Source organism: Sus scrofa, chromosome 7 (assembly GCF_000003025.6).
Source record: "Sus scrofa isolate TJ Tabasco breed Duroc chromosome 7, Sscrofa11.1, whole genome shotgun sequence".
NCBI lineage: Eukaryota > Metazoa > Chordata > Mammalia > Artiodactyla > Suidae > Sus > Sus scrofa.
In genome coordinates, this window is record NC_010449.5 from 68,287,458 (window position 1) to 68,854,068 (window position 566,611).

At 37.6% G+C, this 566,611-nt stretch overlaps 6 protein-coding genes, 1 long non-coding RNA gene and 2 pseudogenes across 34 annotated transcripts; 5 read left to right on the forward strand and 4 right to left on the reverse strand.

Moving 5' to 3' along the window:
• Nucleotides 28,107-31,688, reverse strand: LOC110261745 (translation initiation factor IF-2-like). Its single transcript, XM_021100055.1, has 3 exons — nt 31,635-31,688; nt 30,246-31,577; nt 28,107-28,299 (listed from the first exon to the last, which is right to left on the reverse strand). Exons 1-2 carry the CDS (start codon nt 31,686-31,688, stop codon nt 30,456-30,458), a joined length of 1,176 nt encoding a protein of 391 aa, XP_020955714.1. The 3' UTR covers nt 28,107-28,299; nt 30,246-30,455.
• HECTD1 (HECT domain E3 ubiquitin protein ligase 1) lies at nt 30,710-134,946 on the forward strand. 9 transcript variants are annotated; one of them, XM_013978136.2, is made up of 43 exons: nt 30,710-31,368; nt 32,677-32,958; nt 58,172-58,406; nt 63,139-63,366; nt 64,707-64,988; nt 65,088-65,358; nt 66,113-66,189; nt 66,275-66,373; nt 68,104-68,218; nt 69,011-69,185; nt 74,750-74,888; nt 75,079-75,249; nt 85,370-85,592; nt 86,099-86,362; nt 86,468-86,544; nt 89,510-89,644; nt 91,051-91,197; nt 92,223-92,317; nt 93,855-93,960; nt 98,464-98,598; nt 99,146-99,285; nt 100,146-100,469; nt 102,063-102,229; nt 102,321-102,497; nt 105,443-106,279; nt 106,957-107,178; nt 112,493-112,626; nt 113,921-114,043; nt 115,183-115,339; nt 119,100-119,322; nt 121,057-121,111; nt 121,335-121,517; nt 121,915-122,122; nt 122,207-122,292; nt 122,744-122,871; nt 125,133-125,334; nt 126,806-126,943; nt 127,904-128,511; nt 129,591-129,669; nt 129,794-129,887; nt 130,676-130,826; nt 133,729-133,873; nt 133,985-134,946. In XM_013978136.2, the coding sequence occupies exons 2-36, from the start codon at nt 32,819-32,821 to the stop codon at nt 125,272-125,274; spliced, it is 6,420 nt and encodes a 2,139-aa protein (XP_013833590.2). In that variant the 5' UTR covers nt 30,710-31,368; nt 32,677-32,818; the 3' UTR covers nt 125,275-125,334; nt 126,806-126,943; nt 127,904-128,511; nt 129,591-129,669; nt 129,794-129,887; nt 130,676-130,826; nt 133,729-133,873; nt 133,985-134,946. The 9 variants fall into 9 exon arrangements, with proteins under 9 accessions (XP_013833590.2, XP_020955536.1, XP_020955537.1 ...); XM_021099877.1 differs by having other exon boundaries at nt 112,493-112,620; XM_021099878.1 differs by having other exon boundaries at nt 105,584-106,279.
• Nucleotides 132,829-188,186, reverse strand: AP4S1 (adaptor related protein complex 4 sigma 1 subunit). 5 transcript variants are annotated; one of them, XM_021098033.1, is made up of 6 exons: nt 184,052-188,186; nt 159,897-160,103; nt 156,102-156,188; nt 154,696-154,764; nt 148,784-148,795; nt 132,829-138,930 (listed from the first exon to the last, which is right to left on the reverse strand). In XM_021098033.1, exons 2-6 carry the CDS (start codon nt 160,032-160,034, stop codon nt 138,802-138,804), a joined length of 435 nt encoding a protein of 144 aa, XP_020953692.1. In that variant the 5' UTR covers nt 160,035-160,103; nt 184,052-188,186; the 3' UTR covers nt 132,829-138,801. The 5 variants fall into 5 exon arrangements, with proteins under 5 accessions (XP_020953692.1, XP_020953696.1, NP_001230426.1 ...); XM_021098037.1 differs by having other exon boundaries at nt 135,813-137,664; nt 148,714-148,795; XM_021098036.1 differs by lacking the exon at nt 132,829-138,930 and adding an exon at nt 144,072-146,001.
• On the forward strand, nt 175,967-176,577 carry LOC110261746 (annotated as a pseudogene).
• STRN3 (striatin 3) lies at nt 183,304-289,815 on the forward strand. 8 transcript variants are annotated; one of them, XM_021099885.1, is made up of 18 exons: nt 183,440-183,933; nt 227,168-227,271; nt 227,735-227,808; nt 233,697-233,778; nt 239,030-239,203; nt 244,924-245,053; nt 246,387-246,528; nt 251,846-251,956; nt 264,590-264,730; nt 268,959-269,092; nt 270,423-270,598; nt 270,775-270,822; nt 271,372-271,493; nt 275,743-275,910; nt 277,759-277,899; nt 282,029-282,136; nt 287,914-288,000; nt 288,081-289,736. In XM_021099885.1, exons 1-18 carry the CDS (start codon nt 183,652-183,654, stop codon nt 288,248-288,250), a joined length of 2,394 nt encoding a protein of 797 aa, XP_020955544.1. In that variant the 5' UTR covers nt 183,440-183,651; the 3' UTR covers nt 288,251-289,736. The 8 variants fall into 8 exon arrangements, with proteins under 8 accessions (XP_020955547.1, XP_020955548.1, XP_020955549.1 ...); XM_021099886.1 differs by having other exon boundaries at nt 275,842-275,910; XM_021099892.1 differs by lacking the exon at nt 183,440-183,933 and adding an exon at nt 209,524-210,320 and having other exon boundaries at nt 288,081-289,815.
• On the reverse strand, nt 292,667-307,685 carry COCH (cochlin). Of its 3 annotated transcripts, none has more exons than XM_021099898.1 (13): nt 305,835-307,685; nt 305,621-305,754; nt 305,462-305,518; nt 305,323-305,373; nt 303,083-303,239; nt 301,838-301,971; nt 301,263-301,325; nt 299,627-299,671; nt 299,385-299,532; nt 298,153-298,256; nt 297,226-297,452; nt 296,539-297,055; nt 292,667-293,654 (listed from the first exon to the last, which is right to left on the reverse strand). In XM_021099898.1, the coding sequence occupies exons 3-13, from the start codon at nt 305,493-305,495 to the stop codon at nt 293,479-293,481; spliced, it is 1,656 nt and encodes a 551-aa protein (XP_020955557.1). In that variant the 5' UTR covers nt 305,496-305,518; nt 305,621-305,754; nt 305,835-307,685; the 3' UTR covers nt 292,667-293,478. The 3 variants fall into 3 exon arrangements, with proteins under 3 accessions (XP_020955557.1, XP_020955556.1, XP_020955555.1); XM_021099897.1 differs by having other exon boundaries at nt 305,610-305,754; XM_021099896.1 differs by lacking the exon at nt 305,621-305,754 and having other exon boundaries at nt 305,835-307,682.
• On the forward strand, nt 330,628-340,514 carry LOC106508272. Its single transcript, XR_002346140.1, has 4 exons — nt 330,628-331,042; nt 331,146-331,340; nt 337,687-338,292; nt 339,729-340,514. It is a non-coding gene; the product is annotated as an uncharacterized LOC106508272 (long non-coding RNA).
• LOC110261684 lies at nt 369,678-370,645 on the forward strand (annotated as a pseudogene).
• SCFD1 (sec1 family domain containing 1) lies at nt 407,122-563,598 on the reverse strand. Of its 7 annotated transcripts, none has more exons than XM_021099902.1 (26): nt 563,461-563,598; nt 558,032-558,102; nt 553,662-553,750; nt 549,984-550,074; nt 545,865-545,987; nt 544,571-544,658; nt 541,408-541,497; nt 538,362-538,417; nt 536,996-537,081; nt 534,162-534,261; nt 528,696-528,835; nt 525,573-525,663; nt 524,913-524,986; nt 524,066-524,147; nt 509,218-509,314; nt 503,911-503,981; nt 501,239-501,318; nt 496,987-497,049; nt 494,236-494,311; nt 485,277-485,330; nt 475,275-475,327; nt 472,566-472,599; nt 471,975-472,040; nt 464,086-464,154; nt 429,423-429,479; nt 407,122-407,145 (listed from the first exon to the last, which is right to left on the reverse strand). In XM_021099902.1, exons 1-26 carry the CDS (start codon nt 563,516-563,518, stop codon nt 407,137-407,139), a joined length of 1,968 nt encoding a protein of 655 aa, XP_020955561.1. In that variant the 5' UTR covers nt 563,519-563,598; the 3' UTR covers nt 407,122-407,136. The 7 variants fall into 7 exon arrangements, with proteins under 7 accessions (XP_020955561.1, XP_020955559.1, XP_020955558.1 ...); XM_021099900.1 differs by lacking the exon at nt 407,122-407,145 and adding an exon at nt 427,444-427,482; XM_021099899.1 differs by lacking the exon at nt 407,122-407,145 and having other exon boundaries at nt 429,357-429,479.

Below are 566,611 nucleotides of genomic sequence, written 5' to 3' on the forward strand. Positions count from 1 at the left end.
GCCTGGACTGATGCAGACTCTCCCTCTCCATTCTCTTAGGCCTGAATCACAAAAACCTTAGAACCGTACTATTATCTGAAATTTAGTAGAGCCTTTGTAAAGTTAATGTTTCTCCAAAGATGGATCTTAAAATGTCTCAACCCCATCGATTTGGAGCCAAAATCACGTAATTTAACTTGAATGCTCAGTGACCCAAGAAGAAGATTATTAGCAGCTGGACATTTTTCCCCTTCAGATTTTTTTTCCAGGATAGAATTCCCATCAGTCTTCACTCTTCTAAGTAATACATACTTTTAAATGGTTAGGCTGTCAAAAAACAAAAACGAAAAAACCTTAGAACCAGAGTAGAAAGGGAGAAAATTCTTCCAAGACATAGAGGAGAGGTAAGGACACACAGCACATACACAAGATTAGTAAATTTTGTTATTATAAACCAACATCATCACAGTAAAAAAAATTAACAAAAATAAATGTCTTGTGTCTGCATCAACCCCAAGAGTTGTTGTAAAGATTAAATGAGCTGATGTATAGAACCAGACATATAAAAGAACTTCCACACATATATGACTTTTTCTGCACTTCCTAATTCTTAATCCCAGCTATTCATTCAATGAACATTTTCTGAAAGCCTATTTTGGATGCTATAGGAGATCTAAAGTATATAAAGCATGATCCTTTAAGCAGAAAGTCAGAAATCAATCCTGGAGATAGCAATAGCAGCTTGAAGCCTGCATGCTCAAGCGAACCTGCAAAGGCCTTGGACTAGTCAATAAGAAACCCAACAAATGGGAAAAACATTGAGTTGGTAGAATGATTTGAACTTGACTGGTGATTTGAGGTAGCGAGTGGAGTAGAAAAGAAGAGAGAACTGAATTTCAGGTTTATAGCCTGGAGTTTGAGAAAAGACTGAAGGAACCGTTTGGACATATGATAACGAGTTTGAAGAAACAGTAGAACCTTCATAGAAGCCTATGACGGGAACTCCCAAATCAGGGGATATTCTTAAGCAGAAAGACTGAACTAGAAATCATAAAGGAAACTATGAAGTAGCAGGGCAAGGAAGGGAAGAGGTGGTTCCTACCTGTGAGTCCAAGGCCTCGCTGTTTTAGACGGAGCAGCCCCCGCCCCCAGTGTGGTGGTCAGGGCAATGATTGACATCCCTGGGAAGTTAAATTTTCATACTTTCCAGAGAACGTGTTGCCAAGACCAGCCCCATTGGGGTGGGCTGGGAAGACTGGAGGAGAGAGCTGCGTCTGCGACCTATACCACAGCTCACGGCAACACCGGATCCTTAACCCACTGAGCAAGGGCAGGCAGGGACCAAACCCGAAACCTCATGGTTCCTAGTCGGATTCGTTAACCACTGTGCCATGACAGGAACTCCTCCATGTCTTGACTATAGTGAATAGTGCTGCAATGAACATAGGGGTGCATGTGTCTTTTTCAATGAAAGTTTTGTCCGGATATATGCCCAAGAATGGGAATGCTGGATGATACGGTACTTCTATTTTTAATTTTCTGAGGTACCTCCATGCTTATTTCCACAGAGACTGTACCAATTTATATTCCCACCAACAGTGTAGCAGGGTTCCCTTTTCTCCACATCCTCTCTAGCATTTGTTATTTGTAGACTTATTAATGATGGTCATTCTGACTGGTGTGAGGTGGTACCTCATTGTAGTTTTGACTTGCATTTCTCTGATAATTTGTGATGTCGAGCATTTTTTAAAGTGTCTGTTGGCCCTCTGTATGTCTTTGAAAAAATGTCTAGTCAGGTCTTCCGCCCATTTTTCAATTGGGTAATTGGGGGTTTTTTTGCGGTTGAGCTGTACAAGTTGTTTATATATTTTGGAGATTAAGCCCTTGTTGGTTGCATTGCTAGCAACTATTTTCTCCCATTCCATAGGTTGTCTTTTTGGTTTTTCTTATGGTTTCCTTTGCTGTGCAAAAGCTTACAAGTTTGATTAGGTTCCATTGATTTATTTTTGTTTTCATTTGTATTGCCTTGGGAGACTGACCTAAAAAATATTTGTAAGGTTGATATCAGAGAATGTTTTGCCCATGTTCTCTCATAGGAGTTTTTGGTGTCTTGTCTTACATTTAAATCTTTAAGCCATTTTTAGTTTATTTTTGTGCATGGTGTAAGGGTGTGTTCTAGTTTCATTGATTTATATGCAGCTGTCCAGTTTTCCCAGCACCACGTGCTGAAGAGACTTTTTCCCATTCTTTATTCTTGCCTCCTTTGTTGAAGATTAATTGACCATAGGTCTCTGGGCTAATTTCTGGGTTCTCTATTCTGTTCCATTGCTCTGTATGTCTGTTTTTTACCAGTACCACACTGTCTTGACTACTATAGGTTTGTAATACTGTCTGAAGTCTGGGAGTTATGCCTCCTGCTTGGTTTTTCTTCCTTAGGATTGCTTTGTCAATTCTGGATCTTTTACAGTTTCAAATAATTTTTTGGGTTGTCTATTCTAGTTCTGTGAAAAATCTCATGGGTATTTTGATAAAGATTGCATTAAATCTGTAGATTGCTTTGGATAGCATGGCTATTTTAAGAATATTAATTCTTCCAATCCAGGAGCATAGGATATCTTTCCATTTCTTTGAATCCTCTTTAATTTCCTTGATTAATGTTTTAAAGTTCTCAGTATATAAGTCTTTTATCTCCTTGGTCAGGTTTATTCCTAGGTATTTAATTTTTGGGGGTGTGATTTTTAAAAGGTATTGTATTTTTATATTCTTTTTCTAATATTTCATTGTTAGTATACAGAAATGCAATTTATTTCTGAATGTGAATCTTGTGTCCTGCTACTTTGCTGAATTCATAGCAGTTTGAGTAGTTTTTATGTGGGCCCTTAGGGTTTTCTATATAGAGCATCATGCCATGTGCATATGGTGACAGTTTTACCTCTTCTTTTCTTTTGTTTGTCTGATTGCTGTGGCTAGGGCTTGGATCTTTCTGAGTTTTGCCTATATAAATTGCCTATATACTCATAATTTAGTATATATGAATTTGCCTATATACAAATGAATTTAGTACACAGGCAATTGCCGATATTAATTGCTTATATACTAATAATTTAGTATATAGAATTTGCCTACATACTAATGAAATTCATACAGTACATGAATTTGCCTATACTCTAATAACCTGTATATGAATACAGGTTGATTCATATGGAATTGATGATTTTTTTATGATTTTTAACTACTAAAAAGGGCAATTTTCCATGGGTGGTTTGAACAATGCTGTACAATGCAGAACAAGTATTTTTTTGGCCATGGCTGTGCACATGGAAGTTCCCAGGCCAGGAACCCTCCCCTCCCCAACAGCCACAGCAGTGACCAGAGCCACTGTAATGACACCACTGGATCCTTAATGCACTATGCCATAAGAGAATTCCCCAAACACTTTTAAAAGGAGGATTTTTCTGGAATTCTCTTGTGGCATAGTGGGTTAAGGATCTGACATTGTTATTGCAGTGGCCTGGGTTCATCTCTGGCATGGGAACTTCTACATGCCATGGGTGGAGCTTGAAGAAAAAAAAGGAGGATTTTTCTTAAGATGATCACACTATTTTCCAACTCTTTTAGAGTGGCCATTGGTCCCAGAAGGCTATTTACCACTGAGCTCAAAGATGGTTTAAGACTTCTTTGCATTTTAATAAGTATTCTGATTATAAAAATGGGTTTGCCGTGAGGAAAAATGCATTTAAAATTTTTTTTTTCTTTTTTTCTTTTCTGGCTACACTTGCAGCATGTGGAAGTTCCAGGCCAGGAATCAAATCCACATCATAGCAATGACCCAAACCACTGCAGTGACAACAGCTGGATCTTTAACCTGCTGCAGCACCAAGGGAACTCCACATTTTTAAATTATAATACATTCACTCTGCAGTCTACAATTTACAGAGAGTTTCTGTTCTTTCTTATCTTACATTCACAAGTATGGTGTGAGTTAAACAATGCCAATCTAATTATTCCTATTTTATATATGAGGAAACAGGCTCAGAGAGACTAACTGACTGTACCGGTTTTTCGTATTTTTTGGGTTTTTTTTGTTTTTTTTTGCCAACACATGCCATATGGCGTTCCCAGGCCTGGGATAAGATCTGAGCCACAGCTGCACCTACATCGCAGCTGTGGCAACTCCAGATACTTTAACCCACTGTGCCAGGTGGGGATCGAACCTGTGTCCTGGCACTGCAAAGATGCTGCTGATCCCCTTGTGCCACATTGGGAACTCTGACCTTGCAGGTTTTAAGTAGTAGAATGAGGACTTAAATCCAAGGCTTGATATCCACATAGACAAATTCGAAATAATGATAAACATATACATAAGAATTTTTTGTAAAAGGTTAGCTATTTTATGCTAATCTGGAAGCATTTCTACCTTTGTGTTGAGAGTGTATATATATATACATATATATGTATATATATAGATGTACAGTTGATTATGTTGAGTACATTTTGAAATTAATTTACTTTCATATGGGGGTGGTGTCTCTGAAAAGGTAGAAAGATATTACTCTGAAGTAACTGCTTACTACCAGGCCTTCATTCCCCTGTAGCATCTTTGTTCTTAGTAAGAGACTTATAAAGACACTCTCCTTGTCCAAACTTTAGTCAGGCTCCTCTGAATCCCATCTCACCTAGGCCTTGCCTTTTAGACTTCCAAATCTTTTTTTTTTTTTTTTTTTTTTTTTTTTTTGCATCATCCAGTTTTAGCAAGAATCCTGTGAAGTCAGTTTAGAGAGAATCCCACATCCTTGATATCTGATTTTCTTGGCCTACCTTCAACAAGAATCCTATTAAGTTGGTCTAGCTAGAATCCTTCCTTACCCCTAATGTTTCCTGTTAGTAATTTGCCATCTACTGGTTATCACCCTCTTCCTTGGCTATAAATCCTCACTTGATCATACTGTATTTGGAACTGAACCCAATTCTATACTAAAGACTCATTTCCTCTATTGCAATTGTTGTTGAAAAAAAATCTGTTTATGACTGAACCAATATCTGGCTCTGGTTTCTCTTAATAAGATATCCAGAAGTGAGAGTGATTTCTGGTTTTCTCTTTTACTATAATGGTAAACTTGAAGACCAATTAAGGCAGAAAAGACTGGCTGTTATTTTCCTATGATAAGTTGAAAAGTAGAAGTCAACCCAAAGAGGCTTACAAGGAATTTACTGAATTTGGTTTCAGATTCCAAAGAAAAATTGGAAGTGGTAGGAGAAAATACAGAGAGGGTTGCCACTTTTTTATTCTGACAAATGAGACCTTTTAAAAAAACCCTAACAGGGAGACGGGATTAAGATAGCAGAGTAGAAGGACTGGAGTTCACCTTCTCTCATGAAAACAATAAAATTACAACCAACTGCTGAACAACCATCAACAAAATAGACTGGAGACTACCAAAAAAGATATCCTACAGCAAAATACAAAGAGGATACCACATCAAGACAGTAAGAGGGGAGACTATGCAATATAAGCTACCCCATACATGCCAGGTGGATGGCCTGTGGACTGGAAAGTGAATATATATATCACAGAGGCTCACCCATGGGAGTGAGAGTTCTAAGCCCCATGTCAGGTTCCCATGCCTGGGGGTCTGGCATTGGGAGGAGGAGCTCCCCAGAGCATTTGTTGTTGAGGGCCAGTGAAGCCTGTGTGCAGGAGGTCCACAGGACTGGGGGAATCACAGACTCCACTGTTGAAAGGTGCACATAGCCTTTTTTGTGTGCACTGGGTCTCAGGGCAAAGCAGAGATGCCATAGGATTCTGGGTCACACCTGCCTATGGTTCTTTCTCCTGGGAAAACAGGGGGTGACCGTAGTTCATTGCAGAGGAAGGACATTGGAGGCAAAGGTCTTGGGAATAATCATCAGCATGAACTCCCCTTGAGGTGGCCATTTTGGAAAAACCTGGTCCCACCTACCAGGGCTGAGAAGCCCCAGACCCCTAGCTTGGGAATTTCCAACTTCCATACGCCACAGGTCAGCCCTAAAAAGACCAAAAAAAAAAAAAAAAAGAAAGAAAAAAGAAACAGAAAATTCAAAGATTAACCAATAACTGAAATAAAAAATTCCCTAGAAGGAACCAATAGTAGAATACAGGAGGCAGAAAAACAAATAAGTGAAAATGGACTGATGGAAATCACTGACACAGCACAGAAAAGAGAAAAAAGATTGAAAAGAAATGAAGACAGTCTAAGAAAACTCTGGGACAACTTTAAATGGATCAACATCTGTATTACTGGTGTGCCAGAAGGAGATGAGAGAGAAAGGGCCAGAGTAAATATTTGAAGAGATAATGGCTGAAAACTTTCCTATCTTGGGGAAGGAATCACTCACTCAAATCCAGGAAGCACAACGAATACCATATAAAATCAACCCAAGGAAGAATACCCTGAGGCACATATTAATCACACTGACCAAAATTAAAGACAAAGAGAAAATATTGAAAGCACCTAGGGAAAAGAAACAGATAACATACAAGGGAACCCCTATAATATTATCAGCTGATTTTTCAGCCGAAACTCTGCAGCCAGAAGGGAGAGGCACAATACACTTAAAGTGATGAAAGGGGAAAAAACCTCCAACCAAGATTACTCTACCCAGCAAGGCTTTCAATCAGATTTGAAGGAGTAGCAAAAGCTAAGAGAATTCAGCACCAGTAAACCACCTTAAAACAAATAATGAGGGAACTTCTCTAGACGGAAAAGAGAAGGCCACAACTAGAAACAAAAATGTTATAAATGACAGAGCTCACCAGTAAAGGCATACATATAGTAAAGGTAGGAAATCATCCACACACAAGTATGTTACCAAACCCAGAAATCATGAGGGGAGTACAAATGCAAGATACTGGAGATGGATTTGCAATTACGAGGCCAGCAACTTAAAACAATTTTGTATATATAGATTCTTAGATCAAAACTTCATGGTTACTGTAAACCAAAAATCTATAATAGATACACACACAAATAAGAAAAAGAAATCCAAACACAACACTAAAGATAGTCATCAAACCACAAGAGAAGAGAACAAGGCAAGAAGGGAAGAAAAAAGATCAACAAAAACAAATCCAAAACAATTAACAAAATGGCATACATATACATATACAAAATATACATATCAATAATTACCTTAAAGATAAATGGACTAAATTCTCCAACCAAAAGACACAGACTTCCTGAATGGATACAAACAAACAAACAAACAAACAAACAAACAAACCCAAAAAACAAGACCCATATATTTGCTATCTTCAAGAGATCCACTTCAGTTCCAGAAGCACATACAAACTGAAAGTGAGAGGATGGAAAAAACATTCCATGCAAATGGAAATCAAAAGAAAGGTGGAGTAGCAATACTCATATCAGACAAAATAGACTTTAAAAGAAAGAATATTATAAGAAACAAGGAAGAACATTACATAATGATCAAAAGATAAATCCAAGAAGAAGATATAACAATTGCAAATATATATGCACCCAACATAGCTCAATGTATAAGGCAACTATTAACAGGCTTAAAAGAAGAAATGGACAGTAACACAATAACAGTGGGGGACTTTTAACACCCCACAGGAACAAGACAAGGATGTCTGCTCTCACCACTACTACTCAACATAGTTTTGGAAGTCCTAGCCATGGCAATCAGTGAAAGAAAAAGAAATGAAAGAAATCCAAATTGAAAAGGAAGAAGTAAAACTATCACTGATCACAGATGACATGACACTATACCTAGAAAATCCTAAAGACCCTACCAGAAAACTGTTATATCTCATCAATGAATTTGGTAAAATTGCAGGAGACAAAATTAATACACAGAAATCAACTGTATTTCTATATACTATCAATGAAAGATCAGAAAGGGAAATTAGGGAAACAATCCCATTTTACCATTGCATCAATAAAATAAAATAAAATAAAACACCTAGGAATAAATCTACCTAAAAAGATAAAAGATCTGTACTCTGAAAACTGTACGATGCTGACAAAAGAAATCAAAGATGACATAAATGGATGGAAAGATATATCATGTTCTTGGACTGGAAGACTCAATATTGTCAAAATGACTACACTACCCAAGGCAATCTACAGATTAAATTCAATCCCTATCAAATTACCAATGGTATTTTTCACAGAACTAGAACAAAATATTTTACTTTGTTTGGAAGTGCAAAAGAAGCAGAACAGCTCAAGCAATCCTGAAAAAGAAAAATGGAGCTGGAGGAATCAGGTTCCTTGACTTCAGACTATACTACAAAGCTACAATCATGAAAAACAGTATGGTACCAGCACAAAAACAGAAATATAGATCAGTGGAACAAAACAGAAAGCCCAGAATTAAACTCATGCACCTATGGTCAACTAGTCTATGAAAAAGGAGGTAAGGATTTCACATTATGGCTCAGCAGAAATATATCTGACTAGTATTCATGAGGCTGCAGATTCAATCCCTGGCCTTGTTCAGTGGGTTAAGGATTCGGCATTGCTCTGAGCTGTGGTATAGGTCACAGACATGGCTCAGATCTGGCATTGTTGCGGCTGTGGTGTAGGCCATTGGCTATAGCTCCAATTCAACCCTAGCCTGGGAACCTCCATATGCCATGGGTGTGGCCCTAAAAAGACAAAAGAAAGATAGAAAGAAAGAGAGAGAGAGAGAGAGAGAGAGAGAGAGAGAGAGAGAGAGAGAAAGAAAGAAAGAAAGAAAGAAAGAAAGAAAGAAAGAAAGAAAGAAAGAAAGAAAGAAAGAAAGAAAGAGAAAGAGGAAACGAGAATATACAATGGAGAAAAGACAGTCCCTTCAATAATTGATTCTGGGAAAACTGAGCAGCCACACGTAAAAGAGTGAAATTAGAACATTTCCTAATACCATACACAAAAATAAACTCAAGGTGGATTAAAGACCTAAATACAAGATACCGTAAAACTATTAGAGGAAAACACAGGCTGAACACTCTCCGACATAAACCACAGCAATACCTTCTGAAATCCACCTATTAGAGTAATGACAATAAAAACAAAAATAAATAAATGGGACCTAATTAAACTTCAAAGTTTTTGCATAGCAAAGGAAACCCTTATCAAAACAAAAGACAACACAGAGAATGGGAGAAAATATTTGCAGATGAAGTGACTGACAAGGGATTAATCTCCAAAATATATAAACACCTCCAAAAAAAAAAAAAAACCTAAACAACTCCATCAAAAAATGGGCACAAGATCTAAATAGACAGTTCTCCAAAGAAGACATACAGATGGCCAAAAAACACATGAAAAGATGTTCAACATCACTAATTATTAGAGAAATGCAAATCAAAATTACTATGAGGTACCACCTTACACCAGCCAGAATGGCCATCATCAAAAAGTCTACAAACGATAAATGCTGGAGATGGTTTGGAGAAAAGGGAGCCCTCTTATACTGTTGGTGGGGATGTACACTGGTGCACCACTATGGAAAACAGTACGGAGATTCCTCAAAAACCCAAGTTGCTGTGGCTGTGGTGTAGGCCTGTGGCTGTAGCTCCAATTAGACCTCTAGCCCGGCAATTTCCATATGCTGTGGGAGAGGGCAAAAAAAAAAAAAAAAAAGCTGTCCTGAACATTCCTGTTCAGATAGATAATAAATAAATATACCCCCCATAAAAAAGGAGCTCCTCCAGTGGCACAGTGGCTTAAGGATCTGGCGTTGTCTCTGTGGCAGCACAGGTTCAATCCCAGGCCCAGCACAGTGGGTAAGGATCCAGTGTTGCTGCAACCACAATGTAGGAGTAAGCTATAGTTTGGATTCAGTCCCTGGCCCAGGAACTAGCATATGCTGCAGGTGTAGCCATTAAAAAAAAATGGTGCCCCTATTTTTATCCATGCCCCTATTTTTTTCCTTGGAATAAGTCTCATTACTACAACTGAACATTCTTAGTATATTTGCAGCATATCTGACACTTCATTAGTTCATCTCTGTTTCATTTTCTCCAGTTTAAATATTATGTTCAAATTTTAAGAGAGTCTAAACATATTAATTATTAAAATGTGTAATATTCCTAATTATCATTGCTGGCTTCTTAAATATGGAAAATTTCTGACAATAGGTAGAACAATGAGATGAAAAAAGCCAGAGAAACACTGTCAAATATCATGCAGTTGCACCAGTAACTATTTCAGTAATGATCATTTTCACAATTCAATTGATTTTTAGCTAAAGGGAATTACTTCACTGTTCCTGACAGCAAATACTTATTAACTAGAATCTCAAGTTCAATTCTTAGAAGGGCTTTGTTTAGCAATCTCCCAAGCTACATTACTAGAGGGTGAATTTGAAGAACAGCAGTGTCTCTCACAGATTCCTTCTGATATTTCTTTCCTGACTCCACTGGGCTTTCTATTTCTACTTTTATATAATTTCTTCAGCTCTTGTCTTTTAGTTTTTCTTTTCAACAACTAATTTTTCTTCTATATAAGTGCCTCCAGACTTGGTGAAATAATAAAGATTTCTGCTTCAAAGATGATTATAGAACCAGTGCTCAGCAGGCCAACAGTTGCACACAGAACTATTTTGAGTACTAAAATTACAGACGACAGCACTACTCAAAACTGAGAAGAAAACAGAGTATGCTTTTCACAAACTGTTACTGAACCCTGGTCTATGTTTCAAGCAAAATGCTTTCACTTGCTTCTAGCCTGTATCTCATTCTTGCTGTTGACCATGGTCAATGAAAATCTACTGCTAATTTGATAAAAATAATTAAGGTGATTCTCAGACCTCTTCCTCTTATATTAACATTTCAAAATAGTAGCAGAGTAAAGAACTGGGTTTTTCATCACATCCAATAGGCTCCCATAGAAAGGACTGCTATGTGGCCATTCAACCCCACATCTCAATGCTAAACAAATACAAACACACTAAAGAAAATGAGAATATTTACTATATTGCTTTTCTTAGGCTGCTGTCCCTGATCTAGGGTAGTATTTCTCAAGTTTGCTGAAAGTCATCTGGGGTGCTTATTAAATGACAGATTCCTGGACCCCGAATTTAGAGATTATGATTTGGTAGATCTCAAGTGGGATCAAGGAGTCTCTGAATTTACTAAATATCTTAACTGATTCTGAGGGAGGTGATCAGAAACACTTATCTGGGATTTTTACTATTCATCTGAAAGCTAACCATCCTTATTGGTTCTATTATTGGTCAATTATTTTCAAATTGTTTTAGTTTTTCCATTTTCAAAACTAAGCAGATAAATCTGACTACTGAGTACGTGGGATTAGGTAAAGTTGAACATGATTGTGTTGGCATTTATTCTAGAAGACAGACACCAATATGCTGAACAAAAAGAACTGCTTGCTTTAAATGAGTGATTAAATACAACATACAAACACACAGATATACAAATAATAAGCTAAACATACAAAAAATAAATTTAAAATAATTGGGAATGGAGAAAGGAATGGGAGGAGAAAGGAAAACCATTATAGAGGTAAGCCAGGATCATCTGTTTCTAGGATAAAGGTTTTCAGTCCTAACCTGTAATACTCTCATACTGAAAAGAGCTGTCACCAAGTACATCTCTTTAAGAGGCAATTTTTTCTTTGATTTGTGGTCTGCCTACTGGGGTGTGCAGTAGGTGTGCATTTTTCTGAAGGAAAAATGTAAGCAAATGCTTTCCACTAACATCAGAAACTAGCCCTGGTAAAAGTATAACCTAATTTACATTAATTATTAAATTCTCCTAGAAAGAATCTATCCCAAGAGAAACTCTAAAATATAAAAAAAAAAATTATATTATAAACAAAACAGTTGGGCTAGTGGCTACTTCTGTAGGGAGAAAGAGAAAAGGATGCTACCAGAGAGAGCATAGAGGTGGGCTTCTAAGTTACAGGCAGTATTTTATTTCTTAAATTTTAAGTGGATACTCAGGTGTTCATTTTATTTTTTAAAAATTTTATTGGAATATAGTTGACTTATAAAGTTGTTAATTTCAGGTGTAAAGCAAAGTAAATCAGTCAGCTGTTCATTTTATTATTAACCTTTAAGCTGTTCATATATGCATTATATAAATTTTCATATATGCATTATATAAATTTTCATATTTGCTATGAATCACCTGAAATTTAAAAAGTATACTAAAAAAGTTGTATTTTAAATGACAGTAATTTGGAGTTCCCATCATGGCGCAGCAGAAACGAATCCAACTAGGAACCATGAGATTGTGGGTTCGATCCCTGGCCTCGATGAGTGGGTCAGGGATCCAGCGTTGCCGTGAGCTGTGGTGTAGGTTGCAGACGCGGCTTGGATCTGGAGTTGGTGTGGCTGTGGTGTAGGCTGGCAGCTAGAGCTCTGATTAGAGCCCTAGCTCTGGGAACCTTCAAATGCCATGGGTGTGGCCCTAAAAAGACAAAAAAATAATAATAATAAATAAGTAAATTATAGTAATTTCAGTGTTATTTATAACAACAATAGCATAAAATGGAAGCAGCCTATTTGTTGGGATGGTTAAAGTAAACATTGGTTCAGCCACATGCTGGATGGAATATTTTTCAGTTATTTTAAATATGGTTATGTAGCACTATGTGAAAAAAAAGTTTATGGTAAGTTACCAAAAATTAGTGACAAAATCTTTTAGCTGGATGATTACAACCATATAAAATAGTTTAAAGAAGAAGAATGTATGTTACTATGATATCGTGATTACTTTTAGCAAAAAGGATGTGTTTTTCCCTTGCTTTTTCTAATTTAGTGTGGTTATGCTATTTGTAATAATTGAACTTTCTATTAAAAAAAGAAAAAAAGCCTTCCCCAGAAAGCATTTTTTGGTTCCACTATAAATTAACATGACCAGAAATTACACAGGCTTCTAAGATTTCATACAGGGGAAAGTTTCATGAAAAGTAAAAAGTCAAAAAACAACATCTTTCCTTCAGATGTTTCTCAGTAGCCTCTCAGCCTCCGCACCTCAGAAAACAAATGCCTTGTGTTTTGTTTGTTTTCTTTTTGTCTTTTGAGGGCTGCACCCACGGCATATGGAGGTTCCCAGGCTAGGAGTTGAATCGGAGCTACAGCTGCTGGCCTACACCACAGCCACAGGAACGTGAGATATGAGCCGTGTCTGCGACCTACATCATGGCTCAGGGCAACACTGGATCCTTAATAACCCACTGAATGAGGTCAGGGATTGAACCTACGTCCTCATGGATGCTAGTCAGATTCGTTTCCACTGAGCCACAATGGGAACTCCACAAATGCCTTGTTAAAAAAAAAAAGAAAACAAATGCTTTGTGCTAAGATTCATTTGCTTGCTAAAAGTTGAGTTTCCCTTCCTTTTAGTTCCTATCATTGGCCAGCCTGCCTTTCCATCACCAAAATCCTCCAGTATCTTGGTCACACACACCTCGCAGCAAGGAGCTGACTAATCCTAAGGCTGGGGCAGCTTATTAGACAACTTTTCACACAGTGCCCATTGCACAATATATTTGACTGGGAAGGATAAATGCCATGGTTTACATTTGACTCCAGTCACCTTGTCAGTGCCAGCAGCTTGAGTGTGTAAATATCATTTACTGCCTTTAGAAAGACGCTGACATTATGTTCCAGGCTCCCTAGGCCGAGTAACATGAGAGAGGGGAGCAGCGGAGAATCTACCAGGAAGAATCAGAAGCGAATGAGGACATTAATCATTTTCTGCTTTATTTTTGAAAGAAATGAAAAGCTGGACATTTATGAGTTTTATCTACATAACAAACTTATTTTATTTATTTATTTATTTTATTATTTATTATTATTATTATTTTTGCCTTTGCTAGAGCCGCTCCCGCAGCACATGGAGGTTCCCAGGCTAGGGGTCTAATCGGAGCTGTAGCCGCCAGCCTTCATCAGAGCCACAGCAACTCCAGATCTGAGCCCTGTCTGCAACCTACACCACAGCTCATGGCAGCGCTGGATCCTTAACCCACTGAGCAAGGCCAGGGATCGAACCTGCAACCTCATGGTTCCTAGTCGGATTCGTTAACCACTGAGCCACAACGGAACTCCATAACAAACTTATTTTTAATTAGAATTTAAAAACAAGAACAAATAAATCAACACCCCTAATACATTTCTATTAATCCATCAAAATTAGTAAGTCTCTGAGGCAGGAACATGTTTTTCAGTCACTAAAATAGATTCAATGGAAAAAGCAAGTGTCCTATCATTAAAAATTCTGTCATAATTTTATCAATGTTACAATACAGAATGTGTTTGACTGGAGAAACCACTATGAAAAGAAGGTTCTGTGCTTTGTTTCTTGAGACTATAAGCAGCCTCTTTAAAAAACCCTGCGGCCACTCTTAGGTTAAGGGGAAAGAGGGAAAAAATTCTAAATGAGAGAGGAATAAGGGTTTTACTTGTGATTTGTTCTGGAATAAATATTATCTAACCCAGATCATTAAGTCTGTGGGAATATGCAGTACATACAGTTTGGTCCATTTAGGAAGCTAGATTAGTTATTTTTAGAGTCTTCTATCTCCCCTACGTACACAGTGTGACACTTACACTAATACAAAAGCCAAGTGCAAATTTTGTTTGCTAACGAGATTCCAGACCACTAATGAAAGGACATGGAGTTCTTTAGCGAAAAAGAGAAAAATACATTTCTTTTTTATTGGTTACAAAGAGCTGTGCTTTTAAATGTCTTAGGAGAGTAAGGCAAGGCTAGTTTTCCTTTGATAAGGTAGGATCATATGGAAAGTTATGCAACAGTTAGCAAGATTACACTCCAGTCAACTGAGCCACATTTCTTCAAGACTAAGAAGGACAAAGGAAGTTCCCAAGGATAAGTATCTTTGTATTTTAGGTCTGAATCATACCAGGACACACTAACCAAGTCTAAGCACCCTAAACAAGTCTACTTTGACTTGCTCTTTCATTAATATTCAGAAATTACCAAGGTCAGAAACTCATCAATCAACCAAATCTGAGCGTGGTGGTGTTTCCAATTTGGACTTGCTTCCGACAGAAGCAAAAGGCAAAAACTCACTTTATGTTTGATGAATCATCAATGACTGCCTTATTGTTCCCTGCTAAAATTCAATCTTTAAATGTCTATGATAAAGAATTTCACTTTTGAATCCTAGATACACAGGAATTATTTTCAACCTCATCTTATCACAGTTGTTACTATTTTTTAGGGCTGCACCTCTGGCATATAGAGGTTCCCAGGCGAGGGGTCTAATTGGAGCTATAGCCACTGGCCTATACCATAAGCCACAGGAACACGGGATCCAAGCCGTGTGCGACCTACACCATGGCTCATGGCAACACTGGACCCTTAACCCACTGAGCGAGGCCAGGGATCGAACCTGTGTCCTCATGGATGCTAGTCAGATTCATTTCCACTGAGCCATGACGGGAACTCCGTTATTATTATTACTTTAGTGGAACCAAAGAAAATGGCAGAAATAGATTTTATGAGTTATACTGTAAATGATGATGATTCTGGTCCTGGCTTGTTACTTCCAAAGTGAATGTGAATACTTCCCTAAAGACAAAACAAAAATTGATAGGAAGAATAGGCTTTAGGAAACAGAAGATTAAGAGAATATATTAAATCTACTCTAAAGTCTCAGATATTCCTTTTTCTTTCCCCCTAACCTCACTTCAAATAGCTGGCTGACTCAGGTATTCCTGAGCCTTATGCTGAACTACGATTAGATTTTTAAAATGAATTTAGCTGAGCAGTAGGTATTTATGGTATTGTTGGGAGTATTCATAAAGTCATTATTTTATTTATATTTTTTCATATGCCTAGGAAGCAATTTGTAAGTTGAACGGTTTTTTTCCGCAAAGCATATTACAAACAGCAATACTTTGTAGGATGGTTTTAAGTATTTTCGTAATTTTTTAATTTATCTCAGTTATGTTCTCTCTCTTGTTGGAATAATAGCTTATAATGTTATGAAAGTTTTAATCTTCTTTCCGTACATTAGCTGCTACAATAGAATTACAAGAGACCTTCTTTCATCTGTGGTAGGACATCTACTTGGGAGAGTGGTACATTTAAAATCAGTTGTCTGGAGTTCCTGTCGTGGCTCAGTGGTTAACGAATCCGACGAGGGACCATGAGGTTGCAGGTTTGATCCCTGGCCTTGCTCAGTGGGTTAAAGATCCGGCGTTGCTGTGAGCTATGGTATAGGTCGCAGACAAGGCTTGGATCTGGCGTTGCTGTAGCGGTGGCATAGGCTGGCGGCTACAGCTCCAATTAGACCCCTAGCCTGGGAACCTCCATATGCCGTGGGTACGGACCTAGAAAAGACAACAATAACAAAAAGTCAGTGGTCAAATACTGCCAAAAGATATTCTCTCTACTTCTGAGTTAAGGAAATAGAAGCCCAAATAGTGACTAAACGGCATAATCCAGGGATTACAGAATCAATCAATTGACTGAAAGCCATTAGTAAATACTAAGACTTTTGAGTCAAAACTCAGTTTTCCACTAAACAATATTACTTTAGATAATCACTATGCGAAAAATTATTTTAAGGGACATATCTGAGGAAAATATCAGATATAAACTGAATAGTTTGAAACATTTTATCTTATTTTATTTTATTTTAAGGGCCACACCCAAAGCATAGGGAAGTTCTCAGACTAGGGGTTGAATCAGAGCTACAACTGCCAGCCTCCACACAGCCACAACAATGTGGGATCTGAGCCATATCTGTGACCTACACCACAGGTCACAGCAATGCCAGATTCTTAACGCACTGAACAAGGCTAGGGATTGAACCTGCATCCTCATAGATCCTAGTCAAGTTCATTTCCTCTGAGCCACAATGGGAACTCCTATTTTGAAACATTTTAATAACAGCATAAAATAAGCCAATATACAATGTACTGAGCACTAGTAAAGGTAAATGCACAGGTAAAGATAAAAGATAGTATAAATGGAAGTTCCTTTGTCGTGCAGCAGGTTAAGGATCCAGCCTTGTTACTTCTGTGATGTGGGTCTCATCCCTGGTTCAGGAACTTCCACATGCCATGGAATGACCAAAATAATAATAAAATAAAATAAAAGATCATTTACTTAAAAAAAAGAGATAATATAAATGAATGTATTTTTTTGGCCACACTAGCAGCATGTGGAAGTTCCCGGTCCAGGGAATGAACCCAAACCACAGCAGCAATCCAAGCTGTTGCAGTGACAACACCAGATCCATAATCCACTGTGCGACAAGTGAACTCCAGTATAAATACATTTTTTAGATCCAATATACGGAGATTGGCTTTAGTTTTGAACCTCTGCTTATCATGTAAACCCAGAGACATAACTTGTATGATCTGTTGGCATTTTATTTTATTTTTATTATTATTATTTTGCTTTTCAGGACTGCACCCGCTGCATATGGAGCTTCCCAGGCTAGGGATTGAATGGGAGCTACAGCTGCCGGCCTACACCACAGCCATAGCAACGCCAGATCCTAGCCACATCTGCGACCTACACCACAGCTCATGGCAATGCTGGATCCTTAACCCACTGAGTGAGGCCAGGGATTGAACCCGCAATCTCATGGTTCCTAGTTGGATTCGTTTCCACTGCACCATGACAGGAACTCCTATCGGCATTTTAAAGTTGAGATTTATTAAAGGAAAAAACCTCATGGTCAGAAAAAATAAATAAATAAATGCATTTTTTTGTCTGTAACTCTTATTCTCACATCCGATTTAAGAGACAACTACATAGCAATATGGATGGACCTAGAGATTATCATATTAAGTAAAGTAAACCACACAGAGAAAGATAAATATCAGATAATACTGCTTACATGTGGAATCTAAAAAAAAAGACAGAAATGAACTTATTTACAAAACAGAAACATTGACAGAACATTTTAAATCAACTATAGAAGAAAGAATAAAAATCTTAAAAAAAATTAAAATTAAAAAAACCCCAGAAACATATTCACAGACATAGAAAACAGACTTATGGTTACCAAAGAGGAAAGAGGGTAGAAGGGTAAATTAGGAGGGTGGAATTAACATATACTATATAAAACAGATAACCAATAAGAACATACCATATAGCACAGGGAACTATACTCAATATTTTGTAATAATCTCAATATTTATAGGTAATAACCTATTAAGGGAAAATAATCTGAAAAATACATATATATATAATAAATAACTGAATCACTGTGTTGTACACTTGAAACTAACAAAACACTGCACATCAACTATACTTCAGTAAAAAAATTTAGTAAGAGAACTGCATAAAGTAATGATTATAAAGCTGAATAGAGGGCATACAATATATAAAGATATAATTTGTATGTCAATAATAGCACAATTGAGAAAGGAGGAAATAGAGCTATATGGAATAAAAATTTTGTTTACTATTGAAATTCAGCTGTATTAATCCAAACTTGATTATTTTAAAACTAAAATGTTAACTCTAACCCCTACAACAACCATTAAGAAAATAATTCAAAAACATATAGTAAAACAATTGAAATGATATACCAGAAAATAACTATTTAACACAAAGGAAAGCAATAATGGAGAAATGGAGGAACAAAATAGACACAAAACACATAGAAAAGAAATAACAAAATGGCAGATGTAAAAACTATGTAATCAATAATTACATTAATTATAGATAGACTAAATACTCCAATCAAAAGGCATAAATTTGCAATATGGATTTAAAAAATGATCCAACTATATGCTGTCTGTAAAAGACAAGCTGAATGGAAAAGAATGGAAAAATACACACCATGCAAACAGTACCCAAAAGAGAGACCTGGAGTAGGTAAACTAATATCAGACAAAATATATTTTAGGACAAAAGTTGTTACTAGAGGCAAAGAAGGATATATTATAATAATAAAAATATCAGTATGTCAGGAAGACATAACAACTATAAATATATAGGCACCTAACAACAGAGTCCCAAAATACATGAAGTAAAACTAATACAATTGAAGGGAGACATAGACAATTCAATAATAATAGTGGAGACTTCACGATTCCACTTTCAATGATGACTAGAACAATCAAGCAGATGATCAGTAAGGAAATACAAGACTTGAATAATACTATAAACCAACTAGATCTAAGAGATCTTCATCCAACAAAAACAAAGGCTCATTCTTTTCAAACATACGTGGAAACAACTCCATGAGTTAAAAAAAATAAGCACAAAACTTGTATACTGAAAACTGTAAAATATCATTGAAAGATTAAAGATTAAATAAATGGAAAGCTATCTCATGTTTATAAATTGGGAAACATTATTAAAATGGTAATACTTCCCAAACTGATGTACATAATGCAACCTCTATCAAAATCAGAGCTTTTTTTTTTTTTTGCATTTGACTAACATCTTAAAATTCATATGGAAATGCAAACAATCCAAAAGAGTCAAAATGATCCTGAAAAAGAAAAGCAAAGTTAGAGGGTTCACACTTCATGATTTCAAAACAAACTACAAAGTCAGGGTGGTGCTGGAATTAGGATAGAAATTCAGATCAATGACACATATTGAGAATTCAGATACATCTTTACATCTATGGTCAGCTGCTTTTCAACAAAGGTGCCAAAGCAAGTCATGGGGAAAGAGTATTCCTTTCAACAAATGGTACTGAGACAACTGAATATTCATGTACAAAGAAGAAGGAAGTTGGACTTCTACCTCACAACATATACAAAAATTAATTCAAAATGAATTACAAACTAAGATCCATTAAGATCTTACACTATAAAACTCTTACAAGAAAACATAAATGTAAATCTCCAAAATCTTAGATGGTTTCTTAGATTCTGAAAGCACATGTGACAAAATTAAAAATAGAGAAAATGGAGTTCCCGTCGTGGTGCAGTGGTTAACGAATCCGACTCGGAACCATGAGGTTGTGGGCTCAGTCCCTGCCCTTGCTCAGTGGGTTAACGATCTGGTGTTGCCGTGAGCTGTGGTGTAGGTTGCAGACGCGGCTCGGATACCGCATTGCTGTGGCTCTGGTGTAGGCCAGTGGCTACAGCTCCGATTCAACCCCTAGCCTGGGAACCTCCATATGCCGCAGGAGCGGCCCAAAGAAATAGCAAAAAGACAAAAAAAAAAAAAAAAAAAAAAAAAGAGAAATTGAATATCATAAAAATTTTAAACTTTTGTGCTGCACAAAACATCAGCAAGAAATTGAAAAGACAACACAGAGGATGGAAGGAAATATTTGCAAATTATATCTCTGAATAGGGACATATCCAGAATATATAAAGAACCCTTACAACTCAACAATGAAAAGATAAATAACCCAATCTTTTCTTTTACTTTTTAGGGCTATACCTGCAGCATATGGAAGTTCCCAAGCTAGTGGTTGAATGACAGCTGCAGCTGCCTGCCTACGTCACAGGCAAAGCAACGCAGGATCTGAGCCATGTCTGTGACCTATACCACTGCTCATGGCAACACCAGATCCTTAATCCACTGAGTGAGGCCAGGGATCAAACATGCATCCTCACGGATACTAGTTGGATTTGTTATCTCTGAGCCACAACGGGAACTCCATAAATAACCCAGTATTAAAATGCACGAGTGATTTGGAGTTCCCACTGTGGAATGAGATTAAGAATCTAACTGTGGCTGCTCAGGTCACTGCAGAAGATCTGGTGTTGCCACAGCTGTGGTGTAGGCCATAGCTGTGGGGTAGGTCACATCTGTGGCTCGGATTCAATCCCTGGCCCAGGAACTTCCATATGCCTCAGGTGAGGCCATAAAATTAAAAAAAAAAATCCATGAAGGATTTGAATATGCTGTTTTCCAAAGAAGGTATATGAATAGCCCATAAACACACATAAAAGATGCTCAACATCATTAGCGTATCAAAATCACAATGACATACTACTTCATGTCCACTTGGATGGCTATATTTATAATTTTTATTAAAAAAAGACACTTTGGAAATTCCCTTGAGGCACAGCAGGTTAAGGATCTGGCATTGTCACTGGCTTGGGTCGCTGCTGTGGCTTAGCTTGATCCCTAGCCCAGAAATTTCCACGTGCCACAGGTGTGGCTAAAAAATAAAAATAAAAAACCCACTTTTGGCTGGAGTGCCATCTTCCAGTAATTCAGCAAAATGACTAACATAAAGGGAAAGAGGAGGAGTTCCTGTCGTGGCACAGCGGAAAAGAACCTGCCTGGGAACCATGAGGTTGCAGGTTGGATCCCTGGCCTCACTCAGTGGGTTAAGGATCCAGTGTTGCCATGAGCTGTGGTATAAGTTGCAGATGTGGCTCAGATCCTGCGTTGCTGTGACTGTGGCGCAGGCTGGCAGCAACAGCTCTGATTAGACCCCTAGCCTGGGAACCTCCATATGCTGCTGGTGTGGCCCTAAAAGGACAAAAGCCAAAAGTAAAAAAATAATAAAAATAAATAAAAATAAGGGGAAAGAGGAGAAGCACCTGCTACATGTCCTCTAGGCCTTTTAGAAAACTTTGTTGTTCCTTTGGCCATATACATGCAAATCTACAGGTAGATGATATTGTAAACCTCAAGGGAATGGGCATTGTTCAAAAGGAATGCCCCATATTACTCAACATGGTGTTGACATTGTTGTAAACAAATGAGTTACCAGCAAGATTCTTGCCAAGAGAGCTAATGTAAATAATGAGTGTATTAAACACTCAAAGGGCTGAGATAGCTTCCTGAAACATGTAAAGGAAAATGATTAGAAAAAGAAGGAAGCCAAGAGTTCCTGTTATGACTCAGGGGTTAACAAACCCGACTAGCATCCGTGAGGATGCGGGTTCAATCCCTGGCCTTGCTCAGTGGGTTAAGGATCTGGTATTGCCATGAGCTGTGGTGTAGGTCACAGACACAGCTCAGATCTGGTGTTGCTACGGCTGTGATGTAGGCGAGCAGCTACAGCTCTGACTCAACCCCTAGCCTGGGAACCACCATTACACCACGGGTGTGGCCTAAAAAGACAAAAAGAAAAAGAAAAAAAAAAATGAAAAAGCCTCTGGACTGTTTTAAAAAAAGGTAACAATTGTAGAATCCTTATACGCTGTTGGTGGGGATGTAAAAATGATACTGCTGCTTTGGAAAACATTTGGCAGGTCCTCCAAAAGCTAAGCTCAACAGTTCCATTTGTAGGTATATATCCAAGAAAATTGAAAATATACATGTTTAACAAAAATTTTGTACATGAATGCTCATAGCAATCTTATTCATAACAGCTGAAAACTAGAAATCCAACTTCCATGAGCTGAATAAATAATGAAAATGTATATCCACACAATGAAATATTATTCAGCCATAAAAAGGAATGAAGGAGTTCCCTGGTGGCTCAACAGGTTAAGGATTCAGGGTTGTCACTACCAGGGCATGAGTTCGATCCCAGGCCACAGATGTGGCTAACAAAAAATGAAGTTCTGATACATACTATAATATGGAGGGGTCCTGAACACATAATGCTGAATGAAAGAAGCCAGACATAAAAGGCCACATACCACATAATACATTTATACAAAATAGCCAGAGTAGAAAAATTCATAGAGATAGAAAGTAAATGAGTAGTTTCTAGGGACTAATGGTTGGAGAGACTGTGAAGCGACTGCTCATGGGTATGGAGCTTCTTTACTAGGGTGATAAAAATGTTCTGGAATTAAAATCATTTTTGACCACACCCATGGGATGTGGAACTTTCTAGGCCAGGGATCAAACCTGCACCACAGCAGCGATCAGAGCCACTTCAATGACAGCACTGGATCCTTAACCCGCTGTGCCACAAAGGAACTTCAAAAATGTTCTGGAATTTGGAGTTCCTGTTGTGGCTCAGTGGAAATGAATCTGACTAGCAACCATGAGGACACAGGTTCAATCCATGACCTCACTCAGTGGGTTAAGGATCCAGCGTTGCTGTGAGCTGTGGTGTAGATCACAGACTCAGCTTGGATCTGGCGTTGCTGGGGCTGCGGTGTAGACCAACGGCTATAGCTCCCATTCAGCCCCTAGCCTGGGAACCTCCACATGCCATGGGTGCAGCCCTAAAAGGACACACACAAAAAAATATTCTGGAATTAGATAGTGATCATCTAATCTATAATTAGATAGTGCTGCACAACTTCGTGAATATACTAAGAACCACCAAACTGAACACTTTAAAAGGATGAATTGGGAGTTCCCGTCGTGGCACAGTGGTTAACGAATCCAACTAGGAACTATGAGGTTGCGGGTTCGATCCCTGCCCTTGCTCAGTGGGTCAAGGTTCCGGTGTTGCCCTGAGCTGTGGTGTAGGTCGCAGATGCGGCTCGGATCCTGCGTTGCTATGGCTCTGGCGTAGGTCAGCGGCTACAGCTCTGATCGACCCCTAGCCCGGGAACCTCCATATGCCATGGGAGCGGCCCAAGAAATGCCAAAAAGACAAAAAAAAAAAAAAAAAAAAGGATGAATTGTGTATGACTTATATTTCAATAAAGCTATTATTAAAAGTATATATATACATATATATAACACATATATAAATACAAATTTTATGTATTTAAACATATATTCATATATATGATATACACATCAGAAAATTGAATATAAGCCTAAAGAAACTGAATAAAAAACTTGAAATCATATAATCATGATGATTAGCAAAGAAAAACTTGTACAGATAACATTTCCTTGAAACTTGGGGTTAATTTCCTCGGTTAGGAAGCTCCTTGCCTTAATCTCTAGATACCTAAGCATATCCACATTCTCACATTAATAATACATATATACAGTCTGTACATATTATCAAGCTATTGGCATTTACCTAGTAAATCAAACATTATTTCCTGGGCTCCAAATTTATACTAAATTCTGATTTACCTTTCTGGGTGTTATAGAGAAGGATTCAGATAATCTATGGCAAATAGACCTTAATGGAAGTAAAAGATAATTTTGGTTTTGAATGACCCGGATGGATTTTTCTGCTAAGCAGCTTTACCTGCATAACTGCTCACAGCTTTAACTCAGCTATGACAGACACACTGATCTTTGAAAGTATAAGTTTAATCTTCTGAATTAAAGGAAGAAGGCTGAGGGAAAGCAGCTAGTTTTCCTGGCTCAGATAATCAAAGCCTGGCCTTCAGGCCTCTTTGGTTGGCTGATTAAAAAGGACTCCTTAGCATTCTCGTCGTGGTGCAGTGGTTAATGAATCCGACTAGGAACCATGAGTTTGCAGGCTTGATCTCTGGCCTTGCCCAGTGGGATGGGGATCCGGCGTTGCCGTGAGCTGTGGTGTAGGTCACAGACGAGGCTCAAATCTGGCGTTGCTGTGGCCCTGGCGTAGACTGGTGGCTATAGCTCTGATTAGACCCCTAGCTTGGGAACCTCCATGTGCCGTGGGAGCGGCCCTAGAAAAGGCAAAAAGACAAAAAAAAAAAAAAAAAAAAAAAAAAAAGGACTCCTTGAATAACACATGAGTTGGAATGGTGTTGGGTAAATGAATTTTTGACTTTGGTAATGTAAGTCCAATAAAAGTTGTTAAATGCCAGATCTGAGCCACGGCTGCAACCTATAACACAGCTCATGGCAATACCAGATCCTTAACCCACTGAGCCAGGCCAGGGATCAAACGTGCATCCTCATGGATACTAGCCAGATTCATTTCCGATAAGCTATGACAGGAACTCCATATGCTGTAATTTAAAACTATGAGGAGTTCCCATTGTGGCTCAGTGGGTTAAGGATTCAGTGTTGCTGCAGCTGTGGCACAGGTTGCGACTGTGGCTCGGATTTGATCCCTGGCCTGGGATCTTCCATATGACTTGGGTGCAGCCAAAAAAAGAAAAAAATAAATAAAATTATGAAATATTTCTAAAAAATTGTCTCAAAATGTCAGTAGTGCCTCCTTTATCCTTCTAGAACTCAAAAATATATTTTAGGGCAGCATCTACCGCATATGGAAGTTCCCAGGCTATGGGTCAAATCGGAACTACAGCTGCCACCTACACCACAGCCATAGCAATTCGAGATCTAAATTGCATCTGTGACCTTTGTTGTAGCTCATGACAAAGCCAGGTCATTAACCCACTTATCGAGGCCAGGGATCAAACCCTCATCCTCATGGACACTAGTCAGGTTTGTTTCACTGAGCCAGCCACAATGCGAATTTCCAAACTCCCATGTAGTTTTAAAAATTCATTTTTATTATGGGATTTTCAAATATACACAAAAGTACAGACACTAGTATAATGAACCTCCATACACTTATTACCCAGATTCAACAGTTATCCTCAATCCATGGCCAATTGTGTTTCATTTGTACTACGCTTATCCCCTCACATTTTTTTGCAGGAAATCTCAGTTATCATACCATTTCATCTGTAAATATTTAATATGCTTCTCTAAGCAATAAGAACTTTTTTTAAGGAAATATAACCATTATACAATTATCATAGATTAAAAACAATGAATGATAACCAATATTAACATAACAATATTAATAGCAAATACCCAGGAGAAATTTCAAATTTATTTTAAATTATTAAATGTTTTTCCCTAATATACATTTTAAAATATGTAATAAGAAGATAAAATTATTTACAGAACTAAGGTTCTTGAAAGTTTTCTATTGATTATATTTCTACAAATCAGATCCGATTTTTCCTTTAACTAAGTTATAAAGTACTTAACACACACCCTAAAAAAAAGCAAAAAAAAGTGAAACTGTGAAAATTCTAGAATTTATTTTTATTTTAAGATATATTGTTTTTGAATTTTAGAAAAGAATGATTCTGAGAAGACAGCATTACTAAGACTTAGTCATCTCAAGCTAAACATAGTATCTCATTTTTTAACTTTCAATTCTGAAATAAGTTTAGACCCCCCAAAATTGCAAAAAAATAAAGAATCCTTTATCCAACTTACCCAAATGTTGTTACGGTAATGCCACAGTTAAAGTATATGAATTTCAAGGCATTTACAGTATTTCCTTTAAAATCTTAGATACAAATGTGTTCATTCTGTACTATGAGACACAATTTTGGTTTTTATTTTCTTAGTATTGTTGCTTTTTAAATAAAAGTATGTTAAAATGCTTATTGCCAAGAAGCAGATAAGTGGGTGAGGTGCTAAAAATACTGTTAGATAAAGTCATAGTTACCTGAACAATTACATCAAGAGAATGTTGCTTAATGGATAAATAACTGCTTGGTGAAAAGTTTGTGATGTGCCGGAGCCTTCATTTTGGCCATGTCTGTCCAACACCTTTATCTAATTGGTGACTATCAAAGAATTTGGATGGATGGCAGATACATTTCACTACACAATCAGGATTCAAAGAGATATGCCACGGGATGAAGCACTGATTCCAAACAAACAAGATGAAACTGATTAGTCTAAACATTAGGGACAAAAATATCAACTGCTAAATGAAAAGGCTGAAGAAATGGCTTGGCACCTCAGGCAGCAGAGGTGAGGGCTTTAGTTCATTGCAAACTGTGTAAGCCAAAGGAGTGATGCAACTACCACCCTCCCAACTCAATGCAACAGAAGAGTGGACTCTCTGCCCTGGTCTGAAGCACAGTTTGTTTTTTTGTTTTTTCTTTTTGTCTTTTTGCCATTTCTTGGGCCACTCCCATGGCATATGGAGGTTCCCAGGCTAGGGGTTGAGTCGGAGCTATAGCCACTGGCCTACACCAGAGCCACAGCAACGCAGGATCCAAGCTGTGTCTTCGACCTACACCACAGCTCACAGCAACGCCAGATCCTTAACCCGCTGAGCAAGGCTAGGGATCGAACCAGCAACCTGATGGTTCCTAGTCGGTTTCGTTAACCACTGCGCCACAGCAGGAACTCCCTGAAGCACAGTTTTAGGTTTAGGAATCAGTTAACAAATGTTAGGAGAAAGTGAAACATGCCCAACGAGGGTAAAGCCATGGATGGAAACAGATTTATTTTGCCTGGAGAAGAGAGTACATGGGAACATGACTGCTGTCTTCAACTATTTGGTGATCTGACACATGGAAGAGGAAGCAGACCTAGCATGTCAAACCAGAGAGCAGAACCAATAATGCAATAATATTAATAGCTGGCAATTTTGAGTATTTAATATGCGGCAAGCATTTACACACATTATCTGGTTTAATGTAATTATCCTATGAGGGGTTAGTTTCTGCTATTATCTCAGTCTTATAGATTAGGAAAACAAAACTCAGAGAGGCTAAGGCCACAAAGCTAGTAAGTCAAAGTCGATAATATCCACAATGAATTAATACTTGTAATACATTTAGAAGAGTGTTAGGACATGATAAGCACCTAATAAAATTTACTGCAGTAATAATAAGTATTATTATGATTTTATTCAAATATTATTATTATTGCATTGACATAGGCCAGTGATTCTCAGCCTTGGCTACATGTTAGAGTCACTTTAAAAAACACTGATGTGTGAGAATTCACTTGTAGTGTAGCAGGTTAAGGATCAGGCATTTCACTGCTGTGGCGTGGGTTTGATCCCTGGTCTGGGAACTTCCACATGTCATGGGTGAGGTAAAAAAAAAGAAGCTCCACATCACATGCCTTTAGGGAACTAAAATTTAAAACAATAATATGATAACATTATGCACCTATTAGAATATTAGAATGGGTAAAACCCAAAACACTGACAACACCAAATGCTGATGAGAATGTGAAACAATGTGAAGCCTCATTCACTGCTTATGGAAAATACGGTACAGCTACTTTGAAAAACAGTTTGGCAGTTTCTTACAAAAGTAAACATATTCTTGCAGGGAGGGAGAATTAGATGAAGGTAGTCAAAAGTTAGTCAAAACTTCCAATTATAAGAAAAATATGTACTAGGGATGTACATGATAACATCATAAAGCTAACACTACTGAACATTATAAATGAAAATTAACAAAGTCCTAAGAGTTCTCACCACAAGGGAAAAATAACTTGTTAATTTTTTTCTTTAATGTGGTATCTACATGAAATGTTGGATGTTCACTAAACCTACTGTGGAAATCATTTCATGACATATGTAAGTCAAATAATTACGTCGTACACCTTAACCTTACACAGTGCTGTATATTAATTACATCTCAATAAAACTGAAAGAAGAAAAAAAAACCCAAACATATTCTTACCATGAAATCCAGAAATTTTGCTCCTTGGTATTTACCCAAATGAGTTGAAAACTTAGGTCCATGTAAAACCTTGCACGTGGATGTTTATAGTAGCTTTATTTTCATTGCGAAAACTTGGCAACATTCAAGAAGTCCTTCAGTAGGTGGATGGATAAACTGGGGTACATCTAGATGATAGACTATTATTTAGCCCTAAAAAGAAATGAGCTATTAAGTCATGAAAAGACACAAAAGAAACTTAAATGCATATTACTAAGTGAAAGAAACATGAAAAGACTACATACTGTATGGTTTCATCTATAACATTCTGAATAATGTTAAGACAATAGACACAATATAAAGATCAGTGGTTGTCAAGGGTTAAGGGAGAGGAAAGGATAAATAGGTAGAGCACAAGTGATTTTTAGAGCAGTGAAACTATTCTGTATGGTACTATGATAGTAGGTATGTCTCATGATACATTTGCCAAAATCCATAGAATGTATATTTCTAAGAGTGAACTCTAAGGTCAACTATGACTTTGAATGACAATAATGTGTCAACAAAGGCTCATTAATTGTAACAGATGTACTACTCAGGTAGGGGATTTTAACAGTTGTGCTTGTACATGCACAGGAGATATATGGGTATTCTCTGTACTTTCGCCTTAACTTTGCTGTGAGCCTAAACTACTCTTAAAAAAAAAGTCTATTAAAAAAAAAAAAAAAAAGGTTCTCCAAGTGACTCTAATGTGCAGCTAAGGTTGAAAACTACTGGCCTAGGTTCTTTGCATACATAATCTCCTTCCACTCTTCTAACACTTCAATATTCTGTAATAACCTATAAGGAAAAAGAATCTGAAAAAAAATACATATATATAAAACCAAATCATTATGTTGTACACCTGAAACTAACATACTATAAATCAGCTATATTTCAATAAAAATAATTGAGGTTATTCATTTACATTCTGATATATCTTTAAAAAATATTTTAAAGATATATTTCTTCTTCATTCTTCTTTTTTTTTTTTTTTTTTTTTTTTTTTTTTTTTTTTTTGTCTTTTTTTTTGTTGTTGTTGTTGTTGCTATTTCTTGGGCCGCTCCCGCGGCATATGGAGGTTCCCAGGCTAGGGGTCCAATCGGAGCTGTAGTCTCCGGCCTACGCCAGAGCCACAGCAACGCGGGATCCGAGCCGCGTCTGCGACCTACACCACAGCTCACGGCAACGCCGGATCCTTAACCCACTGAGCAAGGGCAGGGACCGAACCCGCAACCTCATGGTTCCTAGTCGGATTCGTTAACCAATGCGCCACGACGGGAACTCCTCTTCTTCATTCTTAACGCCAAAAACTAGGCCCTTTGGGCTCTTCCTCCCTCCCTCCACTACTGGGGGACTTTAGCAATCTCCCAGTTAGTCTCCTTGTCTAGGTTTTTAGCCATTCTGGACACTCTGGCCCTATACATCTAAGGCCCAGAACTTTTTCAGTCAATGTTCTAGTCCAGAACATGTTACCTCACCCTAAATTCTGGATCCCACATAAGACCCTTCTCACTTTAGCTCTTATCTTCTCTATCATTGCTTAATGCTGGTTTTTTGCTTGAGGTGCTGGTCCTCCTTCCTGTGTCTCAGAACATAGGGTTTGCTTGTATTCTTTCTCCTCCCTTGTGGTGTTCACATTCTACCCACTCTTCAAGGTCCAAGAGGAACCCACCTCCTCCTTAAAGATTTTCCTGCAGCTCTTAAGTCACATTCATAGCTCACAAATAATTATTCTCATGTGTTGTAGTTCTGACAAGATAGTTGGAATGTTCTACTCTTTTCTCTGAGTTTCATCTGTTAACAGGAGACCTAGGGACACTTACCTGCCACAGTCGGACAAGTACTTATAGATATCTTCAGTGCAAATCTGTAATTTCCAAAATACTAGTTCTTCAAGCATATGGTGAACCCAATCTAACTGCTTAAAAGAACGCTTCTCAAATACTATCATATAATATTCATGTTTGTTTAAAAGATGAAAAAGTGAGAGTACAGTGGGTGTCTGGGCATGGGTTTACCTATCTCACAAACCAAGGCATTAATTTCTTGATTTTAAAAAAAGGAAGCTATAGTCACATTTCCAATTAATTATATCCTAAATATCTCCATGTACGTACCATAAGCAAATATATTTTGTTTTCAACGCCTGTGAAACAGAACGTCCGAAGGGAATAATTACAGACATTCTTGCGACCAAAACCCACAGGAAAAAATCAAAAGCACACTCGCAGTGCTGCTGCTTACTGGGGACGCCATTGGGCCTGAATTCACGCTTTTGGGAGCCTCAGTTCTCTCATCCGTACAATGGAGAGAACACTCGACAATATTTACTTCCCCGGAGTTGTGAAAGATTTTCTTTCCAACGAACTGCGGGCGGTTTGCCTCCTAGGACCGAAGGGAGGCGCTTCTCCTCCCGCGACACTTTTCGGTGCTCGAGGAGGGGTGACCAGTTCTTGGCCGGGTACGGTCGCCCTGGTAGGACGCCAGGCAAAGACAGCCTGGGCCGCAGGTTTGACGTGCAGCCTGAGTGCCGTCAGCAGGAGCGCGCCAAGTGTGTACACACCGTGCAAAACACGCTGAGCGTACGTGCAGCCGCGCGTGCGGGGTGGTGGGAGCGCGCTCCGATTGATAGCATAGTGAAGGTGCAGGGCGTACGATAGTAAAGCGACAGCTGACAAGGCCGAGGGAGACCGAGGCCCGGAGTGCGAGAGAGACCAGAGAGAGGCGGCGACGCGTCCCGCCGCCTGGCACCCAGGGCTGGCGCCCCTTGCGCCACTGGCCGACCGGCACCTGCAGCGCCCCACGTGGCGGCCGGCGAGGTCGCAGTCAGTAGAGCCCATTTGCTCCGCCTCCGCGCCGCACGGCTGCCCTCCGCAGCTTCCCCGCCCGGCTCTCCCCCGACCCTCCTCCCTTCCCCCTCCCGGATCGCGATGGACGCGGCCTCCCCCGCCGCCGCCGCCGGCAGCACCGCGCGGGCCTCTGAGCTGTAAGGCCGGAGGAGCCGCGTGCCGGGGACGGGACGTGCGCTGGCTGCCGCTGGTCTGGGGAACCTCTCGCTTCCCCGTCACCAGGTCCCCGCGGAGGAAGGGGAGGGACGAGGAGCGGCTTTTCCTGTGCCGCTTGCCCGGCTCGACCTGCGCGGCCTGCGGCTTCCTGGGAACTCTAGGGCCGCGGCCGGGCCTGGCTCTGCCCGCGGCCTGCTTGGAGCTGGACCGGAGTGGTTTGGGAGGACAGGCCCGGGTAAGAGCTTGAGGGAAGGGGAGGCGGGGACTCCCTGGGCGGTCGGAACGGCCCTGGTGCCGGGATGAGGGATGCCCGGCGGCGGGCTGGGAGCGAGACCCCGGCCCCTGGTAAGGTCGGCGGCACTGCTGTTGACTTACCCTCTTAGCCCCTTTGTTTCCCAGCCTTGGCTCTGCCCGGGGCGGGACCCGGCTTGTCCAAGCCGGAACCTACGGCAGCCCCCCCCCTCCCCTTGTCCTTGAGAAGGTTTCGCCGCCCGGCGGGGCCAGGGACATCTCCCCGGGCCTCGGAGTTCCGGGCGCCGCTCCCGGGAGACCCATCTCCGAGCCCGCCTCGGTGGCCTCCTCTAGGGTAGAGAGGCTTGCTGCTCCTCCTCCAAAACTTCCCCCTCCTTTTCGACACAGGTAGCTAACTTAGCCGGGTTTGGTGCCAGGAAACCGGAGCGCGGTGCCTGCGCCTCTCGGCGCGGGGTCGAGTGGGCCTAGGGTGTTGGGTCACCCCTGCTGACGGCCGCCGTTGGGTGCCCACTGGAACCTGCCGCTGGGTTTATACACCTGCACCTGGGTTGCAGGGGACCCAAAGCCGTCTCTCCTTCACGGCACTTACGAGCTTTTGTAATGACTTGCCTGTTGTGGTTGCTTTTCCTTCGCTGTTGTTGTTTTTAACCAACTGCCCACTCTATGGGGACAGGGAAAGAGGACCATAGATTAGCCTATATTCTGATCCGTAATGTGTTAGTCCATTGTACTTACTTTTAGCATTTCTTTTAAAACTTTTAAAAACAGTTGCCAAAACAGCCAAAATTCCTAATCAAGTTTTTATTCCTAGATAGATCTTGTGTCTATCATTTGTATTTAGATATGGTAAGAATAGCAGTAAGTAAATCGAGAAGTCGGCAGAATTTATGAAATTGGAGGTAATTTTAAAATAGAAACTTAATTTGGAGAGGGATTAGATCAAAATTCTTAGTCTCCTTAAAATACTGATTCTCATCCTTATCCGAAGATCAGTTTTGGGTCGAGGAGGGGAAAGACGTTTGCTGAAAAAAAAGAACTCATAGTAAGGTGTTGTTTGCCTTTTGGCACAGACATTAGTGATAGCAGTACTGGGATAGGAAGCTTGTTTAACTGTCTTTGACAAAGACGGCTCAGGTTTCCAGTTAAGCAGCAACCTAATCAGCTTATATTCTTGTTCAAAACTGGTTTTTATTTAGTGTGATATATGAAGTTAAACCGAGGAATAAGGAAAGTTGAAAAACTGCATTAAGCTCTCTATCCACACACACTTATGAGTCTTTTCTAATTCCAGGAGGACACCACGAAAATTTGGCTCTGGCCCGTGTAAAAGAAAAAAAAAATTTAAACCCACCCTGATCATTTCTGGACATTTAGAGGAATTTTTGCTTTTACTTTTTTAATTTAAGCAAAGAGCCTTTAAAAAAAAAAAAACCATGGCAGATGTGGATCCAGATACATTGCTGGAATGGCTGCAGATGGGACAGGGAGATGAAAGGGACATGCAACTAATAGCCCTTGAACAGCTATGCATGCTGCTTTTGATGTCTGACAACGTGGATCGTTGTTTTGAAACGTAAGTACATCCCTTCATCATCTTCCTTTGGAGTTGCTGTAGTGACATCTACATGACATGTTTTCAGCCATTTCCTGATTTTAGCTTCTGTAGAATTTTCTTCAGTGAGTTTTAAAACTTTTAAAAAGTTTCTGCAGTTTTGCATTTGTATTTTTCTGAGAAATAAAAATTGGTAGGTGAACTAACTCCAGTAATGATAGTTACGACACAAATACATGTTTGTTGAATGAATAGGAATTAGTAGGGAATACTAATTTTAACCTTGTGTGTGATTGATCCATTTTCAGAATATTTTATGAACTGGGAAATACAAATACTTCTTTAAGGTTGGTTATTTCTGTATGAAAAAAATTGGCCTGAAATTAACAAAAGAATACAAACTATAATGAATATATGTTTCCAGTTGCCCTTGGTATTAATTCATGACACTGCCTTTGTTAAAGCAAATGATTGGTTTGTAAATTTCAGTTTGGAGCAGGTATAAATTAGACCTTACCCATATAACATACTTTTTGGAATAGTAGAAGCAAACTTTGAGGTTTGTAGAGTTTAAACAGTTTCATTCAGAGGTTATGTAGAATTTGCAAAAATGTAAAGGAACTAGATTGGTCATTAATGCCATATGTTTCCACTTATATGCTTGCCTAATTAGATTAACTGTTTTGAATGCCAAACACACTGGTTTTTGCTGTTTATTTTATATTTATATTTACAATTTTGAATTCCAGTGATAAGTGAAAACTCAGATGCCTCTGTATTTGTTTTGATGCCATTTTGAAGTAATTGTTAGGAAATATTCCAGATGTTGACATAAAATTTGGTATAATCTTAATTTCTTTGAGTTGGGAATAAAGACTATAACTAAATTGACAAAAGTATTTTTAACCATCTTCATTTTTGATTGAGTAATTAAGGTGAAGTAATAAATGAATTATTAGGAGTTCCGTCGTGGCGCAGTGGTTAACGAATCCGACTAGGAACCATGAGGTTGCGGGTTCGGTCCCTGCACTTGCTCAGTGGGTTAACGATCCGGCGTTGCCGTGAGCTGTGGTGTAGGTTGCAGACGCAACTCGGATCCCGCGTTGCTGTGGCTCTGGCGTAGGCCGGAGACTACAGCTCCGATTGGACCCCTAGCCTGGGAACCTCCATATGCCGCGGGAGCGGCCCAAGAAATAGCAAAAAGACAAAAAAAAAAAAAAAAAGAATTATTAATAATTCTTAGTTGTAAATCCCATTGAAATGGTATTATTACAGTAAAAATCCTTATGAACAAAGTTTCCAAATTACAGTTTGTTAGTGATCCATTTATTTCAGCTAGTTATTGTTATTGAAAGACTTTCAGAACCTAATTTAGCTTGTCTGTTAATACTTATTTTGGCAGTGTTCGTAGAAAAGTGAAATAGATTTTTGGGTATTCATAGATTTCATTAGAAGGTTTTCATTAACCTGAGAATTGCTTTTGGTATTTTAAAAATTAAGTCATGCATACCAGTCAAATCAACTATGATATCTTTTATTAAATACTAGCATTTGGTAGAGGTATTTGTAATGACATTTTTACAAAGTCTTATTAAAACAATTTTATAGGAGGAGTTCCCACTGTGGCTCAGTGGGTTAATGACCTGATGTTGTCTCTGTGAGGATGTGGGTTCAGTCCCTGGTCTTGAACAGTGGGCTAAAGATCCAGCATTGCTGCAGGCTGCAGTGTAGATCACAAATGCTGCTTGTATTTGGTGTTGCAGTGGCTCTGGTGTAGGCTGCAGCTATAGCTCCCTTTGGACCTCTAGCCTCAGAACTTCCATATGCTGCAGGTGGGACTGTAAAAAAAAAAAATTTTCTTAAGGAAAATTTTGAAATGGAGTTCCCATTGTGGCTCAGCAATAATGAACCCAACTAATATCCATTAGGACATTGTTCGATCCCTGGCCTCACTCGGTGGGTTAAGAATCCAGCATTGCCATGAGCTGTGGTGCAGGTCCTAGACATGGCTTGGATCCTGAGCTATGGCTGTGGTCTAGGCCAGCATTTGCAGCTCTGATTCGACTTCTAGCCTGGGAACTTCCATGTGCCGCAGGCACGGCCCTAAAAAGACAAAATAATAATAATAATAAAAATAAAATGTAAAACTCAATTATGTAAAATCCTACCATCCTCACATAATTGTTACTCTTTTCATTTTCCCTTCTAGGCTTTATTAATATTTGGTATAATGTAGCTGAAATTAAAGTCAAGATGCAATTTATATTTTTTATTTACTAAGTATAGATACAAGAGATTTTCAAGTTGGACTGGTTAGCCCTATTTCATTTAACATACCATTAAGTTGTCTATCAAAAATAGACATTTGTGGAGTTCCTGTTGTGGCTCAGCAGGTTGCAAATCCAACTAGTATCCATGAGGACATAGGTTTGATCCCTGGCCCTGGTCCATGGCTTAAGGATCTGGCATGTCCACAAGCTGTGGCATAGGCGGGCAGCTACAACTCTGAAGTGACCCCTAGCCTGGGAACTTCCATATGCTGTGGATGCGGCCCTGAAAAGCAAAAAAAAAAAAAAAAGACATTTGAGAGTTCCCTGGTGGTCTAGTGGATTAAGGATCAACTGTTGTCACTGCTGTAGCTTGGGTGACTGATGTGGCTTGGGTTTGATCCCTGGCCTGGGAACTTCTACATGCTGCAGGTATAGCCAAAAACAAACAAACAAACAAAAACAAAACGGCATTTGGTTAAATTTGTGACAGTCTTTTTAAACTTTAGTTTGCTTTCTTCATTCTATAGCCAGATTTTTATTGTCACAAGGAAAACTGTCTTTGGTTCCTTTAAACAGGAGATGCGGTGTGGTGAGATGTAAAGAATAGGCTGTGTGTCGTCAGAGACCTGGGTTCAGATTCTTGGTTTGGTACATGAAGTTTAGCCTTTGAGAGCTTTACTTTCTTCCTTTGTAAAATGACAGTAGTGTCATTTCTCGCGGGCTCCTTGTGAGGATTAAAGGGAAGAAAGTATGTGAAAAGTGTGTTGAGTCAAGTGGGCTACCCACCAATGGAATTATTAAATGTCTAATTTTGAATTTTATTTTGGGACTTCATTTCATTAAACTGATGGATTGGGAGAGCTTTTAAAAATTCTTTGAAAAGGTGAACAAGTAAGATGGACATGTGCATATTTTAAATATTAGTGAAAATCTCTTATTTAATTCAATTTCATAAGATACTAGCAAATAGTCCTTGTTTATGTCAGATAATGCAAAGTCTGCCTATGTGTTCAGATAGGTTTTTGCCTGATTAGCTTGAATTAGTAGTTATATGTGTGTTTATTTAGGAAAAGCAGATGGTGTGGTACAAAAAATGGCCTTTGGAATGGGATAGACTTGAGTTTAGGTTTTTGTTAAGATTAAATGTGATGATAATACATGTGAGATGCCTTTTCATTTAACTTAATACTTCACATAGCTCTTTATTTTTTGTGCCAGTTCTGACAGGCTTTTCGAGGTGAAGAAATACACACTTTCTGTGAAGTTCTGATACTTCTTATTAATGCCTGAACTTAAAGTAATGCTCTAGAAAGTAAAATTTAAGTTGAAGGTTAGTTTTGCTTTCATCTGTGATATGTTGTTGAGTTGAACTTTTAATATGAGTTATACATTTAATATGAGTTAAATTTAATAAATTATAAATGAGTATTTTTACATTCACATCAAAATAGATGATCGTTGTACGTATTTTTTTTTTTTTTTTTTCTTTTTTATGGCTACACCCACAGCATATGGAAGTTCCCAGGCCAGGGAGTGAATCTGAGCAGTAGCTGCGGCAACGCAGGATCCTTTAATCCACTGCACCAGGCCAGAGATCAAACCACACTTCCAACCCAAGCTTCTGCAGTTGGATTCTTGACCCACTGTGCCACGGTGGAAACGCCTGTATTCTTTTTTGTTTTTCTTAACTTTTTTTTCATTTTTTAAAGCTTAATCGATGTATAGTTGATTTACAGTGTTGCGATAATTTCTGCTATACAACAAAGTGATTCAATTATACATGAACACATATCCATTCATTTTCAGATTCTTTCCTTATGTAGATAATCACAGAATTCCTGTACATATTATTATTATTTTTTTTTTTTTTGCCTTTTCTAGGGCCGCTCCCGGGGCATATGGAGGTTCCCAGGCTAGGGGTCTAATCGGAGATGTAGCCACCAGCCTACACCAGAGCCACAGCAACGCAGTATCTGAGCCGCATCTGTGACCTACACCACAGCTCATGGCAATGCCAGATCCTTAATCCACTGAGCAAGGCCAGGATTGAACCCACAACCTCATGGTTCCTAGTCGGATTCGTTAACCACTGCACCAAGACAGAAACGCCTCTGTACATATTCTTATAAGTAGATAAATCCTGGGGAGTTGTAGATCCTGCTACTAAGTCTTCGAGTAATACAATTTGAAAGTTAGATTAGGAAGAATCCAAGATCTTTCCAGAAGATTAGAAAATGGAATCTTAGAGGTAGTACTTTTAGGTACCAGAAGGCTCTTATTTAAAAAATAATCATTTTACTTAATTCTGAGGACACAAAAGGATATACAGCAAAATGTAAGTCTCTCCCCTCCTACCTCCTGGCTAACCAGTTCTCCTCTCTAGAGGCAGGCACCATTAATAATTTTCTTAGAGAGCTATTGCAAGTGAGAATGCCTTCATCAAGTCTGGATTCCAGTATTGTTGAACACAGTAGTAAAAACCTCTTATTGTATATTTACAGAAAAAGATAAATTTGTACAACAGTGATAAGGCTTTTAACCTTTTAAATTGTCTTCCTCCTTTTTATTGTTAGTTGTTAAGATAGGATGATGACCAAAAACAGATACAGTCTCTGCTTTTGTGGTGCTTAGTAGTATAATAGAGAAGACAGATATTAAATGATTATAGAAATAGGAATTCCCGTCGTGGTGCAGCAGAACCATATCCAACTAGGAACCATGAGGTTGCAGGTTCGATCCCTGGCCTTGCTAAGTGGGTTAAGGATCCGGCGTTGCCGTGAGCTGTGGTATAGGTCGGCAGCTGTAGCTCCGATTTGACCCCTAGCCTGGGAACCGCCATATGCCGTGGAACAGCCCTAAAAAGCAAAAAAAAAAAAAAAAAAAAAGATTATAGGAATAAAATTGTGGTTACAAACTATGGTAAGTGCCATGAAGGAAAAGTTTAAAGTGTTGTGACAGCATGTAGCAGGGACATGACCTGGGGGTAGGGGTGGCTTCCTTTGAGGAAGTGGTTTTTTCCTACAGATATGAAGGATAAGTAAGAGTTCATGGGATGAAGTATGAGGAGTTGGGATAGAAGGTTGTTCAAAGGGAATGCAGCCTGTGAGGAGTTGTGAAGAATTGTGAAGAAGTGGGGTGAGCATGACATGACTGAGGAACTTGGAGAAAGGTAGCATGCTTAGGGCAAGGAAGGTTGCTGGAGAGCTATGTTAAGGTAGTGGTAAGATTAGAGAGTCTTGTGTATGCTTTTGGTTTTATCTTCAAAGCAATGGGAAGGCCTTGAAATGCTGTAAAAGAGTGAGTGATGTGATTAAACTTGTCTTAAAGATTAGAGAGTCTTGTGTATGCTTTAAAAATATTACTTTACCTGCTCTATGGAGAATAGATGGGTGGTGAGGACAGAAAGATTGAATGCTTGTAGACTTAAATTTAGGAGGTAAAATAAAACGTGAGTGGTTGGATATGAGAGTGAGAAAGGAGATACCATGGATGACTCGGGTTACAGTGTTACAGTGGATGATGATGCCATTCAGTAAGAGAGAATATTGGGAGGATCGTGTTTTGCAAGGCTGAGTTCATGAGTTTGGATTTGCTTGGATTCTCTTTTCTGCTTTGCATTTACTGTGTTATGTTGTTTTGATTGAAATGTGTGGAAAAAAATTATCCTCTATAGATGCAGTTCAACCGGGGAGGGAAAGGGATGTTGTAATGATTTTTTTTTATGTAATTATGGGTATACTTTTATATCAAATCCAAACTGGGCAAGGAGTAGTTATAATGTGAATTCTGAAATCATATTGGTGAACTTGTATTCTTACTACACTAAAATTTATTGGTCTCTCTGGTACTTTGAGAGACTTTGGGTTTTTTTTTTTTTTTAAACTCACATTTAACTTTGAAAAATCATACACTGGTCATGTGAAATATAGTGTTCTACTGAGTTTTACTGATATTCCTACTCTTAACATATGTCATTCTACAATATCACAAACTCACATTTGTTAATATGACTACTGATCACATCAGAAAAGTCTTTAAATATTGGGATGTTGTCAAGCTCATGGTGGCAGAAACAAGTTTTCTTAAGTTGAAATTTTTCCTTAAGGGAGTTCCCATCGTGACTCAGCGGAAACTAATCCGACTAGTATCCATGAGGACACAGGTTCACTCCGTGGCCTTGCTCAGTGGGTTAAGGATCTGGTGTTGCTGTGAACTGTGGTGTAGGTTGAAGATGCGTCTTGAATCTGGTGTTGCTGTTGCTGTGGCCAGTGGCTTCAGCTCAGATGACCCCTAGCCTGGGAACCTCCATATGCTGCAGGTGTGGTCCTAAAAAGAATGAGAAGAAAAAAAAAGAAATTTTTGCTTAAAAGCTTGAATGTTATCATTGGCAACAAATACTGCAAGTTGTTTTCCTTGAAGTAGAAGGCTTAACTTGGTTAATTTTTGAGAAAATGTTTGCTAGATATCCAAGTGTGAGTAGCCACAATTTGTCTGAAGTTCTTTCAAGTAAAAATGATGTTGCATGAAAAAAGTAGCTAGTTCAGCTCTTCAGCAGTTATACAAGTACTTTTCCTTGATACAACTATCATTCTTAAGTATGCAGAAGTGCTTTACGCTTACTTCCCATTTCCTTAAGTAGAGCATTAGAAAGATATGTATTCAAAAGTTGAGATTTTGTAAAATAAATTTTTTTTTTGCCTCATCAAGGTTATTTTGTAGTGAAACTGGTTCCCCCCACCCCCATGCTAGAGCTTGGCAGGGAAGAATATGATTACTGGTGATTCCTTGATTCATGCTAAAGCACCAGCAGTTTTATCCATCAATGCTTTTGCATCACAGTGCACATGTCAATACAGGGAAGAAAGATTCAAGAAGAGAAAGGACATTTGTGTTGAATACTGGTGAGAGGTCAAGAAGGGTGAAGACTAAAATGTGTCCTTCAGATTTAGCAGTGTTCTCAAGGACATTGATCATAGTGAGAGCTGGGTAGAGTTGTTTGATGGGCAGATTTGAATGGGTTGAAGAGTAACATGAAGAATTGGAGATGGAGTGTGGAAAGCTTTTTTGAGAAGTTAGATTGGAATGAGAGTGTGGGGCTTTTTATTTTAAAGGTCAAAGATTTAGGAGAGATAATGGATAATCCTTAGTGTAAGGATTCTGAGAAATTGAAAGAGAATTGGCTATTGTCAAGAGCAGTGCTTTTTATTTTTTATTTTGGCTGTGCCTGTGGCATGTTGAAGTTCCTGGGCCAGGGATCAAACCCATGCGAGCTGCTGCAGTGACAATGCTATATCCTTAACCAGCTGTGCCCCAAGGGAACTCCAAGAGAGCAGTGCTTTTTAGACTTTAATGTGCTTGATGTGAATCATCTTTTAGTTTATGCTTTGTGTGCTTGCTGACCATGTCATTAAATCTTTGAATTCCTCAGAGCCTAGTACTGTTTTGCTCATCTTTCTCTCCTGCCTTCAACACCTAGCATGAAGGTATTCAGTAGCTATTTGTTGAATGAATTACAGTCAAGTTTGTGTGTGTATTTTATTTATTTATTTATTTATTTAAGCCAAGCCCCTAGCATGTGAAAGTTCCTGGCCAGGGATCAAACCTGTACCACAGCAGCAACTCCACCTGCTGCAGTGACAATACCAGATCCTTAACCCTCTGAGCCACAAGAGAACTCCCAAGTTTGTGTATTTCAAATGGGAGGAAAGCAAGTCTACATATTAGAATTTGACTTACTCCTTTTTTTTTGAGGATGAAGACTGTAGTTTTTTAAAAAGCTGTTATGCCAGGAGTTATTTTTATTTTTCTAGAAGTTATTTTTAGTTAAGCAATATAAACTGCTAAGTCTGGAAGCAGGCACAAATGGAATAAAAGATAAAATGGATCAAAGAATTTTATTTATCTTCAGAATTTCAAATTAATCTTTTACATTTAAATTTTTTAGTTTTTTTTAATAAAATGTGCTCAATTTAGATCTATACTCAGTAATACCACCACTACTGATAACTTGCTTTAGTTAAAAAATTAAACTTCTTTATATTGTAAACCCTCTGAAATCTTGGACCAAGTCCAAATGATATAATCTGAAAAAAGCATATGGTAGTAATAGTATAGAGACTATTCCAGTTCCCAAGGGAAATTCTTGTAAACTTATGAAACTTGTTCTTGTTTTAAGTTACTTAATCTCTACTTCCATTAGGGAAGGATTCTTTTGTCATTGCAGGTAGCGTTTTGGAAACTGTTGCTTAAATTGGATTCATCCGAAGATCCTTTTTTTTTTTGACTGGGGCATGTGGAAGTTCCTGGGCCAGCTGTCTGACCCAAGCCATCACAGTAACCTGAGTCATAGCAGTGACCATGCCTAGTTCCTAACCCCTAGGCCATCAGGGAACTCTTGAAGATTCTTCTTAATATCATTTGTGTGGTTGACTGGTCTCACAGTAGTTCTGTATAGACTGACTCTGTAAATTGGTATTATAGTAGAGTACTGGGTTTAATATATAAAAATAATTTCTAACTGTAAAGTAAGAGGTAAATATTTTGCAAGTTTAAAATTTTTAATAGCTCTTTAATTGCAATGCATCTAAACTTTTGTAGATGTATTCTTTTAGCACTATTCAGGGACGACTGTGTTTGTTAAATGTATGCTATTTATTTTCTCTTAAATTTATTTAAATTACATATGGATTTTGGTAAATGCATGGAGTTGTGTAACCACCACCATACTTGAAATTCAGAATAGTTCCCTCATCCCCCAAAATTACTTATAAGTTTTTTCTTTGAAGTTAAACCCTCTCCCAACCCCAGTGCCTGGCAGCCAGTGGTCTTTTATCTGTTGCTATAGTCTTGCCTTTTCTAGAATGTTATGTAAATAGAATCATTATACTTTATTTTTTCCCCCATTTTTTTAAAGTTTTATTGACGTATGGTTGATTTCAAATAATGGGTAAGCTTTTGAGTCTAGCTTCTTGGAGCATATTACCTTTGAGAGTCATCTAGGTTAATATGTGTATAATGGTATTGTCCTTTTAATTGCTAAGTAGTATTTCATTTTATGGATATACTATAGATGATTTATTGATTCACCTCTTGAAAGACATTTGGGTTTTTCTAATTTTGATAATTATGACCAAAATTGCTATAATCATTAGCATGCAGATTTCTGTGTAAGTTTGAGTTTTTATTTCTTCAGAAATTCTTTAAATCTGACAAGATAGAGAAATTGACAAACTGATTTTAAAATTTATATGGAAGTGTAAAGTATCTAGGTTAGCCAAAACATAAAGTATAAGGTTGGAGGACTAATAATAATGTATTTCAGTTCTTATACAGCTATGGTAGTCAAACAGTATAGTATTAGTATAAAGGTAAATGAGTCAATGAAATGGAACAGAGACTGATTCACACATACCTGGACAATTTATTTCAGCAAAGATTCAACGACAGTCAGTGGGAAAAGGATTTTTTTTCATGCTCCTGGAACAATTGGCTGTCCATATGCAAAAAATAAAAATACCTTTATCCATTCCCCACACCATATACAAAAACATATTCAAAAGGAGTCATAGACCTAAACATAAAACCAAAAGCTATTAAACCTATAGAAGAAAACATAGGAGAAATTCTTTGTGACTCTAGGTTAAGCATATATTTGTAAATAAACATCGAAAGCACAATCTGTGAAATGATAAATCGATATATTTGACAATTTTTACTACTAATTCAGTTTCTGCAATAGAGAACTGCTCAGGTTACTCTTAAGTGAATTGTAGTAGTATATCTTTCAAGGAGTTGGTCTATTTAATATATATTAAAATTCATGGACATTGTGTTGTTTTAGTATTTCTTTCTTTTTTTTTTTTTTTTTTTTTGGGCCACACTTGCGGCCTGCAGAAGTCCTGGGCCAGGGATTGAACCTGTGCCATAGCAGTGACCCAAAGCCACAACAGTGACAGCATCAGATCCTTAACCATTAGGCCACCAGGGAACTCCAAGATTAAGTTTTCTTGATGAATCGACCCTTCAGTCATTATGTAATGTTCCTCTTTATCTCTGGTAGTTTTTCCTGTTAAAATATACTTACTTTGTCATAAATGTAGCCAACCAAGCTTTTCTTTTGATAGTGTTTGTTTGGTGTATCTGTTTAACATTGTTTTATTTTAACAAGTATATATCATTATATATAGTGTGGGTTTCTTGTAGACAGTGTATAGTGTATGGTTGGCCTGTGCTTTTTAATTCAACCTGACAATCTGTTTTTACTTGATGAGTTTAGACCATTTATATTTAATGTAATTTTTGGTGTATTTACATTATGTGTGTAACATTTTTATTATTTGTGGGGTTTTTTGCTCCATTTCTTTGTTTTCTCTTTCTTAACTTTTGAATTACTTGAATATTTTTGTAGCATTTCATTTTAATTTACCTATTCTTTTTTGGGGCTCTGTCTCTTTTATTTCAGTGGTTGCTCTAGGGATTAATTTAGAGATAAGAAGCCTTACAACCATGTAGATCTCTTTAACCTCTTTTCCCTTTATGTTATAGTTGTCATATGTAGTTAGTCTGCATATGTTGAAAATCTCAAGATAGTATTTTAATTTTTGTTTTCAACAGTTTAATAGGAGAAAAATAATCTATTTGTCCAGATTTTTTTTTTTTTTTTTTTTTTTTGTCTTTGGTCTTTTTAGGACCTCACCCGTGGCATATGGAGGCTCCCAGGCTAGGGGTCAAATCAGAGCTACAGCTGCCAGCCTGCACCACAGCCACAGCAATGCCAGACCTGAGCCGTGTCTGTGACCTACACCACAGCTCACAGCAACACCAGGTCCTTAACCCACTGAGCGAGGTCAGGGATCAAACCTGCATCCTCATGGATCCCAGTTGGGTTTGTTAACCACTGAGCCACAACAGGAAGTCCTATTTACCAGATATTTATCATTTCTGTTGTTCTTCTTTCATTCCTGAAGTTCCATTTTTTTCTCTGGTATCATTTTCTTTCATCTTTAAGAATTTCCTTTAGCATTTCTTGTAGTAGAAGTCTGTTGGTAATGAATTTAGTTTTTCTTCATCTGAGAATGTCTGCCTTCATGCCGTGAAGAGATTTTTGCTGGATATAGAATTCTGGAGTACCAGTTCTTTTCAGTATTTTAAAGACGTTGTTCCACAGTCTTCTGGCCTTTATGGTTTCTGATAAGAAATCTGTATTCATTCTAACCTTTGTTTCTTTGTGTTGTTTTTTCTTCTTGCTGCTTTCAGGATTTTTTTTTTCTTTAAACTTTGATTTTTTGCAGTTTGTCTATGATTTGTCTGCATGACTGGCTTTGAATTTGTCTTATTTGAAGTTTGCTTCGCTTATTGAATCTGTATATCTTTCACTAAATGTGGGAAATTTCTTCTTCAGATCTATTTTTTGTACCATTTTTCTTTATCCTTATGGAATTCCAGTAACATGGATGTTACTTTTTGATATGTTTCCTCAGATCCCTAAAATTTTGTTCCTTTTTCCCCCAATTTTTTTTTTTTCTGTGTTTTTCGGATTGGATAATTTTCATGATCTGTCTTCAGGTTTAGTGACTCTTTATCTGTCATCGTCATTCTTTTTTTATTTTTTGGGTCTTTGTCTTTTTAGGACCACACCCATGGCATATGGAGGTTCCCAGGCTAGGGGTCTTATTGGAGCTACAGCTGCCAGCCTACGCCACAGCCACAACAACGCCGTGTCTGAGCCGAGTCTGTGACGTACACCACAGCTCACGGCAATGCTGGATCCTTAACCCATGGAGCAAGGCCAGGGATAGAACCTGCAACCTCATGCTTCCTAGTGGGATTTGTTTCTGCTGCATGACGATGGGAACTCCTGTCATCTTCATTCTTTTGATTCCATTCAGTGAAATGTTCTTTTCTCCGAAAATTATATTTTTCATTTCTAAAATTTTCATTTGGTTCCTTTTCATACTTTCTATCTTTCTGTTGAAGACTTCTTTCTTTTTGTTTGTTGATTTTCCCATGGTGTTGGAAGTGCCCATGTTAGGGGTCGAATCAGAGCTTCAGCTGTGCCACAACCACATCAACACCAGCTCACAGCAATGCCTGATCCTTAACCCACTGAGCAGGGCCAGGAATCGATTCCACATCTTCATGGATAGTGGTCAGGTTTGTTACCGCTAAGCTGCAATGGAAATTCCCAAAGACTTCTGTTTCTAGTCATTTCAAGATTGTTTACATTCAAGAATGTTCATGGAGTATAGTTATAATAGCTGATTTAGATAATTTTAACATCCAGGTTGTCTCAGGCTTCTATCTTTTGACTCTTTTTTTTCTTGAATTGGATAGATCAGATTGTATTGATTTTTTTGTTTGTTTCAGGTTGTTTTGGATTTTATTCTAGGCATTTGGAATATTATATTGTGACACTTTGGGTTTTATAAACATCCCCTGAAGAATGCTAATTTTGTTTTCTTTTGCATGCAGTCAACCTGGCTAAATTTAGACTACCAGTTCAGTCTTGCTGTCTGTGGGTGGTGATTCCAATGTCAGATTTCAAAGCCTTTGCTATGGTGTTAGGTCTATTCTGTGCATGTGTCATTCAGAATTTAGTCTGGGACTTGGGTGGTGGATTATTTCATAGTGTGCTTGTCAAAGCCTTTGCTGCTCTTCTTTATCTTTGTCCTCCATACATGCAGTTTGGAGGTGAGTTCAGGAATTGTGTCAGGGGATATTATTTTCTAGCTTTCTTCTCTCCGAGATTTCCCTCACATCATTCAGCTACCAGATGCCCTTTTTATTAGTGTCCTAGCTGGAAAGCTGGGGATCTCTTGAAGTTTTAACCATACCTCTTAACCTTTCCCCACCACCCACCCATCATTCAACCCCATTGTGCTGTCATGTACTTTCTGAAACTGGGGCTGCCTTCAGTGTGAAAGTGGGAAGAGAGAAAAGAGAAAAAAATGACATGATTCCTTTCATGCTGTTTTGATTAGAGGGGCTTCTTTTATAAGTTCCAGTTCTCCCAGGTTCTTAGCTGCTCCTGCCACCTCCACTGCATAGTGCTTGTGTCTCTGAGAGTTTAGTCTGGGATTTTAACCTGGGGCTGGCCTTGGGGCAAGACCAGGAGGGGGAAAAAACCCATGAATTTCTCCCTACACCTTCTGGCTCACAGAAGCCCATTTTCTCAGTCCTCTCAGTGTATCTCCCTGCTACATGGTTTTTGGACTTGGCATATCCAGGCTTTAAAGCTGGAAAAGAAAGGAGGAAAGGAAAAAAGCCCTTGAAACCCACTTTCATTACAGGTCATTAAGTTTTGACATCCTTCCCCGATCCACTGTTGTTGTCTAGCTTATTCCAGTTGACAAATTTTAAATTTATTTTGGGGAATTAAAAAATATGCTTGTTTCAAAAATTTGGAAAAGGCAGAAAAGTCTAGCAAATGGAAATTATCTATAATTGTATCACCTAGAAATAAGCCATTTTAACTTTTTGCTCTTGTTTCTTCTCTGCATATTTTTACACAATAAACAACATAATGGATATAATTTTTTCCTTTTCTTTATGTGTTTGTATCTAAGTTATTAGTAAATAAACAACCTGCACAGTCTATCATATGCATTTGTCATATACTTAAACCCTTATTATTAGATACATAGATTATATAACAGCATTTTTGTACATACATTTTTGCCTAATGACATTTTTTTGAACTGCTGACTTCAAAATTACATTTAAGAGGAAATCAAAGTTTCCTTATCTGTTTGAATTAATAATATTTAATTATTTTTAGGAGTTCCCATCGTAGTGCAGCAGAGACAAATCCGACTAGGAATTGTGAGGTTGCGGGTTCGATCCCTGGCCTCGCTCAGTGGGTTAAGGATCCAGCGTTGCCGTGAGCTGTGGTGTATGTCGAAGATGCGGCCTGGATTTGGCATTGCTGTGGCTCTGGCATAGGCTGGCAGCTGTAGCTTCTATTAGACCCCTAACCTAGAAACCTCTATATGCTGTGGGTGCAGCCGTAAAAAGCAAAGTAAATAAATAAATAAATTATTTTTAGAAGTCTAGCAAAATATGCCCATATATAATTACCTTCTCACAACTGATCTCAAAATAGAACTCCTGTGGGTTGGGGACCTTTTGGTTTTTGACTGTTTTGAACTTTAGAGTTGATTGCAGGAGAATCTGAAGATAACGTTGTAAGTTTTTTTTTCTTTGAAGGAATGAATGAGTAGGTTAGTGAATTTTTATTTTCAACTTTTAAGAAAAATTGGAAGTTTTGAGTTTATTTGTTTTGTTTTTTAGGGGTTTTTTGGCTGTGCTGTGGCATGTGGAAGTTCCTAAGTCAGGGATCAGACCTGTGCCGTAGCAGCGACCATGCTGGATCCTTAACCCATTGTGTCACACGAGAACTCCCCAGAATTGAAGTTTTAAAATGATGTTAATATATACCCAAGTTGATTTTTTTTTTTTGTATTTACCTTAAGTACATGTTCACAGAGAAATAAAATAAAGTCTGTATTAGAAATGCAGAAGTAAAATATGAATGTTGAATTTACTTTGGGACTTACGACTTTTGCTATTCTAGTGAGAGACTATATATCCTGTAGTATTTGTGTGTATATGTGTACATATACAACTTTAGATTATTTTTTGTTTTTTTTGGTGGAGGTTTGAATATTCTCTTTAATTTTTAAAGCTTATAAAATTCTTTCATAGCCAGCCAAATTTTATGGAGTAAAGTTTAAAAATATTTGTAAATTTAACAAAAATTTAAAGGTAGTACCATTTTTTTGTGGCCTAGGATAGGAGAGGTAGGTACTCTTAAATGTTCCCGATATGATTATACGTTGGTATAGCCTCTTTAGAAGTCAGTTTGAATCTGTCATACTAGAAATGTACACACAGAAATACTTCTGAGACTCTTTCCTTCATAAATACTGGTACACATGTACAAAGATATACTTCTAATATTGTTCATTGCAGAACTAATTCAAACGGTAAAAACCTGGAAATCATCTAAATGGTTAACAATCTTTGACTCTTCATTATATTGGATATTATGTAGACTTTAGGAAGATTGAACTAGACCTGTTTCTGTTAATGTGGAAAGGCTGTCACAACATATTAAGGAAATAAGCAAATTATAGGATAGTATTTATAGTGTAAGCCTACTTGTAAATAACAAAAGCTGCACTGGAATCATCTGATGACTTGTTCTCTCACATGCCCTTGAATACTAACTTTTAGTTGGATTTGTTAGTTGGAACCCCTACTGGCCTTGCAGTGTGGCTACTTTGGCTTCCTCACAGCCTGGTGGTTGTGTTCTAAGAGCAAGAATCCAGTAGAATTGGCTTAGCACAAGAAGTCACAAAGCAGTCACTTTCACTGTAGTCATAAACCTCCTGGGGAACATAGACCTCCTCAGTGGATAGAGTATCAAGGTCACATTATGAAAAAGAATATATGAATACGTGGGTTGGGAGATAATATGGATATATCATTGGAAAGTGAAATCTGCCGTGGCATACAATTCTTCAAGCCTCCATCCTTTGCATATACTGTTGTTCTTACTTAGAAGATGCGTTTCCTTGGCAAACTTACATGGTTTTTTGAGCATCTTTTATATGCTAAGCACTGTATTTTATATACTTTATTCCAAATCCTTGCAGTAACTCTTGATGGCAGAGAATACCTTGATTTAACTCAAACTTCCTTTTTTTGTGAGGTCTTCCTTTCCCCAAATCCCCTGAGTTGACCTTTGCCTCTCAGAATTTTTTTAAAAATGAAATATTGTTGATGTACAACAGGTGTACAACATAGTGATTCACAATTTTTATTTTTATTTTGCTTTTTAGGGCCATGCCTGTGGCATGTGGAAGTTCCCAGGCTAGGGCTCGAATTGGAGCTATAGCTGCCACCCTACACCACAGCCACAGCAACACTGGATCTGAGCCATGTCTGCGACCTACATCACAGCTCTTGGCAATGCCAGATCACTGACTCACTCATCGAGGCTAGGGATCGAACCCACATCCTCATGGATACTAGTTGGATTCATTTCTGCTGCGCCACATGGGAACTCCTGATTCACAATTTTTAAAGGTTATGCTCAGTTTATAGTTATTATAAGATACTGGCTATGTTCCCTGTGTTGTACAATATATCCTTGTAGCTTATTTATATTATACATTGTAGTTTGTACCTCTAATCCCCTATCCCTATCTTGCTCCTTCCCCTTCCTTCTCCCCACTGGTAACTGCTAGTTTGTTCTCTGTATCAGTGAGTCTATTTCTTTTTTGTTATATTCACTAGTTTATTTTATTTTTTAGATTCTGCATATACATGATATCATACAGTATTTGCCTTTGTCTGACAAAGCACTTAGCACAATACTCTCCAAGTCCATTCTGTTATTGTAGATGGCAAAATTTCATTCTTTTTTAAAATTAAAAAATTTTTTTTATTACTCAAATGAATTTATCACATCTATAGTTGTATAATGATCATCACAGTCCATTTTCACAGGATTTCCATCCCACAACCCAAGCACATCCCCCACCCCCCAAAATGTCTCCTCTGGAGACCGTAAGTTTTTCAATGTCTGTGAGTCAGCATCTGTTCTGCAAAGTTCAGTCTGTCCTTTTTTCAGATTCCACATGTCAGTGAAAGCATTTGATGTTGGTGTCTCATTGTATGGCTGACTTCACTTAGTGTGATAATTTCTAGGTCCATCCATGTTGCTAAAAATGCTGGTATTTTGTTCCTTTTAATGGCTGAGTAATATTCCATTGTGTATATGTACCATATCTTCTTGATCCACTCCTCTGTCGATGGACATTTAGATTGTTTCCATGTCTTGGCTATTGCAAATAGTGCTGCAATGAACATCGGAGTACATGTGTCTTTGCGAGTCATGGTTTTCTCTGGATAGATGCCCAGGATTCAAATGGTAGTTCTATTTTGAGTTTTCTGAGGAATCTCCATACTGTTTTCCACAGTGGTTGCACCAATTTACAATCCCATCAACAGGGTACTAGGGTTCCTTTTTCTCCACACCCTCTCTAGCACTTATTGTTTGTAGACTTTTGGATGATGGCCATTCTGGCTGGTGTAAGATGGTACCTCATAGTGGTTTTGATTTGCATTTCTCTAATGATGAGTGATGTTGAACATCTTTTCATGTGTTTTTTGGCCATCTGTATGTCTTCTTTGGAGAAGTGTCTGTTTAGATCTTCTGCCCTTTTTTTTTTTTTTTTTTTTTTTTTTTTTTTTGTCTTTTGTTGTTGTTGTTGCTATTTCTTGGGCCGCACCTGCGGCATATGGAGGTTCCCAGGCTAGGGGTCCAATCGGAGCTGTAGCCACCGGCCTACGCCAGAGGCACAGCAACGCAGGATCCGAGCCGCGTCTGCAACCTACACCACAGCTCACGGCAACGCCGGATCGTTAACCCACTGAGCAAGGGCAGGGATCGAACCCGCAACCTCATGGTTCCTAGTCGGATTCGTTAACCACTGCGCCACGACGGGAACTCCTGCCCATTTTTTGATGGGGTTGTTTGTTTTTTTGGTATGGAGCTATAGAAAGTGTTTATAAATTATGGAGAGTAATCCCTTGTCAGTTGATTCAAAATTTCATTCTTTTTAATGGCTGAGTAGTATTCGTGTGTGTACCCGTGTACACACACACATCATGTGTTCTTTATCTACTTTTCTGTTGATAGATATTTAGCAGTTGTAAGTAGCTGCTGTGAACATTGGGGCATGAGCATGTATCTTTTCAAATTAGTGTTTTTGTTTTATTTGCATATATACTTAAGAGTGAAAATTGCTGGGTTACATGGTAGTGCTGTTCTTAGTTTTTTGAGAAACCTCTGCCGTTTTCCAGAGTGGCTGCACCAATTTACAGTCCCACCAACAGTGCACAAGGGTTCCCTTTTCTCCACACCCTGTCAGCATTTGTTATTTGCATTCTTTTTGATGAGAGCCATTCTGACAGCGATATCTCATTGTGGTTTTGATTTGTGTTTCTCTGATGATTAATGATTTCAAGCATCCTGTCATGTGCCTGTTGGCCATATAATGTTCTCTTTGGAAAAATATCTGTTTAGGTCCTCTGCCCATTTTTCAATCAGGTTGTTTGGTTTTTCTTATGTTGTATGAGCTGTTTAGGTATTTTGCATATTAATCCCCCCCCCAATTTTTAAAGAACATACTTCTTTCTTTCAAGTTTTTATTATAACACTTATATTTATTTTTACCTAATTGCATTATATTCATCTCTATTAAACTGAATTCTTTGAGACCAGGATTATTTTCTTAGTTCATCTATTAAATATTAATATTTTTTAGTTCATCTATAGGTAACAAGTACTGAAATTGGTACTTGTAGGAAACAGAGATAGATAAGGTATAGACCCTGCTATCAAGTACTCATGTTTTCATGGATGAGATAGGTAAATGGGAAAATATAATACAGTTTGACAGATGCTTTTCACTGAGTGCTCTGAAACCATCCAAGAGGACATAATTGAGAATGGGTGGTGATGGAGGTCTAAGGCAGGCTTCCTAGAGGAAGTGCTTTCTAACATGAGTTGTCTTAACATTTTTTAAATTTAATTTTTAAAGTTGCCTTAAAAAAGGAATACAAGTGAAAAGGAGGAGAAGGGGTAAAAGTAGTCTTGCAGAGGGGACGTGTGCAAGGACATGAAAGTCTAGTAAGAAAGTCTAGTTAGGAAGCTGTTGTAGTAATCCAGGTAAGAAATGATGAGGGTTGAACTTCAAGGGAAGGGACAGATAGTAAGCAGATATAGGACGTAGACCCATCAAGATCATGTATTGAATTTTGTATATATGATCAAGAGTTTGGAAGAATTTTATTATTTTTCTAGAGGACTGGCTCGACGTAAGTTAGAAAATAAATAGTACGGTTTTTGGTAGGGAAACTTTGTTTAGTTTTGGGCAGGTTTTATTTGATGATTCCTGAAACATCTCTAGGTATGACAGATGAATGGAGGAGGCAGTTAGGTCTAATTCTGAGATTTAGGAGGGTATTTTAGGCTAGATTCTAGACTTGGCATTTTGCTTTCTCTGGGAAATGAGAGATAAAAGTGAATTCACTTTGTTGTCTTGTGGACGGTGTGAGTCAGGGGAAGGAGGTGGGTGACCTTATGGAGTCTGGCCTAGGGTGAAGGCATGTGTGTAGAGGGGTTGAGGCATGTTAGTGAGGGATTGGGCACAGGGTAGTGGAGAAGCAGATCAGTAAGGCACCTGATGAAGTTCTTTTTGTTTGGTTTCACTTTATATGAGCAAAATGTTCTTAATTTTTTGTTATCATTCTTTCAATAAATACAATTTGGAATGCCTTCCTATATGCAGAGAACCCTGCTGGGTGCTGAATGAAATACATCTCTACTCCTGAGGATCTTACAAACCTTTGGGAGAGAGTTACAAAGGACAACAAAAAAATTTAAGATAAATATACGTTGTCGAAGTAAATTAAGACAAAAAACAGGAGTCCTGTTTTGGGTACTTAGGAAAGGTAAGCCTGAAGCTGACAAGAAGGATGACAAAGAACCAACCATGAAAAAAGTTGGGGGAAAAGTTATTTTAGTACTTTAAACAAGAGTTTGAAATTAGCTTAGATTAAATGCGTAAAAGATGTGGAGAAAAGTGGACAGATTTAGGGTATATTTTAGATTGGGAAATTGGTGGAATTTAACAAATGAATTAGATGTGTGATATGAGGAAAATAAAGGGGAAAACTCAGGTTGATTCTCAGGTTTTTGCCTTTCTGGATGACTGTGACATATAAAAAAGGCAGTGGGAGTTCCCCCCCGTCTTGGCAAAGTGGAAATGAATGCAACTAGGAACCATGAGGTTGCAGGTTCGATCCCTGGCCCCGCTCAGTGGGTTAAGGATCCGGCATTGCTGTGAGCTGTGGCATAGGCTGACAGCAACAGCTCGATTCAGCCCCTAGCCTGGGAACCTCCATATGCTGTGGGTGTGGCCCTAAGAAGACAAAAGACAAAAAAAATAAAAAAGGCAGTGATTTGAGCATGGAGGCATATATCAGGTGTTTTGTTTTGAACATACTAATTTTAATATGCTGTGATAATTCTAAATGAAGATAGTGATAGTGAGTTAGTAGGTCTAGGGTAGAGATAACATTCTGCGTTTTCATGGTGTAGATAAGATTGATAGCTATGGTGTATGAGCAAAGGAAATTTATAACTGAGGCTAGAGTGGAAAACCAAGAGAGTCACTAAGCCAAGAGAAAGTTGGAGAAAAGGTGTGAAATAGTCATTTCTTACTATGGAAGAAATGTCGAAGAATTATTGGACATTGTGCTTATTTAATGTTAATCACAGATTTATAATGAATTTTCTTTATTATGTAAATTTCTTAGTTAATTTTTGTTGACATGGATTTAGATCTAGAGAAAGTTCTGATTGTGATTGTAGCCCAGGAAAAAGGCGAGGAACTTGATAGTCTTACTCACAGAAGATGGTTGTGTACTTGCTGAATAACCATGAAGCTCAAGTTGAATTTAAACACTGAATTGGGGAGTTCTCATTGTGGCACAGTGGAAATGAATCCGACAAGTGTTTGTGAGGTTGCAGTTTCAATCCCTGGTCTCGCTTAGTGGTTGGGGATCTGTTGTTGCTGTGAGCTATGGTGTAGGTCGTAGATACAGCTTGGGTCTTACGTTGCTGTGGCCATGGCATTGGCCAGCGGCTGTAGCTCCGTTTTGGCCCCTAGCCTGGGAACTTGCATGTGTCTTGGGTGTGGCCCTTAAAAAAAAGCAAATACATTTTAAAAAATTAAACACTTAATTGAAGTATCTGTCAAAAGAGTTTATTTGGAAATCGTGCTAAGAAATTCCCTAACCAGGTGAAATGTTAGTTTCTTTCTTTTTTTTCTTTTTTTTTTTGCTTTGTAGGGCTGCACCTGCGGCATATGGAGGTTCCCAGGCTAGGGGTCGAATGGGAGCTGCAGCTGCTGGCCTACACCACAGCCATAGCAATGCAGGATCTGAGCTGCGTCTGCAGCCTACACCACAGCTTACAGCCATGCCAGATCCTTAACCCACTGAGCGAGGCCAGGGATCAAACCTGCAACCTTGTGGTTCCTAGTTGGACTTGTTTCTGCTGTGCCACGGCGGGAACTCCTTGAAACGTTGGTTTCTTAAATGTTTATATCATGGTGACTATATTAAAGCAGAATATCCAGGAGAGTATGTTAAGAAACAACACTTGTTAGTGATTTGTTTTAGTTACCATATGAACTTTCAGGTATATAACTATTGTTCTTTCAACTCTTCTGTACTTTTCAGGATTCATTGGTTCATATTAACATTTTTCCTTACCTTTTTGCTCAGTTTATTATTGAGATTTTTGTAAATTGCTTTGGTTCTAAACTGAAAAATTAGTGAATATTCCTAGAATACCTTCTAATGGTTGAAAAAGCAACTCAAGAGCTAGAAAAACAAAAATTTTTTCTGTCCAATAGCCAAAAGTTACAATAAAAGTTTTGTCTCCTACCCTTAAAAGGTTTACAAACCAGGTTTTCGTTATACTTGACATAAAATAAGCTCTTAAGTATGTAAAATGTTTTTATTTTTCTCTTAGAAATGAAATTGATCATAGTTAAAAGCTGAGGAGAACCTGTGTTTAGAACTTTCTGTGTTTTATTTAAACTGGCCCTTTAGGCATACTTTCAGGAGACATGTCACATTTTAGGGAACATAGTTATTCCCCAAATAAGCAAGTATCACATTTCCCCATGAAATAAAGTTATACTAAATATTTATTTTATTTTATTTATTTATTTATTTTTGTCTTTTTGCCATTTCTTGGGCTGCTCCCGTGGCATATGGAGGTTCCCAGGCTAGGGGTCGAATCGGAGCTGTAGCCGCCGACCTACACCAGAGCCACAGCAACGAGGGATCCGAGCCGCTTCTGCAACTTACACCACAGCTCACGGCAACGCCGGATCCTTAACCCACTGAGCAAGGGCAAGGACCGAACCCGTAACCTCATGGTTCCTAGTCGGATTCGTTAACCACTGCGCTACGACGGGAACTCTCTTTTAATTTTGTTTGTTTGTTTGTTTGACCATGCCCACGGCATAAAGAAGTTCCTGGGCTAGGGATTGAACCCATGCCACAGCTGTAACCAAAGCTACAGCGGTGACAACAGTGGATCCTTAACCCACTGAACCACAAGGGAACTCTGGTAGATCCATTCTTGTCATTTGGTCTGAAGACCGTGAACTTCAACATTTTATTCTTTTTTCAAAAGCTACTGTTTTCTAAGGAAAAAACATTACTTTTTAAAACTATGCCTAAGTTCCTGTCGTGGCTTAGCGGTTAAAGAATCTGACTGGCATCCATGAGGACGCAGTTTCGATCCCTGGCCCCCCTCAGTGGGTTAAGGATCCGGCATTGCTGTGAGCTGTGGTTTAGGTCGCAGACATGGCTCAGATCTTGTTTGGCTGTGGCTGTGGCGTAGGCCAGCAGTCATGAGTCCATTTTGACCCCTAGCCTGGGAACCTCCATATGCCTTGGTGTCGCCCTAAAGAGCTAAAAAAAAAAAAAAAAAAAAAAGACTATGTTGTTTCTCCCCAGTACTAACACTTTTATAGTCGCATCTCTTCATTTATTATCTCTGTCAATGTAGAGAGCAGCAAAAATGCTTTAAGATTCTAATATGGTAGTAAGTCTGATCTTACCCGAGAACTCTCAGACTATCTCCCAAACCTAGTCTTTTTTTTTTTTTTTTTGCTTTTTAGGGCCACACCCACGGCATATGGAGGTTCTCAGGCAAGGGGTCGAATTGGAGCTACAGCTGCCGGCCTACGCCACAGCAATGCAGGGTCCGAGTGGCCTCTGTAAACTACGCAACAGCTCATGGCAACGCCAGATCCTTAACCCATTGAGTGAGGCCAGGGATCAAACCCACAACCTCATGGTTCCTAGTCGGAATTGTTTCCTCTGCACCACGATGGGAACTCCTCCCATAACCTAGTCTTAAAGCATTTCCTCCTCAGAAAAATTACAAGTGACTATGTGACCTAGGTTGCCAGTGATGCTGATTAATAAAAACCACTTTTTTTTTTTCTTTTTACAGCTATACCTGCAGCATATGGAAGTTCCCAGGCTAGGAGGTTGAATTGGAGCTGTAGCTGCAGGCTATGCCACAGCCACAGCCACGCCAGATCTGAGCCACATCTGCAGCCTATGCAGATCCTTAACCCTTTGAGTGAGGCCAGGGATCAAACCCACATCCTCACAGACACTGTCTGTTTCCTAACCCACTCAGCCACAAAGGGAATTCCAAAAAAACCACCTGTGTTTAATCAGTGACTGGTCAGTCATTGAATGCAAGAGGTGTTCTAAAAAAATTTTTTTTTTTTTAATCTTTTTAGTGCCACACATGTGGCATTTGTAAGTTCCCAGGCTAGGAGTCGAATCTGAGCTATAGCTGCCGGCCTAAGCCACAGCCACAAAAATGCCAGATCCAAGCTGCGTCTGCGACCTACACCATAGCTCCTGATGTTGCTGGATAATTAACCCACTGAGCAAGGCCAGGGATCAAACCTGCATCCTCATGGAAACTAGTCGGATTCCTTTCCACTGTGCCACAACGGGACCCCTAAAATCTTTAATAGTATTTATGCTGCTAGACCCCTTAAATGACCATCATCCAACCCACTAAAGGACAGAGTTACTTTGATGTTTTTACAGGTATTTTTAAAAAGCTACTAAATATATGGCACATTTAAAATTGGAGGAAAAATAGTTCCACTTAAACATTGAGAGTACAGTCAGCCCTGTGTATACGTGTATCCTCCATATCCACATAATTTAATATAAGGGACATAAGTAACTGCAAGTTTTGGTATCCCTGAAACCTTTCTTCCTTGGATAGTAAAGGATGACTCTAATGCCTTTTGTGTTACATGTAGCCAATTTAAAGTTTAGTCCATGCTGAGAAAATAAAATACTTGATGTCATAAAACTGAGATTTCTACTAAATGTGATTTATGGTCTTTTATAATTTAAGTGTTGAGAAAATATTGATTAAAAAGGCAAACTGTGCTTTGAATAAAACTCTTGTGTAGGTTTCTATAGAAGGCATTAGCTATTCATAGGAAAACGGGGGTACTAAGGTTAATTAGTTTATTAATATGGTGCCAAGATACTGAGCTAAATGTTTAATGTATATAATTTCATTTAATCTTCATAGCATCCATATAAAGTAGGTATTGATTAGATAGATCTTTGCTTTACAAATGAGGAAACAGGATCATAAAGATTATATAGCTCTGTTCTGCGTTTTGCCTCGGTCTGTTAAACCCCAGATCATCTCTTGTTCGCATAATACATGAATTGAACCATGTCCCTGCATTCAAGAACTCAGTGTAAAAAAGGAAATAAAGTGAAACATTGAACTCTGTGTATACTGTTTTTATGAGGCTTTAGGAACACAAAAGTACCTCTTAACCATTTGGGGAGGTTAGGAAAGGTTTTACAGAGTTGATGTATGAGCTGAGTATTGAATAGGGATTTTTTTTTTGAACGTGGTTTCAAGTTAATGCTGCTACTTTAGATTGTTTACAACTTGCTATTTTCAGCAACGATGAAATTAGCGTATGAGTATTAATGGAAGCAAAAGCAGTGTGAAAAATATTACCTAATGCACATGTAGAGATGGTGTTGAGCATGATATGTTACAGTTGTTTGTTTGTTTGTTTTTCTTTTTTGGCTGCATCTGCAATATGTGGAAGTTCCTGGGCCAGGGATTGAATCCGAGCCGGAACTGTGACCTATGCCACAGCTGCATCAATGCTGAATCCTTAATGCACTGGGCCAGCAGCAGGAATTCCTGTGTTATAGCTTTTATTATCTGTTTTTTTGGTTATTTTTTTTATCTTAAGAATTGAGTAATCCTAGCTGTAATATGGTTTCTTTTACTACAGATGTCCTCCTCGCACTTTCTTACCAGCCCTCTGCAAGATTTTTCTTGATGAAAGTGCTCCAGACAACGTGTTAGAGGTGACCGCCCGTGCCATAACATACTACCTGGACGTATCTGCAGAATGCACCCGAAGGATTGTTGGGGTGGATGGAGCTATAAAAGCACTTTGCAATCGTTTGGTTGTGGTTGAACTTAACAACAGAACAAGCAGAGACTTAGCTGAACAATGTGTGAAGGTAAGTCTTGATTATTTATTGGTCCATTTGAAGATCACTTAGAGAATGAAAAATGTATTTTGCAAAAATAATAATAATAATAATGTTCTTTCTATCATCAATCTTACTTAATTGAGAGTGACTGAGAACAGTGAAAGTCACAATCCTTGTGGTACCAAGGGGATCCTATGTTGCTTGGGAAAAGAAATCTTATCTTTGAAGGAAAATTGATAATGCTCTTCTGTGTTGCCTCAGTGCTCTTTGGTTCTTGGGTAGCCATTAACACTATGAGATAGGTTATTTCTGTTCTTTTTAAAAAAAGAATTATTTTTTTATTTTACAATTTTTATTTGGTTATTTCTGTTCTTATCCAGAATGATTTTGTATGTATATTATAACAACAGCAACCATGACAACTAACTGACCACTAGCGCCAGGCATTATTCTAAACACTTTACATACATTAATTCAGTTAGTCTTCATGACAACTCTGTATGAGGTAGGTGCTGCTGATATCATCACTTCTGCTTTATAGGTGAAAAAAATTCAAGTACACCAAGATTAAGTAACTTGCTCTGGGTGTATAAGTAATTAGTGGCAGAGAGCCAAGATTCAAAGATTAGGAATTTGAAGATTGGGAAATCTGGTTCTAGGACCTATGAATTTAAATATTTTGCTATGCTCTTTAGAGTTAGCTATTTTGTTTTATTCCTGATGGGACTAATTATAAACTGTACGTAATTGTAAAAGCATCAGAACTGGTCAATAGTTTATTGGAACTATTTGGTGAAAACATTTGGATTTTATATGATTCTCTTATGATTTCTATTTTATTCTTTTTATGATTCTTGCTGCTCTAGAGCAGCAATTTCAAACTTTTTGTTCCAGGATCCCTTTACAAGTCTTTTTTTTTTTTTTTTTTGTCTTTTTGCCTTTCCTAGGGTTGCTCCCGCGGCATATGGAGGTTCCCAGGCTAGGGGTCTAATCGGAGCTGTAGCCACCAGTCTACACCAGAGCCACAGCAACTCGGGATCCGAGCCGCATCTGCAACCTACATCACAGCTCATGGCAACACCGGATCTTTAACCCACTGAGCAAGACCAGGGACCAAACCCGCAACCTCATGGTTCCTAGTCGGATTCGTTAACCGCTGCGCCACAAAGGGAACTCCACAAGTCTTATATTATTGAGGATCCCCCCAAAAGCCTTTGTTTATGTTGGCTATAACTATTTATATTTACCATATTAGATATTAAAACAGAATTTAAAAATATTTATTCATTTTTAACTGACTGTGTGTTAACATACATTTTTAAGGATAGTAACTATTTCTTGAACAAAGAGAAAATTAGGGAGAAGAGTAACGTTCTTTAGCATTTTTGCAAGTCTACTTTGAAATGTCTGGCTTAATAGAAGCTGGATCCTCATATCTGCTGCTGCTGCTATATCACACTTAATATAACTTTTGGAAAACTTTACCTTACACTCCTGAGAGAACAAGAGAGAAAAAAATAATTACTATTTTAGTATTATTTTGAAAAAAGTTTTAACTTTAGGGATCCCTGAAAATGTCTTCTGCATGCTTTGAGAGTTGTTTTTGTAGGTATTAACGTCCTGACTTTCTGCCTCTGTGTTATAGATTTATTTCTGTCTGTGCCTGGCCTCAGAGGAAGAGAGATTCGTTTTTCTGTTTAGAGCTTTTCCGCCTCTTAATCTCTTGATCACATCACTTCATTTTTCTTCCTGGACTGGGATTTTACTGTATTGCTTTTATTCACTGACCTGTATTTTCAGACTCCTTCTTGCCTCTGAACACTTTGCTCTCCCTTTCTGTTTCCTTTTCCTTTGCAGATTATTCTTACTTTAATTCATTCCTCAATGGTAGTGTTTCCTAAGGATCTGTTTTTACCTTCCTTTTTTTTTTTTTTTTTTTTTTTTTTTGTCTTTTTGATGTTTCTTGGACCGTTCCCGTAGCTAGGGGTCCAATCAGAGCTGTAGCCATCAGCCTACGCCAGAGCCACAGCAACGCAGGATCCGAGCTGCGTCTGCAACCTACACCACAGCTCACGGCAACGCCGGACCCTTAACCCACTGAGCAAGGTCCGGGCTTGAACCCACAACCTCATGGTTCCTAGGCGGATTCGTTAACCACTGTGCCACGACGGGAACTCCTGTTTTTACCTTCTTAAATCTTTATAAACTTGGCCTTAGACAGTCTCAACTATAAGCATTAGTACAGACATATGTGCACATGCACACGCACACCCTTTCGCTCTTTATCTCTGGAGTTGACCTTTCTCTTGAGTTCTGGAACTCCACATTCCAAGGCCTATTGGAATATTTAACTGGATTCTGAATTCATTATCTTTCATTACAAGTAATTGCCTATCTTGATAAATGGAATCAATTTGTACAGTTTACAACAGAAAGCTCTGCTTTATCCTTTAGTTCCTTCTTTCCACTCCATGTGTATAATTAATGATCAAGTCCTTTTCTAGTTTATTTCATTGTTTGTCCTTGCTGTTAGTGCCTTAGTTAAGCCCTCATTGTTTCATGAATATTAATGCTTGATTTTTGCATTTGCTTCTACACTCTTCTTATACTTTGTTTCCTGCAGTTATTAACTAGAAATTTAATTATATTATTTCCTTGCTTGCTTAAAACATATTTCTTGCTTACAGAATAAAGTCTAAATTTCTGGTATGCCTGTAAGACTTAGGGACCCTGTTAACTCTTTAGTTCTACCTGAAAACATCAATATAATTTAGAAAATAAAAGTTGACTTTTAATGTCTTATTAGTCGTAGAGTATGAGGATGATGAATAAATGTAATAGCTGGCATTTATTGATTTTTTTTAATTTAAATTTTATTTTGTCTTTTCTAGGGCTGCACACGTGGCATATGGGGGTTCCCAGGCTAGGGGTCTAATCGGAGCTGGAGCCACCAGCCTACGCCAGAAACACAGCAATGCAGGATCCGAGCCGCATCTGCAACCTATACCACAGCTCACGGCACCAATGGATCCTTAGCCCACTGAGCAAAGCCAGGGATCAAACCCAAAACCTGATGGCTCCTAGTCGGATTCGTTAACCACTGAGCTACAATGGGAACTCCTATTGATTTTTTTTTTTAATTTTATTTTTATTTATTTATTTTATTTTATTTTGCCTTTTGTCTTTTTAGGGCCGCACCTGTGGCATATGGAGGTTCCCAGGCTAGGGGTCTAATCGGAGCTGTAGCTGCTGGCCTATGCCAGAGCTGGCCTATACCACAGCTCACGGCAACGCCGGATCCTTATCCCAAGGTGAGGGATTGAACCTGCAACTTCGTGGTTCCTAGTTGGATTCGTTTCTGCTGTGCCATGATGGGAATTCCTGATTTTTTTTTAAATGTCTAGGACCTTTACAAACTTTCGCTAAATTACTTGTAGTTCTTAGATTGCCATGTAGTTCTTACTTTACCACCTATTCCTATACTGTCCAATATGGTAGCTATATGACTATTAAACACTTCAAATTAAGATGTGTTGTAAGTATAAAATATATTTTGGGAGTTCCCGTCGTGGTGCAGTGGTTAACGAATCCGACTAGGAACCATGAGGTTGCGGGTTCGGTCCCTGCCCTTGCTCAGTGGGTTAACGATCCGGCGTTGCCGTGAGCTGTGGTGTAGGTTGCAGATGCGGCTCGGATCCCGCGTTGCTGTGGCTCTGGCGTAGGCCGGTGGCTGCAGCTCCAATTCGACCCCTGGCCTGGGAACCTCCATATGCCGCAGGAGCGGCCCAAGAAATAGCAACAACAACAACAAAAAAGACAAAAAGACAAAAAAAAAAAAAATAAAATAAAATATATTTTGAAGACTTAATTTTATTCACTTTGAAGACAATACATAAAAGAATGTAAAATATATCAATTTTTATATTGATCACATGTTGAAATAATGACACCAAGGATATATTGGGCTAAATAAAATATATTAATGTTAGTTTCTAATATTTCATTTCACTTTTTAATTTTTTTTAGTGGAAGTTTATTCTTTTTTTTTTTTTTTTGCTCTTTTTTTTAGGGCCACACTTTCGACATGTGAAAGTTCCCAGGCTTGTGGTCGAATTGGAACTACAGCTGCTGGCCTACACCACAGCCATAGCAATGCTGGATCCAAGCTGCATCTTCAGTCTACACCACAGCTCACAGCACCACCGGATCCTTAACCCACTGAGCCAGACTAGGGATCGAACCCACGTCCTTATGGAGTTCGTTAACTGCTGACCCACTAAGGGAACTCCTGTGAAAGTTTATTCTTAAATGTACAACAGGCTCCACATCAACACTTCATTCTAGCTGTCAGTGGCACCATAATATGACAGGGAATCCCCATGTTTAAACAAGTGTGGAATTAAGGATCACCATTGCCTCAGGTACCAGGAACAGCTTTTTGACAGATTTCTTAATTCCACCTGTAACCTTACCCACAGCCTTTCACCTCCCTGAGTTTGTTCTGATTCTCTTTCTATTTCTACTTGAATGTCTTATTTTCCTTGTCTCTCTCCTTGGCTGTCTTCTTGGGCTGATTCAGGGACTTCTTGCTACCTTCATAGCCAGACATGGCACCTGCCACCCCTTTCTCAGACCCTGCCCTTTCTTTTTAAAATATGGCTGCTAGTAAATTTGATGGGTACATTATGTTTTCCACCATTCTAGAAAATTAAAATTGGACTTACTATATTCTTTTGTTAAATTTGTTTTACTCTTGTAGGTGTTAGAACTGATATGCACTCGTGAGTCAGGAGCGGTCTTTGAGGCTGGTGGTTTGAATTGTGTGCTTACCTTCATTCGTGACAGTGGACACCTGGTTCATAAAGATACATTGCACTCTGCCATGGCTGTGGTATCAAGACTCTGTGGCAAAATGGAACCTCAAGATTCTTCTTTAGAAATTTGTGTAGAATCTCTGTCTAGTTTATTAAAACATGAAGATCATCAGGTAAAATAAATCACCGTTGTATACTTTGTTTTCAGAACGTGATTTTATAGTGTCTGTGAGTTATAACTCTGATATACAGTTGACCCTTGAGACAACGTGGGGGTTAGAGATACTGACTTTCTACGCAGTTGAAAATCACCCCTATCTGGGGTTCTTCATCTGTGCATCAACTCACTTTAGATCATATTCTGTAGTGCCAATTTAGTGGTGGGTAGGGGGGAATCCACATATAAATAAGCTGACACAGGGCAAACTCATGTTGGTTGTTCAAGGGTTAACCTTAGTGTAGTTTGAACTTTTTGCTTGATGAGACAGTGATAATTCAGTCTTCTCTTTCTCTCATTTTATATCTCTATATAGTAGTCTTTTTTCTTTTGACAATGAAACATTTTAAATTTATAAAAGTGATATATGGTTATTCTTAAAATTCAGATACTTTAGAAATACATCATTTTTAAAACTGCACTTAAACCCACTGTAATTTGTTGGGTCAGCACAGTTTTGTTGACTTAAAAAGGTAGTTCTCATTGAAGTAAAATAACAATATTTAAAATTTTATATGTGTAAACGTTTGTTGAATTAACATACTTTAGAAAATAAAACTTGAGTTCCCTTGTGGTGCTGCATTGTTAATACAGCAGTTCAGGTTGCTGCTATGGCGAGAATTCTTTCTCTGGCCTGGGAACTTATGCATGCCACAGGCACAGCCAAAAAACAAATTAAAAAACAACAACAACTTGACTTTTAATGCCTTTTTACCATTTTTTAAAAATTATTTTTATTTTTCCTTTTTTGACCACTCTGATCATTCCTGGGCCAGGCATCGTGTCTGAGCTGTAGTTGCGACCTAAACTGCAGCTGCAGCAATGCCAGATCCTTAACCCGCTGTGCTGGGCTGGCGATCAAATCTGCATCCCAGTGCTCCTAGGACACCGCCAATCCTGTTGTGCTTCAGTGGGAACTCCCCCTTTTACCACTTAGATTTTAATTATTTTTCAGTTGATATTCATAGATTATCTTGGCAAAGTTGTACATAATAATAGTTAATGTTTACTGAGCTCTTAATATTCATCTTAGTTCTTTACATATCTTTTCTGAGCTCAGATAATGAATTAGGTACTTTTACTGTTCCCATTTTGCAGGTAAGGAAACTGACACCTTGAACAGTTAAGTGACATTATCAGGTTATATAGTTAGCAGAATGTGGAAGCCAGGATTCAAATCTGGAGAGATTGTGCACTTCGTTACAACTGCCTTTTTAAAAGTCTCAGTATTGAAATAAACAGTTCTGGTCCCTTTTAGGTGAATTTTATCCATATGTATGTTCTTTACATAATTAGGTTTCAGATGGAGCTCTGCGATGTTTTGCATCACTAGCTGACCGATTTACCCGTCGTGGTGTTGACCCAGCTCCGTTAGCCAAGCATGGATTAACTGAGGAATTGTTATCTCGAATGGCTGCTGCTGGTGGTACTGTATCAGGGCCATCATCTGCTTGCAAACCAGGTCGCAGCACCACGGGAGCGCCTTCCACGGCTGCAGACTCCAAATTGAGTAACCAGGTGTCAACAATTGTGAGCCTGCTCTCAACACTTTGTAGAGGCTCTCCGGTAGTAACACATGTAAGGGTGTTTTTGAATCTTAGATATTTAATCTTTCAGAAGAAGTGCTTTTGTATAATGCTTATATATTAAAATTTTTTTCTCCTGTTCTTTTTTTAGGATCTCCTGAGGTCGGAGCTTCCAGATTCAATTGAAAGTGCATTGCAGGGTGACGAAAGATGTGTGCTTGATACCATGCGTTTGGTTGACCTTCTCTTGGTGCTATTATTTGAAGGACGAAAGGCTTTGCCAAAGTCTAGTGCTGGATCCACAGGCAGAATCCCAGGACTCCGGAGATTGGATAGTTCTGGGGAGCGCTCACATCGGCAGCTTATAGACTGTATTCGAAGTAAAGATACTGATGCACTTATAGATGCAATTGACACAGGAGGTTGGAAAATATTTTTTAAAATATAAAAACTGTGAGATAAGCAATTTCTAAGTTTCTAGGTTTTGGACAGTTTTTTTACGCAGTTGTGCCAGATGACATAATGGCCAACCTCTTCCATATCTCCTCTCCCCATATATATAAATTATAAGCCTGGTGCATAAGCCTCCTAAGTAAATGCTTAGTGAATGAGTAAATAAAATTTACCTGTTTTATTGCCAGAAGTTCATGCCAATTCTTAGGTTAATAAGTGCAGATTGAATTCAGGGCTTTATTTATTAATTTTTTATTTTCTCAAGATTAATGGAAAGTGATACAAGTGAATTACTGTAATATATAGTAAATTTTTTTAGACTGCTTCAGGAAGTGATTAGCAAATATAAGGATGCTTCTGGGTCATCAGACTTTTCTTTTGATTTCATGTGTGGTTTGGTTTCTTTTCCACAGTTATGCCTTGAAGCAAATAGTACTCTTGAGTTTTATTATATCTTTAGTTTTTTTCTTTCTTATTTTATGTTTATTTTTAAGGCTTATAGCTTGTGAAGCCTCAGTGGTTTAAAATTTTAAAATACTTTTTCTTAGTAGAATTTATATTTGCTGATTATTTGCTGCTTTATGGTTTATTAAATGTTTAAAATTGGCTCTATATTTATTGATTACTGATAACATTATTGAAATGGTTCCCACTTTAGAAAAGTTCTTTATTATTTTATTGGCTTTTAAAATTTTTATTAATTTTTTTCGTTCAAACTTCCAGCCTTTGAAGTAAATTTTATGGATGATGTGGGTCAGACTCTATTAAACTGGGCCTCTGCTTTTGGAACTCAGGAAATGGTAAGCTAGTAATTAAAAACTAATGTTTTAAATCAAAGATGGAAATATTAATAAGGCAGCTTTATGATTCTTCATCATTTTACAGGTAGAATTTCTTTGTGAAAGAGGTGCTGATGTTAATAGGGGTCAGAGGTCATCTTCTTTACATTATGCTGCATGTTTTGGAAGACCTCAAGTAGCAAAGGTAAAATCTAGATTTTTAAATTATTAATATTTAACATTTACATGTCTCCAAATTAAAATAATGTAAAGTTTATTCTGATAAGCCATGCTTCCACGCTATCTCCATTGGCTTCATTTTCACTTGTCTACTTTAGGTAAGAGGTTTTTGTTTATCTTTTGTTTCTTAATGCAAGTACAAGCAAAAATAAATATGTGTTTATTTTCTCCTTATACAAAATGTGACATATACACTGAGCTATAGCTTGCTTTTTTCATTTAATAATACACATTGAAGGAGTTCCTTGTTGATGCAGTGGGTTAAGTATCCAGCATGGCCACTGCTGTGGCATGGATTTAGTTCCTGTCCTGGGAAATAAGTCAGACAGAGAAAGACAAATACTGTATGATTTCACTTAGGTGAAGAAGTAAAAAACAAAACAAAGGAACAAACATAAAACAGAAACAGGGAAAAAAACTTTCCAAAGTTCCTTGCTAATCTGAGTCAAAGCTATTATGATTCTCCTACAAACGGAGTATTTGCTATTTTGATAAACAGAAATAATAGTAACATGTATAAAGTTATTCATTACCAAGAGTAAAAAATTGGGAAAAAACAAGTTTTCAGCAACAGGTGAGTGGCTGAATAAACTTGCAATATATTCGCATAGCTGGTGTAGGCCGGTGACTATAGCTCTGATTGGACCCCTAGCCTGGGAACTTGCATATGCCATGGTTCTGGCCCTAAAATACAATAAATGAAAAAAAAAAATTGGTGAACAGTGTGAATTAATACTTAAGACCTAAATGTGGTATTTCATTCGAGAAGAATTGATTTAACTTGGTACTTGGCAATGTGTAGGAAATGATGATGATTATCACACCACAAACTGAATACCAGTACCTCTGTTAAAGTAAAGAAATTGAGAGTTCCCATTGTGGCTCAGCAGTAACAATCCTGACTAGTATCCATGAGGATGCAGATTTGATCCCTGTTCTCACTCAGTGGGTTAAGGATCTGGTGGTGTTGCTGTGAGCTGTGGTGTAGGTTGCAGATGCAGCTCTGATCCCGCCTAGCTGTGGCTGTGGCTGTGGCAGGCAGCTGCAGCTCTGATTTGACTCCAGCCTGGGATTTCCATATGCTGCACGTTCAGACCTGAAAAGCAAAACATTAATAAATAAATAAAGAAATTGGGAAGAGGAGTTTGATGAAGGAGATGACAGGTTCAGATGTGAAAACATTTAATTGGGAGTTTTTTTTTTTTTTTTTTTTAACCATAACAGACTATTTTATTTTATTTTTTAATTTATTTTATTTTATTTTATTTTTGTCTTTTCCAGGGCCGCACCAGTGGCATATGGAGGTTCCCAGGCTAGGGGTCCAATCGGAGCTGTAGCCACCGGCCTATTCCAGAGCCACAGCAACGCCAGATCCAAGCCATGTCTGCAACCTACACCACAGCTCACGGCAATGCCAGATCCTTAACACACTGAGCGAGGCCAGGGATTGAACCCTAAACCTCATGGTTCCTAGTCGGACTCCTTTCCACTATGCCACGATGGGAACTCCAGTAAATCACTTTTAAGGTGGTATGTGCAGAGGCAGAGATTTCAGTTGATACCTCTTTGATTTAAATAATTCTGTTAAGTCTGCAATCTAAAGTACATGGGTACGATCTAAAGGTTGCCGAATTGGATGTTTAAGAAGTAAGGTGAGTTAATTATTCTATCTAAATTAATGCCTTTCTTTTCTAGACTCTCTTAAGGCATGGTGCAAACCCAGATCTGAGAGATGAAGATGGGAAAACTCCATTAGATAAAGCTCGGGAAAGGGGCCATAGTGAAGTAGTAGCTATTCTTCAGTCTCCAGGTGAGTGGTAATATCTTTCCTTTTAAGCCATCTGACATTACTTTTCAGCTTCTGTTCCATAGAAGTAGCTTTCTGTAGACATGCTAACATTATATAAACAAACAGATGTATATATATACTTTTACCTTTGATAAACCTTTAATAGTGTACTGTTTTGTTCTTTGAGACTGTGGCTGCATAATTCCAGAATGACCAAATTAAAAGTTTAAAGGGTGTAGGAATGTCATAAAGAGTAGTTGGTTATTGTGTAGATTAAGTACATTGACCCAGTTTTTAAGTTTTCAGAGTAGATGAATGCTGAGCCTATGTGAAATATATTTTGGAACCAGAGTTCCTGTCGTGGCTCAGCAGTTAATGAACCCAACTAGTATCCATGAGGATGCGGGTTCAGTGGGTTGGGGTCTGGTGTTGCTGTGAGCTATGGTATAGATCGCAGACGCAGCTTGGATCCCGTGTTGCTGTGGCTGTGGTATAGGGAGGCAGCTACAGCTCTGATTCTGCCCCTAGCCTGGGAACCGACTGTAGCCCTAAAAAGATAAACGTGTGTGTGTGTGTGTGTGTGTGTGTGTGTTTGGAACCAAGTGAGGTATCCAAAATTATCTCAAGTTGTGATTCAGCTCATTGGAGGTACTAATAATCTTTATATTTTTCCACCACCTTCGGTAGATACAATGTCCTAATTTGTTTGATTATTCTTAATTAGGATAATTATAGTTGGGCACATTTTAATATTTTTTCATTGAAAGAAAAATTTTTCAAGAAAATGTTTTATTAAGCAATATCTGTCCCTAGGTGATTGGATGTGTCCAGTTAATAAAGGAGATGATAAGAAAAAGAAAGACACAAACAAAGATGAAGAAGAATGTAATGAGCCAAAAGGAGATCCAGAAATGGCACCCATATACTTGAAAAGGTTACTGCCAGTATTTGCACAAACATTTCAGCAGACGATGCTGCCTTCAATAAGGTAGTTATTCATACTACTTGTATTTACTAGTTAAATTATGTCAATTATATAGTTTTATTTATCTCCCTTTTCCAGAAGGATGTGAGGTTATTTTAATATCAAAAAGGTATGGTAAGAATAAGAATTAGATTGGAAATCAGATTGGAGAGCTAAATCTTTCCATCTGAAGATCTGACCAAAGAGAAGGAGTTTTGAAAGTCAAGAAAACTAGCCTAACACCATTTTAGTAGCTCTCTGAATACTCTAGGGAAATTTTTATAAGTACAACAAATATTTATTGAGCTTTATGGAGACCTTTTTGATAGAGTTAGTGTAAGATGGCCACTGGAGGATTTACCCAAAGAATTAAGACTTGGCCCTTGATTATTGTACCCTTGTAAGCTAATGAGGAAGACATAATAATACAGAGTGGAAGTGATATATTAGACATATATTCTCTGGATATATAGATGATTTAACAACTAATTGGTTGGGTAAATTGGAGATTTTATGCAGAAATGAGATTTAAAGTGGTGTTTCTAGGCAGACAGGTCAGTGATCCACAGAGTATGCAAAGGTATGGAGGTCAGTTCATCCTGGTGCAGGTCCTGGTGGCGCTCCCTCTACAGTGTCCAAAGTCTGCCATTTCTGTCCATCTGTTGCTAATAGTCTGGTCCAAGGTCTGTAATTTGACTATGACTGAAGTTGTCTCTAAACTAGTCTTTCTCTTCTTTTTCTCTCCTGTCCCTCTATAGTCTGTGCCTATGTATTAGGCTGCATTAATTTTGTTTTGTTTTTTTAATAAGACACAGTCCATTTATTTAGGTTACCATTTGAGTTGTGAAGTGTAAGTACATTTTTAAAATTTGTTTATTTATTTATTTTTGTCTTTTTAGGGCCACACCTATGGCATATGGAGGTTCCCAGGCTAGGGGTCTTAATTGGAGCTGTAGCCCCAGCTTACGCCAGAGCCACAGCAACTCGGGATCCAAGCCACGTGTGCGACCTCTACCACAGTTCACGGCAATGCCGGATCCTTAACCCACTGAACAACGCCAGGGATTGACCCCGCAACCTCATGATTCCTAGTCAGATTTGTTAACCACTGAACCACGACGGGTACTCCTTTTTTTTTTTTTTTTTTTATTGAGGATAAAAGTTGGTTTGGCTACAGCTGGGAAGTGTATTTCTTTCTTTCTTATTTTTTTATTTATTAAAATAGAGTTAATTTACAGTGTTGTACCAGTTTCTGCTGTATAACCAAGTCACCCAATCATACATATGTATACATTCTTTCTCTCATTATCTTCCATCATGGTCTATCCCGAGAGACTGGATATAGTTCCCTGTGCTATACAGTAGGACCTCATTGCTTATCCATTCTAAATGTAATAGTTTATATATCTACAAACCCCAAACTCCCAGTCCATTCCACTCCCTTCCCCCTCCCCTTGCCAACCTCCAGTCTTTTCTCTGACCTCATTTAATGCTAATGTCTAACCCCTTGCCCATTAAAATTACACTATGCTAGCCTTCTTTCTACTTTTGGAGCATTCCATGTACATTCTTAGCTTGGGACTTTTGCACTTCACTTTGTTGGAAACTTTCTGTCCCAGGTCTTGTTGTTTGTTTGTTTTTAGGGCTGCACCCACGGCATGTGGAGGTTCCCAGGCTGGCGGTTGAGTCGGAGCTGCAGTGCCAGCCTATACCACAGCCGCAGCAGTGCCAGATTCAAGCAGCCTTTGTGATCTACACAGCTTATGGCAACACTGGAAATCTGACCCACTGATCGAGGCCAGGGATAGAACCTGCATCCTAATGAATACTAGTCAGATTCGTTTCTGCTGTGCCACAGCAGGAACTCCTGTTCCCAGATCTTTTGAGTGGTTGGTTGCTTCATATCATTCAAGTTTCAGTTCAAATGCTACATCCATTGACATTTATATGCCTAATTTAAATTTATCCCAGAGCACTTTTCATATCAATCTGATGTTTTATTGTATTCATAGCATTTACACTATCTGAAATCTTGCTCTTTGAATTTTTTGTTTGTTTTATTGTCTGTCTTGGCTCTAAAGCCTCATGAGAGCTGGCCTTTTGTGCTGCTGTATTCCTCCAAAGACAAGGAGGTATAGAATAGGGCTTGATGTTTAGTAGATCCTCGTAGATACTTACTGAGTGATTTAATGAGTGTATTTTGTTTGCTGTTGCAGGTATTTTGGTATCCGTGGAATATAGAATATGTTTGTATAGCTCAATGAGTAAGGTTAAAAGCTGTAGACAAGAGCTTTTATGACCTTTCCAGCCCTTTCTGGTCTAGATAATAAGTGTGGACTCTACCTCACAGTTAAAGAAGGATTTTTAAAGACTTGTGAGGAAATTTGTCACAGTCATATTTGTAATTTGTAGAGATCACTTTGGCAGCCTGGTGGAGAAACGGACTGGAGGAGGGCAAGAATAAAAACAAACTACTTAAAGGTTAATTGCCAGTGTGAAATTCAGACAGATGCTGTGAGACAGGATTGGTGGGAACAAATTCAGGAGGTTCAGAGCTGGGTGTATAGGGACTGAGGATCACGAGTTAGATGTGAGGAATGAAGGAAAGGAAGGGGTGAAGAATGACTGCCAAAATTTTGGCTGAGTGATTAAACATTTGATTTTGGTTATTTTAAGTTAAGGAGATCTTTAGAACATGGAGTTTTTGTAGGATTCAAGTGCCTTAAATACAAATATTATTAGTAGATATTAAAGTGAAAGCAGTCTCCTTTAAATAGGAGAGAAGTGTCCGTCAAATAATTCACTGTGAACATTGTTTTTCATCTTTCCCAAACTGCTCTAGAGGAGTACATGTTAGTGGGACCACTTTTTTTTGTTCAATTTTTTTTTTTAAGCAAAAGATTGGAATCATATTTAGAAATGAATGAGTTCAATTTTGAACAAGATAATTTTGTCTGAAAATTCTAGATGACTGGGTGTCATGCCAATTAAAGAGTCTTGAGATATTATATTTGGAGTTAAAATTGCTTCATGATAAGGCCATCAGTATGCTGTCATATAACAGTTCCATCAATGGATAGTTATTTTCTATAATTCTTTTAAATATTCAAAGATTGTCAAAACACAATTTTAGTTATATCATATTTGGTGCTACATTTTTCCAGGTTATAGTTAGCTGACACCATTAATTGTGGTGAGTAAGATAGCATGTCTTGGTTGAGACCTTGGCCTCTGGTGTTAGCTCAGAGTGAGTCCAGATGCAAGTGTTGTCATTTGTAGACAGGTAGCCATGGACAGGGTACCAGGTTATCTTAATTCATTTCTGAGATGGAGATAATTATACTTAATTCTCTTTAGGAATGAGAATAAAAATTACATATGTTGTCTTCAGTATAGGGTCTGATATTTCAGAGGTATTTGAAAAGGATAGTTTATTAAAAATATTTTATTATGCATAAGTTAAAACATATTCTGGTGTTGAGTAATAGTATAATGAACCCTATCACATAGCCTCAGTAAGTTTTAACACATATCCCTATCTTAATTCATTTATACTTCCCCAACTGTAATATTTTGAGGTAAATCCAAGACTCACCTAATTTTATCCATGGTTTTTTTTTTTTTTTTTTTAACTATGTATCCATAAAAAATAGGGGTTCTGTGGCATGGGGCATATAGCCAATGTTTTATAATAACTTTAAATGGGGTATAATCTATAAAATTTTTTTTTTTTTTTTTGTCTTTGTCTTTTTAGGGCTGCACCTGCGGCATATGGAGGTTCCCAGGCTAGGGGTTGAATTGGAGATACAGCTGGCAGCCTACGCCACAGCCACAGCAACATGGGATCCAAGCTATGCCTTACTGCACAGCTCACGGCAGTGCTGGACCCACTGAGTAAGGCCAGGTATCGAACCCACATCCTCATGGATACTAGTCAGATTTGTTACTGGTGTGTGTGTATGTATGTGTATTCACATAAGTGTTCCTAGTTCATAATGGCTCAGCATGATGGGGTGACGGCCAGATCGGTGGACAACACACAAACATCCTTTTGCTGTTTTAGTTGAAATAAATCACAATATAAAACTATTATTACACATAAATACTGATTTTTCAACCAATTGTAAAGAGCCGTTAACAAAAACTAGAAGGAATTAATCCTTTTAGGGCAGCTTGCACTCCATCTGCTCACTATTTTCTGTAATGTACTTGAATTTGTAATAAAATACAGTTTAAAATGAAAGAATACAGGAGTTCCCATTGTGGCTCAGTGAGTTAAAAGCCTGACATAGTGTCCATGAGGGTGTGGGTTTGATCTCTGCCCTCACTCAGTGGATTGAGGATCCAGTGTTGTCACAGTCTGGGCATAGGTTACAGATGCGGCTCTCATCCCTCATTTCTGCGGTTGTGGTGTAGGCTGGCAGCTACATCTCTTATTAGACCCCTAGCCCTGTGGCTATAAAAAAAGAAAGAAAGAATTCATAGTGTTAGGAAATTCACCTAGAGAGAGTTAAGAAATACGTAAAGACTACATACTATAGAAATACAGCTGTGTCAGATGCCTGTCTTGGATTTCATTAGCGATTTTTGCTTCTCCATCCTTCCTGAGAAGTCACCTCAAGGGCAGTGATATCTATAGCTTGGTGCCTAGACTAGTGTTAGATGCTCAGAAAGCATGTATTAAATGAATTATTGATTTCTGTGTAATAGACCAGTCTATTGTAATTTGAATTTGTTGACATATGTGTATTTTATTTTAAAAGGAAAAGTTGCTTATTATAAAATTAAGGTTAGTTCATGTGACTTTATTGAGTATCTCCTATGTTCTAAGCAAAGTAGTGTATAATAGAAGGGAAAAGAGTCTTGTTAAAATGAGAATAATTAGGCTCATGGGATTACTAGGTTCTCTTGGCTCAGAAAATGAACATAAACTTAGCTGTAATTGTCTTAATTTTTTTTTTTTTTGATCTTTTTAGGGCTGCACCTGTGGCATATGGATGTTCCCAGGCTAGGGGTCGAATTGCAGCTGTCTGTGCCAGATCTGAGCCACGTTTGCAACCATGGCAATGCCAGATCCTTAACCCACCGAGTGAAGCCAGGGATCAAACCTGTGTCCTCATGGATACTAGTCAGGGTTGTTTCTGCTGAGCCACAACGGAAACTCTAAGTCTTTTGTATTTTTTATTAAGTGCATTTTTAACAATTTTTAAATTGGATATTTTCATTTTCATTAAAGTTGTATTTTGTTTTACTTTAGCTTCTTTTTTTTTGGTCTTTTGTCTTTCTAGGGCCACACCCGCATGCAGCATATGGAAGTTCCCAGCCTTAGGGGTCCAATCAGAGCTGTAGCTGCCGTCCTACACTACAGCACTACAGCAACGTGGGATCTGAAGCACACCTGCCACCTACACCACAGTTCACGGCAACGCCGGATCCTTAACCCACTGAGTGAGACCAGGGATCTAACCTTCCTCCTTGTTGATACTAGTCGACTTTGTTAACCACTTAGCCATGACGGGAACTCCTACTTTAGCTTCTTATCGTAGCTTCCTAAAATTGTTTTTTGTTTTTTTGTTTTACTTTTCAAGGAAAGCAAGTCTTGCTCTTATTCGAAAAATGATTCATTTTTGTTCTGAAGCACTCTTAAAAGAAGTTTGTGATTCTGATGTTGGTCACAATTTGCCGACAGTACTAGTGGAGATCACTGCAACTGTTCTTGATCAAGAGGTCAGTTTTTTATCTTTCTTGAAACTCCTATAGCTTTATTCCCTTTAGATTGTAGTGAGTCAAGTAAAATCACTTCTGTCCTGATTTTATCAAATCAGTTTGTCTGTGCAAATGATTGCATTTGTCTACTCCACAGAGCTAAACTTATTTTTTATCATTTTCCCTTCATTTCCTTTTTTTCCTTCTCCAGGATGATGATGATGGCCACTTGTTGGCTCTGCAGATCATAAGAGATTTAGTAGATAAAGGTGGTGATATATTTTTGGATCAGCTAGCCAGACTTGGTGTAATTAGCAAAGTGTCAACATTGGCAGGTCCTTCCTCTGATGATGAGAATGAAGAAGAATCAAAACCAGAAAAAGTAAGTGGTCTTAATTGCAGTGCTATTAGGAATACACTTTCTTTTGAGGAAGTCTAGTTCCAATTATAATAGGTTTTGAGAAAATAATGACAGTTTGGAGTATTACTGTAATTTTTAAAAATTCGATCACTTTTATTTTATAAAATATTATTGTTGTCCCAGAAGTCTCACTGTCCTCATTTCTTTTCATTCTTTTTCTTTTATTGTTCTGTATCAGTGATTTCCACCAGTCTGTCTTCCAGCTCACTTATTCATTCTTTTGCCTCATGTATTCTGCTCTTGATTCCTTCTAGTGTATTTTTCATTTCGGTTATTGTATTCTTCATCTCTATTCTTTAAATCTTCTCACTCTTTGTTAAACATTTCTTGTATCTTTTGATCTGTGCCTCCATTCTTTTTCCAAGACCTTAATCATCTTTACTATCATTATGCTGAATTCTTTTTCAGGAAGATCGCCTATCTCCACTTCACTTAGTTACAGCTTGTTCCTTCTTCTGGTACATATTTCTCTTCCATCTCCTTTTGTCTAACTTTATGTTTGTGGTGTCTGTACCTCAGGTTGCAGGAGTGTAGTTCCTCTTGATTTTAGTGTCTGCCCCTTGGTGGATGGGGTTGGCCCAGGCCCTGTGCAGGCTTCCTGGTGGGAGGGACTTGTTCCTGCTTACTGCTAGGTGGAGCTGGGTCTTGTCCCTCTGGTGGGAAGAGCCATGTCAAAGGGTATGTTTAGAGGCAGCTGTGGACTCAGGACAACTTTAGGCAGCCTGTCTGCTGATGGGTAGAGCTGTATTCCCACCTTGGTGGTTGCTTGACCTTAGGCATCCCAGCACTAGAGCCTGCAGGCTCTTGGGTGGGGATAGGTCTTAGTGCCAAAATGGTGACCTGTAGAACTCACGCTGATGAATATTCCCTGGGGCCTCTGCCACCAGTGTCCTTGCCATCACAGTGAGCCACAGCTGACCCCCACCTCCTCAGGACACTCTACAAGATCCACAGGTAGGTCTAACTCAGGCTCTTATAAGTCACTGCTTTTCCGTGGGTCCCAGAGAACATGGAATCTTGTGTTTGCCCTCAAGACTGCAGCTTTTTTCCCCCAGTCCTATGGAGATCTTTCACTCAAGTCCTGCTGGCCTTCAAAGCCAAGTACTCTAGAAGTTCCTCCTCCTGATAACAGACCCCCAGGCTGGGGAGCCTGACCTAGGGCTCAGAACTCTCACTTTTGTGGGAGGACCTTTGAGATACAATTATTTTCTAGTTTGTGAGTTGCTCACCTGGCAGCTATAGGATTTGATTATATCAGAAAGTGCCTTTCCTACTGTCTTGTTGTAGCTGCTTTTTTCTCTTTGGATGTAGAATATCTTTCTTGTTGGGCTCCAGTCTTTTTTGTTGATGGAAACGAAAAATTTTCCAGCAGTTAGTTGTGATTTTGGTGTTGCTGTGCAAGGAGGTGAGCTAGATCCTTCCACTCACCCATCTTGTCTCCTACCCCCCTTTTCCTGCCACAGTGCTATGAGATTAGAAACCACTGAAAAAACTAAAAAACACAAACATGTGGAGGGTAAACAGTGTCTTAATAAACAACCAGTGCATCACTGAAGGAATCACAGAAGAAATAAAAAATATCTAGAGATGAATGAAAATAAAAACATGATAATCTAAAAGCTATGGGACAGCAAAAGCAGTTCTTAGAGGGAAGTTCATAGCAATACAGTCTTAATTCAGGAAACAAGAAAAATGTCAAGTAGGCAATCTAACCTTACATCTGAAGAAACTAGAGAAAGAAGAACAAACAAAACCCAGTTAGTAGAATGAAAGAAATCATAAAGATCAGAGCAGAAATAGATGATATAGATACAAAGAAAACAATAGAAAAGATCAGTGGAACTAAAAGCTGGTTTTTTGAAAAGAGCAACAAAACTGATAAACCTTTAGCCAGACTCATCAAGAGAAAAAGGGAGAGGGCTCATATCAATAAAATTAGAAATGAAAAAGGAGAAGATACAGCAGACATCACAAAAATATAAAGGATCAAAAAATACTACTATAAGCAACTGTATGCCAATATAATGGGCAACCCAGAAGAAATGGGCAAATTTTTAGAAAGATATAAACATCCAAGACTGAAGAAAATGTGAACAGACCAATTACAAGAGCTGAAATTGAAACTGTGACTAAAAACCAAACAAACAAAAGTACAGGACCAGATGGCTTCACAGTTGAATTCTACCAAACATTTAGCGAAGAGTTTTAACACCTATTCTTCTGAAACTCTTCCAAAAAGTTGCAAGAGACAGGAACACTCCCAAACTCATTCCATTAAGCTACCATCACACTGATACCAAAATCAGACAAAGATACCACACACAAAAAAATTACAGGCCAATATGCTGATGAACATAGGGGCAAATATCCACAACAAAATACTAGCAAACCAAATCCAAAATACATTAAAAGAATCAGGATGAAATGGGCTTTATCCCAGGAATGCAAGGATTTTTCAGTATTGGCAAATATGAGTGCCATACACCACATTAACAAACCAAAGAATGAAAATGATATGATCATCTCAACAGAAGCAGAAAAAGCTTTGGACAAAATTCAACATCCATTTATGATAAAAACTCTAGAAAAGTGGGCATAGAGCAAACCTACCTCAACATAATAAAGGACATACATGACAAACACACAGCTAACATCACACAGAAATGAGAAGGATTTCTCCAAGATCAGGAGCAAGACAAGGATGCCCACTCTTACCACTTTTATTCTACATGGTTTTGGAAGTCCTAGCCATAGTAATTAGAAAAAAAAAAAAAATCCAAAGAACCCAAATTGGAAAAGAAGTAAAACTGTCACTATTTGCATAGAACATGATACTGTATGTAGAAAATCCTAAAGATACTACAGAAAACTACTAGAACTTATCAATGAATTTGATAAAGTTGCAGGATACAAAATTAATTCACAAATCATTTGCATTTCTATACACTATCAGTAAAAGATCAGAAAGAGAAATTAAGGAAACAATTCCATTTACCATTGCACCAAAAAGAATAAATTACTTAGGGATGAACTTACCCAAGGAGACAAAAGACCCATACTCTAAAAACTGTAAGATGCTGAAAAGGAAATTGAACATGACACAGATAGAAATATATACAATGTTCTTGGATTGGAAGATTCAGTATTGTCAAAATGACTGTCCTTTCTAAGGAATTTGATAGCATTCAGTGCAATCCCTATCAAACTACCAATGGCATTTTTCACAGAAATAGAACAAAAAAATTTTCAATTTATATGGAAACAGAAGCAACTCCAAATAGCCAAAGCAATCCTGAGAAAGAAAAATGGACCTTTGGGGAGTTCCCTTCATGGCGCAGCAGAAATGAATCTGACTAGAAACCATGAGGTTGCAGGTTCGATCCCTGGCCTTGCTCAGTGGGTTAAGGATCTGGTGTTGCCATGAGCTGTGGTGTAGGTTGCAGACATGGCTTGGATCTGGAGTTGCTGTGGCTCTGGAGAGGTGGCAGCTGTAGCTCTGATTAGACCCCTAGCCTGGGAAACTCCATATGTGGTGGGTGCAGCCCTAAAATGACAAAAGACAAAAAAATTAAAAAAAATAAAGAAAAAAAAATAAAGGAAAACAGAGCTGTAGGAATTGGGGTCCCTAACTATACTATAAAGCTACAGTCATCAAAACTGTATAGCACTGGCACGAAAACAGAAATGTAGATCAGTGGAACAGGTTAGAAAGCCCAGAGATAAACCCATGTATCATCTATAGTCAACTAATTTGTAACAAAGGAGACAAGAATATATACAATAAATGGTGCTGAGAAAACTGGACAGCTACATGTAAAAGAATGAAATTAGAACATTCTTTAACACCATGCACAAAAATAAATTCAAAATGGATTAAAGACCTAAATGTATGACCAGATACAACAAAACTAGTAGAAGAAGACATAGGCAGAACACTCTTTGACATAAAAACAGTAGTTATCTTTTTGGATCCACCTCCTAGAGTAGTGAAAATAAAAACAAAATAAACCAGTGGAACCTAATTCCATCCAAAAGCTAATTAAACGCTTTTACACAGCAAAGGAAACCAGAAACAAAACAAAAAGCTCACAGAACGGGAGAAAATATTCATTGCAGCACTGTTAATAATGGCCAAGACATGGAAGCAACCTAAAATAAATATCCATTGACAGATGAATGGATAAAGAAGATGTGGCACATATATACAATGGAATACTACTCAGCCATAAAAGGAATGGAATAATTCCATTTGCAGTAACATGAATGCAAGTAGAGATTCTCATTCTAAATGAAGTGAGAGAAAGACAAAAATCATATGGTATCTCTTACATGTGGAATCTAAAAAAATTGATACAAATGAACTTATTTACAAAACAGAACCAGACTCCAAGATTTTGAAACCAAATTTATGATTACCAAAGGGAAAATGTGGGGGGAGGAATAAGTTTGGGGTTAACATATACACACTACAATATATAAAGTAGATAACCAGTAAGGACCTACTGTATAGCACAAGGAACTCTATTCAATATTCTCCCAACAACCTAGATCAGAAAATAGTTTGAAAAAGAATGAATATGTTGGTATAATTGAATCACTTTACCGTATGCCTGAAACTAGCACAACATTGTAAACAACTATGCTGTAATATAAAATTATAAAGAACAAAAAACTATTGACAAAATTTAAAACTTGCAAAAAAGTTGTAAATAAAGAATATCAGAATATTCTCTATCCAAAATTGCTAATTATTGCAGGCTTGCCCCATTTACTTTTACTTACAAAGACGACGTGTATGTGGACAAATCTGAAATATACTACCTGTGGAATTCCTGTTGTGGTTCAGCAGTAAGGAACCCAACTAGTATCCATAAGGACATGGGTTCAATCCCTGGCCCTGATCAGTGGGTTAAAGATCCGGCATTGCTGGGAACTATGGTGTGGGTCACAGATGAGGCTTGAATCTAGTGTTGCTGTAGCTATGGTGTAGGCCACAGATGAGGCTTGAATCTAGTGTTGCTGTAGCTATGGTGTAGGCCAGTAGCTGCAGTTCCCATTTGACCCCTACCCTGGGAACATCGATATGCCACACCTGTGGCCCTAAAAAAAAAAAAAAAAAAAAAATAAAAAAATAAAATATATTATTTAAGAGAAAGTGCATACACAGAGCCCCTTTTTATACCTAAAATAACTCCAAAACCAGGATATTCTTTTATATAATCCTAGAGTAGTTATCTAAATGAGGAAATTCAGTATTTATAGAAAATTTGATTTTATCCAGAGACTGTATTCAAATTTGTCATTGTCCCTAGGAGCCGTCCAGGGAGACAAAAGACCTGTACCCCATCCCTCCTTCCTAGTGCAGGATCTAGTCCAGGAACACATTACTTTTGGTGTCATGTTTGTTCCATTTCTCAGTTTTTATTTTTCTCTGATAGCATTGGCATTTTTTGAAGACTATAGACCATTTAGTTTGGACAGTTACCCTCAGATTGTGTTTGTGTCATGTTTCTTCATGATTAGATCAGGGTTGTGTTTTTAGCAGGATGACAGTGAGGTGATGTTATTGGCTTACTCTGAAAAATGTGCCTTCCTGGAGGCACGTGATCTCTGTTCACCTGCTGATGATTTTATCTTGAATCGGTTTGTTGAGTTTGCCTTGTTACTTTTTTGTAAAGTTACTCTTTTTCCTTTTGTTAATAAGTAATTTGTGGGGAGATATTTTGAGACTATGCAAATATGCTCCTCGTTAAATTTTTATGTACTAGTTTCAGTATCTATTGATAATTCTTACCTTAGATTGCATATTAAAAGTATACTCTGGAGTTTCTTTATGGCTCAGCAGTTAGAGAACCCGACTAGCATCCAAGAGGATGTAGGTTCAATCCCTGGCTGCCTCACTCAGTGGGTTAAGGATCCGATTGCCATGAGCTGTTGTGTAGGTCACAGATGTGGCTACAATCCTGCGTTGCTGTGGCTCTGGGGTAAGCCATTAGCTACAGTTCCGAATGGACCCCTAGCCTGGGAACCTCCAGATGTCATGAATGCAGCCCTAAAAAGACAAAAAAAAAAAAAAAAAAAAAAAAAGACCAAAAAAGAAAATGTATTCATACTCTATCTGGGGCGTTCACTGACCTGGGAATTTGTGTGTGCTGTGGGTGTGGCCAGAAAATAAAATAAATAAATAAAATATACCCCTTTTCTGTCTCTACCAATTGTCAGCAGTAATTTAGTCGTAACATTTAGTCAGTACTTCCTACATATTAGTAGTAATATTTTTGTAGGAATACCAGAGTATGGATTTTAATTGTAGAATCCTTTTTGTGTGTGTTTGTGTGTTTCTCAAGTTATTGGGGATTTAACAGAAAACAAAACAAGAGGTGATACCTGGGTTCATCGCTCTAGAATTCTTGCATATGAGAAGTAGGTTACAGATCTCAGTAGTTTTTTTGTAGAAATTAACAAGCAAATTCTAAAAATTATATGAAAATAATAGGAACATAGATAGCCAAAAGGAACCTTGAAAAGGAGCAAAATTGAAGGACATAAATCAGCACATTTCTGGTCTTATAAAACTATAGTAATCAGAAAATGTGGTAGTGGTGTAAAATTAGACTAGTCGCACTAGTCACCCATTCATATATGGTCAGTTGATTTTCAAACAAAATGCTAAGATAATTCAGTCAGGAAAGGGATGCTCTCTTTTAAAAAATGATACTTGAACAAGTGAAAAATATGAAATCTTACCATTTACATTTATAAAATTTAATCAGAAATGAATCATGGACTGAAATGTATGGGCTAAAATTGTATGGTAAGGGTTCTAGAGGAAAAAGAATAAAATCTCAGTGACCTTGAGCATTTTAAAGGTTTCTTAAATAAGATATTAAAATATGTATTATAGGATAACAAAAAAATCATTAAGTTGTCTTTGTTAAATGTTTGGGAGTTCCCTCTATGGTGCAGTGGGTTAAGAATCTGACTGCAGTGGCTTAGGTTGCTGTGGAGGTTCGAGTTTGATCCCCAGCTTCACATAGTAGGTTAAGGGATCCATTTTGTCACTATGGCTCAGATTCAGTCCCTGGAACTTCCATGTGCCACATGTGCAGCCATAAAATAAAATAGAATTTTTGCTATTCAAAATGTATTATTTAGAAAATGAAAAGATAAGCCAGAAAAATTTTTGAAGTTAAAATTTTATATTTTTATTTGACCTTTTTATTGTTATTATTTTTTGGCTGCACCCAGGGCATGTGGAAATTCCTGAGCCAAGGATCAAACCCATGCCACAACGGCAACCTGAGCTGCTTCAGTGACAAGGCCAGATCCTTAACCCACTACACCACAAGGGAACCCCTGGCTTTCATGTTTAATAGACATTTTTCGGTGCCCTCAAAGGACCCTTGGGAGATAATGTCATGGCTCAACAGAAACGAATCCAATTAGTATCCATGAGAATGCAGGTTTGATCCCTGGCCTTGCTCAGTGGGTCAGGGATTGGTGTTGCCATGAGTTGTAGTGAAGGTTGCAGATGCAGCTCAGATCTGGCATGGCTTTGGTTGTGGCCAGCATCTCTAGCTCCAGTTCGACCCCTATCCTGGGAACTGGAAACTTCCATATGTCAGAGGTGCGGCCCTAAAAAGTTTAAAAAAAAAAGGACTCGGAGTTCCTGTCATGGCTCAGTGGTTAACGAATCTGACTAGGAACCATGAGGTTGCGGGTTCGATCCCTGGCCTCACTCAGTGGGTTAGGGATCCGGCATTGCCGTGAGCTGTGGTGTAGGTTGCAGACACTGTTCGGATCCCACATTGCTGTGGCTCTGGCATAGGCCTGTGGCTACAGCTCCAATTAGACCCTTAGCCTGGGAACCTCCATATGCCGCAGGAGCAGCCCTAGAAAAGGCAAAAAGACCAAAAAAAAAAAAGGGGGGGGGGGCTCTTGGCTGATCATTTTCCAGCTGAAGAGATATTCCGTTATCATGTAAGGGGGGATGTCTCTACTGAGAGGTTTGCTTTTTTTTTTTTTTTCTTTTTTTTTTTTTCTTTTTGTCTTTTGAGGGCTGCATCCACAGCATATGGAGGTTCCCAGGCTAGGGGTCTAATCGGAGCTGTAGCCTCCAGCCTTCACCAGAGCCACAGCAACTCCAGATCTGAGCCCTGTCTGCAACCTACCCCACAGTCCACGGCAACGCCAGATCCTTAACCCACTGAGCAAGGCCAGGGATCGAACCACAACCTCATGGTTCCCAGTTGGATTAGTTAACCACTGAGCCATGATGGGAACTCCAGTTTGGCTTATTCTTAATTCCTTTGTATATAATGACTCTTTCTTCCTCTGTCTTTAAGACTTTGTAACTGATTTTTAGCAAGTTGTCTTTTATGTACTTAACTGTGTTTGATGTGTGGGTGAAGGGGTCTACATTTGGGTTTCCGCTCATGCTCAGGATTATGGAGCAAGCCTTGTGAGCTTACAGATCAAATATGGAACATTTTTGAACTACTGATATCAGGATTTTCCACTCTGGCTATTTGGAATGCAAATGTCTGACCACCTTGTGTGACCTCTGGGAATTGTTCAGCTTACAATTTTCAAATCATTCTTTACCCAGCCTTATGGAATGTCACCTGTACATGAGTGGTCTAGCTCAGTAGAGACGTTCTGGTGATGACTTTGGAGATTTCTGGGGATCTTTTTTGTTGACTCCCTGATCCTGAACTCATCTACCTCATATTCCATTTTCCTTAATCTCTTCAAACACAGATCTCCATTTCCTTAACTCATACTGCTCCTCTGTGTTCCTCTTCTTAACACCTTAGCCACAAAACTCTCTCTGGGCCTAAGGGGCTTATTTGTTTCTTTTTTCTGGGGGATCATTCAGTCCTATGTTGCTAGTTGTCTAATATTTGAAAATATTTTGTCATATATTTTTTGTCTTTGTTTTAGTTTACAACGGATAGGCAAGTCTTGGTTCTTATTAATCTCTTGTGGTCTGGAAGACAGTACTTATGTTTAGAGAAATTTGCAACCCATATTTTATAGTCTTATTTTAGTGTTGCAAGCTAACTACTACTTCAGAGAGAAAAAACATGTAAATGATATATATATATATTTTAATTTTTATTTATAAGCCTTTGTAAAGTTTAAAAATACTTTACCCACATGTGCGTGCATGCACATACATGCCAAGATCATATGCTAATGATGAATATTGTTAATATTTTTTATTTTTATTTATTTATTTTGTCTTTTTAGGGCCACATCAACAGCATATGGCGGTTTCCCAGCTAGGGGTCCATTTGGAGCTGTAGCCACCAGCCTACGCCACAGCCACTGCAACGCAGGATCCAAGGTAGGTCTGCAACTTACACCACAGCTCACAGCAATGCCAGACACTTAACCCACTGAGTGAGGCCAGCCAGGGATTGAACCTGTGTCCTCTTGGATGCTAGTCGGGTTTGTTAACTGCTGAGCCATGGCGGGAACTCCAAATATTAATATTTAAGTGTTATCAATAGAATAAAAAGTTTTAGGATGCCAGGCCAGGCAGATAGTGTTTTACAGTGTTAAACATACAATCACTAATGTTTTTATGATTATAGGAATAATCCAGTATATTTGATTCACTTGTCTAAGGGTGAGGCATTACAGTTTATTCTTAAAAAGCAGCTCTGGTGATTCTTTTGCACTGCTAGGTTTGGATACCTTTGATCTAGTGTAAACATGCATTTTTTACAAATAATCTATTTATGAATAATCTGTTAGGTCCAGAGATGTGGTGAGCTTATCAAGTGCTAGATAATTAGCTAATTGTGTTTCGACCTAATCCATTTGTCTTCTTTACCCTTAAATCTGAAAATGTTGTAACTTAGGTATTATGCAGATTTCTTAACATTTTTAGGACTGTGTAAGATTTCATTATAGATAATTTGTTGAATCAGAATATGTATTAACCTATAGGAAGCTAAATATTCAGGGTATTTTAATTATAAATTTGATTCATGGTCATGTTTTCTGTAAGTACGTATGAATATTTGGAATAGAAATAATTTTCCATGTTTCATTGAATAATTTTATACAATAGGAAGATGAACCACAGGAAGATGCTAAAGAATTGCAGCAGGGTAAACCATATCATTGGAGAGACTGGTCAATCATTAGGGGAAGGGACTGCTTATATATATGGAGTGATGCGGCAGCCTTGGAATTATCCAATGGAAGTAATGGATGGTTTAGATTTATCTTGGATGGAAAACTTGCCACCATGTATTCAAGTGGTAGTCCTGAAGGTGGATCGGATAGTTCAGGTAATACTTTGTTTTTATTAGAATATTTTACTAGTTTCTATAATTTTGATAATGTTTTTCTGATCATACTTCTGCTACTGTTGTCATAGAAATAGCACATCCTTCATAATCATATGGCCTTTTCTTTAATATCGACAGAAAAATGATTGTACCATGAAAACATTTCATGTCTTTTTTTGTGTTACATAAGAAACGGCATTGTATCTTCTTTTACTCTTTCTATCCTTTTAGGTAAAGATGCCTCTTTTCATATAATGATGAATTACACATGTGTGATGCTGTCCCAAATTACATCTTTTCCCCAAAGCCTTCTACTTCAAAAATTTATGGCTGGAGAATTGCTTTTATGCCTGAACCTAAATGTATCAGACTTATGAGAATATACTATGAAACGAAATTGTAAATCATTTTTTTTTAGTAAAATTGATATTCCAGGAGGTAGTTTCATTTTAAAAACGTAATATTTGAAAGGATGAGGTTTTAAAGCAATCGTTTTGTTTTTATAGAAAGCAGAAGTGAATTCTTAGAGAAGCTACAAAGAGCTCGAGGCCAAGTAAAGCCTTCTACTTCAAGTCAGCCTATACTCTCAGCACCAGGACCTACTAAACTCACTGTAGGGAATTGGTCACTAACATGTTTGAAAGAAGGAGAAATTGCTATTCATAACTCAGATGGTCAGCAAGCAACAATATTGAAAGAAGATTTACCTGGTTTTGTGTTTGAGTCTAATAGAGGAACCAAACATTCATTTACTGCAGAAACTTCTCTGGGTAAGTATGTAGGCATGTAAGTTTAGCAGGTGAGAATAAATGAATATGCTGAATTGCAATAAAATATATTCTGTGAAATAACTTTTTTTTTCTTTTTTTTTTAAGGTTCAGAATTTGTGACTGGCTGGACTGGCAAGAGAGGCAGAAAACTAAAATCTAAGTTAGAAAAAACAAAGCAAAAGGTATATTTGTGGAATTTGCTGGGGTTTTTTGTCTTTTATACTAACAAGGTTTCAGTGGTAGATTGTAGACATTTCAAAAATTGAGCCATGGAATTCCTGCTGTGGTGCAGCAGATTAATGATCCAGCTTGTCTTTGTGGAGGTGCTGGTTCACTCCCTCGTGCCTGGCACTGTGGATTAAGGATCCAGCATTGCCACAGCTGTGGTGTGGGTCGCAGCTGTGGCTCGGACTCAGTCCCTGGCCTGGGAACTTCCATATGCTGTGGGTGCACAGCCCCCCCCAAGAAAAGAAAAGAAAAAGCCAGTGTATTTCCATCTTTATTATATTGATTGATCTTGAATTTTTAAAATTTTTAATGGAAAACGAAATAATTTCATGGTTAGATTCTGTATTTTCTGGTGACATTTTAATTTTATCTGTAATACGAATGATATAAAATAGTTTTGTATTTTCATGAGTTTGGCCATGGAAATGGTAGTAATGGTTTTTATTTGGAGCAGTTTAGATTTGTATAAAATGTTGATGTGATCATTTCCAGCTGTTGATGTCCTAGGCCATCCCAAAGATATTTCTACATTTCCACAAGCTAGAACTTGGAACAAAATTGCTTCCTTGATGTCTCTGTTTCTCTTTTTCTTTAATTTTTAAATATATATTATCTCTAGAATTAGATATATTATTTCATGATTGATTCTGTGTTTAAAAAAAAAAAAATGTGAATCCCGATATTCTTTCCAGTTCAGTATATCTTAAGGGCATTTGAGAAAGAAATATCTCAATTGAATATAGCCATAGATGGTAAAAGGAATTCGAACTAAATACAGTTTTCATTTTTCTTGATAGTTGTGTTCTATAAAGTAGCCATGAATACTGAAGCATTGCTTCAAGCAGAAATACAGACTTAGGTTCCTGTGAGGCTCTGTTCATGTTTTAAAAGTTTTTGATGCACTGCACTTAATGACAAATGACTGCGAAAAGCACAAGTGTTTTTTTTTTGGAGAATACTTTTTTTAATTACTCAATGAATTTTATTACTTTATAGTTGTACCGTGATCATCACAACTGAATTTTATAGCATTTCCATCCCAAACCCTCAGTGCATCCCCCCACCCCCTAGCCTGTCTCATTTGGAAACCATAAGTTTTAGCACCACAAGTATTGATTTGTGGATTATAAATACATTTTACTGACTAGTTGATTTCACAGATGTGAAATTCTCAAACACTGAGGCTCAACTATAATTATTTATAAATCTACCATTCAGCTATCTCAGGAGTTTTTTGAAATAACTATTATGTTGTATTATGCAACCAAATCTAATATGTTGTATTACCCAACTAAATAACTAATATGTTGTATTACCCAAACAAAAGTTCACAGGGAACTGAACTTATACAGTATAAAAGATTGGAAAACAAGGAGGACATAGTCTTTGTCTTATAATTTCATATGCTTAAAAAAAATGATTATTGATTCAAATCTTTGGAATCAGTAGTAACTCAGTGAATCATGTGGCTATTCTTTTGCATATGGTAGCAGAACGTAACAAAATTTACTAATCTTAGGTAAAAATAATTTTAACTGTTTTTGTTTTTTGTGTTTTTTTTAGTGCTGCATCCTCGGCATATGGAGGTTCCCAGGCTAGGGGTCTAATCAGAGCTACAGCTATTGGCCTATGCCACAGCCACAGCAATGCCAGATCCAAGCCACGTCTGTGACCTACATCACAGCTCACAGCAATGCTGGATCCTTAACCCACTGGATCAAACCAGGCTAGGGATCAAACCCGCTTCATGGTTTCTAGTTGGATTCGTTTCCGCTGTGCCATGATGGGAACTCCTAACGATTAGTTTTAACCTCAGTTTTTCTTTCTTTCTTTTTTTTTTTTTTTTGTCTTTTTGTCTTTTTGCTATTTCTTGAGCCGCTCCCGTGGCGTATGGAGGTTCCCAGGCTAGGGGTCGAATCAGAGCTGTAGCCACCTGCCTATACCAGAGCCACAGCAACGCGGGATCCGAGCCATGTCTGCAACCTACACCACAGCTCACGGCAACGCCGAATCCGAGCAACGCCGGATCCTTAACCCACCGAGCAAGGGCAGGGACCGAACCCGCAACCTCATGGTTCCTAGTCAGATTCGTTAACCACTGCGCCATGATGGGAACTCCTCAGTTTTTATTTCTTACCAGTGTTTATAAGAGAATAGTTTCTTCACTGTTGTCTAGTAGCCAGAACTTATTTTTTTAATTCTGAAAGCCATAGTAAAATAGGATGGGGAGTTCCCTTCTTGGTGCAGTGGTTAACGAATCCGACTAGGAACTGTGAGGTTGTGGGTTCGGTCCCTGCCCTTGCTCGGTGGGTTGAGGATCCGGCGTTGCCGTGAACTGTGGTGTAGGTTGCAGACGTGGCTCGGATCCCGCGTTGCTGTGGCTCTGGCATAGGCTGGCGGCTACAGCTCCAATTAGACTCTTAGCCTGGGAACCTCCGTATGCCACAGGAGCGGCCCAAGAAATTACAAAAAGACAAAAAAAAAAAAAAAAAAAAAAAAAAAAATTAAAAAAATAAAATAGGAAAGGTAATATTAATTCATTTAGGGAGTGAAATGTTTTATATCACATTAGAGCTATGCTAGGTTAGTTTGTGTTTTATTTATTTATTTATTTTTGGCTTTTCTAGGGCCACGTCCTCGGCACATGGAGGTTCCCAAGCTAGGTGTCTAATCAGATCCCTAGCCACTGGCCTTCACCAGAGCCACAGCAACGCGGGATCCAAGCCGCGTCTGCGACCTACACCACAGCTCACGGCAACACCGGATCATTAACCCACTGAGCACAGCCAGGGATCGAACCTGCAACCTCATGGTTTCTAGTCCTTAATTCTAAAGATTGCATATATATGTAAAAGGAAGATTTGGTAAAATTATTAATAGTTGAAAAAACATTCACGTTTGCTCTTTTTCTTTTGGTAGGTACGAACCATGGCTCGAGATTTATATGATGACCACTTTAAAGCTGTTGAAAGCATGCCTCGTGGAGTAGTGGTAACACTCAGAAACATAGCAACTCAGTTAGAGTCATCTTGGGAACTTCATACAAATAGACAAGTATGTTTAGCCTCTAGATTTTATACAGTGATCTTGGTTTTGTTTTTCCCCTTTATCCTTTATATTCTGCGTATTGATTAGGGGGTCAGAAAATTTTTACCCAGAAGCTAAATTTTGTATGTTTTTGTGAAGAAAGAGGCTTTTACTTTGTTTTTTGTTTTTTAGCTCTCCCGCAGCATATGGAACTCCTAGGCCAAGAATCAGATCTGTGCCACAGTTGTGATCTGTGCTGCATCTGTGGCAATGTCAGATTCTTTAATCCACTTTACCAGGCCAGGGGTCAAATCTGTGTCTTGGTACTGCTGAGATGTTTCTAATCCATTGTACCACGGTGGGAACTCCAGTTTTTACATTTTTAAATGGTTGAAGACAAATTGAAAATAAGAATAATATTTCATGATCCCTGAAAATTATATGAATATATAATAAAAATTATATGAATGTATAATGTCAGTGTCTATAAGTAGTTTTATTGCTCAGAGCCACACTCTTTTATTTACATATTGTTAGGAGTTCCCATCATGGCTCGGTGGAAACGAATCTGACTAGCATCCATGAAGACATGGGTTTGATCCCTGGCCTTGCTCAGTGGGTTAAGGATCCGGTGTTGCCGTGACCTGTGGTGTAGGTTGCAGATGTGGCTCAGATCCCGAATTGCTGTGTCTGTGGTATAGGCTGGCAGCCGTAGCTCTGATTTGACCCTTTGATCCCTAGCCTGGGAAATCTCCATATGCTGCGGGTGTGACCCTAAAAAAAAAAAAAAGAAGAAGAAGAAGAAAGGTACAAAATTAGGAGTTTAGTACCTTCTGGCTCAGTGGATTAAGGATCCAATATGTCACTGCTATGGCTCTGGTTACAGCTTTGGTGGGGGTTTGGTCCTTGGCCCGGGAACTAAAAAAAAAAAAAAATTTTAGTTAAACAGGTGCATGGCTTATAAAGTAAAAAAAAAAAATTACTGTTATCCCTTTACAAAAGTTTGTCAACCCTGATATAGATAATTTGCATTAATAATTTGAATTTCTTAATCTTTTTTTTTTTTCTTTTTTCTTTTGCCTTTTCTAGGGCCACTTCCCATGGCATATGGGGTTCCCAGGCTAGGGGTCTAATCGGAGCTGTAGCCACCAGCCTATGCCAGAGCCACAGCAACGTGAGATCAGAGCCGCGTCTGCAACCTATACCACAGCTCACGGCAATGCTGGATCCTTAATCCGCTGAGCAGGGCCGGGGATCGAACCCGCAACCTCATGGTTCCTAACTGGATTCGTTAACCTCTGAACCATGACGGGAACTCCGGAATTTCTTAATCTTCTTTAATATCTATTAATGTATTTTCATAGTAATAGATGTTCTGATAAGTATATTAAGGTCTGTTTATTTTTTAATTGTCTTTAATTTTTTTCTTTTAGTGTATTGAGAGTGAGAACACTTGGAGAGATTTGATGAAGACAGCTTTAGAAAATCTAATTGTACTTTTGAAGGATGAAAACACAATTTCACCATACGAAATGTGCAGTAGTGGCTTGGTGCAAGCACTTCTTACTGTTTTAAACAATGTAAGTTTATGAAGTAGTACAGAACAAAGTGTATAATTAAAAAGGTGATGTGTGGTATACTTTTACCATAGTGATATTTACTTTTTTTTGTCCAGAAATATTAAAAACTGATTAGTGTTAACATTTATAATTTCTCCAGCCTTTCCTCTAAGTTGTATTATTAGTTTTGAACCACTTTAAATAACTGAGATTGTTTAGAATTTTTAGTTACTCAATTATAATTCCAAGATTTGTTTGAACAAAAACATTTATTTGTGGAGTTCTCTGGTGGGTTAACAGGTTAAGAATTTGGCATTGTCTCTGCTGTGGTATGGGTTCGATCCCTGGTGCAGGAACTTCCACACTCTATGGGTGCAGTCAAAAAAATAAAACTAAACAAAACAAAAACACTTACTTGTAATAGCCTAATATTTAATATTATTCACTGTTCTGATTTCCTCATAACTTAACATAAAGTGGAGTTAGTTTATAGACCTTTTGAATACGTAAAATACATAGAATTAATTTATGAGCATTGACAATTTAGGGAGTTTATGTGAATATTTGATGATTTGCTACTAAGCGTATATTTCTATTCAATTTAGTGTTAATATCTATATTTTAATATAAAATATTAAATTATTTTAATATTTCAAAATTATATTGATATAGCATCACTTTATATCACTTAGTGTTATCTATGAAATCATTATTTTGATATACCAGTCCAATTTTTTTGATACTAATTAATGTAAATAATACTTTTAAAATGCAGAATGTTCACAAATAATTTGGAATTTCCTTGCATACCACTACACTTTGTGAAAGCAATGTAATTAAATTCTCCATTTTAACATTGTAGATGATAGCCATGGTCTACTAGTCATATGATAAAAAGAATTTTAATTGAAAGAAAATAATGATTTCACTTAGATTGTATTGATAATTTGTAATATAGTAATATTTATCTTTGCCACATGTAGTTTTGGACAAATTTCAATAACAGCCCTAAAATATTTTTTTTTGGTGCTTTTTGGTTTTTTTAGAGCATGGATTTAGATATGAAACAAGATTGTAGTCAACTAGTAGAAAGAATAAATGTTTTTAAAACAGCCTTCAGTGAAAATGAAGATGATGAAAGGTAAATCTCCAAATTTCTTTTAATTTGATTTTTGCAGTACTTGCAAATTAATATACTTCCTTTAAAATAGAGTCTAGGAGTCGCGTGGCTCAGTGGGTTAAGGATCTGGCATTGTCACTGCTGTGGCTCTGGTTACAGCTCTGGCCCAGGTTCGATCCTTGGCCTAGGAACTTCCACATGCTGTGGGCACAGACAAAAAATAAAAAAAGTGTTTTAATAGGGTCTAATATACTGTTAATACACAAAACAGGAAATTTTTTCTTCAATACAAAAGTAGCTTATATTATAAATATATGGAAAAGGAAAGATTTTTTTAAAGCATTTTCAATCTAATGGAATAAAACTAGGATTCCTTCTCTGCTATGAATGCAGCTGACCTTATTTTAAATTAGATAATCTGTGATAAAATTGGAAATTTTAATTCTGATTAAATATTTGTTGGTATTCATACCTTTTTAGATGTAATGATATGATTTTTTTAAGAATTTTTTTGTAGCAATACATACTCAAAGTATTTCTGGATAAGATATGATATTTGGTATTTTTTAAGACTATATGGAAAGGAGAGAAATGGGTGAGGATGTAGAGAGAAGTCATTTGGCCATTAGTAGGTAATTGTTGAAGCTGGGTTATGAGTTGCTAAAAGTGCATTCTACTGTTTTATTTATTTTGGAATGTGATTGAAATTTTAAAATAAAGAAGATTCAGTTAATTCCATTAATTTTAAATGAGTGCATATTACATTTGTGGTGTATGATAATTTATTTAAATATTGAAAAATTAGCTATTTGCAAGTTATTACTAAAATAGCCTTGTCTCAGTGGCAACATCTTTTTACATAATTCTTTTAGTTCTTTTAAATTGTATTACTTGGGAGTTCCTGTCATGGCGCAGCCGAAACAATCCGATTAGGAACCATGAGGTTATGGGTTCGATCCCTGGCCTCGCTCAGTGGGTTAAGGATCCCGTGTTGCTGTGGCTGTGGTGTAGGCCGGCGGCCGGCAACTATAGCTCTGATTAGACCCCTACCTAGCCTGGGAACCTCCATGTGCCACAGGTGTGGCTCTAAAAGGATAAAAAACCAAAAAAAAAAAAAAAAAAAATTGTGTTACTGAGTTATTGATGACTTTTTTAAAGGTTCTTGATACAAATTATCACGCTGTTTTCCACAAATATTGTACAGTGTTGCCTTGCCGATAAATACTATCATTTTCTAAACTTGGCTGCTTTGTGTATTCTATATCAAATATTATGTAATAAAATTGTTTAAACTTTAAAAAGTAAGTTACACATTAAAATATACATAGCTTTGAAGGCAACTGATGAAAGTTTCATAAGAAAAATGAAATATTTTATTCTTAAGTAAAAATTCAGTTATGATATTACCTTTGCTTACTTAGATGTAGTCTAGTACAAAATTAAACTTCTCTTTGCATTAATAAAGAAAGTAAGGACCTGTATGAGGTTGGTTATTGTAGTTTCTATATGACCTTTAGCATTAACTTATATAAAAGTTCTTAATTATTTTTATTCTTAGTCGACCAGCTGTTGCATTAATCCGAAAGTTAATAGCTGTGCTGGAATCTATTGAACGTCTACCTCTCCATTTGTATGATACACCAGGATCCACTTATAACCTGCAGGTAACCATGGAAAATGCAGTTGCTATTATTACTAAATGCATTTAGGAGTAGTGTTATATATGTTCCTTAAAAAAAAAACAAAAACAAAAAAAATATTTTGTATTTTATTAAAATGATTGTGCTTAGTAAAGATTTTACCACTTATGCTATTTGATTGTTTTTTTTTTTAATTATACAGATTCTTTATATATATATTATTTTCCATCATGTTCTATTGGATATAATTCCCTATTCTTATAGTAGTACTGTATTGCTTATCCATTCTATTTTTTATTATTATTTTTTATTATTTTTTAATTTTTTTGTCTTTTTCTAGGGCTACACCTGTGGCAAATGGAGGTTCCTAGGCTAGGGGTCTAATTGGAGCTGTAGCCACCGGCCTTTGCCAGAGACACAGCAACGCCAGATCCTTAACCCACTGAGCGAGGCCAGGGATTGAACCCGCAACCTCATGGTTCCTAGTTGGATTCATTAACCACTGAGCCGCGACGAGAACTCCTTGCTTATCCATTCTAAATGCAATAGTTTCTGTCTACTAACCCCAAACTCCCAGTCCATCCCACTTTTTTCCCTGCCCCCTTGGAAAGCACAACTCTATTCTCTGTCTGTGAGTCTGTTTCTGTTTTATAGATAGTTTCATTTGGACCATATTTTAGATTCCACATTTGAGTGATATCATATGGTATTTTGTCTTTATCTTTCTGACTTACTTCACTTAGAATGAGAATCTCTGGTTGTATCCATGTCGCTGTAAATGGCATTATTTCATTCCTTTTTATGGCTGAGTGGTGTATTCCACTGTATATATGTACCACATCTTCTTAATCCATTCATCTGTCGATAGACATTTTGTTGTTTCCATGTCTTGACAATTGTGAATAGTGCTGCAATTAACATATGGGTGCAAGCACCTTTTTGAATTATAGTTTTGTCCAGATATATACCCAGGAATGGGATTGCTGGGTCATATGGTAGTTCCATTTTTAATTTTCTGAGGAATTTCCATACTGTTTTGCATAGTGGTTGTATCAATTTACATTTTCACCAGTAGTGTAGGAGGTTCCTTTTCTCCACACCCTCTCCAACATATGTTATTTGTAGACTTTTTGATGATGGCCATGCTGACTGGTATAAGTGGTAGGTACCTCATTGTAGCTCTGATATGCATTTCTCTAAGTAGTGATGTTGAGCATCTTTTTATGTGCATACTGGCCATATGTATATCTTCTTTAGAGAAATGTCTGTTTAGGTCTTCTGCCCATTTTTTGATTGGGTTGTTTGCTTTTTTTTGTTGTTGAGTTTTATGAGTTATTTGTATATCTTGGAGATTTAGCCTTTATCAATTGCATGGTTTACAAGTATTTTCTCGATTCTGTGATTTGTCTTTTCTCTTTTTTTTAATGGCTTCTTTTGCTGTGCAAAGCCTTGCAAGTTTGGTTAGGTACCATTTGTTTATTTTTGTTTTTATTTCTATTGCTTTGGGAGACTGACCTAATAAAACATTTGTACAGTTTATGTCAGAGAATGTTTTGCATGTGTTCTCTTCTGTGAGTTTTATGATGTCATGTTTTGTGTTTAACTCTTGAAGCCATTTCGAGTTTATTTTTGTGCATGATGTGAGGGTATGTTCTAGTTTCATTGATTTACATGCAGCTGTTAGGTTCTCACAGCCCCTCTTGCTGAGGAGGCTGTCTTTTTCCCATTGATTGTTCTTTTTAATGACTCTTGAATGTATTGGTATTTCAATATTTATTGTAAGTAGTACATCATATTTGGTAGATCATAAATGGATAAAGAATTTTCTCAGTTTAATAGCAGAAATGAGTCTTTTTGTTCTAGAATTATGAGTTGTCCCTTTGTCTCAGAGTGTAATCTCAGCATATGCAAAAATATGAAAATATATTAAGCACAATATTTTTCTGTATGTCATTGGTTAGAGCCAGGAGGCCTTTCTTAGCCTATTTCTATTGATGATGCTTTTGGGAATCTGTGATTATCATATGTTTTATAAAAAGCCTGTTTTCTTGCTAAATGTTTTTTGGTTGATATTCATTTGTTAAACTATTTTTTTATTAGCAGCTAGGAACCAGATATGAACAGATAAAACAAATATTCTTACTGCTAATATCCCCACTCAGATCTTTATCACATCCTCTATGGGTTACTTTAGTATTTTCTTTTCTTCTTTTTTCTTTTTTAGGGCTGCACTGGCAGTGTAGCACATGGAAGTTCCCAGGGTAGAGGTCAAATGGGAGCTGCAGCTGCCAGCCTACGCCGTAGCCACAGCAACGCCAGATCCAAGCCACATCTGTGACCTACACCGCAGCTCATGGCAACGCTGGATCCTTAACCCACAGAGCAGATCCAGGGATCAAACCTACATACGTCCTCATGGGTATTAGTCGGGTTCGTAACCCACTGAACCACAACGGTAACTCCTACTTTAGTATTTTCTAGCAGATTCTTTGGCCTTGAATCTTTACTTTACCCAGCCCATCCTGCATTCCACTACATCAGATAGTTTCTTTTAAATGTACCCTTTAAGGAGTTCCCATTGTGGCCCAGCCTGTAAAGAACCTGACAATATCCATGAGAATGCAGGTTTGATTCCTGGCCTTGCTCTGTAGGTTAAGGATCTGGCATTGCCACAAACTATAGTGTAGGTTGCAGATGCGCCTCAGATCCCGTGTTGCTGCGGCTGTGGTATAGGCCTTCACTTGCAGCTGTAATTCAACCCCTAGCCTGGGAACTTCTCTATGCCACAAGTACAGCCCTAAAAAAGTTAAATAATAAATATAGCCTTTAATAAGTGACTAAGAAACTATATTTGCAAAAACAATGCCTACTCAAGGTAAAAAACTTGCCATATCCTCAAGAATTTAGTGGTATTACCAAAGCCACTAGACTCCCAGAGTAGAAGCTGGTTCAAGGAGTTACGGTATACTTAGTTCACCTGACATGGTATATATATTAAACATGATGCAGAGGCACACTTTGTCCTTTACTTCAGACAGAATAAAATAGAAGAATAAGGGGATTTTTTTGGTGTATCTTTTTTTTTCTTTTTTTCCTTTTTGGCTGCCCTGCGGCATATGGAGCTCCTAGGACAGGAATCAGATCTGAGCCACAATTGCAGCTGTGCCACAGCTGTGGCAGTGCCAGATCCTTAACCCAGAAGTGCTGGGTCAGGTTTTGAACCCTTTGGCACTGCAGAGACACCACCAACCCCATTGTGCCACAGTGGTAATTCTGGTATATCCTTTTAAAGGTTTTATCCTTGGTAAGTGAATGGGGTAAAAAATAAATCTCGGCGTTCCCGTCGTGGCACAGCGGTTAACAAATCTGATTAGGAACCATGAGGTTGTGGGTTTGTTCCCTGGCCTTGCTCAGTTGGTTAAGGATCCGGCATTGCTGTGAGCTGTGGTGTAGGTTGAACATGCGGCTCGGATCCTGTGCTGCTGTGGCTCTGGCATAGGCTGGCGTCTACAGCTCCGATTCGACCCCTAGCCTGGGAACCTCCATATGCTGCCGGAGTGGCCCTAGGAAAAAAAAAATAATAAAAATAAATAAATCTCAAAGACTAGAAATTCCCCTACTTATACAGTCCTAGGAAGACCAACATCTTTTCATATCTCATTTCAGGAGACTGTGCAAGGTACACAAAGACAGGAAGGCTAGAAATGTGCCATCAGGGTTATAGTCTAAAATGCATTAGTTTGTACTCTAAAATGCAACCCCAAAGTACATACAAACATTTAATTATGTGTCTGTAGGAATTAGTTATGATTCATTCAGAAATGAGTCTACCTAAAATTGTTCATTGCATACTTGTTCTGCTTACTAAAACATATTGAATTGAAAGCTATCTTTTTTCCTTTTTCTTTCCCTTTTTAAATTTATTTTTATTATAGTTGATTTAAAATGTTATAGTTTCAAGGGTATAGTAAAGTGATTCAACTATACAAATATGTATTTTTAAAGATTCTTTTCTCTTATAGATTATTATAATATAGCGTATAGTTCTCTGTGCTCTACAGTGGTTCTTATTATCTGTTTTATATATAGTAGTATGTTTATGTTGATCCTTAAACATATAGTAATATGTTTAAGTTAACGCTTTCTCTTATTTTTTAAAACTTATTAGCCATAGATTATTTAATATATTCTAGCTTTGAAAGCCTAAGTTAATTAGCTGCTTTTCATAACTTAAAAATTTGCAGGTTATCAGAGATGTAATATTTACATTAAGTGCTTTATAATAATTTTATTTAAACCATGTATATATATGAAGCGGTTAGAAAGTTTAAGTAGTTAACTTTTTCATGAAAATATCACTCATTCAGTAAACCTCTTTAAAAAAACATTTAATACAAAACATTGATCCTTTCTTTATTATTATACTTTTAAAATCTCAATTGTTGTGTTCATGTAATATTTCTTGCTTTTAAAATTCTAAGAAAGAAGCAAAGTGTTTTCTGAAGCATTTTGATTATCTCTTTGTAGATACTTACAAGAAGATTAAGATTTCGGTTAGAACGTGCACCTGGTGAAACTGCACTAATAGACAGAACTGGCAGGATGTTGAAGATGGAACCCTTAGCTACAGTTGAATCTCTAGAACAGTATCTCTTAAAAATGGTGAGCTTGTGGCAAGGTCGTGGTGAAATAAGTATTCTTTGCTGTGGTTTTAGCCCTTTAGGAAAGTGATTTGGGAAGTATAGATCCAGTGTTAACAGTAATATAGTTTGACTTAGGAATTCTGTATCAGAAAATAATCTTTATCCACGAGAGACGGTTTCTTCATAAAAATGTGTATTATAGCTATTTATAATACTAAAATAGTGGAAAAAACCCTTAAGGCCAACCAATAAAGGAATATTGAGTTGGTATTTATTTCCCTAACTTGAATGTTATATAGCTATTATAATGTATAAGACTAATAAGAGAAAAATGTTTTTGTATAGTATGATCAAGGCTTTGTTTTATTCTAGCTATTGAAAGAATAAAGAAATACTCCATTAAAATAGTGGGGTGCTGTGTTTGTGGAATTTCTAGAGTTTTTTCTTTTTCAAGTGCTCTTAAATGAGTACTGATTCTAAAATAATACGCATTAAAAGGACAGCAACAAAGTGGGCAGTGCATTTCAAAATATTTTTAAGGTGTCCTCCATGTTTTCTTTGGTTAGGTAGCAAAGCAGTGGTATGATTTCGACCGATCTTCATTTGTTTTTGTTCGAAAATTAAGAGAAGGCCAAAATTTTATATTTCGGCACCAGCATGATTTTGATGAAAATGGAATCGTTTACTGGATTGGGACAAATGCCAAGTAAGTCATTCTGTTTAATGCTGAGTGAAAACATTCATCTGGAAAAAGAATTCTAGGTAGTAGATTAAAATTATTAATCACTCCAAGTATCCTGCAGTCTTAGAAATTTTGGCTGTTAGGTTAAATTTAAGACCATCTAGGGAGTTCCCATCGTGGCGCAGTGGTTAACGAATCCGACTAGGAACCATGAGGTTGCGGGTTCGGTCCCTGCCCTTGCTCAGTGGGTTAACGGTCCAGCATTGCCGTGAGCTGTGGTGTAGGTTGCAGACGCGGCTCGGATCCCGCATTGCTGTGGCTCTAGCCGGTGGCTACAGCTCCAGTTCGACCCCTAGCCTGGGAACCTCCATATGCTGCGGGAGCGGCCCAAGAAATAGCTAAAAAGACAAAAAAAAAAAAAAAGAGAGACCATCTAAATTATTTTTTATGAAGAAAAAAATTGTTAAATGTAGAATTTAAAAAAATTAATATAATTTGATTTGGAAAAAAGCTAATATGAATGGATGCAGGTTTTTAAAAATAATGTAGGAGTTCCCATCATGGCTCAGTGGTTAATGAATCCGACTAGGAACCATGAGGTTGTGGGTTCGATCCCTAGCCTCACTCAGTGGGTTAAGGATCTGACATTGCTGTGAACTGTGGTGTAGGTCACAAATGTGGCTCGGATCCCTGTGTTGCTGTGGCTGTGGCATAGGTGATGGCTACAGCTCCAATTCAACCCCTAGCCTGGGAACCTCCACATGCCGTGGGTGCAGCCCTAGAAAAGACAAAAAGACAAAAAAATAAAAATAAATAAAATAAATAAAAATGAAGTAGTGTAGACTGTTAACACTGCTTAACAGTATTTTCTTTGTTTTGTGTAGAACTGCATATGAATGGGTAAATCCAGCTGCATATGGACTTGTAGTAGTAACATCATCAGAAGGAAGAAATCTACCTTATGGCCGCTTAGAAGACATATTAAGTCGTGATAATTCAGCTTTAAATTGTCATAGCAATGATGATAAGAATGCTTGGTTTGCCATAGATCTGGGTCTCTGGGTGATACCATCAGCATATACACTTCGTCATGCTCGTGGTTATGGAAGGTCTGCACTGAGAAATTGGGTTTTCCAGGTATCCAAAGATGGACAGAACTGGACTTCTTTATATACCCATGTTGATGACTGCAGTCTCAATGAACCAGGGTTAGTTGAGGAGTCTTTGTAAATTGGAAAACTCAGTAAAGAGTTTTATTTTTATCACTATATCCTCTTAAGAGTTCTGTTTTTTGTGAGATAGTGAACAGAATTTTCTTTCTAAAAATACCACTTGAGGAGTTCCCGTCATGGCTCAGCAGAAATGAATCTGACTAGCATCCATGAGGCCCCTCTCTGTGGGTTAAGGATCTGGCATTCAGACGTGGCTTGTATGTGGCTTTGCTGTGGTTGTGGGCTTGGCCAACAGCTATAGTTCCAATTCATCCCCTTCCCTAGAAACCTCTATATGCCGTGGTGTGGCTCTAAAAAGACCGAAAAAAAAAAAAAAAGGAAAGAAAAATATCACTTGATACTCTAATTTAAAAAATTTGAAATACTTTATCAAAATTTAGATTAAACACTAATAGAAACTGAGTCCATTTATTTAAAAGAGGTTGATACATAGTTATATCTGTGTATATATAGCACATTGATGAAAAAAAACTTGAATTAGAGCCATTTCCCCTGTGGCGCAGCAGGTTGAGGATCTGACATTGTCACTGCAGCAGCTTGGGTTGCTGCTGTGGTGTGGGTTTGATACCTGACCTGGGAACTTCCACATCCTGTGGGTGTGGCCAAAAAAAAAAAATGGAATTAGCTTTTTACTAAATTATATATATTCATAATATATGTGAATGTTTGGCAAGTTAGCAGCGGCTATTACTGGTTATAGAATTAAGACTTTTTGTTTTTTTATTAATCTCTTTTCCTAAATTTTATGCATTGATCATATATGTTTTTTAAAGAAAGAATTTCAATGTAAAATTTCTAAAAGGTTTAGTTCTAATAAAGTTTAGTTGTGCATTGTGGCACATATTGAGGAGCATGTAGAATGTGGAGTTAAATTATTTTCTGTATTTGATGTAGAATGGTAGGAGCTTCTTAACATTAGGATTAATAGGTAATATTTTCGGAGTTCCCGTCGTGGCGCAGTGGTTAACGAATCCGACTAGGAACCATGAGGTTGCGGGTTCGATCCCTGGCCTCGCTCAGTGGGTTGACGATCTGGCGTTGCCGTGAGCTGTGGTGTAGGTTGCAGACGCGGCTCGGATCCCGCGTTGCTGTGGCTCTGGTGTAGGCCGGTGGCTATGGCTCCGATTAAACCCCTAGCCTGGGAATCTCCATATGCCGTGGAAGCGGCCCTAGAAAAGGCAAAAAGCCAAAAAAAAAAAAAAAGAAGTAATATTTTCAAGCTAAAAGTTAATATTTTAATCATTTAAAACTTTGCAAAAGGTTTTCAAAATCTTTTTCATCATAGATTTATACATAAAATTTCTTGTCTTATTTCTTTAGATTTTATTTGTCAGATTGTTTAATGTTATGGGTTTAAATAGTATCCATTTAAACATTTCATTTTTAATTGATTTTCTCAACTACTGTTTTTCTCCTTTGGTTTCTTGATTTTTGTGTAACAAACTGTTGACTAAATATGAAGGTTTATTTTTCACACAGTTTTCTTATGTATAAAAAATATTTGCCACTTTAAATATCTTTTTCATGTGTTTTGGAACATTGCATAATATTTCCTTAATACATTCACAGGTCAACAGCCACCTGGCCTCTTGATCCACCAAAAGATGAGAAACAAGGGTGGCGACATGTGAGAATTAAACAGATGGGGAAGAATGCTAGTGGACAAACCCACTATCTCTCACTATCTGGATTTGAACTTTATGGCACTGTCAACGGAGTATGTGAAGATCAGCTAGGTGGGTAAAGAGAGGACAGTAGTTTTTTCTGATTTACTAAAACAATTTATAAAAGGTGATTTTGTTATATTTCTCTAATTTCTACGTACAGGAAAAGCAGCTAAGGAAGCAGAGGCTAATCTTAGAAGACAGAGACGTCTGGTACGCTCCCAGGTATTGAAGTACATGGTTCCAGGGGCTCGTGTTATCAGAGGCCTTGATTGGAAATGGCGTGATCAGGATGGCAGCCCACAGGGAGAAGGCACCGTCACAGGAGAGCTGCACAATGGTGAGTAGGTGCTTAGCATTTGTACCTAGAGATCAAATATTGAAGTAAAATATTTTTCTTTTGTTATTTTGCAGTCATTTATAAATTGAATCATTGTCCCAGGACTATGTAGAAGAACTGATCTATTGATTTTATATTAAAAATGGGAAATCATTTACATAGAGATAAGGAAAAATTTTAAATTCTTAGGTTTTGACACAAAACTTATTGCTAATATTTTGAAGTATTTAATAAGCTGGTTTAATATGAATACCCTAAAGACACATTTTCTTATTTTGTGTTCTTTATTATTGTTTATTATTATTGTTTTTGTCATTTATGTTTCCATTTATTATCTTAATTTCCTATGCTTTTCTTTATCTTGTTAGCTTGATAGGAATCAGGTAAAAAATTTTTTTGTTCAATCATATGTAACATAGAGGAAAAAGCATTAATTCAATGTTTCTCAGTAAAGTATAGAACAAAAATTGTAGCCTTTTTATTTATTCATAGATTATAAGATATTTCACAGTATTTCTCAGCCTACTAGCTTTTCTTTGGGATATTAAATTTTTGTGTTTTGCAAGGATTATTGTTTAAAATCAAATTCATTTTTGATTGTTGATTGTATAGATTTTAAGGAAGTCTATATCTACTTAAATTGCTGTTACCTCCCAAAAGCACCTATAATGGCTAGTTTTTTCTTATAACTTAAATGGCTGTTATTAGTGGATTATTTGCCTAATCAGTAGTGGATTCTTACAAATTTTGTCTAGCATTAAAAAAAGAAGAATAAAATGTTCATATTCTCAATTTACACCAAATAGTGAAAGAGACATAATAAAAGTGACAGTGCTTAGGAGACTGACTAATATTTGATATCTTATATGTGTGATAAAGGCATTTATTTACTTAAACTCTTTGGTTTTACTACAGTCAAGATTCTGTTCCCTAAATTACCTTACTATTAAATACATTTCTGTATAGTTGTACCCTAATTGTAGGTCATTGTCTTCATAGCAAGTTTATTTACAGTGAGTGAACATGTATGTAGCTGCCAAAATTCATAAAAACCAACAGTATTTGAATAACAATAGTTCCATTCAACTCAAAAATTTCCCCTAAATTGTTTTGACTTTTAAGTGTATGAGCTAGTTACATATATGTGAGCACTGTCTGTTTTTCTTGGGCTGGAGTCAGGTAAAGCAACTGCATAGAAAAATTGGCATCGTAATTTTAGAATTTAGCATATAAGAAAGGCTTTTTGCTGTTCTGACAAATATAGAGAAGTCGCACCTTAAAAACCTTTATGTCATAGAGGGTTCTTAGCTTTCAAATACTTCAGCCAACCATTTCTAAAAATGGTAGTTATGCTGATTACATCTTTTTATACTGAAGTTCAGAGTTTTGTATCTATACACTTATAGATGCACACTTTCTAGTTCCCCTTAGTGATCACTTTAAACACATTCTCAAGCATGATGTGAATGGACCACATTTTAAATTATTTTTCACATTATGTCAATTAAGTCTCTTTCTAAAGAATCTTTATGTTGGTGGGAATATTAATTTTTTAATTTATTCCACAAATATGAGTGCCTCCTATGTATAGGTACTTTGTTAAGTTTCAGATATACAGTGGTCAACAAAAATGTATGAGCCCACACTTCTGGATAAAACAGATAAACATACAGTTACAGATTTTGATAAGTGCAATGAAATAAGTTATCACTATATTTTGTGACCAATTAATACTATGAAATGTAATTTTTATTTGAGATTGGAATGTTTTGAACTTTTCCTTTTCTCATACTTTTCCATGTTGCAGAAGAGATAGTTAAATGTTGGTTCTTCAGAGCTTATTTCAGCATACAGAATAAATTGAGGCATTTGAAATCTCATCTAAACTAGATTATGTAGATTTGGGGCAGTCAGTTTCCTCTCAGACAACTTGTATGCAGATATTCCTTACAGGTAATTCAATATTATTTATACTGCTCTGAGCCTCATCATAAACATATATGAACTTGGCATATGTTTGTGCACACATGTGTGCGCATGGGAGTATGTGTGGGTATGGGTAAAGTACTTTTAAACTTTATAAAGACTTATACTTTTAAAAAATATATTTTTTATGTGTTCTTTTTTCACTGAAGTAGTTAGCTTATAATACTAAAATAAGATTCTAAAATTTAAATTGATTTTCTAATTAGCAATTTATTTTTGGAAGTTAATTTCCATTTTAAAAAAATAAGTATTATTTTCCAAGTAGAAGTAAACATAGACTGAATATCAATCATTATGCTTATTAGTTCTTTACGCATTCCTATCTTCATTGTATAGGTTCTATGTAATAAAAGAGCTTAGCATACTCGAAATTTTTTGGTATTATAATTTTCTTGCTTATTCATACTTATTAAACTTAATCATAAGAGAACCAAGTAACCACTTAACTTTGAGAACACAACCGAAATGCTAACTTAGTGTTATTTGAGCTGGTGACCTAGAATTTCTACGTGGTATTATGAATATTTTGTCTATTATAGGATTTAGCCCAAACTTAGAAATTAATGGTTAAGCCAGCACTTTTTTCTGTAAAGAACATTTGAGCATGTAATCACATTTAGCAACTAAAAAACCTTTTGCTTAGATTTCATCTCTACTTGCTGAAGTTGCAATATTTTACCATTATCAGTGTTTTTACGGTTTTTATCAGTTCTTCCCCGTAAAAGCTATGCCAGTAGATGTAAACATGATCCTTACATTGTTTTTAAATATCACCAGAACACAGTTCAGAAATAAGAGAAATAAAAGGAAGGATTTAATTTTAGTTGGCAATCCTTAGATGATGAAAAATTCAGAGAAGTACAGCACTGATGAAAAGCTGATCCCATGTTGTGGAGCTACTGTCTGACACGCTCCTATCTGCTTTCTGCTGGGTCTCACAAACTCCTGTCCCTTTCCAGGCTGGATTGATGTCACCTGGGATGCTGGTGGCTCAAACTCTTACCGTATGGGCGCAGAAGGAAAATTTGACCTCAAGCTTGCACCAGGGTACGACCCTGATACAGTGGCATCACCCAAACCTGTTTCATCCACTGTTTCAGGCACAACGCAATCATGGAGCAGCTTGGTGAAAAACAACTGTCCAGACAAGACATCTGCTGCTGCAGGCTCCTCAAGTAGAAAAGGAAGCAGCAGTTCTGTGTGTAGCGTGGCCAGTAGCAGCGACATCAGCTTGGGTTCGACCAAAACGGAACGGAGATCAGAAATTGTAATGGAACACAGTATAGTTTCAGGAGCTGATGTCCATGAACCAATTGTTGTTCTTTCATCTGCTGAAAACGTCCCTCAAACAGAAGTAGGGTCATCTTCCAGTGCAAGTACCAGCACCTTAACAGCGGAAACGGGAAGTGAAAATGCTGAAAGAAAGTTAGGCACTGATAGTTCTGTTCGTACTCCTGGGGAGTCTAGTGCAATATCCATGGGGATTGTTAGTGTTAGTTCTCCTGATGTTAGTTCAGTATCTGAGTTGACTAATAAAGAAGCAACTTCACAACGGCCCCTTAGCTCTTCAGCGAGTAACAGACTCTCAGTGAGTTCTTTGTTGGCTGCTGGGGCCCCTATGAGCTCTAGTGCAAGTGTACCTAACCTGTCCTCAAGAGAAACATCTAGCTTGGAGAGTTTTGTAAGGAGAGTGGCAAACATAGCACGGACTAATGCCACGAACAACATGAATCTAAGCCGAAGCAGCAGTGATAACAACACTAATACTTTGGGGAGGAATGTGATGAGCACAGCAAGTAAGTGAGCTTTTCCTTATGGAACCCAATGCTTTTTCCACTCTGAGGGATGCAGAGTAGGATTTCGTATTCAGTGGGTTTTGGGTGCAGTCTTTAACTAGATGATTAACCATTTTATATACAACTATGTCAAATTTAACACTTCGAGAATATGACATTAAGTTCTGTAGAATTGTGATATTCTGATCAGGTGTGATAAAGAACTTCTTATCCTAAATACTAAAATAGTAACACGTTTCTGTTTTTCACTCCTCTATGATAAATCGTTAAGTACTTGCAAGAGGAAATAGATGACTCTTAAACATCATAGTCAGTTGAAATCAGAGCATAATACTGGTATAACTTAGGTTCTGAATTGATTTTCGCTTTTGAAAGTTTTTTATTCTACTTTTAGCTCCCAGTGGGTCAAAGTGATTCCCTTGGAAAATATTATTGGGAATCATTTCATTGCCTGTTTTACATATATAAAAAGCTAGGCTTAACATTTTGAAAAATACTGCTATAAAAACAAGAATTTTTAGTTGGATTTCAGTTGGGTTCCCAAAGTTGTTGCTTTTCAGCCTTTTGATAATTGGTGTTTCATGACCTCATTCTTTTTTCTAAATATGCAGCGTAGTCCTTCTAAGGTTTATACGGTCTTACCCATTTGTACTGATTTGCTTCATTTTTATTTTTAGCTTCTCCTCTTATGGGCGCTCAGAGTTTCCCTAATTTGACCACACCTGGTACTACATCAACAGTGACTATGTCAACGTCCAGTGTTACCAGTAGTAGCAATGTAGCTACAGCAACAACAGTTTTATCAGTTGGTCAGTCATTAAGTAATACTTTAACCACCAGCCTCACATCAACCTCCAGTGAGAGTGACACAGGTCAGGAAGCAGAATATTCCTTATATGGTAAGTTACACTTTAAAATATTGAGATATTTGTACAGTGATGCTTTTATTACATTTTTCTGCTGGGTTTTTCATGTTTGATTAGAAAAGGATTACTTTACTGTCTTCTTTCAAATATGGCATATTCATGTATGTTGAAAAAACTCGCAAGGATATAAAGGACTATTAAGAAATTATCTTTTAGTAAATAGACATCTATGGACTTTTGTGTGGCATCCTTTTTTTGCCTTTTGTCACTAATGATATTTTATTAGAACTATACCAACACATATTTAACACCTTTATAAGAGAAGAATAGAAGTGTGATAGATTAATAAACTTTTTAATGTGGTTATTCTTATACATTGTAATGTAGGAGGAAAAGCACTCCTCCTTTGTGTCTCCTATACTTTCAATACCCTCCTTGTAGAGTGCTTCATTTCTCACACTTCTGACCACTCAATGTATGTGAAGTTTTCCCACATCAACTGGGTATCTTAAAATTTAACTCAATTTGACCCTAACCTACCTACCTGCAGATAGTATCAGATCCTACAAGTTAAAGTGTCAGTTCCACAATACTGCCCACCCCTCACCTTCTTCCCTTTAGAAACTAATCACAAGTCCAGATTGTCATCTCTGCTTCTGACTGAGTGGCTATAAATTGAAAGTTCCCACGAGCCCCTCCTTGGGTTGGATTAATTTGCTAAAGTGGCAAAACTCAGGAAAGCATTTTATTTACTAGGTTACCAGTTTATTGCAAAAAGGATGTAACCCAGGAGTTCCCTTGTGGCTCAGCAGGTTAAGGATCCAGCATTGTCACGGTTGCGGCTTGGGTTGCTGCTGGCTCCAGTTCGATCTCTGGTCTGGGAACTTCCATATGCCATGGTACAGCCAAAAAAAAGATATAACTCAGGAACAGCCAGATGGAAGAGATGCATAGGGTGGAGTCTGGAAGGGTCCCAAGCACAGAACTCCTATTCCTCTGGAGTTCAGTGCCCCTCCTGGCCTGTCGGTATGTTTGTGTTCACCAAGAAGCTTTCTGAACCCCATCCTTTCAGTTTTTTGGAGGCTTTATGATTTAGACACCATTGATTAAATCATTAGCCATTGGTGACTCAATTTCCAGCTTTTCATCTCCCCAGAGGTCTGAGGGATGGGATGAAAGTTTCAACCCTCTTAATTGTGGTCGATTCCACTAACAACAACTAGCTGCATCTTTAGGGCTTTCTAAAAGTCTCCCTATTAAAATAAGTCTAGTTATGAATAACAAAAAGCACCTCTATTGCTCCTATCACTTAGGGAATTCCAAGAATTTTAGGAATTTAATGCCTAGAACAGAGATGAAGACCAAAATTTATTTTCCTTATTATAAATTACAATATTACTATTATTATCAAAGTCATTTGGAAATTATTCTTTATTTGGATAAAATTTGAATTTTTAAAATTAATTTTTGTTTAGAAGGTTTTATATTTATATTACTATGGCTTCCATGGTATGTAGTCAGAGATAAAACTGTTTGATTCAGTTAAAATATATGTTTCTAATCACTTTATTTTATTAGAAAGTAAAACTTTTTATGAAAGAAAATATAGAAGCAAATAAAAATCATCTAGTCCCTACCTCCCAGTGATAATCATTGTTGTCATTTGGTACATACCATTTGATGTGTATGTTCTCTCTTTTTTTTAAAAAAAAAAATAAAGGATTTTTTCTTTTCCAGACAGCTCTTTTTTACTCAGTATATTTTGAAAATATTTTCACATTGTTCGATCAATTTCTGCAAAATGTGAAGTGACTGCCAGATATTCCTCTGTTTGACTGTATGATCATTATTTAATAAATTCTCCATTTTGAGTATTTAAGTTATAGATTTTCATTACCATCGACATTGCTATAAATGAGCATCCTTGAATTGTATCTTTGTGTATTTCCTTAGGGTAAACACCTAAAAGAGTAATTGTTGAATTTCCTACAAAAAAGGTTGTACTCTCATCATTTTTGTTTTGGGACACCTTTTATCACACATCCTTGATCACATTGCCTGCTCTTTTTTCAAAATTACTTTCGTTAATTTAAAATTTAAGAAAATGTATATGGGAGTTACCGTCATAACGCAGCAGAAACGAATCTGATTAGGAACCATGAGATTGCAGGTTCGATCCCTGGCCTTGCTCAGTGGGTTAAGGATCTAGGGTTGCCGTGAGCTGTGGTATTGTAGGTCGCAGATGCAGCTTGGATCTGGCATTGCTGTGGCTCTGGCGTTGGCTGGCAGCTGTAGCTCCAATTAGACCCCTAGCCTGTAACCTCCATATGCCACAGGTGTGGCCCTCAAAAGACAAAAAAAAAAGGAAAATGTATATGAAGATGTATTTTTAGATACTGTTTTATGTATACATTGTTTTAGTGTGTTTTCTTTTTTCTGAAAATGTGCCTTCAGCCACATTCCAAGCCAGAATTGGATCTGATGTCCTATGGTTTTAGGAGAATCATTACATTTCTATTTCTGCTTTATCTATTAAATATGTATATAGCAAAATGATGATGATTGTTAAACCAAAGTATTGTAAATTCACTGAATAAGGTTTTCTGCTTTATTTTTTTCTCATGGAGGCCCTCTGTTTCTCCCTGTTAATTTGTTAACTTTCAGCTTTAGTTCTAAATCATGTGAGTAATGTTGTGGGTATGCTAGTGGGAAAGACTATTGGAGAATTAGGTTTCCTAGTTGCCTTTTTAAAATTATTCTTGGGTGATTAAAATTTCCCTTTCAACATTTCTGAAACTAGAAGACTCTTTGAGGGAGTTGCTATTTGGAGGATCAGAGTAGCATCTGCTTTATAAAATAATTTTCATATGTGCAGACTTTTGCTGTGTTAAGTTTTAAGGGACATGATTTGATTCTATAATGTCAAATCTTTGAAATAAAGAGCTTTTTAAAATATTCTTACTCTCTAATAAAAAAGGGAAGAAGAAGTTATCAAACCTGACTTCAGTGAATTATAACATAAAGGAAATGGAATTTATAGATGTATCTTCTTTCTTTTAAAAATAAACCAAAAGTGGAATTGATTTATTTTGTGTACTACCACATCAGGTTCATGAGAACCACTACCTAAATTGCCAGATAGCATTTTATGTTAGGAGTAATATATTTCATCAGTTTTTTTTTTCTTTTTAAGGCCGCAGCTGTGACATATGGAAGTTTCCAGGCTAATGGTCAAATCAGAGCTGTAGCTGCTGGCCTATGCCACAGCCACAGCAAAGTAGAATCTGAGCCACATCTGGAACCTATACCACACCTCACAGCAATACCGGATACTTAACCCACTGGGTGAGGCCAGGCATTGAACCTGCATCTTCATGGATACTAGTCGAGTTACCACCGAGCCACAATGGGAACTGTATTTCATCAAATTTAAGATGCCATTAATTGGAGTTCCCTTCGTGGCTCAATGTTGGCGAATCCGACTAGGAACCATGAGGTTGCGGGTTCGATCCCTGGCCTTGCTCAGTGGGTTAAGGATCCAGCGTTGCTGTGAGCTGTGGTGTAGTCGCAGGCGCAGCTGGGATCCTGCGTTGCTGTGGCTGTGGTGTAGCCTGCAGTGACAGCTCCGATTAGACCCCTAGCCTGGGAACCTCCATATGCCATGGGAGCAGCCCTAGAAAAGGCAAAAAGACCAAAAAAAAGCCATTAATTTTAAGATTATTTTATGTCTCTAATGAAAAAATCTTGCCAATTTAGTTATGACTTGCCATTGCTTTTGACACATTCTGATTTCAGAATATTATTAAAGTGTTAAAAAATGTGTACCTTAGCAACTAATTGAATATAGTGTCAGGCCTCTTCCTTCTACCAGCTTTTCTGTAAAAGGTATTGAATTTTTAGCCCTATTTACATATTAAGAAATTCTATTTGGTTCAGCAATCTGCAACTGCAAGTTACTACCAAAGAGTTATAGATTGTTTTTTGGATGTTCTTTTGGAATGCAGAGTATATACTACTGTCTTTTTATCCATAGAAGTTTTTTTTTCCTTCTAGACCCAGTAAAAGCTTCTGCTGTTATAGTCCCATTATTCCTCTTTTTGTTTTCAGTTTATGTGGGGAACAGTTTCTTGGCATCTTTATTATGTACGTCAATGTAAATTTGACCTAATCTTCACAGAAGGGTGAAGGGAAGAGATCTAAGAAGGAGGGAAACAAAAAGGATTCAAGTTTATGGAGTTCCCGTCGTGGCTCAGTGGTTAACGAATCCAACGAGGAACCAGGAGGTTGTGGGTTCGATCCCTGGCCTTACTCAGTGGGTTAAGGATCTGGCGTTGCCGTGAGCTGTGGTGTAGGTTGCAGATGCGGCTCGGATCCTGCATTGCTGTGGCTCTGGTGTAGGCTGGTGGCTACAGCTCCAATTAGACCCCTAGTCTGGGAACCTCCATATGCCGCAGGAGCTGCCCAAGAAATGGCAAAAAGACCAAAAAAAAAAAAAAAAAAAGGATTCAAATTTATTGAACTTTTTTATGAGCTAGATAATTTGGAAAATTCGAAAGATGGTATAACTAATGTTATTTCATAGGAAATAGGCATTGTTTTTAAATAGTCATTATCATTAAGTAATTTACCCGGTCACATAGCTAAATTCAGTTTCTCTGATCAACTTAATTCTGTTCTTTTTCCCTCATGAGATCTTTCTTAGTTTATATTTATGTATTTATTTGTTTACTTTTTAAATGTCCCTCTCCCCTATTAGCTCCAGGAGGGCTTAGACCATGTCTGCTTTGTTTACAACTATTTATAACTGATGCCTAACACAGTTCTTGGCGCATAGAAGGTACTCGGCAGATACTTGTTGACAGAGCAAATGATTCCAAAGTGTTCTCTTTCCACCATGTTATGTTTCCTGTGACTTATACAGAGAATAATGATAGAATTGTTATTTTTTAACATACCCCTTATTGTCGGCCTTTTATATTGTGATTTTGAATATACAGATTTAGTTTATGACCATCCTTTATCCTACATTGTTTTTTGTCATGCTTGTGACTATTTACCGTTTTTTTAACATACCCCTTATTGTCGGCCTTTTATATTGTGATTTTGAATATACAGATTTAGTTTATGACCATCCTTTATCCTACATTGTTTTTTGTCATGCTTGTGACTATTTACCGTTGTTACTCATCCCATACATGTGGTAGTAATAGAAGAATGGGGTCACTAAATGTGGCCTTTATACTGTCCTTTTTGAATTTTACCCTTGTATTATAAAAACAGTACACAAAGTTACTCTGTTATGCTTTGTTAATTGTGTTAAGAGGAAGATGTTGGTTTTGTTTTCTAGATTTCCTTGATAGCTGCCGTGCCAGTACTCTGTTAGCTGAGCTAGATGACGATGAGGACTTGCCAGAACCAGATGAGGAAGATGATGAAAATGAAGATGACAATCAGGAGGACCAAGAATACGAGGAGGTTATGGTAGAGAGAGTCTCCCATTCTCTTAACTAAGACAGGATGATAGGATAATAATTGAAACAAAGAGAGGAAAAGCAAAGTCTAGATTAAATTTTGAAGCAGGGAAATATAAGTATGAAAAATTTGGTTAATTAAAAACACTTTTGAGAGTTCCCTGGTAGCATAGCAGGTTAAAGATCCAGCATTGTCACTACTGTGGCTCAGGTTGCTGCAGTGGAGTGAGTCTGATCCCTGGCCCCAGGTACTTTCATATGCTGTGGGTGCAACCCCCCACCCAAAGAAAAAGAAAGAAAAGCACTTTTAATCTGAGCATTTATGATATTTTTTGAAAGAAAATAATACATTGGTTATAGTTGAAAAACACTACAACGTCACATGCTAATGTTTTAACAGGTTTACAAATGTGAAAAACTGCACTAATCCTAAAGAATATGATTTTCATGGTTCTTAACACAATAGCTATACTTAGAATTTTTTGGTACCTATTATATTTTGCAAGCAGTGTCTGTGTGTTATCTCATCAGTCTTTCCTCAGACCTATGAGATGGAGGCATAAAAAACATAATTTGTCCTAACTAATCAGAGTTAAGTAGAAAAGTAGGACCCAAGCTTAGGCAGTATGATCTGGAACTCCCAGTGTTTAACCACTGTGATTATCTTCAAATTGAACTTTTACCTGAAAATGACTTTTATTTTCACTTCTTATATAATTTTTGTTTCCCTTCTTAAAAAATAACTAGATTAAGACTTTTTATAAGTTGAGTTTTAATGGGGTGGAGAACTCTAAATACTTTTAGTATATCAGAAAAAATGCAGAGTATTAGCATATTTCCTGTGAAGGTTAGTATATGATACCTGATGAATTTAAAATGTTCCATTTGGAGTTCCATCATGGTGCATCAGAAACAAATCTGACTAGAAACCATGAGGTTGCGGTTCGATCCCTGGCCTTGCTCAGCGGGTTAAGGATCTGGCATTGCCGTGAGCTGTGGTGTAGTTCACAAATGCAGCTCAGATTCAGTGTTGCTGTGGCTGTGGTGTAGGCTGGCAGCTGTAGCTCCGATTAGACCCCTAGCCTGGGAACCTCCATATGCCGCAGGTGCGGCCCTAAAAAGCAATGAAATGAAATGAAATGAAATATAAAATAAAATAGTTCAATTTGTAGCTTTCTGGAAATGGCTAATCAATATGAAGTTTACTAATGACAATTTTGGTAGTATGGGTTTATAGTTCAGGTCAAGGCTGAATATGGATATATGTGGGTCAAATAATTAGATATGTCTCTTTCTTATTTCAGATTCTGAGACGTCCATCTCTGCAGCGTCGAGCTGGCTCCCGCTCTGATGTGACACACCATGCTGTCACCTCACAGCTACCACAGGTCCCTGCTGGAGCAGGGAGCCGACCTATTGGGGAGCAGGTAGTATCTTCTCTACACTATTTTTTCTCTTTTCACAGCAAAGCACCAAGTAAAATACCTAGAAAAATTTATAGCAGGGGCAGAAGGGGGTCAGGAAGCTACCAAATAAATAGAGTTAACAAAAAGAAATTTGCCTAACTGCTTGGGTATTCCAGATAGAGTTCATGATTGTTCTACTATAATGCCTTTAAGGGTTTCTTACTTGAAACTCCTTCATCTTGGCCGTTGGGTAGCAGTAAACATCTACTAAAATGGTTAATAGCCATTATCTAAGACTGGGTTTTCATAATAGTAGTAGAAGTAATAGAGGTATTATATTAGTCTGTTAGCTGACATTTATTTATCATTAATTACATGTTAGGCACTGTTTACATGTATTGACCAATTCAATCCTTTCAATAACCTTTGAAGTTATTATCAGTCCCTATTTTCAGATGAAGCAGTTACTAAGACCACACATAGAAGCTTTGGATCCCAGATAAAAACCCAGACATTCTAGTTCCAGAGCTGTCAGATGTCAGTTTGATTAGTTATAAAAGTTAATTTCAATTAAGTGTTCAAAATATGAGGGCGCTATGTGTGTGCATGTAAGTACATATATAATTATTGTTTAGGAATTATGACAGCACATTTACAATATTTACAATTCATTGATCTCTTTTTGTTTACACTAAAAGCAAAGGAGAGGAAAAAATGTTCCTTAAAAAAATTTTTATTACGGAAATTTTCCCACATGCTAGAGGTAGAGAGAATAGTTCTCTTTCTTAGTGAAACCCTAAGAACCCACCATTTGGCTGAACAGATCAGCACTTTGTCAAATTTGTTTGAACTACTTGCTTCATAGTAATTTAAAGCAACTCCCAAGCAGTATATCTGTTTTGTATGTAATTCAGTATATAATGCAATTTATACTTTTTTTAGAAAGTTCACAGGAATTTGCAAAGATTGAAAGGTCCTATGTGCCCTTTGTCCAGTTTCTTTCATTGATTACATCTTACATACTTAGAATACAATAGCAAAACCAGGAAACTGACATTGGTACTGTTATGTGTGTGATTCTTTTCATTTTTATCACATGTGTAAATGTGTATAAGCACCACTAAAGCTACTTACTTTTGATACACTTAAATCATTAATAGGAAGAAGAAGAGTATGAAACTAAAGGGGGACGCCGGAGAACATGGGATGATGATTATGTGCTAAAGCGGCAGTTTTCAGCTTTGGTTCCTGCTTTTGATCCTAGACCTGGTCGTACTAATGTACAGCAGACAACTGATTTAGAAATTCCGCCCCCAGGTATAATATTTTGGTGTTTGTGATTTAATTTTAATAGATATCAAGTCAAGTAGTAGTGTATGGTTTTAAAAGTAATGTACTACTTGTATATGCAGGTTATAAATAAAAGGTTTCAGGAAAAACTATAATCAGCCACAAATCCTTAAAAAAAAAATGCAGATTTTTTTTTTTTTTTGGGGGGGGGGTCTTTTTAGGGCCATACCCGCAGCCTATGAATGTTCCTAGCCTAGGGGTCAAATCAGAGCTTCAGCTGCCGGCCTACACCACAGCTACAGCAATGCCAGATCCAAGCCTTGCCTACAACCTGCACCACAGCTCATGGCAAAACCGGATCCTTAACCCACTGAACGAGGCCAGGGATCAAACCTGCTTGCACATGGATCCTAGTCAGATTCATTTCTGCTGAGCCACTATGGGAACTCCTGCAGATTTTTTTAAAGGAACAAATAAAAGTATTTTAGTTTTTATTGAAGTATAGTTGATTGACAGTGTTTATTAGTTTCTGGTATACAGCAAAATGCTTCAATTATAATACATATATTTATATTCTTTTTCAGTCTTTTTCATTGTGATTTATTAAAGAATACTGAAAACAGTTCCCGTGTTATATTTTATGTATAGTAGTTTATATCTACTAAAACTATTGAAACTCCTAATTTATCCACTTTATCTGAAACTCCTAATTGATCTATCCCCCACCCCCTTTCCTCTTTGGTAACCATAGGTTTATTTACTCTGTGAGTCTGTTTCTGTTTCGTAAATAAGTTCATTTGTGTCATACTTTAGATTCCCCATATAAGTGTTATCATACATTTTTTGTCTTTCTCTGAATTATTTCAGTTAGCGTGATAACCTCTAGAGCCATTTGCTGCAAATGGCATTATTTCATTCTTTTCTATAGGTTAATAGTTTTCCATTGTATATATGTACCACATCTTTTTTTGGGGAGGGGGATTGAAAATTTTGAGCCATCTTTTTGTGGTTGTTTTTCTAACAGAATGTATTATTATTAGTATTACTCAGTGCATTTTATAACATTTATAGTTGTACAGTGATCATCACAACCAAATTTTAGAGCGTTTCCATCCCAAACCCTCAGTGCATTCCCCCCATTCCCCAACCTGTCTCCTTTGGAAACCATAAGTTTTTCAAAGTCTGTGAGTCATTATATGTTCTGCAAAGAAGTTCATTGTGTCCTGTTTTTAGATTCCACATGTAAGTGATAGCATTTGATGTTGGTGTTGCATTGTCTGACTGACTTCACTTAGCATGTACCACATCTTCTTTATCCATTCCTCTATCAGTGAACATTTAGGTTGCTTCCATGTCTTAGCTATTAAATTACAGTATTTTAAAAACATACTATGTTTTCTACTTGTATAATGTTAAGCAAGGACTCACTTAAAGGTAGATAATTTACTTAAAGGGTCAGAACTGATAAGTATTACTCCTATTCAAATTTTACTTCGGAAAGCTATATGGAAGTTCCTGTTGTGGCTCATTGGGTTAAGAACCCAGCATAGTCTCTGTGAGGATATAGATTCGATCCCTGGCCTTGCTTTGTGAGTTAGGGATCTGGCATTGCCATAAGCTGCCACATAGATCCCAGATGCAGCTCGGATTCAGTGTTGCTGTGGCTGTGGCATAGGCCTGCAGCTGCAGCTCTGATTCAGCCCATAGTCCATATGCCGCAAGTAAAGTCATAAAAATAGAAAAGTGAAAATCTATATAATGGTTTTAGTTATGGCCTCTAGTATCTGTCAGCCTGGGTGACACACCCTTTCTTAGAACTGTATTTTGGGTGTGGTAGGTACACTAATGGCCTCCCCAAAGATACGTAGCTCCCAACCTCCAGAATCTGTTAATATTGTCACTATAAGTTAGGAAAAGATGTGGTTAAGAATCTTGAGATGGGGGCATTCCCATTGTGGCTTAGCAGGTTAAGAATCCGACTAGTATCCATGAGGATGTGGGTTCTATCCATGGCCTTGCTTAATGGGTTAAAGGATCCAGCATTTGCAGCATATGCTGAAGGTGTGGCCATGAAACAGTGGGGAAAAAAAAAGGAATCTTGTGATGGAAAAATTACCGAGATTATGGTTGAACCCAGTGTAAATCATTAGTGCTCTCTTTAGACAGAGCAGGAGGGCCAGACTCAGAGAAGGAGGTTGACAAGAAGCAGCAGCAGCAGCTATCGGAATGATGAGGGGCCATGAGCCAAGGAATATGGGAGTGCTCTGTATGCTATAAAAAGGCAAGGAAATGAATTCTTTCCTAGAGGCTCCAAAAGGAACAATGCCTTGTCAACCCATTTTAGATTTCTGGCCTCTAGAATTATAAGATAATACGTTTGTGTTGCTTTAAACCATTCAGTTTGTGGTAATTTGTTAGAAAAGCAATAGGAATCTATTACTGTGGGCAAATCCCCTAATCTCTGTAAGCCTGACTTTACACAGACCCCATCTCTTATGTGGGAGAAATGATAGTCCTTGTTTGACAAGGTAATCGGAAGGATTAAGGTAAAATGTATAAAGCGCATCACATGGTACGTGATGTGTCTCAATGAATATCAGCTATTGTAATCAGTGTATTATTCTTAAAGAAGACTTAAATGTTAAGTGTGGATTGTACTTACTTGATAGATATCTATGTTAACATGAAAGTAAGTACACTTTGTGTTATAATGTGAGGTATGTAATATATAGTGGTGAGAATGGGTATGAATCAAGATGTCCCTAGGTCCCTTCAAAAAGGAAAACGTATTCTAGGGAGTATAAATAAGTACACATTTTTGATAGAGCTTTTTGGCAATACATTTCGTATTTTTATTACTACAAAATTTACTGCCACACTACTACAAAGAAGTTTTAGCCCTGCACCCAGATTTGTATGCATTGATGATTACAGAAGTATTTTCAAAATTTAGACATGATCTTCATTATGTCTAATAACAAGTATGGTTCAATTAAGGTACAAGGTGATGTCATGCAGTGAATAAAGTACTACCTTATAAGACTCGATATGAGGAAAAGATTCCTGAGATTTAAAAAAAAGGCATTCCCGTTGTAGCTCAGTGGAAACGAATCTGATTAGCATCCATGAGGACACGGGTTCAATCTCTGGCCTTGCTAAGTGGCTTAAGGATCCAGCATTGCTGTGAGCTGTGGTGTAGGTCACAGATGTGGCTTGCATCTGGTGTTGCTGTGGCTATGGTATAGGCTGGTGGCTATAGCTCTGATTCAACCCCTAGCCTGGGAACCTCCATATGCCACAGGTGTGGCCCTAAAAAGACAAAAAAAAAAAAAAAGAGTACATAACCAAATACACCATGAACCTGATTGTATTTGTGTGTGTATTTGCCTCATAACACATTCACTCACTGTGAGCAAAAGGGTTGACAGATCTTTAAAGGAGTGTGTGGTTTTCTCTGGATGTAGGATTATGAATAATTTTAATATTCTTAATTATAAAATACAGTGTTGTAAAATACTCATACAGTTGGCCTGTCTTTCCTAATAAAAACAAGAGATTCTTATAATAGGCATAAATTCTACTCTGGTACTCTGTCTTTTAAGTAACCTAGGTGTATTATTCTTATTTTAAAAAAACAAAAATGTTGAAACGTTGAGGCCAGTAGCTGACATGTTTAGCTGATATATGGCAGAAAAGTCTAGATTTCTTGTAACCTTGTCTCCTGGTGCAGTGTTCTTTCTGAACTGCTTTTTAGTGTAATTATTTTTCACATCTTCCATGTTTTTAGGAACACCTCATTCAGAGCTCTTGGAAGAAGTTGAATGTACTCCATCACCTCGATTAGCCCTCACTTTGAAAGTAACAGGTCTTGGAACAACTCGTGAGGTTGAATTACCACTCACTAATTTCAGATCAACCATCTTTTACTATGTACAGAAACTGCTTCAGTTGTCCTGTAATGGCAATGTGAAATCAGATAAACTTAGGCGTATTTGGGAGCCAACATACACGTAAGAGATTTTAACTTAATATTTTAGTTAGATATTTTCATAATTTATGAGATAAGAATTATTACATTTCTATATTTTGTATTACAAGAACAGAAAAGATTTAGTTATACTTGTTTAAAGGAATAGACAGGAGCATTTTTGACTCCTGATGTAGGAAGATTAAGACTTCTAACTGGAAGGAACTTTAAAAATAACCTGGACTACTTCCTTCTGTAATAATCGCTGAACTCTGATTGGGATTGTGTGTAAAGTAGTAAATATTTTCATTTATTTACTTTGCAATCTGTTAGTTAAGCCTACTTCTCTTTGTTCATTCATTCATTCAACAAATAATTATCTATGACCTTGGGCAAATGTACTTAATATTTGAGGACCTCACTTTTCTAATTTGTAAAATGAGAGTGGTTGTGAGGAATCAATGAATTAATGTATGTAAAGTAGATTCAGTACTGTCTGGAATGTAAATGTGCTCAGTAAGTATTACCTATAATAATATATACTATGATTATATGTATAATTGTAACATCATAGTCATCCTTGTATAACTTTTTTTTTTTTGGTATAACTTTACTTTTGTTAGTTTTTTTTCTGATATTCTGTTAACACCATTGATAATCTTATATAATGTCCAATAAAGTAATCTGGAGCCTTTTGAGATAAAAAAGAACATCATCGTGACATTCTCCCCCTTTCATTTTTTATTGGCATGTAAAATTGATGACAGGAGACAAATGAATAAATAATGTTGATTACTAAAAAAACAAAGGAAAAGAAGAAACCTGTAACTGAGATATATATGTTAATTAGCCTGATTATGGTAACCATTTCACAATGTATTTGTATATCAAATCATCAAACTGTATACCTTAAATATATATATACAATTTTTCATTGTTGAACATACATACCCCAGTAAAAGTTTTTATTTAGTTAATTTATTTATTTTTGCTTTTTAGGGCCGCACCCCGTGGCATATGTAGGTTCCCAGGCTAGGGGTCTCATCGGAGCTACAGCTGCTGACCTACGCCACAGCCACAGCAACGTCAGGTCCAAGCCACGTGTGCAACCTACACCACAGCTCACAGCAACGCTGGATCCTTAACCCACTGAGTGAGGCCAGGGATTGAACCGGCAACCTCATAGATGCTAGTTGGATTCATTTCCGCTGAGGCATGACGGGAACTCCAAAAGTTTTTAAAGAAAATAAAAATACCTTGACTATACCAAAAAAAAAAAATACCACATTGGGGCTGGTCTCTCAAGGATCTGGTTCTCCATTAAAATAAATTCAGCATTCCTTAAAGTTCAAAAAAATAAATACGTAAAATATAATTTGATCTCAGTTGCCTAACATGAATGTAAGGACTCTTGTTCATTATTCTCATCCTTCTTTCCATCCAGAAACAGATATAGATATATCTCATTTTAATTTTACAACATATGGGTTATAGTACAAGATATAGTATATTCATATATTTAAAAGTTCTCGGTTTGATTATGTTTTCTTTGCAGTGCTAAATGTATAAATCATAACTTTTTCATTAATATGATTTCTGCTACTTTTCCCTGTGTTTAACACATGAAAATTTTTTCTTATAAACTCCCATGAATTCAGTATTTAATGGGCTAATGAATGACCTTGTTCATATATTTTTTAAGACTTAAAGCCTTACTGGAAATACTACAAATAAAATTTGATTTATGAATTAACTTGAATAATATCTTCATATTTAGAATTATGTACAGAGAAATGAAGGATTCTGACAAAGAAAAAGAAAATGGAAAAATGGTAAGTTAATTTTAGAAAATGGATCTTTTTCTTGGCTGCTTAGTAATGGAATAGAAAAGCAAAGAAAAACTAACACCGTGTTTCAGTTGAACAATTGCGAGAGAGATCAACATGAGCTTCTTTATGTTAAATGCATGATCTTAAAGCTACATTATGTAATGCATGTGAAATAGCATAGACTTTATAATCAGGACAGACCAACATTTGGTTTTTGCAATTGTAGGGTTGTTGGTCTATAGAGCATGTGGAACAGTACCTTGGCACTGATGAATTACCAAAGAATGACTTGATAACCTACCTGCAGAAGAATGCAGACGCCGCTTTCCTGCGCCACTGGAAATTAACTGGCACTAATAAAAGTATTAGGAAAAACAGAAATTGTTCTCAGCTCATAGCTGCATATAAGGTATATATATTGGCATCAAAATACTATTTTAATTGGGAATGGCTTTATGCTTTGTAGCTTTTTAAATATTCTTAAGGAAGAGCAGTTCATGGGGATGAATGAACTAAAAAATGAAGTTGAATTAACATTGTTAATATGCCAATGCTAAAATTTCACATATGGTTTGTGGCATCAGATCTAAGTACATAGTTTTAACTGTGGCTTATAGTGGTTATATTTTATTTGACGATTTCATTGGTTTAGAACACATGGAGTTTTTACTTGAGTGATACTGTTTTTATTTTAAAAAGAAGGCAGTTCTTTGAAAATACCAGCCTTTTCACATTAATACTAATAGAATGATACATTGTTTTTCTTAAAAATGATTAATGGCTAGTTTTCCTAATTGTTTCTATAGGACTTTTGTGAACATGGAACTAAGTCTGGGTTAAACCAGGGGGCCATTTCTACTCTTCAAAGTAGTGATATTCTTAACTTGACAAAAGAACAACCTCAGGCCAAAGCAGGCAATGGACAGAATTCTTGTGGAGTAGAAGACGTCCTTCAGCTTCTGCGTATTCTGTATATAGTTGCAAGTGACCCTTATTCAAGAATATCCCAAGAAGGTCTGTAAGAAGCCCTGTTTGATTTCTATGGCATTTTTAAAAGCAAATCAGTTTATATTTTTACTGATTTTATTACTTTTACAGAAGGTGATGAGCAGCCTCAGTTTACTTTTCCACCAGATGAATTCACTAGCAAAAAAATCACAACAAAAATTTTGCAGCAAATTGAGGTAATAAAACTAGACAGTTGAACTCTTCAATCTTTTGGACTTTGAAAGTATTCCCTCTGCTTTCTTTTATACCTCCCCCCATCTCTCCTATTAAGAACTGCTCCTTGGAGTTCCCGTCATGGCTCAGTGGTTATCGAATTTGACTAGGAACCACGGGGTTGCGGGTTCAATCCCTGACCTTGCTCAGTGGGTTAAGGATCCGGCGTTGCTGTGAGCTGTGGTGAGGGTTGCAGACTCGGCTCGGATCCCGCGTTGCTGTGGCTCTGGCGTAGGCCAGCGGCTACAGCTCCGATTCGACCCTTAGCTTGGGAACCTCCATATGCCATGGGAGCGGCCCAAGAAATGGCAAAAAGACAAAAAAACAAAACAAACAAAAAAAAAAAACAAAAAACTGCTCCTTTATGTCTTTTAAAATAATTGTCTTAAGACATTGTTATTTGTGAATTTGCAGGAACCATTGGCATTGGCAAGTGGCGCTCTTCCAGACTGGTGTGAACAACTAACCAGCAAGTGTCCTTTTCTAATTCCGTTTGAAACTAGGCAGCTTTACTTCACATGTACGGCGTTTGGTGCATCCAGGTAGGAAGTGTATCTTTTTATATTTATGAAATAAATGGTTCATTCTTTTCTTTCTTTTCTGTCTGTCTGTCTGTCTTTCTTTTCTGTCTGTCTGTCTGTCTTTCTTTCTTTCTTTCCTTTCTTTCCTTCCTTCCTTCCTTCCTCCCTCCCTCCCTTCCTTCCTTCCTTCCTTCCTTCCATTTTTTTTGCTTTTTAGGGCCGTACCTGTGGCATATGGAAGTTCCCAGGCTAGGGGTCAAATCAGAGCTATAGCTGCTGGTCTGTGCCAGAGCCATAGCAACGCGAGATCTGAGCCATGTCTGCAACCACAGCTCACAGCAACGCTGGATCCCCAACCCACTGAGCAAGGCCAAGGATCAAACCCGCATCCTCATGGATACTAGTTGAATTTGTTTCTGCTGCCACCACAATGGCAACTCCCAGGAATAAATGTATTTTTTAATGTTTTATATAAACTCAAAATGTACTTTATATCAAGACTGATGGAGGGAATATATTGTTTTCTTATAAAGAGTTGTCAACATTTAAACATTTTTTTGTTTTTGGTTGGATATATATGCTCTTTTACAGTAGTGTAAGTACTGTGTTTTCCATCAGCTAGCATTTATTGTACAGTACTTCAGCAGCTTACATTAATTATTAGATGCTGAAATTCCTAAGAACACAAAATTTAACGCTTGCAAGTAGCTTTGATAACATTGAAATATATCTTTTGACCATCATTTTTCTTTTACACCATCTAACATGCTACATATTTTACTTTTTATTTTTCTGTCTCCTTGACTAGATGAAAGTTTCAGGAGGGCAGGAATTTCTGGCAGTTTTGTTCACTGCTCTGACTATTTTGTATAGCACATTGTAGGTGCTCAGTAAATATATATTTTTTTATGTCGATAAATATTTGTTGAATTATTGAATATCCAGAGTACTTTCAAAGTAAATGTAAAAAAGGTATAGTTTAATATAATTTAAATGGAGCTGCCTGTTTCCCTGATGTGTTACATTGTTGTACCATTTCATATCATTTACCAAGCATTTGTATATCTAGAACTATAGGCCTGTTGTGATAAATAGCATTATGATTTCTATTTTATAGACGAGGAAGTTGATTTTAAAAAGTACATAGCTGGGGTTCCCGTCGTGGCGCAGTGGTTAACGAATCTGACTAGGAACCATGAGGTTGCGGGTTCGATCCCTGGCCTTGCTCAGTGGGTTGAGGATCCAGCATTGCCGTGAGCTGTGGTATAGGTCACAGATGCGGCTTGGATCCTGCGTTGCTGTGGCTCTGGCGTAGGCCGGTGGCTACAGCTCCAATTGGACCCCTAGCCTGGGAACCTCCATATGCTGAGGGTTTGGCCCTAGAAAAGACAAAAATACACATGAAAAAAAAAAAAAAAGTACGTAGCTGATTGGCCTGAGATTACCAAAAAATTGTAGCTCACATGAGAGTAGCTCTTTCATCTTCTTATTCTTAGTTCAAGATTCTTTGTCCCACCCTAGATGGGTTAGCTCTGCTTTGTTAAAAAGAAAATATTTCACAGTCACAGTACTCTTCATTGGTGGTTTTCAGTTTATATCACAGTAATAAAACTAGCTTAACCATTTTTTACTTCTTCTGATTTAGGAAATGTTTGTTTACATTTTTATGTATTATGAATTTGTCTATATCTTTATGTGTCTGTGGAGTTGGACCACAGACCTTTATTTTGATCTGTTAATTGCTAAAATGAAGAGGGAAAATAGAGACTCAGTACTTTCTCTCTTTGTTTAAGGAAGATTATATTAAAAAAGGCTTATCCATTTCAACAAGAGAGGGGAGTTCCTGTTGTAGCTCAGAGGTAACAAACCTGACTAGTGTCCATGTGGACGGGGTTCAATCCCTAGCCCCGTACAGTGGGCTAACTATCCAGCATTGCCGTGAGCTGTGTTGTAGGTTGAAGATGCAGCTCAGATCCCAAGTGGCTGTGGCTGTGGTGTAGACCAGCAGCTGCAGCTCTCATTGGACCCCTAGCCTGGGAACTTCCATATCCCGCATGTGCGGCCCTAAAAATAAAAAAAAATAAAAAAAAAAAAAGACTATATTTTAACAAGAGAGGAAGGTAATAATTTATGTAATAAAAAGGGATCAGTATATTTGATAATCTGATAAAATACTATTTTTAAAACATTCTTAAATCTCTGAATTTTGTTGCTGGTTTAGTAGTATTTTCAACTATTGCTGTATGTATGCTACAGCTACATAGATTTTTTTTCTATTTCAGAGCAATCGTGTGGTTACAAAACCGACGTGAGGCCACTGTAGAAAGAACAAGGACCACAAGTAGTGTAAGACGAGATGATCCTGGAGAGTTTCGAGTTGGTCGTCTCAAGCATGAAAGAGTGAAAGTTCCACGTGGTGAATAACTGATGGAGTGGGCTGAGAATGTCATGCAGATACATGCAGATCGGAAATCAGTTCTTGAGGTATGTTTTCTTTTAGTGTGCGCAAATGACAATTAGAGAAGCAGGCTGTGTTTTCTACTGCATAAAAACTGCATTAGATAGAAGTATAGAGGGGTTTCTCTGCCCTCTATCCAAAGGCCTTCTCCTTTGGCAGGACATCTATCAACTCACCTCCTCAGGGGTCAGGACCACGTGTCTTAATGAGCAGTAGAGAATATCTTCGCTCTTGAAGTGGGAAAGAACTGGGTCTATTTGAAGGCCACCCCTCATCAAGCCTCAACCAAATAATAGTACTTACAAAGAATTCTTTTTGATACTCCAGATTTAACCTTTATATTAAGCTATGCTACTAGATGTCTGCCTTTTTGGAGCACACGTTTTGGAATATTGTTTCACTTAAATTGTACTTGAGTCTGTATTGAGATGCTGTCGCAAATGGCAGTATGAAATTCAGTATACTTACTATAGAGATGTTATTGTGGGCATTGTTGATTATATCCTATATATGTGTTATTCCTTATATATGAGAGAAAAACGTCTTCTGGCACAGTTGTCAACCAGCTGGTTTATTTTTTGGATCATATACTTTTCATAACAAATATAACATCTCTAGAAAATTTATAAGGCTTAGGGCTTTCACTTTAAAATTTCTTGGCCTTCATCTTACTTTTCCTACCCATATATTTCTGTAACCTAAATAATCCTCTATTATTATTATTATTTCTTCCATGCACTGTATGTTTTTGTAAGCTGCCTCAAATAATTTTTGGAATACATGGAATATGGATAAAAACCTTTGAAGTGATTGCCTAAAGTCAGCAATAGGTAGAAGATGGAGTTCCCGTCGTGGCTCAGTGGTTAATGAATCTGACTAGGAACCATGAGGTTGTGGGTTTGATCCCTGGCCTTGCTCAGTGGGTTAAGGATCCGGCGTTGCCGTGAGCTGTGGCGTAGGTTGCAGATGCATCTCGAATCTGGCATTGCTGTGGCTCTGGTGTAGGCAGGCCGGCTACAGCTCCGATTCGACCCCTAGCCTGGGAACCTCCATATGCTGTGGGTGTGGCCCTAGAACAGACAAAAAAATAAATAGGTAGAAGAGAGTAGGATTTGGTGTCATGTAGACACACATACACACACACACACAGATCTCTATACCATCATTTCCTCAAGCAAATGATGTAACCTCTTTATATGAAATTTGGTTCCTTTGGTGTGAAAAGGAGATAAGCTATTTTATAGGGTCGTGAGAACTATATTGATGTATCAACATTGTTTTACCATGGTGTTTAAATATGGAATTGTGTACAGCAAATCAAATATCTCTTCTTAGAAAAACTAGATTAAAACTTCTATGTGGCTTGTACTGCTGCTATTTTTTTTTTTTTTTTTAAAGGTATATTACAGTAGGAGTGGATTTGGGGAAGCATGGGATCTTTTGAAAAAAAAAATATTTTTAAGCTTACTTTCCCTCAATTTATTTGTTCATGTTTAGGTTGAATTTTTAGGAGAAGAAGGAACTGGCTTGGGTCCCACATTAGAGTTTTATGCTCTGGTGGCAGCAGAATTCCAGAGAACTGACTTAGGAGCTTGGCTTTGTGATGATAACTTTCCAGATGATGAATCTCGTCATGTAAGATTTATTTTCCATTTTGTGATTTGATTTGCAGTTCTGCTTTTAGAAAGTTAAAAATAGGGAGCTCCGGGAGTTCCCATCGTGGCGCAGTGGTTAACGAATCCGACTAGGAACCATGAGGTTGCAGGTTCGATCCCTGCCCTTGCTCAGTGGGTTAATGATCTGGCGTTGCCGTGAACTGTGGTGTAGGTTGCAGATGCAGCTCGGATCCCGTGTTGCTGTGGCTCTGGCGTAGGCCGGTGGCTACAGCTCAGATTCGACCCCTAGCCTGGGAACCTCCATATGCCGCGGGAGCGGCCCAAGAAATAGCTAAAAAGACAAAAAAAAAAAAAGACAAAAAAAAAAAAAATAGGGAGCTCCCATCGTGGCTCAGTGGTTAACGAATTGGACTAGGAACCATGAGGTTTCGGCTTCTATCCCTGGCCTTGCTCAGTGGGTTAAGGATCCAGTGTTGCTGTGAGCTGTGGTGTAGGTTGCAGACTTGGCTAGGATCTGGGGTTGCTGTGGCTGTGACATAGGCCGGCAGCTGCAGCTCCCATTGGACCCCTAGCCTGGAACCTCCATATGCCGTGGGCATGGCCTTAGAAAAGACAAAGACAAAAAAAGAAAGTTAAAAATAGGTTATGCTTTCAGAATGTAAGCCAGGTTTTCTGACTCTCCTTTCATTATTGATTAATACTGATACTGTTGTTATTTTTGGGCACAGCATGCAGTGGCTTCATGTGGGATCTCAGTTCCCAGAACAGGGATTGAACCTGGGCCGCAGCAGTGAAAGCCCTGAATCCTAATCACTAGACCACCAGGGAACTCCCTTATTAAAATGTTTTTAAAGGATAAAATTTAGTCACGGAAACCTATTTTATAAAATGTATTTATAGATATTTCTGTATAGGTAAATTAAGATGTTTGTTTATGAATCTTTTAATTTTATTTATACTTCTCCCTCTAAAAAATTAGGTTGATCTTGGAGGTGGATTGAAACCTCCTGGGTACTATGTGCAGCGATCATGTGGATTGTTTACAGCTCCATTTCCACAAGATAGTGATGAGCTTGAAAGGATCACAAAACTCTTTCATTTCCTTGGAATTTTCTTGGCCAAATGCATTCAAGACAATAGACTTGTGGACTTACCTATTTCTAAACCTTTCTTTAAACTCATGTGTATGGGTGACATTAAAAGCAATATGAGCAAACTGATTTATGAGTCACGCGGTGATAGAGACTTACACTGTACTGAAAGTCAGTCTGAAGCCTCTACAGAAGAAGGACATGATTCACTCTCAGTAGGAAGCTTTGAAGAGGATTCAAAATCAGAGTTTATTCTAGATCCCCCCAAACCAAAACCCCCAGCTTGGTTTAATGGAATTTTAACTTGGGAAGACTTTGAACTAGTAAACCCCCACCGAGCCAGATTTCTGAAAGAAATTAAAGAGCTTGCTATCAAGAGGCGCCAGATTTTAAGCAACAAAGGTCTTTCTGAAGATGAGAAGAACACAAAATTACAAGAACTAGTGCTGAAGAATCCATCAGGTTCTGGGCCTCCACTTAGCATAGAGGACTTAGGGTAAGCTTTATGTATATACATTATCCAGCCTAAGTTGTGAATCTTTGGTTCCTTTGCTCTAATTTGTAATATATGAATATACAATGTCTGTTAAGAACAATAACATGCTACAGGAAATGCTGATTTTTGATTTGTTAATATTATAAACATAGTACCATAATATAGTTTATTAATCATCAGGTATCTGAAAGATTATCTGATTTACCAAATGTGATAAGTGTATGTATCTTGTGTAAAAAGTCCAAGGCTAATAATATTTTGACAAACATTTATTTTTTAATTTTTAAAAATTTTATTTTCCCAATAGATTATTTTTTTTTCTACTGTACAGTATGGTGACCCAGTTACACATACATGCATACATTCTTTTTTCTCACATTATCATGCTCCATCATAAGTGACTAGACATAGTTATTTTGACAAATTTATTAGATAATGTATGTAGACTACTTGAAGAAGCTCAGAATAGTTTGCTTTGTATGTAAGCCTTATCCCCAGAGACAGCATTAACTAAATTCAGATCTTTTGATATAATTCTGTTAATTTATATACATGTCATTATTATACCCTTGCTATGTTTAGCGGTGATTTTGGATTGACTACAGTGCTTTGCTTTCTTTCTTTCCCTTCTTCATCCCTTGATGATAATATTGAAAAGTTATATTTGATAAGTTGTTGTATATTCCAGGTTTGATTTGAGATGATAATAACAACAGAGCATGAATAATTTTAAAGCAATAGTTTCTTTTCGCAAAAAAAAAGCCAAAAAACCTTATAAATATGTTGCCACCATAATTAATTGCAAAAATCTTTAGTTCATTATTTTTGTGCCCTAAGGAGGAAATAAAACATAGAAAAGTGATGTTTTTTGCAGCCTTTGAAAAACTAGGTTTGGTAACCAAACGGTTTTTGTACACAGGCTTTTACATTTATCAAGACCCCATACTTAACATCTAAGCTGGTATAGTGATTTTGTTATTGTTGGGGATAGGGGAGGGGTTTATGGTTTTGACAGCAATGTTTTAAAAATTAAACACCCATAGCTGAATGTTAATCTAATTCCTTTTTTGTCCTCCCAGTTTAAATTTCCAGTTTTGTCCTTCCTCAAGAATATATGGTTTTACAGCTGTGGATCTCAAGCCAAGTGGTGAAGATGAGGTACAAATTTTGCTTTTGTTGTATTTCTGAGTTCAGGAACATGCTCTTAATGGGCCAGTTGTATTAGGTACTACTGAAATATTTCTAGATATTAGTAATAATGTTGGCAAATTTTTCTTTTCAGATGGTAACAATGGATAATGCAGAAGAATATGTGGATTTGATGTTTGACTTTTGTATGCATACAGGTATTCAGAAACAGATGGAAGCCTTTAGAGGTAATTTTTAAGGCTCTTTGGCTTAATTCCTCTCCTTTTACTTTGAGACAGTTGAGATTAAGGTACTGCTATGGTCGAATATTACTAATCTCTAGATTTTGTCTTTGCAATAGTTAGGTGCTGCAGAGTACCCAGAACAGCTTGAAACATTCTCAAGCTGTAGCATACTCTCAGCTTGCTCCTCTTGAGTAATGAGGGACCCACTTGTGGCTTCCATTTGCTCATTTGTAAGTGGATGTAAGTTTGCATATTTTCCACATAACATGATGGGGATGAATCAAACCATGTTAGAACCTAATTCAGGTGAAGATTGAGGTCAAATACACTGTTTTTTTGTTTTTGTTTTTCTTTTATGGCTTCATCCATGGCATATGTAAGTTACCAGGCCATGGGTTGAATCCAAGCTGCAATTGCAGCAATGCAGGATCTTGTACCTCACTTTGCCAGGCTGGGGATTGAACCCGTGCCTCCACAGCAACCTGAGCCACTGCATTCAGATTCTTAACCTCCATGCCACAGCAGGAACTCTAGACTGTTTATCATTTATTAGTTTTGAAAATGAGAACACAGCTTTGACTGGCTTATATGATACAAAAGATCCATTGGGAAATTATTAGAATTTGGCTACTGACCATAGTATCTGAATATTCTCTCTCTGTATACATTAGTGATACTAAGCAAAGATTTTATCTTCTATCCATTTAGTTGAATATTTTGATTTGAAATTATAACTTAGAAACCGAATTATGTGTTTTGTCTTTTTTGTTTGTTTGCTGTGTGTAATATAGATGGATTTAATAAAGTCTTTCCAATGGAGAAATTAAGTTCCTTCAGCCATGAAGAAGTCCAAATGATTCTTTGTGGAAACCAGTCGCCATCCTGGGCAGCAGAGGATATAATTAATTATACTGAACCTAAGTTGGGTTATACACGTGATAGGTATGTATTAGTTATTTTCTAAGATCAACAAAATTTTTTATGTCCCAAAATCAAATGACAGGTAAATGACTCAGTGAATTATATTCATAAAATGAGAAAGCAGTTAAGTCTTATCATTACCAAAATGCATATTCATTGATAAGGATGAGTTCACACAAAAAGTCAACTTGAATCTCCACTGATGTTAAGATTCCTTTTCTCACTGTGTTTTAACTGTTCATTATTTTAAAAATTGGGTCAACTGTTGAGGGAGAGGGACGGACTGGGAGTTTGGGATTAGTAAATGCAAACTATTACATTTAGAATGGATAAACAACAAGGTCCTACTGTATAGCATAGGAAACCATATCCACACTTCCCAGATAGACCATAATGGAAAAGAATATAAAAAAGAATGTGTACATATATGTGTGTGTGTATAACTGAGTCACTTTGCTATATAACAGAAATTGACATAACATTGTGAATCAACTATAATAAAAAAAGTTTTTTGGAGTTCCTACTGTTGGATGGGTTGGATCCAGCATAGTGGGTTAAAGGATCCAGTATTGCCACAGCTGCAGCATGTGTTCAATCCCTGGCCTGGGAACTTCCATATACCTCAGGTGTGGCCATTGAGAAAAACTGGGGGAAGGTGGAGAGTTCCTGTAGTGGCTGAGCAGGTTAAGAACCCAACTAGTATCCATGAGGATTCGGGTTCGATCCGTGGTCTCACCCAGTGGGTTAAGGATCCAGCATTGCCGCAAGCTGCAGCATAGGTCACAGATATGGAATGAATCTCGCATTGCTGTGGCTGTGGCTTAGGTCCAGTGCCACCCCTAGCTTAGGAACTTCCATATGCTGCAGATACCACCCTAAAAAAAAATAAAAAGAAAAAATTTTATTTTACTTTTTTTTTTTTTTTTTTTTTTGCTTTTTAAGGCCGCAACTGCAACATATGGAAGTTCCCAGGCCAGGGGTCAAATTGGAGCTGCAGCTGGCCTACACCACAGCCACAGCAATGCGGGATCTGAGCCACTTCTATGACCTACACCTACAAAAAATTGAGTCAGTTGTAAACCCTAAGTCTTTATTGCTTTATGCAGAAATTCCAGGGCCGGGGATCAAAACCACACCATAGCAGTGTCAACACTGGATCCTTAACCTGTTGAGCCACCAGGGAATTCCTTTATTGCTTTTATATTAACTTTTATTTTCAGATAATTTCAAACTTACAGAAAAGTTGAAGAATAAAGAATTACTGTATATCCTTCACCCAGATTTCCCACATTTAACATTTTGCTATATTCCTTTTACATTATCTCTATTTACACACACACATTTATTTATACATACTTTTTTTCTGATCCATTTGAGGATGTGTTCCATATATGATGTACCTTTACTCTGTCATACATAGTGTACATTCCAGAGAATATATTCTCCCACGTATCCACACCAGCAAATTTGTGATTCTATACTCTTAGCAAATCTTTAGTCCATATTCCAGCTTTGTTGATGATTCCATTGTCTTTAATAGCATTCACTTCACTCTCATTCTTGCCATATCAGGAAATTGTATTTAGTTGTAATGTTTTTAATCTGAAACAGCTCCTCAGATGTTTTTTCTTTTATGCCACTGATTTTTTTTTTTTTTTTTTTTTTTAAAGGCCACATCCAAGGCATATGGAGGTTCCCAGGCTAGGGGTCAAATCGGAGCTGTAGCCGCCAGCCTGTGCCACAGCCACAGCCACAGCCACGCCAGATCTGAGCCATGTCTCTGACCTACACAACAACTCATGGCAACCCTATATCCTTAATCCACTGAGTGAGGCCAGGGCTCGAACCTGATGGATACTAGTCAGTTTTCATTTCCACTGAGCCACAATGAGAACTCATTATGCTGCTGATATTTTTTAAGACTGTAGACCCCATGTTAAGTTTCCAGATTAATGTAAATGAGAATGTATTATTTTAAAGTTAAATGGCATTTTTTATATAGCTTTTTCTTTTTTTCTTTGTCTTTCTGCCTTTTCTAGGACTGCACCCATGGCATATGGCGGTTCCCAGGCTAGCGGTCTAATTGGAGCTGCAGCTGCCAGCCTGCGCCAGAGCCACAGCAACACCAGATCCAAGTCACGTCTGCGACCTACACCATAGCTCACGGCAGCACCAGATCCTTAACCCACTGAGCAAGGGCAGGGATCGAACCCGAAACCTCATGGTTCCTAGTCGGATTCATTAACCACTGCGCCACAATGGGAACTCCTAGCTTTTTCTTTTAAGTAAACTTTTTATTGAAGTATAACAGAGAAGTACACTAATTACATGTATAGCCAGGAGAATTTTCACCAAATGGACACACCTGTTTAGTTGGTACCTAAATAAAGTGAGAAACAATTCCAGAGTCCCTTTCCCCATTTTATTCTTTTCTAGTCATTAAGTCACTATTCCCATTGGATAATTTTGTTTTGGAATAGTTAATGAAACTGTGCAGTATGTATTCTCTGAGGTCTGTTTTTCTTTTAACTTAATTTTATAATTTTAAAATCCATCCATGTTGTGGCATACAGTGCTAGTTTATTTTACTATAACAAAAATGGATTATTTCATATCCTTATTGCTAGTTTAGCCATGAAATATGCATTTGTATCTTGAGCTTTTCTGATTTGCCAGCTTTGTTGCATATTTGCTTCCTATACTTCATCAGTGTTTCAACTCTTAGCATTTATAAGATAGTCTTTGAAGGATTTTTAACTAGTTTGTATCAGCCCAATTCATACTTAACCCAAGAGTCTCTAGACAGTGTTATTCTTCTGACATGTATTTGCTGTTTTGAGTAATTGTCAGCTTACAATGTAGTGGTAGTGTTTTCCATTTAAATCAGCTATCAAATCAATACACTATATTTTTCTTCTTTTAGCCCTGGTTTCCTGAGGTTCGTGAGGGTTTTATGTGGCATGTCTTCAGATGAGAGGAAAGCATTCCTGCAGTTTACCACTGGTTGTTCAACTCTACCCCCAGGTGGACTAGCTAACTTGCATCCGAGGCTTACAGTTGTACGCAAGGTACAAACTCTAGCTAATGAGAAATCCAAATGGAATTTAGTTATTTAAGGATTGAAAGAAATGCATATTTAAAATCATTGTCTTCTGTTATTTTCAATTCTCTTTCTGTAGGTTGATGCTACTGATGCAAGCTACCCATCAGTGAATACATGTGTGCATTATCTAAAGTTGCCAGAATATTCTTCGGAGGAGATCATGAGAGAGCGCCTGCTAGCCGCCACAATGGAGAAGGGCTTTCATCTCAATTGAGCTTTGAAGTGCAATGGGAGACATCAGAGACTTTTAAAATACTAGTGAAGCCTCTTGTGTTTGTGTGCAGAGAAGTATATGATCCTCCATGCTAATGACACTTGCCTTTTTTTCCACCATTAAGGCTTTAAGAACATGTGGAATAAGTTCGTTAGCTGCTAATGACAAACAAATCCTTTAACTACCCAGCCAGCAAGTATATAGCACAGAACACTGTGTGTTGCTACAAGGGCTCATGTGACTGGAATAAGGTGGTCCTACTTGACTGTTCCAAAGAGCAGCTTCTCAGATCTTCAGTGTTCACTGGTAAATTTCTAACAGTGTATTTGTGTAAAGTTTGTCATTTCATACTTCATACACTACAGTTGCCATCACTGATCCCTGTTTTGCTGGCTTTTAAGCTACTTGGTCAAAAATCCTGCTTCCTTAAAACATAGAGAGTTAATGAGCATCTCAAGCTTTTTCTTTTCCTTTTTAATGATGCCTGCACTATCAGAGTATATCTAGTGTTCTCTCTTTTGTTTGGCATATAATCATGCACAACCTTTTTATTTCTTTGAGGTGGGAGTATATTTTCCTTTCCTAAATGCCATCCTATAAAGATCAAATTCTTAAGTGTGTTTGTGCAGTTCAAAAATAAAGATATATTAAGGGGAAAAAAAAACACTGGTCTGGATGCAAGGCACACTTAAAGCAAGTTTTACTTTGGGTTGTATTTTCTTTGTATATTATAAACATTTATTTAACTTGTTGCAGTTTGAAGTAAAAAAATTTCCAAAATGTATGCTCAACAATAATCATTAAAATGTTTGCAGCGTACAAAACTGTGTCATGTGACTGTTTCACTGCAGCCATCAGACCTAAGAGCCTAACTTTATACTTTCCATTTTGAATCCTTGGGAGTTTAATTTTTTGAAATTACTACAGGAAGAAATATATTTTTCTATGTAAATACACTTACTGAAACTGGAAAACTAGGAAAAATATACCTTCACATGCTTGTGATCCAACTCTTTTGTTCTGTCTTAAAAGTATACTTCAGATAAAAATGGCCGAGTTATTTGCGTTAACGTTTTTTAAGAACCAGATCTGCTGTTTACCATTGTATCTTCAGGAGTATGTAAGTCTAAGGTCCAAGAATGGTTTTCAAATGTTGTGTTAGTGTGAAAAGAAACCACTGGGATACTGCTATTTCCTCATTTTGAAAAAGGGCCCGTTTCCATTTTCCATATTCCTGTGATTTATCATATCTATTTTTTTTGGGGGGGGGGTCTTTTTTTGGGGCCGCACCCGCAGCATATGGAGGTTCCCAGGCTAGGGGTCTAATTGGAGCTATAGCCGCTGGCTTACACCAGAGCCCCAGCAATGCCAGGTCCGAGCCGCACCTGCGAACTATACCACAGCTCACGGCAATGCTGGGTCCTTAACCCACTGAACAAGGCCAGGGATCAAACCTGCAACCTCATGGTTCCTAGTCAGATTCGTTTCCGATATGCCATGATGGGAACTCCGATTTATCATATCTATGCATTAAGGTAAAAGAAATGTCACTATGCATGATTTAGCCAAGTGGCTTTTTTAAGAGTAAAAAGCATTTTTTGGAATTTCCCATTATTTACCTGTTTAAAAGGTACATTCCCTTTCTACATTAGAAGAGATTTCTCCCACTGCAGTCAATCATTGAGTAGTGTTTCTATTCTCTACATGAGAATGTTGTGGCTATGTAATCAGAAGCAAAATTTAAATAATTTACCTTATTAGCTTCACAGTTCTCTGTGAGAATAAAAGTTAAAATATAATAGCAATATTTAAATGTATGACCTGTGCTTTAATCCAAAAAAAAAAAAAGTGGTGGTAATTATCTCAAAGTCATGGATGCATGATAAGTTTATACCAGCCGTAGAATTAAAATTCAGTTTATGTGTGTAGTATTGCCATTATTTAAGTCTCTCAAATATCAGTAACCAGCTTTTATCAAGACTATTCTAGCACAGGGGTTAGCAAACTAGCCTGCCATTTGCTTTTGTATGGTCCATAAGCTAAGCATGGTTTTAAATTCAAGTGGTTGAAAAAAATCAGAAGAATAATACCTTATGGTGTGAAATTTTATGAAATTTAAATTTCACTGTCCATAAATAAATTTTTGTTAGAACACAGCCATGCTGCTTTATTTATGTATTAACTTTAACTAACTGAGTAGTTAAAGCAGAGACCATATGGTTCACAAAGCCTAAAATATTTACTGTCTAGCCCATTGAAGAAAAGATCTGCTGAATCTTGGCCTAGCACATCCATTATACAGTAGGTAAAATGGATGAGCTTTACACAGTTACTAATTCTGAAATGTCAGGAATCTTCCTATAGAAAGAAAAGGCCAAGAAGAAGGTACAGCTGACCAGTCTGAGGCATAAATTTCATGAGTGAGAAAATGACTTAGAGCTGGTAGTCACAGTTTAGCAATAACCCCGAAGTGAGATGACAACACAGCCTGTCACAGAACAGTCACATTACAGTTCACTTTGCATGAGTGAAGTATCATTAGACTTTTACTTGGGTCTCCACATACACTAAGCTCTTGAGTATTTTTTCCTGTGGTATCTACCTAGTATTTTTTTAAAATTGTTATTCTCTCAAGGTACTAAAATCTGTGCCAAGATGTTATTTGAATGCTATTTTGGTGTGACCCAAAAATTAATTTTATTCACTCCCTAGTTACTTCTGGTGTACCAGTTTCAGCAGTTACCCAAATGTGCTACTGATTAAGTGAGTACCAACTAGGACAGTGTTTCCCAACTAATGTGTTTCAGAGAGACCTCCAAAGCCCTTTGATCTAGACTGGGCTTTCCCCAGACCTTGGCCACTTAATGCAAAGGTGGGGCTATAATATGTATATATACACACCATTCACTGTTCTGGCAGGTCAGAAGCCTTCCTGAATGAGTCCAAAACAACTAAGGTTTGCTTTTGGAGTGCATTATTGACTGGTTGCCAGGGCTTCATAGATGTGAACTTTGAAATATGTAAGTATATTTTTTAGAAACATAAAGAATTTAAACAAAATCCCCCCATATATACCACACCACACCCATACCCACACCTACACACATGAGAGAGAGAGAGAGAGAGAGAGAGAGAAAAGTCAAAACAGTACTAAATCAATTATCAGTACCCAGAATGTCCTTTTATATCCTCTTTTGGAGGATAGAGTGTTGCAAGTGAAAGAACTCTTGCAGTTCCATTGAATGGTACAATATCCTCCTGTACCAAGACTGTATTTCTCTTTCCTCCACTGTACCTGCCCTCCTACCTGTACATGCACATAAACATGTTTTTACCTAAGACAGTTCGGTATCTTCTGTTGACTGAGCAGCAAAAGCATATATGTGAAAAGGTTTGGAAGCATCAGGGTATTGCTCTTCCATAGTGCCTTAGAGGTTTTCTTTGCTTCAAGACATTTCCAGTTCTCTTGCAGTGTGGTGGGTTAAGAATCCGGCGTTGTCACTGCAGTGGCTTGGGTCACTGTTGTGGCGCAGGTTCACACTCTTCCATATGCCACCAAAAAGAAAAGGACATTCCAGGAGAAGGGGTTGAAGGAGTAAAAGGGAGGGAGAGACATTCATTTCAGGGCAACGTGAACAGAGATATTTTCTTGCATTCTGTTTTTAAACTTTGAACTAAAGTAAATTTCATTTACAAGTAAGTTTAATAATAAGACAAACTCTTTATAATAAGGCATATAGGATAGTTGTAAGAGCTGTTTTTAATGCTTAACCATTCATTATTAGGTAGTAATGTTCTCTATAGAGTTAATTGCATGATAACATTGTATTTGCCAAGTACCCATAAAATGGATATCAGGCTTTTATATGCTGGCAAATAAAATTTAATTCTGCAATTTTCATCAGGTACATGAATGGAGTGAACTTTTGACTTTTTAAGACTTCTAAAGGAAAAATATAGCATTCAGAAAATAATGTCATTCAAAGTGCTGTGTGTGTTTAAATCAGTTTAAAAAGTTTACTGGCTGGGCTGATAGCTGCCACACTTTCTTCCCAACCCATGCTTCTATTCCTGAGTCTAATTTGCAAAAGGAAGCAGAGACCAAAAAAAGGGTCCCTTAGTACTCCACAAAATTTAAACAAGTGAGAAAAAAAAAAAAATGCTTATGGTTAGAAAATGAAACTTGTCTCTCTGTTTAGGGAAAATTTTTCTTTGTACATCATATTTTAAAATGTGTTTCATTTTCCTTTTAGGAATGGTGGACAACACATGTTTAAAATGTCCTTGGGGAGTTCCTGTTGTGGCTCAGTGCAAACAAATCTGACTAGCATCCATGAAGACGCAGGTTCAATCCCTGGCTTCACTCGGTGTGTTAAGGATTCAGTGTTGGCGTGAGCTATGGTGTAGGTCACGGACACAGCTTGGGTCCTGTGTTGCTGTGGCTGTGGGGTAGGCTGGCAGCTATAGCTCTGATTCAGCCCCTAGCCTGGGAACCTCCATATGCCGTGGATACAGCCCTTAAAAAAAAAAAAAAAAAAAAAAGTAAAATGTCTTTAGGAGGATAGCCCATTTTGCAATGTATGGTCTTCCAGATTCTTTTGGGCTGTCCATGTTCAGGGGTATTCCATGGTGTTCTCATTTCCTATAAGTCGATGTTGTCTGACACAGCCTTTCCATTTTCAGCTTTCTGACATCTTATCAAGAATTAGTAAAGGGGCAAGAATTCTTGCCCGATTTGTTTCCACAATGCAGCCGTTTAACACCATCTCATCCAAAATGATGTGTACTTTATCCAAATTAAACATTATCTAGGGTTATATTAAGGAAATTAGGGTTATAAAAATGTTAACATTCAGTACATAATAACTTATGACTTAGCCTGGAATTTTTCCAGTGTAATTTAGCCTAAGCATGAAGGGCTTTTTTTAAACAATTCCTGAAATTAAATTTAAAATTAGTGTTTACATTAGAAATTATTTCCTTCATGTACATATTCACACCTAGTTTCACTTTGGTTGGGCTAATTGGACAACAGACAAAGAGCTACACCTTTTAGAGAGGGAATCTACTAAGAGCTGGAGAACAAAGCAAGGAAAATTTGGCAAGAGTGTATGTAATCTGAACTCAAGAACAATATTGTCTTCCTGGACAATAACAACAGTAATAGCCAAGACCTACTGAATGCTCATTATGTTCTAGGCATTGTGTTGAGTGTTGTACCTATATTACTTCAGGCTTGTCTACAACTTTGTGATGTTTGCGTATGTGGCTAGTAACTGCCAGAGCTGGAATTTAAACCTAAAGTTTGGGCTTAACTGCTCTGCTACTTCCAGACTTCTCAGGAGAGGCCTGAGGCTGCTGAATATAATCTTTCCCTCTGCCCTCAAACCTCCATCCCAAAATAAATGCCTTTATAACATTGCATCTTGAGCATCCTCTATGTCAGACAGGCTGAAGAAAAAAATAGCCATGAGAATAAATGAAGAATGCTGACTCAATTCCCAAGGAGATATAAAATTCTGAATTTTAAGAGTACCTCTTAAAAGTGGAGAGTTCTAAAAATACTCATTTGAGAATTATAGAGCCACTTTAGCTTTCTGATGTTCTTTATGGAGCCACAGCAACGCGGGATTCGAGCTGCGTCTGCATCCTACACCACGGCTCATGGCAATGCCGGATCATTAACCCGCTGAGCAAGGCCAGGGACCGAACCTGCAACCTCATGGTTCCTAGTCGGATTCGTTAACCACTGCGCCACAAAGGGAACTCCTAAACTTTTTTTTTTAAAAAATTACACCTGGATGTCCTACTGCTCTTAGAATATGAATGGGTCTTTAAGAAACATCTACTTAAGGAATTCCCGTTGTGGCTCAGTGGTTAATGAATCCAACTAGGAACCATGAGGTTGCAGGTTTGATCCCTGGCCTTGCTCAGTGGGTTAAGGATCCGGCGTTGCTGTGAGCTGCGGTGTAGGTCACAGACTCGGCTCGGATCTGGTGTTGCTATGTCTCTGGCATAGGCCGGCAGCTATAGCTCCAATTGGACCCCTAGCCTGGGAACCGCCATATGCCGTGGGAGCGGCCCTAGAAAAGGCAAAAAGACAAAAAAAAAGAAAAATCTACTTAAAAAACAACACTCTTTTTCATTGACCTAATAACAAAAGGCCACACTAGGCTTAAAAGTGAGCCAAAGACTGTTACAAGGAGAGCATATCCAGGACTATGCAGAATCTTCACAATGAGAATTTTCTAGACACTAATATTTGTGGGTAATGTGAACACATTGGCCCTTTGCAACTTAGCTAATTCTATGGGAAATTGAATTAAGGTATTAAAAAAAGAGAGCAAGTTTTTCCCCCCATCCTAAAGAACTTTGCTTAGCTAGGATCTTAAGAAAAAGAAAAGAAAGAAAAAAAATCAAATAAGACAAGGGGTCTGAGACCAAAATCTAGAATTAGAAATTTTTGTTTCTAGGCTGGACTCTGCACTGAAATTGCTTTTGAGATCCCTTTTGAATCAATGTTACTCAGTTTTCTCTCATTAAAAGAGAACTATACCACCACAGTGGTGTTAAAATACCGTGTTGAAAAAGTTTTATAATCCAAAGATCAAAATTCCAATTTATGTACTGGAAACATTTTAATCACTTTAATTAAAAAGTTGATTTCAAGTGGCACTAATATTACTGGGGCCCTTAGATATTCAACTCCAGTCCACATTACATAGAAATTCAGAAAGTCTCTTGGGTTTCAGGGTTGGGAGAAAGTGGGGCTTTATGAATCTGCTCTTTGAGAGGCTGTTTCTAGTTCATATCAGCTCCAACTTTAGGGTGCCCATGAGAGGAAACAAGATGCCTGAAGGATCTTTAAGTCAGTTGAAATCAGTATAACCTGAAGGTTTGGACCCTCTTAAAACAGTCATTCTCAGCTCATCACATTAATAGACCTGTGCACATTAATAAGCCTGTGCCTTTCTTGCTTCCTCCTATTCCATATGTCAGGGTTAATGTGTGTTTGCCTTTCTTTTTTTTTTTTTTGTCTTTTGTCTTTTTGTTGTTTGCCTTTCTTTATTGCCACAGCACTTGGCATATACGTTATTTTTTGGTCCCTGCTCACCTGGCTTATAGCCCAAATACTGTTACTCTTGGCTTTGCCAGTGTACACAAGTTGCTCATAAACCAAATTAAGATGTGAACAACAGCAGGATTCTTACTTTAAAGGAGTCACATGATTCTAAGGGAAAATCAGCTTTCAGGCTTTGCCTCATGTTGGATTTGGTCTGTGGTTTCCCTATATAGTGCCAGAAAGTTGCATGATTATTGGGGGTTCGAGCCAGATACTCAGACAGGTAGTCACATGCCCACAGTACAGAATGACTTCACCGAGCAACTCATGTTTCCAGGATGTTGGGAAATTCAGACTTACTGAAGGACCTTGTCCTTGCAATGTGAGGATGTCAGTGGTTGATATGATTCAGCAGTAAATTCTAATCTGAATTTCAAAACATTCCCCTGGTTGTTCAAGGGGACATAAATGTGAATTGCTGATCCTCCTCCTGCCACAGATGGAGTAGTCCTCGGAGTAGCCTGATCCCTGAACCAATTCAAATAGATAAATTTAAATTTCCTTCTGTCTCAAAGAAAATCACCCTTGATTAGTTGACACTTTAAAAGTCACTAAGCTTTTATTGTCCTTAGTGAATATATAGGGGGATTCTACAGGGCATTTTTCATGCAGCCACCTGTACTTCCCAGCTCTGCTTTTCTTTATCCCTGGCTGTCATTCCTACCTTGCTTGGTTTCCAAGTTCTGGCTTCTGGGTCTGGTGAACAAGATTGAGTCAAGGGCCTAATATTCCAGTCCCAAATTGGCCATGGACAAAGCAATCATCTAACTGGAAGACATTATTAATAGGTATATCAGAGTAAAGCTTTTTTTTTTCTGGGTCACTTAAGGACAGTTCCCATGGGCTCCTGAAAAACAGTTTATTCTGCTAGTGGACTACTTGCACAGAGCTTAATGAGGTATTAACACAGAACCTAATAGAAACTTAGAAGTCATTCATAGGGTTGTCTCATTCTCTATAGATGTACTTCACTAAACAAATGCAACAGACCTGAACATCTAGAATTATTGGGGGAAAAAATCAGGTGTTAACTCATTTAAAAAAGATTCACAAATTATGAATTCCTCTAGTGCATTTAATTACTCACTTGCTGAATGAAGTCTGTCTATTTCAAACAATCGGTCAGCTATTTGTTGTTGTTTTTAGTAGACTAGGATCATGCTCATTAGAAATGGAAACTTAAAGACAGTAAAGCGTCGAATTTAGACATGTTCAACCATTGTCACCCTCTCATCCCAATTCCTTTTCCTTTCACAAAAGTTAGGTCTTCAGGAGTTCCCGTCGTGGCGCAGTGGTTAATGAATCCGACTAGGAACCATGAGGTTGCAGGTTTGATCCCTGGCCTTGCTCAGTGGGTTAAGGATCCGGCGTTGCTGTGAGCTGTGGTGTAGGTCACAGATGCGGCTCAGATCTGGTGTTGCTGTGGCTCTGGTGTAGGCCAGTGGCTACAGCTCCAATTTGACCCCTAGCCTGGGAACCTCCATATGCCGCAGAAGTGGCCCTAGAAAAGGCAAAAAAAAAGAAAGTTAGGTCTTCAAATGAAGGGGCTCCTGGGGAGTAATCTGGTTCTAATTATCTAGACATTGGAGTCTAAGAGTATTTTCTTCAGAAATATGAAAGCCTGCACTAAGGTCAATGCACCTGTCATTTCTCTCTTTTTTTTTTTTTCCCCAAACTCTCTGTTGCTTCTCCTAACTTGCTGCCACAATTCCTAAGTACAACAGAACCCAGAAGCATGGAACAAAAGGAGAGGGATACAGCAGAGGGACCTGCAGGGGAGGGATAGGAGGAAGAGTAGGGGATTAATATGACACCTAAAGGACTCAGAAACACACTTAAAGGAAACAGAGATATAGCTAAGTCTAGGGAGAGCCAAAGCAGCATGGAAGCAGCCAGAACTGTTTAATCTGGAACTTTCACCTCCCTTTCCCAGGTGAATGGCTAACTCCCTTGGGGACAGTTCATAATTCTGAGACTTGCCACATTCATGATGGCCTGACAAGAATGCTCATCATGGAGAGGGCCCTACTCCCTCCATGCCTGCCCTTCCCAAAGACTGGACTAGCTGCACACATTCCCTCGGGCCCACAGGCCAGCTCTTTTCTCCTGCAGACCTGTTTTCAATGGACATATTTTCAAAAGAAAAAAAGATGTTTAGAGATCTCTGAATGTGAACTTCACTGTTGGAGAGCATGCTCTTATCAAGACAATCAGATACCCTCTTCAGAATTTTTCATCATGTCTGACTTCTCCAACCAAAGGCCAGTGTTTCTCTAAAATTTCCCTAATTCAGGAAATACTGAGACAGCATGGTGACAGACAATTTACAAATATTTTCTTGGAAATTAAATTGCTATAGTATACTCCAGATGATTATAAATTTTCTAGAAAATATATCAAATTTAATCTCATATCAAGTTTATAGCTCTAGAATCAAAGGCCCTGGAAACCCAGAGACTGGTACCAGCTCTGTCTCCCAGTAGCTCTATGAATTGGGACACAGAACCTCTCTGGGCCTCAGCCTCTTCATCTAAAAAGTAAGGTTTTAACCTGGTGATTATGTAGTTTTCCCCCAGCTCCAAAGCAGTCAAATTCTATGGCTCTAAAAGTAACCTTCAGGGAGAGGAAAGCTCGTTTACTCTTTCCTGATTTTATCAAGCCATTCTTGATGTAGTCACATGCTACACCACACCACAAAAGAAATCCTTCTGTGGAGTTCCCCTTGTGGCTCAGTGTAAACGAATCTGACCAGTATCCATGAGGACCTGGTTTCGATCCTCACTCAGTGGGTTCCAACTCACTCAGTGGGTTAAGGATCTGGCATTGCCATGAGCTGTGGTATGGGTCACAGATGCGGCTCAGATCCTGCGTTTCTCTAATTCAACCCCTAGCCTAGGAACTTCCATATGCTGCAGGTATGGCCCTAAAAAGAAAAAGAAAGAATGAAATCCTTTTGTAATAACAAGTAATGATTGTAACTCTCTCAGAGAACATGGAGAAGATTTCAGTTCCTCTAGAAGCCACCCTTTCAGTGTTGGATGGCTTTCCCGAAGAATGTCTTTGTTCTTGCCCATATTCCCCTAGTTGAACAGGTACATTTGTGATTTCTCATTAAATCAGGCTGAAATTATCTCCTACTTGGAGAAGTCCTGTTCTGGTTTCTGGACCTCTAAAGGTGTTTGGATTTTAGGAAAGTAGTGAAGGCGTGCATGACACCACTCCTGACTGCAAACCTTGGGGTGCTGCTTACTTTTGCCTGGGTTCCTCCATTCCTCCAGAGTACGTGGTAGATAACTAGCTGCATCACAGAGAGTGCAGGCAGGAAGGGGGCCCTTCCTCAGTGGCAGGAAAGAGAGCATGTTTCATATCACCCATGTGGGCCTTCACAGCGCTGTTCACTGGTGTCATCCCTTGACTGTTTAGCAGAAGCATTCTATTCTATTCATACGAATTGTCTGGGGATTTCAGCAAATCTGGGGCTCTGAAGCCAAGCACTTTTTGAGAAGTGCATCACCTAGTTCCTAAAAGCTATCTTAATTCATGGAATTTGAAGTCTTTAATAAGTCTACCAAAGTATGTGGAGGGGCAAACTTTCCCGATAGAAGTCCTCAGGCAACATTTCAGCCCCGTGGGTGCAGCGGGACATGACTAGAGTAGGGGAAGGGTAGGAGAGCTACTTCAGGGCACGTGAATGATTGAGGTCACTGATGTGCTTGGTCCCCAGGGTGCAGGCTGCCCCACCCAATACTACTCTGCAACAGAGTTTCCACTCAGTTGAAGGATTTTCAACAAGTCAGAATTTCTGTCCTGCTTTCTTGAGCTTAGATTGTTTCTTTTTAATATCCCATCTGTCTTGCTCTGTGACATTAATCTTACTAGAACTAGAACAAGCCTGCACTAGGGAGAAAGGTAAATAGTGCATTTTACTGCCCAGTGGTAACCCTGCAGGCTCTGGAAGACTGCCCCATTCTTAGAAGACTTCAGGGTGGTAAAGCCTCTGGATAAAAAGACTACAAATAAAGCACTTCTTGGGAATTCCATAAGATTTTGACTCCCATCTTCCTGTTGCTACAACAAAACTGAGCCTTAAGTCGTATCTGTTTTGTGTGGACTGACATGGAAGGCTTACTTTTTTTTTTTAACTTAATTTTTTAAAAATCATAGTTGATTTACAGTGTTAATTCCTACTGTACGGCATAGTGACCAGTCATACATATATGTACATTCTTTTTCTCATACTATCTTCCATCATGTTCTGTCCCAAGAAAGTGGATATAGTTCCCTGTGCTGTACAGTAGGACCTCATTGCTTATCCATTCTCACTGTAATAGTTTGAATCTACCAACCCCAAAATCCTTATCACTTGTATGTGAAACCTAAAATATGGCACAAATGAACCTATCCACAAAACAGAAACAGACTCACAGAGAACAGACTTTTGGTTGCCAAGGGGGAGGGAGAAGGGAGTGGGATGAGTGGGATGGCTTTCTTAACCTGAGCAAATACAAAGGCTCTGAGTGTTGGGAGAACTGACTCCAGGTTGCTGTTAAGTCAGCTGCTGATTTTCAATCTTTCAGGGCCTAAGGGAGCTTTCCCGGCACAGTGTCAGCAGCTCCAGCAGGTTCCTGGTTACATGCTACCAGAGTGATGATGCAGGATGCCTGGGGCCTTACACAGAGGGACCAGGAAACTGAGGCTGTACCTCTAAAAGGCTCCCTTGTTTTACTATTAAAAAAACTGGTGTGTAGGAGTTCTCCTGTGGTGCAGTAGGTTAAGGATCCAGCATTGTCACTGTAGTGACTCAAGTCACTGCCTGGGTGTGGGTTCAGTCCCTGGCCAGGGAACTTCCAAATGCTACAGGCACAGCCCCCTGCCCCTCAAAAAAAAAGAAAAAGAAATTAGTGTGTAGGACTCTTCCTTGGACTTCATCGTGACAGTTAAACAGAAAAATGTATGAGGCAGAATAGAGTCATGGGCTTGTAATTTGGCTTTTTCCAGATGCTAAGTGTAGAAACCCTTTCAGAATCTCAATAGAAGAGAGGTGCCACCCATGCTGCACTTTTAGAGTCTGGGAGGGCCATGTGAACTTCCACTTCCAGGTCTGGAAAGATTTAGTTCCCTTCTCTAAGTGATGCAAAATTCCCAATCTGTCAGGTGGATGTGCCTAAACAATTCCTAAGGACAGTAAATATTTAAGTCAGAGAGGAAGGGAGGGCAAAAATTATACTAAATAAAATGAGGGGGAAAGATAGAAATTGTGAGCTTTGGTATGAAAATAAAATTCAAACAAGAATGCTGGAACTCACTACATGGACCTACACTATACACTTGAGGGATACAAAGACAAACTCATTTCTACTTCTAATAAACACCTGGTCAATATATGATACAACACAATGAGTCCAACTAAAGTACACATCCTATTACATCTGATTGACTTTAAATCTCTGAATATCTAGACATGTAAGACTCTCTCATACTCTTCTAGGTCTAAGATTATCTCAGCTTGGTTACCTAGAGTCATGGCAACATCAAATATTAAGGCTGTTAGGATGCTAAAGCTCTTCTAGTTTAATTCTATCATTTTTGAGATGGCTTGTCCGATATACACAACTAGCTAGTTGGCAGCAGGACTGAAAGTAGAACTTGGATGTCTACATTCCTAATGAAGTGTCTATTAGCTTTTGTTATCTTCCTGATGACTTCTCTCTCTCTCTCTTTTTTTTTTTTTTTTTTTATTTGTCTTTTTAGGGCTGCACCCTTGGCATACGAAGGTTCCCAGGGTAGGGGTCAAATTGGAGTTGTAACTGCCAGCCTACACCACAGCCACAGCAATGGGGGATCTGAGACATGTCTGCGACCTACACTACAGCTCATGGTAACACTGGATCTTTAACCCACTGAGTGAGGCCAAGGATCGAACCCACATCCTCATGGGCACTAGTCAGGTTCGTTAACCACTGAGCCTTGACGGGAACTCCCCTATGACTTCTTAAAAGGCATTTTTCTTATCCCCCATACAAGGAGGAAGGGATTTATTTTGTTCCCTTTTGTTGGCCATACTGCAGCATGGAGAAGGTCCTAGGCCAGGAATTAAACCTGCAGAGTCACCTGGGAATTCTGGAGAAGATTTATTTTGAATCAATTAAAAGCCCTTAGTTAAAATGGAATGTTAGTTGCTGAATGAAAATATTCCCTAATATACAACCTGGTCTTGGGCCTCCTGGGTCAAAAGGACCACAGATTTAGGTCATTCACCACTAGAGGGCACTCAGATTTCCTGAGTTAATTTAAAGAGGCTTCCAAGTACTGCCCGCAAATGAAATTTATCAACTGACATTTTCTTTCAGTAGTAAAAGATATAACACTGAAAATCAACTATACTCCAATATAAAATAAAAATTAAATTTAAAAAACAGTAAAAGTTTGGAGTTCCCAATGTGGCACAGTGGGATCAAGAGTGTCATGGGAGCACTGGGACACAGGTTCGATCCCTGGCCCTGCACAGTAGGTTAAGGATCCAGCATTTCTGCAGCTGCAGCTTAGGTCACAATTGTGGCTCAGATCTAATACCCTGGCCCAGGAACTCCATATGCCATGGGGTAGCCAGAAAAAAAAAAAAAAGGTAAATGGCCTGGCCATTTCCCCAGAATATACTGGCATAGTGGTTCTAGGCTTAGGTATCGTGTGTGTGTGTGTGTGTGTGTGTGTGTGTGTGTGTGTGTGTGCGCGCGCGCGTGTGTGCGCGTGTACATGTACACAAATGTATGTATATATATATACACATATAAACATGTTATAATTAATGTATATTTTGTTAAAATTAATGTTACTATTTTAGATTCAAGCCTGGTGTTTTCTCAAAGGACTATTCTATTTATTGCTTTCAAGTGGTAAGCAGATTTCTGCAGTAAAAATAAAAGACAACTTGCCTGCAGAGCACTCATACAAGCTCAGTGGGCTCCTGCCAAAACCCACAGGCCTGCAGTATTCTAAGCAAATCATGCTTGTTCTTGGGGCCCTTGGATACTTTGATTTAAAAGGGAGAAAAGAAGAAAAGGAGAGTTTCTTTTGCTATAAAAAGAAATGAATACAAGCCAGGTAATTTCTCTAACTCTCCAGTTTAACATCCTTGAAGACCTTCTTCTGATCATGTGGAGAATTTATGGAAATCTATACCTGAAGCCATGAAAATCCATTCTCTCTAGGAGGACCAAGCACTTTCAGGCTGTGTATTTAAGTTCTGAAAAAGCCTATCCCATATGCATAAGTTAAATTACTATAGAAGAGTGATTATTAACTACAATAGCATTGCCCTATCTGAAAAATAAAAGAATTGTCTTTGTGGAAAAGGATAGAGGGTTTCTGCAAAGCACCTGTACCTCTAGCTGTCTTGTCAGAGCCGGTGACAATGAGACTTCCAGATTCTGGATTCCACTGAATTGTTTTTCTGCCCCATGGCATTTACCTGATCAGGACTAGCCTGTCCTTTGCCAAGTACTGCGGAAAACCTGGCTCACAGCACTGAAAAAGGATACATCTAATTCACTCTGGAAAAGAGAAAAGAGCCCAATATTATTTACAGTAGCAAATTATTGAAAACAAGCTAAATGTCTACCAAGGGGGAACTAGTAATAAATTATAGCAAATCCACAAACGATGACATAGATACATAAGTACTGACATACTATTAAATAAAACAGCAAGTTATAAAATGGTATATATAGCATTATCCCCTGTATACATGTATTTAGAGAGATATAGTTAGCTATAGACAAATACATAAAACCTAGAAGAAAATGTACCTAATAGAACGTATCAATAAGTGGCACACTCACTGATGATCTGCCATTTCTATTTATTTATTTATTTATTTATTTATTTATTTAATTTTTGTCTTTTTCTAGGGCCACACCAGTGGCGTATGGAAGTTCCCAGGCTAGGGGTCTAATTGGAGCTGTAGCCACCGGCCTACGCCAGAGCCACAGCAATGTGGGATCCAAGCCACGTCTGTGACCTACACCACAGCTCACGGCAACGCCGGATCCTTAACCCACTGCGCAAGGCCAGGGATCGAGCCTGCAACCTCATGGTTCCTAGTCAGATTTGTTAACCACTGAGCCATGACAGGAACTCCTGCCCTTTCTTTTTAAATTTTTTTCAGTGAACATATTTATGTCATGAAAAAGATGAAACACTTAATATTTGACAGGACTTAGGGTCTGTCAAGTGCAGCACTGACAACCCTGATCCCATGTCCTCAACAGCAACAATCCTCATCTCTTGCAAAACTGCCTCTTTTGAAGCTAACTGGGCTTTTTTTTTTTTTTTTTTTTTTTTTTTGGTGTTTTTAGGGCTGACCCCACAGCATATAGAAATTCTCAGGCTAGGGGTTGAATCAGCTGCAGGCCTATACCACAGCCACAGCAACTTGGGATCTAAGCCACATCTGAGACCTACACCACAGGCTCATGGCAACGCTGGATTCTTTATCCCACTCAGTGAGGCCAGGGATGGAACCTGTGTCCTCATGGTTACTAGTTGGGTTCTTTACCGCTGAGCCACAATGGGAAGCCCCGGCTTTTTGTTTTGAAATGTGATGCTAAGATGCTTCTTTCAGTTCAGACAGCATGAGACTGACCTCCAAATTTAAGATTTGGAAACTCTTAAGATTAAAAATAGCCCAAGAAAGAATGTTTAAAACTCACGAACCTAAAAATAAATCTTTGATGACAAGGCATGCTCCATGAGTGGGACAGATTCTATTTTCTTTCCCATGATAATCTTCTCCCTCCTCTTTCTCTTCTTTTTGCTATTGTCATCCTAAACTGGATCATCCCTTAGTACTGTCCAAGTCCTATATAATCACCTGGCTTAAAATAAATTCTAATCTTTACTTCTGTGGTTTATGTGGTCACCACCTCTCTCCCTAGAATAACAGCTAGAATTTAGCAACCTGCTATTTATCCTCAGTTACCAAATATGATAATTTTTAAAACCTTAGCAATGATTTTGCTCCTACCCACTCTTTATGCTCCCAGGTTTAAAACACTGCTATTTTGAGGAATTATATTCTTGATAGATGCTCCCTTAAAGTGATGAACCATGGCCAGTTCTGAATCACGGAACCTGACTTGCAAATGGTCTTTCTTAAGAGAGTGGACATCAGGAGCTAAGCCTCAAGTAGAGCTATGCCATCCATTATGGTAACCACCAGCTTCATGTGGCAATTTAAATTAATTAACATTAAATGTCCAATTCTCCATTTACACTAATCACATTTCAAGTATTCAAGAGCCACATGTGGCTAGCACCCATTACACTGGATGACACAGGTAAAATATTTCAGTCACCGCAGAAAGTTCTGTTGGACAGTGCTGATCTATGGTGCTCTCTCTGAGCAATCAATACAAAGATACATTTTAAAGCCAGCCTCAATGCCCCCTGTCCCCGCAAGGCCAGTCTCTGGAATGGCCCAATCTCTTGCTGTCCTTCAGCTTTGGAGGGCAACAGTCCCTTCCTGGCTAGATGCACTGTCATGTTGCAGGCATTGGGCAGCTTCCCAGCTCCAACTGCTGAATCAGGAAATGCTGACAGCAAGCCTCATGTATTAAGGCATGAGGCAAACATTATATTATTATTATGCAAACTTAGGCATGCATCAGAATGACTTGAACGGCTTGTTAAAACAGAGATTGCCATGCCTCAACCCAGAATTCAGTAGTCTAGGATAAGCCAAGAAGTTATATTACCAACAAGTTCCCTGAACCAGGAACCACACTTTAACAACTGCACTAAGACGATGAAAACAGGCTAACTGATTGTCCCACAAAGAAGGAATTTGCCAAAGTTTACTTCCAACACTAGGAGTTAGGCTGAAGATATAACTTTTAACATGAACTTTGCCCTTACCAGGCTTTAGAGCACTCAGTATTGCTCATTATGGAGCAGATTCTACTCTGCTCAGGAGGAAGCAGCTTAGAAACAGTTCCTTCCTAATCCTTTTATTTAAAAGCAAAATCAAATAAACAAGAGAATTTTGAAAAACCAGCTTGTACCACCACTACTTCCTTTTTTTTTTTTTTTTTTTGGACTGTGCCCATGGCATACAGAAGTTCCAGGGCCAGGGATCTAACCCACGCCACAGCAGTTACAACACCAGATCCTTAACCTGCTGAGCCACTAGGGAACTCCTGCCACTACTACTTCTCAGGAATGTCTAACCAAGTCTCAGAAAAGCATATAGTGGTAAAGTAAAACATCTTCACTGATTTTTTTTTTTTTTCAAAAAGACTATTGAATTTCAAACTAACTGCAAAGCTAATAAATTGATCAAGACAGTGTGGTACTGGTAGAAAAATAAACATATAGATCATTAAAACAGAACTGAAAGTCCAGAGAGAAAGCGTTACATTTTTGGTCAACTATTTTTGACAAAGGTACCAAGACAATTCAATTGGAGGTAAGAATAGTCTTTTCAACATATTCCCATGCGAAAGAATGAAGTTAGACCTCGACTTCACACATTACATAAAAATTACTCAAAATGGACCAAAAACCTAAATGTAGGAGCTAAGTTTATTTTTACACACACACACACACACAAAACAAATACAACATTGAAATAGATAAAGTCTGATTTGGGACCAAAAGAAAGAACACAAGAGTAAATAAATCTTCATGACCTTGCCTTTTTAGACATGACACCAAAAACATTTGCATTAATAAAAATAATCTAACTTTGCCAACATTAAAAATTATTATGGGAGTTCCTGTTGTGGCTCAGCTGGTTAAGAACCCAACTAGTATTCACGAGGATGCAGGTTCAATCCCTGGCCCTGTTCGGTGGGTTATGGATCCGGTGTTGCCACAACCTGTGGTGTAGGTCAAAGGTGCAGCTCGGATCTGGTGTGGCTGTGGCTGTGGCATAGGCTGGTAGCTGTAGCTCCAATTTGACCCTTAGCCGCAGAACTTCTACATGCTGCAGGTGCAGCCCTAGAGAGAAAAAAGAAAAAAAAACTATTGTGTTTACAGTTCCCTTGTGGCACAGAGCATTAAGGATCTGGTGCTGTCACTGCAGCAACTTGGATTGATAGGTTCGATTCCTGGCCTGGGAGCTTCCACATGCCATGAGTGTGGCCAAAGCAAAACAAAACATAAAAACAAACAAACAAAAAACTATTGTATTTAAATGTCACCATCAAGAAAATGAAAATAAAGCCACTGAATAGAGAAAATATTTTCAAGTCATATCAGACAAGAGATGTGTACTCAGAATATGTCAAGGACTTTTACAACTCAACAATAAAAAGACAAATAATGAAGTTGAAAAATGGTCAAAGGGAGTTCCCGTCGTGGCTCAGTGGTTAACGAATCCAACTAGGAACCATGAGGTTGTGGGTTCGATCCCTGGCCTTGATCAGTGGGATTAAGGAGGATGTGGTGTTGCTGTGAGCTGTGGTGTAGGTCACAGACGTGGCCTGGATCCCATGTTGCTGTGGCTGTGGTGTAGGCCGGAGGCTACAGCTCCAATTAGACCCCTAGCCGGGGAACCTCCACATGCCAAGGGAAAAGACAAAAAAAAAAAAAAAGGCAAAGAATTTGAACAGATATTTCTCCAAAGAAGATATATAAATGGGCAATAAACACATGAAAAAAATGCTCAACATTGTTATCCATTAGGGAAAAGCAAATAAATCAAAATCATACTTTATTGGCCTCTATAGCATTTCACAGCCACCGGAAAAAGACAGATAATAACAAGGTTTGGTGAGGATCTGGAGAATTAGAACCCTCATACTCGGCTGGTGGGAATTTAAATCATGCAGCCAGTTTGGAAAACAGTTTGGCAGTTCATCAAAATGATAAACATGGAGTTACCACATCACCCAGAAGTTCTACTCCTAGGTATATATACCCAAGAGAACTGAAAATATGATTCCACACAAAATGTGAACCCAAATGCTCATAGTGGTATTATTCATAACAGCCAAAACTATAAATAACCCAAATGTCCATCAACTAAAGAATGGATTAACAGGGAGTTCCTTTGGTGGCTCAGTGGTTATCAAACCCGACAAGCATCCATGAGGACACGGTTTCAACCCCTGGCCTCGATCAGTGGGTTAAAAATCTGGTGTTGCCATGAGCTGGGTGTAGGTTGCAGATGACACTCAGATCCCATGTCCTTGTGGCTCTGGTGTAGGCCAGTGGCCATAGCTCTGACTGGACCTCTAGCCTGGGAACCTCCATATGCCGTAAGTGTGGCCCTAGAAAGACTAAAAGACAAAAAAAAAAAAAGACAAAAGAAAAAAAAGAAAAAGAATGGATTAACAAAAAGTAATATGTCCACAGAGTGGAATATTACCCAGCAATAAAAAGAAAAGAAGTATGATACATGTTATGACATGATCAGTATAATCTTGAAAACATTGAGCTAAGTAAAAAAAAGCCAGCCACCAAAGACCACATATTATACTTTATATAATTATATTTATACAAATGTCTAGAACAGGCAAAGTTATAATAGAAACAGAAAATAGATTAGTGATCACTTAGGGCCTGGAGCTGGTGGAGGGGATAATTGAGAGAGAAATGCTAATGGGTATGGTATTTCTGTTTGGGGTGATGTAATATTTTAAACTTGATTGTGGTAATGGTTACACAACTCTAGGTAAATACTAAACACTCTACACTTTAAATGAGTGAATTCCATGTTATTAAGTTTCAAAAAAGCTGTTCAAATAAAGGACTTTTGGAAAAAAACTCATGAATTCCTTAAGAGGAGTTGGTTTTGATCCATGAAGCCAAGATTTATATGGAAATGATTCTTAAACTAAAAAGGGTCCTAGTGTCTTGGGAGGGGAAACAGAAGAGACAAGAAAAGAGAAATCAAGTTAGAGAGCAAAACATTTTAATTGAGAGAAAGATACGGAGTTCCCGTCGTGGCGCAGTGGTTAACGAATCCGACTAGGAACCATGAGGTTGCGGGTTCGGTTCCTGCCCTTGCTCAGTGGGTTAACGATCTGGCGTTGCCGTGAGCTGTGGTGTAGGTTGCAGACGCGGCTTGGATCCCGCGTTGCTGTGGCCCTGGCGTAGGCCGGTGGCTACAGCTCCGATTCAACCCCTAGCCTGGGAACCTCCATATGCCGCGGGAGCGGCCCAAGAAATAGCAACAACAACAAAAAGACAAAGGACAAAAAAAAAAAAAAAAAAAAAAAAGATACAAGAAGCTCTCAGTTTTGCAGAACTGGTTCTTTATAAAGATCTAAGACACATATAGGTTTGTAACACTTTGGATGAGCCAGAAAGAAAGGAAAGGAAAATTTAGCATCATTTGAATTTTGACATTTACATACTAAAGTTCTACATTAACACATGTTTTTGATATAGACCTATTTCTGGGAAATTGGGCTGAGGATGAAAACCATGATTTAGTCATTAGACTTACCACTCGGCTGAAGTACTCGTCTAAAACTTCCACAAAGTTATGGATGAATTCATAAATTGCCATCTCATTCTGAAATAAAAAAGGAAGGGTGCAATTAGTTTTAGTTTGACCCATGGGGAAACAGACACAGAGCTGCCCAGTCAGCAACCAGATTTTAGAGCACATAGCTTGGTAAACAGATAATGTGAGCAAAGGAGCTTCCTACTGACAAATATTCGGAATAGTTCTAGGACTTATTCGTTTATTTCTTTATGTTTTGGCCATGCTCATGGCATGTGTAAGTTCTTGGGCCAGGATCGAACCTGTGCCACAGCAAAGACTTGAGCCGTAACAGTGACAACACTGATCCTTCACCCCCTGAACCACCAGGGAACTCCTTGACTGACTTGTTTATTTAAAAGAGGCTTAACAATAGGGGAAGTATAGAAAGGCTTAATCTCTAAGGTTTCTCAAAAAAGTCCATGATGAATCTAGCTGAATGGAAACAAACTGAGTCTAGGGTTTAGAGTTCTACTCCATGATTTCATCACCAACTGGCTGAAGCAAATTTTCAGTCTTCATGCCATCACTTTTCCATCTGTGAAGATGGGGAAAACACCTCAAAGTTTGGTTCACGGATAAAAACCAATCCGCTGAGATTTCAAAGTATTGTAGTTTTTTTGTTTTTTTTTTTTGTCTTTTGTCTTTTGTCTTTTTAGGGCTATACCCGTGACATACGGAGGTTCCCAGGCTGGGCATCTAATTGGAGCTGTTGCTGCTGGCCTACACCACAGCCACAGCAACACAGGATCTGAGCCACGTCTGCCACCTACGCCACAGATCACGACAACGCCGGATCCTCAACCCACTGAGTGAGGCCAGGGATCGAACCCACAACCCTCATGGTTCCTAGTTGGATTTGTTTCCACTGCGCCATGACAGGAACTCCCAGTATCTTAGATCTTAAACACCTTTCCGAGGATTCTACGGCCAAAGGAGCTGGGACTGCCATTTCTAAAAAGGTGAACTAAATCTGAGGAGATGTTATCACAACACAAATCATATTTACAGTTTGCTCTGGCTTCTGATGTGTCAGCCTGTGTTTAGTGCCACAGCTGACTGGCCTCTACACTTGGCCAAGCTGTCCCACTGTACTACACAGAACGAGGGCAGGACTCTGCTATTGCTTAGGGTCTAGGAAGGCTAGTGTTGTGCTCCTCCACAAGCTGCTCATCAAATGCAAGAAAAATCCTAGGTTTATCTCTTCCACACATCTTTCCTCAGCCTTGAAAAAACCAGCCTCTAAAGAGTCAAGATAATTCTTACGGAGCGAAGTAGGGAAGAAAATGCCAATTAAGGGGAGTGAAAAATAAGACTGTTATTCCCAATTTTCTTGCATTTTTCCATGGGCTCTTCTATTATCTTACCTCAGTGTCATTAACTCCAACCACAATGAAGAGAGCTGCATACTGCCGATATATCAGCTTAAAATCCTTATATTCGATGAAAGAGCACTAGACAAAACACAATTAGATATTAATTCCTATGGTTGACAAGGGTTTCTTCAAAATGGCATGCATAATCTCTAGGTTCTGATTTGAGTATCTGTCAACACATTCCTAGAAAAATACAACATTAGGAGTTCCCGTTGTGGCTCAGCAGAAATGAACCCGAGTAATATCCATGAGGACAGGGGTTCTATTCCTGGTCCTGCTCTGTGGGTTAAGGATCCAGTGTTGCTGTGGTTGTGGTGTAGGTGGCAGCTATATCTCTCATTCGACCCCTAGCCTGGGAAGTTCCATATGCCACAGGGGCAACCCTAAACAAACAAACAAACAAACAAAAAACCAGAAAAATATTACACAATCTTTGCTGGCAGCCTCCTCACAATATTCAGGGTACTACTTGGAAACATCTCTAGTGGGAAGTGAAGTGGTCTTGGAAAAAAGCCCGAGCCTTCATATGGGTTCCCACCTGTACTCCTTCTGGTTCCTTTGTTTGGTTCTGTGTGGAACTCAGCAGGCAAAGAAAAAGCTGATAAATGATCAGCATTTTAAACTGCCTCCAACATGGAAATAAGGCAACAGGAAAGAGAAGATTTTCTTCTTTCCATCTCCCCTGGGCTCCTTTTTTTTTTTTTTTTTGCTTTTTAGGGCCACACTGCAACATATGGAAGTTCCCAGGCTATGGGTCGAATTGGAACTACAGCTGCTGGCCTTCACCACAGCCACGCCAGATCCGAGCCACATCTGCGACCTACACCACAGCTCACAGCAACGCCGAATCCTTAACCCACTGAGCAAGGCCAGGGATCAAACCCGCATCCTCATGGATCCTAGTCAGGTTCGTTAACCACTGAGCCATGAAAGGAACTCCTCCCCTGGGCTCTTTTTTGGAAGCAATTAAAGATTCCATTTTGTACTATTTGATAGTCGCTGAAGTGCCAAATATTTGGAGCATACACATATGCAAAAAAGAATCTTGACGAGTCCAGTCATAGCTCAGTGGTTAACGAATCCGACTAGGAACCATGAGGTTACAGTTCAATCTTTGGCCTTGCTCAGTGGGTTAAGGATCCGGCATTGCCGTGAGCTGTGGTGTAGGTCGCAGACGCAGCTCGGATCCTGTGTTGCTGTGGCTCTGGCGTAGGCTGGTGGCTACAGCTCCAATTCAACCCCTAGCCTGGGAACCTCCATATGCTGCGGGAGCAGCCCCAGAAAAGGCAAAAAGACAAAAAAAAAAAAAAGAAAGAAAAGAAAAAAGAATCTTGATTTCTTTTTTTCCAGACTCATGGAAAGAATCAATGTAGGTTCTTTTTATAAATTATTTAAAGATGGCTTTTGTGTGGCAGATACCGGACAAAAATCTCCCATTGTAAACATTGCTTCATATGAATTAATAACTAGGTTACCACTACTGACTTATGGAGAAAACAACACCCTTCCCACTCATCTCTCTCCTAAAGTCACTGTACAAAGGGGAAGGGGAGGGCGCTGGGTGAATAGGAATCGGACAGCGGGCTGTGCCCTTTCTCTGGACTTCCTTTTGGTGTGCTTGACCAAATGTGACTGAGCGACAACTGGATGACTTGGCAATGGGATATGATGCTCTTGGGTGCTCAAATGTGTCTGGGAATTAAGCTGCAAGTTTTAAATATGGAATTTCTTCCATGGGAAAGCCATTTTACAATCTATATAATGGAGGCATTTGGGGCTTTTATCTGAAATTAGGATAAAAGGTAATAAGTACAGGACCATTCTGAAGCTTTTGGTTCATGTAGAGCCAGTATAATTTCTGCCCAGTCAGATCTTTTGAGGAAACACAGCCTATATGAAAGAATTGAGGAACATTTTTCACAGCCTCTCAGGAGTTTCTGAGGTTAAAAAAAAAAAAGAAGAATCAAAGCACACTTGAGGGTAGAATAAAAATGAAGCTCAGATTGTGTTACTTTAGTATCTGATTATGCCAAAGGCTAGTGGGTTCCATTTAAAATCTAAGATAATTTACAATGCTTCAGGAGTTCCAGCTGTGGCGCAGTGGATTAAGGATGCAGTGTTGTCTCTGTGGCATCTCAGGTCGTTGCTGAGCCATGCGTTCAATCTCCAGCCTGGCACAGTGGGTTAAGGACTAGCGTTGCTGAAGCTGTGATGTAGGTCACAGCTGTGGCTCTGCTTTGATCCCTGACCGGGAACCTTAATATGTAGCCAAAAAAAAAAAAAAAGAATGCTTCAAAATTATCTAAGAGTATATTCATTCCAAAGCATATATTTAAGAAGGTAACCTAACAGTGAAAATGGTGTTTGAAATTGTGTGGAGTGCCTGCATTCTGTGGAAAGATTCGAACAGAAATGCTTCTGCAGTTTGTTTACCTTTACTTAAAGTATGTGGCTATTAACCCAGCCCTTTAATAGTTTTCTGCTTCCTTTTGACAACTACATAAAGCAGTGTGTGCCAGGGCAGGCCAAAGCAGTAATTCAAAGAGGACTCAGGATATTCCGAATGGAAAATCAATTTAGAAGCCAAGGGAAACACAGTTCCAATTTCTGAGCACTGAGGTAGCTTAATATTTTATGACTTACCAGTGGTTCCCGCAGTCTGCCTTTCTACACATGCAGTGAAATGGAGAATTGGCAAATTTAATAGGTGATTTAAACAAGCTTTCTGATTTTGCTCAGTGATTTCCAAGGGATTCCAGGTTTAGGACCTGGATAAAGTAATTCTACAATTAAAGTCCTTTGTAAAAATAAACTCAGTTTTGGGGGGTTTTTTGTTTGTTTTTCTTTTTAGGGCCACACCTGTGGCATATGGAAGTTCCGAGACTAAGGGTCAAACTGGAGCCACAGCTACAGCAATGCCAGATTCAAGCCACAACTTGCGGCAATGATGGATCTCTTAAGCTACTAAACCAGGCCAGGGCTAGAACCCGCATCCTCATGCATACTACTCAGATTCTTAATCTGCTGAGCCACAATGGGAGCTCCTAAACTCAGTTTAAGAGCATCAGAAGATAAATAAGTGAAGGTAAAAATTAAAAAATTTAAAAAAACAACACAGTTTAAAAAATTCCTATTTATCATTTTAATGATTTAATTTAACCTCAATTTTCACAGAATGGATAGATTTGTTATGTCATATGGATTCTTCAACTTCCATTTCTCCCATCTACATAGTAAGTTCAAATCAAGTTCATTTTGTTTTTAAAATACTTATTCCAGTATTATGTTGGTGGTAAATTTACAAAAATGATAAGCAGAGAAAAAAACTGCACTCTACATGAGAATCATGTTATTATCCTCTAAGATAAAGTGGGTCTTGAGTGTTACTCTCTGTACTGTTCATCTGACAGTCATCTTCTGGCTTAAAGAAAGCCATCTGCTACAGGCACTCCTAAGAGTGCCAAGGGCTGAATTCATATGAACAAAAAAAGACGATATGTCTATTAGTAGGAGTAAATTTGAGCTGCCACTTCCATGGTGCAGTGAGACAAATATGCTGACCTAAATACGAACCCAAGATTTTCCTAGTTTTCTTTGCTTTTATTTTTCTTAAGGGGATGTAAAGAGAGCTATGCTTTAGTCTTCATTTCATGTCATTTGTTATTTCCCCTAATAGCTATTAAAAGAATGGAGGTCAAGGAAAACGATGGCCCTTAAGACTCAGTAATAACAGATCTGCCACTGCTGAGTTGAATGCAGAGATAAAAGAGAGAATCAGAAACTTACTTGTTCACTGGATCGAGAGAGACAACTCTTTATGACTTCTGTTTCCAGAAGCGTGCGCTTATTAATCTCCACATGTTCATAGTACTTAGAAAGTCGGGTCTGCCCTTGTTTATTCACCATGAGGAAAAATTTTATCATTTTTTTTATGACCAGTATTTTTCCAAATATAGTTCAAAAGTTATAGCAAGGGGTAGCTGTAACCAGAACCTGAAGAATGAAAGAATAACAGAAAGGCAAGATCAAATTTCTCAAGAATCATATTAAATGTATCCCATACATGAACCAGAAGTAAATAAAATGTCTTCTAATAACATCGGTCTTCACTCCTATGAACCAAATGAGGTTTTCATAAACAACTAGAGATAAATTTTCATTAGTTATTTTCCAAACATTTTTGAGTATCCACAGTACTTCTGCTCATGTTCATTCAATTGATTCATCAATCTTGTTGGGTGCCAATTATGTGTCAAGCACCACAAGGGGAATATGGAAATGAAAAAGTAATGACTTCTGATCATCTGATCATTATACCTAGCAAGGTACTGGGTAGGTAAGTAACAGCAGTACAAAGTGACAAGTTATAACTGGGATAGGTATACCTCTATGGTGCACAAAAAGCAGGGCCAAGGAGCATCACAGGAGTCAGAAACAGCTTCCCAGAGAAGAGGCATTTAAACAAGATCTTGAAGAAGTGACCCAGAGAGAATAACTCTGAGACAGAAAAAAACAGGGGTATGAAAGCTCTGGAAAGTTCACCTTGGTTGCAATTCAGGGAGCAGAAGGAATGGTCACAGGAAATTGAGCTGCTCACATACAATAAAATCAGCTTTAGAAGTCATGCTGGAGTTCCCTTGGTGGCACAGTGGTTAATGAATCTGACTGGGAACCATGAGGTTGTGGGTTTGACCCCTGGCCTTGCTTGGTGGGTTGGGGATCCGGTGTTGCCGTGAGCTGTGGTGTAGGTTGCAGATGAGGCTCGGATCCGGCGTTGCTGTGGCTCTGGCATAGGCTGGCGGCTGCAGCTCCAACTCGACCCCTTGCCTGGGAGCCTCCATGTGCCGCAGGAGCCGTCCTGGAAAGGGCAAAAAGACCAAAAAAAAAAAAAAAAAAAAGTCATGCTAAGGAATATGAACTTTATTCTATGGACAATGGAAACAGGATCAGAAGTGAAGTCCTTCTTTCCTCAGTGTGGGAAGCAGTAGTAACATCAGCTATTTGTCAGTCCTTGACCAAGGCCCTATAACAAGTCCTCTAAGGTCCTGTACCGAGCAAGTTAAATATACTATTTAGTTCTCACAATCCTCTGAGGCAGGGACTTCTATTATCCCAATTTTAAGGACAAGCAGGAGTTCTCTGGTGGCTCAGTGGGTTAAGTATCTGGCACTTGTCACTGCTGTGGCATGTGTTTGGTCCCTGGTCCCAAACTTTGCATGCCACAGGGCGTGGCAAAAACCAACTAACCAACCAAACAAAAAACCAAAAAACTAAGGACAAGTAAATTGAATTTTATGAATGTTATGGCACCAAAGTCCCTGGAGTACTGTGTGTCAGGGGTGAGATGCAGTTCAGAGGCAAAGCACATGCACAGATCTGTGACAGCCCTACTCCTCCTCTTCATCCAGGGATTCATGCTTATGGTTTTATTTCAGATTCAGTTGTATTGAATCTCATGTTCATTCCTCTTATACTTAACACAGTTTTTGAAATAACCAATGCAAAAGAGCACAATATTGACCAATGGCCAATTCTTCTTTTATTATGAGCATCAGAGCTGCCTCACCAGCTCATCTTATAAAATCATATTCACAGTTTATAACACCTTTGAAAATCAGTACAAAAGACCGTGGTTAATAATAACTCTTAAATGACATTTGAAAATTTGGAATCATTTTATAGGATTATTTTATAGGATCATTTTATAGGATTATGAGATAATACTTGAACTAAGTTGTATATTATTTTTTGCCCTCCTCGTTCATCTCTTGTTTCCTCAACCCTATCAGACAGGTGGTTATGTCACAATTCCAAACATTAAGAACTGGTTAGAGCCAGATCCAGCCTGGCAAAGCCTGGGGCTTCTGGGTTCATTCAGTGTGCAGAACAGGATGTCATCTAGACCAGCTCAGCGAGGATTTGACAGCTGTGCCATGGGGGAGGCCTGCGGTCATTCACTCCCTTTTCCAGGAAGATAAACTCACTACTGTAGGTTGGATTGCAACATATTGTGTTGTTTAACCATTTGGTATTAAGTGCTGCTTTTATTTTCCTTACAAGTTACTGCCAGTAAATTATGAGATGACTAACAAATTAAGATTACTATCCTTTCTTTTTTTTTTTTTTAGTATTAGATTCAACCAGTATAAAATCACTTTATTAAATGGCTATAAGTTTCTAATTGCTTACTCTTAGACTATCCTTTCTTTTATTCCCTTTCAGCAAAGTTATTTTAAAACCATCTTTATGAAAGTTAGAAATTACAATCCTATACCCTGGATCCCAACTGCCAGGTAAAAGAAAAAAAGTATTGTCTCAAAGGTACTCATGGCCAAACCTTTGCCTTTAAATGCCCTGGTTGCATTAAGTGGTAAAAAGAGAAGTAAAATGATCCCTTTGAGATGCTACACCAAGGGATCAAATTGGTTTCCACCTTATAAGCACAGCATTCCTTCCCACTGACTTCAAGAGCAAGGATGACAAACAAGCACATGCTGCACTGATACCCATTAGGACACGAGTCTTGAAAATAGTAGCTGAAGGCATCTAAAGACTTGAATATATCCTTTTTTTGCATGCTCATCAACAATCACACAATTTACAACTGTAGGATTACACAGTGGTAATAAAGCAGACAAGCAAAACTGTAAACTATTTCTATTATAAAATATACCACACCAAAATATACAATGTGGAGACTCAGACAGGTACACGTTTGAGAACTGAAGATGAATGCCTTAAGGACCTACCCTGGTTACTAATTTTCTGGGAGGAAAGAGACCAAATAATTATGGAACTGAGGTAGGGCTGTAGGAAGGAATATGCTTGGACAAGTGCTGGGAGTGGTCAGGGAGCAGGTATGAAATTCCTCTGTTAATAAAGTCTTTGCATTTAACACACACAGGCTGAGGAAGATGTTTTGATTGCCAAGAAGTTAGGAGATTCCACACCCAAGAACCTGTGTGACTGTCCATGAAAAATTAAAGAAGAATAAAGAAAGGAAACTTCACCAGTGAAGGCACTACACAAAGAGTGCTAGGATGCCTAAAAGCCCAGACTAGGGAGACTGGTAGAATATGAAAAGATCAATGTCCCAACCCCCTACATGATGTAAACTTAATACTCAGAGAAAAGAGAGACTGGAAAGATTGAAGTAAATATTGAGTTAGGCACAGTTTTCATATTTCTGATGTTGTATTTCTGGAAGTTAGAACGAGAAGAGTCTTTATAGGCTGTCAAATCAAAGATGACAAATAGATTTCAACTTGGGTGCCAACTGTGATTAACTGTACTAACTGCTTTGAGCACTGTGTTGGGAAGGATTCTGAAGCTGTTTTCAGGTCCAGAACAAAATGATGTCTTGAATGATGAGTAATGTCAGTTGTGGGTTGGGAAGCAGGGCGTGGCAACACATGCACCTTGTATCTGTCATCTCTGATGTGCACTCCCTTCATTTTGTAGATGGGAAAACTAGTAATCTGAGTTGTAGAGTGAAGTCCTGAATTCTGGTCTCCTGACTCATACTATAATGCTGTCTTTAATTTATCACATTGCTTCTGCCTTACTCGGTGTCATTAACTGTTCATTTAATCTTAATAAGCATCAGCTTCAGGTAGCTTTGTGAATGATCAACTCAATTTTATCTTTTCTAATGTCGCTACACAATTAATTTGGAAAACACCGAACAGTTCACTACATGAAAACAGTAGAGTATAAAGTTTCTAGAAATGAAAATAGTATTTGATGATGGGGAACATCCTTTCTAGCTCTAAATGTTTTCTACGTACCCAGAATCATAACATTGTAAAACACACACACACACACATACTCAGGTAATATAAAATAAAAAACTTTTTTTTTTGGCTCCATGAAAGTGATTGAAATAAAATCCCCCAAGTTAAAAGGCAAATTTCCACCAAAAAAAAAAAAAAAAAGTATAATAGTCAAAAGCATGAACTAGAGCTTGACTGTTTGGCTCTACTCCTAATTAGCCTTGTGATCCAGAGCAAATTACATTTTTTTTTTTTTTTTAAGGCAATGCCGTGGCATATGGAAGCTCCTGGGCCAGGGATCAAACCCACACCACAGCAGCAACCTGAGTTTCTGCAGTGAAAACACCAGAACCTTAACCTGCTGTGCCACAAGGGAACTCCTATCTGATCTCTCTTTTTTTTCTTTTTTTGGTCTTTTTAGGGCTGCACCTGCAGCATATGGAGGTTCCCAGGCTAGGGGTCTAATCGGAGCTGTAGCCACTGGCCTAGGCCACAGCCACAGCAATGCCAGATCCAGGCTGCATCTGTGATCTACACCACAGCTCACGGCAATGCCAGATCCTTAACCCACTGAGCAAGGTGAGGGATCAAACCTGCAACCTCATGGTTCCTAGTTGGATTCGTTTCCGCTGCACCATGATGGGAACTCCTGATCTCTTTTTTTAATCTTTATTCAGATGTTCCTTCTCCATAATTGTAATCCATATGGGTGTAAATTCGGTGTTCTGATTTTATGACTTAATATTATTTTAATGTGCATTTTCCCATTGTTTTCATAGTCTATATATTTATTTTAAAGATTAAAAGACATCAGGTTGGTGTTCCTTTAACTTGGTTCTCAGTTTGTAGTATTGGAGCTTGTTTCATTTTTCACTACTGTAAATGATGTTGCTATAAAAATTTTGATGCATATGGATTTTTAATTTTACCTTAGACTAGATTCCAAACACTAAAATGCTTGAGATGAAAAGGAGAATCAGAGTTCCCATAGTGGCTCAACGAAAATGAATCTGACTAGCATCCATGACGCAGGTTCAATCCTTGGCCTCACTCAGTGGGTTGGGGATCTGGCGTTGCTGTGAGCTGTGGCGTAGGTCACAGACGAGGCTTGGATCCCACGTTACTGTGGCTATGATGTAGGCCGGCAGCTACAGCTCCAATTCAATTTCTAACCTGGGAACTTCCATATGCCTCAGGTGCACCCATTAAAAAGAAAAAACGAAAAAAATATATCTCTTTAGTATCTTTTTATAGGATCCAGTCAGTGCTTTGTAAGTGGGCCAGGTTCATTTAAAGGATCTGTGGCAGGAGTTGGGGTACCAGGATATTTTGTGTGTCTGCTTTGTTGGAATACTTAGGTGAAAAACAGGGACAGCATGAGGTCAGAGAAGCTCAAGGAGATAATGATGACTACATGCAATATGGTATCCTATAGGGGATTGTAGTTTGAGTGTAATTGATAGCAATGCTACCCACGTTTCTTGTTTGTTTGTTTAGATTTGACAAATGTACCACGGTGTTGTGAGGTGACAACATTAGGGGAGACGGGTGAGGGTATGCAGAAATTCTCTATGCTTTCTTTGCTCCTCTTCCATAAATCTAAAATTATTCTAAAAAAAATTTTATTAAAACATAAAGGAGAGGCATATAAATATTTGTATCAAAGTGAAGAAGGCTTGTTTGCTGGTGTGTATATCTAGTTATATTTGGTTATATTGCTTAAATATCTTAATTTTTATCAGTATAATATAGATGTTTAGGTATGATGTTCATTTTTTTATTTTTATTTTTATTTTTTTGTCTTTGCTATTTCTTTGGGCCGCTCCCGCGGCATATGGAGGTTCCCAGGCTAGGGGTCGAATCGGAGCTGCAGCCGCCAGCCTACGCCAGAGCCACAGCAACGCGGGATACAAGCCGCGTCTGCAACCTACACCACAGCTCACGGCAACGCCGGATCCTTAACCCACTGAGCAAGGGCAGGGACTGAACCCGCAACCTCATGGTTCCTAGTCGGATTCGTTAACCACTGCACCACGACAGGAACTCCTGATGTTCATTTTATTAACATTCTCACAGATTATACTTCAATCATTCCTATTTTCTTCTAGCTAAAAAGCATGTTAAGTTTATAGATGAGGTGTGTCTATGTGTTTAAATGTATTAAGTTCTATAAATGGCTTCATCTGCCAGTCTGTCAAGACTCTGTTCTGACCTAGTTAACATCTTGAACTCCCAGTCATCTACCACATATTATTTGGGAACTTTTCCTTTTTCCCTACTCCAGGGGTTGGCAAACTTCTTCTGAAAAGGGCCAGATAATATTTTAAGCTTTGAGGGCCATGTGGTCCCTTTCTCAACTACTCAGTAACTCTGCTACTGTTGGATGAAAACGGCCACACGTGGTGTAAATAACATGGAAAGAAATGGGTGTAGCTGAGTTCTAATAAAACTTTATTTATAAAAATAGTCAGCAACTGAGGAGTACCCTGGTGGCCTAATGGTTGGAACCCAGCACTTTCACCACTGCAGCTGGGGTTCAATTCCTGGTCTGGGAACTGAGATCCCAGGTCAAGCTGTTGCAGACTGTGGCCAAGAAAGAAAAAATAAATAATAGTTAGCAACTGAATTTGGTCTGCAGGGTGTAGTTTGCTCTACTATAGACCAATGGTTATCAAACTTAATGAGCACATAAGTCATTTGAGAAGCATATTAAAATAGAGAATCAGATTCAGTAGGTCTGTGGCAGGGATCATACTCTGATACATCAAAGTGTTAAAGACTCATTAAAGCACACACCTAAGAGGTCATGAAGTCTGCCTTTCCGCATATCAAATCATATCAAATAATACTGAGTACTTATGGTAACAGAATAAACAGAAACAGAGCTATTATAATTTCTTTCATTTGACCATGGATCTTAATCCACAGAGTGCTGGACATGGGGAATCTGGCTTGACACGTCACCCCACAGATCCTCAGGTTCATCTAGCTGATCTGGCTGGTGTAGGTGGCAGCCGTATCCCTCACTGCCCCAGAAGGTCTATCTCAAGGTTGTACATATAATGGAATACAATGACATTTCCAAGAGGCACATAAATGATTCTTTTGCCAAAAGGATTTACCAGTAGCCGACTAGAATATTTAATTTCACCCCAAGAAATTACAACAGTGCATTTAGACCTTTATGTCACACCATACACAAAAATTAACTCAAAATAGATCATAGATCTAAATGTAAGAGGTAAAACTATCAGAAGAAACAGATTTCAGACCAAATGCACAATCCATAACAGAAAAAAAAAAAAAAAGATGAACTAGGTTTTATCAGATTGAAAAACTTGTACTTTAAAAGATGCCATTACAAAAATGAAAAGTCTGGAGTTCCCAATGTAGTGAAACGTCATTGGCAGCGTCTCTGCAGCAACAGTAGGCAGATTCGATCCCAAGCCTGGCACAGTGGGTTACGGATCCAATGTGGCTACAGTTGCAGCTCGGATCTGATCCTTGGCCCAGGAACTCCACATGCCATGGGTGGGTCATAAAATGAAGATAAAAAAAGAGAGAAATTATTTGCAAACCATATACCTAATAAAGGACTTCTATCTAGAATATATAAGTGACATTTAAGAGGAAGACATGCACGACAATTAAAAAATAAAAAGTGAGGACCTACTTCTAGCATGGAGAACTATATTCAATACCTTGTAATAATCTATAATGGAAAAGAATACTATAATGGAAAAGACTGTATACCCTGTATTGTACAGTATCTCCCTGTAGCTTATTTTATTATTTTTTTCTTTTTAGGGCTGCACCTGCGGCATATAGAAAATCCCAGGCTAGAAATAGCAACAACAACAACAACAACAAAAAGACAAAAAGACAAAAAAAAAAAAAAAAAAAAAAAAAAAAAAAAAAAAAGGGAGTTCCCGTCGTGGCGCAGTGGTTAACGAATCCGACTAGGAACCATGAGGTTGCGGGTTCGGTCCCTGCCCTTGCTCAGTGGGTTAACGATCCGGCGTTGCCGTGAGCTGTGGTGTAGGTTGCAGACGCGGCTCGGATCCCACGTTGCTGTGGCTCTGGCGTAGGCCGGTGGCTACAGCTCCGATTCAACCCCTAGCCTGGGAACCTCCATATGCCGCGGGAGCGGCCCAAGAAATAGCAACAACAACAACAACAACAAAAAGACAAAAAGACAAAAAAAAAAAAAAAAAAAAAAAAAAAAAAAAAAAAAAAAAGAAAATCCCAGGCTAGAGGCTGAATCGGAGCTACATCTGCAACCTATACCACAGCTCTCGGCAATGCTGGATCCTTAACCTACTGAGTGAGGCCAGGGTCAAACCTGCATCCTTATGGATATTAGTCAGGTTCTTTTTTTTTTTTTTTTTTCTGTCTTTTTAGGGCCATACCCACGGCATATGGAAGTTCCCAGGCTAGGGGTCCAATTGGAGCTACAGCTGCCGGCCTTGCCACAGTCACAACAACTCAGGATGTGAGCCACATGTGCGACCTACCCCACAACTTGGGGCAACACCAGATCCTTAACCCACTGAGCAAGGCCATGGATCGAACCCATGTCCTCATGGATACTAGTCGGGTTCGTTAACCACTGAGCCATGATAGGAACCCCAGTAGTCAGGTTCGTAATCTGCTGAGCCACAACAGGAACTCCCCTATAGCTTATTTTATTTTTTTATTTTTTTTTGTCTTTTTGCCATTTCTTGGGCCACTTCCAGGGCATATGGAGGTTCCCAGGCTAGGGGTCGAATTGGAGCTGTAGCTGCCAGCCTTCGCAGGATCCGAGGCGTCTGCAACCTACACCACAGCTCATGGCAACGCCGGATCCTTAACCCACTGAGCAAGGATCGAACCCGCAGCCTCATGGTTCCTAGTCGGATTCGTTAATCACTGTGCCATGACGGGAACTCCTATAGCTTATTTTATACAGCATAGTTTGTCCCCCTTAATCCTCTATCCCTACATTGCCCCTCCCCCTTCCCTCTCCCCACTGGTCATGACTAGTTCTCTGTACCTGATAGTTTGTTTCTTTATTGATATATTCAATAATTTGTTGTATTTTTTTACTTTTTTATTTTTTCTTTTGTGGCTGCCCCATGGCATATGGAGTTCCCAGGACAGGGATCAGATCTAAGTCACAGTTTCAATCTATGCCACAGCTGTTGAAACGGCAGATCCTTTAACAAATTGTACTGGGCTGGGGATTGAACCTCTGTCCTGGTGCTGCAGAGATGTTGCTGATTCCATTTTGCCACAGTGGCAACGCCTGTTCTTTTTTTTTTTTTTTTTTAAGATTCTCCATATAAGTGATAACAGTATTTGCCTTTCTGAGTTTGTTTCTTTGCTTCAGAATTTAATGGAATTCCAGGATAATTCAGTTTTCTCACCTGTCAACTGGGAATAATGACAGCTGCTTCATGGAATTTCTATGAGGACTAAAAGAGATAAAGGAACTGTAAAGCACTCAATAGAGTCCCCCTTTTCCCTCCTTACCCTCCTCCACAGTGAAGGTTGCATATTCTTCCCAACACCTTCTTCTTACTGCAGTTCTAAGACTATTGAAATTTGACTTAAAGAAACCTGTCACCCTCTGCCTTTCTTCCCATCCATTCTCCTCCGTGCTCCCCATCTCTCTTTCTTTCTCTAAATCTCTCCTTAATAAGTCTCCAGCTGAGACTTTTTACTTTCTGTTAAATCCCTGGGTCACTCAAGAAATACTTCGACCACATTTGATTAATTTGGCATTAAATACATTCACATGTGTGCTGCTTATTTTATTTAAATGGTTTAAAAATAATTAAAACATTTAAAAATATTAAAATTTTTAATAAAATTCAGGATTTGTAGGAATAATGAAGCTAACAATTCTGCAGAAAAATTATGACTTTGAGAATAAACATTAATAGTCTGGTCTACCACTTTTCTAGCAGTATATCTGAAAATTTTCTAAAGCTTCATGTGACCACATCTTGATATAAAATGATTTTGATAAACTGATGAGAAAGTCTCATCACATTTTGGTTTAATATATAAAACCCAAATAATGGTTATCTGTACATCAACATTATTAATCTTTAGGAAAATGCAGATTAAAACCAAAGGATACCACTTCACATCAATTCAAAACACATACATAAATAAAAGCAGAGATAATCTACAAGTTTTACTGAAAAGGATATATGCATTCCTGGAGTTGTTCATGTATCAGACTTTCTATCCTAAATTGGGAGAGGTGGGTGAACTGAAGAATTTTTAAGATCTTAATAGCAGTATGATTGAAGCAAGGGAGAAAAGCCACATTTCAAAAACCAAGGATGAGGAATTTATGTACTATAAATAGACTATTACATCCTCTATTCGAAAGTAACTTGTTTTATTCATTAGGGGCGTGTGTGTGTGTGTGTGTGTGTGTGTGTGTGTGTGTGTGTGTGTAGTTTGGGGAAGGGGTTGGAAAGATTGAGAATAGACTGCCAGTCATTTGCCAGAGCAGTAATGACTATCACAACTAGGAGTGGTGGGAGAGGTGCAGTTTAAAGATAGAAAACGTTAAGTGCTGGAGTTCATAGAGCCTGTTTTGTTTGTTTGTCTGTTGTTGGCAGCACCCACGGTATGTGGAAGTTCCCAGGCCAGGGACTGAACCTGCACCGAACTTGCAACCTGCACCATAGCTGTGGCAACGCCAGACAGTTAATCCCAAACCACACAGGAATGTTCCATAAAGCCTGTTGTTTTCCTACCTTCTACACTTCTTAGAAAAGCTGCTTTTGGAGTTCCTGTTGTGGCTCAGTGGTTAACGAATTGGACTAGGAACCATGAGGCTTCGGGTTTGATCCCTGGTCTTGCTCAGCGGGTTAAGGATCTGGCTTTGCCGGGAGCTGTGGTGTAGGTTGCAGACGCTGCTTTGATCCCGAGTTGCTGTGGCGTAGGCCAGTGGCTACAGCTCCGATTCAACCACTGGCCTGGGAACCTCCATATGCCACAGGTGCAGCCCTGGAAAAGGCAAAGAGACAAAAAAAAAAAAAAAAAAAAGAAAAGAAAAGAAAAGCTGCTTTTGGAAGTTAACTAGACTCAACCTTCCCAATACCACACACGATAGATAGTGCCAGGTATCTTTCAAAATCAAAATTAAATTTTTTATTCCAAAACATTTTCTCTTTTGGCCACCCCTTGGCATATCGAGTTTCCAGGCCAGGAATTAGATCCTAGTGCAGTTGTGACCTATGTCGCAGACGTGGCAATGCCCAATCTTTAACCCACTGCATCTTAGCGCTCCAGAGACACTGCCAATCTCATTTCACCACACTGGGAACTCCAAAAAATTATATTCTTTTTGGTTTTAATGTTGAGGGTAAACATTTTGTAATTTAAAATAACATTAAAATAGGGAACTAAATTTTTACTTTGACAAAACATGGGCATGTGTTAAAAACAGTGAAGAAAGCCTTCTGAGTAATCTTATTCTAAATTGTTTGGTTAAAATTAGCCATACAATAAACACAATTAAATATTTGTGTTTAGTGACTAAAAAATCTTCATTGGATTTTTGGATTAGCGAAGACATCTAATACCTTAATTTTAGAGAAATTGTAGCTGAAATCAGAGATCTACGGGGTCTTATGGTATCCTCCCGGGACTTGCAGTTGTGATGTGTCAATAAGGAGGAACTCCAGCAGAGAACTAGGATTACTATGTATTACTTCCTAATCCTAAAAATGGTCCACTAAGCTAGCTCTCAAACTGGAAATAACTCCAAACAAGGTGTTCTGGACTTTGATAAATTTAAATTCCATATTTCTTAAGTTAGGTTTGGTTAATTCTTCTTGTTGGTCATCTGATTTTTCAATGAAAACTATGAAAGACATACAGAGATAGATTATTCCTATACATTTTCCCTTTTCTAAAGAGTAGAAAAAGCTATCTCCTAATAGCTTTGCGTTAGGATTCAGACTGTAAGTACTCTTACTGAGTCAAGTACAATGGTACAGATTTATTTTTTTACAGATTTAAAATTTTTTGTTTGTTTGTTTTGCCTTTTCTAGGGCTGCTTCCTGTGGCATATGAGGTTCTCAGGCTAGGGATCTCATCGGAGCTGTAGCTGCTGGCCTACGCCAGAGCCACAGCAACGTGGGATCCAAGCCAAGTCTGCGACCCACACCACAGCTCACGGCAATGCGGGATCCTTAACCCACTGAGCGAGGCCAGAGATCGAACCGAAACCTCATGGTTCCTAGTCGGATTCATTAACCACTGAGCCACAACGGGAACCCCGAGGGCCAGGGTTTTGAATCCACACCACAGCACTGACAATGCCAGATCCTTTACCCACTCCGCCACCATAGAACTCCAAGAATTAAAATTTGATTTGCTGATGGCTCCTACAGTTTTGTGTCAAAGAAGAAAGAAACAAACAAAACCCCACTGGGATGCAGAGGAATCTCACTTTATACAAAAGTCTAAAGAACTATAAATTTTATAGAAAAGCTGACTAAAAATTAAAGTGCAATATTTAAATTATGGAAAATGTTTCTATAAAAATATCATTCCATAATTCGTCTGAATTAATTTGTTTCAACATTATAACATCTTTTACTCTAATGTTCACATTACCTGGGAGAAAAATCAGTAACCATGTGAATTTTTCCCTCAAAAAATGTCTGAAAATAATACACTAAAACTACAACTGCATATTGAAATTGTTATTTAAAATCTTCCTAATTTGGAGTCCCCTTGTCCTCAGTGGGTTAAGGATTTGGCTTTGTCACTGCTGTGGCTCTGGTTACTGCAGTGGCAGGGATTCCATTCCTGGCCCTCCCAACTTCCACATGCTGAGGGTGAGGACAAAAAAAAACCTTCCTAATTAAATCAAGTATGTCCTGAGGTAAAATCAAGCAGTACTGAAAGCTACATTAACATGAGGCTCTTACTTAGAAAATTATGGCTCCAATAACCCATTCTTTTTGCAGCTCATCACTTTAAAAAAAACCAAACACATGGAGTTCCTGTCATGGTGCAGTGGTTAACGAATCCGACTAGGAACCATAAGGTTGCGGGTTCGATCCCTGGTCTTCCTTGCTCAGTGGGTTGGGGACCTGGCGTTGCCATGAGCTCTGGTGTAGGTTGCAGACTCAGCTCTGACCTGGTGTTGCTGTGGCTCTGGCGTAGGCTAGTGGCTACAGCTCCGATTAGACCCCTAGCCTGGGAACCTCCATATGCCGAGGGAGCGGCCCTAGAAAAGGCAAAAAGACAAAAAACAAAACAAAACCAAACACAAAAATTATTGTATTTAACTTCAACTTGGGGATCAGCTTACTCTACCAACAGGCTCTCTCTTTTTTGTCAGTTACCTGGCCACAACCAGCTCTAATTCAAATGAGTAACTAATGTTCCGGATATTCGATGGAGGTCATGAAAGAACCCCACTGCTATAACTGAAAGGTATTATTTACCCTCTATAAGCTGTGCTAATATAACTCAAAAAACAACTGCCAAAGAGAGATAGTAACAATAGAAAACACTTAGACAGTGCTTACCAAACAGCCAGGTGCTAGTTTTGAATACTTTACCTACATTCATTTAATCCTCATAATAGTTTATGAGTTAGAGACTGGTTTTATCTCCACTTCACAGATGTGAAAACTGAATCACTTGCCAAAGGTCTCTAAGAAAAAGGGTGGAGGAAGGACCCAGTCCTGTTAGCCAGGCTTTAGGGCAGCTGTGCTCTCACCACTCCTCATTACCTCCAAGTTTGCCTCAAGACCCTAGCAATTCAGTCATAGCTGCACCATGACCATGGACATACAATTTCACTCTCCATTCACTAGCATAAACCTAGTTTTGCCCAGCTGTATGTACCCTTTATTCAAAAACTTTCGCTGGGTAATATGCGTATTTTGGCAGCTTTTTTTCTTTTTGGGTTGCCCCTTCCCCCAAAGCATATGGAAGTTTCCAGGCCAGGGATTGAATCTGAGCTACAGCTTCAACCTAAGCCACAGCTGTAGCCATAGTGGATCCTTAACCCACTGCACCTGGCCGGGGATGGAACTGGTAACGTCACAGAGACAAGCCGGATTATTAGCCCATTGTGCCACAGCGGGAACTCCCATATTTTGGCAGTTTTAATCTTGACCCCAGAGCATATCACAAAAGGCACAGTTTTAACAGACTATTTAGGAGTTCCCGTAGTGGCGCAGTGGTTAATGAATCCAACTAGGAACCATGAAGTTGTGGGTTCGATCCCTGGCCTCACTCAGCAGGAGTTGCCATGAGCTGTGGTGTAGGTCACAGACTCGGCTCCAACCTGGTGTTGCTGTGGCTCTGGTGTAGGCTGGCGGCTACAGCTCTGATTGGACCCCTAGCCTGGGAACCTCCATGTGCCGCGGGAGCGGCCCTAGAAAAGGCAAAAAAAAAGGAAAAAAAAAAAAAAAACAAAAAAACCCAGAATATTTACTTTAGTTGATCTCAACATGGACCTCAAAACACCTGAGAAGGGGCTCAGTCTGACAATGAGAAACTTTAGGACAGTAAAGCTCATACTACATTTACTACAGCATGTTTAAGGTTGTGATCAGACCTAAACTTCCAAAATTCTTGTCTGACTCATTCACTTAGTGAGTTCAGCTAATCTTCTTTCTACTTCCAATAAATAAAACATACCCTGCAAATGCTATCCAAGGCAAGTTTGCAGACACGTATCTGAATTTAGTATCATTCTTGTTAAGATCAGGTGTCAGGGTAAACACAGAGCCTTTCAGGTGGCCTGCTTGGCTGCCCTTTGTCCAAAAGCACTTCTTGCTTTTCCAAATTTCATAATAAAGTATAGCAACATGTTACAGCTCATGGCTGAAAATGTAAATAGGAGATTAAAGTTGTCAGACAAGAGACTGCCCAACTGTTGTCCAGAGGATACTCATACTTAAAGTTACACTCACTTATATCTCAGAATCTTTGAATAGCAAAAATGTCACAATTACTTTAGCAGTAAACAAATAAAATCTTTCAATAGGGAGGCTATAATAAATGAATTTAGGTTAACTAGCAGACAATTTAAACTTTAAAATGCCAAGAGTGCGGAGAAGCAAGGGAGTGGTGATAGTAGCAGAGCAGTTTCAGGAGCTCCCAGAATCCCCTCACAAAAACAAAACAAAACAAAACAAAAAACAGTGAGAGTAACTAAGGTAGAAAAACAAAACAAAACAGTACAGGCAACACCCTTACCAAAAAAAAGTGAAAAACATCCCCTGGAACTCGAGTACACTAATTACCCTTAGCAACTAGAATGGGGGACCACAGCTGTGCTGGCAAAAGTAGAGGCTCAAAAAATGTGGTCTTGCAAAAGTCAAAGAGCCAAGTAATCCAGAAATTACAAAGTCATCGTCCAAAGAAGCCCCTGCATCCCCCCCACACACCCCACTTGGCCACGTTGCCACGAGGGAATCTAAGTACCACATTGGGAACTAAGAGGAGGCCTGGTAGGAACTTTTTTGCCAAGGAGTGCAAGGAAAGATCCCATCCAGGACCTCGTAGGTTAGGCACTAGCCAATGGAAGCTCTTCTGTAGGATAGGATAGACTTTAAGCTGAGGAAAAACTGCTGGGAGTAGAACATCTTATATCTTTTTTCTTTTCTTTTTTTTCCCCACTCCAGTGGCACGTGTAAGTTCCCAGACCAGATACCGACCCAAGCCACTGCAGTGACAATGCCGGATCCTTAACCCACTGCATGACAAGAGAACTCCCAGAACATGATATATCATGTGTTAAAAGACAGCTAGCTAACTAGCTAAGGCTGACAATAGCTAGATTAGGCTGATCAAGTTTAGTACATTATAGTACTAAAATTGAGACCAACTAGACATTATGTGCTGCCTAGTATAATGCAGAGGAAGTACACTGCATCCCCAATAGATAAGTATTTTGCCAAAAAAATTGAAACCCAAATCAAACCTAGCCTCTAGTTTAACACTAGGATACAGGAATACACTAAACAATACAGTAAAAATGCAACCAGCCAAATGTCGTAAATTCTACAGGATGAATAACCTTGCCTCCTTTTACAAATAAATGGCACGATGATGTAGGGGTGAGGGGAAGACAAATCAAAAAAGATCTAAAGATACAGCGAATAAAGCATATATGTAGATTTTGTTCGGAACCTGATTTGAAATCACCAACTCTTAAAAAATTTTTTTTCTTTTTAGGTAATTGGGGGGAAATTGACTATGGACTGGGGATTAGGCTGTATAATGGAATTACTATTACTTTTCTAGGTTTATAATAGTATTGTGGTATGTTTAAAAAAAAAAAAAGGTCCAAATCTGTTAAAGACACTTAGGGAAATATGTACCAATGAAAAGAGAATTCCTGAGTTTACTTTAAAATGTTCCTAGGGCCTGCCATGGGAGTGTGAGGGAGGTCATGAAGCCTGTTTCAAGGTCTTTGAGCTTGTAGAGCGGACGCAGTGAACAGGGCTCACCCTGCTGAAGTGAAAAAAATGTGTGGACAAGAAATTATCACTGAAATCAAGTAGTGGACATGTCCAAGGAATCTTGGGGGATTTGATCCTTTTATGAACCTTGCAATAGATGACTGTGCAGAGATGGCAACTACTGGGTGAGAGAACAATACTGAAATGGCAATAATACAAGAAAATAGTATCATCATGTTATAAGCCTTGGAATGAGTATAAAGAAAGGTTGTGTTCACCAAAGAAAAATCAATTGCTTCCACATGTCCCATCTCCAAAGGGCCTGTTTCACTACCATAAAAAAAATCGAGCAGTGTACATTTTCATATTAAACTTTTTTGTTAAACTTTTGCAATAATCGAAAAACATTCCTCACACAGAAAGTGGAATAGATAAAATAAGAACGGCAAAATTTTAACAACTCATACAATTCAACAACAACAACAAAAACCCAACAACCCAACTGAAAAATGGGCAAAAGACCAAAATAGACATTTCTCCAAAGAAGACACATGGATGGCCAGTAGGCACATGAAAAGATGCTCCACATCGCTAATTATTACAGAAATGCAAATCAAAACTACAGTGAGGTACCTCATTCTGGTTAGAATGGCCATTATTAATAAGTCTACAAATAACAAATGTTGGAGAGGGCGTAGAGAAAAGGGAAACCTCCTACACTGTTGGTGGGAATATAAATTGGTACAATCATTATGGAAAACAGTATGGACTTTCTCAGAAAACTAAAAATAGAACTACCACATGATCCAGCAATTCCACTCCTGGGTATATATCTGGATAAAACTATAACTCAAAAAGATACCTGCACCTCTATGTTCATTGCAGCACTATTCACAATAGCCAAGACATGGAAACAACCTAAATGTCCACTGACAGATGAATGGATTAAGAGGATGTAGTACATATATACCATGGAATACTACTCAGTCACAAAAAGAACAAAATAATGCCATTTGCAGCAATACGGATGCAACTAGAGATTATTATACCAGGTGAAGTGAATCAGAAGGAGAAAGACAAATGCCATATGATATCACATATATGGAATCTAAAACATAGCACAAATGAACCTATCTAGGAAACAAAAACTGACTCACAGACATGGAGAACAGACCTGTGGTTGCCAAGGGAGTAGGATGGACTGGCAGTTTGGGGTTAGTAGATGCAAACTAATACATTTAGAATGGATACACAATAATGTCCTACTGTATAGCACAGGAAACTATATCCAATGTCCTGGGAAAGACCATGAAGGAAAATAACATAAAAAGAAAGTAGCTACCCATCTACCTATCTATCTATCTCTGAGTCACTTTGCTATACAGCAGAAATTGGCACGACACTGTAAATCAATGATACTTTAAAAAGTTAAAAAAAGTCTATGAACAACACAATTTATAATACCCAACTACTATATTACAGCTTTAATAAAAAGGAGCAATAGGACTTATTTTAAAATGCTTGTAAGGAGTTCTTTAATCTTTTTTTGGTAGGGTAATTGACATGTACTTTAGGTCGATCTATTAATAGGCAAAAGTAAAGGTTACCATCTTTAAAACTATGTTGTTATAAAAATTAAGTTTTTGTGACTTTTTGTCCAATTTATGACATTTTCCAAAAAAAATCCACTGTCTTTAGCAGAGATTCCGAGGCAGGGTGTCCATGTCTGGTACCATTCTTCTGAACGTTCTCTCCTGTTGCGACAACAGGAGAAAAACCACATTTCCAAGTTTGTTAAATTATTACCTAGGAAAGTTTTGGCAATTTCCCATTCAGTCACATTTTCCAGTCATTTGGTTCTCATGTTTATAGATCTGGTTGTTCACTTTTAGCCAATGTTCAGGAGGGATTCGGCTCCAGGCAATCTTTTCTTTTTTTCCTCCCACTTTGTCATCTCTCTGAGTTAGCTTTATACAGTATTACCATAGCCTACTGCTTTCTGACTCATATTACCCAGGAGACAATTCAGGAATGAACTCGGACTAGACTTTTATATAGCATGCTGAGTTTCCTAAAGGTTTTGGAGCCTATTTTTCTATAAGCTGTGAAAGTCCTTTTCCTCTTCTTTCCCACACAGTACACTATTTGAATAGTTTGGGTATCCTGCATGTACTTTACAATATTCTTAGCCACAGGCAACTACTTTAATGAGAAGTAGATATCTGATAGTATTAGGCTGATTAAACCACAGTGCAGGTCAAAGCTGCCTCCTTTTCTGTTGCATCTGCATTTAGAGTTTGCTCGTTTGGTTTTTGAATATGTGCCAACTTTTCTCAAAGATCATTCTCTAGGCTCTAATATTCAGTTGTTCTCTATATTTATAAATGTAAACACTATGTAATTTCCCCAAGTGACTGAACCATCCCAAAACTACCTAAAAATCGATTTCGACGAGTTTCATTTGTGGTGCTCTGGGTTAAGGATCTGGTATTGTCACTGAGGCTGCTTGGGTTGCTGCTGTGGCTCAGATGGGATCCCAGCCTAGGAACTTTCACATTCATTGGGTATGGCCAAAAAATAAAAAATAAAAAAAAGAAAAGAAAGGAAAAGAAAAAAAGGAAAGAAAGGAAAATAATTTCAAACCAGAAACAGTAATATTGAATCCACTGACAGGATAGTAGGTACCTCCTACTATGTTCCAAATCGTGAAGGGAGATTTTATTTCTTATTCTCAAATAAACATATATAAACATTTAACTATTCTGCCAAGAGCTGTGGAATTGAGCCAGAACTCTTATCTCAACTTTTTCTCCTCCTTATGGAAATAAGAATACATGTCACAATCTTTTCAGATGATGTAAGAAGATGACTAGATTAGTGTTTATGAACCAATCTGAGCTCTTTGTTAGAAGGATGTCAGGTTCATAGTCAGCAAGGCATGAAACTGAATGTTGAGGTGAATAATTACAGGAATTAATAATTTGAGAATTTGCAGTTCTCAAAGCCAGAGTCAAAACACTTTATACAGCAGCTGTTGCACTAACTGGGAAGAGGGTATCTGAGTATTATTAACCACCAGGACTTAAAAGCCTAGAATTCCTTAACATACTTTTGCTGATATAATAACATGCATATGAAATAGGACAAGTCACTTTTTTGGTTAGATAGAATAAGCACACGGTTGTCTAAGTGGGGAAAAAAATCCTTAAAATTCTAAAATGATTAAAGATATAAATAGATAGAAAATCTTTTTTTTTGCCCGAACTCACAGCATATGGAAGTTCCTGGGCCAGGAATTCGAGCTGCAAATTCGACCTACATTACAGCTGTGGCAACATGGGATCCTAAACCCTTGCCTTGGCAGTGACCTGAGCCACCGCAGAAACAATGCTGGATCCTTAACCTGCTGTGCCATAGTGGGAACTCCTGATAGGCAGGAATTCTTGAAGACCATCAGCAGTAGGTTAAAACTGAGAGAATCAATGGGAGTGGAGGAGACAGATGAAAAGAGAACAAAGAGGAAGTTTCAAAGGTGAGACAGAAGACAGGAAATGACTCAGTCACAGTTTAGGGAGGGAATTCTAGTTAGGTGAGTTGTAGGTGATAATATGGCCTGGGAAAGCTTATTACCTAAGGAGGACAAGATTCTAGGAGTTCACTGCCCTGTTCTCAGGAGTCATGTACACAGGCAAAATGTCAATAATGTCAAAAATATCCTCTCACAGAGGAGAAAAATTTTGTGTCTTTCACTTTTTTAAATTTTTAAAAATTTTTATTTTTTTTTGTCTTTTTTGCCTTTTCTAGGGCTGCTCCCACGGCACATGGAGGTTCCCAGTCTAGGGGTCTAATTGGAGCCTACACCAGGGCCACAGCAACGCAGGATCCGAGCCGCATCTGCAACCTACACCACAGCTCACAACACCGGCTCCTTAACCCACTGAGCAAGGCTAGGGATTGAACCCGCAATCTCATGGTAACTAGTCAGATTCATTAACCACTGAGCCACGACGGGAACTCCCTTTTTTTTTTTTTAAATGGAGGTTCACAGCAACACCAGATCCGAGTGGTGTCTGTGACCTACACCACAGCTCAGGGCAAAGCCAGATCCTTAACCCACTGAGCGAGGCCAGCAGTTGAACCTGAAACCTCATGGTTCTTGGATTCATTTCTGCTGTGCCACAACGGGAATTCCCTCAGTTTTTTTTTTTTTTTTTTTTTTTTTTAATCTGTGCTTTTTGGGTTTTGTTTTGGCCTTGTCCAAGGCATAGGTAATTTCCTAGGCCAGGGAACAAACCCATGCCACAGCAGCAGCCCAAGCCACTGCAGTGATAACTGCTGGATCCTTGACCTGCTGTGCCACAAGAGAACTCCTCCAATCTTTTACTTTTTTTTTTTTTTTTTTTAATGGCTGTACTCGAGGCATATGAAGTTCCCACGCCAGGGATTGAATCCAAATCCCAGCTGAGATGGACTCCGGAGCACCACAGCTGTGGTAATGCTGGATCCTTTAACCCACTGTGTCTGGCCAGGGATTGAACCCCAAATCTCTTAAATGGACCCGAGCCACTGCAATTGGATTCCTAACCCACTGCTCCACAGCAAGAACTCCTCCAGTCTTTTAATAGGACACTTCTGGTCATTAAATCTCAAGAGATGGGGAGCTCCCTGGTGGTCTGGCAGGTTAAGGATCCAGCATTTTCAGTCTAGCAGCCTGGGCTGCTGCTATGACATGGGTTTGATCCCTGGCCCGGGAACTTCCGCATGCCTTCGGCGTTGCAAAAAAAACAAAAAACAAAAAACTTAAGAGATACCTGGTACATTGGTAGCAAAAACTAGTAAAAAAAAAATGGTTGAGGTGTCCAAATGATCTGGACAAGACATTGAGGAAGTCAGGGTGCTCAGTGCTAAGTAATTTGCCTAAAATTAGACTGGAAAGTCTGTGAAGGCACGGAGTATATCTTTTTTCTTTTTTTGTTTTTTAGGGCTGCACCCACCACATATGGAGGCTCCCAGGCTAGGGGTCTAATTGGAGCTACCACTTCCGGCGTATTCCACAGCTACAGCAACGCCAGATAGAGCCGCATCTGCGACCTAAACCAGAGCTCATGGCAATGCCGGATCCTTTTTTTTTTTTTTTTTTTTTTTTTTTTTTTGTCTTTTTTGCCTTTTCTAGGGCTGCTCCTGCGGCACATGGAGGTTGCCAGGCTAGGGGTCGAATTGGAGCTGTAGCTGCCGGCATACGCCAGAGCACGCCAGAGCCACAGCAACGTGAGATCCGAGCCGCGTCTGTGACCTACACCACAGCTCATGGCAACTCCTGCTGATCGAGGCCAGGGATTGAACCCTCAACCTCATGGTTCCTAGTTGGATTCATCAACCACTGAGCCACGATGGGAACTCTGGAACTCTGTATTTCTTAACATTTTTTATGCTATGAGGCCCCTCGAAAAGGAGCAGGCTTGAATAAAGAGTTGTATGCTGGTTTCTATAAAATTGAGAAATAGTTAATAATGCTGTGACCTCAGACTTCATTTCTTATATAAATAAAACAAAGCAGAATGAGTAGCAAGTCCAATTCTCTCTCCACTGAACTATAATAAGAATAAAGCAGACATGATAAAATAAGACGTACTACTTTCTCTTTGAAACTACACCCTGAGTGGTCTTGTATATTCCACAGTTAAAATTTTATTGGTAGTAGAGAAGAAAAAAATTTAAGTGCAATCAATTCTATATGTGATTTTCCTGCTTAGCTGTAATTAATGAATCTTTTTTCCTTATCATAATGGTAAATATTATTTTTGGCTTTTTTAACCAAATGGTTGTTGGCTATATTAACTTTTAGAAACGTAACAGTTCATTAAGGATGTTCCTTGGCAACTAAGCACATTAAAAAGAAAACACACTATGGTACTTAAGATTAACCTTGTCTTTTTTGTATACATTATATTCATTCAAAACAACCCAGGAAAACATTCTTAGGCATTCACTTAGGATTTTACAATGTCTTCAGGGTCCCCTGTGGAGCAGCAGGTTAAGAATCCAGCATCATCACTGCAGCAGCTAGGGCTGTTACTGCAGCGCGGGTACACCCCTGGCCTGGGAACTTCCACATGCCATGGGCAGGGCCAAAAAAAAAGTGGGGGGGGGAATTTAAAAAAGGAAAAAAGATGTCTTCAGGGTGTTTATTTTCTATTTCCATCAAAAGATTCAGCTATGAATGACATTATTTTTGAGTTATTCACTTCTAAAACATCAAATTTAACCACTCTCCTTCAAAGTTTTCTTTCTTCCTCCACCTAGCTTCGAGATCTAAAGTTTTTCACGTTCCCTTATCCCAAAAGAAAAATGAAAACAATCGGTCCTGTTCCCTTCCAACCCCCCCCCCCCCACCAAACACACTCCATCCCAGAATAATAAAGAAGGGAGGCAAAGTGGAACAAGTTGCGACGTGCGACAGGGAGCACAGAATTCGGTCCAAAGCCCAGAGACAGGGAATCGGCCGCTACGTCCGGGAGGATCTGGGCTATTTGCCAAAAAGAGAACGTCCCCAAAGCCCAGGGAACTGACTGGTGTTAGGAAACCAGAAAAAGAGCGAGTGACAGGCAGAGAAAGAGGCCCGATCCTCTGGGACTGCCTGAAACACGCAAGGAATGCAAAAGAAACGCCAGGAATTCAGGACCGGCGGCGGCCGGCCAGAGCGACCAGCCAGGTTAAAACTCAGCTTCGAAGGCAGAATCGCAGCCGAGACCCTTGGGTGGGAACGGCGGGGGCTGACTGAGCGAGGGAAACCCCTTGCTAGAAAGGACGACACCTACTCGACCCCAAAGGTCGGAGTCTACAGCCCACGGGCTCCGCGGGGGCAGCCAGACACCCGAAGCGGGTCTGAGGGCGGGCCTAGGGCGGGGCTGGCGCTCCTTCCCCGCCTCTAACGGCAACCCTGCTTCCTCAGTACGCCTGCGTAGGGTGAGGCCGGACTCTATTTGGCTACCAGGCGAGCGGCAGCAGTGGCGTTCTCTACCCGGCATGCTGCGCGGGAGCGGCGGCCCTACGTCTATCCCCTTCCCAACCCTGCCCCCTCTCGCCCTCCCACCGCGGCCCCCCCTTCCCCTAAAGTGAGTGAGTGAGACGGGCAGATGGAGGAGGGACTGTAATGGCGGCGGCCGGCAGCTCCCTGCTCTGACCCACGGCAGGCATACAGCAACAACCCCCTCCCCGCCCCTCTTCCAGCCGGCCTCCGCCCCGCCACCAGCGCGGGGCCACCTTCCCCGGCCCCTTCCCCCAGCCGTCGGCGTCTCGCCCTGCGCCCCAGCCGGGGCCCCACACACAATGGACGAGCTCGCCGGAGGCGGTGGTGGCGGCCCGGGGATGGCGGCCCCTCCACGGCAGCAGCAGGGACCTGGGGGGAACATGAGCCTTTCGTCAGGGGGGAATGGAGCAGCGGGCAGCGGAGGTCCTCCGGCCGCCGAGGGAGCCGGTCCCGCGACAGGCCCCGAGCTGTCCCGGCCGCAGCAGTACACTATCCCGGGGATCCTGCACTACATCCAGCACGAGTGGGCTCGGTTCGAGATGGAACGGGCGCACTGGGAGGTGGAGCGGGCCGAACTGCAGGTACCTCCTTGGGGTTGGTGTGCGGGACAGCAGCGGCGGCGGGGTTGTCTGCCCGGGGGTGGGGCCGGAACTCCCCTCATTCGGAGCTCGAGGCCTAGGGAGGCCGAGAGGAACCTACCTGCGCGGCTGGATGGGTGATGGTCCTGGCGACGGGTCTTCCTAGAGTCCCCCTCCCCTTTTACCGCACAAGCTTGTTACCCAGCCCTCTCTAGCTGCGCGGTGCGGGCTTCCTTGGGGCAGCCATTTTGGCTGTTAGTATGGCGTCCGCGGGGGCTCCTTCGGAGGCCGCCTGCCCGGGCCTCCGGGTCTTGGGGCTGAGTTCCTCTCTGTGGGAAAGTTCCTGGCGTGGGGCTGCTGGGCACTGAACTTGCTCTCGTTTGTACCTCGTGAAATGGAGAACCCGAGGAGAAGGACTGGCATGGGCATTTTACCACCTTTTCCCGAACCACCCCTCTTTTCGAGTTGACTTGCCTGACCCCCTCCCCCGGAGTTGGTAGCTCTTACTAGTTGACAGCCAGGCTTCTTTCCAGAGCTGCCACCGAGCACAATGGCTTGCGGCTGACCTGTGAAGTTTTCATTTCCTGCCGCCAACTTTAAGTGTCTACTTACCTGGGATGCTGCCTTACTCACTTAGATTCCCTTTGACTTCTTCCTTAGTGACTGACTCATCAACACTTCTCTGTGCTGAATTTTTCTTTTTGGAGTACCCTTCACCGGGCTCCCCCTTCTCCATCCCCCATCTTTACCCATAAAAAGCCTATCCAGAGTATCTGTCCTGTCTTTTTGAAACGACTGAGGGAAGATTTGATATTAGCTTGAAGTAAAAAGTACTTGTCTCAACGGTACTAACTCAAGTAAAGGAAGCAATGTTAAATATTCTCAGGATCCTCCATAATTGAGCCGAACTCAATTTTAAGATGAAACTTGGATAGGTTGGTTTACCTAACTTTTGGAAGATGTTGGTAGTTTAAGGGCTTTTATCTTGGATTTGAGAGTGGCTATAACTTTTAAAAAGGATTATTCAACCCTTTTGGATGTTTGTATTTATTTTTAAATTCCTTTCCAAGGCAGATTTAGGCTTAGAAGAAAAAAAAAAGGGTGCATCTAAATAGTGTTGCACCTGTTCTTCATAGTGGTATATATTTAGCATGTAAGCAGTATTGTTCACTGACATGTATGTCATATATGCCTTGGGTGAATAGTTAGGAAAATGTAGTGTTGTAAGAAGGAAGATTGGATTAACTTAAAAAGAGTGTGCCCTCAATATATATATCTTCAGTTTGATTTGGAACTAGTCGACTTTTGACTCCACAAAGTGGGTAAAGTTAAACTTTTAAAAAGTAAAACATATATTTTGACACTTTGTCAAGTCTTGAGGAAATTAATTATAAATTAACACCTGTTAGTCAATTCAGTGTTTTAACATTGTACTTTGATATACCACTGAGCTTTTAAAAATATGGCTTAAAAAGCTTAAGTGAAAATTGTTTAAAAATATAACTTAAAAAGCTTAAGTCAAAATTGTTGTTAACTTGTGTATAGTCTGTTTTAAAATATCTCTATGTATATACTTAATATTCTGTATGAGTCATGTATTTTTAAAAATTTTCATTGAGGTTTAGACTCACTAAATAATGCTTCACAACTCCTTGATACCATGTTTATAACCTTTTTACTGTTGTAGGAAAGCTTGAATTTAAACACTTTTCAAGCTAGCAAGTGCATTAGTCATTCATAGCCTTCACTGCTTGCTGTAAGTAGCTGAAAAATGTCTTGTGTCCAATTTGGTAAAATCTGTACAACATTGAGGCCTATCTATATTGTCTGCCCTAGTCTTTACTTTCTCTTCTAGTTCTCTTCTTGACAGTAACAGAAATGTCTTTTAAGGACGATTCATTTTGCTTGCTTGCTTTCAGTTTATTTACTATTGAAATATTTAGTTCTGATAAAGCCATTCTAAACTTTCTTTGCTTATTTTAAAGAAGTTCTACAGTGTTTTTAGCCTCACTTTTTTCCCAGGGATTTTTTTTTATCAATTCACACTGATTCTTCTGTAATAAAATGTTCATGATTGTGTTTGTGCGTTTTTGCCCTATGTTTCTAAAATGTTTTCTTGGGCTCCTTCGTTCATAGGTCTCCAGGTTTGTTTTTAGAACATTTGCTTTACATGCCTTCAGTCTTTGTAAGAATGATTGTGAGGTACACATTTAAAAATGTGTGTGTTGAGGAGTTCCTGTCGTGGCTCAGTGGTTAACGAATCCAATTAAGAACCATGAGGTTGTGGGTTCGATCCCTGGCATTGCAGTGAGCTGTGGTGTAGGTTGCAGACGCAGCTTGGATTCCGAGTTGCTGTGGCTCTGGTGTAGGCGTGGCAGTTACGGCTCAGATTAGACCCCTATCCTGAGAACGTCCATATGCCGGGGGTGTGGCCCTAGAAAAGGCAAAAAGACCAAAAAAAAAAAAATGTTGAATAAAAAAGTTATTGGAAGAGTTTAAGTGAAGCATGAATGGATTTAAACTATAAACTTAAATTTATTTTTGAGAAAGATAACACAGGAGTTCCTTTGTGGCTAACGAACCTGACTAGTATCCATGAGGATGCAGTTTCTATCCCTGGCCCCCCTCTGTAGGTTAAGGATCCCAGTTGTCCTGAACTGCAGTGTAGGTTACAGATGTAGCTTGAACCTGGCGTGGCTGTGGTGTAGGCCAGCAGCTGCAGCTCCAGTTTGACCCCCTAGCCTGAGAACATCCTTAGGCCTGGCATGTGACCCTAAAAAAAAAAAAAAAAAAAAAAAAAAAAAAAAGGAAAGAAAGATAACATAGAAATAGGACAACTTGCATATCATTGTTGTATACAGTGTTAAGTACATTGTTTATCTATACATGTATTTAAAGCATACATTCAGTGTTAAAACTATTTAATAATGAATACAAAGAGGCTAAAGTATATCTAATTTTGATGTAAATTTTCAATATGTAATTATATTTTTCCTAGCTTTTGGAAGGATTTTAAACTTGAACTGTGCTCTGTGGTTCTCTTTTCTGTAAAAGGAATTTTGGGTAAAAGGTTTTTCTTAGGAACTTGGAATTAAACCAAAAGATGTCATAAAGGTCTTTTTTTTTTTTTTTTTTGTCTTTTTGCCATTTCTGGGGCTGATCCCATGGCATATAGAGGTTCCCAGGCTAGGGGTCAAATCGGAGCTGTAGCTGCTGGCCTACGCCAGAGCCACAGCAACACCAGAGCCACAGCAAAACCAGATCTGAGTCACATCTGTGACCTACACCACAGCTCACGGCAATGCTGGATCCTTAACCCACTGAGCAAGGCCAGGGATCGAACCTGCAGCCTCATGGTTCCTAGTCCTATGATTTTATTACTACTCTTGAAACCACTGTGTTGTCATCTTGACATTTTTTGTAGAAATAGAATCTGACTTGTGAGCTCCCGTGGCATGCCAGGTCTAGTTAGTTTATATATTTTGGAGATATGTCCTTAGATTTTTTTTTTTTTTGGTCATTAGTATGTAATAAATGCACTTATGGTGTATACAAAATGCTTATTTGTCAACTATAAAAAGATGACAGAAGTCATATTTAGAAAATGCAGTCCTAGAGTTTTTATTCTAAAACTACTAATTCTCCAGCAAAAATAAACTTTTCATTAGTGTTTGTGTTTGCACACTCTGGCATACAAATTTGCTATAACATGACAGCTATATTGGCACCTAAAGACCTTAATAGGAGATATTTTTCTTAGACATAATTTGACTTCTTCATTTTTAACGGGGGGGGGGGAATCTGTTTCCTCTGTAAATCTTTTATTGTCAACATTTTCTTAGGGTTGTCTAGAATAATGATTTGCAAATCCTCTTTCCTTTTCTACAACAAGATTTCTATAAACCTACTAAGAAATTACAAAAAATAAAAACAATATAGAGATTTTTCCTAAGGTGCTCCTTTTATTCTGAAAGTTTTAGCCTTCATAAATTTTTGCAGTTACTGGAGTTCTTATGGTAATTGAGCGGGTTAAGAACCTGGAGTTCTCCTGGTGGAGCAGTGGAAACGAATCCAGGGATGTGGGTTCTATCCCTGGCCTCGCTCAGTGGGTTAAAGATCCAGTGTTGCTGTGAGCTATGATGTAGGTCTCAGATGCAGCCTGGATTCCACGTTGCTGTGGCTGTGGTGTAGACTGGCAGCTGAAACTCCAGTTCGACCCTTAGCCTGGGAATTTCCACATGCCATGGGTTCAGCCCTTAAAAAGGCAAAAAAAAAAAGGTAGAAGAACCTGATGTAATGTCCATGAGAATGGGGGTTCAATCCCTGGCCTTGCTCCCTGTATTAAGTATCTGGCATTGCCATGGCTACAACATAAATTGCAGATGTGCCTTGGACCTTGTGTTGCTATGACTGTGGTGTAGGCCAGAAGCTGCAGCTCTGATTCAGCCCCTATCTGGGGAAGTTCCATATGCCACAAGTGTGGCCATAAAAAGAAAAAAAATTTGCTGTTAGCATAGTTTCCCTCTTTCAAATGATAATAAAAATAGAGGAAATTTTTTTTTATTTGATAGAATTGAATTCATAATCTTACATCATATTCTCTCTTTTTGTTTTGTTTTGTTTTGTTTGGCCATGCCATGTGGAAGTTCCTGGGCCAGGGATTGAAACCCGGCTATAGCAGGGACCCAAGCCACTGCAGTGATAATACCAGATCCCTAACTCCTTACTCCACAAGAGAACTCTCCCTGTTCTTTTTGAAGTCTTTCAAAACAAAAAGTATTGAGACCACTATACTAATACACCATACTTATCTAGATTTTTTTTCTCTGCTTTACCCTGATGTATAGTCTTTTTTGCTTTATTCTCTCCTTACGTCTGTCTGAACAATGGTTTTTCTTTTGGTGGTTTACTTTTAAGTTCCAAGTCTTGAGGCCTTCTTATAGATCATACGCACTTAACCAACACTTTCTGCTATTGACAGTTTCTTCCTCAAAATTCTTTTTTTCTTTTGGCCTCCATTCTGTAAGTCTTTTTTTGCTTTTTAGGGCTGTACCCATGGCATATGGAAGTTCCTAGGCTAGGGGTTGAGTCAGAGCTACAGCTGCTGGCCTATGCCACAGCCACAGCATTGCCAGATCGAAGCCACATCTGCCACCTACACCACAGCTCACGGCAATGCTGGAACCCCAACCCATTTGAGCAAGGCCAGGGATTGAACCCACATCTTCATGGATGCTAGTCAGATTCTTTTCTGCTGTGCCACAACGGGAACTCCTGTAATTCTTTATTTTCTTGTTGATTCACTTAACACTTTTCTTCATGTGTTTCCTCTCCTTTGTCCCCAGTTATTGTAACTTGGGCTTTTGGTTCTCATATTTTCCAAGTGTTTGCTAATTGTTATTCCAGTTCTTTAGTATTTAGACCTTTAATCCTAAAACAACTCAGTGAGGTTGGCACAATTGGTCTCTTATGTCGTTGCTTTGTTTTGACACTAGAATATTGGGTCCCAGAGATTAAATAATCTGCCAAAGATTATGTAACTAGGATTAGCAGAGCTGGGATTTGAACCTGTGCCGGTTACCTCTAAGGACCATGTTCTTAGTTACTACTTTATCTTTGACTTCCAGATGTCTCAGATATATTTCTAACTTACTGTTTAACTTTTCTACTTCAAATCCAATACATCCATTTTTCAGTTCATCTCAAATGCCTGCCTTCCCCCCACCACAAAATACATTTAACTTGCTCATTTTTCCTTATTCCCTGTTACTCTTAATGTTTAATATTATCCTTCCCATTGGTAGATGCTAAAGAGTTCAGTGGGTCCTTTTAAATTTGTTGGGTGTTTGAGTTTTATTGATGGTGTTATAACTATTCACTCAATATATTTGAGTGTTACTTTGTGCTAGGTACTGGGTGTATAATGATGTGTGAAACAAGGACCTTGCTCATAGTGGAGCTTGTACTCTAAATATAATAAAATTGAGAATTCCCATTGTGGCTCAACAGGTTATGAACCTAACTAGTGTCCATGAGGGTGCGGGTTCAATCCCTGGCATCACTCAGTGGGTTAAGTATCCAGTGTTGCTGTGAGCTGTGGTGTGGGTCACAGACGAGGCTCAGATCATGCGTTGCTGTGGCATAGGCCAGCAGCTGTAGCTCTGGTTTGACCCCTAGTCTGGGAACTTTAACTGCAGGTGTGGCCCTAAATAGCAAAAAATAAAATAAAATGTGCTAAGTCAGAAATTAACAGGATCTGAGAAAATAAATGGTGATGGGAAACTTGTGTAGTGAGCTTTCACATAGACAGCTTTTTTTCTTCTGTAGGGCTGCACATGTGGCATATGGAAGTTCCCAGGCTACGGTTTGACTGGGAGCTGCAGCTATTGGCCTATGCCACAGACACCGGCCTATGCCACAGCTATAGCAACCTGAGCATCTGAGTAACATCTTTGACCTACTCTGCAGCTTTGGGCAAAGCTGGATCCTTAACCAACTGGGTGAGGCCAGGGATGGAACCTGCATCCTCACGGATACTAGTTGGATTCATTTCCGAAGAGCCACAAGGAGAATGTCAGTCTTTCTGTCTCTGGGTTTACCTATTGTGGACATCTCATATAAATGCAGTCATACAATGTGGCATTTTGTGAATAGCTTCTTTCACTTAAGATAATGTTTTCAGGGGTCGTCTATGTTGTAGCATTTAACAGTACTTTTTATTCCTTGTGAGTGAATAATACTCTAATTCTGTTGTATGGATATACTACATTTTGTTTACTCATCATTTGGTGGGTATTTCTTCTTTTTGGCTGGTATGAAAAATGTTGTTATTAACATTTATGTACAAGTTTTAGTATAGTTGTTAATAATAGTTGTTAATACATTTAGTAGTTAATATATGTATTCAGTTCTCCTAAGTATATACACAGGAGTGGAATTGCTGGGTCATGTTCGGCCTTTTGAAGAACCTGCCAAACTGTTTTCCAAGTGACTGCACCACTTTACTTCCCACCAGCAATGCAGGAGGGTTCCAGGGCCAGCCTTACATTTTTTTTTTTTTTTTGCAACTTTGATATATTTTTATTATTAAAATTCTTTTACAAAATGCCTTTCCTTTGAATTTACTTAAATTATTATTTTTGATTGCCAGTTGTTTTCTTTCTCCTTTTGTCTCTCCCATAGACTTTATTTTTTAGAGCAATTTTATTTTTATAGCAAAGGGTAGCTGAAAGTACAGACAGTTCCCACGTAACCCCTCCCCCATCAAAACCTTCCCCACAGGCAGTAGCTATGGTTTACATTAGAGTTTACTCTCTGTCTTGTACTTTCTTTGGGGTTTGACAAATGGATAATGACGTATCCACCTTTATAGTGAACTGTTTTCACTGCCCTAAAAATCCCTGTGCTCCACCTATTCCTTCTTCCTTCACCCAAACCCCTGGTAACTACTGCTCTTTTTACTATCTTTTTACTATGGTTTTGCTTTTTCCAGAAGATCACATAATTGGAACCATACAGTGCATAGCCTTTTCAGACTGGCTTTGCCTTAGTAATGTGCATTTAAGGCTCCTCCTTAAATGTCTTTTTGTGGTTTGATTGATCTTTTCTTTTTAGTGCCAAATAATATTCTTTTGTATATATGTACCACAGTTTGTCTAGTCACCTCTTGAAGGATATTTCCACTGCTTCCAAATGTTAGCAAGGCAATTGTGAGTAAATGTTTATGTACAGGTCTTTGTGTGAGTATAAGTTTTCAAGTAATTTGGATAAGTACCAAGGAGCTTGATTGCTGGATTCTATGTTAAAAGTATGTTAAGGTTTTTTTTTTTTTTTTTTTTTTTTTTTTGTCTTTTTGCTATTTCTTGGGCCGCTCCCGTGGCATATGGAGGTTCCCAGGCTAGGGGTCCAATCAGAGCCGTAGCCATCAGCCTATGCCAGAGCCACAGCAACGCAGAATCCGAGCCACGTCTGCAACCTACACCACAGCTCACAGCAACGCCAGATCCTTAACCCACTGAGCAAGGGCAGGGATCGAACCCGCAACCTCATGGTTCCTAGTCGGATTCGTTAACTATTGCACCACAACGGGAACTCCTTTTGCCCATTTTTAAACTGCATTCTCTGTATTTTGGCATTTGCTTTTGGATGGATTGATGTTGAACATCGTTTTCACTCATTTATGAGTAATTGTTCAGTAAATGGCAGTCATTTTACTTATAACAGTTATGTATTTACCTTAAAAGGTACATTAATGACATAATTTAAAGGAATGACTGGAGTTCCCTTCGTGGCTCAGTGGTTAGCCAATCCGACTAGGAACCTTGAGGTTGCGGATTCAATCCCTGGCCTTGCTCAGTAGATTAAGGATCCGGCGTTGCCGTAAGCTGTGGTATAGATTGCAGACATGGCTCAGTTCCCGAGTTGCTGTGGCTCTGGTGTAGGCCGGGGGCTATAGCTCCACTCGACCCCTAGCCTGGGAACCTCCATATGCCATGGGAGCGGCCCAAGAAATGGCAAAAAGACAAAAAATAAAAATAAAAAGTAAATGAAGGAATGACTAATTGTAATATCATCTTGACTTCGGCTGTCCTTCCAGAGAAGCTATCAAAGGTAATGATTAAATTTATTTTATCTGGAGATAATGGTAAGAGAGTGAGACCTATGATGGTTCCAAAAGTTAATGAATCATCATAATTACTTGGGATACTTTAATAATAAATATTTCCACAATCTCACCCTGCTCATTGTGATTCACTAGTCTTAGGTGGAATCGGTTTTTAAAAAGTATAGCTGATGATTCTGATTTATCAACCAAGTTTGGAATCCTGTATGATCAGTGTTTCTTAATGATTTGGTATAATCCAGTTCTCCAGCCTATTTCTCTTGAACATTATTATTCCTCTTACTGACATTTTATTTTATTTTATTGTTGATATTTTAAACTTGAGCAGTATATCATTCCCTTTTGTGCACTCACAGTGGTGTGCACTGTGTGTACTTACATTATTGCACTATATTTTCACTTTCTGCTTTCCAGTACTATGGAAGCCACTTGTTAATAGGAACTTACTGGTTAATATGCTATGAATTTTTTTTTTCCAATTCAGTTGGAACACATTGTTTGATTACATAGATGAAAGCGTTATGTGACCATAAAAAGAACTATTAATAATAACACCTGTTAATATTTATTAACATTTAATGAATTCTTTCTGTATGTTGGGAATCATTCCAACTTTCATACTATCCCTAAATCATTGGTAAAAATTATTTCCATTATAGAGAGAAGGAAACACTAACAAGAGGTTAAATGACTTGCTTAACATTAAATAGTAAGTACGTAGTGAAGCCAGGTGCTGCAGAGCTACTTTTGACCAGTTATGCTATCTTAAGGTAATACCTATGCCTGGTATTCTTTGGGACCAGCTAAGTGATAAAGAACTATGAACAAGTGACTATTTAATAGGCTCCTTGTCCCGAGATTTAAAAAGGCTATGTATAACTAAAGCAATTACAAATGTGTTGCAAAATTTTAGATCTTCTTTAGATAGACTTTGTGAAAAAATTTTAAAATTCTAATTAAAGGGAGTTCCTGTAGTGGCTCAGTGGTTAACGCATCCAACTAGGAACCATGAGGTTTTGGGTTCGCTCCCTGGCCTCCCTCAGCAGGTTAACAATCCGGCATTGCCATGAGCTGTGGTGTAGGTCACAGATGTGGCTCGGATCCCGTGTTGCTGTGGCTCTGGCGTAGGCTGATGGCTACAGCTCCGATTAGACCCCTAGCCTGGGAACCTCCACATGCCATGGGTGTGGCTCTAACAAGACAGAAATACAAAAAAAAAAAAAAAGAAGGAGTGAGAAAGATAAACCAAGAAAAAGAAGTAGAAGATGGTCGGATGTGAAGAGGAATAAAGACAATGACTGAGAAACGATGAGTGATATGCATTAGCAGTTGTCTCAGATAAAACTATTTCAGAATGGCCTAGAGTAACATTTATGGCTTTTTGCCAGAGCTTTGAAAGGTGATCCAGGGAGTTGTCGTGGCTCAGTGGTTCAGTGGTTAATCCGACTAGAAACCATGAGGTTGCGGGTTCAATCCCTGGCCTTGCTCAGTGGGTTAAGGATCCTGCATTGCCGTGAGCTGTGGTGTAGGTTGCAGAGTGGCTGGGATCCCGCGTTGCTGTGGCTCTGGCGTAGGCTGGCAGCTACAGCTCCAAATCGACCCCTAGCCTGGGAACCTCCATGTGCCGCGGGTGTGACCCTAAAAAGACAAAAAATAAAAAATATAATAAAATGAAAAGTGATCGGGACTTTATAAGCTTATACTAAAAAAGAGAGGGTGGGAATAGAGATGGAGATTCTAGAAAGTCTGTAATTATGAGCTTTTACTACTTTGTATATATCACTGCATTCTGGTCATTTTCTTAGTAGTGAATGTAATTTTAGACTTTGTTTATTGTCCCCTTAAGATTGTTGTAAGTTCTTTGAGAGGAAGGACCTGTGTTTTTTTTCTTTTCATTTTAACCTCATGTATACCTAATGTGACAGTAAAGGGTCTGGCACACAGCTAGGTGTTTGCTAAATATTTGTGGGTTTTTTTTTTAAATGATTTTTATTTGTTTCTGTTGTAGCTGGTTCACAGCCAATTTTCTACTGTACATTAAGGTGACCCAGTTACACATACACGTATACATTCCTTTTTCTCACATTATCATGTTACCTCATAAGTGACTAGATATAGTTCCCAGTACTATACAGCAGCATCTCATTGCTTATCCATTCCAAAGGCAATAGTTAGCATCTGTTAATCCCAAATTCCTAGTTCATCCCACTCCTTCCCTCTTCCCCTTGGCAACCACAAGTCTGTTCTCCATGACTATGATTTTCTTTTCTGTGGAAAGGTTCATTTGTGTTGTATATTAGATTCCAGATATAAGTGATTATTTGGTATTTGTCTCTTTCTGACTTCACTTAGTATGAGAGTCTCTAGTTCCATCCATGTTGCTGCAAGTGGCATTACTTTGTCCTTTTTTATGGCTGAGTAGTGTTCCATTGTGTATATATACCATGTCATCTTAATCCATTCATCTATCTGTGGACATGTGGGTTGTTTCCATGTCTTGGCTATTGTGAATAGTGCTGCAGTGAACATATGGGTGCATGTGTCTTTTTCAAGGAAAGTTTTGTCGGGGTATATGCCCAAGAGTGGGGTTGCTGGGACATATGGTAGTTCTGTATATGGTTTTCTAAGGTACCTCCATACTGTTTTCCACAGAGATTGTACAATTTACATTCCCACCAGCAGTGCTGGAGGGTTCCCTTTTCTCCACACCCTCTCCAGCATTTGCTGTTTGTGAACTTAACTAATGATGGCTGTTGTATCTGGTGTGAGGTGGTACCTCATTGTAGTTTTGATTTGCATTTCTCTGATAATTTGTGATGTTGAGCCTTTTTTCATGTGCTTATTGGCCATCTGTATATCTTCTTTGGAAAAATGTCTATTCAGGTCTTTTGCCCATTTTTCAATTGGGTTGTTGGCTTTTTTGCTGTTGAGTTGTATAAGCTGTTTGTATATTTTGGATATTAAGCCCTTGTCAGTTGCATCATTTGAAACTGTTTTCTCCCGTTCTGTAAGTTGTCTTTTTGTTTTCTTTTTGGTTTTCTTTGCTGTGCAAAAGCTTGTCAGTTTGATTTAGGTCCCCTTGATTTATTTTTGCTTTTATTTCTGTTGCTTTGGGAGACTCACCTGAGAAAACATTTATAAGGTTGATGTCAAAGAATGTTTTGCCTATGTTCTCTTCTAGGAGTTTGATGGTGTCTTGTCTTTCGTTTAAGTCTTTAAACCATTTTAAGTTTATTTTTGTGCGTGGTGTGAGGGTGTGTTCCAGTTTCATTGATTTACATGTGACTGTCCAGTTTGCCTAGCACCACTAAATATTCGTTAAGTAAGTGAAGTTGCTGAGGACATTGCATTAAGCAGGTAGATATGAGAAGCTGAATTGTAGTTTTTATAGTACATATAGGGATAAATGCCCACAAAATAGAGATAACATCAGTAGTAAATTACTGCTCTTCCCTCACCCCCTCATTGATGTTGGAATAAAACCAAACTTTGTTTTTTGTTATAAAGTATTCAGAATGCCTTATTCCTGTTTCCCCCTCCTGGGAAATGAAATGTAAGAGAAATCACAACTTCACTTAAAATGAATCTGTGCTTGGGATTAATGCATGGGTGTAGGGTACAGGTGGGGTTGCTTTTTCCTCTTAAATTATAATGAATGATTTTAATGCAGGTTGTTAATTGACTAGGCATTGCTTATGATAAACTGAAAATAAAAGAATTCCATATTATGTTCTAAGTTAGCTGTGTTAAAAGTATATTGAGGAGTTCCCGTCGTGGCGCAGTGGTTAACGAATCTGACTAGGAACCATGAGGTTGCGGGTTCGGTCCCTGCCCTTGCTCAGTGGGTTAATGATCCGGCGTTGCCGTGAGCTGTGGTGTAGGTCGCAGATGCGGCTCGGATCCCGCGTTGCTGTGGCTCTGGCGTAGGCCGGCGGCTACAGCTCCGATTCAACCCCTAGCCTGGGAACCTCCATACGCTGCGGGAGCGGCCCAAGAAATAGCAACAACAGCAACAACAACAACAACAGACAAAAAGACAAAAGACAAAAAAAAAAAAAAAGTATATTGAACAACTGAGCACAAATGTTCTAAAATACCTTTGTGATTTCTTCTTGATGGGATAATCAGAAACTTTTCTGTTTTCCTTATTTTAAAAAAAAAAAAAGACCCAGCAGACATAAAGTAGGTATTTTCTTTTTTTGAAACTGGTGTTTCAAAAGTGGATTGTTTCTTTTTGTGTTTGTGTTTTTAGGGCCTCAGTAGCCTGTGGAAGTTCCCAGGCTAGGGGTCGAATTGGAGCCATGGCTACTGGCCTATGCCACAGCTACATCAGATCTGAACCTCATCTAAGACCTATGTTGCAGTTTTGCAACCACGCCAGATCCTTAACCTATTGAGCGAGGCCAGGGATCTAACCAGCATCCTCGTGGATGCTAGTCAGGTTCTTAACCCACTGAGCCACAACAGGAACTCCAAAAGTGTATTGTTTCTTTATGCATATATATAAAGAGAGGAGAAAAAGAGACACACACACGGGTAGACAGACAGACACCTTTGAAACATACTTTATTGGAGTTGCTGCTGTGATGCAATGGATTCTTTGGCCTCTGCAGCTCAGGGATGCAGGTTCAATCCCCTGAGCAGCAGTGTGGGTTAAGGATCCAGCGTTGCTGTACCTGTGGCAGGTTCTAACTGTGGCTCTGATCTGATCCCTCGCCTGGGAACGCCATAGGCCACAGGGTGGACAAAAATGAAAAAAAAAAAAAAAGAAAGAAAAGGAAAAAAAAATTTATCCTAAAACAGGAAGTTGAATTTAATTTTTTAATGAATTCACATACTACTTTATCTTTTCCCCATTTCCTTTTTTTTAAAAGATTTCTTTAGAAACTTCCAAATGCAGTTTTTTACTCATGAATATGTTTATAATGTTTAAAATTTTTGTTTTGTGATTGGATTTAGTTGCTTTTATTTTTAAAGTTTACATTAGTTTTCAATTCTTAGTTATTATTAGTCATTTATATTAAAATTAAGCTACAGGAATGTCTAAAGTAGTGACTTTTGGGTAATCTTAATCTTCTAGGAACAGTACTGCTTTTGGGGTGTATATGTTTTCAGAACTTTTTCTGTGCAGTAGTCCCCCTTTATCCACAGGGACTATGTTCTAAGACCTCCAATCGATGCCTGCAACCATGGATAGTACCTAACCTTATGTATACTCTGAGAGTTTATCACACATCTTACATCTCCTTTTACTGTACTGCCATATATGTAATAAAATTAAATTGTTAGCATTTACATTATTGTGACCATATAAAATTTTTGTGAGTCAAGGAGTGTAATAGTTTGTGTGATATAATTTGTGAGTCAAAAAGTATAGTGAATAGTCTTCTGTACAATTTCTCTTGTTTTTCTTGGCATTATTTGCCTCTTTTTTTTTTTTGTTTGCTTAGTTTGCTCTTGCTAATTTTCCGAAAGGTGTTACACATCCGTCAAGATTTTTAAATACTCAGGCACATCACTTTATATGTTAGTTCTGCCTGTTGTGTGGAAGGTGCGGAGTGAGGAGGACTTAACTTGCAGAACTGTTGTTTTCCTTGCTGTTATCTAAAGTTGTTCCTTTTTTTTTTTTTTGGCCTTTTCAGGGCAGCACCCACTGCATATGAAAGTTCCTAGGCTAGGGGTCCAGTCAGAGCTGTAACTGCTGGCCTATGCCACAGCAAAGTAGGATCCAAGCTTCTTCTGCGACCTACACCACAGCTCACAGCAACCCCTGATACTTAACCCACTGAGTGAGGCCAGGGATGGAAACCGCAACCTCATGGTTCCTGGTTGGATTCATTTCTGCTGCGCCACAACAGGAACTCGTAGAGTTGTTCTTAAGACTGGTGTTATTCTGAAACTTCTGTCCTCTGTTCAAAGAGGAAATCCTCCCTCCTTTGTTTTCCTAAACTGGCTCCCATTCTACCTCCAGTCTGGCTTATTTAATCCTGTTTGGTTGAAATATGTTATCTAGTTGGTTTTCTTCTTTAAAAAATTTTATTGGAGTGCAGTAGATTTACAGTGTTATATTAGTTTCAGGTATGCAGGAAAGTGATTATTATATATATATGTATATCCATTCTTTTTTCAGATTCTTTTCCCATATAGGTTTTTAGAGAATATTGAATAGAATTCCATGTGCTGTGCACTAGGTCCTTGTTGGTTATCTGTTGTAGGTATAGTACTGTGTTAATTCCAAACTCCTGATTTGTCCCTCTCTCCCCTCCCACATTTCCACTTTTGTAACCCTGAATTTGTTTTTGAGATCTGTGAGTCTGTTTGTGTTTTGTAAATTCATTTGTATCTGTTTTTTGTTTTGTTTCATTTTTGGCTACACATATGGAAGTTCCTAGGCCAGGGATTAAATCCAAGCTTCTGCTGTGATGTATGCCACAGCTTCTGCAATGCTGGATCCTTAACCCATTGCACCATGGTGGGAGCTCCTGTATCAATGTTTTAATTAGATTCCATTTTTAATTAATTAATGTATGTAAGTGATATCATATCTTTGTCTTTTTCTCTGACATAGTATGATAATTTCTGGGTCCATCCATGTTGTTATAAATGGCATTATTTTGTTCTTTTTGCGACTAATATTCCATTGTACATTTGTACCACATTTTCTTTATCCATTCCTCTGTCAGTGAATATTTCGGTTGCTTCTATGTCTTGGCTGTTGTAAGTAGTGCTGCAATGAACATTGAGGTACATGTATCTTTTTCTAGTTATTTCTTGAGGAAAGTTGTATGGGAGGTAAATTTTAGGGACTTGTAATTTTTTTTTTTAATCTATATGTCATTTTCACACTTGATTGTTGGTTTGACTAGAAATAAGTTTCTATCAACATTTCAAAGACATTTCTCTTGTCTTTCCTGCCTGCCCCTTAGGTTTCCTTTTTTTTTCAGGCTGCACCTGCAGCATGTGGAGGTTCCCAGGCTAGGAGTTGAATTGGAGCTACAGCTGCCAGCCTACCCCATAGCCACAGCAACGCTATTTCTGAACCACATCTATGACCTATACCACAGTGCACAGCAACGTTGGATCCTTAACCCACTGAGCAAGACCACGGATCGAACCTGCATCTTCATGGATACTAGTCAGATTCGTTAACTGCTGACCCATGATGGGAACTCCTCTTTTTTTTCATTTGGCTGTGCCCATGGCATAAGTGAGTTCCCAAGCCTGGCACTGAACCTGAGGCACAGCAGTGACAATGTAGTTAGCTAGGCCACCAGGGAACTCCCATTTCTCTTGTCTTGAACTTTCAGTGTTGCTTTTTGTTTTTGGCCATGCCTGCAGTATGTGGAAGTTCCAGGCCAGGGATTGAACCAGTGCCACAGCATTGACCTGAGCCACTGCAGTGATAATGTCGGATCCTTAATCCACTGAGCCGCAGGAAAACTCCTCAGTGTTTTTGAAGAGTTTGATGCTGTTCTGATTCTTGATTCTTTTCTTTGTATATGTGATTTGAATTTTTTCTAGGTATCTTTTGTTTATCCCATTATTCAATTTCATGAAAATGAGTATCATGTCAGGCTCTGAGAATTCTCTTCATAGTCCAGTATTTCTCAACAGAGGGGACTATAGGTAAATAGGTAGTGCCACTTTTGTGTTGGGCTGTACTGTGCTTGTGGGGCTTTGAGCACCTTGACTAAATGCTTGAATTACCCATTATTGGGACAATTAGAAATATTCCCAGATATTTCTAGTCACCCTCTAGGGGGAGTAAGTACTGCTTAGCTTTTTTGAGAAGTGTTATTATAGTCCCAAGTCCTAGGGCACTGGGGGTGGGGCTCATCCATGGCATGTTTAAGTTCCTGGGCTAGGGATTGAACCCTTGCCACAGCAGCGACCTGTGAGTTGCTGCAGTGACAGTGCTGGATTCTTAATCTGCTGTGCCACAAGGGAGCTCCCTTATGGTACTTTTTGTTGAATTGATGATGGACCTACTGATTTAACTTTTCTTCTGTTTACTGATTTTCTCTTGTTGGTCTTTTTTCTGGAATATTTTCTTCAACTGTATTTTTCAGTCCTGTTTTCTTGAATTTGTAAAGGCATTTTCTTTTGAAGTTTTAAAAAGAATGGGATTCTTTTTTTATTAAATGAGTTCGTTAGCATAGTAGAACTTTTGTTGTGGAAGTTTTCTTTCCCTGAATTATTGATTTTCTCTGAATTTCTTTTTTCTTTTACTTCCCTTCTTTTTATTTCTTTTTTTTTTTTTTGCCACTTCACAGCACATGGAGTTCCTGGGCCAGGGATCATATCTGAGCTGCTGTTTCAGCAACATTGGGTCCCCAACCTGCTGTGCCAGGCCAGGGATCAAACCTGCGTTCCAGTGTTCCTAAGATGTTGCTGGTTCTGTTGCGCCACAGCAGGAACTCCTTCTTGCCTTCTTTTTTACCTCATGCTATCCTCAAATATTGGTGACCAATGGCTATCTGTTCATATTTAAGAGTGAAGTGCTAGATAGTAGCTGTGACCATTTTTGCCCCTTAAAAGTCATTTTCATTTCCATTTTTTTTCAAAATGGCCTTCCCTAATACAGGTTTTTAGAAGTTTTTTTTTTTGGTTTTTTTTTTTTTTTGCTATTTCTTGGGCCGCTCCTGCGGCATATGGAGGTTCTCAGGCTAGGGGTCTAATCGGAGCTGTAGCCACCGGCCTACGCCAGAGCCACAGCAACGCGGGATCCGAGCCGCGTCTGCAATCTACACCACAGCTCACGGCAACGCCGGATCCTTAACCCACTGAGCAAGGGCAGGGACCGAGCCCACAACCTCATGGTTCCTAGTCGGATTCGTTAACCACTGCGCCACGACGGGAACTCCAGTTTTTAGAAGTTATTAACAGAAGTTTTAATCATTAGCCTTTCCATAGGTTTGTTTCTTAAATTTTAATTGTTTATAGTTGGTTTTCTGAGTTAATATTCACTGAATTCTTTAGATAATTTTCTTTGTAGACTTCTGTTGGTCTCAGATGTCCATCATTGTCATTTTTTGAAGTTTTATTTATATAGAAATAGTTTACAGTTCTTGTGATGCATTTTGTTTAGAGTCTTCTTACCGGGTAATATTCTTTCTGTGCTTAACTTTTCTTCGGGTGGGCTTCCTGTCACCTCTTTCCAGAATTCTCTTTCTTAAATTTTATTTCTTCTTTTATTGTATGGTCACCTTCCTAGATTCTTTTTTTTCTTAATTAGTATTACTTTTATTATTCCTTATAGAAAATGCACATTTAAATAAAAGTCCTTAAAAGAATAACCTTATTTACATTTAGGTTCAAAGTATCATACTATTCTAAATGTCTGCCATGTACACTGCATCACCAGTCATCTGCTGCTTACTCTGGTATTGAAATAACACTGCATGATGGCCTTCAACAAAATGCTCTGACAGTTACTACCACATTTATCTCCTTTCACAAAGAAATCAAAAGCAGGGAGTACAAACAAAATAAGCAATTTAAATTTTAAGAAATGTACATTTCATAGTAAATGAATTACCAAAAATGAAGTTCCTATTAATATAAATTTGTCGCTCTTGTACTCTGTATATACACTGAGTACAGAATTATTGGATTGCAGACTTAAAATAAGGAAGTCAAGACTTCAGAATGACCAAAAAAAAAAAAAAAAAAACAAAAAACAAAAAACCACCCACCCAACTCTATATCTCTATCTAAACAAGTATATTTACTTAAGAAAGATTTCCGTTTTTAAACATCTATGTATATATTTCCACTTAATACTAATAGTCAAGCCCACAGTTATATTTATTTAAATATGAATTAAATAAACTGCCCCAAATGCTGATTTCATATCACAGAACGTAAGTATTTTAAATCACAACTTCAGAATGGTATATTGTATACATTGGTTCCTTAAACAGTATTGACAAGCATATTTTTTAAGAACATATTTTCATCTGTAAGTCATATAAAGCTTTATTAAATGGTAAACGCTTTTAACAGCGCAGAAATACAATTTTCAAAAACAAATTCATTCAGAAGATCTAATATCTTTTCAAAACCTAGTGAAGGAATATGATAACATCTACTGAACTGGCAATCCAGAATTGCACTGCCGTTACATAACAGCTGAATACACTGTCCCTCAGATACCTGATGCTGGGCAGTGCCTGTTTCTTCCATTCAGATATACATTTAATTCTACATACGTGTATGTAATACCCACCATGTCTACCTCCTGTGGAAGGCTATTTACTGGCAGCCTATTTTTCTCCTCGTTGTGGTATAGGGTTCCATCTTGGGAAATTTTGGACGTAATTTCTTCTCTTTAACTTTTATTGGAGTACACTTGCATTTACAATGTGTTAGTTTCAGGTGAATCAGATATATATGCATTCTTTTTCAGATTCTTTTCCCACATAGGTTATTACAGAATGTTGAGCAGAGTTCCAAGTGCTATACAGTAGGTCCTTGTTGGTTATCTCTTTTATATAGTGTGTATGTGTTAATTCCAAACTCTCAATTTATCCCTCCTCCCTCCCCTCATGTTTCCCCTTCGGTAACCATAATTTTCTTTTTGAGATTTGTGAGTCTTTGTTTTGTAAATAAGTTCATTTGTTCCTTTTCCTTTGAAGATTCCACATGTAAGTGATATCATATACTTGTCTTTCTCTGTCTGACTTACTTCACTTAGTGTGATAATCTCTAGGTCCATCCATGTTGCTGCAAATGGCATCATTTTGTTCTTTTCTATGGCTGGTATTCCATTGTACATGTGTATCACATCTTCTCTACCCTTTCCTTGATTGCTTCCATGTCTTAGCTATTATAATGGCCTTATTTTCTTTAAATATTCTGTCCTTCCTCTCTGTTTCTTCTCCGTTATGTCTATGTTGGTATGCTTAATGGCATCACGCAGGTTTCCAAGTCTGATTTTTTTTTTTTTCTTACTTGGCCACCCCACGGCATATGGAAGCTCCTGGGCCAGGGATTGAACCTGAGCCACTGCAGTGACAGCGCAGGATCCCCAACCTGCTATCCCACAAGAGAACTCCCTCTTCTAAAAATTTTTAAAATTTTAGTTTTCTTTAACAAGTTTTTTTCTTGAGAAAGCTGTAAAATTATTTCTCTCAAGCATTAAACATTTTTGTTCATAATAAGACGGACAGTTATTTTATGAAACTATTTTATTTATTTTTTTTATCTTTTGAGGGCCGCACCTGGGGCATATGGGAGTCCCAAGGCTAGGGGTCAAATCAGAGCTGCAGCTGCTGGCCTACGCCACAGCCACAGTAACATGGGATCTGAGCTACATCTGCAGCCCACTGCAGCGCATGTCAGCGTCAGATTATTAACCCACTGAGAAGGGCCAGGGATCGAACCCACATCCTCTTGGATACTAGTTGGGTTCATTACCACTGAGCCACAACAGGAACTCCAAAGTGTATATTTTTATTAATGTGAGAAGAGAAAGAGGTAAATGAATACTTGGAATGTTAAGATCGATAGCCACATTCTTTTTTTTTTCCTTTTTAATGGCCACACCTGTGGCATAAGTTCCCAGGCTAACAGTCGAATCAGAGCTACAGCTGCCATCCTATGCCGCACCATTAGCAACTTTGGATCTGAGCCGCGTATGCAACCTACACCACAGCTCATGGCAATGCCAGATCCTTAACCCACTCAGGGATCAAACCCGAGTCCTCACAGATCCTACTCAGGCTTGTTAACCACAGGGCCACGACAGGAACTCCAATCAAAGATTTTTTTTTGGTCTGTTTTTACATTTTGACATTATAGTTTCACCCTAAGTCTAGATTTTTTTTTTCCACTTAGCATTATATTTTCTATTTCTGTGTTCCTTTTTTCATTTATAAACAGTCCTCCATGCTTTTGAGATTCCTTAACGCTTAAGAGAGAGAACCGAACAACATGTGGATCTGATTTGACCCACGTATTGGGTGGGTCAGAAAATAGAACCTGTAAAATTATGGTTTTAGTTTGTTTTTTTCTTTTATTTCTTTGAAGTATAGTTGATTTACAAGGTTGTATTTCAGGTGTATAGCACAGCAATTTAGTTTACATATATATAATGTAAATACATACATATACATACACACATGCACTTTTTCAGATTTTTTTCCATTATAGGTTATTGTAAGATAAATGAGGTATTGAATATAGTTTCCTGTGCTATACAGTGGGTCCTTGTTGTTTTTCTATTATGTATATTGTGTATCTGTTAATCCTGAACTCCTAGTTTATCTTCCTCTCCCCTCCCCTTCGGTAACAGTAAGTTTTCTGTATCTGTCAGTCTGTTTCTATTTTGTAAATAAATTCATTTGTATTGTTTTTCTTAGATACCACATATAAGTGGTAGCATATAATACTTGTCTTTCTCTGGGTCCATTCATGTTGTTGTAAAAAGCATATCTAATGCTTTTTATTACTGAGTAATATTCCATTGTGTATATATATACATTTTATTTACTATAGTTTGTAAAGCTAAAATAAATGAAAACTTTATCAGAATAAATCTGTCTCGCAGTGTGTTTAAGCTAAAAGTGAAAACTTGGATGAAATTAAGTCACGATTAAGAAGAATCATCAAAAGACTTTCTCAATGTGAACTAAGTGTTGAAAATGGTTTGTCAGTAATTGTACATATTTTTTGGCACATAACATGAAAATAGGTCTATAACTGTAATTATTTTGCTAAAAGACTATATGCAAGCATGGACCCACTTTACAGATGTCCAGAGCAAAAGCCCCTTCTTTGTACCTGTTTTTTAATTACAAATATACTAATTGGTTCTTTTTTTTTTTTTTTTTTTTTTCCTTAAAGAAGTTCCCTGGGGTTCAGTAGGTTAAAGATCTAGCATTGTCACTGCAATGGCCTGGATCTCTGCTGTGGCTTGGATTCAACCCCTGGCCCTGGCAACTGCCAAATGCCACAGGGGAGGCTGGAAAAAAATAGGGCCTGGGCTTCCCCTCTACACTACACTCTACCCGGAGTTCCCATGTTGGAGAGTAGCTTAGGGATCTAGAGAGATAGGAGAAAGCAATAATGGTCAGTCAAGAAAGATGAAGGCAAGGGGTAAAGGCTGAAGGAGAATCAGAGACAAAATACCAGTTTTTAAAAGGGGCAGTGGTGGACAAAACTAAAATCCACCCCCAAATTAGAACCTGCCTGGAAAAAAATGAAAGTTCTCCAGTCTCACAGAGACATTATTTGGTGTGGCCAATTCTGTAGCAGCAGCACTAAGGCCTCAGCCCAGTTCTGGAGACTGTACATATGTATACACACACAATGAATATATGTTTTTTGATATACACACCACATCTTCTTAAACCAGTTGTCTGTTGATGGTCACTTGGGTTGTTTACATGTCTTGGGCTATTGTAAATAATGCTGTTATGAACACTGGGGTGTGTGTAATCTTTTCAAGTTAAGTAGGTTTTTTGTTTTTTTTTCCAGCTATATCCCAGGGGTGGGATTGCTGGATCATATAGAAACTGTATTTAGTTGTTCAAAGAAATATTTGTACTTGTCTCCATAATAGATGCATCAGTTTACATTCTCAGCAACAGTGTAGTTGGGTTCCCTTTTTCCGTATCCTCTCCAGCCATTTATTATTCATAGACTTTTTGATGGCATTCTAACTTTTGTGAGGTGGTACCTCAGGTAGCTTTGATTTGCATTTCTCTAATAGTTAGCAATATTGAGCATCTTTTCATGTGCCTGTTGGCCATCCGTATGTCTTCTTGGAGAAATGTGTAGATTTTCTGTCCATGTTTTGATTGGGTTGTCTTTGTTTCTGGTTTTTTATACTGAACTGTATGAGCTGTTTGCATATTTTAGACATTAATCCCGTGTCAGTTTCATCATTTGCAGTATTTTCTCCTTTCTGTCTTTTTATGTTGTTCATGGTTTCCTTTGTTGTGCAAAAGCTTGTAAGTTTGATTAGGTCCCATTTGTTTACTTTTGTTTTTATTTCATTTACCTTGGGAGACTAACCATAGAAAACATTGGTATGATTTATGTTAGAATGTTTCGCTTATGTTCTTTTCTAGTTTTATGGTGTCATGTCTTATATTTAAGTCTTTAAGTCATTTTGAGTTTATTTTTAAATATGGTGTGAGGAAGTGTTCTAAGTGGTTGTCCAGCTTTCCCAACACCATTTGCTGAAGAGACTTTGTAAAAATATGTTAATGAGACACTTGGGAAAATGAATATGGGCTGACTATTTCATAATACTAAAGAATTATTGGAGTTCTTGTCTTGGTGCAGACAAGAGTTATTGTCTTGGTGCAGTGGAAACGAATCTGACTAGGAACCATGAGGTTGCGGGTTTGATCCCTGGCCTCGATCAGTAGGTTATGGATCTGGCATTGCTGTGAACTGTGGTGTAGGTCGCAGACTTGGCTCAGATCCTGTGTTGCTGTGGCTGTGGTGTAGGCTGAGGGCTGCAGCTCGGATTCGACCCCTGGCCTGGGAACCTCCATATGCTCCAAGTGCAGCCCTAAAAAGCACACACACACACAAGTTAATTTTATTGTGTTAATGGTGTTTTGCTGTGTAAATTAGGTATTCTTATTTGTTAGTAAAGTATACTGGAGTATTTTTGGGTGAAAGAAAATATCTGGAAATTGCTTTAAAATATACCATAGGGAGGAAGAAGGAAAGGTGGAAAGATGGTGAGGTGAAATTTGGAAGGCTAAGTATTGGATACAAGGGACGTGTGTGTGTGTGTGTGTGTGTGTGTGTGTGTGTGTGTGTGTGTGTGTAAAGCCTGTAACATGAAATGTACCATATTTCTAAATGTATGGTTCATTGTGGTTTTTTTTGTATATATGTATTTTTTTAATTACTCAATGAATTTATTATATTTGTAGTTGTACAGTGATCATCACAGTCCAATTTTATAGGATTTCCATCCCACAACCCCAGCGCGTCCCCCCACCCCAGTGGTGTTAAGTATATTTACATTGGTGTTGAACCAGTCTCTAGAACAGTTTAATCTTTTAAAACTGAAACTCCATGACACCCATTTACCCTCCCCCAAGCTCCTGGCAACCACTGTTCTAGTTTCTGTTTCTACAAATTTGACTACCTCTAGAAACCTCATATAGGTGGAATCATACATTATCTGTCTTTTTGTGACCAGCTTATTTCATTTAGTATAATGTCCTCAAGGTTTATCCAAGTAGCATGTCTCAGAATTTCCTTCCTTTTTAAGGATGAACAATATTCCATTGTGCGCATATACCACAGTTTGTTTATCCATTCATTTGTGGATGCTTGGGTTGCTTCCACTTTTGATTCTTGTGAATGTGGGTGTACAAATACCTCTTTGAGATCCTGCTTTCAGTTCTTTTGGATGCATACGTAGAAGTGAAATTGCTGGATCATAGTAATTCTGTATTTAATTTTTAAGGAACTAATGTACTGTTTTCACACCTGCACCATTTTACATTCCCACTAACAGTGCACAAAGAATTCAGTTTGGCATTATTGTCAACGTTGTTATTTTCTGTTCTTTTGATAGTGACCATCCTAATGGATGTGAGGTGTGGGGGTTTTTTTGTTTTTGTTTTTTTCTTTTTTGGGCCACACCTGCAGGATATGGAAGTTCCCGGGCCAGGGGTCAGATCAGAGCTGCAGCTGCAGGTCTGTGCCACAGCCACAGCCCACAGGATCTGAACCACGTCTGTGACCTATGATGCAGCTTGCAGCAACACCAGATCCTAAACGTACTGAATGAGGGCAGAGATGGAACCCACATCATCATGGACACTGTGTTGGGTTCTGCTGAACCACAACAGGAACTCTTCATTGTGGTTTTGATTTACATTTCCTTAATGATTAGTGGCGTTGAGCATCTTTTCGTGTGTTTACTGACCATTTTATATCATGTAGAATTATCTATTCAGATTCTTTACTCTTTTTTTTTTTTTTTTTTGGTTGTGCTCCTCGCATATGGAACTTCCTGGGCCAGGAATCGAAACTGTACCATAGCAGCAACTTGAGCTGCTGTGATGACAGTGCTGGATCCTTAACCTGCTGCACCACGAAGAAACTCTTCTCGTTTTTAAATTGGATTATTGGAGTTCCCATCATGGCTCAGCAGTTGAGGAACCTGACTAGTATCCAGGAGGATGAGGGTTTGATCCCTGGCGTTGCTCAGTGGGTTAAGGATCTGGTATTGCCATGAGCTGTGGTGTAGGTTGCAAACATGGCTCAGATCCCGAGTTGCAGCGGTTGTGGTGTGGGCTGGCAGGTACAGCTCTGATTCGACCTCTAGCCTGAGAACCTAGATATGCCATGGTGCAGCCCTTTAGACAACCCTAGTGATTGATTGATTGATTGTGGAGCTTTTCCTTGTACTATTACCTCCACCTTTTGTTGAATAATATCCAAAATGGGTTTTTATAAAAATGTTTAGCATCTATATATATTACATTATATGTATTGATGTATTTAAATGCAGCTCTTTAGTGGTAATTTTTTTTCAAAATTTTCATTGAGGTACTGTTGATTTACAGTGTTATGATAATTTCTGCTATACAGCAAAGTAATACATAAACACACTTTTAAAATACTCTTTTCCATTATGGTTTATAATAGGACTTTGAATTTATTTCTCTGTGCTGTACAGTAGGATCTTGTTGATTATCCCTTCCATGTATTATATCTTATATCTGCTAACCCCAGCCTCACACTCCATCCTTCCCCCAAACCCCTCCCATTTGGCAACCACAAGTTTTCTATGTCTATGAGTCTGTTTCTGTGTCATAGATAGGTTAATTTGTGTCATATTTTAGTTTCCACGAATAAGTAATTGCATATTTGTCTTTTTGACTTCACTTAGTATGATTATCTCTAGTTGCATCCATATTGCTGCAAGTGGCAATGTCTTTTTTATGGCTGAGTAGTATTCCATTGTATATATGTACCACATTTTCTTTATCCATTCCTCTGTCACTGGACATTTAGGTTGCTTCCATGTCTTGGCTGTTGTGAATAGTGCTACAGTGAACGTAGAGATGCATGTAACTTCTCTTTGGCTATGCCTGCAGCATGCAGAAGTTACTGGGCCAACTATAAAACTCAAGCCACATCAGTGATAACATCAGATCCTTAACTACCTTGCTAACAGGGAACTCCCTGCATGTATCCTTTTGAATTTATAGTTTTGTCTGGATATATGTACAGGAGTGGGTTTTCTGGATGAAGTAGTAACTCTGTCCTTACTCTTCTGAAGAATCTTCAAACTGTTTCCCATAGTGACTCTACCGACTTTTAGTGGTATTTTCTAGTAAGCCCTTTTACAGTATGGCTTCTGCTAACCTTTCAGCTGTATCTCCCTTGTATCTCTTCTCTCCCTTCCTCTCCACCCGCCCCCCCCAAAGACATATATATCCCAGTCATAGTTTGTTTCTCTAAACTGGTAAAATTAGTGTATCCTCTTTCCCTTCCAGGTCTTCCCACATGAAGTTCCATCTATATGGAATATTTCCTCTCCTGTTTGAACTGTCTTCTGCTCCTTTTCAGTTTTAAAGTTTAGCTGTCATTTGCTCTGGGAAATCATCTTTGAGCCTGAAAGTATAAACTCCTATGTGGTTAATTTCCTTTATCACAATATTTATTAAGATGCATTGCACATGCCTAGTCTATTTACTGTTGGCCGTCTGTGTCCTCAGGTTTTGTAGCCGTGGCTTCAGCCAACTGTGCATGGAAAATAATTCAGAAAAGAAATTTCCAGGTAGTTCCCAAAAGCAAAACTTGAATTTGCATGTGCTGACAACTGTTTATATAGCATTTACATTTTATTTACAGCTACTTACATAGTGTTAGGTATTATAACTAATCTGAAGTAATTTAAAAGTATAAAGGATATATGTACATTATATGCAAATGCTGTTATTTTATTTTATTTTATTGCTTTTTAGGGCCTCACCCGTGGCATATGGAGGTTCCCAGGCTAGGGGTCTAATTGGAGCTACAGCTACCAGCCTGTGCCACAGCCACAGCAACGCTAGTCCCAAGACACGTCTGCAGCCTACACCACAGCTTGCAGCAACGTCAGATTCTTAACCCACTGAGTGAGACCGGGGATGGAACCGGCAACCTCATGGTTCCAGTCGGAACCCGCTGTGTCATGATGGGAACTCCAATACTGTTATTTTATATAAGGGACCTGGAACCAGTCCCCAAGGGGTACTGAAGAGATGACTCTACTGTCTCTTAGTCAGCTATAAGCTCTAAGAGGCTGTAAGCTTGTATTTGTTTAGTGCATCATTGTATTCCCCAGAGCCATAGGAGGCACTCAGTAAATAACTGCTGCAGTGAACACTGGTACCAGTTTTACTTCAACAAATTTCTAATATGTGTAGGACACCCTGGTTAATAATACAAACTTGAGTACAAGTTCAGGCAGCTTAAATTCTAATGGAGAGGAGTGAGGTTTCTTCTTACTTTGTCCTACTCCAGATTACCTCCCACATCTTTTTTTTTTTTTTTTTTTTTTTTTTTTTTTTGCCACATGTGTCATGTGCAAATTCTTGGGCCAGGAATTTAACCCATGCCACATCAGTGCCCTGGGCTACTGCATTGACAACACTATGCTTAATCTACCTAGCTTAATCCTTAACCTGCTGTGCACAAGAGAACTCCCAATCACCTTTTAATAGAACTATAGACTGGTAAAAGGTAAATTTGGGTGGGGGGTGGAACCCTGTGCCCTTTGGAGTTCCCAGGCCAGGGCAGTTGTGACCTGTGCCACAACTGCAGCAACCCTAGTTCCTTAACCCACTGTGTTGGCTAGGGATCCAACCTGCGTACTAGCACTCCAGAGACGCCACCAATCTTGGTGTGCCACAGCAGGAACTTTGATAAAATTTTTAATATGCCATAGTTTAATAAGAGTTTGAGGAAATATCTGAAATTGAGCAGCAACAAACCAGAAGTCATAGGAGTGCTCTTTGGGTAGGAGCCAAGAGAAAGACTTAGAAAAGTAAAAGCAAAGCAAGGAAGTTATTTCCTTGGTTATAGCTTAGGTGGTCGCTTTATTTGCGAAAGCCTAGTTGGCTGTGACTATATTGTTTGTTGTCCTTAGATTTTGGTTTATTAACCTTTAGGCATTATAGGCCTAGGTCTTGCTTTGGTTATGTAGGCTACTAAGGCATTAACGCCAAGTCAACTCAGTTTTTTTTTTGGTCTTTTTAGGGCTGCACTCTCGGCATATGGAAGTTTCAGACTAGGGGTCGAATTGGACCTGTAGCTGCTGGCCTGCACCACGGCTCGTGGCAATGCTGGATCCTTACTTAACCCACTGAGCTAGGCCAGGATCCAGCTGAGTCCTCAAGGATACTAGTCGGGTTCACTACCGCTAAACTACAACGGGAACTCCAAAGCCAACTCATTCTAATGTCTTCCTTGTTAAATTTAACATGGCTAAATGATGTGATCATATCTGATCAGAGGTTGATGAGAACAGAGCCTAGGAATATTACTAACTTGACCCTGAAGTAGCTAAATACACTATGGTTAGTCTCATCTTTCTCCTATCATTCAGGGGTAGTAAGCTTGCTGATATTTATCTTAATCCCAATTCCTTTTTTTTTCTAGTACACTCACAGATGCAACCTTCTGTGCAATTTCAGTTTTAGGGAAACAGTTGTGGTAACATTTTCTGGCACTCTTTTTTTTTTTTTTTGTCTTTTTATTTTTAGGGCCACACCCTTGGCATATGGAGGTTCCCAGGCTAGGGGTCTAATCAGAGCTATAGCTGCCCGCCTCTACCACAGAGCCACATCTGCATCCTACACCACAACTCATGGCAACGCCGGATCCTGGTTTGATCCCTGAGCAGGGCCAGGGATCAAACCAGCAACCTCAGGGATCAAACCCTCAACTGCACTACAATGGGAACTCCTCTGGTACTCTTTTACACCTACAGAAGCCACATCTGCCGCCTTTTAAAAAAATCAAATCTCTTTAAAAAGAAAAAATCTCTACTATCAAGAGTTGAAGTACCCCTGAAGACTGTTAAGTGTACTCTAATGCTCTTGGGGTTCTCTTGTGGTGCAGTGGGTTAAAGATCTGGAGTTGTCAGTGTAGCAGCTCAGATCACTGTTGTGTTGTATGTTCAGTTCCTGCTCTGGGAACTTCCACATGCCAAGAATGCAGCCAAAAAAACACCAAAACCCCGAAGAGTAAACAGTTACTGGAGTTCCCTGATGGCCTAGTGGTTGAGGATTTGATGTTGTCTCTGATGTTGTTCAGGTTTGATTCCTGGCCCTGGAATGCCAAGGGTGTGGCCAAAAAAAAAAAAAAAGTAAACAGTTACTTGAAAAGTACCTAGTCGGTGTGGTTGTGGTAAGGGCTGAGAAAATTGGTGTCTAGTGTGCATAGCTTGGCCCAGAGAAAACACAGCATTTTGGCCTGATGTTGGTGGACTAGAGCCTTCTGTTTTATAAAGCTCCACAGTAGAGGTTCCTTAGGTTCCAAGAAATGCATATTAACTGCACAGGCAAATTTAAAATCCTCTGCAACTTACTAGCTACGGGTCTTAGGTAAGCCATGAAATCACTAATATTCCATTCCCTGAATTTTTTAAAAAAGTACTCTCACGCTTTGGTTTGCTTTGCTTTACATTATTTCTGTTTAGGTCATTGGGAAACGGTGTGTGTGTGTATACACGTGTGTGTGAATTAAGTACCAGAGTCTCTCTTGAGTTTATAGCCTCTTGTCCTGTCCTAAGTCCACATTTCTGAATTGGAGTAACACAGATGATTTTATAGTCTCAGGGCTCTATTTCTCTTTATCAGTGTAGCTTACCATTATTGTCATTAAATCTGTAATTGTACTGTGACTGCGTTTCCTTTATTGGTTTTCTGGATTCTAAAGAGTAAATTTTATTCTAACCCAGTTTTGCTGTTTGGTCGTTCTTCATTTATATACTTTAATTTTGTTGTGCGTGGCTCAGCAATTTCTACTTTGTATTGTATTATATATTTGTTGAGGAAATATATTTGGTAAAATTAAGAGTAAATAATGACTAAAAATGTTTTAGCAAAAATATGCATAACTTGGAGTTCCCGTTGTGGTGCAGTGGTTAATGAATCCGACTAGGAACCATGAGGTCATGGGTTCGATCCCTGGCCTTGCTCAGTGGGTTAAGGATCCAGCATTGCCGTGAGCTGTGGTGTAGGTTGCAGACGCGGCTTGGATCCCACGTTGCTGTGGCTCTGGCGTAGGCCTGTGGCTACAGCTCTGATTAGACCCCTAGCCTGGGAACCTCCATATGCTGCAGGAGCAGCCCAAGAAATGGCAAAAAGAAAAAAAAAAAATGCATAAGTTGGTTAGGTACAGAAATCGGAATAAAGAAATAAGCATAGAAAAGTTAATGTCTAGAGCAACTTTGTGGATTTGGGAAACGCTGTACAGAGTAAAGTAAATGTGTGTGTTTGTGTGTGTGTGTGTGTGTGTGTGTTGAAAGTCAGCATTAGTGAGTTCCCGTTGTGGCTCAGCAGATTATGAACCCGGCTAGTATCCATGAGGATGCGGTTTTGATCTCTAGCCTCACTCGATGGGTTAAAAACATTGATGTGACCTGCGGTGTAGGTCACAGATGCGGCTTGGATCCCATGCTGCTGTGGCTGTTGGTGTAGGCCAGCAGTTGCAGCTCTGATTCTGACCCTGGTCTGGGAACTTCCGTATGCTGCAAGCCCTAAAAAGCAAAAAAAAGAAGCAGCATTAATTTTTTTACCCCCTTTCATTTGAGAGGTTTTTTGTTTTAACAAATTCAAGATAATTTAGCACAGTTCGCTACTGAAAGAAAATTATCGATGCCTTAAAGAGCAGGGCTATATATTTCAGTTACATTAAAGAATGGGGAGTTCCCGTCGTGGTGTAGTGGTTAACGAATCCGACTAGGAACCATGAGGTTGCGGGTTCAGTCCCTGCCCTTGCTCAGTGGGTTAACGATCCGGTGTTGCCGTGAGCTGTGGTGTAGGTTGCAGACGCGGCTTGGATCCCGCGTTGCTGTGGCTCTGGCCTAGGCCAGTGGCTATAGCTCCGATTCGACCCCTAGCCTGGGAACCTCCATATGCCGCAGGAGCGGCCCAAGAAATGGCAAAAAGACAAAAAAAAAAAAAAAAAAAGAATGATACCTTTTCTGAGTATTTCCCAGATTTAGGGAAACATTAATTTGTTCCACACAGATTTAGCTGGCATGATACAGTGTGGAAAATGTAATTTGTAAGATGCTATGGTAGAACTGTAGGGAGATATGTAACAATGTATCTGTGTTTTCAAGGAATTTATTTTCTCTATAATCTGGAAAGTAAAAAGAAAAATAGGAATAGCAATATTAGGTAAAAACTTTATTGCCTATTATGTTAAGTACTCAACTTAATAAAAGTTTTGTTTAGTTACTACTGCAATATTCAAATTCCTGATAAGTTTGTGGGTTCTTGAAAGGGTTTCAGCCAAATGCACACTGTTTCTAAGCAAAATTTGAAGCTGTCTCTATAAGGAAGACTAACCTGTCTGTGTCCTCTATTCTCAGTAGTTTATTTTATTTATTTATTTATTTATTTATTTGCCTTTTTTTAGGGCTGCAGCTGTGATGTATGGAAGTTCCCAGGCCAGGGGTCCAGTCAAGCTACATCTGTCAGCCTACACCACAGCTGCAGCAACCTCAGATCCAAACTGCGTCTGTGACCTACACCACAGCTCATGGCCATGCCAGCTCCTTAACCCACTGAGCAAGGCCAGGGATCGAACCCACAACCTCATCGTTCCTAGTTGGATTGTTTGCACTGCGCCACGATGGAAACTCCTACTCTCAGTAGTTTATTAGTTTTCACTTCTGACACCAGATGTTTGGGCTTGCTACACAGTAAGTATAGTAAGTTCTCTGACACCAGCTGAATATCCTACAGTTCTTGATACTGTCTACCTGGAGATAGCATCAGATCTCACAGGTTAAGGCTCAGTTCCACAAGATACCCTTCCTTCTCATGCCCTTTTAGATGCTAATCTGGTAGTCACCTGTACTTTGGAGAATCAGATTCTCACTACCCTCTTCTCAAATTTGGTTAATTTGCTAGAGCAACTCAGTTTATTACAAAGGTTATTAAAAGATATGGATAATGGCCAGATGAAGTGATACATAGGGTGAGATCTGGAAGTGTCCTGAGCATAGGAGATTCTGTTCCTAAGGAGTTTGGGGTGTGGCACCCTCCTGGCATCTGGATGTGTTCTTGGCCTCCAGCCAGAAAGCTCCCTGAGCATGATCCCTTTTGATTTTTATCAAGGCTTCATTATGTAGACATAATTGATTAAATCATTGGCCATTGGTGGTTGAACTGTCTCTGTCCTCTCTCCTGTCCCCAGATTTTGGGGAGTGGAACTGAAAGTTTTCTTCCCTCTAATCTTAGTTGGTTCCCCTGGCAACTAGTCCTTCTCTGTAGGGGCTTTCCAAAATTCCTGTCATTAACATACTCAGGTTTGACTGAAAGGGGCTGTTACAGATTACAAAAGACACCTTTATTGCTCTTATCACTTAGGAAATTCCAGGGGTGTGTTTTTCCCTATAATTGTAGTATTGTGAAAGTATTTTGCTATTTTATGGTAGTCCAGTAATCTTTCATTCAAGTCACATTTTGTTACTAGCTTCCCCATAGACTCATACTAGTCAGTGGGGAAAAAAAAGAAAGAAAGATGTAATAAAAGCCAAAAGTCACTTATATATAAACTTTTCCCACTTAATTTTTAAAAAATTTATACCTAGCCATATTCTTTGCTTTTAAACTCAATAAATTTTATTACATTTATAGTTGTACAATGATCATCATAACCCAGTTTTACAGCATTTCCATTCCAAATGCCCAGCCCAGCCCTCACCCCTCAAACCTGTCTTTGGTAACCATAAGTTTTTCAAAGTCTGAGTCAGTACCTGTTCTGCGAAGAAGTTTGTTGCATCCTATTTTGTTTAGATATTACATGTAAGTGATACCATATGACATTTGTATTTCACTAACTTCATTTAGCATGATAATTTCTGGGTCCATCCATGTTGCTGCAAATGCCTTTATTTTGTTCTGTTTTGTGGTTGAGTAATATTCCATTGTGTAAATGTGCCACATCTTCTTTATCCACTCCTCTGTCAGTGGACATTTAGGTTACTTCCATGTCTTGGCTATTATTTATAGTGCTGCAGTGAATGTTAGGATGCTTTTTTTTTTTGGGGGTCTTTTTGCCTTTTTTTCCTAGGGCCGCTCCCCCAACATATGGAGGTTCCCAGGCTAGGGGTCTAATCGGGACTGTAGCCGCCAGCCTACTCCAGAGCCATAGCAACACAGGATCCGATAGCTCGCAGCAATGCCGGATCGTTAACCCACTGAGCAAGGCCAGGGATTGAACCTGCAACTTCATGGTTCTTGGCCGGATTTGTTAACCACTGAGCCACCATGGGAGCTGCCACATGTATCTTTTTGAGTCATGGTTTTCTCAGGATAGATGCCCAGGCATGGGATTGCTGGATCAAATGGTAAATCTATTTTTAGTTTTTTGAGGAATCTCCATACCATTTTCCATAGTAGTGGCACCAATGTACATTCCCACCAACAGTGTAAGAGGGTTCCCTTTTCCCCACACCCTCTCCAGCATTTATTGTTTGTAGACTTTTTGATGATGGCCATCCCAGCTGGTGCAAGGTGGTACCTCATTGTAGTTTTGATTTGCATTTCTCTAATAATTAGTGATGTGAAACATCTTTTCGTGTAGTTTTTGGCCATCTGTATGTCTTCTTTGGAGAATAGTCTGCTTAGGTCTTCTGCCCATTTTTTGATGGGGTTGTTGGGGTTTTTTGGTATTGAGCTGCAAGAGGTGTGTGTTTATATATTTTGGAGATTAATCCCTTGTCAGTCACTTCATTTGCAAATATTTTCCTTTTTTTTTTTTTTTTTTTGTCTTTTTGCCATTTCTTGGGCCGCTCCTGCGGCATATGGAGGTTCCCAGGCTAGGGGTCTAATCGGAGCTGTAGCTGCCAGCCTATGCCAGAGCCACAACAACGCAGGATCCGAGCCGCATCTGCAGCCTACACCACAGCTCACGGTAATGCCAGATCGTTAACCCACTGAGTGAGGCCAGGGATGAACCCGCAACCTTATGGTTCTTAGTCCGATTCGTTAACCACTGCGCCACGACAGGAACTCCCTCATTTACAAATATTTTCTTCCATTCTGTGCCTTGTATTTTTGTTTTGTTTAGCATTTCCTTTGCTGTGGAAAAACTTTTAAGTTTAATTAGGTCCCATTTGTTTATTTTTGTTTTTATTGTCATTACTCTAGGAGGTGGATCTGAGAAGATATTGTTGTGGTTTAGGTCAGAGAGTGTTCAGCCTATGTTTTCCTATAAGAGTTTTACAGTATACAATCCCATATTTAGGTCCTTTTTTTTTTTTTTTTTTTTTGCTATTTCTTTGGGCTGCTCCCGAGGCATATGGAGGTTCCCAGGCTAGGGGTCAAATCAGAGCTGTAGCCACTGGCCTACGCCAGAGCCACAGCAACGCGGGATCTGAGCCACGTCTGCAACCTACACCACAGCTCACGGCAACGCCGGATCCTTAACCCACTGAGGAAGGGCAGGGACCAAACCCGAAACCTCATGGTTCCTAGTTGGATTCGTTAACCACTGAGCCACGACGAGAACTCCATATTTAGGTCTTTAAAATTCATTTTGAGTTTATTTTTGTGTATGGTGTTAGGAAGTGTTCTAATTTCATTCTTGTACATGTAGTTCTCCAGTTCTCCCAGTACCACTTATTGAAGAGACTGTCTTTTCTCCATTGTATGTTCTTGCCTCCTTTTTCATAGATTTGTAGATCATAGGTGTGTGGGTTTAATTCTGGGCTGTCTGTTCCGTTCCACCCATCTATATCTCTGTTTTTGTGCAACTACCATACTGTTTTTTTCATGACTGTAGCTTTGTAGTATAGAAAGGAATTCCTGTCATGGTGCAGCGGAAATGAATCCAGCCAGGAACCAAGAGATTTCAGGTTCGATCCCTGGCCTTGCTCAGTGGGTTGAGGACCAGCACTGCCATGAGTTGTGGTGTAGGTCGCAGACGCAGCTCGGATCTGGTGATGCTGATGGCTATGGTATAGGCTGCAGCTGCAACTCTGATTAGACCCCTGCCTGGGAACCTCCGTATGCTGTGGGTGTGGCCCTAAAAAGCAAGCAAATAAATAAGTAAATAAATAAATATATTGGAATTACAGTAATTGTGAAATAATACTTTAGGTTGATAATTGAATCAGTGTTGATTGTTTTACACTGGTGACCTCTAGTGGTCTTGCAGTTTAAACAAATTGTTCTGTCATCATGTAATTTTCGTAGATTCTCGTGTCATAATCACATACTGATTGTTGAATAACTCAGGTGATAAAATATGACCCCGTGAGTACCTTTACCTGTATTGAGAGGAAGAAAAGTTAACTTAAAAATTAATGGTAAGGTTTTTTTGTTTGTCTTTTTAATATTTTTTTGTTAATTTTAAGCCACCCCCACAGTATATGAAAGTTCCCAGACTAGTTGTCTAATTGGGCCTGCAGCTGAAGCCTACGCCACAGCCACAGCCACAGCACCACCAGATCCAAGCTGCATCTGTGACCTTCACCATAGCTTGCAGGAATGCCAAATCCGCTACCCACTGAGTGAGGCCAGGGATTGAACCTACATCCTCACGGAGAATATGTTGGGTATTTAACCCACTGAGCCACAGTGGGAACTCCTTATTTCCATTTTTATTTAGTTAAAAATAGTTTAAAATTTCTCCTGATGCTTCATTGACTTATTTAACAGTGTGTTGTTTAATCTTCATGTATCTTGAGATTTTTCCAACTATCTTTTATTAATTTGGAGTTTAATTCTACAGTGGTCCAAGAGCAAATGAAATATATAAAATTGCAAAAAACAGAAAAAGAGGTGATGACAAAGAACCAAGTGCAACAGACAGCAGTTACAGACATTGTGCATATTAATTCAGCTATATCAGTAATTACTTTTATTATTATTATTATTAATATTATTATTATTGCAAGTGGAAGTTCCCAGGCAAGGGGTTGAATTACAGCTGCAGCTGCCAGCCATAGCCACAGCAACACCAGATCCAAGCCACATCTGTGACCTACACCAGAGCTCAGGGAAATGATAAATCTTTAACCCACTGAGCAGGGCCAGGGATTGAACATGCATTCTCATGGATTCCAGTCAGATTTGTTACCACTGAGCCATAATGGGAACTCCTCAGTAGTCACTATAAATGTGAATGTAAAGCTAACTGAAGAATGTTAGAGTGGAGAGCACTTTTGTGTGATTGCTTTTTTTTTTTTTTTTTTTTAACTTTTGTTAAAGTTTGTTTTATGGTCTAGAATATGGCCTGTCTTGGTGAGTGTTCCCTGTGACCTTGAGAAGAATGTATTTTCTATAGATGTCACTTTTTGTATTTCTATATGTTGGATCTGTCAGTTACTGATGTTTAAGTCTCCTTCTATAATGGTGGCTCAGTCTGTTTCTCCTTGCAGCTCTGTCAGTTTTTACCTCATATTTTGATACATGTATGTCGTTATGTGCATACATGTTAAGGATTATTATATTTTCTTGGCAAATTGACTTCTTCATCATTATGCATTGTTTCTCTTTATCCCTAATAATTTTCCTTAGTCTGAACTATGCTTAGCTGAAATTAATATACCTGCTCCACCTTTCTTTTGATTAGTGTTAGCATTCTTTACCTTCCCCATGTATTTCCTTTTACTGTATGTTTGAAGTGGGCTTTTGTAGATATAATTGTGTTTTTTTTTTTAAACCACTCGATGACATTGTCATTCTTTTAATTTGCTTTAACCTCACATGTAAAGTGATTATTGATATCATAGGGTAAACATCTACCATATTTGTAACTGTTTTCTATTTGTTGGACTAATCCATTCATCTGTTGGTGGATACTTGGGTTGCTTCTAGGTTTTAGCTGTTAGGATAGTGCTGCCATTAACATGAGTGTGCAGATACATCAGGCTTTCAGTTCTTTGGAATATATACCCGGAGTGGAATTTCTGGCTTGTATGGTAAATCTACTTTTGATTTTTTGAGTAACTGACATACTGTTCCACAGTTGGCTAAACCATTTTACTTTCACATCAACAATATGTAAGGGTTCTAAATTCTTCAAATCCTCACCAACACTTGTTTTCTGTTTTTTTGGTTTTTTTTTTTTTTTTTTTTTTTTTTTTGTCTTTCTGCTATTTCTTGGGCCGCTCCCGCGGCATATGGAGGTTCCCAGGCTAGGGGTCAGATTGGAGCGGTAGCCTCCGGCAACCGCATCTGGGATCCGAGCCGCATCTGCAACCTACACTCAGGGCAACGCTGGATCGTTAACCCACTGAGCAAGGGCAGGGACCGAACCCGCAACCTCATGGTTCCTAGTCGGATTCGTTAACCACTGCACCACGACGGGAACTCCTTTTTTTTTTTTTTTTTGTATGGTTCTTTTTTTTTAATAGAATTCTAGTGAGGGTGCTATCTCATTGTTTTTTCTCATTTCCCAGTGATTAGTGATGTTGAATGTCTCTTTATCTGCTTATTTGCCATTTATTTATTTTCTTCAGAGAAATAGTCTATTCAGGTCCCCCTCCCTTCTTTTTTTTTGTCTTTTTAGGCCCACACCTGTGGCATATGGAGGTTCCATGCTAGGGGTCAAAGCGCAGTTGTAGCCACTTGCCTACACTACAGCCACAGCAACATGAGATCCAAGCTGAGTCTTCCACCTACACCACAGCTTATGGCAGCGCTGGATCCGTTATCCATTGAGTGAAACTAGGGTTCAAACCTGAATCCTCATAGATTCTAGTCAGATTTGTTTCCTCTGAGCCATGACAGGAACTCCTGCCCATTTTTGAATTGGGGCTTTTTTGTTGTTGAGTTTCAGGAGTTTGTGTATAATCCAGATATTAATTTTATCAAATATATGACTTGTAAATATTTTCTCACATTCCATAGGCTGCTTTTCCACAGTGTAGATAGTGTCTCTTTATGTCCAAAAGTCTTTAATTATCATGTCCATTTTTTCTATTTTTCCTTATGTTGCCTGTGTGTTTGGTGACATATCCAAGAAATCATTGCCAAATCCAATGTTAAGAAGCTTTTATCCTATGTTTTCTTCTGATTTATAGATTTAGCTCTTATCTTTGATCCCATTTGAGTTATTTTTTGTAAATGGTTATTTTTTAATTTAATTTTTATTTTTTTGCTTTTGGGACCCTCTCTAGGGGTCATATCAGAGCTGTAGCTGCTGGCCTATACCACAGCCACAGCAACACTGGATCCCCAACCCACTGAATGAGGCCAAGGATCAAACCCACAACCTCCTGGATACTAGTCGGATTCGTTTCCACTGCATTATAACGGGAAATACTTGATGGATTTTTGGATGTTGAACCATCCTTACATTCCAGAAATAAATCTCACTTGGTCATGATTTGTAATCGTGGCAATACCCTGCTGAATTTGACTAGTATACTGGTATTTTGTTGAGAGTTTTTGCGTCAGTGTTTATAAAAGATATATATATATATATATAATATATATATTTTTTTCTTTTTACGGCTGCACCTGCAGCATATTGGAAATTTCCAGTCTGAGGGTCGAATTGAAACTGTAGCTGTCAGCCTACTCCACAGCCACAGCAGTTTTGATCTCTGGCACCAGGACTTCTCATGCTTCGGTGTGGCCAAAAAAAGAAGAGGGTATTTTTAATTGCTATAAATTTGTGACTTTTTCAAGTTTTCTTTCTTTTACTGATTTCTAACTTCATTTATTGTAGTCACAGAATTTTTTTTCAATGATACTTAAGTTTTAAAATTGATTAGACTTAATTTGTGGCCTGACGACATATGGCCTATCTTTGAGAATGTCCTGTGTGTATTGAGAAGAAGTATATATTGTTGTTACTGGGTAGAGTGTTCAAATATGTCTGATATCTAGGTGGTTTATCCAGTTGTTCAAATATATCCTTATCTTCTGTCTGGTAATTCTCTCTGTTGTATTGAAGTCTCCTGCTATTATTATGGAACCGTTTCTCTCTCTTTAGTTTTGTCGACTTTTGCTTAATATTTTTTGATGATCTCATTAGGTATGTAAATATTTATAATTGTTATATTTTCTTCTGGTATTGAGCCTTTTATTAGTATGTAATGACCTTTGTCTCTTACAACCTTTTATCATTTAAAGTCTAATTTGTCTAATAGTAGTATAGAAGGTTTGCAAACTTTGACAGTAAATGTATGGGGCTTTGCATGTTGCTTATTCTAATTTTGTTTATTGTTTTTTTAAAATCATTTTCACTCTGGGGCTTAACAGTCCCTATTTTATCTTAAGTAGAAGTTTTTTTAGTTGTAGTGGATTTATCCATCCTTTTCTTTGTTAGTTTTATCTTACTCAAGAATTCTTTCCTTAATCTGAAATTACAGAGAGATGTATCCTAAAAACATTGTAGGTTTACTTCATTTTATTGCACTTTGCAGATACTGCATTTTAAGTTTGTGGCAACCCTTTGTCAAGCAAGACTTTTGACACCATTTACTAATAGCAATGGCTCTCTTTGTGTTTCTGTGTTACTTTTTGGTAATTCTTACAGTATTTCAAGTGTTTTCATTATTATTATATTTGTTGCCAGTGCTAAGTGATGACTGATCTTTGATGTTACTGCTGTGACTTGCTGAATGCTCAGATGTTAGTTAGTACTTTTTTAGCAATAAAGTGTTTTTTTGTTTTTTGTTTTTGTCTTTTCTAGGGCCACTCCCATGGCATATGGAGGTTCCCAAGCTAGGGGTCTAATCGGAGCTGTAGCTGCCGACCTACACCACAACCACAGCAATGCGGGATCCGAGCCGCGTCTGCGACCTACACCATGGCTCACGGCAGCACCGGATCCTTAACCCACTGAGCAAGGCCAGGGATGGAACCTGCAACCTCATGGCTCCTAGTCGGATGCGTTAACCACTGCGCCATGACGGGAACTGCAGCAATAAAGTGTTTTTAAATTAAGGTACATATGTTATCCGGCAGGGCATAATGCTCTTGTACACTTAACAGAATATAATATAGTGTAAACATATCTTTTATGTGCAGCGGGAAATTAAAAATTTTGTGTGACTTGTTTTATTGTGGTGATCTGGAATTGAATCCACAGTATCCCCAAGGTATGCCTTTATTGTTCTATCTTCATATTTAGAGCTGTATATGTATTTAGTAACTCCTAGAGCTACTGTGTATTATGGATCAGGAAGAAGTTCATCTTTATTTTAGCCCCGTATCTTTACCCTAAGTAGTATTTTTTGAAGTGACCATTCTTTCCTCAGTGTTCTGAACGTCTCCCTTTCACAGGTCATGTGACCTTTTATGCATTGGTTTGTTTCTGGCTTTCTGTTTCTTTGATCTATTTGTCTGTTATTGCATCAGTCACTGTCTTAATGTTTATAGCTTAATAATAAGTGTTAATGTTTGGCAAGAGCAAGTTCTACCATTGCATCCTTTGCAGTTGTCTTGCCTGTTCTTGGCAATTTGAATTTCTTTGTAAATTCTAGAATCAGCTTGTCAAGTTCAACACACACACAGATTGGAAATTTTATTGAAATTACATTAACCGTTTTGGTCATTTTGCATGAAATTTGATATTTACCAGTGATGAGTGTGCTAGTCCATTTAGGTTATCTTCTATGTGTCAGTTAAAGTTTTCGGTTTGCTGTGCTTATACAACTTTGTTGGTTTATTACTAGGTACTTGTCAGAAAGTCCATTGTCAATGATCCTTTACTAAATGCCAAATTGGTTATTTAATTGGTCTTTGTTATCACTATCAGACATAAACCTTTTTAGTCAAAACTTCTGTCTTGATAGTTGGTTATCAGTAAGTCATGACTTACCTGTTAGCTGCTTTTTACCACCCCCGCTTCAGGTATTTTGTATTAGACCATGTTCTTTTAAAGGCTTCGTTTTAATGAATTCCCATTATTTCCTTGACCTGTGTCTTTGTTTATCATCTTCCTTTATCTCCTGTTCAGAAGCTGCTTTGGGATACTTTCTATTTTATGTGGTTTATGCTTCTTTGTTTAATTTATTGAAGTGTCTAAGTATGGATGATTTTTAGTACCAAAATGCCAAAGAAAAGTGAAAATGAGTTCTTAAAACAGTGTAAGATTCCAATAGGAAGCATTAGGTCATTGTAGTTTTTTGGTTTTTTTTGTTTTTTTTTTTGTTTTTTTAACTCCTTAGTGGTCAATATGATTTACATTTAACTCACAATGCTTTCTCAACCAGAAAAATCACAAATTACTACTGCTTAAGAAGCAGAGTAAAATGAGCTACTTTCATCTTTTTCCACTGCTAATTATAAAATATTTATGATATCTGGAAATTGTCACATGGATGTTCTATAGTATGTGACTTGTATTTTTTTTTAACGTCCAATGCAGAAGAAAAAAACTGCAGTCAGGAGTTTCTTGAGGCTGTATGATGAAATTGGCATATTTAAAAACCTTTGCTCCATAGCTTAAAAGTCATGAGTGCTACTTTTCTCTTTATTAGGTTCTGAATCTTTACTATTGCTCCTAGATATTTTTGTTTTGAAACTTGTTGAAAAGTATTATGTAGCTGGGTTGTGAATGGCTTCATTTTATATATATTTTTTAAGGAGAGTAGAAACTTGTTTTGATTACAGTGGGCATTTATTAATGTGTATTTTTAATTAATTTGATTTAGCTGGTCTTCTGGCTACTGTACTTCTATTATAGAAATGAACACAACTTAATGTGTCAGATTATCCATTTGCATTCATTTGGACTGATTCCATGTTCACTGAAATTATTTATTTATTTATTTATTTATTTATTTATTTTTTGGTCTTTTTGCCATTTTCTTGGGCTGCTCCCGCAGCATATGGAGGTTCCCAGGCTAGGGGTTGAATCAGAGCTGTAGCCACCAGCCTACGCCAGAGCCACAGCAACGGGATCCGAGCCGCGTCTGCCGGATCGTTAACCCACTGAGCAAGGGCAAGGATCAAACCTGCAACCTCATGGTTCCTAGTTGGGTTTGTAAACCACTGCGCCACGATGGGAACTCCTGAAATTTTTTTTTAATTAAAAAAATTAATCCTAATTTAGCTTAGTAACTTACTTTCTTTAATGAACAAGTACGCTTTTGGTCATCTTGGCAACAGCATAACATTTAGTTACATGTAAACATGTGCATATTGTTAAATATCCTCAAACAGATGCTGGTCTCTTTAAACATTATACTTCAATGTGGGATGGATAAAGGAGGTTGACATGCTATGAAGGGCCAAAAAGATGGAAGAATTGCCTTTTTAAAGAAATAAGGCAATTAAAAGGAAAAATAATTCACAGTTGAAAAATGACAGTAGAAAGTAATAAGGTCATTGGGCATAAAGTGACTTAACTTATATTGTTTGGAAGTTCCTGTTGTGCTCAGTGGGTTAAGAACCCGACTGGTATCCATGCGGATGTGGGTTCAATCCCTGGCCTTGCTTAGTGGGTTAAGGATCTGGTGTTGCTGCAAGCTGTGGTCTCATATGCTGCTCTGATCTACCGTTACTGTGGCTGTGGTGTAAGCCAGCAGCTGTATCTCCAATTCAGCCCCTATCCTTGTAACTTCCATATGCTGTGGGTGTAGCCCTGAAAAAAAGGAAAAAAAACAACTTACATTGTTTGCAGTACTCTGGATAATTGTTTAATGAAGCCAGCTAGTATGAATGAGGACGTGGGTTCCATCCCTGGCCTCGCTCAGTAAGTTAAGGATCTGGCATTGCCGGGAGCTGTGGTATAGGTCACAGATGTGGCTCAGATCCCACATTGCTGTGGCTGTGGTGTAGGCTGGCAGCTACAGTGTCGATTCGACCCCTAGCCTGGGAACCTCCATATGCCGCTGGTGCAGCCCTAAAAAACAAAAAAAAAAAACAAAAAAAAAACAGTTGAAAGAATTTGGAGTAGGGTGGAAGAATGGAAAAGATTATTAAAATGTTAAATATTTCATGAAAGAAATGTTTTTGTGGTAATATTACTGTTTTTTTAAACAACTAATACCTAATTTGAAGGAAAGCATCTACTTGTGAATATAATATTTTTTAGTTCTTTCTGACTTACTTGTTAGGAATTATGTGTAATTTTTACATGTAAAATTTCCCTTAAAAAAAGAAGTCATTCTTCATTTGGAGTTCCGTGGCACAGTGGGTTAAGGATCTGGTGATGTCACTGCAGCATCTTGGGTCTCTGCTGTGGCAAGGGCTCAAGCTCTGGCTAAGGAACTTCCACAGATTATTAAGATTAGAGACCATAAGGATTATAAGCAAATAGCTAATTTATAAAGTGATTGTATTATTTAACAAGAAAGTTTGGGCAACTACTTCTGTGAATTTTAAATCTTAATGTCGTGAATAAAGTTCAGGATTTTACATTTATTTTCCTTTTTTAAAAATTTCCTTTTTAGTTATTTTTAAATGAAAATAATTGGATCTTTTATATTTTTAGGCTCGAATAGCATTTTTGCAAGGAGAAAGAAAAGGTCAAGAAAACTTGAAGAAGGATTTAGTGAGAAGAATAAAGATGTTAGAATATGCATTAAAACAAGAAAGGTATGCATGTCTCATTTTTTATATGAATAAGAAAAGTAGAACAGTATTATTCTCTTATGCATTATATTTTCTTATACATTATTCTTCAGTGTATTTGAAAGCATTTTGAAAGATAGAAAAGTTTGCCCAAAGTGCAAGATGATATTTAGATTTGATTCTTATATGGGAAAAGAAAAAGAGATTAAAATTGAAGTAATATCTTTATTATAGAGTCTGAGTTTGGGTTTTTTTTTTTAACAGATTAGAAAAAAATTTGTTTTTTACTTGAGTATATGATTTGGGTAATTTATCTTTTTTCTTTTACAATATGTTTTTTCCCTCCAACTTCCTTTGCTAGTAAAGTTTAAAAAACAGACATTCATGTTATACTTTGTCATTTGAGAAATATATACCAGTAGTTACTTAACTGTGTAGAAAAGGAAAAAAAAAATTTTCTTTTAACAATTTATTATTAAACTTTCAGGGCAAAATATCACAAATTAAAATATGGCACAGAACTGAACCAAGGTGATTTGAAAATGCCAGCCTTTGAATCAGGTAAACTCAATTCTTCTCTTAACCTCCCTCCTCCACCACAATTCAAGAAAAACAGTTCATTTTTATGTAACAAAGATGTTCTCTTTACTCTGGTTTAACTTTGATAACATTGGTTAGTTAGATTGTTGACTATTGTGATACTGCGTTGAATTTTGGGGAAGATAATAAATGAAAAGTAAATATGGAACTAGAGATTCTCTTACTAAGTGAAGTAAGAAAGAGCAAGACAGATACCATAAGATATCACATATTGTGAAATCTAATATATGGTGAAAATCAACCTATCTACAGAACAGTAACTCATGGACATAGAGAACAGACTTGGGGTTGCCAAGGGGGAAGGGGAGGAGGAGGGGGTGAGATGGACTGGGAGTTTGGTGTTAGTAGATATAAACTATTGCATGTGGAGTGGATAAGCAATGAGGTCCTGCTGTATAAGCACAGGGAGCTATATCCATTCACTTGTGATGGAACACGATGGAAGATAGTATGAGAAGAAGAATGTGTATGTATGTATAACTAGGTAACTTTGCTATAAAGCAGAAATTGATACAACATTGTAAATCAACTATAGTAAAAAAATTAAAATTTAAAAAAGTGGTTTCGTCTACATCATTCTATGTAAGCTTAATTTTTATTATTAAAAAAATTTTTTTTCTGGAGAAGTTGTGATTAACTCAGTTTAGTACTAAAAAAATTGGAAATTTCATTTGGAAACTATAAGGGAAGCCAAATAAGAATAAGGAAAGGAAACAGTTATCTTTAGTTGGCCTTGCTTTTTACTAAAATAGTCTTTTAAGAGTAGTATCTGATGAACAGTTATTCAGGGAAGAGAGGGCTGGATATAGTTGAAGACTAACAGTTTAGTGTTTAGGGTTTCATATCACTGCAATATGAGTAGTCTAAAAGTAATAAAGTGTATTTTGATTTACATAATATTTGGGAATATTACTGCAATTTCTTATTAAGGAGGTATATGTAGAACCATTTATATACGTATTTGGATGGTATAGGCAAATTGAATTCTATACTGTTCTTGGCTGCTGGTTACTAAGACAAGGAAAAATATGTCTTTATTTGGTTCTATTTTTCTTTTCATTCTGTAGTTTACATACCTAACCGAGACAAAACATGTATGATAGCAAAAATAAAACCTGTTTTTTTTTTTTAAGTTAAGTATTTTGGTAAATTTTTAGAATTGAGTTAATTGGTTTTTAGTTAAATATTAAGTACTTAAGACTTGACAGAAATGCCCTATCTGTACAAGCTGCAGATGATTTATTTTGGGGTCTTCTCCACTTAGCAGTTTTAACACCAAAGCCATTCCAGTTGTCACATATAAAAATTAAGGAGTTCCCACTATGGTGTAATGGGATCAGCAGCACCTATGCAGCACCAGGACTCAATCCCTGGCCTGGCACAGTGGGTTAAAGGATTCAGCGTTGCCACATTCGTGGTGTAGGTCACAGCTGTGGCTTAGATCTGATCCCTCTGGCCTGGGAACTCCATGTGCCAGGGGGCAGCCAAAAAAGGAAAAAAAAAAATTAAGAGACCAAGTGGCATAGGTTTCCTTTGAACTAGTTTTTCAGTGCTTATGAAGACTCACTCTAATGCTTTTAGAACAGTATTATGGTCACCTCCTTGGAAAAGCAGCACTAAGTGATAAAGAGATTGAAGGTCTATTTATTTTGGGTCACCTTTACTACAGCAGTTCCATTGTAGTTAGAAGAAGTACAGTGGCTTCACCATAGAGAAAACCTGATGGCTTTGGAGCTTTTCTTTGACTCATTTACTTTCTAATACGGCTAGAATATGCAAAAAGTAAGCAGTCATTTTTTTATACCTTAAGGACTGTCCCCCTAACTTGGTCTGTGTAAGTATGAGGAAGGAGGCTAGTTGCACCCCTGTTGTTCCTGGAGCTAGAGTCGTAGGTGGCTAACTGGTGCAAGTTTATATAAAGGAAAAATCATTAGAATATAAATCTCTCCTGCCCACAACTGAAATAAAGTAAAAATAAGCCTGTTTTTAATCTCTATAAACATAACTATTAAAACTTTCTCAAATTGAAGAATAAAATAACATCCACATATTTTATTTATAGGAGACACAATAGCAAAGTAGATGTAGAAAAACTACTCAGGATGTTTAGTGGAAAACACATAAAGGGATGAGCAAAAATATACTATGCAAACAAAGATAAAATTATTTACATCAGAGTATAGATAAAGGTAAATATTAAATGAATCATTCTTGCATTTTATATACTTAAAATGTGAAAAAGGAAATTTACAAAATATTGCTTGTTTTTTTCTTTTTTTTCTTTTTCGGCCACACCATGGCATATGGAGCTCCAGGAATCAGATCCACGTAGCAGTTGCAGTCTGTGCCACAGCTACAGCAATGCTGAATCCTTTAACCAGTTGTGCCGGGCAAAAGAAAATGTGTACTGACAAAAACAATTTGTCGCTTTTGGATTTCCCCAGTCATCCAAAAGTAGGGCATTCCTATGAAATCTTTCATAAACCAAAATACATAAAATGAAGAAGCAGTTAATAACCTTTGAACACATCTTACTAATGATACATAAAATAAATCAAGATAAAACACTGATGGTAACACATAAGTCAAAGCTATGACAGCTTGATGCTGAGATGTTGAGTGCAGTTTCTGAGGATGAAGCTTAGTGGTGCCTCTCTCGCTGCTTGGGGGTACAACCACTGCAAAATAAATGCTTGAGGGCTATTATTTCTTTTCACTTTTTTTCATAAAAAGAAAAAAAACAATGTTTATAGTATCATTTTTTTGTTGTTGCTTTAAATTTTATGGCTGCACCTGTGGCAGATGGAAGATCCCAGGCCAGGGATTGAATCCAAACCTCAGCTACAACATAAACCACAGCCGGGGCGCCCAGGGATTGAACTCACTGTGGCAGGCCAGGGATTGAACCCATGCCTCCACAGTGATAAGAGCTGCTATAGTTCCATTCCTTTTTTTTTTTTTTTTTTTTTAGTCTTTTAGGGCTGCACCCACGCCATATAGAGGTTCCCAGGCTGGTGGATCTGTAGCCACCAGCCTACGCCAGAACCATAGCAATGTAGGATCTGAGCCACATCTGCGACCTACACCACAGCTCAGGGCAATGCTGGATCCTTTACCCACTGAGCGAGGCCAGGGATCAAACCCATATCCTTATGGATGCTAGTTGGGTTTGTTAACCGCTGAACCACTATGGGAACTCCCCATAGTTCCATTCTTAACCCACCGTGCCTCAGCAGGAACTCCATTGTATCCTTATTTTTAAAAAACTGGAAATAATTCAAATGTTCATCAAAAATAGAACGAATAAATATATTGTAATATTTTAGTGTAAGAAAGTGCTATTTTTAAATTTTTTTATTAGTATTATTTTGCTTTTTAGTGCCACACCTGCAGCTAATGGAAGTTTCCGGGCTAGGGGTTGAGTCAGAGCCTACAGCTGCCACCCCACATCAAGCCACAGCAACATGGAATCCAGCTCACGGCAATGCCAGATCCTTGACCCATTGAGTGATACTAGAGATCAAACATGTGTCCTTGTGGATACAGTTCATTTCTACTGTGTCATAACAAGAACTCCCAGGAAGTGCTATTTAATAAGAAAAGTGAATAAACTATAACTAAACCTGAAAACATGAATGGATTATATAAAATCAAAAATTGATATAAATGATATCATGTATATCAAATTCAAAAATTAATCTGGTGTTTAGAAATCAGGATAGTGTCTGTCTACCCTTTTGGGAATATCTAATGGATGGAGAAGTGCATAATCAAAATTTTTGGGGAGTTCCATCCTGGCTCAGCAATAATGAACCTGACTCATATCCATGAGGATGTGGGTTCAGTCTCTGGCCTTGCTCAGTGAGTTAAGAATCCAGGGTTGCCATGGGCTGTGGTGTAGGTCGCAGATGTGGCTCGGATCCTGCATTGCTGTAGTTGTGGCGTAATCTGGCAGCTGCAGTTCCAATTGGACCCCTAGCCTGGGAACTTCCATATGCCACAAGTATGGCCCTAAAAAGAAAAAAACAAGACACCAACAGCTTTTGGGGTGTGATGATGTTTTGTTTATTTATCTAGGAAATATTACATGAGTGTGTTTAAAAATTCATTGAGCTGTACACTTAGGATGTGCTTCAAGAATATCCTATATATTATTATAGTAGTCAAAAATGGAAACTAATTTCAACATTAGGGGACTGGTTAAATTAAACAGTTATATATACTTTCTATGGAATGTTATGTAATTGTTTCATATGATGTTAATCTGTTTATTGCTATAGATAGAGTTTATTGTTATAGACAGTTCTAGATACACTGTTAAAAGCAGCTTGCAGTGCAGTACACTTTTTTAATTTAAGAAGATAAATTGGTCCATTTTTGTTAAATAAGAGAAGCTCATGTATGTATTTTCAGATGGAAAGTTTGGAGTGATAAAATCTCAAGTACTGACATACTTGGTGGTAGCATTTGGGGCAACTGTATTTTTTGGGGGGGGGCAGTGTTTATATGTTATATGTAATTTTTTTGTTTGTTTTGGCCACCCTACAGCATATAGAGTTCCTGGGCCAGGGATCAGATCTGAGCCGCAGTTGCAGTGTACATTGAAGCTATGGCAGTGCCAGATCCTTAATCCCTTGTGCCAGGCCAGGGATCAGACCCTACATCCCAGCACTTCAGAGATACCACCAATCCTGTTGTACCACAGTGGGAACTCCTATATGTTATATGTGATTTAAAATGGCATAAATAGAAAAAATTGTAGAGAAAAAAATGGGGAGCTATTAGCATGAGATAAGCTTTCCTAGAAATCATAAATAATTTTACATTTAGGGGAAGATCGAGGAGATATTAATAATGGATTGATAGAAAATATTTGAACTGCTGCCAGTAAGTATTTGTTCATGTGATTCAGGAGTCTAGGGGTCAAACAAGTGTAAGCCCTGGGAACAGTTCTCACCATTCATTGTGAGGGCTTATCTTCTATGGCGCTCTATTTTTTTGCTTTATCTTAAGTTTTTTTTGGCCACTCACATGGCATGCAGAAGTTCCGGGGCTGGGGATCAAACCCAGGCCACAGCAGTGGCAACACTGGATCCTTAACCTGCTAGGCTCACAGGGTACTCCTATCTCAATATTTTTAGTGGGAAATTATAGGAAAATATTTTTATATCATTAGTGCCAATAAATAGTTTTTAATTTCACTCTAGAGATACTTGTTGTGAGCTTAACTCATCTGAACTTATGCTATTTATTAAACTCATTTTTGGTTACCTGATAATAAAACGACCTTTTACATATTGTAAAAACTATTTCCTGATTTATCTTTTAATTCTAAAAATGCAATTGACTGTATAAAGTCTAATATGTAGACTTAGTGTCTATTGATACAGACTGAAAATTATTGACTAGTTATAGATATACACACACACACTTGATTTCTTTAGTGTCGATTTTGGATAGTTAATGTGAATAGTAAATACAGCTTTTTAATTTCAAAAGCACTCAACTCGGCAGAATTCTGGTAGTTTAAAAAGTTGGCTTTAGTAAACATTTCATTTCAGTACCTGGGTTTTTGATTTTTGAATCTCTTGTAGTAACAGTAAATGTACACTTGAGTTCTTCCTATTTTAAAACAATGCGGGTAGTACTTAGGTGTTTGGGCTGTCAGGATATACACATTTAAAAATGAGTGACCCACAGGAGATAACCAAAAGTTAATTTTCTTCCATCCTTTGTAAAATATTTAGGTGTATTTTTGTGAAATCTAATACATAGAGAACTTTGGCAATATTTTCAGGAGTTGAAATACTATGTATGAAACTTGTCTTGTTTTTGTTGTTAATTTTTAGAAGAAACCAAAGACACAGAGGCTCCCACAGCACCTCAGAATAGCCAGTTAACGTGGAAGCAAGGCAGACAACTATTAAGACAGTGAGTAATGGTTCATTTTCAGCTTTAAGGATCTAGATATGAAAGTGTGAGTCACTTTGACAGTGAAAAATTATTTAATGATAGTGGGACAATGTGTATAGTTTTCATATTGCTTCATTTTTGCTTTGTTAGATCCTTAGATCTTTTTAAAGCCTGTTTCCTCTGAATGTTTCCCCAAACATTCCTCAAATGATGTTATTTGTGGAGTAGAATGTCATAAAGACTGGATGTCTTGAAGGCCAGAACAAAAACAATATAGAATTCATATTTATGGAGAGTTCATTCCCATCACTGCAAAATTTACAGGTTGGGTTTTAAGCGGGATTGTGACTAGTTTAGAGGAAAAATTTAACTGGTTATCTGAAATTTTCAGAAGTGGCTTGCCAAATCCTATGTTTCCTTGAATTTTTGAGGAGTTTATTTTTTTTAAATGGCTGTACCCTTTGCATACAGATGTCTCTAGAAGTTCTTGGACCAGGGATTGAATCTGAGCCACAGCTGTGACCTCCGCAGCAGCTGTGATAATGCTAGATCCTTTAACCCACTGTGCTGGGTTAAACCCATGGGGATCAAACCCATGCCTCTCTAGTCACTTGAGCCACCGCAGGCAGATTCTTAACCCATCTCTGGCACAGCAGGAACTATATGGAAACTTTCTGATGTTTGACCTCTTTGCTATATTAGAAGTACTTCTGGGAGTTCCCGTCATGGCGCAGCGGAAATGAATCTGACTAGGAACCATGAGGTTGCAAGTTTGATCCTTGGCCTTGATCAGTGAGTTGAGGATCTGGCGGTGCTGTGAGCTGTGGTGTAGGTCACAGACATAGGGTGGATTTGGTGTGGCTGTGGCTGTGGCATAGGGTGGTAGCTGTAGCTCCGATTGGACCCCTCCATATGCCTTGGGTGTGGCCATAAGAAGACAAAAAGACGAAAAAAAAAAGAAGTACTTATTTTTTTTTTTTTTTTTTTTTTTTTTTTTTTTTTTTTTTTTTTTTTTTTTTTTTTTTTTTTTTTTTTTTTTTTTGTCTTTTATCTATTTGTTCCTTTCCCTTATATTTTGAAATTTTTGATGCTTGTATAACTACTGAAATCTTAGATAATTTATTATTATTCAACTTTATCAACTCTAGACATCTTTTTTTGGTTTTTTGTTTGTTTGTTTATTTTGTCTTTTTGCCTTTTCTAGGGCCACTCCGGAGGCACATGGAGGTTCCCAGGCTAGGGGTCTAATCAGAGCTGTAGCCACCGGCCACAGCCACAGCCACGCCAGATCTGAGCTGCGTCTGCGACCTACAGCACAGCTCACAGTGACACCAGATCCTTCACCCACTGAGTGAGGCCAAAGATCGAACCTGCAACCTCATTGTTCCTAGTCAGATTCATTAACCACTGAGCCACAACGGAAACTCATAGACATCTTTACCTTCACTACAGTAACCCAGTGAAGTGTGGTCAGACCCTGGATCTAGTTATTATGTAGAACCGCCCTTGCGTGATCCAACAGTCTCATATTCCACCTCTCTTACTCCAGGTCCTATGTTACTTATCTTGATCTTTAGTTCCTTGACTACTTTGTTTTCCTTTATATCTCCTCTGCCTATGGCTTGCTTTATTTTGGGTTGTTGTGGTGGTGGTGGTAGGTTTGTTTTTAAGTTTGTTTTTGTTACTTCCCGTGCTCCCATTTAGACTTCATGATCTGTCACCCTTTTACTTGTTGCCTTAGCTTTCTTGCTGCCTACTACTTACCCCCTTCCCATCAGTCATTTTACTATATATACCTGCATTATTCCAGCCCTAGTTCAGTCTTATTATCTATTGCTTCTCTTTCTAATTCTTGAAGAAAAATCACAGAATCATGTAAATGCCATTAAATATTCGTGGTATCTCTCCAAACATTACAGCAAGCCTTTTTCCATATTCCTGCTCACCTCCTGCTCTCATTGTCCTCAGTAGACATTATGAACTTTTGCCACTTCTCAGTCCATTCTCCTTTACTCTCATTAGAGCACCTCAGATTCTACTTCTAAAAATATGAAGGCTGTCAGGTGAGAACTCTCTCTTCCTTATTTTTTTTTTTTTGGTCTTTTTGCCATTTCTTGGGCCACTCCCGCGGCACATGGAGGTTCCCAGGCTAGGGGTCGAATCAGAGCTGTAGCTGCCAGCCTACGCCAGAGCCACAGCAACGTGGGATCCGAGCCGCGTCTGCAACCTACACCACAGCTCACGGCAACGCCGGATCGTTAACCCACTGAGCAAGGGCAGGGACCGAACCCGCAACCTCATGATTCCTAGTCGGATTCGTTAACCACTGCGCCACGATGGGAACTCATCTTTTTTTTTTTTTTTAATTTTTAATTTTTAATTTTTTTAATCTTTTTAGGGCCATACCCCTGGCACCTGGAAGTTCTCAGGCTAGGGGTTGAATTGGAGCTGCAGGTGCGGGCCTGTGCCACAGCTACAGAAACACAGGGTCCGAGCCAGGTCTGCAACCTGCACCACAGCTCACGGTGCTGCTGGATCCTTGACCCCCTTACTTAGGCCAGGGATCGAACCCTCATTTTCATGGATACTAGTCGGATTTGTTATCACTGAACCGCAATGGGAACTCCTCTCTCTCTTTTTTTTTAATTTTATAGCCACTTTTATGGCACGTGGACGTTCCTAGGCCAGGGATTGAATCCAAGCTGCAGCAACAATGGATCCTTTCTCTTTTTTTTTAATTTTTAAAATTTTATTTATTTATTTATTTTTGTCTTTTAGGGCCACACCAGCGGCACATGGAGGTTCCCAGGCTAGGGGTTGTATCAGCTGTAGCCACTGGCCTACACCTCAGCCACAGCACTGTGGGATCTGAGCCATGTCTGCGACCTACACCACACTTCACAGCAATGTCAGATCCTTAATTCACTGGGGATTGAACCCGCTTCCTCATGGATGCTGGTTGGGTTTGTTAACCACTGAGCCATGACGGGAACGCCAACACTGGATCCTTTTAAGCCACTGCTCGGGGCCAGGGATTAAACTCACACCTCCGCATTGACCCAATTCCCTGCAGTTGGAATCTTAAGCCACAGCAGGAACTCTGAGTACTGTCTTAACTTTTTGCATTCTTTTCTGTAAATGTATTTAAACCTCATATTCATCACCTCAATTTCTAATGTTGCATTCAAAGAGGTTTTTGTTGGAGTTCCCATCATGGCTCAGTGGAAATGAATTTGACCACTGTCCATGAGGATGCAGGTTTGATCCCTGGCCTCGCTCAGTGGGTTAAGGATCTGGCGCTGCCATGAGCTGTAGTGTAGGTCACAGATGAGGCTAGGATCTGGCATTGGTGTGGCTGTGGCATAAGGTGGCAGCTACAGCTCCGATTCGGCCCTTAGCCTGGGAATCTCCATATGCCGTGGGTATGGCCCTAAAAAAAAAAAAAGAAGACAATAAAGCACCCCAAAGAGGTATTTGTCAGTCTGAATTCTTAGTGACTGAAACTCAAGCAAGTTTTAATAAAAACAGATTACTGTCTGGAAAGGATGGTGGGGTAGATAGCAGCATAGAAGGAAGTGCTGAATAGTTGAGTGTCAGAAACATAAGAACTAGAATATCATAGGATTGCTCAGGGACTGGAAACACCCAGGGTATATTCTTATTCTTTGGTTTTCTACTCCTCTGTGTATTGGTTTTATTCTTTTCTACTGAAAACCACTTTTCTCCAGATGGCAGGGGAACCCTTAATTTTATAGAAGAATATGACTACTGCTGAGAAATTGATTGCATGGTATTTCTCTCATAAATGCTTGATCCCATTGCCTTAATATTCTGTCTTTTCTCACCTTTTTCTAAGAATAGTTATCTCCACAGTCTTCCTTGTTCATTTGTCAACACTCTAGTCTGCTTCCCATTTTGATGTTTCACTGAAGCCACCAGCACAATCATATTTATGTGACCCGTTTTATTTATATTTGATGTTTTGGAAATATTTGACATTACTGTTCATTTATTTTTTGATACTCTTTTTCTTACTTTTATGAAACTATTCTTTGCTTTTTTACCCTAATTTCTCAAGTTCTTTCTTTTAATTTTCCTTTGAATTTCTCTTACTCTTTTATCCCTTTTTGTGTTGGTATCCAGAGACTTTCTGTTTTCACTTAAACTTTTTCTCTGGGTAATTTCATTTAAATCTATGTCTTCAAATGCCACCAAACACTGATGACTCTCAAATCTATTCACCCAGATTAATCTCTTTTGAGCTTTGGACCATTCTTATATCCGTGCCTAATAAATGTGATCACTTTCATAGACACTAAATAACTATTGATAGGTACCCTCTAAACCAGATCTTGATACTTCATTCTTCATTATATTGAATAGAACCAGCATGTAGCCATCACAGTTAGAAACTTAAAATTTTTCAGAATTCTTATGTCATCTTTTCTTCTACTGCCATATTTGCTTGTGCACCAAGACACTAAGATTATATCTTATTTTTCTCACATTTCTTCTTTTCTTCTCCAGTTTTACTTCTTGCTTTGTTAGTATCCTAACCAGTCTCCCTGTCTTTAGCTTTCACTTAAAACCCTTTGTTATTTTGTCCACAGCCTATAAGGCTTCTTTTCAGCATTTTTTCTTCCCTATCAGATACTTTAGAAAGAAATTCATTTGTCACGCAAAGCCCTTCATGACCCATAATCTATGGCATGATTTTGTCAGTCCCCTCTTCTTTTTCACTCTCATCCTAGATCTCAGTTAAGTACCCTGGTTTAGATACATGGAAAGTTTGAAGACTACAGGACTGTAGGAATACCATGAGATCTTAGATTCTAGGAGAACTAACCAGCCAAAAACCTTTGGCCAAGAGCCCAGGTTTAAACTTAGCATGTCATTGTTCTGAGGTTTAGTCCTATTCATCCTTTACCACCTCATGGACTTTTTTCTTTTTTTTTTTAATAATGTATGTCATCAACTCTATTTTTTTAGCCAAAGCATTTTTTTAGGCTCTGGGGCTTTTTAGGCTTCAGGATAATTGGCCCTTAATTAGTGTTAGCCATCTGTATGCTTTCTTAATTAAATTTTGGTTTGTAATTGTCCTTGTTTTCTTAGAACTAGAACTAGTCTATAGAGAAGAAAGTTATTGAGGCAGAGGAAGAGTATATATTATAGGATTATGGGTTTTTCCAAAATCCTTTGTAATTTTGATTTAGCAAGTTTGCAGGTACTAACATATGTTGGATTTACTATTTTAAATTTTCTCTTACAGATATCTTCAGGAAGTAGGTTACACAGATACAATATTAGATGTGCGGTCTCAGCGGGTAAGGTCATTACTTGGACTGTCCAATTCAGAACCAAATGGATCAGTAGAAACAAAGAATTTAGAACAGATACTGAATGGAGGTGAATCTCCTAAACAAAAAGGACAAGAAAGCAAAAGGTATGATCTATACTTATAGATTAACTTTTTTTATACAGTGGATATTATGATTCTCTTTAGCTTCTTGTTACTGCTATTAATGACTTTTAGAGCATGTAAAGTTTAGCCTCAAAGACTTTTGTCCTCTAAATGGTGCCATGGGCAAATAAACTTTCTGTTTAGGTGCTTTTTAAATTTATTTATGTTAAATTTCGATGCCAAGAGAATGGCTATAGTTCTGAAATAGGTGCAAGATTAAAATTTGAGGGTGATTTCATGTTATTTTAACTTCATAATTTTAAAGTTTTTATTATTTTCAATAAATCATACTGCACTATAATTACAGTGGTAATAATTGTGAAGAAAACAAGGCTTTGCATTGTGTTTGGGTTCAGAAAGCTACCAGATATGATATACTTTTTTTTTTTTTTTTGTCTTTCTGCCTTTTCTAGGGCCGCTTCGTGCGACATATGGAGTTCCCAGGCTAGGGGTCGAATCAGAGCTGTAGTCTCCGGCCTACACCACAGCCACAGCAGCGCGGGATCCAAGCCGTGTCTGCGACCTACAACCCAGCTCACAGCAACGCTGGATCCTTAATCCACTAAGCAAGGCAAGGGATGGAACCCCCAACCTCATGGTTCCTAGTCGGATTCGTTAACCACTGAGCCACAATGGGAACTCCTCCTCATTCATTTTATTTTATTTTATTTTATTTATTTTTGTCTTTTTGCTATTTCTTTGGGCCGCTCCTGCAACATGTGGAGTTCCCAGGCTAGGGGTCGAATCGGAGCTGTAGCCACTGGCCTATGCCAGAGCCACAGCAACGCGGGATCCGAGCCGCGTCTGCACCTACACCACAGCTCACAGCAATGCCGGATCGTTAACCCACTGAGCAAGGGCAGGGATGGAACCCGCAACCTCATGGTTCCTAGTCGGATTCCTTAACCACTGCACCATGACGGGAACTCTTCCTCATTCATTTTAAACTAAACTTGTAGCTAACCAGGCTGAGTAGTTCATAGAATTATAAATACTTTAGAGGAATGCACTTTTTTGTATCACACCTGAATCTGAATTAAAGATCCACAAAAAACTGTATCTTCTTTTTTTTTTTTTTGCTTTTTAGACCCGCATCTGCGGCATATGGAGGTTCCCAGGCTAGGGGTTGAATCTGAGCTACAGCTGCTGGCCTACTCCAGAGCCACAGGAATGCCAGATCCAAGCCTCATCTGCGACCTACACACAGCTCACGGCATCACCATGTCCTTAACCCACAGAGCAAGGGCAGGGATCGAACCCACAACCTCATGGTTCCTAGTTGGATTCGTTTCTACTGCGCTACAATGGGAACTCCAAACTGTATCTTCTTATAAAGCTTCTTGCCTTTGCAAGATTAAAACTTTAGTAGATTTTTCCCCCTGTTGTGGTAGAAACACATAACATGAGATTAAGCTTTTGAATGCAGTGCCATTTTGTTAACTATAAGCAGTGTTGTAGAGCACATCTGTAGAACCCTTTCATCTTGCATGTCTGACTCTCTATTCACATGGCATACCAATGCCCTACTTCTTCCTCCCCCCAGCCCTTGACACCTACCGTTTGACTTTCTCCTTCTCTGGGTGACCACTTTAAATCATACAAGTAGGGTCATGCAGTATTTATCGTTCTGTAGATGGCTTATTTCACTTAGCATCATGTCCTAAAGGTTCATCAATGTTTTCCTTCTTTTTTAATGACTTCACGATAGCCTGTTGAATATGTATACTACGTTTTCTTTATCCATTCATCTGTCTACAGACATTTAGGCAGTAGTTGTTTTTAATAAAGGCTGATTTCCTTTTTTTTTTTTTTTTTTTTTTAAGTATTTTGGCTACACCCACAGCATCTGATAGTTCCCATGCCAGGGATTGAACTCACATCACTACAGTGATAATGCCAGTTTCTTAACACACTGTGCCACAAGGGAATGCCGTGATTTCCTTCTTGATGAGTATACTTGTATATTGTGCGTCTGTACTAATGTAGGTAAGTATCAGTTATGATCAGGGCCTCTGAAAATTTCAAAGAAATAAAATGATCCAACGTGTTGATAGAGATGTCAACAAAAAGATATTTATTATATTCTTATTTAAAATAGTAAAAAAAAAAAATTGAAGCAGTCTTAATGTTCAACAGCAGAAGAATGTTATGGTTTAGATTATATTACTAGAAACATTTTAGAATGTGAACTCTGAAGACTTACTGGATTTGAATCCTGACTTAGCCACTTACTTTGCCTGACTTTGGGCAGGGTACTTTACCTTCTTGTGCCTTGGTTTCCTCATTTGTAAAATGGTAGTGATAGGGCTGATGTGAAGAAGAAGTGAATTGATATAAGGCATTTAGAACAATGCTTGCATATAATATGTGTTAGCTATGACGAAATACTCTTTATCCAGTTGAAATGTGACCTCATCAAGAGTAATGTTTATTAGATTCTGCTGAGTGTATGTCACTGTTACCTTTCTTGGTTTATTGTAAGGAGATATTGTTGGGTGCATAGTGCACACATAGTATCTTCTTTATGGTGATTCATTGGGGGAGAGAGTTCTTATAGATCTTCTAACTGAAAGCTATGCTACATTTTAGTAATTGGTCTGATTTACCTTTGAACCACCAGTAGTTGCTCTCTTTCTCATTTCACCCTCTTTAGAATCTTGACAAATTTGTGGGGTTCCCTCATCTCTCGAAAATATACTGACTTTTTAACCTTTTTACTTACCAACCTTATGTTTAGCTTCATTCTATTTTCCCTTCACCTGGATATATTAATTTTAAAAATTCTGGTCATTGCCTTTTTAGAATGAGAGATGATAGTTAATAGTTGGCAAAGAAAAAAATTATAGACAGCGCAGATGGAGGTGTCCACTTAATCATGGTGGATTAAAGGCACCTTTTACTTGTGTGCCTTCTAGAACCTCTGGTAGCATAACAGTTAAAGACTTTTTAAGATACATTAACACACAAGGACAAATTGAATATATGTAGAGAATGAGAGGATGTACTCTCCATCAGGTAGGAGAATATAATAATTTTGGAGACTGGAAAGAAAAAAGAATTTGGATCACTAAATGCCAGTAGAGTTCCAAAAGCAAAGTAGTGAGAGGTATCAGGTATGTCTGAAGTTAGGTTTAGAGGGGGCTATTAATAGGGGGGCTATAATAACTGTAATTAATAGTTTCAGGTTTATATAAGAAGCATTTAGGATCTAAGATCCCCACCCCACCCCACCCTTTTTTTTTTTTTTGCTTTTTAGGGCCTTACCTGCAACATATGGAGTTTCCCAGCCTAGGAGTCCAATTGGAGCTGCAGCTGCCAGCCTACACCACAGCCACAGCAACACTGGACCCAAGCTGCGTCTGCGATCTATACCATAGCTCATGGCAACGCCAGATCCTTAACCCACTGAGTGAGGCCAGGGCTCAGACCTGCATCCTCATAGATGCTAATCAGGTTGGTTAACCACTGAGCCACGATGGGAACTCCTAAGATCCCCTTTTTTATCCTTTGTAGCCACTTGAACCCTTATTCCAAAAATGGTGGTTTATTTTCTGGTGAATTCTCATTTCTGGTGAATTCCAGCAATTTCTGATTTCTTAAGAAATCAAACAACTGTAGGGTGGGTTACCATACTGAAACAAGAGGATTATCTGAAAATCTCCAGCTGAGCAGTGAGATCCACTGTTTTCTTCTACTATTTGGCTTTTGGCATTTTAGCAGTTCCAGGCAGGAATTAGATCTAATTCCAGGCAGGAATTAGATCACATTAATAGAGAAGACCTTATAATACTAACATTTGGGATTTGCCAGTGAAATGGCTAGGCCTCTACCCTATCATACAGAAATGAAGCTAGCTGCTTGATAAGTCTTGCCCATGTACATAATACATCCAGGTTGCTTTTCATTGCTTCACTGTTAAATGTGAACACTTAATGGAAGACTCTTTGCTTGAATAGGAAAATTGGAGACCAAAAAAAAATCAAACCAAAAAAGGAACTCAGAGAAAACAGGGAGCAGAACACTTTAAAACTATGATTACTCTTCTCAGAGGACTGAGAAAAGATAATGCATGTAGAAAACAGTAAGATGTTATTTTATAAAGTTCAATGAGAGATCAAAAAAGAGCTAATAGAAATTAAAAAGTGTGATAGAAATAACTTCCATGTAAAACTTGGAAGTTAAAGGACTCCTCCAGAAAAAGAAAAGAAAGTAGCACTGAAAAGATAGGAAAACGTAAAGATCAGTCCAGGAGGGCCAACATCTGAAGAGGACTTTCAGAAAGAGTAAAATGGTGTTGAAAAGATTATTAAGGTAGTAATTTTTTTTTATTTCCAAAATATATTTACAGAATGTATTTCTAAGGATGTTTGTTTACAGATTGAAATGATGTCCTCTAATTATGCAGTGAAATAATGTTTGAAAAAGCCATACAAAAGCTATCATTGTGCATGCTCAAAAGAAACAACGTTAGCATTCAAATAGCATGAAGTCTCAGCCCCTTCACAGTCCATGGTTGATTTAATTTCCATTTTCTTAATGACTAATGATGTTGAATCTGTTTATGCTATCTACGTATCTTTTGATACAGGGTCTTTTTGAATAATTTCCCCATTTTTTTCATTGTTTTATTTTTACTGTTGAGATTTAAGTGTTCTTTTAATATTCTGGATGTATGTCCTTCATTGAATGTGTGATGCAGAGATATTTTCTCCCGGGGTTCCTGTCGTGGCACAGCAGAAATGAAACTGACTAGGAACCATGAGGTTGCAGGTTCAGTCCCTGGCCTTGTTCAGTGAGTTAAGAATCCAGCGTTGCCGTGAGCTGTAGCGTAGGTCGAAGATGCGGTTTGGATTTGGTGTTGCTGTGGCTGTGACTGACGTAGGCCAGCAGCTGTAGCTCTGATTAGACTCCTAGTCTGGAAACTTCCATGTGTTGTGAGTGCGGCCCTAAAAAGCGAGAGTAAAAAAAAAGAAATATTTTCTCTCAGTCTGTAGGATTTTATTCTGTTTTGGGGGGGTTTTTTGTTTTGTTTTGTTTTTTTGGGTTTTTTTGGCTATGCTCACTGTATTTAGAAGCTCTCAGGCCAGGGATTGAAATGCCCATGCCACACCAGTGACATAAGCCACAGCAGTGGCAACACTGGCTCTTTAACAGCTAGGCCACCAAAGAACTCCTATAGGCTTTTCCTTAAATTTTTCTTAACATTGTCTTTCAAAGAGCGAAAGTTTATAATTTTGGAAAGTCTTATTCATCAATTATTTTTTTATGGATTTTGCTCTGTTTGACTTTTAAAGCCATCTGTATGTATTACCGTGATCAAATACAATTTTAAAAACCTAATATGTGAGTTCTCACTTTAGAGAAAGAAATTTCTATCCAAGGGATGACCATACCTAATTTATCAGTTTATTTTGAAAAATAATAACACATTTCAGTGCCTAGTACAATGGATTTTATTTTGGTGCAGTAATTACTTAAAATATTTTCATCGTAGAAATTTAACGATCACTTTAACTGTAGAATATGTATCTTTCTAACATTCTTGGGTAGAATACTTAGGTAATATGTTAACTAAGTTGTCATTTGAATCTCTCCACTACCTTCAAGTAATGTTTTTAAATAGGAGACACAGCAAAAATATTAGAATTAACCACTGGAATATTTTGACTGATTTTTTTTTTTTTTTTACCTCTCTTATATAGGCCCTCCGGTGATGTTCTTGAGACATTCAATTTCTTAGAAAATGCTGATGACAGCGATGAAGAGGAAGAAAATGACATGATTGAAGGCATCCCAGAAGGAAAAGACAAACATCGGATAAACAAACACAAAGTAAGAATTAAATTTTATATTCTCACTAGCTAAAGTATATATAGTTCTGTATTTGGAATAGAAAATGTTACATTGGGAGTAATTGATTATTTTTTATTTTACTATGTCACTTAAAAGTTTTATGTAGTCAGTTTTGGTGTTTTTTTGCCTGCATCCTCGGTGTGTGAAAGTTCCCTGGCTGGGGATTGAACCCCTAATGCAGTTTTGACTCACGCCATAGCTGCAGCAGCAATGGATCCTTAACCCTCTGCATCACATGGCAACTTCCTGTAGTCAATTCTTATACATATAGTAGAAATTATTTGCTGTATTATAAACTAAATGGCAAGAAAAAGTCTTTTTATAGCATTAGTCCAGTGGTTTGAAACTTTTTTTAAAAAGCTACATCTTCTCCATTTCTGTCACTGCTGAAGTTTGTCTCTTCATGTCCAGTAAACAAGTTATAACTAAAGTTGCGGTGGGGATACTCCCATTCTGGGTGATAGAGTAAACTAAGAATTATAAATGTATGTGTCACCACTTTCATTCTTTGCTAAGGATTAATATGTTTGCTTTTGCTCAAAACCTAAGAAACAGGTTTATCTGTTTTAGTGTTGATACAGGTTAATTGTAAGAACAAAAAGTAGATTAGATGATCCGTGCGTGAATTTTCGTGGTAGTGTACAGTGTTTCAAGTATGTTAAAAAAAGTTGGGGTATAAGTTCATTTGTGGTTCTTTGGGATTTTACAGTAATGTGGGGAAAACACTTAAAAGCTTACAGTCTATAAAAGCAGTTTTCAGCATTTCTGCCACATTTCGTATGTGTAACATACTCATGTGGAAACTTTGATCCTTCCCCTCCCCCCAGAAGCACTGCTTTACTTACAACATCTATTGCCTTGCATTAGTTAATGTTTTTATTAGCTATCCCATTTCCTTAATGAATTATGGACTACATACGCATGTCTCAGTGAGTGAGGTCAATTCAGTACAGTTTACTAGAATGTAAGCAAGTAAATGAGTCTTTAGTAGTTTGTCTTTAATGGAGGTACCTGTGAGTTTATTGTAATTGGATTTCTTTGTAAGAAGCATCATTCTGGATAATTAGCGTTTTAACCATTGTTATTACCACATTACTTGCATCACATTTTACATCAATCTTCACACAGCACTTCTAACAACCATTTATCAAGGGTACAATTTGGGATTTGTGAACCATGTGGAAAATCTAAAGTTTTGTATCTAAATAATCTAAAAATAGGAGTATTAATGTAAAGATAATTGTGTGAAAACATAAAGGATCACTTGAAGATTTATCATAAAAGTAATTCTTGGCTTATATTCCATTTACAGATAGGTAATGAAGGTTTAGCTGCTGACCTAACTGATGATCCTGATACCGAGGAAGCGCTGAAAGAATTTGATTTTTTAGTGACTGCTGAAGACGGTGAAGGAGCTGGAGAAGCACGGAGTTCAGGGGATGGCACAGAATGGGGTAAGGTGATAAAGAAATATGGGGGTGGGAGAACATCTAGCTCTTAAAGATGTATTATTATTAAATATTATATGTGAGATATGTGTATCTGAATGAATGTTGGCACCTAAACTGAGAGCAAGGAGAAGAGTGATAATGAATCATTTCAGAGTATTTTTGCACCAATTTATTTAGATTTGGTGACTAAACTAATATATAGGTTTTGGTGGATTTTGATTATTGAAATCTGTCTTGATTTAAAGTTGAAACATCTAGTTAATTTAGAAATCCAGTTCCTTTCCTCCTAGCAGATTTTTATTTAAAAAGCATATATATAGTTTTAAAATTCCCATGATTTAATTTGGTAATGAATCTAGGTTTCAAGAAAACTTAACACTTTTCAGTATGCCTGTTTGGTACTATCTGACTTATTACTAGAAAATAATAAAACTGCTAGTCCTTAATCATAGTTCTAAATTGAAATAAGATTTAGTAAAGTATTAAACTTTATTATATATAATACTCAGTTTACAAATGTGTTAGGGCCTAGCCTTTGGAAGTGATGCATATTAATTAAAACCCAGCCATAATTAAAAGGGACAAAACAGTTCTATTTATACAGGGTTTTTAAATCCCATTAGAAAGTAAAATAAAAGTGTATAAAATATTTTAAGATAATAGCTGAAGTCTAGTATTTTCTTCCTATTAAATATGTTCATTCAATCATCTTTTAATATCAGCATACCATCTGGTAGGTAGAGCTCAAATCATGTTTACAGAGCTTTATTGGATAATGTTACTAAGTATTTTAATGCATATTTCACATGAATGCCAAAATTGCTTAATTATTAGCAAGAGGAATTAATTTTCACTAGATTTTTTAAAACTACTTTGGTGATAAACACAGTTGGATATGTTTTTTTTTGTTCGTTTTGTTTTTTTTGTTTTTTTTGCCTTTTCTAGGGCCGCTCCTGTGGCATATGGAGGTTCCCAGGCTAGGGGTCTAATCAGAGCTGTAGCCACCAGCCTTTGCCAGAGCCACAGCAACCTGGGATCCGAGCTGCATCTGCGACCTACACCACAACTCACGACAACGCCGGATCCTTAACCCACTGAGCGAGGCCAGGGATCGAACCTGCAACCTCATGGTTCCTAGTCGGATTCATTAACCACTGAGCCACCATGGGAACTCTGGATTTTTTTTTTTTTTTAATGCCTCATTTATGTATTGATACTGGGTATTGCTAATAGCAAGAGAGACAAAACCTAATAGATAATGTTTATTGACTATCCTGATAGAAATGGAGTACTTAAAAGATGTGCATTTTGTTACCAATTTTCTCATTGTTTATAATTCTAAAGTACTGTTTTCAGACCTTTCAGAGAGAGAGGAAACACATTAATTGAAGATACAGAAAAAACTTACAATTACTTTCTGACCTTGAATATACATTTTTGTGCTAATTATTTGAAAATGACTATATTATAGATTTACCCTTCTTAAGAATTTGCCTTGCTCAAAAGAAGCAGTAAAAGTATCTGTTTCCTTCTAACTTCTCTGTGCAACCCATTCAGTGCGGGAAATATGTTTTTCCCAATAGTTTCTAAAGTACTGTTTTGGATTTTTTTACTGGATTATTTTATAATTCACATTTTTTAGGAGGTTTAGTGCCTACAGATTCATGTGAAAAAAATTTAAACTCACCTTTAGCACTACTATGTAGAGAGGATGTTTAATATTTTTCTATATGTATTTAGCAAAGTATTTTGCTTTGTGCTGATTTATAACCCACTTTTAATATTCTTCTGCGACATCACCTTTAATAACTGCATAATGCTCTATCAGTATGTTCCCATATTTATTTAACTGGGGCTCCTACTAATAGACATTTAGATTATTTTTATTAAAGAAAAAATAGGTCAAAAGCAGTTTTCAAACATCTGTGTAGCTAAATCTTGGCACATATCCATTGCTGTCTTCTTCACCTAAAATTACTAGAAGTTTTAATAAGTTTTAATTCCCTGTCAGAAGAATATACAAAAATTACAAGAATTTCATTTGTATAAAATGCTATTATTCCTATAATAAAAGTATTATATGCAGTTAATTGGTCCTTCTGTTCAAAGACTTTTTGACTACAGAGCAGAATTCCAAGAGAGGACCTAATTAGTGAATGACAACTGCCGATACTTTACTCTTACCCTTAGTATTTGAGAATACCTGAATCATTTTGTGTAAATAGAAGTAACCAACACAGTCTCTTCCTTCCTCACAAGACAAAACATGTTTAAAGCATTTTCAGCTCTTGAGTAGGAAATGATTCTTTTAAGAACAAAATGGTTCAAGTATTTTCTTTCTTTAAGAAATAAAAACTATCAAAGGATATATGCATTGTTTCTGAATTTATCACTTCTACTCAACAGATGTTGTATTCACTTTTTTTTCCAAAACAAAAAGTGTGGATGTACAGATACTGTGGATGTACAGATATTCCTTTATATTTATCTAATTCATTTACATAAATTGAATTTACTTATAAATGATAAAGTGGTTTTCAGATTTAAATTTTTGGGTAAAGGACACAGATTTTTTTTTTTAATAGTCTGCCATAATGATATATATCTCAGTATTCACTCACATTGGGTAATTTATTTTTTATTTTGTTTACTAGCAGTCTACTCAGATATCTCCCATTTTGAATCCTTTTATCCTGTGAAATCACTGCTTTTTAGGAAGCTTTTAAATTTATTTTTCTTCTGCCATCTGCATTAGGTCGTCTGAGTTTAATTTAGTAGTTTTTAGTTCTTTGCATAGCTTAAAATACTGGTAGACATTTTTAATTTTGCTGCTTCTCACATGGAGACTAGACATATTAAGGATATTTATTTTCTCCTACACTTTGAAATTGTGATCTATAGAAATTTATAGGACTACAGAGTACGATTAGTGCTGGAATGTATTTAAATATATTAGATAATTAAAGAAATGAATATTCACATAAAGTTAGTCACAAATATATGCTATATTAAGTAGATTTGTATAATTCCTTTGCTTTGGTGGTTAGAATCACCAGAATAAAATTTTATGTTTTTGTGGTTTTGGAGTTGTGAAGGATCAATTTTTTGGTGCGTATTTGTATTTTCTTTTAAACAAAAAAGTTCCCGTAACTGATTCAACCTCATTTCTTGGTATTTTTCTTCCCCTAGATTTTTTAAAAACAGAATTAATATGTAGAAGATTATGCTGCCTCTTCCCTTTTGCTCTTAACTATTTCTTATAAGCAATATCAAATCAGCTGTTACTTACCAGGCAAGTTTCAGGATGTTGTTTGTGCATATATGCATTCACCAACCTGTTCTTTGCACTGCCTTAAGTTTACCTTTGTTTTCTAGACTTGAGGTTATTTTGCAAATAATATTTGGGTTTTTTTTAAGCTTATCCTTTTTTATTCCTTTTGCTTTTTCACTCCACTACCCTTTGCTACTCTAGTTAGAGCTATTCACAGCTTTATTGTTTCTACAAACATCTTTTTAAAAACTTACTAAACTTTTCTGTTTTATCTAATTTTCTGTATAAAAATTATACCACTTAAAGTTTTTTTTTTTTTTTTTTTTTTTTTGCTTCTAGGAGGTTTAACAATTATTTGCTCAAAATCAGTTTGTCACTTTTAAAAATAAGAATTGTTAGCTTTGTTAGGATGAGTGCAAGCAATTAATTCTTTAGATCACCTTTTTTCTTGGAGTGTTTGATAAGGTAACAGAATGATTCCTGACACAGCATTGTTTTCAGAAAAACCTTGTGATTAGAACACATGAAAAATGAATATTCTCTTTTAAATCACCTGACACGAGTTTGCAAATTTGACAGATATTCATGCATATAAATTTCAGGTTTAAATCTAGTTTCAAATCATTCAAGTTATCAAATTAAAGTTTTGGATTTAGCTTTTTACGTACTGATCACAGTATGTCCATAAGGGAGAAAGCGATGACAATTATTGTAGGGAAGACTTAAGGTATATTAAATAATTGAATTTCTATATACCATTCAAATAGAATATTTTATGTTTACTGTATATAGCAATAAGGAAGAAGGGCTTTTTAAATGTCCACTAAATAGATGAAATCACTGAAGCCTAGGGAGTTTATAAGACTTGTGAACCAGCATATGAATTATTGAAAATTTTTAAAGTATGTTTTCTGTAAAATCTCCGTCTTCTGTCAGTCTTCTTGATTGACTTAACCTATGTGTTTTGGTGTAATTGTTAATAACAGGGTTATATAAACTCCTAGGTTTTCTTTAGCAGAATGTTAAATTTCTAATAACAGCTTTAAACTTAGACAGTAACAGTTTAAGACTTAAACAAAGGAAGGAGAAACCTTTACTATCTAAAATAATTCTAATAGACTTATTTTTCTTTTGATTCTTTTTAATTCTGTTTTTCCTGTAGTTTACTATAGGATAAATTTTTTCCAGGCCCAAGTATTTACTTAAAACAAATATGGATTTGTTTATTCAGCTAAAATAGCTGGTGTCATCTTTAGCATATGTACAGCAATGTATGTTCTCACTTCTCCATGCTTGTCACTGGTTCTATCTTACCCTAAAAATATCAACTCTTAAAAAGTTCTTCAGTGGAATTTGAGTTTTGTTTTTTTTTGTGTGTGTTTTTTTGCTAATCTTAGTTGTAGACCAATGGAAGAAGGTAATGAGATGTTGAACTATTTGGTTGGAGTGGGGGCAGATGTGGGATTCTCTGAATGCTTTGTATGGATTATTTGAGACATTGTATTTTGGAACTCTCTGTATGTATTATATTGGACTAGAATGCCTCTCCATTAGTACATTTATCCTGTGCATGCAGAATCAATGTGATAGAAGGTGCATGAATATTTTCATCAATAAAACGGCACTGACCTTTCCAGCTTGCACTTTTATGAGTAGTTCGCATGTAATTCATTCATTTGCTTTTATGATGCTGGCTGAATAATTTTTATTAACATTTTTATGAAGATGCAGTGATCTATTTTATAACATTAGATTTCTAATATCATTGAAAGAATCAGTTATCGAAAGAATAACTTTCAAATTTGTGGTTCATAGAAATGAAGCACCATTTAACTGTTGTTAGTAGTATTAAATGTTTAGAAACTTAAGAGATGGGCTTTTAGAGTTTGTGTTGTGAATACCAAAACTGAGACTGCACCTTTAAAGTACTTTGAGTATATGCTGTTAGTACGTTTTTATTATGATTATTTAAAGCTATAACGGTTTACTGCCAACAGCTTGCATTGCCAACTGCTGATTTTTTTTCTTTTAATAATATGCTGCATGTAGATAAAGATGACCTCTCCCCAACTACTGAGGTTTGGGATGTAGACCAGGGACTAATAAGTAAACTGAAGGAACAGTACAAGAAGGAACGAAAGGGGAAGAAAGGGGTGAAGAGTAAGTGCAGATTCTATTATAATTTTGTATACCAGTCTTTGAGAAAAAAAAAATTCTTCAGTTCTGTTTTTTGTGTACTTTTTTTTGTTTCATAAAGGGGGCAACTAACTTTAAACTTTGTCTGTTGTATAATTGAAGTTTATTTTAATGTAATTTAGGATGTGTTATTGATCAAGTGGAATATCATTTTAAATATGTGGATAAACATGAAAATTTTCAAGGTTTTTGTTTGTATTTTAAGCTTTAAAAAATTTACCAGATTGTAAGAAATATTGGCCTTGGGGTGAAAAATAATAGAAATTTGTTCAAAAGGGAGAAAGTGTAAATTTCTCCTTTTTTTTTTTTTTTTTTTTTTTCTGCCACTCCTATGGCATGTGGAAGTTCCCAAGCCAGGGATCAAACCCATGTCACAGTAGTGACTCCAGCCGCTATAGTGACAACACCAGATTCTTAACCTGTTGCACCACAGTAGAACCCCTAAATTTCTTTGTTTTTGATTCATAGGTTATTATTGCTATAACCAATTCATATCCAGGTTACATTTCTTAGTTTAGGAATCTCCAAATGTGACTAGGAAAATCCTTTCCATAGTTTGTGCTTTCTGGCCGTGATCTAACCACAGACAAGAGTAGCAAAAAAAAAAAAAAAAAATCTCTCCATCTTTCTTGGCTGCTCTGGTAGAGGAAGGAGAGGGTAGTTGGTGGCAGTAGAGTTTGGTCAATAGCTGAGTGTCTTTGGATACCTCCATATATTTACCACTGTGTTATATCCTGAGCAATATTTACCAAAAGTATAAATTTAGCTCTAACATCTCTTAAAGTAATGCATTTCCATATTGTGAATCAAAAGCAACCACATGAAAGACATTTCAGATCTATGAATATTAAGTGAAGAAACTTCAAGTTTAGTTTCAGAAAAACATTATTTTGAATTGGCCATTGATTTTTGCTAGTCTTTTTTGACTATGTCAAGGAAAAAAACAGTAGATGACAAAGACAAAAACCATAGACATTCTTTAATATTCCATTCTCAGGTAACAAATATATTAGTTTATAAGATGGCAGTTATAGTGGGAAAGGGTGTATTTCCTTTAGTAAAGCATATTTTTAATGATTTAATATACTGTGGAAGTGAGGAGTTTTGGGATTTTATCTGTTATGCACTTTTATAACTATGCTAATTTGCATTATTACATGTGGATAAAAAGACAGTGTTCTCTAAGAAGTTTAGGATTAAACATTGAACTACTTATCACATTTAAACACATTAGTGCTGGACAGGGCAATTCCAACATCCCTTACCTATATAATTAATGCATGTTGAATATACAGGTACTTCTGCATGATTAACCATTTTAATATAGAAACAATGACATTAGAATTTTCGGGTTTTTTTTTTTTTTTTAAAGAAATGAAGTATTTTCGTATTAGATTACTTATTTTATGTATGCTGTTCATAAACTTTACTTATCTACTGAAGATTTCTTTAGAAAATGTTAGGTAATGTGGCTTTTGATTTAAAATATAAGCACCCCATTTTTTTTTTTTTGATAGAATATATTTAAATCTATACAGGCATACATTTTTTTTTGTCTTTTTTTTTTAAGGGCCACACCCACGCATATGGAGGGTCCCAGGCTAGAGGTCAAATCAGAGCTATAGCCGCCAGCCTACGCCACAGCAATGCGGGATCCTAGCTGAGTCTGTGACCTACACCACAGCTCATAGCAATCCTGGATACCCAAACCACTGAGCTTGGCCAGGGATTGAACCCACATCCTCATGGATACTAGTCGGATTCCTTTCCACTGCACCACAGTGGGAACTCCCAGGCAACATCTTTATTGCATTTCACAGATACTGTGTTTTTTGTTTTTTAAATAAATTGAAGGTGGCAACCCTGCCTTTTTTAGCAATAAAGAATTATTTTATTTTTTATTGAAGTATAGTTGACGTACAATTTTGTGCCAATTTCTGCTCTACAACAAAGTGATTCAGTTATATAGATATAGATATATATGTATGTATGTATTCCTTTAATAATATTTTCCATCATGGTCCATCCTAAGAGACTGGATGTAGTTCTCTGTGCTATACAGTAGGATCTCACTGCTTATCCATTCTTAATGTAATAGTTTGTACCCACTAACCCCAAACTCCCAGTCCATCCCAGTCCTTCCGTCCCTACCCCCTTGGCAACCACCAAGTCTGTTCTCCATGGCTGTGAATCTGTTTCTGTTTTGAAGATAGGTTCTATATGCCCTATTTTAGATTCCACATGTAAATGATACTGCATTTGTTTTTCTCTTTCTGACTTACTTCACTTAGTATGAAAATGTCTAGCTGCATCCAAGTTGCTACAGATGGCATTATTCCACTCTTTTTTATGGCTGTGTAGTATTCCATTGTGTATGTGTATGACACTTCTTAATCCACTAATCTGTTGATTGTCATTTAGGTTGTATCCATGCCTTGGCTATTGTGAATAGTGCTGCAATGAACATAGAGGTGCATGTATCTTTTCTTTTAATGGCCACCACCATAGCATATTGAAATTCCTGGGCCAGGGATTGAATCCAAGCCATAGTAGGAGTAATGCCAGATGCTGTAACACACTGTGCCAGGCCAGGGATTGAATTCACACCTCTGCAGTGACCCAGGCTGCAGCAGTAAGATTCATAACCCACGGTGTCACTGCGGGAACTCTCCATGTATCTTTTAGAATTATAGTTCTGTCTTTACATATACCCAGGGGTGGATTGCTAAATCATCTGGTAGTTCTATTTTTAGTGTTCTGAGGAACCTCCATACTGTTTTCCATAGTGGTTGTACCAATTTTCATTCCCACCAGCAGTGTAGAAGGGTTCCCTTTTCTCCATACCCTCTCCAGCGTTTGTAAGTAGACTTATTACTGATGACCTTTCTGACCGGTAGAAGGTACCTCACTGTAATTTTGATTTTCATTTCTCTAATAATTAGTGATGTTGAGCATCTTTTCATGTGCCTACTGGCCATCCGTATGTTTTCTTTGGAGAAATGTCTGCTTAGGTCTTCTGCCCATTTCTTGAAAAGGTTGTTTCTTTTTTGTTGTTGAGTTGTATGAATTGTTTGTATGTTTTGTAGATAAAGCCCTTGTTGGTTGCATCATTTGCAACACTTTCCTCCCATTCTTTAGGTTCTCTTTTAATTTTTTTTTCTCCCTGAATTGTCTCCACCTTTTTTTTTTTTTCTTTCTTTCTTTAAGGTACACTTGTTAAGTTTAATTAGGTCCCATTGGTTTTATTTTTGTTTTTGTTTCTATTGCCTTGGGAGACTGACCTAAGAAAAACTTCGTATAGTTGATGTCAGAGAATGTTTTGCCTATTTTCTCTTCTAGGAGTTTGATGGTATCATGTCTTATGTTGAAGTCTTTAAGCCATTTCGAGTTTATTTTTGTGCATTTTATGAGGGTATGTTCTAGTTATATTGATTTACATGAAGCTGTCCACTTTTGCCAGCACCCCTTGCTGAAGAGACCATCTTTTCCCCATTTAATATTCTTGTCTCTTTTGTCAGCGATTGATTGACCATAAGTGTCTGGGTTTATTTTGGGGTTCTCTATTCTGTTCCATGGTTTCCATAGTAATACCACTCTATTTTGATTACCGTAGCTTTGTAATATTGTCTAAAGTCTGGTAGAGTTATGCCTCCTGCTTTGTTTTTTTTCCTCAGGGTTGCTTTGGTAATCCTTGGTCTTTTGTGGTTCTATATAAATTTTGCTTTTTTTTTTTTTTTTTTTTTTCTTTTTCCTTTCTTTCTTTTTGGGGCCACATCTGCAGTATATGAAGGTTCCCAGGCTAGGGGTCAAATCAGAGCTACAGCTGTCAGCCACAGCAATGCCAGATCCTTCACCCACTGAGCGAGGCCAGGGATCGAACCCACAACCTCATGGTTCCTAGTCAGATTCATTTCTGCTGTGCCACAGTGGGAACTCCATCTATATAAATTTTGGATTAATTGTTCTAGTTCTGTGAAAAATGTCATAGGTAATTTGATAGGGATCATATTAAATCTGTAGATTGTTTTGGATATTATGGCTATTTTAATAATATTAAATAGTTCTTTTAATCCAGGATTATGGGATATCTTTCCATTTCTTTGAATCCTCTTTAATTTCCTTCATTAGTGTTTTATAGTTCTCTGTGTGCAAGTCTTTCACCTTCTTGGTCAGGTTTATTCCTAGGCATTTAATTTTGGTGGGTGCAATTTTAAAAAGTACTGTTTTTTAATATTCCTTTTCTAATGATTCATTGTTAGTATATAGAAATGTGTATGATTTCTGAATGCAAATCTTGTATCCTGCTTCTTTGCTGAATTCGTTGATTAGTTTGAACAGTTTTTTGTGTGGAGTCCTTAGGGTTTCTTTATATAGTATTACGTCATCTGCATACAGTGACAATTTTACCTCTTCTCATCCAATTTGGATACCTTTTATTTGTCTGATTGTTGTGGCTAGGACTTCTAATAATATTGAATAAAAGTGGTGAGTGTGAGCATCCTTGTCTTCTTCCACATTTTAGCAGGAAGGCTTTTACCTTTTCACATAGGATATCATATTGGCTGCGGGTTTGTCATAAATGGCGTTTTTTGGGGTTTTTTTGCCATTTTGCTTTTTTAGGGCGCAGCATGTGGAGGTTCCCAGGCTAGGGGTTGAATCGGAGCTGCAGCTGCCAGCCAGAGCCAGTCACGCCAGATCTGAGCCACATCTGCAGCCTACACCACAGCTAATGGCAACATCAGATCCTTAACCCACTGAGCAAGGCCAGGGATCAAACCCTCATCCTCATGGATACTAGTCGGATTTGTTTCTGCTGCACCATGATGGGAATTCCATAAATTGCTTTTATTATGTTGAAATATGTTCCCTCTATACCCACTTTGGTACGCTTTTATCATGAATGGATGTTGGATTTTGTCAAATGTATCTGCATCTGTTGAAATGATCATGTGATTTTTTTTTTTAACTTTTGTTAATGTGGTTTATTACATTGATTTTTGAACCATCTGATGAATCCCACTTGGTCACAGTATATGATCTTTATATGTTGTTGGATTTGTCTTTTGTTGTTGTTATTGTTGTTGTTGTTGCTATTTCTTGGGCCACTCCCGCGGCATATGGAGGTTCCCAGGCTAGGGGTTGAATCAGAGCTGTAGCCACCAGCCTATGCCAGAGCCACAGCAACGCGGGATCCGAGCCGCGTCTGCAACCTACACCACAGCTCACGGCAACGCCGGATCGTTAACCCACTGAGCAAGGGCAGGGACTGAACCCGCAACCTCATGGTTCCTAGTTGATTCGTTAACCACTGCGCCACAACGGGAACTCCTGTTGTTGGATTTGTTTTGCTGAAATTTTGTTGAGAATTTTTACATCTATGTTTATCAAAGATACTGGCCTATAATTTTCTTTTTTGGTAGTGTCTTTGTCTGATTTTAGTATTAAGGTGATGGTGGCTTCATAGAATGTCTTTGGGAGTATTCCTTCTTCAGTTTTTTGGAAAAGTTTAAGAACCATTGGTATAAATTCTATATGTGGTAGAATTTGCCTGTGAAGGCATGTGGTCCTGGACTTTTGCTTGTAGGGAGGTGTCTTTTTGTTATTTGTTTTTTGTTTTTTGTTTTTGTTTTTTTTTTCCACATTTCAATTTCATTTCTAGTGCTCGGTCTATTCAAATTATGTTTCTTCTTGACTCTGTTTTGGTGGGCTGTATGTTTTAGAAATTTGTCTGTTTCTTCTCGTCAAATTTGTTGACATATAATTGTTCATGGTATTTTTTTATGGTTTTTTGTATTTTTGCAATATCAGTTGTGATTTCTCCTTTTTCATTTCTTTGTTTATTTGGGTTCTCTTTCCTTGGTGAGTCTGGTGAGAGGTTTGTCAGTTTTGTTTACCCTTTCAAAGAACAGCTCTTGGTTTTATTGATTTTTTTTAAAATCTTTATTTATTTCCTCTCTGATCTTCATGATTTCCTTCTGCTTCCTTTAGGTTTTGTTGCAATAAAGTATTTTTAAATTGTTAACTTTATTTTTTTCTTTCTGGCTGTACCCAAAGCATGTGAAAGTTCCTAGGCCAGGGATTGAATCTTTGCCAAAGCAGTAGCCACAGAGGAACAACAGTATTTCCTTTTTTTTTTTTTTTTTTTTAAGGCATAGTGCTACTGCACGCTTAATATAGTATAGTGTAAACATAACTTATATATGCATTGGGAAACCTAAAAATTCATATGACTCACTTTATTGTGATACTTGCCTTATTGCAGTGGTCTGGAACTGAATCCTCAATATCGCTGCAGTATGCCTGTACCTTTTTGAGGTTTAGAAAGAAGATGTAAGTCAGCTTACAGGGTTTTTTGGAGTTCTTTTGTGATGCAACAGGTTAAGGATCTGGTATTGTCGCTGCAGTGGCTGTGGTCACTGCTTTGGCATGCGTTTAGTCCCTGGCCCAGGACCTTCCACATGCCGTGGGAGTGGCCAAATAAAAAACTTAAGGTGTTTTTAGTTGTAAGTTTTACGTTTTTCTAAAAATGTTTTTTATTGGAAAAAACACATCTATTAAGAACTATTAGAAATATATGAACTGAAACTAAAATCCCCATAAAATCATAATTAATTTTAATAGTCATAGTATGCACAGTTTTGTTACTTGCCTACTTAGCTAACAATTCACAGAAAATATCATTTTATGTCAATAAATATTCCTCTGTATAATGTTTTCTTTTTTTGTCTTTTTTAGGGTCGCGCCCACAGCATATGGAGATTCCCAAGCTAGGGGTCAAATTGAAGGTATAGCCTACATCTCAGCCACAATGCCAGATCTAAGCTGCGTCTGTGACCTACACCACAGCTCATGGCAATGCCGGATCTTTAACCCACTGAGTGAGGCCAGGGATCGAACCTGTGTCCTCATGGATACTAGTCAGATTCGTTTCTGCTGAGCCATGACAAGAACTCTTTTTTTTTTTTTTTTTTTTTTTTTTTAACCAAGCTACCCTGTTCTGTACAGAGTATTAGAAAATGTAACATGTGAAATGGGTGAAAGGGAACTACTATAAGTCAGGAACTGGGGACCTCAGCCATTTGGCATCTATCCTTCCAGCTTCTTCTAAATATCTTTATACATAAATCTCCTTTTATTTTAATAAGAATATCATTATATTGTCTTCAATGCATTTTTTCTTAATTTTCAGAGCCATCTAAACAAAATAATAATTTTAGTGGTTACATAGTATAGCATCTTATGGATTTTAGCCTAGCTTCCATTAGTTAATCCTTTAGGTTGTTTCTCATCTTTAGTATTTTTAAAAAATTTTTACTATAGTTGATTTACAAGGTTCTGTCAATTTTTGCTATACAGCAAAGTGACCGAATTATACATATATATATACACACACATTCTTTTTCTCATGTTATCTTCTGTCATGTTCCATCACAAGTGATTGAATATAATTTCCTGTGTTATACAGCAGGACCTCATTACTTATCCTTGTTTTTAGTATTTTTAAACGTAGTACTTTTAAGTTGACCCATATATGTAGATATAAAAATCAGGTTTCTAACAGTGTTTCAGGAAAGATAATTAGGAAATAATAAATTGTTTCTTTTTATACTTCCTTTCTGAATTAGATGAACTTTCTACTCTTGAATATAGAATCCCAAATGAAAGTGTTGGCTAGATCCTTGCCATGGAAATTTTTTTTTTAATTTTTAATTGATAATAGAATTTAGGTCTTCATCTAGGTAGTACATCAAAGTGATGCTAAGATACAGTTTTACATGAAAAGGTAATTCATGTATTTTCTTATCATTCTTATCTATCTTTTTTGGTTTTTCTTATATTTTCTTCTGTATAAAGATGTAGCTTTATAAAAGTTAGAATAATTCATAAACCATAGGTTTTTTTCCCTTTATTCTAAAGTGTGAATGGGAGTTACCGTTGTGGCTCAGTGGTTAGTGAATCCAGCTAGGAACCATAAGGTTGTGGGTTCGATCCCTGCCTCACTCAGTGGGTTAAGGATCCAGCATTGCCGTGAATTGTGGTGTAGGTCACAGACTTGGCTCGGATCCCATGTTTCTGTAGCATAGGCCTGTGGCTACAGCTCCAGTTGGACCCCTGGCCTGGGAACCTCCATATGCCATTAGTCTGGCCCTAGAAAAATACAAAAAGACCAAAAAATAAAAATAAAGTGTGAATGGATCACAGGTATTGGATCCCAGCATTAAGTTTCTACAGACTTTTTTTCTATCTTCTCAGAGGGAAGAAAATTATTTGCTAACTTTACCGTATAGAATCAGCAGATGTAATCCAACTTAAATGCCCTTTTCCTTTTATTCTCTTTTTTTCTTTTCTTTTCTTTTCTTTTTTTTTTTTAAGGGCTGCACCTGTGGTATATGAAAGTTCCCAGGCCAGGGATAGAATTTGAGCCACAGGTGTGACCTTCACCACAACCGAGGCAACCCTTGATCTTTTAAACTACTGTACCAGGCCAGGGATCGAACCTGTGCCTCTGTAGCAACCCAGGCTGCTGCAGTCAGATTCTTAACCTACTGTGCAACAGTGGGAACTCCCACCCCTTTTTTTCCTAATGGGGAAAAAAAGATCGTGAGAATGCCAGCTTTTCAACTTCGTAAAGACTCACCCATGATTTGACTCTTAAATGGAAAGCTTTTTGAAATCAAGAGCCAGGAAGCTAATGTTATCTGTATTTCAGCTTCTTTACACCATTCTACCTTTCTTTTTTCCTACCTTAAGGTGAAAGAAAATGACTTCAGAGTGACAGTTTTGGAATTCTTTTGTAGAATGGTAGGTTAAGGTTGTCACTGTAGCATCTCTAGTCACTGCTGTGTTGCGGGTTTGATCCCTGGCCCAGGAGCTTCCACATGCCGAGGGTGCTTCCAAAAAAAGTGACAGCCTTGTCTTGAAATATAGCTACAATTATTTATTTCGTGCTAAATAAGTGAGGTATACTTGAAGAGATGTACTTTTTCTATTAATATTTCTAAAAGTACAGCCCTAAAAAGCAAAAAAAGGCAGTTATTATGTAAAAGCTTTATTTTAATTACAGTGATAATCAGAAAATAGAACAGATCTAGCAAACATGACATAACTAAATCCTTATTTTAAAATAAATTTAATAAATATATCTTTCCCAAATTGCATACTAACCATTTGGTTTCACTTCAGAATATAGGTTGATTTAACAAAGAGAGGCACATCTGAGAGGGAGAAAACACTTAGATTAAGTACTATTTTACTTATAATAGTAGAGTACATAGAAGGATAAGTTTCGTGTCATGAGTGTACATGTTTGTGAGTAAGGATGAATTTCAAAACACTAACACAATTGTCAGTCCATAGTTTGGCTCATAAATGGCATAGTGTTTGTCATTTTCCTGTAATCTATTTAGAGGATTGTGCATTTTTATTGATTTGGAGGTTGTGGTTAAGAAGTAGGAGGGTTGTTTTGTAATTCATAGTAGTAAAAGAAAAGTTTTTCTTCCCTGTTAAAATTAGAAAGAGTATTCTATAGATTCAAGCAATAATTGGGAATCAGTTTTTGTTTAAAGCTTAATGAGTCTTCAATTATGCCCTTGATTATTTTTTATATTATGTATAATATTGTTACACTAATGCCGTTATAATATTCTCGTTATTGATAATCAGACTTCAAATTTTTTATTTGAAGTGGCATTTTTTACATTTATTGTGTTTAGAATATTGGATAGATTTAGACAGTGATGGCTTGTTAAATGTATAGTTAGTTTAAAGATGTTTTACAAAGTTCAGTTCTAGACAAGACTGTTAGATCTGTTTAAGAAATCTGCTTTAGAAGTTGTGGCACAATGGAAACAAATCCAACTAGTTTCTATGAAGATGTGGGTTCGATCCCTGGCCTTGCTCAGGGGATTGGGGATCCTGCGTTGCCATGAGCTATGGTGTACGTTGCAAATGAGGCTTGGATCCTGCATTGCTGTGGCTGTGGCAGAGGCCAGTGACTACAGCTCTAATTCTGCTCCTATCCTGGGAGCTTCCTCCATATGCTGCAGGTCTGGCCCTGAAAAGCAGAAAAAAGAAAAAGAAAGAAAGAAATCTGCTTTAATCTTTTTAGTAGTTTTGAGAAACTAGAAATTAAAGCAGCAACATTCCATCTTTTCCTAAACTTGCCACTGTGTCACACAGAAACTAATGTTTGTCTGTAGTGTGCAAATCAAAAAAAGTAATAATAATTTATAATTTGGGAGCATCAATTTGAACATTAGCTTTGATGTTGTCTACTACTTTCCTTTTACTTATTTCTCAGTCCATGTGTTCCCCTTTAAATATAACCTGACATTATTGGTAATGATAAAACTTTTTCTTATCTTTATTATATTTAGGTATCATATGATGAAATTATAAGGTAATATCTAATAAAGTCTAATTTTATGGTATACATAAGTATAATAAGAATGAGCAGAGAAAGGAAATTCTCTGGTGGCCTCAAGGTTAGAGCTTTGACATCACAGCTATGGCACAGGTTTGATCCCTAGCCTGAGAATTTTCTCATGCCACAGGTGCAGCCCCAAAAAAAAGAGCAGAGAAGAGCAACAAAAGTTTCGCAGAGGAGATGGAAGTGGTTTGGAGGAATGGGTAGAATTGTGATAGACTGAAGCGCACGTTAGAGGATAGCAATTTATATGTCTGTGTCAGAAGTTTTCTCACCTTTCTGAAGAATAGGTAAGGACAGACAAGACAAAATATAGTAGAAGGAATCTTGGTGAATATTGATCTTATAGAGAAACTGCTTTGATTTGAAAATTATGGAGATTGGTATGGTGAAGCCCTAAAAGATGAGATTGGACCCTAAAAAGCAAAAAAAAAAAAAAAAAAAAAAAAGATGAGCTTGGATAGGGAAAAAATAGGATCAAATGGAGCATGTGCAGGGTACAAGATTTGGGTAGTCTTAATTCAGAGAGTGTTGTGCTACTTACGGTTTTAGAGTAAGGGGTGATAAGATAAATGGGTAATTTTGGAAAACTAATCTAGTGGTAGAATTCAAATTTGAAGACAAATGGAGCCGGAAGATGGGAAAACCAATTAGGAATCTTCTCCAATAATTCATAACAGTGACAGTTTTGACTAGAATAAAATCAATAGAGAAAAGGATTAATCTGAAGAATACTTTTAAAAGAGAATTCTTTTAAAAAGGTTTCCTCTCCCATTTTTAAGTTGAAGAGGAATTAAGATGTCGTAGGATTTTAAGAACAAATCAGATCAATCCTGGTGGTATTCATAAGTGGGAATGCTATAAAGGAGAGCTATTTTGTGAGAAAGGATAATGTTTATTTTCTTTCATGTTGCATTTCACTGATGGTTTGACATTGACTTGGCAGTTTTTCATTTATTAAAGAATTTGTTTATAGTCACTTCAATGTCAGGGGGAAAATCCTCAGAGAATGCGTTTCTCCATTATAATTGTTTTAGAAAATTCAGACTACTTGACATGTTGCATCCAGAAGTGGAGTGCTTAAGCCTTTCCAAGAAGTTAGGGATTACTATGAAATAGAGTTAGTAAATGTGTAAGGTCCCACCTATTTCCGTATAGTCCAACAATCTTGCTACTTGGTATTCTGTTAGGGATGCACAGATGAGTGATAGTCTCTATAGAATTTCTAATATTCTAATAGCCATAGTGAAGTTTAGTCATTACATAGTCTAGTCCATTAATATAGACATTAGTAAATATGGTCATAATGTGTGGCCTTGGATTTGCCTGTTTTAATTGTTTTTACTTTACATAGACTTCAAAGCATTTTCTTTTGTCTTTTCACCTTAAAACTGTTTTCTTTCGAAACACACAAGAGAAATGATTCTCCTGTCACTTCTGAAGTTCATAGTTGAAACAAGATCCTGTCACTTCTGAAATTCATAGTTAAAACAAGAGATCCCACAGTACTGTGGATGCTACAGAGTTGGCCATATTTTGGCCTAAATTAATCTAGGTAACAGCAGAAATTCTCCCAGTAATTATGGCCTGTGACAGTGTTGACTTTTCATACTATAGTGAGAAAATGAGCAAGCTCATAGGTAAATCAGTTTTTAAATTTGTAAAAAATGAAAAAAGCATGTTGAGGGGAATTGAGTGATTTGTTCATGACAGAGTTGTATGAATGTGGCAGGAAAACATCCACATAAACACCAGGGAAAGTTAATTGTTTGTTGCACCCTCATAAAAATCATTTGTGCTTGTTTGTTAACTTTTTAAAAATAATTAAGTTGGGAAAACTCATTTTAGTCTTTACACTGTTAAATGTTAAACACCAAAGTTTTTTGTTTGAATGGTACCATCTGTATCTTTGAGCTTACAGAACTTTGAGTGACAGATGACTCTATTATATATATCTCCACAAAAATAGTCAATATCTTAAATATTTAAATCTTTTCAATATTTTTTTGGGGGGTGGTGTGGAAAATTGAAGACATCTTTGATTTTCTGAGATTTTTACAACTGAAACTTCTTAAAAATGGCCTCTTTTGTTAGTAGATTGGTTTTAAAGGCTGCTAGCAAGTCAAGCGGTAGCCGTTAAATGAATCTCTACTGCTGACATTAATTTACAGGGGTCAACAGGACAAAACTCTACGACATGATAGCTGATCTGGGAGATGATGAGCTGCCCCACATCCCTTCAGGAATCATAAATCAGTCTAGGTCAGCCTCTACTAGAATGACTGATCATGAAGGTGCAAGAGCAGAGGAAGGTACAGAATTTAGCTACTGTGTTTATTTACATTGTAGAAGACATTAATTCCAAATCACATCTCCTTAAATATTGTATTTGCTGCTGTTTTAAAATGCTGAAAATCAGCTTTTATGATCTTCAGAGAAGGTGTTGGGCAAGCTCTTGGTGTAATTGTCTTAGGGATTTTGAAATTTTTGGCTTATATGTCTTTATAATTTTCTTGTTTTGATATTAGGTGGACTTATTTCTATTACAGGTCATTTCAGAGTACCTTTCTGAACTGGGACTTTAGTTTACATATGTAGTAGCAGGAAAATAGTTTAAGAAGACTTGGGTACATATGGAAAAGAACTATTTAGTCATTTTGTCATATTGCTAAATTTTAACAACTAATAATAACTGTCACTTATAAGGAGACAGCTAAGTACCAGACATTGTGCTTAGAACTTTATATATTATTTCTGAAAATACATGTAACAATTGCCTAATCTAATATTTTAGAATAAGGCAACATATAATTCTTAAACTTGGTACTAGTATATACTACTCGTTAGTGAATTTTCTAAAATTTGCTTAAACTAGAAATGTGCAGAAAATGAAAGTACTACTTAGGCATTTTTTCCAAAATTGATTTTAGCTGAAGATATGTAGATATACTTGAATAGTATATAATTCTAGGTCTAGATAATTAAAATTCTAAGTAATGAGACTGAATTGTTACCAAAAGTTTATTTTGATATATGATACAAATGTAAAAGATAATTCATTAATAATTTGGCATATAATTTGCATTTCATTGATATTACTGCTTTTGCTTTGGGTAATTTGATGTCCTGTCAGAACTCTTTGAATACACCTTATATGCTCTTCTAAGAGTTCTCTACCTGCATATTTTTCCTTAAAGTTAAATAATTTTGCTTTTTTTTTTCTTTGTAGTAATCTCTGCATGCCCTTGCCACTTACTATAATCCTCTAGGTTTGAGGAAGGATAAAGAAAATCGCTAAAATAATAAAACCAAAACAAAACATATTAAAGCATGAAAAGCAACAGGAAAAGTAAAATAGTCTGTTGGTTTTTCCTAGACCTCTTTTCCACTGTTAAGCTATTTTCCTATTTTACTTAAGGAAGTATTTTCTAAAATGAATATACCAACCTGATTATTTTTCATTTCATGCATTTAGTAATGGCTAAGCTTTTTAAAGCTTTTGCTCTACTTTACCAAATAATACATAGAAAAAAGTTGCTAAAATTTTTTATAGTTAACACTGTACATTTAAACTGCAGATTTTGCAGCCCAATTCAAAGCCATATTATCAGGGATTACAGATAAGTTTAAATGCTTCAAAGCAGGGACTTCTGGAAACAGCCAGACAAGACTTGTGGTACATTTAGAACCTGTATGTATGTTTATGTGTAATTGTGCTTTTTAAACAAAAAAAATTAAGTCAGTGATCTATTAATAGTGGAGGAGGAAGGAAAGCATATGCACTATCACACTTTTCAAAGGCTAAATCTTAAATAATTTGTTACTAAAAAAAGATTAATTTCAACTTTGATTAGTGCTAAGAAGAGAACATTAGCATTCATAATCTCTTATTTTTAGTGGTCACCTCCAACTTTTATGCATTCCTGTTGAAGGCCTTGTCATAGTGCATTTTATAAAGAAAAAAACTTATGTTCTCAAGGAGAGAAACTTAGGCATTACAACCTTTCAGACTGTTTTTAGTAAAGATTTAAGATATACAGTGTTGCCACTAACATGAGTAGAATCCGTTTTTAAGCTGTGTTCTTTCTTTAGATTTGATAAAATTGAAGGAGAAAGGAAGAATTTGATATATGAGCTACAGGTTTCCTTGGTCACTAGTGTCCATAAAACGGAGGATTAGTTAAAGAAAAATATGAAAAGGATGTTGTAAATTTCAGTCTGGACTCTGGAAATCTAAGATTTCCATAAAGGGGAATCTGATATGATAATAGTAATCTTAAATTGCTCGATGAAATCTTTTATGCTGTCTAATAAAAGGTATGTAATTTTCATCATTAAAAGCTGCTTCTTGAAATAATTTTTTTTAATTTATTTATTAGGGCTGCACCCACAGCATATGGAGGTACCCAAGCTAGGGGTCCAATCAAAGGTGTAGCTGCCGGCCTATGCCACAGCCATAGTAACGCAGGATCCCAGCAGCCTCATCTTCCACCTACACCACAGCTTGCAGCAATACCACATCCTTAACCCACTGAGAGAGGCCAGGAATTGAACCCTCAACCTCATGGTTCCTAGTCAGATTCGTTTCTCCTGCACCACAACGGGAACTCCAAAATAATTTTATTTTTCTTTGAGTTGCTAATAACATTTTCATGCTTATGTAATCATGTGCTGTAGGTAATTTTGTTAATATTAATAAAATGAATTTATAGAGTAGAAATTAATTCCCTCTGCAAAGAAACAAGGGCAAATAAACTGAGAGTGATTACTGTATGCCACAGTGATGGGTGATTAGGAAAATGGAAGTACAGCCTAGAAGATTTTTTTTCACAGACACACGTGTATGTAATAAATGTTAAGTGAGCAGTATAGCTTGCTGTATATAAATGATTATATATGTATATAGAGAAATAATGAAATGTCATATGATTAATTGGAAATAATACTATCTAATACAATTAATATAAAACTAGCTAATATTGCTTAGGTATGTCCCTTCACATGCTCTTAAATTGGTCAGAAATATCTCTGCCAATAGAATGTGTAATAACACAGCATAGTTATTATGTTAAAGTTATTTTAATGGGCTTTTAGCAAAATTTCTGTTGAGTGTATAATTATGAGTGGGAGGAATTGTGGCATTTTGTTCTAACTTGTCTTATAAACAAATTATGAGCATATAACAAAACTCTATCCTTGTACTAGCTAAAAATGCTTTGAGAAAATATTACCTAATGAATTTTGTACAGTTATTCTTAAACATAATTTTAAACTCTTGATTTTATAGTTCTCAGCTTCTTCTGGTATTACCGCTAACTACATACTAGATATTGGTAGAAAGGATCAGTGCTATAGATTATTTAGATTTAATAAGTATAACCGTTACAAAATTAATTAAATACGACTGGTATCCCTATCTATATTTTCTATCAGATTTACTCTAGATCAGTTGCTGACACACAACTTTACTTTAGAAGTTTCATATAGGATCCTATTTGAGTCAAATTATATAGCTCACTTTGATATTACAGCTTACTTTAATAAATATAAAATATTTTAAATAAAGATGTCTTTTACTTTTGCCATAGTATATTTCTAGAGGTCGAGTTATATCTTCTCAGAATGATTTTCATTAGTATTAGTGATAACCGACAAATTTTAATACGTCTCATGTTTCCTTATAGTATATTAGACTTATATCATTTTTCATAGGAATTTATCAAATTTAACAATTAGCTTGAGTTTTTATTTTTCCCTTTTAAATTTGCTCATGGATTTTAAATGTGTTTTGATATGTTTAGTTGTTATATAATACAATGACATATGTAAAATTATAGTTATTTATGGCAGTGTTTGATTTTAATTGGTCAAAGTATCAGAAATTTAAAGTTTCATAATTAGTATAGATTAGTAATTTTTTTAGAAGTATCATGGTAAATAAAACGGAAGTTAAAAGAGCATAGTCAAAGTGTGAAAGCTAGAAAACATTCTGAAGATCACACGGGTTAACCTTTTATGAGAAGGAAACTGACATTGTTGGTAGAACTGCCCTTTTCCTAGACTATTGCTATTACTGCAGGAATATGAGCAATTTAAGGATTTCACTGTGTTGCAGACTGGAAACCATTTACATGTGAATGCTTGTTTTAATTTTTATCAGGGGCTAGAATACCTAGCACTTCCAAGCAAATACAATAGAAAGCAAAAAGGACTTTAACAACCTATTACATTAAAAAAAAAATACTATAGTTAAGATTATACCTAAGTGATGTAAATTGACAAAGCTTTTGTGCCCCACCTCCCACCCTGGAATCATATATCTATCTAGTGCACATTCGATTTGTGGAAAATTATGTTTAAGTTCCTAAATAAACAAATGCAGTAATAGGATTTTTTGAGTGAAAGAAATAAGGGAAGTGGGAAAATAAAAACTAATTATTTTACTGATATTTTAACTGTTAAGTGCTTACATTTCCCCCACAATATTGTCTTGTACTGTATGATTTTTCAGCATTTAAGAAGCGGTTTTGTTCTTTATAGCTGAACCAATAACGTTTCCATCTGGAGGAGGCAAGTCATTTATTATGGGTTCTGATGATGTTTTGTTAAGTGTACTGGGCCTTGGAGACCTTGCAGACTTGACGGTAACAAATGATGCAGACTATAGTTATGATGTAAGTGCGGTTTTATTTTTAATTTTTTTAATGATTTAATAGAAGGCTCCTTATTTTTTGGAAACACTTATAAAACAGAATTAATGTCAAGGTGCATGGAAAAGATAAGTTTTAAGTGTCGACAGTATGTTGATTTGAAGTGACATGTAGTTTTTTTTCTTATAGCTACTTTCTTTGTAGTGTTTGAATTTTTCTTGAGTATTCTGGTGCATTAGTTAGAGGTTTGGGGTGATTAATTACCTTAAAGTAATGGTTGATAAATATCTACCTTGAGTAGTCAACTCTCAATTACCTACTCAAATTAAGCTGTATTTTGCTGTTAACAAGAGAAAAATAGGTAACCTGAATCACTTATTTGCTTTCAGGATACTTCTCAAAAAGCATGTTTTATTTTTTATTTATTTATTTTTTTAAGGATAATGTTAACACATTAGCTTGTCATTTCCTGAATATATAGTCCTTCATTTGAGGGATGGGGAGTGGATGGAAGGGGTATGGGTAGGACAGTGTTAGAGATGAAACTAGTCTTGAATTAAATTTTTTATAGACAGTAAACACTCAATTGAGAGTTAACTATATTTGTTTAGATTTTATATTAATGAATTTGCAGTTTTTCAGCAAATTAATTTTTTTCCTTTTATAACAAATTTCTTTTTTCTGAATTTTTTACTTACATTAGCATGCTTTTTAAAAACATCAGCCTGGGTGGGCTGGTTTATTCTCATTAATGTTTTTAAAGCATTAAACAACTAAATTCTAATAAACTTTTGACTACTTTAGAAGTGGTTTCACAGCCTATCTTTACAGATGGAGAAATGAAGGTAAAAAGATAAACTTCATATCAGTATCAACAAAGTGTCTTTAGTTCAGACTTTTGTAAAGTAACCTCACGTGCTGCCTTGAAAAATGTCACATGTTAATTTTCTAAATGACAGCTGTATTGTACAGTAATTAATATTGTCCCCTTGGGTTTTGGGTAGTAATTTATGTAATTTTTTTTGTTTTCATGTAAAGTATTACAGCATGATAGTTTTTTTGTTGTTCTCATTTGACATTTAATAGGACTTTGGGTTTAGCCTGATGATTAATTAGGTAAGGAGCTCTTCATTTGACTAGGTATTTGCAAGCTAATGAAATGATTCTTTTTAGTTCTTATTAAATGACAAAAGATTTGTTGTAGTTTTTAAGGTACATTAAATTTCCACTGGACATTTTAATTTTAACAAAGCAGTTTTGAATATGTATTTTAAACACACCCTAACAAACAAAAACTCCACATGCCTATCAGTTAACTACTTTTACCACTAAATATTGTGCTCTTTCTTTTTAGTTGCCTGCCAATAAAGATGCCTTTCGAAAGACATGGAACCCCAAGTATACACTACGTAGCCATTTCGATGGAGTACGAGCATTAGCTTTTCATCCTGTAGAACCTGTGCTGGTTACTGCCTCTGAGGACCATACTCTGAAACTTTGGAACTTGCAAAAAACAGTTCCTGCCAAAAAGCAAGTATTTTAATGTTAACCTGTGGTTTTTTCCTTCCAAATTTGCTAATTATAAGCAATATTCTTCTTATGGTCCTGTGTCTTTTATGCACTCGTTTGATCTTACCTAGTGACTCTTGAATATCAACCACTGATTTACGATTATTTGTCCCCCCCCCTTTTTTCCCCTCTTTTAGGAGTGCCTCTTTAGATGTAGAGCCTATCTACACATTTAGGGCCCACATGTAAGTTTTTTGAATTAGTACTTAATTAACAATCATAGTTCTTGTTAACTATTATTTGTCGATCTTGAAGCCTTGCAATTTTCTCATGTTTGTTTTAAATTAGAGGGAGTTCCCATCGTGGCTTAGTGGTTAACGAATCTGACTAGGAACCATGAGGTTGTGGGTTCCATCCCTGGCCTCGCTCAGTGGGTTAAGGATCCGGCATTGCCATTAGCTGTGATATAGGCCGCAGACGCGGCTCAGATCCCGCGTTGCTGTGGCTATGGTGTAGGCCAGCAGCTACAGCTCCGATTAGACCCCTAGCCTGGGAACCTCCATATGCTTGGGTGTGGCCCTAGGAAAAAAGAAAAAAGAAAAGATAGATTAATTGACTAATATTTCATTCGATTAATAATTGTGTAGTAAGAATATAATCAGTATTGTTCAAATGTATGTGTTTATCTAAACTGTTTTAGGTACCACATAAATTTAGAGAAAGGTTGGGGGGATGCAGATATGAGTTTCTTCTTAGTCTTTGTAAGTAATTGTTTTCCTCTTTTTCTGTAATAGTGGTCCTGTTCTATCATTAGCTATTAGTTCTAATGGTGAACAGTGTTTTAGTGGTGGTATTGATGCAACTATCCAGTGGTGGAATATGCCTAGTCCTAATGTGGATCCATATGATACATATGGTAAGTAAAAGGCTCAAGATATTTTTTTAAGTGGATGGAGCAGACAAAAATAATTACCTCAACTATTATAAGATCGTTTAAAGATACATTGGTCTTTTCATTTACTAGTAATAGTACTTTGATTTACTAGCAATTTGCTTTATGAAAGAGAAAAATTAAGAAATACAATGCCATGAATATTTATCTTGCAAGAAGTATAGTTGATTTATAATATTGTGCTAGTTTTCAGGCATACAACACAGCGATTCTGTTTTTTTTTTTTTTTTGCGATTCTGTTTTTTATACACACATACACACACACACATATTCACACACATTCTTTTTCAGAATCTTTTCCATTATGGGTAAGGAGAATAACATTTAGTACAAGAAACAGTTTTTAAAACTTAGTTTATGTAGTTCATAAATATTTAGTGAGAGATGATAAAAACAAATAGAGACATGAGAGTGTGTAAATCAGTGAACATTTTAGAGGACCAAAAAATTCCTTAGTTAAGAAAACAAAACTTTTGGAATTCCCGTTCTGGCTCAGCTGAAACGAAGCTGAGGAGTAACCATGAGGATGCAGATTCTATCCCTGGCCTCATTCAGTGGGTTAAGGATCTGGCATTGCTGTGAGCTGTGTAAGTCACAAACTCTGCTCAGATCTCGTGTTGCTGTGGCTATGGTGTAGGCCAGCAGCTGCAGCTCCAATTGAGCCCCTAGCCTAGGAACTTCCATATGCCACGGGCGCAGCCCTAAAAAGACAAAGCAACAATAGCTTTAACTCACAAATGCCACTTTGAGAATCTAACAGATGGAGTTCCCGTCGTGGTGCAGTGGTTAACGAATCCGACTAGGAACCCTGAGGTTGCGGGTTCAATCACTGGCCTTGCTCAGTGGGTTAAGGATCCCGCGTTGCTGTGAGCTGTGGTATAGGTCACAGATGCGGCTCGGATCCCGCGTTGCTGTGGCTCTGGCGTAGGCTGGCGGCTACAGCTCCGATTGGACCCCTAGCCTGGGAACCTCCATATGCCACGCAGGAGCGGCTCAAGAAAAGGCAAAGAGACAAAAAAAAAAAAAAAAAAAAAGGAATCTGACTAACAGAAATATTTGCACACACATTAAAATATATACAAGGGCAATTGTTTATAATCAAAAAAATTAAAATGGAACAGATGTTTATTAGTGCGAGAATGGTTAAGTAAATCGTGGTCTACTTAATCACTGGCTCATTTAAAAAGAATTCACGAGCTCTTTGATCTTTTTATTTAACACACACTTGAGGCCTAAATTTGCCAGGTGTAGTGTTAAGCATACATCAAGAAATAAGACTTGGCGTTCCCCTGGCAGCTTATTAGCAGGTTAAGAACCTGACTAGTATCCATGAGGATGCGGGTTCCATCCCTGGCCTCGCTTAGCAGGTTAAGGATCCAGCATTGCCTCAAGGTGTGGCGTAAGTTGGCAGATGCAGCTCAAATCCAGTGTTGCTGTGGCATAAGGCTGCAGCTCCAGTGAGACCCCTAGCCCAGGAACTTTCAAATGCTGCTGCTGCTGCTGCAGCCCTAAAAAAAAATAAAAGAGTTCCTGTTGTGGTGCAGCAGAAACAAATCCAACTAGGAACCATGAGGTTGCAGGTTTGATTCCCTGGCCCTCACTCAGTGGGTTAAGGATCTGGCATTGCTGTGGCTGTGGTGTAGGCCAGCAGCTGTAGCTCCGATTCGACCCCTAACCTGGGAACCTCCATATGCCATGGGTGCGGCCCTAAAAAAAAGACAAAAGACCAAAGAAAGAAAGAAAACTTAGTCTAATAGAAAAAGATAAGCCTTAAACACATAAGCAAGGGGATGGATAGTTACACATTATGGTATGAAGTATGGTATGAAGATAACTGATACCTACCAAGAGAGGAGAGTAACAGGCAGAACCCTATTTAGATGTAGAATAAAATAATGGCATTCAAGCTGAAATCTAGAGAATAAAAGTTAAACGTTTAGTAAAGAGTTTTAAGCTAGGAAGTGTCCTATAAATGTAGAATTTAAAAAGATAACTCTTGCTGTTGCAAGGAAAATAGATTGGGGGTGGGAAGAGTGGAGAAAAAAATATCAATGTCATTTAATGTAAAGTTGTAACAGTGATTCCAGTAGATTAGGTGAGAGATAATGTTGTCAAGATTAGAGTGGTCGTAGAGCAGTGGTAGCAGAGCACTTGGAGAGAAATGGATTTAAGGCATGCTGGATTGAAATGTCCATGTACTAAGCCTCAAAACAACAATAAAATTCTCAATTATGAAAGAAAAAAAAAAAAGACATGCTGGAGAGGTGGGGGGAATAGACAGAATATATGATAAATTGGATTAAGTGGATGAAATGATGGATGAGTGACTTATTCTTTAACAGCTTTATTTAGGTACAATTCACATGATAAAATTCACACTTTTGAAGTATACATTTCAGTAGTTTTTACCATATTCACAGGGATGGGCAACCATTACCACTGTTTATTTCAGAACTTTCGTCACCACTCCTGCATTTTTGGCATGAGCAATTGAGTATATGATGGTAGCATATTGAAATGGGGACAGACAGGTGTGAGAAGATAAAGGATGGTGAGTTCAGTTTTTTGGCATGTTAAGAGATGGTAATCTTAAGTAAGTATATCAGTATCAAGATGTGAGAATGGATGGTATTATGTAGGGAGAATATGTCATGTAGAGTAGAAAGAGAAGACAAAATCCTGAGGAACTCTGACATTGGGGGCCAGGAGTAGTTAGAGCAAGAGAGGCAATGAAGAAAACTGAGAAGGAGTGGCCTGTGAGGTAGGAGGAAGTACAGGTAAGTGTGGAATCATGAAAGCATACCAGAAGAAGAAGCCATTTTGAAAAGAAGAAAGCAGTCTGCAGTAGTCATTTTCAATAAATAAGAAAAGTCTAATGTGATAGGTTCCTTTTTGTAAATAACAAATAGGTCACCCAGGCTTTGGCCAGACAATATAGATTGGGTTGGGGCTAAGGGGTGAAGGGACTTCTAAGTAACCTTTCAAGGCATACACTATGGATGAAAAGCAATGTGCTAGGAGGGAGGGAGGAAGGGAAGCAAGTTTTTATTAAATTTGATAGAATAGAGTTTATTGGTTATTTTAGCAAGGGTTGTTTTGCTGTGTGATGGTATCGGAGTGATTTCAAGAATAAATGGGAGGTTAGAAAGCATGTTTATTCAATATATTTTTCTACTATTTGGTGGGAGGTTGGTGTAATTGTTTGGAGCATATTTGCTTGCTGTGGTAATTATTCCAAGGAGGAAGAGAATCTGTATAGTAGAAAAACTGTAAACATGAAAGCAAGTTAGTGTTTTAAGGGGAATCCAGAATACCTGGTGGAATTAGCCTGTAATAGGAAGGAGGATAATTCCTTACTTGTATGAGGAAATGTACAGAAGATGGCTTTAGACACTAGTAGCTTTATAGGTTGGCTAGAGGAAGATAGAGGATGGGTTCCTATTTCAGTGCTGCGTTTTTCCAGTGACATTGAGAGAAAATTGTTCATGAGGGAGGGAGGGAGGTTGGGAAGTGGGAGTGTTGCAGAGATGAAGAGAAATATCTGTGGAAGCTGGGAATTTAGTAGAGAAACCACATTGTAAGACAAATGATGTTCAGGGTAATTAGCCACCATTGTCCATCAAATAATGATTGGATGAATAAAATGTAGTATATCCAGGTACTGGAATGCTATTTGGCAATAAGAAGCAATGAAGTACTGATACATGCTCCACGTTAGGCTAAGTGAAAGAAGCCAGTCACAAAAGGCCATTTGTATGAAATGTCCAGAATAGGCAAATGTATAGAAAAAAAATAGATTAGTTGTTGCCCAGGGCTACAGAAAGGCAGAGAGAAAGAATAGGGGAAATAGCTAAAAAGTAATGAAAGTGTGCTAAAATTGATGTGGTGATGATTGCACAACTAAAAACCATTGAATTGACACTTTAAATTGGTGAGTTTTATGGCATAGGAATTATATCTCAATAAAGCTGTTTTTTTTTTTTGTAAGTACATGTTCTTTATAGAAAATTGCAAAACTAAAAAAGTATTGGAAGGGGGGATAAAAATAACTCATAATTCCAGAACTTAGAGGTGGTTACTGTGTACACTTTGGTTTGTCTTATTATACCCATTATGTACATTCTTTATACATAATTATGTGGTAAGTTATCCTTATATACAAAAGCATTTATTTTAAACTTCTTGTAGCTCATTTTTATTTCTTTCTTTCCAGAGCCAAATGTTCTAGCTGGCACTTTAGTTGCTCATACAGATGCTGTCTGGGGTCTTGCTTATAGTGGCATAAAAAATCAATTACTATCTTGTTCAGCAGATGGCACTATTAGGTTATGGAATCCACAAGAAAAATTGCCATGTATTTGCACTTACAACGGAGACAAGGGTAAGGAAATTTTGCCTCTTTGAAAAAAACTAATTTCTTTTAAATTTGGAAGATAGGAGTTCCCGTTGTGGCTCAGTGGTTAACGAATCCAACTAGGAATCATGACGTTGTGGGTTCGATCCCTGGCCTTGCTCAGTGGGTTAAGAATCCACTGTTGCCATGAGCTGCGGTGTAGGTTGCAGATGCAGCTCAGATCCCGCGTTGCTATGGCTCTGGCATAGGCTGGTGGCTACAGCTCCAATTAGACCCCTAGCCTGGGAACTTCCATATGCTGCGGGAATGGCCCTAGAAGAGGCAAAAAGACATAAATAAATAAATAAATAAATAAATTTGGAAGATAGGACAAAGTCAATTTACTGTTTCTTGGCCGCTTGAAGAAATACTAAAAGAACTTTGTGAAGCTGTGATAATCTTTTTTACTCCTAGTCATCTTCAATAAACAAGAAAGGAGCTTTTGCAAGTATATCCTGTAGCTGGGTGCTTTTTTGACCTTTTTCAGGACAACAGAATAGAACTGTCTGTATGTAACAGTAGACAGATGAGACTGCTCAAAGGAACAATAGCTCTTCATCAGCTCTTGTGGCTGTGACTAAAGGGGTCACAGTCTCAAGCATACCTGTGTAAACCATGTGTGATGTGAGCTCACTGGTTGATATGTCTAGCACCCATAACTGGGAGGTGCAAACTGAGTTACACACACAATTTCAAATCTTTTCCTGTCAAAGAAGGCTTTAATTAACCTTGTTGTGACATTTATTTACATAACATGCTTATATTATTTCTTTGATCTTATTTTCCAAGCAGTTTTTTAAAAAATCATATCTTTTTTTTTCATGTCTTTTATTTTTATTTTTTCTTTTTAAAACATTTTTTATAACATTTATGCTTGATTTTCTTGGGTCTCTAGATAGTTTAGTGATTTACTAATTTTTCAGTTATCTAAGCTTTTGAGGTAAAAATTTGGTTAGATATTTGTTTCTTGGCTTCATTCACATAATTAATTCTTACTCAAGATTTCATGTAGTTGTGCATTGCATTTGGACAGTTGAATTTAGTATGTTAAAAGAGGGAAATTGCTGGAATTCCCATCGTAGTGCAGCAGAGGTGAATCCAACTAGGAACCATGAGGTTGCGGGCTCAATCCCTGGCCTTGCGCAGTGGGTTAAGGATCTGATATTGCTGTGAGCTGTGGTATAGGTCGCAGACGTGGCTCGGGTTTGGCGTTGCTGTGGCTGTGGTGCAGGCTGGCAGCTGTAGTTCCAATTCGACCCCTAGCCTGGGAACCTCTATATGCCTTGAGAACGACCCTAAAAAGCAAAAAATTAAAAATTAAAAAAATAAAAGAAATTGCTGCTTGGGTCACGTTAGTATAGTGTATTGCATGAATGGATTTAGAGTCCAAAGCTTCTTTTTCAGATCCAAAAGTTTGACTTTTATTAGCTGCTTGATAAAGCTTACAGGTCTCATTCACCAAACATAGTGATATGGTGAATGCTAATTTATCCTTTTACATTAAGAAATTTAATTGGCGGGTGGGCCCAAAGACTCAATTAGAATTTTTTTTCTCTCTTAGAAGAAGAAAATGCATAGGAGAACAGTAACTCTTATGCATATCTACTCTTACTTTGAGTCCTCTAGTTATATTTTTCTTATAATGTTAAGTAGAATATTATAAATATTTTTAATAATTGAGAGAAAGTTAACTATTATTATATCTCACCATTCCTAACACAATTGCTTTTTCATTATTAACATTATTTCAAAAATATTTTAATTCCCTTTTCTTAATAGAAAGTAGAGATTTTTCAGTTACTGTGTTTACACTGTTTCTCTTTGGGCTGCTTTCAGAACATGGAATACCTACATCAGTTGACTTTATAGGCTGTGATCCAGCTCATATGGTGACCTCATTCAACACTGGTAGTACAGTAATTTATGATTTAGAAACATCACAGTCGTTGGTGATGCTTTCATCACAGATAGAGTCTGGTAAGTTTACTGGTAAGATTGAAACATTTAAAAAGGTTATTACACATAGAAGATAATCTTTTAATTTTTATATTTGACTATTTGAGTTTTGGATGGAAAAAAATTATTTTCAATATGTGCTTATTTACATTATTTGTATTCTGTCAAATTATACTTGGAAGCTTGAGTGAGTATGTGGGGACAGAGAAATGAGTAGCACAGTGTAAAGATAAAAGTAAGTGAAAATTTTTAAGTTTTTAATGTAAAGTACTTGTGAAAGTAAACAGTATAACGAGCCTAATGCACTCATCATCCAGCTCTAGTACTTATGTGTAAATGGCCAGTGTTTGTGGTATGTACTTTACATTGGGATTTACATAGAGATCCAAACAAAGCCCATGCATTGTGATTGATTGATAGGTCTCTCAGATCTCTCTTTGTCTGTACATTCCTCTTCCATCTCATTTCTCTTGTATTTTTGATGGAAGAAATTGAATAATTTGTCCTGTAGAGTTTCCCATAGTTTAGATTTTGCCAGTTGAATCCTTGTGGTATCATTCACTGTGTTCCTGTTCATTTTATTTCCTGTAAATTGGTTGTAGATCTAGAGGCTTTAAAGTCTGAAATGTTTTTGGCAAGACTATTTTGTAGTAATTTGTGAACTTTTATCATAAGTGAATATTGTCTGGTTTATCTTTTTCATGTATTTCCAGTCATTGCCTGGGTCATTAACTATTGAAAAATTATTTTCTAGTTCTATTATTCTTCATGTATTAGCTAGAATGCTTCTATAAAAATGAACAACCCCTCATCAGTAATTTAGTTACCCTGGAGTTAGCAATCATAAAGGAAAGGCAAAATAAATGATTAATTTCCCTTGGAGTTCCTGTCGTGGCTCAGTGGTTAACGAATCCGACTAGGAACCATGAGGTTGCGGGTTCAATCCCTGGCCTTGCTCAGTGGGTTAAGGATCCAGCGTTGCCGTGAGCTGTGGTGTAGGTTGCAGATGTGGCTCGGATCCCGCGTTGCTGTGGCTCTGGTGTAGGCCAGCGGCTACAGCTCCAATTAGACTCCTAGCCTGTGAACCCCCATGTGCCGCGGAAGCGGCCTTAGAAATGGCAAAAAGACAAAAAAAAAAAAAGATTGATTTCCCCTCCTTTATTTACTGGTTTTTAAGATGATGAAGTGGTTCCCTAGTATCCTCCAAAGGTGACCAGTGAATCTTTCCGGTATTGTTTATTTTTGTTATCATTATGACCTTTCTTGGATATAAATGTGTTTGATGTGTTTCAGTCTGTTGTAGGTATTATCTTTATTGCTGCTCAGACTGTTTTCATCTTTGGCCGGTAGGAGATTACTCACTTGGCTCTGGGTCCTCCTTTTGACATGACCCTGTTAGTCATTGATGATTTTCTTATTTTTTGAAATGATAAGGTGCTCGAGGTTCATCTTGTTCATTTTGCACCACAGAGCTGAAATTAGCCATTTCTCTAAGGAGCCATGGTTTCTCTTATTGGAAAATGGCATTTAGAAACTACAAAACAGGTGCTAAGCTATTGAGTTGGTCCTCATGGCTTTCATGGCTCTTGAGTTGGTCATTGATTTGGGCTTTCTCAGTGGAAAGAGCTAGAAATGCATTTTTAGTAAAGAAAAAGACTGATAAATTAGATAGATACTTGCAATTCTAATTCAGATTCATCTCATTGATACTATATCTAGCTCATTTTGACAATGTTCCAACTTTTTTTCTTGCCCTTTTTTTTTTTTTTAAAGGGCCGAATGTGCAGTATATAGAAGTTCCCAGGCTTGGGGTTGAATCAGTGCTGCAGCTGCCAGCCTGCCAGCCTTCACCACAGCAATGCAGAATCCAAGCTGTGCCCGTGACCTACACCACAGCTCACAGCAACACTGGATCCTTTAACCCATGAGTCCAGGGATCTAACCCATATCCTCATGGATACGAGTTGGGCTTGTTAACTGCTGACCCACAGCAGGTATTCCAACAGTGCTAAAACTTGATTCTCAGCCAGATCATCATAATCAGAGTTCCTGTTGTGGCTGCAGCAGCTAGCTTGCTGTGGAGGTATGGGTTTGATCTCCAGCTCTGCACAGTGGGTTAAAGGATCCTGCATTGCCACAGCTGCGTAAATCATAGGTGTAGCTCAGATTCAATCCCTGGCCCAGGAACTTAAGTTCGTTTGTTTAATTTTACTTCTCATTTTTCATGATTGCATTTTTGAAAGTCATTTTATATTTATGTAAAACCTTTAAATGGTTCTGTGGTCAAATCTCCAAACAAGTTATACCCAAAGAAGTGTCTTTTCAACCCTAATCTCTTTCTTCCTCTTCTATAGATATTTATATATTTTAATGTTTTAAGGGCTACAGAGTGATTGATTTACTCAGTCTAATCATGATAATGTCAGTGATATTTTCCCATTTGTTTTTATGTCTTTTCCTCCCTTGCCACTAAATTTTTTTTTTTTTTTTTTTTGCTTTTTAGGACCGCACCCATGGCATATGGAGGTTCCCAGGCTAGGGGTTGAATCAGAGCTATAGCTGCTGGACAGCAACTCAGGATCCGAGCCAGGTCTATGACCTACACCACAGCTCACAGCAACATCAGATCCTTAACCCACTGAGTGAGGCCAGGTATCAAACCCACAACCTTAGGGTTCCTAGTTGGATTTGTTTCCACTGAGCCACGACAGGAACTCACCTTATCACTAATTTAATAAAAATTAAGAACTTGGTAGTAAAGAAAAGGTCTTGTGCCTCAGAACATTAATTCTAACTTCGCTTTTTTTTTTGTCAGAGTGGGTAGAATGCAGGTTGTTCTTAACAAACATCTAATTATCACTTATGAATTTTTTTCCTTCATTAAATGCCTCTAATTTTTTATGGGCTTTTATTAAAAGCAATAATTTTGGGGTCTTTTAAAAATTATAAACCACGTCTATTGACAATCTGCATTAAAATGCTAATTTAGGGAGTTCCCGTCGTGGCGCAGTGGTTAACGAATCCGACTAGGAACCATGAGGTCGCGGGTTTGGTCCCTACCCTTGCTCAGTGGGTTAACCATCTGGCGTTGCCGTGAGCTGTGGTGTAGGTTGCAGACGCGGCTTGATCCCGAGTTGCTGTGCCTCTGGCGTAGGCCGGTGGCTACAGCTCCGATTCAACCCCTAGCCTGGGAACCTCCATATGCCGCGGAAGCGGCCCAAGAGATAGCAGCAACAACAACAACAACAACAAAAGACAAAAAAAAGACAAAATTAATTAATTAATTAATTAATTAATTAAAAATAAAATAAAATGCTAATTTATTTCTGAATTGAGCCTAATGCTATTAATATTGTAGGACACCACAGCTTAAACAGTTTTTAAGAAATTGCGTCTCTCAGAAATTCCCATGTGGCTCAGCAGGAACAGATCTGACTAGTAACTATGAGGATGTAGGTTTGATCCCTGGCCTCACTCAGTGGGTTAAGGATCTGGTGTTGTGGTAAGCTGTGGTGTAGGTCGCAGACACAGCTCGGATACGCCATTGCTGTGGCTGTGGCGTGGACCTGCAGCTGTAGCTCCCATCTGACCCTTAACTTGGGAACCTCCATATGCTGTGGGTGTGGCCCTAAAAAAAAGAAAAGAAATTGTGTCTCTTGAGAGCCCTAGTTTTACTTCTTAGTTATCTTGTTTTATATATAAAAGCTCTAATATTTAGTGATTCTTATTTTTTGGTAAGACTAAAAATGCCATGATTTAACTTCTAATTGAAATTTTTTGTTTTGTATTTTTAATTGATAATGTAGTTGATGGACAGTATTAGGTCAGGTGTCCTACATAACGATTTGACATTTGCATGCATTATGAAATGATCACCACAGTAAGTCTACTAACCATCTGTCCTCATACAAATTTATGGAAGTATTATTGGCCATATTCCTTATGCTGTATAGTCCATCCCCATGGCTTATTTCTAGTTGGAGGTTTGTACCTTTTAGTCCCCTTCACCTCTTCCCCTGATACTCCCTCCCCTCCAGCAATCATCTGGTTGTTTTCTGTGTTTATGAATCTGTTTTTATTTTGTTTTGTTTTTTAGATTCCGCATTATATTGAAGATTTGAATTTTTGTACATTATCCTCTGTCTTTCAGGTTTACAATCCAATAATCACATTAACAGAGTAGTAAGTCATCCCACACTTCCTGTTACAATAACTGCTCATGAAGATAGACACATCAAATTTTTTGACAATAAAACGGGTAAGTACATTATCTTATTTTCTGTATAAGATTAACTTCTTAGCTTCAAAATTATCAAGTTAGGAGTTCCTAACTTAGGGGTGGCGCAGTACATTAGTGACCCGGTTTATCTCTGAAGTGTTGCCAGTTTGATCCCCAGCATGGTACAGGGGCTTAAGGATCTGGTGTTCTGAAGCTGTGTCATAGGTTGCAGATACAGCTCAGATTCAGTCCTGGCCCAGGAACTTCCATATGCCACGGTGGCGGCCAAAAATGGAAAAAATATATTGCCAAATTAAACTGTTTCAACTCAGATTTTTGCTTTACTTAATGTAGTGCACTTATAATGTATGTTATTATCCTTAGGTATATATAAGACCATGCCTACCTATTATGATTTCTTCATGTCATGACAGTTAGTTAAATAGAAACCCTTTCACTTGAAAAATTTTTCTTCATATTCTTTTGTAACTTAGTATAGTAGAAAAGATCTCTTTCTGGTATTTGGAATTTCAAATATGTTCTTAAAATTATTTCTCAGTGGAAGAAATGATGATATAGTGGAAATTGTTTGTTGTCACCTTTCCTCTCTTTTTTATTGTAAGGAAACATACCATGTGTAGATGTCAAATCAAATTTTAACTTGGCCATAGACTTGTTTAAGGACCTGTATCATCTGTCATTATCTAGAATACTATGTAAATTTTTTTTTTTTTTTTTTTGCTTTTTAGGACCACACCCACAGCATATGGAGGTTCCCAGGCTAGGGGTGGAATCTGAGCCACAGCAACCCCAGATTCAAGCCATTTCTGCAACCTACACCACAGCTCATAGCGACGCTGTATCCTTAATTAACCCACTGATCGAGGCCAGAGATCGAATCTGCAACCTCATGGTTCCTAGTCAGATTCATTTTCCCTGCACCACAATGGGAACTCCTACGTAAAATATTATTTGTTCTCTTTCAGGAAAGACAGCTAGAGAGGCTTCTTTGAGAAACTGAAATGATGAGTGGGGGTATCAAAGGACTTCCAAATAAGAAACTTAAATCTTAATTACAACATTATCGCAGGGCAACGAATTATCAAGCAAGACAGCAAATGAGAACTACAGATTTCTCTTTGAAGGTTATATAGGACGTGGTCATAATTTTTAGTCTTTAGAGTCTTACATAAATACCTTTTGTTCAGATAACACTGAAGGACAGTTTCCTTTGAACACACTGAAACAGATTGAGAAGAAAATGGATATTCACAGATCTATATATTGCACAGGAAAAAAAAGATTTATATTCATGTGAATGTTATCAATTTAACACCTTATCAAATCAATTCTTTGAACATTTTAATGAAGCCTAATAATCTTCCTCTGCTGCAAGAGCAGAGAGATAATTACTGTATTTCTAAAAAGGTTCTTTTTTCTTAATTATTAAAAATTTAGGAGTTCCCATCATGGCTCAGTGGTTAACGAATCTGACTAAGAACCATGATGGTGCAGGTTCAATCCCTGGCCTCGCTCAGTGGGTTAAGGATCCGGTGTTGCCGTGAGCTGTGGTGTAGGTTGCAGACGTGGCTCGGATCCCGCGTTGCTGTGGCTCTGGTGTAGGCCGGCGTCTACAGCTCTGATTAGACCCCTAGCCTGTAAACTTCCATATGTCCTGGGTGCAGCCCTAAAAGGACAAAAAGACAAAAAAAGAAAGAAAGAAAAAAATTTACATTTGTAAGGGGAGGTTCAGGAATTTTAGTAGTTGTATTAAAAGCAAAAAGATTATTCAGGAGTTCCCGTCGTGGCGCAGTGGTTAACGAACCCGACTAGGAACCATGAGGTTGCGGGTTCGGTCCCTGCCCTTGCTCAGTGGGTTAACGATCCGGCGTTGCCGTGAGCTGTGGTGTAGGTCGCAGACGCGGCTCGGATCCCGTTGCTGTGGCTCTGGTGTAGGCCGGTGGCTACAGCTCCGATTCGACCCCTAGCCTGGGAACCTCCATATGCCTCGGGATCGGCCCAAGAAATAGCAACAACAACAACAAAAAGACAAAAGACAAAAAAAAAAAAAAAAAAGATTATTCAAGTCACAGATACTTTAGAGAATTTAAGTTTCAATGTCCGCTATTTGTTTCAGAGAGATCTTCAAGGCTCAGGATTTTTTAAAATTTTGTAGAGGCACAGATGCTGTGCCCAAGAAACTTAGTGGGCAAATCTGGGAAGGTGTAGTACAAGTGAGGAATGTGGAGGAGTTGGAGTAAGAAGATCCTGAATTGGTTATGGACTCATTCATTCAGCAAATCTTATGAGTATCTGCCATATCCTTGGCACAATTCCTGATGCTTGGTGAACAAAACAATATGTCGTGGCCTCTTTAATCTTAAAGACTAGTGGTATATTGCTTTCTATGAGACATTGTTCTGTTTGATTTACATATGTTTACATGTTTGTTCATCTAATAGCTCTGTAATGTAGATAGAACACTATTGTCTTCATTTTATAGTTATTTTTTTACATCAGTCTGTTTCTTCTCCATTGCATAGAAGCCCACAATATTGATTATTCAAGTCAAAGGGCTAAAAGTGCCAGGGAAGGAAGAACCAGTGACTGCATGTGTCCTGTTTGTTCAGTTAAAGAAAAAACAAATTAATCTTGTTGGGAGAAGAGGGTTGGTAGCAAAGCCATGGGACAAAGGCAAATTTGGTTAAATGTGAGAAGCTGCATGTATAGGCTGGTGAAGGAGGGGGTCCTACTTCCTGGGAGGGGTCAGAAGCTTTGTGACTTCTGCAGTCACTAGTGGTCACCAGCATCCAGCCTGGTTCAGCATTGCACTTGTCTATAAATGGTCCTATCTGAAGGATCACTCACAGTTTGAAGTGACTTTGTGACTGTGTAGAAGAGGGTTGACTCTGAATTGACTTATAGTGAGAGTTGGTTTAATGCACAGGCAGGAGAGCTGGAGTTAAACTTGGAAAATTATAGCACCCTTACAGAAATTTGTAGATTGCTATTTGGATGAAAGAATTTTTGGTTTAAGACATGTTAAATATAGGAGATAGAGGATCATTTTCAGGAGAGAAGTCAGAACAAGATCTGTGAATTAGATGAGTCACCATCATAGATTCGACTCTGTGTGTGTGTGGGTGGGTGGGTGTGTCTTCCACAGCATATTGAAGTTCCCCTGCTAGGGGTTGAATTGGAGCTGCAGCTGCCAACTTACACCACAGCCACAGCAATGCCAGATCCTAGCAACATCTGCGACCTACACTGAAGTTCATGGCAATGCCAGATCCTTAACCCACTGAGTGGGGCCAGGGATTGAATCTGCATCCTCATGGATACTAGTCGGATTCATTACCTCAGAGCCACAACAGGAACTCCAGATTTGACATTTTAAGGGACACTAATGATTCTTGGTAATTAATTTGTTCTGCTGGGGCTAGCCATTTCATACTCTTTTTTTGTTTTGTTTTTTTTTTTGTTGTTGTTTAAATAAGAATATTGAGAGGAATGGATTCCTCTCAACATAAATTATGTTGGACATGTAGTATGTTCATTTTCCTGTTTCTCAGGATAGCAGAAAAAAGTCATTAAAATTTTTTTGTGTGTTTTTTGGAGTCTTATTGTCTTTTTTTAGGGCTGCATCTGCGACACATGGAGGTTCCCAGGCTAGGGGTCCAATCCGAGATATAGCTGCCGGCCTATACCACAGCCACAGCAACTCTGAATCCGAGCCGTGTCTGCAGCCTACACCACAGCTCATGGCAACGCCAGATCCTAAACCCACTGAGCAAGGCCAGGGATCAAACCTGTGTCTTCATGGATGCTAGTCAGGTTCAGTAACTGCTGAGCCACAACGGGAGCTCCCAAATTATTGTTAATCTTATTATTGATGAGAAACACACAAATGTGATTTGAAACAATGAAAGACTTTAATTTTGTTCTTAATTGATAAGTGTTTAGTATTGCCAGAAAGTGACATGACTGTTTTTCTTTCTTTTTTTTGTCTTTTTGCTATTTCTTGGGCCGCTCCCGCGGCATATGGAGGTTCCCAGGCTAGGGGTTGAATAGGAGCTGTAGCCGCCAGCCTACGCCAGAGCCACAGCAACATGGGATCCGAGCCTCATCTGCAACCTACACCACAGCTCACGGCAACGCCAGATGGTTAACCCACTGAGCAAGGGCAGGGACCGAACCCGCAACCTCATGGTTCCTAGTCGGATTCGTTAACCACTGCGCCACAACGGGAACTCCTGTTTTTCACAGTAACTTTTTCATTTGATTATGTTGTGGTTTTGTATTCGGATCACAGCCCCATGGCAAATAACAAAAGGAGGTCTATTTCATGTCCCAGTGTGGAAAATCATCAGGGGACAATCAGCATGACAAATGACTATAACTAGAATTCTGGAGAAAGGGCAGCCTGGGCAGTTGGGTAATAAAGAATTATTGCTGAATAGAAAGGCAGCAAAATTTTAAAGTTATCAGTATTTGCTATTTTATTCCCTACTTGGATGAATCAGTTTATGATTTTGCTTTCCACCCATCAAAAGCATCACGTTCTAGTGCAGAGGCTGATGCCTTTGCCCCAAAGTATTTGTGCAGCACAACTTTATATTCACAACTAGTTTTTTAATTTCAACTCATTTTTTTGTTTTTTTTAACTCATTGAATCTGTTTGCTTGACAAATCTTCAGTGAGATAGGTATTCATTAAATTACATTTTCCAGAATGGAGTTTTTGTTACTGTGTGGAAAAATCCAGACTAATTCTCTGATATACTCCTACCCCTCTGCCCTTTCTTGTTTCTAATGTATAAAAACTGCCGACATTTTAAAAAATAAATGAATTTGATGATACTCTAATCTTTAGATAGGAGTATGTTCTTTGGTCATTTATTTATCATTAACCCTGTATATAAAGTTATCTTTACATCTCTTAATGAGAAAGATTCTGTTTTCATCTTAATTCCCTTTTACATGATCTTTGGCTTTTGATGCAACCTTGTAGTTATAATGTTTTCTACTATCAGATACTGTCAAGATTTATGTCACATAGATGTCTTTAGGAGCAACTGGAAAAGTTCTGCACTAGAGTTAAAATTCTTTTAAGAATATTATAGTGGATGAACCTTGAAAATAATATACTAAGTGACAGAAGGCAGACGCAAAAGCCACATTATTATATGATTTCATTTGAAAGAATCATTCCGAATAGAAAATCCATAGAGAAAGCAGATTAGTGGTTACCAGGGACTTGGGGAAGGGACGAAATGGGGTATGACTTTTAACGGGTATAGGGTATCCATTTGCCAAGATGAAAGTGTTTTGGACTAGATCATGGTTGATGGTTACACATCATTGAATGTTCTAAAAGCCTGAATCATACCCTCTTAAAATGTTTGGTGAAATCTGTTACATGTATTTTATTTTATTTCTGTCTGTCTGTCTTTTTAGGGCCACACCTACAGTATATGGAAGTTCCAGGGTAGGGGTCAAATTGGAGCTACAGCTGAAGGCTTACACCACAGCCACAGTAAAGCCAGATTCGAGCATCATCTGCAACCTACACTGCAGCTCACGGCAGTGCCAGATCCTTAACCCACTGAGGGAGGCCAGGGATTGAACTCACATTTTCATGGATACTAGTTGGGTTCGTTACCACTGAGTTGTGACGGGAGCTCCCATTATGCATGTTTTACCACAATAAAAAATATTTGCTGTGGTGATTATTTTTATGTTTATGTTGTATTATGGTTTCTGATTTCTCAAGTTAGAAACTATTTGAAAACTTAATCTTTGCTATATTTTATTTAGGTAAAATGATCCATTCTATGGTAGCTCATTTGGATGCTGTTACAAGTCTAGCAGTAGATCCTAATGGAATCTATTTGATGTCTGGAAGTAAGTCTGAACTTCTGTACTCTCCACAAATTTATATGTAATAGAATTTTTACTTAGTAATATTATTTATTCTTTTACAGGCCATGACTGTTCTATTAGATTGTGGAATCTGGACAGCAAGACATGTGTGCAAGAAATAACAGCACATAGGAAGAAATTAGATGAATCAATTTATGATGTTGCTTTCCATCCATCAAAAGCATATATTGCTAGTGCAGGGGCTGATGCCCTTGCCAAAGTATTTGTGTGAATCAACAAAAACTGGCATCACAACAACAGATTTGCTTGGACACAGAGGGTCTACATCACTGCCATTAAAACTTACTGATAAATGACACTACATGTGATCTGCCTGGTGAAGGCTATTTGGGGCAGGCATAAATTGGTGGAAATCACATCTTAATGTCAGGCTCATTAATTTAATTGTAATTACTGTATTTCGTGGGACAAAAAAAGGACTCCATTATTTGTGGCCTGTACTGGATATGAACTGAGAGTGTCTGTCTTTTAGGTATCTTTAAGCCAATGTGGAGTCTGACCTTACAAAAAGACTTTTATTTTGGACTCTGTGTGCTGCCTTAGGGTTAGGAATGTGGTGCTCTTGTTGGGGGGAAGTGAGCTCCAAGAGTAGCTTTTTTTTCATCTCTTAGTGATCTTCTGTTTATCAGTTGAATGCCACAGATTCCCTTTTAAACTTATTTTGCTTTACAAAAAGAAAAAAAGAAAATTTAACTTAAAATATTTTAGCATTAGTTGCACAAAATGTTTGGATAAAATTCTAGTTTTTATAAGTCTTTTTATATATTTAGCCTGTCACAACAGTGCTCAAGATTGTATTGAGGTTTTTCTGCATTATACAACCCTAAAACACAGAGATCTCACTGACCCGCTGCCGTGTAACCACACTTTTTCTTTCTTTTGCCTAATACAGCTCAGCTAAGTCCTTCCATAAAGATGCTAAATCACCTTCATCATCACATAATTGTCTTCATAAACCAAGGACTATTAAGTGTATTAAAATGAAACGGTGGGGTTTAGTACTCCAAATGAACTCTTAAAAAAGAAAAAAAAAACTAATCTCGGCATCCTATCACTATGTGATATTTTGTACATCTTACTGTATTTACAAGTTTATTTATCAAGGATTATCCATCTTGCTAATAGCCTATTATTTATTTCACTTTTTGTTGGTCTTTATATCCTTTTATTAATGTGCTAAAGGAACCTGTATATCTATTTTGGAACTCTTTGAATAGTCTAAAATAGACTAAAAATGGAGTATTTTATAGTTTAAGTTACAAACCAAGGTGATTCCCCCCTCCCCAGATACATATCTTGTTTTACCATGATTCCAAACAAAACTATCTTGTTTTAAAATATTTGGAGTAAAATTTTATTTGCATTACAAATAGGATACAAAATAGTTGAATCAGGATACAGAAATCTGCTGTGTTTGGACTAGTTATCCCTGTTTTATTTTTTCAGATGTGCTTAATTTTATGGTGTAACTAAAGATTTTGTTTGTGTAATGCATGATTAAGACAATAAAGTATTTTTTCTAGTCTTCCAAAAAACTTTTCTGATCAGTTTGCGAGTTTTGATGAGTTTTGTAAGGTTTTTGTTTTACAAACTATGAATCAGCAAATTTTTAAGATTGTACCACATAGCGAACGTACAGCTGTTGAAAAATAATGTATATAAAATGCATATAATAAATATTAAATTGTGTACCTGGATGTTACTGTTGGCTACATTATTTTGTGTTGAATAATAAAGTGCAATACTTTACTCTCCATCACTAAACTAGGAAATGGAGATGATTTCTCAGTGAGTCCTTCATTTTTATGCCGTCTTTTAAACTTTGTACTGCTTACTGATGTTCAAATAAGGTTAGAATAGTTATCACTATTTAAGAATGCCGTTCTAAGTATTTCAGCACATTTGGGGATTAAAAAAAATAGTCTCTTCAATTAAGTTAGATAATTCAAAATAACTGAAAAAGCAGAGATGCAGTTTTAAATCACTTCCTTAAGATATCCTATTACTTTGTTAAATCTGAATTTCACTTAATAGTGTTGTCTTTACTATCTAGCTGTATCTCTTTCCACAGAATAGTTCATCAGAATAAAGTGCATTATTTATTAATTAAAAGTTATCCTGGGTTCCCGTTGTGGCTTGGGGAGTTAAAAATCTGACATAGCGTTTGTGACGATGCTGCTGGTTTGATTCCGGCCTCACTCAATGGGTTAAGAATCCTGCATTGCTGTGGCTGTGGTGTAGGCAGGCGGACAGCTGCAGCTCCAATTGGACCCCTAGCCTGGGAACTTCCATATGCCACAGGTATGGACCTAAAAAAGGAAAAATAAAAGTTATCCTTATAAATTAATTATTAATACCTTTTCTTTGAAGGGGCTTGTAATGAAATTAGAAATTAACATTAGAAAATTTATGTGGCAAAATTCTATTTGCCTACTGCAAAAAAAAAAAAATTAGTTTATTATGTACAGTGAGAAATTTTGTCACCTGCCAAAAAAATCTAAGGGGACATTTTAGTCATTGCTAGTGAAACATCAAAATGTTTCAGAAATTTTCTTAAAATATTGGGTTTTTTTGTTTGGTTTTTGTTTTTGTGTTTTTTTTTTTTTTTTTTTTTGGTTTCTAGACTGAAGATTCAGCTTAAATTTGAAGGAGCACTTTTCTCTCCTTCCTTTTTTTTTTCCTTTTTTAACTTAAAAAGAACTTTCCAAAGCTAGTATTGTTCTGGCAGCTGTTCTAAACCAATGCATTACTGTTTAACGAAATGCGATTATTCATCATGGCAGTGCATACACATTCACCTTTTTTGGACTATATTAAAACTGAAATGAATAAAAATAGTACATGCATTTTTCTCTTACCTACTTTGGTTGTATTTTTCTTTACAATATTAAATATTTGGAAGAGACTAAGAGGATACAAAAAGTCATTTGTGTGCTATTTGTGACTTATGGGAAATTTTGTAGACTCATTTGACTATTAAATGGCACTTTATAAAGGTTAAGAATATTTTGAGTTCCTTTCGTGGCTCAGCAGAAACAAACCCGACTAGTATCCATGAGAACACGGGTTCAATCCCTGGCACTGCTCAGAGGGTTAAGGATACACTGTCGCCCTGAGCTGTGGTGTAGGTTGCAGACGCAGCTCAGATCTGGCATTGCTGTGGCTGTGGCATACACTAGCAGCTACAGCTCCTATTAGACCCCTAGCCTAGGAACTTGATACGCTGCTGGTGCAGCCCTAAAAAGGACCCCCCCAAAAAAAATTTTTAATTTACAAACTTTAATTGTTAACATCAATATTTAATCATTCTACCTTTTTCATATGTTATTCATGTGCTCTTCTCATATTTCAGAGTAAGTTATTTACTGAAAACCAGTATCTCATTTAATCCATTAAAAACAGTCGATTGGCTGCATAATTGACATTTAGCATGCTTATAAAAGTTGATTTTATCTTTTTTTCTTTTTTGGCCACTCTGTGACATAAGGGATTCCCAGGCCAGGAATCAGATCCAAGCCACAGTTGCATTTATGCCACAGCTGCAGGAATGCCAGATCCTTAACCCACTGTGCCAGGCCAGGGATCAAACCAGTGTCCTGGCACTACAGAGACACCACCAATCCCATTGGCACCACAGCAGGAACTCCTGTATCTTTTAAAAAATCCTTTTACTTTATTCAGTTGTTAATCCTTTATCTTAATTATATTTGTTTCTAAAAATAATTGATAGTAACAATATATAAAGTGTTCATTTCTGCTCTTTAAGTCAATAATAGCTTCCATAGTTACCTCAAAATTTGCTTTTGCTTTTTATAAAAAATTTTAAAGGCATGCATTTTTAAGAGGACTAAGGCCGAGTTTTCATTTATTTAATATTTTTAAGGAGTGGTACTCCCAGCTGAAATTTGTCTATTTATTGGAGAAAAATTCTTGTTACATGAATTAGTCATATTTGCACCTTCATAAAGGGGAGGGGTGGTGGTCAGGGGAGTCACTGACTTCCCATACTCTGTTTTGTCAAGTTTTTATGTAGTGTCAAAGGCAATTTCAGTTCTGCCCCTCTGATAAATAGTTCTTTTGCTCCTTTTACGCGAGATATAAAATTGTTACCTCAAAAATACTTACTAGAGTGTAAATGATATTCCAATCAGTTAACACCTTTTCCAGGTCAACTGGTTTTAAACCATTTCAGATAGGATTAGTGTATGTGTTAAGGGAGATAAGAGTGTACAGGTGGATGAAGGAAAGGAGCGGTCCCATCTTCAGAAAAGATAGGACAGAATGACAGAGCACCTCTACCTGAGGGGAGGGTTCTTGGTGAGGTAATGATGTTACATTAAGGGAGTTTTTGAGCACTTTTCTTAGGAACCAACTTCACAAGCATGTTTAAAACTTATATTGGTACAAAACAGTTTTGCTGAACCAAGTTATCAAAAGCATTTCTACTGTTTAACCTGGTACTGGCTGTGTGTAAGGCCTAGAATAGGCATTCAATAAGTAATTGAAAGAAAAAAGTTTTATTGCATAATTTTAAGAAAAAAATTCAGATTGGTCTTTCCACATGAAGTTAATGTAGAGATTTTACCATGTTCTAGGGAGAGACACTTGGAATAATGACACCTTAGAATAATAGTCATTAGCAGTTTTATTGCTTAAGTAGTCAAAGTACAATATTCTTTCCTGCAGTTCTGCTATTTGAAAGATGTGTCTTTAAAGCTAAATGTTTGTAAGTGGTAAAAACTTATCAACTTAACTTTTTTTCAATACATGGATGACTTTTAGAGTGGGAGCCAAATACATCAATACACATATAAAATTAAGGATATAAATAGAAAAATACCAGGTAATCCAGCTATCTCATTTGGTGTGATATTGTAAGTTACTATGAAAATATACTACAAAAAAGGCTTGATACCTAAATCCCTTCCACTTCATCTGTAATTGTAACTTTTTAGTTTATTAGGTAACATCTATATTGTTGATTAAAGACATCTACTTGAGTCAAAATATATTTGAACTAAGTTAAAGAGCTGTTTTCTACTTGTTTCTCTCTTATTTCCCTTATATATATAGTATAGAATTAGAGAAGGGATGTTGATTATGGTCTAAATATCAGGCTCTTTTATTAAGCTATAGAATTTGCATATGTATACATTTAATATGCATGTTAAAATAGAACTCAAAGTTTTAATCTATGACATCTTCATAGTTTCTAAGGGTCGTGATGAAGTCTCAGTAGAGTGTTTTGAACAGTTGAGTCTAAATTGTCATTAGAAGGTAGCTTCAAATGAATGCTTATTTGCTTACATTTTGGGCATCTTTAATGTAATATTTTGTATCCGATCTTAGTATGCTGTATAGTATTTCAGTATTTCTAGAATACAACTTATACATTATATCCCCTTGCACTTTTTCTTTCAGTTGTGAAAACTGTCACCATTATTGCTGAGATTCTAAGAAATCTCTACAGATGCCTCTGATGACATCGGAAACAATTGGTTCTAATCCTGTGAACTCTCTTGTGAAGAAAGCATGCGACTCCTTCGGTTTAGAGGCCATGTCTTTCAGGTCATCCAGAGGTGCCCAAGCCACACCAACAGAGAAGATGGTGATACCTACAATGGAAGTATTAAGTAAATTAAAACCAAGTTTCGGCTTATGTATATATATAAATTACATATATATTTTTTCATACATTAGCACATTGTTGCAGACAAAACTGTCTTGTGATGCCTGAAGAACTAAATTCCCTGTATCAAATAGGTAGATTTTGACAATCATTGTGATAAGAGTGGCTCAACCATTTGGCCAAAATCAGAAGTTTTGCCGTAAGTATATTTTACCACTTTAACAGATAAGTCATACCGTTGCCGAAAGAAAAAAATTATCCAATAAAGTTCACTATCCATTCATGATAGTCCACAGTAGGCTAGAAGTAGAAGGGAACTTCCTTAACCTGATAATAATAACCTAAAAACAAACAAGAACAAACCCTATAGCAAACATACTTAGTGAAATGATGAAAACTTCCCCTCCGAATATGGCATGAGAAAGGACTGCCTGTTACCATCTCAGTTAATTATTACGCTGGAGTCATAGCCAGTATAATAGACTGAGAAACGATGACATAAAAGACAGGATATATAAATGATCAAAGTTTTCTCAGACTGTTGCACTGTCTGGGGAATGGGGACCAGTCCTCTATGAATGATAACTTCCATTTTAGTCTTTGTTAACATTGGCAAACTGGCCAAGAGTCAGTAATTATCAGTCTTTAATCCCAAAGCAAAAGTCTTGTAATTAAAAACAGCCAAAGAGAAATGTCTATGAAGCTGGATTGACTTAGTCCACTTACACTGAAGCATCCATCTGCATTCCTTGAGCTACTAGAAGGCTTCTACTCCAACTATATGTTTTTTCAAATTTTAGTCGAAATAATAGTTGAATTAGTTGAAATCAAAGTATAGTTGATTTACAGTGTTGTACCAATTTCATTTCTGCTGTACAGCAAAGATTTTATATATATATATATATGATATTCTTTTCTCATTATCTTCCATCATATTCTATCCATCTGCTAAACCATTACTTCTACAATTGGGATTGAGGTGACTGAGCTAATGTAATGATTACCTAATCAAAATCAAAAAAAAACAGTTGGGTTGTATAGACCACCATCTATCTATGGATGAAACTTTGGATGAAATCTCCCAAAGTTTTGAGAGTTCTGAAATAGTTATTCCTCGCCTATCCAAAGCTTCTCCTTCTAGTGGTATACAGTGCCCAGAGTTGCCAAGAAGTTATAACTAAACATAAATTATCAATGCAGCAGATTTAGATGATATAAAAGCTATTTGAAACAATTTCTGATTTATCAACACCAGCCAGTCCTCTCCTCTGCTTGGCAATAAGTCCAAAAATTTCTCCTCTTAATTTTCTCACTTTTAATACTGCATCCAAGCTCAGATTGTATGGCTCAGGGCCAAAATGTAATTACAGTTAAAATAAACAGCTGTGACCTAGCCCCAAATGTCTATCCTTTTTTCAGGCTTTAGTTAACTTTCACTTCACTAACACTAAAGGATAACTTTCATGAAGTAGTGTGGCCCAACCTCCTGAAGTTCAATTAATCACATAAGGAAAATATGGTTGAACTTATTTATTTAGTTCACTTTACTTAGCCTGAATCCAATCCTGTTAACCATAAACTCAGTAAGCTACACTTTTAAGGAATATGATAGCAAACAGGTCTTCAACATAGTTGCTGAAGAATACATTAAGCCAGATGTATAAAAATAAGCCAATGTACAGTTTGAGTTGCATTTATCCATTCTGTCCTACTTAATAAAAAAAATATTCCATCTCTCTATCAAAGTACATAAATGCATTAGCAAAGGTACTAATAAATGTAAGAAAGGAAAGGACATTAGGGATTAAATAGGGAAGAGGAAGTACTGAAGAATATAGAAAAATGAAAGGCTGGCTGTTTGTTTATTATCCCCTCTGAAGTTAGCATTTTTGTTTTTGAAATATTGCTGGACTCCCAATCATTCAGTTTTATTCCAGGAAGGGGAACCTTAGTTTTTTGTTGACCTGTTTGATCTCAGTAACACACATGCTGATGTCTTTAGGAACTAGTGGCCTTTGCAAAAGTAATATTAAGGTAAGGGGTAAGAGAAAGAAAACCTTGGAGTTCCATTGAGGCTCAGTGAGTTAAGAACCCAACATAGTGTCTGTAAGGATATGGGTTCAATCCCTGGCCTTGCTCAGAGGTTCGGGATCCCATGTTGCCACAAGCTGCAGCATAGGTCACAAACGCTGTCAGGATCTGGTGCTGCTGTGGCTGTGGGGTAGGCCCCAGCTGTAGCTCCGATTCAACCCCTAGCCTGGGAACCTCCATATGCCACAAGTGTGGCTGGAAAAAGGAAAAGAAAAGAAAGCCTTTTTATATATACCCTTTTATAACAGTGTCTCATTATGTCAAAGGAAAAGAAAGACACTAAAAAGGAAATCTAAATGGAATAGGATTAAGGTCTTTATTGGTGATCTTAGAAAACTCATGCCAGAATGAAAACTACTTTTAAAAAGTCAAGATGAATATCAAATAGGTTCATATTAAGTTATGATTAACTTGTGACTTGGGGGATATATATTCCAAGTTGAGCCAAACATGAACACTTCCTTGACACATGACATGGTTCTCATAACCAAAAATACAGTGATTAATAGGAGTATGGATTCAGCCAGACTGGCCTAGGTTTTAATACTGGCCTTACCACTTACTAGATGTATGGTTTTGCGGAAGTTTATTTCCTTACCTGTAGAATGAGATTAGTAGGGCTGCTTTGACAAGTAAATCAGTTAATAATGGGTAAAGCTCTTAGAACAATGACTGCCACTCCGCGGTATTTACGCCATTGACATAAAGTTTATATTTACTCCTAAAATTCACTGAACCCCTCCTCAGTTCCCTCCCCAGACTAAAGACAAGGATCTTACCTGCATCATGTGCAGCAGCAGCAGGCCCTCGAACATCATCGTAGGACTGACCATCTGTGACAATCACCAGGAAGTTCTTGTTGGGGCTTTCCCTCACAGGACCAAACACATTTCTAACAGTAAAGGAGATGGCATCACCAGTAGCTGTCCCACCACTCATATAACGGATGTTCCTGATAACGGCTAGGACATTCTCTTTAGTGCTATAGTCAGTGAAACTGAATTCTGTGCGCTGATCATAGGTAAACTGTACAGCAGCTATCTTGGCACCAATGTCTGAGATTTCAAAAGTCTTAGCTATGTTAGAAACAAATTCAAGCATGAGACGGAAATTACTGTCTCCAACACTACTGGAGCCATCAATTAGAAAAGCAATGTTCACTGAGTTGTAACAGGTCTTGCTGCACATCATTTGTTCGTGAGTGCAGAGCTTCTGTACCAGAGGCTTTACATATTTTGTGGTGCCAAACCAGTTGGGCATGTGGTATGAGAAGAAGCCATTATTCCGACAGACAGCCTAATGAGGGAGACACATAAAAGACACCCAAATGAATCAAAGTTGTCAATGTTATGAAAACATTAAATCTTGAATGTTCAAGTTTGTCCAGATATGGGCCAATCAGCCCTACACCATGAGGTCCAAAATTGAATCACTGCCATAATAGAAGACACCTCTCTCCTCCTTACCTTGTCAACAAATGCAACATCCTGAACCATCCCCAGTTCCTCGGGGATGGGCTTAGCCACAGAAACTATAAATACATTGACACCAAACTCTCTGGCCACAATGCCTGCTTCCTCAATGTCATCAGAAGGCCAGCCATCAATAAATACCACCACCACTTTGGGAATCCCTTTTCTCACTCCAGTCTCTGCTGTGAAGAATTTCTGGGCAGTATGCTTCAAGGCTTTTCCTAGGTTTGAAAAAGAAGCAAACTGGAACAGCACCACACCCAAATGACATTTCTATTTCCCTGTACCAACTCGATGCCTCTGGGTTTAAGAATTTAACTTATATAGAATTCAGTTCTTTAACAGATGCATCATATGGGAAAGTTTAATTACCCATCAGGCCTATTTTTTGTCTTTACAACCCACATTCCTCCCCCCACCACCTCCCAGAAGCCTCACATTTCCTTCTCTTTACATCAGTCACCAGTCAGAAACAGAAAACTGACTCCCACTTCTGTTCTTGTGCTCTCTATCTAGGCCCTTAATGACTGATTGGTATCTCTAAGGACTCAGAACAACAAGTCTCCCTTTGGAAATTCTAAAGTCCTACTCTAGTTCATTCTGCCACATCTGCATTCATTAGGTGAGTTTGTTGATCTTTGCTTTTAAACATTCGAAACATATACTTCTCTGAAGTGACATCTCCCCTATCCAATATGAAGATCATAAGTCACAATGTTTTATATTGTTTAAAAATAAGCAACTACCAATAAACCCTTTGGTACATTTTCCATTATAAATCAAATATCTCAGATGATCAAGTGCAGATCTAAACAAGATCAGTGCCAGGAGGAAGAGTTTCACATCTGCTTACATAAAACAGCATAATACTATCTTACATAACCCTCTCTGTGTTACATCTCAGGGCAAAAGTCTACTTACCTGTATTGGAATTACCCCCTCTGAAACCTACTTCCTTTATGGCAAACAAAACATCTTTGGCTGATGTAAAGTTTTTCAAGTAAAATTCTATTTTGGGATGTTCACTAAGGAAAAAAAAAGAAAAAATATTATCCATCAAGAATTGGAAAGGTAAAACAAGCAAGCAACATTATATAAGTCTTTAAATTGGCCAATGCCTAAGTTTGTTTCTTAATCACACAGCTTACAGCCAACTAAGCCAACTAAGGTATTGCATTCTTACTTGAATTTTCAGGGATATTTCAGAAATGTAACAAAAGCAATTGCTACCTTGAGGGTTTATTCTAGGCAATATGCTATATACATACATGTATATTATACCAAGTGTATAATCTCAATTCATCATAATTCTACAGGGTAGAAATTATTACCCCTATTATTTATATAAATGAAGAAACAGAAGCCCAGAACATTTAGGTAATTTGCTCAACAGAACGCAACCACTTTTTTTTTTTTTTTTTTTTTTTTTTTTTTTTTTGGTCTCTGCCATTTCTTGGGCTGCTCCCATGGCATATGGAGGTTCCCAGGCTAGGGGTTGAGTCGGAGCTGTAGTCACCAGCCTATGCCAGAGCCACAGCAACGCGGGATCCGAGCCGCGTCTGCAACCTACACCACAGCTCACGGCAACACCGGATCCTTAACCCACTGAGCAAGGGCAGGGATGGAACCTGCAACCTCATGGTTCCTAGTTGGATTCGTTAACCACTGCGCCATGACGGGAACTCCCATAACCACATTTTAAATTCAGGTTTATCTGGCTCCTAAACTATATGAGGCATCTAAAACCAGGCTTGGCTCAAAGCACTGGGCTTAATGGAAATCTGCAGAGTTGGGTACCAGATTGTTGGAAGGTGGCTGGATACGAGGCTAGGTCTGCTCCAGTGGGGGACCTTGGAAACCCTGGATAGTCTAGGTCTATTAACCCAGGTCTCTGGTCAGAAGAGACAACGTCAGCGACACTAAGGACAACTTTTTTTTTTTCTTTTTTGGCCGCACCTGCAGCACCTACAAATTCCCAGGCCAGGGATCAAACCCAAGCCACAGCAGTGACAACACCAAATCTTTAACCACTAAGCCACCAGGGAACTCCGAGGCCAACACTTTTAAAACAAGAAAATTTACGAGCAAACAAATTATATAGTGTTACAATACTGAATCCTTCAAGTCTCCTCCCATTTTAACAAGATTGATACCTGGCTTGAACAAGACCCACGTGAGGTCCTTCTGTTCCAATTCCCAACATTAGAGCCACTTTGCCAACAAAATTCTTCTGTAGATTAAATCGGCGTTGCCCGATATTAAAACTTCCATCAATCAGAAATGCAATATCTGCTTTACAGTCTGTGAACAGCCAAACAAGTCTTTCCATTAGCAGTTTCAAGAGGAGGGAGAGAGAGAAAATGTTATAATCCCAAATGGATATCCGGACTCTTACCCTTATTGCCAGTTTTCTTCTCTGGTGTTTTCTTTAGTCGTTTACCTGAAACAAAAGAAGCATTTGGCATTAGCAAAAGGGAGATAGTTCCAAAGGAAGAAACCCACATGGGGAATAGCTAATGGTAAGGAATGTCATTCTTGAAAAGACTTCTTGAAAAAAATTAATTTCTTCATTATTTTCTGGACTGGGGAAGCAATGCCCCAACAAGTAAACAAGTCAGGGCTATAGTAGACCTACATATTTAATGCACCTCCAATTCAGGACTTCGAAATTCCAAACCCAGAGTTGAGGCAGGATTGGAAACTCAGATTCTCACTGGAATGTTCTTAATTTCTTTACTTTAAAATTGCCAGTCTTGGAGTTCTGGTCGTGGTTCAGTGGGTTAAGAACCTAATATAATGTCTGTGAGGATGTGGGTTCGATCTCTGGCCCTGCTTAGTGGGTTAAGTATCTGCAAGCTGTGGTGTAGCTTGGCAGCTGCAGCTCCGATTAAACCCCTAGCTCAGGAACTTCCACATGTTGCAGGTGAGGGCTTAAAAAAAAAAAAAAATTGCCAATCTTAGAAAAGGGGATCCCTGGCTACTTCTAAAATAGACACACACTAATTCCTTTTGTTCATATGACAAATCGAACCAGGAAGTTCATGGCGTTTTTACTTAAACCAGTTTCTAGGCATGGTTTATCAAGTCAAAGAGAAATGGTAGGACCTCAAGAAAATGCTTGGTAGCAGAGTTTATAACTGAAAAGAAGGATAAGGAATTTGAAATATAAAATTGAATGTTTCCCTTTGTAATACACCAGTAAAGTTATTTGCTTTGTGTTTTGTTTTGGTTTGGTTTTTGGCCACACCTGCAGCATATGAAAGTTCCCAGGCCAGGGATGAATCCGAGCTGCTTCTGCAACCTGTCCACAGGTACCACAGCTGTAGCAACAGCAACGCTGGACTCTTAACTCACTGCTGAGGCTGGGGATCCAACCCTCCATTCAGCAGTGACCTGAACCACTGCAGAGACAATGAGGGATCCTTAACCCACTGTACTAGAGCAGGAACTGCATTCTCTTTGTGTTTAACATCAATATTTTAAAAAACAAAATGTTTTGTGTTTAACATCGGTATTTTGGTTTTATTCATTTATTTGAAAATTGTTGCTTTTATATATTTTTTTCTTTTTTGGCCGCCCTGAGGCATATGGAATTCCTTGGCCAGGCATCAGATCTGAGCTGCAGCTGCAACCTATGCCACAGCTGTAGCAATGTGGGATCCTTAACCCAGTGTGCCAGGTGGGGTACTGAACCTGTGACTCAGTGCTCCAGAGATGCCAATGATCCCTTTTGGTCCACAACGGGAATTTCTCATCAGCATTTTTAAAAAGGAGCAGCTCCAGTTGCTACAGAAGTAAGGGTTCTATCTCTGGCCTAGTGAGCAGCGGGTTAAGGATCCGGTGTTGCTGCAGCTGCAGTGTAGGTCACAGCTGTGACTTGGATTCAATCCCTGGCCTAGGAACTTCCATATTCCACAGGTGGGGCCATAAAATAAAAAGATAAATAAATAAATAGGAAGGCTTCTATCAGTAACATGTATAACGTCCTAACCTGTGCCAGGCAGCTAGGAGATAGGCTCCATATTTCATACCTGTTGCTGGACGTGCTGTGGACACTGCTTGTCCTGTGGCTTCTTGTGTACCACTTTTGCCTTCTGTTAAAATAAAGAGAAGACTATTTTTTCCTCTTCCTTCTTTACCATAAAAGCATAACGAATCTAATTTAGGGTTCTACAGGATGATAAATATAACAGAGTGATGGCAATTGCAGGAGTAAATTGCTGCATGCTAGTTTCAAAGAACCAAAATGGATTCCTATTTATTATACATTTTTAAAAGATCATGAAAAAATGAATTCACATTCATTCACTCATTTTTTGATTTAGAATTACTTGATAAATGCCAGGACATTCCGAGTGTGGGCAATTCACGTTTCTACTGCGGTCCTCTGATAGGAAGATTATTCTTCCCCACCCCATTTACCCAAGTTTGGCTTGAGTGTTCTTAACCCTTGAGATCCCCTGACAGTAACTCAGAATTAACGCCTCTAGTCTTGACAGGTTTTTCCATCAGAGTCAAAGAGGCTGAGCTGAGAAAAGCAGAAAAGTTTTTTTGAGTTCAGGAGACAACGTTTATACAAAAGTAAGAACAATTTAATTACACCTACTTGTCACTGTGAAAGAAGCAGACCATCTGGAAAGTGTCTGCGACTGTATGCCATTGGCAACTACTGAGGAATAGTTTTCTCGACCTGGTAGGCTATAGATTCGCACAGGTCCCCCTGAATTGCTGATTACTCCCCTGAAATGCAAGAATTACAGCTGAGATTCCATCTACACTTAATCAAGGGCATCTGGACTGACTCATATTGTCATGTTACATCTATACTCTGATTAATCAAGAAAACAGTTCAGCAGGGAAGCCATCTAAGGATGCTGCCAACCTTTTCAAAAACTTGCTTACACAGGTACAAAATCTGCCCAGGGAAATGAATTTGTACTTTCAAGCTTCTTAAGTGTTAATAAAGACACATTTACAATATCCTGTTCCCTACAGCTCATGCAGCTCAGAGGATCAAAGTTAAAAAGCACCAGATAATTTTCTTAGTTTTCTAAAATATCTTAACTATATGTCATCTGACTTTTTTTTGGGGGGGGGGTCTTTTTAGGGCCACACCTGCACCTGTGGCATGTGGAAGTTCCCAGGCTATTGCTTGAATCAGAGCTGCAGCTGCTACACTACAGCCACAGCAATTCAGGACCCAACCTGCATCTGTGACCTACACCACAGCTCACAGCACTGAGTAAGGCCAGGGATCAAACCTGCATCTACATGGATACCAGTGGGTTTGTAATGGGAGCTGAGCCACAATGGGAACTCCATTTTTTTTTTTTTTTTTTTTTTAAGTGTCACACGCGCCATTCTCTTGCAAGACAGCAGTGGTGATGAATATGACCTCTGGAGGCAGACCTGGGCTTCCAGTCCCAGCTTTGGCACTTGCTAACAATGGTGGTTTTAGGCAAGACACTTGAAAACTCTCTGAATTTAGTTTCCTTATCTGTAAAATGGGGTAAAACTGTACTTTGTACAGCTGTAGACTTGTCATGGAAGTTAAAATAAAGGCTGTGATATAGTAAAAACTCAGTAATACATACAGTACATGATTAGGAATGTTTTAGAACCACAGGAATCTACCTATCAGGAAATAATGCAATTTGCCTTTAGTCAGAAAGCTTCCCTCATGTATTTGGTGATTCAAGGATATCCAGGAAAACCTTAAAAATGTATCCATCTTCTATGGCCGAAATTGGCACCAAATGAAGAAAAGGTGGGAGGGGGTGTCGAGATGGCTAAAGAGGGAAAGGAAATAATTACACTTGCACTTCTCTCCCTTTGGCATGTGTGGGCTTACCTGTGGACAGCAGCACCACATACGCTTGATACAGAAGCATATACTATGTTCCCAAACACAGAGAATTCCTCCAGGAGGCAGCCCCCTGGGCAGAGGACATCTGCTTGTTCTTTCCTGATGTCCAGGCCTCTGGTAAAGCATGTGATAGGGATGGGAACTGAAGAGAAAGGAGACAATGTAATAACTGTTCTTAGGACTTTTAGGGAGAATGGTAAGGGGGAACTAGAATATGAAATTTTACTTCCTTAATCTCTACACGTCTTGATAAGAATATTAATTTACGTACCATTCCACACCATTCCAGATTTTAACAAGCCAAAAATCAGTTTTCTAATTTAACCTAGTCCTTAGACACTATAAAGTCTAATGGGAGAATTTGCTCAGTTCTTAACAGTTTGGAAATACATAATTAGAAATATATCAGAACTAGAAAATACCATTAGTCATTGACCATTTATTAATTCATTCTAGAAATAGAGGAATCTCAACTCTGATTACAACTGTGTACATAGTTGCCTGAGGTGAAGATATTAAATCTGAGTTGAACCTCGAAGGAACATTTTCATAGGCACATGCACAAACTTTGTCACCCTTTGCTTCTGAGGACCATTTATATCAGTTTTCTTTCAAATGTGATGCCTCAAAGTTGTATTTTAATTTAAGCAAACCAATAAAAAGATGATTCACTTTACGGAACATCATTTAGCTCACTCATTTTACAGATGAAATAATTAAAGTCATGGGATTATTTTGCCCAAGGTCATACAGCCCAAGGAAAATCTTGCAGCTCCTGCAGGACAGGAAACACTGAAGTCAGTCCCTTCAGAATGGAGCATTTTTATCTCAATTGGACCTGTTTATTTCTGCTCCAGATCTGTTCAGAGAGATATATCAGGCAGTGAATGCATTTTTAGAAAGCACTGTTAATACTCTCAAGTTTTACGTAGTCAACACGACTAGTAATCATAGTTTTTATTATCAAAGATGTTAGAGACAAGCCCTTGGCAACATGTAAGAAGGTAACTTAATACAACACATTAATTCATCAATTTACTGTGAATATTAAATTGAGGATAATTTCCAGTATTTTCCAAACACTGGAAATTGTGATTATCCAAACCTTTTTGAAACAGATGTCAATAATTAAATTTTTTTCCCAAGATAGATTAATGCTGTCTGGTCATATTGCCCAATTGACCAGAGCCTGCCTTTAACAAGGACCGCCTTCTTAAGAGCCCTCTGTGTTGTGCTGTTCCCTGGAATGTACATGTCCATGGAAGGGAAGGCAGGATGCCAGGTAAAATGCTGATTCCCTAGTTCTGAAACACTTAAGGTTGCTGGGCAAGTTAAAATCCGTACCAAGAACAGTAGCCTCATACCTGAGTTTCATACCTTTTAGCAAACAGCCTTAATCCTTCCTCCCATTTTCGGAGGCATCAGAGGGTCTCCCTTTAGCTGCCAACACGGAGTTTAGTGTGGGTGTGGGTGTGGGTGGTGGTGCTGCTGAATATAGCTTTGTGCAATACTTACCTTCATTTCTCCTTTCAAGGAAAATAAAGGATTGATTTTGAAAAAGTTTGCTTTTTATATTATAGAAAACACACCGAACCACACACCCATACTCGAACTTCTATATATGGAACAAAGTCTTTTTAGACTCTCTCGAACATGTAATGGGTACATAAGTACTGTCTTTTATTTTTTTTAATGCTCCTTTTTTTTTTTATAGGGGTCATTCTTGGGAACACAGCGAGAGGGTCAAACAGGATAGAACACCTTCAAAACCTCCCTCTCTGTCGCCTCTGACAATGTCAAGTCTTCTCCCTGACCCCAAACTCCGCGGAAACTCCTGGGGCTAGTGTGCCGCTCCGTGGAGCTCAAGAAACACAACCGGCCTTGACTTTCCGCTGCCGCTGCTTGGCTGGCTGGAGAAGAGATGGGGGGGGGGGGCGGGGAAGCTCCAGGGATGTGGGTGTGGACTTGGGTGGGGGCGGCTTCCTTCTGCGCACCTTGGTAAGAATATCCCCTAGGACCCCAGGAGCCCACTAGCAAGGGAGAAATGGATAAGCTGGAGTAGATGGGCTGTAGGTATGAATGGGGTGCGCCAGGCAGCTCCAACCTTCACACCCTGCAGCTCTGGCCCCAGGTCAAGGGTCTGAGCACATTTTCCCGAGCTGACCGGCAGCCTCTCCCACCACTCGGACCGAACTCTGCTCCCCACCCGGGAACCCGCAACTCACCGGCTCCCTCGCTGCCCGCGGGCTCTGGCAGCAGTAGCAGAAGACAGACACCTGTGAAGAGAGGACAGCGCAAGGGCTGGCTCGAGCCTTCACGGTGCTTGAGGCCAGGGAAAGGGGGCGGTGAGGGGCGCGTACCCACCGAGGCAGAGAACCGGGATCCAGGCTGCAGACATGGTAGTCAAGGAGCTGCTCGGACCTGGGAAAAAAAGAGAATGCGAGGAAGGCTCCGCGGGAACGGAGAAACCACCTCAGCCGACCCTCCCGCCCGCCTCTCAGGAATCGCGCACCCCTCGGAAACCTAGGCGAGGCAGAGGAGAGGAGGCAGCTGCCCCGGAGCTCGCGCCTCTCTCAATCCAGCTGCAAATCGAGCCAAACCCAGAGTCGATGTGCAACCCCGGACCAGATGGAGGATACACTATCAAGACAGACAAGCTGGGAGAGACAAAGGGGAGAAACGAATAAGCAGGCGTCAGGGACCCGAACGCCCACGCCGGACGCCCAGGGCTCTGCACCTGAGTCGGATCCGCCCGGCTTCGCCCGAGTGCTGAAAGCCCGGCTCCGACCGCCGCTATCTATAAAGGCTGGGCCGCGCGCATGAGCACTGTGCGGGGGGCGCGCGGGGAGGGGGCTGGGAGCCGGTCTCCCGGGGCCGGGCGGCGGCTGTCCAGCTCCGCCCTCACCCCACTCCCCGCCCCGGGGTGAGGAGGCGCCACCCCCGCGGTGCGGGGCTCGGCCACCTGGACGCCGCGTCTATCCCCGGGGAAAGCGTGAAGGCTGGGGACAGAGGCCCGGGGACCTCGCTAGACCGGGGGTCAGGGGCTTCGGGACAAGCGTGCGACGGCAGCGGAGCGGCGCCTAGGGCTGCGCGCGGCGAGACCTGAGCTCCTGGCACTGAGCGGGAAGGCTGGACCTCGCTCCGGCAGGGAGGTTGCCCGACGTGCGGCGACCGCTCCTGGCCGCCGGAGGGAGCCGGCCTCACCTGGGCTGGGGTGTGGTGGTTCCCCACGCACAATCCTCGCGGCAGAAGCTGCAGCCTTCGCCACGAACCCCGGCTCTGCCGGCGGCCGAGGGAATGCGGGTCCGCCGCTGTGCAGAGGCCTTGGGCCCCCGGAGAGCTTCCAGGTACACGCGGCCTCGGAACAAACTTCCCAACTTCGTGCTCCCGTTGAAACAAAGTTCCTACTTCTAAATTCAAGCCAACCTGGGTTTGATAAACGCGTGCCCTGTGTTTGTGAGAAACCCTGTCAAAGGGTTATTCTTTGGACCTTAGAGATCCAGCTGCTGACTTGGTTTGTGCTGGAGTCGCATTTTCCCCGGCGGCTCCATTTACTGTCATGGGTAGGGCCATGCTTGGGGAGTGGCGCGGACCGTTCGTGACATTTGCCTTTTCTTCTCTAGATCAGGGAGGATTTAGGTTTGATTGCCTTTCCAAATTCCCAGACCTGGTTATCTGTTGTGATTGCACAAATCTCAAATTTGGTAATGTGCGCTCCCACTCCTCTCTCATCCTGGCAACTTTTTACATGTGGAAGTGGAAGAATGAGCAGAATTCACGGGGAGTATGAGTGACAGACAAATGATGTGCACGGCAGCTGAGGAACCACCTCCAGACCCAGGAGAGGTGGCACGATATCGTTAAAAAAACAAAAAACAGTTATATTTAGTCCAAAGAATAGGGTTTTATTTAGGTCTAAAAAATAACCAATAATTTATGATCCATAAAATCCATCCCTTTTATGTGATTTTCATGATTTTTAGTAAGTTTACAGAGTTATACAACCAGCACCACAATCCAATTTTAGAACACTTCCAACTCCCTCCAAAAGCATACCTTCTAGCTGTTGGCAGCCAGTTCCCTCTCTCACCCTTACCCCAGGCAACACCAATGTACTTCCTGTCTTTAAAGATTTGCCCTTTATGGATTTTTCATGTAAATGGAATGATACAATATATGGCTTCTTTTACTGCGTATAATGTTTTTGGATTTCATTCATGTTGTAGCATGTACAAGTACTTCCTTTTTATTGCTGATTAGATTCTCACATGTTTTATGTTATCAAGCAAACATACTACCACCACTTGGAAGCCAGATGTTGTAGTGGTCTTACAACTATCCTTTCCATCTGAAATGGGTCATTATTGCACCAGGCATCTAGGGAATGTTGATTTCATTCATTTTACTATCTGAAAGTCTTTTTGAGAGAGAGACTAAATAACGCTTGTGGATTAGGAGGTTTTTGCTTCTTACTTTCATGGCTGCCTTAAAGAGTCAATCCATCCCATGGTATAAAGAGTAACTCTTACCAACCCAGTAATCCAGCTACCACCCCTAATATTTTCCTTGGGAGAAATTTTAAGCCTTCAGGACAATTAAAGCTGTGTTTTTTGTTATTGTTTATTGAGTGTCAGTCCTCAGTCAGGTTTGGATAATCTCCTCCACTTAGACTGGGCAAATTGTCATGATGCTATATAATTAGGGAGAGTTCACATCCTGGAAACAGGCTACCACTCCACACTCAGCAGGCAGGTGCCCAAACGGCTAAAGTGTGCATGTTACACAGATCTCTCACCGGACGCAGCCGTCCTGTGATGTAATTTCACAGAGCCAATTGGCAGAGTCATAACTATGCAGCTATTTCCATGATTGACCCTGAATCTGTGACTATTAAAAAAACAGAGGAAATACCTCATTGAGTTTCATGGATTGTTTACCCAAAGATACATTTTAATGACTTTATTTTGAAACATTTAAGAGAGGTTAGTCTTTATTTATTTTTCTATTTTTAAAGGCCAGCCAAGAAGGGTTGGGGAGTGGGAATGAGATTTTTCGTTTCCACTTAGTTTGTACCTCATGCTCACCGTAACTATACGGAGAAAATATCTGATCTTAAGAGGTAATTGCTTCTGCTGTGGAAATATCTAAAGAAGAGAGGGAAAGTCAAAGAAATCTGGGTACATTTGACTTAAAAAACAAATTGTTAAAGTTATAGCTTTGTATTCAATTGGGTAACATTTCGGGGCATTGTACTGCTAGGATGCCTGGTTTATCCTGCTTTAATTAAGCGTATTTGATATTCAAAATGTAGACTAACTCCCTGAAGAGCAATGGATTTCTAACTGGGCTGCACAATAGGATCACCTGGGGAGTTTTAAAAAGTACTGAAGCCTGAGTCCCACCCCAGAGATTCTAAAGTAATTGGTCTGGGCCAGGGCATTAGGGGTTAAAGCTCTCCAGGTGATTCTAATGTAGTGCCTGGGGGCATAACACTTAGGTCAGTGTTAAAGGTTAAGCTAATAATTCTAATTTTTTATTCTTTATCTTTTCATTAAAATTCTACTTTTTTTTTTTTTTTTTTTGCAGGGGCGGGGGTCCTCATCCTCAGCATATGGAGGTTCCCAGGTTCCCAAGGGTCAAATCGGAGCTGTAGCTGCTGGCCTATGCCACAGCAATGCCAGATCTGAGCCATGTCTGCAACCTACACCACAGCTCACGCCAGATACTTAACCCACTGAGCGAGGCCAGGTATCGAACCCGCAACCTCATGGTTCCTGGTCAGATTCGTTTCCACTGGGCCATGATGGGAACTCCTTAAAATTCTTCTTTAAATGTGCCTACTATGTTCCCCTGATAAAATGTGGAAGCATCTTCTGGTCTTATGGTTGTTTGAAAACAATCCTTAACAGAAATGTTGAAAAAGCAAACCAAGACAGAGTGTACTGTCTGGTCACATTTCCAACTTTGTGCAGAGTGGACTGGCATTGTGAAGGGAGTGGGCTGCCTCTAAAACTGATAACCTGGGTGGCATCTTCAGGCTTCAGAATGCTGCTAATAGCCCTAAAAGAGTTTTTTCAAGAATAGCGTGGTTCACTGGGTGAATTTGGTTCATTATCTACATTGATAGCCCTAGTTTAGAGGTCTCTCTTTTCTGTTTTTATCCGAGTATGAATCTGGTGTTACCCTGGTGAGTTTACATTTTTTATTGTTGGTATTTTATTTTATTTTTTTTTGCTTTTTAGGGCCACACCCGCAGCACATGGAGGTTCCCAGGCTAGGGGTCAGATCGGAACTGTAGCTGCCAGACTACGCCATAGCTATAGCAACACAGGATCTGAGCCACGTCTTCAACCTACACCACAGCTCATGGCAACCCTGGATCCTTAACCCACTGAGCAAGGCCAGGGATCGAATCCACAACCTCATGGTTCCTAGTTGGATTCGTTTCCGCTGTGCCACGACAGTAACTCCCTAGTTTTCACAATTCTTTTCCATTGTTCACATGTAACACTAAGCAAGTGTGTACATCTAGCCTTTCAGTTTTTGATGATTTCTAACAACAGAATAAATGTCCACAGCCTCTGAGGAGTGAACATTGAAAAACCCACTCAGAGATAGTGCTATGAGCACTAGTAATCACTTCCTTTTTCTGGGCATCAGTTTCCTTTCCTATAAAGTGAAGGGGATTAGAAATTGGAAAGGATTGGAAAGGACCTCCAACTGGCTGAATTCTATGGCTGGGCAAATTCTCCCTGAGCATATCTAGGCTTCAAGGGCTGTGTTGTTTTCTCGGGTTTGGGAAACCTTAGGAAATACCGGCTGTGCCAGCTGGCTCCCATCGCTCATCCTTTCTTATGCAAGGTCCTTTCTGTTCACTTCTCACTACTGCACCATGGCCTGATCATGTTTGCCAATTATTTAACGAGAAGTAGTGGAGGTCACATTGCCACTGGAATGCCACTGGGACTTCTTTCCTAAGTGAGGAAATCTGTAACGGGGAACATAAATTAGTTCTGCAAGGCCCTGTACACATCCCATGCAAGCTCCTCAAGGTCAAGGATCTTCCTCTGTTTTGTCCATCGCTGCACATGTAGTCCCCAGTGAAAGTGTCTAGCACATAATAGGTACTCAAGAAATATTTGTTGAATGAATGAGTCATTTCCATTCTGTCTTGTCATTTCTACTTAATATCGTTTAAAAAAATTTTTGACTGTAGAACAGTTTTAGGTTTACAGAAAAATCAGTAAGATAGTAAAGCTTCCATATATCCCACACCCAGTTTCCCCTGTTATTAGCATCTTACATTAGTATGGTACAATAAACACAGTTAATGAACCAATATTGATATGTTAATATTCTCTAAAGTCCATACCATATGCAGATTTCCTTAGGTTTTTTTTGTGGGTTTTTTTTTTTTTTTTCTTTTCTAGGGCCGCACCCGCAGCACATGGAAGTTCCCAGGCTAGGGGGTCCAGTCAGAGCTGTAGCCGCCAGCCTACACCAGAGCCACGGCAATGCAGGATCTGAGCCACATCTGCGATCTACACCACAGCTCACGGCAAAGCCAGATCCTTAACCCACTGAGCAAGGCCAGGGATCGAACCCGCAACCTCATGGTTCCCAGTCGGATTCGTTAACCACTGAGCCATGATGGGAACTCCAAGATTTCCTTAGTTTTTACCTAGTGTTCTTTTTCTGCTCCAGGATCCTATCCAGGATACCATATCACATTTAGTCGGCATATTTTCGTAGACTCCTCTTGGCTGTAACACTTACTCAAAATGTCCTTATTTTGATGACCTTAACAGTTTTGAAGAGTGCTGGTCAGGTATTTGTCTGATTTTTTTTCAGTTGGGATTTGTCTGATTTTCCCCCCCCCGAATCATTAGCCTGGGGTTACGTGTTTTGGGAGGAGGACCAAAGAGATAAAGTAACACATCATATCGTATCAAGGGTACATACTGTCAACCTGACCTGTTACTATTGACCTTGATCTTGGTCACCTGAATGAGGTAGTGTTTGCCTGGTTTCTCTACTGTAAAGTTACTCTTTCCCTCTCTTCCATGTTATCCTCTTTGGAAGGACATCACTATGTATAGCCCACACTTAAGTAGTGCGGAGTTATATTCAATCTCCTTGAGGGCAGAGCAGCTACATGAATTATTGGAAAATCTCCTGCAAGGGAGATTTGTCTTTACTCCCCCTATATATTTCTGGGTTTTTGTTATTGTTGTGGTTGGGTTTTTTTGTTTTTGTTTTTGTTTTTATGTGTAGCACTTCCTCTTCGAAAGGCCGTAAGCTCCTTGAAGGTCAAGACTATTCCATGTCCTTCTCTATATTCCTAATAATTTGCATGATGCTTTAGATTTCAGAGTAGATGCTCAGTCACCAGTGTAAAGGATGGGTCATAGCTTTCAGTCCTGGGAATTTTCTGATAATGCCTTATCCTTCTTTCTCACTGCAAGATTTGGGCTAAAAAGTTGCATATTTGTTTCTCAGCAAAGGTACAATCAAAATGCTAAAATAATAGTACTCTGGACACCATATCAAACTCTTTATATATGTTCTCATAGAATCTTTGTAACGCATCTGCAAAGTAAATATTATCCTAATTTCATAAATAAAGATACTAATGCCCAGATTGATGAAAGATGTGTCCTAAGTCACACAACTAGAAAGCAGAGCCAGGAATCAAATCTGATTTTACCCACGCCCTTATCCAACAGATGATATGGTCTTTTCCTTCATAATACTCAAATAAAGCTACAAGGAGGAGTTCCTCTGTGGTGCAGCAGGTTAAGGATCCAGCATTGTCACTTTAGCAGCTCAGGTTGCTGCTGTGGTGTGGGTTTGGTCCCTGGCCTGGGAACTTGCCACATGCCACAGGTGTGGCAAAAAAAAAAAAAAAAAAAAAAAAAAAAATCAAATCCACAAGGAAAGGTTTGAATAAATGCCAGAAAGTAAGGGAAATGACAAGTGCTAAAAGAATGCGAAAAAAGAAGAAATAAACCCCTCAGTGGAAGTGCCTGGTAACATCTTCCAGGTATCATGACCCTTGAGATTGGTTGTAAAATTAGTACATCCTCGAGAGGATCACACATTTGTAGGCAGTATAACAAGGTAATTAGAAGATATGATTATGTATTCCAAACATAAATACAGCAGGTTCTGCTCATATTCTTAACATTCAGATCAAATAATAATTTCTAAAATATATTTATATGGAGCAAAAGCCTAATGTGATTCAGTTACTTTTTAAGATGGATGAGCATACATGCTGATCCCAAACCCTTTTGTCCAGGGTTTGACTCTAGAAACGATTTTTTTAATATGTATACTGTGGGACTATTTTTTCTCCTCTCTGGAAGATGTGGTTGGTTTGTGGTGTGCTGGTCAAATGATGGTGACAGCTGTGGTTATTTGAAGTCATCGATCCAATAAACTTTGTTAAACCATTAGAATCTGAAATAAAAGATCTTGTGATTTGGGAACTCTGTATTGATAGTGTTGCTAAAATATGGAGCTCACATAGCATTTTCTGTTGGAGCTAGGAGTATAAGCTGAATACAAAATGTTTCCAAGTAATTGTGTGTAGCAAAGACCAACTCCTTCAATGCATATTAATTTTAAAAAGGTAGGCATAAGAAACAGCTCTTTGAAATATGGTTAATTGAAGGGTTTAATATGGCTTAATTTCATCCATAGTTTTTACAGTTTTACTGTTCAGCTGCAATTGTGTTTTCATATTACAATTATAATTATTGAAGTCATTTTCATATTTTGTCAAATCTAAGCTGCAATAAAATGTATCATTATTAATGTATTTTAAATAACAAATCATGATTTTGGGACAACTATAAGATGCAGGACAATTTCAGAGACGTTAAAATGTGGATAAAATGTGCATCAACATGTTAATTACTAATTCTCAAGAATACATTCTTATAATAAAGGATTCATAGAAAGATATTAAAATTATTTAAAAGGGGGGCACACATTAAAAATCAGAGTGGTAATTACATTTAGTTTTAAGTTTCCTGGAAGGCTAAACAAAACAAAACAAAACAAAATAAAGTCATTATATTGGCAAGACTTATTCCCCTTTAAAGGACAAACTTTTTCTGGAACTGAGTTATAGACAGAACATTTGATTTGCAACACATATAAAGAGCTTTTGGCAATGTACCTATGCCACCGAAGCTTGAGACAACACTGGATCCTTTACCCACTGAGAGAGGCCAGGTATTGAACCTACATCCTCACCAACACTATGTAAGGTTCTTACCTCTGAACCACAATTGGAACTCCTCACAAAAACATTTTTGTTTTATCATTCCTTCAACCTTTAGAAGCAGAAAGCATGGGTGAAGATTTGTCCAATATCTTTACAAATTTTACAGTGAATTTATTTAAATTGTTTAACCATTTCACTCTAAGAACATCTTTAATAGGAGTGCTGTGCCAAGTGTGACAAATGTAGCAATAAAATTTGCAGAGCTCTATATTAGCCTGAAAAGCCACAATTATTTGACTTGGTATTGAAAATCATTTTCATGGATACCAGAAGAAAAGCATAAATTTCAGCTGTTTTAGATTGAGTTATTTAAGATCAATAGGTTTTCTTTTGTTTTGCTTTTTAGGGCTGCCGCCATGGCACATGTAGGTTCCAGGCTAGGGGTTGAATCAGAGTTGTAGCCGCTGGCCTACACCACATCCACAGCTATCTCAGATCCCAACAGGGTTCGTGACCTACACCACAGCTCACAGCAATGCTGGATCCTTAACCCACTGAGCGAGGCCAGGGACTGAACCTGCATCCTCATGGATTCTAGTCAGATTCATTTCCGCTGAACCATGATCGAAACTCTGATCAATAATTTTTTAATTGTAATAAAAACTAATTCAGATTATGCATCAGACCCAAGGGTTACATTTGATTTTACTTTTCTTTCTTAAAAAATTTGTTATGAAAAATTTCAAACATATGCAAAAAGTAGATGAAATGTTATACTGGGAGTTCCCGTCATGGGCAGTGGTTAACGAACCCAACTAGGAACCATGAGGTTGCAGATTTGATCCCTGGCCTTGCTCAGTGGGTTAAGGATCCAGCATTGCCGTGAGCTGTGGTGTAGGTTGCAGACGCGGCTTGGATCCCTTTTGCTGTGGCTCTGGCGTAGGCTGGTGGCTACAGCTCGATTCGACCCCTAGCCTGGGAACCTCCATATGCCACAGGAGTGACCCTAGAAAAGGCAAAAAGACAAAAAAAAAAAAATGTGATATTGAACTCCTTTTTTTTCTATTACCCAGTTTGAACAATGATCAATTTATGACCCTTTTCTTCTATGTCCTATTCCCTGATTATTTTGAAGAAATAGCTATTGTAATCTTGCGTCTCTAAAGATCTTTCTCCAAAAACTCTCTTTTTAAATATAACCACAATATTGTTATCATACCTAAAAAGTTAATTCCTTAGTATTATAACCACTTAGGGCTTGCTTTGCTTTAGTTTTCTTATAAATTTTGTGTTTAAATGTATCATTTGCTGGAGTTCCCTTCGTGGCTCAGTGTTTAATGAATCCAACTAGGAACCATGAGGTTGCAGGTTCGATCCCTGGCCTTGCTCAGTGGGTTAAGGATCTGGCTTTGCAGTGAGCTGTGGTGTAGATCGCAGATGTGGCTCAGATCCCGCATTGCCGTGGCTCTGGTGTAGGCTGGCGGCTACAGCTCTGATTGGACCCCCTAGCCTGGGAACTTCCATGTGCCACGGGTGCAGCCCTAGAAAAGACAAAAAAAAAAAAAAAAAAAAAAAAAAAAAAAAAAAAAAGACTACATAAATAAATGTATCATTTGCTGAATGAAGATCAAAATAAGGTTTATATGTTGTAATTGTTTGATGTGTCTCAAGTTTCTTTTGATATATTGGTTCTCTATCTTTCTTTTAAACTTTCTTTATCTGTTTGCTTTTTACTGAAAAATCTAGGTCATTTTCCTCATGGTCTGTATTTTGCTGATTGTAACTCCATGGTTACAACATGTACTGCTGTCCCCTACATTTCTTGTAAATTTAGGAATTAGCTATAGAGACTTGAACAAATCAGGTAAGTTTGGTGGTGGTGCTGGTGGGTGTATATAATATTTTACAGAGGCAGTTTGTACTTTAAAGCATTAGAGGTAAGATGTTTCTTTTTGTGATGATATCAACCATTGCTAATTATTGTCTTGATCCATTCATTTATTGGTGGACTTACAAAATGGTGATATCCTAAATTTTAACATTCCTTCTTCATTTATTGGCTAGAGTACTTGTAAAAAAATAATCCTCTCTCTCTTTCTCTCTCTCTCTCTCTTTTTTTTTTTAATCCTGAGGTGCAGATCATATAGCAAAGGCAGGATAGATGCTGCTTTTTTAAACCTATATTTGCCAGTTTTAAAATAGTAGATTGACATGGACTGGGGGAAGGAAGAATGGGGAGTTAGTGTTTAATGGGTACAATTTCAGTTTGAGAAAATGTAAAGGTTGTGGAGATGGATGATGGTGATAATTGCTCAATGGTGTGAATGTACTTTATGCCACTGAACTCTACACTTAAAAATGGTTAAAGTGGTAAATTTTATGCGTATTTTACTGTACTAAAATAAAAAAATCAGTTCCCTTACATCTTCCATATGGGTGACTGAGGCTATTTCTTTTTGAATCTTTTAAGTGTTATTAAGAGCGCATGGATTTTAGCATACTCAATGTGTTCCAGTCAGTTGTAGTTCTTGTCCTCTTTATGATCAAATTGGTCCATTTTTGATCTGTGGCATCTTTTTAGTTTGCTCCTGAGCCCTTTTGACATTGACTCTAATAGTGTTTGATAGCTTCCTTCCTCTTCAGTATGAAAAAATGTTCCAGGTTCATTATGGAAATTTTCCTGCAACACATGCAATTAGCTAGTTCACCAAGGTACTCTAGTCCTTTTAACGGGAAATGATACTTAGAGATTATAGTCTAGGTACTAAGAATGCTCATTGATACTGAGCTGGTTGTGTTTCTAGGCCTTTTTTAGTAGATGGAGCTAGGAATAATTATTTTTTATCTATAAACTTCATGTGGGTACTTCCAATTCCAACTCAGAACTATAGGATGTTTACTTAAACTCATTGATTTTTACCTCTTTGTTGTTTTCCAAATATACTTAAAATTTCAATTCTTCAGAGAAATCAGCTGATAGCCGTATGAAGATCCCTTGTATAAGACTCTTTTTTCTTGCTGCTTTCAGAAGTCTTCTTTAACAATAGGCTTTTAAATTATGGTATGTCTTGGTATGGGTCTGTTTGGATCCATCTTGTTTGGGACCCGCTGTGCTTCTTCTTCTTCTTTTTTTTCTTTGTCTTTTTGCCTTTTCTAGGGCCACTTCCTGTGGCATATGGAGGTTCCCAGGCTAGGGGTCAAATTGGAGCTGTCGCCGCCAGCCTACCCCACAGGTCACAGCAATGCGAGATCCTTAACCCACTAAGCAAGGCCAGGGATCGAACCCTCAACCTCATGGTTCCTAGTCGGATTTGTTAATGACTGCACCATGACGGGAACTCCCTCGCTGTGCTTTTTATACCTGGATAACTGTTTCCTTCTTTAGGTTCAGAAGTTTTCAGATCTAATACTTCAAATACATTTTTGACCCCCTTCTTTCTTTCTTCTCCTTCTGGCACCCCTATAATGCAAAAGTTGGACACAGTGTTATTTCAAAGATCTCTTAAAGTGCTTTCATTTTTTAAAAATTTGTTTTCTTTCTGCTGTTCTGGTATGATGATTTCCATTATTCTGTCTTCTAGATCACTTATGTGTTCTTCTATTTCACTTAGTCTGGTATCAATTCCTTTTAGTGTGGTTTTTTTTTTTTTTTTAACTTCACGTATTAAAACTGCTGTGTATAAAATAGAGAAGCAACAAGGATATACTGTATAGCATAGAGAATTATAGTCATTATCTTTTTTTTTTTTTTTTTGTCTTTTGATGGCTGTACTCGTGGCACATGGAGATTCACAGGCCAGGGGTCCAGTCAGAGCTGCAGCTGCTGGCCTACGCGACAGCCACAGCAACACCAGATCCAAGCCGAGTGTGCGACCTACACCACAGCTCATGGCAACGCCGGATCCTTAACCCACCTAGTGAGGCCAGGGATGGAACTGCATCTTCATGGTTCCTAGTGGGATATGGACAGGAACTCCATTATAGGCCAGGGGTTGAACCTGCGTCCTCATGGATGCTAGTCAGATTCATTGCCTCTGAGCCACAATGGGAACTCCTGTAATAACTTTTAATGGAATATAATCTGTAAAAATACTGAGTCACTATGCTATATACCTGAAACTAATATAATATTGTAAATCAACTATACTTCAATTTTAAAAACCTAAATTTTCAGTGACACTATTTGAATTACTAATTTGTTGTATCTCATAGTACCTGAAAGCAGTTTCAGAGTAATGATACTTAAATACACAACTCATGATTTTTTTTGATTAGTGTAATCATTATCTCAGGCATTATGGAAGTCACCTAGTTTTGAACAAGTTGTGAAAAAACAAATTCAGCAAAAACTGTATGACAAAGCTATTTACCTGTGTGTAATAGTCAGCTTAAAGGGGCTCAATAAGACTGTTTAATAAATCTATAGAAGCAGATACCTATTCCATTTATGTCAGCAGGGCATATTTCTGTGACTTATGAGAACCACAAACTACTGTGAAGAGGTGAAATGTAAGGAGTGCTGAATATTAAGTCTGTTAAATAAGCTCTTCTCAATTAGGGTTTCAGAAAATGATTTGAGTCACTGTTTTCTCAATTCTCTCAAGGATAGTGCATAGCAAGCACCTGTCTAGATGCAAAGGAAAGAAATCAGGTCATTACATTGAATGGATGCCTCAGACCATTAGCGTTTGGGAATGGATGGGAAGGGCTGCTTTAGATTATTCTAGTACATTTGAATCCTGTAGGCAGAAGTTACTTAAGATTAAAGGGGAGTTCCCATTGTGGCTCAGCGATAACAATCCCAACTAGTATGCAGGTTCTATCCCTGGCCTTGCTCAGTGGATTAAGGATTCAGTGTTGCTGTGAGCTGCAGTGTAGTTTGCAGATGTGACTGAGATCCCGTGTTGCTATGAGTGTGGGGTAGGCTGGTAGCTATGGCTCCTATTCAACCCCCTAGCCTGGAGACTTCCATATGTGGGTGCAATGCTGAAAAAAAAAAAAAAGGATTAAAGGATTAAAGGGATATTTGCTGGCCTAACTTATTCCTATAAAGATTAAAGAAATTTCTGATCCTTCATTTCTGTTTGTTCTTTGGAGCAACAAGTTTCTCCCTCTGTTAAAAAACTTGTTTTGGATTTTGGCGTAATTGAGATGATGATTTCTATATTCAGGGATGTTTGTTGGCTTGGAACTCCTAGTCACTAAGTTTAATTCACCTGTGGTGTGTTAATCATACATTACTGTATTTTACATACTGGCATTTTGCTGTTTGGTGTTTGTTTATGTTTTTATTTTTTTCATTGGCTTCTTTCAGTCATTTTGGTAGTAAAGTTGGCTTTTTATTTTTATTGTTTAAATTTGTTTTGATATTGCCACCTTTGCCTCATTGTAATAGGGGCAAGTAAGATGGACTCAATCCCCACAGAATAAAAATGTGTTGCCTCAGACATATAAATAAGACTCAGACTTTAAATGTACTCAGGAGTTGCTGAAAATATGGAAGTGAAAAATGCGAGAAATATTTTGCTTGCTTTCATTGTCCCTTTGAGGAGTAACTGTTTTTCCAGGTACAGTAGCTCTTTAAGACTGGCCCCCCGTTTGGAACCATGCAGTGATGTAACTGAGGCATTAGACAGCACCTAGTTTAAAGTCCCTTTACCAATTAGGAAACAGATCAGGGGAAGCTGAATGAGGTGCCGAAGACAAGATAACCTGTTACGGGCAAGACCAGAACTATCCCAAGTCTCCTGGGCACTTTCCGGGGTACCACACTACCTTCCACTAAACTAAAAGCTCCTGAACATGGCAGCAAGGACTCCTGATCCCGAGACTTATGGGCAGATGAAGAGACATAAAATGTAAAGCAGGGGGCTTTTGGTAGATGAATTTTTTGTGTCATGTTGCTCTAGAAAGATGACAACATACACGGACATTTGCTGCTTAGGAATTACCTCTCAGTCCACAAAAACAAGAACATGCTTGTAACTGGTATATTTTGTTTTGGGAGGGAGAAGGTACAGAAAGTGTTCCCTTTCTCCTGCATAGTTCCAAGGCACTGTTTCTTTCTCACAGAAGGAGCAAGAATGGCTGTTGCTGCCTTTTCAGTCTCTGAACACACATCTCCTCAATGGCATTTACTGAATGCCTTTGGGGCAGGTGCAGTGCTGGACACTGGGGAAACAAAGAGGAATGCAGCAAAATCCTGCCGTCAAAGAATGCATCCTCTCTGCTGCAAAGGAAGGGATAACTGGATCCTTCTGTTGACAGGGAATGCTTAGCAGCTCTCATGCCCAGGAATTTCTGTCTTATATTTGCTCATGTGGAGCCTATTTCCGTTCTTTTTGTCCGTAGTGGACTGGGAATATGTATCATTGCAGGCTGTTATTTTTTTCCCGTTTTTAAAAAATTACTCAATGAATTTTATTACATCATCACAACCAAATTTTACAGCATTTCCATCCCAAACCCTCGTGCAACCTCTCACCCCCCCAACCTGTCTCATTTGGAAACCGTAAGTTTTTCAATGTCTGTGAGTCACTATCTCTTCTGCAAAAAGTTTATTGTGTCCTTTTTTTAGATTCCACATGTAAGTGATAGCATTTGATGTTGGTGTCTCATTGTCTGACTTCACTTAGCATGTTGATTTCTTTTTCTTTTGTTTTTTTGAGAGTTGGTTTCTTTAAGGTTCTCTCTTGTTTTTCTTTTGTTTTTGTTTTTTTTTTCTTTTTTGCCACACAGGCAGTATGTGGGAATTCCTGGGCCAGGGATTGAACCTACACTGAACAGCAACAACCAGAGTCACAGCGGTGAGAATGCAGGAGCCTCAACCCACGAGGCCATCAGAGAACTCCCAGCATGATAATTTCTGTGTCCATCCATGTTGCTGCAAATGCTATTATTTCTTTCCTTTTAATGGCTGAGTAATATTCCATCGTGTATATGTACCACATCTTCTTGATCCACTCCTCTGTCGGTGGGCAATTAGGTTTTTTCCATGTCTTGGCTATTGTATATAGTGCTGCAATGAACATTGGAGTACATGTGTCTTTTCAAGTCATGGTTTTCTCTGGATAGATGCCCAGGAGTGGGATTCCTGGATCAAATGGTAATTCTGTTTTTAGTTTTCTGAGGAATCTCCATACTGTTTTACACAGTGGTTGCACCAGTTGACATTCCCACCAACAATGTAATAGGGTTCCCTTTTCTCCACACCCTCTCCAGCACTTATTGTTTGTAGACTTTTTGATGATGGCCATTCTGGCTGGTGTAAGGTGGTACCTCATAGTGGTTTTGATTTGCATTTCTCTAATAATCAGTGATGTTGAACGTCTTTTCAAGTGTTTTTTGGCCATCTGTATGTCTTCTTTGGAGAATTGTCTGTTTAGATCTTCTGCCCATTTTTTGATGGGGTTGTTCGTTTTTATGGTATTGAGCTGTAGGAGGTGTTTATAAATTTTGGAGATTAATCTCTTGTCAACTGCTTCATTTGCAAATATTTTCTCCCATTCTGTGGGTTGTCTTTTCATTTTGTTTAGGGTTTCCTTTGCCATTGCAGACTGTTATTAACCTATTTTTTTTCTTTTTCTGTTGCACCCATGGCATATGGAAGTTCCCAGGCCAAGGACTGAATCCAAGCCACAGCTATGACCTATCCTACAGCTGTGGCAACACCAGATCCTAAAACGCTGCTCTCTGCCATGGATTGAACCCATGCCTCGGCAGCAACCCGAACCACTGCAGTTGGATTCTTCACTCACTGTGCCACGGTGGGAACTCCTAACCTATTTATTTTTGTTTTCTTAGGGGTGAGGTTTTCTCTATCAATTTTACCTTGTTGTTATTTTTTGGGTTTTATTTTTACTTTTCTGCCTTTCTGTAATCTTTGTAGCCTTCCTCTTTTATGTCAGCTATGTGTATGCCATGTAACTTGTAAAATGCTCTGCCGTACAGCTGTGTGGGAAATGTAAGATCTATGTCCACCCAGGAAAACTAGCTCAAAATGTCTCTCTTGACAAATGATCCTTGAACTCATATATCATTCCATAGAAACAGTGGGATTGAGTTAGAATTCATAGAGATACTTTATAGTGTGCAGAGTATAAATAGCATCATTTTAATGTTTTACAGTACTTTTGCATCAATTATTTCTTTATCCTTTCTCCCATCCTCTTGTTCATACAAGGACAAGTAAGGTTATCTTTACTTGGCAGGTAAGAAAAATGCAGCACTAAGAAATTTTGCCATGTGAAGAGACACATGAAAAGTTAGAACAGGGACAAGCTGAGAGATTTGTTATCTAGACTTACTCCATGTTCTTCTACCAGTTTCTGTTTCTCTGATGTTTTTATGAAATCATATCACATTGACTGTACTTTTATAGAAGAGGAAATGACTGACACATCAAACATAGGTGTATCAGTCATTTTTGACGTTCCTGCTCACTCCCTTTCTCAGAGTCTGCTGCTACAGCCCCTCCAGAATGTGCAGCAGACCTAACCTGAGGACCGTGCCCTCTCCAGTGAGAGCTGATAGGCCAAGGACAGACATCTGACACTAGGTGTATCAGTGGGCTTTATCCCAGAAACTTGAAATTGCCCCATAGGAACGACTCAGCATTGTCATACATAAAGCCATGGTGACTCTGGGAATGCTAGTTGTGACAGGAAGAAATTGAGCATTCATGTCCTGGTCAAGTGAATCCAGTCCCTTTTGAGGCCAGGTGTAGTTTCTGGCTGGGAGATTCTTAATAGTCATCCAATAAAATTCCTTTTGCTTAAATACCTTGAGTGGATTTAAATTCCTTAAAGTCAAATGAGCCCCAAGACCCAATCAAATGCTTTTTTTAGACAAAAGGAAATCATCTTAAGAGGCTGGTTCTGGAGCTTTTGCTTTCTTTCCCAGTAGAGACTATATTTGTGTCAGTGTTTCTTCCTTTCCAGTGCTACTAATCGAGTGTTTGTGGATTTCCTATGGAAAAGCAAGGAGAGGGATTTTCATTGTTTAAAGCTTTCCCAGCATTGGCAAATTTTTCTTCTTAGAATCCCCTTGATTTCCAGTCTGTAGGAATTGGAGGGTTACACCCTAGGATTTGTGTAGGGCTGTTCAGAGAGTCCCTGCCAGCTCCTTGCCTGCTCCTTCAGTGTTTCTTCATAGGTATTTTATTTCCTTAAAAACTAAACACTAGGGCGTGCATTGACACTCATTAAGCCTTTATTGTGTTACTATAGTGGACACTGTGGTTGTCTTTGTGACATTTATTTCACCTTTCCCTAAGTGTAACGCCTCTCCACTCAGCCTCCTCAGTTCTATACACCAGCGCATGATATTGACCTGGTCACAACATCTACTTCAAGGGTCTCCAAAGCAGAGGACTCTTGTTCACTGTGAGAAGTCACATTCTCTCTTGCCTGGATGCGAAGGACAAAGTATGTTGCTCTGGTAGCTGCTGGCAGGCATCTTGCAACAGTGGGTGAGCCAGTCTGTGGGAAGGGCAACACATAGCATAGGGAAGAACCAGGAGAAGAATTGCAGAGACATTAAGTTAGACCTTTTTTTTTTAAAATTTTATTGGAGTATTGTTGACTTATAGTGTTGTATTAGTTTTAGGTTGTATAGCAAAGTGAATTACTTATACATAACTACATATATCGATTCTTTTACCCATATAGATTATTGCAAACTATTAAGTAGATTTTCCTGTGCTATACAGTAGGTTCTTGCTAATTGCCTATTTTCTCTTTCTTTTTCTTTTTCTCTTTTTTTTTTGCTTTTTAGGGCTGACCCACAGCGTATGGAGGTTCCCAGGCTAGGGGTCTAATCAGAGCTGTAGCCACCAGCCTACGCCATAGCCACAGCAACGCCAGATCTGAGCCACATCTGTGACCTACACCACAGCTCATGGCAACGCCAGATCCTTAACCAACTGAGTGAGGCCAGGTATCGAAACTTCGTCCTCATGGATGCTAGTCAGATTCATTTCTTCTGAGCCACGACGGGAACTCCTAATTGTCTATTTTATAAGGTAGTATGTATATGTTAGTTCCATCCTCCTAATTTATCCCCCACCCCACAGTTTCCCCTATGGTACATACAAGTTTGATTTTGAAATCTGTGAATTTTATTCTGTTTTATAAATAAGTTCTTTTGTATCTTTTTATTAGATTCCACATGTAAGTGATATCACATGATATTTGTCTTTCTCTGTCAGACTTATTTCACTTAGTATGATAATCTCTATGTTCATCCATGTTGCTACTAATGGCATTATTTCATTCTTTTTTATGGCTGAGTATTGTATATTTGTACCACATCGTCTTTATCCATTCCTCTGTCAGTGGACATTTACGTTAATTCCCTGTTTTGGCTTTTGTAAATAGTGTGTAATGAACATTGGGATGCATGTCTTTTTTCGAATTATAGTTTTCTCCAGATATATGTCCAGGAGTGGGGTTACTGGATTATATGGTAGTTCCATATTTAGTTTCTTGGGTGAACCTCCATATTCTCCTCCATAGTGACTGCACCAATTTCCATTTCCACCAACATCTGTTTGTCTTCTTTAGAGAAATGTCTGTTTAGATCTTCTGCCCATTTTTTGGTTAGGTTGTATTTTTTTTTTTATACAAAGCTGCATGATATATTTATATATTTTGGAGATTAATCCCTTGTTAGTTGCTTTGTTTGCAAAGATTTTTCTCCCTTTCTGTGGGTTGTCTTTTTTTTTTTTTTAATGGTTTCCTTTGCTGTGCAAAAGCTTTTAAGTTTAATCCCAGGGATGCAAGGATTCTTCAATATATGCAAATCAGTCAGTGTGATATCGACAAACTGAAGAATAAAAACCATGTGATCATTTCAATAGATGCATATAAAGCTTTCGTTAAAATTCAACACCTGCTTTTGATAAAATGCCCAGAAAGTAGGCATAGAAGGAACCTACCTTAATGTAATGAAGACCATATATGACAAACCCAAGCTGGACCTTATGTGAACAATGCCTGATGGTAACATTTCTTATAGATCTTTCAGTTACAGGTGCCAGTGAATCCCCATTATTATTTTAGCCTGTTAGATTTCAGTTTTCCATTATTTTCATCATAAAATATTCTGATAGACAGAATTTCTAAATTCATTTACTTTTCTCAAATTTTGATTTCGGATTTCAGATTCCAATATTAGCACCTTCAATGTGCTGATGTATCCCTAGGTATTCCCTCTATTAACATTTGCCCTCACAACAACCTTATGGGATGCATACTGTTACTATTGAATTTCCAACTTTCAGATGAAGATAGTCGGGTTCTTAGAGAACTTGTGACTTCTCTAAAGACACAAGGCATATAAGCATCAGTAGAGACTGAATTGGAGCCTACTGCAAGCACCATATCGTATCAATTTCTTATAGAAGAGAAATTAAAGGTAAAAAATTCAGCTTTGTAAGCAGTTGACAGTAGTCACCCATATTTATGAAAGACTTTTTATTTTTCCAAAGCACGTCTGAATCTATGTTACCACCATGTCGACAAGTATCAACAGTAGGTTCTGTTGATACAGATACTGCCTGGGAAATGAGTCCAGGTGTTTTTGTCTAAAAGATACAGATGTAAGAAAGTGCTCTCAGGATACACAGTAGAAATAGCAACCATGTCTTCCAATGACAGACACAATGTATAAGCCTCTGAGTCTCCCAAAGAAATCTTCAACATCACTGTATGTGATTAAGACTGAGTTGGAGTTCCCGTCGTGGCGCAGTGGTTAACGAATCCGACTAGGCACCATGAGGTTGCTGGTTTGATCCCTGCCCTTGCTCAGTGGGTTAACGATCCGGCGTTGCCGTGAGCTGTGGTGTAGGTTGCAGACATGGCTCAGATCCTTCGTTGTTGCTGTGGCTCTGGCGTAGGCCGGTGGCTACAGCTCTGATTAGACCCCTAACCTGGGAACATCCATATGCTGCGGGAGCGGCCCAAGAAATGGCAAAAAGGCAAAAAAAAAAAAAAAAAAAAAAAAGACTGAGTGACGATTACACTGGGACTTGTGGGAAATGTCACTGAGCAATAGATAGAACCACCCTCCACCTCTCTCCCCCACCCCCAGGCCCAGTTGGATCTTTGTGATCAGATCGTCCATCTTGGTGTTAATGCAGTATGACCGCAGAGACTGATAGAACATAGTGTACACAAGCATCAGTACACCCTCTCTCTCTCTCTTTTTTTTTTTTTTTTCTGGTTTTAAAAATATGGAGTGCTTCACAAATTTGTGTGTTGTCTTTGCCCAGGGACCAAGAATGACACACAAAGATTTGTATGTTTGTGTGACATTTAAATGAGGGTTTAATATACTTAAATATGTATCAAAAGTAGATTACAGAAGTCAGCCATACAATGAGACACCAACTCAAATGCTTTCACTGACATGTGGAATCTGAAAAAAGGACAGACTGAACTTCTTTGGAGAACAGACGCTGACTCACAGACATTGAAAAACTTATGGTCTTCAGAGGAGACAGTTTGGGGGGTGGGGGGATGTGCTTGGGCTGTGGGATGGAAATCCTGTGAAATCAGATTGTTATGATCCTTATACAACTACAGATGTGATAAATTCATTTGAGCAATAAAAAAATAATAAAAAAATAAAAATATTTTTGCTAGGGAAAAAAAAAGTAGATTACAGTACATGAAGATCCAATAAAGTGAACTTGACTTTGCAGCACCACAAATATTTGGAATACAAAGTATTCAAGGATAGTTTATAAGTAAGAAAGGTACAAAAGAAGTTTGCTGAAGAAATTTTTTTTTTTTTTTTTTTTTTTTTTTGTCTTTTTGCTATTTCTTTGGGCCACTCCTGTGGCATATGGAGGTTCCCAGGCTAGGGGTCCAATCGGAGCTGCAGCCACTGGCCTACGCCAGAGCCACAGCAACGCAGGATCCGAGCCGTGTCTGCAACCTACACCACAGCTCACGGCAACGCTGGATCCTTAACCCACTGAGCAAGGGCAGGGATAGAACCCGCAACCTCATGGTTCCTAGTCGGATTCGTTAACCACTGCACCACGATGGGAACTTCCTGCTTAAGAAATTTTAAAAATTTAAAAATTAATGTTTCCCCCAATTAATTTTGGTCTAGGTAATCATCAGGGTAAAGGCTTCATAGGCTTATTCCTTCAATAAGAATCTTCTAATCTTCTCTATGTGGTTCCAGTTTTAGAATATGTGCTGCCAGAGCGCACACCACACCCTCTTTTAACATACTCATTCTTCCTAGGCTAGCAGGGGCTGACTTACCTCTTTTCTGATCTTAGAGCTGCAGAATTAGAGCAAAGGTCAGGCACCCAGATGTGTCTGAGAACCTTGACAAGCACTCAGACTAGCTATATGTCTGCCAGAGTGATGATTATAATTTTACAGATGGGAAAGTCAAGATAGCTAAATTAGAGGGGTTAAAACTATTTGGCCTCCAAGTGCACATAGTTGGGTAGTAATGAAACTGAATGAAAACTGAAGTATTTTGCTTTGCTATTCAGTTTTTGCTTAACTAGAATGCATTAGGTTTTCAATCACAGGAAGTTACTTCAGGAAATCTTGTTGTAAGTGAAGCCCAGAATAAAAATCATTGGAGGTCCAGGTTTGTTCCTTTAAGTATAAAAACGGAAAGGATTAAGCCTGGATTAGTTTTCAGTAATTAATGTTGAAGGGTTGGTAATGAGACTAGGCACGTGGTTTAATCAGACTGTCTTTCAGGAACCCAGAACAGCCAGGCTGCAATGACTGGGACACTAATGAAAAAAAGCATGGTTTCTTGGTCAAGGGAATGACCTCAGTCCCCAGGACAATGCTGATTTCTCAGCAGGGTGAGGGGCTGCAGGGCCATGAGGTTTTCCACGGCTTTCTCATATGTATTTCGATTATTGAGTTTTTGATAAAATGGATAATAATCTCTATTCTCATTGCTAATATCCCATTTTGGCACATGGGTAACGGCCTGAGAAATCCTTTACTACCGTGAATGCTAAATTCTCTTGGCTAACAACTTATTAGATAGACTAGAATTAGGGGCATCTTAGGTAATGGCTAATTTTAGATAATTGCTATATCTCACTTACTCATTTGTTTAAAAATATCTGCTGACTGCATTGTGTGTTGGGCACTATGCTATCTCCTGGGTAGAGACTAATGAGCAAACAGATGTGATCTTTGCACTGCTAACACTTGTAGTTTAGTGGGCAAGGTTGCATCAAAGAAGGAAACACCATTAAATGTGTATTTACAAAACACGATAGATGAAGCAGAAAGATTTGGGTGCTATGAGGACATATATCAGGGAATTGTATTTTAGGTTGGAGCAGCACTTTCTGAAGAAGTGATACTTACACTGAGAACTGAAAGATGAGAGCAAGCCAGAAAGGAAGGGTGGAGATAAGAGTTTTCTGGGAACAGAAAAGGCAGATTCATTGTCACAATGAAGGAAAGAACTTGTCTTCCTGGAGTAACTGAAGCTGGAGTATGTAAGTGAGGAGGGAGGAGGATAAACTCTGGTCATTTGAGCTCTGGATTCACATCTTGGCTCTACTCTTATTTATGATCTTGAACCTGTCGATTTTTTTTGTTTGTTTTGTTTTGTCTTTTTGCCTTTTCTAGGGCCGCTTCCCACGGCATATGGAGGTTCCCAGGCTAGGGGTTGAATCGAAGCTATAGTCGCCGGCCTATGCCAGAGCCACAGCAACTGGGGATCCGAGCCGCGTCTGCGACCTACGCCACAGCTCAGGGCAACGCCGGATCCTTAACCCACTGAGCGAGGCCAGGGATCGAACCTGCAACCTCATGGTTCTTAGTTGGATTCGTTAACCACTGCGCCATGAGGGGAACTCTGAACCTGTCAATTTCATTGTGAATCCATTTCAATTGCACTAAAATAAGGGTAAAATCGTCTATCATGCAAACTAAAGCAGATTAAACACCTCTAAATGCCTGGGTACAGCAGTGTCTTTTCCTTTCTCTCCACCATCTGTTTTCTGTTCTCTTCCTGCATTTTTATTCAGAGCTATTGACACTGTCTACCTGAATGGGTACTTAACATTGGTTTTCTTTGCCCTCTCCTATTGTCTTAGGTGGAAGTTTCTTACAACCTGAATAATCAAAAGCTGAATAATCTACAGTTAACTTTTATGTAAGAAATTTCAATTGCATCATTGACATTACCTTTACTGATTATAACAACAGATTTAGAATCAGTCATCAAAGCCTGGTCTTAGGTTGACCCTTTAGCAATACAGGTTCATGTTTGCTTAATGTTTTATTACCAAATAGCTGTGATCTTTTTTTAAAACTCAAGAGAGACTATCTGTTTTGATGCATAATATGAAAGTTGACTGTGTGGCTTAAAAAACAAAAAATATTTGTTCAAAAAATATTTCATTTCAGTTATCTTTCATGGTGAAAAGGCAGTTTTGTGTTTCAGTATAATTGATGCAACACAGTATGTTTTAGTTTATCAGTGCTGTTGGTTCAGAGTGGTTATATGAAAACACTCAGGCAGCTATTCCCAGACATAAGCATGCCAGATTCTCAAACGTTAGGAAGATGTCACAGGATATACTCATTCTTCCAAGTAAATGAGCTAGATAAAAGAGTTTTTCTGTTTCTTTTCTTGCCTGCTTGTACTATAACAAAGCATGTTATGAATGAACTTTCTGAAGTGGGAACCAGCACTAATATCTTTTGAAAATGCTTTTATAGGCAGTTTATGCTTCACACCATCTTAGTGGCTTCCTCTGTGACCTAGGACTACCTACACCCTTGGCTACACCCTTGTGGGCCTTAGAGTAGCATCAATATGTTTCCTACCAACCTCACAGGAATGCTGTGGGGGTTAAACTAGATGCCATTTATAATATAGTTGAGAGTGAGTTATATCCATTCAACAAATCTGATTGAATGGAAAGAACTAGAGGGTTCTTTCCCAGTCTCATCCAGGTATAAAATCTCCCCCCCCCCTTTTTATGGCTTCACCTGAGGCATATGGAAGTTCCCAGACTAGGGGTTGAATTGGAGCTGCAGCTGCTGGCCACAGCCACAGCCACAGGAATGCAGGATCTGAGCCACGTCTGCAACCTACACCACAGCTCACGGCAACACCAGATCTTTAACCCACTGAGGGACGTCAGGGATGGAACCCTCATCCTCATGGATATTAGATGGGTTCTTAACCCACTAGGCCACAATAGGAACTCCTAGGTATAATATCTTATAATATCTTATACTTGTGACAACCTCACAGTGCTAGACAAACAGTAGGTGCTATATGATAAAGATTTTTCTATGTCATGATTTTTTTTTCCATTTTAGCTGGTTTACAGTGTTCTGTCAATTTTCTACTGTATGGCAAGGTGGCCCAGTCACATATACACATATACATTCCTTTTTCTCACATTATCATGCTCCATCATAAGTGACTAGATATAGTTCCCAGTGCCATACAGCAGGATCTCATTGCTTATCCATTCCAAAGGCAATAGTTTGCATATATAATAAAGATTTTAAAAAATGCACTTTTTATATTTTTCTAAATAATTAAATTCTGCAACTATTCAATAATGTGTTTTGATGTTTCTCAACCTGTACTGTCAGAAGGTTCTTTCCCTACATAACCCTCTAAGTCTTTCATACCTTACACTATACCTTCTTACTCTTTTGACTGAATTGTAAAATAGTTTCCAAAGACCTAGATATAGTCATTCATTTTTTTACCCTTCTCTTTTAAGAAATTATAGTTATACTATAATCTTATATCAGTTTTTGATCCTTTCATAGTTCTAAGTTCTAGAGTTTTCCTTCCAAGTCTCCTGAACTTATCTTCCTAGGTCTTTTTTCTTATTTATTTTCTTTGTAGCTTCTTCTCTTTTCTCCATAAAGGAGTCTTTCCTTCCCAGAGAGTTGTGCTTATTTCCTTTTATACCGCTGAACTGTAACCTGTTACTTTTCTGGCATAGTGTCCTGAACACCACTGGGCTGCTTTGGGGGAGGACCTCATGTTGTCTGAAGGAAAATTAGCAGTTACTTAAAATGCGGAGTTCCTGACGTGGCGCAGTGGAAATGAATCCAACTAGGAACCATGAGGTTTCAGGTTCGATCCCTAGCCTCGCTCAGTGGATGAAGGATCCGGCATTGCCATGAGCTGTGGTGCAGGTCACAGCCACGGCTCGGATCTGGTGTTGCTATGGCTCTGGCATAGGCTGGCAGCAATAGTTCCGGTTAGACCCCTAGCCTGGGAACTTCCATGTGCCACAAGTGCGGCCCTAAAAAGACAAAAATAAATAAATAAATAAAATAAAATGCGAGGGGCTGACTACACCCCCCACCCACCTGGCCTACCCCCACTTTAGTCTAGGATGCCTCACTGCTGGGGGCTTCCTCTTATTAGATCTTGGCAGAAAAAGGCCAGGGCATATCAACTAAATTCTGTCCTAGGGGCTTTACTCCTTCCCTCCTAATATTCTCTGAGGGTGTAAAATTTAGAGGGACAGGGGAGAGCTAAGGTGGACTGGGTTGTGCCTGCTTTCCTGGCAGGACTGTGGTGGCGTGCTGCTCCTACCTGTCCTCAGAAGCTGATCATTCTCCTCCCAGGACAGCCCGGAGATTATGAGATTATCACAGAGCGGTGTGACCACCACCAGCAAGACAATAAAGAGCACACCGATGGGAGAGATGGCAAGGGAGAAGGTGACGTTAGTGAATAAAAGTCCCAAATGTCACACATTTCTTCCAGTAGAAGTCCCAGATGGAAATTCTCTGACTCACACTCTGTAAATATTTTCACCCTTAGATTATTTTCCTTGGAACTTTCAAGAAGAAACAGAGAAAAAAGAGAAGAGATGAAAGAAGAGGACATTTCAAAGAAAACTTGGGAAATTGACTCCTAGAAGTAGATGATTCAAGGATTTATGTTTAAACAATTGTTGAGAATGACTTTACTGAAGGCAACACAAAGGCAGTGCCCCTGGTTTTACCAACTGTTAAGGTATTGGTATTTGTTTTGTTTTGTTTTGTTTTTTTTAATTTTTTTGTCTTTTGTCTTTTGTTGTTGTTGTTGTTGCTATTTCTTGGGCCGCTCCCGCGGCATATGGAGGTTCCCAGGCTAGGGGTTGAATCGGAGCTGTAGCCACCGGCCTACGCCAGAGTCACAGCAACGCGGGATCCGAGCCGCGTCTGCAACCTACACCACAGCTCAAGGCAACGCTGGATCCTTAACCCACTGAGCAAGGGCAGGGACCGAACCCGCAACCTCATGGTTCCTAGTCGGATTCGTTAACCACTGCGCCACGACGGGAACTCCAAGGTATTGGTATTTGAATGTAAAAGACAAACTAGTTGGTTTATTTCAGACGCGGCAAAAAGAATGCAGTGTTTTATGGGACAAAAAATTAACTGCTATTTAATTTCAAGAGTAAGCAGGGTTGAGTCTCAAAATTAAAATTCTTTAAAAATAGAAACTTTGGGAGTTCGCATAGTGGCTCAGTGGTTAATGAACCTGACTAGTAACCATGAGGTTTTGGGTTCGATCCCTGGCCTCGCTCAGTTGGTTAAGGATCTGGCATTGCCGTGAGCTGTGGTGTAGGTCGCAGACGGGGCTTGGATCTCACATTGCTGTGGCGTAGCTCCGATTGGACCTCTAGCCTGGGAACCTCCATATGCCTCGGGTGCGACCCTAAAAAGACAAAAGACAACAACAAAAAAATAGAAACTTTTAATTATTGACAAATATAATTTTTTAATGATTCATAATAGTAAAATACTAATCCTGGCTTTTCAAATGAAGTACCATTTATTAAAATTTAATTTTTGAGAAATAGTACAAAATATAAAACTCATCTCTAAAAATAAAGTACTCTAAGCTATAATTTGAAAGCTACCCAATTTTAATATGAGTTTCTTTGACAAGCTGTGTTTCCCTTGTGACAGAATGTCTCTTTTCAGTTTGAGTCATCACTGCACATTTATGAAATCTGACAATGCTGTTTTTACACAGCCTTAGACATTTAGGTCAAGGTGATGGTTGAGACATTGCGAACGAAAGTGGAGTATTTTGACTGATTGAACGTGGGTGGCGGACAAAGTTTACCTGGAGGTGGAAGATGATTATAGAAAGAGTTGGGGAGGGCCCTGGGCCAGGGAAGGTGAATTTCACTGCCTTTCCCATTTTGCCTGTCAGTTGACTACACAACTGCCTGAAGCTGTAGAATCTAATCCTTCATTATTCTTTGAATTAGCCTAGAAAGGGACGTTCTTGCAGTGAAATTCAGGGTTCTGAAATAGGAATCCCAAGCATGTTTGAAAGAAGTACAGAAAAAAGTTCTATATTTCTTTGCCAAGAGCATCATCCATTCTCTTTTGGTTAGTAATGATGGTTACCTTGGAAGATGTAATTTCCTGTTGTTTGTTATTTTCTTTCCTATTTTTATTGACTACCAAGGGAACCGATTTCCTGTGCTGCTGAAGTCTGAGAGCTTATGGAAGCCACTATACTAAGAGGAACGAAAGAAGGCCTTTCCCCTTGGCTCTCAAAGAGAATGCATTCCGTTCTAGCAGGGGGAAGGCTGCAGCTGTGAATGCAGTTAATGACCTTTGCACTTGCAAAAAACAGATCTGTAAACTGCAATGACGTCTTTTTAAATGTGTGCCATATTTGGGAGGCAAGAAAATAATTTACAGGCAGGGTAGAATTGTGCTTAGAGTAGATGGGTATGTTTTCAATGTGCCACAGTAAGGAGTGGAGCATGAGAATGGCCAATTCTTCCATAAAATATTAAAATCTAATAGTGTTCTGGAACGTTTTTTGGTGGTTGCCTCTCCACCTCTTTAATACCCCTGCCTTCCATCCAGATCTGGACCCAGATTCTGGCCGGCTACTTAGACCAGAGAACTAAGAGTTTCCATGTGTTCCTGGCACCCAATTCTTAGAAAAGAAGCAAACAAAGAAGAGCCTAATGCTTACTTTTTCCACCAGTTTGCAATATTCTTGGAAATTTATGTGGTCTACTAGATTGTTGCTAAGTATGCTGCTTCTTCGTAATACTGACAATGTCTTTTTAGGATACCTTTGATCTGTGGTTCTTTAACTTTATCGTGCATCAGAATTCCCTGGAAGTCTTGTTAAATACAGGTTGCTGGGCCTCACCCCTGTAATACTTTGATTCACTGTGTGAGAAGTAGGGTCTCCTAATTTGCATTTCTAACAAGTACTCAGATGATGCTGATACCATTGGTCTGGGGTTACATTTTGAGCATATAAGTAGACTATTAGTCTCCGTCTTCTAATTGGATCTTTTCTTCCTCATTTTTTTCTTTCTTTCTTTTTTTTCTTTTTTTGGTCTTTTTAGGGCCAGACACCTGCAACATGTGGAAGTTCCCAGACTAGGGGTTGAATCGGAGCTACAGCTGCCGGCCTACGCCACAGCCACAGCAATACAGGATCCAAGCCGCATTTGCGACCTATACTGCAGCTCATGGCAATTCCAGATCCTTAACCCGCTGAGAGAGGACAGGGATCAAATTTGCATTCTCATGGATACTAGTTGTGTTGTTTCCGCTGAGCCACAGCAGGAACTCCCCTAACTGGATTTCTTAATTGGCCCCTGAGATTAGCTCCCAGTCTTTTTTTTTTTTTTTTTTTTTTTTTTCAGCTCCCAGTCTTAATAGGAGTTTCCCGGAAGTGCAATACTATAAATTAGAGGAGCTTATCAGTTCATAAGCTGCCAGAACCTAGGAACATTCCAATGGAAGAATTTTAGGAGCCTATGCTGACCATGAGATATGTACTATACCTTGGAATTTGTCAGTGTCTTTGGAGTTTGTTGGTGTCCTGGAAAGGCCTGGAATTACCAGGGTCAGAAATGTTAGACCTGAATATCTCATCACACTCAGACAACTTTTGACTAATGTTACAGACTGAATACCCAAATCTCAACCACTGTTGAACCTGGTGAGATGAGACCTTATAGCTGGCTCAGTTCCACACAACTCAGGTGAAGCGAATATCTCAATAAAACAAATCACACAAATTTTTTGATTTCCCAGTGCATGTAATTATGTTTAGTTTTTATTTGCATTTCTCTAATAATTCGTGATGTTGAGAATTTTTCATGGGCCTACTCACCAACTGTATGTCTTCTTTGGAGAAATGTCTATTTAGATCTGCCCATTTTTTTGATTGGGTTGTTTTTTGTTGTTGTTGAATTGTATGAGTTTGTGTATTTTGGAGATTAGGCTTTTGGGTAACTATGCTGTACAGCAGAAATTGGCACAACACTGTAAATCAATAATGGCTTATAAAAAAATTTCAACCACCCACCCCCCAAATTAGGGGAGACTTCTGATTAAATTTTGCAGATGGAAAAAAAAGTTATGTTTATACTGTAGTCCATTAGGTATGCAATGGAATTATGAAAGAAAAGACAGTATATACCTTAACTAAAAATATTTTATTTTATTTTTGTCTTTTTGCCATTTCTTGGGCCGCTCTCATGGCACATGGAGGTTCCCAGGCTAGGGGGTCCAATTGGAGCTGTAGCCACCGGCCTACGCCAGAGCCACAGCAACGCGGGATCCAAGCAGCGTCTGCGACCTACACCACAGCTCACGGCAACGCCGGATCCTTAACCCACTGAGCAAGGGCAGGGACCAAACCCGCAACCTCATGGTTCCTAGTCGGATTCGTTAACCACTGCCCACGACGGGAACTCCCTAAAAATACTTTATTGCTAAAAAATGCTAACCATCATCTGATTACTCAGAGTTGCTATGAACTTTCAATTTGGAAAAAAAATACTCTACAAAGTGCAACAAAGCAATGCCCAATAAAACAGAGTGTGCCTGTAGTTGGGACCTTATTTTATTTCTTTGTTATTGAGAATAATTGACATATAATATTACACTAGTTAGAGGTATAAACATTCTAATTTAACATGTGTATATATTGCAAAATAATCACTGTAAGTCTATTTAAAATCACTACATATAGTTAAAATTTTTTTCTTGTGATGAAAACTTTTTGATCCACTTAGTAACTTCCAGTTATACACTGCAGTGTTATTAACTATAGTCACCATGATGTACATTACATCTCCAGAACTAATTTATTTTGTAATTGGAAGCTTGTACATTTTGACCCCCTTCACCCATTTCCTCCACTCCCATCCCCACCTCTGTATCTGTGATTTTGGTTTTTTGTTTGTTTGCCTTATTTCACGCTTATTGTAATGCCCTCAAGGTCCCACCGTGTTGTTACAAGTGACAAGATTTCAATTTTTATGGCTGAATAATATTCAAGACCATGTTTTATTTGCTCAGCGAAATAGATCTCTTGTAAGGAGATCCTTTTTAGTAATAAATAGAACAAAAGAGTCCTTGAATTTCCTTCTCTTTAAATAATAGCTGGTTGGATGAAGGAGAAAGAGCCTGCAAGTCAGAGTGGGGATAAGAATTTTCTAAGCAAAAGAAAAGGTAGGTTAGTTGTCATTGTGTAGGGACAAGCTTATCTTGCTGGAGTAGCTGAAGCTGGAGTAATGAATGAGGCAGGAGGGGATAAGCTGGGAGAGGTAGGTAGGTGCTCTGGTTACTGAACTCTGGAAGAGAATGGGGAAAAACAGAGCATTTGAATGCTTTGTCTGAGTTATTACAACTCCTTATAATTATTGTCAAGGCTCAGTAAAATTAATACATCTTATTCTGTTTAAATAATAACTGTCTTTTACCCTATACAGTTTCTTGAGTTAATTCACTTATTCTGGGGTTAAATCATATCTAATAGTTGCCTTCATAGGCACTATTGTTGGCTAATAAAGCTTTAAGCTTTTAACCAAGGATCTTTTATTCGTGGATATAGCCTGGACTGAGAGCTGCTGTGCCATGCATTGCATGGGCCTTACTCAGCAGGGCACAAGGGATTGTTCGTGATTTATCTGTGAGAATTTAAAAGTTTTTAAATTTTATTTTGATGAAAATTTTTAAAAAATGTAATATAAGCATATTCTAGGTCATCAGGCTGATCACCTTATAACTAAGTTCTGCTGTCACATTTCATTGCCCACATACACATCTGTATGTGGGATGGTTGTATTAGGGTCATGTATCTATAGTAAACTGTCATGTGTATATAAGAAAAGAACAGTGGCAGATTGATATATAATGACACACTTGTACCACATGAAGATTAGGTCACCGTGCAGAGACCCCATGTGAAGGGACTTGTATTTGATCCTGTAGATCCTGTGACGACGAACTTCAGGAGGGTCTAGAGGTAGTGAAGATGGAGAGGAGAAGAAGGATTCACGATATTAAATCTCATGACTTAGTAATTGTTTTTCTATTAACAACAGAAAGGGTTAGGGTTAGGATGGTGAGGGACGTACTTAATGATTCCTCGTGTTTCTTAAGCTTGAACAAGGTAGAGATTTTCCCCAGATAAAAAGTTTTCGTAGAGCATCTGGTGTTGACTTGAATTAATTATGTGATAATGTTACGTAAATATGTATATACATAATTAGGTATAAATTTATTTCATTAGTCTTATAAAACTAAAACATATTTACACATGAAATATAAAGATCCATGAAACCAGTTTATTCTAATTAACAACTTATACAGCAAAAGATACTGTTTTCAAAAAACAAAATCACTACTCACAAACTAAATACGGCACAGACTGCTATAGCACAGAATGTTTGAGTGGTGAAGAATTGTCACTACACAGCTCACAAACAGACCAAACTCTTTAAAAGAGGAGGATCTACATTTCTCAAGTTTGAGAAACTTATTTTAAGACTCAAGGGTTACTTCATTTGAAAGTCTCCTCTGACAAACCCAGCTGGATTGAATCTCCTCTTCTGAATCTGTGCAGAGTTCTAGCATTTAATTTACTTCAGAATATAGTGATTCTTATGTATTTGTCTTTCCCTGAAAGCAATTTTTTTATGTCCTCAGAAACTGGAACAGTGCTGGTTATAGCAGGGGCACAGTAAAGTTTGTTTGTTTGTTTGTTTAGGTTTCGTTGTTGAATGAAACCTTCATATAGACATTTTGGGCTCCCCCCCCAATAATTGATTAAGCTAAAATTAAAAGGGTGTATATCAGGCAGCAATCAGTCTGAAGAGAAGAGGCATTATGAATGCTGTGGAATAAAGGCTTTTTATAGGAATTAGATATATATTTGAGAAGGGTCTGGGGAAGTGAGATTGGGAGGGGAGTTATGGTTGGAGAAGGGGTCAGCAGCTAGACACCTGAGAAGCAGAGCATGTCCAGTGATGGGGGCACCTTGTGGGCAGGTCTGTGGGGAGCTGTCTGGCTACTACTTACGTGTCTCGTTATAGGTGTGTGGCTGCTGTTGGTCAACAGGATCCATAGTTGGGGAGAAGCAATGGATATGGAACAGAGGAGAGCAAGGACAAGCTCCATCCCGCAGGGCACCTTTGCGAATTTCTGTCACCATGTCTGCTTACAACAACTTTCAGAGATTAATGACTGTTGTTTCACCCTGCCTTCTAAATCTCACACAAATTCCTCTTAGACAACTCAACTCACAGTCACAGAAGAGATTGGGGATCGTTCCAGCTTAACCAAGTTAACACAGTGCAAACCAGCACAGTCAGATTTCTGCTTCTGGTAGTGTGGACACGATCGTTCAGACATCTCTGGTCTCATAAAAGGTAGTATAAGTCTCTAAGGACCCTCTCTCCACAAATACAGAAACCAATAGATCAGAGAGACAATGAAAGCATAAGGCAGATGTCAGTAATCACAGTGCCATCAAGACACTGGGCTTTGGCCTGGTAGGTAGGTGAGGAATTTGAGCCTGGGACATGCAATGTGAGCAGAAGCAGAAGCAGAAGCAATTGCGTCTAGAGGAAACCCTCAATAGTTCAGTCTGCAAGTTAAGCAATCATTTCAAAATCAAAGATCCCTCTGTGCATTGGAAGGTAAGCCATTATGGATAAGAGTCAGCAGAAAAATGAACAGATTTAGAGCCCCATAGACTTAAGTTGTCAGGATCGTCAATTACAGAGTATTGGGCCACTGTGTCTAAAATGCTTGAAGAAATAATCTAAGTAGTTGCAAAGATGAGTCAGCAATAAAAGACTATCAGGAATGAACAGGTATATTTGAAAAGAAAAGAGAATTTCTGGAAATAAAACATGTAATTGTTCAAAAATTTAAAACTCAGTAAGTGGGTTTAATGCAGATTTGTAAGGCCATAATCACCATGACAGAGGGAGAAAAGGAATTGGAAAATATGAAAAAGAAGTAGATATGTGAGGAAATCTAATATATACCTAACTGGAGCTGCAGAAAGTGAGACTAGCCTGAGAGTGGTTAATATTAACAGAAATATAGGTGTTAAGTTTTCCAGAATTAACCTCTTCCACAGAGTCTAGAAACAAACTGTCTCAAAAAGAATAGAAAGCCCATATGGTTCTAAAACTATAGATGTTTATTACCACTCTGTTGTAATGGTAGCAGAAATTGAAAACAACTCAAGTGGTTAATAGAAAAATAAATAACCTGCCATTCTCAGTAAAGTATTATGCAGCCTTTTAATGAGAAGTGTTAAGAAGATGATGAAATAGGGAGTTCCCGATGTGGCTCAGTGGATGCCGAACCCAGCTTACATCCATGAGGACGCGTGTTTGATATATGACCTTGCTCAGTGGGTTAAGGATCCTGCATTGTCCTGAGCTGTGGTGTAGGTCACAGACGTGGCTCAGATGCCCTGTTGCTGTGGCTGTGGCATAGGCCAGCAGCTCTGATTTGACCCCTAGCCTGGGAACCTCCATATGCCACGGGAACGGCCCTAGAAAAGGCAAAAAAAAAAAAAAAAAAGATGAAATACCATGAAATGCTTACATTAAGATATTAAGGTTAAATGGCAAGATATAAAATTATGTATTCAAATGTGTGCAGTCAGTTCTCTCAATGGGAAATAAAACAGAAAGAGATTTTTTGAAAATGAAAGAAAGGCAATTGACTTAATGACTACATGACCGAGGACCAAAAGGTAAAAAAGCAACTGTGAACTAATGTTTATTATTATCATCTGATATTCTGAAAGATATAACTATTCTGATTTCTTTAAATCTAGCGCCCAAAAGGGTAGTTAATAAAAGTTAGTCTCTATGGCTGTATGCTTTAAAGGAAAAAAAATCCAGCTAGCAGTTAATATTTTCCCATGAGGAAAACTCCAGACCCAGATTGTTTCACAGACCAGCCCTACCAAATTTTCAAGGAGTAAACTTATACAATTTTTTTCAGAGAATAGAAGACATTTTATGAAGCCACTGTTGCCTTGATACCAAAGCCAGGTAAATTTCAATATGAAAAAGGAAATTACAGGTCTTACTTATTAACATATTTGCAGGCTGAATCCATCAGTCAGTAATGAATACCTGACGGTCTCAGTGCTGAATGAAATGGCTAACAGAAGTAAAAACAAGGAACGGAACTCACCAGCATGGAAATCAGAAAATCCTGCCAGGTATATTCTGTGAACATCTGCTTATACGGAGAAGTAACACTCTACTGTAAGGGGAGGGCACATTAGTAGGTATCAGTTTTTGGCATTGTTATGTTTTTTATGTTGTCAGTCATATAGGATGTTCCTTATGTTGTTTTGCTTAAAGCTTACAGGTACATTACATATATTTTTAATGTATTAAGAGTTATGTATGGATGTGTATATATATGTGTGTGTATGTATATATGTTTGTGTATATATGTATATATATATAGTTTTATTCATTGGAAAGGTGTTGGCATAACAATAAGCTTATAATGGAGCAAAATTTCCAAAAATAATTTAATAGAACAAAACTGCATGACTTTAAACTAATAAATAATGCTAAGCATAACCCATGCAGTTTTGAGACTTTCAGGCATATAAAATACAGTTTGGACCCAGGCAATGAAAGTTATAGCAAACGAGCCGATACTCTACTGCCGATACTCTAATAATGCAATATTAGAGAAAATAGCTAGAATAAATTCTCTAAACTGTTCTAGCAGTCCTTGCTCAATGATTTTCAACTTTGGGTTAGGGCCTAGGGTATCAGAATCTCTCAGAGGACTTGTCCAAAATACGTACATATCTTCATTAGTTTTTAAATTAAAATATAGTTGCTGTACAATATATGTTACAGGTGTACAGTATAGGGATTCACAATTTTAAAGGTTATACTCCATTTATAATTATTATAAAATATTGGCTATATTTCCTGTGTTGTACAATACATCCTTGTAGCTTATTTTGTATATAATAATTTGTACCTTTTTTTTTTTTTTTTTAGTTTGTACCTCTTAACCCTCTCCCCCTTTCGTGGCTCTCCCCTCTCCCCTTTCCCCATTGGTAACCACTAGCTTGTTCTCTGTGAGTCTGCTCTTTTTTTGTTGTTGTTATATTCACTAGTTTGCTGTATTTTTAAGATTCTATATATGTGATATCATCCAGTATTTGTATTTCCCTGTTGGACTAATTTCATTTAGCATAATGCCCTCCAATCCATCTATCTTCATTGATTTTTTTTGGCCGTACCCACGGTGTGCAGAAGTTCCTGGGCCAGGGATCTAACCCATGCCACAGCAGTGACAAAGCCAAGTCCTTAACCACTAGGCCACCAGGGAACTCCTCTTCATTGATTTTTGGTACCTGCTCTTTTCTGTGAGATTCACAGCCTTGGTTTACATTGAGCAAGGCTGAACATTGGCAGCTATGGGAAAGAGTATCATGGTGCAAGTGCCTCTGCCCATTGCACACCTGAATGTAGCCTTTTTAGGCCACGAGAGCACTGCTGGAAGGGAAAGTGTGCTGTAATTTCTTGCCGACCTGACAGCTTCTTTATATTTGTTCAGGTTTGCTTCAGCAGAGGATAACAGCTGACTTGGAGTAGTGGGTAACAAGTCTAGATCCACTACTTCTTTTCAATGTGAACTTGAACAAGTCATATTTTCTCTTAGCATTGATTTCTATAGTGTAAAATGGGGGAGGGGAAAATAATTCTTAGCAAAATTTCTGTGGATTAAATAGGAAGTATGTAAAGCCCTTAATATAGTACATGGTACATAGTAAGTCCTCAGTAAATAAACTTACAGTTTATGACAATGAAATCATCACTTTTCTAAACCACTGTACATGAAATGTTCATGTGTTTGTGTATATATAAATATATAAAGGAAAAATATTTGTTTAATGGACTTGGGTTGTTTGGCATGTTCAGTAATTGTTAGCAGTTGTGGGAGGGAACAAAGAATTTATTGAAGGACTTTTGAACTAATTTATTAGAATTCAGATTTTGTCAGTGAACTGAGAGGTGGTACTGATACACAATCCTTGAATTCCTGATTTGTGTTTCTAGAATGGAACCAATGGGTTCTGTGGTTCAGATCTAACTTTTAGGACTGAATCCTACAGCCTGTCTTGATACCAGATGGTTGAATATGCTTCCCTCATGGGTCTGCCTCTAGCAAAACTTCTGTTTTGCTGAGCATTCGCAGGGGTACCAGTCTAATTTTTGCTTTCTTTTTGAAGATTTTATTTTATTTATTTTAATTTTTATTTATTTATTTATTTATTTTGCCTTTTCTGGGGTTGCTCCCATGACACATGGAGGTTCCCAAGCTAGGGGTCTAATAAAAGCTACAGCTGCCAGCCTATGCCAGAGCCACAGCAACACCAGATCAGAGCTGCGTCTGCAACCTACACCACAACTCACGGCAATGCCGGATCCTTAACCCAGTGAGCGAGGCCAGGCATCGAACCCGAAACCTCATGGTTCCTAGTCAGTTTCATTAACCACTGAGCCACGACGGGAACTCCAAGAAAGATACATTAAAACAATTAAAAATTTTTTGAGTTTCCTTTAAAGCATTTGTTAGAAAGTATACACTAAGATCTTGCTAGTTTGGGATTAAATATAAGCAATTCTAGGACATTTCACATATTTTCTGGTCCTCTGCCATCCAATCAGCATGATTAAAAATTGCAGAAATACATTCATTATGTAAGAATAAGATTGGATATTGTCCAATAATCACTCTGGCTTTTACTTTAGTTGCCGAATTTCTCCTAGCACATTCTTTATTACTATAATATTGAAATAGTTTTAAACTGTTTTATTATATAACACAGATATAGAAAAGTACATGAAACATATATATGACATATTGAATTATTATTAGTTGAATACCCTTGTGACCATGTTGAAAAATTTAAAAAGTGAATGATATTAGACAGTCTCATGGGTTGTTAGGAAAAGGTAAATTTATACAATAATTTTGAAGGATATTGGGAACTTAAAATTCATATGCATTGAATGTCTTGATCTAGGAATTTCACTCCTAGAAATTTACATCAAAATGTACACAAATATGTATATATAAGAATGTTTATTGCAGCATCTGTTCATTCATCAAATGTTTTATAGTGTGCACACTATGTTCCACTGTTCTAGACACTAGAAGGACAGACAAATAAGGTCTCATGGAACTTTTTTTTTTTTCTTTTTGTCTTTTTAGGGCTGCACCTGCAGCATATGGAGGTTCCCAGGCTAGGGGTCGGATCAGAGCTGTAGCTGCTGGCCTACACCACAATGCAAGATCCTTAACCCACTGAGGGAGACCAGGGATTGAACCTTCGTCCTCATGTATGCTAGTCAGATTCGTTCCTGCTGAACCAAAATGGGAACTCCATGGAGCTTACATTTTAGTAGAAGAGACAATGATCAAACAAAAACATGAGACATGGGGTAGTGATAGATACCATATTAAAAATAAAACAGAGGAAAGAGATTGAAAGTAGCTGGGTGTCAGGTGCTTCACATTTGTTCAGATTGAAAGTAGCTGGGTGGGAGTTCCCGTCGTGGCGCAGCTAGGAACCATGAGGTTGCGGGTTCGGTCCCTGCACTTGCTCAGTGGGTTAACAATCCGGCGTTGCCGTGAGCTGTGGTGTAGGTTGCAGACGCGGCTCGGATCCTGCGTTGCTGTGGCTCTGGCGTAGGCCAGTGGCTACAGCTCCGATTAGACCCCTAGCCTGGGAACCTCCATATGCCACGAAGTGGCCCAAGAAATAGCAAAAAAAAAGAAAAAAAAAAAAAAAGAAAGTAGCTGGGTGTCAGGTGCTTCACATTTGTTGCTGCTTGAATCAGACAAAGGAGTCAGCCTTGTGAAAATCAGGGCAAAGTGTTAGAAGGAACTAACAGCTGCTATGAAGACCCTACGGTGGAACTTGTTTGGCGTAAGTGAAGAATAGCAAGAAGGCTAGTGGAACTGAATCCCCGAGCTGGAGAAGGTGATGAAAAATAGAAGCAGAGCTGTTAAATCATAAGAATCAGGGTAAGGTTTGCATTCAATTTAAAGTGTGATCTGAAATCATTAGAAGGATATGAAAGGGGAAGGAGTATGGTCTGATATATACTTTCAAGCTTTTCTTTAAAAAAATGTATTTTTATTAGTGTTGTTGGGAGTTACTGTTGTGGCTCAGCAGTAACAAACCCAACTAGTATCCATGAAGACACAGGTTTAAGTTGCCTTGAACTCAATGGGTTAAGTTGCCTTGAGCTGTGGTGTGGGTTGCAGATGTGGCTAGGATCTGGCGTTGCTGTGGCTGTGGTGTAAGGCGGTTGCAGCTCTGATTCAGCCCCTAGCCTGGGAACTTCCATATGCCACAGGTGTGGCCCTTAAAAAAAAAAAAAAAGACACACAAAAAAGTGTGGTTGATTTACAATGGTGTGTAAATTTCTGCTGTATAGCAGAGTGATTCAGTTATACATATATACATTCTTTTAAAAATTTTATTATTATTTATTTATTTTTTGCTGTGCCCAGGGCATGTAAAATTTCCCAGGCCAGAGATCCAACCTGTGCCACAGCAGTGATCTAAGCCACTGCAGTGACAGTGCCAGATCCTTAACCTGCTGTACCACAAGAGAACTACTATACATTCTTTTTTGTATTATTTTCCATAATGGTTTATTTCAGGATATTGAATATAGTTCCATGTGCTATACAGTTGGACCTTATTTATCCATTCTATATGTAAGAGCTTACATCTGTTAACCTCATCTCTCACTCCATCCTTCCCTCAAACCTCTCCTCCTTGGCGACCACAAGTCAGTTCTCTAGGTCCATGAGTCTGCTTTTCTTTCATAGATAGGTTCGTTTGTGTCATATTTTAGTTTCCACATATAAATGATATCATATGGTATTTGCCTTTTTCTTTCTGACTTCATTGAGTATCATAATCTCTAGTTGCATCCATGTTGCTGTGAATGGCATTATTTTATTCTTTTTTGTGGCCAAGTAACATTCCATTGCATCTAAGTACCACATCTTCTTTATCCATTCCTCTGTTGATGGATATTTAGGTTGTTTTCATGTCATGGCCCTTGTGAATTGTGCTGCTATATATCTTTTCGAATTAATAGTTTTTCTTTTGGCTGTGCCAGTAGCATGCAGAAATTTCTGGGCCAGGGATTGAACCCGTGCCACAGCAGTGGCCTGAGCCACTGCAGTGACAATGCCAGATCCTAACCTGAACCACAAGGCATTCCCTTGAATTATAGTTTAATACCACACTGTTTTGATTATTGTAGCTTTGTAGTATTGTCTGTAGTCTGGGAGGGTTATGTCTTCTGCTTTGTTCTTTTTCCTCAGTATTTCTTTGACATTCTGGGACTTGTATGGTTCCATAGAAATTTTAAGATTATTTGTTCTAGTTCTGTGAAAAATGTCATGGGTATTTTGATAGGGATCTCATTAAATCTGTAGATTGCTTTGGGTATTATGGCCATCTTAACAATATTATTTCTTCCAAGAGCATGGGATATCCTCTATTTCTTTGAATCATCTTTAACTTCCTTTATTAATATTTTATAATACTTAGCTTTCAAACTTATATTTCAAAATATTTCAAAATTTCAACAATAGTACAAAGAAATACCCTGGATCTTTATTGGGATTTACCAATTTTTTACTTTTTGCCACATTTGCAGTCTCATTCTCCCCCTCTCTCTCTATAGATAGATAGCAGATATAAATGTATATATGTCTTAATATATCAGTGTGTGGCTACTATATAGCTGCAGTACAGTTATCAAATTCAGGAAATTTAGCATTGATGCAATATTTTTTATCGGTCCATGTTCCAATTTTGTCAGTTGTTCCGTAATGTCCTTTATATAGCAGATTTCCATCCCATCTCCACCTCACGCCCTTTGGTATAGGAATCAGTCTAGGATAACATAGTGCATTTAGTTGTATTATCTTTCTAGTCCCTTATGGCACATTTCCTTAACCTTTCTTTGTCTTTTATGACATTGACAGTTTTGAAGAAAATAACTTTAAAAAATGTTCTTCACTTAGGTTTGCTTTTTTCCCCTCATGATTAGATTCAGGTTATTTATTTCCAGTTGGAATATTACATAAATAATGCTGCATCCTCTTTATGGTATCATATTTGTCTGCTTCTAGTTGGTGATGTTAACTTTGATCACCTTGTTAGGGTATTACGTGGTTTCTCCATATATAGTTACTAAAGCTTTTCCTTTCTTGGTATTTTAAATTTACTATTTAATGTCATTCTAAAGAAAAATTAAACATTTAATGTTATTAGCATTAAATTTCCTGTTCATCTTTATATTGTTCAAAGTCAGTTTAAATATAGATATAAGAGCATATAACACATATGTGAAATCATCTGACATGACACATTCATACTGTATAGGTTATATATGCATATATGTTTCATTCTTATAGAATATTGGAAACTGTATACAACTAATAACTCAACTGTTTTTATTTTGCTTCTCAATATGCTCATATTTTACTAATACTCTTTACTTTCAGTTTACTTATGAATAAGACTGAAAGCCAAGCAGGATGAATTGTCCTGTTTTCTCTTTCCTTATTTGTCACCACTTTCAGTTTACATGGTTGGCTATCATAAAGAAGAAACACAAATAAGAAAGGGTATGGGAGTTCCCATTGTGGTGCAGTGGAAACGAATCTGGCTAGGAACCATGAGGTTGCCAGTTAGATCCCTGGCCTTACTCAGTGGGTTAAGGATCTGGCAATGCGTGAGCTGTGGTGTAGGTCACAGATTTGGCTCAGATCTGATGTTGCTGTGGCTGTGGTGTAGGCAGGCAGCTCTAGCTCCAATTGAATCCTAGCCTGGGAACCTCCATATGCCACAAGTGTAGCCCTGGAAAGTGCAAAAAAAAGATATGATAGATTTGATAGATTTCCTAGGTCCTTCTTACTTCTTTGAATTCCATGTCCTTCTTTCTGTGTTTGAAGAAAGTTCTGGTTCAAACACAAAGCATAGCCTTTTAGGCCCGTCAGTGCCCCCACTTGGTTGTGGACAAAAGGTTGTCTTTTTCTGAGGCTGCCAAACTTCCACACATGGAGTCCCCTGGGATTCTGTGCTTTTGAGACATGTGGGATGTTAATGCAAGTGGGTTGGTAAGGAGGGGCAGACACCCATATTGAGCATCTACTCCGCTTACCTACATGATTCATTATTCCATAGGACTTCAATTAAAAAATGCAAGTTTACAGTAGAAAATTGACAGAACACTGTAAACCAGCTATCATTAAAAAAAATGCAAGTTCAGAGATAGAAGTATTAAGAATTTCAAAATGGCAGCTGTAGAGGATCGAACCAGGCTTGGGATCTTTCTGAGGCTTGGGGCCCTGTAGAGCTAGCCCTGTGCCCACATTTATTAGTCATCCCTCTCCCCTACGAAAGACCCATCATCTTCTTTATTTACCTATATAGGTGTGTATTTATTTGCTATTAATACAGGCATGGATTCCTACTTTTTAATGAGTTATAATCCATTAATGTCATTGTGTTGATAGAATATCTTAGATATGCCCTATGGGAGACCCTTCAAACTGACTCCTTTTCTCTTTTGAAATACTCCACTTCCATTTACTTTTTTTTTTTAGCATATGCTTACATTATGATACAAAAAGATATTTTAGAAGTTCCTGCAGTGGCCCAGTGGGTTAATGATCTGGCTTGTCTTTGCGGTATGGTCAGTTAGATCCCTGGCCTGGTGCAGTGGGTTAAGGATCTGGCCTTACTGCAGCTGTAGTGTAGGTTACAGATGCAGCTTGGATTTGATCCTTGGGCTGGGAACTTCCATTTGCCATGTGGGTGTCCAAAAATGGAAAAAACAAAAAACAAAAAGATATTTCAGGCTGATCTTGTACCCTTGCTCTCCCACTCCTGGAATAAGCTTTTTCTCCCAAAAGAGTGTTGTTCTCTTAGTGTCTGTCTGCCTATGCCTTGCTTTCATAAAGAGTATTGTTCTCTCTCTTTTTTTTTTTTTTTTGTCTTTTTGCTATTTCTTGGGCCGCTCTGGCGGCATATGGAGGTTCCCAGGGTAGGGGTTGAATCGGAGCTGTAGTCTCCGGCCTACGCCAGAGCCACAGCAACGCGGGATCCAAGCAGCGTCTGCGACCTACACCACAGCTCACGGCAACGCCGGATCGTTAACCCACTGAGCAAGTGCAGGGACCGAACCCGCAACCTCATGGTTCCTAGTCGGATTCGTTAACCACTGCGCCACGACGGGAACTCCATGAGTGTTGTTCTCTTGGTGTCTGTCTGCCTTGCCTTGCTCTCATAATGATATTTGGGGCCTGTCTGGATAATCCAGATAAGTGCCTCCCCTCAAGATCTTTAATTTAATCGCATGTTTTGTCATACGGACAATATTCACTGGTTCTAGGCATTAGGAAGTGATTATGTCTTCAGGGGCCTATTATTTGCAGCCTATCACAAAGGCTACAGGTGTTTGTAATATTTCTGTTTTATGGAACTTGATGTTTTCTTTGTGATCTAAAAGTATTAATTTTTGTGAATGTTTGATATATATACTTAAGAAAAAATATATTCTTTATCATCAGGGTGCAGTGTTCAAGAAATGTACATAGGTCTTATAAATCATGTTGTTTAGATGTTTCTTGTCCTTGCTTATTTTTCATCTGTTTGAATTAAATTGAGAGTGGGGCATTAAGGTATTTTATTTAGTGATTATCTATTTCTCATTCTATCTCCTATAGTTTCTATTTCATATAGGTTGTTACTGGGTTATTAGGTACATGGATATTCATAACTATTATATCTTTTTGTGAACTGTGGCTTTTAGCATCATAAAATGTCATCATTTGTCTTACTTAATGCCTATTAGCCTGAATTTTACTTTGACTAATATCAAGATGGCAACATCTGCTCTCTTATGGTTTCCATCTGCCTAATATATTTTTGCCTGTTTGTTTATTTTAGCCTTTCAAATGATCATGTTTTAGGAGTGTCTTTTGTATACAGCATAGAGTTGAGTTTTAATTTATGAGCCAGTTTTAAATTCTTTTTCTTTTAACAGGCAAGCTAAGCCCATATATATCCATATCATGATAATATATGTTTTATCTCAACTTTGTCATATTATTTTGTGTTATAATTACTGAATGCAATTATATTTATTGTGTTTCTCTATGTAGCGTGTCTTCTTTCCTTTTAATATTTTTCTTTGGGTATTTAGAAGGATTTATGTGTTATTCTTGTGGTTATCTTTGTATTTATCCCTTTAAGAGTGCCCTTAGTTCCCCTCTTCTTACTTTTTACCAGCTGATCTATCAATTTAAAGTGAAGTCATTTGACTTCTACCTCTTACCTTTATAATACCCAATGATCTTAATCTACTATTCCCATTTCTCTCTTTTCTGCTTCCTTTTTTTGGAAGTTGCATTCTTTCCTCTTTGTCAGAACATTTAATGTTCATATGCTATTCTTACAAACCTGTCCCAACCTTTGTTTTATTCTTAGTTCTACCATTAGCTACAAGAAATACTTACCATGTCTGTTTATTGCTGTTTCTCCCATTCTTCTTTTGCTTGAATAAAGTTTATCATCTAGGTCAGAGGTCAAATAAATGTTTTCTGTAAAAGACCAGAAAGTACATATTTTAGGCTTTGTGGGCAACATACACTGTTTTTTTTAAAAAACCGAAGTATAGTTGATTTACAATATTATATTAGTTTCAGGTGTATGGCACAGTGACTCAGTATTTTTCTAGCACATACACTCTTTACTGCTGCTGTTCTTCTCCTCCTTCTCCTTTCCCCTTCCTCTCCCTTTCCTTCTTCTCCTCTTCTTCCATCTTCTATAACCCTTTAAAATATAGAACACTCCCAGAGTTCCTGTCATGGCGCAGCAGAAGTGAATCTGACTAGGAACCATGAGGTTGTGGGTTTGATCCCTGGCCTCGCTCAGTGGATTAAGGATCTGGCATTGTGTGAGTGGCAGATGCGGCTTGGATCCCGTGTTGCTGTGGCTGTGGCTCCGATTCAACCCCTAACCTGGGAAACTCCATATGACGTGGGTGCGGCCCTAAAAAGAAAACAAACAAACAAACATATATATATATATATAGAGAGAGAGAGAGAGAGGGAGAGAGCGCACGCAAGCACTCTGGAGTTCCCATTGTGGCTCATCGGTAATGAACCCTGACTAGTATCCCTGGCCTTGCTCAGTAGGTTAAGGATCTGGCATTGCCAGACTCTCTGCAGACTGACAGTCTCTGTTCTTCAGTCACAGACAAGGCTTGGATCTGGTGGTTTCTGTGGCTTCGGCATAGGCCAGCTGCTGCAGCTCTGATTTGACCACTAGCCTGGGAACTTCAATATGCCACTGGTGCAACCCTAAAAAAGTTGTGTATACATACATATAGACACACACACAAATGTATGTATGTATATACATATATTACACACACACACACACACCACACATATATTCTTAGCTCATAGGCTATACAAAAATAGGTCACAGGCCAGATTTGGCCCGTGGACTGTGGTTTTCCGATTCCTGCTTTAGTAGACTCTTTAGAAAGGACTTTTGAGTATTTCCTTCCTTGAATTCTTGCTCATTCATAACTGTTTTTATATAGATTTGATGATTGAAGGACATGATGCTGTAAAATTCTTGGTTTAAATTTCTTTCCTTGAGTTTCTTGAAAATAATGGCCCCTTGCTTTATGTGTTACTTTTGTAAACCCTAATGTCACTCTAATTTTCTTACTCCTGTAGGTAACTTGGTCTTTTTTTTTTTTTTTGGCTTGGAAACTTTGAGGAGTATTCCTAAATTTTAATAGTTTCATTAGGATATAGCTTAGAATTGATGTTAGTCAACATCCTCAGGTAAATGCATCCTTTCAATATGTTTGTTTTCTCTTATTTCCAGAAAATTTTTTGAATTATAATATTAAATTTAGTTACACTTTACTGTTTTTCTTCATCAGGAAAACCAACAAAAATTATGTACAACTCTGATTATATATGTGTTAGACCTTCTTTGCATGTCTTCCATTTCAACTACTTTCCACTTTCTCTGATTCTTTTTGTTTCTTTATCTTATTTTTCATGTTCATGATTTCTTATTATATTTCTATTTAAATTAGATTTCCATGACCCGTATTCTTCCTTGGACACCTTGTACTTTACTTCTGAAATCATTTTGTCTTTTCTTCAGTCCAGTCTACTCTCATTGCTTTTCTTCTTTTGCATAGATCTTCCTGGGTCTATTTCTATTCATTATGTTTAGATTTCTGATTCTAGACTTTTTGGTATTTCCAAATGTATGTTTTACATTTTAAAAACTAGTTTGAGTCTGTTACATTTTATGGTTGGCATTTTAAGGGAACTCTTCACCAGTTGAAACATTTTGATTTATGTTTTACTTTTTTCCTTACAATAGCTTTGTATGGAATTTGTTTGAATTTGATTTAGATTCCAAGGTATTTCCTGGACAATTTCTGGTTCATGAACACCCCCTTCTCTTGTTTTAGTGAAATGCATTTCTTTCCTAGTAGATGATAGTGTTGGTATTGGTAGTGGGTGGAAGAGAAATTGACGTATTTTTTTCTTTTATTTGTGAAAAAACTCTTAAGTTTTATCTTTTATTTTCTATTTCCTTTTATTGTCACTTTCCAAGGGTCCCCATATCTTCTTTATCTCTTTCTCTCCCAGAAGTAATATTTCCTCTTTTGCCCCTTCTGGTTCTATTTGCTTTCAAGCCCCTTTTCTCTGTTAGGTGTTATGTACAACCAAGTCTTGGACCTGTGTTCAGTATTTTGGCACTTATGTTGAACTTTCTCTTTCTAGGGGTGATTTTTTTTTGTGTATTTTAGTTAAATCCTCCACTATCTTCTCTTTTTTACAGAGTATTTTAAGGCTCTTGTGTCACTGTTCTCCACATCCATAGGCTTGCATTAATGGTGGGAGCTATGTTGGAATTTATGTTTTATTGCTCTGCTTTCAAGTGATTGGAAATTTATGGTATTCTGTGTTTCATTGTGATGTTGAGGGCATGTGTCACATTTTGTTTTATTTATACTCCTTATTGGTCTTTCAGCCTCCACAATTGTAAGAAATAAATTTCTGTTGTTTATAAGCTACCCAGTCTGTGGTATTTTGTTATAGTAGCCTGAACAGACTAGGACAATGATCATTCTATTTATTTATCAATTTTCAGAAAGGGAAAGTATACTAGTAACTTCATAAGTGACCAATGAGTTATTTTTTATTTTTATTTTGTTTTATTATGAATTCATGGATTTTCTGTTGAATAGAGAAAGAAATAATCTGTACCTTCTCTAACATATTCACCAACTATTTCAATTTTTGCATATTTTCAATATTTGCATATCAATTTTCTGCTTCTGTTCATTGGCTTACATGTTTTTACCTAGCTGTAATTAACAGATAGAGTTGATTTTGTATTCTACCTAATATTATAAGATGTGAACTCAATGGAAGTCGAAATTTTATTCTATATTGTTCCCTAATATATTCCCAGGGTCTCAAATAGGTACCAGCACATAGTAGGTGCTCAATAAAAATTTGTTGAATGAATAAATGGGTGAATATGCTTCAAAAGTGTTTCTTTTGAATATGCATTTAAACTCAACAAACACATTAAAGTGTTGTGACATAGTTAAAGAGTACTGTTCACTTTCCTCACAGTAACTGTTTATTCTTCTGAAACTGTTATCTACAGTCTTTGAAAAGTGACATCTTGGAGAGAAAAAATGTACTATTACATTTCCTGGAAGTAATTAAGAATGTTATTATTTATGTTATGTCAATCTGGAAGGAACATAACAGCAAGTGTTTTAGAGATCTTATTTTAAAGTTATGACCTTTAATCTTTTTATTAATGTTTGGAATGATAACAGCCCAAGCTGAGTCAGTTGGGAAGTACCTGGAAGATATTGTTAGAATCCAACATGGACCTAGTAATTGAAGGACTGTGAAATGTGGCCAGAATAAAATTCAGGACAGTTACTTGTTGCTGGGAGGAAAAAACAGACTATTCTAACATATAATGGGGACTTATAGACAAATACGGCTAAACTTTTGAATTTTAAGGGTATGGTAAACCTAATTTGAATCAGCAGTGTTACCAGGATGTGTTAGAAGGAAAAGCACCTGGTACTAAGAAGCATAATGCAGAATGTTACCTAAGTATTGGGATCAGAGTAGTGTACTAGGGACTGGAGTTAAATTCTAGGACAGAAGTTACAAATTGGCACCCCTTAAAACCACAAAACTCCTCCAGATGGGTTTTGGTTCAACAAAAGAAAGACCTTTCAAAAGTGGGATGTGGACATAAAAATCTAGGTTTCCAACGTCTCTTGAAAATTTGGAAATTTGGCAGTTCTGGGTCCTCATTCCTGCCTGTTAACAATAGACCTGCGCTGACTAGCAGCTGCCTACTTAAGTTGGGGACTGTCCTGTCCCATTCTCCATGTCTCTCCACTCCCTAGTTCTAAGGTACTAATGTATTGTTACAGTTCTTCCTCTGGCAGCTGTTTTTCCCATACTAGGTCCAAAACCTGGTTTAATGGCCTCCTATTCATCTCATTGGTGAGGAAGGGATTCCTGCCTCAAGGTTCCAGGGATAACTGAACACATGACATCTGACACTGGACAGATGAGATGACAACAGTTTATTCATCATATATACTCTCAGCTTGCGGGGAGGAGTCCCCCCTCCCCACCCCAGTGCCATGCAGGGCACCATGAGGGTTGTGCTCAGGAACAGAGTGAACAAGAGGCTTTTGAGTAGCAAAAGTGTGAGGGACCCCTGTTTTCTCTGGGAAGTTGTGGTTGGCTTGTTTGAATATTCTGCAGGCTGGCGAGAAACTGTTCCTGGGGTCTCAGCAGTGGACTCAGGGGTACCCAGGACCTGTACCAGTGGCCTTGATAAGGATGGTTGCTTCCTAGGAGACCTTATTTATGGGGGCAGAGCAGAGATGAGAAGTTTTGGTTAGGCCCCTTGAGGCCCTCCTGATTTCACCAGATGTCAAGGCAGCACATAATTCTGTGTCTTAGTTTTAGGACTTATACCAAAATACTACACTTCACTCATTTACTTGGCTTTCCCAACCCTGGGTCTAAGAGGAGCAATTTTTCTAGCTGTGTGTGAAATTGAAATACATTGGCAAGAATGGCTATATAGTTTTCTTTTCTGAAGATTGAAAAAAAACACAATAAACAAAAGCCAAGAAAGTCTTATTTTTAAAAAATGTCCTTCTGTTCAGAGTAGGTAGCCTCTAGGATCTGTTAGAAATTCTTCTAATCACAACATGGCATTGAAGTTAGTATCAAGAAAAACTTGATGACAAGGTTGATAGTGAAATAGGTTGCCAAGGAAACATTTATGCCTTCAGCTGATATTTTTCCATTTGCTCAAAAATGTTTATTAAGCCCAAACTGTGTCAAGTGTGAAGGCTTTAAAAACAATAAAGCTCACTTTCTTCCCTCAAAGAGCCCACACTGTGCTTTAAGAGACAAAAGATCAAACTAACAAGTATGATGCAGAGTGGTAGGCACTATTGAGGATATAATCAGGGAGAACAAAGAAAGGAAAGAACGACACTCTCTGTTTGGGGGTTTAAATGTTCTAAAACTTAGATTACTATTGATCTGGGATGGCTCTAGTCTTGAAGGTGAGAAAGGTCAGTGGTTCTGAAATCCTCAATTTGAAAACAGGTAATTTCTCTTTAAAGGTATCACCTATACAGTTCATGAAGTGAAATGATCCCAACACTTTTGCAGCTTCCATGCTCTTTCTCTGTGATAAAACTTGTCTCCATTTTTCCCTAATCCAGTGGGGCTCTTATAAGCCATAGTGGTTTAAGATGGCATATCTCTAGGACAAACTTGGTGGTTTATCTCCAGTGACATGCATGATGACTTTGAAGTCAGAGAGGTGGTCTCAGCAGTGGACTCAGGCCAGGTGTACAGGGTATGTATGTGTCTGTGGGAGGATGACACTGTGTTTGTGTGTGTGTATGTGTGCATGCATGCGCCATACTGTCATCAAGCAAGTGATTGGCCATATTTTAAAGCCAAAACGCAAACAATTTGATCGGTCTTAGAAATTGTATAGTTATATGTGTCTTTCTCCTCTTATTTCTCTTGGTGTAAGTTGGAATTTTCTAGATGTATTCTGTAGAACACCAGTTTCCTCAGATGCTCCCCAAGCAAGGGAGAAGTTCTGTGATCAAAAAGTTCTGAGAAATGCATCATATTATGTACAAATAGCCTATTTTTTGTTTCATGTACTGTTTACAAAATTTTTTTGATAGGTGAATTAAAATTTTATTTTACCTAATAAATATTTTAACGTTCAAGTTAGGATTCTGTGGCATCACTTTGAGAAATCATAGTCCCAGCAAAAACAGTTGAGTAATTTGAGGAGATTTTAATGAAGAAATGATTCACAAAGTGTGCACAGAATCTAGAAAAATCACAAAAGGTATTAGAATACCCTGGGGCTGGCCATCAAGGAGATGCCACCTCTGATTCTAAAGGGGCAGCGAGGAGTTCCCATCATGGCTCAGTGTAATGAACCCAACTAGTATCCATGAGGATGTGGGTTGGATCCCTGGCCTTGCTCAGTGGGTTAAGATCCATGCATTGCCTTGAGCTGTGGTGGAGGTTGAAGACACGGCTTGGACCCCTAGTTGCTGTGGGTGTGGTGTAGGCCAGCAGCTGCAGCTCCTATTCAACCCCTAGTTCAGGAATTTTCATATGTTGTGAGTGTGGCCCTAAAAAGACAAATAAAATAAAATAAAGGGGCGGGGGAGGAAGTGATTACCAGCATTGTAGGGGGAGAGTTACGTGGGGAGGACCTACTGACAGGAGCTATGGCCTTTGGATGAACTATGGACATGGCCAATCCATGTCCACGTGATTTGGTTTGTACAGTCTGCTTCTTGAGACACAGGAAAGGGTGGGAGATAGACCTGGAGGGGCAAATGGATGATATCCAGCCCCTAAATAATTAAGAAATGATTATGTTGGAAGAATAAATCAGCTTTGAGTCCTAATAACACTGGAAGAGATCATGTGAATTACTTGTGAATAAATAGTACCCCAGGTATGTTTCCTTTTTCTTTTCTTACTTCAAAGAATGGAGAATGAGAAAAGACTGAACTTCTACAACCCAATTATCGTGGAACAAGGTTGTGGTACTATTGCCAATAGGAAATGATAGAGAGGGCTTTTATGGCTACTCAGTCTGACCTAATTTTAGCCCAGAATATTGTTACTGCATATATTTGCTACCTGTTCAAAAAGCACAGCAAAGCTAAAACAATGAGACCTTGAATTTAGGTGGTAGTGGCAGAGACCACTGGCTGCCTTGCAAAATTCATTCCTTCTTCTATAGTCATGGCATTAGAGTCAGTTACCTGATGAGTAGAAGTGATGTGTGCCACTTCTGGATAGGGCTCTTTGGAAAATGGGAGTTCTTTCTCCATTTTCTTTTTGACTTGGCTGAATGCAGATGATAACAAGACCACAGGGAAGCCACAGAATGGTAGGCACATCGATTCCTGAATCAATACATAGCGAAAAGCTGCCTGCTGACCTGAACCCCTGTTCTGAACTGTTATATAAACAAGAAATAAACTTCTATTGTATTCAAGCCATTACAAGTTTGCCTCAATTCAGAAATTTATTTAGCCTACCCACACTAACACAAATGCCATTTAAGAATTTAATCTCAAATTCTTCAATTATTTGCTGTATGTTTTTAGCCCCTATGTGTTGAGCAGGATAGGCATCTATTTTATAGGTAAAACAGTGGGGCATTCATATATTCATTCATTCATTCATTTTATGAATATTACTCAGGGCTTTCAATGTGTCCTCCAGGAGCTCACAGTCTAGTATAACAGACAAACACTAAATAAAAGTTTAAGACATAAATTGCCACAGTGTGTAGTACTCATGAGAATAATGTAGTATTAAGAAAGCATCTAATAGGGGATTTTTTTTTGTCTTTTTGCCATTTTTTGGGCCGCTCCCCCGGCATGTGGAGGTTCCCAGGCTAGGGGTCGAATCAGAGCTGTAGCCACTGGCCTATGCCAGAGGCACAGCAACACGGGATCCGAGCCGCATCTGCAACCTACACCACAGCTGACGGCAACACTGGATCCTTAACCCACTGAGCAAGGCCAGGGATCAAACCTGCAACCTCATGGTTCCTAGTCGGGTTTGTTAACCACTGAGGCACGAAGGGAACTGCTCTAATAGGGGATTTGACCTAGTCACATAAGTGGGAGAAGGAGTCTGAAGAAATGAGGACGAAATTCATTTAGATGAGTGAAAGAAATCCATGCACGATGTGAAAGAAATCTATGTATTTAGGCTGGTGAGAAAGAGGAAGGAACTTTCTGAAAAAGAAAACAATTTGTACAAAGGCCCTGAGTTGGATGGAAGGGGCCTGGTGACTATGGGGGCAGGAGGGAGGCCGTTGTTATAGGAACTCTACCTTTAAATTTAGAGTCCAAGAAGCTGAGGCTGTAGAGGAGATGAAAAAGTAGACAGAGAGGTGTCTCAGTCAGCTTGGGCTGCTCCAATGAAATACCATAGACTGGGTGACTTAAACAACAGACATTTATTTCTCATGGTTCTAGAGACTGGGGGTCCAAGATGCCAGTAGATTTGGTTCTTGGCGAGGGCCCTCTTTTTGGCTTGCAGATCACCACTGTTGTGCTGTGTCCTCACAGGGCAGAGAGCACAAGCTATGTTGTCTCTTCCTCTTCTTATAAGGAAGGACCCTAATCCCTTCTTGGGAGCTCAGCTCTCTGGCTGATCATAACCAGAGACGATCCAAGCCCTATGTGAGTTCCAGCATTTGTTCAGCTCCCATCAATTGTTCTTTCCCAAGTAATTGTTCTTTCCTTGGTGTTTCTTCTCAGCCCAGCCTTGTGAGTCTCATGCTGTTGCATGTACAGCTTCTTATTTGATCCCAAACTCAAGGGGTCCTGTTTAAATGTCTGAGCTCCTTTTCTATTCAGGCCCCTTTTCTCTAAGACCCTGCCCTGTGGGTTTCAAGAGCCTTAGCTGCTTTGATTTCTACCATCTCTTTCCTAAGTTTGGCAAAACTGCTTGGTTTCAGCACCTACTACTAATTACAGGTATTAACCTTTTGTGGTATAGATTTTCTATATGTGCTATGTGGGGTTGTTGAATTAGATTAGACATCTCTAAAATTCCTTACAGAAATTCAATGATTGCCTCTAGAGTAATCAGTTTTAAGAAATTTTCATTACAATAGTCAAGATTTTTACATGTTGAGTCTAGAAATTCTCCCTTTGAAATTTTACGTGGTAAACCAACACATATGAGGGATAATAGGTAGTTCTGAGTAATAAAATATTCTGGTTAATAGCTTATCATCAAACATGCCTCACACAATTTAAAAACCTAAAGTCTTCAAAGTTAATAATACATTAAAAATACTGTATTGACGTACAATAGAATTTGGCATAAACCTATAAATCAACTACACTTTAATAAAACTTTAAAAAATGAAAAAAATTTAAAAAGGGGTAAAGGGAGGAGGGATAAATTAGGAGTTTTGGAGTAACAAATACAAATTACTATATATAAAATCAGATAACAAAGACCTATATGTGTATAGCACAGGGAACTATATTCAATATCTTGTAATAATCTGTAACAGAAAAGAATCTGAAAACATATAGGAGTTCCTGTTGTGGCTCAGCAGTAACATGAGGATGTGGGTCTGATCCCTGGCCTTGCTCAGTGGTTAAGGATCTGGCATTGCTGGGAGCTGTGGTGTAGGTTGCAGACTTGGTTCAGATGCTGTATTCCTGTGGCTGTGGCGTAGGTTGCAGCTGCAGCTCAGATTCCACCCCTAGCCTGGGAACTTCCATATGCTGTGGGTGTGGCCCTAAAAATAACAACAAAAAAAGACAAAAAAAAAAAAAAGGAATATGAATACATATATAAAATGGAATCACTTTGCTCTACACCTGAAACTACCCCAACATTGTAAATCAACTATAACTTCAGTTAAAAAAAAATAGTGTATTGAACACAGTTTGTCTTAGGTGACTCAGAAGGTGTTTCAGGATTGTAGTTCCCCATATGAACGAATTATCATTATACTTTGGGCTTAGAGAAGTACCAGTTGTTAGGAGTTCCCACTGAGGCACAGTGGGCTAAAAATCCAATTGCAGCAGCTTGGGTTTCTGCAGAGGCATGGGTTTGATCCCTGGCCTGGCACAGTGGTTAAAGGATCCCATGTTGCCACAGCTGCTACATAGTTCACAACTGTGGCTTGGATTCAGTCCCAGGCCCAGGAATTTCTATATGCTGTGGGTGCGGTCATAAAAAAAAGTACCAATTGTTAGAAAGTTCTAGTTGCTAGAATCTTGTATAAATCACCCTTTATATTCCTTGTTTTCAGTATTTTCAGTAATTTCAAGATGCCACAAATCTTGAAGAACAAATTCTTGTGAAAACCAACCCTTACAGAATCTTTATCTACATTATCGATCACCATTTTCTTTTCAAAGTTTGTTATCCATCTCAAATTTAGAGACTATGTTTTCTCATCATTACTTTATTTTACATTGTACCATCAAGTGCTTATTGGTTTTCCTGTTGTCAAATTCACAAGTTCCTATTACAACCTGAAAAGCAAAAAAAAAAAAAAAAAAAAAAAAAAAAATTCATTGAAAGTATTTTGGGAAAAAGAAGAAATATATTAGTTTTTCAAGGGAGCATTTTTACACTAACTTCTTGGAGCTACTCATTTTATAGAATCTGAATATTGATGGTATAAAAAATTTAAGCAACATTTCATGGGAAGAATTTGTACACAGAAGTCAGATACTTTGATTTACTTTGTAGTTTTATGGACTGGGAAACTTCTATGAAAATATTTCTTCTGAATCTGAAAAAACTCAAAGAATTCCATTTCAGAATGCATGGACAGAGGCATTTTACCTTGGCATCTGTGCAATTTAGCAGAATGCCATGCATGTTTTGATACTGAATTCATCTACTGTCTAACATTAACACAGAGGCCAGAATGGTACTAATAAAACCAAGCCAGACTGTGCTGCTGCTCTGCCAGGACCATCCACTTGCCTTACCTCTTAGTAAGAGTAAAACTCACAGGAGTTCCCATTGTGGCTCAGTGGTAGCAAACCCGACTAGTATCCATGAGGATGTGTGTTGGATCCCTGGCCTTGCTCAGTAGGTTAAAGATCTGGCATTGCTGTGAGCTGTGGTGGAAGTCGCAGAGGTGGCTCAGATCTGGTGTTGCTGTGGCTGTGGCATAGGCCAGTGCGGTCCCTAGCCTGGGGACTTCTATATGCCACAGGAGGGGCCCTAAAAAGAAAAAAGAAAAAAAACAAAAAGCAAAAAACAGAGAGAGAGTAAAAGCCTTAGTCTATAAGTGAGCTCTCACCCCATTCGGCTCTTTTCATTCACTGCTTTCTGGTCACTCCCCTCACTGACAGCACTTTCTTGAACCCTGCAGGCCAGCTCTGTCCTGGTATCCCCCCACACCCCATCCCTCCCTCTGGAGCACTCTTACCCAATATTGCCATGTTTGGCTGTTTTCCCAATTTCAGATCTTTACTCTGTGTTATCTTTCTAGTGAACCCTCCTCTAAGCACTCTATTTAAAAGTGGTCTTTCCATTTAAAAGTTTTAATGGGAATTTTTATTGCTATAACTGTAGATTCATTCACAATGGGAGGAAGTAAAACAGAGAGATCCTGTATACCTTTTACCCAGTTTCCCACAAAGGTAACATCTTGGTAAACTGTAGTACCATATTACAACCAGGATATTGGCATCAACACCAGTCTACCAATCCTGTTTGGATTTTCCATTTTAATTTTTAAAGTATAAGTGTTTTTTTCTGTAGCAATTCTTACCATCTAGCATGTTTTATATTTTACTTATTCCATGTATTGACTTAGTACCCCCTACTAGAATGTAAGCTCTAGGGTGGTAGTAATTTTTGTCTGTTTTGTTCATATCTCAGAATCTGTAACAGAGTCTGGCAGAGTGGGTGGTTATACACTTTTGTTGATCTAATGAATGAACTGTATAGTCTCTCACACTGGATTCTGTGTGAGCAATGATCCAGTGCAGTGACACTGTACACTTCAAGAGGAAGAAATGAGATCCTTTGTCGGGGTATGTCCCCGGCAATGCTGTTCTCCACATCTTGCGTGGAGCCGGTCTCGGCTTAAAGAAAGAGAGGAGACTTGGGTCCCGCGGCAAGAAGCCCAAGTGCCGAATAGGCCTTTAGGCTGTCCTTTTATTGAACAAGAAGCATGAGTCCACGTGCCCACGAACCCGGTTCCCAGGTAAAGGTTAAACAGATACAATCAAGCAGGAATAGATATAGGTTAAAATGATTAAACAGATACAATCAAGTCATAAACCAGGTAGCCCAAGACAAGACAATCTAAGCAGGGAGGGATCTGTTTCCTATTGAGCAGAACATTATCTGCAAGAGGCATGACAGTATTCCATCAAGCATCTCATTCAACTCTAAACTATAGGTGGCATTTTATGGAGGCTTACTTAATTATAAGGAGCACTATGCTTAAGCTATTTTCTTCTATTTCCCCCCACATATCCCCTTTTTTTGTTTTTTGACATTTTCTTCTTTTTCTTCATGAAGATCAATGTCAAAAGGAAGAACAGAAGATCCTTCTTATCTTGATTGATTTGGCGCAGGATTAACGTAAGCCTTCTACAGAGACATAAAAACAAGAGAGTGATAGTATACCGCCTCCTATTAATATCCAAGACTTGAAGTGAAGAAGTTGTAAAGTGCAAAAAGAGTCAGATGATAGCCATTCCATCCAGGACTGGTCCCAGTCATTTATACCTGGGCCCCCAGGAGTCGTTTATACATCCAGGGATTCAATATCTGCTGATAAATTTAGGATGGAAGCTGCCTTTGAGGTGGGTTTGTACTTGTTCCCAAGAAAGGCTATGACTGTATTCAAGAGCAGTCATACAAACATGAGAGAAACGAGGGTCACATTGGAGTTGCATTTGGTAGATAATTGCTTGTTGCCTCTGGCCGAGGAATTCCATGGCATTTTCCAGGGCATCTTGTCTGTTAATATTTGTTTGGGTAATTAATTCTTTGGTAGTGTTAACCATAAATTGGTCTAATCAATGCACAGTCATGACAGGCTGATGAAGACTGAGGCTGGCAGTAACTGCAATAGCTGTAAGGGTTACTGCTGCCATCATTCCCACGGTCAGCATTCCTAAAAGCTGCTTAACATGTTTGTTTGTTTTTAACCATCCATCAACCACCTGCTTTATAAGTCCAATGCCAGAATGAGGTATATATGGTTCAGAGCTGTTAACAGGCAGCCAAGAATATGGTCTTTGTTGGAGAATAAACAAATAGGACTTAGAAGAGATGTTATGATGTCCAATACAGGAGAAAAATGTCCCATTAGGGGCTTTTGTATTATACTTACCTGACGTTCCATTATAATAAAAGGTAGGGTATATAGTTACAAAGAAAACATAGGGAGTAGGGGTGCATATTGTTACCAAGGAGGTGATGTTATTGGCCAATTGGATCTGATCAGAAAAATTCTGTCTTTTGTAGACTCTATGGGAGACAATTAGGGGTTCCAGATTAGCCCTAGTCTCCAAAGCTTTTCATGCCAAATAATTTGTGTGTAACTTGTGAAGCGAATTATTGCAGGTCTATACAGACCAGTATCTTTCCAAGATATTGGTTTATTTCTGACCTGATAAAAGTTTGTCTCTAGTCCACTGATTTTACCTTCCAAATGTCGTGTGGTCCTCTGTCTATAAAAGAATAGTTTTTGCTTTTTCGGGACCATTGCCAATGTCCTGTGCATGGAGCCCAAAGCACCTTATTCCATTGATTTGAAGAGCTCTTTTTTGAGGCATAAAGTGGATATTCATGGGGAGAAATAGAAACATTTTCCTTCTTTGTAATACTTAAAGGCTGTGGCTCTTATAAAGGTCATATTGGCTGGACAATTTTCCTCTTTTTCCTTAAATTGAAGATACCATTGTGGGACAATATTGAGGCACCAGTTATTATTAGTTAAAAAAAAAAAAGAGAATGATTAGTTAAGCATATAGAGGGCTTATGAGATTCCCATTCCAAGAGGGATGACCTGGAATTAACTTCAATCCAGTGTTCATCATTTTTAAGGTAAGGTGGGTTAAAATCTTGTCCTCCCACAGAATGAGACGCATTATTACTCAGCGGAATATCAAGATCTTTCCAGGTGACTGGATCAAATATAGGAGGATTAATTACAAACGCTCAGTATGTATATTGGGCTTCAACTGTTAAAGCAAGAAAAATCCACCATAACTTTTTCATTACCTCAGTATTAAGATTGATTATGGCTCTCATAGCTAACCATATATTCTCCCAAGTTAATGGGCAGTGGCAGCTTTCCAGCCTTAACCGTGTCTGTTGGGTGAAGGTTTTAATGCTTCCCCGTGTAACGACTGGAGCGAGACCAGTGGTGGATGTTGTGCCTTCTATACCCATAGCTGGATCGACAAATGGCAGATTCAGATGCATGTTAGCCATCTGCATCATCATCTGGTCTAATGGAATCGGAGGTCTGGGCTGTTTCCACCAGTCCATGGTGTGGTTTTACTGCCTTGGCTGGACACCACAGGGGGCCTGTAGGAGTAAGAACACAAGTATACCCACAAGTGAGAAGTTCTACAAATCCATTCCAGGGGCCACCCTTCGGATTTTTGTAAAGCACTTTCAGATTAATTTTAAAAGTATTGTTAGCAGCATGACGACTGGCTGGGGATAAATAATGGCCATCTAGATTCAAAAAATTATAGGTGTAAAGGGCTACATTAACTTGTACTTCTGGAGGGGTAACAGCCCACCATACCCTGTTCCCCTTTTTTTGTTTTTTGATCAGAGTTTTTAATGAATGGTGTGCTCATTCAATAATTGCTTAGCCTGTAGGATTATATGGAAGGCCAGTTTTATGTTGAAATCCCCAGGCATAGCAGAATTCTTTAAATATTTGACTAGTATAGTTTTTAGTTCTTGTGGTTTGCTCCTGGCTGCAAAAACAGCTAATAAATGTTGACTAGCAGCTCTGGATGTCTCTTTTGTATGTACAGAGGCAAAAATAACTTTGGAATAGGTATCAGTTGAAATATGTAGATATCTTTTATTGCCAAACTCAGAGACGTGTGTTATATCTGTCTGCCAGAAGGCATTTGGCTGCAACCTTCGTGGATTGGTGCCATATGTATAAGTAACAGGTGATTGGAATTGACAATCTGGGCAGGCACGAACAACTTGGTTAGTGAGTTGAGATATTAAACCTTTGTTTTTAAGATCTCCAATTTTTGTGGAAGAAGGAATGAGAATGTTTTGCCTCCTCTACAGGGTAACGGGAGACAAGAGCACCAGCTTTTTGATTTCTTTCATAAAACCAGCCAGGTAGGGAGGTGTGGGAACGAATATGAGTAAGGTAAAGTGGCTGAGTACAGGCATTGACCAATGTATAAATACTTGAAAGCAATAAAACGAACCGTTTATCATTGGGTAGCTTCAGAACAGCCGAGGGAATTTGCTGGATTAAATTTACTGCATATTGTGAATCACTAATAATATTTAATGCATCTGGAAACATTTGTGGGGTCTTAATGATGGCTATTAATTCCAAATGCTGGGTGGATCCCACGTCCTGTCCTTTAACAGTGTGCCAGTTATCAGCAAACCATGTGTAACCACATGTATGGTTTTTCCCAGAGGAATCAGTAAAAACATATCTGACCTGTCTTGGAATTTTTTGTAATACTGGATTATGAAATACACCAATTTCCCAATGTAACTTTAAAATTGGATCTTTGGGCAGTGATCTACTTCTGATGTTGTCTTCTTTTTGTCCAGGCTTTGGTGTTTTTCTTATGAGAGCCTTGTTTTAGGGTGAGTTTGAAGTCAGTAATTCTCTCTATAGACCATTCCAATGTAGAGGCCCTTCTTAAGTGAGAAATATAAATTCAAGAGTTAATTTTCTTCACTTTCTTTGTGAGTATGGCACCTAAGAATTCCTGATAAGAAAACTTTTATCTAGGCTGGAGACAACCTGTAGATGATACTTTTCCAGAATGCATATATACAAGGGACATCTATTTTCCCAGAGACAGCTTACAGCAATCAGCTTCAGAAACAAGCTTAGATTATTTTTCTTAATAACTCAGTTAAAGTTTATAATAATGTAACATAGCAACAAAGATTTAGGAGGTGAATTTTGGACAGTAAACACTAATCTCAATACACAGAACTAGAATATGAATCGAAACAGTCTTGTTCTTTAAAATTACCCTCATTTTTTAAGCAAATATAGCCCAATTAGGACTGTAGAAAGTCTACCCCAAATGGAAAACATGTTTTCTAACAATTTCTTTTTCATTATTGGGATTGCCAGGGAGCCGGGAAGAACCAAGCAGCCGTCTTAGATTTCCCATGGCCCTGACTTAAGAAAACCTTCTTTTAACAGAGACCAAATCCAAATTCAAGTTTTGCACTAGCTTACTTTTAAAATTAGTTTACTGAAATTTTAAACTTAGTCCCAACCATGCACAAAATTCTTTTCTCATTGTCCACTTCCCACAAACCTTCCATCACCTTTTGTATCCATATTACTCTGTCCCTTACCTTTCCATTCAAAATAACAAGCTATAAGACAGACTTACTTTCTTTTCTCTTAATAAGATGCAATTACATTCCTCCATTAAACCTAGGTACAATAAGGTATTATACTTGATGACTCTAAAACATGTTTATATTAGATCAACAAACTTTAATATTAACATCTAATAATACATATTGAATACTGAATTTTTAGCAGTTCACATGAATGAAAAATTAATTTACTTTAGGTATTTTGAGAATTTATGTAAGCGCTTAATTTCCTTTAAACCAGTTAAGTAGAGCTCTTTTATGACTTAATTTTGGCAATGCCATAACATACACAACACACACAAAGACACATACTAACAAGCAAAGCAGAGACCTCATATTGCCCATTTGAAGTTTTAGCCATGAATAAGGTATAACTGTGTAAAACCCATCAGTTAAAAGAGAAATTGGATTCAAATTTATGCTCCCACAAGGGTTCCAAAACGTGCCTCCCCAAACCCCATGTGGAAAGAGGCCCCAGACTGATGGGCGTGCTTTAAATTTTCTCCCACAGGATCCCAACATTCCAGGTCCACAGGACCTTCACCTGGAAACCAAGGATTTTGTTTAATAGAGCTTCTATTAATTGCTCTATCTTAGACTCTGTTACCTGAGCTCCTGTTTCATCATACATTTAAATAAATGAATATAAGGTTTAGTTTCTTGTGATTGATTCATAAATTCCATATATGGTTGGTTAGGTCCTTGCCAGATATTACCAAATGATCCTGTTCGGCCAGAGACAGGGATTTTATGCCATTTAAAAATCATAGTTTTTATGATTTCTGTCAGCTGCTGTCTCCCTAACATTGGTAGGGCCACCTGTTGTTGTGGAAGGGTGTATGGGCCGACCCCAATAAGTTGTTCAAAAGAGATAGGTATATAATTGTCTAAGTTTCTCATGGCCTGAATAACATAGGCATCATTAAGCTCTTGTCTATAGACTGCACATTGGGCAGGTGATAGGACAGCTTTCATAAGAACATTTCAATCCTTGGGCACATGGAAGAGCTCCCTGCTATGGCTTCTACTATCCCAAATATATATGGACTGTGAAGGCCCTAAGACTGCGCAGACTTTTGAAGCTCTTTCCCTGTGGAAGAGGGAATCCTGTCATAAACCAGGCGGCTGTTTTGTTGAATGACAGGAAAAAATTGTACATCCCCTGCCTGAAAAGCCTCTGTCATGCATTTCTGCATAGGAGTCTTGGTATCACAGTGAGCTTGTATTGAAGTCTTAATTATGGGCTGGGACGCAGGTAAAAGCATCCCAAAAGAGGGAGCAGTAATGGTAGTAGTTGTGGGGTTAATTTGTGAGGAAGAGCATGGCACAGCCGGGGTGGCCACTCTAAACTTCGCTAGTCAGGGCTTTTTTTTCCTTAACATCAAACCCTTCATCCTATTCTGCTTCTCCTACACTCTCATAAATCACTTTGGGATGTCATGGTTTTAAGGCAGCCTTAATTTGAGACCAAATCAAAATAATTTCAGGACTAAGTCCTACCATATCTGTATGCCTTTCCTTTAACCTCTTTCTTACTTTCTCCCAAATCTCCGTATCAAAAGACCCATGCGGTGGAAACCATGGGCAGTGAACTTGCACAGCAGTTAAGAACTTTCAGCAGAGCCTTGGTGGAGAGTTCTAGCCCATTAGCTTGACCCAGAGCTTGTAATACCCAAATATATTGCTTTTGCTCTGGCTGGAGAGTATTCCCTATGTCCTCTCTATCGAGGTATTCCCACAGCAGTGGAGTCTAATACAGGTCTACTGTCCCTTACCTTTCCGGTGGGATTGTTGAGTCCCTTGGCGCATCTGTTTTTTCTCATTCTGCAGTTGCTCCTCCGTTGTGTAGACTCGCACTTCTGTCACGTCGGATTTTGGTCACATCGGGGTCACCACTCGTCGGGGTATGTCACCGGCAATGCTGTTCTCCACATCCTACGTGGAGCCAGTCGCGGCTTAAAGAAAGAGAGGAGACTTGGGTCTCGTGGCAAGAAGCCCAAGTGCCAAATAGGCCCTTAGGCTGTCCTTTTATTGAAGGAGAAGCATAAGTCCACGTGTCCACAAACCCTGTTCCCAGTTAAAGGTTAAACAGATACAATCAAGCAGGAATAGATACAGGTTAAAAAGATTGAACAGATACAAACAGGTCATAAACGGAGACAAGACAGTCTAAGCAGGGAGGGATCTGATTCTTATCAAGCAGAGCATTCTCTGCAAGAGGCTTGACAGTATTCCGTCAAGCCTCTTATTCAACTCTAAACTATAGGTGGCATTTTATGGAGGCTTACTTAATTATAAGGAACACTATGCTAAGCTATTTTCTTGTATTTTTCCCCACAACTCTTTACAGTGAGAAATGCTTCTCTGGTTTGTGATAAGTTCTATTGGCAGCAGCAATCATCTTTGAATGCTACAGAATGTAAGCCTTTGATTTTCCGCCTGGAAGCTCTTTTTTTATGCCTTAAGGCATTAAAGAGTACCTGAGCTGGTAACAAATCTGGAAATACATTTTTCATTTTTATTAACTACATTACAGCCTAGAGACCCTAAACAAATCAGATCCAAATGATTAAGCTGATTCATTGTTAGGAGAATGAACTGATGACGTTGCACAGTCAGGGTCACCCTTATTTAAAATTCTTCCATTTGTTCACTGGTGTCCAGCCAGGATCTGACAGTCAGTTCTTAGAGGATGTTGGTGAAAAGGATGCTGATGGAATTGCACTTTCCCCAAAAACCTATTTTGGCTGAAAGCAGTGCAGAGGTTCTTGACTTACCTCTCAGAATGTTAAGGATACAAATAGAAAACTTGATGCTCTTGATCAGATTTTGACCATAAGATAAAATTTTTGGGGAATGAACAGTGTAAAGAGAACCTTGAGGAAGTCAGATATTTGTACAGCCTGTTTGGAGCACAGTTTGACTGTATTTTTCAATTAATGTGTGTATTCTTTCAATCAGCTTTTACATTTCCAGGACTGTAACAAATATTACTTTCACATTTGCTATAACAGAGATAGTGACCTTAAGCTTCTTTGTTTGACAGCTCTAAATATGGAACTTATTTGTCACTGACAAAAATAGTTTGCTAAGGAGAAGAAATGTTTATATCATTTCTTTCTCATTTCTTTGGCTCTGTAGAATTCTGCAATATGCTGGAAGCTTTGTTTAGACAACTGTAATATATCCTGTATCCTCAGAGGTTAGAATCACAATTAATCAAAATGACATTTCTCATGACATCTGAATTATTAAGGATGATATGTGTTTTGCTTCATTTATAAAGAAATATGGAAAATAAATTTCTAAAAGTTCTGAAACATATATATGATAAAGGAAGAATACAAAGTTATGTGTGCAGTTTGGTTGTTTATATACTAGAATGAATATGTGTGTGTGTGTGTGTGTGTGTGTGTGTGTGTGTGTGTATAAATTAGGTTAAAGACATTTATTCCAGCATGTTTGTAATAACATAAGGATAGAAATATCCCCAAAGACCATTAACATGGGACTGGTGAAAAAGTTAGGATTCATTCAAACAGTGGAAGTTATACAGTTGTAAACAAAAATGAAGTGTTATTTGTGCTGATGTGAAACAATATCCAAGGTCTATTGCCAAGTAAAAAGCAATTTGTAAGACAGTGTGTATGGTCTGATCCATCTTGGGTTTAAAATGTGGTAAGTACACATGTATATGTAAATGTGCATGAAATGCAGAGAGTATTTCCAAAGAATACACAAAACATATAATAATGTTAACCTCTGGGAGAAGAGGGGGTGACTTGCTCTTTAGTTTTATGGTCCTTTTTATACTATGTGTGAGTGTGTGTGTTTTTAATTTAGAAGAATAAAAAACTACAGTTTCACCTCAGTTAAGTATTGCCAGAGAGGATAAAGGCCAGAATCATTCCATATGAACCTCAGCATGTGGGAATACAGGTTTGGAAAAATTCATACAAAAGATTGGCATGATTCTGTGACATGAAACTCTTCAAAGAAAATGTGATTTAAGCAGGACAGAATTCTTTTTTTTTTTTTGTCTTTTTGCCTTTTCTTGAGCCGCTCCCATGGCACATGGAGGTTCCCAGGCTAGGGGTCAAATCAGAGCTGTAGCCACCGGCCTCCACAGCTCACGGCAACACCAGATCCTTAACCCACTGAGCAAGACCAGGGAATGAACCCGCAACCTCATGGTTCCTAGTCGGATTTGTTAACCACTGAGCCACGATGGAAACTCCAGGACAGAATTCTTAACACAATATAATTCTGATATTGTAATCAGAAATGATCCAGTTAAAAAACATGGAAAAGAAGAAGATATTTCTAGAGAGCTCTTTGTTAAACTCAAATTTTAAAAGGATGTGAATAAAAGATGAAAAGGACAGAAACCAAGAGAGCTTTAGAGAGTAGCCCAGAACTGTGTAAATGGTGTCAGGAAGAGTCATACCCCACTATGGCCAAGTGTATGGATGATAAACATCTACCATTGATTGAGCACATAGACTACACTGTGCATGGATCATCTCATTGGATTTTTAGGACAACTTCATGAATTATTCTCACACTTAGAATTCGACATTCAGTTGGGAATATTATCACAATTTTTGACTTATTTTCCTGACAAGAAAGTCAAGTACAGAGAGTCTACATAACTTGTATAAGATAATGCAACAGAAGAAGACTGGCCATGCTCTTAATTATTACATTATTCTTTCTCCAATAGCCAAGAACATGCCAACAGATAGAAGGGATGGGCTTTTTATCCAACATCTTAGCAAGGCTGCAGTGGTTGCAGCCGCTCTCCAAACTTCACTATGCTGCCCAAGGATGATGAGAAGAAGAAAGATGCCTAGAAGTCGGCCAAGAAAAACAAAGATCCAGTGAACAAATCTGGGGGCAAGGCCGAAAAGAAGAAGTGGTCCAAGGACAGAGTTCAGGACAAGCTCAATACCCTATCTTGTTGGATAGAGACATATGACAAACTCTGTAAGGTGGTTCCCAGCCACAAGCTCATAGCCTAACTCTCATCTCTGAGAGACTGAAGATTCATGGTGCTCTGACCAGGGCAGCCCTTCAGGAGCTCCTTAGTAAAGGACTTATTAAGCTGGTTTCTAAGCACAGAGCCCAAGTAACCTGCACCAGAAACACCAAGGGTGGAGATGTCCAGCTGCTTGTGAGGATGCGTGAATAGGTCCTTCTAGCTGTACATTTTGAAAAATAAAACTTTATTAAAAAAGAAGTGATGGCTCTATTCTAGCAAAGAAAATTTTAGCAAAGTTAAAGGAAAAGTTCTACATTAAAAATTTTTTTGATTACAGAATATAAGATAATTTTGTTGCAGTCATTAAGTTCAATGAGAATATCATGAAACAGCTTTTAGAATACAACATTATTGTACAATACATACTTTATTGTAACAGAGTATGAAGTATGAAGAAAATGGCAGACTTAATTCAACAACCACACCTGGAGCTCTTTTTAAAAACATGAAACTTAAAAAAAAAGACCCATTGATGGTATTAAAGAAAAAATTTGGAAAAAAAAATGCCAGAAATTTCCCCACCACAATTACTGATTTTAAATTTTTTTCATGTTTTTTCCAAGTATCATTTCACAAGCAGATGTGTTTTAATGCAATCGTTTGTATAAACTATTTTGCATTTTCTTTTCCCACACATCACACATAATCATTTTAATTATCATTTTGGGGCTGAATAATTTTCTGTCATGTTGATGTACCATAATTTACTAAACCAAATTGTTGGGTACTTAGCCTGTTTGCATTTTCTTTCCACTATAAGGAAATGTCATTTTGATCAATTGGGATTCTGACTTTTCTGTGTAGGATGTATTATAGTTGTCTAAACATAGCTCCTGCTGGTTATGGATTTTTTCAGAGCCAATGGAATAAAAACAGAATGATAAAACATTTCTATATTTCTTCTTCATTAGCCAACGATTTTTTCTGTCAGTGACTTGAGCCATGCCCAAGCAAAGGAGCCTGAGGTCAATGACAACTATCCCAAAGCTTGTCTTATTATGTGAAAGCCAAACTCCAGTGTAATGTCTCCAGGGAAAGAGATTAAATACAAGTTTCTTCAGATTCGAGTAACTGCAGTAGTAATGTAGGAAATGAGAAATCAGTGATGAACTACTGGGATATATTGGCTGGTCTGTAAAAAAAAAAACAGTAAGTAAAAAAACCTGAAAATTATTTCATTCCTTGAGCAAATTCAGCTTGACCATGATATTTCCCAAAGCCATACCCTCTCTTGTCCACCTAGTGAACTTTAATTTCTTCCTTAAGAGTCAGCTCAGCTGTCGCCATTTTTGTGAGGCTTTTCTTCTCCTTTCCAGCACAGAACTCTGTAGTACACCCCTCTTACTGCCTTCATCCTAACATTGGCAACTCTGTTTTTTGGAATAAACTAATGGGTTCTTTGGGGATGGACTTTGTCTTGCTCATTGTTCTAGCTCCACCATCTATCATAGTACGTGGCATGTAGTAATGTTTTAAAAAGAGTTTAGTGAGTGTTTGTTAAGTGCATTAGAGTGAACAGTAAGAATCTATTTCATCTGTTGTACTTTGTCCAACAACTTAAATACCAAGGGATGTCCCAGTTTTTAATTTATAGCAGGTGCATGCATATGCACCCACAACTCCCACTCCCTACCCCCTGCCCCCCACCACACACTTGTTCCAAGGGAAAGTTGGAAAGACATTCTCTGGCTTTTACATCCTCTGCTACAGAAGAGGTCACCGAGGAGTCGGGGAAGCTGGGAATGGGTAAAAGCCAGCCATTCAGTGGTAGCTGGTCAGCACCTAAGACGTATTCTGGAAGTTCCCAATGTGGCTCAGTGGTAACGAATCCAACTGGTATTCATGAGGACACAGGTTCAATCCCTGGCCTCGCTCAGTGGGCGAAGGATCTAGCATTGCCGTGAGCTGCAGTGTCTGTCACAGACGCAGCTTTGATCCCATGTTTCTGTGACGACTGTGCTGTAGGCCAGCAGCTGCAGCTCCGACTCAACCCCTAGCCTGGGAACTTCCATATGCCGTGGGTGTGGCCCTAAAAAGACAAAAATAAATAAATAAAAGAAAGAAAGAAAGAAAGAAAGAAAGAAAGAAAGAATTAAAAAAATAAAATGTATTCCATCATGCTAGGGTTGCAGAGCACCCCTTTTAGAGCATGTTTTTTATACATATGGGAAGATCTTCATATTTTAAAGTGGTGATTCTTCCCCACAATCTCTATACCTTTGTTAAAGCTGAAAAATTTGTTTATTCATCTTGCCACTCACAGAGCCAAACTGTTTGAAATAGCTTATCTTCAGAAAGTAATAAGAGATGTAAGGAAAAGGATTACCAGGGTCTGTGTATTGACAGGAAGGAAGTTCCAGACATGTGAGGACATTCCTAGCCTTAATGCCAGGTTTTTTTTGTTTTGTTTTGTTTTTTAATGCTTTATACACTTCGTTTGAATGTCTAAATCTGTCAGCATGTCCAGACATCATGTCCAGACACTTGCCCCAGTTCTGCCTTTCCAGCTTTATTTCAGTCACATTCCTTTCTCTTAGGTCAGCAACTTTAGTCAGCACCCCTTCTTTCTCAAATGCACATTTGGATGTGTACCCTACTACTCTACCAACAAAGTCTCAGTCCTTGTCATTTTAGCTTTTCACTTCTCTGTTCTTAAAAATTACTGATGGATCATATGATTTTCTTAAAACTTTGCAAGGCTAAGTTACTATCAGGCAGCTAGCCTTCGACTGTTAGAACATTTAATTAGAGATTTCAGGGTTAGATCTTTGCCAGTGGCATTTATTTTTAGGATTCTTCTTTATTCATATAGAAGCAAGCTTTGTGATTCTTAGAGGTAGCCAATAAGTTAGAGGCTCACACAACATATCTGTACACACAGCTGTTTTATAATACACAGGGAAATACCAGATCATCAGAGAACGTCCAGTAGCACCCTGATTCAGGCAAAATTCTCTCCCAAACATGGTTGGATTAATAACCATTCCAGGTTTCAGGCAGCAATGAACACCTTCTAAGAGGTACCTACAGGTAGTTTAAAGTCAAATCCTGTCAATATTGTAGAATGAAGAATTGAAAGGATGGATTTTTTGAGCGTGATTCCAAGAACATGTGATGTCAGGTGAAACTAATATATTGACAGGCTTGCTAAACTAGCAGTTAAGAGGAATAGCATTTATACATACAACATGTGGATTTTATCAACTTGTTTAACTACATCCTGTGATATTCTTTGAAAGAAAATGGAGAGAAACAGGCTAGGTAAGAGTAAGGTTAATGACTTAAGATGATTGAACAGCTTTATCCCAAAATTCTTATTAAAGCGGATCAATTTGAGTTTTGGGGACTACTTTAATGCCAGGTTACAGGATTAAATACTTGCTGTAGTCAACGTTTTTCTAAAATGTAACCCAGATATTGACTGCCCCATCATTCTTCTGTTCCATCATGCTTGCATGCTGATGATGAGGAATCCACTCACATCAGAAAGTAAGCAATGTAGATTTTACTGAAGATTCCATAAGTCAGAGGAGAGGTTTTATATTGTATACTTCAAAGTTAATAATTTATTCCTTCCGTCCGACTTTTCTAAATTTTGTTGTCTCTTTGCTGCTGTGTTGCCACTGAGAATTTTTTCTCTGCATTTTTTTTCTGATACTTTGCCCTGCATTTCTAGTTCTTGTTTTTCCTCTCTTCAATTTTCCCTAGGTGTTTTGAATTCCTTTCCAAAGTAGAGCCTTTTTCCCACTTTTTAAAAGTTTTGTTGAAGTATAGTTGATTTACAGTGTTGTTATCATTTCTGCGTACAACAAAGTGATTCAGTTATACATATACACACATCCATTCCTTTTCCAGACTCTTTTCCCTTATAGATTATCACAGAATGTTGGGTAGAGTTCCCTGTGCTGTACAGCAGGGCCCCCTTTGGATACCATAGTGTGCACATGCCAATTCCAAACCCCTAATCTATCCCTCCCTCCTACCTGTCCCCTTTGGTAACCATAACTTCGTTTTCAAAGTCTGTGAGTCTGTTTTAAAGCAGAGACTTTCAACTTGAGATTCCTTCCTACTTCTCATTTCTACTCCAAGTTTATCTATCCAAATCCATCATGGCTCTTGACAAAATAAGGAACCCTTTAGAGTAACAGGATACTCTTTTTTTCTTTGGAGAGCAGGCAGGAGTACAAAGAAAAAGAAAAAGATTTCCATAACAGCATTGACTTAGATGAAAAAAATAATTAGAACATGTACAGAACAGTGAAGAGAAGGATGAGGGGACTCAAAACCGTGTTGTTTATCTATGACTGTGTTAACGAATATGCTAGAGTGTGGGGGCTTAAAACAATAATTTTTATCTTTTCCATGGTTCTGAGAATTGACTGTGCTCAGCTGGGTGGTTGTTTCTTGGAGATTTCTTATGCAGTTATAGTCAGACAGTTGGTGGGACTGGAGTCTCCTACAGGCTTGACAGGACCACATAGTCACATGTCTGATAACTCCAGTGCTCTTCCGTACACCTCAGAAGAGCAGCCAGGACTTCTGAAAAGTCCACGAGGTAGCTCAGAGCTCCAGGAGAAATGAACTGAGAGCATATGTTCTAAGGCAGAAGCTGAGGCTTTTTTATTTATTTATATATATTTTTGGCTACACCTGTGGCATGTGTGAGTTTTTGGGCCAGGGATGAATCCCTCAAACGCTTGCTATAGCAGCAACCCAAATTGCTTCAGTGACAATGCCAAATCCTTTATCTGCTATGCCACAAGGGAACTCCAAAACTGAGGCTTTTTATCACCTATCCATGACGTCCTAGAACTTCATTTTCACTGAATTCTATTGGTCAATGCAAGTCATTAAAGCTAGACCAGATTCAAAGGAAGGGGAATTAGATTCCCCCCTTTGAGTTGAGTATGAGTAGGAAAAGAATTGATAGTGCCACCTTTGACTTTCTTCCATTGTTTGCCTTCTTGCCACCATTCACATTCTTTCTACATGCAAAATTACATTCATTTTCTCTCAGGATCACCAAGGCTTGCTTTTATTTTAGCATGGGGTCAAAGTCCAGGATCTGGTCATCATACAATTCTTTGGGTACTGTTCCTTGAGTATGGTTTCTGTTAATGTGAAGACTTGAGCTAAAGAGACAAGTGTATCTGCCCTCTGCCCACCAAGATACTATGGTGATACAGGATGGGATAGCTATACCACCAATTAACACTCCAGGCAAAAGGACAGAGTAGTCATAGGTCTAATTCTGAAATCCAGCTGAAGCACGTTACCTGTTCCTTTAAACGGGTGCATCCTGCTCCCTGGGAAAGATTCTCCATGGTTCTTGGCTGAACTCAGAGTCGTCCTTCCTTTTCTATAAGAAATGGTTCATGTTTGTAATGACATAGATTTCTCAGCCTGTACCGTCATAAAAATCTGGGAGTCTAAAGACAATCTAAAGGTATAAGGTGATATTTCACTGTGATTTTAATTTTCATTCCTCTGATTATCATAAACATTAATGAATTTGAGTATCTTTTTATGTTTCTGGGTAATTCTTTTTTGTTATTCTATGACATGCCTATTTCTGTCTTTTGCTTACTGTCCTTAATTGGATTTTTTAAGGCTTTTCTTTTTTTTGTTTTTTATTTGATAACGATTTTTATTTTTTCTGTTATAGCTGGTTTACAGTGTTCTGTCAATTTTCTACTGTTCAACAAGGTGACCGGGTCACACATACATGTATACACTCCTTTTTCTCTCACATTGTCATCCTCCATCATAAGTGACTAGATATAGTTCCCAGTGCTATCTATACAGCAGGATTCGAATGGATTTGTAGATGTTCTTTATATATTCTAAATTATAATTCTTTTTAGGTGATAAGTGTTGAAAATACCTTTTCCTAGTTTGTGGTTTATCTTTTCACTTTCTTTATCATTGTTTGAACAGAAGTTATTAATTTTAATGTATTCAAATTTATCAGTTTCTTCTCTTGTGGTTGTGCTTTTTTGTTTCTTTTAAAAGAGATTCTTCTTTACCCTGAGGTCATAAATATATTTTTTATTTTCTTTGAAAAATTTTATAGTTTTGATGTTCATACTGAAGTCATTAATCCATAAGCATGGTGTGAGTTAAGGATCATTTTTCATTTATTTAATATGGATAAACGACTCTGCCAGCCTCATTCAACATTATGCACAATGTCAGCTCTGCCTTAAATCAGGTTTTCATATATTCATGAGCTCTCTGTCTTGTTAGCTGTGACCAATACTACATTCGCCTCTGTGATCAATACCGTGATTATTTAATTATACATCTTTAAAATAAATCCTGATATCTGCTATAGCAAGCCCCATCTGGTTTTCAGGACTGCCCTAGATCTCCTTGACCCTTTGTGCTTTCATACAAATTTCAGAACCAGCCTGTCAGGTTCCATAAAAATGAAAGAAAGCAAACAACTCCTCATTCATGTTTTGATTGCAATTACAGACTTTGCTACATTTTCACTGTCACTCACTCTCATGTCCTCATTTCCTTCCTCACCCAACTTGGATTTCATGTTTAATCACTCCCTTGCAAATGTCCTTAACTCCCCTGTCCCTCTCTCCCTTCTTTATAGTTCTAACACATAATTGCTTTCTCTATGGCTGTACTCAATCAGCTATAATTGCTGGAAAAAAACAAATAACTATACTGAGTAGTTTCCTTTAAAATTCATGACCACAAATTTCAAGTAAGCCTTCAATACTGTGTAACATTCCACTACACTTAACCATTCCCCAAAATTACCTCCATCATACCTCTCCCTCTCTTCTCAAACCTCCTACTTTTTTCTGTTCCTTTCTTACCTTTTTTCACTCTCAGATGATAATCTTGCCTCACTTCATTGAGAAGTCACAGCAAAAAGCAGAAACTCTCTTATGACCCTATTTACAAATCCACCTACCACATCATTCCCAGTTTCTGCTCCCCCTGCCCACCCCCACCTTCCATTCTCCCAGCCTTGTTCTTACTAAGAATGAAACTCATTGTTCCTATCAAAGGCCAACTTCTCCCTTGTGTTCTGGATCTCATCCCCTCTCATTTTTTCAATATGTCTCCTTTTGCATTTGCTCTCATTTACATCATCAGTTTTTTCACTTTCCACTGACTGATTTCCATCAGCAAAAAAACAGGCTCTCTTATCAAACTAACAAGTAAACAAAACTTTTTAGGATCTCTCCTTTCAGCTAATATCCCAGTAGAGGCAATATGATGTAGTGGTTAGGAATATAAAGTCTGATGCCAGACTTCTTTGGTTCAGTTTCATCTCTGCCACTGACTAGTATTGTGACCCTAAGTAAGCAGCCCTGTCCAGTTCAGTAGACAGTAGCCACATGTGGCTATACATTTAAATATGGTAAGGAAAATTCAATATAATTAAAAATTTAGTTCTTCAGAGGGATTAGCCATATTTCAAGTGTGGCTGGTGGCTACCATATTGGATGGTAGAACAGTTTCATCATTGCAGAAAGTTCTGTTGCACACCACTGGTCTCAAACAGCCAGTCTTATTTTTCTTTTTCGTTAAAAAAAAATTGGAGTATAGTTGATTTACAATGTTTTAGGTGTACAGTAAAGTAATTCAGATAGGTATATATATTCTTTTCCAGATTCTTTTTCATTTTAGGTTATTACAAGATATTGAATATAGTTTCCAGTTCTATAGAGTAGGTCTTCGTTGTTTATCTACTTTATATAAGTAGTGAGTATATGTTAATCCCAAATCCCTAATTTATCCCTCACCCTCTTCCCCCTTTGGTAACTATCTGCTTGTTTTCTATGTCTATGAGTCTATTTCTGTTTTGTAAATAAGTTCTTTGTATCTTTTTAAAAAGATTTCACATGTAAGTGATATTTGTCTCTCTGTCTGACTTCACTTAGTATGATAAACTAGGTGCAAATGGCATTGTTTCATTCTTTTCTGTGGCTGAGTAATATTCAGACATATGTATGTATATGCCACATATTCTTTATCCATTAATCTGTCAATGGACATTTAGGTTGCTTCCATGTCTTGGCTACTGTAAATAGTTCTGCTATGAACATTGGGGTGCATGTACCTTTTCAAATTAAGAGTCTTCATATTTTATGGATATCTGCCCAGGAGTAGGATTGCTGGATAATATAATAACTGAATTTTTAGTTTCTGAAGGAACCTCCATACTGTTCTCCATAGTGGCTGCACCAATCTACATTCCCACCAACAGTGAAGGAGGGTTCCCTTTTCTCCACACCCTCTCCAGCATTTATTATTTGTAGACTTTTTGATGATGGCCATTCTGATCTGTGTGAGGTGGTACCTCATTATAGTTTTGATTTGCAGTTCTCTAATAATTAGTGATGTTGGGCATCTTTTCATGTGTCTGTTAGCCATTTGTATAAAAAGTCTTTTAAAAACTTAAAAAAATTATTTTTACAAATTAAGAAAATTATTTTTCTAGTTCTCTTGAGATATAATTGACATATAACATCATATATACCTTAAGATTAAGGTAGGTAATATGTTGATTCAATATACTTACATATTGAAAAATGATTACCCCTCTAGCACTAGCTAACTCTAATCACATCTCATAATCTCTAGTAAACTTTAATCTTATCACATCACATAATTATCATTTGTTTTTTGTGGTAAGATCCTTTGTAAAATTATATTCTATCATACCACAATTAAAATTTTTATCATAGCACTTGTCCCTGTCTGATATAGCTTATGTTCACTTGTTTATTTATTGCCTGTCTTTTCCTATCAGAATTAGAGCTCAGTGGGATCAGATCTTGCTTCACCATTTGATCCTCAGTGCCTAGGACAGTGCCTGACACTACTGAGTTAAATAAATATGTATTCAGGAGTTCCCACTGTAGCTCAGCAGTTACGAACCCGACAAGTGTCCATGAGGAGGCAGGTTCAATCCTTGGCCTGTTCAGTGGGTTAAGTATCTGCTGTTGCCATGAGCTGTGGTGTAGGTTGCAGACACAGCTCGGATCCAGCCTTGCTGTGGCTGTGATGTAGGCCTGTATCTGGAGCTGCGTTTAGACCCCTAACTTGGGAACTTCTATATGCTGTGGGTGTGGCCCTAAAAAAACGTGTGTGTGTGTGTGTGTGTGAGAGAGAGTATGTGTATATGTATGGATTCAATGATGGCTGTTCAGACATTAAAAAGCTTTGGGTTGGGAAGATAAATATTTATCGAGCCATAGTATACTCATTTTTACATTATTGGTGGATATTAGCTCTAGTACATTGATAATGAGGGATATAGTAATTACTAATATTTAAAGGTTGCTGAACATCAAGAAAAAGGAATAAGCAGCTATACTGAGACTAGAAGACTGGATCCTGGTCTTTGTGCTTTGTCAGCATGAATATTATGAACCAGCCCATGGACCTGATTAGAATAGAACGTTTTTTAAAAAAGAGAACACGTGTGAACCATTGTTGAAGAGTTACAGACTCTGTGTGGGTTTGGTTTCTTTGGAAGAAGGCTGCCTCAGATTCTCAAGAATGTTCATTGCAATATTGCCTATGACAGCAAACATTTGGAAACAACTTAAATGTTCATCATTATGGGAATAAACCCTTAATGGTAAAATCATACATGGAACATCATGGAGCCGTAAAATGACTAAACTAGATCTCAATTTATCAGTGTTACCAGACCTCAAAATACAATAATGAGTTGAAAAGAGCAATTTGTAATGGATAAATATGGTATGAACATTTATATAAATTAAAAAGAACATAACAGAAAAAGTAGCATCTATGGCCACATATATAAATAGTCAAATGATTAAAACATTAATGGTAAAGAATATCTAAATAAATACCTTTATGGAAAGAAGATGAAAATGGGGCTAGGAAGAGGTACAAAACACTTCAGCAGCATCTGCAAAGTATTCTTTCTTTAAACTTTTGGAAGCAAACATGACAATTTAAAAATCACCGTGTTTATTGTTATTCTCTAGAGTTTGCTATATATTTGGAACATTTTGTAATTAAAAACAAAAAGCTATATGTACAACATGAGCTGCATCTATATCAAGTGATGATATAGCACATTAATTCAGTAGTATTTCTTAAGAATTGACTGTGTGTGTATTGTTGTGCTGGCTATTGAGGATTATAGAGAAATCATGTAAGACAAGTCTTTCTCCCCAGAAGCCTGCTTTCTTAGGTGACATGGTAGTACATCTTTCCATAAAGCAAGTAAGCCATGCAGGGTGTCAAAATGAGGAATAGAAACCTAGAAATCAGAATCTCAGGAGCAGCTAGAGAAAACTTACTGGAGGAGGGGTAACTTGAAGAGTGAATCTGGGATAAGTACCTTCCAGCCAGAGGGAGCTAGATTTGAGAGAGACTAGTAAAAACCATGCAGAAAGGAAGAGTTTTTTGTGTCGTTTATTTGTTTGCTTGTTTTGCAGAGAAAATTGCATACATAGCACTGAAAGTAATACTTTAATGCCAGGTCTAGGAATTTAAACTTTATTTAGTAAGTTAAATGGGGAACCATTCACAGTTCTGAGGAATTAGAATGACACGTTGATTTGATTTTGGTGACCATTAATCAGGTGGTATGCAGGGTAGAGAAGAATAAGAGAAGACTAGGGAATTTAGCTAGTCTACCAGTTAGCAGATGAGAGCATCAGGTGAGTTGATAATTGGGTTGGAGGAAAGAAAGAACTGATATTTTCCAGCAGGGTAGGTATTACTGGGTATAATTACAAAGGCACAGAGCAGGTACATGTTATATAGTCTGCTTGGGCAACTGTAGCAAAATACCATAGATGGGACAACTTAAACAATGGAAAATTACTTCTCATGGTTCTGGAGGCTGGGAAATCCATGATCAAGGTGCTGGCAAGGTATGTTTTATTTTGAAGCCTCTGCTCTTTGCTCATAGGTAGCCAGCATCTCACTGTAGGCTCACTGGGAGAGAAAGAGCAGCTGAGCTCTCTGCTGTCTCTTCCTTTAAGGACACTAATCCTATTGTGAGGGCTCCACAGTCATGAACTTATCTAACCTTAAGTACCTCCCAAAGGCCCCTTATCCAGATACTATCACATTAGGCATTAGAGCTTCCAAATATGAATTGGGGGTTGGGGGGACACATTCAGTCTAAAACAGTAAGTAATTTGTTCACAGTTCTCATAGCTATGAAGTACCAGAGCCTGCAATCAAATCTAGGTCTATTTACTCCAAAGTTTGTGTTGAAATTTTGAAAAATGCACTTGAGGAGTGATTGGATTTAGAAGATGAACAAGAAGGAGGGATACGAGAACAATGGGGTTTTTGTTGTGAGTAAAGTGCTTGATGAAAACTGGGAATATGTGAAGGTAAGCTAGTTTGGTGGAGAACAAAGTGAGTTCATTGTGGGAGATGGAAAGTTGGAGTTGTTGGTGGGCTATTCCAGTGCATATGACCTGGAGACTATAGGGACTCAGATGGTTTAAGCTTTCGTTGAAAGTCATCAGCATGGAGGTGATGATGAAAGTCTGACGACAGCACTTCCCAGAAGGAATAAGTAGAAATAAAGAGAAGAGATATTATGCATTTTAAGATGTGTTAAGGGAGTTCCCCTTGTGGCTCAGTGGGTTAAGAACTCAACACAGTGTTTGTGAGGATGTGGGTTCTATCCCTGGCCTTGCTCAGTGTGTTAAGGATACAGCATTACCGCAAGCTGTGGCATAGACTGCAGATGCGGCTTGAATTCGGTGTTGACATGGCTGTAGTGTAAGTGGGCAGCTGCAGTTCTGATTTGACCCCTAACCTGGGAACTTCGTATGCTGTGGGTGTGGCCATAAAAGTTAAAAAAAAGAGAGAGAGAGAGAGAGAGAGAGAGAGAGAGAAAGTATTAAGAAGGTATATTTCATGGTAAGTGTTCCTGCTATAATTTAATGAGAGAAAGAGAGAAAGGGAGGGGAGAGGGTAGGAAAGAGGAAGGCAGGGGAGGGGGAGAAACTGTTTCTAGGGATGCTCATTTGGTGAAATAAAACTGCCAATAAGGAAATCAATAGAGGAGCAGTCAGAGGAGAAAAACTGCTTCATTTTTTGCTTGGGGGTGGGGTGGGATTGTGTGTGTGTGTGTGTGTGTGTGTGTGTGTGTGTGTGCGCGCGCGCGCGCGCGTCTGCATGCGGGCCATTGAAGCCTTTTCATTGAGGGGAGTTTTAAGAAGAGAATGGTTGAGTACATCAAATGCAATAGTGTTTGTTAAAAAGAATGACCACTGGTACTGGATGGTTGAAATATTCTGTGATTCAGTGAAAAAAAAAAACAAACATGGGATTAACAAGAGATCTTCTAGAAAGTGTGGCACCTAGACTTTTAGATTTTACAGACCAACAATATTTCTTGGTTTTTTTTGCTCGTTGCTCTTTTTTTTTTCATTTTTTAGGAAGTTTTATTAAAGTATAGTTGATTTACAATGTTATTGTTTCTGCTCTACAACAAAGTGATCCAGTTATACATATATACACATTCTTTTTCAGATGCTTTTCCCATATAGATTACTGCAGAATATTGGGCAGGATTCCCTGTGCTATACAGCAGGTCCCTGTTGGCCAATTATTCCACATCCCACAGTATGCACATGCCAATCCCAAACTTCCAATACAGCCCTCCCCTAAACCTGTCCCCTTTGGTAACCACAAGTTTGTTTTCAAAGTCTGCAAGTCTGTTTCTGTTCTGCAAGTATGTTCCTTTGTATCTATTTTTAATATTTCACATGTAAGTGATATCATATGATGTTTGTCTTTTTTCTGTCTGACTTATTTAGTATGAGAATCTCTAGGTCCATCCATGTTGCTGCAAATGGCATTATTTCATTCTTTTCTATGGTTGAGTAATATTCCATTGTATATATGTACCATGTCTTATTTATCCATTCCTCTGTCAATGGACATTTAGGTTGCTTCCATGTCTTGGTTGTGGTAAATAGTGCTGCACTGAACACTCGGGTGCATGTATCTTTTCAGATTATGGTTTTCTCCAGGTATATGCCAAGGAGTGGGATTGCTGGATCATATGGTAGTTCTATATTTAGTTTTTTGAGTGACCTCCATACTGTTTTTCATTGTGGTTTTACCAATTTACATTCCCACCAACAGTGCAAGAGTGTTCCCTTTTCTCCATGCCCTCTCGAGTATTTATTGTTTGTAGACTTTTTGATGATGGCCATTCTGATTGGTGTAAGGTGATACCTTATCATAGTTTTGATTTGCATTTCTCTAAGAATTGATGATGTGAGCATCTTTTCATGTGTTTTTTAGACCAATAATACTTCAAAAATATTTCAAAGAACTAAACGAGAATATTAGAAACATCACAATCTCTTATTAACCTCATTTTCCTAAAAGAAAAAAAAAGCACCTTTAACATAAATTTGGAAGGTCATAATTATAGAATATGGGGTGGTTTTGATGTGGACTGGCTCAATGTCGGTCCCTGACTGGGGCAGATCTGAGAACTTGATCTGAAAACTCCTGGAACATTTGTGGCGTCTCCTCTAATTCACATTCCCAGCAAGTCTGGTGTGTTATTGTTTTTAAAACCAATTTTTGTTTATAGAACATCTCTCCTTAGAGCACCGAAGAGGACATTTCAGGAAGTTTAAAAGATCCTCATACTCATCATGGAGACATTAAAATTAACCAAGTGGAGATGCCTGGGGATTAGTATTCCTGATGAAAGCAACTCTCCTTGTTGAAAAGAGAGTGAACTTGTAGAAGTAATAATAGTTTTATTTTCACACAAGTTAAATTTTCACACGAGCCTGGGAGAAAAACCATGGATTCTTTATTTCTTGACATTTCAAGTATGTTCAGCTCCCAAGAGGAATCTTGGAATCTGATGAATCTCCAGGCCCAATCACCCTTGTTTTGATGTAAAGATAACCCTGATAATTTGGTTAAGTAGTTCTTGAAATGGTATCATGTTCTAACTTCCATCTACCTGCCCCAACCAACACTGAGTATAAGGGGAACTTGACTTCATTACCAAAGCCATAGGAACTGGACAAACTCAGAACTGGGGCTAACTTGCAGCCAGATCAGATTCAAAAATAAAATAAAAAGGCACTGTTTGTGCTATGATCCACTGAAACAGAGGCTCAAATGGAATGTTTACATGTGAAACCTGAAGGTTTGTTATGCAAAACCAGTTTTCTGCTGGTTTAAGAAAGAAAAAAATAAGAGACTAATTATACAGGCTCAAATAACAACAACAAAAATGCATTATGCATTGAAATCTGTTTTGATTTTAAAAAATAAACAGCTTAGGCAGACACTGAAATTAACAAATTTCAGTGCCAAAAAAGATTTTAAAAAATTGCCCACCCACCTACCACAAAATAATATCCTTTAACTATAGTGTATGTTTCCATTGGTTCTACAGTTATATTTGCCAAGTCATTTCTTTCACCAACTGTTCTCTTAATTTTGAAAATACTGTCTTTGGTCAGATTTCTTCACTGGCGTGATCTACAAAAAGTGGACATTTCTAAGTTCTGGGAAAAAGCTTGTACAAGTCAAAATAATACTGTGATGATGCTAATAAAACCAACGGCATGAAAAACTTTTCCCAGATAGTGCTCTTTGTCATCAGTCTCTAAGGAAAAACACCAACTCTTATAAATAAAACATATTTGCAAAGGCATTACTTATTTTTTCCTTTTATTGTGCAATATGAAATATATACAGAAAATTACACAATATGCATGTACAGCTTAATGAGTAATTATAATAAGGCAAGGACCCAGGTAACTGCCATTCAGATAAAGAAATTGAACACTGCCGATGCAAAGAAGTTCTTGTGTCTCCCTTCCCTATCACCTCCCCCATCATCTTCTCTAGAGATAGAAGATGTTTAAATTTTTAATAATAATTCCTTGCTTTTTAAAAAATTACACTCCCTTGCTAACATGAACAACATAGTTCAGTTTTGCTTCTTTTTGAATTATATCTGTGGCTGCTTTTAAGAGGATTTTCTTCGTCTTTGGTTCTCAGAAGTCTTACTAAGATGTATTTTGGGGTTGGTTACAGGTCCTGAATCCTTGTTGGCTTTGAAAAGCTCTCGCCATTATCTCTTCAAATATTGCTTCTACTCCATTCTCTCTTTCCTCTCATTCTGATTTATAGTTATACTTTCTGTAGGGCTAATTCTTTGCTGCCTCTTGAATGAAATCATAGATAATTCTTTGTCTTTTCTAGTTGTTTTCAGGTAATCGAGTGTTCTGATTACTTTGTCCTTAAAATAGTTCAGTAATTATTATGTTCATATAGTAGTAAAAAAATCTAACTTTTAAAAATTGTTTAACAGCTTTATTGAGGTATAATTTACATACCGTAAATTCATCCACTATAAATGTAGATTTGATGGTATTTAGTAAATGTGTTGAGTTGTGAAACCATCAACATATCCCAGGTTCAGGACACATTCATCATCTTAAGAAGGGCCCTCATGCTTATCCCCACTTCTGTCTCTAGCTCCAGGTAACCACTCATCTGCTTTCTGTCTCTGTTTCTGCCTTTTCTCGACATTTCATGTTCATGGAATCATGTAAATGAAATATTGGTCTTTTGTGTCTAGCTTCTTTTCCTCAGCATGTTTCCGAGGCTCATTCATGTTGCATATATCCCTATCTCTCTGTCTGTCTGTCTGTCTGTCTGTCTATCTATCTATCTATCTATCTATCTATCTATCTATCTATCTATCTATCTATCTAATATGCTTATATGTAATTTGCTCTTTTGTATTGCTGAATAGCCTTCTGTTGTATACCACACTGTGTTCATCCAGTCATCAGTGATGGAAATTGGGTTTATTTCCACTTTGAAGCTATTCTAAATAAGCTGCTATGATCATTTATATAGAAGTATCTTTGTAGACATATGATTTTGTTTGTCTAGGGTAAATATGTAGGTGTGGAATCGCTGAGTGATATGGTAAGTTTATGCTTGACTTTATATGAAATTGTCAAACTGTTTTCCAAAGCTGCTGTAACATTTACATTCCTACTAGCAAGGTAGAAACATTCTCCACATACTTGCTGACGATTGTTGTTTTTTTACTGGCCATTCTAACTTGTGAGTGATGGTGTTTTTCTGTGGGTTTGCTTTTTTTTTTTTTAAGACCCATGGCATGCAGAAGCTCTGGGGTCAGGGATTGAACCTGCATCACAGCAGTGACAATTGCAGGATCCCTAATGTGCCGAGCCACCAAGGAACTCCCTATTTTACTCTGGTTTTAACTTGCATTTTCATAATGTCAGATAATGTTAAGAATCTTATTAGCTATCCATATGTCCTCTCTGGTCAAGTGTCGTTTCAAATCATTTGCCCATTTGTTACTGGGTTGTTTGTCTTCTTATTGAATTATATGTGTGTATACACACACACACACACACACACACACACACACACACACATGCACATCTAAGCACACGGATGCTTATTATACCTCCTTAATGAGATATAGGATTTATTGACATTTCTCTCAACCTTTTCATTTTCTCAATGGTATCTTTTGGAAAACAAATATTTCTAGTTTTGATAAAGTCCAATTTATTATTTTTCATGCTTTTTGTGCCATATTTTTTAAAAATGATTTTCATTTTTCCCTTCATAGCTGGTTTGCAGTGTTCTGTCAGTTTTCCACTAGTACAGCAAGGTGACCCAGTTGCACATACATATATACATTCTTTTTCTCACATTATTGTGCTTCCTCATAAGTGACTACATATAGTTCCCAGTGCTATACAGCAGTATCTCATTGCTTATCCATTACAAAGGCAATAATTTGCATCTATTAACCCCAAATTCCCAATCCATCCCACTTCCTCCCCCCACCCCTGCCAGCAACCAGAATTCTGTTCTCCAAGTCCATGATTTTGTTTTCTGTGGAAAGGTTCATCTATGCCGTATATTAGATTCCAGATATAATGGCGTCGTATTTAAGAAACTGAGGAACTGTTAGAGGGGTGAAAAAATAACTAGGAAATCATAGTGTCATGAAACCCCAAGGAAGATAATGTTTTAAAAAGAAGGAGAATAATCATTAGTACCAAAACCTGCAAAATGTTCAGAGAAGATGAACGAGGCAAAAAGGTCACTAAATTTGAAGAATAACATAATAATACTGCTGGCTAATATTTATTGAATGCTTATTTTTTTGCCAGCCCCTATAATAAGTATGGTCTCATTTCTAGTTTCAATGAAATAGATGGAGATTAGATACTTTTCTTAAATTTTGGTGTCAACATATTTTTTCCCTTCTACCTCTAAAAATATTGGTTCAGAGAGTATAGCATAGAATTTAGAGATGGGAAATTGTGTTACATTTGAGTTCTACAACTTATTAATTATGGGCAAGCCACTTACCTTTTTCACCTGTTATCTTACTTGTAAAGTAGGAATAATCATTGCCAATTTGGGGGTAGGGCTGCCATGAAAGATAATATAGCAAAGCACCCAGCATGTTTCCTGGTCCATAGTACATGCTCTAAAAAAGAAGTTGTAATTACTAGTTGTCACAATCAGATAAAATCTGAAAATATTTTATAAACTGTTACACTCTATAGAATATATTATTCTTATTACTTAGTATTTTTTGAACCATAATGTGCATGTTATACATTGTCCTATTTTAAATTTTAAAGAAAAAGAGTGTGTGTATATGTGTGACTGGGTCACTGTTGTACAGCAGAAATTGACACGACACTGTAAATCAACTATAATTTAATAAGAAAAATCTTGCTCATAAAGTACTTGAATTTCCCTCATTTTTCATAATTCAAAGAATATAACTAATGCTTTTTTAAATAGCTTTTAAAAGTTATGATTCACATACCATATAATTCATCCATTTTAAAGTATATGGTTCAGTGGTTTTTAATATATTTTCAGAGTTGAGCAACTATCACCACAGTCAATTTTAAAACATTTTCATCATCCCAAAAAGAAACTCTGTACCCATTAGCAGACTCTCCATTATCCCCCGAGACCCTAGGCAATAGCTAATTGACTTTCTGTCTCTATAGATTCTCCTATTTTGTAAATTTCATGTAAGTGGAATCATACAATATGTGATCTTTTGTGACTGACTTCTCTTAAAGAAAACCAGAGAAGTAGTTAAAGTAGTAAAAATATCTTTTTTTTCAAGAACTATTACAATAGGGGGAAAGAGACCTCAGTATACAACTGGGCTGAAAACTGAATACAGCATGGACAGTGGGGATTTCTAGATAAGGAGAGGGTTGTGATGGTGGGGAGTACAGGAAGATGGGAAATTGTGAAGAACAGTCATTAAGGGTAGGGAAATTTCTTGCTGACCTAAACTAACAGGATTGCTTGAAGGCAGGCCAGGGTGACCAAGTATCACATAAAGGATTGTGGAGAATGATGAATTTGATCAGATATTGAGGATGGGAATTCTTGCTAAAATGACTTAGTAGGATTCTGTTTAAAAATGGGTTTTGTAGGCCTAAGGACAAAGCCTAAGATGAGGGCTGTTAAGAAAAGGCTTAGAGGAGCCCCACTAAAATTTGGTGAAGGAGAGAGTCTTTGTTACTTCTTTTGCTCAACATAATATTTCAAATTTCATCCATGGTATAGCATGTATCACTGCTTCTTTCTTGTTGCTGAATAATAGCCCACTGCATAGATAAAACAGATTTTATTTTCCTATTATTTTTCCAGTTAGTGGGCATTTGGATTTTTTTCCATTTTTGATGTTTATGAATGATGCCACTATTAACATTCATATATAGGTTTTCATGTGGACATATGGTTTCAGTTCTCTTGGGTATATATCTGAGAGTGGAATGGCTGGGTTATGCAGTAACTCTAACCTTTTGAAAAACTGCCAAACTGTTTTCCATAGTAGCTACACCATCTTACAATTCCAACAGCATATGAGGGTTCCAGTTTCTTCATAACATTCCTGACATTTGTTATAACATTTGCTATTACTTTTTTTTAAAATAACCAGGCTTGTGGGTGTGAAGTGGTATCTCACTGTGGTTTTGATTTCCATCACTTGATGGCTGATGATGTTGAGCATTAACCAATACTTCTTTAATTCCAATGAAGTACAGACAGGACCTGGAAGATTTAAAGACAGAAAACAATCTGAAAATAGCCTTTTAGCATGTTGGTGTTGGAGTGCATCTGCCTAAAGCTTCAAGTTCTCCCTGAAAGGGACATAAAAAGTGAAGGCAAGTAGATTTACTCAATTTTCTTCAGCCCCTGTAATCTCATCAATATGTGTTCTAGGTCATTGTTTCTGACCTAATGCACATATTGATCACAAGTCACTACAAATTATGTCACTTAGACCCTGCCCAAAATTACAAAAATGAAAAAGACAAAGAGAGGAATTAGTATCTCAGTACTATAGAAATTCATGATTTGATTTGATAAGATAAGGGCAATCATGTATTATTGCAGAAATCTTGAATCATAGATCCCAAGCCTCTCTTCATGGTCACTGGTAAATAAAGAAATTTCTTATTATATTTGTGTAAAAAGCTAGATAGTAAATATAGCTTTTAGAATCATACTGCTGTTTTAGTTACTGAGCTCTGCAGTTGTAGAGCAAAAACAGCCATAGACAATAATAAATGGATGTGGTTGCATTCTAATAAAACTTTATTTACAAAAGCAGGCATTGGGCTGAATTTGGACCATAGGCTCTAGTTTGCAGTTCTCTTATGTAAAAGAAAGGGAGGGAGGTTCTTAGGAAGATGTTTCTATGGTAACTCTGAAACTGGACAAGAGAGGATGCTTTTTTATTTTTCCTACACAGATGTTGTACAACTGTACTTGGCTTTTTACTAACCTGTATAGGTCAAGTGACTGATTTTGCAGGTTGTCTGTCTCTCTCTCTCTCTCACACTCTCTCTCTTTGTGTTTTTTGTTTTTTGTTTTTTTTTTTTTTTTTTTTTTTTTAGGGCCACAGCTGCAGTTCCTAGGCTAGAGGTCAAATTGGAGCAAGCTGCAGCTACCAGCTTATGCCACAGCCACAGCAATGCTGGATCCAAGCTGTATCTGTGACCTACACTGCAGCTTGTGGCAACACTGGATCCTTAACCCACTGAGTGAGGCCAGGGATTGAACCCACATCCTCAAGAACACTATGTCAGGTTCTTAATCCACTGAGCCACAGTGGGAACTCCCTGACTCTTTCCTTTCTAAAATTTTTTTGGTTATTGATAGGATGGCATCTTTGAGGTGTTTAAAACTAGATCAGAGAGAGTTTCAGTCATCTTTAGGAACAATTATTTTCATTATTGCCTATTACTCTTTTTTTTAAAGGCAGCTACCACAAAAATACTTATTTACTAATTTCATTAATTTCATCAGTTATTTTTGACCAGCTTAAACTCTTTCATGTGCTTCTCATTTCTTTTACAGAGAAAGAGCCTATAAATTCATACTTGTTATTGGTAGACATAATAGGACAGCAAGCTGGGGGAAATTCTTTTATATCTCATTGCTATGTCTAGATTACTGAAACTGTTATCTTTAAAAATACTCTTTAGGTGTTCCTGTCATGGGTCCCAATTACTATCCATGAGGATGCAGGTTTGACCCCTGGCCTCACTCATGGGGTTAAGAATCTGGCATCGCTGTGAGCTGTGGTGTAGGCTGCAGACATGATTTGGATACCATGTTGTCATGCTGTGGCATAGGCTGGCAGCTGTAGCTCTGATTTGACCCCTAGCCCTAAACAGACCAAAAAAAAAAAAAAAAACTTTAAGCAGATTAACTAAATCAAAATTTAGAGTATAGCAGAAGCATGAAGTTAATAACCTTTTAGGTTGAGAGGGTAGGTTTGGTTTTGAGGATTTGCTGAACCACATCTTCGATCCTCCCTGGCTACATAAGCTAGTAAATTTCCCTTGGGCTTAAGCTGGTCAAGATGCATTTCTTGCAGCTTAAGGAGTCCTAGCTAATTCAAAGGATTTCATATTAGCCTTGAGATTCAAAAGACAATAGGTGGACAAGGGAAGGACCACGGTCTAGGCAGAGAAAAGAGCAGGTGCAAGGTACAGAATGTGGAAATAAATGAGAAAATTGTGTGTTATGGGAATGACAAGGACGTTCTTAATGCTGGAGATTTAAGTAGGAAGAGATGGAGGTAGAAGAAGAGGCTGGGTTTACAGACCAAATCATGAAGGACCTTTCATATCCTTCAGAGGTGTTTAGATTGTATAGTGTAGGCAATGAGGAGCCATTAAGGAATTTTGAGCAAGGGAGCAATATGAACAGATTCGAGGGCTAGAATGTTTGTTCTAATGGTGGCACGATGGAACAAGAAAGGAAGCAAGAACACCAGTTATAGGTTAGTTACTATTGTTCAGGTGAGAGATGATAAAAGCCTGAGCTAGGACCTTGACTGAGAAAAGAAAATATATATGAAAAATATCAAGTAGGGTAACTAAATGGGAGAATAAGAGAATAGAGAGGAGTCTAGATGACTCTCAGTTTTCTGGCTTGGACAGCTGTATAGACGAAGGTGCTAATCACCAAGATAGGAAATAAGGTATATGTGAGTGGAGGGAGATATGTGAGGAGGGAAGACGGTGGGAAGAAAGACAATTTAATTTTGGATATGTTGAAATAGAGGTGCATGAGAGTTATTCAGTTAGATTATATGGGAAGCAGTTGGATGATGAGATGTAAATAATGCTTGTTAAAGAGTGTACTCAAAAACAGTTTGAAAGGTACTGACCCAGGAGATATGGCCATTTAAAACTGGTTAGAAGGAGCAGCCAGAGGGAGAAGAGAAATAACCAGGGGGACATAACAAATCAAGAGACAAAATTATTCTAAGCAAGATGGAGAGATTAAGGATGTCTGGTATTCTAAAGAGGGCAAACTTTAGGAGAGCTGAAAAGAATGCATTGAATCTGGACGACAATAAGTAACTGGTGATCAGTGTGAAAAAAATTGTTTCAGGATGCTACCTGAAGGAAAAGTTCAGACCATAGCGCTCTGAAGAGGACTGGGAGATGAAGTAGCTGTTTTTGACCACTTTCCTCTATTTCACTGTGAAGGACAAGGAAAAAGTAGCTTAGAAATTGGGAGTAGGCAGGTTTGGGAAAGGTGGTTGTTTTTCACTTATGGAAGAAATGAAGCAAGTTCATGTGCTATGAAGAATCAGTAGAGAAGGATGAATATGAAGAAAAGAGAAGGAATATTAATGGAGCAAGGACCATGAGGATGGAGTAGAGGATGGGAATTCAGATAAATGGATGAGTAATGGACAAGGAAGTTGCCCTGATAGCTTGCTTGCTTGCTTGCTTCCTTCCTTCCTTCCTTTTCTTTCTTTTCTTTTCTTTTTCTTTCTTTCTTTCTTTCTTTCTTTCTTTCTTTCTTTCTTTCTTTCTTTCTTTCTTTCTTTCTTTCTTTCTTTCTTTCTTTCTTTCTTTCTTTTTCCCTCTCTCTCTTTCTTTCTTTCTTTCTTTCTTTTTCCCTCTCTCTCTTTCTTTCTTTCCTCCTTCCTTCCTTCCTTCTTTTCTTCTTTCTTTCTTTCCTTCTCTCTCTCTCTCTCTCTCTTTCTTTCTTTCTTTCTTTCTTTCTTTCTTTCTTTCTTTCTTTCTTTCTTTCTTTCTTTCTTTCTTCTTGTCTTTTTGCCTTTTCTAGGGCCACTCCTGCAGCATATGGAGGTTCCAAGGCTAGGGGTCTAATTGGAGCTGTAGCCGCCAGCCTACGCCACAGCCACAGCAACTCAGGGATCCGAGCCGTGTCTGCAACCTACACCACAGCTCGCAGCAATGCCGGATCCCTAACCCACTAAGCAAGGCCAGGGATCGAACCCGCAACCTCATGGTTCCTAGTTGGATTCGTTAACCACTGCACCACGACGGGAACCCCTATAACCATTTTTAAGAGTATAGTTCAGTGGTATTAAATATACTCATAATGTTGTAGAATATCACCACCATCCATCTCCATAGTTCTTTTCATCTTGTAAAACAGAAACTCTAAAACCACTAAACTGTAACTCCCTATTCTCCATTCCTTCCAGCCCTTGGCAGCCATTCTACTTTCAGTCTCTATGACTTTGACCACTCTAAGAATCTCATATAAATGGAATCATTACAGTATTTGACTTTTGGTAATTGGCTTATTTCACTTAGCATAATATTCTCAATGTTCATCCATGTTATAGCATCTCAGAATCTCCTTCCTTTTAAAGGTTAAAACATGTTTATCACATTTTGCTTTATGGACACTTGAGTTGCTTTCACATTTTAGCTACTGTCAATAATGCTGCTATGGATGTAGGTGTACAAATATCTCATTGAGACCTTGACTTCAGTTCTTTTGGGTGTATATCTAGAAGTGGAATTGCTGGGTCTTATGCTAATTCTATTAATATTTTGAGGAACTGCCATACTGTTTTTCACAGTAGTTGTACTATGTTACATTCTTATCACAAGCGTTCCTATTTCCTGGCCAGTACTTGTAATTTTCTGCTGTTCTGATAGTAGCTACCCTAATGGATATGAGGTGTTTTGATTTATGTTTCACTAATGATTAGCAATATTAAGCACCTTTTCTTTTTATTGGCCATTTGTATATATTCTTTGGAGAAATGTCTATTCAAATCTTTTTCCCATTCATTTTTTTTAATTAAAAACATTTTTTAAAAATTTTTTTGTCTTTTTAGGGCCGTACCCACGACATATGGAGTTCCCAGGATAGGGGCCTAATCAGAGCTACAGCTGCCAGCCTACACCACAGCCCCAGCAACACAGGATCCGAGCCACATCTGCGACCCTCACCACAGCTCAGGGCAATGCTGGGCCCTTAACCCACTGAGCAAGGCCAGGGATCGAACCCACAACCTCATGGTTCCTAGTCGGATTTGTTTCCACTGCACCACAACAGGAACTCCCCCTTTTCTCATTTTTGAATTGGGTTTTGTTGTAGAGTTTTAGGAGTTCACTGTATATTCAGAATATTAAGCCCTAATGAAATGTTTGCTCATATCTGCTCCCATTCTGTGGGTTGCCTTTTTATTATTTTGATATCTTTTGATGCATAACACTGAAAAATTTTCAAGTCCAATCTGTCTTTTTTTCTTGTTGTTGCCTGTGACTTTGGTGTTATAGCCAAGAAATCATTGCCAAATCCAGTGTCATGAAGCTTTCTTCTAAGAGTCCTATTTTAACTCATTTTAAGTTAATTTTATATGGTGTTAGTTTAGGGGTCTGCCTTCATTCTCTTGCATGTGGATGCCCAGTTTTCGAAGCACTGCTTATTGAAAGAATATCTTTTCCACTTCGAATGGCCTTTGCGCCCTTGTCAAAAATCATTTGACCATATATGTGATGATTTATTTCTGGGTTCTATATTCTAGTCCATTGATCTATATGTTTGTCATTATGCCACTGCCACAATGTTTTGTTTAGTATAGCTTTGTAGTAAGTTTTGAAATCAGAAGGTGTGACTCCTCCAACTATGTTTTTCTTTTTCAAAATGATTTTGGTTTTCAGGGTCCCTTAAAGTTCCATGTGAATTTTAGGATGGGTTTATCTATTTCTGAAAAAACTTCATGGGATTTTGACAGAGATTATTTTGAATCTATAGATTGCATTGGGTAGTATTAACATCTTAAGGAGATCAAGTCTTTCAATCCATGACTATGGAATGTGTTTCCATCTATTTCTGTCATCTCTAATTTCTTTCAGCCTTGTTTTGTAGTTTTCATCATATAAGCACGTCTTCAGTTACTAAGTAAGTATTTTTGATGTTATTGTAACTGGAATTGTTTTTGTAATTTCCTTTTCAGATTGTTCATTGTTAGTGTATAGAAATGCAACCGAATTTTGTGTGTTGACCTTGTATCCTGCTATTTTGCTGAATTTATTTATTGGCTCTAACAATTGTGTGTATGTGTGATCTTCAGGGTTTTCTGGATATAAGGTTATATCATCTGTGGACCGAGATCATTTTACTCCTTTCTTTCCAATTTGGATGCCTTCCATTCATTTTTCTTGCCCAGTTTCTCTGGCTAGAACTTACAGAATCATGCTGAATAGAAGTGGTAAAAGTGGGCGTCCTTGTCTTGTTCCTGATCCTTGAGGAAAAGCTTTCAGTCTTTTACCATTATAATGTTTGTTATGCATTTTTCATATATTGGCTTTTATTGTGTTTTGGTAATTCCTTCTATTCCTAGTCTGTTGAGTGTTTTCATTATGAAAAAATGTTGAATTTTCTCAAAAGTTTTGTTTTTTTTGTTTTTTGCTTTTTTTTGCATCAGTGGAGATGATCATATGGTTAATGTGGTGTGTTACATTGATTACATTTCAGATATCTAAACCATCCCTACATTCCTGGATGAAATTCCTTTTGGTCTGTCATTAGGTGCATAAGTGTTTGTAATCGTTTTATCTTCTTGATGTATTGAACCTTTTATTAATATATGATGTCCTTCTTTGTCTCTTCATATAATGTCTTCTTTGTCTCAAAGTTTTCTTTGGAAAGTTTTTATTATTTTTTTTTCAGATTAAATTGTTTATTTCTACCAGGTATTCATTGTGTCTAAAACCAAGACTTTTCACATGGGTTAGAGGGTAATTTTCTTTTCTTTTTTTTTATATAATTTTTTTATTTTCCCACTGTACAGCAAGGGGGTCAGGTTATCCTTACATTACAATTACATTTTTTCCCCCACCCTTGGAAACTTTTTAGATTAAATCTATTTTGTCTGGAGTTTGCATTGTGGTTCGGTGGGTTAAGAACCCAACATAGTGTCTGTGAGGAAGCAGGTTCAATCTCTGGCCTTGATCAGTGGATTAAGCAAGTTTCATGTAGTGTACAGGTATAGTTTGGATCCATCATCGGTGTGGCTGTGGTGTAGGCCAGCAGCTAGAGGTCCAATTTGACCCCTAACCTGGGAATATCTGTAGCCCATAGGTGTGGCTATAAAAATAAAAAGGAAAGGAGTTCCTGCTGTGGCACAACAGGATCAGTGGCATCTTGGGAGTGACGAGACACAGGTTCAGTCCCTGGCCTGGCACAGTGGGTTAAGGATCCAGTGTTACTGCAGCTGCGGCTTAGGTCGCAACTGCACCTGGATCTGATCCCTGGCCTAAGGACTTCAGGGGCAGCAGGGCAGCCAATAAAGAAAAAGAAAAAAAAAAAAAAAAGATGAAGTCTATTTTGTCTAGCATTTGTACTGCCACCCCGTTCTCTTCTGGTTACTGTATACATGGAATGTCTTTTTCCATTTTTTTTATTTTCAATACATTTGAGTCATTGGATCTCAAGTGAATCTCTTAGAAACGGCATATGGTTGGATCATGTACTTTTATGCATTCCGTCAGTCTCTGTCTTATGATTGAAGAGTTTAACCCACTTACATTCAAAGTAATTCTTGTTAAGAAGGGACTTATTTTTGTCATTTTGTTTTCTTTTTTTTTTTTTTTTTTTTTTTAAAAAACGATGGTTAGATGCCACGAAGTAGGTGGCAATGCCTTAACCGTATGCGTGTTGTTAGGCCCGAGGGCCTCTTCCATCCTTGTCAAGGGGAGTGCTAACCTTCTCTCCTTTCATACAACACTCATTTTGTTTTCTATATGCCTAGAGCTTTTTGTTTTGTTTTGTTTTGTTTTTGTCCCTCATTTCCTGCATTACTATTTCCTTTTGTATTTAGTTGATTTTTTTTTTTTTTTTTGGTAATGTAATGTAAATTCCTTTCTCCTTTACTTTGATGTGTACTCAATCACTTTTTCTTCGTGGTTACCATGAGGGTTACATTTAACATCCTAAAGTTATAACACTCTAATTTGAATTTACACCACCTTCATTCAGTAACACAAAAACTCTTGATTTCTTGTAGCTCCATCCCCACACCTTCCAGTTGTTGAGGTCACAAATCTACATTATTGTGTACTCCAGGGACAATATGTTCTCTTTCTTTAGTACTTTCCACATCATTACAATCAGGGTCTCAATGAGGACTTGTTGAATTGACTTAACAATTTTAAGAGATCTTATCACAAGGAAATAAGTCAACTTATAATGTTAACACATTGTTTATATCACTTCTGTAAGTGCTAAAGAAAAGGCATAGTCTTTTCTTTAAATGAGTTTGTATTCCAGCATCTGCCAGCTTTTTCTATCCTTGCCATTTAAACTCATTTTCTCTTGTTTTCTCTGTGCTTATGGAAGATGGAAAACAGCTGGTTAACATCTAATGCTTGTTAGATGCCTTCTTAACAATAATCCTTTAGGAGTTCCTATCATGGTGCAATGGTTAACGAATCCAACTAGGAACCATGAGGTTTCAGGTTCGATCCCTGGCCTTGCTCAGTGGGTTAAGCATCTGGCGTTGCTGTGGCTGTGGTGTAGGCCGGCGGCTACAGCTCCAATTAGACCCCTAGACTGGGAACCTCCATATGCCTCGGAAGCGGCCCAAGAAAAGGCAAAAAGAACCCCCCCCCCAAAAAAAAGAAAAATAAATAATTAATCCTTTAGTTTGAGGACATTATGCTAAGTGAAATAAGCCAATCACAATGGACAAATACTGTATGATTCCACTTCATTGAGGTTCCTAGAATTGTCAAATTCATAGGACAGGAAGCAGAATGGTGATTGCCAGGGCCTGGGGGGAAGGAGGCAATGGGGAGTCAGTATTTTATGGATACAGAATTTCAATTTTGCAAAATGAATGAGTTCTGTGGCTAAATGGTAGTGATGGTAGAACAACAATGTAAATTTTTTAATGCTACTGAAGTATACATTTAAAAATAGTTTCAGATGCTTAAAAATTTGCTTACATGCATAGAGAGGCTTATCTTTACCCCATGGGGACAGCAGAGAAACCATTACTGGACAATCTCATCCTCTACAGTCTTCTTTGCTTAACTTCTATTTGTTTCTCATCTTTTGTTGTAGCCCCTCTTAACATTCTTTCAGGAACTTTTGTTCTTTCCTCTGGACCATCTTCAAGTTTTCCTCAAACCAGATGTAGTTTTGGGAAGATGGCAGAGCCACTGTAGTATGGAGGCTGTCTCAGAGGTCCTCCGGTTTTGTGCAGGGTTTGTGCTGTGTTTGCTTGACACAGCTTGCCTGTGATTTGTACCATAAGCAAGCTGTGTGGTAGATATGACTTCTGTTCTTTTCATCTGTAAGGCTGCAGTAGATGAACTAGATGAGCTCTAATGGAGTTTATAGCTCACCTTTTCCTTGGGACTTTTTCATTGTAAACTTATGTATTAATGTTATCATTTTTGGATTTATGTAATGAAATGTTACATATTGGTTTTTCAAATTTATGAATTCGGTACAAGCTAAAACTTGAATTTGTTTTTCCATTTTCCTCATCTCTTTTCTGTAATGAACTTCACTCTGTTGGAATAATTTTTTAAAAACGACCCCCTCCTCACTTTTTTTTTCCTTTTATTTCTAAGAAGAAATGATAAGCAGAGAAATTGATAAACATGTAGGTAAATCAAAATAAATATTATTGGTTTGAAATAATAATGTATAATAAAGGAAAAGATAAACTAAAATACTGGATAGGGAGTTCCTGTGTTGGCTCAGTGGTAATGAACCCAACTAGTATCCATGAGGATGCGGGCTCCATCCATGGCCTTGCTCAGTGGGTCAAGGATCCAGCATTGCTGAGAGCTGTGGTGTAGGTCGCAGACATGGCTCAGATCCCATGTTACTGTGGCTGTGGTGTAGGCCAGTGGCTACAGTTCCAATTGGACCCCTAGCCTGGGAACCTCCATTTGCCACAAGTGTGGCCCTAAAAAGACAGTAAATAATTAAATAAATAAAAATAAATAAATAAAATACTGGGTAAAACTTTACATATTCAAGAAGGAGCTATCAGAATTAGCACTTTAAGTTCCGTTTTTTTTGTCGAAGGAGGATATGATATTAATTTTAGATTTCAAAGTTAACTATTAGGAGTTTCCTTTGTGGCTCAGTGGTTAATGAACCCCACTAGGATGCATGAGGATGTGGGTTTGCTCCCTGGCCTCGCTCAGCAGTTTAAGGATCTGGCATTGCCGTGAGCTGTGGTGTAGGTCACAGACGTGGCTTGGATCCTGTGTTGCTGTAGACTGGCAGCTGCAGCTCCAATTTGACCCCTAACGTGGCAACATCCATATGCTGCAGATGCAACCCTAAAAAGACCGAAAAAAAAAAAAAACCAAAAAATCCCAAAAGTTAACTATTAAAAGACTAGAAATGGTGGAGTTCCCCGGTGGCTCATCTGGTCAAGGAACTGGTATTGTTACTGATGTAGCGTGGGTCACTATTGTGGCATAGGTTACATCCCTGGCCTGGGAATTTCTGTATGCCACAGGGGCAGCCCCCAAAAAATGAAAATGGAAAAAAAAGAATAGAAACAGTATATAACTTCCAAGGCAGTTTTTTTTTAAGTCAAACAAGGATAAAAACAAAAGGAAGCATAAAAAAGTAGGACAAATAGAAAGCAAAAGTAAGATTATAGGAACAAATACAAGTATATCAGCAATCACAATATATGTAAACTTTCTGGCTAAAGGAAAGAACAGTAAAAGTAAGTTTTTTTTTAATTAATAATAATTCAGCTCTACAGTGTTAGAAAAGACACCCCTAACATTCAAGGACAAAATAAAGGGATGGAAAAATATATTCCAGCAAATACTACTTAGAAGGAAGCTAGAATAGCTTTATTGGTAACAGTCAAAATAGACTTTGACAACATTATTTGCATAGGGAACTGTTTTAAGTATCTTGCAATAACCTAAAATTAAAAAGAATATTAAAAAAATACATATCATTTTGCTATACACCAGAAACTAACACACATTGTAAATCAACTATATTTCGATTTAAAAACGAAAGAAAAAAAATAACATCATTAAGGATAGAGAGAACACTACATATTGATAGACATTTCAATTCATTGGAAAAGGTATAACATCTAAAATAGCCTCAAAATACAAAAAAACAAAAATTGATAAAACTGTAGAGAAATTTCTCATGTTTCTCAAAGTTATTGCCCAGTGAAGCAGACAACAAATAATGAGTAAAGATATAAAATTTTGGCAGCACAATTAAATATCTTGATTCACACACTTAAGGACTTTGCTCCAAACAATTAGAATACATGTAATCTTCATAAGGAAGAATTATAAAAATTGATGTCATACTAGGCCACAAAACAAGTCTCACCAAATTTCCAAGAATCACTATAATAATGACCACGTTCTCTGATAACAATACAATTAAATTAATAGTCAATAACTGAAAGTAATCCCCCACAAAATTCCCCTTATATTTGGAAATTTTAAAACATTTATAAATAGTTCATTGCTCAAATATATCATGATAGAAATTTTTAAATATTTAGATTTGAATGATAATGAAAATATTACATATCAAAACTTGTGATAGAGTTCCTGTTGTGGCTCAGTGGTATGAACCAGAGTAGTATCCCTGGCCCCAGTCGGTGGGTTAAGGATCCAGTGTTGCCATGAGCTGTAGTGGCTTGGATCCCACATTGCTGTGGCTGTAGCTGTTGCCGACATCTGCAGCTCCGGTTCAGTCCCTATCCTGGGTGGCATTTGGAACTTCCATATGCCATGGGTGCAGCCCCCCAAAAAATTGACCCCCTCCTTTTTGATTAAGGACTATGATTCCTAAATAGAGCACCTGAAATCAACCAGGCATTATGTCTAATTAGTGTGCTTTCTCCTACCCCCGGATACACTGAGCTGAGAGTCCTTAATTTCCCAGTTTGTAACCTACAATTAAATCTTATAGGTTGCAGGTTCTACTGGGAATGCCTCATCAGTAAAGTAGTTCAGCTGGCTTAGTTTTAAAATCTCTTTCTGTTGCCATTATCTAGTAGAAGGGCCTTTGGGTGAAGACCTGGAAACTTGGAAAGGAGTTCTAACTCTGTTATAGCAAGTGTATGACTATATTACAGCTTCCTCAAGGGGGAAAAAGAATCATACAGCAGAGGTATGCTCTTACACTCTTGTCCACATCATCTGATAATACTGTTGTTAGTTTGACGTAGTATTTGCTTTCACTCATTAGCTGCTTCAGTGAGGAGGAGGAGGGATGGGGAGGAATTTAGTAGCCTAATGATAATTAGTAGAGTAAGAGATTAAGATTTGTCTACCCCTCTCCCTTGGTAAATCTACCTAGAAACCCAACCCGAACTTTCTAGTTCTCTTTCTAAGACACAATTAAAGTGAAATTGATGTTGTGCTGGTTAGAAATTGCATGTCCGTGTGTATATGTATGTTTCACCTCTGTAACCATCATCCAGAAGGTTTCTTCATGCCCTCGCCCAGCAAGAACCCCCTCAAAGGTTATGCTGGAATGATTTGGTGTTGTGGCTGTCCAATCTGTGGGTGTACACCATAATAAACGTGGCTTTAATTTTGGTAGACCAGTCATATCCCAGGACTTACATGGCTTTGGATCTGTCTTGGTATTTAACATTCAGGGTGCTGAAAGGTGACACTGGTGGAACTAGTGTCAGATGTGGCGTCTGTGTCCAAGTTTAGTCCTGTACCAGAAGAGGTTAGATGCTACTACTGATTTTATACAAGTTGATGTTGGTCTGGAACTTGATGCCATGCTGGCGCCATGCTGTCTGCTGGCCTTTCAAAGGGAATACTGGCCTTCCTAATTTGGTTTCATACTATTTGGTTGACCCATGTATTTTGGACAGTATACTGCCTGTGTGGCAGAGTTTAGTGGCGCCGTTAAGCTCTGTGTTACCAGGAAGCATTGCTGTTTGAGTCCTTACGTGAGCTGGTTGCTATGTGACCATAGTTGGTCTAGACTTCAGTCCTTGTTACTGAGCTGGTATTTCAAATGGGCCTGGGTCAGTTGTTTGTATTCTAGTCTGCATACAATGAACAAAATGGGGGCAGTTTCAGAGTGCCTCAACAATCTTAGTAGGTTAAAGAGAAAGCTGTTTCCCCAGTGTCTGGAAATATGCAAACTTGCACTCCCAAGGAAAATGGCATAGCATTTATTAAATAAGATCTATTACACCACAGTATTGTTGTATCGGTGAAGTTAGAGCATGCTAAATTACACATGTGCAATCAGACAATGCTGAGAAAGGTTTTTATACTGGCAAATAAATCACAGAAGCTGTTCCCCAGCCCTTAGCACAATGCATGGCAGTGAATAAGCACTCAAAATATGTGTGAATAGATGTGTGAACAAATGAACAAATTTATTTATTTATTTATTTATTGAAGCTTTTATTTGAAAATAGTCATGATTAGAATGAGACAACTTGTGTGTCTTCAAATGAACAAATTTAATTAGTAGCTCTCAAAGTCTCCTTCTGAAATTTGTTTTAAAAATCTCCAGGGAGTTCTCTTTGTGGCTCAGCCAGTTAAGGACGGGACATTGTCTCTGTGAGGCTATGGGTTCGATCCCTGCCCTCACTCAGTAGGTTAAGGATGGGATCTGGTGTGGCCATGGCTGTGGTGTAGGCCTGCAGCTGCAGCTCTGATTTGACCCCTAGCCTGGGGGAACTTCCATATGTTGCAGGTGCAGCTGTAAAGAAAAAGAAAAAGAAAATCTCCAGAAAGCCTTGATAATGTTCCTTGCCATTTTCTTCTGCCTGTTATGTAGCAAATATCACTGCCCAACTGTTTTGTAGTCTGAGGCTACAGAATGTTTTTCAACCACTGATGTTGAGAAACTAATACAGGAGACTCTTTCCTGGGATTTTAGAGAGAAAAGGAGCATGACTTCCAGTGCCTTCTGAGAATTTAACCGAGATTGGAAGAGAGCTACTCATCTCAGCACTGCAGAAAATAGCAAAATAACTCTGAGAATTCAAGAGAGTAAAATTCAGCAGTAACTCGCACATGGGAATAATGGGCTCAAAATTCAATACCCTGTGTTTGTCACTTTAGACTTTATTGACATATCAAGGAAAGTATTGTTTTCCCAAGGTTGCTATAGATTTTGAAACTGTGGGAGAGAAAGGCTGCAGGAACAGTTTTCTCAGCATGAATGGGCACAGCCACTTAAAAGGTGTCAGAAAAATAATACTTTCAGAAGAGGAGTCCCTAGGGAAAAGCCATCAGTAGCCATGATGGTAGAAATAAGGGACCAAAACATAGAAGACAGGGAAGGTCAGAAACATGCCATTCTTCCCCAGCAAATTTACTACATGTGAAAGGGACACAGGAAGAAGTGTTAATTGTCAACACTGGGGAAGAAAGGGAGAGGTGGATGATTGCAGATCAGTGCAAAACAGACTTTTTTTTTTTTTTTTTTTTTTTGCCACACCCATGGCATGTGGAAGTTCCTGGGCCAGGGATTGAACCCGTGCCACAGCAGCGACCCAAGCTGCTGCAGTGACAACGTCAGATCCATAACCCGTGCTGCCACAGGGGAACTCCAAAACAGACTTCTAAATACCATGGAAGGATCAAATTTTCATAGAGGGCGCATCTGCTTTAGATTGGAGGACAATTTTCTTTTCTCTTTTGTTTCAGTCAATGTGATCATAAGAGTTACCACAGATTTGAAAGAGTGAGAGGTAGTGCAGCCTATTTGTTTGTTTTGAGTTATTTCTTCCATAAAGGTAAACAAAACCTTTCCTTACGTGTGGTACTTAGGATCTTTTAAAAATCAAAGGAAACAATTGGAAGTCCAGGTGACATGAAAATAATCGAGGATTGTATCTGAAAGGCTCTTTCCCCAGCAGGCGTATCCTGGGTTCCATTAGTGGCTGTCCCTCCCGGTCCCTCCCTTTCCGTTTGAAGTGGCTGGGCGGACTGCCTACACCTGGAAGCCGATAAGACACGCTCACTGCACCCTCTCATAGTTTTCCAAGAAAAATAGCAAAGAATGCACTTGTGTTGAGGTACAGGAGTTGCTGACTGGCAGGGTCTCTTAAGAATCAACATGCCCACATTTCTGCATCCTCTCATGTTCCCAAGTTGATTCTCAGCTCAAAATGAATAAAAGTGATGTGTTTTTGTAAATCAACAAGAACAGACCCTCCACTCCTTCTTTAAATGTTCATGTGTCCATTTAAAAACATTCCCCTCTACTCAGAAAATTACTCTGCTGACAGGAAGGGCATTGCAGGAAGGGCATTATCCAGAAAGGGGAAGTAGGTAGATGTAACTTTGTGTACATTTGTTAATATTAACGATAATTCAACTACTATTTCTTGAGCCAGGCTCTGTGGTTGGTACTGGGATCAGAGCGGTGAATGAATCTCTACCCCAAGAAGCTTCGATATTTAAGGAAAGGACTTGGATGTTTTTGAGGTAGTTTTGGATAGGAACATTGAACACTGACAGTGTTTAAAATTGTCATGTGGCGTTATACACTGTGTATAACTTCTCAAAGACTTGCTTTTCATTGTTCGTTGAGGAGGAACATTTAACATCAAAATTGTTATTCTGAGAAGCATAATTAAAGAGGAGAAAACTCGAAACCACAAAGGCTTGTGATTATAGCAGAAGTTTTTTCAGATATCTGCCTCACAAAGCACATCCACAGGATGCATTCTTATTGCAAAGAAGTTTAACTTTGGTCCTCTCTCTCAGAGTTTCTTCTGTGTTTTTGGATTGAGGAGTAACCATTTATAGGGGAAATTTCTCTACTTATCTTTCAAGCAGATTTGCATTACCCAAAGCATGAGCTTTATGCACTGTTGAAGTTTCCTTCCCACTAGGTCGTATCCTATTATTTTGCAAAATAGTAACCATTCTCCAGAGCAGCGTGGGTTCTGTAACTGTTCATCTGAAACATCTCATTTGAGATTGAGTAGGGATCGAACCAGATTTCTGTCGTGTGTGTTTGTTTAAAAACCACTGTTCCCTTGGAGCTTTTTCATTCCTTTTTTTTGGTATGTCCTTTTACCAGAAATACCAGCCTCAAGAGAATTAGTTCTATTTTGATGTGTTTTACCTGACAGTTGACCCTTTCTCTCATCTTTACTAGCCTTTTGTCTGCTTGCTTCTGGATGCTGTCAGGCTGTATGTTCCTTTTCTGAGTAACATTTATTTGGTCAGCTTGCCTATAAAGATACTCTCAACGGACACTCTCATCTGCCTTTGCATCCTCAATAAGAAAGAGCTTTGACTAGAGGAAATCGTGAGTGAGTTAGAGAGAGCTGGTGCTCCTTGAGATCCAGGGCTAAAATGCACTAAGCTCCTGCAGGTGCAGCTCTGTCCAGTCCTGAGTGCATGGAGGAGCTCATTTTTATGTCCCCAGCAAGCGCATAATCATAGGCAAACAAACAGTCCTGCCAGAGAGGCATCCAACAGCTCCTCAAGACAGAACAACAATTCTTGGCTCCTGGATCAGTAAAATTATCTATTTTCAAAACAATCCTTTTTTAAAAAAAGAAACCAACAAAGGGGATAGTGTTGTTTATGTAACTTTTTTGTAAGGTTATAAAAAGTTTTTCTCTCTGGGTACAAAATGGGTACGGTACATGTTCCCAAGCCTAGAGAGTTTGTTTGAGAAGGAAAACTCTCTTGGGATTTCCCTTTGCTAATGATTTCAGACTCTCCCTTGTGGAAGAAAAAAAAATTATTTAAATATTCTGCTCTGAAATTCTTTGGAATGGCTGGGACCTGGATATGCCGGATCCCCCATCTTGCCTGGCAAGCTGGACAGACAGGAGTGATCCTTGTTGAAGGTGGGACGGGGTGTGGCAGAGTGCTTGCAGCAGCTCCTGGTCTCTCTGGATGCCCACCGTAACCTGGGTGGAACACACTTTTCTTTCAGATTTCCTTTTTCTTATGCTCCTTGGCCATCAGCTTCTACCAGTAGCCTAGCGGAAGCTCACCTGGAAAGAGGGCAGCAGTCAATATGGGTTGGAGGAGGGAGGGACTTCATAATAGACTTCGAGAAACCTTAAAAATGGAATTGAAAATGGGAAAATACACAAATAAGAGATTCAAAAACTTTATGAGCTCAGAAGTCTACTGTAGAGGGAAAAGCAGAGATGAAAGAGCACAAAGGGCATGCTGCCATCTTAAATAAGGAAGGCAGAATAAATTGCTGTGAAGGGCTCTTTGTAGAGGGAAGAATGTTGAAAAAGAGAGGCTGTTCAAATGAGGCTGACTTGAGGTCCAGGTGAAATGGAGTTGATCAGTCAGTGACTTCTCACCTAACACAAGGATCAGTGACCCAGCCTGGGGATGTGCAATGTGGGAGGCTGTGGGCTTCCGGTGGCTGCTGTCCCCACAATGCTGTGCCCTGGGACGTTCCCTCACTTCATGCCAGTTGCCTGGGTCAGTCAGTGGGGACAGAAATGACAAAGGCCATTATTTCCATTTCAGGCCAGCGGTATCCATTAGTTATATTCCATTTGTCTCTTTTGCAGGGAGTAGTTGTTGGCTTCATTAGTTATCGGTGAGAAGCATTTCATAACAAATGTCAGCTATATACCAAGTTGTCATCTTGGCTTCGGGCTTGGACTGGACCTGGTCTTGGGCCCCTTTGGGACCTGAGCGTGTTTTATTTCTTTGTGTTTCTTGGATAAGTGAGAGTTTCCAGATAGGTCTTAACTTTACTCATTTGTTCAGGGAGAATCTTCAGGGCACAGTGAAGAATAAGGATATTGGGCCAAAGGTCATCTGTTGGTTCAGAATTTCTGGAAAACAAAAATTTTTGTTACCACTTTTGATGATAAGTATGAGTGGAATTTAAAATGTTTTTTTAATTGTATTTTAAAAGTTTGTCCTTTTTGATTTTGGAGGATGGTTCTTATCTACCAATCATTTATTAATTTCATACTTACTAAGTGCTGTCATGGAGCAGAGTATATATAGGGCCTTGTTTGAGTTGCCCATAGATTTGGGTAAGGCTTCCATGAAGTAGGCTTTGATAAATGAGTAGGAGCTCCTCAGATGGAGGCGTGGGAGGAGGACATTTCAAGCATAGGACAGTCCATGAAAGTGAACAACCTGCAGGGGGCAGTAGCAGTTCCTGAGTGATTGCAGCCAGTCTGGTGGTGGGGTGAAAGGACGCTGAAGTTAGGAAGACAGAGTGGGGGCAGGCACTGGACATTAATGTAAAACTTTTAATCAGACTCATGATATAGGTAGAATGACCAGCTATATCTTTTTCACTCTTCTTGGCTGCGCAGCAAAGTATTATGCCAAAGAGACGGTGGGAAGCCTCTTTCCTGTGTTAGAGGAATTCCCCACCTCGTGATGCAGAGTTTGCCTCTCTGGAGAAGCTCAGAGTGTGTGTATTCTCTTTCCCAGTCTCCCTTGCAGTTGAGGAATGGGCATATGACCTGGCCCCGCTAATCAGATGTCTCCACTGCTGAACTTAAATAGTGCCACGAAGAAGCTGGAACCCCAAGAAAAATACAGTTTTGGAGATGGAGCCATAAATTTCTAGAGGCAGCAGAGGGCAAGGATCTGAGTGTCAGGACCAAGTGTCTGCTGTTTCAGGATGGTAATGAGAGCTGTAGTGTCTCTGCCCAGCACCAGCAATGATGTCTTTACCTAACTGTCACCCAAGCATGGTTTGGAACATTGCTTCTGGCTACATAGCCTCCAAACCTGGTTCTCCACCTTTCTAAAAGATCCTGTGAACCGTCCAGTCCAGTTTCTTTCTTTCCTTTCCTCTTCATTCTTTCCCCTTCTTCCCTTCCTTCTTTCTTTCCTTCCTTGTCATGTTCGTTGCGGTATAACTTACTGACAGTAAGATATACGCTTTTATTTATTTATTTATTTATTCATTTGCTTTTTTAAGGGCTGCACGTGCAGCATATAGAAGTTCCCACGCTAGGGGCTGCATTGGAGCTGCAGCTGCTGGCCTACACCACAGCCACAGCAATGCAGGATCCAAGCCACATCTGCAACCCTACGCTACAGTTCACTGCAACACCAGATCCTTAACCCACTGAGTGAGGCCAACGATTGAAACCTCATCCTCATGGATACTAAGTTGGGTTTGGTACTGCTGGGCCACAATGGGAACTCCCTAAGATAGACTCTTTTAAAATTTATAATGTAATGAGTTTTGCCAAGTGTATTCAGATGTGTAACCAATATCATAAGAAACAGACTAGTCCAATACCCCAGAAAGTTCCTTTATGCCTCTTTGTAGTCAGTCCACTCTCCTTGTTCCCAGCCCCTCATCTGATCTCATTTTTTGTCCTTGGAGTTTTGCCTTTTCCAAGTCATATAAATGGATCATACAATATGATGTTTTTGTGTCTGACTTTTTTTTTTTTTAACTTAGTGTAATGCTTTTGAGATTCATTTACGTTGTTGTGTGTAAAAATTCATTCCTTTTTCTTTTTTGTCATTTTAGGGCCACACCTCTGACATATGGAAGTTCCCAGGCTAGGGGTTGAATTGAAGCTGCAGCTGCCAGCCTGAACCACAGCCACAGTAATGTGGGATCCAAGCTACATCTTTGACTTACACCACAGCTCAGGGCAACGCTGGATCCTTAACCCACTGAGTGAGGCCAGGGATGCTGGTCAGATTCTTAACCCACTGAGCCACAATGGGAACTCCCTTTTTATTGTTGAATGATATTTGGTTATATCAAAGTTTGTTTATCCAGTTACCAGTTTATAGATATTTGGTTTCATTCCAGTTTCTGCATGAGTCCTTGTGTAGATATACATATGTTTTTATTTTTCTTAGATAATTACCTAGGAATAACACTGGGTCGGAGTTCCTGTCGTGGCTCAGTGGTTAACAAATCTGATTAGGAACCATGAGGTTGCGGGTTCAATCCCTAGCCTTGCTCAGTGGGTTAAGGATCCAACATTGCCGTGAGCTGTGGTGTAGGTTGCAGACGAGGCTCAGATTCCACGTTGCTGTGGCTCTTGCATAGGCCAGCGGCTACAGCTCTGATTCGACCCCTAGCCTGGGAACCTCCATATGCCACGGGAGTGGCCCAAGAAATGGCAAAAAGACAAAAAAAAAAAAATTGTTCATTTACAATGTTCTGTCAATTTCAGCTGTACAGCAAAGTGGCCCAGTTATACATATATATATTACATTCTTTTTCTCACATTATCCTCTAATTGTACCATCACAAGTGATTGCATGTAGTTCCCTGTGCTTTACAGTAGGACCCCATTGCTTATCCACTCCAAATGCAATAGTTTGCATCTACTAACCCCAAACTCCCTGTCCGTTCCACTCTCTCCTCTTCCCCCTCCCCCTTGGCGACCACGCATCTGTTCTCCAAGTCCATGAGTTTGTTCCTTTTCTGTAGATAGGTTCTTTTGTGCCATACATTAGATTCCAGATATAAGTGATATCACATGGTATTTGTCTTTTGACTCTTTCTGGCTTACTTCACTTAGTATGAGAGTCTCTAGTTCCATCCATGTTGCTGCAAATTGCATTATTTTGTTCTTTCTATGGCTAAGTAGTATTCCATTGTGTATATTTACCACATCTTCTTAATCCATTCATCTGTCCAGGGACATTTAGGTTGTTTCCATGTCTTGGCTATTGTTAATATTGCTGCAGTGAACATAGGGATGCACTTATCTTTTTGAATTAAAGTTTTTTGTCTGGATAGAATCTCAGGAGTGGGATTTCTGGGTTATATAGTAGTTCTATATTTAGTTTTCTGAGGTACCTCCAGACTGTTTTACATAGTGGTTGTGCCAATTTACATTCCCACTAACAGAGAAGGAAGATTCCCTATCTCCACATTCTCTCTGGCATTTGTTATTTGTAGACTTATTAATGATGGCCATTCTGACTGGTGTGAGGTGGTATCTTATTGTAGTTTTGATTTGCATTTCTCTAATAATTAGTGATGCTGAGTATCTTTTCATGTGCCTGTCGGTCATTTGTATGTCTTCTTTGGAGAAATGTCTATTCAGGTCTTCTGCCCATTTTTTGATAGAGTTGTTTGTTTTTTGCTGTTGAGTTGTGTGAATAGTTAATATATTTTGGAGATTAAGTCCTTATCAGTTTCATTGTTTGAAACTATTTTCTTCCACTCTGTAGGTTGTCTTTTTTTTTTTTATGGTTTCCTTTGATGTGCAAAAACTTGTCAGTTTGATTAGGTCCCATTGGTTTATTTTTGTTTTTATTTCTGTTGCCTTGGGAGACTGACCTAAGAAAATATTTGTAAGGTTGGTGTCAGAGTATGTTTTGCCTATGTTCTCCTCCTGGAGTCTTATGGTGTTTTGTCTTATGTTGAAGTCTCTAAGCCATTTTGAGTTTATTTTTGTGCATGGTGTGATGGTGTGTTCATTTCATTGATTTACATGGAGCTATCCATTTTTGTCAGCACCACTTGCTGAAGAGACTGTCTTTTTCCCATTTTTTTTGTTCATGGCTCCTTTGTTGAAGATTAATTGACCACACGTGTCTGGGTTTATTTCTGGGTTCTCTGTTCTGTTCCATGGGTCTGTATGTCTGTTTTGGTACCGGTACCACACTGTCTTGACTACTGTGGCTTTGTAATATTGCCTGAGGTCTGGGCAAGTTATGCCTCCTGCTGGGTTTTTGTTCCTCAGGATTGCTTTGGCAGATCTGGGTCTTTTGTGGTTCCATATACATTTTTGGATTGTTTGTTCTAGATTTTTGACAAATGTGATGGGTAACTTGATAGGGATTGCACTGAATATGTAGATTGCTTTGGGTAGTATGGCTATTTTAATGACATTAATTCTTCTAATCTGGGAGCATTAGAATATCTTTTCATTTCTTTGAATCCTATTTAATTTCCTTGATTAATGTTTGAAAGTTCTCAGCACATAAGTCTTTCACCTTCTTGGTCAGGTTTATTTCTAGGTATTTAATTTTTGGGGGTGTATGTTAAACTTAAAAGACACTCCCAAATTGTTTTCCAAAGTGGTTATATCATTTTTCATTCTTATAAGCAAAGTATGAAAGGTCAGTTTGCTCTGTATCCTCCACAGCACTTGTTGTTGTCAGTTATATTAATTTTAATTATTTGGTAGGTATGTAGTGGTATCTTATAATAGTCTTAATTGTTTACATTTTATAACATGCTTGTGAAAGATATGGGTTTTAAATTCCAGTGTGGTTCATGGCTAGTATACATAGTTGATTTTTGTATATTGACTTTGTGTCGTGACCCTGCTACACTCTCCTATCAATTCTTAAATCTCTCTAATAATTTCTTTAAGATTATGCAGATGATCTTGTCCACTGTGAATAAAGGCAGTTATATTTGTTCCTTAGTAATATGTCTGGTTTGTATTTCCTTACCTTATTGTTGTTCCCAAGACCTCTTCTTGAAGTTCATTGAATGGAATCAGTGAGAGCAGACTTGATTTTTGTTATTCTTGTTTAATGTTTAATTTATCAATGTCTTATAGCTAATAAAATTTGAAATTAATCTTTTGAGTATTTAAACATTATTTACAAACTTAAGAAATATCCTTAAATTTTTAAACTGCAATTAAAATTTTAGTATGGCTGATTCTTAGGAATATTTCAGATATCTTAAGGAGCAGACAAAACATACAAATGATGGTTTACATATGATGTCACTTATATGTGGAATCTAAAATATGGCACAGATAAACCTCTCTACAGAACAGAAACAGACTCACAGACAAGGACAGCAGACTTGTGGTTGCCAAGGGAAAGGGAGAGGGAGAGACTGGGAGTTTGGGGTTAATAGAGAAAACTATTACATATAGAAGGGAAAAGCAACGAGGTCCTGTTATATAGCATAGGAAACTATATCCAATCACTTGTGATAGAACATGATGAAAGATAATAAGAAAAAAAAGAGTATATGTGTATATTCTTCATATATACATATATGTATATATATGACTGGGTCACTTTGCTGTCAGTAGAAATTGACAGAACACTGTGAATCAACTATAATAAAAAATTGATGATTTATTATGAAGCTAATGAAGTTTTAAGTTTCAGGGCTCCTCACTTCACAACTTCTTATAAGGCCCCTTGCTTTGTCTAGATACATATTTACTCTTATACTTTACTTTGTGTGTCCTGTTTAAGAAAAAGAAGGCAAATGGTAAAAACCTAAGGCTCCACAAAATCTAGAGATTCCGGCCCTCTGCTTCCTTGAATCATTGCTTTATTTATTTAGTTATCTTCCTAGGCAGTCTGTAATATTATTTTTATTCTTTTCTGGGCTTTCAAAAATCTGATCAGACTAAAAAAAAATGTCACTTTAGTCCAATTACGGTTATTGCATCAGGGTGTTCAATTAATTTATTCTTGAGAGTTCCCTGGTGGCTCAGTGGGTTAAGGATCCAGTGTTGTCATTGCTCAGTCCTGGGCCTAGGAACTTCCATATGCCATAGGTGTGACCAAAAAAAAAAAAATTGATTCTTGGTCAGGACTCCAAACTTGTGCGGTCCAAGGGGATTTTCACTGGGCCACTGATCATCAGTTAAGCTTCCTTTTTGTTATATCTGTAAGATTTTTAAGTCATATCTTTCTCACAGGTCTTAATTTTTTGCAATCTGATGTCTTTCTTCAAAACCATGGGTTTTCAGCCTCAATTGGACAGCATTATGTAACCTATATTTGTTTGATACATTGACAGAGACTTTCGCAATTTTGAAAATTAATGTATTGCTATACTGATAGATTATTTTGCTACATTTATTGGGCCATCTGAAGGCTTTACTTCCCAAAAGAGGAGGAATTAAGTGTGTGGAGTTAGCAGGACTCTAGGAGAGTTGGCTAATTTGTTCTTGGAAGGTACTGTGACTTCTACTTGGTTATATTGTATGTGAGCAGCACTGTCCTTGTTCTGCCCACAGTTCCTATTGTTGGGACTGTTTGACTTCTCATAGGACTATGAGTTGCTTTCCTTACCTAGGTGGAAACATATACTTTTTAAATAGATGTCTACTTAATAAAAGAAGCAAAGTGTCCATGTATGTTAACATTATTCACCAAAATTAAGAAGTTAAACATACCCTATTATAGTCATCGTGTGTGTGCGCGTGTGTTTCACCTACCTTTTTGCACTCTTTTTCTATTTAGAACTTTTTGGATTGTCATCATCAATTCATGGTCTTTCACAGATTCCACTTGTCCAGTAAAAATAACAGTAGTAATCATAAAATAATTATCATGTTATTATTTATGCTGCAGGGAGAGTTTGGTTGGTTTGTTCTATTAGCACAGCTGATGTTCTTTAAAGCCTTATGGCTTTCTGACAACAGGAGAATGTTCCAACTCCATCTACCTTGATTTTTTCCTCCAAGATGTGGACTTGGTACCTTTGCTTTGAATCAAGAATGGTAACATGAGACCTATAAGAGTTGCTTATGGGGAGCAGACTTAACTATATGTGTGTGTGTGTGTGTGTGTGTGTGTGTGTGTGTGTATACAGTTCTATACGTGTGTGTGTATATGTATATAAACACATGTATTTATTTATTGAAGTATTGGTGATTTACAAGTCAGTTTCAGCTGTAGAGCAGAGTGATTCAGTTGTACCTATATATGTATACAATTATACATGTATATAAATGTATATGTATATATTCCTTTTCAGATTCTTTTACATTATAGGTTATTGCAAGATATTGAATATAGTTCCCTGTGCTATACGGTAGGTTCTTGCTGTCTATTTTATGGAGTAGACTTCATTTTAAAGGGAAAACATTTGGTTTTTCACCATTAAGTATGATGTTAACTATCGATTTTCTTACATTTTCTTTACCAGTTCAGACACTTCAGTTATACCAGTTTGCTGATAGCTTTTATCATGAATGCATGTTGGATGTTAGGTGTTTTTTCTGCATTTATTGAGATCATCATGGTATTTTTCTCTGTTAATATGGTGAATTAAAATGATTACTTTTTCAAATGTTGAACTAACTTTACATTGACCGACCCTACTTGGCCATGTTTTATCCTTTCTTTTTTGTACTGGATTCAATTGGCTAATATTTTGTGAAGAATTTTTCATATTTAGTTTTCTTATAATGTCTTCATTTTTGGTATCAAGGTAATGCTGGCCTCATAGAATGAATTAGGAAGAGACTATATCATTGGTACGATTCATCAATGACCTCATCTGGGCACAAAGTTTTCTTTGTGGAAGTTTTACAACTAGAGCAACAATCTCTTTAGTAAGTGTAGAGTTATTCATGTTTTCTTTTTACTTGAAGTGATCTTTCAAATAAATTATATAAATCAATCCATTTTATCTGCTGTCAAATTTATTTGCCTTAAGTCTTTTCTAGTTTTTCCTTATTATCTTTTCAATAACTCTAAGATCTGTAGTGATATTTCTTCTTTCATTCTGATTTACTTAATATTGATAATTTGTATCTTCCTTCTTTTAAAAAATTTTTTATTAAAGTATAGTTGATTTACAGTGTTGTACCAGTTTTTGCTATACAGCAAAGTGACCCAGTTAAACATATATAAAAATTCTTTTTCTCATATTATCTTCCATCATGTTCTCTCCTGAGACTGGATATAGTTCCTTGTGCCATACAGTAGGATCTCATTACGTCTTCCTTCTTTTTTCTCGATTAGTCTGGCTAAAGGTTTATACATTTTATTGCATTTATTTATACATTGAATTTTACAAAGAACTAGCTTTTAGTTTCATAAATTTTATTTATTAATTTTCTTTTTTATTTCTTTTGTTTCTGCTTTTTATCATTTGCTTCCTTCTCATTTTGATATAAACTACTCTTCTGGAGTTCCCATTGTGGCTCAATGGGTCAAGAACCCGACATCTCTGTGAGGATGTAGGTTCAATCCCTGGTCTCACGCAGTGGGTTAAGGATACAGGGTTGCTGTAAGCTGCATCATAGGTCACAGATGTGGCTCAGATCTGGTGTTGCTGTATCTGTGATGTAGCCTCAGCTGCAGCTCCTATATGACCCCTAGCCTGGGAACTTCCATATACCACAGCTGTAGCTCTAAGAAGAAAAACAAAACAAAACTACTTCTTTTTCTAGCTTTTAAATATAGAAACTTAGATTATTGATTTAAGACTTTTTTTTTTCAGATGTAAGCATTTAATGCTATAAATTCTCCTCCAGATACTGTTCTAACTGCATTCAACAAATTCTGGTACATTGTTTTCATTTTTATTCCATTCAAAATATTTACTGATTTCTCTTGTGATTTCTTCTTTGGCTCAAAGATTATCTAGGATTAGGTTGTTTAGTTTCTAAATCTTCAGGGATCTTTCTATTATTGATTTCTCATTTAATTCCAATATGTTTAGAGGACATATTTTTCTTGATTTCAATACTTTTAAATTTGTTGAAAGTTGTTTCATGGCCCAAAATATGGTTCATCCTGATGAACATTCCTTGTTCACTTGAAAAATGTTTATTCTGCTGCTTCTAGGTGGAACATTCTATTAATATTAATTAGGTCAAGTTAGTTGATGCTCCTGTACAAGTCTTTATCATTGCTGATGTTCTTTTTGTACTTCTATCAAATACTAAGAGAAAAGTACATTGAACTCTTTGTATATAGTTAAGTATTTGTATATTTTTCTGTTTAGTTCTATCATTTGTCCCTTACGTATTTTTAAATCTTTGTTATTGGGTGCAAAAACTTTAGGATTGTTATACCTTCTTGATTGACCCCCTTATATATATAAGTAATGGTTCTCTTTATATTTGGAAAGCATTTTTGGTAAAGTCTACATTTTTCCTTTTCTTTTTTCGCTATTCCCATGCATGCAGAAATTCCTGGGCCAGGGATCAAACCCATGCCACAGTGGCGACCCAAGCCACTGCAGTGACAATGCTGGACCCTCAAACTGCTGCACCACAAGAGAACTCCTGTAAAGTCTACTTTGTTGGACAGTAACATAGTCTCTCTACCTCCCTTTTGAGTAGTGTCCACATATTATAGTATATCTTTTCCCATTCTTTTACAGTTAATATAGCTATTAAAAGTATGTCTTTTATTTAAAGTGGCATTCTTTTTTGAAGGCTTTTTCTTTCAATTTAACAATCTCTGCCTTTTTTTTTCAATCTCTGCCTTTTAATCATAGTAGACCATGTACATTTTATGTAATCATTGATGTGTTTGGATTTACCTTTATCATCTTGCTAGTTATTTTCCACTTGTCCCATCTATTCTTTGTTTTTATTCTCTTTTCCTGTACTTATTTATTTATTTATTTAAATTTATGGTACTTGTAATAATTCCATTTGTTTCTATTATTTGCTTATTAGCTACCTGTATTTTTTAAAACATTTGCTTTTGGGATCACAATGTACATCTTTAACTTTTCACATTTAACCTTCAAGTAATATTTTATAACAGTATGCTTTCATTTCTTCTCTTCCATCCTTTGTACTGTTCTTCTACTTTTTTGCTTCTACATATGTTATTTCCCCTCCACCCGGAAGCCATCTAGTTTTATTTATTATTATTATTATTATTTGCTTTTTTTAGGGCCACACCTGCAGCCTATGGAGGTTCCTAGGCTAGGAGTTGAATTGGAGCTACAGCTGCCGGCCTATGTCACAGCCACAGCAATGCCAGATCCAAGCCGCGTCTGAGACCTACATCACAGCTCACGGCAACACCAGATCCTTAGCCCACTGAGCGAGGCCAGGGATTGAACCTGCAACCTCATGGTTCGTAGTTGGATTCGTTTCTGCTGTGCCACGATGGAACTCCTATTAATTTATTTTTAATTTTTATTTTTTATTGTGGTATAGTTGATTTACAATGTTGTCTTAGATTCAGATGTACAGCAAAATGATTCAATTATACATATACATATATCCATTCTTGTTCAGATTCTTTTCCCATATAGGTTATTACAGAATACTTAGTAGAGTTCCCTGGGCTATATAATAGGTCCTTGTTGATTATCTATTTTATGTATAGTAGTGTGTATATGTTAATCCTAAACTCCTAATTTATATGTTGCCCCCACATTTGGTAACCATAAATTTGTTTTCGAGGTCGGTGAGTCTGTTTCTATTTAGTAAATTAGTTCATTTGTGTCTTTTTCTTAGATTACACATATAAGTGATATCATATGATGTTTGTCTTTCTCTGTGCGACTCACTTCACTTGGTGCGATAATCTCTAGGTCCATCCATGTTGCTGCAAGTGGCATTATTTCATTCTTTTTTTCTGGCTGAGTGATATTCCCGTGTGTGTGTGTGTGTGTGTGTGTGTGTGTATCTTATTTTCTTTATCCGTTCCTCTGAGAATGGACATTTAGGTTTCTTCCATTGTAAATAGTGCTGCAGTGAATATTGGGGTACATGTATCTTTTTGAATTATGGTTTTTCTAGATATATGCCCAGGAGTGTGGTTGCTGGATCATATGGTAGTTCCCTTTTTAGTTTTTTAAGGAACCACCATACTGTCCTCCATAGTGTTTGTACCAATTTATCTTCACACCACCCTTGTAGGAGGATTCCCTTTTATCCACACCCTCTCCAGCATTTATTGTTTATAGTTTTTTTTTTTTGATAATGGCCATTCTGACCAGTGTTAACTGACATCTCTTTGTAGTTTTGATTTGAAGTTCTCTAATAATTAGTGATGTTGAGCATCCTTTAATGTGCTTATTGGCCAACCGTCTGTCTTCTTTGGAGAAATGTCTTCTGCCCATATTTTGATTTTCTTTTTATATTGAGCTACATGAGATGTTTGTATATTTGGAGATGGATATCTTGTTACTTGCAAAGATTTTCTCACATTCTGTAGGTTGTCTTTTCATTTTGTTTATGGCTTCCTTTGCTATGCAATAACTTTTAAGTTTAATTAGGTTCCATTTATTTATTTTTTGTTTTATTTTCATTACTCTAGAAGATGGATCTGCAAGATATTGCTGCAATTTTTGTCAAAGAGTGTTCTGTCTGTGTTGTTCTCTAAGAGTTTTATAGTGTCTAGTCTTACATTTAGGTCTTTAATACATTTTTAGTTTATTTTTGTGCATGGTGTTAGAGAATGTTGTAATTTCATTCTTTTACATGTAGCTGTCCAATTTTCCCAGCACCATTTATTGAAGAGTTTCAATATATATAGTATATAATTTTATTTATTGAATTTATTTATATAGAATAAATTTATTTATATGTAGTATATATAGTATATATAGTTTATTTATATATAGGATATATATTTATTGAATTTATTTATTATTATTTATTTATTTATCTTCATTTTTTGAAGAATTTCAATATATAGTATCTGGTCTTATATTTAGGTCTTTAATGCATTTTTAGTTTATTTTTGTGCATGGTGTTAGAGAATGTTGTAATTTCATTCTTTTACATGTAGTTGTCCAATTTTCCCAACTCCATTTATTGAAGAAGAACAAACAAAACCTAAAGTCAGCAGAAGGAAGGAAATCATAAAGATCAGAGAGGAAATCAATACAATAGAGATTCAAAAATAAATAGGAAAAAAATCAAAAATCAGTAAAATAGAGATTCAAAAATAAGTAGGAAAAAATCAAAAATCAAATAGAAATAAAACCAAGATCTGGCTCTTTGAAAAGGTAAACAAAATTGACAAACCTCTGACCAGACTCACTAAGAAGAAGAGAGAAAAAAACCCAAAAAAACAAAATAAGAAATGAAAAAGGATAAATCACAATGGATACTGCATAAATACAAAAAACCATAAGAGAACACTATGAACAATTATATGCCAACAAATATGACAACTTAGAAGAAATGGACAACTTTCTAGAGACTTACAGCCCGCCAAAACTGAATTGAGAAGAAATAAATCAGAGTTTCCATTGTGGGCAGTGGAAACGAATCTGAGTAGGAACCATGAAATTGTGGGTTCGATCCCTGGCCTTGCTCAGTGGGTTAAGGATCTGGTGTTGCCGTGAGCTGTGGTGTAGGTCACAGATGCAGCTTGGATCTGGCATTGCTGTGGCTCTGGTGTAGGCTGGAGGCTACAGGTCTGATTTGAACCCTCACCTGGGAACTTCCATATGCTGTGGGTGCAGCCCTAAAAAAAAGAAAAAAAATAAATAAAAAGAAGAAATAGATCATCTGAACAGACCAATCACTAGAAATAAAATTGAATACATAATAAAAACACTCCCTACAAACAAAAGTCTTAGGACCCAATGGCTTCACAGGCAAATTCTACCAAACATACAAAGAGGAACTTGTACCTATCCTTCTTAAACTTTTCCAAAAGGTTGAAGAAGAAGGAGTACTCCCAAAGACATTCTATGAAGCCACCATCACCCTAATACCAAAACCAGACAAAAATACTACCAAAAAAGAAAATTATAGGTCAATATATTTGATGAATATAGATGCAGAAATGCTCAACAAAATTTACCCAACCAAATCCAACAACATAAAGAAAAGATCATACACTATGACCAATAAGATTCATCCCAGGTTCACAGGGATGGTTCAACATATGCAAATCAATCAACATCATACACCACATTAACAAAAACAAAGTCAAAATACACATGATCATCTCAATAGATGCAGAAAAAGCAGTTGACAAAGTCCAACATCTATTCAGGATCAAAACTCTTAGCATACCTTAACATACCTTAACATAATAAAAGCCATTTATGACAAACCCCTAGCAAATATAATACTTAATGGAGAAAAGCTGAAACCCTTCCCACTAAAATCTGGAACAAGACATGTATGCCCAGTCTCACCACTTTTTATTCAACAGAGTATTGGAATTCCCAACCACAGCAATCAGGCAAACAAAAGAAATAAAATGTATCCAAATTGGAAGAGTAGAGGTAAAATTGTCTGCAGATGACATGATACTATATATAGAAAACCCTAAGGACTCCACACAAATGCTACTCGAACTGATCAACAAATTCAGCAAAGTAGCAGGATACAAGAGACTGTCTTTTCTCCATATGTATTCTTGCCTTCTTTGTCATAGATTAATTGACCATACCTGCATAGGTTTATTTCTAGGCTCTCTGTCTTTTTCCATTGATCTGTAAGTCTGTTTTTGTGCCAGTGCCAAAGGTACAGATGACTGTAGCTTTGTAGTATAGTCTGAAGTCAGGAAGCCTGATTCTTCCAGCTCCATTTTTCTTTCTCAGGACTGCTTTGGCTATTTGGGGTATTTTTTTGTTGTTGTTTTCATATAAATTTAAAAATACTTTGTTCTAGATTTATAAAAAAAATGCCATTGGTATATTGATTGCATTGAATCAATAGATTCCCTTTGATAGTATAGTTATTTTGACAATATCGATTCTTCCAGTCCAAGCATGTGGTATATCTTTCCATATGTTTGTGTTATCTTTGACTTCTTTCATTAGCATCTTGTTTTTTGGAGTCCAGATCTTCTATTCCCTTAGGTATGTTTATTCCTAGGTGTTTTATTCTTTTTAATGCAATGGTAAATGAGATTGTTTCCTTAATTTCTCTTTCTCATCTTTTATTGTTAATGTATAGAATTGAAACAGACTTCTCTGTATTAACTTGGCATCCTGAAACTTTACTGAATTCATCACTCAGCTCTAATAGTTTTCTGTTAGTATTTTTAGGATTTTCTATATATAGTATCCTGTTATCTGTAAATAGTGACAGGTTTACTTCTTTCCAATTTGGGTTCCTCTTATTTTTTTTCTTCTATGATGAATGTTGCTATGTTGAATAAAACTATGTCAAATAAAAGTGGTGAGAGTGGGTGTCTTTGTCTTGTTCCTAATTTTAAAAGAAATTCCTTCAATTTTTCTCAGTTGAGTATGATATTAGCTGTGGGTTTGTCTTATAGCAGTTATTATGTTGAGGTAGACTCCCTCTATGCCCACTTTCCAGAAAGATTTTTTCATAAATTGGTGTTGAATTTTGTCCAAAGCTTTTTCTACATCTATTGAGATGCTCATATGGATTTTATTCCTCAGTTTGTTAATGTGGTGTATCACACTGACTGATTTGTTGATACTGAAAAATGCTTGCATCCCTGGGATAACTCCCATGGTATAGAATCTTTTGAATGTAATGCTGGATTCAGTTGTTAGTATTTTGTTGAGAATTTTTGTGTCTGTGTTCATCTGTGATATTGGCCTATTTTGTGTGTGTGTGGTATATTTATCTGGTTTTGGTATCAGGGTGATGGTAGTCTTACAGAATGAGATTGGAAGGGTTCCTTCCTCTGCAATTTTTTGGGAATAATTTCAGAAGGGTAGGTGTTAACAGTTCTCTAAATATTTGATAGAATTCACCTGCAAAACAATCTGGTATTACTTTTGTCCGTTGAGAGTTTGTAAATCAAAGTTTCAATTTCGGTACTTGTGATTGGTCTGTTCACATTTTCTATTTCTTCCTAGTTCAGTCTTGGGAGGTCATACCTTTCTAAGAATTTGTCCATTTCTTCTATGTTGTATATATTTTTCACACAAAGTTGTTTATAGTAGTCTCTTATGATCCTTTGTATTTCTGTGGTGTCAGTTGAAATTTATCCTTTTTCATTTATAATTTTATTGATTTGGGCCCTCTCCCTTTTTTTCTTAATGAGTCTGGCTCAGGGCTTATCAATTTTGTTTCTTTTCAAAGAATCTCCTTTTAATTTTATTGATCTTTTTTATTTTTCTCCTCATTTCTATTTTTTTTATTACTGCTCTGATCTTTATAATTTCTTTCCTTTGAATAACTTTTTTTTTTTTTGGCCTCTCTGTGGCATATGGAGTTCCCAGGCCAGGGATCAGATCAAAGCCACAGTTTTGACCTATGCTTCAGCTGTAGCAATGCTGGATCCTTTAACCCACTGTGCTGGGATCAAACATGTATCCTGGCACTGCAGAGATGCTGCTGACCTCATTGCACCACAGTGGGAACTCCTAACTTTGGTTTTTGTCCTTCTTTCTCTAGTTGTTTAGGTGTAAGGTTAAATTGTTTATTTGAGATTTTTTTTCTTGTTTTTTAAGGTAAGATTGTATTGCAATAAAAATTTCCTTTTAGAACCACTTTTGCTGTATCCTGTAGATTTTTGAGTTGCCATATTTTTGTTTTTATTTGAGTAAGTATTTTTTATTTCCTCTTTTATTTCCTCATTAATCCATTGGTGGTTTAGCATATTGTTTAGCCTCCACTTGTTTGTATTTTTTATATTTTTTTCTTTGAGTTGATTTCTAATCTTTAGACTTGTGGTTGGAAAAATGCTTGATATAATTTCAATTTTCTTAAATATACTGAGGCTTGCTTTGTTGCTCAACATGTGATCTATCCTGGGGAATGTTCCAATGCACTTGACAATAACATTTTCTACTGTACTTGACAATAATATATTTTCTGCTGTTTTAAGGTGTAAAGTTCTGTAGATATCAATTAAGTCTGTATGGTCTATGGTATCATTTAGAGCCTTTGTTTCCTTATTGATTTTCTGTCTGGATGATCTGCCCATTGTTGTAAATGATGCATTAAAATCCCCAGCTATTAATACGTTACTATTGATTTCTCTTTTTATGGCCCCATTATCATTTGCCTTATATATTGAGGTATTCCTATTTTGGTGCATATATATTTACAGTTGTTATATCTTTTTCTTGGATCAATCCCTTGATCATTATGTAGTGTCATCCTTTGTCTCTTGCAACAGTGTTAATTTAAAGTCTATTTTGCCTGAATATTGCTAATCCGGCTTTCTTTTGATTTCCATTTGCACATTATACCTAGATCTGAAGTGTAGACAATGTATACACATCTTGTTTGTATCCATTCAGTCAGTCTGTGTTTTTTGGTTGGAGCATTCAATCCACTTATATTTAAGATGATGATCAGTATGTATGTTCTTATTACCATTTTGTTAATTATTTTGAGTTTGTTTTTTTAGGTGGTTTTTCCTCCTTTCCTTTAATGCTCTCTTCTCTTGTGATTTGATGACATATTTAGTGTCGTGTTTGAATTGCTTTTTCTTTTGTGTCTGTATCTATTGGAGATTTTTGGTTTGTTGTTACCATGAGGTTTTGATATATATATAATGGTTTAAAATTGCTGATCTCTTAATTTCAAAAGCATTTCCAATATCCTACATTTTTGCTCTCCTCTTCTCACAATCACTAGTTTTGATACCACATTTATGTGTGGATTATTTCCAACCTTTCCTGTATGTTTGCCTTAACTGGTGAGCTTTCCCATTCATAATTTTCTTGTTTCTAGTTGTGGCCTTTTCTTTTCTACCTAGAGGAGTTCCTTTAGCATTTGTCATAAAGCTGGTTTGGTGATGCTGAATCCTCTTAGCTTATGCTTGTCTGTAAAGCTTTTGATTTCAGTGTCAAATGTGAAGGAGAGCCTTGCTGGGTAGAGTATTCTTGGTTGTAGGTTTTTCTCTTTCATAACTTTAAATATATCAGGCCCTTCTGGCCTTCAGAATTTCTGCTGAAGTCAGCTGATGACATTATGGGGTTATTCCCTTGTAATTTGCTTCTCTTCTCTTGTTGCTTTTTAATATTTTTCTCTTTGTCTCTAATTTCTGTCAATTTGATTAATTTGAATATGTTTGTGTTCCTCCTTGTGTTTATCCTGTATGGGATTCTCTCTGCTTCTTGGAGTTGGATAAGTATTTCCTTTCCCATTAAGGAAGTTTTTGGTTATAATCTCATCAAATATTTTCTCAGGTCCTCTATCTTCTCCTTCTGGGACCCCTATAATGTGAATATTTGTGTGTTTATTGTTGTTCCAGAAGTCTCTTAAACTGTTCTCATTTATTTTCATTCTTTTTTCTTTAGTCTGTTCTGCAGAAGTGATTTCCACCACTCAGTAATCTGGCTCACTTATCCTTGTTCTGCCTCATTTATTCTGCTATTGATTACTCCTAGTGTATTTTTCATTTCAGTTACTGTGTTCTTCAACTCTTATTTGTCCTTTAAATCTTCTAGCTTTTGTTAAACATTTCTTGTATCATCTCAGTCTGTGCCTCCTTTCTTTTTCTGAGATCTTATATCATCCTTACTATCATTAATCTGAATTCTTTTGAGGGTAGATTGCCTATCTCTACTTCACTTAGTTGTTCTTCTGGAGTTTTATCTTGTTCCTTTGTCTCCGACATATTTCTTTGCTGTTTCTCTGTTTGCAGTCTCTGTTATGTAGGCTGCAGAAGTGTAGTTACCCTTGATTCTAGTATCTTCCCCATGGTGCATGAGGATAATCTAGAAGCTTGTGCAAGTGTCCTGGTGGCAAGGACTCATGCCTGGCCACTGGTGGGTGGAGCTGGCTCTTATCCCTCTGATAGATAGGGTCACATCAAAGGTGTGTTTAGAGGCATTTGTGGGCTTAGGACAACTTTAGGCAGCCTGTATGCTGATGGGTGGGGCTATTTTCTCACCCTGTTGTTTGTTTTGGCCAGAGACATCCCAGCACTGGAGCCTATAAGGTGTTAGGTGGGGCCAGATCTTGGTGTCAAAATGGCAACCTCCAGGAGAGCTCATGCTAAGATCTTTCTCCCTTATTATGTAATGTTATTATTTCTCTGGCTGCTATCTAGCTTTTTTATTTAACATTGGTTTCTAGCAGTTTGACTCTGATGTGTCTAGATATGTATGTGTGCTTGCATGTGTGTTTTAAATTTATTCTGTTTGGAGTTCTTTGAGCTCCTTGGTTCTGTGGCTCACTAATTTTGGAAAATATATGGCCATAATCTCTTCAAATACTTTTTCTGTCCCATTCTTTATGTCTTTTCTTCTTGCATCTTTGATTACTCTTATTTGGTATTATTCCAAAATATCCTAGATGTTTTATTTCCCCTCACACTTTTTCCTCCTTGAGCTTTAGTTTCCACAATTCCTATTTACATACTTTCAAATTTACAAATTCTTTTATCTGTTGTGTTTAGTCTGATGATAAACCTATTAAAAGAATATTTCATCTCTGATATCATGGGTTTTTTTTTTTCAGAATTTCCATATGACTTTAAAAAATTAATTTCTATCTATTGACTGAAATCCTATATCTGTTTATGCCTGTTGTTCACCTTTTCCACTAGATCTTTTAACAAATTAATTATAGCTATTTTAAAATTCCTTTCCTGTAGTTTCAATATCTGGTGTACTGGATCTGGCCTATGGGTCTAGTTCTGTTTATTGCTTTGTAACTTGAGAGTTATGTTTTATTGCTTTTTGTAATCTTGTAATTTTAAATGGCTGCTGGACACTGTTTATAGAAGAGTAGAGAGTGAGGTAAATCAGAATCAGGTGTAATTTTTATTCTGTTAGGCCATTGCTATGGAGGGTTGAGTCAGTCTAATCAGTAGTTTAGATGGGCTTGAGTTTTGTTGTTTCTATTGTTACACTGAGTGTACCACAGACTTGAAATTCCTAGTGGTGGGCTGCTGTTACCTTATGCTTTATAAGTGGTCCAGGATGCTAGAAGGCTTTTCTCAGTGTGTATCCTCTACTTTCAGCTTTTAGTGGGTCCCTTTGATCAGAAGTCTCACCAAAAGTTAAAATTTTATATACTACATTCAGTTTTTTATAGAGTTATGGTATCTGATGATTTTCTGCATTCTAAGGGAAGCAGAACTACACTTAGTATTCTTTTAATAAACCACTTTTATTTTTAAACCAGCTCTATACAACAAAGAATTTTGGCTGAGAGAAGAGGCAAAGTATAGTAGTAGTTAAAGTCATACAAAATAGGATTCTGATACAACTGGTTTTGAAACCCATCTCTACCACTTACCTTATCACTAACTTTACTTGCTAGGTGGTCTTGAGAAAATTATTTGACTCTGTCAATATTTCCTCATTTATAAGGTAAGGAAGAATAGAATAATTTATGTAAAATGGTTAACATAACTCCTGACACCCAGGAAGTGCTAAGTGAGTGGTCATTATTGTCAGATTGAATTTTGTATGAGTAAGCCTGGTGACAGAGTGGAGAGGAGCTTATAGGGAGGAGAGCCTAAGAAGATGGAAGGCCAGTTAACGAATAAGTTCAGAAGATCAGATGAAAGTCATGAGGGGTTGAAACAGGGCTCCAACAAAGGAAATGGAAGAGAGAGACTCAGTAATCAACAGTCTTATCATGTGATGTCATGTACTTTTTGTTCTTCCATCTTCCTTCTGCTTCTCTACCTTCTCCACTAGCTTCTGCTCGGTCTAGTATCACTCAACCTTATAATTTTTTTGGATGTCTTTGTCTACTAAGTAGGAATCCTCTGAGGGATTGGCCAAGTCTGATTCATTAATATATTCCTAGTGCTACACACAGTGTCTGGCATATAGTAGCATCAATAATTTTGTTATATTAAAGTTGATAAAAAGTTGTTCTGTCCTCTTCCTCTTTCAGCTACTGTTCAAATTGTTTGTATTTTAATGTGCAGTTGTTGGAATGTTTCTATTCTAGTAGCTGTGTCAAAAGCTGAATGACTCTTCCATTTTAATTCTAGCTAGTTCCTAGATTTTCTGGTGATCTTATCCTATCACTTGGTGTTCTGTAGAGAAAGACAAGGAGAGGACAGAGGCTAATTGTGAAATGTACTGGGGACTTAGTCCCAAATTAAACAGCTTGACTATCCCCTTGCTTTATTTGGTAGCTTTATATTCAGGTATGTCAGATCCCCCAAAGATACTTTTCTTGATTTAAGTCCCAATTTTATTGATTAATAGTACACAATTAACCAGTTAGTTGCCTGAGGGGCAGAAATTTGTGAGGCAGTGAGTGTCCTTTCCTTTATCATAGTAAATCCATGTGTGATTTCTAACTTCTTGGGTTTATCAATTTATTGCCCTATGCCAGTTCTACAAAGGTCTTTATGTAACAAGATGAAATTATATTCAGCAGAATTCCTTTCAGCAAGAGGAATGTTTTGTTTAAAGGAATTTCCTTGACCAAGTTTCTTGGGGTTAAAAAAAATGAGACCTCAAGGAACCTCACTGAGAGAACAAATCTGAGTGAAAAGATGAGAGATCTGTCTGTGGCCCCTGCAGGAGACCAAGCATCTGTAGCCAGAGGAATGGTGGGAAGAAGCTCATTTGTAATGTGACACCTCATGATTCCTCTTCATGATCTCCTATGTCATCAGCAAAGTTACCCTCTTCATATCATGCTTGGAATGAGAAGCTTAAAAAAAGAAAAAAAATGTAGGAAAGAATTGAAAACAAATGTTCAAACAAAAAGCTTGTACATGAATATTAGAAGTAACCCAAATGTCCATCACTGGAGGAATGGACAAATAAAATGTGGTTTACATCCATATAATGGAACATTATTTTGCCATTGAAAGGAATGAAGTACTGTTACATGTTACAACATGCACAAACCATGAAAACACTCTGAAGTGAAAGAAGCCAGACACAAAAGGCCAAATGTATCATTGTAGTATCCCATTTACAGGAAATAACCAGACAAGGCAAATTCATTGAGGTAGAAAACAGATTACTGTTGGTTGCTAGTGTTTAATGTGGTTTGACTACTTAATGGTTATGGGGTTTCTGATTGAGGTGATTAAAAAAAGTTCTAGAACTAGATAGTGGTACAAGTTGTACAAGACTGAGAATGTATTTAATATCACTCAATTGAACACTTTAAAATGGTTTTGTATTTTAACATACATGCAGATAATAGAAGGGCTAGGCTCTGAACACACTTGGGTTGGAGATGGGAGCCAGAGCAAACAAGGGAATGTGGAATCAGTGAGAAAAAGTAAACTGCAAGAACACCTAGAAAGAAATGGAGGGCTTTTATCTATTCAGCCTGACACTAGGATTTTGGGCCAAGGTTAACCAGGTCTCTGACAGCCCTGATGGAGACCCAAAGAGAAAGGAGACATTATAGAGGTTTTGTTTTTTGTTTTTCGTTTTTATCTTTTCAGGGCCATGCCTGTGGCATATGGATGTTCCCAAGCTAGGGGTTGAATTGGAGCTGCAGCTGCTGTCCTAGGCCATAACCACAGAAATGCCATTTACGAGCCACTTCTGCGACCTATACCACAGCTCATGGCAATGCTAGATCACTGAGCTAGGCCAGGGATAGAACCGCTGTCCTCATGGATGCTAGTCAGATTTATTTCCGGTGAGCCATGATGGGAACTCTGAGGGTTTTTTTAATTTGAAAGTGCAAACAGCATCTGAATGATGAAATCATGGTGTATAGGCAAATATAGATTTACAGTTATTTTAAGTTTATAATATTGTTAAAATGATTTTTACAGTGTTAGGGAGTGAATGTCAGTGTCTCCTTGGCATTGATGTTTGTTGAAATCATGATCCCCTATGCAATGGTATTAAGAGGTGGGGCCCTGGGAGATAATTAGATCATAAGGGTGGAACCTTCATGGATGGGATTAGTACCCTTTTAAGAAGAGTCTTGAGAGAGCTTGCTTCCTCCCTCTGCTTGTTGCTGCCTGAAGGTACAAGAAGACAGCCATCTGCAATTTAGGAAGCCAGTCCCTGTCAGACACTCATCAGCCGAAACTTTGATCTTGAGCTTCCCAGCCCCTAGAACTGTGAGAAAAAAGTGGTTCCTACAAAGTCTGTGGTAATTTGTTTTTTGTTTGTTTGTTTGTTTGTTTTGTCTTTTTGCTATTTCTTGGGCCACTCCCTCGGCATATGGAGGTTCCCAGGCTAGGGGTCACATCAGAGTTGTAGCCACCGGCCTACGCCAGAGCCACAGCAACTCGGGATCCAAGCTGTGTCTGCAACGACTCACAGCAATGCCGGATCATTAACCCACTGAGCAAGGGCAGGGACCGAACCCGCAACCTCATGGTTCCTAGTCGGATTCGTTAACCACTGTGCCACGATGGGAACTCCAATCTGTGGTAATTTGTTATAACAGCCCAACTGAGGAGACAGAGAGTTGGGTAATCCCACAACCTGCTGAAAATTATCATTTGTAGGTATGATTTAAGTCTGCCCCATGGTAAAACTCTCAAATCAAAGTTCAGTTTTGCACATATGTAAATAAGACCTGATATCAATCTTCATCACCATGGCTGTATCTCAAGTATGGTTATACATATTTATTTAATAAGAATGGACCTGGTATAAATCTTCTCTTACAGTTATCCATGGAGGATGATGCCAGGGACCCCAAGTTAATACAGAGGCAGCTGGGAGCTGTGGAAAGAGAAGGGACTTTGTCATTAGAACACCTGCTTTTGTCCTAGCTTACAAACAACTCTGACATGCATGGTTGGGAACCAAGGCCAGCATCTTACTCTGATGAAGAGCAGAGAATGAATGAATGGATGAATGAATGAACATTAGGCCCATACATCAAAACTGTAAATTTCATACTATAAAATCTGAACATATCTGAGTTCCCCGGTGGCTCAACAGCTTAAGGATCTAGTGATGACACTGCTGTGGCTCCAGTTGTTGCTGTGGCATGGATTCAATTCCTGGATTGGGAACTTCTGCATACCACATGGCCAGAAAAGAACCAAAAACAAAACCAAAAAGCCGAACACATCCATTATCAGGTAATAAATTGATGAAGCACTAACTGCCTATCTTAGTCCTGACTTTTCCTGATATCCACAAAAAGTCATCTTCTTTCAGGTCTAGTTGATCGCCTATCTTCTTTTCATCCCCTTCTCTCTCTATTGGGATCCTGGGAGCCAGTTTATCTTGTCATGGGGGCAAGACTCGTTTAAAAAAGAAATCTCACAGCACTTCTTCAAGGCTTCCTCTCCTTCAAGTCTTTAGTCAACTCTGACCTTTTTAAACAAAGCCAGTCCTGGACTACCTAATACTACTTGTCTCCAACACTTTGTCCAGCCCCAACCTTGTAGCACTTTGTCTTTTTCCTAGAATCTATAATCTTTTAACACAGTAGGTAATTGATTGAATTTGTTGTTTATTTTCTATGTCCTCGCTCTAGAAAACAACTCTATGAAGGTGTCCCTTCACTTGTGAGGGAGTGGTATCCTTCTCAGTATAAATGGTATTGGCCTTTTGCCACGTTAGAGATGACTTTACCTACATAATGTCAGCTTGCTATGTGAGCTGTTGGGGATAGTGTTCTCACTGTTGATGTCTGCAAGGTCAATCCTGCTAAAATCTAGTTCAGAGACATCTGACTTCTGTGGAAATCTCCTCAATAAAAATTAGCTTTTATTTTGCATGTTAATCATGTTTATTTTGAACTTTACTGAAATACTGGAAAGTGCAGTATGTACAAATTTTCAACCACATTGGAAAAGCTAGATAGAGATGTTGCCAATTCTTAAAATAGAGCTGTTTGGCTAGTAAGAGTCACTCTTTTTTTCAAGTTTCAGCTACATAATTTAACATTTAAATTTTAGCTTAAAAGTAATTCATGTGCTTATTATAGTTAGTGTAGCTCTGTTCTAGCATAACTCTTAGCGGGGGGCATTTAAGAGGACACCCAGTAAAACCACACAGCCAAGTGACATCTCCAAACATTTCCTTAAAAATATGAAGAGAATAGCCCCATTGTTATAGACACAAGCGGGTCAGTTCTGGTCCTTCTTAGAGGCCAAGAACTTTGATGATTTAGTGTATTTTTTCACATTGCAAAATTTACATATTTCAAAGGATTATTAGGCCTGAAAAAGAAGGATTTTCCTGGGGGTCAGGAAAGTCAGGACTAAGATAGGCAGTTTGTGCATCATCAGCTTTTTTACCTGGTAATAGATGTGTTTTTTTTTTTTTTTTTGTCTTTTTGCTATTTCTTTGGGCTGCTTCCGCGGCATATGGAGGTTCCCAGGCTAGGGGTCTAATCGGAGCTGTAGCCTATGCCAGAGCCACAGCAACGCGGGATCCGAACCGCATCTGCAACCTACACCACAGCTCACAGCAACGCCAAATCGTTAACCCACTGAGCAAGGTGCAGGGACCGAACCCGCAACCTCATGGTTCCTAGTCGGATTTGTTAACCACTGCGCCACGATGGGAACTCCCTTTTTTTTTTTTTGGCCTTGTGGTATATGGAATTTCCCAGGCCAGGTATTGAATCCATGCAACAGCGCAATCTGAGCCACAGCAGTGACAATATTGGATTAATTTCCCCCCCCTCCACGGGACTGTCATTTATTTTAAAAAAATTTTTTTATTATAGTGGATTTACAATGTTCTGACAATTTCTACTGTACAGCAAAGCGACCTAGCCATAGATATATATATTCTTTTTCTCACTTTATCCTCCATTATGTTCCATCACAAGTGATTAAATATCGTTCCCTATGCTATACAGTAGGATCTCAATGCTTATCCACTCCAAATGCAATAGTCTACATCTACTAAACCCAAACTCCCAGTCCATCCCACGCCCTCCCCCTTGGCAACCACAAGTCTGTTCTCCATGTCCATGAGTTTGTTTCTTTTCTGTAGATAGGTTCATTTGTGTGCTGTATATTAGATTCCAGATATAAGTAATATCATATGGTATTTGTCTTCCTCTTTCTGACTTACTTCGCTTAGTATGAGAGTCTCTAGTTCCATCCATGTTGTTACAAATGCCATTATTTTGTTCTTTTTAATGGCTGAGTAGTATTCCATTGTGTATATATACCACATCTTCTTTTTTTTTTTTTGTCTTTTTGTTGTTGTTGTTGTTGTTGCTATTTCTTGGGCCGCTCCCCCGGCATATGGAGGTTCCCAGGCTAGGGGTTGAATCGGAGCTGTAGCCACCAGCCTACGCCAGAGCCACAGCAACGCGGTATCCGAGCCGCATCTGCAACCTACACCACAGCTCACGGCAACGCCGGATCGTTAACCCACTGAGCAAGGGCAGGGACCAAACCTGCAACCTCATGGTTCCTAGTCGGATTCGTTAACCTCTGCGCCACGACGGGAACTCCCACATCTTCTTAATCCATTCATCCCTCCATGGACATTTAGTTTGTTTCCATGCCCTGGCTATTGTGAATAGTTCTGCAATGAACATATTGGTGCACGTATCTTTTTGAATGAAAGTTTTGTCTGGATAGATGCCCAGGAATGGGATTGCTGGGTGATATGGTAGTTCTACATTTAGTTTTCTGAGGTACCTCCATATTATTTTACATAGTAGTTGTATCAGCTTACATTCCCACCAACAGTGAAGGAAGATTCCCTTTTCTCCACACCTTCTCCAGCATTTGTTATTTGTTGACTTGTTAATGATGGCCATTCTGACAGGTGTGAGGTGGTACCTCATAGTAGTTTTTATTTGTATTTCTCTAACAATTAGTGATGTTGAGCATTTTTTCATGTGCCTGTTGGCCACCTGTATATCTTTGGAGAAATGTCTATTCAGGTCTTCTGCCCATTTTTCTATTGGATTATTGTTTTTGTTTTTTGCTGTGGAGTTTTATAAGTTGTTTATATATTTTGAGGATTAAGCCCTTATCAGTTTCATTGTTTGAAACTATTTTCTCCCATTCTATAGGTTGTCTTTTTTTTTTATGGTTTCCTTTGCTGTGCAAAAACTTGTCAGTTTGATTAGGTCCCATTGGTTTATTTTTGTTTTTATTTATATTGCCTTGGGAGACTGACCTAAGAAAATGTTTGAAAGGTTGATGTCAGAGAATGTTTTGCCTGTGTTCTCCTCCTGGAGTTTTATGGTGTTTTGTCTTATGTTGAAGTCTCTAAGCCATTTTGAGTTTATTTTTGTGCATGGTGTGATGGTGTGTTCCAGTTTCATTGATTTACATGGAGCTATCCAGTTTTGTCAGCACCACTTGCTGAAGAGAATATTTTTTTGTTGTTGTTCTTGGTTCCTTTGATGAAGATTAATTGACCACAGGTGTCTGGGTTTATTTCTGGGTTCTCTATTCTGTTCCATTGATCTGTATGTCTGTTTTGGCACCAGTACCACACTTTCTTGATCACTGTAGCTTTGTAATATTGCCTGAGGTCTGGGCAAGTTATGCCTCCTGCTTGGTTTTTGTTCCTCAGGATTGTTTTGGCAATTCTGGTTTTTTTTTTTTTTTAATGTGTGTGTGTGTGTGTGTATATATATATATATATATATATATATATATGTATGTATGTATGTATATATTTGTCTTTTTAGGGCTACACCCACAGCATATGGAAGTTCCCAGACTAGGGGTCAAATTGGAGCTGTAGCTGCTGGCCTCTGCCACAGCCACAGCAACATGGGATCTGAGCTGCATCTGCAACCTACACCACAGCTCACGGCAACACCAGATCCTTAACCCACTGAGCAAGGCCAGGGACTGAACCCACATCCTCATGGATACAGTCAGGTTCGCTAACCACTGAGCCATGATGGGAACGTCCTGGTTCCATATATATTTTTGGATTTTTCTAGTTCTGTGAAAAATGTCATAGGTAATTTAATAGGGATTGCATTGAATCTGTAGATTGTTTTGGGTAGTGTGGCCATTTTAATGACAAGAATTCTTCTAATCTAGGAGCATGGAATATCTTTCCATTTCTTTGAATCCTCTTTAATTTCCTTGATTAATGTTTTATAGTTCTCAGCCTATAAATCTTTCACCTCCTTGGTCAGTTTATTCCTAGGTATTTAATTTTTGGGGATGTGATTTTAAAAGGTACTGGCTTTTTATATTCCTTTTCTAATATTGCATTCTTAGTATACAGAAATGCAACCAGTTTCTGAATGTTAATTTTGTGTCTTGCTACTTTGCTTAATTCACTGATCAGTTCAAATAGTTTTTATGTGGAGTTCTTAGGGTTTTCTATATATATAGCATCATGTCATCTGCATTGAGTGACAATTTTTCTTCTCTTCCAATTTGGATACATTTTTTTCCCATCTTTTTGCTTTTGCTAGGGCTGCTCCCATGGGCACATGGAGGTTCCCAGGCTAGGGCTCCAATAGGAGCTGTAGCCATGGGCCTACACCAGAGCCACAGCAACTCAGGATCCAAGCCACATATGCAACCTACACCACAGCTCACGGCAATACTGGTTCCCCAACCCGCTGAGCAAGGCCAGGGATTGAACCCACAGCCTCATGATTCCTAGTCAGATTTGTTAACCACTGCACCACCACGGGAACTCCTGGATACCTTTTATTCCTTTTGTTTATCTGACTGCTATGGCTAGGACTTTCAATACTATGTCGAATAAAAGCAATGAGAGTGGGCATTCTTGTCTTGTTCCAGATTTTAGTGGGAAGGCTTTTTGCTCCCCTTTTTTCCATTGAGTATTATATTGGTTGTGAATTTTTTTTTTTTGCTTTATAGGGCCACACCCATAACATATGGAAGGTCCCAAGTTAGAGGTTGAATCAGAGTTGCAGCTTCCAGCCTATACCACAGCAATGCCAGATCTGAGCCTTGCCTGCAACCCACACCACAGCTCACAACAACAGTGATCCTTAACCCACTGAGCAAACATGGGGATTGAACCCACATCCTCATGGATACTAATTGGGTTCATTACCACTCAGACATGATGGGAATTCCTGGGCTGTGGGTTTGTCATAAATGGCTTTTATTATGTTAGGGTACGTTCCTCTATACCTACTTTGGTAAAGAGTTTTTATCATGAAAGGATGTTGGAGTTCATCACATGTTTTTTCTGCATCTATTGAAATGATCATGTGGTTTTTTACTTTTCTTTGTTAATGTGGCATATGATGTTGATTGATTTGTGTATGTCAAACCATCCTTGTGAAGTTGGGATGAATCCCACTTGGTCCTGGCATATGATCTTTTTTATATGTTGTTGGATTCTGTTTGCTAAAATTTTGTTGGGAATTTTTGTGTCTATATTCATCAAATATATTGGCCTATAATTTTCTTTTTTGGTAGTATCTTTGTCTGGTTTTGGTATTAAGGTGATGGTGGCTTCATAGAATGTCTTTGGGAGTGTTCCTTTTTCAGTCTTTCAGAAAAGTTTAAGAAGGATGGGTATAAGTTCTTCTTCCATATATCTGGTAAAATTTGCCTGTGAAGCCATATGGTCTGGACTTTTGTTGGTAGGGAGTGTTTTTATTACATATTCAATTTCATTTCTAGTGATGGGCCTGTTCAGTTTGATCTATTTCTTCTTGATTCAGTTTTGCTGGAATGTATGTCTCTAGAATGTTTTTCATTTCTTCCAGGTTGTCAAATCTGTTGGCATATAATTGTTCATAGTGTTCTCTCTCTCTCTCTCTCTTTTTTGTTTTTTTGTTTTTTGGATTTCTGTATTATCTGTTGAGATTTCTCCTTTTTCATTTTCTATTTTGTTTATTTGAGTTCTTTCTCTCCTCTTCTTGGTGAGTCTAGCCAGAAGTTTGTCAATTTTGTTTACCTTTTCAAAGAACCAGCTTTTGGTTTTATTGATTTTTTTCCCTGTTGTTTTTTGAATCTCTAGTTTATTGATTTTCTCTCTGATCTTTATGATTTCCTTCTTTCTGCTGACTTTAGGTTTTGTTCTTCTTTTTATAATTCTTTTAGGTGGCAGGTTAAGTTGTTGATCTGAGATTTTCCTTCTTTTCTGAGGAAGGCCTGTTATAGCTATGAGTTTCCCTCTAAGAACTGCTTTTGTGGCATCTCATAGATTTTGAATGGTTGCGTTCATTATCATTTGTCTCAAGGTATTTTTAAATTTCCCTTTTGATTTCCCCATTGGTTTTTTTTTTCTCCACTGTACAGCAAGGCAATCAAGTAATACTTATATGGATACATTTTTTCCCCACCCTTTGTTCTGTTGCAACATGAGTATCTAGACATAGTTCTCAATGCTATTCAGCAGGATCTCCTTGTAAATCTATTCTAAGTTGTGTCTGATAAGCCCAAGCTCCCAATCCCTCCCACTCCCTCCCCCTCCCATCAGGCAGCCATAAGTCTCTTCTCCAAGTCCATGATTTTCTTTTCTGAGGAGATGTTCATTTGTGCTGGATATTAGATTCCAGTTATAGGTGATATCATATGGTATTTGTCTTTGTCTTTCTGGCTCATTTCACTCAGGATGAGATTCTCTAGTTCCATCCATGTTGCTGCAAATGGCATTATGTCATTCTTTTTTATGGCTGAGTAGTATTCCATTGTGTCTATATACCACATCTTCCGAATCCAATCATCTGTCGATGGACATTTGGGTTGTTTCCATGTCTTGGCTATTGTGAATAGTGCTGCAATGAACATGCAGGTGCACGTGTCTCTTTTAAGTAGAGTTTTGTCCGGATAGATGCCCAAGAGTGGGATTGCGAGGTCATATAGAAGTTCTATGTATAGATTTCTAAGGTATCTCCAAACGGTTCTCCATAGTGGCTGTACCAGTTTACATTCCCACCAACAGTGCAGGAGGGTTCCCTTTTTTCCACAACCCCTCCAGCACTTTTTATTTGTGGACTTATTAATGATGGCCATTCTGACTGGTGTGAGGTGGTATCTCATGGCTGTTTTGATTTGCATTTCTCTTATAATCAGTGATGTTGATCATTTTTTCATGTGTTTGCTGGCCATCTGTATGTCTTCCTTGGAGAAATGTCTATTCAGGTCTTTTGCCCATTTTTCCATTGTGTTGTTGGCTTTTTTGCTGTTGGGTTGTATAAGTTGCTTATATATTCTGGAGATTAAGCCCCTGGCCGTTGCATCATTTGAAACTATTTTCTCCCATTCTGTAAGTTGTCTTTTTGTTTTCTTTTTGGTTTCCTTTGCTGTGCAAAAGCTTTTCAGTTTGATTAGGTCCCATTGGTTTATTTTTGCTCTTATTTCTATTGCTTTGGGAAACTGACCTGAGAAAATATTCATGATGTTGATGTCAGAGAGTGTTTTGCCTGTGTTTTCTTCTAGGAGTTTGATGGTGTCCTGTCGTATATTTAAGTCTTTCAGCCATTTTGAGTTTATTTGCATGCATGGTGTGAGGGTGTGTTCTAATTTCATTGCTTTGCATGTAGCTGTCCAGGTTTCCCAGCAATGCTTACTGAATAGACTTTCTTGTTCCCATTTTATGTTCTTGCCTCCCTTGTCAAAGATTAATTGATCTTAGGTGTCAGGGTTTATTTCTGGGTTCTCTATTCTTTCCATTGGTCTGTCTGCCTGTTTTGATACCAGTACCACACTGTTTTGATGACTGTGGCTTTGTAATATTTTTTTGAAGTCTGGGAGAGTTATGCCTCCTGCTTGGTTTTTGTTTCTCAGGATTGCTTTGGCGATTCTGGGTCTTTTGTGGTTCCATATAAATGTATGGATTGTTTGTTCTAGTTCTGTGAAAAATGTCCTGGGTAATTTGATAGGGATTGCATTGAATCTGTAAATTGCTTTGGGTAGTATGGCCATTTTTACAATATTGATTTTTCCAATCCATGAACATGGAATATCTTTCTATTTCTTTACATCTTCTTTGATTTCTTTGATGAAAGTTTTATAGTTCTCGGCATATAGGTCCTTTACCTCCTTGGTCAGGTGTATTCCGAGGTATTTGATTTTGTGAGGTGCAATTTTAAAAGGTATTGTATTTTCATATTCTTTTTCTAATATTTCATTGCTGGTATACAGAAATGCGACTTACTTATGAATGTTAATCTTATATCCTGCTACTTTGCTGAGTTTATTAATCAGTTCGAGTAGTTTTTGGGTTGAGTCCTTAGGGTTTTCTATGTATAGTATCATGTCATCTGCATACAGTGACAGTTTTATCTCTTCTCTTCCTATGTGGATGCCTTTTATTTCTTTTGTTTGTCTAATTGCTGTGGCTAGGACTTCCAAAACTATGTTGAATAGCAGTGGTGAGAGTAGGCATCCCTGTCTTGTTCCAGATTTGAGGGAGAAGGCTTTCAGTTTTTCCCCAATGAGTATTATATTTGTTGTGGGTTTATCATAAATGGCTTTGATTATGTTCAGGAATGTTCCCTCTATACCCACTTTGGCGAGGGTCCTGATCATGAATGGATGTTGGACTTTGTCAAATGCTTTTTCTGCATCTATTGAGATGATCATATGATTTTTGACTTTTCTTTTGTTAATGTGGTGTATGACGTTGATTGATTTGCATATGTTGAACCATCCTTGTGAACCTGGGATGAACCCTACCTGGTCATGGTGTATAATTTTTTTGATATGTTGTTGGACTCAGTTGGCTAAGATTTTGTTGAGAATTTTTGCATCTATATTCATCAAAAGGATTGGCCGATAGTTTTCTTTTTTGGTGTTATCTTTGTCTGGTTTTGGAATTAGGGTGATGGTGGTGTCACAGAATGTCTTTGGGAGTATTCCTTCTTCTTCAACCTTTTGAAAGAGTTTAAGGAGGATGGGCACCAGTTCCTCTTTATAGGGTTGATAGAATTTGCCTGTGAAGCCATCTGGTCCTGGACTTTTATTTGTAGGGAGTGTTTTTATGACTTCTTCAATTTCATTTCTAGTGATCGGTCTGTTCAGTTGGTCTGTTTCTACTTGATTCAGTTTTGGCAGGCTGTAAGATTCTAGAAAATTGTCCATTTCTTCCAGATTGTCAAACTTGTTGCCGTATAGTTGTTCATAGTATTCTCTTATGGTTTTTTGTATTTCTGCAGTATCCGTTGTGATTTCTCCTTTTTCATTTATAATTTTATTTATTTGAGTTCTTTCTCTCCTCTTTTTAGTGAGTCTGGCCAGGGGTTTGTCAATTTTGTTTACCTTTTCAAAGAACCAGCTCTTAGTTTTATTAACTTTCTCTATTGTTTTTTGAATCTCTTATTGATTTCTTCTTTGATCTTTATAATTTCCTTCCTTCTGCTGACTTTAGGTCTTTTTTGTTCTTCTTTTTCTAATTCGTTCAGGTGGAGGGTTAAGTTGTCAATTTGGGATCTTTCTTCTTTTTTGAGAAAGGCCTGTATCGCTATAAATTTCCGTCTGAGCACTCCTTTTTTTTTTTTTTTTTTTTTTTTTTTTTTTTTGTCTTTTTGCTATTTCTTTGGGCCGCTCCCGTGGCATATGGAGGTTCCCAAGCTAGGGGTCAAATCAGAGCAGCAGCCACTAGCCTATGCCAGAGCCACAGCAACGCGGGATCTGAGACGCCTCTGCAACCTACACCACAGCTCACAGCAACGCCGGATCGTTAACCCACTGAGCAAGGGCAGGGACCGAACCCGCAATCTCATGGTTTCTAGTCTGATTCGTTAACCACTGTGCCACGACGGGAACTCCTGAACACTGCTTTTGCAGCCTCCCATAGATTTTGAGAGGTTGTGTCTTCATTATCATTTGTTTCAAGGTATTTTTTAATTTCCTTCTTGATTTCCTCATTGACCCATTGGTTTTTTAGTTGCATGTTGTTTAGTCTTCATGTAATCAGTTTTTTTCTCATTTCTTTTCCTGTGGTTGATTTCTACTTTTATGCCATTGTGGTCAGAGAAGATACTTGAAATAATTTCTATACTCTTAAACTTGTTGAGGTTATTTTTGTGCCCCAGTATGTGGTCAATCTTTGAGAATGTTCCATGTGCACTTGAGAAGAGCTTATACTGTAATTTTTTTGGATGTGATGTCCTGAAAATTAAGTCAATTAAGTCAAACTTTTCTATTATGTCATTTAGGATCAGTTTCCTTATTGATTTTCTGTCTAGAGGATCTATCCATTGATATGAGTTGGGTGTTAAAGTCTCCTACAATTATTGTATTCCCATCAGTTTCTCCTTTTATGTTGGTTAGTTTTTATTGTAAATATTGGATTCATAACCTGATGAGCCACCAAGGAACTTGGATGTGTTCAGATTTTATAGCATGAAATTTACATTTTTGATGTGTGGTCCTAATGTTCACTCATTCATCCAGCCCTCTCTCCTCTTCCTTTTCTCTCTCCCTCTGTCATTCCATTATTTCTGTCATTCTATTATTTCTTTTTCATGTATCAGGCATTGTGCTGGGGGGAGAGTGGTGGTGGGGGACTGAGAGGAATTAAATTTTGTACTAGAGGGGCCCATGGGGTAGTAACAACTTAAGGTTTAATGAGTAGCTAGGTTAGTATATGGCAAACTTCATCATTTAGATTCTCTAACAGGCTTTGTCAAGATCTGGTATGGTGGAGAGAGACTTAGGAATAGTACATTAACAGTTTCACACATGAGGAAACATTATTTTCTTCAAAATAAAGTTTTAAATATTTCTAGGTCTTCCTAATAATTATGGCCAAAAAATCAGAGTCCTGGTGAAGGGGTCACTGCAATTTTCCTAGCCATCCCAAGTCCCAGGCATGAGAAAAGTACAACATAATTTTTGGTTGAGGTCAGCAGTGTGCCTTGGAGGTGGGTCAGCAGTCATGTTAGTTAAATTTCAGAAGAAATTAAACACTTTAGTGGCAAACCTTGACTAGTATGGCATGTTCTGCAGGGCCTGAAAAGGAGGCCAGACCACTGTTGCCTTTGTTTGGTTGTCAGCTGGCCCAGGGAAGCAGACAAAAGCCAACAAAGACAGGGCAAAGTTCTTAGGAAGGAGATGGTGGTAGAAGACTCCAGCTAACATAATAGTTTTATTTTCCAGTGTTTTGCTAAAAAAAAAAAAAAAAAAAAAAAAAAAAAAAAAAAAAAAAAAAAAAAAACCCACACTTACAAAAAAACCCCCAGGAGTGTCAGAATCTCACTGTCAGATAGAAAACAAGGTCATGAATGTGAACAAGTTGATGGGGGCTAAAGAGAAGTGCTCATGAGATTTGGGGTAAGGATCGTGAATATTAACAAGACAACATCAGCATGGAAAGCCAAGCCAGATGCACTCCCCATAAATCATGCCATCTGCAGCTATTGTCTGCTTTTAAGCTTCACCACTGTTGGGTCTTGAAGGTATATTGGAAGAAGTGACCGTTCTCAAAATATTTGTATTGAAATATAAACTGATGCTGGTTGATTGTTGATTGAACAATACAGTTCTTTTGATAGTTGCTAATGCGTGTCTGGAAGCTCACTCAGACTAAATCAATGACGGATGACTTCACCTCAAGGTTCACATAGACCCAGGTTGTAATCACAGTGCCAGGCCCATGGAGATCCAGGGACTGTCCTGTAGCCAGGCCTCTTGAGTCTGGAAAATAGTTCTTTCCCCAAACGGTGACTCAGGATGCCTCATGATGCTAGTGGCAGAGACTTTTCTTCTTCCAGTATGAGGACTCACTAGATCAGCTCTAGCTGTCTGCCATCACCCACACTCAGCTACTCTAGTGCTCTTTATTCTGACTACCTCTGAATGTCATTCTGCCTTAGCACCTGCTACCAACTTCTCCCTCTTTCTGCAAACCTCTTAAGAGAGAGGATCATTTGATTCGGATCCCCATCCAGTACAGGTTCCCTTCTTGAGCTAAGACTGCTCCCCACCAGATTATAGGTTGAGTCTAATCACCGATGGCCAGGGTGGTAGGTCGTGTATTATAGAACCAGGCAAGGAAGCAGTGTCTGTAAATATGGTAGTCTCCCTCAGAAAGAGCCAAAGAAGAGGTGGGTGCTCAAGATTCTTGCTGGAGCCATTTCACTGTGACTGGAAGGCAATTGGCCATTGTCTCATGCCCAGGGTAGGGAGAAAGAGATCACATGCAAAGGGATGACTAGGATGCCAGACTCTGCTATTCACAAATAGGCTGGATAGCACAGAATTCACACCAACACATCTCTTGTCTCCCTACACATCTGGGCCTTCATCCAGGTATCGTGAATTCTGCTAAGAGAATGGGCAGCAAAGTGAGGTGGAGAGCAGAGTCCCTGGAGTCATAGCCTTGGCTTCTAGCATTGTGACTTGCCTGTATATACCTATCATGTTAGAAAAGCTCACTATGCCTCAGTTTTTCTCACTTGTAAAGTGGATATATAAGTACTTGTCTCATGGGGTTGTAGTAAGGCCAGGGGAGAGATAGTACGTGTTTTTGAATGTTCTAGGCTCACCAGTGTAAAATAGTCCGCCTAAGGTCACCTGGGTGGACCCTCACCTGTTTGTTCTTGTGCTGTTTTGGAGTGTCCTCCCCGTGCCTCCCCACCCCGTGGGGCCTGAGGCGGTGACCTACCCTGTCTGGGTTACTTTCTGTCAATCTGTAGTTTGTCTGAGTTACTTTCTGTCAATTTGTAGTTCTTCAGACATGATAGTTATTTTAGTGTATTTATTCCAGCCACCTGGCCATCTTCTCACTGATGTCTTTCTCTCCAACCAGAAGGAAAATACCTTTCCCTTCTATGTCCTAGTTGGGAGAGAGCCATACCCATAGTGGTAGCAGCTTATATTGAGCACCTCACCTCCCTGGAATGGGGCACTTCCAACAGCATGGGTTGGGCTTGAATGGCATCATTTATTTTTAACCCCAGTATCCTTCCTTTCCAGGACCCCTAGATAGTTCCCAGAGGGCTGGTTTCCCTATATTTTTTTCCTCATTTAATGGTGATTTCTTTCTTTCTTTCTTTCTTTTCTTTTTTTTTTTGTCTTTTTGCTATTTCTTTTGGCCGTTCCTGCGGCATATGGAGGTTCCCAGGCTAGGGGTTGAATCGGAGCTGTAGCCCCCGGCCTACGCCAGAGCCACAGCAACATGGGATCCAAGCCGCGTCTGCAACCTACACCACAGCTCACGGCAACGCCGGATCGTTCGTTAACCCACTGAGCAAGGGCAGGGACTGAACCCGCAACCTCATGGTTCCTAGTCGGATTCGTTAACCACTGCGCCACGACGGGAACTCCCGTGATTTCTTTCTTAAGTAATTTCTTTTGGCTCTCCTCCTTGTTCCTTACCTGTATCAAAATCCAAGTAATGACAGGGATTCATTTCTCTCTCATGTGGCTCAGAGAAAACCACAGAGGTGCTCTCTACAGGCAAGGAGTTCTTGCTGTGGTGCGTACCCAGAAGGATTCTCCAATAGTGATGCTTTAACTTCACAACTGGTGTTTTTAAATCCTCTTCTTCCTGGCTGCAACCCCAGGGCACATGTGTGAAATGCTTGGCTAGTTCCCAGCTCATGGAAGATGCTTAGTCAGTGGTTGTTACAGTCATTATTTTTACTGATGCCCCAGGCCTGCTTTGAAATTACTGTTCTCTGGTTATATCTTTCTTTCTTTTTTTCTTTTGTCTGTCTGTCTATCTATCCATCCATCCAACCAACCATCTATCATGTGTCTGTACTATGGTCTCCAGAGAAATAGGAAACAGAATCAACAGTATGTATATATATATATATATCCAGACATACCCTGTCTTATTGCACTTTTTATTGTGCTTCGCAGATATTGCTCTTTTTTCTGTTTTGTTTTTTGTTTTTGTTTTTTTTTTTTAAACAAATTGAATGTTGTGGCAAACCTATGTCAAGCAAGTCTCTTGGTGCCATTTTTCTTTTCTTTTTTTTGGTGGGGGGTGGCGGGCTGTACCTGTAGCATATGGAAGTTGCCACGCCAGGGGTTCAATTGGAGACCTATGCCACAGCAACACGGGATCCAAGCCATGTCTGTGATCTATACCACAGCTCACAACAATGCCAGATCCCCAGCCCACCGAGTGAGGCCGGGTATCGAATATGCATCCTCATGGACAGTAGTTGGGTTCGTGACCTGCTGAGCCACAAGGGGAACTTCCTCTTTGTGGCATTTTTCCAATAGCACTTAGCTTACTTTTGTCTCTGGGTCACAGTTTGATAATTCTTGGAATATTTCTAATGTTTCACCATGATTGCTATGATGATCTGTGATTAGTGATCTTTGCTACTATTTAAAATTTTTGGTTTTGTATTTTTAAATTAAGATACATACTTTTTTAAGGCATAATGCTATGACACACCTAGTAGATCCCAATATAGTATGAACATAATTTTTATTGTATATAGTGGGAAACCAAAAGATTGATGTGACTGACTTTATTGCAATATTTGCTTTGTTGTGGTGGTCTAGATCAGCAGTCTCTCAAAGGTCTGCCTGTATACACATTTATATGTGATACAGTCTTACATATATAATATGTATATTACATATATGTGTGTGTGTATTATTATGAGTAGGTTGAGAAGTTGCAAGCTGGAGATCCTGGAAAGCTGGTGGTGTAATTGCAGTGTGAGTCTGAAGGCCTGAGAACCAGGGCAGTTGATGGTATAAGTTTCAGTCCAAGGGCAGGAGAAGACCATTGTCCTAGCTGAAGTAGGTGGGGAGCAAAGGGAGCAAATTCCTTCTTCCTCTGCCTTTTGTTCTATTCATGCCCTCAAGGGATTAGCTGATGCCCACACACACTGGGGAGGGCAATCTACTTGACTGAATCCACAGATTCAAATGCCAGTCTCATCAGGAAACACCCTCAGAGACATACCAGAAATAATGTTTAATGTGGACACTCCATGCCATGGCAGCATCAAGCTGAACAAAATTACTTGTCATGCTATTTGGTATGTGTGTGTATATTTACATATTCAGAATACGCACACATTATACGCACACACACCCCTACCCACACACCTACATGTAATCAGTTCTCTGAAGTAACTGCCAACTCCTGCTGGTTCCTCATCATACTTGGTATGTTCCTGGCTTTCCATATGGTCCGTATTAAGTTTTTATTACTTTAGCAACTCTTATATGAGGCAGAAATTTCTTAAGGAAGGATTAAGTGTAAGATCTTCATTATTTATTCTGTGTGTGTATGTGTATACTATTTATTCTGAGAGAAACTCATACCTTGGAGGTAAAATAGGCAGCACTTTTCCAGAGCACTTAGATTTTCTTATTTTTCTCCTTTAGACATAAATGAATATCACCAAAAGTTAAAGTGAGTGAAATGCTGAGCCCACTGTAGTTTTTGCCTGCTGATGACCACAAGGCCCATTTCTTTAGGTACAGAGGGCACCAGAGAAAGCATAAGACAGGAAAAGGCAGGTTGGCTGCAGTCTGACACCTGAGTTTCCCATGCTGACACAGCATTTCTAGTATTTGCCTCCTTACGGCAAGTGCTTTCATGTGGGAGGAGGCCAGCAGATCTTTTTATTATAGGAATATGTCTGTGGATGCTGTTCTTCATATATACCTATGCTCTTCTGCAGAGGAGATGCTTTCAGTAAGTGGGACTCATAAACGCGGTGGCAGGATCCAGCGTGGCTTTGAAAAAGAAAACTTGGAGAATTAGTAAGGCTTCTGCTTCAAGGTGATTTATGCTTATCCATGTCCCAGCAGTTCTTGAAATACCTGCTCTCTGATGGCTGATGGATAAGCATTTCCTTCACGTCATATTGGTACTTTTATAGTCAGGTGATGAAAAGGAGCATGGTGCTGGAAGTCTGACCTGCTTGTGCATATGTGAAGGTGCAATTTCCTGAGCTTTCTTATGGCCTGGCTCAGCTGTCCAAGGATGTCTCTGGTATCTCAGGAAGAAGGTACAACCCTGATTCTGAAGGACTACTGGCTGGGGTCAGGGCAGGACTGGTGCTGGTGTCACAGAGGAGAATTGAGCAGTTAAACTGGGCCACCTGGGAGCTCCTTCAGTCCTGAGCTTCTTCAATCTTATAGTTCCAGAAGTTTTTATTTGAGAGACTTAATAAGGCAATTATCCTGATGCTCTCTATTCACTTATTACCATCCTCTCTTTTTCTTTCTGTTAAAAGGAAATAACTTTATTAAAGTTATTGACAACAAGGACACAGCCTGAGGTCAGATGATCTGATGCTCTAAGTCCTTAGTGAGCAGGCACAGGGACATGGGGGTTAGAAGGTAAATGAAGTTGGAATATTTAGAAGCAAGTGGAAAAGCTCCCTTAATTTTGCATATCCTTGGGCATCTATTTTCTGGATATATTTGGGGTCAATCTATCAATCGTGGAGTTCCCTGTTGACATGAAAGGCGGGTTTGTGAGGAGGTAAAGGAAAGGAAGAAAACATAGCTGAGAAGGGCGTTTGCCTCCTTGATGTGGGAACTTATTTCTACATCTTATAAACTATTATCCCTATTTTTACCAACTTCAAATTGAAAGTGGTCTCTTTTTCACTCTTGCCTTTGGATGACTTTCCTCCTAAACACAAGCAGTTTATTAGAAATCTGATCACCAAATACTCTGGAGCCAAAGGATTGTTTCCGGGGCTGAATCTTGATGTCAGCACAAGGGTCCTGAGCCGTCAAACATTTCTCTGAATTCAAGGTGCCTGAATGCCGGGGCTCGTAAGGCTGAATTCTTGAGATGCAGGAGCTGCCTCTTGATGTCATGTTAGGATTCAGAGTCTGTGCTGAGGCAGATCCATGGGGTGTAGACACTGACAGTTTAGCCACATGGGCAGCCAGGAGAGAGGTGACAGCTGGTACACAGTACCCACATACAGCCCACACGGGGGATCATGTCACATGGGGCCAGGATGGGGGGCAGAGCAAATCAGAGGTGACATTTGGGAATGAGAAAATTGGTTGACTTATTTCCTTCCCTTCCTGTTACTACAGCATGGGGACAACTTGGGACATTTTGTGGTTCTTCCAGAGGAGATATTTGAACTGCTGCCTACAGAGAGGCGGTGAGGGTCCTACCTTCCTGACGGAGGGAGGAAGAAGATTGTGTACATAGAGGAGGACTGTGCCTTTGATACAATGTTTAGCAGCTGGCAGAGGTGCAGAATGGGCCAGAGAACTTTGCTGTCTGCAAAATCTTGCTCCTACTCCCAAGAGCCTGTGGCCACAGAAGGCGAATGGCACCGGAGTCTATAGGAAGGTCTTAGGTATATCCCTGATGTGGCCATGTGGAGCCCAAAAGCTGCAGAGCTGAGGGCCTTGCTCCTGGGTTCCTGTCTGTGAGAATCACTCCCAAGGCACTTACAGCACCTGGTGGCAGTAGAGGTCTCTATGGGACCAACCAGCAGCCCCCTGAATGGATGGCAGAGCCCTGCCCTCCAGAAATTTACGAAGTGGGATGTGGTTATAGCTGACGTGCACTGAGCTTTGGACCTTGTAACTACCACTTTCCTGGATTTTATGTCATTTTAATCGGCATAACAATCATATGAGGTTATAAAATTCTTTTGTCTTTGTAGAGGTGAGGAGTTGAAGCTTAGAGAAATTATTACCTGGGACCACATAGGCAATAAGAGATGAGGCTGGGATTGAGTTCAGGCAGTCTGGCTCCAAAGTTCAGTTGTAGATTAATATTTTTAAATAGAGACATTAGTATCAATCAGTGTAGTGCTGAGTAGCTGTTCTTAATTTTTTTCTAATGGTAAGATAGGGTAAAACCAGCTGTCCCTATACAAAGTATTCTGTGACAAATCCGATGACACTTTCTCCCCTTGATTCTCATCTAGGATGTCTGAATCTCAGGAGTGATAGGAACAGACTACAAATCAAAAGGTACTTGGATGTCAAGGGGACTAAAGAAGGGGAATTTCAAGAAGGGAGTAGACAACAATGTTAAATGCTATAGAGACAGGAAGTAAAATGGGAATTTAAAAGATCTTATCAGATTTGCAATTAGATTTTGTGAGCTGAAACAATCTATTATCCCCTGATATATCACAAGAGCTCTCCCCCCCATTCTCAATTTTAGTGAAATAAATAACACAATATGGTAGTAAACTCAAAATATATAAAAGTTAGACAATGCAAAGTCTCTAGGTCTCCCTCCCATCCCTGTACCCCAGGCACCCAGTTTCTTTCTAGGAAGTCAACACTGTTACCAATTGATATGTATCCTTCCTGAACTACTCTATGTAATAAGTAAGTGTATTCCTTTTTCTTTTTTACACGTAGAGTATTATACTATATGCAATACTTTGTACCTTAAAAAAACGAAACAACCGTAGTCTTGTAGACTGTTTGGTGACAGCACCGCAAGTGTTTCTTTATTAGTTTTGCAGCTGCACAGGGTTCCAAGGTTTGGTTCTGTTCTAATTATTTAATGAAGGTATGTTTTGAGCTGGCCCTAAGAAAGCACCAACATCTAGGAAAGATACTGGAAAGGTCTTTCTCCTACAAGGACAGAAAGGCAGCTATCTGAAGGAACTATATGGAGCTGAGGACCATTTATGTTTAGGGGTGCTTATCCCAAGTCTAATTGAATCCAAGAACTAGCTTACTTCTGAGGGGTGTTCTTACAAGGACCACCCTGCACTGTGATTTAGAAACTTTGTTTCTGAAAATGGTGTAACTTCTTAGACATTGGCTAGAAGAAGTCAAGACATTGTCTCCAATCTTTTGGGAAATGAGGGATGTTATAATTGTGTCTTTTTGACTTTGTAACTCTAGCATCCCCAGAGTATCTTGCACATAAGAGGCTTTTCATAAAAGTTTGTTTACTTGAATGAATGAATGAGAGCACATGGCCACATTGGATTTTTGAAGTAGAGTCAGTGAATGAGGGTTTGTGGCTAGAATCTTCATTCATCTATCATCTGTCCTGTCGAATGTTTACTTTAAGGACCAGCTTCTGCTAATCAGTCCTGGTTACTGGGCAAACTTATACAGTCTTTCCTCCAGCTCCTACGAACTGAACCAATTGTGGATCAAAAATATATTTTTTAAAAAATACGGAAAGTTCCAAAAAACAAAACTTGAATTTGCTGCATACTGGCAACTATTTACATGGTACTTACATTGTATAAGGTATTATAAGTAAACTAGAAATGATTTACAGTATAGAGGAGGATGCATATAGGTTACACGCAAATACTATATACAATTTTATACAAAGGACATTAGCATCTGCTGATTTTGGTGTCTATGGGGCTCTTGAAAACAATCCATCCACCGTCCCCAGAAACCTAGGGATAGCTATACCTAGAGAAGTTATCAGGCTGAAATAACTTGGTCAAAGTATCTCTAACCTCTATGTCCTCAAATTACTACTATCGTAATACCTCGAATTCCTCATTTCAAATGGAAAAGATATAGACTCTGTGCAGTACAAATTCCACCACTTACTAACCGAATGACCTTGGATAGTGGCTGAACTCTGAATTTATATTTCCTCATATGCAAAGAAGGAATAGTATTACCTGTTTTCTTAGGGGTTTTATTAGGATTAAACGAGCTAATATTTAAAACACATAGCAAAGTCCTTGTCTGATAATAGAAGCTTAAAGCTGTTGATTTGCTCTTCTTTGCTCTTCTGTTTCTCATAAAGTATGACCCATGCAACTGACCATTGCTGACTTTTAGTGTATGTTAATTTATAAATAAATTGGAATATAGATTTATAAATCAGTTTTCTGTGTTTGGCTGTAATCTTAGAATGTTAATGATGGTAAGGCACTTGAAGATTGTGTAATCCAAGCTTTTTGTTTTCGTTTTGTTTTGTTTATTGCTTTTAGGGCTGCACATGTGGCATATAAGTTCTCAGGCTAGGGGTCTAATCGGAGCTGCAGCTGCCACACCACAGCAATGCCAGATCTGAGCCATGTCTGTGAACTACAGCACAGCTCATGGCAAAACTGGATCCGTAACCCACTGAATGAGGCCAGGGATTGAACCCACATCCTCATGTTACTAGTCAGGTGGGTTACCACTGAGCCACAATGGGAACTCCAGTTTTTGCTTTTTATTTTTTAAGTAGAGGATACATGATCAGAAATTTGTGTGAACTGAATGATGTAAAACATTACTCAAAGAATTAACAACTACAAACATTTTAGCAGCACAAAAAGTAGTCCATAAACAGTTTTATTCTCAAGAAGGTTCATAATTTTAGGCCTAGTATATGTAATTAGCCAAATATAAAAAATCAGTGAGAATTCTTATATATTTAAAAGACTAGGGAGTTTTTGAATTGTAGCTTATATTCTACAGGCATATCTCAATTCTGAATCTACATTCATGTTCCTGAGTAGGTATAAGCATTGGTTTTAGCACTTCTGTGAAAGACAATGTGTTTTCTCAGAATTGGTTAGACCGATGTAGGTATGATTTCTAGAATTTGGCAACTATTTCATTGTTTTTTTTGTTTGTTTTCTGGTTTTTTTTTTTGTTTTTTTGTTTTTTTTTGCAAATGGTAGAAAGTCCTCTCAAACTGTCTTAAGCCAAAAAGTGAATGTAATGACTCAGGTAATTAGAAAAAAAGATTCAGGCATGTCTTAAGGCTGTCACTGTAAGTTTTTGGTCACAGAAAATATTTAGGAGTCATTTTTGTTTAAAGAGTTGACTTTTGGTTCATTAAAACTAGACTGAAAAAACCCAGGTCTTAACTTCAGTATATAAATTTTATTCTTCATATATGTCTAGAAAATTTTTAATATCAGACAGTGAATTTTTTGTTTCTAGTTCAATTGAGGTTTCTTTCTTTCTTTTTTTTAAATGGCTGCACCCACAGCATATTGAAGTCCTGGGCCAGGGATTGAATCCGAGCCATGGTGCCAGGCTGGGGATTTAACTGGTGCCTCTGCAGCGACCCAAGATGCTGCAGTCTGATTAACTCACTGCACCAAAGTGGGAACTCTGAGGTCTTTTTTATATCTTCTACATATATCTATTTTAAAATGCTTGGAGGTCCTTGGTGGGAATAATTGTTTTAATGTTTCAGCTCTGGCATTTCTAGGTCTGTTTCTATTGAGAATTTTTCTCTTCATTGTACTCTTTATTGTCCTATAATCTTATCTGGTAAGTTTGGACACTGTAACTTTTTATCTTCTTGGGGGCTTAGATATTTCTGTACTTCTCTATTCTTACTTTCTTGTACATGGTAAAGTTACTTAGAAACAATTTAATCCTTTTGAGTCTTGCTTTTAAGGTTCCTTAGGTAAGACCTCAAGAGCATTTAGTTGGGCTAATTTCCTCCATGACTGAGGTAAAAACACTTCTTGAGTACTTGACATTCCCCATGAATTGGGTATTGGGTATTGGGAACACACCCTATTTGTGGGCTAACAATTGTTCCTGCTCTTGTGTTAACTCTGAGGTAGTTATTTCCCTGGGCTTGGGCAGTTTCCTTACACACTTGCACTGACCAGTATTCATCTGACCCTCTGAAGATCTCTAGAACTCTCTTCCTGTGTAGCTTTCTTCTTTCCATTACTCCACCCTATGACTGCAAACTGCCTTGACCTTCCCAGCTGTCCAACTCTGTCTCAACTGAGAGACCTGAAAATAGTCTCTTTAAGAAATAAGCTGAGCAATTATAGGGCTCATCTTGCTAAGTTTCTCTTCTCTTAGGGATCATTGTTCTGTGCTGACATCCATTATCTGAAAATCACCGTTTCTTAAGTTTTGTCTGGTTTACATTTCTTTGGCTCTCAAAAGATGTTTAAATAATCTGCTGGATTTTACTGTCTGTCTCTGGCTCCAACACTCAGATTATACTAATGATAGAGTGGGGGGTTCAAATGATGTCATTAGGATGTCTTTGGGCTCCGTATTGGCTTCATTCTCACGTGTCACATGGCAGTATTTACAGCCTCATGTTTAAACATCTCCAGTTTAAGTGTAGCAGCAAAGAGAGTACTTCTGCAGGAGTCTAATTGCCTCTCCTCGGTTGGGTTTACTTATCTATCCTGTAACCATTTACTATTGTCAGGAATGCTGTCAGCTCCACCTGAGCCATACAGATGAAAGGAAAGGAAGAAAAGATCAGGGTGACAAAAATTAGGGAAAACGATGTTGGCAGAAAAATCAACATACGTTATTTATGATAGTCATGTAGTCATGGTCCTTTCTTAGTCCTAGAATTGATGTAGTTCTCTTTGATTCTTAGGATACTTGAAACAGAGAGCTTGCTTTTAGCTCAATCTGCTTTCTTTTGAAATTGAGCCATATGGAGCGGTTGATGCTTGATAATTTAGAATCATCCTGAGGTTTCCATTATAAAAGCAGCTACCGTCATTTAAAACCCAGTACACATTCGTCAACACCCAGACATTTCTTTGGATATAAACTTTTGAGACTCCCGATTCTGTTGAACCCTGGGCAATTCAACAAAGTGAAGTTGAATGGTCCCTAGTTCTGTTAATTCTATGTCTGTTTTATTGTGGTTGCCACAACAAACCAGACATTCAGTTTCCAGTGTTCTTTAGTCATATGTCACCTCAGTACAATCTCATCAGCCTCTGGAGTCAGGTTGCTCTATGCCTAGCAATTTTAAAAAATTGAGAAAAAATTTGTCCAAATGCCCGTGGTGTGATGATTTGGCTCTATTTAGGTAAATTATAATCTCCACACAGCTTCAACCTCTTTTAACTATTACCTAAAAATGGCTAAATTTTAAGGGAATGAGTTGAAAATTTACAATATTGAGCACACTAGGATGGGAGTCTGTCTTCCAATTTGTCACAGTTATGACTTGATGGTGATGAAATGGAAGCTTTCATTTCAGGGCAAATTTCCGTTTTGACTTGAATTTCTGCAGCTCTTTTTTATTTTGCCTTTTCCCAACTGACCTTTCCCATGTTTATGCCAAACTACTCAAATTCTTTCATATGGGAGGCTAAGTCTGCTGGTTCCTTATGAGCTCAGTGGTAGGGAGTGCGTTTTGTTGAGCATCCTGAGCTGGCCAGTTCATGTGTGCTGCATTGCCTGGAGGGTGCCTGCTCTGTACCCATGCTGGGTTACCCAGACCAGGACAGATGGGACTAAACTATGGACTGTTTGAGAAAAAACAAAGTTTCTCTGGCTTTTTTTTTTTCCCCTTCATTTTAGACTCGCAGCCATGGCTGTTGGAAGTTCCCAGGCTAGGGATTGGATTGGAGCTACAGCTGCCGGCCTACACCACAGCAGCATGGTATCTGAGCTGTGTCTGTGACCATAGCTCATGGCAACACCAGATCCTTAACCCACTGATCAAGGCCAGGGATCAGACCCGCATCTTCATGGATACCAGTCAGATTCATTTTCGCTGTGTCATAAGGTAAACTCCTAGGATATCAACCTATCTACCTATATGTATTTTTAAAGGCCTCAAATCTTTATAGTATCTATCATCTATCTATCCATATGTATTTTTAAAGGCCTCAAATCTTTATAGTCTCACAGAAAGGTTTCTATCTCAGAACCTTGGCAATGACCTTTTATGTGAACTTAAGGCAAGCCTGAAAGAAATTACTGCACGTTCAGAGACTACTTTTCCAACCCATTTTAAACTGCACAAAGATAACAGGAAGAGACCACTTCCTTTTGTCTCTCATGTAGTTTTAACATATTAACATGTTCTTAAATTAACTATTTAGAGCCTGACTTCTCCAATACTGAGGAAACAGGGACACTGCTTTTGCTCTTCTGTAGCTTATCATCTCAATCAGCTGTGTTGTCTCTGCATAATGTTCTGTCCTGAAGCCCTGAGCACCAACCACTTTGACAAATGTAGTGCAATGGATTGAATGTTTGTGTCTTCCACAAATTCATATGCTGAGGCCTCAACCCCAGTGTAATGATAGTAAAGGCCTTGGGTGGTACCTGGGCTTGGATGAGATCATAGGGGTGGTACCCCCATGATGGGATTGGTGCCTTCAAAAGGGGATGAAGGGACCAGAGCTCTCACTCTACTTCTACCATGTAGGGATACAAGAAAATGACTGCCTGCAAACCAGGAAGAAGGTTCTCACCAGATAATGGATCTGCTGGGACCATGATCTTAGAATTTCCAGCATCCAGAACTGTGAGAAATACATGTTTGTTGGTTAAGCCACCCAATCCATGGTAATTTGTTATGGTAGCCCAAACATACATCCCAGGACTAGGCCAGATTAGCCAACCACTACACAACTAGAATTATTTTTCTTGACCTGTGCTTTGGCATGATGGCACTGATGCATTGTGGATGGGGGTGCAGAATGTTTATTATCAGGATGTTGCCTGTAATGCTCCAGATTCCTCTTGATGAGGCTCATTAGGAGGAAAAGCTCCCTGACCTTTATAATAGGAACAGTTTGTTTTTCCAGAGTAGTTGGTTTGCTTTTATCTTATGACTGCCCTGGGCTATATGATGGATCAACATTTCTTCTCAGTGCTGCACCCCAGGCAGATAGGAAGGTTAGAACCAAATTTAACACTCACTTGTACATATTTTTAGAACTTTACAGGATAAATGGTTTGTATCTTTCCACTCTAGATGTTGTTAATGTTTGATTTTGACATTTATAAAGGAGAGACGATGTGATAAAATGTACATAGGTGTGCCAGAGGGAGAAAAGACATTTAAAGTGGCTTTAAAATCTTCACATTAAAATCTAGAGGTGTATTTCCCGCTGTAACACAGCAGGTTAAGGATCTGGTGGTGTCACTGCAGTGGCTTGAGTTGCTGCTGTGATGCAGGTCTGATTCCTGGCCCAGTAACATCCATGTGCTGCGGACACGGCAAAAGGGAAACAAACTATGTTAAGGTAATTTTATGATTAAAATACGTATGTGTAGCAGAGTCATGAGCAAATCGAATAATACTTGTGTATTCTTAAACTTGCACTAGCTTCAATCATATTAATTATATTAGTATTTTAACATTATATTTAGACAGTTTTCCTTCTGAAGCAACTTCTTTCTCACTTGTCAAACATAATAGGAGAGAGAATGTACGATGTTAAAATTTATTTCTGAAATGCTTTATTCTTTTAATCAGTACACATTATATTAAGTATAGAATTTCCTGAAAAATTAACAAATAACTCTAAACTTCACCGTTAGGACTTTGATATGGAGAAGGAAACATCGGGCTCTTTTTACATTTATCCAAGTTCTATGTAGATTCTCATGTTAGGTCCTACATTATTTTTGTCCAAGTTGTGACAGCTAAAACAAAATGAAACATAAAATCATAAATGTTACCTTTTTTTAAAATCACAAAAGAAACTTATGCATTTAATCATATTTATAAAGACCTTAAATGCACACTTTATCATGGTAAAAATTCAGGCTATTTCATTCATCACATTTTTAAAACAACAGAATATCACCACTAACTCAAATGTTTAAGATTCATGATATTTAAAAAACTCATGGCAAAAAATATGAATAAATATTATAGGTGCAAATTCAATTAATTGAAAATAAAAACCTGAGAATAAAAAAGGCCCCCTCCCCTACAGTATCTGTTAACTTTATCAAGAGAAACTATTCCTTAGCCCAGATATTCATAGCTCATAGATTCATAGTTTAGGATCACAGCTAAGTGCAAAACTTCCCCAGAACTCAACCTAAAGAAATTATATTCCAAAATCACTTTGCACTTTGAAAGATACTAGCCCTCCTCATCTCAAAATTTCTCACGGAATCCTAATTTCTGTAGAAATCTGCATATGCCTTCTTTCTTGGTTCAGCCACAGAAAACTTAGAGAAAGCTGCAACTCCCAGGGACACAATGAATTAACTCAGTATGAAAAATGTAACGAAAAATGTCGTGTGTGACTTCCCTGCTGACAGTTCACTTTTTAAATATATTTTAATGTATTTCTAAAATAAATCAGAAATATATTTAATATTTCTAAAAGTTCATTAAGAGGAAAGGAAAAGGCTTTCAAACCTGAAAAGCTAGGTAAACTCCTACTGGACCAAGTCTCTCAGAGACAGAAATGATAAACTTTAAACAAATAGAAAAAACAACTACCTGAAGGCATGGAGAGCAACTGAAAGCAGGCAGGTTCTATTACAGAATCAACATTTGGAAGGAAGAATAGCACTAGCTGAGATTTCTGGTTCTGCTCCTCTTAGTCTGAAGGCAGGCCGCCGCTGGAGCTATACTGACAGTGAAAATGTACAGAAAACTTGCAGGCTTTCTGGTCTGAAGTTTGGGAGCAACTAAAGCCACTGGAAAGTGAGAGGGAAATCCTGGAGAGGGCTGGTGTGAGTGAGCACTAAATTCTGTACAGACTTTTTCTAAATCTATGGTGAAATCTTGAACCACTCCTGAATGAGAGGGACTAAGATCTGAGCTGCTCCCCAAAAGACAGGTTTTTATTTTATTTTATTGGAGTACACTTCTTACAATGCTGTATTAGTTTTGGGTGTATAGCAAAGTAAATCAGTTATACATATATAAAGATCCATTCTTTTTTCCCATATAGGTTATTATAAACTACTGAGTAGATTTTCTCTATGCTATAAGTAGGATCTTATTAACTACCTATTTTATACAGTAGCATTCTATGTTATTCTCATTCTCCTAATTTATTCCTCCTGCCACAGTTTCCCTTGTGGTAACCCTAAGTTGGATTTGGAAAGCTGTGAGTTTGTTTCTGTGAACTTGTTTTGTTAATAAGTTCTCTTGAATCCTTTTAAAAATTAGATTCTACGTAAGGTGAAATCATATGATATCTTTCTCTGACTCACTTCACATAGTATGATAATGTGTAGGTCCATTAATGTTGCTAGAAATGGCCATTATTTTGTTCTTTTTATGACTGAATAATATTCCATTGTATACATGTACCTTTAGCCATTTCTCTATAGATGGATATTTAGGTTGTTTCCATGTCTTGGCTATTGTAAACAGTGCTGTAATGAACATTTGGGGTGCATGTCTCTTTTCAAATTAAAGTTTTCTCTGTATATAGGCCCAGCAGTAGGTTGCTGGATCATATGGTAGTTCTATTTTTAGTTTTTTAAGGACCTCCATAGTGGCCATACCAATTTAAATTCCCACCAGCCAACAGTGTAAGAGTGTTTCCCTTTCTCCACACTCTCTCCAGCATTTACTGTTTGCAGACTTTTTGATGATGGCCATTCTGACTGGTGTGAGGTGATATATATACTTCATTATAGTTTTGACTTGCATTTCTCTAATAATTAGTGATGCTGAGCATCATTCATGTATTTTTTTTTGGCTATCTTCTTTGGAGAAATGTGTATTTAGATCTTCTGCCCATATTCTGATTGGGTTTTTTTTTGCTATTAAGCTGCATGAGAAGTTTGTATATTTTGGAGTTTAATCCCTTGTCAGTTGCTTCATTTGTGAACATTTTCTCCCCCTCAATGGGTAGTCCTTTTGTTTTCTTTCTTTCTTTTTTTTAATGGTTTCCTTTCCTGTCAAATAGCCTTTAAGTTTATTTAGCTACCATTCGTTTATTTTTTTTTTACTTTCATTACTCTAGGAGGTGGATCAAAAAAGATACTGCTGTGATTTATGTCAACAAGTGTCCTGCCTATGTTCTCCTCTAGGGGTTTTATAATTTGGTTTTAAATTTAGGTCTTTAATCAATTTTGAGTTTACATTTAGGTCTTTAATAATCAATTTTGAGTTTATTTTTGTGTATGGTATTAGAGAGTATTTTAATTTCATTCTTTTGCACGTAGCTGTCCAGTTTTCCCAGCACCACTTATGAAAGAGACTGACTTTCTTCCACTGTATATTCTTGCCTCCTTTACCAGATTAGTTGATCATAGGTGTGTGGGTTTAATTCTGGGCTTCCTAGCCTGTTACTGTGTCAGTACCACAGTGTTTTGATGACTGAAACTTTATAATATAGTCTGAAGTCAGGCCTATTGGAACTGGAATTGGGTTCTTCCAGTTCCAATTTTCTTTCTAATGATTGCTTTGGATATTTGAGGTCTTTTATGTTTCCATATAAATTAAAATTGTTTTTATTCTATGAAGAATGCCACTGATAATTTGATAGGGATTGCACTGAATCTGTAGATTGTTTTGGGTAGTAGAGACTTTTTTTTTTTTTTTTTGCCTTTTTTGTCTTTTTAGGGCTGCACCCACGGCACGGCATATGGAGAGTCCCAGGCTAGGGGTCTTATTGGAGCTACAGCTGCTGGCCTACACCACAGCCACAGCAATGCCAGATCCTTAACCCACTGAGCAAGGCCAGGGATCAAACCTGCAACCTCATGGTTCCCAGGTGGATTTGTTTCTGCTGCACCATGACAGGAACTCCAGTAGAGTCATTTTGACAATACGGAGTCTTCCAACCCAAGACCATCGTATATCTTTCCATCTGTTTGTGTCACATTTGATTTCTTTCATCAGCGTCTTTTAGTTTTCAGAGTACAGGTTCTTTTGTCTCTTTAGATAGGTTTATTCCTTGGTGTTTTGTTCTCTTTGCTGCAAAGGGAAATGGGATTATTTCCTTAATTTCTCTTTCTGATCCTTCACTGTTAGTATACAGAAATGCAAGAGATTTCTGTGTATTAATTCTGTATCCTGCAACTTTACTGAATTCACTGATGAGCTCTAACAGTTTCCTGGTAGCATCTTTATCATGCCATCTGCAAACAGTGATAGTTTTATTTCTTTTTTCCAATTTGGAGTCCTTTTATTTCCTTTTCTTCTCTGGTTTTCGTGGCTAGTACTTCCAATCCTATCTTAAATGAAAGTGGTGAGTGTGGACATCCTTGTCTTGTTCCTGATCTTAGTGGAAATGCTTCAGCTTTTCACCACTGAGAATAATGTTAGCTGTGGGTTTGTCATATATAGCTTTTATTATGCTGAGGTATGTTCCCTCTATGCCTAGTTTCTGGAGAGTTTTTTTTTTTTTTTTTTTTTTTAATCATAAATGGGTGTTGAATTTGTCAAAAGCTTTTTCTGCATCTATTGAGATGATCATATGGTTTTATGCTTCAATTTGTTAATCGCACTGATTGATTTGGGTATTTTAAAGCATCCTTGTAACCTTGGGATAAATCTCAACTGATCATGATGTATAAATCTTCTAATGTATTGTTGGATTTGGTGTACTAATTTTTCTTGAGGATTTTTGGGTCTATGTTTATCAGTGATATTGGTCTTTAATTTTCTTTTTTATGTGTTATCTTTGACTGGTTTTGGTATCAGGATGATGGCAGCCTCACAGAATGAGATGAGGAGTGTTCCTTCCTCTGCATTTTTTTGGCAGAGTTTCAGAAGGTGTTAACCCTTCTCTAAATGTTTGATAGAATTCATCTGTGAAGTCATCTAGCCCTGGAATTTTATTTGTTGAAAGTCTTTTAATCACAGTTTCAATTTCAGTACTTGTGATTGGTCTGTTCATTTTTCTTCTTGGTCTTGGAAGGTTGTACCTTTCTAAGAATCTGTCCATTTTGTCTAGGTTGTCCCTTTTTTTGGCATATAGTTGTGTTAGTAGTCTATGATCCTTTGTATTTCTGTGGTGTCAGTTGTAACTTCTTTTCCATTTCTAATTTTATTGAGACCTCTCCCTTTTCTTTCTTGAGTCTGGATTGAGGTTCATCAATTTTGTTTATCTTTTTAAAGAACTTCTCAATGATCTTTTCTATTGTTTTCTTCATCACTATTTCCTTTATTTTTTTGCTCCAATCTTTATGATTTCTTTCTTTCTACTAACTTTGGGTTTTGTTTGTTCTTGCTCTAGTTACTTGAAGTGTAAGGTAAGGTTGTTTGATACTTTTCTTGTTTCCTGAGATAAGACTGTACTGCTAGAAACTTCATTCCTAGAACTGCTTTTGCTGGGTCCTGTAGGTTTTGGATCATTATGTTTTCAATTGTCTCTAGGTTTTTTTTTTTTTTCTTTTTTTACTCTTTAATTCCTTCAGTGATCCATTGGTTGTTTAGCCTTCGGGTGTGTGTTTTTTTCTTGTAGTTGACTTCTGGTCTCATAGCATTGTGGTCAGAGAAGATGCTTGATATAATTTCAATTTTCTTAAATTTACTGAGGCTTGATTTATGGCTCAAGATGTGATCTATCCTGGAGAATGTTCTGGGTGCACTTGAGAAGAATGTATATTCTGCTGATTTTGGATGGAATGTTCTTTAATATCATTTAAAGTCTGTCTGGTCTACTGTGTCATTTGAGGACTGTATTTCCTTCCTGATTTTCTGTCTGGATGATCCATTGCTGTAAGTAGGGTGTTAAAGTCCTCCACTATATTTCTCTTTTCCAAAAATTTAAACTTCAGGTCTGATTAATACTCTTTAAAGAAACAGAAATCAGTTCCAAAACATAACATTTACAATGCAAAAGATACAATGTAAAAGATACAACCTAAAATTAGTAAATATATGAAGAAACAGGAAAATGGGAGCCAATCTTTAAATGGAAAAACAATGGAGACCAGCAGTGAGACGACCCATGTAAGGTAGTTGAAAGATCAGGTTTTAAAAGCAGCCAGGACAATATCCTCAATGCTCACAATGAATGAGAAATAAGAAATCTCAGAAAAATGCAAACTATGTTTTAAAAAACTCCTGAAAATTCTAGATCTGGTAAAAACATCAAACAGCAATATGGAGAGAGCAGAACTAAAACGTAGTGAATCTGAAGACACAGCAACTGAAGTATAGACTTTAAAGAACAGAATCCTCAGGGATTTGTTAGACACTATAAAAAGTTAGTTATGTAAATGGAATCTCCAAAGGGGAGGAGAAAGAAAACTGGACATAAAAATATGTGAAGAAATAACAGCTGAAAATTCCTAAATTTGGTGAAGGTATAAACTTAGAGATTCAAGAAAGCTCAGTGACTCCCAAGCAAGATACACAGAAGTCACGCCTAGATACATCATAATTAAATTGCTGAAAACCAAAGATAATATTTTGAAAACAGCTGGAAATAGATTAAACATTTCATATAAAGTTACAGTGCTTTGAAGGACTTCCATCAGAAACAAAGAAGGGCAGAAGACACTGGAATAACATCTTTAAAGTGTTGAAAAACTGACAATCTAGGATTCCGTATCCACCAAAAATATTCTGTATTCTTATCATTAAAGAATGAAGGTAAATTAAAGACATTTTCATCTAACAGAAAATTAAGAGGACTCACTGTTAGCACACCTGAGCTACAATGAATGCTATAACAAGTTTTTCAGTCAACAGAAATTAAAATCTATACATAGTGATAAAGAGCACTGGAAATCATACCTGTATACATGCAAAAGATCTATGTCTTTACATACACAACTATTTGAAGCACAAATGATAACACTGTCCACTGTCTTGTGAGGTCAATGATGTATGCAGATGGAAAATATGATGATCACAGCACAAATGCTTAATGTCTATAATGTCTAAGTTGCAAGGTTTCTACATTTAATGCAAGTGGCGTAGTAGCCAGTCTATGAACAGTTAAAGATGTATATTAATGGGATCTCTAGAGGAACCCTAAATTAATAAAACAATTTATAGCTAAAAAAAAAAATCTGTGGATGAATTAAAGTGGAATTCTAAAAAGTGTTCAAATAATACAAAGAAAGGCAGGAAAGGAGGACCAGAGAAAATAGTAAAATGATAGACCTAAATCCAAATCATATTAATAATTTCATTAGATGTTAGTACAATAGATTACAATTAAAAGAGAAATTGTCAGAGTGGTTTAAAAAAAGCACAATAAGATCCAGATATATTCCACCTACAAGATACACACTTTACTTTCAACTCATATATGAATTTATATTTAAACATGCTGTAAGTATAAGAAGGCTAGGATGGCTATATTAATAACTGATAAAGTAGACTTTGAGACAGAAAGCATTACCAGATATGTAGAGTAATAGTATATAATGACAAAAGAGTCCATTTATCAGGAATATAGAACAATCAAAATCTGTATGTACTGAATAACAGAACTAAAAAATGGAAAAAGCAGAAATTGGAGTTCCTGTCATGGCGCACTGGTTATCAAATCCGACTAGGAACCATGAGGTTGCGGGTTTGATCCCTGCCCTTGCTCAGTGGGTTAACGATTCGGCATTGCCATGAGCTGTGGTGTAGGCTGCAGATGTGGCTTGGATCCCGTGTTGCTGTGGCTCTGGCATAGGCTGGCAGCTACAGCTCCAATTAGACCCCTAGCCTGGGAACCTCCATATGCCACAGGAGCGGCCCAAGAAATGGCGAAAAGACAAAAAAAAAAAAAAAAAAAAAAAAAAGAAAGAAAAGAAAAAGCAGAAATTGATAGAACTAAAGGAAGAAATAATCCCACAATCATAGTTGGGAGATTTTAATACCAGTCTTTCAGTATCTGATAGAACTAGATAAAAAAACAAGTGCGAGAATCTAAGTAATGCTATCAACAACCTTGACCAAAGTAATGTTTATAGAACTCTTCCCTCAACTTCTGCATAATGCACATTCTTTTTAAAGTACATATGGAGTGCTTAGCAAGATGGGCCATATGTTGGGCCAGGAAAGGGATTTAATAAATTTTGCAATAATGAAGCCATGTACAGAATGTCATATGACAACAAAGGAATTAAATTAGAAATCAATCAGATATCTAGAAAACCCACAAACACTTGAAATGACAAAAGATCTCTCTATAAATGAGGTAAAGAATAAACCACCAGGTAAATTTAAAATATTTCAAACAATGATAACAAAAATATATCAACATTTGTGGAATGTGGCTAAAGCAGTGTTTAGCAAGAAACTAAATTTTATGGTTTTCAATGATCTTTTTTTTTTAAAAAACTTGTTAATGACTTAATAATTATCCAATATCAGAAGCTAGTAAAAGCACAAAGTAAACCCAAAGTAATCAAAACACAAGAAATAATAGAGTAGAAACGAATGAACAGAAAAAAATAGAAAAAAGAAGCATTAACCCTATCTAGTTCATTAAAAGGATTAACAAAATTGATAGAGTTCCTGTCATGCCTCAGTGGTTAATGAAAACGACTAGTATCCATGAGGATGCAGGTTTGATTCCTGGTCTCACTCAGTGGGTTAAGGCTCTGGCGTTGCCATGAGCTGTGGTATAGGTCACAGACATGGCCCGGATCCCACGTTGCTGTGGCTTTGGCGTGGGCCAGTGGCTACAACTATGATTGGACCCCTAGCCTGGGAACCTCCATATGCCATAGGTGCAGCCCTAAAAAGCCAAAAAACCCCCAAAACCAAACAACAACAAAATAAAAAGAAAACCGAGAATCCTATCGTTAACCAAGAAAAATTCCACTTACATGATGTTCTAGAATAGACAAGACTAATCTATGGTGGAAAAACACTAAGACTATTTTGGAGGCAGGCTTTAACCAGGAGCAAGGATTAACTGGCAGAGGCCATAAAGGAATTTATGGTGTAATGGTTCTATATCTTGATAGGGGTTTAGGTTACTCTGGTGAATAACACATCTGACAAAGCGCAAGAACGTACACTCAAGATATGTGTATTTCAGTATTGTAAAGTTTAGTCCCAAAGGGTAAAACAAGAACAACAAAAAAACTAAACAAATAATGAAATCTAGTTAATATAACTGGCACTGAAGTATTAAGGGGGAAGTGTACTGATATCTACAATTTACTATGAAATTAATAAGGTAAACTGGAGCAATGAATAGAATGACGAATGGAGACACAGACAGCATATAAAGCAAGTATGATAAAATGTTCATGGGGAATACACATGTGTTCCCTGTAAATTGTCTTTAAATTTTCTGTATGTCTGAAATTCTCATAAAATTACTGGGCCACCATATGAAGGTTAAAAATACAAAAAACTACATAATGTGGGTAAGAAAGCTGTGCTGGACAAAGGTGAAAGGAAGAACTGCAAAAAACAGGGTAGTTATGATGCTGATGGCAGCCAATGAAAAAATAAATTATGGATATTATTGGTCAGTCTACTAAGTATCCAAGCAGTTTAAGCTTTAAAAGTTAGTTAATATAATTACTTGAGAACATTAATGAGACTAATACTAAGAGAATGTTAATACTTTGTACACTTCAGCTACTGCTGTCATTAACTGTCAAGGTCAATGTAATTCTGCTGTATCACTGAACACATATAACCACCCCCTCCCCAAGAGTTACTTAATTTCTCAGCCCAATTTGTGATATGCTTAGACAGTAAGTATAAGGAAATGCTGAACTGAATTTTGCCTGAGTACACTATACCAATTTAAAAATTTTTGAATTAAAAATAGATTTGGGATAAGGGAAATATTATTATTTATAACAGTTTTCTTTAGAGTCGTCCATGGCAAAACCTTACATTCTTTAGCTCTACAGCCTTTAGTTTCAGCTTTCAGATGAATATGATCATCTTGCTCTCTTTTGAAAAATATCAAAAGCAACTTAGAAACAAACTAAAAGGTACACTTTACCTGTTTTATGAACTGTGTAGCATTGAAAAGTTCACTGCAACCATATAAAATGTGCTTGCCTTGTTTCCCCTGTAAAAAATCAGAGAGAGAACTTAGATAAAAGTAGATATAAGTAACAAGTAATATTTTAAATATTCCCAAGAAAAGGGATTAACCGTAAGAAGACTTTTTGTTATTCTTAAAAGTTGTATTTTTTTAGAAGAGTATCAGATTTTAATGTACACATGTCTATTCTAAAATGACATGGAATAATGTAGTGAAATGGGCATAGTTTTTTCTTTCTTCTTCAAAATACATGTGTTGGGTATACTCTCAGTGCCATTTACTCTGAAAATAGAAGGAATATGGTAACTGACACATTTCATATGAGCACCAATCATTTGTAAAATCTTAGGCCAACATTCTTCCAATGTAGGATCTGTAACTACTTGAAAACATTTTTTGGAGTTTTGTTACGGTGAAAATATATAGTGTGAGTAACATGGAATGTCATTTCAGACTCATTTGTGATAATAAGGTATTTATACCCCATTCTATTCTGTAACTCTATGAATTTCATTCTTAATTTTGATAGAATGTTGGAACCAATTACAGCAGTCAAAATTTTGACTGGACTCCCAAGGCAACAGAAATGAAAGCAAAAATAAATAAATGGGACCTAATCAAGGAAACCATAAACAAGTAAAAAGACAACCCACAGACTGGGAGAAAATAGCTGCAAGTGATAGAACTGACAAGGGTTTAATTTCCAAAATATACAAACAGCTCATACAATTCAATAAAAAAAAAAAAACTCCAACCAAATTGAAAAATGGGCAGAAGACCTAAATAGACATTTCTCCAAAGAAGACATACAGATGTCAACAGGCATACGAAAAGATGCTCATCATCACTAATTATTAGAGAAATGCAAATCAAAACAACAGTGAGGTACTACCTCACACCAGTCAGAATGGCCATCATTAAAAAGTCTACAAATGGAGTTCCTATAGTGGCTCTGCAGTAACGAACTCGACTAGGATCCCTGAGGATGTGGGTTCAATCCCTGGCCTTGTTCAGTGGATTAAGGATCCGGTGTTGCCGTGAGCTGTGGTGTAGGTCGCGGATGCTGCTCAGATCCTATGTTGCTGGGCTGTGGAGTCACATCTCACTCACCTTTTTTTCAAAATGAGATGGTCATGTGCAACAATTACATAGGGTCATATAATCAGGATTCTTGAAGTGATATTCACATAAGGTTAGAGGTCACAGTACATAAGGAAACATTCCACAGGTCCAAATTCTAGACAGAGCTCCCAAGACCCTGTATCTCAGTAACACAACACATATTTCAGTAGAGATACCTTGGTCTCAGGGGAGCCCCAGTCTTGTCCAAGGAGGGGTCCTTAATGCATCTCTGATTACAGAGCTAGAAGCAGGGTGCATGACCAGGCTTAACAGCAGAATCAAAAAAATATGACACAAAACAGGAACGAACCATTGATCTTTACATTTTCTATTAAAGAATGCTGACAAGCTAGTGCCAATTTCCTCCTAGTCTATCTTGGAACCTGGCGCCGGCCTATATTAATCACTAGTTAGTACATTTCATTCAGGGTTGGCCAAACATCAGCACAGGGTATTAACTGGCTGAGATTAATCTTATATAACTGACACTCCCTCTATCCCCCCTCTCCACCCTTAAGTTTTCTTTCTTTCTTTCTTTTTTTTTTTTTTTTTTTTTTTTTTTTTTTTGTCTTTTTAGGGTCGCACCTTTGGCATATAGAAGTTCCCAGACTAGCAGTCAAATCAGAGCGGTAGCTGCTGGCCTACGCCAGAGCCACAGCAACACAGGATCCGAGCCAAGTCTGTGACCTACACCACAGCTCATGGAAACACCGGATCCTTAACCCACTGAGTGAGGCCAGGGATCGAACCTGCATCCTCAAGGATGCTAGTCAGATTCATTTCTGCTGAGCCACAAGCGAACTCCATGCTTTCTTAACTCTAATCATTTGTCATCATTTTTCATCTTTCACAGCATTTACAGAATACAAAAACAAGGACAGATACAAAAATTATCATTTTTGTATCATCCAGTCCTCACTAATTTAACATCGCAGCTTACCAATATTCTGGTGTAAAATTCTTAATTATGTACAAACTTGATACTTCCTCCTCCCATTAAAAACTGAACTGTATGAAATGTACCAAAATTTTGATTCAATGTGACAATTATTAACTAAACCTAGTTCATTCTCTAGCCAATCACCTTCCATCAAAAGAACAGCCTGTAATGTCTTGAGGTCAAATTCCCAATACATTTATTTGGTCACTGATATCAGTATTATCCAATGTCTGGTTAAAATACAAATCATATTAAGTTTATGAAATATATCAGTGGTATACTAAATAGCAGTTACATTATGAGCTAGAGTAACATCATTACTAAATAAATCAGCTAGAATTATTATAGTATTTTGTCTTCCCAACAATAATGCCACTTGCCTTGCCTCTTGTTTTGTGAACTTATAAATCAAGAGCCATGTTAGATTACTCTCAATTAAAAATTTCTTGGGAGTGCCTATTGTGGCTCAGTGGGTTAAGAACCCAAAGCTGTCTCTCTGAGGATGCAAGTTTGATCCCTGGCCTTGCTGAATGGGTTAAGGGTCCAGCACAGGTCACAGATGCAGCTCAGATCTGGTGTTGCCATGGCTGTGATGTGGGCCTGCAGCTGCAGTTCTGATTCCACCCCTAACCTGGTAACTTCCATATGCTGCAGATGTAGGTATACCCATAAATTTTGTCTCATACTACAAGGTTGTACCAACTTGGGTTTCTAAATGTCATGAGGGAGGCTGTCACAGACCTACTAGCTCAGTTTCCCCTGAATGAGGCTGAATGTTACCAAAAAAAAAAAAAAAAAAAAAAAAAAAAAAAGAGGATTATTCAGATCAAAGAAAACAGTAAGACCGAAAGGGATTTTTTTTTTTTTTTTTTTAAAAAGCATTCTCAGGATAATTAAACCAGGTAGCTCAATAGATACTAAACATTAATGGTTTTAAAGGGCATCTATTAAAAACCCATAACTAACATCAAATGGTTAACGTTTGGACGCTCAATGATGAAAGACTGGATGCTGTGCCCCTAAGATCAGCAAGATAAGGAGGTCTTCTCTGGACTCTGGACATTGCATTTGAGGTTGAGCTAAGGTGGTTAGGCAAGAAAAGGAAGGGAAAACATTCCAGATAGGTTAACGAAGACATTAAATTAACTCTGTGCACAGAAAACATGATCTTGTATACATATATATATATATATATAAAACCAATTAGAATAAATGAGTTCAGCAGGGTTGCAGAACACAAACCAAAACTTAGATTTCTATACAGTTGCAATGAAAATCCAAAAATGAAATTGAAACAATTCCATTAAAAATAACATAAAAAATACACAGAATAAACCTGATGAAAGAAATACAAAGCTTATACTCTGAAAGCCACAAAAACTGCAAATCAACAACAAAAATATTAAGATCTAAACAAATGAAAAAACATTCCATGTCATGGATTATTAGATTTAACAGTGTTAAAACACTTCCCAAAACTTATCTACAGATTCAATGCAATCCCTATCAGAATACAAATGGCATTGATACTGATTCTCAAATTCACATGGAAGTGCAAGGGACCCAGAAAATCCAAGATAATCTTGAAAAAGAAGGATAAAGTAGGAGGACTCATATCTTGATTTCAAAACTGACTACAAAGCAATGGTAATCAATACTGGCTCAAGGACAGACCTATGGATCAATGGAATAGAACTGAGAGTCCAGAAATATACCCATACACATATGGTGAACTGATTTTCAATAAGGCTGCCATGACCATTCAAAGGAGAAAAAATAGTCTTTTAATAAATGGTGCTGGGAAAACTTGGATAGCCATATGTAAAAGAATGAAGCTGGACTTACTTCGTATCATACACAAAAATTAACTCAAAGTGGACCTAAATGTAAGAGCAAAAACTATAAAATCAATAGAATGAAACTACAGAAACTATAGAAGAAAACATTAAGGGTAAATCTTCATGACAATGGCTTTGGCAAAGAATTCTCAGATATGACACTAAAAGCACAAGCAGCAAAAGGAAAAAAAAGATAAATGTTTATACTTCAAAGGACACCATGTAGAAGGTGAAAAGATCAAATAATGAGAAAAAATTTTGCAAACATTTATCAAGATAAGGGACTTGTATCTAGATTATATAAAAAACTCTTACAACTAAGCCAACTGAAAAATGGGCAAAGGATCTGAATAGATATTTCTCCCAAGAAGATATACAAGTGACCAATAAGCTCATGAAAAGATGCCTGAATCACAAGTTATCAGGGAAATGCAATCAAAACTGCAATGAGATACCACTTCAAATTCACCAGGATAGCCAGAATAAAAAACTCAGATAACAAGTGCTGGTAATGATGTGGAGAAATGAGAATCCCTATACACTGCTGGAGGGAAAGTGCATTCACTCTGCAAACAATCTGGCAGTTCCTTACATGGTTGAATAATAGTTATGATGACCTAGCAATTCCACTTCTGGGTATATACCTAAGAGAAATGAAAATATATGTTCACACAGAATTACAATGGCCTTTTACCTACTGTTCCAGGTGGAGACCAATAGGTTTTATCCAGAACACACACTCACTTTGGATGTGGATTTACATACCTGGTGAATAAAGCAAATACCTTTAACACCACAACAGGAACTGTTTTAATTTGGTAAGGAAACCCACTGTGGTGCAGGTGCAGTTCAACAGCATGCTAAGAAGCATCTTATACAACAGAATGACATGATAAAACTTATCAAACACAAAGCAGCAGACCAACTGAAAACTACAACTGACATCTGAAATATCTACTTTCTAAATTAGGCACATCCCCTTCTAATAGGAGAGAGAAAAAGCGGCTTGCATGATAGGATGTGTGTTAAAACATAACAGACATTTAATTAAAGGGGGAAGTGACAGCAGAGAGATTGTTGAGATACTGTAGGAAAACCAGGGGAGGGATGAAGTGGGATCATAACACAGAGACCAATAAAAATTTCTTCTGCATTTCTAAAAATGTTTCTTTTTCTCTGCCTGATCCTGTATACAGGAATATGAATTCCACTTACAAGGTCTGAAGAAAGAATTAACTGCAAATAAGACATCGAGATGATCTCTCTAGATCTGTCTGAGGAAGGATAGAATGGGCTGTTTCTGCTTTTCACCTGTATAAAGTGGGATTATTAGTTTCTGTATCCTTACTAACCAGTGGACAACACAGTTCTATAAACTTGCACTTATCCCACCTACCTCCTGTGACTGGGAATTGAAAAAGGGAAAGTCCTGGCCAATCTCATACTGTTGCCAGCTATATATCAGCTGTCTTGCTGAATCTGATAGTCTTTTAAACCAGGGACCAAATTCTGAGTGAAAACTATTGACACATGGGAAGATGGAGAAGTCTTAAATCTCAGAAAGGGAGCCAATAAGTAAATAATACAAAAAAATTAAAGCTAACATTATCTTGGTACCTTGTAAGAGGCTGAGAGCAAGAGAATAATGCTCTTGGCTATATTTATAGATGCCCATAAGACCTGCAGAAATAGCCTACTTTATTTGAAGCTGAACTCCAGATGGGTTCTGAGAGACTGATGGAGGATTTTATCTGCACTTTATCCATGTGCTATCTTGATGATGTTAGTAACATCTAGGGAATAAACACTTAGAATAATTTTTATGCTTTTTTTTTTTTTTTTGTTCTACAGATTCTCATTTTCCAGGTTTTATATATTCCAGAGGATCCCTTTTGAGAGGCAAAATTAGGACAGTGTTGCTGCTCAAATGAATACAAAAAAATTTTTGCCCAAAAATGAGCCAAAGGAGTTCCCATCATGGCTTGGTTAACGAATCCTATTAGGAACCATGGGGCTGTGGGTTCGATCCCTGGCCTCGCTCAGTGGGTTAAGGATCTGGTGTTGCCGTGAGCTATGGTGTAGGCCGCAGATGTGGCTTGGATCCTGCATTGCTGTGGCTCTGGTGTAGGCTGGTGGCTACAGCTCTGGTTGGACCCCTAGCCTGGGAACCTCCATATGCCGCAGGAGCAGCCCCAGAAAAGGCAAAAAGACAAAAAAAAAAAAAAAAAAAAAAAAAAAAAAAAAAAAAAAAAAAAAAATTGAGCCAAAGACCATTGTGTAACTATGAACCTAAGTGATAACCTGTTAAGAAACATACATGGATACAGTGACATAAAACACCCACTATATCCCTGATTAGTCATAGTATCATGAGCCCTGCTACCTATACAACATGTTCTTTGTGGGAGGAGGAAATAATCAATGTTAAAAACCAAAACTCTAAACTGAAACCAAGTAAAGGATAACTTGGTGGGCTTACATATCATATCTACCATTGATAACCCTGATGTTATTCTATGAAGGTGACTGATGAAAGAACTAGACTTAGTTAATAAACAATTGTTATACTGAATCAATTTATTAATACATTTCACAAAATTAAAATTTCTGTGGTGGAGAGAAGTAAGAGTTGTGAGGCCTGTGCATTAAAAACAAGTTTGCACTGGAATATCTGGTTAACTGCAGTGTTTCTTTAACATTACACCTGCATTTCACTCACTATACTACACAAATGATTAGTATTTTGGTTTTTATCTTTCTTGTTTTTCTATTTATGTTAAATGTTAAAAATAATGCAGAAAGAATGCTGCAAATGTAATTAAGAAAGTTTATCCAAGGATGGGAATAAGTACAGGATTAACTTGCAACCCTGTGTTTATCCCTAGGAACACACCTGGAACCAGTCATGTTACTAACCCTTGGCCAAATCCGAAAGAAATAGGTTAATAAAGCCCTGCACAAGGGTCAGAGACTAAGGGAAAACCTGCACTAGCTTGTCAGACCGTTTATAGAATTGTACAGACTGACTGACGGTTTGCACCTGGTTTCTGTTATGTTCTTTTGGTTTCTGTTTTTGAGCCTAGTCATGCAGTCTGATTCTGGCTATAGGATGTTCCCTTGAGACGAAGGTATCTGACATAAATCTTGGTGATGGTTCACACCCTGAAGATGAAGCATGTTCTGAGCAACTGGGATAAGATCCTTGGAGTTGTACTGGTAGTTTTGAAGCTCTGTGACATCTGCCTATATATTTTTCCTCCTACTACACAAAAAACTTCTACCTCTACTGAAGTCATGTAATACAGGAATAAGGACTAATCATTATTTAATGTTAAGTGAATAGAGGAAGATTACAAAAGGTCATTCTAACAATCACTAATTCTGTTACCTCTCCATTTTAAATGGTGTTTTTGCTCTTCAAGTTTCATCATTTCACGTTCTTTTGCTTAGCTGTCTGTCACTCCCTGCTGCTGTTAGCTCTAAATAGCACATACTTCTAATGTGCTACCTTTAAAGTCCCTGTATACTGAAAAGGCAGACACTCCAAGTTTGTTGCAGACTTAGGTCAGTAAGATGAGACAAAAGTGCTCATTATTCAGGTAAATGGGGTTCAGGAAATCATTTCACAAAGGAGACTTTTTTGGAAGAGGAGCTTATTTGAGGTCTCTAAACATTTAAAGTCAAATCAAGACAGGTAACTGCAAAGCACATTACATCAACAAGATATATTATTTTCCAGATCAAGTACAATTTTAGGCTAGAAATGAATGTGATAGAAAAATAAGAACATATGGGCCTTTCCCCCTAACTGCCAGGTCTTCAAACTACTTCTAGAAAAGGGGTTATGTAAGACTCAAGAGAGCCAGCAGAAAATGCTAATATGTTGAAGACACAGAACAATTGTGAAACTTAAAATGATAAAAGAAAATAAAGGCCAAATGTACCTTTATGTAGTCAACAAGATTTTGATATTCAATGTAGTTGCCTCCTCCCACCACAAAAACAATTGCCTAAAAATGCAAACAGAAAAAGGAGGTCAGTTTAAAGAAATATGTAAAACAGTATTTTAGCTTTCCAGCAACATGGTGTGTATGATGGAGTCTATTCCACAACTTAGGATGTTATCTTTTGCTAGCTAGTACTTTTTTAATTACGTGCTTGACGCCACTTTAACTGTAAATGAATTTATTTTCAAAAAAGTCTGTTAAATTATAAACTTATAATGTCTAATAATAACTTATAACCTCTAATGTCTACTGAGTAGTAAAAGTAGAGATTTTTCAGAAACAATTCAGAGGAAAATAAACCTCATTCTTCAATTAAACAACACCGAATGAATCCAAAGAGCTTTTTCTAAAAGTCATTTCAATTTGATGTTATTTATAAGAATCTTGGTTACTCAGAATTGGATTTATCAAGACTGGCATACAGTAATCATCATAAAGCCATATTTAGGATAAAGATATTTTTCATGACTAATTGGTCACCTTTTCATCTTTCCATTTTAGGGGCAGAGAAGTTTTATATGAACTTACCTCTTGGAATGGATTTTTATTCCTTGGAACTGAGCTGTAACAACAACAACAAAGCCATACTGAAAATTTCACCCAAAGCTTTTCTTACAGATAAAATAGGCATGGGAAACGCAAACATGCACATGTACTCGTGCACTATTAGCTATGTATTTATAATTCTTCTTCTTTCATCTCTTTGAGCCAGGTGGTAAACTGAGATGCAGAGGAACAAATGAGACAAAGTACATGTTTCCCGTCTAGATGGGAATGGGGCAACCTGCTGACTTTAAAATTCTAGAAGACTGAGAGGAAAAAGGAAAGAATGAGCAGCAGCTTCCATAAAGAGTGGAAATCTGGGTATAAGGGGAATTGAAAAAATATATTCTGTAGTGATAAGCTATGTGAAATTTTTAACATATTCAACAGATCATACCTAGTCTGTATCTACATTTGTGAAAAAGCTATGTAAAAACATGTATGGGGAGGATAACAACTTAGGAAGGAAAGTGGGGACTGAAGGAGGGATCTGTATTTTGTTGTAGCTTATTTACTATATATTAATACTACATATATTAATTACATATTTATTTATATATTTATAGTATATTTCAAAAATACATTCTTGGTGTCCAAGAGATCATTTAATATAGACAATTATATATATAACATATATAAATATAAAATATATTTATATAAAATTTATATAAAATATATTAATAAATATAAATATTTATTGGCTGTAACCACGGCATGTGAAAGTTCCCAGGCCATGGTCTGAACCTGTGCTGCAGTTATGGCCTGTGCTACAGCTGCAGCAATACCATATCCTTAACCTGCTGCACTACATGGCAACTTCTGACACATATTTGTTTTAAGTGATAAAACAGGCTATACAAAGATAACTTAGGTTTTCTTCATAAGTCATTTTTAAAAACCTCAACCAAGGGGAGATACTTATTATACCCTCTCAATTATTCAGAGGCTGATTCCACAGTTCTGTTTTTTCCTCATTTCTGTGGCCTGTCTGAATACTCCACAGAAGAGGCCAGTACCTGCCTTGACTGAAATGCCTCATAATGTTTAACTTCCTTCCAGAGTGCTTTAAGTTTCTCTAAGTTTAGAGAAGAGATGGGGAGAGGTGAGACTTAAGTAGCACAGCATTACTAGTTTTTTTTTGGTGGGGTCTTTTTGTCTTTTTAGGGCCACACACGTGGCATATGGAGGTTCCCAGGCTAGGGGTCTAATTGGCGCTGCAGCTGCCGGCCTACACCAGAGCCACAGCAACGTGGAATCTGAGCTGCATCTGCGACCTACACCACAGCTCATGGCAATGCCAGATCCTTAACCCACTGAGCGAGGCCGGGGACTGAACCTGTAACCTCATGGTTCTTAGTTGGATTCATTTCCGCTGTGCCACAAAAGGAACTCCGCATTACTAGTTATTAAAAACCAAGATCTAATTGTGACAAGACAGCTCAGGAGAAGGCTAAGTCCATTAAAAATAAAACTGTGTTTCTCTGTCAATGCCAATATTCCTCTTCATTATCATATATAAACTAGAGGGAGGATTAAAATAATTCCTCAGAAGTTTCTGAGAAGCAAAATATAACTATTAATGCAAATGCAAGGAAGGAAAAATTGTAAGCTGGAGAACATCAAGATAGGAAAAGAGTTGTAAATCCACCATTTTAAAGCATACGATTGGTGCTCCCCCCCCGGCTCTTTTTTAGTATATTTAGAGTTTTATAACCATCACCACTAATTTCAGAAAATTTTAATCACCCCCCAAAGAAGTCCCATACCCATAAGCTGTCATTCCCCATTTTCTCCTTTCTATGATTTTATTCTTTATCACATTCTCTCCTGCCAGCTTCAGGTGTTATCAGTAGCGCTTTTTCAAACTACCAATGTTAGCATTTCTGGGGAAGTTCAGAAAAGAGAATACCAAAACAATCTAAAAATCAACTATCTAGTAACTAGATTATGTGTTCAGACTACCTACAAGGATGTGAAAGCTTGGGATAAAGCAAAGACAAAGTTCTAAAAATCCCAAACATAAGATGTAGGCAAGAAACAAGCGTCACCCAAGTTTTGGCACAAAAGATCATCCCTACAAGAAGGTTTTTATTCTTCTCCTAATGTTGCCTATTCTTTCTCTGTATCTATTTGTCATACCACTAAAAAATTAAATCTTAAAAAATAATATCCATAATTAAGTTAACAAATACCATACTATGTTTGTCATAAAATACAGAAATTATTTGTAGAATGTTTCATTGCCATAAAAAGTATTTACGGTAATGGTTCCCAGGGGCTTAGATATTATGGACAAGTTAAATAAAAAACAAAAACATCTGGTATCTAACATAAAGCTTCCACCTTTTCATTTGGTCCAATAAAAGTATACATTTAAAAACACACAGATTATTCAAATTCTCCTCCCCAACACATAGTTTCTAACACCCCATCATTTCATTAAAAACAACAAACATTTAAATGTATTTGTGTGTGTGTGTATATTTGGATGGAAAAGCATCAAAATGTTAAGTGTAATTACCAGTGATTATCTCTGGATAATGAGATAACCCATACTCTTTACTTACCAGTCTGAATTTTTAGTAATAAACAGCTACTGATTTATAACAAAAAAAAAAAATCAATAAAGTTATTTCCATTTCTGGTGGGGATGGGGACACCTACAACATATCACACAAAACAAGAACTGCTTACCTGTCATTGCCCCGTAGCATTTTGGGATCAAAATATCTATAGTCATCAGTTTCCTATTAAAAAATTGAGATTTTACCATGACTAGAAAATTTCTTGTTAGAAAGTTCAAATTTAACTTACAGTATTTTAAGAATATTTGATGAATCTACTAATGAATCTATTAATTTAGTTGAGTAGGAAACCACCGCCAACACTTACTGAACACTTATTATGCATTAAATGTTATTCTAAGTGCCTTAGATGAAATTAAATAATCCCATAACATCTGTGAGGTTGTTATTACTGTTATCCTTATTTTTCAGATGGGGTACAGAGAGGTTATCTAACTTTCCTAAAGTCATATAACAAGTGTGGGAACTCTAGGATTTGAGCCCAGGTAGTCTAGTTTCAATGCCACAGGTCTTAACCGCTTTGTACAATGCTTTTCAAAAATATACCTGTTTTAGGGGGTTCCCCTAGTGGCTCAGTGGAAACGAATCTGGCTAGTAACAGTGAGGTTGTGGGTTCGATCCCTGGCCTTGCTCGGTGGGTTAAGGATCTGGCATTGCCATGAGCTGTGGTATAGGTCATGGACATGGCTTGGATTCTGTGTTGCTGTGGCTGTGGCGTAGGCTGTAGCTCCAATTCGACCCCTAGCCTGGGAACTTCCATATGCTGCTGGTGTGGCCCTAAAAAAAGGAAAAAAAAAGAAAAAAAAATACTTGTTTTATAAGCTAATGCACTTAACTATTTTTGTTTTTAGAATTTTATAGTATTATTTATGTCTATGATTTTATTGAATATGCAGAATACCTAATAACAGGTTTCATAGTCTCTCTTAATTGAAACCAGATATACTTTGGAATTCTGAATTTAAAAAATTATAGCTAAGAGTCCCCATGGCCTAGTGGTTAAGGCTCTGGCACTGATACTCCTGTGGCTTGGGTCACTGCTGAGGCACAGGTTCTATCCCTGACCCGGGAAGTTCTGTATGCCACAGACCTGGCCAAAAAAATCCTAGATAGATAATATCATGCATGAACTATATATAATCTATTAATATTTTTGTAGCCAAATATATGAATATTAACATAAAATAGGATAAATAAAAACTGTAAAGTGGTTCAAATTAATGTTAGGTATGCTACCAAATGACTTATACAAAATCTTCTGGTTTTCAGAACTTTTTGGATTTCGGAAGTTGTGGATAAAGGGCTATTGGCCCCTACAATAAACTTCTTGATATTAAAGGATTTGGAAAGTACCACTTTACAGCCTGTAATGTAATTACTTCCTAATCTCTGCCTCTCTTTCCTTCCATAGCACCATCAGCCAAAGGAACTCATTCTTTCTGGATGATAAGTGACAAACAATGCATTGTAGCCACTATCTAGTCCCATTGGATGGTGCTTATCAATCACAGAACTTATTGAATTCAAAGGCAGTGTTCTAATCCTTTAACACTTTGCTCCAGGAAACCCTATTAGCCAGAACCACAGGGAAGGTCAAACCTATCTAATATCTTACCTAATCCTTTTCTTTCAATTTATTGAATCAAGACAAATCAAAGGAGAACACTTAATGAATATAAGAATGCATCCAGAATTAGATTATAGCATTTTAAAGCCTTTGAGATAAGATATGTTCAAGATTACCAGTCAGGTCTAATTTAGTACACTTTCGTTAATCTCTTCAATGCCTCCAAAGCAGTTTGTCAATATGGGAGGGAACAAGACAGGGATGAGAGAGGCTGCAGCTATCTGATGGATAAAAAAATGCTTTCAAAGAAGAAAAATTTTACTTTTTCTAATTAATTAAAAAATATGTGTAGTAATATACCTTAAGTTAAAAAGTGAAAGTCAACAGAACTAGTAAATGAACTTATAGAACTTGAAGAAATATTTGAATAAGACCTATTCTTTAGATACCCATGTGTCTATGAGAGAAATGTGGAAGATATGTATATGTTGGAATGAGCAGCTGGTAGGAATACAGGACTAATGGGTTTTGGTTCTAATTCTGCTACTAAAAATAGTGTGTCCTCTGAAAAGTCACTTAATGTCTCTTGGTTTCCTCTCCTTCAAGGTGGTAAATCACTTCTAAAGTTTCCTTAAATTCTAAAGTTCTATGATTCCATGAAGGGCATGGCATTTCCCCTAATCAATACAGTACACTGGTGAAAAATGTGGCCTGCCTAGCTCTGCCATTTATTAGCTGAATGTATATTAACTTGGGTAAGTTAATTTTATCACAATTTCCTTGTCTATAAAATAAGAATATCAAGAGTTCTCCTGTGGTGCAGTGGGTGAAGGATCTGGCATTGTCACTTCAGTGGCTTGGGTCACTGCTGTGGCATGGTTTCAATCCCTGACTCAGGAACTTCTATGTGCTGCAGGAGGAGCAAGAATGGTTCCTGGCACAAAGTACACAAGAAATTTTAGTTATTATCATTTTTCATCATCTCAACGTCTACATTAGAGACAGTAACAAAATATCCTCAACTTGCTTATATTAACCCCTTGTGGATTGGCATTTAAAATTTTGTGCACACACCACACACACACATACATATATTTTGTCATTTTAGGGCCACACTTGCGGCATAGGGAGGTTCCCCGGCTAGGGGTTGAATCAGAGCTGAAGCTGCTGGCCTATGCCATAGCCACACCAGATCTAAGCCAAGTCTGCGACCCATACCGCAGCTCATGACAATGCCAGATCCTTAACCCACTGAGTGAGGCCAGGGATCAAACCTGCAATCCTCATGAATATTAGTCAGATTTGTTTCTGCTGAGCCACAATGGGAAATCCACATTTCTTTATATTTTTAATCTTTATTACTGTTTGGGATAATACCTTCCAGAAATTTACTGCCTATTATGAGTAATATTCCCTAAGACAATTAGTCATAAATGTATACTTTTTTCAGGATTTTCAAGATGAGCTCCTTATATATTCTAGGATGTAGTAATAACAAGGTCCACTATTACTACACTGTATACCACTTTCTCTATATTGACTCCAAGACAGAACAATATGATCCTTTTTAGCTTATCAGTACAGACAATTCTCTCATTCCTTTCATAACTGCGACTGACTCCTTTGGGGCCTTTTTTTTTTTTTTTTTTTTTTTTTAATAACACTACATCTTTGTTTTCACATGGGCAGATATTAAAATTTGTTTTTGCTAAATTCCTTTAATGTTGTTATAATCATGTTTTAACAATTACAACATAAGGACACATTATTCTGAAGATTCTGTTCTCACTCTCTTTCTTAGCTTGGTATCCTAAGTCTTGATGCCAAGGTTATAGTGATCCAGATCAACCCACACTAGGGTTTTGATGTGGGCAGGTTCATCCAGCCTCTCTCTATTCCAGATAACCACCTTCTCTCTAGTTGCCACAGTAACAGGATGGGCTGGCTTATGAAACAGATTTTGATGATTTTTGCATTCCTATCTTAAATTATAAAACAGCCTAAAAACCCATTCTTTAAGTAAATGCTAACATATTTACCTATTTGTCTCTCATCAAACAATTTCTCTCTCAATTTACTTTTTTAGTTCAAAAGAGTTTAGTGCCCTCTGAACAGATACACTTTTTTTTTTTTTTTTGCCATTTCTTGGGCCGCTCTCGCAGCATATGGAGGTTCCCAGGCTAGGGGTCTAATTGGAGTTGTAGCTGCTGGCCTACGCCAGAGCCACAGCAGTGCAGGATCCAAGCCACATCTGTGACCTACACCACAGCTCACGGCAACGCTGGATCCTTAACCTACTGAGCAAGGCCAGGGATCGAACCTGCAACCTCGTAGTTCCTAGTTGGATTCGTTAACCACTGCGCCATGACGGGAACTCCTGAACAGATACACTTAAAATTTTTACTGTGCACTCCTCTCCTAATTTAATTTTCATAAAATTAAACTGATCTGGTATTCTTTATATTCTACCAACTGATCCTTACTAGATCTCTTTTATTTACAAAAAATTGCTCCTTAGGATATATACATAGAATATAATTTACACTTACTTTGGATGAGAGCTGCTACAGTGGATGCAGCAGCTGAAACAATTCCCATTATCTGATTATGGCTATAAAGGCTCTTTGAGAACATGCTGTCTGCTGTGACTAAGCCCACAACAAACTCTGAGTTAATCATCTTTCATACAGTTTGTCTGGTACATTCAAGGATTTAGAAGTACAGGACAGAGGAGACAAGATGGCGCAGTAGGAAACACCTTTCACCTCCTTTCACGAAAACACCAAAATCACAACAAATAACCATAAAAAAAAAAAAGAAAAGAAAAACTATTGAACAAGATATTCTACACCCAGAGTCAAAGAAGGAGCCATAACAATACAGTAGGAGGAGCGTTTCATGATATAATCAAATCCTATAACTGCTTGGTGGGAGATCCAAAAACAAGAAAATAATTATATCCCAGAGGTTCTCACACAGGAGTGAGAGTTCAGAGCTCCATGTCTGGCTCCCCAGCATGGACTGGGAAGAGGAACCCTTGGACCATTGGCTTGAACACCAACAGGGATTATGTGCAGGAGCTCCACAGGACTAGGGAAAACAAAGACTCCAGTCTTACAGGATCCACACAGTGCTTCACATGCACTATGTAATGACCTACAGAAAAAGCAGTGACTCCACAGGAACCGGGCCAGACCTACCTGTGGGTCTTGAAGAGTCTCATGGTAGGCTGTAGCTCACTGTGAGGGCAAGGCACCAGGACTCTTGGAGAGTCTCACTGTAGGTTACAGCTCACTGTCGGGGAAAGGCCTGCATGAGCTCTCTTAGGGGTGCCATATTTGCACTAAGATGTAGCCCCATTCAAGTGGCCTGTAGAATCTAGCACTGGGATGGTACCTCAGGCCAATCAACCAACAGAGTGGGAACACAACTCCACCCATCAGTAGACAGGCTGCCTAAAATCACCCTGAGCCCACATCTGCCTCCAAACACACCCTCTGATAAGACCCTGACCACCAGAGGGATAAGACCCAGCTTACCTACCAGTGGGCAGGCACCAGTCCCTCCCACAGGGAAGCCTGCACAGGGCCCTGGACAAATCTCACCCACAGGGGGTAGACACCAGAAGCAAGAGTAACCTAATATCTTACAGCCTGTGGAACAGAGACCACATACACAGAAAGACAAAATGAGATGGTGGAGAAATATGTTCCAGACAAAGGAACAAGATAAAACCCCAGAAGAATAACTAAGTGAAATGGAGATAGGCAATCACCTGAAAAAAATTCAGAGTAATGATAGTAAATATGATTCAAGATCTTGGAAAAAGGATGGAGGAGCAGACTGAGAAGATAAAAGAAATGTTTAATAAAAAGCTAGATTTAAAAAATGATATAATAACTGAAATGAAAAAATACATAAAAGGAATCAATAGTAGAATACATGAGGCATAATAATGAATAAGTGAGCTGGAAGACAGTGGTAGAAATCACTGCCACAGAACAGATTTAAAAAAGAGAGAAAAGAAATGAAGACAGTCTAAGAGACATCTAGGGCAACACTAAATGCACCAACATTTCTATTGTAGGAGACCTAGAAGGAGAAAAGAAGAGAAAGGCCAGACGAAAGACCCCCTTCAGATCTAGGGACACATACAGGCTGAGAGTGAGGAGAAGGAAAAAGGTATTTCATGCAAATAGAAATCAAAAGAAAGCTGGACTAGCAATACACAAATCAAACAAAATAGACTTTAAAGACTGTTATGGGGATAAAGAATGACACTACTTAATGATCAAGAGATGAATCCAAAAAGATATAAGAATTGTAAACATTTATGCACCCAACATAGGAGCACCTCAGTATATAAGATAAATGCTAAGAGCTGTAAAAGTGGAAAATGACAGTAACACAACAATAGTGGCGGACTTATAACCAACTTACAGCAATGGACAGATCATCCAGACAGAAAATCAATAAGGAAACATGTGTATTAAATGACACGTTAGACCAGAGGGACTTCATTGATATTCACAGAGCATTCCACCCAAAAGCAGAAAAATACACATTGCTTTCAAGTGCACATGGAACATTCTCCAGGAAATATCACACACTGGGCCACAAAGCAAGCCTTGGTAAATTTAGGGAAACTGCTATCTTGTCAAGCATCTTTTCTGATCACAATGCTATGAGATTAGAAATCAACTACCAAGGAAGGAATAAACTGTAAAAAAACCCACAAACACATGGAGGCTAAACAATAAGCTATTAAATGACCAATGGATCACTGAGGAAATCAAAGAGGAAATTAAAAAAAAATACCTAGAGACAATGACAATGAAAATACGATGATCCAAAACCTATGGGATGCAGCAAAAGCAGTTCTAAAAGGGAAGTTTACAGCCATGCAATCTAACCTCAGGAAACAAGAAAAAATATCTCAAACCACCTCACCTTAAACTTATACAACTGAAAAATGAAGAACAAGCAAAACCCAAAATTAGTAGAAGGAAAGAAATCATAAAGATCAGAGAAGAAATAAAGGAAATATAGATAAAACAATAAAAAAGATCAATGAAACTAGAAGCTTGTTCTTTACAAAAATAAACATACATGATACACCTTGAGCTGCCTCATCAAGAAAAAAAAAGGGCTCAAATCAATAAAAAATGAAATCAATAGAAATAAATAATAGAAATGAAATCAAATAGAAATAAAAAATCAAATCAATAGAAATGAAAAAGTTACAACTGACACTACAGAAATACAAAGGATCATAAAAGACTACTACTAACAACTATATGCCAAAAAAATGGACAATGTAGAAGAAATGGGACACATTCTTAGAAAGGTACAATATCCCAAGACTGAACCAGAAGAAACAGAAAATATGAACAGACCAATCACAAGTCTAAAATTAAAACTGTGACTTAAAAGCTTCCAAAAAACAAAAGTTCAGGACCAATGGGCTTCACAGGTGAATTCTATCGAACATTTAGAGAAGAGTTAACACCTGTCCTTCTGAAACTATTCCAAAAAATTAGAGGAAGGAACATTCCCAAACTCATTCCTGATGCTAAAAGCAAAGATACCACACACACAAGAAAATTACTGGCCAATATCACTGGTGAACACAGATGCAAAAAATCCTCAACAAAATACAAGTAGAGCAAATCCAACAATGCAGTAAAAGGACCATGCATCATGATCAAGTGGAATTTATCCCAAGGATGCAAGGATTTTCAATATGATACATCACATTAACAAACTGAAGAATAAAAACCATATCATCTCAATAGATATAGAAAAAGCTTTGGACAATATTCAACATGCATTAAAAATTTTTTTTCCAGAAAATGGGCATAGAGGGAACCTATCTCAACATATTAATGGCCGTATATGACAAACCCACAGCTAACATACTCAGTAATGAAAATCTGTAAGCACTTCCTATAAGATCAGGATCAATACAAGGATGTCCACTTTCACTGCTTTTATTCAACATAGTTTTGGAAGTCCTAGTCATAGCCATCAGAGAAGAAAAGAAATAAAAGGAATCCAAATTGGAACAGAAGTAAAACTGTCACTGTTTGCAGATGATATGACATTGTACATAGAAAATCCTAAAGATGCTACCAGAAAATTGCTAGAGCTCATCAATGAATTCAGTAAAGTTGCAGGATATAAAATTAATACACAGAAATCTCTTACATTTCTATACATTAACAACAAAATATTAGAAAGAGAAATTATGGAAACAATCCCATTTACCACTGCATCAAAAAGAGTAAAATACCTAGAAATAAATCTAGCTATGGAGGCAAAAGACCTGGACTCTGAAAACTATAAGATGCTGATGAAAGAAAGTGAAGATGACACAAACAGATGGAAAGATATATCATGGTCTTGGCTTGGAAGAATCAATATTGTCAAAATGACCATACCGCCCGAGGTAATCTATTGATTCAGTGCAATCGCTATCAAATTACCAATAGCATTTTTCACAGCACTATGACAAAAAAAATTAAAAATTTGCATAGAAACACAAAAGACCCCAAAGAACCAAAGCAGTTCTGAAAAAGAAAAACAGGGCTGGAAGAATCAGGCTCCCTGACTTCAGACTATATTACAAAAGTACAGTCATCAAAATACTACGCAACTGGAACAAAACAGAAATACAGTTACATGGAAGAGGATAGAAAAGCCAGAAATAAACCCATGCACCTATCTATGGTCAGTTAATCTATGCCAAAGGAGGCAAGTATATACAATGGAGAAGATACTTTCCTCAGTAAGCGGTGCTGCGAAAACTGGACAGCTACATGCAGAAAAATGAAATTAGATTATTCTTGAGGAGTTCCCCTGTGGTGAAGCAAGTTAAGGATCTAGTGTTGTCACTGTTGTGGCCTAGGTTGCTCTTGTAACACAGTTTTGATCCTTGGCCTGGAAACTTCCACATGCTTTGGGTGCAGCACCCCCCACCCCCCCCCAAAAAAAGAACATTCTTCAATATCATAGACAAAATTACACTCAAAATGGATTAAAGATCTTAGAGGAAAATATAAGGAGAACACTCTGACATAAATCACATCAATATCTTTTTGGATCCATGTTATAGAGCAATGAAAATAAAAACAAATAAAAACCCCAAATGGAACCTAATTTAACTTAAAAACTTTTGCATAGCAGACCAAACCAAAAACAAAACAGAAGGACAATCTACAGAATGGGGGAAAATATTTGCAAATGATGCAACTGATAAGGGATTAATCTTCAAAATATAAAAACAGCTCATGATAGGGTTCCCACTGTGGCTTTTGTAGCTTAGTAGATTAAGAACCTGACATAGTGTAAGTGAGGATGTGGGTTTGATCCCTGGACTCACTTAGTGAATTAAGGATCTGGCATTGCTAAAAGGTGCAGCACAGGTTACAGATGTGGCTCGAATCCAGTGGTGCTGGGGCTGTGTTGTAAGCCTCAGCAACAGCTCCAAATCAACCCCTAAGTGGGAACTTCCATATGCTACCAAGTTCATCCATAAAAAGAAAACAAGGAGGAAAAAAAAAAAAAAAAAAAAAGCTTGTGCAGGTCAATTAAAAAAAGAAAAAAGAAACCCAACAACTCAATTAAAAAATGGACAGATGATCTAAACCGACATTTTTCCAAAGACATACAGATGGCCAAAAATACATGAAAAGATGCTCAATATTGCTAATTATTAGATAACTGCAAATCAAAACTACAATGAGGCATCACCTCACACTGGTCAGAATCGCCATCATCAAAAAGTCTATAAACAATAAATGATATGCACTGTTGGTGGGAATGTAAATTGGTACAACCACTATGTAGAACAATATGCAAGTTCCTTAAAAAACTAAAAACAGAACTACCACATGATCTAGCAATTCCACCCCTGGTGATATATCCAGACAAAACCATAATTAGCTAAGATACATGCACCTCAATATTCATTGCAGTACTATTTACAAAAGCGAAGTCATGGAAGCAACTTAAAACACCCATCAAGGGAGGAATGGATAAAGGATTTATGGTACATATATACACTGAAATATTACTCAGCTATAAAAAATAACAAAATAATGCCATCTGTAGCAACATGGATGGACCTAGGGATTATCACACTATGTGAAGTCTGTGAAAGTGATATCATAGGGTATCTATCATACAAATGAACTTACTTACAAAACAGAAACAGTCTCACAGACCTTGAGAACAAACCTATGGTTACCGAAAGGGAAAGGTGGGGTATGGAGAGATAAATTAGAAGTTTGGGATTAACATGTACACATCCCTAGATATAAACAAAATAATCAACAAGAACCTACTCTATAGCACACAGAATTTGCTACTCAATGTTCTGTAATAACTATATGGGAAAAGATTCTGAGAAAGAATGGATATAGGTATAACTCAATCACTTTGCTGTATACCTGAAACTAACCTAACACCATAAATCAACCATTTGCTAATATAAAATAAAAATTAAAAAAATAATTTACAAGTACAATGTTTTACGCTACTCACAGGGTTTGACTTCATCTCCATGAGATTGTCCAAAATACGAGTAACTGGTAGATTCTGTGGATGAGAATAGTATTTTGTTAAATATTAAAAGACATAACAAACAAAAATTCTTCTTAAGTAACAAAACAATCTATCTAATTAGTCTATAGTTTAGTATGCCTACCTTTCAATTAAACACATTCTAAGTTACACTTTTTGTGAATGGTGTCATAGATGTAAATATCCTTGGCACTACTAAAGTTTCCATAAATAAAAAGCAATTTTTAGAAATATATAGGTATACACCAGTTTTACTACAAATACATATATTTGAGTTTTTCACTTTTTTGGTTGGATGTTGGCCTTTTTTGTGTATGAATGTCTTTTTAGGGCCGCACGCATGGCACATGGAAGTTCCCAGGCTACGGGTTGAATCAGAGCTGTAGCTGCTGGCCTACGCCACACCCACAGCAACACAGGATTCGAGCCATGCTGTGATCTATACCACAGCCCATGGCAATACCGGATCCTTAATCCACTGAGTGAGGCCAAGGATCGAATCAATATCCTCATGGATACTAGGCGGGTTTGTTACAACTGAGCCACAATGTGAACTCCAATAGTCCAGAAATCATACACTGAAATCTTACATTTGTTAGTTTGATTTCTGTCTTTCTCCCTCATAGGAACTCTAGATGTTTGCTTTTCAATAATAGTCATCATAAGATTTTGTTTTGATCAAATAAGAATCCCATATTTTAATCTCCTTTCTTCAGATTGAAGTTTCTTTAAAACTATTATACTTACAGTTTGTGAAAATATGAGATTAAATGTTCCATCAAAATTTAAAAAAAATTTTAATGTATATTCTCCTAGTCAAAAAGATACTTGTGCTCTTTGAAAAAATGGGGAGGTGGATGCATACACAATTTTATTGACCATTTTTATTTTGCCTGGAATTAATTCCAAATTTTCAGTGACATACTGCATTGTCTTCTTATAGAACAAATCCCGCTTTGAACACGAAATGTAGAACACTGGTGTTGGCTGAAGACTGCCTCTTGAAATGCATAAGTACTCTGGCATAAAAATACTACTGTTACATTTCAGTCTGACCATTTTAATCATTATTTTGAACATAATGACACAGGGGTACAGAAAGTTTACCAAGTGACTATTATGTCTATTTAAATTACACTCCTACTGGGATGGTATTCTGCCCACTTTGAACTGCTATTTCCTTTGTGAACTGTGCGGGATATTCTGGAAAGGACAATTTTGTATCTTAGAGATTTCACACAACAGAGGCAGCAGTAAATCTGAATCATGCAAGTAACTATAGATAATATACTACCATTTTACAGGTTTTACTTTCTTTAGGTCATAAAACATTTTATTGTTACTAAAATGGACAATCACTAAGGAAAATGCTGCTTTGCTCAAACAGAAAATATGCATTTTTTTTCTTTTTCTACATAGACAAGGAAAAATCTTTTAAGATAATCTTGGGCAAGTAAAACTAAAGCTTTTTCATTATGCTCTGATATTTGTGTTGGCCAGGAACTTAATATAAACATAAGCACCAAATGTTCAAGCTGACTGAATGTACTTCCTGAATTCCATTTAGAATTTTTACAAAGGTAGCCCAAAATTTTACCCTTTAAATTTTGTTTCAAACACACTTCAGTTTGTATGTTTCAAATAAACTTGTATTTGTTCATATAAGAATAAGTCTAAACCATAACTTTCTCTACAGAATAACTGGGTGCAGATTTAAATCTATAAAAATGCTTTATCCAAAAAAGTTACATATTTATTCCAAGTAACACTAAAAGAAGATGAAATACTTTGCAACATAAATGGAAGAAATAATTTAAAAAATTTTGGCATAAGGCAAAATTATAAATTATAACATTTTACTAAAATTAATTTAATATCCATTTCTCTATTTACATTTAACTCTCTGTTTAGCTCCCTGAATTGTACTATTAGATATGTACAACGGAGAAACATTCAAAAAGATTTATGTAATTGATAAAGCCGTAAGAGTCATATTACTTTTATTGTATTTGTGAAAATAACTGGAAATTTGAATATTTATACAAATATTTCATGATAATTCATTTAGTATAAAGATTTTTCTAAAAGGCACCATTATATTTTACTTTGTATTTTATAGCTCTGCTGTATCTGAACGTAAGCCTGCCAAAAAACAGTTCATTAAATAAGGAAAATTTCCTTCTAACAGTTCAAAAGTTTAAGAGTCCTGAGACAATTTTTTACGTTTTTCTTTGATCATTACAACCAGATAACACCAAAAGAATCACCTACCACTGCCACACCATACAATATTTGCACACTGTCATACATTAAGGAAAACTTTCAGTACAGACAATGATAAAGGAAATACATAGTGTCTTTTAAAAGGCTTAATAAGAAAGAGTACTTCAGGAAACAACTTCTGAGATCTGTCACTGACTAATGCTCTCCCTAGCCTAAATGAAGACTTGAGTTAATCATTAAAAATTAATTTTATATTAAAATTTATATACAAGATTTTTAACTTCTGACTAAACTGAACTGTGGCAGCTAACAGGGAGAAAACCAAAGAACAAAATGATATAATTTTCTTCACTCAACAGATGGTCTGTTTCACTCATCTTTAGATACACACAAAAAATTATGTACCTCAATAAAAGAGGTATAAATGAAATTTAATTAAAAAATTCCCAAGCATATTTTTCATTGTTTTAAGAAACTGTTTTAAAAATAAAATGAAAAACATTATTGTATAGGTTAGTAACATTGTATACACATACATATGAATGTCCTAAATTAAGAGTCCCATACACATGAATATCCTAAATTAAGGATCACTATTTCTAAAATGTTCAAATTTCAAATATATGAACTAGAAATATATATTACTTGGAGGAAAAAAATACAGTGAGAAATCCATTTCTAAAAATCTTAAATGGTTTTATGACCACAGTCATGTTTTATGATTTTAATCACTATAAAAATTTAAATAAAAACAATGTTAGCATTTCTGCTGTGGCACAACAGTATTAGAGTGTCTCTTTAGCAACAGGACAGGGGTTTAATCTCTAGCCTGGCACAGTGGGTTAAAGGATCCAGTGCTGTTATAGCTGTGGTGTGGGTTTCACCTGTGGCTAGGATCTGATCCCTGACCCGGGAACTCCATATGCCATGCCCCCTGGAGAAGTAAACTTTGTCTCTGATGATATAACTGCATAAGAACAAAATTGAAATATGCACAAATATTTTTTAAAAAGACAATCTAAAAACACTTCCCCCTGTAGTCCTAGAATTGGCTACTTACTGCCCTATATTGCCATCTAGTCTATGGTTACTATTTCCAACTACTCCTGCTGAGGAATCCCATCCTTAAGCTTGGGATGATACTCTGATGCTGAACTTGGCAGTGAAGCTGGAACAAGAGTTGCTGCTGTCTTGATTATCAAAGTCCTAGAGAATGAAAAGCAGTATGTGTACCTCCTTAAAGAGAATACTTATCTTGGAAGACTGTGTTAGCCAAGTAAAGAGTAAGACGGGAGTATGCAGATACTGGAAAGTTGTCAGGGAAGCAGATTGGAGGAAGGGGAGTAAGACAGATCATCTATTTCCAAATTTAAAATTATAAATCAGAAAAGGATCTGCAGAGTGAATACAATATCCATATCTTACAGATGAGGAAAGAATAAAATATATAATGTGGTATTTCCCCAAAAACATAGCATATTAATGGCAGTAAAATCAAGAAACAGGATTACATGGACCCAATAAAACACATCCAATATTCCATCATTCAGCTTCAACAATTATCAACTCATGGCAAATTCTTATTTTATCTATACTCTCATCTACTCCCCACTACCCTAGGCTGTTTTAAAAGAAGTCTCCAGCATCAAATAATTTTAGCAATAAGTATTTCAGTACATATCTCCAAAATATAAGAATCCCTAAAATAAAAACAAAACAAAACAAAATACACCCTTGTAACACTACTATCACACATAAAATAGCCAGCAATAAATTTTTTTTTTTTTTCTTTTTAGGGCCGCACCTGTGGCATATGGAAGTTCCCAGGCTAGGGGATGAATTGGATCTGTAGCCTGCTGGCCTACACCACAGCCACAGCAATGTCAGATACAAGCTGCGTCTGTGACCTATAGCACAGCTCACAGTCTTTTTTAATCAACTGCATTCTACTGCTTGCAATTTGTTTCTAGGGTGTTTTTTGCTGGACTCAGAGCGGCAGCTACAGGCCTACACCACAGCCACAACAATGTGGGATCCAAGCCATGTCTGTGACCTACACTACAGCTCATGGCAATGCTGGATCCTTAACCCACTGAGAGAGGTCAGGGATCGAATCCGCATCCTCAAGGATACTAGTTGGGTTCATTATTGCTGAGCCACAAAGGGAGCTCCTCTGTTTTTAGTACATTTTTAAAAGAGGAAGTATTTTAACAAACAAGCCAAAGAAAGTGAAACAGAAGACTTTTAAATTACGCAACTTTGCACTAAATTATTCATTGACACATTCTTGTACTATTAACCTCACATAAATGTATTTCAAATCTGTGACTATCATTCAAATGGTTTTATGCGATAGCTGATACTTGTGATGTACAAAATTATGCTGCCCAAGAAACAAAAAAGTAAAAAAAGCTCAAATAAGTGACCTAAAAAGTGGACATAAGATACTCTTATTCTTTCTTATAGCTTAAAATGCTTACTGACATAAAAAATCCAAATCAATAGAGATTTAAGAGGCATAAATTAATCAAAACTTATGCAAATGTAAAACAGAATTCATTTCTATCATTTTCTTCTCTGACATTTTTCTTTTCCCAACCTGCTTCATATCTCCCTGTAGCAGTTTCTCTAAATTTTAGAACTTTAGGAGAATATAACTTTTAAAACGGCTTTCTATAAGTTTAAATATTCTAGAATGAGAGTTTTTTTAAGTATTAAATTAACAAAGATTACACACATACACACAGGTCCGATTTGGGAAAGATGTCAAGAAACAGGCACTGGAAATCACTGCATATTGGTACAACTTTTCTGGATGGCACTCAGGTAGTATTTACTAAAAACAATTAGAAATGTTCACATTTTAGATGCCACTAGTCAGTTCTAGTAATTTATCATACGGAAGTAATCAGAGATGAGTATTCTCACCCAGAAAAAACTAACATTTAAAACCTCGTTGGTTGGGGAGTTCCCATCGTGCCTCAGTGGTTAACGAATCTGACTAGGAACCATGAGGCTGTGGGTTCAATCCCTGGCCTTGTTCAGTGGGTTAAGGATCCGGCGTTGCTGTGAGCTGTGGTGTAGGCTGCAGGCGTGGCTGGGATCCCGCATTGCTGTGGCTCTGGTTGTAGGCCAGCAGCTACAGCTCCTATTAGACCCCTAGCCTGGGAACCACCATATGCTGCGGGTACGGCCCTAAAAGGACAAAAAGACAAAAAACAAACACCTAGTTGGATATCCTTCAGTTTCTTCTATTTTTTCTTTTTAAAAAACAATGAAAAGATCACACTGAATTTACTGTTTTATGACTTCTATTTAACCACTGTCCGCCAAATCAAATATTGCCTTGAATTCTGAACCTAAAAAGTCTTATAAATGTCTATGTTAAAAAAATGGCATGGTTCTCCTAGTATTGGTGACAGAAATGTGACAGAGATAACCACCAATCATTCCCAATTTTACTTCTGTGAGAAACTGCCCATATCAAAGCAGTATATTATTTACTATGTTAAGAACAGGAATGGGATTTGAGGTCACAGAGGATAATCTGTTTTGATATTTATTAAACTTAACTCTAAATAAAACAAACTTTTGTGTTAGCAGAATACATATTTAAGTCAGTGAGTTTAAATACTTCTTACAAACATGATTCCAGGACATATACCATGTTACTCTAAGGCTATAAGTTCAAAAAGTAAGTATGATCATCTCAAAGATTTAAATTTATAATTTTTTTTTTTTTGACTTTTTGCCTTTTCTAAGGCTGCTCCCACAGCATATAGAGGTTCCCAGGCTAGGGGTCGAATCGGAGCTGTAGGCACCGGTCTACGCCAGAGCCACAGCAACGCAGGATCTGAGCCGCATCTGCAACCTACACCACAGCTCATGGCAACGCCAGATCCTTAACCCACTGAGCAAGGGCAGGAACCGAACCCGCAACCTCATGGTTCCTAGTCAGATTCGTTAACCACTGCGCCACGACGGGAACTCCATAATTTCTCAATGCTATCAAGTATTCGTGATAAAGATCCTTTTGTTTAGGGAATTTTACTATTCTAAAAGTGACATGTTAAGTAAAATATGTAATTCTCCTTAAAAATAAATTTAATCACATGTAGTTATACAATAGCCAGTCTATCTAGCAAAAGACAGACATAATCTTAGCAACTGATGGTTCTCCCTTTGTCTCACATACAAAATCATCTTGTCCACAGTTGGTAATAAGCAGAATGGTATGACGAAGATTTCTCTCCTACACAAGACTCTACACAGGCTTCTTCTAAACTCTTTTTCAACTGGGCCTCAACTTTTGGACTTCTGTGTCCGTCTTTGAATTGTCCAATTTTAGAAAGAATCCTGCTAAGTTAACTTATAGGTAAAATCCCTCAATCCTTGAAACCTGATCACCCTTGGTATCTCATCAGGTTTCTCACCTTCCACCATCTTCCACGCGTTGTCTGATCACACTAGCCTGCCTTTAGCAAGAATCCTGTTAGGCCGGGTTAGCTAGAATCACTTTTTTGTCTTTTTAGGGCTGCACCCACAGCATATGGAAGTTCCCAGGCTAGGGGTCAAATCGGAGCTGTGGCCATTGGCCTACTCCACAGTCACAGCAATGCCAGATCCATTCTGCATGTGTGACCTACGCCACAGCTCACGGGAACGCTGGATCCTTAACCCACGGAGCGAGGCGAGGGATTGAACCTGTGTCCTCATCATTCCCAGTTGGATTCGTTTCCATTGTGCGATGACGGGAACTCCCCAGAATCACTTTTATCCCTGATGTTTCCTCTTAATAATTTTCCATCCACTGATCCCTATACTCTGTTTCTTGACTATAAATTCAGACTTTTCCTTGATGTATCTGGAGTTAAGCCAGTCTCTCTCTCAGACTGCAAAACCCCATGGTGGTGGTCCTAACATCTTTCACAATGGTCCCCCTGAATAAAGTCTGCATTACAGTACTTTAACAAGTGTCATGACTAATTTTTTCTTTAATAGGTGCTGGGTTAAAATGTAAAGTACATTATGTTCCCAACTCAGGAAAGTACTGTGAACCAGTAAAAAAAGTGAATGAAGTATTCAGGAGTAGCCCCTTACTAGAAGAGAGAGAGAGAATGGGAAGGACTGAAAATAATTCCTAAGAGAGACAATGAAGTTTTTCGCTTTCCAAGTACTACTTAGGAAATAATGCAACCTGGAATGTCTCTCAAGGGAAGTTAGGAAGTAATAAACCTTTTAATTAAGGACAGCAAATTAGGATTTTTCACTGTTCTTTACTAACACTACATGGTTTTTACAATAAAATCTTACTTATTCAAAAATTGAAGCCCTCCTTCATGTAAAGTGCTATGGAAAATTCAAAGATAGGCAAAAAATTTTCTTGCATTCAAGGAACTTATCAAGAATTAAAACAATATATATCAACTGTATCTCAATAAAACTGGAAAAAAAGAAGTAAAATATAAATATATAACGCTAATACAAATCACCATAGGTAAACATCATTAGAAAGATCAAAAGTGTGGAGAAGTTCAGAGAAAGAAAAGATCTAGTTTTTTATTTTTTTTCCTAAAAACAAGTAAACACTCAATATTCAAATTGAAATAACTGAATAGTTAACTCTATTTCTTTTTTTAATTTGGGCTTTAAAATCTTTCTCATTACAAACTGAAGCATTTATGTGTGAAATATTCTATCTCAGATTTGCCTTAAAATATCCCAGTAAAAATAAACAAAATAAAAAAAATATAAGTGGAGCGATGAAAAAGATTAGCAGGAAGTTGTGTATTGAACCCTGGTGAAGGGTTCAGAAGAGTTTGATATACTAATGCATATTTGAAAATTTGCATAATAGGAAGTTAAAAACAAGATTTTTTTTTTTTTTTTTTTTTTGGCTTTTTAGGGCCTCATCCATAGGCACAGCATGTGGAGGTTCCCTCTAGGGGTCAAACTGGAGCTACAGCCATCGGCTTACGCCACAGCCACAGCCACAGCAGATCCGAATTGTGTCTTCGATCTACAGCACAGCTCAAGGCTACGCCAGATCCTTAACCCACTGAACAAGGCCAGGGATCAAACCCACAACCTCATGGTTCCTAATCGGATTCTTTTCTGCAGCGCCACAATGGAAACTCCACAAGCCAAGTTTGGTAAGAAACCAAATCAATTAATTAAATATCTACATATTAGAATAACAAAAACAAAAGAAATGCAAAAATCATTAAAAAAATCTTATGTTTAAAACCAAGATTATTCTAAAATGAAGTGTGAAACCAAGCTATAGTTTTATTATTCTAAAACATAAATTCTACTAAAAATATCTGCATTTGAATTTATACAGGACTTTAAACTACTAAGACTACTAGTTTATTAATATTCTCCAAACATGTTAAAATGCAAATGATATACATTTATGTAATAGTACATTATTCTAAGTTTTCATTTTTTTCACAAATCTGACAGTAAACAAAAATGTCAGCAGTCCATTGAGCTGATTTTTTTAAAAAAGCATAAAATCAGAGTTCTGAACTATACATATAAAATACTCTTATTCTTAAATAAACCAGTAAAGGACCCCCTGATTTTATTCCTAATATTTGTAATTTGAATACATCTAGGAAGCTGCTCCAGCTGAGCAATCAATCTGTCAATATTTGTTCAAAAGTTACTAGTGTTTCCCAACAAGTGTACTTACTTGCTGTTTCAATACTAGGTTCTTCACTCCTTCCATCACAAACTGTGATCCTGTATTCATGACTCGTGATAAGAGACTAGGCAAAAGAAGAGGACCACATTAAGTATAAATTACCTCTCCAATTTATCACAGATAAAATACTTATTTGATTACACAACACATGCTGATGCTCACTGCAGTGACCACCTTTGTTTTCACTAAACAAGTGTCCTGAGAATTTCTGCCTCCATGGAAATCGCTGCCACAATTTTATATAACACATTTATTTAAAATATTCTGACTAGTCAATATTAATAAGACATAAAAATAGAGCTGCCCTCAAACATTTTAATTGCTAAGCCTTAGCTATAGTATTTAGGCAAATTAATAACTGAAGAGAATTCCTTGCTTACCTGATTGTCTTAATGTTAAAACAGTAAATTAAAGATAGTAATTCAGACGACTTGCTTTAGGATTTTAAAGCACACTAACACACTGAAAATATATATGCTTATAAGGATTATGAATAGGTCAAAAGTTACTATGTTCGTTATATCACAGCAGCTAGAGCCAATCCTTTGTTGTATACCCTTTCCACCCGTACATAAAATCTGATATAAAAATGTGAAGCGCAATACACCTGGTGAATTTTATCCTGATTCTGTTTATTTATATGAATATATTTATTTGAAGAATGATTACTATCTGAATTTTTAACAACAAAATAACACACACAAATGATCTGCCTTCAAAGGATTTTTTTTCTAATTTTATTTATTTTATTTTATTTTTTGTCTTTTGTCCTTTTAGGGCTGCATCGCGGCATGTGGAGGTTCCCAGGCTAAGGGTCTACTCGGAGCTGTTGCTGCTGGCCTACGCCAGGGCCACAGCAATGCCAGATCCAAGCCGCGTCTGCAACTTACACCACAGCTCATGGCAGCACTGGATCCTTAACTCACTGAGCAAGGCCTGAGATCGAACCTGCAACGTCATGGATCCTAGTTGGATTCTGCTGCGCCTCGACAGGAACTCCCAAAGGATGTTTTGCAGGACGGAATGGTCATATTGCATTTTGATATCAGAAGGATAGAGAAAGCCTTCAAATCATCCAAGATTTTCTTAGAACACATTTTTATTAAAACCCTCAACTGTGAAATCTAAAGATATCTAATAGGCTTTTAAAATTCCAATAAGATTTTAAGACATGGGACTGGAAAAGTATTTTACTAAATACATGAAAATAATTTCCCAAATATATTTTAATTTTTCCTATCTTGTCCTACTCTCCTCTGAAACGAAGAGATGGAAATCATTTCTTGCAGGACAAAAATAAGAGAAAGTAACCTCTGTTGGAGTGACCAGTTCTGAGGCAATTCCCAGGCACCATGTAACTCTGAGGGAAGGGGTGTGCTGGACAGTACTGTCTGAAGGTGAGGCCAGCAGGATTCATTTCGCCAAGCACTTACAAGGTCCTGCCTTGCCTTTGTTTTTTGGAAACTGTTTCATTAAAACCAGCACCTCGGGGTGGGACTAGGAAAAACCTATTCTCCTCTGTGCTTCCTGCTTTTGTTCAAGGCTCTAAAAAATAAGCTAGGATTTTGAAACTAGGATGGTATGGATAAGAACAATTAGAAGTCACTTTGTTCACCTCCTTTGAAAAATCACACACGTTACACAGTTTCTCTGCAGTCAGAAGTTGTACCCAGCCTACTATTTTAGAAGTATGCCTCCTTAGTAGTAAGCTTAGTTCCATCTTTTTTGGGGGGGCCCCAGGTACAGCATATGGTTATTTTCAGGCTAAGGGTCAAATTGGAGTTGCAGCTGCTAGCCTATGCCAAAACCATACCAATGCAGGATCTGAGCTGTGTCTGTGACCTATGCCATAGCTCATGGCAATGCCGGATCCTTAACCCACTGATCAGGGCCAGGGATCGAACCCATGTCCTCATGGATACTAGTCAGGTTTGTTTCCACTGAACAACAATGAGGAACTCCTAGTTCCATCTTGAAGCTAGGCCTTGAGTGTCTAACTTCGAGTCTATATTATCAACATTGATACAAAAACAGTTTTAAGCTTCATGCATCTTCTGAAAATGAAAAATACATTTTAAGAACAAGGAAGCATATGAAACCATACCACATAAAATACATAAACTTCACTTATAATGTTTGGCTAATTTCTGCTATACAGCAAAGTGACCCAGTCATATGTATATACACATTCCCTTTATTATATTATCTTCCACCATGGTCTATCCCAAGAGACTGGATATAGTTTCCTGTGCTATACAGTAAAACCTCATTGCATACCCATTCTAAATGTAATAGTTTGCATCCAGTAACCCCAAACTCCCAGTCCATCCATTCCCTTCCCCCTCCCCCTTGGCAACAAGGCTGTTCTCTGTGAGTTTTTTATTCTGTAGATAGGTTTCTCTGCACCATATTTTAGATTCTACATACAAGTGGTATCATATGGTATTTGTCTCTTTTTTGACGTACCTCACTTTAGTATGATAATCTCTAGTTGTTCCAGCCATACATTTTAAAATGACAATTTAAGGAAGCCAAAGGCATGGTGACATTTGTTTTGTATCAAACTGAAAGAATTCTACATCCAAAGTGTCATACATTATATTTTTAAGGCATTAAAGTTCAATTATGGTACGGAGTACCAGACTTGTTTGATCAGTTATTAAAAATAACACCAAATAAAATTAAAACATTTTTTGAAAGAGGAAAAAAAATAAACAAAACAATAAAAAAAATACTTACCCCATTGGTTTAGTGGTAGTGTTGCCGTAACTGGCAGGAGCTGAAGCCATCTTGGCAAAAGCCCTATGAAATAAAAAGTTATATTTAATAACTGATTATTTGAGCTTACATTTAGTATCATGGCATTAAAATATCTACTCACTAACCATAACTTTTACTATGCAGACAGTTTCTGAAAAAAAATAATTTTTCTGGAGCTCCCGTCATGGTGCAGTGGTTAATGAATCCGACTAGGAACCATGAGGTTGCGGGTTCAATCCCTGGCCTCGCCCAGTGGGTCGAGGATCTGGTATTGCTGTGAGCTGTGGTGTAGGTTGCAGACGCGGCTCAGATCCCACGTTGCTGTGGCTCTTGGCATAGGCTGGTGTCTACAGCTCCGATTCAACCCCTAGCCTGGGAACCTCCATATACCGTGGGAGCAGCCCTAGAAAAGGCCACAAAAAAAAAAAAAAAAAAAAAAAAAAAAGACCAAAAAAAGAGAATTTTTCAGTAAGTAAAACAGTGTTTCAGCACAGTGTTTCAATTGTCAAACAATTATACAAACATTGATTATGTAATTTGTAAACATATAAAATAATGCCCAAACATAGAATAGGTAGTAGTAAAATACTGAGATTCTTTAAAAAACAGAAATATGTTAGTTGCCCAAACTTCACAATTTTTCTTTTATATCTGATTATTAATGTGAGATGAAGACTTTATGTCTTAAAAGAACAATTGCGTACTAAGTTTAGTCTCTTAACTGTTCTCCACATTCCATACTCCCTCATTCCCAGACATATGCCTTTGCTCCTATTGTCCTTTGGGGTTATAAACTCTCCAATAAAAATTGTACATTTCCTTTTAAGATTCAACTCAAAATCACTTTCTTCATTAACATTATTCAGATTCAATGATTTTTCTTTTCAGTTACATACACACTTTTATAATGAACTGCATATAGTCATTTATTTTCAAATCTTTCTAAATGTCCGGAGTATCTTTTAACTAAACTACAGAATTCTTGAAGGCTGGGCAAAAATATGGCAGTGAGCTGTGTCTTAAATATATATTTTCCTTCTGGGAATATGTTCACTGTAGAGGATCCGGAAAACAGAATGCTCCCAGAAAAACCCTAACTTACAGGTAACCACTGTTAGGATCTTGGCATATATTCTTCTCATCTTTGGACACATGCATATATAATATATATAATTTATAAACAAAATGAGTATCTTATTGTACATACTATTCTATAACATTTGTTTGGCTGCACCTGAAGCATATAAAAGTTCTCGGGCCAAGAATCAAATCCCAGCTGCAACCGCAACCTACACACACAGCTGCTGCACTGTTGGATCCTTAACCCACTGCCCTGAGCCGAGGATTGAACCCATGCCTCAGCAGTGACCCAAACCTCTGCAAAGACAACACTGGATCCTTAACCTGCTGCACCACAGCAGGACCTGCTATTCTATAAAATTTTTATAGCAGTGTGCCACAAATATTTTTATGTGAATCATAATGATTTCTAATCATTTAAAATGCTTGTGTAGGCAGTTCTGTTGCAGCTCAGCAGTAACAAACCTGACAAGAATCCATGAGAATGCAGGGATTGAACCTGACCTTGCTTAGTGAGTTAAGGATTTGGCATTGCTGTGAGCTGTGGTGTAGGTTATAGACATGGTTTGGATCTGGTGCTGCTGTGGGTGTGGTGTAGGCTGGCAGCTGCAAGTCTTGACTTGACCACTAGCCTGGGAACTCCCATATGCTGCAGGGGTGTCCCTAAAAAGCAAAAAAAAAAAAAAAAAAAGGATTTTGTAAATGGAAAAAAAAAATCTATCTAAATACTAGAAAATCTTGTGAGAGTAAAAAAAAGAAGGAGAATAACTAAGGTGCGGAAGATGAAATGATAAAAATATTCTATTTCAATCTGGACAAAATTTGCTATAATAAATACTATTAGAGAAATCCCAAACGCACAATTCACAATTTTGTTCAGAAAGGAGGATGTCAATCAACTGTTTCTAGCAGTTGACTGGAATGTCTGCCTTTAACAAAAATGAATTTTTCACCAGAAACAATACCTAAGTGTAAATAAGATATACCCATCTTTTAATAATGAAGAAGGGTTAAAGAAAGAGTATTACATTTATATGGCTGAATATTATGCAAGCACCAATACTACCAATGAAGATTATAGCTGATCCTTGAGAGACATGGGTCTGAACTGTCAGAGTCCACTTACTCATATTTTTATCAATAAACATATACTATATTACTACATGATCTGCGATGGCTTAAATCCATGGCTGTGGAACTGAAAATACAGAGGGCCAGCCCATAGTGAAGTAATACTTGGACTTCAGCGTCCCTAACCTCCAGGTTGTTCAAAAGTCAGCTGTATTTAAGACAATGAAAAACTGGCATGAGGAAAGTTATTGGGAAACTGGAATGCAAATTGTTATCTATAACAATGATTCCCCAATTAAAAAATAAATATGTAATGTGCATATAAAAGGATATAGACTAATGTTTACTTGTAGACTCTGGATGGGGAGATTACAGGTAAGTTTTTACTTTTTTTATACCTTTATGAGTTTTCTAAAATTTCCTTTGATAAATTGGTAAAACCCTTATAATTAGAAAGAAAAATGTTACAAATTAGAAATTATATACTGTGTAACATATAAAATGATGCCTAAGACTGTCTTTCCTCTCATAAAGAATGAAAGGAATAGAATGAAACATCTCACCAATGGTTTGATTAAGGAGTTCCAACGAAGTTATAATGTAAAACACAATGAAATATACAACAACCAAATGTGTTAGTGTCTATATTTCATAAAAATTAGAAAAAAGGGTTTTTAGGTTTGTCTTACTAAACTAAGGTTTGTTATACATTTTTTCTTATATAAGAACACAATGAATTAAAAGCAAATTCAAAAAAACAAAACAGAGGTATGGATAATAAAAAGCACCCATAAACTCACGACTCAGAGATAACCACTGTGTGAACAATTTTTATAGTTCTCTTACTATGCATATTTTTTTATATAGTTGGGATCAGAATGGATATTCAATCCTCTAGCCTTAAGAAATTAATTACACTAATATCTTGAAGGTACTGTTGTAGAAAATTTAGAAAATAAAGAACCCAAAATGAAAAAAATTCTACTACTTGGAGTTACCCACTATTAGCATTTAAGTGTACGTCACTTTGCTATCCAATTATATGTATATATGTGGTATGTCTACATACACACACACACATAAACACACACAGGTGAATGGATTGGGATCCTACTGTTAAAAAAGGTCAGCTAAGTTTTAGCTCAAAAGAGTATACCTGATTTCAACAAATTAAGGTAATACTGACAACAAATTATCATCTTACCACTTTTATTTTCTTTATATCACTTAATATGGTTTAACACTATTCTGTTCATTTGTTTGCTTATTTGTTGATTTGCTGTTCCCTCAACACAAATGTAAATTCAATGAGTAGGGGCTTTCCACAGAATGTTCACTATTGTATTTTTAATGTCTAGAAGAGTTCCTGGTCACTGAGACAAAGGAAATATTTATTAACAAATTACTGACTAATAAACTGTATTTTCACTTCACCATATAACATGGCCATTTCCCAATGGTATTAAATAATTAGTCTTCCATAACATGATTTTTAATGACTCAGTTGCATTCCTTATGGAAATGACATAATTCAATATTACTGCCAGACATTCAGGTAGGTTTTCAAAATTTATTACAATAGCTTCTAAGATTTTACAACTCCAATTACTTCTTTGGGATTAACTCTTAAGAGAAGTGCTAGGTCAAGGCTGTACTTCATCATTAGGTAATTTTCCTGCATCCTTGGCACAACATTTTCTAAATCTTTGCATTATGTTAATCTGTACTTTTCTGATTACTAATGAAATAAAAAAATTTTCTTTTAATATTTTTTGAGACATTTGACCCAAAACATTTCAGTCTTTGACGTTCTCATCTCATCAGTGAAGAAAAATATAGGAAAAAATACGTCTAGGAAAGAAAGGTATCACCACTTTATATAAAACTATCGATAGGGTGGGGGAGATAAGGAAATATTTATGCCTATTAATTAAAAAAAAATAATAAGACACTGTTCAGTTTTCTTAGTAATATTCCCATCTTCTTGGAAACTTAACTGCCACTGTATTCTCTCTCTCTCTCTTTTTTTTTTTTTGTATTCTCTTAAACTATAAGAACTGAAGAATAAAATAAAACTTACTTCCACTGTTTGATATATTGTAAGGGATTAAGGTTGCATCCTGCATCAGTTAAAGCTTTTTTGTACTGCTCCAAATCAGCCTGAAATAAGAATGATATAACAAAAAAATTTTACTTTCATCAAAGAGAAGACCATTTTTTTGTTCATTTGATTATTCAAAAAGTTAGACCAAAGGCATGAGTACGTAAGTAGAGTAAAGCGGTATCTTACTTAAGTGGGTACCTAAATGAGCACCTAAGACAAAAATCACATTTAATGAAAATTATTTTTGACAGGCTCCCAAATCACCTATAAAATACAGTATTTTGCCATCCCTCAGGAAGTCCAACAGTGTTTTTCCTCCACTGTTGACACAGATTGTTTGTCCCTGGGATAAGCATTAAGAAGACTGGCTTGACCAAGTATATTTCAAACTGGAAACACGAGGGGAATGACCTCAACTTAGGGGAAATGCAGATTTAAGTTATCCCACCTTATACTCACTATAAAGGTCCAAAAATATTAACTGAATAGCTGGCATCCTACAATTTTTAAATCATTTTCTCTTTCTTACTCCTTTTTTACTGATGAGTAAAGTCTAGTTGAATTCATGTATAAGAGTCTATCATAGTGACTGCACTGTAAAATTTTAAAAGAAAGAAACTCTTAAGCTCACTCTCAATCAGAGACATTCACTATTTCACATTTTGGGGGCTATCAATCTAACATCAGTAGTCATAATTTGCTTTAAGCTTCTTAATGACCACTTAAACTTATGATAAGACATAATTCTTACCAAAAATAAATAATATAACGTGGTTAAATTAAGGTAAACTGAATTAATCATAGGTTCCTAATAAATATTATAAATAGGCTATTAGAATCCCTTAAGATATAGGTACAACCTCATTAATAAGAGCAATATTTCTGGAAAAAAAAACTATAAGTAGTACCCTCTCATCAGAAGTTTTGCTTTCCATGATTTCAGTTACCTGTGGTCAAGTGATGTCTGACTAAATGGAAATTCCCAGAAAAAAAAATTCATTACATCTTATTTAAATTATGTGCTGTTTTGAATGTCATGATGAAATCTTGCCCACTGCCCCAACCAATGACATCATCTCCAGACATCTAACCATCTGTCAACCTTGTCATGGCTTGATGATACATGATCATGAAGCAGATGATCCTCCTTCATGTCAGAAGGTCAACAGCAGCCTAATGCTACATCTCAATGCCTATGTCATTCATCTCATTTCACCTTATCATGCAGGTTTTTTTATCAGGTCACATCATCGTAAGAATGAGTACAGTACAATATATTCGGAGAGAGTTGTCATTCACATAACTTTTATTATAGCATATTGTTTTAAGTTATTCTACTTTATTATTAGTTATGATTGGTAATTTCTTACTGTGCCTAATTTACAAATTAAATGTCATAGATATATATAGAAAAAAATACATGGGGGGGTTTGGAACTATCCACAGTTTCAGGCATCCATTGGGGGCCTTGGAACGTATCCCCCTTTGATAAAGAGGAGACTACTGTACTTTGTTACTGAATTAAAATAAAAGTCAAGAGATGTATACCCAGGACAAAGCTGAATTGACCTAAAACAAATACTGGGTTTGATTTGCTATTTGACATGCCAAAAACAAGAAGCCTCACAATCTACTAGACATTAGAAAAATAATTGCTACCAGCAAAGGAAAGGAGTTTCCAACAGCCATATCATTCTAAGTATCATCCCTGAGGTCCTTAGGCTTGTTGCTCATCCAGTAAAATTAAACTAAGTTAACACTAGAAAGAGTTAACAGGTCACTATCCCAGCAACAAGACTGATACCAAAGTCATGACTTTCCTTCACTGTAAGTCAGTTACCTCAACATGGTTAAAAAAAAAAAAAAAAAAAAAAAAAATTTTTTTTCCTCAAAAGCATCTGATGGCTCAGTACAGAAAAACAACAAAATATCCCACAACCTACTCTTCCAAAGAGAAAAAAAATCTTCTAGGACTGAAAATTTGTCATTTTCCAATCATTCTTAGAAATTCACTCAGATATCAAAGTAGCTATTTTACTGCAATACAAAGTGTCTCAACTTTATATGTATCATATGAAAGATATGAATCTGAAGTTTAATCTTATTAAATTGCAGTATTTATATAACTTTTGAAACTTTAGGTATTTGCTTCCAAGTAACTCCTCTATATTTTATAATGGACATTAGTTTCAAAACAACTGCAAAATATTACTAAACTTTTCCTTTAGGTTCAAGATAAATTCCTCAGAAGGAAAATAGGTATTAATGGCTATATCTTAAAGAAAAGGAACTTTTAAGATCACCATGAGAAATGATAAGACCAATCTTTCAAAAAGCAGAGTAAACTTGGTTAACTTATTTCACAATAGTTATTTTCCAGAAATAAGAATTTTGGCTACTTACGCTCAGTTCACATTCCAACACTTAAAGAGAGTGAGACATTTCTTGAGTGGACAGTTTTCTGGGCCACCATAAATACTGCTATAACACTCAGCAGTAAATAGAACCAGCCTTAAGAAACTGTTTTTCTTTTAAAGGAAGGCGGGAAGTAGTTATTTGGCTATAGTGATTTTTACTACTATTTTTTTTTTTTTTTAAACAAATGAGTATTCCCCCTTCTTCTCAATAACTGAAAACAGAGAACATACCTCAGAAGGTGCTTGCTGTGCACTTATATAATAGATAAGAAACAGCCTCATTTTATCTTCTGGAGTTCCTGCTATAAAGGGGAAAACAGATAAAGAAAAAGAAACTTTTAGAATTCTATTTATGTATTATATAGTCAATGCTGTAAATTCAAGGCATACACAAATGTGACAAGACAAAATAAAGTTATTTTTTCTGTTTTTTGCTTTTTTTTCTTTTTAGGGCCACACCTGCAGCATATGGAAGTTCCTGGGCTAGGGGTCAAATTGGAGCTGCAGCTGCTGGCCTAGGCCACAGCCACAGCCACACGATATCCATGACACATCTATGACCTATGTTGACCTATGTAATGTCAGATGCTTAAGCCATTGAGCCAGGCCAGGGATCCAACGTGCATCCCCATGGATACTAGCTGGGTTCTTAACCTACTGAGCCACAATGGGAACCCCAAGTTCTTTTTTATTAGTAGTGATTTTTGGGTACCCCCAAAGCACACAGAAGTTCCTGGGGCAGGGACTGAACCTGAGCCACAGGTGTGACAACACTGAATCCTTAACCACTAGGCCATCAGGGAACTCTGACAAAATAAAGTTCTTGATTCAACTAATTTAAGACTATATAGGCCCTAAATTACAACTGTGTAAAATGCAGATGTGGAAAAAGATTAAATGCTGTAGGATTATAGGGATGAGATATGGAAGTACTTTCATTCTATCTTCAAAATTGTCTATAATGTTGAAATTTATCTTTTGGATATAAACTCATGGAGAAAATAAAGGTATAGGTAGGATAATCATACAGTTCTAAAATAGCATACTTTTGAGATGAAAAGGGAGGATACTAGTAATAATTATGTAAGGCCAACAGGTCTAAAAAATGGGATTATCCTAGGAAGCCAATTGTATGGTCTCCCTAAGTACTGGGTTATGCAACTATGCTAGCTAAAATCATCTAGCTGAACCTAAGGTCATACTTCTGAAATTGGAGCCACTAAATATACATTTACCCTCTTTCTGAAGAAAAAGGGTTATGAAGATTTGGAAAACTGCTATGTTTATGGTAAAATAAACACTGTCATATTATGCATACTATATTTGCCTGAATTTTAAGACAAAACATAAAATTTCAGTGAAATTTCTTGCTTGCAGTGGGTGCTTTGAGTTATTACCTCTATTACCCAAAGCCCAAGACTGACCTGAGAAACTTATTCTTTCTCCCCTTAGTTACTGGGTGTACTCTGGTGCAAAGTAGTAAGGCAATGGCCATGTGTAACTCAGTTGCACTATTCAACAAATATCAATATGCACTCTCACTTCAAAATGTGTCTCGATATGCAAGAACTCAGGAATGTTAATACTTTATTATAGAATAAAAAAGAATTTTTTCAAAACATATGAACATGACAGATGAACCACTGACTGTTTTGCCTTCAAATTATTCTTACTCCCTAAGTATGACAAAGACTGGTAATAAAGATCAATGACAGGTTCTCCAAAGTTCTCATGTTAACAAATAAATATTGTATTTTAGACACTTTGAAGTACGTTATGAGTCAAGGTCTTGTGTAAATACTAGGAGGAAGCTGATATTTTTATTTTAGCAGGTAATTAGCCTGGTTGGGTTCAGGCCATAGTTTCTATCAGCTTCTGTGAGTGGTAGTCCCATCATGGATTCTATTTTCTGTCCCACTGCCCGGAAGCCATTATGGGAACTGGGAGGTCATCTAGTCCGTCACCTCCCAGTCTCTGGAATGCTGCTTAGGATCAGAGTCATGCATGTACAAGTGAGAGGTGAGCCTAGGAATTCATAAACAACTTTATGGGATTGCTTTTCCGATTCTCTACAGTCTCCCTGGTGCTTCCTAGTTTCCTTGGCTTTTTCCTTTTTGGTGTTCTAGCTTTGGCTTTAGTTATTCTGCTCCACGGCATGTTTCCTGCAACTATGACAAAGCAGTTAGAGCGCAAACTGAAAAAGTCTTTGGAAGCAATGGTTCCTAAGATCCAAGAAAAAGGTTCCCCTCCCTCAGAGTTTTAGGGGTCTTTGAGTCACTGCTATTGCTTTATTAACAGTGCAGTGTTTTCTAAGAGTAGGCAGTGTTTTCTAAGTATTCTGCTTAAAGAAGGAAAGGTTTCCACTCTTCTTCAAGGAGAAACATTTTTTTTTTTCTTTTTTCTTTTTAGGGCCGTACCTGTGGCATATGGAGGTTCCCAGGCTAGGGGGTCCAATCAGAGCTGCCAGCCTACGCCACAGCAACACCAGATCTGAGCCACGTCTGCAACCTACACCACAGCAACACCGGATCCTTAACCCACTGAGCAAGGCCAGAGATCAAACCCACAAGCTCATGGCTCCTAGTCAGATTCATTTCCGCTGCGCCATGACAGGAAGTCCAAGGAGAAACATATTTTATAATGGCTGTAAGTATTAATAAATGCCCTAAAACCTCTGCTAAGGTTTTTAAGAATCATATGATGCTAAGAATTGGAGGGCATGCAGTGGTTACAATGACATTAATCACAAGGGAATCAATGGAAATTGTAAAAATTTATGTATCCTTTACAACTGTGAATACTCCAGAGCCTGTAGCTACAGCCTGGATCTTCTGCTGCACATAAGTTTCTACTGCAGCTGCTATTTTTAAACTCAGAGTTTCCTTACTGAACAATCTGATAATTTTAAGTGTAATTAAGAGAGCTTCTTCCTCCCTGGAAAATCTGAGAGTAAGCTGTTGATCTGTTGTCCCATCACTCCACATGTTGAAGACATTCTTCAATATAACTGTCAAAATCAGAAAATTAGTGAACCCTCTAATCCTCAGATGTCATTTCAAGTTTCACTTATTGTCTCTATAACATCTTTTATGAGAAAAGGATCAGTTTCAGAACCCTATGTTGCAAAGAGCTGTGATCCCTTACATAGAGTTATCTTCTCTAGGAAACAATTCAAGTCTTTCCTTGACTTCATGGCCTTGATGAAGATGACAGTTTTTTTTTTTTTTTTTCTTTTGGTAGAATACCCACAGTTAATTTTTGTCTGATATTCCTAATGATTAGATTCGGATTGTACATCTTTGGCAGGAATATAACAAAAGTGATAATGTATTTTTTTGTACTGGATCCTATTGGGTGTATACTATTTCAATATGTCTCATTGCTGATGATATTCACTGTGATAACTTAATAAGGGATCTATCAGGCTTCTCCACTGTCAAGTTTTTCTTCCTTTATAATTAGTAAGTATATTGTAGGGAGGTACTTTGAATCTGTGTAAATGATCTACAATTTTCTATTTATTCAATTAATGTATCTGTACAGATTCATGGCTTTCTATTTCATTCAGTATGTTATAATCTGTTATTATTTATTTTGATATTATCATAATCTGGCCATAGGGGGCCTCTTCAAGCTGACTTCTGGGTTCTTTTGACAAGTTCCATCATGTTTGGGTTACTTTCCTTGCCTTCTGACACAATGAAGTGTTCTAGGCTCATTTTATACTTTCTCTCCCTGGAAACAATTTCGTCTCCAATGAGTTCTAGTGGAAAGCTGAATTTATAAGCTAAAATGTACTACTGGGGAATTGTTGCTCCTAGCCCTGCTCAATTGGCAGAGTTAGGGAATACATACATTTGTGTACACACACACAGATATATCTATATTTATTTATCTATTTGACAAGTATTTAGTGAAAACATCTAGTCTACATGAGCACCTCCAATTCCAATCCAACATTACAGGGTTCATTCCAGTTTTCTTCCTTTCCATATTTATAACTTCTTCTCTGACAATGGGAAACCTGGCTCCCTTGACATTATCTGATATATTTATTTATTTAACCAGTCCTTTGTGTGTAAGAAATATCCTATCTTTGCTACCGTCTTCTTGCCTGCATGGATGCTGTCTTACTCTATTTAGGCTCTGATTCCCTTCAATGGAGCCATCCCCATGCCTGGCTATAACTCTCACACTGCCTAGGCCGATGCTTGGTTTGTCCTATGCAGGGTCACCCTCCTTAATCTGACAGGACTCTTATACTGTGTACTGAACTGCCCCCACATGTGTGCACCCCGCTCACTTCACCTGGACTTTGACACCTCATGCCAGATTACCAACCCTCCTCCCTCTATCGAATGTGTGGATGCCCTTCCCATCCCGCTCAGGTTCTGACATCCTGTTCTGGGCTAAAGTGGTAGTAGACTGTGACTTCACATGAATGCCCACCTTGCTCTGTTCTACTTAATGTCTTTAAAAATAAATGGTTTGAAAAAGTAAGGGAAAGGAAAAATAAAATTAACACAATTATTTGCTTCAACTTTACTCAAAGCCTATAGTAAATAACAAGGAAAAGCTCTGAAGTGATGGGCTTAGATGTATTTTTTTTTTCCATTGTGAAGTACATATACCTGCAAAATGCTATGTTCTCCCCACAAACGTAGCTTTCTAAAAGTGTGAGCAATACTAGGGCTTCTCAGAAGTTTTTATGAATAGAATCTTTTGATTATAAACAATTCGAAATTTTTTTTATTACTTTCCACCTTGGAATAAAATTGAAAAGTCAAACCAAAACTGTAACTCAAAAACCATGATCATTCAGCTGAAGAGTTTGTATATAAAATTATAAGCTGAATGGCTTATATGCTTTTTATTCGTTCTTGAGAAGAATATTTGAACTGAAAATTCTTCTGAAATCATCGACAGGTCTTTAAAGTTTAGAGAATTTTAGAGGCTAAAACCTATGTAGAGCTTATGATCATTATAACTGAAAGCAATAACTAGATATTTTCTAAGTACAAATAAATCTAACACATATTTCAATAAATATAAATACAAAGGGACAGACTACAGAGTTTCTTTAAAAGTGAATTTCCTAAATATTTAAAACAATTCAGTTTTACATACATCTTTTTTTAGGAAATTCCTTAGGGTTAAGCAAAGGAATCAGGAAGTGTATCACTTAGAGATGCTTGCTTTGAATGTTTTACCTTCAAATCTTGCTGGAATCAGCAGAAATTGAACTTCAAATGTATCACTTTAAACAAATGAATATAAAAAGTGCTTAAGTATCCCTCCCCGCAAAAAGGTGTTTACATACTACCAAAGAAAATTCAATAAAATAAAATGCAAATTATTTTTCTACCTTAGAACTGCTATGCAACAAACTTTTCGACAGGGATCTAGCTCATTTTAATTGTCTTATTAAGTGCAAAGATTATGAGAAAAACAATAATTCTATTCAGATTTTACTCAAATTGAAAATACTGGATTCATCAAATGTAAAACTTGTATTAACCTTAAATTTATGGTACATACCATCAGGATCTGATATTATATCTAGAAGAGATTTATCCAGAGTAGTTTTGCTCATTATCTTTTCTTCATATTCAAAATAAACATCCAATTTTCTTGCCTATTTCAAAATAAGTTTCAGATTAGAACACATAAAGTAACAAAAACATACTAAAGGCCTCTCAGCTTAAAAGTTTCTATTTTCTATGATCAATTTGAAAAACAAATGTTCACTTCCTAATAGAATTTAAATTTTCTTATTTTTGATCATACACAATGTAAAAAACAATAGACTATTTTATCTATTATATTTGACTTATAAATTCAGAATTAAGTGTGAATGTCATATATTAGCCAAGATAAAAATCACACAAATCTCAATTATTATATTAATTAGTAACTAGCATACAAATCACATCATATTCCATGCGAGTTAATGTCAGGTAATCATGTTATGTCTATTTTTTAGTAAGCAAATCCACAGATTTTCATCCTAACTGGAAAGACTGTTACTCTAATTATTTTCAATGGTTTTTAAATAAATTGTGGAATTTCCTCATTAATTTTCCTACCTAATACTTTGAAGTTTAGATAACAGAAAAGCAGTTAAACTCAGCTTTTCTGTATGGCAGCTTTTCTCATCTAAAATTTGTTGATTAATATTATCCAAATGAAATTAACATGTTAGAATATTTCAAGGTAAACAAAAATCATCAACAAGTATCAAAGTATGCTTCAGATAAGACAAAAAAAAGAACATGTTTTACTACTGAAGGTATTAACAATCTAAGTGAAAGTAGAAACCACTCATAAAATAAATGAGAATACTTAAGAGATACCAAAAAAGAACGATAAGAGAAATAGAGAATATAAATAAATACATTAAGCTAAGATGACAGAATGAGATAAATAATTAACCAACTGTGGAGAAGGAAGTGATGAATTTTGAACTGTTCTGAAAGTGACTTGGGGACATGGATAGAGTTCATTTCAGTTAAAGGGATCAGACCAAGGCATCACCAGAGTGGAGAGATCCGAATGGCAGACTCAGGAGTGCCTTCACATATGAGGCAACAGGCAATCAGAGTCCCTTATTCCTATTCCTCACAGTGGCACACAAGGCCAGAGCTTTATTATTTTTTTTATTTTTTATTTTTTTGGTCTTTTCGCCTTTTCCAGGGCCGCTCCAGCGGCATATGGAGGTTCACAGGCTAGAGGTCTAATCGGAGCTGTAGCTGCCGGCCTACGCCAGAGCCACAGCAACACGGGATCCGAGCCGCGTCTGTGACCTACACCACAGCTCACGGCAACGCCGGATCCTTAACCCACTGAGCAAGCACAGGGATCGAACCAGAAACCTCATGGTTGCTAGTCGGATTCGTTAACCACTGAGCCATGACGGGAACTCCGAGGCCAGAGCTTTAAAAGGATGAAAGGTTCAGTTTTAAAATCAAAACAGGAGTTCCTGTCGAGGCGCAGTGGTTAACGAATCCGACTAGGAACCATGAGGTCGTGGGTTCGATCCCTGCCCTTGCTCAGTGGGTTAACGATCTGGTGTTGCCGTAAGCTGTGGTGTAGGTCGCAGACGCAGCTCAGATCCCGTGTTGCTGTGGCTCTGGCGTAGGCCAGGAGCTGCAGCTCTGATTCGACCCCTAGCCTGGGAACCTCCATATGCCGTGGGAGCGGCCCAAAGAAATAGCAAAAAGACAAAAAAAAAAAAAAAAAAAAAAAAAATCAAAACAATGTGGAGTTCCCACTGTGGCGCAACAGGATCAGCAGCATCTTGGGAGCGCTGGGATGCAGGTTCAATCTCCTGCCCAACACAGTGGGTTAATAAGGACCTGGCATTGCTACAGCTGTGGCTTAGGTTCCAACTACAGCTCTTCTACAGTTTTCCAGATTCTTTATGCAAAAGTAAGCAAATACTGCCTATACCCTAGCAACACGCTGTTTTTCTGACACAAAAGGTAACATACTATATTCTTCTGTCTCATTTTCATTCAACAATGTATTCCAAACCAGTACGTGGAGAATTTCCTTAGGTGAGGTTTAGATAAGAATTAATACAATTCTTCATGAGTTTTTTTTTTTTCTAAACTCTTTGGCTCTTCATATTCTTCAGATTCGCTGAAACAGGAACTATTTTAACTACTGTTTAAAAACTACTTTGAAAAACAAAATAAACAGGAGGTGAAGTTCTAGGAACTGAAAAATGTGGTATCAAAAATGAACAGAAGAAATAGATGATCATTATACAACTACAGATGTGATAAATTCATTTGAGTAATAAAAATAAATAAATAAAATAAATTTAAAAAAAAAAAGAAATAGAAAGGAAATCCTAGGAAAGAGACCATGGTGGTGACCATGAGAATGAAAAGGAAGCGGCAGATATTTAATAATTAACATAGGAATGTACATGGGAAGGAAAACAGTGAACAAAATCAAAGATAACTCCTGCAGAACTAGGATTATGACAGTAGGAACTCTGTTAATTTAAACATTAGATTGGGAAAAGCTAAATTATCTGTAGAGTAAAGCCAGGAATGGAAGGGGGAAGGTGATAAATAAAGTGTTAGGCTGACTTTCAGGCCCTTACAATCTGTTCTAGCCAACTCTTCTGTTTCCCCACTATTCACTAGGTTCAGTTCCTTCTGGTCACATCTGTTAACTCAATGACTTTTCGTTAAACACAGGATATGCTTTTAATCCTCAAGGTTTTGGCTAAGGTTAGTTTCTTAGCTTTTTTAGAATATATTTCTTCTCCATCACTTGCCCAGTGAAATCTACTCATTTTTCAAGGTCCAGCGTCTTTGGAGCTTCTAACTCTTCTGTTCTTTTCCCCTTTCTGCTTTTCCCCCAATTTTCTTCCTCACTGGAAGAATTTATTACTCCCTGAAGTGTGTACTGACAGCACTTTATACACTTCTCCATAATAACCATGATCACACCACATTACTCTCTTTGGTTTACATATCACCTTCTAAAACTGCATATTCCCTAGATTGTGTCTAATTAATTGTTTAACCCTAGGACTCTCTCTAACCAGCACCTCGCTCATAACAAGTACTTGATAAAATATTTGTTGAATTTCTAAGCTAAAAACAAGATATACACAGATCAAGTCATCATCTTTAGAAGTTATGAAAGTAGATAAATGAACTTTTAGAAGTGAAAAATGTAAAGGATCAAGTCTTTAGTGATTTAATACACAAAATTAAGTACGCTAAATGCCATAACAGAATCTAATGTCTGTACTTACATAAATCAATGAAGAAACATGACCCACTGATTTTGAAGATACAGCCATTAGATTCATTTTGCTCTTCTTGATGTATTAACTTACCCATGGTTTAACTTCTAATGAGGAACAAAAATAGAATGTAAAAGCAAGTTATTTTGACTGCTAATGGTTAGCACTTCTTTTGGAGGTGATAGTAATATTCAAAACTGCATTGTGATTATGGTTGCATATTTCTGTGAATATACTAAAAATTACTAAATTATACACTTTAAATAAGTGAACTATATGGTATGTAAATTATATCTCAATAAAGAAGTTAAATAGAAATAACGTAGCATTTCAATATACTGATTGGGAGAGAGCCCCATGTAGGAGCGGAAGGAGTAAAGCAGAAATTTTCTAATCTGCAGAGGAGAACTAGCATCTGTTTATGTGTATGCATTTTACTTACAGCTATGGCTTTCAAATGTTTTTAAACAGAGTACCTTAGGACCCTCTTTCTCAAATCAAATCTTCTGCAGAATCCTAATCATAAAATAGATACAACTGACCCAATAAATGTCTCTAAAGAGCTGTAGGGTACCAGAGAACAGTGTTTAAAAACTAAGAAACTTAGACCACCTTATTTAGTTCCCCAGACAACATTATGAGCTAGGAATTATTAGTCTCATTTTAAAGATGAAGAAAAAGAAACAAAGAAACATAAATTTGTTCAAGGTTACCAGAGTAGTAGTAGTAGAGAGCTGAGATTCAAATCCAGGTCAGACTCCAATGTACACCACAGATAAAGAGTAGGGAAAATTACATTTTCCTCAAGAACAATTTATTGCTTCCTTTGTATGTGCTTTATGAAAGAAAGTACATTTGTCAATTAGTACATATTTGGTTTTTTGGTAATACACATAATTTATGTATATGTGATAAGAGGTTATTTTGTCTAGAGATATAGTAAGTCCTTTCTCAATTTCTTGAAATAAGGGAAAATACTATGATAAACAACTTCTGTCCAAAAGATTAATTATCCTTGTACAATACAGACTTAAAGGAGAACACAAATTGGAAAATAAGAGTTACATCAAATTAAAAATATAAAATAACAAGGTCAAGATAATAAACAGATTTTGTTAGCTTCAATAAACTTCAAGAATGAACAAGAAGGGAAAATTAGAGAAAAACAAAGGACTATGTATGGAATACATATCATATCTAGTGAATATAAACTCTGAGCCATGGATTTCTTAAACATCTCTTTAGAAGAGCTATGGGAAGAATCTGATTTTTAAAAAGTCCTAGCGTTTTTCGCCAAATTTCAGAGTTATCAGTGGACAATCAGGCTGATGTTTTTCATTTTTCAGTGCACTGCCTCAACATTTACATCAAATTAACCATATATATTATCCAACTAAATGTACTGAATTTTCATCTACCTATAACTGTGTTTATCACTTTGTCAATTTTAAATAAAGTATAAAGTGTTATGTGTGTGTGTGTGTGTGTGTGTGGCATTTTTCGACTGGCAACAGTCAATAGCCTACTGGGTTTGGAAGTTCCCACTGCAGCTCAGCAGGTTACAAACCCGACTAGTATCCATGAGGATGTGGGTTTGATACCTGGCCCTGCTCAGTGGGTTAAGGATCTGTTGTTGCCCTGATCTGCAATGCAGGTTGCAGATGCCACTTGGATCTGGCAAGGCTGTGGCTGTGGCATAGCAGCAGCTGCAGCTCCTATTTGACCCCCTAGCCTGGGAACTTCCATATGCCAAGGGTATGGGCCTAAAAAAAGAGAATGGGCCACAGACCCGAACAGACATTTTTATGAAGGAAGATACACATATGGCTAATAAGAGTATGAAAAGATGCTCCATATTATAAGATATCAAAAAATTCAAATTAAAATAAGACACTACTATATACCTACTAGATGACTAAAATCCAACACTGGCAACACCAGATGTGGAGCAAAAGGAACTCTCATTCGTTGCTGATGGAAATGTAAAATGGTATAGCCACTTTGGAAGACAGTTTGACAGTTGGCAGTTTTTTACAATTCTAAACATACTCTTGCTATATGATCCAGCAATCACATTCTCAGGTATTTACTGAAAGGAGCTGAAAATCTATGTCCACTCAAAACACATCACATGGGTGTTTACAGCAGTTTTATTCATAAATGCCAAAGGCTGAGAGCAACCAAGATGTCCCTCAATAGCTGAATAAATACACAAGCTATCGTACATCCAGACAAGGGAGTGTTGGTTAACAATAAAAAGAAATGAACTATTAAGTCATGAAAAGACATGGAAGGGTCTTAGGTGTATTTTACTAGGTAAAAGAAACTAATCTGAAAAGGCTACATATTGTATGATTCCAACTCTCTGACGTTCTGGGAGGTAACACTGTGAAGACAGTAAAAAGATCAGTGGTTGTCAGGGATTTGGGGGAAGGGAAGGAGGAATATATATGTGGAGCACAGAGAATTTTTAGAGCAGTTGAAACTATACAGTATGATATTGTAATGACAGATATGTCATTAAATGTTAGTCAAAACCCATAAAATGTACTGCACAAATGTGTACCCTAATGGAAACTACAGACTTTAGTTAGTAATAATGTATTAGCTTATCAATCATAACAAACATACCACATTAATGTATATGGGAAACTGGGGATGGATGGATGAGAGGATATATGGAAACTCTCTGTATTTTTCACTCATTTATCTGCAAAAATAAAACTGCCCTAAAAATATAAAGTTTATTAATTTAGAAAACAAAATCCCAGACAGACATGTATCTAATGGAAAAAAAAAGGGCGGGCCACATGTAAAGAGCGGGCCACCATCCTCATTACAGTTTTTGGTGGTTATCTTTTAAGGAACTATAGTATAGCAGACAGACTGTGAGATTTAAAAGTCAAAGCCAAAGTTCACTTTCAGGCTCTGGCAGTTGGTTTCAAGTATTCAGTACCTCTAAGATTCATTTTTCTCCATAGAATGAGGGAACATCTATTATGTCAAATTAACTGACATATAAGTGCACAAAAAAAGTTTGTTCTCTTTAAAAACAAAAACAAAAAAAATCACATATTCTTATTTTTCAGCCAAGGATTATGATCTGAGGATGCTATGTTTGATAACAAAGTATTTATGAAGTACAAAAGCACTCTGTAAGGCACTGTAGTAAAAACAAACTCATTTATATAGTATCTTAAAATGTCATTTTTAAGACACTCTAATACTCCTATAACAATCAGCGTGTGAATATTTTCACTGGATTAAAATACGAACCATCCACGGTTGGAGTTCCCGTCGTGGCGCAGTAGTTAACGAATCCAACTAGCAACCATGAGGTTGCGGGTTGGGTCCCTGCCCTTGCTCAGTGGGTTGACAATCTGGCGTTGCCATGAGCTGTGGTGTAGGTTGCAGACGCGGCTCGGATCCCGCGTTGCTGTGGCTCTGGCGTAGGCCGGTGGCTACAGCTCCGATTCGACCCCTAGCCTGGGAACCTCCATATGCCGTGGGAGCGGCCCAAGAAACAGCAAAAAGACAAAAAAAAAAAAAAAAAAAAAAAAAAAAAAAAGAACCATCTATGGAACTGTACATTGCAGGTAATCAATATGTATACAGGAAAGAAAGCAAAAATGGCACTATTAGAAGGAGTCAGGTGAAAGAACGCAAAATTCTTTAAGGCATTTCATTAGGTGAGACATTCTTGCTTCACCTGATAAAATGAACTGGACTGAAACTGAGTAACAATGATAAATGGCATGGTAAAAAGGTAGCAAGACAAGATACAAAACATTCCAGATCTGAGTTTCAACTCTGACATTAATTAGGGAGCATTTTAACATTTTTTGGAGATAAGAGAAAGGTATCTTAGTAACTTCACTGATTAACTGAAGAACATTTCACAAAATATGTTCTGTAGAATGCTATTTCTCAGATTGGTTATAATAAATAATCCCTAAAAGTGTTCCAAAGTCAAAGAGTTTGAGAAATACTATTTAAATAAGTTTTTAAAATGAACACATTACACTGCATTATGAACCTCCAAGAGGAGCATACAGTAAATTTACTTCTAGCCTTATTTGACCAAGGAAGAAACCTCACTAATTTGTGGAATCTACTAAGAAATCTGTCCTAAGGTTCCTTCTAGCTTGAAAGTCCTAAGTCCCAAAGGAGGTTCGCAAAGGACTCTAGGAAATGGAGTCCACAGGACTAAGGAATTAAGTGCTAAATTTGATTTTTTACTTCTACTCTGATTTACACATCCTAGATGATAATTTTTCTCCGTTCTGCTATTCTTGGTGTTATGATAAGGGACCGCAAATTCTGTAGAAATCAAAGTGTAAATGAATAAGTAAATGAAATTTGAGAAATTTTTAAAAATAAGCAATATATTTGACTGTTCATCACAATTCTGCTTAACTCTCTGCATTTAACCTTCTGCATATTCCTTTAAGGGAAAAAAAAAACTGTAAAAAGAGATCATTTGCAACAGATCAGTCAAAATCTAGACAGGGAATTCTGATTTATAGTACAGTAAATTTCTTCCCTCCTGTGATTAGCAGGGTAGGGATCAGTTAATCAAAGTCAGTTAATAAAAAGAATAAAAAAGGATCTGTGTTACACATTTTAACACTGCCTTTTAACTAAAGATCTAAAATGTCTGTTTGTCAATCTTGATGTAGATCCAAGAACTTTCCCTTGAGTACTGAGGTCCATTGTCTGAAATTTTTTTCTTTTCTTGCTTTTGCACACCTATCAGCAATCACCTTCTAGTTTGTCTCTTTGAAGTGAAATAAAGAAAATTATAGACATTTACAAAGCAATTTTAATTATTTTTTCAAGATTTTCCAATGTTTTACAGTCTTTTTACCTGATAAAAATTAAGTCATCATCTTTGAGTCTAACGCATGTAAATTAGTTTTATAGAAACAATCCTCTTTTTCTACTCATATAATTGACATAGATTGGAGTCAAATACAAATAACTCTTTGGTAAGCAAAAAATTCAACCTACTAAAATTCATACCAGCTGTCAACTGTCAGCATGTCAATAATGTGGCTAGCTACTTCTGTTTTATCAAGGGAATAAAGGGCATCAGTTAATGTAATGTGTTGACTAGTGGAGATGAGTTCAGTTTCTACTTTATTTTTCCCTAGGAAAGATAAAGAAGTTGAGCCAAAGAAAAAATAGTCTTCTGAAAGAGGGGTTGTAGTTAAAAGACAGTATTGCTACCATGGGCTAAGTTTTCTTTAGAATGTAGATCTAAGACAGTACATGTTTGCTTGATCAGATGCTTGCTATCTTTAGACCTAGTTCAAGACTTCTTAACTTTCTCTACAAGAAGAAGCAAAACAATAATGAAGATTCAGTACCAACGAAACCTTGATCCAAAATAGCTTACTAACAGCTTACACTTTGCCAGCTACCTTGGGATGGAGCATTCAATGAGAGTGCTTCCTCTCCAGTGTGAGCATTAGGGGAAAGAGCACCTGACACCATTTCTTTCTCTCATCTACTATGTCTTATATGCAGGTGACTTTTCCTTTTCTTAGGTTTCTGATGGTTAGAGAATATCTAATTCAGTGTGACTATGCAGGTGAGATACAATGATTAAAATACATTAAAATTTGTTTACAAATTATTTAAATAATCTTAGAATCCACCTAACAACCAGCAAGTACAGAAAAGTCTTAAAATATAGATTCAACAAATGAGGATTCAATAATTTAATCTATTAGATGAAAGTCAACTATCCAAGCCAATAAAATTCTTAGAACATCAATAAATTTACATGATAATATTTGCCAAATTTGTCACAAACTCCTGTGCTCCTTCTAACTTTCCACCAAAACATCAACTGCTGGACAATTACCAGGATGTCTAAAGAAGTTAATCTCTTCTAGTATTCTGCTTCAGAAAATGATCTAAGGAAATATATAAAGCATGCACTCCCCCAAATTAAATATCTAGGAATAAACCTGACCAAGGAGGTGGAATACTTCAACACTGAGAACTATAAAACATTAATCAAGGACATTAAAGAGGATTCAAAGAAATGGAAAGATTTCCCATGTTCCTGGATTGAAAGAATTAATATTGTTAAAATGGCATACTGGCCAAAGCAATCTACAGATTTAATGTGATCCTTATCAAATTACCTATGACATTTTTCATAGAACTAGAACAAGCAATCCAAAAATTTATATGGAACCATACAAAAACCAAAATTGTCAAAACAATCCTAAGGGAAAAAAGCAAAGCTGGAGGCATAACTCTCCCGGACTTCAGACAATATTACAAAGAAAGCTACAGTAATCAAGACAGTGTGGTACTGGCAAAAAACCAGATATATGGACCAATGGAATGGAATAGAGAACCCAGAAATAAAACCAGACACCTTTGGTCAATTAATCTTTGACAAAGGAGACAAGAATAAAAAAAAAAAAAAAAATGGGAAAAAGACAGTCTTTTTGGCAAGTAGTGCTAGCAAAACTGGCTAACTGCATGTAAATCAATGAAACTAGAACACACCACACACCATGCATAAAAATAAACTCTAAATGGCTTCAAGACTTAAACATAAGACAACACACCATAAAATTCCTAGATGAGAACAAAGGCAAAACATTCTCTGACATAAACTGTACAAATGTTTTCTTCAGTCAGTTTCCCAAGGCAATAGAAATAAAAATAAAAATTTAAAAATGGGGACCCAATCAAACTTATAAGCTTTTGCACAGCAAAGGAAACCATAAAAACAAAACCAAAAAGACATCCTACAGAATGAGAAAATAGTTGCAAACTATGCAACCAACAAGGGCTTAATCTCCAAAACATACAAACAATTCATACAACTCCACAGAAAACAAACAAACAAGCAAACAAAAAAACAACCTAATTGAAAAATGGGCAGAAGACCTGAATAGACATTTCTCCAAAGAAGATATATGGATGGCTAGTAGGCACATGAAAAGATGCTCAACATCACTACTTATCAGAGAAACGTAAATCAAAACTACAATGAGCTACCACCTCACCCCAGTCAGAATGGCCATCACTAATAAGTCTACAAATAACAAATGCTGGAAAAGGTGTGGAGAAAAGGGAACCCTCCTACTCTGCTGGCAATGTGAATTGGTACAACCACAATGGAAAACAGTAAGGAGGTTCCTCAGAAAAATAAATACAGACTACCATATGATCTGCCAATCCTACTTCTAGGAATATATCCAGACAAAACTACAATTCAAAAAGATACATAATCCCCTATGTTCACAGCAGCACCATTCATAATAGCCACAACATGGAAACAACCTAAATGTCCAGCTACGGATGAACTGATTAAGAAGATGTGGTACATATACACAACAGAATACTACTTGGCCATAATAAAGAAAGAAATAATGCCATCTGCGGTAACATGGATGCAACTAGAGATTCTTACTCTAAGTCAATTAAGTCAGAAAGAGAAAGACAAATACCATATGACATAGCTTATATGTGGAACCTAAAATATGGCACTAATGAAACTCTTTACAGAACAGAAACAGACTAGAGACATGGAGAACAGACCTGTGGTTGCCAAGGAGAGAGGGGGAGGGAATGGGATGGACTGGGAGTTTGGGGTTAGTATATGCAAACTATTACATCTAGAATGGCTAAACAATGAGGTCCTACTGTATAGCACAGGGAACTATATCTAATCTCTTATTATGGAACATAATGGAATATGGGGAAAAGAATATATATATTCTTTGCTATACAGCAGAAATTGGCACAACATTGTAAATAGCTATACTTTAAAAAAAGGAAAAAAAAAGACAGAAAAAAAGGGAAATGTAAGCAGCTATAATCTAATAAACATCCCAAAATAAGAAATACGCAAAAGTGCAATAAAGACAAATACTAGGAGAAGGGTTCTAAGATCTCTGCATAAAAAGTCATATTATTCTGGCTAATAATAATAATAAACATTTACTCCTTAGTTGAATAAATGTTTACGAAGAAGTGATGGTCACCAAATTTTAGTAAAAATAATAAGAGATACTGCAGAAAAATACTTCTTTATTGACATTACAGTCAGAGGCATACTGTATGACAGTAATGGCGTACATAAACATGCCACTTAAAAGTAAATATTTTAAAGTTGGAAATGTAATAATTATGAAAAACTGTAAGAACAAATTTTATAATTAGGAGTAATGAGAAAAACTGGAACCAAGAGCATTTACGGAGTACAACTTTAAAAAGATAGTCCATATTAAAACAGGACTCTGCACAGAAACAAACTTCAATTTTTCTATACTAATAGAATTTCTTCTGTTAGGATAACTCAGAGTATGTGGTTTATTAAATACAACTATAATTTACATGTAAATATTTTAAATAAATATGCTTATCTATGACTGAAAAAAAAAAAGCCTTCTGATATTAATTGGGTTTCCTAGAATGACCCAATGAGGAATACTGTGTCCTACACATATTATTTTCCCTCTGCAAGTTTATATAATGTCCTTTGAAGATGCTTTATATCAGATTCGATCAGGAAAATGGTTCTTCCTTGAGTTACAGCAAAACAATTATTCCAAAATAAGTAGCTTTTACATACAACTACTTAACAACTTGAACAACAAAGTAGTTTCTTAAGATGAAGGACCATTAGCAGCCCTGAAGAAACAAGTTATTTGAAGAGAGCCAAGCGACCAGGTCTTAAAGCAGAATTTTTGGGTGAGGCATGGTGGCATCCATTAGGACAAACTGACTCTGAAAAACTCATATAAAATCATTAGTGTAAAATTATAAATAAGTATCACAGAAAACTTCATAGGTAAATTTTGCCTTAAAAAACACCATTTTTCACCTAGATAGGTGTAATGGCCATTTTCCAGTTCTCCATTTACTTCTAGAACTCACCCATCCTTTACATCTTCAGGCCATTCTCTAGTTAAAACATAAGTCAGATCATGGCATTAACCTCCAGTGACTTCCCATTACACTTAAATCCCTATTTCTCTTGATCCCATAGTCTATCACTCTTTCTCTCCTCACTGTTAAGTACATTAGTCTTCTTCTAGGTCCTGCAAAACACTAAATTTGTTCCTGTCTTACGTCCTTGGCAGCTTTATTAGTCCCTCTGCTTTAAATGCTTGGGCCCTGAGACTTTCACTAACAGGCTCTTTACTGTGATTCAGGTCTCAACTTAATCATCACCTCATCAAAGGTGATTTCCTTTGATGGTGATTTCACTCACTCTAGAACAGCTCTCTAAGCCCTTATCACTTCACATCACCCCATTAGCCTGTTTTCACATCATCTAAAAGCCAGACATGACCCTGTTTTCTAATTTGCTTACTTTGTTTACTGTCACTATAGTATTAGCTCCAAGAGAACTTTTCTGTCTTGTTTACTATAGAACTCTTGGGCCCAGCACAATACCCACAGAGCCACTAATAATACATAATTAAATAAATAAATACTTTAACCAGAATTTTCTCAAACCATAAGCTCTGGTCTCTGACCTAGAATATATTCATATAAATTTGTGGCAGAATAATGTATAAAGTTTTATGAATTAAGATGAAAACTGTGAACTTTCCAAAGGTACAGTAATTAGTTACTTTGGGTTACACAATTCAGTTTGGAAGTGGAGCTATGCTTGGTACTTTCCTGGTTTTATAGTTGCAAGAACTGAGGTCAGAAAGTAAAATATAAGAATTAACAAACTTGGAGTTCCCATCATGGTGCAGCGGAAACGAATCTGACTAGGAACCATGAGGTTGCGGGTTCGATCCCTGACCTTGCTCAGTGGGTTAAGGATCCAGGGTTGCTGTGAGCTGTGGTATAGGTCACAGATGCGGCTTAGATCTGGCATTGCTGTGGCTGTGGTGTAGGCCAGCAGCTACAGCTCCAAACTGACCCCTAGCCTGGGAAACTCCATATGCCACAGGTGCGGCCCCCAAAAAGACCAAAAAAAAAAAAAAAAAAAAAAAAGAATTAACAAACTTTTAATAATAAAAAAAAACTAAATGCTAAAAAAAAACCCCCACAGAATTGTTTCAATTTCAAATCACTCGAAGGACTATTAACAGCTATCATAAACAATCAGCATGTACTCAAAAAATATTTGTTTAATATACCATGAGATCTTGATTGCATAATTAATTTTAGCTGATGTAAACTAGAACCTATATTTTGTTTTAATGCAATAAATTTTTGTTTAATGTTTTATATTAGGTTCACAGTCTTCATATTTAGCCTTGTAAGCTAAGCCTTTACTCTCCTACTGAAAGAAATTCTCAATATACCTCTCTGCTGCATTTCACTGGTTATATATATTATCTCCACAGGAGACAAGACTTTTTCAACTTCACAGAGATGCTACATGTGAGGGTGAAACTAACAACAGCAGAAATCATGTACAGACTGTACTATTATGTTTCTATTTCTATAGGTATATGAATATAGCAAGCACCAATATCAAGATGTAGAACAGAAAAAAATCAGGTTGTCACCTCAGAAATTATGCAGGTTGAAATTCTATACAGTATAATGTTCATTATCTATATTAGCTCCTTTATAAGTCATTTTAAATCATTTAAAAAAAGTTTAGGAATTCCCGTTGTGGCACAATGGGAACGAACCTGACTAGCATCCCTAAAGATGTGGGTTTGATCCCTGGCCTCACTCAGTGGGTCAAGGATCCGGCATTGCAGTGAGCTGTGGTGTAATTTGCAGAAGTGGCTTGGATCTGGTGTTGCTGTGGCTGTGGCCGGCAGCTGTAGCTGATTGGACCCCTTGCCTGGGAATTTCCAAATGCCACGGGGTAAAGCCCTAAAAAAATAAAAAATAATGATAATAAAGTTTAATCCCCTTTTCCATAAATCCAAGTTGTTATTGACACCTTGACAGGCAGCAAGCATATTCAGTTTCTTTACACTGCTTTTTCAAATGTATCATCTCAAATGGAAAGCAGGGGGTCAGTAATAACCACGTTCTGGCATAATGTCACTCTGTCATTGGAATTCAGTTCCATGTCCAGAAAATAAATGATAGTATAATACTGAAGAATGGATTAAATCAAGCCAATACACATTAATCATCAATAGTTGTGAGAAAATGAACTATAATTACGTATACAGAAAATCCAATGCATTTGTTTCAAAATTACAGTTTAGCAGGAGACAGAAGCTGTAATGCTAAACAGACTAATCTAAACCTAAAAAGTTCAGAACCAAGTTACATCATGAAGCGATGTTATTAATAGATATTTTAGAAAGTACTATAGTAAAAGGTGTGTCTAAATCTGTATTACTGACGTTTACATACAGGTCTACTGTTAACAAAGTAATTATGTGTAGAGGCAGTTCTGAGGCAGTAAAACAATAAAAATACCACAGATGCTAACTTCTCTTTATTGGAATGTGTGATCTTGGACAAATCACTAATCTTCCTAAACTGGTTTTCTTATATGCAACAACGAAGGTAATAATGCTGCCTTTGATAATGAGATCTCATAACATTATAGTGAGGGCTCAACAAGATAATGAATATGAAAGAATCTTAAAAGTCTAAAACCCTACAAAAACAGTAGTTATATTGTGGGGAGGGAAAAGTTAGATTTACCTTTATATGTTCTAAAACAGCAGTGGCAACATTTGTATGGAGATCAATAAGTCTTTTTTTTTCAAGAAGTTCTGGCAAAGAACTACAAGTATCAAAAAATTAAAAGTTAAACATTAAATTAGCTAAGGAGATAACATAAATTTTAATAAAACCCACACATGTCTGTTTCCTATGATGAAACTTGGAATAGTAAAACAGGGACAAAATGACATGTTAAACTACCAACTAAATTTAATCTCTAAGCTTGAACACATACAATATTTACCACTTTAATACAACTGAAGTGCTTCTTATTTTGAAATAATCTGCCTTCCAAATATCATTATTCCACCTAATACAAGTGAAGTGCTTCTTATTTTGAAATAATTTGCCTTCCAAATATCATTATTTCACCATTTCACTTTCTGATTCCAAAATTTGGAGGTTTAGAATAAAATCAGATTAATGGAAAAATTTTAGCTATATTTCTATAAAGCACGAAATGTTCTCTCCCTGATGACATGTAAAGTATCACAAAGATACTGCTTAAATTTTAGCTAATTAAGTAATAGAAGTAATAATCAAATTAACAATAACTCTCATTACTGTATTACTTATATTATCTTGTTGGCAAAATTATTCCCATTACACAATTCTAACTAGTAAAAGAAACAAATGATCTGCTATATAAAGGAGAGAACTGAAATCAGCTTGAACATGTTAAAAACACATTTAGTTCTTTAGCTTTAAAGGTATATGCCATAACTATTATTTCCTATCATGAAAAACACTAACCAAGTTTTTAATCTGAAAAATAAATCTTATCAACAGAAAGACTTCAAAGAGGATATATATACTGCTTACTTACCTAACAGCTGATGTTAGCTTAGCAGTATTGTCAGAAAGCATACTTATGGCGCCTTCATCTTCCCCTTCTAGTCCCTGGGAAGAGGAAAAAAAAAAAAAAGGTACCAATAACTACCCAGAAACCTCAAGCCCAAGCATAAAATCTATATAATTTTAATAAACAGATAAGAGTTAGGCCACCCAGAATAATAATAATTCTAAGGAGCAAGCATCTGCATTTTTGACAGTTATAGAAAAGTTCTAGTCACCATCAAGTTAATGAGTGGTTTGATGATTAAAATAAGGATCAGCTGGCATTTTCAGATAAATAAGCCCAGAGACTTGTCACAGGTCACACAATAATAAACAGTAGAGCTGAAATTTGAAGTTAGATCAAAGTATAGGAAAACAAAGAGCACTGGAACATATATCTCTAAAATAAAGTCATATTACTTTTTCAAATCATAAATTCATATTATTCCTTTAAAAATGTTTGCTATCTGCACAGAACTTCCATTTCTTTTTTTAAAAAAAAGATCTTTTATATACATTGAGAATATTTTTGTTATTATTAAAGCAATGAAGAGCCTTGAATTTTTGTAAGGAAAAAAAAAGTTAATCTTTCTCCCTCTAGATGTCCTTTTGCTTCCCTATATTTTCTAGAAAGCAAACAGAATCCTACCATAATGCTTTTAAGTCGCTTAACTTCATCTTCCTGTGCTCTGTAAGATTCCAGTTCTTGCTGAACTGATTCTGCTACTTCTGGAAATGGACTGAAACAGAGGAACTGAGTATGAGATTAAAAAATTTATTTTTGTGTGAATTTTGAAATACATACAATGAGGATTTATTATTATTTTAAAGGTACTTTTTTGGATTTAAACACATACATAATAAATATAACTATCATTATATCACTAACTTGTGATATCTTTAAAATGTATATCATAATGCTTATATATGTAAACAAATTTAAATTTTATTTCCTTTCTTTTCATTACTCTATTTTCTCTTCCCCTAAAAACTATTTGGGAAAAAAATACATTTAGACTGAAAAACAAAAGAAGAGAAGCCATGGCATATTAAACATTAATTTAATATTACCACCCAAATGAACATATAGTGTCAAAGTACAACTACAAAGATGCATTAAAAATATCATATGCAAATATCTGTGGAAAAAAACTTTTATTTCTGTAAATTTGGTATCTAGAATACCACTGGTTAAAAACAACATAAGCTACAGTTTTGCTGCTGCAGGCCTGATAATCTTCCCAGCCAGGGCAGTTTAGCAGTGATTTCCACAGATTTCATATATAACTGATCTGTAATCATTGAGAAGCTCAAGTAGAAAGTGTCACGCAGCATTAATCTTGAATAATTCTTGATGAATGTCTGTTTACCATGAAATGGTTCCTAAGTATTTTCATTTACAGCCTTAGGGGAGGCCAGAAGCTTTTTCTCTTTCAGGAAAGAAACGGTCATGTCTCACCAGCAATGAAACAAAAACCTCTCCCCTTCCTCCATCCTGACACTTCCTAACACTCCCTCCTAATGATCAGCACAGAAAGGACAGAAGTTCCTGAAAGGACTTTGAGAAACAGAATCCAGTTTTACCTAACAACTGCAGGCCCTAACCCCAGGTCCAGCAGAATCTGTTGGAACAACATACCTTAGAGTGCAAACAGCAGTGAGCCTGGGCTGGCTGAATTAAACAATCCTTAAAATCTTCAGTACCTTTAGGTCTCAGAGCTAACAGACAATAACAACTGCTTAAATTTACTGAGTGCTTATGTATGCCAAGCACTATGCTAAGACTCTGTCTCTATGGTCTCATTTAATTTTGATCACAATCTTGGTGAGGTACATACACATTACTGATAATTAAGACCAGGGATTTTGGAATCTGCCAGAACTGGGTTTTACCCCTGGTTTTACCAATGAAAGCTGGATGATTTGGGGCAAGTTACTTATTTATATTATGTCAAGCTTGAAAACAACCTTCTGAAACAGGACAACAGAATTATCATTCCACATTTTACTGATAAGGACATTAAGTCACTTGTTAACTCTATGCTTGTCTCCCAGTGTCTATTACCACATCACTACTGTAGCATGATATTCAGAGTGAGGGCTATTGAGGAGGGCTATTCCCACTTACCAAATAAAAAAAAATTAAAGTTTTTACTATTTAACTGACCTCTTACTTTGTTCCTAACCATAAGGAACAATGTTTCTTAAAGAAAATGTTCAAAATTTCCATATTTGAATAAAGAAGCTGTTTTATTAATGCTTTTTTTTTTCTATTGGGGAATCCTGCATCCTTCATAAACACTGTAAATTCCTATACTTTACCATTCTAAAAGGAAATGTAGACTATGCAATTGCAAAGAAAGAAAATAATTTAAAATAAAGTTAATTATAACAGTACCCAAAATTTCTATAGTCAGAGAAAAGAAGATAGTGACTTCTCACTGTAGAGTAACCAAAATTCTTTGTTATAGCAACGTAATTTTCCAGTATTAAAGTCTATATTTTACTTCTCTTTAAACATTAATGAGACCGAAAAGAACAGCCATGTCAAGGACATAGACATAAATGTATAGATACAGTAACAGCTGAAATAGTGAAAAAAATTATTATTAACATGGTATTTCCATAATTGTTGATGAGCAATATTCTTTTTTTCTCAGAGGAATTATTTTTGTTTGTTTAGAATGATTTTTCTAGCCATAACTGGATAACTTTTTGTTTTTAATGGCCATACCTGCGGCACATAGAAGCTGCAGACCAGGGGTTAAATCCAAACTATACCTTCGACCTCTGCTGCAGCTGCTGCAATGCCAGATCCTTTAACCCGCTGCGCCGGGCCAGGGATAGAACCCCTGCCTCTGCAGCGACCTGAGCCACTGTAGTCTGATTCTTAACCCACTATGCTACAGCAGGAGCTCTAATAGATAATTTTATGGCAGTTATTGAGCTCATGAAGTACCCTCAATTTTAAAGGGACAAAGCCATAAACGGGATCTGTACATTTGCTTATAATAAATTACATGGTAAACTGCTACAAATTTTTTCACCTATTATTTCTAATGTACACTGAAGAAATCTGGTTCTCATGCTTAGGTATTTCCTCCACAGATATGAGTTCTTGTTGTAGCTCAGCAGAAATGAACGTGACTAGCAGGTTCCATCCCTGCCCTTACTCAGTGGGTTAAGAATCTAGTGTTTTGTCGTGAGCTGTGGTACAGGTCGCAGATGAGGCCTGAATTTGATGTTGCTGTGGCTATGGTATAGGTAAGCAGCTACAGCTCTGATATGACCCCTAGCCTGGGAACCTTCATATGCCACAGGTGCAGCCCTAAAAAAAAAAAAAGCAAAAAATAAATTTAAAATTAAATAAAAATAAAAATAAAATAAAATTTGCATGAAGGCAAACATGGAACAAAAAGGGAAAATCACAACCTGATGTCTCCCTACCTCAAAAACTAATTTTAAGACAAAAATAGTGCTACAGAGGGTGAATGGGGATAGAATGGAAATTTAGAAAGACTGCCTATAAATTGTCAAAATTATATGGTATGAATTTTGAAGAGGGAAACAAAACAACAAAAACAACATAGAAACTAGGAAATGAATAACAGAGACACAGGTCCATAGACTATTTAATTATAGTTCTTATTCATTGTGTAAGATATACTCCCATGGCCTGTTTAGATTTTTTTTAATTCAAACTCATTAAGTCAGATGACATCTTCATTTCTTTTAACGGGGTGAATCTTTCACTTATTAATGTTTTTCTTACCTTCCTTTATGTTTCTGCCAAAATTTATCAACTGGAGTTAAATCATAAGACTTCTTGTTTTTTCTCTTTGGTCTAGCACCAGCTGGAGAAGTCTCTGTTCCTGAAGACTCTTCCAAATTAACTCTGTTTAAATGGAAGTCCTAGGAAAAAGTAATCCCGTTTTAAATAACAGTTTTCCGAAATTAAGAACCATAATATTTCCTACAAGAAAAAAAACATAGATTCTTGCTGCCTTTTCTACTATTTCTAAGGACATAATACAAATCTGAAATTTAAAAAAACCTTCCAATGTTTGTTACATAAAGGTACTTTTAATTATTTATGTATTTTTAATTAAATAAGTAGATGCATATGATACCAAATTCAAAATATGCATAAAACCATGTTAAGGTTCTTGTATATCCTTTTAGAAAAATATTTTTGCATGTCAGCAGACACATATCCTTCAAATTCGAAAGAATAGGACTACATTATACATACTTTGTATTTTTACTTTTCTCATTTAATGATGTACTTAGAGACTTCCTCTATCTTACATGTACATCTACCTCATTTTTATCACAGCTACACAGTAGGCCAATATTTGGCTGTATTTATTTGACCAAGTCTCTTGATGCCTAGTTGTTTCCAGTAACAAACACAATGTTAAACGTAATTTTTAAACTCTTAGAGAGTCTTTAACACTCTGATTTGTTACTTGATGGACTGCACTAAAAAACTGCAACAGAAACTACAATAATAATAACACTTCTTTTCATATAAATTTTAAAAGGTAGTCAGACCAATAGGTACTAAACTTTTTTGCCTAGATGTAAGTTTACTCATGTGAGGCTTGATTTTTTTCCCTTTCTCAAAAAAATGTATGAAAAACAAGATAAAAGTGAGTTATCTTTTTAAATTTTTCTATTATAGTTGATTTACAATGTTCTATCAATTTCTGCTCTGCAGCAAAGTGGCCCAGTTACACACACACACACACACACACACATACTCTTCTTCTCAGAGTTATCTTTTCTTTAATCTCCCCTTGATAAAAAAAAGGTCATTAATACTGAGTTTGGATCCTTAAACATACCCTGAAACTTTCTCAAATCCTTTACAAAAGCTTACTTCCTTGCGCTTTTCCCCTAAAACAAAAGAGTGCAAAATATATAGATGTCTGAGAGTATTAAGTCTATTGACAAAGAGTACACTACATTATATTTCAACCTGTTAATATTATGTCTTTCCTACAGACTCCTTATATTATCATAGGATAAACATACTATAACCCTATTTAATTTCTTTTCCCATCCCATATCTCAAGCTCACCTTTGCACAACAAATTATCCATGTGGGAAGAAAGTACAATAAAAAGATAGCAACAACTACATTTTTTGTTTTTAAAAATTATCTAACAAAACAAAGATACTGAAGAAGAGAAACATTTTTAAATAGTTATGCTTTATTAACTATAATTTCTAGTGAAGTACTATTTCCATGATGATGACACAGTTCATCCAAATAAAAGTAACTTGTTTGCAAAATTACTGCTCTAAAAATAGGAGAACATAATATTACGAAAGTATGGGTGGAACACTTAAAAGCACAAAATGATAAAGGAATAAAAGATGTTAAGAGTTTTGAGAAATAATGTAATAGCAGCAAGAATATTCCCATTGTTTGCATAATAGCCAGGCAAATAAAGAAAAGTAACTTCAGTCTTGAAAATTGGGAAATCAAGACATTCTGTGCTGTACTCGTTCTTGTTAAAGAAACTGAACATTTATACACAAAACAAAAGAATTAGTTTTAACATGGCAGAGTCTAAGATTATTTCCACTGGTGTTCACACTTTCCTGACTTAGAAAACTGGACAACAGTATGCCATTACCAGATATAAATAAATCCCAAAGGGAGGAGCTAAAAAGATGGCTATAAGTCTTCAGAAGTCCTGTTTCCTTTCACAGGTTAAAGCAGATCGGTAGAGGCAGACAGAGCTACTGTTAACAAAATTACATTTGTGTAGTATAGGTGACACCTATTTATGCAGAGCTAAGATTTATATTCGCATGAGATAAAAGCCAAGTAAAGTACAAGTAACTTAGCAAGGAATTGAGACCAATCTAATTAAGTCTCTAAATCTATCAGTTTACAGGAAATTCTGGGGAAAAGGGAAATATGTCAAATTGTACCCAACAAGGAATCCACCAAATGCAAAAATGTCATATATCTTTAAGAAAATGAGTGCTTCTAAGATGTTCTAATAACCTTTTAAAAGTATACATTAACTTGGAAATGACTTCCTTTTTTGCCTTAGTGTCAAGAAAAAAATAAACTTTATTAAAATTTTTATGTGTATCAGTATAAATTCTGACTTAATGTTTTAAATAGTCAGAGTCAGTAGCAGAGGGCCAATGGCACAAAAAGGGCACCTAAAATTTGAAAGAACAAAAGACAACTAAAGGACAAGACACTGCCCAAAACAAAATAATTTCCATCCCTTTGCTTAAAACCAATCACTGCAGTCTAACAATCAAATCTACCCCTCCTGCAACCAAGACACAATAAAAAGGAATCATGATTTCCTAAATATTTTCTTTAAATAATGATTTTACTTCTCACATCCTGATAAAAGTAAGGAGACACTGCAAAAATTTTCATCAGAAGAGTGTTATTTCCCATGTTAAACAACAACAATCACCTTTCTGACACAGTAGTTTCCAAGGTCTGATATATAAATATTATCAAGGTTCTGGATTTTCAGGCAAAGATATATAATATAAAAAGCAACCTCTAATTTCAAGTTAATAGTTCCCATCTAGAACATTTACTCCATCTTGTGGAGGTAAAGAGTATAATTAGTAAAGGATTTTAAAAGCTTAGAAGAAACTTCAAAAACAGCACTTGTACAATCAATAGAAAATGCCTTCTTTACAATTGGTTATGCTATCTTGGTTGTAGTTTTTTCACATATAGAAACTATATTAAAATTAATGAACAGGATTAAGTCAATATAAGTTGTGTAGGTTAGTAAAACCAATCCTTTAAAAGAGACTTTTCATAGGACCTAAGTATTCTAATAAGAATGTCACTGAGAAGAGACTGCTTAAAGAGAACCTAGCCTAAGAAAGTTAGAGATGTGCACTGCACTTTTGTAACAAAAAATTTAAAAAAATGATAACCCAAATGTCCACAGGAATCCACCATTCTAAACTCCGTATGTTCCATTTACCTTGTATCCCACTGACTAGCACAGTGTCTGGCACAGAAGAGGCACTTAATATTTGTTAAACTGTATTCCTTGGAAATACATGGTTTCCAACTTTTTATTCTGTGAGGATTAGTACAAAGTCCCAAAACCCCTTCCATATTCTTTTATCGTCTTGTATTTTTAAAAGGATATTCTAACTTTAAAGAGTAGGAAATAAAAATTAGTATATTATACCTTACAAGGATACTAAAAGGTAAAGCACTAAAAAAAACTACTATAAAGATCAGTCTAAAAACTCATTTCATATTCTTTAGTATTCTAATTTTACTCTGGAAGAGTTAAAACCTCAAAAACAGTATTAACCTTGTCTAGTTTTGGGGAATGTCTGCTCTAAATTGTTTCCAAATTTATCTTCTGACAATGGGGACTCAGCATGTTCCTTTATATTGCAATTACCTGTATATATGTCCTATCTCCTGTACTCAAAGTGTATTTATTTTCCTCCAGGAACTCTTCAAGTTCAGAAATTAGAAAAGATCCCAGGATCTCAATGCTCCATAAGCCTCCATGCACTACTGGCAGGAGTGAAGAAATGACCCCTGGTCTGTATTCCTTACTAAGACCCTTGCTCCCACCCAATAGTCAGAACCAAATCTAACTTGAGACTATCAAAACTATCTGATTATGCCCATTAGTGCCTGCTTGCCTCTATACTACCCACTCCCACTTCAGATACCATCTCTCATTCTGACCGGATTCCTGAAACTATTTTGCCTACTCTCTGGAAATCATATTCAGTCATCAGCAAAATCTCCTACTCTGAACATCTACCCTCAACTTCTACTGTACTTTCTTGTACTTTTGCTTTTTTTTTTTAATTTTAATTTTATTTTTTGCACTTCTGGTCTTCCACTGTCCTTTCTGAACTTGAACTGGCTATCCCCTATAGCCTTCTCAGATGGTAACCACCTTTTTCTTTCTTTTTTTTTTTTTTTGGCTTGTCACACAGCTCATATCACTAGACCTGGGATTGGGCTATCTTCCTTGTTACTACCAGACTCTTTACTTGTCCTCTTCCCTAAAACAACTCCAGCTTTGAAACACTTGTCATCAGCCTATAACAGTAGTTCTTGATCAGAGACAATTCTGCCCCTCTCTCCCCCTCTGGGTATATTTGGCAATATTTGAAGACATTTTGGTTGTCAGAACTAAGGATTGCTACTGGTAGCTAGAAGGTAGAGGTCAGGGATGCTGCTAAACATCTTATGATGCACAGGACAGCCCCTACAACAAAGGATTATCAGGCCCAAAAATATCAATAGCGTCAAGGTTGAGAAATACTGGCCTGCAGGCATCCTGGTCACTAATGCCTCCCAGAGACCTACAGGACACATGTATCTCCACAATCAACTCTTCTTTCAATCATCTTCCAATAGGGAATATATATAAACATGCTATACTTTCCCTCATTTAAAAATCTTTTTGACCTTATGCCCCCTGCCAGCAGTCACATCTTTTCTCTCCTATATAGCAAAACTCTTTTAAGATTTGTCTATATTCACTCACTTATGCCTCTCCTTCCAGTCTCTCTTAAACTCACTTCAGTGTTTAGCACCTATACTGTGGAAACCTGGTCTTACCAAATTCACTAATAACCCTGACACTGCCAAATGCAATGGTGACTTCTTAGTTCTCAGCATTTGCACAACTTAATTTTTGCCTCCTGTTTGAAACATTTAATTAATTGGCTTCCAAAACAACAGACTGTTTCCATATTGCACTGGAATCAGATTACAGCTTTAAACATGAAATTACCTATGTGGAATTCTTCAGAAAATATATGGTGTAATATTAAAAAATACTATTTACTTTTACCATAAAATGAGGCTTAATTTTCAGAAAAAAAAGGGGGGGGGGGATAAATTACAGCTTTTCTCCTCAAGGAGAACAAATTTATTTACTTACTCAGTATGGGGGGAAAAAGCCACTCATTTTCCTGTTCTTTTTTTCCCCATCATTCCAACAATACCACTGATTTACACTGTTATTTAAAGACCATAAATTTGGAGCTTTAAACCTCAAGGTCTCACTATTCTTTAGCATCCACATCCAGTGATACCAAATCCCATTGTTCCTATTTCTTTTTGTTCCTATTTCTCAGCTCCATCCTTCTCGTGTGTGTTTCTATAACCCTGATGCTAATTTTAAATTAAGAAGACCACTTACTGAATGTTACTACATTTTAGCAAAAAGTGGTATATTTAGCCTCTTACCAGTACATCATGCACCAAGGCTTGATATGTCCAAGTATGGTGTAAAGGAGTTGCCAAATCTATGTTTCTGTCAACAAGGACTAATAAAGGCCTTTGGAAGCTGTAAACATATTAAAAAAAATATGTAACTCTTGATACCAGTGTATACATCTAAATTATTCTAATACTTTCAGTATATGTCATTTTGATATGAACAATAAGCAAGCTAATATTGACATTTCATAATACTTAGCTTTCTAAAAAAATTCTAATACAATCAGTCAAGTAAAGGAATACTTTGGGCTACTTAAGAGTCTGAATATGATGCTAGATTATAAGTCTTACTCTGGAAACTCTTTTAAATGAAAAAAATCTATACAACTACTTTTACAGAATAACTTTTATAGTTACCAAAATAAGTTCTACTCAGATTTATATTTTACATTTTTGAATAAAAGGAAAAAAGCCTTTGTCAGTTTCAGGGAAAACAATTACAAAGAGTATGATCTTAGAAATTTATACAAATGTTGGATAGTTTCATAAATTATCAATTCTAATTTTTTCTATAAATACAAATTGAAAAAAGCAGACTTAAGAATAAAGCCTCACAAAACCCTATCCCATTATAATACATGAAGCTAAAACATCATGCTACAATGGCAACTAATTATATAATCACTCACTTACCAGACATTTCATTTATTGTTTAACTCCATCATTATCATTTAGATGTGAAATAAACTACACTTTGAGCAAATTGAGGCACAAAGTCATCTGGTTACCATGTGTCCCCAAAGTTGTAGAGATTTTGCTTCAGAGGCACTATACTGTGTCAAGAATGCACATCAAATTTCAATAAGCACTGGTACCTGATTATATTAACTATATATTTACATATAGAGGGGTGTGTGTGTGTGTGTGTGTGTATTCTCCTGCAGGAGACCTCTAACCATTTCACTGCACCCTATTATGTGTAAGACAGTGAACTTCCAACTGCACTGACTATAACACTTGGCGATAAAAAGTAGGGGTGGTACTCTTACCATCTATGATTTATTACCCCAGAGATACGTGGAGGATGGGGAGGAGAGTCTACGAAGGCTTTCTTCACTCAGCAATATTGACATTGGGGGGTGGGATAATTCCTTATTATGGGAGATGTCCTGTGCAGTTCAGGATGTGCAGCAGCATCCCATAATACACCCTGCTAGATTCCAGTAGCATCTATCCAGTTGTGACAATTGACATGCCTCTAGACATTACCAAATTCTTGTTGAGAATCATCAGCCTACAACTGGGTACAAATACATTTAACAATAGTCCAATAATGCTGCTGACCCCTAATTCAAATAATTTAGAAACGTACCCAACAAACTAAAAATAAGGTAACTACATTATGCTTATAGTGAATACACTAAAAAAAATTATCCAAATAAAACGGTGCTTTTTTTTGGTCTTTTTGTCTTTTCTAGGGCTGCACCTGCGGCATATGGACGTTCCCAGGCTAGGGGTCTATTTGGAGCTGTAGCCACTGGCCTACACCAGACCCACAGCAACACCAGGTTAGAGCTGTGTCTGTGACCTACACCACAGGTCACAGCAACCCCAGATCCTTAATCCACTGAATGAGACCAGGGATCGAACCTGCAACCTTATGGTTCTAAGTCAGATTCGTTAACCACTGAGCCATGACGGGAACTCCAAAACAGTGCCTTTACATTGGTTTCTAAGACCTATACCAGAGCACAATAAAAAAGGAACTATTAAGTAAGATATGACATAGTAGTTGCTTCTGTTACCAAAAAAAAAAAAAAAAAAAAAAAAAATCAGGTGAAAATTTGATGTGTCTGCTCTACTTAATAAGAAATATTTAGAATATTTAATGAAGTTACAGAACAGTTTACATAGGAGGTGAAACAGCTGAACAAACAACTGAAACACAATGTTAGTGACTCCAAATTGTAGAAACAGTATATAATACTGCAGAGAGCCATCGAAATTGACTTGAAGTCTATAGAAGGTTCCCATAAAATTGTTATTCCTGGAAGGCAGATATACTGAGTATCAATATATTTTCACAGGCTGTATTTATTAATTCACCCAAAACTAGGGGTAAAAATTATTTTTCCAAAATACTGTCTATTCCTCTTGAAATATTTTTTATGTACTGGTTTAGGTTTCTTTACTTCTTCGTTCCAATACTGTTCATTATTTTTAATAATCAAAAGTTAAATGTACTAAGATGGATGGTTTTTTGTTTGTTTGTTTGTTTGGCCACACCCACAGCATGTGGAAGTTCCGGGGCCAAGGGTCAAATCCAAGCCACAGCAATGACAATGGAGGATCCTTAATCTGCAGAGTCATCACAGAACTCCAATGGATAGCTTTTTTAAAAAGGATTTCTTTCCAATAATAATTGAGCAGTCAGTAACTTTGTCATTATCCATTCATGCAAGACATGCTAACAAAAACAAAAATATGATTATTTTAGTGTAAAAATGGAAATCAATTAATAGATAGGTAGAAATAGACATGGAATCACAAGTTTTTCACTTACTTTTTTTTTTTTAATAATAAAGAGGCTTAACGATAATTAAAAAGAAATGTCTTTTGACTGTTAAAGCTGTATGTCTAAACAGAAAAATTTCTCCTACAGATGAAAAAAATGCAAAACAGGAAATTCAAACAAAAGAAGGTAATTTAAATAAAATATTCCATTTGTATTTTTGAGAACTATCTCAGTCAAAACTCTGGTCCTGATTTTCCAGTATAAGGGTATTCTATTAGAAAAGGAAAACAATGCAAAAAACTCTAAAAATGTTTCATTTTCAAGTGTACATTAATTAACATAATACCTGAATTGGCCAGCTCCAAGTGTGTCACCTGTAAAAAGACTGTTTCTTGCATCTCTTAGATTTTCCCGAAGTTTCTTATCTAGTTTCTGAAAAATGAAATTTTAAATTAATTCTTAAAGACCAGTTTCAGCGAACTTCATACAGGGTAATACACAGGTGTTCTTCATTTCATAACTAAGGAACTTAGAATTTACTTATAAAACAGCAATTCTAACATTTTAGCTTCTTTACTATTCAATATCATCCTAACTTGGACTTGGAAAGACCAATGCTTTTTTTTGTTCTATTCTGACTCAGACCTGATTTCACTAACAATGACTTTCTGCTGGTTATTTTTACTTTAGATACAGGAAACACTTTGCAGTAATGACCTATCTTCTCTCCCAAAGCATAACTCTCCTGTACCAAGGAAGCTATCTAAATAGTGGTGGCTGCAAGTGGCTCCAGAATAGAAATGGAGTATGTGAAAGAAACCAACTCTCCATCAGTCAATGATTCATTTAGGCTAATAAAAACTCAAAAATCTTCCTCTAGCTTTCCATACCATTTACCTTCTTTTCAGTAATTCTGTAATTTCTCTAACACCTTATTTATCTTTTATATTTAAAGCAAAATTTTTTTTGGGGGGGGGCAGTGCACGTCCATAGTATGCAGAAGTTCCCAGGGCAAGGATCGAACCTGTGCCACAGTTACAACCCGAGCCACAGCAGTGACAATTCTGGATTCTTAACCTGCTGTGCCACCAGGGAGCTCCTAAAGCAAATTTTTGAATGCTTATTTTATTTTATTTGTTTTTTTGGCTGTGCCTGTGGCATGTGAAAGTTTCTAGACCAGGGATCAAACCTGCACCACAGCAGCCACCCAAGCTGCTACTGTGACAATACCGAATCCTGAACCTGCTACAACACCACAGGAGATTTCAAATGCTTATCTTATACTGAATATTTTACCCCAGTATTATGGAAAAGCAAAATATAGTTCACCACTTCAAAAAATGATTATAAGTATTAATAAATGTCTGCTAAATGAAGTTAAACATTAAGTGATTTAGGGGATCAAATAAGTATAAAATAATACTTAGAGACACAAATCTGAATGAGGAATATACACTTTAGTGAAAAAGAAACAGGGCTGAAATAGCACACTCACATTAGAGTAAATCATTTTACTCCATCCTATGATCACAATGATTACTTTTTATTTTTGGTGGAATCCCAATGTTATAAAATAAAAATATTTGCCTTTGGTTCTTAATAACCTATAACAATTATATACATAGTTAATATTAACAAAAACACTTGAGGTAATTAGGGAAAACAACTGAGACAATATTATTTATCTCCAATGGATATTTGCATGAACTCACCACTGCTACCATTTCTGCTGCTGTTCCTCTTGAACATCGGATTATAGGAACAGCACCTATTTTAATAAAAGATATTAGCAATGATCTCAGCTCTTAATAATTAAAATGGATACATATACACTAGCATCAAATAATACCATATGAGAGATGCATACAAATTGAGGCTACAAACATAAATGGATTTATAATCTTGAGAGTAAAAGCAAGGTATCAGAAATGGACCTTCCCATTTATAAAGACAACATTGGGGGTCAGAAAAAGATGATTTTTATATTGTGTGGGCCAATCAGTGTGACCGTATTTTTTCAATGGGTTGACTGATCCCCCCAAAAGCAGTTTCGAAAAGTCTACTCTACTCACAGGGTTCACTACAGTACTTAAAAAAATGAAAAGAGCTTATCTAATTTAGCAATTTGGCATTATTATTTTTTTGTATTAAAAATTAATAATGAAGGATTATGGCCTTTTAAAAAAAATACTAATTTAAAAGATTAAACACATTCTATGCATAATGTAAAATGCTACTCAAGTTGATTTCAATTTATTATCAAATCATTTTGGACATTTTAATTTCTCTTTATTATTCCAAGTTTTATTGAAGTCTGAAATTCTAAAATGAGAAAAAAAAATCAAACTGCATCAAAAATCTCATAAAACACAGAACATTGTAATATTTATATAGCTAAGTTCTTCCATTTAACCTCTATACAAGGCATGTTCAGTCAATTGCAAAAGTAAACATGTGAAATATTAGTACATTTTTAAAAACTGTTTTCTTCTGATGGCATGCTACACATGTCTGTCCTAAGAAAATCCAAATATGAGATGTATAAAGTTAAACCTCTTGATTCTAGCACCCCAAAATAATCCCCTAAGAATTAGATACAAATGTTTTCAGGTTATATTCTATATACAGTCTAAATAAGTGTGTATGTGGAATGTACAAAAAAACAAAAATAGGATATTTTACATACCATCCTTCAATTTGCTTTATTTATTTATTTTTTTTTGCTTTTTTTTTTATTTTTAGGGCCGCACCTGTGGCATATGGAAGTTCCCAGGCTAGGAGTCCAATCGGAGCTATAGCTGCTGGCCTACACCACAAGCCACAGCAGCGCAGGATCTGAGTTGCATCTGCGACCTACACCACAGCTCATGGCAATGCCAGATACTTAAACCACTGAGCGAGGCCAAGGATCAAACTCGCAACCTCATGGTTCCTAGTCGGATTTATTTCTGCTGTGCCATGATGGGAACTCTAAATTTGCTTTCTTTCACTTAATTTATTGATATCCTTCTATGTCAGATTGGCAGTAATTTCAATTTTTCCTCTGGAAAAAAATCACTTTCTGACACTCTATGTAATAAAAGTGGCTTCTAACACTTCAGTGGTCTTTGTATTTCTTTTTCAATCTACTCTTCTTTTGGAAATACAGTTATCATCAAGCAAAAATAACCTTAATGTCCACAATAAACATAGTACGCGGCAAAATTCTGGATACTGTGTGGGACGGCAAAAAAGAGAGATTAATTATGTCTGTTTAATGACTAAAAGTGGTATACATGAGCTTTCTTAAAAACAAACAAACAAAAACCAAACAAAACCTAAGATCAACCCCCATTTGAAGGTACTGAAAGCAATCAAAGGCAGGCAGAAAGTAGAGGAGAGTGAAACTTATCAAAGAAGAAATATATTTGAAAAGTGAGAGATAACTTCTAACCACCTTTCCTCCTAAAGGTACTTTTCAATTTGCACGGCACACAGGAGAATAATCTCAAGCAGAAAACAGAAGACTTACTGAGCTGAGAAATCAAAGACTGGAAATTAAAGGGAAAAATCCTTGAAAGGAAGGAGCCCCCAAACCTGTACACAAATTCTTCTCAAATTTTTGTCTATATCCTAAACTATGCATGTATCTTTCTTAATTTTCTCATTTTTGAAATGGAGAGAAATTTTATTAAGTTACTGTAAGGATCATTTTAACTGAAAGGTTTTCTGTGTCTGAAAGATTAAAACTGCAATGAGAAGGCTTCTAAACAGATTCATTATTAATGAATAGTAAAGAATAAAGTCATACAGGCTTCTAAACAGATCCATTATTAACGAATAGTAAAGAATAAAGTCATACATTGGATACTAAATACAGTGTACCTATAAGTAAATTTAGATATTCCAAAGAAATGCTTAAATTCTGAAAGTATGTTGGATTAGTATTATACGTAAATTTAGCGTTTCCTAGAGCCTTGGAAGTTTGCCTTAATAGTTACCGGACATACATCTCTCTAATTAGAAGTATATTTTCAAAATCAAATATCAACAGAAAATTAGAAGGCATACAGGTAAAGTCACCAGCAAATATTCGAACAATAGAAAGTTACAATTACCAAAGACATCTAAGGTGGTAACTCGAGATCTGCTAAGTGTTAGCTACATCTAATTATTAGAAGAACCATGGTTTTATATACAGTACAGAATGTATATTTTATTCTTTTGTGTGTGTGTGTGTGGCCCCCTTTGTTTTTTGGCCTAGCCTTTGGCATGTGAAAGTTCCAGGGCCAGGGATCAAACCTGTGCAACAGCAGTGACTCAAGCTGCTGCAGTGACAACACCAAATCCTTAAACCGCTGTGCCACAAGGGAACTCCAGAATGTGTGTTTTATTCTAATTCCAGAGAAGGCCTTTAGAAATCCAGATAAATAGGGGGTCATATCACAGTATAACAGGTTAAGGAGTTCCCATCGTGGCTCAGTGGTAACGAACCCGAGTGGTATCCATGAGGACCATGGGTTCAATTCTTGGCCTTGCTCAGTGTGCTAAGGATCTGGCACTGCCCTGAGCTGTGATGTAGGTTGCAGATACGGTGGCTCAGATCCTGCACTGCTGTGGCTGTGGCCCAGGCTGGCAGCTTAGCTCGGATTGACCCCTAGCCTGGGAACTTCCATATGCTGTGGGTGTGGCCCTTAAAAGACAAAAAATAAATAAATAAGGTTAAAAAGAGTTGTTAATTTGCTTTGAAGAAATAAACAGAAAGATCTGAAAACTTACCCAGTGTGACAAAAAAGCAGAAGAGACTGTCAACAATAGTGTCCATAACAGTTTCCATTTCTGTGTCTGTGATATCTGTCCTGTTAATGGCTAAAATGACATAGGTAAAGGAGAAAAAAACAACCAAAATTTGTGCCTTATTTTTATTAAATTCTTAAAATTATTACTAAACACCTAAGAATATGCAATTTGATATTTATAAACTCAAGTAAAAATTTTTATGCTTTAAACTTTAGGTGAACAAGTATGCACTAAAAATTATAATACCTGAAAAAAATTCCACTCAATATCAATAATGAGTAGCTCCAAAAATAGAATGAAAAAAACTCACCACATAAATTATACAAAATTTTTGCCAGAATAGGAAAATAAATATCATATTCTATAATTTTATTCACAAACATTAGATTGCCTCAAGAAACTAATGATCTTATTCAACTACTGCCAGAAAAACACAATGCAAATCAGTATCTAAGAGTAACATCACACACATTTTCTTTGTATTATAACAAATTATATGAACTTCTTTTCTAATCTACTAGACTGTACATAAGTGGTTCTCAAGCTTTAGTGGGTATAGGAATCACTCTAAGAATATATGAGAGAAGAGAAGGCATTTTCTCTGGAAGCTATTAACAATTAAAGATCCTTAGCTCTTTCCCTCAGGGATTCAATTCAACAGACTTGGGACAACTCTAGGAAATCTAAAATTTTGGCAAACTCATCAGGTGATTCCTGGAGCTACATGTTTTTTTCTTTTTTTATACTATTTCTTGCTTAGAACTTTAAAAACCAACATTTCAAATGTTTTTAAAAGATAAAAGTAATAATCATCCATAGCCAGGAGGGAAGAATAAGTGGAGAGGTAGTAAGCCTACTTACTTTGACAAACAGTGACTGTGAGGTCCTGACTACTTTACTATACCCTGGCTTCCATATTTGAAAAATAATTTGGTGGGGCTACGCTTTAAGAAACATTGCTGTGAAGACTGTGTGAGACCCTACCTTATTCATCTTCCTGCCTCTCATAGTACTCAGGCCCAGTGTCTGACAAGTAGATGCTCAGTGATTACTTGGTAAAAGACTTACCGGGCTAAAATATTATCTATTTAATATTTTTTAATTTCCCAAAATCCTGAATATGAAAACAAATATAAAATTCAATACAACTCATGGTCAGCATGAGAGGAGAAACAATATTAATACCTATTTCATAAAGTTATTCTGAGGAGTAAATGAACTTCTATTGTAAAGTGTGCACAGGGCAATCTATTATTATTATGGTACTATCATTTTATTATTGAGAATCTAGGCAATTAACTGTGACTATACTTTAAAATTAATAAATTAAATTTATCCTTTAAATTCAATAATTAATAATTAATTTCAAAGGTGTGATTTTGTTTTTGTTTTGGGTTTTTTAAAATCGTCACACCTACGGCATGAAGTTGCTCCCTAGCTAGAGATTAAACATGCACCACTAGTGTCAATGCTGGATCCTTAACCTGCTGAGCTACCAGGAAACTCCCAGATGTATGTTTTTAAGTTGAGAGATAAAGGAAGATAAATTTATGTAAACACTTGAATGTTTAATGAACTCAGACTCCCCATAAATTTATCTTTAATATTTATTAAAATACTTGGACAAACTTTATTTGACTTATAAATTTGTCTGCTCTGGCATATAAAGTACCTAAAACTGCTCAGTCATTAAAAAAAATCATGAAATTTTACTGTTTGCAGAAACATGGATGGACTTGGAGGGTATTATGCTAACTAAGTCAGTCATACATAGAAAGACAAATATTGCATGCTATCATTTATATGTGGAATCTAAAAAAATACAACAAACTAGTGAATATAAAAACAACGAAAAGCAGACTCACAGCTATTGATAACAAAAGAGTGGTTACCAGTGGAGAAAGGGAAGGGGGTGGGATAACTTAGCAGCAGGGATTAAGAGGTACAAACTATTACATATAAAATAAGCTATAAGGATATACTGTACAACACAGTGAATATGGCCAATATTTTATAATAATTATCAATGGAATATAACCTTTAAAAACTGTGAACCACTATACTGTACACCTGTAACTTACATAATATGTACATCAACTACACATCAATTAAAAATAATCAGAAAATTAATGTGCTGAATTTATAAATGCAACTTATAACTGTTTAAGCGAATTTAACAAACCAAGTTTACTAAGTTTGTTAAATCAGACTGATCAGAATTCAGTCAGTTCAATCTGAGTTAAAAGATCAAAGAAAAAGTAAGGTATTTGTTATCATGTAAACCAGATTTATAAATAACGGCACAAAATTTACAAGTTTAGCTTAAAGGTTTAAGGAAACCAGGTTTTAAAATGTAATTTAAGTAGGTAATTAATTTAAAAGTCAACTATAAATAGACTTCTGTAAATAACTACAGTACTGTCAAAAATCTATTACATGGGCACATTAGCAAACACACTGGAGTTTAGAGATGTTGCTTAATTTCAATAACAAGGCTCAATGAAAGCAAAAGGAAACTAAAGCACAGAAAAGCAAAGTAAGCTCCTCTGTCAAGTACTAAAAGATTACCTGAATCCTACTACTAATATACCGTCTTGTCATGAGTGAACCCATTTATTCAAGTTGCTATGGTCAAATAACAGGTGTTTCATTGAGCTGACAAAAGATTTAGTAAATGCTGTTTATAAGTGACAGAATTCAGTCTGAGGAATGTTTTCTTTGTGTGCTTAAAAAAATCTTTTAGGGGAGTTCCCGTCGGGGCTCAGTGGTTAACAAATCCAACTAGGAACCATGAGGTTGCAGGTTCGATCCCCAGCCTATTTCAGTGGGTTAAGGATCTGGCGTTGCCCTGAGCTGTGGTATAGGTTGCAGATGTGGCTCGGATCCTGCATTGCTGTGGCTCTGGCATAGGCCGGTGGCTACAGCTCCAATTGGACCCCTAGCCTGGGAACCTCCATATGCTACAAATGCGACCCTAGAAAAGACAAAAAGATCAAAAAAAAAAAAAAATCTTTTATAGCTCCACTGCTTACAGCAGTAACAAAGCTGGTTCTGGTGTTCATTAAACATGTTCACTATTTTTTTTCTCACTACACTGTTCATTCTGTTAACAATGAATTAAAATATTCCTATTTTTACATACCACGATATGAAACAATCTCCTTATTTTGATTACATAATACAAACATATCATCTTCCAAAGTAATAAAGTTGAGATATTGATCAAAAACCTAAAAACAAAAGAAAAGGTTTTCAAATCAGTTTTACAATATTGAACACACATTTAGTTTGACTTAATCTACCACTGGTAAAATGGAAAAAATTACAATTATATTCAATAACTAAAAAATATGCAATGTAACAGATTATCTAATTGGGCAAGATTGAGAAGTTAACATTAAAAAGCAATCAAAAACAAGTCTTCAGGCAACAAATCATTAAGGACAGTAGTATTTTGAGAAAACAAAATTTAAGAAGATATAAATTTTTTTAATTGTGTCTGGGATGGGAATGGATATCAATTTTGAAGATAAACCACAATATCAATTTTTATATTCATTTTAATCACACTTTCCTAAGAAAGTCATGTCAAATGTTTTTCAACTGTAAAGGATATTTATAGATGGGGAAAAGTTATACCAATTCTTTAGAAATGCAAATCAGGAGGAAAAAATACGAAAACTATTTGAGATGTTAAATTTAGTTAAATTGAAAACTATTCCTATTACTTCATGAAAATTAATGATAAAATTTTGGAAGAGAAAGAATAATAAGACACAAGCCTCAAGAACTAGACAGAAGTAGTAGTGGCTTATCTAAATCTAGGAATTAAAAAAATCTATTAGTGTGGAAAAAATGGAAAATAAAGGCATGGTTTGTCCTACATCATTCTGTAGAATTTTCCATTGTATCTTGCCCAAATTCAAGAAGGGCAAACCAAGAATATATTTTACAAATTTATTTATGATTAAGCTGAACTTGACTAAAAGTCACCATGATATAAAATTGTTGGCCTGTTGTGAATTCCTTCTTTTAATATGCAGCACAGCCGTTCTAGATACTCTCAAATTAAAAGGGATCTGAAGATGGTATGGTAACTACAGTGATTGTAGATAAAACAATGTCAAAATATTCTGAGTATGATTTATGACAACACAACTAAGTTGAGCTATAAAGATAATGCAAATCCCAGCCTAAAACAAAAATTGATTCAGCTTTTTATTTTTATATTTCAAATTAACTAAGTCCCTTTAGTTTGGTTTATTTTGCCTAGTTCAAGCTGAAGATAATTTACATGATCAGAACTCTTTCTAAAAGTATTGAGTCTTAATATTTCTTATATTGTTCTGGTCCTACGTAAATTAGACACCTATAATGATTTTACAGGTTTCAGAATTACATTAACAAAATGCTGTCAACTAACCAAAATCTCTTACCTTGGCTACTTGCGTTACTGCACTAGCTGCTAATGCTGCATTTGCAATATCTTCCAGTTTACTTCTTGAAATAGCAGAAATAAAATTTAAATAATATGATTCATAGAGTTGATTTCGAAGATCCTAAAAGTACAATGAATACTTCATTCTTATAGGATAGTATAAAGGATGATGATAATTTAAAATCTTTTAGACACATTAAGATCAAGGTTTTAGTGGGTAATATTCATATTTAAAAGATAAGCTATATAAATGATACAAAAAATGTATCCCAAGAGAACAAAGTTATGAAGAGGCACTGGTTACTTCGTTATCAGATGTAACTGACATGTACTTTAATAATTAAAGTTATGATATTATATTAGTAATAAAATGTTATCAATTACAACAGTGCACAAAACTGCTCTGAAATAGCATATCTGTGTTTTTCTTAAAAGTATCCATAAGTGGCTCTCTTATATAGTTTAAATGCTTATTATATTTAGCAGACACTAGACACTACCTTCTACTTCTTCAGTCATGTGATGAAACAACAAATACATCTTTCACTGTACACAGACATGTTACAATTCCAAAGCAATTCTAAAAATATTCCTTTTGATCATCCAAAAATATTGTCATTTAAAATTATGTTAACACTTAAATTTACTTATCTTCTTAAACTCTAGGCAAATACATATCTAAATAAGCATTCTTCTTCAGATCCAAGATATTGTCAATTATAACAGGCACCATATTTCATGGAACATTAAGCAAGAATTAACACTGTCGATATTATACGCACCATCAATTTTAAAATGCTATGATTTCAGAGATGGTGAAAGGTGAAAAACTGAGGGTTTGAAGGCTGGGTGAAGAAGGTGGCTAAGCAGTGCAGTGGTTCAACGAAACCTGAGAGGTTGGATAAATGGAGATTGATAGAACTAAGAAAATAGTATGCACATTGAGAATATTGGGAGCCTGCTTCTCACTGTCAGAGAAAGGAGAAAGGAAAAGCTGGAATGAATCCAATACTTCTGAACTAAATCAATTTTGGAGGTTATCTGTCTGTCTGTCTATCTTAGATAAGTAGCAAGATTTACAGCATTAAATACTGATACAGACAAATTACCCATGATATTTTTCACAGAACTACAACAAACAACCCAAAATTTATATGGAACCACAAAAGACCCAGAATTGCCAAAGCAATCCTGAGAAACAAAAACCAAGCAGGAGGCATAACTCTCCCAGACCTCAGGCAATATTACGAAGCCACAGTAGTCAAGACAGTGTGGTACCGGTACCAAAACAGACATACAGACCAATGGAACAGAATAGAGAACCCAAAAATAAATCCAGACACCTACGGTCAATTAATCTTTGACAAAGGAGGCAAGAATATAAAACGGGAAAAAGATAGTCTTTTCAGCAAGCAGTGCTGGGAAAGCTGGAAAGCTGCATGCAAATCAATGAAACTGGTACACACCCTTATACCATGCACAAAAATAGCTCAAAATGGCTTAAAGACTTGAACGCAAGACAAGACACCATCAAAATCCTAAAAGAGAACACAGGCAAAACATTCTCTGATATCAACTGTACAAACATTTTCTCAGGACAGTCTCCCAAGGCAACCGAAATAAAAGCAAAAAAACCCAAGGGGACCTAATCAAACTGACAAGCTTTTGCACAGCAAAGGAAAACACAAAAAAACCAAAAAGACAATTTACAGAATGGGAGAAAACAGTTTCAAATGATGCAACTGACCAGGGCTTAATCTCTAGAACATACAAACAACTTACACAACTCAACAACAAAAGAGCCAACGACTCAATGGAAAAATGAGCAAAAGACTTGAATAGACATTTCTCCAAAGAAGACATAGAGATGGCCAACGAGCACATGAAAAAATGCTCAATATCACTAATTATTAGAGAAATGCAAATCAAAACTACTATGAGGTACCACCTCACACCATTCAGAATGGCCACCATTAATAAGTCCACAAATAACAAATGCTGGTGGGGGTGTGGAGGAAAGGGAAACCTCCTACACAGCTGGTGGGAGTGTAAGCTGGTACAACCACTATGGAAAACAGTATGTACTTCAGAAAACTAAATATAGAACTACTATATGCCCCATCAATCCCACTCTTGGGCATATATCTGGATAAAACTTTGATTGAAAAAGACACATGTGGAGTTCCCGTCGTGGCGCAGTGGTTAACGAATCCGACTAGGAACCATGAGGTTGCGGGTTCGGTCCCTGCCCTTGCTCAGTGGGTTAACGATCTGGCGTTGCCGTGAGCTATGGTGAAGGTTGCAGACACGGCTCGGATCCCGCATTGCTGTGGCTCTGGCATAGGCTGGTGGCTACAGCTCCGATTCAACCTAGCCTGGGAACCTCCATATGCCGCGGGAGCGGCCCAAGAAATAGCAACAACAACAACAACAAAAGACAAAAAGACAAAAAAAAAAAAAAAAAGAAAAGAAAAAAAAGAAAAAGACACATGCACCCGTATGTTCACTGCAGCACTATTCACAATAGCCAAGACAAGGAAACAACCTAAATCGCCATCAACAGATGAATGGATTAAAAAGATGTGGTATATATACACAATGGAGTACTATTCAGCCATAAAAAAGAACAATAATGCCATCTGCAGCAACATGGATGGAACTAGAGACTCTCATACTAAGTGAAGTCAGAAAGAGAAAGACAAACACCATACGATACCACTTCTATTTAGAATCTAATATATGGCACAAATGAACCTTTCCACAGAAAAGAAACTCATGGACTTGGAGAATAGACTTGTGGTTACCAAGGGGGAGGGAGTGGGATGGACTGGGAATCTGGGGTCAACAGATGCAAATTATTGCCTGTGGAATGGATAAGCAATGAGATCCTGCTGTCTAGCACTGGCAACTATATCTAGTCACTTCTGATGGAGCATGATGGAGGATAATGTGAGAAAAAGAATGTATATATGTATGTATAACTGGGTCACTTTGCTGTACAGCAGAAAACTGACAGAACACTGTGAACCAACTATAATGAAAAAATAAAAATCGTTTAAAAAATAATAAAAGGAAAAAAAGAAAAATGGCATAGTTGGGTTTATGCAAGATAAAAGAGAAAGCTGAGCATTATCAGCTATATAGGATACAAAATATGTGACCTTCACTAACAAATAATAATTTGATTCAACAGTCAATAATAAGTAAAGATGTCTGTGACTTCTGGGAGGCACTGTTAGCTACTTATCCAGTATCAACTATTTTCTCCTTCTCCCTTGCTAAAAGGATACAGATTTTATTTGGGGGTGGCAATACACTCATCGAAATATTAATGTGTACTCCCTTGAAGCTAATTCTGTCCAGGGAGACATAAATGGAAGTTTTGAGAGTTTCTAGGAAATTTTAGTTTTCCTGATCAAAATTAATACAGCTTGCATAGTCCATTTCCCCATTCTTGCCTTGAACATATATGTGTTGTCTACAGTTGCATCCATGAAGCAACAGGCAAGACAATGAAAAACAACAAACTGAAGATGACACAGATCATCTCGTTGGAGTTTCTGCTATGGCATCATGGGCTAAGAATCTGACTGCAGCAGCTCAGGTTGACCCTGAGCTGCAGGTTCAATCCCCAATTCCCAGCCCAGCACAGTGGGTTAAAGGATCTGGCATTGCTGCAGTATGGCTCAGAGTCAACCCCTGGTCCAGGAACTTCCATATGCTGAAGGAATGTCCATAAAAATTAAAAGAAAGAAAAAAAAAAAGACGGCAGATCAAAAAGATAGAAGGGCCCTGAATCTTTAATTATCTTTTAGAGCTCCTATACTAACTTGGACTTCCTATTATCTTTGGAAACTAAAACCCTATTTTTAAAGCTAATATAATTAGGTTATCTATTTTTTAAAGCCAAACTCAGTCTCAATCAATATAATGCTTCTTCAGTCAAAAATTTTTAAATCTTTCAGTTTATTTAAAATTCAAAAGGAATCTCAAAGGTCATGGTGGGAAATTGGGTGAGGGAATTTCTGATTTTCTGCACTGGACATCTAAGAACTTTTTTGAAGAAAAAAAATCTGTTTCTACCTTTAAGAATCAGGAAAACAAAAACTCATATTACCTGACACAGTCTGTCAATATTTTCTTCAGTTGGCATTACAAAATACACTGCAGGAACATCTGGAATAGGATCTCGATCAGAGTGCAGAAGCCTAAAAGACATAAAGAATGTAAAACAATTTTTTCTTAGTCACTTATCTAAAAAGATAGATAAAACAGTATTTCTCAAACTGGAAGTTCAGCAGTTCAAGGACAGTGATCAGCTCTTGCTGCAATTAATCATTTAACCCAGCTTTCTCCTTGTATCAATGTTAATATTATTTATTAGTAAAATCCTAAAATTAGTCTTCATTTCTACTCCAATCACGTTACTTCTAATATCTCTTATGGTCAGGCAGTCTCTTTTACCAATATTCTTCTTGATGAAAACTAAAGCACATTCAAAATCAACTGTATTCCCAATTTTCATAGGAATATGTAAATTTTATATGTGGGGGAGTAAGTGGGAGGAAAGTGCAGCTCTCCATGAGAGGAAAATAGAAAGCTAGAACTGTCTTTAGAAGCAATGAAAAAACTTAACCACAAGTAAAAATAAATATTTTTAATTTTTTAAATAAAAGGTATATGAATGCTTCTTTTACACTTTAATAAGACAATCTATATTTTTCTATTTACTGATTTATGTGAGAATGCAAAAGATTCAGCTAAGCATTTCATAGAGTACATCAGTTGATAGTTTTCTCTTTTACAATTCAGGGAATCTATTAATTCCAATATCACAATATCAAACAACAAAATGTCCTTGGTAAGATTTTACCACGCTTCAGGAATTCCCATTGTGGCTCAGTGGTAACGAACCCGACTAGTATCCATGAGGATGCAGGTTTGATCCCTGGCCTCGCTCAGTGGGTTAAGGATCTGGCATTGCTGTGAGCTGTGGGGTAGGTCACAGACGCAGCTTGGATCTGGCGTTGCTGTGGCGTAGGCCAGCAGCTGCAGCTCCGATTATATCCCTAGCCTGGGAACTTCCATATGACACACATGAGGCCCTAAAATGAAAAGAGGGAGGGAGGAAAGAAAGGAAGGAGGGAAGTAGGGAAGGAAGGAAGAGAGATTTTACCATGCTTATATCAGGAAATATGAGTAACTTCTATTTCTGAAATATTCAAGTCCCAATTCTACAAGCAATATTCTATATATAGTCTTCTATATCCATCCTTCAATATGTACATTTATTTAAGTCATCCTTCTATAAAGAAGAGAGTCAAAGAGGCACGTGTTGCCAGTGAGTTCGCATTTAATAACTTTTTTCCATCTGTTTGGCCTCAGCTACTGACACCAGGATTACAATGTGCTGGCAGTCATTGGTTACTGTGTTCTTACACTGGCTGTCCAACTACCTAAAGGGCTACAAACATCATTTCATGTTCTGGGAATTTGTAACTACTGTTTCCTACAAATCATCCTAAATCGGATTGCAGAATATAAAGTAACTAATGAAGTATTCTCCAACAAAGAATAGTCAGAGGCAGAGTGAACAGAAATTTACCAGAGTATCTGTGTAATCTTTTCATGCTCTGATAGCAACAGCAACAGGTGGGGAGAGAGAATGCACAACTCTCAAATTGACAGACTATCTTGTTACTCTTTAAGGAAGTACTGAGGCCTCGTTTTTGTTAGTCACTGTTTCTGAGCCACTATGGTTCAGTAGATAAACAGCCCAGAATCAGTGGTTAAACAACCTGGCCACAACTATGCTATGAATTACCTGTATAACTGGGGGACAATCACTCACACTCTATAAAATTTAGTCTTTTCATTAGTAAAATAAAATAAAGGAGTTAAGTAGTAGGGAAGCAATAGCAACCAATTCTTATAATAAACCATCATATCCAAAGATGGCATCAAGCTTAACTTTAGTTCAGCTCCTAAGTATTAACATGTTACCAACAACAAATTTGTATTTTAAATCTGACATAAAAATGAAAGGAAAAACCTGTCAAATACCATATTTCATCAAACTTAAGGTGCTACTGATTTTAAAACATATTATTATTATTATTATTATTATTGGCTGTGCCTGTAATTTAATTCCCAGGCCAGGGATTAAAGCGGTGCCACAGCAGTGACAATACCAGATCCTTAACCTGCTGAGCCACCAGGGAACTCCAAAAAATATACTATTAAAACAGGCAGAAAAACGCTGCCAATTAAACTATGTCATGGCATTAATGGGAAGAGAGACTCTAATTTCAGAAACATGAAAAAGTAAAAAGTGTATTTTAGAGTTAATGCAATGTTCTATTAAATTAAAACAAATATGCAATATAAAATTGAAGTGAACCAGATTCTGATGTTATTCACTGGAAATCTAAAACCACATTCCCAAGAAAAGAACACATTGTATTTCAATATATTATAATATCACAAAATGAAAATAGATAACATCATAAAAAGAACTACAAATAGGTTAGAATACCATAAATTTGGACTCCTTTAGTACATAAAAGTATTAGTATCTATTCATGAATATAGCTCCTCTCTAAATGTTCTCTTAGGCTAATTCTACAAAATAATGCAATCTGTCTTATTTATCAGAGATGTCATAAGCAATATAATCAAATAAATTCAGTAGTTTAGAGGACAATATAAATAGCTCCCTAAGGTGCTTAACAGTCATTACTTCCTACTTACTGAAATTTTCCATATTAATGATACACTAATTTAGATATTCCTCTTTTTAAAAAGTCTATTTGGGAGTTCCCGTCATGGCTCAGTGGTAATAAACCCTACTAGCATCCATGAGGATGAGGGTTCAATCCCTGGCCTTGCTCAGTGGGTTAAGGATCCAGTGTTGTTGCAAGCTGTGGTTTAGGTCTTAGATGTGGCTCGGATTTGGCACTGCTGTGGTTGTGGTGTAGGTTCGTCCTCTGACTCAGCTCCTAGCTTGGGAACTTCCAAATACTGTGGGTGCGGCCCTTAAAAAAAAAAAAAAAAAAAAAAAAATATATATATATATATATATATATATTTGCATTCAAGGAATAAAAAAGTTTTTAGAGCTGAAAGAGACCTTGAGACAACCAGTTCTTTCCATTTATGTAAGAGAGTAAATGAGTCTGTAGGAAAAGACACAAGAGAGAAAATTTAAATTCTGAAATTTTAAAGCTTCAGACTGGACCTCCCCTGTGGCCTACGGCTTAACTATATGGTGCTATCTCTGCAACAGTTCTGGTTCTGGCCTTGGAACACCTACATGCCATGGGTGGGGGGAAAAAAAGCTTCAGACTGAGGATTATTTTCAACTTCAGAAATAAAAGGTTGAATAAAAGAGGAGGAAAAAATGTTGTTCTCTTAACAACTTGACACTATTTTCTTGGTAAATTTCCCTTAATAATTTGATTTCAGGGAGTTCCCTTCGTGGCTCAGCAGGTTAAGAACCCAACTAGTATCCATCAAGATAAGGGTTCAAGCCCTGACCTTGCTCAGTGGGTTAAGGATCCTGCATTGCCATGAGCTGTGGTGTAGGTTGCAGATGTGGCTTGGATCCCACGTTGCTGTGGCTGTGGCATAGGCTGGCAGCTGCAGCTCCAATTTGACCCCCAGCCTGGGAACTTCCATACGCTGCGGGTATGGCCCTAAAAAAGACAAAAAAATATTTGATTTCGGGGTGGCTAAAGGCATTTTTAACAATGTATTTGAAAACAAATGCCTTTACGGGAAATAGGTTAAAACTCACAGATGCAGAGTGATTCCCATATCTCTCAGCTCCTTCACAGATAGCAGAGGAGAAATGATATCTTGTCCAAATCTGTCATAAATGAGCACCTAAGAAAAACAATCATGTTTTTTAAACATCATTATCAGTGAACAGTCAATAGAACCCAATGTTAAGATAATGCTGAAGTACATTTTATTTTAATATACTGAATTCTTATACTTACTGCAATTTAACATTTTCTACAATTATTTACTAAAATGTCCATTCATCTAGTAATCCATTCTTTTATTTTTTGGCCATGCCCACAGCATGTGGAAGTTCTCCCTCTAGGAAGAGAACTAGAACCATAGCACCAAGTAAAGCTGCTGCAGTGACAATGCTGGATCCGTAGCCTGCTGTACCACAGGAGAAATCTCAGTAATTCATTCTTAAAGGCATTATTACTCAGGCTAATGTAAATTGTAATATAAATATCTACTTATAAAATACTTCTTCTAGGTTAAAAAACAGAGACTATAAAATCTTTATCTTAAGCTAAAATAAGACTTTGAATATACAACAAACTCCCCTATCTAGTTCATATATAACCTTTTCTAGAAAGAGAAGTAAAAATACAGTTACTCTCAAAACTAATGCTTAATAAGTTCTAAAACTATAAAGAAAATTTGTTAATTTAAGTATCTCAGGTTAGTAGATATACATTTTAAAAAGTAAGTCCCTAAAACTTCCTTATTCTCTCACAGTTATTTCCTCACATTCTAAATGCATTAAAACTGATAACTTTGATGAGTAGTAAGGATTCCAGCTGGGTCTTCTAACTCAAAATTAGTTTGAGTTAAGGCAAATAAAAAAGACACTTCAGCCTAGTAGATATTTTTCACAACTACATCAAAAATCCATTATGAAGTAAGAAATTGCTAATGAGAGGATGAAACATACAAAAATATGCTTTTCTTGAATGCCAGCATGTCCTTTAGAAAAGCTAAAAATCTTCCTGCTCCAGTTATAAATGACTGGATGTTGCAACCTTCAAAAATATTCCTTCTTTAAACCTCAATATATGTGTATTATTAATCCTATGATAGAGAAGTGATAGGGGAAGAATTTAACACAAATCTGTACCCAAGAAATTATCAAATTATTTAATTCAAATGCTCAATATAGGCTCTAAAAACAATAAACAAGTATAGTTTATACTAGGAGCGATAAGATGCCCACAAATAAACAGGAAGAAAGAGGAAAATGAGGGGACACGCTGAAGCCTTAACTATGAATTCAAATAGATGACTTTAATTACCTTTACAGTTAACCCAAAGGACTTATAAGAACTCATGAGAGTTTTCAAAACAGTCCAAACTGTAACAAGTTGATTTGTTCTTTTTTTTTTTTTGTCTTTTTTTTGTCTTTTCTAGGGCTGTACCCACAGCATATGGAGGTTTCCAGGCTAGGGGTCTAATGTAGCCACCGGCCTACGCCACAGCCACAGCCACAGCCACGCAGGATCTGAGCCGTGTTCTGCAACCTATACTACAGCTCATGGCAATGCCAGATCCCTAACCCACTGGGCAAGGCCAGGGATCAAACCCGCAACCTCATGGTTCCTAGTCGGATTCATTAACCACTGAGCCACGATGGGAACTCCTGATTTGTTATTAATTCTTAGAAGTATAAAGTGACTGTAAACTAGTAAATTTCAATCTAATCCACTGTTTTATAATCTCTATGAAAAAAAGATACATTCATCATGCGATTTAGAATGAAGAAGCTCAAAGATAGGAATTTTTAAAGGTTCTCTAGCATTTCTTGAAGGAGAAAGATTATAGATTGCCTTTTGGTCCAATTAACAGTTTTACTCACAGTTTTATAAATCATAAATTAATAAAATGGCATGCTCGTTTATAGATCACTTTCTCATGAATTGGTTAAAATGGACCAGTCGCCCTAAATCTGACTAATCTTAAGGAAGCTTGCAAGATCCAAATTCTGGATTTGCAAAGATAAGGAACAAAACATCAACTGGAGTAAAGACTTATCAGTGAGGCCCCAAAGAAGAAATCAGTTGGATTCTCTCCATGAATATTACTATCACTGCCTGTCTCACTCCATAAAGTATTTACCCAAAATAACTCACGTGAGTTCCCAACGTTGCTCAGCGGAAACCAATCTGACTAGCATCCATGAGGATGCAGGTTCAACCCCCAGCCTCACTCAGTAGATTAAGGATCTGGTGTTGCCATGAGCTGTGGTGTAGGTTGCAGAGGCGGCTCGGATCTGGTGTGGCTGTGGCTGTGGTGTAGGTCAGCAGCTATAGCTCTGATTAGACCCCCTAGCCTGGGAACTTCCATATGCCGCGGGTGTGGCCCTACAAAGACAAAAACAAAACAAAACAAAGCAAAAAAACTCACATTTTTCTCTCATCCTTTAAGATGTCTTTTTTGTTTTGTTGATGGTTTCCTTTGCTGTGCAAAAGGCTGTAAGTTTGATAAGGTCCAATTTGCTTATTTTTGCTTTTATTTCTTTTGCCTTGGGAGATCCATAAGAAAATACCCTATGATTTATGTCAGAAAATGTTTTGCCTATGTTCTCCTCTAGGAGTTTTATGGTGTCATGTCTTATTCTGAGGTCTTCAATTCATTTTGAGCTTATTTTTGTATATGGTTGTGAGGGGATGTTCTAATGTCATTGATTTTCATGTAGCTGTCCAGCTTTCCCAACACCAATTGCTAAAGAGATTATCTTTTCTCCACTGTATATTCTTGCTTCCTTGGTCATACATTAATTGACCACAGGTGTGTGGGTTTATTTCTGGGCTCTCTACTCTGTTCTATTGATGTATTTTTATGTTTTTGTGTGTAGTACCGTCTGAAGTTTGGAAGGGTTACGCCTCCAGTTTTGCTCTTTTTGCTCTGGATTGCTTTGGTGATTCTGGGTCTTTGGTGGTTCTATGTAAATTTTGGAATTATTTACTATTACAGTTCTGTGAAAAACACTACAGGAGAAAATATTTGCAAACGATGTGATCGACAAGAGGTTAATATCCAAAAAATACAAACAGCTCAAAAACTCAATATATAAAAAAAATAAAAAAATGGACAGACATCTCTTCAAAGAAGATATACAGATAGCCAACAGGAATATGAAAAGATGCTGAACATTGCCCATCATTAGAGAAATGCAAGTCAAAAAACCACAATAAGGTATCACCTCTCTTCAGTCAGAATGGCCATCATCAAAAAATCTACAAATAGGAGTTTCCGTTATGGCTCAGTGGTTAACGAATCCAACTAAGAACCATGAGGTTGCGGTTTCGATCCCTGGCATGGCTCAGTGGGTTAAGAATCCGGCATTGCTGTGAGCTGTGGTGTAGGTTGCAGACGTGGCTTGGATCCCACATTGCTGTGGCTCTGGCGTAGGCCGGCAGCTACAGCTCTGATCGACACTTAGCCTGGGAACCTCCATATGACGCAGAAGCGGCACAAGAAATAGAAAAAAGACAAAAAAAAAAAAATCTACAAATAATAAATTCTGGGGAGGATGTGGAAAAAAGGGAACCCTAGCACAATGTTGGTGGGAATGTAAATTGGTGAAGCCACAACTGAAAACAGTATGGAGGTTCCTTAAAAAACTAAAACTACAGCTACCATATATGATCCAGGAACCCCACTCCTGGGCATTTATCAGGAAAAGATGAAAACTCTAATTTGAAAATTTACAGCAATGTTCACAGCAGCACTATTTACAACAGCCAAGATATGGAAACAAGCCAAGTGCCCATCAACAGAAGAGTGGTTGAAGAAAATGTGGTATATATACACAATGGAATATTACTCAGCCATAAAAAGAATTCAGTGTTACTATATGTAGCAACATGGATGACCTAGAGAAAATCATACTAAGTGAACTAAGACAAAGACAAATATTATATGATAACACTTATATGTGGAATCTAAAAAATAATATGAATGAATCCATACATAATTCAGAAACAGACTTACAGACATAAAAAACAAACCTATGGTTACCAAATGGGAAAGTGGGGAGGAAAAAACTAGGAGTATGGAATTAACAGATATAAATTACTATACATAAGAAATATACAACAAGCATTTCCTGTACAATACATGGAACTATATTCAATATCTTATAATAACCTATAATGGTAAATAATCTGAATAACTGAATCACTTTGCTTTACAATTGAAATTATCACAATGTCATAAATCAATTACGAAAAAAAAAACTCACATTTAGAAGCCACGCTAAATAAGATATTCATGCATTACAACTAAAATGTGCTACTGTTCAGTATTAACAAGAAACTCCACCCAATCACCATCAATAAGAGCTAAGAGAAAGAAAACAGTCCCCACTAAAATAACCTTTCTTACCTTCCATACTGGTTCTCCAGCGCTGTTTTTAACATGAGGCACATTGAAATTCAACATACGCTTCAAAGCCACTGGAAATGAAAAGTCTTATTAAATATTACCAAAGTTTTTTAGGATTTCATTTCCCCAACATTTATTACCTACTACCTCAAAACAAAATGCATAAACCACTCTAGTAAAACTAATACATCAAATGGCTGGTGTGTAAAAGTAGGGTCAGACTCTGTAAGACCATTTCATGAACAGCTAATGGGCATGTGTCTGGAAGATTTTCTAACATACAAAAAGTATCTGCCTCCAGATGAAAATGTGCAAAATGTTCAGGAAGAAGCCTTTTCCATGTCTCCTGATGATATCACACCACATTTTATATGAATGCAAAAAGTAATTCTGCCAATTGTGAACTTGCAGTGGCCTCAATATATAACTAGTGCTATTGTCTATTTACTGTGTGACTGAAAGCACAGATTAAGATCAGTCTTTCTAAAAACAAAAAATCATGTATATTTAATTGATTCATATACAAAATCTTCCTACAGCAGATCTATTTTTCAATTATCCTGGAGTGTATTCTATGACCTATCAGATTCACTCTCTAAATTGTTAGATGATGTTATGATGGTAACTGGTTAACTCCTGCTAAAAAAAATATACAATTCTATAATCATGGCACTTATACCCTATGGGTTACAGTATTTTGTAGTTTTAACTGTTCATCTGTTTATGTGTTACAGCAGACTCAGAAATATATTCAAAGGAAAGCAAAAATCTTGATATACTTTTATATGAAGTTGAGATGGCCAAATATTCAAGGGCTAGTACTGATTAGCTGATTTAATTTTTAAGAGATTGGTAACCCTAAAATCTACTTGATTTTTAAAAGCACTTGGGTTAGGTTTTAATAATACAAAATAACCTACAAGCTAAACACCTACCAGAGAACTTTAAAATACTCAAATCACCTGGTTATGAACTTATAGCATATTCATTCACTCACTAGTAAAACTTCTATTAAATGCTTATTTCCCAGAGTTCCCATCATGGCACTGTGGAAACAAACCTGACTAGGAACCATGAGGTTGCAGGTTTGATGCCTGGCCTTGCTCAGTGGGTTAAGATATTCACGCATTACAGTGCTGCCGTGACCTGTGGTGTAGGTTGCAGACATGGCTCAGATTCCGCGTTGCTATGGCTATGGCATAAGCTAGCGGCTATACCTCTGATTCAACCCCTAGCCTGGGAACCTCCAAATGCCGGAAGTATGGCCCTAAAAAGCAAAAAAAAAAAAAAAAAAAAAAAAAAAATGCTTATTTCCCCTTTTTTGGCTGCGCTCATGGCATGCAGAAATTCCTGGACCAGCAACTGAAAATCCATGACATAAAAGTGACAATGCTGGATCCTTAACCCACTGAGCCACTGGGGAACTCCAGAATGCTTATTTCTTGAGGCAGGTAAAACAGTAAGAGATTGTACTTGAGTAATATATTTATATGTGTGTAGATAAAGAGATAATTTTTTGGTTAAATGTTAGTATCTAATGTCCAGCCAATAATACATATTGCCAATAATTTAGACCTACCAAAGAAGCACCCAGGTATTATATTACACAAAAAATACATAAATAAAAAAAACTCTTTGGCACTTAAAACTGAAATAATGCAGGAAGAATACAGGGTGCTCTAGAATTAATTCTTCTACTGGGCTTCAGCAAAGCTCTTCCTCCCACCATCAGGCAATACAGACACTACCACCTGGCTGGCACTCATGGCCCAAGAGAGAAAAATCTTGTTTTTAGAAACAGCTGTTCACCCTTTTGACATAGGACAACTAGGAAGAATCACAGCCTGGGTTGCTTATGAGCCCCAGGTGAATGGTGTTCTCCAGAGGTAGGTCTTTGTTAACTCAAAGAAGCCAGTATCAGCAGATATTCCCAGAGCTACCTTCTCAGATCCATCTTAATGAATTTCCTCAATTCTGAGCCTTGGGTAACTTGCTAATAGGGATTCTGACACAGTGGATTTGTTAACAGAGTACATGGCCAATATGTAAGAATGAGGGGTTCCTGTTGTGGCTCAGGGGTTAAAGACTGATGTTGTGTCTGTGAGGATGTGGGTTCAATTCCTGGCCTCACTCAGTGGGTTAAAGATCCGGTGTTGCCACAAGCTGCATGCAGCATAGGTCATAGATGTGGCTTGGATCCAGTGTTGCCCTGGCTGTGGAGTAGGTCACAGCTGCAGCTCCAATTCAGCTCCTGGCCTGGGAACTGCCATATGCCACAGGTGCAGCCTTAAAAAGAGAAAAAAAGAATCTTTAAGAATGTAATTTTACATTATTTTACATTAGAGTAACTCTCTAAAGGCTTAAATTATTGCTTTTAACTGAAATGATTAAATATACCATACACACCTAGACTTGGCTAATGTACTTTCACCCTCACCTGGAATGTTTTTTCTTTGCTCACTATATATTCAACTACACGTACTATCACTCAGCAAATGTTTAGTGAGTGTTTGCCACCTGCCAGACATAGCTCTAGCTGTTGGTACTAAACAAAATGGACTGAATAAAAGTGACCTATCTTCAAGTAACTGTCATTCTAGCTGGGGGAGAAAGACAACAAAATAGTAAAACATATGATACGTGAGATCATGATAAGTGCTATGAAGGAAAACAGGGGAGGAAGGAGGAAGAGGGAGTTGTGAATTTTAACTTAAGTAGTCAGGAGAGGCCTCCTGAGAAGGTAACATTTGAATAATGACCTACAGGAGGTGACGGAGTGAGCCATGCAGATATCTCTGAAAGAGTATTCCAGAAAGAACACAAAAAGGCTCTGAAGTGGAGCACTCTGGTGTGTTCAAGGAAAGGGGAGAGTAAAAGGGATTGAATCAGAAAGTTAAGTGGAGAGCAGATCATACAGAGCCTTGTAGACCACTGTCAGATTGCTTTGGCTTTTACCATGATTGAAACAGGGAAACTAATAAATGACTTAAAGTGCTAGAGAGTTTTGAGCAAATATGTAACATGATCACTTGGGATACTATGTGAAGAAAAATGAAGGGAAACAGAGTTTTAAAAGCAAGGAGACCAAATAGGAGATTACTGCAGAAACTCATGGTGGCTTGGACCTGTGTGATAAAGGTCAGATTCTAGGCGAATTTTCAGAGCAAAGCTGGCAAGATTTACTGACAGATCTGATGTGAGATATAAATGACAGAAGTCAAGAAAGTGTCAAGGTTTTTGACCTGAACAACCACAAGAATGGAGTTGTCATTACTTGATATGGGGTAGACTGAGTCTGAGGAGAGGTCCAGGCTAGAAATATAAACGTGGGGATCATAGCATATAGAAAGTACTGAAAGCCAAGAAGCTACATGAGATCACTGTAAGAGAGAAAGCAGTTGATTTGGGGTTCTCCTCTAAGAAATGGGAGAGTTGAGCAAGAACCTGCAACAGAGAGGCATGCATGAATGACAACGGTAACATAGGATTCTGCCTGTTGAACTAAAGGATAAGACTAGAGTGTTTCAGGAAACTGTAACAAAAGACATGATTTTTGAAGTGACTTTAAAAGATGAATAAAGACTCTTCAGGCAGGCAAAGCAAAAAACTGGCTAGTTAAACTTTCTATAACTTAATTACCTGGAAAATGGAGATAAAAATACATGTAAAAATCACTTAAAACAGTCTCTGACAATACTAAATGTTCAATAAATATCAGCTATTATCTACCCAAATAGACTGCAAACTCCTTTGTACCAGAGTCTTATATCTAGAATATTTAAGAATCAACTGTGATCTATTTTCCAAAACATTCTCAATGGGCATCAGGCAAATGTTTACTTCTGCCACTACAGCACATATAAAGATGTCTGCCTTTCTCCCAAAATAAGACAGAACTCAACTGTAGTACTAATTTGATAAATCTGGAATAACCTATGTAGTAATGATGTGAAATATTGCTACAATTAAATTTATTACTGCAGAAATCCAAATTATGTGCTATTAGATTTTAATATTCTACAAAGTTTCTGCATATAAAAATTACTAACAAATTTAATTTTTCAAAAAGCTCCTTTATATTGGCATAAAGTCTTTCTTAACATGTTTTTTATTTTAATATGCAGTATGACCTAATTCACTGAGGTTCAGTAAGATGTTGGAACCATACTGCAAAGACAAGTGGGGTTTCTATTTGTTTATACAAATAAAATGAATGGCAGGTATTCCTCAAATTTTATTTGGACTTTCATGTATTTAAGTTATGCCTGACTTCATCTGATAGTTTACACTAAATTATCCATTGGTGGAAAGCAGAACATAACTCATTATGCACTGTGTATCATTACTACATTAAGGTCTACCATTAATTTTTTCTTTGAATTCCAAAGGAAGGAATCAAGCATAGCCAAAATCCTTTCTATAGACCATATTAATTGTAATCAGTTGTTTTCCTACACAGATTTATATGCAAAAGAACATAATTACAAGAGACAGAATTTCCAAATATGCATATTCTTGATGGCTTATTTCTACTAGCTCCTCAGAATTAACAGTTTGCCAATTTTCGAGACAATTAGCTAACAGGTATAATCCATTAGTTTGTAGCTAACAGGTATAAACCAAGTTGTCATCACAAGTTTCCAAAAAATATGGCAAAACTAAAATTATCTAAGATGGAAAAAATACCAAAGCTCAAAGAGAAGGAATGTGTATTTTTTAAAACCGTATTTCACAATATACACAGGAGCTATATAATTACGTTCTATTAAACATGAAACTAATAACGCATAGTTTAAGAACACTAATTTGCCAAATAATTAAAATGGGAAAGGTTAATTCATTTATTTTGCCATTCTTATACCTCATTCCAGCATGCTGAAGACAGAAATCTTTTAACACTGAGCATTTCTCATCTGGTACCCCCAAAGATTGGTCCAAAGGAGAGAAATGGCAGAATGTAATCTGCTCTGAAAAGAACACTTAAATTTTGTTATTGTGGTGGAAGTGCCGGAAGATGCAACTCTAAATATTGAAATGGGAGAAAACTGAACCATGCACAGAAACAAATCCGAAAGACCTCATAGGCAGCAACACAGGGAGGGGAAATGCCAGCTGCTAAATCTTGTCGTAAAGGCCTTCTGAGGTCCAGTAGGAAAGCGACAAGTGCAGGACAGGACCGTAGCAACCTGCTCACCCGAGAAGCCACTTCTCTGGCACCACTTCCGAGGGCCGAGTTTTCAAGCTAATGGAATCTCTTCCCTAAAAACTCAAGAGGGGAGGGGCTCTCGATGCTCGGAGAACAGGATTAAACTTTTGAAGGTCCACCTCTGAGCTGCACGCACCGCGACCGAGTGAGGGCGACAAGCATAGGAAGCTTGTCCTCACTGCAAGCATGAAACCTCAGGGAAGAGAAGAGAATAAGTCGGTACCTGTTTGTCTCTCGCGAATACTTGCTGCCGCGGCCGCCGCCATCTTGACTCCCACCATTCACTGCCCGGCTGGCAAGCGGAGCCTGTGGATGACGTGGCCGCCCCGACCGCCCCGGAAGCAAAGCCCGGAGGGGCGGGATCATAGAAGGCCGAGCCCCGCCTCCCCTACGGTGACCCTTCCGTACCCTCAGCAACAAAACTTGCCGAACAAAGAATGAGGGAATCATTTTTGGACACCTAGGCAGTTTACTTTTCGGAGGCGGAACAGTGGGAATTTTTATCCTATCAAGCCGCAGGTTCTTAAAGAGTAGCTGCCTTAAATTGAGCTCTTAGGGTAGAAACGTGTTGTAGTGCCAAGAACATATTGACTGTTAGTTTGGTCGTTTGCATATCTCTTAAGTGTGATAATACTCCTGGGGCTTAAGGGTCACAGGACTAAAGTAAATGAAGCTCCTGGAACAAAATCGGCACTTAAATGCCAGCTCCCTTTTCTTTTTACCAGCGCAGCTTGTTTCCCTTTTGCTCCCCTTTCCAGGGAAACGGTCAGCTTTGGTGTATTGCTCTCATTTGGCAGATTTCTCAACCTCACGTGCAGGTGTCTTCTTAATGTACGCTTAAAGCCATGTGATAACAAAATATATCCGATATTGATGACTTCTAATCCATAGATTTTTTATTGGATGTCAAAAATGGACACACAACTCTGTGCATTAGCTATTGTTTGTTCTGAAGCTGCACCAAATTCTGAAATTACAGACCCTGTACCTTAAAAACTGGTTTGAAAACTTAAATTTTCAAATTTTTGAGACTATGTTTAACAATTACATAAACAGCAAAATCTATAATAAAACACTACTCCACAAATAAGTTTTTATGAAACTTAAGACTGATAACCTTAATGTCATCAGGGAACACCCTAGAACTGAATCTATTTTTTTTTCCTTCCATATTTTTTTCAGCTTTATTGAGAGTGTAATTGACAAAAGTGGAAAGATCCTTGAAATGTACAGTGACAATTTGATATATATACACATACATTATGAAATAATGTCCCTCCATCTAGTTAACTATCACATCTATCAACTCACATATTTTTCTTTGTGTGTGAAAAATACTGATTTCTCCTCTTAGCAAATTTCATGTATACAATATAGTTATATCTAGGAGTTCCCATTGTGGCTCAGCTGGTTATGAAGCCAACTAATAGCCATGATTAAATGAGTTCAATCCCTAGCCTTGCACAGTAAGTTAAGGTTCTGGCATTGCTGTGAACTGTGGTGTAGGTCACAGACATGGCTGGGATCCGGTGTTGTGTGGCCAAAGAGCTGCAGCTCTGATTTGACCTCTAGCCTGGGAACTTCCATATGCTGCAGGTGCGGCCCTAAAAAGCAAACAAAACAGTTATCAACTATAGTCACCATGTTATATATTAGATGCTCACACCTTATTCATCTTATAGCTGAAAGCTTTTTACTGTTTCATACATGTGGAATTTAAAATATTAAAGTTAAAACTCATGGAAACAGCAGAAAAATCACTATCATTTTTACAGCTAATTGGCATATTCAATAAGAAATTAACTGGAATATTTACTGCTTTATTCAGTGTTATCAGTAATATTTTGAAGGAATCACCAATGAACTAGGTGTGCTATAATTAAACAGAAATGAGAGTTCCTGTGCTATGTGAAAGTTTTACTTCATTTTTTGTTTTCATGGAATATATAATAAACAGGCTTTCCCACCTTCAACATCTGAGAGCCTAATCTTGTTCATTTTGGTGCTTCCACTTTCAAGTGCAAATCTATAATGTAACCATTTCAGCTCCAGTATAGACCTCCCAAAATTTGAGTCATACTGATATGAAATAAGACATATTTAATGTTTATATACAGCATATACATTTGAAATGATAAAAACTGTCTTGACCAAAGAGTGCACAGTGTGGGCAAACAAATGTATAAAAAAATATGTCCCACAGAACAGTGGCAGTAAACATAGCTCCTGTGAGGCTAAGACTAAGGTATTTATTATGTATTATTACACATAAGGAAAGAAACTACAGCTGTTAAAGAGTGTCAGTTAACCCAACTTAACCTTTTAACTGACTCAACTTATCCAGATTTTTGGCTCAAAAATTTTTTTTATTTTGGCAAACTATTATTTTACATTGGGGATAGACAGTTTTAACACAAAAAAACCTCAGTTCATTCAAGAGAGTTTCCTAGGTGTCAGCCAACAACTGCTTGCTGGATCTCTCAAATGTGTAGAGGAAAAGATCTTGTATCTTCCTAGTATTGTTTAGAATCTAAACCTTGTTAAATCCTAACAAGTTACTTAATTTAGTTCACATAAGCATTTCACATTTAGTAGCATAAACATATTTATTTAGAAAACTTCATTATAAATGTTATATTTGAGGCCTTTTTTTTTAATTTAAAAAAAAGGACTAGGCTGACATATTATCACCTAACATAATACCCAGCACAATATTGGAAGAAGTTTGGCAATTTGAAATAACAGCCAAAATGAGAACTTGAAAATTGAGTGTCTTGAAAGCAATCCAAATTTTCCTAAAGTACAGGTAATACATATTCAGGTAATCCATCAATATGTTTTTATGCTTTACATTGCATTATTTAGAGCATAAAACCTAGTTTAATAGCTTATTTAAAAAGTAACAAAAAAGAAGTTCTCTTGTGATGCAGCAGATTGGGGATCTGGCATTGTTGCTGTAGCTGCCTAGGTCACTGCTGTGGCACAGGTTCAACCCCTGACCCAGTAACTTCTACATGTCCAGGGCATAGCCAAAAAAAAAAAAAAAAAAAGAAAACAAAAAACCTACAAAATAAAAAACCCAACAACAACAACAAAAAAACCCAACATAATATGTGATAATCGCTATACACATGAATTATGTATTTATAAATAGAATCTTCTAATCATTTTCTTATAATGACTGACTGTAGAAGGCAAAATCACTGAGAAAATCTACTTTACACTCTTTTACTGCATATTTAGCATTGAGTATAAAAGTTCCAACAGTTTCCATACAACTGGGGGGAGGAATTATAAGAAGTTTGGAATAAAGCAGAAGCCAAAGTGAATTCTCAGGTTAGTAATCAAATGACTTTTTACTTGACCCAAATAAT

Bases quoted from the DNA above. Each gene is read 5' to 3' on its own strand.
- LOC110261745 (XM_021100055.1), bottom strand. From the start codon at position 31,688: ATGGGTCTCCCGGGAGCGGCGCCCGGAACTCCGAGGCCCGGGGAGATG. The intron at 31,578-31,634 runs GCCCCGCCGGGC...GGGCTGCCGTAG, and splicing joins GGCCCGGGGAGATGTCCCTG to GTTCCGGCTTGGACAAGCCG.
- HECTD1 (XM_013978136.2), top strand. From the start codon at position 32,819: ATGGCAGATGTGGATCCAGATACATTGCTGGAATGGCTGCAGATGGGA. The intron at 58,407-63,138 runs GTAAGTCTTGAT...TTACTCTTGTAG, and splicing joins TAGCTGAACAATGTGTGAAG to GTGTTAGAACTGATATGCAC. The intron at 89,645-91,050 runs GTATGTTTAGCC...TTTTTCTTTTAG, and splicing joins AACTTCATACAAATAGACAA to TGTATTGAGAGTGAGAACAC.
- AP4S1 (XM_021098033.1), bottom strand. From the start codon at position 160,034: ATGATAAAATTTTTCCTCATGGTGAATAAACAAGGGCAGACCCGACTT. The intron at 156,189-159,896 runs GTAAGTTTCTGA...TGTTTTGTCTAG, and splicing joins TCTCTCGATCCAGTGAACAA to TGCTCTTTCATCGAATATAA. The intron at 154,765-156,101 runs GTAAGATAATAG...TTTTTATTTCAG, and splicing joins TTGGAGTTAATGACACTGAG to AATGAGATGGCAATTTATGA.
- STRN3 (XM_021099885.1), top strand. From the start codon at position 183,652: ATGGACGAGCTCGCCGGAGGCGGTGGTGGCGGCCCGGGGATGGCGGCC. The intron at 227,809-233,696 runs GTAAACTCAATT...GTTAATTTTTAG, and splicing joins AATGCCAGCCTTTGAATCAG to AAGAAACCAAAGACACAGAG. The intron at 271,494-275,742 runs GTAAGTAAAAGG...CTTTCTTTCCAG, and splicing joins GGATCCATATGATACATATG to AGCCAAATGTTCTAGCTGGC.
- COCH (XM_021099898.1), bottom strand. From the start codon at position 305,495: ATGTCTGCAGCCTGGATCCCGGTTCTCTGCCTCG. The intron at 305,374-305,461 runs GTGGGTACGCGC...CTCTCTTCACAG, and splicing joins GATCCCGGTTCTCTGCCTCG to GTGTCTGTCTTCTGCTACTG. The intron at 297,056-297,225 runs GTAAGGAGGAGA...CTCCCTCATTAG, and splicing joins ATGTTGCATTTGTTGACAAG to GCTGTCTGTCGGAATAATGG.
- SCFD1 (XM_021099899.1), bottom strand. From the start codon at position 563,518: ATGGTGGGAGTCAAGATGGCGGCGGCCGCGGCAGCAAGTATTCGCGAG. The intron at 464,155-471,974 runs GTACATTTGGCC...GATTTTTTACAG, and splicing joins ATCTTGTTGACTACATAAAG to GGGAAACAAGGCAAGCACAT. The intron at 429,480-464,085 runs GTAAAGTGTACC...CTCTTTCCACAG, and splicing joins CTACACAGTTCATAAAACAG to CTCCCAGCTGCCTCTGTATT.